Source organism: Antechinus flavipes, chromosome 4 (assembly GCF_016432865.1).
Source record: "Antechinus flavipes isolate AdamAnt ecotype Samford, QLD, Australia chromosome 4, AdamAnt_v2, whole genome shotgun sequence".
Lineage (NCBI taxonomy): Eukaryota > Metazoa > Chordata > Mammalia > Dasyuromorphia > Dasyuridae > Antechinus > Antechinus flavipes.
In genome coordinates, this window is record NC_067401.1 from 194,723,043 (window position 1) to 195,228,909 (window position 505,867).

Genomic DNA, 505,867 nt, shown 5'->3' on the forward strand with positions numbered 1-505,867 from the left:
AGGATCATATTAAATTGTATAGTTCTTAGGGGCAGGGACTATCTTTTACCCTTTTTGGTAGCCTCAGTACTCAATGTCTAGCACATAGTAAGTGCTTAATAAATGTTTATTAATTATTATTTCTGACTAGGGACATTTATTGTTGTTCAGTTATGCTCAACTCTTCCTGGTTCCATTTGGAGTTTTCTTTTCTTTTCTTTTTTTTTTTAACTTTTTATTGACAGAACCCATGCCAGGGTAATTTTTTACAGCATTATCCCTTGCACTCACTTCTGTTCCGATTTTTCCCCTCCCTCCCTCCACCCCCTCCCCCAGATGGCAAGCAGTCCTTTACATGTTGAATAGGTTACAGTATATCCTGGATACAATATGGGTGTGCAGAACCGAACAGTTCTCTTGTTGCACAGGGAGAATTGAATTCAGAAGGTGTAAATAACCAGAGAAGAAAAACAAAAATGCAAGCAGTTTATATTCATTTCCCAGTGTTCTTTCTTCGAGTGTAGCTACTTCTGTCCATCCTTGATCAATTGAAACTGAATTAGCTCTCTTTATTGAAGAGATCCACTTCCATCAGAACACATCCTCATACAGTATTGTTGTTGAAGTATATAATGATCTCCTGGTTCTGCTCATTTCACTTAGCATCAGTTCATGTAAGTCTCTCCAAGCCTCTCTGTATTCATCCTGCTGGTCATTTCTTTTTTTTTTTTTAATTTTTATTTAATAATTACTTTATATTGACAGAATCCATGCCAAGGTAATTTTTTTTACAACATTATCCCTTGCACTCGTTTCTGTTCTGATTTTTCCCCTCCCTCCCTCCACCTCCTCCCCTAGATGGCAAGCAGTCCTATATATATTAGATATGTCTGCTGGTCATTTCTTACAGAACAGTAATATTCCATAGCATTCATATACCACAATTGACTCAACCATTCTCCAATTGATGGGCATCCATTCATTTTCCAGCTCATTTGGAGTTTTCTTAGCAAAGATAGTGGATTGATTGCCATTTCTTTCTCCAAGTCATTTTACAAATAAGAAAAGTGAGGCAAGCAGAGTTAAGTGTCTTGCCCATGATAACAAAACTATTTTAATATCTGAGGCCAGATTTAAATTCAGAAAGATGAGTCTTCCTGATTCCAGGCCAGCATTCTATCCATTTTTTCCATCTAAGGATACTTTGGTAAGTATTTATGGAAGAAGATCATATTTGAGCTGACCTTGAAGGTTTTAAAAGGATCCTGCCTAAGATAAGGAAGATGTTCTAGGCATAAAAAATAGTACAAACAAAGAACAGATGTAGACACCACCCTAGTTCTGTCCTTATTCACTTCTCACCTGAACTGCATTAATTTGCTAATTACTCTTCCTGCTCCAAGTCTTCCTTCTTTCCAATCCATCCTCCACACAGCTGCCAAATTTATATTCTGAAAGTACAAATGTGACCATATAACTTCCTAACCAAGAAATTCTAGTGCTTCCCTTATTCCATCTAAGATAAAATGCAAACATCATTGACATTTATTTAAAGATCTTCACAATCTGGCTGCAGTTTAATTTTCCAAGTTTGTTACACATTACTTCTCTTCACATACCATATAGTATAGTCAAAATGACTATCATTCTACATGCCTTTGCCTTGCTTGACTCTCTTTATGCCTGAGGGACTCTCTCCTTACTTCCCAATGCCCCTTAAATGCCTCTTCCTACAAGAGGTCTATTGCCTTGGTTGCTGGTGTTCTCCTATTTAGTTTGTATATGTTTGATGTATAGATATACATAAATTGATCACAGATTCCATTTAGAGCTAGAGAGGCCCTTACAGAGCATCTAGTCTAACCCCTCAATTTTCAGATGAGAAATCTGAGAAATAATTTTCTTGGGGGCAAGGAATGTCTTTGTTTTCCTAGCAACTAGCACAGTCCCTAGACTATAATGTCAGCACTTAATAAAGGCTTGTTGAGTGAATTATCTCATTGATAAGACTGATGTTATAGCCATTTTGGCTCTTAAGTAGGGAACAGAAAAAGGAGTATTGAAAAGGCTAGACAGATAGGTCGTAGTTGTCTTAAAGGCCAAATACTGGAGGTCAGACTTAGTTCACTAGATAATGGAGAACTTCTGAAGTAATAGAGTCCTTTTGGTACAAAAGTCCTGGCAAGATAGATGAGCATTATTGTCCATATTTTATAGATGAGGAAACAAAGTCACTGAAGTTTGGTGACCAGCCCAGAGTCATAGAAGTCATAAGAACTTGGTAATACAGTGTCAAGGAGTTGACTTGCGTTCAGGTCTTAGATATGTATATACATGAATATAATACAAAATAAAGTCTGCATGACCATGAATATCTATGTTGGGCAGGTTCTATACTCAGTTTTCTATAGATCCCATCCATTTTTACGATCATATGAAATAATCTCAAAATTGCTGCTTTAAGAAAGATGAGGAAGGGCACAGATCATTGATTATATGATCTTGAATCTAGAAATTCAAGCCCTTTTAATGGAAGGAACTTTAAAAGCTATCTAGTGCAGTTAGTATATTTTACAGATCAGAACCTGTAGACCTCAGAAGTTATGTGGCAGATCCACGGTTACACAAGTAGGGAGTGGCAAAAGTGAGATTTGAACCTAGGTCCAAATATATTATTCTCATTATACCTAGTGTGATATAGTCAAGAAGACTTGAATTTAAATTCTAGCCCTGCTACTTTCTACCTGTGTAATTTTAGAGATATCATTTAAACTCTCTGGATCCTCACTATCTTAATTATAAAATGGACACATTGGTTATATGACATTTCAGTTCTAATGAATAAGGAAAGTTTTTCTAGCTCTTGTGAATAGTGTGCAGTATGAACTACAGTGAAGAAACCTAGAGATAGGAAAAACCAGGACTCTGAAAAAGGAAGATTTTAAAAGAAAAGAGGGCACATAATGGGAAAGACACAATACGTATTCTGTAGAAATACTAAAAAGGACTTGGCAACTGCTTGAATGAGAAAAATGAAAGAAAAGGAGGAAGCAAGAATGACACTGATCTTCCAACTTCGATGACTTGGAAAAACAAACAAACCAATATGGTACTCTTGATAGGAACTGGGAAAATTAGGAATTTCATATAATTCCACAAACATTATTAATATGTGCCTAGGTACTGAAAATATAAAGACAAACCAGAACAAATATTTACACTCTATTTGGAGAAGGAGGAAAATGAAGGATAACATAAAAAAAAAAAGTTTGGAAAGGGAGAGGGGTTCAGTTTTGTACTCATTGGGACAGTCTTCAGAAATATACTGCCAGACCTTATCCTCATCTGGAGTCTGCTCCCTGCCCCCTGAAGGTGTTCAAATTGAGCTTAAACATGATTACCAGTTGAGAAAGTGTTGGAGTCCTTGATCCTAAAGTCTTTTCCATCTCTAAGCCTACAGAATGGGAGGACCCCAAGAGTTCAGAGGAGAAGTTGGTAAATCTCAGGAAATACATTTTCAACAATGTTGAAGCTTGGTAAATGAGCATCTAGCAATGAGTAAAAGTACAAAGTTTTCCTAGTAGCTAGAAATTGAAACTGAATGGCTGTGCTTTGTGGGTGGGAGGGCTGGATCATAAGGCAGGCAATAAAATAGACCTTCCAGGCACAAACTGAAGTTCTGCTAAGGCAGATTCTGTGGGAAAAAAAAAAGTAGGGTAAACCCAATGGCAATATATGCAGTCTCTGACTACTGCACCATCCACAGCAGCATCTGAACAATGTATTTGTGCTGCTCGATGTTGTCCATAATTCAGGGGTGATGTGATTATGGCTGAAGAAAACCAGTGTATGATGAGCAATCCTTTATAAATATTGAAAGGCTGATCTGTCTCTACAGCTGCTGTTGCAAAGCCTCTCACTGTTAGTCCCCCTCACTTCTTACCTGCCACATCCAGAAACTACTATTTATAAATAGTCTATTCAAAACAATAGAATTCAGGAGCCAGAAGACTAAGGTTCTGATTCTGCAACTATCTAGCCAATAAGACTTAGACAAATCATTTGGAATCTCTGGGTCATTCATAGATTTAGAGATGAAAAGGATGATAGGGGCCATCAGATCTTATGCTTCATGTTATAGATGACGAAACTGAGACTGAGATTTATCCAAGATCACCTGGCAATTGTCTGAGATGATTTAAACTTAGGTTTTTTCAACTCTAAGCCCAGAATTCTAACCACTGTACCACATAATTGCCACAGGTTTTAAGTAATTCACTTCTGAATTAAAAGGTTCTCTCAAGTTCCTCTCAAGTTCAAAAATTCTGGGATCTTTGTTAATACACAACAGAAAGGCCTGCCTGCTGCTTTTGCTTCTGTTTTTTAACTATGTACACCATAGTGTTGGAAACTGTTCCTCTTCTCTTCATACTTGGTTTGGAGTTAGAGGGACCCACACATTCCTACTGCATGGTTTCTTTGATTGCTTGTCCCTGAGCATGCTGAAGAAGCCTGCCCTTGCCTGGGGTGAAAAGATTTCCTGGCCTCACCTTATGTCTCCAAGAAATAAAAACTAAATCTATGAGTCTCTGATCCCTGTAGTATATTCTGCCAGATATTAAATCCACAAGTGCCTTACAGTTATTAGCAACTATTCTCAGGCTTTTGAAAGTCTCAAGGATCTAGAGGTAATGGAGTCATTCAAGATAATCAAAGCCTGTTGGATTTTTATCATTCAACTGAGTATTGAGAATGGCATTGTATTATTTACAAGACAGTTCAGAAACTGCCTGTGACATTTTTTTTTTTTTGCAATTGATTGATATATAGATATATATGTTGTTAAGCCATACAAATAATTTCCCCCTTCAATGTGTTTTATTATTTCTAAGGACAAAGTATTACATGTGTACTTCATTCAGATTTGCAAATAACCAGTTACATGAAAAGATGATAAATAAAATGAAATATACTTCCCTCCCCTTGACTGAGAAGAGCACAGAAAGAGCACAGAATGTTACCTGTGCTATTAGACTAGGTCAGTTTTGTTCAACTTTTTCTTCACTAAAAGGAAAGGTTAAATAGGAGAGGGCAGCATACATCAGGGAAATAAAAGGTATTTTTAAAAAGGCATTAACAAAACTTTTTAAAATAATTCCCACCATTTGCCTAGGGCAAATAATAATTGTGACGGGAGAATGATAAAGAATTACTTTCATTTGTGTTCTCTGGACTAGTAAGAAATATAGGTGGGCTAGTAAACGTTTGCTTATCTACAATTCTGATATACATTATTATCTTTTTTATTTCTCAGTAGTGAATAAATACATTTTTTCTAGAACAGGAAATGCCTAACAAACATTCATCTCTTACCCACTTGTTATGATAAGCCACAATGTCAAGTTCTTTTTCTTTTCACTGGCTGTGAACCAAGTTGACACCTAAATTTTTTTTCTTCTGAGGAACACCTGGGCTGTTGATGGCTGATGAGCAACATCTTTTGACCTCTGTTTTTACCACAATGACTATTATCTCCATCTTAGAAATGAAATAGCAGAGGCTTAGAATGACATTCTGGGTAGTTTTTTTATTGGCCAGTTTATGTTCTGACTCAACTCTCTTGTTTCAAATATGATTGATGTATTAACTTCCACCTATGAAAGATTTTTTTTAAATATTAAAGCTTTTTATTTTCAAAACATGCATAGATAATTTTCAACATTCACCCCTGCAAAACCCCATGTTCCAATTTTTTCTTCCTTCCCTTCCCCCCAATTTCTCTCCTCGATGGCAAGCAGTCCCACATATGAAAAATATGAATTCTTCTATACATATTTCCATGCTGCACATGAAAAATCAGATTTAAAAAGGAAAAAATGAGAAAAGAAACAAAATGCAAGCAAACAACAACAAAAAAGTGAAAATACTATGTTGTGATCCACACTCAGTCCCCACAGTCCTCTCTCTGGGTGTAGATGGCTCTCTTCATCATAAGACCATTGGAACTAATCCGAATCACCTTGCTGTTGAAAAGAGCCATATCTATCAGAATTGATCATCATATAATCTTGTTGTCGCTGTGTACAGTGTTCTCTTGGTTCTACTTACTTCATTTAGCATCAGTTCATGTAAGTCTCACTAGGCTTCTCTAAAACTATCCTGCTGACCGTTTCTTATAAAACAATAATATTCCATAACATTTATATACCATAACTTATTCAGCCATTCTCCAATTGATGGGCATCCACTCAGTTTCCAGTTTCTTGCCACTTCAGAAAGGGTGCTACAAACATTTTTGCACATATGTGTCTTTTTTCCTTTTTTGTGATCTCTTTGGGATACAGACCCAGTACAGAGACTGCTGGATCAAAGAGTATGCACAGTTTGATAGCCCTTTGGCTATCAAATTGCTTTCCAGAATTTTACCTATAAAACTAAGACTTAAAAATGTATCAAGTCCTTGTGTGGGATTGGATCCAGATATTACCTCTTATAAATTGAAATTATTACTCCAAAGATCTTTTGGAAAAATCCTTTCTTAGGGAGAAGAAACACTGGCATTAAATGTAATATACTATAATTTTTCTGCTTATGTTAAAATTAAATTTCTTTGAAGTAGATCATAAGTCTTTGGAAATCCATTAGCTTGCCTAATAAGTTTGACAGGTTTTTTCCTCCTCTTTGTAACTTTTGCCAGAAGCATTATTATGTTGGCTTTACATTCTTCCTCTTTCCCCAGCCCATAGAGAAACATAACTTTTCCCAAGGTCATTCCCATAATTAATAGTACTTGCATGATAAGTTTCCCTCCTTGATATGACAGCCATCTCTAAAAGTTATTGAATGTGTATCATTTGTAGGCTAATTATGAAAAACTGGCCAGTACAAGCCTTCCATCCACATAATAACTACCTGTGTCTAAGGCCATACTGAGAGTATTGAATTTATGACAAGCCTGAACAACTGAAAAATTCAATAGTGAATTCAGAAATACTATATATATGAGTTTAGCCACATATATCTTGGCCTACACCCTCTAAACCTTTGAGATCAGATTGAAGCCAAAAATCTTCTTATAAATAAGAAAACTCAGCTTCAAATCTCACTCTGTGGAAAATTCATTCTAGTGAAGAAAATAGCTGGTGAAGATTCATTGATGATTGTCCTCTACAAACATGGTACTAGAATGAGACATGAAGATTTATTACAGATCCAAGAGATACATCAGAGGCAATCACTATCCAGCACTTTTTAAATTCTTCAAAACACTTCATTTGAATATATAAGTTAAGTGCTTGGCTATTATTTTACTTTTTCTTTTCCCAATGTAACACTGCTAATGTTTTTATATAACTATCCATTTAGAGAGTATTTGCTATTACATGTTAAGAAAACTCAGACCAGCAGGGCAGAAAAACAAACCTCACACTAAATTATACCACTTTTGGAACTCTGAAAGCTTGAAGGTCCCCAGACTGAGCTGTGAAAGAAGCAGATGGACATAAGAGAATAGAAGCTCAGGCCAGACATCATTCCCAGAAGGGCAAAGAGCCTAACGCTAACAAAGTCCAAAGTCAAGAAGTAGGCTAGAAGATTGAACAATTTTTAAAAATGCCATCAAAAAAGGAGCAACAGGGAGGCTCAAGACATAAACATAAAAGAGAATGACTTAAGAATATCTATAAACTCAAAGAAAAATGAGTCCAACAAGAATTCCCTAAAGCATTAAAGAAAGAATTTTATGTATGTGTGTATATTTTAACCTCAAAATAGATTTTAAAAACCAAATGAGAATAGTAGAAAAAAAATGAGAAGTGAGAGTTAGGGAAGAAATATATGAAAAGGTTAGGAAAAAAGATAGAAAACATTACTGAAAAAAATAACTCCTTGAAGAATTTGCTAAATAGAAGCTAATGATTCCATGTAATATCAAGAAATAATAAAAGACTAAAGAATGAAAAAATAGAATAAAATGTGAAATATAGAAATAACAAGTTGGAAAACAGATCAAGGATAAATTATTTTAAAAATCATTGTACTAGGGGCAGCTAGGTGGCGCAGTAGATAGAGTACCAGCCCTAAAGTCAGGAGGACCTGAGTTAAAATCTGACCTGACACTTAACACATCCTAGCTGTGTGACCCTGGGCAAGTCACTTAGCCCCAGTTGCCTCAACAAAATAAATAAATAAATAAAATCATTGTGCTGTATATTGAAAGGACCTAAATATCATAAAATTTAAGAAATTGTAAAAGAACACTGTCCTGGTGTCTTAGAACTACATAGAAAGTGGAAGAATCTTCTAGTCGTCTCCTAAGGGGGAGAAAAAAAAAAAGAAAGCTCCTAGGATTATTATAGCCAAAATTCAGAACTCCATGTTTAAGGGAAAAAATTCTATAAGCAGCCAGAAAGATAACATTCAAGTTAGAAGTCACTACTTTAAAAGAGCGGAGAGCTTGGAATACAGGATTCCAGAAAACAAAGGATCTAATCTTATAGCTAAAAACAAATTAACCAGTAAAACAAAATATAATCTTACAGGGGAAAAAATAGACAATGAATAAATAATGGACTTCCAAGCATTCCTAATGAAAAGGTCAGAGCTGAGTAGAAAATCTGATATACAAATATAGGAGTCAAGAGAAACATCAAAAGATAAACACAAATAAGTAAGTATAAGAAAATCTAATATACAAATATAGGAGTCAAGAGAAACATCAAAAGATGAACACAAATAAGTATAAGTTAAACTATTTTCATTCTTACATGGGAAGATAATAAATGTAACCCCTCAGAATTCTATCATCATGAGAGGATGCAGAGGAAGTCTTTAGTAGTGGATTTTGATAGATCTTCATGGTCTCAAAGAAGAATATAAAAGATGAGAAAGAAGAACACACCAGGAGAAAGAATGAAGAAAATTATCTCACATAAATAAAGTGGACAAAGAAGAATTTATATACAAGAAATGAAGAGAGCAGACAACATTTGAACCTCAGTCTCATCTGAACTGGTTAAAGATGGAAAGAATACACTTATACACAGAATTGGTTACAGAAATACTTCTTATCCAACTAAGAAATAAAGGAATTAAAGGAAATGCCAAGGAAGAAGGAAGGTAGATTAAGACAGACATTATTCAGAATAAAACAGGTTCTCAAACTGGGGGCAGAGAAAAAGAGAAGAAAATCATAACTGTGAGTTTTAATGAAATAAACTCACACATAAGACAGAAGATAGCAGACATATCTACCAAACTAGAAACTAATAATATTTTGTACACAAAAACACCTTCTAAACAGAAAGGGCCTTTGAAGTAAAAATTTAAAATTAATTATGGACTTCATAACTTAATCCTAAAGAGTGAGCAAGTTAAAAAAAATATAGAAACATTCAGTAATTTCATTTAAAATTGACAAAAATGACAACTGTGAAACTATACCAACCTTTGTGGATTGAAACTAAAGCAACACTAAGGAAAAATTTATATTTATAAACACTTTCAAAAAAAGAAAGGAGAAAATTAAAACTGCTCATTATACTAAAAACTAAAACAACGCATCCCCCCAAAATACCTCTAGAAGACCAAAAAATTAGAAACAAATTAAACACAAAATAGAAAAGTAAAAAACCATTGAGCTAATAGAACTAGGAGCTGCATTATAAATAAATAAAGCAGACAAACCTATCTTGTTTCTTTTTCTTTTCAATAGACTCTTTCTTTTCCAAATACATGTAAAGAGTTCTCAGCATTCATTTTTGTAAGACTTTAATTCCAAGTTTTTCTCACTTCCTTCCTCCTGAAGACAGCAAGAAATCTGTTATAGATTAAATATGTGTACTTCTTACCTAATTTTTTTTGGTAAGGCAATTGGGGTTAAATGATTTGTCCAGGGTCACACAGCTAGTACATGTTAAGTGCCTGAAGCCATATTTGAACTCAGGTCCTCCTGACTTCAGGACCAGTGTTCTATGCACTGCACCATCTAGCTACCCCTGTGTAACTCTTTTAAACATTTCCATATTTATCATACTGTAACAAAAAAAGGTGAAAATACTATACTTCAATTCTCATTCAATCTCCATAGTTCTCTCTCTGGATGCAGATGGCATTTTCCATCCTAACTCTATTGGAATTTCCTTGAGTCACTACACTGTTGAAAAGAGCTAAATCCATCACAATTGATCATCACATAATCTTGTTGTTACAGTTATAGTGTTCTATTGGTTTTCTTCATAGCATTAGTCTATGTAAGTCTTTCCAGGTTTTTCTGATAATATTCCATTATTTTCATATATCATAACTTATTCAACCATTCCCCAACAGATGGGTATCCACTCAATTTTCAGTTCTTTGCCACTACAAAAAGGTCTTCTACAAACATTTTTATACATGTGGGTCCTTTTCTCTCTTCTATGATCTCTTTGGGATACAAATTCAGTAGTGAGACTGCTTGATCAAAGAGTAGAGCCCTTTAGGCATAGTTTCAAATTGCTCTCTAGAATGGTTGGATTATCTCATAATTCTACCAATAATGCATTAGTGTTCCAATTTTATTTATTATTATCTTTTCCAATCTTAGCTAATCTGAGAGATGACCCTATTTTTAAAAAGAAAATAGATAAGCCATAAATGAATTAAAAAACAAAACACCAGACCAGGATTTACAAGCAAATCCTACAAAATATTTAAAGAATAACCTATTTAACAATACATGAACTGTTTGAGGAAATAGGTAAGGAAAATGTTCTACCAAATGACTTCTATAATACAGATATAGTATTGATACCTATATCAAGGAGAATAAAAACAGAGAAAGAAAATTATAGACCGATTCTTTTTTCCCTGAGGCAGTTAGGGTTAAGTGATTTGCCCAGGATCATACAGCTAGTAAGTGTTAAGTGTCTGAGACTAGATTTGAACTCAGGTTCTCCTGACTTCAGGGCTGGTGCTCTATCCACTGCACCACCTAGCTGCCCCTATAGACCAATTTTATTAATGAATATTAATGCAAAATTTTAAAATAAATATTAGCAAGGAAACTGCAGCAATATATCACAAAGATGATTTATACCTGGAATTCAGGGCTGATTCAATATTTAAGAAAACTGTAAACATGATTAACTATAGTAATAAAAAAATCATTGTTTCAGTAGATACAGAAAAAAGTTTTGACAAAATACTGTTTTTTGACTCAATTACTTAATCCCGTTTTAAAAACAAATTAACACTACAAAGTGTAGGAATAGTGGAGCTTTCTTTAAAATAATACATACTATTTATCTAAAATCAAGAATCTAAAATTATCTGCAATGAGGATAAACTAGAAGCCTTTCAGTTGTTTCAATAGTTTCCAACTTTCATGATTCCTTTTTGGGTATTCTTAGTGAACATCCTAGAGTAGTTTTGCCATTTCCTTTTCCATAGCATGAGGAAACTGAAGCAAATAGGAGTAAGTGATTTGGCCAGGGTCACCCAGCTGGTAAATATCTAAGGCCAGATTTAAACTCCGTTCTTCCTGACTCTAGGCCCGGTGTTCTAGTTCTAGGGGATAGAACACTACACCACCTAACTGTCTCAATTATACAAAATACAGAAGTAAATGAGCTCAGTAACCTAGTGTTTGATAAACCTAAAGATAACATCTACTGAAGTAAGAATTCATTATTTGACAAAAACTATTCAAAAAATTGGAAAGTAGTCTGACAGAAAGTAGGTATAGACCAACATTCTTACCATGTGCAAGGATGAGCTCAAAATGACTACATGATTCAGACATAAAGGTGATATTTATAAGCAAATTAGAGGAATATGGGATAAATTGCTTATCAGATTTATAGATAGAAGAGTTCATTACAAACAAGAGATAAAAAAGTTCATAAAAGATAATAAAGCAACTATTTTGATTACAGAAAATTAAAAAGTTTTTGAACAAACAAAATGTAATTAAATTTGGAAAATAAGCAGGAGATTGGAAGGGAGAATATTTACAGTAAATTTCTCTGATAAAGGTTTTCTTTCTAAGATATACGAGGAACTGGATCAAATTTATAAGAATAAGATCCAGTCCTCAATGACAAATGGTCAAAGGACACAAACAGGTGATTTTCAAAGGAAAAAATCCAAGCTATCAATAGATGTGAAAAAATGCTCCAAATCATTAATAATTAGAGAAATAATAAGATAATTCTGAAATGCTGCCTCATACACATCAGTTTTAGTTGACAAAAATAAAAAGGGCTGTTGAAGGGGTTGTCGGGAAAATAAATACTCTAATGCACTGTGGATAGAGGTAGAGCTGTGTACTGATCTAACCATTTTGAAAAGCAATTGGGAACCATGCTCAAAAAACAATCAAACTGTGCATATTTTGAACCTTTATTACTATTGTTTAGTCTGTCTCCCAAAGGGATCAAAAAAATACACCAGCTCTTTTTTGTTGAGGCAAAGAAATGGAAATCAAAAGGATGCTTATCAATTAGGGAATGGCTAAACAAGTTATGATATATAAATGTGATGGAATACTATTGTGATGTAAGAAATGATGAAGAGGATGGTTTCAGAAAGACCTGGAAAGACTTAATTGATTCAAAGTGAAGTGAGCAGAAGAACAATTGTACAATAATAGCAATATTATAAAGATAATAACCTTTGAAAATAATAAAGTTAGCAACTCTGATGAACACAATGTTCAATCATAATTCCAAAGGACTTGCAATGAAATACACTATTTACCTCTAGACAGAAAATTAATGCATTCAGAATGCAGACTGAAGCATATTTTCTTTTTTTCCCTTTTTTTAAACAGCCTTTTATTTACAAATATATGCATAGGTAATTTTTCAACATTGACAGTTGCAAATCCTTTTGTTCCAACTTTTTACCTCCTTCCCCCACCCCTTCCCCCAGATGGCAGGTTGACCAATACATGTTAAATATATTAAAGTATAAGTTAAATACAATATATGAATACATGTCCAAACAGTTATTTTGCTGTATAAAAAGAGTCAGACTTTGAAATAGTGTACAATTAGCCTGTGAAGGAAATCAAAAATGCAGGCGGACAAAAATAGAAGGATTGGGAATTCTATGTAGTGGTTCATAGTCATTTCCCAGAGTTCTTTCCCTGGGTGTAGCTGGTTCAGTTCATTACTGCTCTATTGGAACTGATTTGGTTCATCTCATTGTTGAAGTGGGCCACGTCCATCAGAATTGATCATCATATAGTATTGTTGTTCATTTCACTCAGCATCAGTTCATGTAAGTCTCTCCAGGCCTTTCTGAAATCATCCTGTTGGTCATTTCTTATAGAACAATAATATTCCATAATATTCATAGACCACAATTTACTCAGCCATTCTCCAATTGATGGGCATTCACTCAGTTTCCAGTTTCTGGCCACCACAAAGAGGGCTGCCACGAACATTATTGCACATACAGGTCCCTTTTCCTTTTTAAAAATCTCTTTGGGATATAAGCCTGAAGAATATTTTCTTTTCTTTTCTTTCTTTCTTTTTTTTTGAATGTGGCTAATGTGGAAATTTATTTAATGAAATAAACAAAAATTCAGTAACATATATGGTTTCCTATTAACTTAGTTGCAATTTGATGGCCCTGGCTTCTATTTGACTTTGATACTTCTACCTAACCATAAAGGAACATTTGTATAGAATATTGTCTTGCAAAAGAAGAAATCTGGATTCTTTCCCCTTCTTTATTAATAATTGGTTATATTCTTGAATAATATCACAGATCTAGATCTAGAAGGGACCTCAGAGGCCATCTTGTCCAACCCTCTTATTTTACAGATGAAGAATCTAAGGAAAGTTGTGACTTGTAGTGTCACAGGCAAAATTAGAACCTGGGTTCCCTGAATCTATAGGCTCTTTTAATTCTGTATCCTTTAATCAGCAAAACAGAGGCTTTAAAGGTTTTTTGGGGGGTATCTCAGTATTCTATCCTATCTCTTTTGTTGTTGTGTTCCACTTGCAGAAGATCTGGATGTAGTAGCAAGATAGATAGAGAAAAATGATATTATAAAGCAGTGGTCATCAAAACCATTTCGTACTGGCTAAGAAATAGAGCAGTTCTTAAGTGTTATAGATTAGGTTCACAAGACACAATAGTCAATGATTATAGTAATCTAATATTTGACAAAACCAAAGACTCCAGCTTCTGGGATACGAACTCACTATTTGACAAAAATTGCTGGGGAAACTGGAAAATAATATGATAGCAAATAGGCATTAATCAACCATCTAACACCTTATACTAATATAAGGTCAAAATGGGTTCATGATTTAGACATAAAGGGTGATACTAGCAAATTAGGAGAACAAAGCATAGTCTCTCTCTCAGATCTGTGGAGAAGGAAGGAATTTATGGCCAAAGAAAAACTAGAGAACATGCTGAAATGCAAAATAGATAATTTTGATTATATTAAAAAGGTTTTGAACAAACAAAAGCAATTCAGCCAAGCTTAGAAAGGAGCAGAAAGTTGAAGAAAAAAAGTTTATATCCAGTGTTTCTAATAAAAGTTTCATCTCTAAAATATATAAAGAATTGACTCATATTAAGAATACAAGCCATTCCCTGATTAATAAATCATCAAAGGACATGAATAGATAATTTTCAGATGAAGAAATTAAAGCCATTTCTAGTCATATAAAAAATTATCTAAATCACTATTCGTTTGAGAAATGTAGATTAAGACAACTCTGAGATACCACTTCATACCTCTCAGATTGGTTAAGATGACAGGAAAAGATAATGATAAATGTTGGAGAGGAGGTGGGAAAACTGGGACACTAATGCATTATTTATTGAGTTGTGAAATGATCCAACCATTCTGGAAGACAATTTAGAACCATGTCCAAAGGGCTATAAAACTGTGCATACCCTTTGATCTAGCAGTTTCTCTACGGGGTCTTTATCTCAAAGAGATCCTAAAAACGGGGAAAGGACCCACATATGCAAAAATATTTGTAGCAGCCCTTTTTATAGTGACAAGGAACTAGAAATTGAATGGATGCCTAACAATTGGGGAGTGGCTGAATAAGTTATAGAATATGAATGTAATGAAATATTATTGTTCTATAAGAAATGATGAGCAGGCTAATTTCAATTTTATTAATCTCTCCTTTTATTTTTAGAATTTCAGGTTTGTTATTTGATTGGGGGTTTTTAATTTGCTCTTTTTCTGTCTTTTTAGTTGCAAGCCCAATTCATTGATCTTCTCTTTCTCTATTTTATATACGTAAGCATCTATTTTCCTTATTTTCGCTTTGACTGCATCCCACACATTTTGGTATGTTGTCGCAGGCTAATTTCAGAAAAATCTGGAAAAACTTACAACTTATGCTAAGTGAAGTGAGCAAAACCAAGAGAACATTGTACACAGCAACAACAAGATTATGTGATGATCAGCTGTGATGGTGTGATGTAACTATTTAAGAATGATGTTGAATTCCAAGGAAATTCCAATGGACTTGTGATGGAAAAAGCCATCAGCATCCAAAGAGAATTATAAAAATTGAATGTGTATCAAAGCGTAGTATTTTTACCTTTTTCTTGTTGTTTGTTTGCTTGAGTTTTGTAATATTCGGGCTAGCTTTCTGGAGACCTCAGGACCAGCCTTGATCTTAATGTAGGAGTGGGCAGGAGACTGGACAGCCACCATTAGGCTGGTCAAAGATAGAATGTCTATCTTCCAGTCCTTCTTAGCCCTTATATACCTTTTGTAATTACACCATTACAGCATACCAATTGTGAACTTAAAGAACCATTACATCACCATAACTAAGTACTAAGTATATATGTGAACTAGAGACTCATCAATTCCACTTGAGGTTAACACCTTGTTTCAAGTATACTTCTCCAGAGTTCCAGCTCTTGACATCTTTTGCTTTTTAGAACACAGATGGTCATGCCATCAGGAAGGGAGGTAAAAACACCAAAAAAGAGGTGATCACGCCCTCTCTGACTTTTCAGGGAGGTGGAACACCAAACCAGATATTGGTAGTGGGTTTCTGGGCTGAAGGGTCTTACTTGAAACAGGTTAAATCCATCAGCATGGGAGGTATTATACACACACATAGTAATATAACACAGGCTAGTAGTGATGTAGCAAACAACATGAATCAACATGAGGAATTATACATGCCCATAAGTCCTAGAGATAGTCCAAAACCAATCAATTGTCCACTACTCCATGTGTCAGGGAATCCAATGATTCCTGCAGATTTTGAAGTCCTACAACAGTCTCATCAACAATTTTTGATGTTCATTGTCATGGTTTTTCAATGGTACACTTGTCAGAGATGGAACAATCCAATGTTTCTTGGGTCTTCTTTGTTTTGAGAGTCTTCTTTTTTTGTCTCTCTCCAATGGACAAGATGAATATGACTCATTGGCATCCTTCCTTCTCCATCTGTAGAGATGCAAGCAAATCTTCTTCCCCAAGCAGTTAACCTACCTGATCCCTTCCATTCACCACTTTCTGGATCTCTCCACATCACCTGGCAATTATCTAAAGATAGTGGAGCTGCTCACACTGGACACTGATCTTCTGGTGGGTTATAAAATCTGTCTGCCGGAGTCATACCTTTTACACTCCTGGATAATAAGTAAGAGCTAGCATGAATGCATACAATTCATTCTGCTGAGTGGACTGAAAAGGAGTTCTGACTATTCCCTTTATAGTTAAGTCATGAGCGTATACAGCACAAATGTTATATTTGGGTGCATCTGTAAAAGTAGTTGGTCCTTTAAGAGGAACCTTAGACACCTTTTCTTCAAAAAATCCACTGCCAATTATATAATAGCTGGGTTATCTTTAATGGAGATCCATGTGTAAAATTTGGAGCTGTGGCCAATAAAATTTGCCACTCTGGGATGGTTTCACAGCACACATTAATTTGTGCATTGGTATAAAAGGTGTACATCTTGTCAGGTCTTATTCCAGATAATTGCTCTACTCTCTTAATGGTCTTTAATAAAATTCTAGCCACAAGCACTGGGTAAGGAATAAGGCTTTGTTCTGATTGTGCTGGGAGGGTCACCCACTCTATCACACTGTCTCCTTGATAAAGGACTGCTGTGAATGCCTCTTTTGTAGCAAAAACTGTTATTTCCAAGAGTTTTTGAGTAACTCTTTTAACCACATTGGATAAAGCCAGTTCAACTTCCCTCAAAGCCTCCTGAGCTTCTTTTGTAAGCTGGTATGGTGAGTTTAAAGCAGTGTCTTCTCTTAAAATGTCATATAATGGTTGTATTTGATAGGTAGGATCAATTTCTGAAAGTCATTTAAGATGTTCAACTTCTCTGTTCTAAAAGAAAGCTTTTGTACTGTAAGCACCTTAGGGTACTTAACTTCATATCAGGATCATGTCTTTGAATTTTTTCTGGGGCTCTATGCAATTTGTAGTTCCTTAATGTTTCTATGGTCTTTTGTAGATATGCTTCTAATATTTGCTCCTTAGGTGCATAGCCCAAGATATCATCCATGTAATGTAACAGCATAACTTTTGGAAATGTTTTTTTTTACTGGAGTAAGAGCAGCAGCAACATACATTTGACACATAGCAGGGCTATTTTTCATCCCTGTGACAAAACTGTCCATTCATATCTTTTATAAGGTTCAGCTAAATTAATGCTGGGTACTGAAAAGGCAAATTTTTTCACATTTTCCTTATCTAGAGAAATGGGAGAGAAACAATCCTTAATGTCTATAACCCAAAGAGGCCATTCTCTAGGCAATTGAGTAGAAGGTGGAAGTCCAGGCTGAAGAGTTCCCATAGTTTCCATCTGTTCATTTACTTTCTTAAATCAATCAACACCCTCCATTTTTCAGATTTCTTTTTTTACAACAAATACAGGGGAATTCCAAGGACTTAGAGAAGGTTTTAAGTGTCTTTGGTCAAGTTGCTCTTGTACTATATCTAATAAGGCCTGAATTTTATCACTTGTTAAGGGCCACTGTTCCACCCATACTGATATATCAGTTTTCCATTGAATGGGAACAGGTGAGAGTGCAGGTAGGCCTTCAATAGCAGCCCTACCTAAAAAAGCGAAGTACTCAATTATAATCCTAACTCTTGTAAGATGTCTCTTCCCTATAGATTGATGGGGATTTTTTCAGCTATAAAAGGAATAAAAACTCCTGATTCACCTTCAAATATCCATCTCAAAGAGGTAGCACTACTTTCAGCTGCTATTGATCCTCCTATGCTAGACATATAGGTGTCTGCCTTAATCTTTGGCCAATGACTGGGCCAATTGGTACTTTTAATGATTGTACGATTGCACCTATGTCTACCAACCCTTCCAGTGGTATGCCATCTACATAGATAGTGAGCATAGGATGGTCAGCTATGGCAGCTGCAGAACAGAATATTCTTAGATTCTGTTGCTGGGAATCCGAATCTGGGCAACTATCACCAGATTGCCTATTAGAAGTCTGTATCAGTAAACCTGATGCTACTACTTCTCCTGGGCGATAAATCACACATTGTCTACTGGTATTAGTGACTGGGATATTATCAACACATTCCCCAGTTTCCCAAATCAGTGTATGGATGAACACTGTTTTGTCTGTGTTGTATGTACTATGTATGTATTGTGTATGTAAGCACAGTATGGTCAAATCTAATGTGTGTGGAAGCAAGGGATCTATAGGCTGGACAGGGACAGGTTTCATCTCTCTAAGGGATATCTCAGTAGTCCCAGCTGCATACAACTCCCCAGTTGTAATCCCTTTCTCCCATCAGATTGCTTCTCAGCTGATTGATCATGTCTGAGTACTGAACTTTTAAAGATTCTCTGGGTGTAATACTGGCTGCCATCATACCCCAAGTGTTTTTTCCCTAGGGCCCTGGAGCTGGGCCCCACTTCCTGATTCCCTAAGTCAATCTACATTCTGAAGCCCAATGGAAGCCTTTGTTGCATTTTGGACATGAGGTTTTGGGTCTTGTTCTCCCACCCTGTCTTCTCTGCCAACATTGAGCTTTCAGAAGCCCTATTTTACCACATTGAAAGCATAGACAAGTCTCTCTGGAAGTCCCTTGCCAAAAGGGCCCCTATCTTCCCATGTTCAGATCTTGAGAAGTCTGCATCATAGCCCGGATATAAAAGGTATTTGTGCCCACCGTGTCACAGTGTCTTATGATGTCATCTAAAGGAGCATCCTTGTGTAGTCCTAGTATAATTCTTCTACAAACCTCATTAGCATTTTCTTTAGCAAGTTGCCTTATCATAATTTTTGTTGCTACATTTTCACCAATAGTTTGTATAACAGCTGTCTGCAGATGTCCCACAAAATCAACAAAGGCTTCATTTGGACCTTGGGCTATTTTTATGAAAGCTTCCCCTTTATCTTGTCTGCCTGAGAGGATGCCCCATGTTTTGATAGCAGCAATAGCAATTTGTTCATATGCTGCTATAGGGTAATTACTCTGTGCTAAAGTGTCTGCATAAAGACCCAAATCTGCTGGTTAATCAGAGGTGACTGGCATATTAACTCCAGGTTGTCTATTTCATTGGGTTTGTATTCTACAAAATTCACTATACTCAGAAAGCCACAAGTTTTGACCAGGTTCTACATATGTCCTTGCTATAGATTTTCAATCTTTAGGGGTTAAAACTTCAAAAGTCAAATTCTCTAATAACATCTTAACATAAGACAGTATAGACCCATAAAGAGTGCAAACCTTTTTTCAGATTTCTAGATTAAACAGAGTATATTTTCTTTTTTCTTGACCTAAAGAGTCAAACTCTTCAATCACAGGGTACGCTTCTATTTTAAAATCAGATATATCCTGTGCTTCATTTTTAGTTTTTATTAATGCCGTTTGTAATGGTGTGATAGAGTGTGGACAAAGCTGCTGCATGGGTGGTGCTGATTGAGAAGCACCACACTCCTTAATTTTATCAGCACTGTACTTAACTCCTTTTTTGTCCAATTCTTCATGCTTTTCAGTTGCTTTGTCAGTATCATTCCCCTCCTGCTCTTTCTCCTTTTTCCTTACTTTAAAACTTGTGGGATTCCTTAAAGCCAATTGTATTATGTTGCATATATAGAATGTTTCCTTAGAAATCGAATCAGGACCATTATCATTGTAATATTCAACTTGTCGCTCTCCCACTAGTTTCCACTATTCTGTCTCTAATTTTTCTTCCTTAGAGAACCAAGGAGACGTATTCTAATGTATCTAAGAGTCCAATGACCTGCTCCCAAGTTACAATCAAATCTTGCTATTTTATTAACCTTACTATGTTTTCTATACACTTCCCTTGGGATGGGGAAGGCTCTTTTCTTGGTATTCATCCCATTTTAGTTGAAAAACGAAATTGACTAGTTTACTCACCCTATTTTCTGGTCACAGGGACTTCTCCCCTGAACTTAAGATCATGTCAGTCAACTACTGAGTGTAGGGCCTCATGTTTACAGCCTCAAAATGTAGTGTGCTTCTTTCAGTGCCCCACATTTGGATGTTTGGACTAGCTTTCTGGAGGACCTTGGGACCATCCTTGATCTTAATGCAGGAGTGCAGGAGGCAGGACAGCCACCACTAGGTTGGTCAAAGATAGAATGTCTATCTTCCAGTCCTTCTTACCCTTATATACCTTATTGTAATTACATCATTACAGCATACTGATTATCTATGAGTTTAGAGAACCATTATATCACCAGACTAAGTACTAAATATATATGTGAACTAGAGAACCATTATCTCATCAATTCCACTGAGTTAAAATCTTGTTTCAAGTAAAAAAACTCCAGAGTTTTTTCCCTTTCAATCTGATTTTGCACATGATGGAAATATGTTTAGAAGAATTGCACATGTTTAATCTATATCAGATTGCTTCCTGTCTAGGGGAGGAGAAAAAGGGAGAAAAAATTGGAACACAAAATTTTGCAAAGGTGAATGTTGAAAACGATTTTAGCATGTATTTGGAAAAATAAAATGCCATTAATTTAAAATAATAATTAAAGATATATAGAGAACAGGACAAACTAGAAATGCCCCTGGATGCAACTGGGTGACCATGACCTTTTTAAGCTAAGGTCTATAAGAGATCTCAATTTGACTAAGGCAATGCCCATTCAGTGATTAAGGCTAGGTAGAAAATGAGGCAGAGTAATCAGATGGGAAAGAAGTAAGGAAGGAAGAAGGGAAAGAAGGAAGGAAGGAAGGAAGGAAGGAAGGAAGGAAGAAAGGAAGGAAGGAAAGGGAGAAGAAAGGAAGGAAGAAAGGAAAGGGAGAAGAAGGAAGGAAGAAAGGAAAGGGAGAAGAAAGGAAGGAAGGAAGGAGGAAGAAAGGAAGGAAAGAAGGAAGGAAGAAAGGAAGGAAGGAAGGAAGGAAGGAAGGAAGGAAGGAAAGAAGGAAGGAAGGAAGGAAGGAAGGAAGGAAGGAAGGAAGAAAGGAAAGAAAGAAGGGAGGAAGGAAGGAAAGAAGAAAGGAAAGAAGGAAAGAAAAAAGGAAGGAAGGAAGGAAGGAAAGAAGGAAGCAACCATTGTACATGCAGACAGAGACAGGCTCTGTACATGCAATCCTAATTTAGACAAAAATTAGAAAGGACAAAGAAAATGTGAGTTATAGAAGAGCGCAGGAAGGATAAGAAGTGGAAAAAATGCTTAAGGTCACAGTAACTGCCCATTCTTAAACTGCCCAGGGATGAGAAGGAAAAAAATAAGTTAAATAAACGAATTAATTAAAATAATTGTAAACATACTCGGAATCAGGAGATTTAGGTTTCCCTGATATCCTAATCCCTGATATCCTTGAACAAGTTATTTCTCTGCTTGGAGCCTGGGTTTTCTCACTTAATAAGAAGAGGTTGAATTCTGGTCCCAGAAAAAAAAAAAAAAAGATCAAACATACTTCTCACCCCTCAATAAAAAGGTAAGGACAATGGGTATAAAATGATGTTATGCTATCAGATCCTGGCACTTTTTAAAAAATTATTTTGTTACAAGAAAGGGCTCAATCGATGATGGTAGTAGTAGTAGAGAAAATTGTGATATTAAAAAATCATTGGTAAAACTTTTTAAAAATAAAAATGAAAGGAGGAGTTAGACAAGATGCTCTCTAGTATAGTAGTATGTTTTTTTGGGAACCATGAAGAAACCATATGCCCTAGCTCTTGTCTCTAATAATTAATTATTACATAATTTTGGGGGGAGGAGCAGATAGAATTACAGAAAAGATAGTGAAAACTGGAGAGAATGGGAAGATTTGTTAATGAAATTTTATATCTAGTGAAGAGACCTTTCTCTCTTGTTATAACCACTGAGCCAGGCAAAGAAGTGAGAACTAACAAGCTGAAACTGCTGACAAATTTTTCCCTTAAAGCAAACATCTTTAATTCTCTTTCTAAGCTGGGTGAAGGTAGGGAACAATACAAAGAAAACATGTTTATCCTGGGCATTCTCAAAATTCTCTTAGATTCAAATTCTACCTAGTTAGTACATGGTATATTTTCTGGGAAAACCATAAAGACCCTCATGCCCAAAAGAATTTTTCCCTATCTGAACTCATATAATCAATTATTAGATTGAAATTGAAAGGGGGAATGAAATGACAGAAAAAAAATTCATGAGGGGATGAGAAGATTTATGAGATGGGAGGAAACTGGACACCTAGGAAACCAGCCAATGCCATATATCCACTACAAGGTGAAACTGGAACTAGGTCTCCTGATGACTGAGCCTTTTCCAACATGTAGGTCAGGTCATTGGCCCTGTGAGTCAAAACTCCTACAACCCCCCATCATTATTGATCATTCCTTTATGGTCTCCCAAGCCAGGAGTTGAAATTGTTCTATCAACAGAACCTAGGCTGTCCAATATTTCTAATGTCAGCCACAGAATTTTTGCCACCTGGTCCCTTGAGAATGATTTCATCTATTCTTTTCTCTCCTTCATCAAAAATGGAGACAGGGAAAGGAGATCTTTTTGGCTACTGGAGGAGGTGTAATAGGGGTTGATAACTCAGATCCAGGCAGGAATAGTTCCTATCTAGTGGTTCCACTCACTTGGTAATTCCTTGGAAATATTTTTCCCCCAGGGGGCCAATGGAATCCCCATCCTGTTCCCTTACCTTACAGTGCCCCACCCAATAATCTCCCTGCATATCTCCACCCCTTCCTGCTTGCCAGCCAGCTATAGCAAGAGGGAATATACAGTGCCTGACCAGCTACCAGCAGATCTTCCAGGCCCTTTGCTTCTTCCCGTGGGGCCATTAGCAAAGGAAATTAATACAAAAAGTCCAGCTTTGACGCAAAGCTTGAGGAGCCAGGAAGCCAGTAGCTGAGACAGCCGTCCTCAGTTCACCTGCCTGCCCCACCCCCTCCAACTCCTTTTGCCTTTCTGCTTAGGACTGGGCCATACTAGAAAATAAGGGTAAATTTGGTCTGATTTGGGGCCAAAGGAAAGGCCCCATAGTTACATTAGGATATAGGAATGTTGGAGGTGGAGAGGACAAAGAGTAAAGATTGATGTGGAAAATGTGTAGGTGGGTAGCTTAGGTATTTTTAGATATTCAGTGTATTGCTTTAAGTGTTTAAGAGGTGGTATTGGTACTCCCAGGGCTTCCTAGGGCTCAATAAACTGCAGTGACTCCCTATTGCCTCCAAGAGTAAATACAAAGTTCTCTGGCACTCAAAGTCCTTCCTAACTTAGGCTCTTTCCACTCTTACAATATTTTTACACCTCATTCCTTGCTACATACTTTTAAATTCAGTGACATTTACCTCCTAATTGTTCTCCAAACAAGACATTGCAGCACTCAGTTCAGTTTCTAAGGATTTTCTCTGGCTATCCCCCATGTTTAAAATAATCTTCCTCCTCAGAAATTTGTGACCAAAGATGAACTAGGGACCATTATTGATCACAAAATAGAAAATTTTGATTACATCAAATTAAAAAAACCTTTGTACAAACAAAACGAATGCAAACAAGATTAGAAGAGAAGCAATAAACTGGGAAAACATCTTCACAATTAAAGGTTCTGATAAAGGCCTCATTTCCAAAATATATAGAGAATTGACTCTAATTTATAAGAAATCAAGCCATTCTCCAATTGAGAAATGGTCAAAAGATATGAACAGACAATTTTCAGATGATGAAATTGAAACTATTTCCATTCATATGAAAGAGTATTCCAAATCATTATTGATCAGAGAAATGCAAATTAAGACAACTTTGAGATACCACTACACACCTGTTAGATTGGCTAAGATGACAGGAAAAAATAATGATGAATGTTGGAGGGGATGCGGGAAAACTGGGACACTGATGCATTGTTGGTGGAGTTGTGAACAAATCCAACCATTCTGGAGAGCAATCTGGAATTATGCCCCAAAAGTTATCAAACTGTGCATACCCTTTGATCCAACAGTATTACTTCTAGGCTTATATCCCAAAGAAATAATAAAAAAGGGAAAGAGACCTGTATGTGCCAAAATGTTTGTGGCAGCCCTATTTGTAGTGGTTAGAAATTGGACATTTTCCATTCATGTAATGGATGCCCATCAATTGGAGAATGGTTGGGTAAATTGTGGTATATGAATGTTATGGAATATTATTGTTTTGTAAGAAATGACCAGCAGGATGAATACAGAGAGGCTTGGAGAGACTTACATGAACTGATGTTAAGTGAAATGAGCAGAACCAGGAGATCATTATATACTTCAACAACGATACTGTATGAGGATGTATTCTGATGGAAGTGGATTTCTTTGACAAAGAGAAGATCTAACTCATTTTCAATTGATCAATGATGGACAGAAGCAACTACACCCAAAGAAAGAACACTGGGAAATGAATTCAAAATGTTTGCATTTTTGTTTTTCATCCTGGGTTATTTCCATCTTTTGTATCTAGGATATACTGTGACATATTTAACATGCATAGGACTGCTTGACATCTGCGAAAGGGGGTGGAGGGAGGGAAGGGAAAAATCGGAACAGAAGTGAGTGCAAGGGATAATGTTTTTTTTTGTTTTTGTTTTTTGCAAGGGATAATGATGTAAAAAATTACCCTGGCATGGGTTCTGTCAATAAAAAGTTATTTAAAAAAATATGAAAAATTCAAAAAAAAAAATCTTCCTCCTCATCTCCACCTACTAGCTTCTCTGGTTTCCTTTAAGTCTCCAGTAAAATCCCATTTCCAACAGAAAACCTTTCCCAATTTCCTTTAATTCCAATACCTTCCCTCTATTATTTCCTCTTTATTCTATATATTGTTTGGTTTTAAGTATTTTATATGTTGTCTTTCCCATTAGATTATGAGCTCCTTGAGGATAAGGATTTTCTTTTGCTTCTTCTGGTATTTCCATGGCTTAGCATAGTAGCATCCTACTACATGGAAGATGCTTAATATTTCATGATTGATTAAATAAGTCAGTGAGTTTGTTGTGACTGTGACATATTTAACATGTATAGGACTGCTTGCCATCTGAGGGAGGGGGTGGAGGGAGGGAAGGGAAAAATTGATTAAATAAGTCAGTGAGCTTGTAAACAGGTATGAAGACCCTGGCTTTGCTGTGAGCACACACGGCTCTGTTTGGGAGCTGGGGGAAAATGGAGGTGTGGAGGCGTATGTAAGTGACTGGATGTGTATCATTGAATCTTTATTGAGACTGAGACCTGGTTGGTGGGGGCGTCATTTTTCTCTTGGTGACCTTTCGGACCTCTGGAAGGACTTTGTTCATACTCTCTTATATATTTATTATTTACTTTAGTTTATATAAGAAGCAATACAGGTAGCGTGGATTTTAAAAGCCAGCCTTGGAATCAAGATGAATTAAGTTTTAAGTCCTGAATCTTACATAAAGGAGCTATGTGACTCCAGACAAGTTAATTAACCTCTCAGGGGTCCATGAGCCATGGACAAGTTACTAATCTGTATTAGTGAAGAGTTTCCAGTCACACTGATGAAACTGTAGGCTTAGACCCTGCTTTCCTTATCTTCTCCACAAGAGACCAACACCAAACTTTGTATATTATTTTCATAGATTTTATCACATCCCTCCTCTCCCCCAACAATTACACTGTAAATTCTTTTGAGAATAGACCTCCCTCAGTTTCCTCGTCTATAAAATGAGAAGTTTAAAATTTTGAAGTCTCTTCCATCTCTGAATACATGACTCTTATGACTTATGTTTTTAATTTCTCCTGCAGTCTAGCACTGTTCCTTGCACACAATGAGTACTGAATAAACTAAACTGAATTAAACTATTTGTCCTTTGTCTTCAAAGAGGACCGATGACATCATTAAGTGATATCTTGACTTCTGTATGAAATGGATTTAAGTGAGGCAGAATTGCACAAAGTCGTCAGCTCACTTTCTCTTCCAAAATCATTAGAGATCAGTGGCAAGACAAAGTCAAGACAACTGTGATGGCTTTGGTTGTACAGGGCATCTTCAATGTCTCACTAAGCTCTAAGGACTCCACAGCCCCTGCTTTAGCAGCCTTCATGGGTGTTGGAACAAGTTACTCTATCTGCCCATGTCACCATGGGAGTCTTCATATACTCGGGGTAGACATCCCCTTAAATCAGCAAAGAGTTTGAGACCTCTTGGTTACTTTTAACTTGATTTAGTCCTTCTGCCACTTTATAGTTGCCTATGCTAGCTTCTTGGAGTCATTGGTGAGGGTTGAGTGCCAGTAGTCACCAAAGGTGGATGAACAACCCTGAAAAGGGCTGGGCAAGCCTTCATACTGGAAGTGCCAGTCCTGCAAAGTAGCTTCAAGCCCTCCTGACCAAATGAAAACCTGTGAACCTCTAGAACTTAACTGAAAGTGTCTAGGAGTATATAGCTAGTTTGGCAAAATTTTCAGCAGCTTCCCAATCCCTATGACCATCTTTTTTCTACTATAAGAAGAGTATCTGAGCAGACCCCCACTCTCTGTGGCAGAGCTAGGTCTGGGGAAAAGCTAAGGGAAGAACTGAGATCCAAGGAAGTTGAGTGATTTGCCAGAGCTCACATTGATCAGCATTCAAAACCAGGGCCTCTATCTACCTCCCTATCCAGTCTCCCTTGTTTGGTACCATACTACCAGAAGTAGCCGTGTGTGACATTTTGAGCACCTCCATGATTGACAGAAATCTTTCATTTCTCTAAGGACAGATTTAATCTCAAGAAGACAAGGATACTGTGATCAGGGGTCAAAGTCTCATTCTAGAACCATCTGATGGTGAAATGTTAATTTCTAATCAATGAGGTCTAAATTAAACTCTTTCTAGGCAGAAAACAAACCACCTCAGCTACCCTATTTGAAAGGCTGAGTATTGGAGTGCTGGGGAGCAGGAAGGAGAGGATAAACTATGGTCTTGCCCCTTGGGCTGAGTCGTGGCGGGGCTGATGTCCCCAGTGAAAGTTAAAAAGAAATTGCCTCCCTTACATCCCAGCTAAAAATAGCCCTAGACAGCAGTAACAGCAGCAGCAACCAAGTTGCTGGAGCTGCAATGAAAGGAGGAGGAAGACGGAGACTCAGATGTTTTTCTTTAAATCTAAAAGCAGTTTAGCAGTTGGAGGAAAGGAAGGGGGAGGAGGAGGGATGGGGGTAGGAAGTGAATGGGATATATAGAAATCCAGAGTCTGGTGGGGGTGGGTCTCTCCTCCTCTCTCCCTAGATAGGGCAGCTGGCCGTCTTGGGTGTGTCTCAGAGTCATGTGGGTTGTGGGAGGAGTTCTATTCGGGAAGCTCTAGCAGTTGGGGGGAGGGATGGGGGAGGTCTCTATCTCCAAGAGAACAAACTGAGGGGGAGAGGAGAGACAATGTCTATCTTGATGAGTCTTCCCAATTCTTCCAAGAAACCTTCGCTGACAACTCCAGCCCACAGGGACCACTCCTTCCTCTTTCTGTACCAGTTTCCCATACACAGCTTTGTATTGTTGATTGCCTCTTTAAGTCTGTATCTCCCTCAACCAGATTGTGAGGTCCTTCCTTTGGAGAGGCAGGCAAGGCACATGAAAAATTTCCTGAAAATTGGAAATGTAATGACAATAATTTAGTAAATAAATATGATTCGCACCGAACAAAAAACAGAGAGAGAGAGAAGGAGAGGAAGGACAAAGATCTCTCTCCTCTGAACTTATTGTCCACTTTAAACTCGTTCAGTGCAATAAATATTTATTTAGCACCTTCTATAGACAAGGCTCCATGCTGTTTGAAAGAGATACAGAAATAATAATAATAATAAAAAAGACAAAATTGTTCAACTGGAGTAAATAGATAAGAGTCCTGAAGCTCTGGATGTGTGATTCAGCATACCAAACTGGCTGGCTATTCCATGCAACATGGGTGGTAATTGATACTCTGACTACTTTTGGTGACACATGTATACATATATTGTCTGGAACTCTTTTCATAATGACAAGAAAGAAAGATAAAAAGAAAAATAAGGAAAGAAAGAGAGAGAGAGAGACGGAGGGAGAGAGGGAGGGAGGGAGGGAGGGAAGAAGGAAGGGGAGGGAGGAAAGAAGTAGAAAGGAGGAAGAAAAGAAGAAGAAAGGAGAAAGAAAGAGAAAGAAAAATGAAGGAAGAAAAGAAAGGAAGTAAGAAAGAAAAGGAAGAAGGAAGAATGGAAAAGAGAAAGAGAGAGAAGAAAGGAAGAAAAGAAGGAAAGAGAAGGAAAAGAGGGAGGGAAGAAGAAAGAAAATAAGGAAGGAAGAAAGAAGAAAGAAAAAAAGACAAGCAAAAAAAAGAAGAAAAGAGAGAGGACAAGAAGAAGGAGGAGGAGGATAGTTGTCTTTCATTCTTAAAGAGGACCAAAATGACATCATTATGTTGGAAATGTGTTCTGACTCTAGCTGATTAGACCAATATGAGCTCAAGAGGTTCTATGACATGTCAGGCATAAATAGTGCACATGAACATTTAGAGTGGGGATGTCTCTAAATTTGCACATTTCACATTTCTTTTGAGCTATTGCAATTCTGTTCATAGAACATGGCACCTTCTTTGATGTAGGCACACCATGCCAGGCAGTCCTGTGCCAGTGTCTCCTATGTCATATGAACAATTCCAAAGTTCTTCAGAGAGACTTTAAGAAGGTCCTTGTAATGCTTCTGACCTCAATGTAAAAATCTGTCTTGTGTGAGTTCTCTATATAATAATCTCTTAGACAAATGTACATTTGGCATTTGAACAATGTGGCTAGCTACATAGATGATGAAGTTGATACATGTGTTGCTGGAACTAGTTCAGTGTTTAGAAGACTCCAAAAGAAAGTATAGGAGAGGAGAGATATGGCCAATCTACAACTCTATAACTCCAATATGGAGTTGTGCTCTCTGCGCTAAAGTCTGAATTCTTGGCAATTTAGATCAAGGAAGAACCTCAGTGTCTAGTACCTTATCTTGCCAGATAATCTTCAGAATCTTCCAAAGACAATTCAAATGGAAGTAAGTCTATTTCTTGGTATGGTGCTAGTATATTATCCAGATTTCTCTTTCTTCTCCCCATACTTTCTTTCAGAGCCTCCAAAATACTGAGCCAGCTCTGGCAATACATTTGTCAACATCATTATCTATATGTATACTCCTGGAAAGTATATTGCCAAGGTAAATGAACTTATCCACAACATTCAAAATTTCTCCATTTCCTATAACCAATGGTTCCACATATGTATAGTCCTGGTATTAGCTGGTGGAGAACCTGTGTTTTCTTGGTGTTATTTGTTAGGCCAAAATGAGCACAAGCAGTAAAGAACTAATCTATACTTTGTTCCGTATCAGCCTCAGAGTCTACACTGAATGCACAATTATCTTCAAACAAAATCACACATCAACTCTCTCTCTATTTTAGTCTTGGCTTGTAGCCTTTTCAGTCAAATAATTTACTATCATTGTGGTAGCTAACCTTGATCCTCAATGAAGGCATCTAACAACACTGCTGAAAACATCATGCTCAAAATATGGAACCAAGCACATAGCCCTAGTGACTGGGAAAGTTTGAGAAGATCATGTATTATCTAGTATCCATGAAAGTATTCCTTCCATCTTGAAACTGACATAAAATGCTGATAAACTTCTCTAGACAACCAAATTTTGCTATAATTTTCCACAAGCTAATATGACTGATAGTATCAAAGGCTTTAGTCAGATCTAACTATGTAAATATAGCGACTTCTGTTCTATTTCTGGCATTTTTCTTGTTATTAATGGACAACAAACAAGATAATAACTGTTTCTTGGCCCTTTCTGAAGCCACATTGTCTCTCAGATAGATAACCATCTTTCAGAAGAAAGATTAGCTTGCCAGCAATGACTAAGAAAGAGACCACCTTGTAATTATCATAGGCCTATTTCCTTTTCTTTTAAAGAGATGGACAAGGGATGCAATCTTGAACTCTTGGGAGATAACCTCCTCTTGCTATGTATCCTAGAAAATTTCAGTTAGTTTTTTATATGAGCAGTGGATCCCCTGCCCTGTAAATCTCAGTTGAAATAGAATCGGCACTAGGCACTTTTCCACGCAAGAGAGCCTAAAGGCATTAAAAACCTCTTTTTCAGTTAGAAGTTCAGCTAGAGAGGGGACTGACTTAAACCTGAAGTATATATTCAATGACTCTAGAGTTAATTGATAACAGTCTGTTGAGAATTCTATGGAAGTGTTCAGCCCATCTCTCCAGCAACATATCCTTATCATTAATCAATGTGACTCCATTGGCACTGAGTCATTGAAATGAACCATAGGTCTTTGGATCATAAATAGCCTTAAGGGCATCATAAAAGTGTTTTGGATTGTTGCTATTAGTATACAACTGAATTTTGTCCACCTTCTTACTGAGCTAAAAATCCTGCATCTCTCTTAAACTTTGCTTATGTTGTACTTTTGATGGAGTTAAATGCTATTTTAGAGATGGATGAACTAACCTGCTATTAAACCTATGGAGATCTTGTTTTTTATTTAGCAGCTTTTGAATTTCCTCATTATTTTTGTCAAATCAGTCTTGATATTTGTAAGTACTGTGGTCCAGATGAGTAAATGCAGTACTATATACCAAATCTCTGAAAACTGCCCATTCCTTTTTTGCTCCACTATTGCCAACCTAGTGTTGGTTCAGCTTTCCCTCCAAGTTAGCAAGGAACTGTTCATACTTGGAGAAGTGCTCTAAACTGTTGACATTAAGTCTTCTAGTTGTCATCTTGCCTTGCGGTCACAGCTTTTGTTAAATGGGAATATTTAGCTTAGAGAGGATAAATCCATCTCAGTCCAACATTCTACACCACACATTGCCTTTATTACTGTCACACCCTGTCTGTCTCTTCTCCTTTTAAGAACATAGTCTATTAAACGCCAATGTTTGCTGTAAGGGCGCATCTACAAATTTTATTGTATTTAGTTAAATGGAAGACAATGTTGGTGATAAGAAGGTTATGAAATGCACAAGTTTTTAATAATAAGTGACCTTTCCTGTTTCTGTTTCTGACTCCATTCCCCCCAAGGAGTCCCGGCCACATCTGTTAGTCTGTGTCTACTCTGGCATTAAACTAACCTAGAATTATAAGCTTGTCTTCTTTTGGTACATAGATGACAAGAGTCTATATGTCTTCATAAAACTTTTCTTGATCATATGTGGGAGCATGCTCCCTGATGAAAATAGTGGCATTTTTTCCAGTGTATCAATAACATTGTCATTCATTCCTTTTGCGAAGTTTATAAGCTTATTGACTAAATTATTTTTATTGCAAAACTTATGCTAGCTTCATGGTTTTCCCTTTCCCTGTAGCCACTACAGAAAAACATGTATTCAGCTCCAACTTCTATAAACTGGCCTTCATTTGCCAGCCTTGTTTCATTCAGAGTTACTATTTGGATGTCTTAGCTGCAGAGTTCTCTCACAATAAGAATTATTCATTTTTTAGATCTAATGGCTTTCATGTTGTCCATAAGTGTGCCCATGTTTGATGTCCTGAGATAGTGAGTAAAATCATCTTCACACAAGTTTTTGTATCTTTTCCTTTTATGTTTCAACATAGGGTGGGATCCCCACCTGCTTGCCTGTGGTAAGCAGGTTAAGGGATGGGTAAAGCAGATAATTTTTAGGCTTCTTTTTCAAGCCCTTTCCTCATGCCAAGAGGTGAATAGGGTAGTCCTTTAAAAAGCCAACCTAGAAAGAAAGCAGAAAGCTAGAAAATAGTGTTTATAGCAAGTGTCTCTGACAAAGGTCTTATTTCTGAAATATATAGAGAACTGAGCCAAATTTATAAGAACATAATCCATTTCTACTTAATAAATGGTCAAAGGATATGAATAGACAGTTTTCAGATAAAGAAATCAAAGCAATCTATAGGCATATGAAGATGTTTTCTAAACCATTTTTCATTAGAAAATGCAAATTAAAACAATTCTGATGTACCACTTCATACCTCTCAGATTGGCCAATATGACAAAAAACTATTTGGAGAGGATGTGGAAAAATTGAGACACTAATGCACTCTTGGTGGAATTGTAAACTTATCTAACCATTCTAAAGAATAATTTGGAACTATGCCCAAAGAGCAATCAAACAGTGCATACCCTTTGATTTAGCAGTACCACTACTAGGTCTGAATCCCAAAGAGATAATAAAAAAGGGGAAAGGGCATACATGTGCAAAAATATTTATAGCAGCCCTTTTTGTGGTGGCAAAATATTGGAAACTGAAGAGGTGCCCATCAATTAAGGAGTGGCTGAACATAAATGGCTGTGGTGTATGTAATGGAATACTATTGTGCAATAAGAAATGATGAACAGGGAGATTTCAGGAAAAAAAAAACTGGAAAGACTTGTATAAACGGATGCAAACAAAGTGAAATGAGCAAAACCAGAAAAACATTATATATAGTATCAACAATATTTTGTGATTCAAGAAAAATACAAAGGATTTGTGAAGGAAAATGCTATCCACATCCAGATAAAGAATTGATGGACTCTGAATGCAGATTGAAGAAGGTTTTTTTCACTTTCTTCTTTTTTCTGGTTTTTATTCCTTTGATCTGTTTTTTTCTTTCACAATTGTGACTAAATAATGTTTTACAGGATAGCATGTGTATAACATCAAATTCCCTACCATTTTTACAAGAGGGGAGGAGAGAAGAGAGGAAAAACATTTGGAATTCAAAATCTTGTAGAGATGAATGCTAATTTTTTGACATGCAAGTGGGAAAAAATAAAATACTATTTTAAAAAATTAAAAGGTTGCTCAGATACCCAGATGGACTGCCAAATCTTAATGTTGCTTCAGTACAGTACGAAAAGGATACCTGTGTGAAAGCTTGTGACTTCAGCTTCCAGTGTATCCACACTATTTCTTTATCATTTCCTTATCACCACAGAAGTAGGTAATAATGGTAAAATAGTATAGGTAATAACTTTTGATTCAAGCATAAATTTGATTTAGTTGAGGCAGAGTTGCCTGAAGTCATCAAACACCCTCACTATCTCTTCCAGAATTATTGGAATTCAATGGCAAGACAAAGTTAAGACAACTAGTGATGGTTCAGAATGTAGTGGATGACTGTGACATTCTCAATGTCTAACCAAGTTTTAAGCACTCCATAGCATTTGCTTCAGCAGCCCTTATGATTTTTGGAATAAATTATTATCATCATCTGCCTATCCCATTGAAAGAAATCTTCACATGCTTAGAGTAGACACTCCCCTAACTCATTTGAAGGGTTTGAGATCCCTCAGTTTTCTTCAATCTAGTCTAGCCATAGTTAATGTGGTGTTGCACTGGGAATGCTACAGCTTCTTCGAGCTATAGATGAGAGTTGGGGGAATCAAGTGGACATCAAAGGTGGAAAACAGTCCTGAAAAGACCTAAGCAGCTCTCACATCAGCGTTACTAAGCTTCCCTCAATATGCCCTATATCCCCAAAAAAGAAGAAAGGAAGCAAAAAAGAAGAAAGTAGAAAAAATATACTAGAGGATCAAGTGCATATTTTGATGCAAATTTTAAAAAATAATTTTGTTATAATTTATCTGTTTGCACAAATGCAGAAATAATTGTATAAGTATTTTAATTTTACTTTGAAATAAAAATTTTCATTTTTACTCTATGGATAAAAAAGACACACTGTATCAATCCTTCAAGGCATTCTTAAATTCCAATCCTTCTAAAGCACTTGCTACATGCTACATACTATGTTAAGAGCTGGGGATACAAAAACAAAATTGATTACAATTCTTGCTCTCAAGATTATATTCTAGTATGGGAAAACTACAAGGAAGTAGAAAGTGCTGACTAGGAAGGGCTTTTTTTTTTCTTGTTTGGAAAGGTAAATGAATGATGAATGTATCGAGTTGATTGTCACCCTTTCCAGAAGCAAGAGCGATATTAATTTAATTAGTTAACTTCTAGAACTGGAATTATTATAATTAATTATTTAATGATTTAATTTATTAAATTATTAATACTATTTTAATATAACATTAATAATTACATAATTATAATGTTTATTATAAATATTTTAAGTTATAAAATATAATACAAATTATATAAAGTATAATTAGCATAAATATAAGACTCAATATATTAATAATTTAATAGTAATATTAACTTAACTTCTAGAACTGGAAAGAAGGATAGGAATGAGAAAACTAGATGATGGTTGAGAAGATGGGCAGGAGTCTGTATCTCAAAGAGATCATAAAAGAGAGGAAAGTACCCACATATGAAAAATGTTGGTAGCAGCTCTTTTTGTGGTGACAAGGGAACTGGAAATTGAGGAGATGCCCATCAGTTGGAGAATGGCTGGATAAGTTATGGTATATGAATGTTATGGAATATTATTGTTCTATAAGAAATCATGAGCAGGCTGATTTCAGAAAAGCCCGGAAAGACTTACATGAAGTAATGCTGACTTCACAGTGACCAGAATCAAGAGCACATTCTATACAATAACAGCATGTTGATATGATGATCAGCTATGGTAGATTTAGCTCTTCTCAGCAATAGTTTTCCAAGACAATGCCAATAGACTTGGAATAGAAAATGCCATCCACATCTAGAAAGAGAACTACAAATGTGGACTGAAACATTCTATTTTCACCTTTTTTTATTCTTGTTTGTTTCATTTTTCTCTTGTCTTTCCCTTTTGTTCTGATATTTCTTTCATAACATGACTAATATGGAAATATATCTAAAATGATTGCATATTGTATAATCTCTATCAGATTGCTTGTTAACTTGGTGGGGGGGAGGGGAGGGAGATTATGGAGGGAGAAAGAAAAAAATTTGGAACTCAAAATTTTACAAAAATGAATGTTGAAAATTATCTTTACATGTAATTGGAAAAATAAAATACCATTGAAATTTTGAGAGCGAGAGAGAGACAGAAAGACAGACAGACGCAGAAAGAGACAGAGAGAGGAAGGGAAGAAGGGAGGGAGGGTGAGAGGCAGAAAGACAGAGACAGAGAAGATAGCCAGAGGAGTAAGTACAACATGGTGACACATGGGCAAGGTCAGACTGATATAATGGGCATTTAAACCCTGACTACATCCTTAGTACTTGGAGACTCATTATAAGCCTTGAGGCCAAAGTTCCTTTGGTTGCCCAGGCTGTATGCTCAGAACTCCATGAGAAGTACCTCAACCACAACATACTTAAAGGAGCTATTCCTCTGCTGTGACCACTGTTATCTGAAGCAAGAATATATATAGGATACAGTGAAAGGAGCCATGAATTTAGAAGCAAAGCTCCTAGTTCAAATCCTATGATGATTCCTATCTGTGTAATCTTGGCTAAGTTACTTAACCTCTTAGGGCCTCAGTTTCCTCATCAGTAAAATAAAGGGCTAGTTGACTCTTAAGATTCCTTCCAACTGTATGCTTCCAAATTCTAAGCCTGCTCCATAAAACCTACATGATAACCTCTCTGAACTTCCATTACTCATGCTAGAAAGCCAAATGAATGAAGAATGTCTATTGTTTAGACTATTTTGTGGGTCAAGAGACAGTTTGCACCTAAGTAGGTACTTGTTGACCAACTGATTGGACAAGCAGCAGACACATACTATGTGAATCTGAACAAGTCACTATCCTCTAAGTGGTCTAAGACTATAAATTGTTGTGGGTTTTTAAATTTTTTTAATAATATTTTTCTCAATTATATGTAAAAACAATTTTAAACATTCTTTTCATTTTTAAAAATATTTTTCAATAGTATTTTATTTTTCCAATTCTAAATATAGTTCTAAACATTCATTTTTTGTAAGATTTTGAGTTCCATTTTTTCCCTCCTTCCCTTCCCTTCCCCTCCCCAAGATAGAAAGCAATCTGATATAGATTATACATGTACAATATTTTTAACATGTTTCCATATTAGTCATAATATTCTTTTTCTTTTTTTATTAAGGCTTTTTATTTTCAAAACATAGGCATAGAAAAATTTCAATATTCATCCTTGCAAATGTTCCAAAGTTTTTTTCCTTCTTTGTCCCCCAATCCAATCCTCTCCCCTAGAAGGCAAGTAATCCAATATGTGTTTAAAAATGTGCAATTCTTCTATACATATTCCCATAATTATGCTGCACAAAAAAATCAAATCAAAAAGGAAAAAAATGAGAAAGAAAACAATGCAAGCAAATAACAATAAAATGAAAATGCCACATAACATTCTTTTTAAAATAAAATTTTGAGTTCCAAGCTTTCTCCCTCTCCCTCCCCTTCCTTTTCTTAAAGATGGTAGGTAATTTGATATAGGTTTTATTGTACAAACATGAAAAAAATATTTCCATATTATTCATGTTGTGAAAGAAGAAACAGAACAAAAGGAACAAGCTATGGAAAAAATAATGAAATTGAAAAGAGTCAATCTGCATTTGGACTCCATCAGTTCTTTCTCTGGATGGGGATAGTATTTTTTATTTTAAGTCTATAATTTGTTAAAAAAAAAAAAAAGTTTGTCTATCTGTATTGATAGGAGTTTCTTTACCTGGGAGTTCCTTATGCCAATGAAATCACAGGTCTAATCCTTCTCCCAATCATATGGAATGGATATACAATTCATATAGTTGGTTTATCTGTACATTTAGACAAATACTGAATATGGATAATGAATAGATCCAGACATTTTAGTCCCTTACTTAGCATAATTCCAAATTGCTTTCTTTAATAATTTGACTAATCTACCAGTAGAGGATTAATATGCCTGTCTTTACATAAACCCCACCAACATTGGCTATTCCCATCTTTTATCACTTTTACCAATTGTTGAATGTGATATGAAGCTTCAGAGTTGTTTTGATATACTTTTTTCATATTATTCATGATTTAGAGCAGTCTTTCGTTTGGTTATTAATAGCTTGGATTTTTTTTTTTCTTGCTGAGGCAATTGGGGTTAAGTAATGTGCCCAGGGTCTTGCAATTCTTTTTTTGAAAAGTGTTTATATCCTTTTTGATCTTTCATTTTTGGGGGGAATGGCATCTGGTGTTATGTATCTTATACTATATATCTATAAATATGTCTATCTATGGATGTATATGCACATATATGTATGTATGTATGTGTTTATATATAAATATATGTGGGGATTATATAGATAAGTATGCACATTCATGTTGTACACATATACAAATATTCATACACACATAAAATTTAGAAATCAGACTCTTATTAGAGTTTTTTGATACATATGTATTTTTCCAATCGACTACTTCGTTTCTTGTCTAGTTGCATTGATTTTGCTAATGCTTTTAAATTTCATATAATGTAAATAATCTATGGGAGGGAGGGGTATCAAACAGCTGAAGAGAATAGGATGACTTCCATCAAAACTAGATTTTCAGCTTAGCTTTTACCATGCTTGTTCATCTTGTGGAACTCTTGATCATGTCCTCCTATTAATTCTCCATATTGGATTTACCCAGTGATCCATCAGTATATTGGGTGGATTCTTCTGTAGAAGATTTACAAGAAAATTTAGAAAAAAGTCATCAATATAGAGAGTATAAATTGATTGTGACCTGGATGATTGGAGAGAGTACCTATCTTCCTAAGATCACAGTTCCATACAAGTATAAGTAAAATGAAAGGACTGTGTTAGATGTTATCCAAGGTTCTTTCCACCTTTCAATCTTATGATCATTTTACAATCTAGTATCACACTAAGTTTATGCTTCTTATTTTCCTTAATAATATTTTCATGTGTATACTTTTACTCTTCCATTTTTACCATACATACCTTGGAGGCCAGAAATCTGCCTTTGCTGCCATGTCTCCTCTATAGTATCTAGTATTGTGTCCTAAACATAGTAGGTGATCAATAAATGTTTGCTGATGAGAACATCTGAGAGTGGGAACAAAGTCCAATCCCCTTATTTTAAAAAAATTCATTTTATTGATTTCTTTGATCTTTATAGCAACCATTTTCTGTCCTCTGAGATCTAATTTCAGCCCCATCTTATAAAAATGAAAAGCAATTAAGCAGAGACATCTGATACAGAAACCTTATCTTATTATTCAATGTAAATAATATTCTGTCCCACTAGTGCCCCATCTCTCTGCCATAAGAAGAAAGTATACTTCATTATAATTTCTCTAGGACCTTTACTATTTTTTAAAAATTCAGTTTTACTTCTTTTTTGGGTAATCTTTTAATTTACCTTGGTGTATAGATTATTTTCTTGCAAAGCAAACATTGCATGAGAACAGATTGTATCAGTCCATGTAAACCTTCCCAGATTTCTCTGAATTCCTTATATCCCCCATTTCTTACTATTTAACTAATTGTATTCATGTATCATAATTTTTTCAATTATTTTGCAACAGAAAGGCATATACTTTATTCAGTCCCTTCATTTTACATATGAAGTCCTAGGAGAGGAAGTGACTTGTTTTTACATATTTTGCTGCCCGATAAAGTGACGAAATTTCAGACACCAGTTTAAGACACCGAGGATAAACATGATATGTATACCTGGGCCAGAAGTTGGAGGTTAGGATTTGGATTGTTTCCTACAAATTAATTGTTAGGGTTAATTTTATTAAAGTTGGATAGCAAGTAGTTAGAAAGGCCTAATGTCATAGGAAATACAGAGCCAGATTCAAAGCCAAGATCTGAGCCTCCTCTGACACATATTGATTCTGTAGGTCACATCAGCTCTTAGTGACTTCATCAACTCCCTAAGAAGAGACACTGAGAGAAGATTCCGAACTGCACTGTTAAACTCCCCTACCTGGGAATTTTCTACATTAGTGAAATCACAGCCCTGGAACTACTAATAGTGGTTGATCAGAACAATTGACAATTTCTCTAGAAACTAAAAAAGATTGAAAAATGTAAGGGGAGAAACCTGGTTCATAAATATGACTAGCTGAGAGGTGGAGATATGGGATAGGAAAGGAGGAAGGAAAGAAGGAAAGAAATGTTATCTCAGTGGGGACAAAAATGAAAGACTTGGACAGGAAATCAAAATCTAGATCTGTCTTGCCTAATACAGGATGTCTGCTGACTTTACTCCATATCCTCTTGTGGTGGCTAAATGTTAGTTGATCTGGTCTCAGTCTTAGGAATAGGGGCAGGAATGACCCAGTGGAAAGAAAAGTTTTCATTGTTCTTCAGCCATTTTTCAGTTGTGTCTATTTGGGGTTTTCATGATAAAGATACTGTAGTGATTTGCCATTTTCTTCTCCAGATCATTTTACAGATGAAGAAACTGAGGCAGACAGGGTTAAGTGGCTTGCCCAAGATCACACAGCTAGGAAGTATCTGAAGCCAGATTAGAGCTCAAGAAGACTGCATTCTACCCACTGCATTACATGGTTAGAATTAGAAGTCCTGACTTCAAATCCTCCCTCTGGTGCTTACTTCCTAAATGGTTTTGGACAAATCATTTACCCTCTCTGGGAGAAGAAATATCCTCTTTTTTTTTTAAAAGGGATTAAAAGGCCTCTGAGGTCCCTTCCAGCTCTATATCTATGACTTTTTAAATCTGCCCCACTTAGAAGAATACAATGAGGATCAAATGAGACTGTGAAAATTAGTTTGAAAAGCATAAAGTGCTTTTAGGGTGACAAAGAAACAGAAAGAAAGTAGAAGCTTATTGATCAGGAGTTACAAAATAAATGTGTGGTAGAATATACTGGGCCTACTCTAAGAAACAGTGAATATTGAGAATGCAGATAAGTTTGGGAAGACATACTGATACAGAGTGAAATAGGCAGAAGCAGGAAAATAGTAAACATGATTACAGAAATATAAAAGGAAAGAATGAAAAAACAAAATAAAAATTGGATGCCAATAATTATAAGGCTCAGTCTTGACTCTGAAGAAGAGATGGTAAGACTAATATCCTTTTCTTCTTTGTAGACCATGAATATGGAATATTGTATAAACTATCATACTCAGTTGATATACCACTTAGTTTTGTTGAATTTATTTTTTTTCCTCTTTCTTTTATATTCTTTGTCACAAGGGGTAATTCTTTGGGTGGAAAGGAGAAAGGGACATTATTTGGAAATTAAGCTTATATAAAAACTAAAGGTATCCATATACATGTAACATGCATGTGTATATGTGTATATGCACAAATATACAGACATATAATGCATATATACCTACATGTAGCTGCACATGTGTTTATATACACATGTGTATATGTGTACATATACATGCACATATAGATACATAAATATATATATATACACATATACATGTGGACATACATTCACATATGAGGACAGCTAGAGGGTCTAGTGGTTAAAGTACTGGGCCTGGAATCAGGAAGTCTCATCTACCTGAGTTCTAATCTGTCTTCAGATCCCTATGAGATGTGTGACCCTGGGCAAATCACTTAACCCTGTTTTTCTCAGTTTCCTCATCTGTAAAATGCACTGGAGACAGAAATGGCAAACCCCTCCAATATTTTTGCCAAGAAACCCCAAATGGGGTCATAAAGAATTTACACATCTGAAAAATTCAACAGTACATAAAATATATTTTTTTAATCCTGAAAAAATATATAAAGTGTTGCATAATGTAAAGAGCATTTTATAGCATTATTATTTTCATCCTGGTGAGCCTGGATGCCCGTGAAGGGCTGTGCCCCTGTAACTCCGGAATGCTGCTGACAAACTTGAGAACACGGCATGGTGAGCAAGCATACCCTTCCCACCCAAGCACCTCAGATTTCTGGCATCCCAGTCCTAGATCAATATCGTGAGGGAGGCCAAGTTTGTTTCTGGGTGAAAGGTGAAGGGGGAAGTGGGGAAGGAGGGAATGAATAGGAAATTGGAGGGGGGAGTCAGGAATCCCAGCTATCTGGGATTAGAACAAAGGCCAACTCCGGTACAGATACTTAAGACTGAACAGAGGAGTTCACTATAACACAATGAACGTGAATAATTGTTCTGGTCCTTATGCATTCGAGATGGGGAATGAGAAGATGGGCAAACAGGTATTCCCTTCCCTTCCCTAGCCTTCCTCCTTCCTCTGGAGGAAAGGCCCAGTGGAAATTGGAGAATGAAGGGGGTGAAAGGAAAAACTAGTCTTTGGGGCCTGGAAAATGCCTCTCTCATCCCAGATGTTGGTAGTAAAAGCAGAAGAAAAAATCCATCCATTTGTGAGTAGAATGCTGACCTAGCCAAGAGAAACCACAAACTTCTGGATCTAGCACCTGGGCACAATTTAGAAAACCATTACAAAATCACCTATATTTGTAGGTAAATCAAATTTAAGACTCCAAACTAAAATGAATATATGACTGTTCAGGAGGTGGGTAGATCTTACCTTATTTCCCTGTCAATAGTGATTTCTGAAGCATATCTTTCAGGGGTGATTTAAAAAGAGCTTGTTGAACCTCAGACTTCATTGTCTAGGATTCTTCATGGAAGTTCCCATGCTCCTAAGAAAGGCTAGAAAATGGGGTGAGAGACGATACCCACAGTCATCATAATTATACTTTGGGCAAATTCATTTTAGGTGGCTGGGGTAGACTTTGAAGAAAACAGTGCAAAGTGAGGGGGTAGATGTCCCAGCAATGAATTAGTGGTAGTTTTGGGACTTGAGTTTCTGGATTAAGATGTGGGAACATTGGTCACCACAGGGAAGAAGTTCACTTCTGGGTTATCAATACTCTTATCATTCAATAAACATTTATTAAGTGCTCAGTAGGTGGCAGACCCATTTCCAAGCGCTGGAAATATAAACAAAAAAGCAAAAACAATATCTGCCCTCCAAGGAGCTTCCATTTTAATGAGAAAAGTCTCATGACCCAGTGCCAAATCTTCCTGATTCCAAGTACAAACACTACCCACTGGAGAGTCCACTCCCAGAGTAATCCTTAGGTGGTTTAGGAATGGCCCAGAGGCTGGTTCTATACTGGCTCGGTAGTGAGAAAAGGTAGTAGAGTCTGTGAACTTTTATTCTTTTGTGGCCTGACTCCTAGGTTGGGGATAAAGGGATGGGGGGAGAATGAGGAGGTGCCTCCTGTTTGTCAGCCTTCTCCTCTTCTGTGCTGTTCCCTAAAATAGAGATCCGTGAAGATTGGAGAATTTTCCTGCTCTATCATGGGCCTGGGACTCAAGTCCATAATGGGCAGATGTAAGTTTGATTGACAGCAGGATACCATGAAGTCTAGGGCTGGAAAAGGATAAATATAAAGTGGCCGGCACAGAACTGGACAGGGGCCATTTGAAACACAAAGTACATTCCGACCCCAGCCTAACAAACTGTACCAGTCTTTTCCAGGGTTGGGAGGACTGGATCAGGGTGGCCAGTGAGCAAGGGCTCTTGCTAGGATGGTTTGAGACTCCTCCCCTCACCCCACTCCAGGCCCAGACAGAGCACATCTGCTGTTCCTTTTTGAAGCACAGAAAATATGTTCTCTGCTTCTCTCCACCCCGCCCCCCGTTCACCCTCGGCACATTCAGACTCCTGGGGTTCCCTTTGGGGTTCCAGCATTTAGACAAACCATGAACAAGGCGGTGGCGGTGTACTTGTGGTTCATGGAGGAAGGGAAAGGAGGGAAACAGTAGCAAGGGTCAATGAGATGCAAAATAGACATTAATTAGAGCTGTCCAAAAGCAAAATGGGCTGTGGTAATTTGTTAGACCCACCTCTTTCTCACACATGCATCTCCCATCTTTGTACAGCCTCTGTACTGGCTGTTTTCACATCCCACGAGAATGCCCCACCTCTTACACAAGTCTTAGATCTTACCCCTTTTCTGGTCTGTCACATTTACTCCAGTTGAGGTCAGAGATTCTCATTTTTCTCCTCTGCCTCTGCTTCCTAGAGTCTCTACCTTTAGAGAAGCTCAAGCTCTAGCACTACTTTCTACATGAAGCTTTTCCTGATCCTCCAACTGCCAGTCCTCCACTCCAAACTATGTTGTATTTAACCTCTTTGTAGATGTTTGTTTTCATTCACCTTATATTTATATTAAATATATTTTAAATATGTGCCTCTTACCCATTAAAATGTAAATTTTGTGAAAGAAGGGATTGTTTCATTCTTTGTTCTTCCAGTGTTTAGTATATAGTAGGCTCTTAATAGTTATTAATGGATTGATTTGTTCTCAATTGCTGGATGTATCTGAGCAGAAACTAAATGACCACTTTTCAGGGATAATGCAGAAAATCAGTTATATTAAACTGTGAATAGAACACTGGATCTAGACTCAAATTTGGTATCATATGTATTATCCTGGGCAAGTAACTTAACCACTGTCTGCCTCAGTTCCAGCCTACCTTCCAGGTCTGTTGTGAGAATCTGATGAGATCAGATTTATAAAGTGCTTAATACAGTGTCCAGCACATGATAGGTATTTAATAATACATGCTTGTTTTCTTCTTCCCTTCTTAAAATGCAATGAAACCAAAAGCAAATATAGCCATAGTACCATGGAAGGTGCTGAGGATTCAGAACAAATTAGAGAAAAATTAGAGTCTCTGTCCTAAATCAGAATAAGCATGATTTACTTACACCAGAGTAAGGGTGACTGATCTAAGATTCACATTTGAATTCTACCTCTGCCATGTGCTATGTGTATGCATGAGACCTTAGCCAAGTCACTTCTCTTGAATTCTCAGTTTTCTCTTCAGTGACATTAATGAATTAAATTAGATGATTTCTAAGATCCCTTAGAAGTCAGAAAATCCTAGATTTGGGTAACTTGGGTACACACCTTGAGGAAATAGTGCAAGAAAAAACATAGGGATGAAAGGGAGGTACTAGAGCTGAGATTTGTGGAGCTGATTATTGGGAGTACTAAATCTAGCAGAATCTATCCTATTTTTCATGAGGTAGCATAAGTTTTTTCTAAGCATTCTCTCTATCTCTTCTGCACTTCTATAAACGTGCTCCATAATATCTTCTCTTTTTAATAGTATGTCTCTCACTTCAAAGACCATGAGCTTCTTAAAGTCAGGGCCCCTGAGTCTGCATTCCCACAATACCTAATAATATTGGGACACATGGTTTTGTACTTAATTGATTCCTAACTGATTTATTTTCTTGGTTTGGAGCAAATCAATCTTGAGGAGGTCCAAGTTCTGAGTACTCTTCCCCTAATTACCAAGTCCTTGTTCAATAACTTCTCCCTCTCCATCTCTAAACCCCTCCCTTTCATTGTCCCTCCCCCCTCCCCACTGGCTCTCTGGCCCAGAGCCCAGGGAAAGATGAAAAGGGTTGGTGCTGTCTCACTCCATGGATATGTCTGGGTTTTTAGGAATGCCCATCTGAACTGGAGGCAATGAGGTGGTGGGTGGTTGGGGGGGGAGCTGTGTGTGGAGGTGGGGACTTTTCTAGCATAGTTGTAGTTAACAGTAGCCTTTCTATAGCCATGAAAATCGTCAGCTCTCTTTCTGGCCAGTGGTAGGCGAGAGGGAGAGTCCTTAAACCTTTCTAAGGGGCCTGAGTCTGGGCTGCTAGACACTTCTCCAAGCCTGTAACCATTCCCCAGAGAGAAAGAAAGCCCATGATTCTGATTTGAGCTGAAGACATTGACTATGTTTGAAAAAGGGATTTTAGGAATGGCAGTAAAAGAAATTAGAGGCTTATAGCTGGATCACTCCACCTCCCCTTCTCCCCCACTGTTGCCCAATCTCATTTCCTAGAGATAGTTATATTGTTATTGAACCACATTCTTCTGGGGCTCTTCAGCCCATGGCTAAAGAATTCCCAGCCTCCCCTCCCCCAACACACCTCCAATACACTTCCCCAAACTCACAGGGAGCATTGGGAATGGGTGGAAGGAGGCAGCTTTCCTAGAATCAGAGAATAATAATAAAGACATTGCCTTAAAGATACCTAAGGTAGAGGCTCTTAATCTGCTGTCTGTAAGCTTTTTCTTTTTTTAAGAATTTAATAATTTTTTCAATGTAATTGGTTTCCCTTGTTACCTATATATAATTTATTTAATGCGTTTAAGAATATTATTTTGAGAATAAACCCCAGAGGGGTCAATGGACAAAAAAGTTAAGAAACACCGATCACATCGTGATTTACAGGTGAGGAAACTGAGGCCCAGAGATTGGTCCATCCATGGTCATGAAGACCATTTATAACCAAGTGGGGTCAGGCCTAGAATTCAAGTCTAGCCAGCCAGTCCTCCATACCTCCTCCCCTCCGCTGGTCTGCTGCGCACCATCTGTTCTTGCTCCAAGATCCCATCACAGCCCACAGACAGTTAATCTAAGCCTACAAACAGGCATTTGGCCCCCATATTGCCAAGGGCTCGTTGCCACCTGAGAGTAGGGATGGAGTTGGGGGAAAGGGAATCTCCCGGGGAGAGGCTACAGCTTGAGGTCAAATGGGTAGGAGGAGAGAAATGGGGCACCTCCTGTGATTCTCATCCACCCTCCCCAACCTGGCCCTCCGACAAGGCTGGCAGGAACGCTCTGCCAGGGTTAGAGTTTCCTTATGGGCTGAGTGCCCGGGCTCCCCCCACCCCCACCCCCGTCACCACCCTCTGTTCCCCTTCTCGTCTCCTGCCACTCCCCCTCTGACTCCCCCCTTCGGGGCTGCAGTGCCGTGGGGGCGGCTGTACTCTGAGCCAGGCACAGTGCAAGCTGCGAACACAAACAAGTGAGAAGCTGATGTGAGCAGCTGGGCTCGGGGCCAGGGAGCCGGGGCTGGAACACAATGTACCGAGCAGGGAGCGAGTGCAAGAACAGCCTGACTCAGCAGCTGGGGAAGCGGGTGTGCTCGCTCACCAGATAAACCGCTCCTGCAGCCTGCGGTCAGCCGGGCTCGGAGACCCGACACACACACGGCAGTTACAGGCGGGGCCGAGGGGTGCAAGTTCCTGGGCCCCCGGGAGCCTCGCCGGCGCTGTCCGCCGGCACTTCCTCGGAGGCCCGACCGTCGGAACCCCCATCTCCCTCCTCCGCGAGGCTCGCTCCCCGCCCAGAGGACAGTCCTCTCCCCCCCACTCCCCCGCTTCCTCCCCTCACACCCTGTCTCTTCCTCCCTCTCCCTCTCCCCCCTCCCACTCCCCCGCCCCCGGCCCAAATTCTCGTGCTGGGAGAGTGTGTACCTACAGACCCCTCAGGCATGTACCTGAAAAGAGACGGTCCCGCGCCCAGCCTGGAAAACAAAGAAGTTCGGGGCATCGCCCCCAGCCCCCCACCCCCTCACACACACACCCCCAATAGGGACAGCACAGATTTGGGGCTACCTGCGTCAGTCAGAGTTAGGCTGGGCTTGGGAGGAGAAGGTAATGCAGGGCAGTGGGCAGACTAGGAGCACACTGTTCCTATTTTGGGACAAGAGAAAAAGGTACAGAGAGGGCATAAGAAAGGGGTTTCTCTGAGTGAGGGGATGGGCCAGACTGTGTTTATTTGGGCCTGAAAAAAGGAAAAGAATCCCAGTGCAGGAGACCTTCCCACCGTATCTCCTCACTCCTCTGGTCTTCTGATTCTACTTGGTCTAGAGGTTTTGCCTCTCCCTAGGTCACAGAAGCTTATGGATTCTCCTAGAGGGGACAAAGAGGGAGAGGGGTGTTGAAGAGCTGAGACACTATGGTCCTTCCCAAAAGTATGTGAAGAGCCTAGGAATTGTGACGCCCCAAAGGACATTCGTGTTGTCACCTCCCTCCTCCTCTCACCCTTAGCCCCCGGAATTCTCTGTGGTCTGGCAGAAGGACAGAACCATTCTGAGCATAACAAGGGGGTAAGAAGCTAGCTGCTAGAGAGGAGACTTTCAGTTGCCAAAAGCAAGGCCAAGGACACACATGGAGAGTTAAGGAGGAAGAAACTGCCCTATGGTACACCTAGGCCTGCTGGGGTGTCTGCAGGATGCCCCAGGGGACATGCTGTACCCAGACAGGTGCCAAGGCTGGATAGGGAGGGGCTCCCTTCTCTGCTGAGTTCCAGGAAAGGTGCTTGCTCATGGGCCTTGAAGGGTGGGACTGAAGGAAGGACAACTTTCAGAGACTGTGGAAGGCTTTTATCTCACTTCTGGCCCCTGAGCTTGGCTTTGTACTGTGTCCTCCTCTTCCTCCTTCTCAACAATAATACTGATTATACTTGATAGGATATCAATAGGATATACTTGATAGGATAGGCTACCTAGGTATCCTATCCTGAATAGATGGCAGGGAAATATGTAACCATCCCTCCTTTATTTTCCTCTGACCCTCCCTTCACACATAATCACAGATGCTTATCATAGCTTTAGAACTGTAAGAATCATTTATACAGTTGGATGGGACTTCAGAAACAATCTAGTCCTGTGCCCTTATTATAGATGAAGCCCAGAGAAAGAGACTGATCTGTTCATGATCTTTTACAAAGTCAGCAGCAGAGCTGGTCAGAGTCTGTCCTCTGATTCCATTGTTCTTTCTTGCTTAAAGAGTATGTAGTCCAAAATCTTCATTTTACAAATTAGGGAACTGAAATCCAGAGATAATCTCTTAATTTTCAACTTCACTCCCTTTTCTCTAGTCCCATTAGGAAATTTCTTATTAGATTTACTCTGGCTTGTTTGATCACCTGTTGATAACATAGCCACTTGATGGGGCATCAAATGTTCACACCTGCAGTTTTCATATCAATAAGCATTTATTAAGCACCTACTATATGACAGTCACTGTGTTACATAGTGTTTATGAAGAGGTCCAGACATTAGGGACATAATACCATAACATGCATGTGAGGGCTGTGCAAAGTCACCAATCTTACTTCCTCCTCCAGAGCCATGTGGGTCCAATGGCAAGATATAGTCCGAGACTAGAAATAGCCCTAGATGCTGTTGGACTCCTTGAGCTTTTTAAGTTTCAACAGGTCTCAGTTTGACTGAGGCAACACCCACTTAGTGATTAAGACTACATAAGAAATGAGGTTCAGTGCTGGGAACTTACAATCTAACATGCAAATAAATATATACTTACCAAGTTTTACATATATATACATACACACACACACACACATATATATGATAAATATGAAATAATTAATAGAGGGAAGGCACTGGAATTAAAAAGAATTGGGGAAGGCTCTCTGTAGAGAATGGGATTTTAGCTATGATTCAAAGGAAACCAGGGGTTCAAAGTGGAGGAGGGAAAGTGTTCCAGTGGGGGACAGTAAGAGAAAATGCCTGGAGCTGAGAGATGGAGTGTTTGTGGAACAGCCAGGAGGGAAGCCAATGCAATAGATTAAAGAATATGAGTCAAGGAATAAGTTGTAAGAAGGTTGGAAAGATAGGAGGTTATGAAGGACTTTGAATGAAAACAGAACATTTTGTATTTGATCCTAGAGGTAACAGGGAGCTATTGGAGCTTATTGAATAAAAGAAATGACTCAGTTAAATCTGAACTTTAGGAAAATCGATTTAGTGGCTGAATGGATTGGAATGGGAAGAGATATGAGGAAGACAAACCTATCAGCAGCCTATTAAATTAGTGCCAGGAATGAGGTAAGGACCTGTTCCAAAATGGTAGCAATGTTAGAGGAGAGAAAGCAGTATCTTCCAGAGATGCTGCAAAGGTGAAATCGAAGCTTTGACAACAGATTGGATATGAGATGGAGTGAGAGATAGTGAGGAGTTGAGGATGACTTCGAGGTTGGGAGCTTGAGGGACTGGAAGGATAGTGATGCCTTTTACAGTAGTAGGGAAGGTAAGGAAAAGTAAGGGTTAGGGGAAAAGAAGAGTTCAGTTGTGAGTATGTTGAGTTTAAGGTGCTTACTGGACATTCATTTCAAGACATCTGAAAGGCAAATGGAGATTCAAGATGCTTCTTTGTAGCAGAAGTGCTAAGTATTTCTTTCTTTCTTTCTTTTTTTTTTTTAATGGTTATTAGAACCCCCTCCCTCCAGGGCTTCTATCTTCAGTTCTGTCATTTCTCTTCAGAGTAGTGCCATTTGTCATCTAGGGCTAAGTGTATTTGAGGATCTACCAATCAGAATTTTATTTCAGTCTCCCAAGTATTACAATTAACTACTAAAGTAAATAATATGTAAATAATGAGACAAAACATGATAATAAAACAGCTACAAACCTTACATTCTCCTAGATCCTGGAAGTTCCCTAGACTTAAGATTGATATGGACCCAAGAGTTCTGGACATATATGATGTGAGTCTTCCCTTGAGAAAGCAAAAGAATTTAATCATACAGTTCCCACAGGATGTTCTATTCGCATTTCCTTTAGAACGAGTCATCATCAGTCATCACCTCTGGGAGTCAGAATCTTAGCTTATTTATGTCATAGGATTATAGATCTGGTTGCTAGTTCACAACTTACTGGTCATCACCAGGGTCCTCTGGTCTTATCTAGTCATAACTAACTCTCCAGAGAGCAAGGGAGTTGATTTGGCAGTTGATCCTTGACCACCACTTTCAAGTCCTTCTTCTCTAAATACTTTAAAACAAAAATCTTGATGCTACTTGAAGTATGAGAGAGGGGTAACAGAAAAGCAAAGACATTTAAAGATCTTGAAATAGAATCACAAAATTAGAATGATTCTCTCAGATTGTCTCATTTTGTAGAGGAAGAAAATAAGGATCACATAAATAAGTTAATGTCATGGTCAGTTCTTTTCCTTCTATAATATACTATATCTCTCAGAGCATTACCCATTCATAAGTTTAAATAATATTTATTTAAATACTATTATTTAGTTTTTCCAAATACATGTAAAATAGCTTTCTTTTAAAATTTTTTAAATTATTCTTTTTCTTCTTAAAAATAGGAAAAAAATTATTTTTTTCCAAGCACATGCAAGGATAGTTTTCAACAAAAACCTTGTGCTCCAAGTTTTTTTCCCTTTCCTCCCTTCCCCCCAAGACAGCAAGCAATCCAACACAGACCAAACATGTGCAATAAAGATAGTTTTCAACATTAACTTTTTGTAAGACTTTTTTTGTTCCAAATTTTTCTCCCTCCTTTCTTTACCTCCCTCCTCTCTAAGACAGCAAGCAATCTGATATGAGTTAAATATATGCAATTCTTTTAAACATATTTCATTCATAAGCTTCCCATTAAGGTCAAGAAATCTCAAAAGTCATTGCCAAAGTCTCTTTTGATGTCCATGGGGAAAAGTTGGGGAGATTAGAGCAAGATGTTAGATAGTACAACTACATAGATTCAGAATTGACTAAATAGTCTGATCAAAAGAGAAATTATTAATGTATTGATGTCATTTTGGAGAGATGTCTCTAATGGAAAACCCCAGGGACATGAGCTTGATTGTTCTATTTGATCAAACTGATCTCCCTAAAGTACAAATCTGATCATGTCACCCTACCTTCCATTATTTAATCAACTCCGGTGACTCACTATTGCCTCTAGGAATCAAATATAAAACTCTCTTTTTAGCTTTTAAAGCCTTCCAGAGCCTGTACCATCCTCTCCACCACCATCCCTATATTGACCCAGGTGGCAATGGAGGAGTGAGGTTGGACACTTTGCAAAGTCACTTAAATCCAATTCATGTTATGGCATCACCTTCCTGATGTCATGGTCCTCTTTTATTTTATTTATTTATTTTGTTGGAAATATATATGTATATATATTTTTAATAACTTTTTATTGACAGAACCCATGCCAGGGTAATTTTTTGCAACATTATCCCTTGCATTCACTTCTGTTTCGATTTTTCCCCTCCCTCCCTCCACCCCCTCCCCCAGATGGCAAGCAGTCCTATACATGTTGAATAGGTTACAGTATATCCTAGATACAATATATGTGTGCAGAACCGAACAGTTTTCTTGTTGCACAGGGAGAATTGGATTCAGAAGGTATAAATAAATGGTCCTCTTTTAGAATAAAGGATAAATATCAACAATGTTTTCCAGTGATATAGCCTTCATCCTGTACCTCGAACACAATTCCATCTTCTTACTCCGGGCATTTTCATTGGCTGGGTTCCAGGCCTGCGATCTCCCCCTCATGTCCACTTAGTTTTACTGGGTTCCTTCAGGTTTCAGCTAATATCCCACCTTCTACAAGAAACCTTTCATGCTCCCCTATAAAACTAGTATCTTCCCTCTATTGATTGTTTCCAATATATCTTATATTCTACTTGTGCCTGATTGTTTGCATGTGACCTCTTTCATTAAAACTCTGAGATCCTTGAGACAGAGAATCTTTTTTTTTTTTTTTTTAACTTTGGTCTTCCTTTGTATCCCCAGACTTAGCACAGCTTCTAGCACATAGTTAGCCTTAATAAATGTTTATTGACTAAATGATTGATTGATTTGGAGGAAGGCATATTTGATATGTTTAATAAGATTTATAGATGGCATAAAACTAAGAATTATCACTTAACAGATTGGATGGCAGAGTCAAAACCTGAAAAGATTTTGATAGGCTATAAGTATGGGTTGAATCTGAGGATAAAATTTAATATATACATATATGTATGTGTATTCATATGTACATATAGATACTAACGTGTCTGTACATGAATATGTACATGTATATAGATATACATTATTTACACATACACACAATATATACACATTCCCTTATACTTGGGTTCAAAAAACCAGCTGCACAAATACAGAATAAAGAAGGCATGGCTAGACAGCAGTTCGTGTGAAAAAATCTGGGGGTGTCAGAGGACGGTAAGCTCAACATGAGTCAACAATCCGATGTTGCAGCCAAAAACATCTAATGTGATCCCAGGCTGCATTAGAGAGAGGCATCGTGTTCTGAACTTGGGAGGTGATAGTCCTGCTGTCCCTGCTCTGGTCAGACCACATCTGAAGCCATGTGTTCAGTTCTGGGAGGCATATTTAAGGAAAAACAAAGACAAACTGGACCACATCCAGAACAGGATGACCAGGATACCAGGACTGGAAATCAGGCCACAAGAGGACTAATTGAAGGAACTCATGAAGTTTAGCCTGGAGAAGAGACTTAGGAGGAAGGGATGTGATAACTGTTTTTTCCATATTTGAAGGGCTGTCATATGGAAGATTTGCCCTAATTGCCCCGGAGGGTTGAGTTAGGACCAAAGAGTAAAATTTTGAGAGAAACAGATTTCATCTCCAAATGGCAGTCAAGTCCCTTCCACTGGGGAGACTTGAAACCTGCAATAATCCTCTCCACTGAGAATCCCAGCAAAGTGGGGCTGGGGAGAGTGATTGTGGTATATTGCGGTGGGGGAGTGGTGAGAGATAATAGCAGGAACCAGCTTGGAGATGTACCAGGTAAGGCTTTGACATCATTGATTGATACATCCTGTTCTACTGCTTAGGAACCAATCCCCCTTGCCCTACCAAATTCCTGCTTTTGTGCAGTGCCCTTTCCCTTCTTTTTATTATTGCAAACTGTGACAGCTCAGTTCAGTTCTTAGATTCCTTGGGACCAAATTTTATTACTTAGCATTATCTGTAGTTCTTCTTTCTCAACTAGGCTATAAGCTCTTTGAGGTGCTAAGCACAAAGAAAATGCTCTTTCCATAGATATTGCTAAAAGCAGGGCTCAGTACCAGGTCGTAGATGAAGGCTTATTTGAAAGATTACAGTCTTTTGATAGTTTGGAAAGACTACTAATACCTCCTGAACATTATCAGACAGAGAAACACACCACCCTGACGATATACATAGGCCTCCCGGGGGCCTTGGGAAGGGAAAAAAAAAACACCAAAAAACTCTGTGAGTCAGCCTCCTGACCCTCCTCATCTCCACCAGCAGACTCAGTACGGACAGAACTAAATTGGTCCGTTGGATGTGACTTTCAATTTGTCACTGAGAGCCCCAAAGACCACCCCCTGACTAACCTTGAACCCTACTCCTGCTGGGCTCAGAGCTTGGTGGGAGTGGGCCTCAGTTCTAGCTCTGTTCTTGGACAGAGAGATTTGCTTAGGAGTTACAAAGGGAGGGGCAAACAAATATCTTACGACTTCCTCCAATAGTAATTTGATCCTTTACACTGGTGGCAGGTACTTTCTGGGATTTGATTCCTAGCTTTACCTTCCAGGTACTTGGTCCCTGCCTCAATATCTCTAGCAGTAATTCGTGGAAAAGTGCAGGGGAAAGATATCCTCTAACCTTGGGACTTCCAGCCTCTCTTCTACCCTGGGTTTCCTCCCACTTTCCACTCTAGGTCCCCTACCCCCACCCTTTGAGGTTGCCATAACAACAGTGAGGTCAGAAGGAGGGGTGGGACCTTTCTCCATCCTCTCTAAGAGAGACAAAAGTTCCTTTTCCCACTTTACTTTAGCCTCTCCCCAAATCATTCACTCAAGACACTGAAGATGAGTGTGGTCTTCTGTACTTCCACTTCTGCTGGGCCTGGAGCAGCCTACTTAATGGCCCCCTTCCTTGGTTCCCTATTAATTACATAGTGGAATAGGATGTTCCTGTCATAGCAGCTGCGGTGATGCAAAGAGTATTCAATCTGGAAATGCTGGGTTTAAGTACTGTCTCTGCCAGGATGGATTGGCTGTGACCTTTACTTCCCTCAGTTTCCTTATCTGTAAAATGGGAGTAGTAAAACAGACGGTTCTCATCTCACAGAAGTGTTGTGGAACAAATGAGTTGTTTGAATTCAGAATAATTGTATGAAACCTGAAATATAAACGTCATTTTTTAATTTTCTTCCTGAAGCAAGTCATTCCCCCCTCCATAGGCCTCAGTTTCCTAAAATGGAAATTTTTCCCAACTGGGTCTAAATCCAGTGAACCTAGGAAAATTGGGGTGTGGGTAGAACTGTACTGGGAGGAGACTGGATTTGGTGACCCTCCCATGTCCTTCTCATCCCCACTTCCACTCTCCAGTCGATAGACTTGCTGGAACCAAACTGTCCCTGAAGCACCCCTAACCACAGAAACCATTCTCCTAACCCTAGTCCTAATTGGGGCACGAGCTACACTCCTGTGGGACACACCCCGCACACGCCCTAGGGCTGGGGACACTCGAGTTTCCCCCGGGGCCTCCGAGCCAGGCAGACAGGGAGTGAGAGTGGGGTGTGTGCGGATGGGGGTGGTAGAGAGGGGCGTCCTGGCCCTCGGGCTCCCTTTTCGCCACTCCCACCCCGGGCCCCCTCAGCCCATTCCTCCTGACGGGATGGCGCGCAGAGTGGAAGGAGTTAAACTAGGTGAAGGAACTAGACGAGGGGGATGGGATATAGTGAAGGGGAGAAGGCGGAGGGGACGAAAGAGAAAGTGTGAGAGCGGGGGCGGGGGAGGAGGGGAGAGGGAGGTTGAGCTGAGAGAGACAGAACATCCTGTGCCCGTCGCCGGATACAGCGCTGGAGGGAGGAGGGGGCGCGGAGGCGGAGGTAGACAGAGACTGGGGGGTGGCGGCGACTGAGAGATGGAGGGGGCAGGGGCCGGGCCACCCCGGACTGAGAGGAGAAGGCGGGAAGCCTAGGAGCCCCGGAGATGCCCCTCCAGCCCCCGCCCCACCTACACACTCCCCACCACACCCTGCGCTCGCCGTGGCCTCCTACCCCCACCTCTGCGCTAACTCCCCCGTCCCCTGCGGCTCGCAATGCATAGCTGCCACCTCCCGGTTTCCCCATCCTGCCTCCTCCTTCCTCTGCGGGGAGAAAAAGCACGTCCTGAAGCCCGGGTTTCCTGGGAAAGGGGTTGCTGAGTTGAAGGGCTTGTGCCAGCTGGAGAGCTGGCTCTGATGCTTAATTCCTCTTGACCTTGGAGGAGTCTCAGTTTCCTCATATGTAAAACGAGGGTTCCCTTTCCGCTGTAGAACTAATCCTTTGATATCTGAGGCTGAAAGAAAATCATTTATACCCATTCCACAGAGGAAACTGAGTTTTAGCACAATTAAGTAGCTTCCAAAGATTGATCCGGTAAGAGTAAGCTTTGGCGGTGGATTCTGTAGCGCTGGTCTAATGGTTAATTCTCCTTGACTTTTATTTTTCTCTGGCCCCAGTGGGGCCATCCTCCTAGGCACTCATCCTCCTAGATTTCAGGGGTGATACTACATAGCACAGTGCCTTGCCGTCTTGTCAAAATCTGTTGATTATTCGATTAACTGAATCGGACAGCTAGCTGCCAGAAATAGTTATAAAAATATGGAGTTTGGAGATTGGATTTGGGTCAAGGCACAAGGTATACAGAAAAGGATGTCAGACAAAAAGCATCATAATCTAGATACGTGCTGGTGGGGTTGTTCTGTTCAAAAGGAAACAGACTCAATAATACGTTTTATGTGAGCCTAATTTGGAGGAGCTGTGTGGTTACTTTTCTGTCAGGCTGATTTGCCTTGGAACTTTACACTGGAATGTTTCTTCTGAACCCATCAATGTTAAAGATATATTGGGGTTCTGAGCAGAGGTATGGACAGGACCCAGTAAAAATCGATTAAATGAATTGGAACTACTTAGTCCAAGGAAAAGGAAGCTCACAGGAACCTTCTGGGAGTTGAATGCTGTAGAAACTTTCAGTCAAGGGCATTCCTTGAATCCCCACTACACAACAAATTCTAACTTTATACAACAGTTAGTGAAAAGAATGCTGGATTTGGGGCTAGAAGCCCTGGCTTCTTCTAATCTTGCCTGCAATTCAATCTGTCAACAACATGTATTAAGCATTTTTGTGTGTGCCAGATACTAGCTGGTCTGACTTTGCCTAAATTACTTTACCTGGGAGCAGCTAGTTGGCACAGTAAGATAGAGTACCAATCCTAGAGTCAGGAGGACCTGAGTTCAAATTTGACTCCAGACACTTAATACTAGCTGTGTGATCCTGATCCTGGGCCTCAATTATCTTACCAAAAAAACAAACAAACAAACAAACCTAAACAAACCCAAAACAACAAAAAAAATTACTTCACCTGCCTGGGGCTCAATGTCCTTTTTGTAATATCCTCTGAAACAATAATACCTGCTTCCTTGCCTCAAGGGGAAAGTTCTTTAATTATATTGAAAATGCAAACTATTATATAAATGAAGGTGGTTAAAGTGAAGATAAAGAAGAAAAAAAAGTTCCATAAGAATATTCTGAAGGGCTTATAAATAAGAAAAAAAGTTTCTCATTTTTTACTCTGCCAATAATGGAGTGGGTAGAAAATGGTGGGGTTTATGGAGATAATTGCTTATAAATATTTCTATGGGCCTGGACATTTACCCCTTTTCCCTCACTGGCTACTTCCCAGAATCTCTGTCTAGTGGTTAGCCAAAAGAAAAAAGTGGGGAGGCAGTGAAGGGAAAAGTGGATGGGAATGTGGGAGTCACAGAGACATTGGGGTGGAGGGTGGAGGAGACAGAATTGGACTGCATTTGAAAATTTCAGGAACAGTGTGTTACTGTCCACTGGAAGCTCTGAGTTTCCCTTGTAACACATAAGACTTTAAAGCTCTCCACAGTCTGGCTCCAGCTTACCTTTCCAGGCTTATTGCATATTACTCCCCTTCATGGACGCTATGTTCCAGCCAAATTGGTCGACATTCTGTTCCCTGAACTTGGCAGTCCATTTCCCCCCTCCATGACTTTGCACAGGCTGCCCTCCTGGCCTGGAATGCCCTCCCTCTTTACTTCAGCTGAACTTCAAGGCTCAGCTTAGGTGCTGTCTTCTATGAGGGAATGTTCTTGGTCTTCCTAGTGCTACTCCCCCTTCATTCCTCCCCCTGAAATCTTAATCTGTTTTGAGGTATTTGTGCAGAATAGAGCACTGGAATATATTCTAGACTTGGCAACAGGACTTGCATTCAGATCCTACTTGCCAGCTGTATGATCTTGGGTAGATCACTTCCAATCCTCAATTGTTTTATGAGATTAGGCCAGATGATCTCTGAAGTCCCCTGCCAGTTTATAATCTATGATCACATGTTGTTCCTCTCCAGTAGAACATGAGCTCCTTCAGGGCAGGGGAAAATTTTCATTTTGATTTTCTATTTCCTGTGTAGGGGCAGCTAGGTGGAATATTTGGATAGAGTGCCAAGGCCCAGAATCAAAAAGACTCATCTTCCTGAGTTCAAATCCAGTCTCAAATACTAATTGTATGATTAGGGCAAGTCCCTTAACTCTGTTTGCCTCCCTTTCCTCATATGTAAAATGAACTGGAGAAGGAAATGGCAAGCCATTTCAATATTTTTGCCAAAAAAATCCCAGGGGGTTATGGTGGGGTCATATACTACTGAAAGGATTGAACAAAAAAAATCAATATCTTTCTTATGCTAGGTGTAAGTATATATATTGAGTAGGTACTTAATAAATACTTGTTGGACTTGAAGTGACAAAGTGAAATCTCTTGATGTTTAACATGTGTATGTGTACAAAAGATAATACTGAAAAAATGTTTCTTCTTGTGCCTTCCTCTATGTTTCACACTGCTCCACTGCTTACCTTACCTAGAGTTCTAACTCTTTTGGAAAAGCTTTGCAGTTCCTTTGCAGGAAGAAACAGGGCAGAGGAAGGACTCCAGAGAGCACCTGATCTCATTTGTCCCCTTTAAAGTTGGAGAAACTGAGGTTGAGCAAAATTAAGGGAGTGCCCAAAGGGTACATACATAGTAATTATAAAGTAATGATTTAAACCCAGATCTCCAGACTTTGCACTCGCTCCTTTTAGCAGACCAACTCATTTTTCCCTCTCTTTCAACTTCCCAACTTTCCAAGTCTCACTAAGACAGAGTCCAGTTACCTAAAGAGAAGATTATAGAAGTCAGGTAGGTAAAACTCCACCTTGACATAAATTCAGTAGAATTTTTGGATTCTTTACCGAATGATAGTGAGAGAACTACCCTGGAAGACTGGGGCAGTATGGTCTATTCCACCGGTTTACATCTGTTAGCAACTAGTTTGAGCTTTGGTATTTTAGTGAAGAGAGTGGTGGACCTGGAGTTAGAGCTGAGTTCGAATTTCAGATCCTAATTGTGTGACTCTAGGCAAGTCGATTAAATTCTCTCAACCTCAGTTTTTCTCAACTTCAAAATGGGGATAATAGCACGTACCTGACAGTGTTGCTATAAAGAGTAACATTTGTAAAACATTGGAGAAGGTTTGATAGCAAACCACTCCAGTATTTTTGCCAAGATTGAAAAAAAAACTTTATTACACAATGATAGGTACTTAATACTTGTTCAATCCCCTTTGATTCTTCACGACTCCATTTGTTTTTTGTTGTTTGTTTGTTTTACAGTAATTGTAATCTCCAGTTCATTTACAAACAGAGACCCGGAAGCAAAGTAAGGGAAAGAGTCACACGGCTCCTAAGTGTGTGAACCTGGATTTGAACTTAGGGACATGACTCCAGGCCTGTCTCTCTTCCCACTGTGCCACTCAGACTAGGCTCTTGCAAACCTATACAGAGCGCAGCTGTGGTTAACCTGTTTCAGACCTTAGTGTCTTCCTCTGTAATGGAGGGGACTGCCCTACATGGCCCATGATCTCCCGGCAGCCTCCATCTGGACTATTGTCTCATAGGCCGCAGCCCTGGTGGGGCTGGGATTGGCTGGTGAGGGACGCTCAGAGCTGCTGGATTTCCCCCTCGCACTGCCCTCCCGGGAGAGACTGGCTCAAGTTTAAATGGGTGGCTCTCAAATCAAGCTTTACTCTGTGCTCCCCTTCTTCTCATCTTCCCGAATCTCTGGAGAGAGGCTCCTCTACAGCGCCAGGTTGGCGGACTGGGGAGGGCAGAAGGGAAGGAGAAAGCTGAGAGCCATTACGAGTGGCCCCAGGGCTCCCTCCCTGCGTCATACTGTCTCCCCCAAGCCGGACCTCCTGCACGGAAGTGGCTGATGGGGTCCTTCTGCCCCCTAGCGGCAACGCGTCCTCAAGAACGACCTGGCTCCTAAAATGCGAGACTGGGGAGCAGGACCCGGAGCTGGAGCCACCTTGGAAAAGATCCTCTACTTCACAGAGAAGTAAACTACAGAGAAGGAAACCGAGGTCCAGGAGAGGGAAATTATTTGCCCAACATCCTACTATGTGTTTATGTCTTTAAGGTTTCCATGGGTCTAGTCGGTGGATCCTCCCTCCGACTCCCCTAGTTCTAGCTGCCCCCCTGCTCCTCTCCTCCCGCCCTGGCCCGTCTCACAGCCCTTTGGTTTCCCCCATCTCTGTGCCCAGATTTCTTGCCCCCTCGGTGAGGGGGAGGCAGGGTCCCTCCCCTAGTTTCCTTTGTTTGCCGAGTTCCAGGTTCTGATTTTGGTTCCCTGGATTCTGGGTTTCACTGGAGGTTCCAATTCCGGAAGCCTCTGCCTGGGGTACCTGTGGTCCAAGCTCCCCACCCGAGGGGGAGCTGGCAAACATGGATCTCACGGACTTGAAACTCCCAAAGGGTGTAGTGGGCCTGGCCACAGGTGCGGGTGCCATCTACCTGCTCTACAAGGCCATCAGGGCTGGCATGAACAGTCATTCATCTGACGCCTCAGCCTCGCCCGTCTGCATTGCCCGTGAGTTCTAGGGCTCCGGGGAGAGGGCTCAGTCCCAGAGGACATGACTGACTCCAACAGGAGGAGTCCCCTCGGGACACAAGTGGCCAAAGAAAGGGGTGGCAGGGCTCCCCAACAGCTAGAGACAACTCCACCAGGAGATTTTAAAGCATGACCTGAGAGGTCTCCAGAGTGGTTGCCAGCCACCAGTTGTGGCACTTTTCCCTTCTGCCCAGTTTGAGCTTTACTGAGATTTCCAATAGAGAGCAGATTAAATTTGATGTCAGCAACTGCTCAGGTGCTTCACTATCCATATCCTCATCCATCTTGTCTGAAAACTTTGGGGCAAACACTATCTACCAGAAAATCCAGGGCTTCCTCCCACCTTGCTCAGATCCTAGTAGAAAGAAGTTCAGGCTTAAGATCCAGGTGAACCCAGGGGCAAGTGATTAAGGGGCACTCTTGGGGAGGAGGAAGATAAGGTATTCCCCCTTCACTCTTCACTAACTCATTCTAAGGTCTGGGGTCGGGGGTGGGTGGGGACTGTCTAGGCCTGGCTATAGAACGAGAACGGCATGGGAAAGACTCTGGAGAACTTCGAAGGCTCCTCAACTCACTGGAAAACAAACAGGATGAGTACTCCAAGGGCATGATTCTTCACAGCATCACCCGGTGTGTCTACTTGTTGGAAGCCGAAGTGAGAAGCGGCCCAGGGAAGGGATGGGCAGAGGGAGAGAGAAGGAGGGAGGGCGGAAGGAAGCTCTCCCCCTGATGTCTGGGAGCGGGTGGAGCGAGGGCCAGGATCCTGAGAGACTCCTGCAGTTCTAGCTGTTGGACTGACACCGACTGGGACCATATCCCAGGAAATCAAGGTGATGGGGGCAGAGGTTAAGAACCACAAATCTCCCTCCCTCCCCTTTGAGCAGCCAGTGATGAGGGACAGGGTTCCATTTATGTCCCCAGGCTTTTTGTTAGAGAAGGGAATGACTACTGTGGGAGGAACTGGCCCCAGGGTGCCCTTTTCTCCTCTCCTCCTCCCATGCCCTTCCCACCTTTCACCCCATACAGGCCTCTACCTGCACCTTTGAGGACATTAGGTTGGTGGGCTCCCTGCTCGATGACAAGGACAACAGCGTCAAAATCCAAGCTCTCAATGCTCTGAAGGCTTTCTCTGGTATAAGGAAGTTCAGGCTTAAGATCCAGGTGAACCCAGGGGCGAGTGAATTAAGGGGCAGACTTGGGGAGGATGAGGAAGGTAAGGGGAGGCTCGAGATCCTCTGAATGATTGCTTGTTTGAACACTATAGAAATATACACACAGTCCACCCCTTTCTTTATAGTAAAAAATTTTATAGCCCTAATAAAAACTCTTTTGAGTTGCCTTGGCCCTGGAATCTGGACTTAAGGCTGGTCAGAATCTCCATGACAACATTCAGGGAGGGTGAATAAGGACCACCACGATGGGGATGGTGACTTTGCTGTTGGAGATGGAGGGCTGGGTGGGAACTCCAAATAGCAGCATGCATAGACTGGCAACAGAAGTGGGGGACTGGGAGTGGTACCAGGCACATGTATGAGTCATGCTTAAGTGAAGCATTTTTAACCCGTCTCCAGGATATTAAATTCAGCTCAACAAGTGTTTTTCCAGCCTGCATATGTGCTCAGCATTGTGTGAGAGCCTATGAGAAGCATAAGTGAAACCTAAGATACTGTTTTTTGTATAGAACACTTAAGGGAGACAGGATATAAGTTAATGACACAGAGAACAATAAATATGGAGACCTGGATAAGTGGTCTTTAACCTTTTGGAGTATTGTGGGAAACTTTTACATACCCTATTCACTCATGTCCAACTCTTGGTGACCCTATTTAGGATTTTCTTGGTAGAGTGTTTTCAGAAGATTAATTTGGCAGATTAGATTAGACTGGGTGCTAGTCCCACTTCTGACACATACTGTCTGTGCAAGCCATTTAATCTTTTAAGTACTCCTAGGCAATTCACTAAAACCAAATTGTTGAATATCTACCCCTTTGCTTTGGTAGAGGGATTTTTTCTCAAGGGGAATTCCCTTTCCCAATGAAATCACACACAAGTATGAACCCAAAATTTGGTTGTGGGTAAACAGGGTAAACTTCTTTCTCTCTGCTGTTCTGACTGGGGAGCCAATGTGATACAATGGGAAGTGTAAGGAGATAGATGCTTTGATTTAATCTTGCCTCTTACCAACTGTGTAACCATGGACAAATCATTTAATTACCCTGGGTCCCAGTTTCTTTGCTATAAAATGAGGGGGTTGAACTAATTGTTCTTTGTAGATCTATGATCTCCCAATTCCAATTTATCCTTTAAGTACAATCTAAATCTTACTTTTCCTCTGCCTACTGCAGCCCTTAGGAGCCTTCTGTCTTTACATTTGCCACTTAGAATATTTTGCCTTGACCTGTGATCCCCTTGTGTATATCTTGCTTTCCTAATTCCAGTTTGGAGGCCAGTTTTGGCCAGAAAGCCTGAGATTCATTCATTCATTTATTTAGATTTTATTTTTGGACTAGGTAAAAGAAGAGATTCTTTGCTTTCAATTGCTACCTAGCCTTAATCACTGAATGGGTATGGCTTCAGACAAACTGGGACCCGTTGGAAGACTTGAGCTTAAAAAGGACAAAGTCTCCCATTTTATCCAGGGCCATCTCCAGTCATCTTGATGTATATCTTGTCACTGGATCCAGGTGGCTCTGGAGGGGAAAGTGAGGCAGGTAACCTTGAAAAGTACTGTCTCACTCAAATCCAATTCACTTACACGTCATAGTATCACCCGTCTGATGCCATTCCATGTCTCCTTTAGAACGAAGGACAAACAACAACTTGCTTTCCCAGTTAGATTGGACTATCTTATAGCTCTTAGTATCCCTCCACGGTCTCCAACATAGTATTGAGCATGTGGTCATTGGATATCTCTTTATTAATTTAAATGGCTTGTGTCATTCATTATATTCCACTTTAGACTATGAATTCTTTCTTAAAATATTTTTATTTATTTTGTTAAATATTTTCCAAGGACATGTAAAAATTTTATTATTCATTTTTAAATGTTACATTTCCCCTCTTTCTCCCATGTATCCCCCAAATCTTGAGAAGACAAGCAATATGATATTGATTATATATGTGAAACTATATGAAACACATTTTCGTATTTTAGCCATGTTGCAAAGAAAACACATATTACAAAACCCTGTAAAAAATATACTTCATTCTACACTCTGAGTCTCTCAGTTCTCTCTCTCTGGAAGTAGATTTTTCATTATGCATCCTTTGAAATTTATAAGAGCATGGGCTGATTGTAAAATCCCAATGTCCTACATCCCAAACTGTGAACATACAGTAGAGATACATTGTGGTGTGATGAGACTGAGTAGGTTTTTAAATAGTTTTCAAACAAACTGTTTATTGGCTTTTTGATCTGGGGGAAGGCATCTTTTGGGTCCTGCTTTTAATCTGCTCCCACCAATTGCTCAGTTTTCATTTACACCTCAGAATAGGCAAATATCACAAAATGGGGCTTGATTTGGTTTTTTTTTATTGGTTGTCTTGACTTATGAAAATGATGGAGAAAATATCAATAATATAGATTCAATTTAAAAGCATATCATATGTATATTTTTGTTTTTGGAGACCTGGTAATTCAACATTCACAACATTCACACACTCCTATCCTGGGGCTTCAGTTTCCTTACTCTAGACCTCTAAAATATAAAATATTTTAAAATAAAATATTTAATGTAAACAATAAAATGTTTAATATATTAATATTGTCCATAATATATAAATATATAATATGAATAATGGCCTTTAGGGGGATCTCTAATAATCCCAATATTTTCTCTACAATACCTTTCTCAGCAATATCTCTTAGCCTAGGCATTTGGGTCCCACTAGACTCAGCTTATAGGAAACTGATTGATTGGATATTCTCAAGAACCTTTGCTGAGGTTGAGGAGTGAAAAGTGATGACTAGGGGAGAGAAATTATTGAGGGCATCAAGGGTTGGAAGATCTGATTGCAGAGTCAAACTCCCTCTTCTCCTCTCCCCCAGGAGCATTCTATCAAAGTCTTAGAGCTCATCTCCACCGTGTGGGATTCTGAGCTGCACATCGCAGGCTTGAGGCTGCTCAATGGATTGCCACTGCCTGACTTTGCTCACCCACAACTCCGTCGGGTGATGCCGTCCCTTATGGAAATCTTGCAGACAGACAGCATCCTGGCACAGGTATTTGAGGACCACAGTCGTGAATGGTGCCATCCTCCATCAACCAGCCCCTCACTCCCAACTCACAAAAACAAGCACTTAATTGTGCACAGTCCCCACCTACCCTGCAGCTTTTTCCTCAGTGGTAAACTGAGCCTCTCTTCCTTTCACTTGCCCCAGTTCCCTCTGCCCACCCTGAACTCCCAGATCTCACATTCAAGTACAGCTCCCTTTCTCGGAGCACTGGCTTTGGAGATAAAGAGGACCTGGGTCCAAATTTACATCTTATCACTAGTTCTGCAAACTTCAGTAAATCACTTAAATCTCTTTGAGCCTCATTTTCCTCATCTGTAAAATGAGAGAACTGGATTTGATGGACTCTGAGGTCCTTTGCAGGTCTAAATTGATGATTTTATGATGATGATGATGATAATAGTTAGCATTCATATAGTGCTTTAATATTTGCAAAGCACTTTACAAATATCTCACTTTATCCTCACAACAACCCTGTAAGGTAGGTGCTATTATTATTCCCATTTTACAGATGAGGAAACTGAGGCATGAAGAGGTTAAGTGGCTTGCCCAGGGTCACACAGCCAGTAAGTATCTGAGGCAGAATTTGAACTCAGGGGCTTTCTGACTCCAGATTCAGCGCTCTATCCACTGCTCCACCTAGCTGCCCTAGGTGATATACTGCCCTCCCTCTTCAGGTCCAAGCTGTTCGACTCCTGAGTCATCTGGCCCAGAAAAACGACCTATTATATGACATCCTTAATTGCCAGGTAAGTCTCCTCTCACCCCATAGAGGAGGGGAGCAAGGAGTGAGTTTGGAGGAGTCAAGGAGTATGGGTACAGACTGAGGCTTCTTAGGGTGTGGGAAGAAAGTTGAACAGATCATCTTGTCCTTCTCCCTGCCCCCACCCCCCAATGCATAGTATTAAAACCATCCTGAAGAGGAAGAGGGGGACATGATCTTGTTTAGGAGGAGTTACCACCGAAGATCTAAAACTTTGGAGTTTTGAAGTGGAAAAGAGGTTGCCCTGTCCCTCTCATAGTTAAATCTCTATGGAGATGGGTAAGGGAAGAGGGGATAAACTTATTTATTTTAATTTTTTTCCTAATTACTTATAAAAATTTGACATTATTTTTTAAAATGTTGAGTTCCAAATAATATCTTTATTTTATATATTATATAATATTGTAATTTATAATTATATACACATTATTTATAAGTTATAATTTCATAGGATATATAATATATATTGCCTCTCTCTTTCCCCGCTCCTTGAAGAGGCACTTTGATAGAGATTATACATGTGCAGTCATGCAAAACATTTCCATATTAGCCATGATAAGGAAACTGAGGTAGACAGAGGTTAAGTGGTTTATGTAAGATTACACAATGAATAAGTGTCTGAGGTTGGATTTGAACTCAAATCTTCCTGACTCAATCCGTTTTGCCACAAAGCTGCCTTGAAGAGTCGTCTAATGATATGGCATAGTGAAAAAGCTCATCTTGGGATCAGGAGAATTGGATTGTAATCCTCTCACATTTACTGAGATTTTTGACTCTGGCCAAGTCACTTGTCTATTCTGATCCTTGGTTTTCTTCGGGGATTATAATACCCATACTACTTGTTCCATATGGCTTTATCATGAGCAAAACCTTTTTTAAACATTCACAGGCTACAGAAATATGACTAATTCTTTGTCCTTCTCTCTAACCTTCCCTTCCCACCCTATCCCCATCCCCTAGGTACATAACAATTTCCTGAATCTATTCCAATCCACACAACCTGGGAGTCTGCTGTTTGAGGTGCTAGTGTTTGCGGAGCGACTGAGTGAGGGTCGGAGTTCTCCCCACTACCGAGCAGTGAACTGGCAATATAATGAACAATCTTTGCATGAAGCACTCTTTGGGGATGAGTCCCGTCTGGCTGACCGGCTGCTGGCTCTGGTCATTCATCCGGAGGAGGAGGTACAGATTCAGGCTTGCAAGGTCATTGTCAGCCTGCAGTGCCCTCAGGACATTGGCAACCGGCCCTCCTCCTGCCTTGAAACCTCTTCCTACTTTAATGAAGGGGATGCCAGTTAAGGAGAAACAATAAATGTCATATGGGAGAGAAAGAGAAAAAAAAAAGAAGTAGGGTGGGGGTAGGAATACTTGAGAAGAGGCATTTGTTCCAAATCAGAGCTTGAAAGAATCTCCCAGAAGTCACCTTGTTTTACCCCAGTCCCCAAGGAAGAACAACTTGTGTGTCATCCCCCTAAGCATTTTCCTCATTAGCACGAAATACAAAGAGCACTGGATTTGGAGTCAAAGGACCTTGGTTCAAATGTCGGCCCTGCCCTCAGTATTTGGGTGATGGTGAGCCTGAGTGCTATACAGAAAACTCGGGTTCTAATCCCTGATCTATCAATGTGTGTATGACCATGGGCAAGTCACATGTTCTCATCTGTGAAAGGAGGGGTTGGTCAAAATGGCCTTTAGGGTGATCTCTAATAATCCCAATATTTTCTCTACAAGAAGGGAAAACTAGAAACAAGTCCCTAAGGCTTACTCAGAAATTCACAGGCAAGAAAGTATTCTCTATCCCTTCCTCTAGTTCTCCAAACAACCTTGTAAAAAAGTTATATCTTCCAGAATCAATTTTTCTTTTTTTTAGAAATTTAGATCACTTCCTAAATTTCCACATATGGAGTCAGGGCTTGTGCATGTACTATACAGGGGGCACTGTACATCCATGGACATGTACTTTACAGGGAGCATTACACATCCATGGACATTGTACTGCACAGGGAGCATTATACATCCATGGACATGTACAGGATTTGGGAACCCAGACCAGAGGATTTAAAGTCCAAGCCAAAATTAACAAATTTATATAGAGCATTAGAATAGAAACTACCTAGTCTAATCTCATTTTATAGGGCAGGGAACAGAGGCCCAAGTAAGGTGACTTGTTAAAGGTCATATAGTTGAATTAGTTGAATCTACAACCTAAGTCTCCTGATTTCTAGTATATGGAGAGTGCATAGAATCACAATGTTTTCTTCTTGTGGTTGCTGAGCTGGTCTTAGTGGTTCATCCTTCATTTTCAGAGAGGACCAATGACATCAGAAAGGTGATGTCTTGTTCTACAAATGAATTGGACTTAAGCAAGGAAGGGCTGTGCTGATGATTTTCATCAGCTTTTCTTCTCCAGGGTCATCAGATTCCAGTGGCAAGACATAGGTCAAGATGACCGGCAATGACTTCTCGATAATGCTAAGGCAGAATGGTGGTATTGACAGAATTACCAGATTTGAAGTCAGAGGACCTGTGTTCAAATACTTTGATATTACCTGTGTTACCTTGAGCAAATCAAAACCTGAGTCTTGGTTTCTTCAACTTGGAAAGAAAAAGAATTGGATTAGATGCTGTTGAAGTCCTCTTATAGCTTTGAATCTCTAATTCTAACAAACCAAAGCTTTGAGTAAAATGGCTTATTCTATTATGAACCACTTAGATATGAGAACTATTCTTGGGAAATGCCTCCCAGAAATACCGGTCCCACTGAATCCATGGCTTTCTTCCTCCCACCTCTGCTGTCTTATGCAGATGGAGCCTTGCTCCTTTTAGGGTCTCAGAATTTGAGGAAGGAAAGATTCAGGGAGAGATCCAGCTCAGTCACCATCTCTTTTTGTTCTAAGGCATCAATTCTGATTTCCCTTTAGATGACTCTCCATTCTATAATATACTGAAAACTACTCTAGATCTTGGGCACATCCATTCAAATCATTGGCCCCTACTGTTTTTCTTTTACTAACCAACTTCAAAATATATTAGTTCAAAGTATAGTGAGAGCACATGGAGTATCTGTGTGGCTCAAAGAAAGCCACAGTTGATCTCTCTAGCCTCTTTTCCCTCCACAACCCTCCAAAGGATATTTCATTTTCCCCAAGTGAAGTGGGAATTTGGGACCAGAAGCTTGGCCAATCTGCTTTCCTCAGAGGATATTGGTCTAGAATATATTTGTTTGCCTTAAGTCTGGGAAATGTGATGTTCAGGTTCAAGTTAAACTAATTGCTAATCATTAAAGGGGAAAGGACCTAAGTTTTAAATGCAAAATTTGATTTCTCCTCACAGTTTTCATATCAGTTTCAAAATGAACATATAATGTCATTAGCAAAGAAACCTATTTATCCAAATCGATAGCTTAACAATTCAGAGCAAAGCAAAACTCTCCCATTGTGAAATCACACTGTTTAAGTAAGTCTCCGTGATGGAAAATGCTGTACATATCAAGAGAAAAAACTATGGAGTAAGAATGCTGATTGAAGCATACTATTTTTGATGGGTTTTTTTGTGATTTCCCCCTTTTGTTCTGATTCTTTCTCAACATGACTAATGTGGAAAGATGATTAATATGATTCTACTTGTTTTTTTTTAATTTTCAAAACTATGTTCCACTTCTTTGTTATAATAGCTTTTTAGTTTTCAAAATACATGCAAATGGTTTTTAACATTCACCTTTGCAAAACCTTGCATTCCAAATTTTTTTCTCCTCTTCCTCCTTCCTCTCTCACTAGACAGCAAGTAATCCAATGTAGGTTAACCATGTACAATTCTTCTAAGCATATTTCACATTTGTCATGCTTACATAAGAAAAATCAGATCAAAAGAGGAAAACAAAAGGAAACAAGAAAAAGGTGAAAATACCATGCTTTGATCCACATTCAGTCTCTATAGTTCTCTCTCTGGATGCAGATGGCTCCATCACAAGTCTACTGGAATTGCCTTGCATCACTTCATTGTTGAAAAGAGCCAAATCCATCATGGCCGATCATCACACAATCTTGTTGCTCAATACAATGTTTGTTTGGTTCTGCTCACTTCACTCAGCCTCAGTTCATTTAAGTTTTTCCAGGCTTTTCTGAAATCATTTCTTATGGAAGAATGGAAATCCATTGAATTCATATACCATAACTTATCCACCCATTCTTCAACTGATAGTCATCCACTCAATTTTCAGTTCCTTGCCACTACAAAAAGGCTGCTACAAATATTTTTGCACATGTGGGTCCTTTTCCCTTTTTTATAATCTCTTTAGGATACAGTCAGTAGAGACACTGCTGGATGCAGTTTTATAGCCCTTTAAGTATAGTTCTAAATTGCTCTCCAGAATGGTTGTATCAGTTCACAACTCCACTAACAATGTATAAATGTTCCAGTTTTCCCATATTTCCAACATTTATCTTTTCATGTTATCTTAGCCAATCTGAGAGGTGTGAAGTGGCACCTCAGTTTTCTTAGTTTGCATTTCTCTAGTGAATAGTGATTTAGAGCAGTTTTTCATATGACTAGAAATGACTTTAATTTCTTTATCTCTAAATTGTCCATATCCTTTGACCATTTATCAATTGAGGAATGGTTTATATTCTTATAAATTCAAATGAATTCTCTATATTTTAGAAATGAGACCTTTATCAGAAATACTGGATGTAATTTTTTTCTCCAGTTTTCTGTTTCCCTTCTAATCTTGGCTGCATTGATTTTGTTTGTTCAAAACTTTTTTAACTTAATATAATCAAAATTATCCATTTTGCATTTCATAAGGTTCTCTAGTTTTGCTTTAACTATAAATTCCTTCTCCACAGATCTGAGAGATTGTTCTCCTGATTTGTTTATAATATCACTATCACATGTCTAAATCATGAACCCATTTTGACCTTATCTTGGTATAGTATGTAAGGTGTTGGTCATTGCCTAATTTCTGCCATTTTATTTTCCAGTTTTCCCAGCAATTTTTCTCAGTGAATTCTTATTCCAGAAGCTAGAGTCTTGGGGTTTATCAAACACTAGATTACTATAGTCATTGACTATTATGTCTTGTGAACTTAACATGTTCTACTGATCCACCACTCTATTACCAAATGGTTTTGATGACTATTTTATAATATAGTTTTAAGTCTGGTACAACTATGATTGTACTTGTTAAACCAAAAGAAAAAAAGTCAGATCTCATCCAAGGGAAAGTTCTTTAAAGTTTCTGATAGCAGGCTGGTGATAGAGTCATGGTGAAGATTTCCTACTTCTCTCAGATATGTCCCAGAGCCTTTTCCTTCAGTCATCAGAAGTGCCCAAGTCCTAAAACACTGAAGACTTAAAGAAAGTTGGAGACAGGAGTTCCATCCCCATCTTACCTTCTCTTTTCTTTCTTTCTCCCTTCCTTCTCCCTCCCTCCTTTCCTCTCTCTTTCTCTGCCTCACTCATTCCTCCCCCACCTCCTTTCTTCTCCTTTCTCTTCCTCCTCCTCTTGTTGTTGTTCTTCTTCTGTTGCTGCTGCTTCTTTTTCTTTTCTTTCTTCTTGTTCTTTTTTCTGCTTTTGTTTCTTCTGCTGCTGCTTCTTTTTCATTATTATTGTTATTCTTATTATTACTACTAATTCTTTTTTCCTCTCTGTTTCTTTTCTCCTCTGCTCTATGTCTCTCTTTCTCCCCATCCCCCCATTCCCACTCCTGCTTTTCCCTTTTTCCCTCAAACTAATGTCCTCCTATGAAATCATCAAGTAAGTTAATTGGTTCACTGAGCCGTTCTCTGTTCTGTCACACAAGTCTGGACATCTCCACTAACTTTCTCTCTACTGCTCTCTACTGGGTGCCTCTACTAAGCTGATGCTACTCTGCTATTATTTTCTGATTTTTACCTGTTATTTGTATTCTCCATTCCATTCACATGTGTTTGTTTGGTGGGTTGTTTAGTAGCTTTTTAAATAATATTCCAGAGGCTATTTTAACCCTTTAGTGATGATATTTAAGCATCAAAGAATATCTTTTAAAATGACTTTGTTTCTTTTCTTTCTTTTTTTTTTTTTTTTTATTAATCCCTGACCCTAATCCACAATATCATCTGGGGTTAGAAAATTCCTTTCAATGTTTTCTCACTCCTGTCATGCCAATTTTGATCCATGAAGAGTACACTTTGGAAAGGGCACTGAAGATATCTGAATTTAATCAACTCTTGTCCTATTTTACTGTCATAATAAGATTTGTAACTTCCCTATAAAAGAAAACAGTAACTCTTACCTATTCTATTTAATGGATTCATGACATTCTACATACTTAGATTGTATAAATGATCTGCTTGATAATAAACAATTTTCTTAATTTTTAAATTCTTTACAATTTCTTAATTCTTACAAACAACTGCTTTAGTAATAGATTCTGGAATTTTGCCAGAATTAGGTGGCACATTAAATTCACTGGCTTCTGGTCTGAAGATTTCATTCTTTATTCTTTAAAAAAATCAGAATACTTGCTCCTTTTTATATCTACCACACCTTCTATTCTGCATTATTAAAAAAAAAAAAAGATCACCAATTAGTGCTATAGGGATTACAGCAGTTTTTTATTTGAGTATCCTTGGATGTGGTTCATCTGAACATGACAACACAAATGGAGGTAGGTGTTTTCTTAGGTAGAAAATGTGGTAAGGAGATACCAGTCAACTTGAAGACTAAAGGACTGAGCTTTGTTTGGACCTCTGATTGCATTTCCCTATGAAAGATAGGTGGTTGAGGACCTAGCTCCAGGAAGACCAGAGTTCAAATGTGATCTCAGACACTTACTAATTGGGTGGCCCTAAAGGAAAATCACTTATCCTGTTTATCTCAGTTTCTTCATCTATAAAATGAGCTGCAGAAGAAAATGGCAAACCCTTTTTTGCCAGGAAAACCCCAAATGGTTCACCAAGAATCAGACACGATTGAAATGATGGAACAATACAACAATGGAAGGTAAGATCATAGCACCATAGGGTAATAGATTTAGAGCTGAAAGTTCCCTTAGAGGGAAAATTTGATCCAGTGCCTGCATTTTACTTTTTAAAATTAAACTAAATTTTATTTTTAAATTTAATTTTTAGGTTATACATGTACACTAATTTTTACATATTTCTATATGAGTCATGTTGGGAGAGAAAAATCAGAACAAAAGCAGTCCCCATCTTCTATAAAATGATCGAGCACATCTCCTTGATGGGGTCCTCTCAGTATATTCAATCTTGGGAGCTTGTAGCAACTAGCACATGACTAGATCACACCTTTTTCCAGGTAAACATGTCCTTAGTAGTGCCTTTGATCTCACTGAACATGAAGTTATTGATTTAATTCAGAGTATCTTCATAGAATCACAGATTTAAATTGGAAGGAACCTTGGAGGTCGTCTATTCTAACTTTACTCTTTTTATGGATGAGAAAGCTATGTTTTAGGAAAACTGTTATTTGCTCCCAGTTACACAGGTGGTAGATAGGAGAGTCAATATTTAGACCTAGGTTCTCTGACTCCTAAAGCATTGCACTTTCCAATGTCAAGTTTCTTTGTCAAGTTCTTTAAAGAATTTCTATCCATTCTTTGCAAAAGATTCTGGTGCCAGGTTTGGTGTCAAATGCCAGTAATCTCATATCAAGGAGGCTGAGCCTGGCACATTTCTTGAGCTCAGAAGTTCTGAGCTGCAGTGTGTTAAGCCAAGCAGGTGTCTGCACTAAATTCAGAATCAATATGGTGAGACTGTGGAGTGGGAGGCCAACAGACTGTTGTAAGGAGGATCAAATTAGTTCAGGGCAGAAATGAAGCAGATGGAATAATAGTAAGATCAGACCCATGAGTAGTCCCTACAATTCCAGCCAGTGTAAGAGCCAGTGTTTTTTAAAAAAGAAGAAGCTGGCAAACAAGCTATTGTCAACATCATTATGACTTGTTGTTTATTTTTTTAAATCTTTGAATACTGCAAGAAACAATGGCTAAATGTTTAAAATTACTTATTTTAAAAAATTGTTATTAATATTGTTTCTTTTTATGTCATCTAAACTTCCCCCAGTATTCTATTCCCTCTCTCTTCCAGATAATCATACCTAGACAGTTTAAAAAAAAGAAGAGGAAAATAACAGCCAAATCAATCAATATATAGGAAAAAAAATCTGACAGTATATGCAATGTTCCATACCAGTACACCTGACTGACTGTTCTTGCTACTGAGCAGTAGCAAGTAGTAAGGTGAGAACCAAATATATGAATAGACAACACTGATCACTATAGTAGCCCCTTAACAATGTAACACTATCATATTATACTACTGTCTCCCCAAATACTTTCCTTTTCTCTGAATTCTAAAACTCACTTTTAGAATTTTATGCTTTTCATTGGTCTCTATTAAAACAGTGGTAAATCTGGATGAATAGAGTAGGGGAGGCACATTCTCATTTGTTTTTAGTCATTTATACCTATTGAATTAAGAAACTGATGTTTTTTTTTTAAGAAAATAGCCAAAGAACAAGAAGAAAGTGACTGGACATAACCAAAGCAAAGAAGAAATATGAATAATATATTGCCACCATAGAAGAAGTAGAGAAATTGTAAGGGAGGAATACTCATTTATTTATACTTTCAATAAGCCTTTATCAAGTTCTTACTATATTTGTGGCATTTGAGGTAAGCATAAGGAATAGGAAGACAAAGATGAAAGAATGCCTTTAGGGAAAACAATACAAACAGGAATAATTAATTGCAAAACATGTATAAAACAAAAACAAAGTAATTTAGTGAGAATATTGTTGCACCAGCAACAGGCAGATAAGGATTAACCTTATATATAAGGTAGCTTTTGAGCTAAATCTTGAAGGAAACTAGGGGTTATAAGAGTGAAAGATAAAGAGGTTTTTTATTTCTGTGTGTCCATGGCTAAGTAGGTGAAGGGTGTGTTCTTTCACCCAGCAACCTTGGTTCTGATTCTTATGGTAGGTTCAGTTCTGTGGTTCTGGTCCCAAATAGGGAATTCAGGTTCTTCTTATATTTTCTGACTTGTTATGCTGCCAAATATGGGGAATATCTCCTAAAGCTTAGATCTGTTTTATGTCTAGGGTTTCACCAAAAGTTATTAACCTTTCTAGAAAGGTATTCATTGCCCAAAGTAGATCATATATGGGACAGCTATTTATGCTTCCATTAGAAAAAAGAAATGCTTAAAATATAAAAAGTTTATAAACACCCATTGACAAATATTTAAAATATTTATATTCTCCCAGAATATTGATACTGAAAACATGAAAAACTATATGTGACTATTGAGTAAGCATTTTACTTTTAATTCAGATTTCTCACTTTTTTTTTTTTTTTGCTGAGGCAATTGGAGTTAAGTGACTTACCCAGGGTCACACAGCTAAGGAGTGTTAAATGTCTGAGACCAGATTTGAACTCAGGTTCTCCTGACTTCAGGGCTGGTGCTCTATTCACTGTGCCATCTAGCTGCCCTTAATTCAGATTTGTAGTGACCCAGCAACTCACTAAAGGTCCAAATATTTGAGCCTTCCATGATTATAAATGGTACATTTTCATTATCGTTGTAGTTTCCATTTTCCTCTTTTAAGAAGTATTGTATTAGATATACGAAGTCCCTTCTGTTGATCAACTAACACCTAGAATCAAGAGCTCCTACTTTTTTGAACATACAAAGTGTCTGTCAAGGCTAGAAATATCCATATTAGAAACAACTATTCATTTACTATATTCAGAGAAAGAAAAACAGAAAAGGTAGCCAAGTCTGGCTCAATCTTGCCATGTATGAGCACTTGCTATAGTAATAGAGTAAAATTAGGGAATTACAATGTGTCTTCCCTTTTTAATTTTTAAAAATTTATTATCTCTTTTTAACATTGTTTTCTTTTTAAATTTTGAGTTCCAAATTCTCTTCTTCCCACTCTCTTCCCTACTTACTGAGAAGGCAAACAATATGAATTCACAATGTCAAATAATGTAAAATGTATTTCCATATTAAATTAAATTGTCCATGTCCAACTCTTTGTGATACATTTGAGATTTTCTCTTCTTTTTTTCCCAATTACATGTAAAAACAATTTTAAACATTCTTTTTGGTTTTTTTTCCAAGTCAAGGGACAAAGTTTATTATGAATGTAATGCCAAATTGAAGCGGGCTAAGTTCCAAAAGAATTTAGCAATGGACAATTCTTCAACATTAGCCCTTGCAAAACTCTGTGTTTCAATTCCCCTTCCCCCTTCCCACACGGCAAGTAGTCCAATATGTGTTAAACATGGTAGAAAAATACAATATATGCATACATATTTATAAAATTATCTTGCTGCACAAGAGAAAAAAGAAGCAAAATAAAATGCAAACAACAAAAAGAATGAAAATGCTATATTGTGAACCACACTCAGTTCCCATAGTTCATCAGAACTGATCATCATATAATCTTGTTTTTGCCATGTAAATGCTCATTTCACACAGCATCAGTTCATCTAAGTCTCTCCAGGCCTTCCTGTTGGTTATTTTTTACAGAACAATAATATTCCATAACATTCATATACCACGATTTATTCAGCCATTCTCCAACTGATGGGCATCCACTCAGTTTCCAATTTCTGGCCACTACAAAAAAGGCTGCCACAAACATTCGTGTACATACAGGTCCCTTTCCCTCCTTTAAGATCTGTTTGGGATATAAACCCAGTAGTTACATTGCTGGATCAAAGGGTACGCACAGTTTGATAACTTTTTGAGCATAGTTCCAAATTGCTCTCCAGAATGGTTGGATCCATTCACAACTCCACCAACAATGCATCAGTGTCCCAGTTTTCCCACATCCCCACCAACATTTGTCATTATCTTTTCCTGTCATCTTAGCCAATCTCAGAGATGTGTAGTGGTATATCAGAGTTGTCTTAATTTGCATTTCTCTGATCAATAGTGATTTAGAACATCTTTTCATATGACTAGAAATAGTTTCAATTTCTTCATCTGAAAATTATCTGTTCATATCTTTTGGTCAATTTATCAATTGGAGAATTGCTTGAATTCTTATAAATTTGAGTCAATTCTCTATATATTTTAAAAATGAGGCCTTTATCAGAACTTTGAATGTAAAAATAACATTCTTTTTAAAATAAGATTTTTGAGTTCTAAATTTTCTCACTTCCTCCATAATTTGATATAGGTTTTCTATGTAATTATGTAAAACATATTTCCATCTTAGTCAAGTTGTGAAAGAAGACACAGGTCAAAAAAACCACACCCACCCACCCAAAAAATGCTTTGATCTGCATTCAGATTCCACTCAATTCTTCCTCTGGATGTGACAGCATTTTTCATCATGAATTCTTTGGAATTGTCTGTGCTCACTGTGTTGCTGAGAAGAATGGTCATTCATTGCTGATCATCATACAATATTGTTATTATTGCATATTATGTCCTCCTGGTTCTAACTCATTTCACTTTGCATCAGTTCATGTAAGTCTTTTTAGGTTTTCCTGAAATCATTCTGGCTTATTATTTCTTGTAGCACAATATTATTCCATTACATTCCTATACCATAACTTGTTCAATCATTCCACTGTGGGTTTTCTTGGCAAAGATACTAGAGTGTTTTGCCATTTCCTTTTTTTTTTTAACTTATTTTATAAATGAGAAAATTGAGACAGAGTTTGCTTGCTTAGGCTAAATATCTGAAGTCAGATTTGAACTCAGGAAAATGAGTCTTCCGATTTCAAGTTTGGAACTCTATCCATTGCAGTGCCACCTAACTACCATAAACAACATAGCAATCAAATAATAGCTCTTACAACAGCTTTTCAACAGGTATCAAGTTTCTCTTTGTATATACATTCACCATACACAAAAAGGGGGGTGGTGGAAATGAATGTATTATCCTTTATTTCAACTCAGCAGAAAGTTTTCAGCGTAATTCCATTCCTCTTAATTTATGTAGTACTCCTTAATGGATAGCATCATACCTTAATTTCCTATTTGATTAATTTAATTGTGTTTTTGTATGAATGTAAGGAATAGCAAGAAAGCCAGTTTGGCTGAATTGTAAAGTGCAGGAAGAGGGGTAATGTGCAAGGAGATTAAAAAGGCAGGTTGGGGTTGATTGTGAAGGGTTAAAGGCCAATCAGAGGCATTTATACTTGATCCTAGGAGCCTCCTTGATTGAGGAGCGGGTTAGATGCTTTAAGAAAATCAATTTGTTTAGCTATATAGAGGATGGATCAGAGGAGAGACCAATTAGGAGACAATTTTCATAATACAGGCAAGAGGTGTGAGAACCTGGTGAAGACAGAAATGATAATTTGGCATCTATGTCTATATTAGGATAATTATAGTTAAGAATGACCCAAGTTGAGATTTTCATTACTGAAAGACTGATGGTGGAACCTCTGAAAGAAAGAGAGCAGTTAGAAAGAGGCGGGGTTGGGGAAAGTTGATGTAATGAAATATAGACCACAATCCATCCATGTCTACTCATCTTATGAGGCTCTGTCCCATTAAAAGTGAAAAGTAGGAACTTGCCCTTTGGGGATTACCTGCCACTTTCAGGAGATGATAAGGGCAAGGGCTGGGTATTCTGGGAATTTTCCTAATGGCAGCTTTATTATACTTATCTATTAGGGAAGGGAACAAACATTTACTTAGTGTCAACTGTGCTAAATGCTTTTCAAATATTGTTTCATTTGATATATCTGATATTATTTGATATTACTCAATTATCTCATCCTCATAAGAGCCCTGGGAGGAAGGTACTATTATTATTGTTGTTATTTATTAATAGTGCCTTATTTTTCTAATTACATGCAAAGATAGTTTTCAACCTTCATTTTTTGTAAGATTTTAAGCTCCAAATTTTTCTCCCTCTATTACTCCCTCTCCAAGAAGTCAAGCAATCTGATACAGATTATACATGTGCAATCATGAAAAATATGCTTCCACATTAGTCATGTTGTAAAAGAAGAAACAGAACAAAAAGAAAACACAATGAAAACAAAAAACAAAAAAAAGTGAAAATAATATGCTTCCATCTGCATTCACACTCCATAGTTCTTTCTCTAGATATAGATAGCATTTTCCATCATGAATGGAAGGCACTATTGTACCCATTTAATGGTTGCATGTCTAATGTAATTGTCTGCAGTCATTTAGCTGGTCTGAGGTCATATTTGAATTCAGGACTTCTAAGCACTCTGTTTCCTGAACCATATGTCTGCGTGGGGACTTTGATGCTGTGTTTTAGTAATTTATTAAATTTAGTAAAACCTTGGCCTCCCTATGCAATCAATTAGTCCAGATTTAGAGTGATCTTTATGTGTTCAGCCCTATTCACCCAGCCTGGTTGAGGCGAGGAGAGATGGGTCCATGAAGAGATAATTAAGCACCCAAACCAAAGATGCATATATATGAATGTCAGTGAATGGTTCAGACAGGAAATGCTCATAGTGTTAAAAGGGAGGAAAGATCTCTGTGATCCCTGCTGCTGTCTGGAATGCCTGGAAGGAGGGGACAAAGACTTACATGCCATAATGAAGGAGGGGTGATGGCGGGGGGGTTTCAACTGCCAGCAGCCAGCCCCATCAGATCCAGTGCTACTCTGATTCCCATAGAGAAAGTCCTTCTCTTGCTGGGGTTTGCCCTTGTCTTGGGCCAAGTGTTTTCCAGCTTTCAGGGGGAAAAAATTGAAACTGAAGGATGAGGTTTTTTTTTTTTTTATAAAAAAGATTCTGGGGACCTGAATTGAGGGTTGAGAGCAATCCATCATTGAATGGGTATTGATGTGTATGTGGTGTGCTCAGTCAACCATGCTTAAAACATTTAGGATTTCCTCTATAAAAAGACTGATTTAGACTCAGTCAGTTGATAAACATTTATTAAGTGCTTTACCATGTTCCAGGTATTGGGCTAAATTCTGGGGATACAAAAAGAAGCAAAAGACAGTTCCTGCCCTCAAGGAATCTAATGAGAGAGAGTGCTAATGAGGTCTTGGAGATATAATACAGGGGACAAAGTGCTTAGAAGTCTTAAATTCAAATATGACCTCAGACCAGCTGAATAATTGCAGACAAATTACTTTAGACCCTCAATTGTTAAATGGGTACAATAGCAGTTTCCATTCATAATGGAAAATGCTATTTACATCTAGAGAAAGAACTATGGAGTCTTAATGCAGATAGAAGCATATTATTTTCAATTTTTTTTGTTTCTTGTTTTCATTCTGTTTCTCTTTTCTTATGTTTTTTTTTCCTTTTATAACATGACTAATGTGGAAGTCCATTTAACATGATTGTACATATACAAGGAGTTCCTGAAGATCTGGGAGTCTTAAACTTTTTTCTGTGTTATGAATTATTTTGATAAGTTGAGAAGGTCTATGGATCCCTTCAGGGAAAAAAAAGTCATAATGAAAGGAAGTGTTAAATTTTACTTAGAGGTTAATGAAAATTAGAGATGAGATGACATTTTCCCCCCCATGCAAATTCATGGATCTCAAATTAAAAACTCCGGACCTAGTCCAAACTCTTCATTTTACTGAGGAAGCATGTGTGCTGGTAGTCAGTGATGCAACCGCAACAGAATCCTGCTGCTCTCCCTACTACATTGTGCTATTCAGAAGAGAAAGCTGGAATTAGAATTGGGGAGAGGAAAATGTCCCTCAGGGATTGCTTTTCATTTTTCTATGTGTTTGAATTCAGAACAATTCTTTCAAAGGATTGAAACCAAAGGATTGCTCTCAACCAAAATACAAGAGGAGAAGTGAGGAAGCACATTGCTTAGTTCAACACACATCTAGTTATATCTTTTTCTTGCTCAAAATTCTGTAGATTCCCTACTGTTTAAGAGCTAAAATTCAGATACTTTAATCTACTGTTCAAAACCCTCCATGATTTGGCACCTTTCTTCCTATTCACCCTTATCTCCCTCTGTGTCCTGAATTTCCCCACCATCTTGTTTTCCCTCATTTGATTCTCCATGTTTGCAGAATTTACTCCTGCCATCTTTTGAATTCCTATCTGCTCTTGAAAGCCAAAATCAAATGTTATCCCATGTAGGAAGAACTCCTTGATCCTTACCACCCCCAAATTTGGACCCAGACTACTCCGTGTTTCTGTTGCTGCCTATTTTTCCCACAGGAGATCCATTCTCTGATCTTATGATTACAATGACCAAACTTTCCCTGTTCAGTTTACTCCTGGTTAAGACAAGAGCACTGAACAGTAAAGCCCGCTGAATAGAAAGTCTGTGAGCTAGGCTGGACACAAATATTACCTGTCCTTCTGGAATACATCAGATTATAAACCTTAAAAAATTTTTTTGATTCTGGATCTTCCCATCTCACTCAGTCTGGAAGTGCTGCAGCCAATTTCCACGCCCAGCAATTGTAAATTTCTTGAGAAATTTGGGTCATTTTCCACTTGCATATCATAGAATATGCCACGGACTTGAAATCCAAGGATTTGGTTTTGACAATTGCCAACTGTGTAGCTTTGGGAAAGGTTCTTTTGTTTTTCTGAGCCTCAGTTTCCTCATCTGTAAAATGCATTACTTGCATTACTTCAGAATGGTTTATGAGGAAATGCTCTGGTAAAATATTATGTTAATGTGAGCTTCTATTTTAAATGTAGCATATGTAGGTTCTGAGTTCATTCTGTCAGCTTCTGATAGCATTAGCAGGGCAGATCTGCAAAGTATGACTACTTCTTAACCCAAGAGTTCTAGGAGTATATAGATAGATAGGTATAACCCTGAAAGGTTGCAAGTATCTTCTATAGGATCAGTATAGTATGTGGTTCCCCACCCAGGAACCACTATTACCAGTCACTCCTAATTCCCAGCCTCGCAGAAAAATCTCTGGCCACTGTCTAGAACAGTGCTTCTCTCTATTTTACCTCAGAGGTCTTCAGAAATCTCTGGCCACCACTTCATCGAGTGATGGTTTTAGGAATGACAGAGCACCCGAGGACAGCCGCATGCAAACTCAAGATGTTCCCATCCTACCCTTCTGACCTCCTGCTCACTCCTAGTGAGCTCCTGACTAACTCCTACTAAATTACTAGTGAAACTGCAGGTACAAGTAAATTCTTCCCTACTTCCTGGTCCCCACTGCTTATGTAGGGTCTATGAGGTCACACACACAGCCAGTTAAAGAAGAAGACACATCTCTTAGATGATGCAATCTCAATGCAACCAGAGCTTCGGCTCACCAGGCGGTCCACACTGTTCACAGACTGGGGATCTCAGACTTCAAGGTCTTTGTACTTCCTGATTGCATCGTTCATGGCTCCTCCCTTGACCCTTACAATAGTATAGCCTTCCCAATCTCAATATCAATTGCCATTTACCATCTCCCCAGAATCAATATCCAATTAGTATCTTTCCCTAACTCTAAAAATTAATTTGTTCAGTTATCTCTTTGACATAATTGATAAACAATAGATATCTCTTCATCATCAGTTAACCAATGAACATTACTTAAGTTTAATAAAGATGTATTTATTGAGAAAACATAGCAAAATCCATATCCAGAGAAGGAACTATGTAATCTGAACACACATCAAAACTATTATATGTGAACACACATACTATTTCGCTCTCCCCCTCCTTTTTGGTGGCTTTTCCCTTTTCTTCTGATTCTTCTTTCATAATACAATTAATGTGGAAATATGATTAATATGAATTTACATGTATAATCTATATCAGATTACTTGCTATTTTGGGAAGGAAGGAAGAGAAAGGGGAAACAAGAAAAATTTGAAAGCCAAAATATTATAAGTGAACGGAGAAAATGTAACAAGGCTCAAAATACAAAAACCTCTGGAATCAAAACTCCATTTTTCTCTATTACTTCAGTCTCTAGGAAGAGGATTCAAAGTGACAACTCCTGAGATTGGATTTTTGGGATCTGAAAAGTGGAGTAAATAGTGACTTGCTAAGCCTCCCATCTTCATCCCTGGGAAACTATAAAATAGTCCCCTAAGACAGGTCCTGTAGCAGCAGAACCATCAAGGAGATCAAGTAAAACAATCTTTTAGCCCAGGAAACTTGTATAATCAACAGGAGGTGTCTGTCTCACAGGATCCCTCCGGTGCTTTGGAAAAACCAGAGGAGCTGGCAGACTCCCAGATATAGGAATTACTGTATTGACTAGAATGAGAGGAGTTAGGATGGAGAGGAAATCTAAGAGTCAGGCCCTGAATTCATTGAAAAAGAAGATGTATATCCTGAAATTCAGTAGATAAATTCAGATGGCTACCAGAGTATGGATAGGGGTGACAGATTTGATTTGAATGAATCTCAGGGACAGACGGTTTCTAACCTGGGGGGAATCTGGAAGTTATAATGGAGGTGGTGGTGATGAGAAGGACTTTTCTGACCTTACTACCAAGACCACTGAATCAGATAGTATAAGTGAAAATGCAACCAGTACTGGAGAGACTGGCATGGAAAGCAGTGTCATCAAGAAAGAACCAAGTCTAAATGAGTGCTAATAGCTTAGAGGGCTAAGAAAAGAATACGTTTAAGATGAAACCTCTATAGCACAGACATTCTAAAGGAAATGGTAACTAGATCTGGAATGGGACATAAAAGAGTTGTAGAAGACAGAAATGAGGGAGCAGATAGCTAAGGAAGTTTATTCTTCAGCAATTGGGTGTTTGGTATCCAAGAAAGGGGAAGAGTGTGAGGGCATGGGAGTGTATTAACCACTGGGGAATGAATGCAGCAAGTTGGCTAAAGAAGATAGTTAATTAGATTTAAAGATTTCTGTGAATCCAGCCCTCAACTATTTGATCAGCCATGTTTCTATGAATTGGGGGAAGCCTGACAATATTCTTCTTTTTAAAATATTATTTTTCCCAATTATATGAGAAGAGAATTTTTAACATTTATTTAAAATTTTTTTTGAGTTCCAAATTTTCTCTCTCCTTTTCTTACATCCCCAGTCCCACCTGTAACTGGTAAGCAATTTGATTATACTTGTGCAACCATACAAAACATATTTCCATATTAGTCATGTTGTAAAAAAAAAAAAGACAGATCAAAAGGAAAAAAAAAAACCATGAAAAAAAGGTGAAAATGGTATGCTTCAATCTGCATTCAGACTCCATCAGTTCTTTCTCTGGATGTGAATAACATTTTTCATTATAAGTCCTTTGGAATTATCTTGAATTCACATTGAGAATAGCTGTCATTCATAGTTGAACATTATACAATATTGTTATTACTTTGTGTAATAATCTCTTGGTTCTGTTTACTTTGCATGATTTTGTGTAAATCTTTCCAAATTTTTTCCTGAAATCACTTGGCTCATCACTTCTTATAGCATAATAGTATTCCATTCATGTTTAGACATTCCCCAACTGATGGGCATCTCCTCAATTTTCATTTTTTTTGCCACTTCAAAAAGAGGTGCTATAAATAGTTTTTGTATAAATGTATCCTTTTTCCTTTTTCCCTCTTTGGGATACAGGCCTACTAGTGGTATTATGGAGTGAAAGGGAATGCACAATTTTATAGTCCTGTAAGTATAGTTACAAATTGCTTTCCAGAATGGTTGGAGCAGTTCACAACTCTACCCACAAACAGTTCATTACTGTCTCAGTCTTTCCACATCTTCTCCAACATTTTTTACAATATTTTTCTGTCATATTAGCCAATGTGATGTGGTATCTCAGAATTGTTTTAGTTTGCATTTTCTAGTCAATAGTGATTTAAAGCATTTTTTCCCATATGACTATGGATAATTTTGATTTCTTCATCTGAAAACTGTCTGCTCATATTTTTTGACTATCAGTTGGGGAATGTTTTGTATTCTTGTAAATTTGACTCCATTCTCTATATAGTTGAGAAATGAGGTCTTTTTTAGAGACACTTTCTCTAAAGATTTCACTTCAAAAAGTTGAAAATAGAATGCTTTAATTCACATTCAGTCTCCATAGCAGAACATTATGTTTCTTAATTCCATGTCACGATATTAACTCATCTTGAACTTGAAGTCCATTAAAACCTTCATTTTTTTCATACAAATGGTTGTGCCTTCAAAGTATAGCATTTGTAAAATTAATTTTTTGAAACCAAATAAGACTTGATATTGTTCCCTATTAAATTCCATCTTATTGGATTTAGCTTATCAATAGTTATCCTATTGAGATCTGGATACTGATTCCATTATCTAACAGATTTGTGATCATCATCAGTTTTGTGTCTTGTCCAAGTACCAATCTTTAAATATTTGAAGCTGTCAGATTAAAGAAGTCTTGTTCTGCTTATTCTTTTAGATCAAAATCAGAAGTTATGGGTGAATATTGCAAAAAGGCAAATGAAATCAAAATGCAGGGAAGAACTTTCTAATAATAAACAGAATTGGCTGTCTCAGAAGATAGCAAACTTCTCCCAAAATGAAATATGTTAGTAGAAGCAAGATCACCATGAGTCATGTATAAGATCCATGCCTGGTTTGGGGCAGCAAAAATTAGCTGGAGTGACTCCTGATTGACTAAGAGACCTCTGAGATCACAATGTGGAAACACATATGGTATGATACATATATGGTGGGCTTATTAGAAGATAGACTGAAAACTGGAACTGGAGAGTACTACTTTAAGAGAAGCAAATGTAAACTTTTGAATGACTTATATTGGAGCATCTGGAGCCACTGTCAGGTTGTGGTTTGTTTATTCTGCTCAGTCCTTCTGTTAGCTACAGTTAGTCACAAGGCAGGGTTTGGAAATGTTTTCAGGTGTTATTTTGGTTTGTTTTTTAATTGATTTGTGTAAACTTTCTCTGACTTATCCTACTATCTTTTTCCTCCTGGAATTAATAGAGGCTATTCCAATGCCTCTCTCACCTCTGCCTGTACTCCATAGTAAATCCTTGGATAAGCTCTCTCCATATCACAGTTTCCTCATTTGTCAAAAGAAGATTCTTTTAGAAGATTAGATCCCTAAAGTCCATTTTAGCTCCAAATCATTTTTAAATTTCATGATTCAGTCAATTCAGTCATGACTGACTCTTTGTGATTCCATTTTAGGGTTTTCTTAGTAAAGATTCTGGAGTGATTTGTCATTTTCTTCTCCAGCTCATTCTATAAATAAGGAAACTGAGGCAAACAGGATTAAATGGCTTGTCCAGGATCACATGGTTAGTGTCTGTTACCAGATTTGAACTTAGGAGGTAAGTTTCCTGAATCCAGGTCCTTTTAAACATATATCCATATTTGTCATGCTGTGAAAGAAAAATCAGTTCAAAAGTGTTGGAGGGAACTATGAGAAAGAAAGAAATAAACAAAAAGGTGAAAATACTATTTTTTCTTTTTTTATTATAGCCTTTTATTTACAAATATATGTATAGGTAATTTTTCAGCATTGACAGTTGCAAAACCTTTTGTTCCAACTTTTTCCCTCCTTCCCCCCACCCCTTCTCCTAGGTGGCAGGTTGACCAATATATGTTAAATATGTGAAAGTATAAGTTAAATAAAAAGTAAAATATAAAAAATAAAAAATAAAATAAATACTATTCACAGTCAGTCTCCATAATTCCCTCTCTAGATGTGATTGGTATTATCTATTCCAAGTCTATTGGCATTGGAATCATTGCAGAGAACCAGGAACCTGTCTGCTGGTCAGTCAGTCAACAAACTGTCAATATGTAAAAAATTCTCAAAAGTTGTTTTTTTTTTTTTTAATAAAATTCCGGTTTCATAATGTAAGTGATTTTAAGTTTTATTTTTATTATAATCTTAGGTTAACCTTGGGAGTGAGAGCAAGAATTTTTCTGTTTGTTTTGCAATAGACTTTAATAATTCTTTCTCTTCTTTCCTGGATATTTAAACTGATCATGGTGAATTTTGTTCCACTTATGTATTTACCGTGTATTGAGTACTATCTAAAACGGTGGGGATACCATTAAAAAGCAACAAAACTCAGTTTTTGCCCTCAAGAAGCTTACTCGACTCATATTCTGTGACTTGCCAGGCAGCTTCTTAATTTCCATGTGCTCCTGACATTGAATTAGGGGACATTGTTACCCACTTTCTCTACCCACCCCCAATCTCTTTGCCATCAGTGGAAAGACATAGTCCATCAATAGGGCATTATCTATCTGCTGATGGGTGGTGGGGATCTGTAGAGTTAGTGTAGAGTCGGTCTACTTTGTTAGAGTGTGTCACACTACAATGGGGAAGTGTGGGTAGACTGGACAGGCAGTCAGAGCCCGAGCTTAAGGAAAAACTTGGGCCAGCTCTGCATACCAGGCAAGGAGAGGGAAGTCAAGACATCCCTTTTCCCTTGCCTTCCTTTTTCTAGGGAGAAGCTGAGATTCCATCAGTCAGTCAGTTCCTTTACTTCCTAAGTTTCCTTTATCCCTTTTCTGCTTTCAACCAGTACCAAGAGTTTTTATTTCCACTTTGTGTTTTTGCTATTAATGAGTTATTAAAGTAGGCAGCTAAATGGCTAGAGTCCAAGTAGGCAGATCCGAATTCAAATTCTGTCTTAGACACTTTTTTAGCTGCATCATGCTGGGCAAGTCATTTAATCTTCTTTTCTCCAAATAATATTGTATTTATAAAGCACTTTGTAAATCTTAAAGCACTGTATGTTTTTTCTTTTTTTAAAACTTGTTAACCAACAAACCTGAGCTGTTTGCCCAGTTTTCTGAATTACTTAGAGAGATTGAGAGAGTCCAATTCACTGGGGAGGGAAGATCAGAAAAATTCCCTTGAGGCTGGCTGGAGATTTAGGGAAAAGAGTGTGCTAATATTCTCATATCCCTGAAGACTGGAGTCCTTAGATTTCTTATCTTTTCTTTTTGTAAAAAGACTGAGCCAGAAAGTGGCACAGTTGGATTAGATTAGGAGTTCTTAATCTTTATAGGCAGTCTGTCTGAAGAAGGTTTACACTCTTAGAATATTGGTTTTTTGCCTACATTTGTAACAAAAGGAAACGCCAAATTTTAGTTAGAAGTTTAAAAAAATGCACTTTTCCTCCCTATCTGAGGTCCCCATATGCATTTTAAGGACCTTTGAATTAGATGGCGTCTGAGTTCCCTTTTAGCTGGGACATACATTTATTCTCTTATTCTTTCTCCCTTTCCTCTTCCACTCACCAGTTTAGAACCTTGTCACATCTTCTTCTGTCCCACATATCCCACCCTTATCACTACCCTGAAAAGAATTAGACAAATTAGTTTTAAGAACGACACAAATGTAGCCCAGGAAGGGTTTGCTGGATGGGCTTTAATTGACAGAGAATCCGGTGGGTTGGTGGGGAAAGGTAGGGTATAGTGGGGGAAGACTTCACTGCTTGGAACGGCCAATGTCGTGGCAGATACCAAAGTTGGTGTTAGTGATGGAGCCCACGATTGTCTTGTCCACCTCGCAGGTCAGTCCCTTCTCACAGGGACACTTGTAGTAAACTCCATAGAGTGTCTAGGGAAGACGCAAGAGCTGTTACATCACTGGACCTATCTGGGTTCAGTCACTGGTCTCTATTGGATCGAGGCTGCTGCTTCCCACACCTCTGACATGGCAGTTGCACAGGGGAAGTCCAAACCATAGGAAATTCCCCCTAGAAAAACCCCTCTATTTATCTCAACTTTGATAGCACGTAGTCTTCCCTATACAGCAATGTATTTGGTGTTAGAGATCCTGTTTTTGACCGTGGGATCTTGAGTTTACTATTTCCCTGATTTGGGCTTCTGTTTCCTCATCTATAAAATGAGCAAATTGTATTGTTGAATACAATCCTTAGTGCCTTGTAGCCTGAATCCTTTGAGCAGCTGGTCCCTGATGAGAAAAGGGGTGGGGAGACATCTCAGGACATTTTAGCTGTCTCTAGAAAGGATTCCTGGCTTCCTTCTCCCCCACCTGCCATCTCTGACTCTTCTCCCATTTAGAATCAGTAAAACTCATAAGATCATAGATTCAGACCTAGAAGATTAGAGGTCTCCAGTTAATTTGTCCAAAGTGACATAGAAAGGAAGTTACAGAAGAAGAATCTGAACCCAAATGTTCTGACTGCAAAGCCAGTGCTTTCTCCATTGTATCACAGGAGATAGTGCTTGGATGCCCTGGATGATGACCTCTGATCATCAAAAGTAGGTCGGCTAGGTAGTACAGTGGATAGAGTGCCAAGCCTGGAGTTAGGAAGACCTGAGTTCAAATTTGACCTTAGACATTTACTAATTTGGTGACCTTGGGCAAGTCACTTCACTGTTTGCCTCAGTTCCCTCATTTGTCAAATGAGTTGGACAAAGAAGTGGCAAACCTCCAGTAAAGAAAAATCCCAAATAGGGTCATGAAAAATCCAACATGATTGAAAACTAACTAACCAACAATAATCAGAAGTGCAGTGGGAAAATTACCAGATAAGGAGTCAGGATTTTACTCCTATTTCTTTCTCTGTTACTAGTGATCCTGTCCAGAAACAAAGCATATCTCAAGGGTCAATGTGATATGATGGAAGAAGTACTAAATTTGGAGTCTGAAGTCCTGAGTTCTAATCCTACCTTTGCCACTTACTGTCTATATGATTTTGGATAAATTATTACCCCTTCTTTAGGCTTTATTATGGGACTAAATAATCTCTAAGGATTTTTGCTGCTCTAAATCAGATTCTAACATGCCTCTGATAGTTATAAGAGTATAGATTTAGAACTAATGGGAACACTGGAGTTCATTGAGTTCAGTCCCCCTCCCCCATTTTACAGGTGAGGACACTGAGACTCAGGAAGATGAAATGACTTTTATCGAGGGTCACAGAGGTAGTAAGTATATGTGAAGCAGGATTCAAACTCAGGTCTTCCTGATTCAAAGTCTAGTGTTCTGTCTACACCACCACCTCTTCTGTGGCCCCAGGCAAGTCAGTAAAGTCCCTGGATCTCATTTTCCCTATTTCTTGATTTCTTTCAGCCTTACTTTTCTCATCTGTAAAAGGATTAGGGATTATTGAATTGGATGACCCTAAAGCCTCCCCATTTTGAATCAGTGATTCTATGATTCTTGTTGGTTTTAAATGGAAGAAGAGGAAAGGATGGGGAAGGGAGTCCTTTCTAAAGTGAAGAAGCTGGACTCAGTGGCCACTGAGGTCACTTCCAGTTCTAGACTTCTAATGCTACAATAAAGCTAATCAGAACAGGGAAAGCAAACATTATAATAGCAGCAGCAGTAGTGAGGAAGTTAGGAGACCTGAGTTCTTGTCCACGTTCTGTCAATGAATTACATAATTCAAGTAATTTTTTCTTTCTAAATCTGTTGCTTCCTCTTTTATTTGTTTCTTTTTTGTTTATTCCTCTGTTAAACTATAAGGTGGGACCAGGTGATGCTCCTTATTGGGGAAGAACCTTCCCACTTGGTGGACCCCCATCCTAGCTGCTCTCCTTTTATTCCTCACCCACAAATCCCTCTTCTATTTTCTTCCCTTTTTCCCACACCTTACCCAGCCCTCCTTGGCTACTCACCTTGGGAGAACATTCACTATTCTCAGGGGCTTTTTCAGAACAGCGGGCCATGCTCAGGCCACTAGTTCGGTGGCAGCATTTGCTCTTACACTGGACACTATTCATACACAGCTCCCCATTGTCCTGTGAGAAAGCACAGCCCAATCAACCCCACTCCAATCAATCTGGTGAAAGTCCCCAAAGGACTAGATATGGGTAGGAGTGTGCTGGTAAATGTTTAACAATCAGGATCTCCACAGGCAACAATAATTATGCCTACATTTAAAAACATTTTATCACTTCACTGATATTTTCTCAAGTCTTAACCTACTCTGATCCAAGACAATTCTAAAGGACCCATGATGAAAAATGCAATCAATTTCTGGATAGAGAACAACTGCAGATTGATGCTTTACATCATTGCACATGCATAATGGGTATCATTATTATGTGCCTTCTCAATGGGAGGAGGAGTTGGTGGGGAGAAGAATCTGGAATTCAAAATAAATTTAAACATTAATGTGAAAAAATAAATTAAAAGACTTTTTTAAAAAAGAGATATTTTTCTTAAGTCTAGACAATCAGCAAAACAATATTTCTGGTCTTTATTTGTAGCATTTGCTGGTTTCCAAGGTCTAAATACTCGTTCTGAAAATTTGATAACTGTCACAAGTTGGTTAGAACTGCCTCCAATACACTCCAGCTTTCAGGTTTTCTAAAGTTTCTTTCAGGTATAATCAATGACTCAATAATTCTCTTTTTCTTTGATTGCCTATCTTCAGAACACAACCCCATCTGTAATGATGGAAATCTAATTCCTTTCCTTGTTTCATTTCCTCTCTTTCCCTTTTAGGAGCCAATCATTTATTTGCCATTAAATTGGAAGCTCTGGAGGATAAATGTAGCTCGAATATTCTGCCTTTTTCTGCAAGCATCCTGATTCATTTCTACCTTATGTGGTTCAGTTCTTCTGTAGTGCCCTAGGCTTCCCTACATGAAATTTGGAGGTTATGATTGGCGCTACACATAGGCAGAATTTGTGGTTGCCTATGAGGCATATTTTCCCAACCCCCAAACAAATGTTATATTTGTTTAATGATCTTCTGAAGAGCTATGTATTTTGACTGCTTTAAGGATAGAGTTAAGTCATTAACCCATTAGCCCTCATTTATACAATGACCTGACTAGTATGAGTTTATCAGTTTTTAAACTAGCTGGTACTTTGGAAAAAAAAACAGCAGAGATATAAAATAAGACTAAGTTTTGTTGGGGAAAAAAAGAGAGAAAAATCTGAGTATGGAGCCCTGCCTCATAAGTGACCCAATCTGGAATGCTGGCTACTCTCTAGGCAATCGGAGGAAAGAAAGGATGCTACAAACTAAAATTTGTCTGCAGGAGAAGCATATCTGGTGTCTCCCAGCTTAGATATGTAGTAAATCAGTGAAGTTTGTGTAAGCACTCATCGAAGCAAATTAGTACAATATTGAATCTTGGTAAGGCTGTGTACTACAGGATACATGTTTGATAAGGCATCTTGGTGCAGGATAGGTAACATGATGCTTGCGAGATCCATGGAATATCATGTAGGCAACTTGGTAAGGCTTCAATATAGAAGACTGGAAACGTTGGGAGAAAAGGTTCATGGAAGTAAGGGGAACTGAATTTTAGCCCTGACTGTCACTGATGAGTCCATCATGTGATCTTATCATGTTATCTTCCCTACTCTGATCTTTACTTTCCTCAAGGAGGGTCTTGGACTAGATGATCCCTAAGATCCATTTCTTCTAGCTTTTTGATTTTAAAGGTAGGTATTGTCATTAGACAAAGTTCTTCTTCTTCTCAGCTCTGCCCAGAGAGCTGGTAAGGGAGCTGGATAGCCCAGGCTTAGCCCAGGAAATCTGCCTTTGGGGACTCAGAGGACACAGGAAAGTTTCTCTTACCAGGTTCATGATCAGGCCGCGAGGGTCAGGGGCAGCATAGGCTACAGCCAGGGAGATGAGCAACAGGATAAGGACCTTCTCCATGGTAAGAGGTGGTGCTAGGGAACACAACAGGACTGAGGAGTCAGGAGACTGAGACTCCAGGGGCCCCGTGGTTCTGATAAATCCACATCCTCCCTCCCTTGTGATCACTCTCCCCCAATCCCACAGTGCTCCTTATCTTTTGGTGTGCAGGTGCCCAACTGGCCATAGATAAGCTAAGCAAGCCAGAAACTCCCACTGCCCATGGAACCATATGTTAGTTTCCCAGTTAACCCATGGATCGCCTGACACTGGTCCCTTCCATATCTCCCAGATGTCCCTGAGATGATCTTGTCCATCCTCCTAACCTAGGGCAGGGCCCCCAGCTTAGCCTCTGAAGTAGACCAAGAGTTCTAGAGTATAGATGTCTTTCATTCCAGGAATGCACTTAGACTGCACAGAGAATAAATCTGGAATTGAGAAGACCTGAATTTAAATCCTATCTCAAACAGTTATTAGCTGGGTGATTATGGGCAAGTTTCTTACCTTTTGCTAACCTCAGTTTCCTCATCTGTAAAATAGAGGCAGAGATAACAGTATAAAATGTAGGTGTTGAATTTAGATGCTCCCTAAGGCTCCTTCTGATTTTAAGTCTATGATCTCATGAGGGTTCATATACTATTCAGAGCCAGCTCTAGGGGCCATTTTTTCAGAGGGATGATGTAAGGGTCAGATGAGATAACACAGGGAAAGAGGTTTATAAATCTTAAAGACCATCTAAAAACTAACTTATTGTCATCTTTTGTAAGAAGCCCTTCTCATTTCCTCTCTCCAACTCTCCCTCCCACCAAACACACCATGTTATCTATACCTTCCCTCTGAGATTATATTCCAACTACTCTGTGGAGATCAAATATATCCATGTATAAATAGCTTTTTCACATTGTCTCCCCCAGTGGAATGTAAGCGCTTACTGTTTTTTGCCTTTCTTTGTATCTGCATAGTATCTGGTACATAGTAATAGTAATAATAAATAAATAAATAGCAAATAGTAATTAGTAAATGTTTACTGACTGACTAAAAATATCTTAGAACTGGAAATTTCCTCCTCTGTATAACAAGGGGTTTAGTCTACTTGGCAGCTGAGATTGCTTCTGGGGTTTAAGTCAATTATCCTATATTGCTTCTTGATCTCTGGTTTCCAGTGGGGTTAAAGGGACGCAGGGTACATCAGTTCTTTGGGTAAAGCTTAGGTCTTAAGTACCTAAATGGTGGTTTTCCCTTCCCCATTCCACCATCAGAATTTTCTAATTCTCCATCCTGGATATTTAGAGCCCCTCAGTCTTATGGACAGACAGACAGCTAGCTAATCTAATCAACCAAATTTTGCTAAAGTATTAATGGGTCCTTAGGTAACCCGCTCCCAAGAAACAGTCACAATTTTCTTGAGACCTCCTGAAGAACAAACCTTAACCCAGAAGGTTTTTTAACAGTAGGGATTTTGGTTCTTCTGATCATTTCTTCAGGAAATGAACGACTTTTGGTCCTACTTAGGATGGTAGGGAAGGGTAGTCAGAGTAGGTTCAAGTGTCTGAGTCCCTGGTGAAGCTTATAGTTTTAAAAATAAAGTTATTTTCAGCTAAAACCCCTTGGAGATAGAAGGTACATGTATTATTATCAAGAAAGAACCATGATATGGGAGAGAGAGAGAGAGAGAGAGCCAGTCTTGGAGGTAGGAAGCCCTGACTTCAAGCTCTACTTCTGACTGTGTGGTTGTGGGACCTTAAATGGTTACTTGACTATGCTTTTCTTATCTGTAAAATAAGAGGGTTGAATGGGATGGCCTTGGAGATTCCTTCTGGTTCTAAATATATGACCTTGTGACCTGCTTTATAGATAAAAAGATTGACACTCAACAAAGTTCATTGACTTGCCCAAGATTACACAGCTACTAAGTGTTAAAATAGGGGTAGTGGATTAAATGACTTCTGACCCCTGTTAGCGCTAAATCCATGATACTATGACTCTCTGTTAGGTGTTTTTTTTTTCAGTACACCACAGTGCTATTGCCTTTCCACTTCCAAACCTTTTCTCTGAGTTTCCTCCAAAGGGTCCCAGAGCCTGGAACAGGGAAGGCTAGGCTAAAGCAGGCAAACTCTACTGACCATTTACTGAGGCCTTTGGGTACTGGGAACATCGCAGCTGCTGTTCCTTCTGTTTGTCCAGTCCTGGGAATTGCCCAGCTTTTCCTCAAGGTCTAAGTGCAATAATTGATTAATAGGGTTACCTCCCTTATGTACACCCCATCTCTGCAGGTGTAAATGTCCTAGATCTGACTTCCCCATGGCCATCCACCCAACAAAATAGAAAGGAGATGTGTATGTGTGTGTGTGTAGATCATAAGATCATAAATTTAAATCTGGACAGGGACTCAGGGGTCATCTGGTCCAGTCCCCATATTTTACAAACAAGGAAACAGACTCAAGAAGAGAAAATCATTTATTCAAGGTTATACAGGAGGTATCATCCTCTCCCTCGCTTCTTCTTCTATCTAGTCCTATTTCTCTGTTTCTCTGCATTCCCTGAGGTGTATGTGACTGTCTGTTTCCGTCTCTCGAGGTCATCCCTCCCATTCAGCTTGCTAAAGAAGGTTAGGAAATGCCCTGAGTTGCCATCTTTTCCCACTCAGTCTCTTCCAATCTATTCTCCTTTCTTCAATCTCCACAAGTTACCAGGTTTACCAGATGTTTTTTAAGTCTGCATATACTCTCCATTCTCTGAAGGCAAGTGTGTAAAAAGAAAGAACATTGCATAAGGAAACCTGAGAAGGCCAGATTCCATCATGACCCATCTGTACTGTTACAAATGAGGGACTATCCCTGAGAAATTTCTGAAGGAAAAAGAGAAATGAACTCTTCTGCCCCCTAGTCGCACTTCCTGTTCCCATTAGCTGCTTAGAAATTTTTCTTCTCCTAACCCTGTTTATTTCTCTGTGAAGAAAATATTACCTTATAGTTTCATAGTATGTGTGTGTACAAATCCCTTTTTGCTCACCTATGAAACAAGGACCTAAAAAAGTAACCTAGTCAGCAAACACTTGACTAACTTGCCAAGGGGAGAGATATTGCAGCCAAGAACAGCACAGATTTAGAATATAAACTATATATAATCAAATATAAAAAAGGCTGATGGAATAGTGTAAGTGGAATATTGCCTCAACAAAAAGAAAAACTGCGTGTGTGTGAAAAACCATCTTTAAGAAAAAAGATTTATGAGAAAAAATTGACAAGACAAAAGTATCTTAAATTTAACTAGGATGAATAAATAAGAGAATTTAAAGAGGATAAATGAGTAAGAATGAAATGAGGACAACAGATAGAAGTGGAAAAGATTAGCAAGCTTAAAAAAATTCCTTTTCACCATCAAGGAAAATAGAACCATTACACTACACTACATCATAGTCCCAGATGCCTACAGAAGGAACCGGACCAAGTGCATATGGAAGAGATACATCTAAAAGTGAAACAATGGTGAGAGCTTTGAGGACTCTCATCTTCCTGAATTTAAATTTAACCTAGACATTTACTAGATGGTTGACCCTGGGCAAGTCACTTAACCCTGTTTGCCTCAGTTTCCTCATTTGTAAAATGAGCTGAAGAAGAAAATGGCAAACCATTCCTGTATCTTTGCCAAGAAAGTCTCAAGTGGGGTCATGAAGTCAGACATGACTGAAAAATGACTGAGCAACTGGAATAGAGAAAAAGATTGCCCAGACATTCCTATTTGTATATGAATTGGTCCCAGAACATTGCAAAGCCTCCTAAATGAAATCTATTATCTCTCAAAAGTTTGGCTCATCACAAGTGGCTGAACATCTATTTTCTTTGTAACAAGTTTATTCTGGCGCCACTCTCTTGGGGGTAGGCCCCAGAAACTTCCCTGGGTTCTCAGGTACCCTGAGGGTTTCAGATGGCTTTTTCTCTACCAAGCCTCCCACCAGCTATGCATTTCCCCCATTTGTGAGAGGTCCAGTGAATTACACCAAACTTCCATGTTGCACTGAAAATTTGGTTGCTTTTCCAAAGAAATATTTACTTCAAATATATAACATGAATGAAAATTTATAAATTTCTTTTACTATCTTAGGGCAAAATCCTTTTCTATACTACCTCGATCTCAAGGAATTAAACTCACAGTTTAGCTCAATTCTTTCATAGCATTGGTTCTAAACTGTTCATATCCAAAAGGCAGCATTTTTAAATTTCTAGATTCTGCTGGGCTAGAATCCCAAAGGTCTCTCTATATAATTATATTTATTAGGGTCTCAATTGGGTGATAAATTTGGATAGAGTGAACCTCAGTGGAGTAAGGGTTGCTGAGTAATTATAGTAGAGGGATAGCAGTAGTGGTAGTGGGACTTTCCCTCCAGGAAGATTCAGAGGATATGAAAGAAAGTACAGCTAGGATCAGAGATGAGCAGAGGTGCAATGTCATCTGGGGGAAACTAACTTTCTGTGCATATCAAAAGTAAAAGGAGAAAGAGGTAGAAAAGGAAGGGAACTTTAATAAATTAGGAATGAGTATTCCAGAGGGCACAGTGGAAGAAGGGGGAATAACTATGGAACAAGGGAAAGAATAGTAATGAGATGCAAAGAATAGGGAAAGATTATAACCACTTGTGGGTGATGTTGATATCAAGAGTGTGATTCTGCCTGTGTGTTCATCATCTGAAGTGTCATAGAAGAGCAAATAATGGAAGATACAGAATGCATCTCTGACTGTCTTCTGAAACACTGTTCTTTATCTCATAACATGTGCCTTACTGTCCCTGGAGGGAGAGTCAAAATATTCCTTGCTTCCCATAGCCAAACTTCTATAACCAAATTCCTAGGAAAAGCAATCTATACTTTGTTACCTCCTACAATCTATTCTATGATGTACCTGTCTTATTATGTATCAGCTCCAACCTCAGATGGTTGCTTTTTAAAAAAATTCTTTAAAAGAAACATTACACTCATACTAATTACCACAATTTGAAAACTAGCTATTGTTTAACTGAATTAAAGATAAAAAATAAATAAAAACAAACAAATCCTACACTCCTTTCTTTTGGCATACTAATTTTACACAATATAAATCTGTTAAAATTAAGACAAATAATAAAGGGAGAGTTTCCTAATTGACAGGTAGTACTTTAATAGAAAATTTTTATCAAATGAGAGAATTGCAATTATTTACAATTATTACTGTATCAGTCCTTTGCTGTCTTGCTGGGGAAGAATGGTAGAAGAAGGGGAAATCACTGGTGTACTTTCCTGGTAGTTAGGGTATTATAATAAAGATGTCAGATGATGGAAGAAATCAAGGAATCATTTCAGAGTAAACAACACATGAGCTGAAGGTAAAGATTTTGAAAGATTTAGACAAAGAAAGAACATAATCTAAATGTAAGAGGGTATGTATATGTATGTGTGAGTAATGAGTGGTGAGGGTGGGGGTGTAAGGAGCAGGAGGAAGAGTAGGAGGAAGAGTATCCCTAAATATGTGCCTTATTACAAATATAACAGATTGTGTTGAAAGCTGTAGAAAAACCAAGGAAGATAAAGACTTGGAAGAGTTGTTAGATTTGGCGCTTAAGAGATCATTGGCAACCTCAGAGAGACCAGTTTTGGTAGAGCAATGGGGTTAGCAAGAAGTTAGCAAAAAGGGGTTAAATGAGAAAACAGTGAGGAAATAGATAAACTAAACAGACAAATCTCTCTAGGAATCTGGAAAATGAAGGAGATCTATAGCTTAAGAGAATAATAGGGCCAACAGAAGGTTTTTAAAATGAGAGTTGTGGGAAGTTCTGAGCATGCGTGTAGTCTTGAGATAGTAAATAGAAAAAGATGAAAGACAAAAAAGAGAGTATGATTGAATGAAGAGGCAAGTTCTTAGAGTATGTGGGAGTAGGTGAGATCAAAAGTATAAATAAGTCAGCTCTGATAAAGAGGAAGTCTACTGCTTCCTTAGAGAATAAAGCAAAGGGGGAAATGATGACTTAAAGGGGGGTTTTGAAGTGTAGAGAAGTGGAAATGAGGAAGTTTATGAAAAATGATCTTGATTTTCTGAGTAAAGTGAGAGGAAAAATTATTTTCCAAGAAATGGATGTATGGGGATAGCACTGGAAACTAGAGAGGATAAGCTTGAACTAGCTGCTTTATAGAATCTTAGAGAGTATAAGAAAATTACTATGGATACTTGAGGGCTCAATTGAAATGAGATACCATGAATTTATGTTGTATTCAGGACAGATAAAAGTTGGGGTAACTCAGGGTTGAGAATGGCAGGGCATAAATGGTAGAAGGATATGGGTCGACAAAATCATGGATGGAGAATAGCAAAGTATTTAGCTTGCTAATTAAAGGGTTCAAAGGAAGGGCAGGGGACCAGTGTTAGACTGGGAGAAAGGGGAGAGTCAAAGGTGCTGAACCTCCAGATCAAGTCTCCTTGTCCTGTGGGATTTAAATGATTCAATTTTGGTCCTCTTTCTTAGAGATGAACTACCCTGATTGGTGGGCAAGTCAAAACTCACCCACTCACTATGTTATCTGATACCAAACAATTTTTCACATTCCATTCTGCCATCCAATGTATTCTACTATCTTGTGTGTACCTTCACTCCCCTTTCACTTCTTAACCTTGCTCTTGAATAATAATAGCATTGCTACCATTGCTACTAGACAAAGTATGGCAATCAATTACTCTTATGTCCTCACTCGAAATCTTTGTGATTCTGCAAATCAAAATTTCCTTCCTTGACCCCTTGAGGGCAGAAGCTGACTCATTTTTTATTTGTATTTGTACTTCCACTGTCTAGCTTGTCACATTATAGCTGTTTAATAAAATGCTTCTTCACTCATTCATTCACAGTAATAATGAAGAATATATTTTGGAAAAGTAAGGCAAAGATAGAGATGGAAAGGTCGGAGATAGAGATTAGGAAGGAGAATTTCAAAATTCATAATCATAGATACTGGGTGATAGTGAGTTCTAAACTCTGGATCAGACCTCACATGGTCAGCTCTGGGAAGTCTTGGCTTTGATACTGACTGGTTGAAGGGGGTTGGAGTAAATTTCAGGATCCATGGAGAGCTCCTGAATCAAGGTCAGATGTCTTTTATTGCTTCTAGTGCTCCATGATGTCTAGATGCTTTTTTGTAAATGTAGGATTATTGGGTTGCCAAAGATAGACTCCATCCCAGGATGTCACTTAGATTTCATTTATTTTGTTATTTCTTTATTTGTGTAAATAATAACAACAATATTGACATTAATAATAATGATGATGGTGATAATGATAATAATAACTAGCATTTATATATCACAGATCAGGAGTAGGAGTAAAGAAATCTAACAGTGGGGAGGACAATACCAGGCACTGTGCTAATTACTTTTCAATTATTTCCTTTCATCCTTACAGCGACTCTGGGAGGTAGGTACTATTGTCCCCATTTTATAGTTGAGAAAATTGAAGTGAACAGAGATTAAGTGGCTTTGTCCAAAATCATAGTTAGAATCTAGGGCCAAATTTGAACTCAGTGCATTCTGACTTTTGGCTTAGTGCTTTCTTTATTCACTGAGCCACCTAACTAAAACCTTAGGAAAATGAACTCTTTCAGGAAGAAACTGTTTCAATTTTTCTTTGTATTCCCGGTACCTAGTAAGTATCTGGTAAATGCTGAGTGAATGAATAAATGAATTACTGATTTTTCAAAATGCATTTCATCTAGATGTCATTGATTCCATTAGTAGGAAGCATGAAGTTAAGACATCAGATGTTGGAGGTGGGTCCCTGTGGAACTTCCTTGCCTGAAGAGAACAACACCATTTCAACCCATTTGAACCCATTTGGCACTAGATTGGTTGCCCTGCAGCTCTATTCAGGGAATGAAAATGGATGGAACCAATCAACCAATCAACAAACATAGAGACTGTTTGATATGTTCCAGAATTATGGCAGGGTGCTATTGGAAAACAGAACAGAATTATAAAATGTTAGATTCTGAAGGGGCCTTTGAGATCACTAGTCCAGTGTCCTCATTTTAGAACTGAGGAAACTAAAGACCAGAGGTTAAATGGCTTGACTAGTCTCTAAACTAGTGGTTCTCAAACTTTTGTTCTCAGTATCTTCATGTTATTAAAAAAAACTATCGAGGATCTGTTCAAAGAGTTTTTGTTCACATGGGTTATATTTATAGCTATTTACTATATTAGAAATAAAAAGTGATTTTGAATTTGTAGACCCTCTGAAAGGGTTTCAGAGACTCCAACAATTCTTTGGACTACACTTTGAGGACCACTGCTCTAAACCAAGACTTGGTTCTGCTCAAAGTCCTCTGGTTCCAAATTTAAGCCTTTTCCCTATCAATATTTCTCTTACTTCTTCTGACAACAACATCCCTCAGTTTCATAGATAATAAGGGAATGATGTGGATAGTCAAGGAATATGCTGGAGATCGTAGTAGGCCTTAAACCTATACATCCAACCTTCATGTGATCATAGGATCTCAAGCTGAAAGGCACCCTAGAGATCACCTAGTTCAGCATGAAGGCACCTTCATGTTACAGGTAAAGAAACTGAGTACCTTCATTTAACAATAAGTTGCCCCCTGTATGCAGTGAGTAGTGTGTTAAGAGCTGGGGGAGATTTAAAAAAATTAATAAGAGCACTGTCAAGGAGTTTACAATCTACTCAAAGAGATGAAGACACATCGTAGAAATAAAAAAATCCATATTACAAAACGAGAAATTCGTAAGAGGATCGTGGGAAGGAAGCTCAGAACACAAAAACGAGTAATTAGAGAATAGTGCCAACCTGCAAAAAGTTGGCGGCGAGAGAAGGTTTTGGGACTGCCCAGCGCTCCACGTGGAATAGGGAAGCTTTACGTTTTGCTTTTAAGAGAAGGAGGGGAGAAGTGAGGAACAGGTCACAGCCTTTATTTCCCCAGTTCTTGCTAAATCCTATCATTCAAGACTGGAAGCGGAAAGAAGCGATGCATGTTGCGTGTGGGAGGTGTCCGCGTATGGGCTTCTCAAAATAAACCTCTCGGGAAGCTAAGTAGATTCGGGGACTCCCTTTCCAGCCCAGAACCAACTGAACAACTCCCCTCCCCTTCTCTCCCACCGCCAGTTCCTCCCACCCTCTGGCTGGTCCTCCTCCCTACCCACAACTCAAGCTCCTCCGGCTCGTGCCCACAGAAAAGCTGCCGGGCACTGGCCGTGGTGCTGAAACCGAGGTCCGATCTGAAGGCGGAGCCGAGCTTGAGGACTGGGACGGGAGCGGAGGAGGAGCAGTCAGGAGGGCGGGGAAGAGGGCTGGGGCAAAGGTGGGGAGTACTCATCGCGCGGGGGGAGGCAGACCCAGCAGGGGCTGGGAGGAGACTTATCCTTGGAGCATCGGGGCACAGAAACCGGGACCATCTCCTCTCTTGCGGAAACCTTATGACTGTCAGGCTCTTCTACCCCGACTTAATCCCTGGAGTGGAATCTCCCATGGCCCTCTTTTGCACTACTGCCCATTTCCACCCTTGAGTTTTCCCCAAAGCAGGCCAGGGTTGTGGGCCCGAAGCTATCTCTATCGCTAGGGTCTCCTCTCCTCCCCAGCCGCCATGACGAAGCTGCTGCCTGCCCAAGAGGCAGCCAAGATCTACCACACTAACTATGTGCGGAATGCCCGGGCGGTGGGGGTAATGTGGGGTACCCTCACCATCTGCTTCTCTGTTCTGGTCATGGCTTTGTTTATTCAACCCTACTGGATTGGAGACAGTATTAACACACCCCAGGCTGGCTACTTTGGCCTCTTCTCCTACTGCGTGGGCAATGCCTTGACTTCAGAGCTGATCTGCAAAGGCAGCCCCCTGGACTTCAAGACCATACCCTCCGGTGCCTTTAAGACTGCCATGTTCTTCGTGGCTGTTGCCATGTTTCTCATCATTGGTTCCACCATCTGCTTCAGCCTCTTCTTTGTCTGTAATACAGCTACTGTCTACAAGATCTGTGCCTGGATGCAGCTGGCAGCTGGTGAGGGGGCACGGGAGAGGGCGGGCGTGGGTGCCTTATTCTATGGGAGGTGGGGGAGATGTGTCATTACATCCATCATCACTTTAGTGGTTTCCACTCCTGAGACCTGGGAGGCAGTAATTCTATAGTAGGAGGGACAATTTTAAAATTAGAATTAGGATCTTGATTCAAACCCTAGCTCTATCAATCAAGGAGTATTTCTTAAATGTCTACGAAATACTAGGGACTGTGCTAGACACTAACTTCTTCAGTTACTAAGCGCTAACAGGCAAGTCATTTTTCTTCTCTGAGGAGCTTTAGTGTATGTCTTTGTAAGATGGGAATTATTCTTGAACTGATTGCCTCGCAGCATTTTTGTGAGGAAAACATTTCTTAAACGAGTATTACACCACCAGGAATTACTGACTGAAGAAGTTAGAGCTGGACCTTAGAAAACATGTGGTTCAGGTTCCTTATTTTATCACCCAAACATTTATTAAATGCCTCTTGTGTACTAGATCCTGGGAATACAAAGACTAAAGTTAACAGTCATATCCTCAATGAACTTATTCTACTGAAATGAGACAATTATAGTCTAGAAAAGGGAAACAACCTTGGGAGTGGAACCCAGTCGTCTGAATGCTTCCCAAACTAGGCATGCGCAAACATCCCCTCTCCCCGTCCCATATTTTCACTTTAAATGGCCTTTTGTGGAGCTACAGAGGAAAAGTAGTTGATCTCTCCAGTTCAAGGCTGGCCCTCAGCAAAAGGATAAAAATCAAGAAAGTTTGGCTGGGGCACTACCAGCCTCACTTTTCAGTGCCTTTCCTTTTTCCCCCTCCCCTCAGGCAATCCCCCTCAGGTATCCTTTGCCTTTCAAATCCTTTCTTTCTCCTCCCAAAATTTGTTCTGGGAAAATATGTGACATGCTGGTCCTTGAGAATTGTGAATGTAAGTCTCAGAGTGCCTCTTTTCTGAAGTGTTCACTGTAAATATATCCCTGCTCTAACTTTGGGATGAAATGTTCTGGACTTTAGTCAAGGTATTTTGGGATTCACTAAGAAGTAAGGAAAAGTTGAAACTTGAGGAGGGCCTGATCAGCTACTGAAATTATAGAAATGATAGGAAGCAAGGGGCTTTCTTTTCTTTCCCCTGTACTGGCCTGATTCTCCCTTCGTGGCACTTAACCTTGTGCAGACCCCTTGTTTCTTATGTGGGGCTTGAAGAAGACTCCTTACATGCCAGCTATTATTATGATCTCCAGACAGTGTTAAAGCTTAAAGTGGAAGGAATATAGGAAAAAGTGGAACAGTTTTGCATATTTTAGTCAAATTAGTCAGTAATACAAGAAAAAGCCAGCAGCTCCAAAAGAAAATGAATCAATGATCTCTCATAGACTTTTTCTTTCTGTTTTGTGGTGAAGGACTTTCATGAAGGGACACACATTGCTATGGGAAGGTTTGTTAGGGGAAAGAGGCAATGTCTAGGAAAGGAAGCAAAGATATTTATTAGGGAGACACAGAAAGAATGATAGCTTTGGAGATTGGTAATAATTTTTGTAGCAAATGAGTTTGGGGTTTAGCAAATTATAGCAAATTTGACTCCCAAAAAGGAAAGAGGTTGTGCTAGACCCAGGCCTCGGGGACAGAGGAGAGAGACTCTAGTTAAAACATCTAGGATGCCTTGTCCTCGCAGAAAGAAGGAAGATAGGAAAAAAGGAAGGAAATAATCATTTATTAAGAACCTACTATGTGTCAGACATTGTGTTAATCGCATTACAATTATTATTTAATTTGATCCAACCAACAACCCTGAGAGGAAGGTGCTATTTTTATCCCCTTTTAATATTTGAGGAAATTGAGGAAAATAGAGATCAAATGACTTGTCCAGAGTCACAAAAAAAATAAGTTATCTGAGACCATATTTGAATTTTTTTTTTATCTCCCCCAATCAGGTGTCCCAGTATCAGAAACACTGCCATTGGTGTTTCATCCATTAGGATAACAGAAGTTAGGACTGGAAGGAAATTTAAAGATTGTTGTTTCATAGTTGGGACTTATTATATGAAATGTGAGAGGCAGGATAGGGTGTAGACAATGCTACCCTTAGATTTGATTTCAAATGCCACATGAGTTTAATGTAACCTCTCTGGGTCTCTAGCAACTCTTTTAAGACTAGAAGGTTGTTTGCTGTTTCAGCAGAGGTAGTACTAGCACCAAGGTGCCTTCAGTTCACAAGGCCTTGTGCTCAGCATTGGGTTTACAAAACAAAACAAAAAAATAGGCCTTGCCGAATGTTTGTGGCAGCCCTCTTTGTAGTGGCTAGAAACTGGAAATTGAATGGATGTCCCTCAGCTGGAGAATAGCTGAATAAATTGTGGTATGTGAATATTATGGAATATTATTGTTTGGTAAGAAATGACCAGCAGGATGATCTCAGAGAGACCCAGAGAGACTTACATGAACTGATGCTGAGTGAAATGAGCAGGACCAGGAGATCATTATACACTTCAACAACAATACTATATGATGACCAATTCTGATGGACATGGCCATCTTCAACAATGAAATGAACCGAATCAATTCCAATAGAGCAGTAATGAACTGAATCAGCTACACCCAGCGAAAGAACTCTGGGAGATGACTATGAACCACTACATAGAATTCCCAATCCCTCTATTTTTGTCCGCCTGCATTTTTGATTTCCTTCACAGGCTAATTGTACACTATTTCAGAGTCAGATTCTTTTTGTACAGCAAAATAACAGTATGGCTTTAACATATTTAACATGTATTGGTCTACCTGCCATCTGGGGGAGGGGGTAGAGGGAAAGAAGGGAAAAGTTGGAACAAAAGGTTTTGCAATTATCAATGCTGAAAAATTACCCATGTGTGTATCTTGTAAATAAAAAGCTATAATAATAAAATAAAGAAAAAAATTAGTTCTTGCCCTTGAAGAATTTATATTCTACTGGGAGGGAATACAACATGTATCCAGATAAAAAAGTAGAACATAGTTTGAGTTGGCAGAGAGGGCATTGAAAGAGGCAGTTAAGTCACATAGTGGATAGCGTGCTGGATATGGAGTCAAGAAGAGCTAAATTTTAATTTAAACTCAAAGATATAACCATGTGACCATGGGCCTCAGTTTCCTCATCTACAAAATAGACATAATGACATCTACTTTATGGGATTGTTGTAAAGATTAAAGGAGAATACATTTAAGGCATTTTGCAAATCTTAAAGTGACAAATAAACAGCATCATTTCAGTCAATCAGTAAATATCTATCAAATACCCACTATATGACAAACACTATGCTTAGTGCTGGGAGTACAAAAGAGGCAAAAAGCAATCCCTGCCTTCAAAGAGTTTATAATCTAGTGGGAGAGATGACATGCAAACAAATATGTACAGAATATATTCAGGATAAATAGGAAATAATTAACAGAGGGAAAACACTAAAATTAAGATTAGCTAGGGAGAATCAGGAAAAGCTTCCAGTGGGGGGGAAAAACATCAACTGAGACTCGAAGAAAACTAAAGATTCTAAAACTTGATATTGAAGAGGGAATCCATTGTAGGCATAGGGGGCAGCCTGTATTAAGGCATGGAAGTAGAAATGAATTGTCAAATTTGAGGAAGAATTTGTTAGTCTGACAAATAAAGGAAGGAGAATAATGAAAAAACAGTTTAGGAAGGTAGGCTGTGAAGAACTTTAAATATCAAGATGAAGAATTTATATTTTTATCCCACAAACCACTGAAAATTCTTGGGTAGAGAGGGAAATGATCAGATTGGTGTTTTAGGAAGATTATTTTGGCAGCAAGTGGAGGAGAGATTGAAGTGAGGAGTTGAAAGATGACAAAGGCCTTAATTAAGATGGCAGCTCTATGACAGAGTCAGAGAAGGATGGAATAAATGTTATGGAAGTCAAGCAAATCTTGGTACCTGATTGGATAAGGGAGGGAAAGAGGATGAAGAGTAGATTATGTCTCTTAAGTTGTGAGCTTGAGTATCTGGAGGGATACTCAAAAGGAACAGAAAAATTGCCAGCTATTAGCCCCAGTAGAGATTTTTGAGATTGGTTCCATGAATATTCAATCACAGAAAGTTGGAACTGGAGGGACTCTTAGAGATAAGATGGGCCATCCTTTTTTATAGATGAGGAAAGAGAGGTTATTTGATTTGCAGTTAATTAATGCCTGAGCTAGGGATAGAACTCAGGCTTCCTCAATACCTGCTAATTAGTATTCTTTATTTTTCTGAGTAGCATCCTCTCTCTCTTTCTCTCTTTTAAGATGTAAATGGGGGTGGGAGTAGTAAATAAGCATATTAAATATCTAAACCAATATTGTAAGTGACTATATTGGATTCATTTTATCTATGTTTGGAGGGATCCGGGGGACATTAGAGTCCTGAAATTAGATATCTGGAGGGTTACTGGGCACCAAAGTTAAACTTCATTACTTCATCACTTCACTATTGCACCTACAGCTATTCCTGCTTTAATGGAAGTGAAGATAATTATCAGGAAGAAAGCACAATAGTTAGGTACTGGCAAAGGATGAGATGGGGATGGAATAAGAATTCCATCTTATTTGTCCTGAACTGTGAAAAAATTTGGTTTGTCAGCATGTGAGAAATCTTGGGATGGAGGATTCAATTGGAGTCAGGGGACTCAGGAAATTTGAGGGTCAAACTAGAAAGTGAAACTAGAATTGATCTTAGAGATCAGACTTGGACTGGCTGATTATAGAGTTACAATTATAATTATATTTGAATGAACTGAGACCTAGAAAAAGGAAGCTCTTGTCTATATCTACACAGAACAGCAACAGAATCAGGATTTAAATCCAGGCCTTCTGCCTCCAAATACAGCGCATTTCAAATCCAATGTATTCCCCTACAAGCATGTCATATGGAGAGATAGGTATATGGTGCCCTCCATGTCACTACAGAAGAAAAGGAAAAAGCTGGACAGTGGTGGCCATGGGAGAAGGGAAAAGTAGGATTTTTTCTAGCTCTGCTCAGCTCGCAGGATGAGGAAGCCTGGAGCTTTGTGGAAGGGAAAGGAGGTATTTGGGTTGGTGGGAGGAAACACTGACACCGGAGCTAGCCAGGCTGTGCTCGGTGAAATATTGATGAGGAAGAAGGAGGTAAGTGACATCAGATTCCACTTAGTGGGGGAAGGGAAAGGGGAGAAAATACTAGGCAGCAATGGAGGAGCTGTGCTCTAGCATCAAAATTGTTGGGACATGTATTCATGTTAACTGGACTAACCTCAATTCCCTTAATGAAGTTTCCATAGTTACTAGGAAAATCTCTCCAAATCCTTCCATCCTTCTTAAAGCACCATCATTTCTATTAAACCTTCCCTGAGGATTCCAACCTGGAGGTCTCTCTCTCTCTCTCCTATAGCTCTGATTGTCTGTAGCATTCGTTGACCACCAACTCTGTCCCTCACTAGCTGCATGCGTTTCGTAAAATATTTCCCTTTTCTGATTTTAGCTTCTCCATCTGAAATCTAAAGATAACAGTTCTTGTTCTCCCAGAGTCAGATGTGACTTGTCCCAAACACACAGTAAGTAGAACCAAGACTAGAATACAGATTTCCTGAATCTTGGGCCAGGTGCTTTACTATTGTTCTCTAATCAATTAGTGTTGAGGTCTCATCTTTCCAAATAGAGGGCAGTACCCATGTGTCTTCTTGGGTATCTCTCTTGCCATCCAGGGCTTGTACGTATTAGTTGCTCAATATGTAATGTTAGATTAATAAAAGCCAAAGTGTTCCACAGAGCTACCAAGATCTCAAGTCATTTGTCCAAACTCAAGACTCAATTCTTTTCTATGATGTCTTAGAATATTAGATATTCAAGGTTTTAACCTGAACCATGTTCAGTGTTGGGAAATGTCCTACCTCTTGTCATGTCCAACTTTGCATGATCCTGTTTGGGATTTTCTTAGCAAAGATACCAGAATGGTTTGCCATCTTCTTCTCCAGCTCGTTTTGTAGGTAAGGACACTGAGATAAGCAGGATTAAATGACTTGCCCAGGATCATATGGCTACTAAGAGTCTAAGCTCTTCTTGATTCCAGACCCACTGATGCAGCCTTGTTGTCCTTAAGCACTATCTCCTAATGCAGTCATTCCACTTAGGAGACAGCTTTATCCCCACCTTTTGGTCCTGGTTCTGTCTTGTGGGGCCAAGAAAGACAAAATATAATATCTCTTCCATATCACAGTCTTTCATTTACTTGAAAAAAGCTGTCATGTACTTCTTATGGCTTCTCTTCTGCATAAACTGCAGCAAAAACTATATTAGTCCCAGCCACCTCCATCATATTAGTACACTTTCTCCAGGTCTGTCTTCCTCCTGGGGAGAATGGGTGGCCTAAGAGATGCCCGAGCAGCTTATGCCAGCTGGTTGGCATCTCTAGCTAGATCTAGACATGAAATATTCTACATCTTGCATTTCTGAGAAGTAAAATAGCAATGGAGAGGGATGGACATTTGTTAAATGTCTACTATGTGGAAAACACTCTGCTAAACAATAATAATTAATTTTTATAAAGTGCTTATTATTTGTCAGGCATTGTGCTTATTGCTTTGCAATTATCTCATTTGATCCTTACTACAACCTGGGATCTAGGTGCTATTATTATTCCTACTTTAGAGTTAAGGAAATTGAGGCAAACAGGATTAAGTGACTTGCCCAGAGTCACATAGCTTATTAAATGTCTTTTGAACTCAAATCTTCCTCAGGAGCAAGAGGAGGAACAGTGGAATAGCAAGAAGAGGAACTTTATATCTCAATTCTAATATTCTATGATTTTAAATAACTGCACTTTCTTACAACTTTGTCTTGGATAAAATCCAGATGTAGTCTATAATCTGGTGTAATTTTTTAAATATTTGCTTATATGTATTTTTCCTTTCAAAAAGAATTTAGTTTGGGAGAATGGCTTATGTTTAGGCCTTTAAAATAACTTTAAGAATCCTTTATTTCCCACAAGTCATTTCTATATTTAAAGAAATATCCTCAGCCTCAAAATTACATCCAAGTTCACACTTTTTAAAATATATTTTTAAATTTTAAACTTAAATAAAAAATAAGAAAAAAATTGCCATGTACCACAGCAAATTTGTATTTCAAGAAGCCCATATAACAAAAACTACATTTTGTTTTCAAAGCTGCACAGCTTTTCTTTTGCTTCCTGTTGATTTTCTTTTTCTGTCTTTTTTTTTTTTTTTCTGAGGCAATTGGGGTTAAAGTGACTTGCCCAGGGTCACATAGCTAGAAAGTATTGTCTGAGACCAGATTTGAACTTGGGTCCTCCTGACTTCAGGACTGGTGCTCTATCCACTGCACCACCTAGCTGCCCCTTCCTTGTTGATTTTCTTTTGTTCTCTGTTATACACTTTTTATTTTCCACCCTAAAGAAGGCTATAATTAAGTGTGGAGTGTATATAAACATATAGATATATCTATCTATATATCTATCTCCATGCTTAATTTTAAGTGTGTATACATATACATAGATACCTGTGAGTATATGCACTCATATATACATGCACTTATGTATATACATATGTAGACATAATGATTGTATCATGCTTATTTCCATTTATCATTTGTTTCTGTGAGAGTAGATAGCCTCTTCCTTAATAGGTCCAAGTCTTTCCATGTTTTTCTAAATCAACTAGGTCATCATCTCCTATACCACAACAATGTTCCAGCCCAATCACATCCTATCTGAAAGATCCTCTTTGAAAGTCGCCCCCCCCCGCCCCAGTTTTCTGCATTCCTTCTATCCTTGGTTGCATACGTTCTAATTATACAAGAAAATTTAAATTTAAAATAATTGAAATTATCCTTTTTATGCTTCACAGATGCTCTTCCTTATAATAAATATAGTTGAAGATCTGATACTGATGAATCTACTTCTTTTACATCTTTTTATCCTGGTTTCTTTGAAGTTCCTGACTTTTGCTCTTTCAAATGAGCTTTGCTATTATTGTTTCTAACTCAGTAAAAAAAAATTTTATTAATTTGAAATGACATTGAATAAACAGATTTAGGTAAAATTGTCATTTAAAAATTTTTATTGGCCTTACTATGAACAATAAATATTACTTCAGTTATTTAGATCTGAGTTTATTTGTATAGTGTTTTTATGTTTTGTTCATGTAGTTCCTATGTCTGTTTTAGCTGTTATATATGTTCAGGTATTTTATACTATCTAGGTACTTTAAATGGTTTAAGGCTATATTGAATAATATTGCTGACAGATACTGTATTTTCTCTATTTTTCACTTTGGATTAAATCTATTTTAACTTTAACCTTGTCTGAGATCATGACTACTGGCCCTCCTTTTATATAATACATTCTATACACTATTTCACAACCATGATTCTTTTTATTTTGTGTGTGTGTGTGTGTGTGTGTGTGTGTGTGTGTGTGTGTATGTGTGTGTGTTTTGGTTTTGAGGCAATTGGGGTTAAGTGACTTTTCCAGGGCCACACAGATAATAAATATTTGAGGCCAAATTTGAGCTCAGGTCCTCTTGACTCCAGGCCAGGCATTCTGCCAGGGGCTTAACTGGGATTGATTCTGGGATGATTATTGATTTAAAAAATTTTTTTTTGCTTTCACTTCCCAATAGCTTTTTCTTCTGCCCCCAACCTTTCCTCCAAAGAACTCTTCATCACAATAGAAAAATATAATCAAACAAAACAAATGTTGTTAGATGGAACCGATTGCATAAAATGGGAGACACTGGCAAAAGACTATCCAGCATGGCACATTCATCTCAAAGGTGCTGTGTTTTGAGTGAAGCAGAACTGTAGTAGCTCAAAAGAAATATGAGATGTGCAAATTTAGAAACATCACCACTTTAAATGTTCATGTGGACAAATTTGTGCTCAACCTGTGGTAGAATCTTCTGAGCTTGTATTGGTTTGATCAGCCATATTATAACTTTACTCCAATATAAGTGATATCATTTTGGTCCTCTGAGAACAAAAGACAATAAGCAACTAACCAACCAACAAGCCTTGATATTTAAACTTTTTTTTCTGGATGCTTATAATTTTACATTGAAGCTCTGTAATTTGACTATGACATTTCAAGGAATTATCCCTCTGGGGGTCTAATTCTCAGGAAGCAGACATTCTATTTTTACTCTGCATTCTGGTTTTAATAGGTTTAGACACTTTTCACTTATGATTTAATATAAGGTCCAAGATTTTTTTTAAAGTCGTGTCTCTTCTAAAATTGCCTTTTTAAAATTTGTTTTCCAGGTCAGTTGTTTTTGATAGATAAAACTTTTTATTTCTTGGGGGTTTTCCCCCCAATCTTTCGATTTTGTTTCAATCTTTCTAGTTTTATAGTCATTTCTTTTTGGTCAGTTGTCCAGAGCTTTTAACTTTTTCTATTTTGTTTCATTTTTTTTTCTTCTGACTATTCATATCATCCTGGTGCAAAATCCACTTTTTCCTTTGAGTTTCTCCTTGCAATTATTAGAGCTTCCTTTCATTTTCTGAGTATCATTGTATTTTTAAAGTAATTCTTTATAGTAGTATTTTGTTTTTATTCATTCCTCCATTTTTTATTCCTGAATTGGGGCTTTGTGCTAAGGCCAAAGTGGGGTGCTCACCTCTGCTTAGTTTCCACCTGGCCATCTGGGTTACTGCTCTGACTTCCTCCTCCTACGGTTAGGCTCCTCTGGATCTTTGAAGTTCAGAGTACTGAATCTTTAGTACCCTTTATAGTGTCTCAGGACAAAGTACTAGAGACCTCGGGACTCCCAGGACCGAAAGATCTTGGTATATTCCCTGTTACACTTATTTGTTGCCACACTTAACAGCTTCTGAGATCTGCTGATGGGTTTCCCACCACTCACAGGCTTTCTTAAGGGAGCCTTTGCTTGTCCTTCCTATTGAGATGGGTATCTCTGGTCCATTTCTAGCCATACCCAAGTTAGTGAGACCACAAGTGGTCTGTTGCTCATTTGGGCATCTTGGCAGGAAGGCTGAGTGTTTGCTTTCCAGAAAACATTGGCTTCTTTTCTATACCGTAACCACCCCTGGGTCTTTTGGAAGTAGGTAGAGAAGGTTGTTACCTATTTGAGGTGATTAAAGGTGTTGGGAAGGACTTTTATTTGACCCTCATAACAAGCCTATATCCTAGGCAGGAAGCACAAATATTTCTATTTTATGGATGAGGAAAAATGAAACTCCAGAAAGTAATAAATTTCACAGCGCAAAATTTTTCCCATCATGACTTCATTTGACTTTAATGTTTATTGATTTTAAGCTCAGATAAGAAGTAATGAGGACCTACCCCAGGAATGTGGTAGTATCAGAGGAAAGGAATCTATGTGAGAACTGTTAAGATTTACAGGTCTTGGCAACATTATGGGAAGGTGGAGAGAGAAGAATTGACACCTATATTGTAATCCTGGAGTACTGGAAGAATGGTGTCAACAGTAATAGATTAGTTGAAAGGGGAGAAATATCTACAGAATATTGAGATATTCATAGGAGATGAATCAGCTTCATTTGTAAAGTTGGTATAGGAAGGCCCATGTCAAAAACTGTTTTGCCTATCACAGGAATGAACATATAGCACCTATGTCTAATTGTCTCTTTCTTTCCTGCAGCTACAGGCTTAATGATTGGCTGTCTGGTCTACCCGGATGGCTGGGATTCCAGTGAAGTAAAGCGCATGTGCGGGGACCAGACAGACAAATACACGTTGGGTGCCTGTACCATCCGCTGGGCTTTCCTGCTCGCCATGATCAGCATCATGGATGCCCTCATTCTCTCCCTTCTGGCATTTGTCCTGGGTTACCGGCAAGACAAGCTCCTCCCCTCTGACTACAAAGCAGATGGAAATGGTAGTACATGATCCATTTCATTCCTCATTTCTACAACTGGCTACCCTGGGATGGTGGTCCTGCCCAAACTATTCAAATGCTAGCCAGAGCTCACTCCTTTCTCTTACCTCATTAAGACTGAGGCCAGATGAGTTTTGTTACTTGCCCACCTCCTAAAAGCTCTCAGAATCCTAGGTCAGAGTTGGAAGGGATCAATGGTGCAAAAAGATCAATAGATTCACTCAAAACCAGAAACTAAGTTATTTATGGTCCTACATGCCAGTAGACCTTGGTCATGGAAGCCTGCACAGTGTATGAAAGAAGTGTGTGATGACACAAGAATTCTTCAGAGCATAAATGGGCATTCTGTGACTGCCTGAAAGCTCTTTCATTGCTACTAAGCTCAGACACTCATGTCTTGTGGCTAAGCAAGGAGACAAAAGCAGGTTTCACCAGTTCAGCAGCAAACAAAATGTCTATTTTCTATCAAACTATAAGTTTCGTATATATAAGTATATAAGTAGACAGGAGATGGCTCCAGAATGTCTGTACATGCTTTGAAGTGGACTATACCTTTCCAGAAGCAGGCTCATATAATGTTGTGCTACCCAGACTCCCCTGTTGACTTTTGTTGTTCAGTCATGTCTGTGACCCCGTATGAGGTTTTTTTGATGAAAATATTGGAGTGTTTTGCCCATTTCCTGAGCTGATTTACCTGGGGTCACACAACTAGTATCTGAAGCCAGTTTTGAATATAGAAGATGAGTTTTCCTGATTTCAGGCCTTGTACTCTATTTGAGTGTGTTGAACTAGACTTCTAGTGACCCTTCCATTTCTAAATCTGTAACTCTTTGCAAAACCTTAAAGACTATGTAATTCACTTTCTTTTGCTGAGCTTCAGTTTGAAGTAACTTGGTCAATAGCACACAGGAAATTAATGGCAACTCTAGAACCATTTTTTTCTTTTTAAACATTTGCTTCTACAGGAACCAAGATTTAATAACTACCAGCCTTTCCCACCTTGGGTTATATGATGGTGCAGAATCGGGGGGAACAGTATTCTTCTGTTATACTTTTCTCCCCAGCTGTAACTCCATTTGTTAGCCAGAGAAACCCAAAGATGAATACCTACTTATGTACCTTAGTTTCCTAAATTAGGAGAGGTATAAAGAGATCTGCACTTGCCTGAGATTTAAATCACAGTAAGGATGGCAAACCTTTCTTGGAAAGTGAAGAAGGAAAGAGAAGCAGTTACTTCATGCAAATTGCTGGTAGAATATATTTTAGTATTGCTGATAAGCTGAGGTGAGGAAGTAGAAAATTAGTAATTTTTTTTAGCTAGTAAATAGTTAGCTCTTTAGAAAAAAGCCAGCTAAATGGTGCCGTGATTAGTGCAGGAAGACCCAAATGCAAATTCTGCCTTAAGACACATACTAGCTTCATGAGCTTGGACAAGTCACAATCTCTGTATGTTAGCTCATTTGCAAATTAGAAATAACAACAGCATCTCATAAGGTTGTTGTCAGGATCAAATAAGAACATATGTACATCATTCTGTAAACTTTAAAGAACTACACAAATACTATTTATTATTAAAATCTGGGTCCCTAGATGGTCGAGGAGCTACTTAATTAGCTTGAGTCAATATGCTATTCAGCTGCGTCCAATCCTTATGACTGTATTTGGGGTTTTCCTGGCAAATATACTCGAGTGATTTGCCACATTCTCCAGCTCACTTTACAGATAAGGAAACCAGGGCAAACAGGGATGAATGACTTGCCCAGGATCACATAGCTAATATCTGAGGCCAAATTTGAGTGTTTTTCTGACACTAAGCCTGGCACTTTATCAACTGCACAACCTAGCTGCATCAGAACTGGTGTCCTTCCCTAAGTATCAACTTTTGCTTTTTTTCTTGGAATACTTTCCATATAGAACCTCAAACCATTCCAATTGAGAATGATTTTTCAGAAAGTACTGCAAAAAGCCAACCCAGTGGAATGCACAAAGCACTGACATTAAGGAATTGTAGGGTTGGAACGCTGGAGTTGAGTTCCAGCCCCGAAAGCTAATTCCTTGAGACCAGTTGATTACCAGGAGGTATCTTCCACCTTTAAGTTTTTGGATCTCAACTCTTACTTCCTACTTGAGGAGACAAATTACTTCATCTCAGATGCTCAAGTTCCAAGCATTCTACTCTTGTCTCATGAGAGAAAAAGTACTTTGTGAACTTTCTCATATCCATGTATTTTGTCAAGGAGACCTCATCTTCTTTCACAAGTGTAGCTGGAAATTAGCTGCTTTTCTCCTTTTAAATGTCTTTCTTTGACTCACGAATTAATGACTTTATAAGAGATGGTACAAAAATATTGAAAAAAAAAAAAAAAACCAATGGCTTGAAAGGGAAAACTTGGGTTCTGATTTAAGCTTTATTACTATTTACCACTTGCATGAACTTGGGCAAGTTAATTTTCACACTTTGGCTTTTAGTTTATTCATCTATTAAACAAGATTACACTAAATGACCCATTAAGGTACCTTTTAACACCGATTCTAAGACCTTATGGTAAACACAGATTTGTCTTTCTTTTTCCTTACAGAGGAAGTTTGAAACAGTTCAACATCAGGGTAAGTAATTCAACTGTTTAGTCAATCTGTAAAAATGATAGATCATTTTTATTAAATAACAAAGGATAGAGCCTCACATATTGTTCTACTCCAAGAATTTCTACTGTGAAGATAGAGATGGTCAAATATAACATTCTAATTTGAGGAATTAAGCTAAGTGTTTAAATCTGTGTCCCAAATACTGAGTCTGGAGAAAAAGATAATCAAATACAAAAGACATAATTTGTTACATAAAACATACAGGTGGTGCTTGACGTCTTAAGCTACTAAAACTTCTGAGATATTCTATGTTAGGTGGAGGGTGGGGGAGAATGAAGATTTTTATCTGTCTTGTGTCCCAGGGGAAGAAGGTGGTTGGCATATATGGGTTGGGACTGGAAAAGGAATCTATATTGCAACTTCAGTTTCTTATTTCTCTCATTATCATACAGGACAAGTGCTTCCTGTAAAGAATCCACACACAAGTTATGGAATCTGATTCCTCAGATAAAACTTTATTCCTTCCCAAGTCCTCCACCTTCCTCTACTTGAGTCCTTAAGTTTCAATGCAATGTGGAATTACAATTTGGGATTTTACCATGGTTGGAGAAGACACAGACTAATGGTGGTGCTACTTTTCAGGTGCTACAGAAAAACTAAGGAAGGGCAGCCACTAGCTGATGAATTGATATTGGGCTGAGAGCTAGAAGATGTGGTTCTCCCTTGTTCCAGGTCTTCCATTAATTAGCCAAGTATCCTGAAAGAAGTTTTCACTTCTAAGGATGTTTTCTCACCTCTAAAAGGAAGGTTGGATTCAATCTCTAAGATCCCTTTTTGGGGACAGCTAGGTGGTGTAGTAGATAGAAGACCAGCCCTGAAGTCAGGAGGACCTGAGTTCAAATTTGGTCTCAGACACTTAACACTTCCTAGCTGTGTGACCCTGGGCAAGTCACTTAACTCCAGTTGCCTCAAGGGGAAAAAAATCTTCAAGATCCCTTTTTAGTTTCTAATAATCCATAAAAGCCTAAAGGAGTAAAGTCTTTGAGATTGGGGCTATTTAAAAATAACATGTAGTTAATTTTATCTAGGCTTACTTCTGTGGAGTTTTTAGACATGACTATTTCAGATGCATGGGCTAATTATCTAGGTGTGAAAAATCTCTCTGATTTTTTTCTCTCTCTTGCTCATTTTACTGCTCAAAAATGCAGAACTGATATAGATACACTAACTCAAAATAACCTAATATTTGTAAACAAAACAACAACAAAACTTGTCAAAATCAGTGTTACAAAAAATTATTTTTTACTTTTGCTAACTTAGAATCCCATGGCACACTATCCCCATCTCTCCCATTAGCAGGATATTCAAGTTGACTATCCTTGCTAAATTGGTAGAATTTATATTATTCTTCTAAAAGCCCCCTGGCATCAGTACCTGTCACATTAATGCAGCAGGAGTTGTAACAGTTTGGACACATTTTCCATGTACAAAATAAAATGCATTCAAAATGGAATGCCTTACAAAATTCTCCATGTCAGAATGCAGGTTAAAAACTCATTGCGTTGTTTTAGTACAAAGACATGCTTTGTTTGGTAAAGTTATTTCTGGGTTTGGGGAAAAGTTAACAGGGCTTGAATGATCTGGTTACAAAGAATTCTTTGAGATGAATAATCCGGGTTATTTTCTCCTACTATTGTAGCAAGTAAGCAGGTACTGATTCTTTGTACTCTGAAGTTGGGGAATACAGCTCAACTCTTAAATTCTTCCCAATTCCTTTGTTCAAACACTGATCACTTTGTCCCAATCTTTCAAAATATTTGGGCTCACACATATATTCAATACATACACTCCTAGGAACTAGTAGAAAAGTAAAAAGGATATTATTCTGCCCTCTCTACCCCTCCTAGCTCTAATGAAGTTAAGTACCTCCCCTTGCTACAATCTCCATTATCTCCAGGGTCGAGTAAACTGCAAATATAGTTCTCAATGTTTTACATATTAAAACTGTCATTATTCATTAACAAGCATTTGCTAAGCATACATGAAATACACAAAGAAAACAAAAAGTTTCTATCTCCAAAGAGACACTGTTCTATAGACATGCACATAAATGGATTTAAGATTATTTTGGGGCACCAACAACTGGAGGGGATTAGTAAAGATTTCATATATAAGACTGCACATGAAATGGGTCTTTAAGAAAAAAAATTACAATTAGGTATCTTAAGGGGGTAAAGAGAACCTATTCTCTAAGGGAATATATAAAGATGATCAATTTACATCAGTATCATATTCTTTTACTAATGACATTGATGACATCCCATCTTTCTCCCACCCCCTACTTGAACAAACACAAAAACCTTATTATTTTCAGAATTTAAAAAAATAATCTAGCAGGGATGTTTTCTGGAGTAACCATATATACTTATTTCCTCTCATTTTAAGCATTCAGGAAATTCTTGGAAATTTATACAAGGTCATTTCCCCTCTATGCACCTCAGTTACAGAATAAAGGAGCCAGGCCCTCTTCTCAGAATTGTTTTTAAATGCCCCAAATATGCAAAATTACAAAAGAAACCAAACACTTAATACAGTCCTCAAAATATGAAAAGTTCACAAACCCCAGGCCACATTAAGGTTCCTTTTTGCTCAGATTTCTAAGATTTAAGCTACAACAAAGAGCTCACTCAATGGCACTAGTTAAATTTTCTACTGATAGCTACCTTACTCTGATCTTCTCTACTGAGCTGGGGCTATAGGACTATTGATGTCAAGTTTGATTAAGGGACAAGGGCGTTTGAGATCCAAACTTAACCTTGCAGAGACAGATTTGAAAGAAGTGAATTGAGGCTATTATCTATATTTCTTTTCGATTTAAGTCCCAAACCTGAACTTGAAAGGAACCTATTTTTCACAAATTTGCAAACTATGTCCCTCTCTTATCCTTACAATCATTAACCGTTGTTCATACTTCCCAGGTCATGTCCTTTTATTTAATGAACTTTTAAAAGACATGTTTGGCATAAAATGAAATTAGGTTCCAATTCTCTTAGCCACTTATTACCTTGCAACTATCTCTGGGATTGGAGTGACAAAGAAACTGGAGTTTGGAAATTGGAGTGCTGAGAAAAGTGGACCAAAATCTAAAGGTCCACAGTAGTAATGTTTCCTCTAAAACAGAGGTTCTTCATGTTTTTCCATCCTTGTACTTCTTGGTTTTCAGTAAGGCTAGACCCTTTCTTCAATAGAGAAGTAACTACTGCACATGAGAAATCAATTTCAACAGGATAATAACATTATTAAATGTTCCCCATAACTTCTAGATAATCTTTTTTTATTCCCTAGGTGGAATATATGTAGGCCCAGATTGAGGATCTTTGCTGTAGAACTAAGATGTCAAAGAACAAACAGGTGGAAATTATTCAATAAAGTATTTTCAAATTAACATTTCAAATATTATCAACACTGCTAAATCAATTGTTTCAACTTAAATCATGATACCACAATTTAAGAAAATATATTGATACAAAATTTCACACCCAACAATTCTATTCTGCCATTCCAAGTCCATTGTTATAAAAAGGGCAACAAAAGTTGATTTAGAAATCCTTTCATTAAAACTTTGACATAATTACACAGACCAAAAAAAAAAAAAAAATCAAAATTTGTTTATCAACTAGAAAATGGTTGCAGTGCCGGGTCTGGAGCTGGGAAGACTCATCTTCCTGAGTTCAAATTTGGACTTAAGATACTTGGTATTTGATAAACTATGTGAACCTGGGTGTGTCACTTAATACTTTGCCTCATTGTTCTCATCTGGAGAAGGAAGCAACAAACCATCTGGTATTTTTGCTAAGAAAACCTCAAATGGGGTCAACAAAATGTTGCAAGTGACTGAACAACCAATGTCTGCAATACTTTCTCAACTCTTACCCCAATACCAAATTCCTCAAAAATGATGCAAACTCAAGGCAGAAGCCCAGAATTAACAGTTCATTATCACTATCAATAAGTTAATCCTATACTTTAATATGATTGCAAATCCTTTCTTGGTCTTCATATTTCCTTATTTGTAATGAGGTTCCTGTTTTCATAAGGACATAATTTGCTTTTAATAATATGATAAATTAATATGCTTGCAGCATTTTCTGAAAGCAAATATCTATCTAGCTATCTATTGTACACATTCCCTCTTCACCATTGTCAACACAAACTGACCAAAACTGTTTTCCATAAGACTGAACGTTTTATAAATCAATGTTTTGTCCACAAGGTTAGGAATGCCAGTAATCATTCCCTTACCAAGACACCAAATAACTAGGATTATTTATTAGGCTCCATAACACTAACAATGACACTATGTTTCCCAAGTCACAGGCCTGGTTGGCTGGAAGACCTATTCCTTTTATCTACAAATGTGTTTCCAAGACTATAGAATAGGTAAAAGCCTGGAACAGAAGAAAAAACATTAGATCTTGGTAAAGTTAATTTGTACTCAGACTGATTCGGGTAACAAATTTTGATACAGGAATTTTTGTCGTTGCCACTGTAAAACAGTATTACTCTATTCCTTGGGAAGTTGTTGGGGAAGGGTTAACAGCTATAATACAGGGATTTTTAACTTCCTCTTAAAGTCCAGTAAAACCCTCGGACACCTTTGCAGTTTTAAATACAAGATTACAAGGGAAACAAATATTGAAATAACTACCAAGATATTTTTTTTAACAATTTGTTTGTGGACCCTAGAACCAAGACGGCTGTGACCAACTTGAGATTCCAGTATTCAAAACTTAAGTCAGTTTAATATTTATGTCTGCCTTAGTGATGCTGAATGGAGCTCATGCTGTTGCATATATCTAAGAAGCTGATCTCTCCAATTTCAGCATAACTTTTTTGGGCAGGTATCACTGTTCCCTTTAAACTCACATTCAAGTCAATATCATATACAGATCAGAAGCAGAGAATACAAAACATTATCACCCAAGTTCTGAAGTTTCTTTTGGATATTTTCACTTCAAGATTGAGTTCTCCTCATTCTGCAGTTTAGTAGGAGCAGTTCTTGTAACAAAAGCTTCCTAGAAACATATAGGTTATTAAATAATTTGTTTATTGTATTGCATTTACAAAGAAAACAGACAGTGCACCCAAGTAGAAAGAATAAAAATGTATTTTCCTTCAGGGTTGTTGTATTGTTGCTTTTTACTGACAGCAAGTACAAATCCTTTAGTGAGCATTTTATGGCAATTTCAACGTAGGATGAAAGCTCGAGAGAGCGAGCATGGGGGCACCTGGAAGACTGGATTCTACAGTTGCCTCTTCATGTTTTCTAATTCATCTGGTTCCCTAAGTGACTCAGGGAAAAAAGCCCTTATTTGGTAGGGAAACATTTCAGAAGTTAAGTTACAGGACTTATCTTACCACCATGATAATAAGAAGTTATTCCTTTTGCATCAGAATTATTCCTTTCATATTAGACTATTTGTTGAAAAGGAATGACTACAGTTTTTCTTCTTCAATGCCACCACCAGAAATGCCTTTTAACCCTACTATTATGGCTTAATGGCATTTAAAGAAATATAACTCAAGAGTCCTAGTTTATTGTTACTAAAAATACAGATAAACCTGGCAACCCAGGGAAAAATTAAGTTGCTGAAGGATTTCCCTGACATTATGAATGCTTGGTGAGCTTTATTATTCTCTTTATTCTTCACAGATATACATGGGTAGCCTGGCCCAGAAATCCCCTAGAGAAATAACATCATCTGACTTCATTAGTATCACCAAATCAAGAATCTGATGAACTGGCTAGCCCGACCAGGACATGCAGAGAGGAGTGCTTAACAGCTTACACGGATCACACAATGGCATCATTGGTTTCCTTGCCATTAGATTTCAAACTCAAAGAAAATCGAGCAAGTAACATTTTAACAGTTGGATTTCTTGAAATTCCACAGTTCTGAAGCAGAATCCAACCTCTATGAGAGCAAGGCCCTTTGGTCCATAATGATAAAGAGCTGCTGTGATCCCAATCCTGCTGAACTTTGGCTTTTGGTTATGACTCGTAATATCAGGGGGCAAATCTGGGAGACCCATCCTTAAACTAGCAAATTCTACGAAGGTTTTAACTTTTTCTTGTAAAAAAAAATTTTTTTTTAAAAAACCCCACCCCCCCACAAGCCTTAAGTATACCCCAACCTTCTTGAAGTTATCGAAGTTAAAAGCTTACATTATATACTCTAACGAGCAACCACCTGTATGCTGATACAAGAAATAGCAGCAGAGAATGGCTATCTTTTGGGGGAGGGAGGAGAGGAGAGGAGAATAAGGGAGTGGGGTTGGGTAGTGTAAAGTCATACCTCTCCCCTCCTGATTCTTGTATATCTGGGTTATGCCTAAGCATAAGGTCAAACCACTTAAGAAAAAGAAAAAAGCAAAGCCAAATGGGGAAATGGTTTTCAAGGCCAGAACCTTGGGTAAATTAATGTTGACGAAAGACTGAAAGTATCTCTAAGGAATTGTTTGGAAAAGAATCAGAAGCTCTGGTGACATCTTTTTCTCTTCCCAGAAACAAAGGACCTAACCCCCAGAGCTTTTTCAGAACCATCCTGAATTCTTTAGTGATAGGGTGGGGGTTTCAACTCAAGCAGAACGAGTAAAGTGCCAGCCAGGGTTTTAAAAAGCAATCAAACTAATTTCCCTGCCCCTACCCCCCCTTAAAAAACACCCCCAAACCAAAACCCTCTGCTCTCAGGAAAGCAGAAGATATGTAAGGAAACACTGCTTACAGAAACCACCGCCTGTCTGGAGCCAAAGAGCACACCTGCCCTTGGAAGGATTTCTAGTCAATGGTTCCAATTTCGGCTTCCATTTCCATTGTATCTATTACAGTCAGCCTGAAGATCTGGGCATAGGAGAGTTAAAGTTACACCAGTAAATATGGAGACCAATTTGAACAGTGGTAAAACAGTACTAAAACTCAGTCTTAATTCACAGAGCCCATTTCAAAGACAAAAGCCAAAAGTTGCAGGGGAAAAAAATGTGACTGTAAAGAATAACACAAACCATCCAGAATAGGATGCACTCTTAACACAGCATGTTCAGTGTCTTTGCTGCACATTAAATTAACATCTTTTTCTCATCCTTCTGCTGGCAAGAGAATATGCACTAGAAAATATGACTCTTAGAGTCAGTGAGTTAAGGATGGGCTCATACATCTTTGTTGCGTTCTTTAAAAATGATGCTTATAATTTAAAGGAGGATGTTCTAATGGAAGCGAGAAAATGAGGGGCGGTTTCACATTCCAGTCCATTAGTCTTTGGCAGAGCCCAACCAAGGCAAAACTCACTCAGGATGCCCAATGGCTGTGGGGATTCCCACAGAGTCAAGTAAGCAAGCCCAAATGAACATATTAGATTAAAAAATAACAATAATCTAGGAAGCCTTGAAGGAAGAGCTTCACCCTGAAAAGGGAAAGGAGAATGCTTGAAGGGGACATGAAGATTAAGAATGGCAAGGAAAGGGAAGGAAGGAAGAAGGAAGGAGAGAATCTGGAACAGCTGGGTCAGTGTACAATCTCTGCTGCAAACCAGAGTCCAGGGGATTATGGTATTGGAGCAATAACATTAGGAGTTAAGCCAGGGATGCCTGAGACACTCTGCTGCTGTGGCTCGTTTCTCAGGAATCAGCTCTAGCATTGGCAATAAGAAATCCGTGAAGCCTGCTGCTTCTTCTTGAGACCACTCATACTTCTCCACTAGAACTTCAAAAAGGCCCCAAGGTTTCAGTTTAGTGATGTGTTTCAGATCACCTGTAGGGAAAACAGGATAAATGAAAATGACCAATAAGTATGGATAAACAATACCTTATTTTCCTGTAAATCCATTTTTCAATCCAGGCAGAGGCTGCCAAAAGTTAAGAACTATAGGCATTAGTACTTTAAAAAAAAAATTACAAATTTAAACTTTTCCCCAATAACAAGCATATTTAACAAAACATGCATATAACTTCCAATGTTCTCTTTGGAGGAGCTCAGTTTTTTATGTGAGCATCCAGCAACCAGATTCTTCAACCAGTTAGAAGAATCATATTTAATTTGTGACAAGCATTAATTTCATAATACATCTAATTTGATCCATTATTACCAAAAACTATTCAAATGAGCTGTATTTTGGTACAAATATTAAATATTTTTGTGTATCAGAACTGAGAATACAAATATTTTTTGAAAAAATGAAACAATTCCATCGAAGGTGGGAAGGATATGAAAACGTTTTGTTTTCCTTCTATCAGTAAGTCAGCACAATACCTAAAAAATTTAATGTGTTCTTTGGCCTGGACTGATAGAAACATTACTTCTAGAAATGAGGTGCAAATCTTAAAATCTTAAACTATATTCTTCCCTGCTCAGAAAACTCCAAAAGTACCTCCTTCAATCCCAAGCAATATATTTGAATAAGGATGTAAATAAATGGAGAACATCCAAGATGGTAAGACAGTTCAAATATCAAGCCTTATGAGGGTCAGCTTAGGGAAATGGTATTTTACTAGAAGCAAAGAAGATTAGGAGAGGGAGAGAAAGGAGGGAGAAACATAGTAGCAATCTTCAAATAACTCAAAGGCTGTCAAATGAAAGAGTTAATTATCAGTCTGATCTCAGAGGGCAGAACCAGAAGCAATAGGTAAAAGTTGAAAAATTTAGGCTTTCAATAAGGAAAGTTTTCCTAACAATTCGAGCTTTTCTAAGTAAAAATGGTTGCTTTGAAGATAATGATTTTTTTTCTTTAAGGCAAGGACTAGAGGAACATTTAGTAGGCATATTTTGAAGGGAGAGGAAGGAACAAGCATTCATACAGCACCCACTATATATCCTTATCACTGTGCTAAGCAATTTACAAATATGTCATTTGTTCTTCACAACACCCCAGGTGACATAGGTGCTATTATTATCCCTGTTTCATTGTTTGGGAAGCTTAGGCAGACAAAGTTTAAGTGCTTGTCTAAGATCACATAACTATTTAAATATCTGAGGTGAGATTTTAACTCAGGTTCTCCTGACACCAAATTAGTTTTGAGGTATAAATTGGATCAGATGGTTTGGAGGTCTATTCCAACACAAATTCTGGCCTGATATTAATATATTATTCTTAATCTCAACCCCTTTTGCAGAGGTGGGACTGAAAAGGGCTTCTTCCAATCTTGTTTCCAACTTTATTGTCCCACAATAATATAACTACCAACTTGATTTGATGACAACCTCTCCTTCCCTGAGTAAGTGGTCTCAATTATTTGCTTTGTCAAGTTTTGTGTATTTACTATTTTACATGGATCTTTGCACGAATCACGGAAAGCCTCTGAAAGCCCATTAAAGCTCAAAAGAAGCCACCATTTTAGAGAGGGAACAAAGCTTACAGACTTGTCCTACTTCACCTTGAACATTTTACAGATGAAGAAAGTGATGGCCAGAGAGAAAAGTGACTAGTTCAAGTCCTTCAGCTTTTCAATGGTAGACACATGAATGAGCATCAAATCTAGGTCAATACTCTTAAGGGATATTTACTCTCAACAATGGAGGCAGCTATAGGAAGAAATCAGAGGACAGTGTAGGTAATTTATATATTCCTTCAAGGACAGATTTTATAATTGTTGGGGCTTTTTTTGTTTAAAGTAAATTTCTAAATTTTACACACACACATACAACTACACTATTCAAAACAAATTTCCAAATTTTTACATCATATACTTTTTGACTGCATTTTCCCTACTTATCCCTTCACCCCCAACTTGGCCTCTTTCAGTATAAATGAGAGATGACTGCCAATATTCATTACCTTCAAGTTACCAATAAGTTATACACAAATTATTCTATTCTCTCTCTCCTGAAAGAGGAAAAAAAGCATTACCATTATTTTCTGATAAATTAACTCCCCAAACTTGAAGCTTAAGATCAGAGGTTTGAGAATCTGGAACTCAGAAGGAAACTTGGAGGTTTTATGAGCCTGAAGCCCAAAGAGAAGAATTTTTCATTGATTGGGGTAATTAAATGGAGTCCTAGCCTGGAAACTAGGAGAATCTGGGCGTGTCAAATGACACTCGACACTTAATAGCTGCATGACCCTGAACAAGTCACTTTACCCTGACTGACAGGGCACTTCTTACTACTCCCAATTTAATTGACTTGCTACAGATCACCTGGTATGGGATGCTCTTAAACCACAGGCAGAAGTCACAGTGAAGGCTCTGTGAATACCAGCTCAGCCTCTGCTAGGTGTCCTCACACCTAGCAAACATACTGGATACAAGCAAAGTCCTTTTTTACTGGCATTTTCTCCTAATAAATAGAGATTAGACAAGAGAGCGACAAAGTTGCTCCTTTGACCCCATGACTTCCTGGGCAACACTTACCTCTTGGGTTTTACTAAAACATTTCCCCTAATGTCAGGGGTTAAACAATTCATGTGTCTTTTACCTTTTTTGGTGAAAAACTCCTTGGAATATTTTCCCGCCACAATGAGCTTGCGAGGCACCTTCCCCAGCAGTTCTATGATCAATGCAATGTGATCTGTGTGTTCCAAACATTTTAAAGAGGAAAGAAAAAAACATCCATAACAGGGCTAAGGCCGACCCGCTTGCTGCCGAGCAGCAGATGCAGCTCTGGAGAATGGTGGAAAGAGCAGCATGCACACCTCTATACTTGGCAGAGCTTCTAATGCTCACTTGCATCTCTCAATGTAAGGGAAGGACTCAATCCAGCTGATGGAGAGTCTCGAGAACCACACACAGCCAGGTACCCATGCAAGGTTCCCTGGCTGGCGGCTAGTATGACACCTGGGTGTGAATGCTCTGCTTTCCGCAGCTGTACGTCCCTGACGCCTGCATGGAAACTAACACGATTCAATACTACCTCTGCGATTGAAGAAGTCCTGTGAATATTTCCCACTGAGGGCAAAGCGTCTTGGTATTCTGCCTATCAGCTCTATAATATGCGCAATGTGGTCTAAAACAGAAGGGCAAGAAGAACAGCATCAAGGGCAAGCTGAGAATGAGTTTTACTCTAGAATCACTTTTTCAAGGGCTGTGGAGAGTTAGTTACAGAATATAGGCTGGGGAACGGGGACCAAAAGGGGACCAAACATGCAGCACCTGACACCCAGGGCCACTTTAACAGTGGTTACACACTTTTATCTGGAAATTGGCTGGCTCAATATATCATGGAGGAAAATTTGGGAAACTTCCTATTCTTAGGCAAAGCAGGAAAAAAAATGAACTTTCTCCCTCCCAGGAAAAGTTAAAATACTGTACAGGACTCTGTGCAGTCAAAGTAGAGAAAACTAAAGAAAAATAAATTCCAACAAGGAATTTCTGTCTCCTTCCAGGTAAACAGAGATTAAAAAGAAATAAAATAATTTTATACACAAGCAAAAAGTACCATGGAATAGCAAGAGTTTTTGAGCCAATGCCTGAACCACTGTTTTTGCTACTGAAAATGTTGTGGACGGGGTCCTAGTTGGAACATATCATATGGGCCATTTTACCTCTAAGTTGTTTTCACCTTTAAATTAAACATACTGTTTCTAACTTACTTGTTATTGATAGGATTAACTTTTCCTTTAGATAAGTCTATATCTATATCTACATCTATCCAACCATTTATTCATCTTTTTATCTTCCTAAAATTAATAGGGTCTTGTAAATTTGGAAACAAGGTATCTCCCAAACTTCTGTTTTCTCTTCATCCCCAAAAGATTCTAATATACCTACATACCTAATATACCAGTTTGTGTACCAAACAGTTTTCCTATCTAGTTGTGAAAGAGACTAGTGTCACTTGATGTGATCCCCCTTCAAGGGAGGAAGAATCTGCCTTTGTTCAGCTATGGGATCTTTCACAGCAAAATACCTCAATTTCTAAAATATGAACTCAGGCAAGATCATGAAACTATAACCTCAAAAATTCAAGGTTAAGATTGCCTACTGGATAGAGTACCAGCCTTGAAGTCAGGAGGACCTGAATGCAAATCTGGTCTCAGACACTTCTTAGCTGTGTGACCCTGGGCAAGTTACTTAACCCCAATTGCCTCAGCAAAAAAAAAAAAAAAAAAAAAAATCAAAGTTAGGAGGTAGCAAGAAATAGTCAGATATACAAATTTTAGGATTGAGTAATGAATGCCCCAACATCTAGCTACAGCTGTTGCTAAATGAATTGCATTTTTAAAATATCATTTAAATCCTGGGGCATTATAAAGGTTTTAGTCAACACAAGGTTTAACCACCCAGTAAAGTGAAAAGATTCAAATATACCAGAATTATCAGTATTTCTTTATAGAAATAACTGGAAATGAAGGGGGAGAAAATCTCTTTCCTTACAAACAGCTTTTCTACAGCAGTGGATGCGTAGTACATAGCTTTTAGATGAATATTCATCATGTATCAGACGAAGGATGGGAACATCCCAGAGGATGACTCTATAATTATATCCCAGAGGAGTTTTTGAAGTTTACATACATAAAGTATATCTAACTGGCCTCTATCCTGTCTTACTAGATCTGAAAACTTGGCTACGGCATCAACTTGGACATTTTTTGGGCTCCAGATGAACAGCATGAGAAAAGCAAGAGATTGATTCAGGGGAAGGAGATTCTTTTTCACATTTGGGAGAATTAACTGTTAATATCCTTTCTTGACAAACATAATGTTTGACACTTCATAGACTATATGACAATATATAATGTAAAAGAATGGAATATTAGAATGATGAAAGGCCTTACTATGTACCTATTTAAAAAAGGAAAACCTCAGACTATGCTGATACATAAGGGAATAAATAAAATAAAGCAGATTGTGAAATATTTGGGACATAGTGATTATACTAAGAAAAAAGTGACATATGCTCATGAACAAATGTTGGGAAAGATTTTGGAGTTACTGGTGTTCACTCTAGTCAGACTTTTGGGGTGTTGACAGAAATTCAGTGATATGTATATATCACATGCTCATAACATCAAGGATGTAATTTTACTCATACAGGTGAGTTTTGAACTAATGTAGATTGAAGTCTCCCTGTCTTAACGCAGTCTCCACGATTTGTGTAACCTCTCTAAATTCAACAAGGCTTGTGTAAGGCAAGACTACATCGTTCAATTTGGTCGGACCTATCAGAGGATTTGTTGCATTAGCAGGGCCTTTAATAACCTAAGGTCAATTCTATGACATGAGGAGGTGAAGTAGGACATTCATAGAGACTAAAAACTGCAAATGATGAATAGCTTGGTGGTGCAGTGCACAGAGCACCAGCTCTGAAGTCAGGAGGACCTGAGTTCAGATCTGACTTCAGATACTTAACACTTCCTAGCTATGTGACCCCAGGCAAATCACTTAACCCCAATTGCCTCATCAAAAAACAAAACAAAAAATAACAAAAATCCCCCACGAAAACCGTACATGATACTTAAGATAATTTTTTAAAAAAACTTCTGCATGTAGAATTATGTTTTCTCAGAATTAAATAAGATGCCACTAAAATAATAGCATATTGTATAAACTTACTAAACAATAAAGATGATAGAGTAAAAGATTAAAACTGAAATTCAATTTGGGCAAAAATTTTATAGAAAGAGAAAGAGGAACATGAGATCAACAGGAGTCCAAAGAAAAGCAACTGGCAATTTATTTCACTCACTCATTTATTTATTTGCTAGGGCAATTGGGGTCAAGTGACTTGCCCAGGGTCACACAGCTAGAAGTGTTAAGGGTCTGAGACCAGATTTGAACCCAGGTCTTCCTGACTTCAGGACTGGTGCTCTATCCATTGTGCCACCTAACTGCCCCTACCTGGCAATTTATAATTCTCAGTCTAACCTAGTTTTATCAATTCCCCCCTTCTCCTCCTAACCTTTATTAAGACCTAAAAAAATCTTTTTAAATGAATAATCCTTTTCTGTATTCTTATCTATTCTGGGATCTACAATAAACATATGGATACCCAACCCTGGCTATAATCACTACTCACTTCAATTGTAGGGCTTAAAAACATCTTTTTGATTTTGAAATGATCTGATTTTTATCACCTATGATACTTACAAACTCTAAAAAATAACTAAAAATCAATGACTATTGGGCTGTTGAATGTATTCAAAGAGAGACTCACCTTCATCCCGAGTGTACTCTTCTCCTGAATGAGGTTCAAACAGATAGTCTCCCGTGGCTAATTCAAAAGCCTAAGAAAAAAGGATAGCAGCATATTAAAGCATCAAAGAAAAGAGGGGGAGAGAGAAGAAAGAAGACGAGAGAAGAGAGGAGATAAGAGAAGAGGAGGAGAAAACTGTGTTGCTTAATTCTATTTGGAACAGTTCTAAGCACTTTTGCTGGAAAATCCTGCAAATGCTTAAAAAAAAAAAAAAAAAAAAAGCCAAATCCAAAAAAGATCTCCTTTCACAAACCTGTATCTTGGTAAAATGGATGAAGAAAGAGCAAGAACTCTGTTAGCGCTAACATGTTATTCAATGCAAATACAAGGAGTAAATTACCATTAGACGGCTTTATGAGCTTCCCTTTTTGGATTAGAATCTTTGGCATGTGCTGCTGCTTCATTTTGGATGCTAAAGTCATTCTAATTTTCATGAGGCAGGTCGCTGTTTCCCAGAATTAAAAGTTTTTGCTTAAAAAAAAAAAATCCACCAATTTTTACCCACTATATATTCCCTCTAGACATTCAGTAATTAGCATGTCACAATTTTAGTTCCTGAAATGGTTTCATATTTCAGCACATAACCTCCAGGCAGCAAATTCCCTATTTCCTAATTTAAAAGAAAATTGCATCCCATACATAATCTTTGGGTTCTAGGCCGCCAACTCAATACCAAACCAATCTTTTTTTAAAAACAGACTTACCAGAAAAAGCAAAGTACCTGTCAGCACTAGAAATACTTTACAAACAATTTTAGTGTTGGAAAGGACTTCAAGATATCATTCTTGCCCTTGTAACCTCCACGAGGAACTACACTGAACCCAGCTAGACAGAAAACTAATGATTTCTTTAAGTCTGTAGGTAAAGAAACTCTGTAATTTCCTACATTAATATGTTCTACTTTAAAGACATTTGCCATGACTGCCTTTACTAATCACTACAGAAACAAAAAGTACAATATAAGATTGATTTTTCTACAAGCAAAGCCCAAATTTTAAAATATCAAAAAATTATAAGCCAAATGAATGGGGATTGCACTGGTATTGTTGGGTTTAGTTTCTTATTTTCAGTTTAATAAAAATACTTAACTGCCTTTATTCAGGGTTATCATTTTTGAAAATTAATATACATTTCCTTTGTTAAATCATACTACATTATTTCTTTTTTATTTCATCCATTCTTATACCAATGTCAGTGAGATTAACATTTTTTACAAATAGGATACCTGAAGCAAAAGATGACTAAAATGTTCATCATGTAATAGTGGCAGGTACTGGCAATGCCAAGTATAAAATTCAATACATCTGACTCCCAAAATCTAAGCAATCTAGCTTCTTTATCCTTTCTCAGCCAATATTTTCTTAAGGAAAAACTGATCCAGATGGCAACATGAAAAATTTTACTTGAAAATTCAAAACCAAGTTAACTAAAGCATCCAGGACCAGAAATTAACATGCAGAAGTCACATGGGATAGTATACATGTAGAAAAAGGGAAGTCTGATACTGCTTAGAAGGCAAACATAGCATGTTGTAAGCAACATGAATATGTGGTCAGAAAGTGCCATGCAGTGATTCCCAAAAAGAAAATAATGACTCCCCCACTAACTCCTTTTCTCTAAGATAACATGTCCAACAATTTTTATTAGTGGGTTGACTGTCTCACCTGGTAATTAGGAGGTAGTCTCAGATCTGTGAGTCACGGGGTAGAGTCTTTTAGGTTCCACCCTGATGCTTTATCCCTGGAGAGGGCTTCCCAAGTTGTAGATGTGCTCAATATACAAAACATGAGGGCCCTGATTTTGGTCTTAGATCTGACAATATTTAGGAAGGGCTGGAGTGCTGGACATGTTATCTTGGAAAAAGGAATTAACAGATGAATCAAATTTTCCTTTCTTCAACAATCCCTACCAGAGGGAAGTAAAGTTCCAGAGTAAGGCTGGAGGCTGGAAGGATAAAGTCTGTTTAAAAGAAGGAAAAAAGGAAGTTTAGTTTTCAACTACAAATGCAGAGCACTCTTTTCAAGAGGCATTTGAGGAGGAGAAATAGTTATTACTACTGGGTAAAACTAACAAAAAGGTTTCGTCTTGTTTACATTAATAATACAGTTAGCTCCATTCCAGAAGCTATTAAAAAAGTGAATGCAAAATCTAGCTTTAACCATATTAGAATCACTAATCATTCAAATTTGTTGAATAAAAACTTATCAATTAGAATATAAAAAAGGTACATACAATATGTTATATTTAAAAATTTATCTTATGTATGTTGACATAATTCAAATATCAAATAAATGGCTTGCAAACCATTACCACCTGGAATTACATATATTAGATATATTAAGGGTGGTCCTTTGGAATCTCCTAACAATTTGGAATTCTTCTAGGAGAGATCAGAGAAACAGATTTTTTGATATTGCAATGAGGCAGCAGGAAGAAGATGGAAAATCAGTACATTTTTCTAGGTTTGGTGAAATGAAAGAAAGAAAAAAGGAAGCTAAAAAGATGAGGAGCTGTTCTTTTCTTCTATATGTCTCCTCTTTTAGTTAATCCAGCAGTTCAGCTGGATTACAGACTTGTGAGAACACAGACAATGCTAGTACTTCCCCTCCCCTCAGCTCCCCAGTCGTGAGTCAAGTATTCCTTAGTTCTGGAAATTAACTTCAAACTACTAATATTTGTCAGTATAAATATTGCAACTGAGGTGAAATGGGGGGAAAAATCCATGATCAGAGATTTTTTTGAGAACTGTTCGAGATGAAAAAGGGAACACAAAGAGACTAGGAATGAGGAATAATTAGATGAGAAAAGGGAGTGTTTTGTACCTGAAGTTTCAATTTATTCAATCCTTGTCTCAGGAGGTGAAGGAAGGCTGTTGAGATTATGAAGTAAAAATACTTGTGAAGAGTGGCATGTGATTGGAGATCTAAGATTCCATTTCCTAAAGATGCCAAGAGGCCAGAACCCAGACAGATTCTTCAACTCCCAAGCTACTTTTTCAGCTGAATGCTTCCCATATCCATATCACAATTATTGTCCCTGTAAGCACACCTAGACTCAGGACCAAGAATAGATACCATTCTTCTCCCTTGCCCACCCTCAGTCCATAGCACAAGATAGCTGCTTCTGCTTCTCTACTGAGAGGTATGCTAAAAGACTCCATTACACATCTACTCTCAATGAGAACCAATTATGCTACTTGACCCTCCTTACTGAAAGATTAACTAGACCCAGGGAAAACTAAACAATAAAAAGACAGACTTGATAAAAAGAAGAAACTTGTGAAAGTATCTGGTATGTAGTATGGTACGTGGTAAAACTGTATCTCACCATTTGATTATTGTTAAGAGAATCATTTTACAAATGTCATTTTTTAAGAACTTCAGAGAACAATTATAGCAATGTTTTTAGGAGAAACATTTTTTTGGAGAACTTTAGGAGCTATAGCAGAAAGGCACAGATTGGAGCTAAATGTAATATTATGTAGTTATTAAGTTTCAGAGCCCTTTCTCTCATATAGATCAGCACTGGTTCCTTCCCATCTTATTGTGGGTACTAATAGTGAGAGAAATAATTTGGGAAAGAACAGCCTTTTGAGTTTGACAGGTCTGTTTGGAAAAAATGATCAGTAGGGATTTCATTACAGAATCAAGCATACTGATACAGGGAAACACTAGCAAAAGGAGATGCTGACAAAATTTTTATATTCACTTCTCTAATTGGCTGAAGAACTTGTAAATAGAGTGCTTTCTTCAATGTCCTCTGGCTACTGAGGAGTGCAGCTCTATTAACAGAACCTGACACAAGTGTTAACAATTAAGGTTGTAGATATATTAGATATATTAAAGAGGAAAGAGAATGTAGCGGTATGAAAGAACAAGCTCAAAAGAAACTAATCAGAAAAAAGTTCTGTTTTATTTGCAAGTAAAGTTTGTTTCACCTATCCTGTGCATGTTGCCCCAATGGTTAGCAATTCAGGGAAAAGTCTGATTTATGTGGGTAAATAAATCACATAAAGAGCTCTACTTTTTTCAGACTCAATCCTTAAGTTATATCCCAATGGCTTTTTAACTCTTCTTTCCTTTTGCTTCATTGTCATTAAAAGAGTTTTTTGGGGGAGTGGATGAGTGGTGCTGGTAGATAGCTCTGTAAGAAAGTCTCTTGGTTGGCTATGATGACTACAACCTCAGTTAATTAATTCATGTTGTTCTTTTAGAACATACTCTTCCCAATTCCCTAAGATGTAAATAAGATCAAAGCAGATAACCCAGCAACACTGCTTAGGTGAGACCTGAAGTGGCCCTGCTGGGCAGTCAATCAAGAAGCATGGATTAGTATTCAAAGCAAATGATCAATAGTTTCCTGTAGCTTTTTTTTTTTTTAAAGACTTCTTGAATCAATGCATTTTCTATGCATTTTCTAACTACCTAGAATAATTCCCTAATCTTCAACAACTGTTATAGTATGGCTGTAAGAAGTTAGGAGTAATTTTCACATTAGAGATGAACTAGATTTTACTCTTCATTCCAAACTGTACTAAATCAATAGTAAAATGATAGATGACTTTGGGTACAAAAAGTCATGATGTAACTCAAATTAAGCATTCCATCAATCTGGACTACATAAAGATCATTTTTATCTTCTGCCTTGGTTCTAGGACTTAACAAACAGTATAAGCAGTAAAATAATTTGTTGGAGGCATCCAATTGTTATGCCATCAAAAGAAATTTGTGCCCCAGAAATAGAAAAAAGGCTGTTTTCATGTTCTGATAAGTAAAAGAAATCAGTCAACAGTAAAAGATGTTATATTTTTGAAGAGTATTTATAAGCTATCTGAAATGGATAAAATTCAGTACTCTCAAGAGAATAAAAGTAGCATCACTGAAAACTAAGATATTGAAGTATTTGCACAAAAGGCAACCATTGGGAAAAGGGACAAATTAGTCTAAATTCTCAAAAACAACACCTTACAGGAAAATTTGAGCAGGAGAAAAATAAAGTTTGTGATTTCATCCCAAAATTCTGAAACCGTATTAGGGATAGAATCTTGAAACGTCATCCCTAAACTCTGACATCATTTTGTGAATATAAGATTGTATTCCAAGACAGTCATTCATATTCAAATCATGATTCTGTCCATTTCCAGAGAAATTATTTGCCCATAACCCTGATTTGTTGAAGGTGCTGTTATCACAAAAAAGCAATATAGCTAGCTTGTCTCCTTTAGAGGGGCTGAAGGTGTTGGGCTGATGACAGCAACAAACAACAATGAAAATGATTTGTAGCTTTAGTACCACACAGAAGTGCCGAGAAATTACTTCATACATTTAGAAAAAAATAGTAAAATTTATCTGAAGATATTTGGAAAATGCATTGCAAATCTAAAAGTATGACAAAAATACTAGCTAGAGATTACAAAAAGAAAAAAAGGAAAAATACATAAATGGATAAAATAGAAAGTAGAAGGGATGGGGTGGGGGAGAAAGAGGGGAAGTTATCAGATCCCAAAAGTTTTCTACAAATCAAGAATCACTAATCCTGAAAGGCAGAGTGGCAGGATAAACAGAATTGGCCTTAGAATCACAAAGCCCTTATATCCCAAAGAAATACTAAAGAAGGAAAAGGGACCTGTATGTGCTAAAATGTTTGTGGCAGCCCTGTTTGTAGTGGCTAGAAACTGGAAATTGAATGGATGCCCATCATTTGGAGAATGGCTGGGTAAATTGTGGTATATGAATGTTATGGAATATTATTGTTCTGTAAGAAATGACCAGCAGGATGAATACAGAGAGGCTTGGAGAGACTTACATGAACTGATGTTAAGTGAAATGAGCAGAACTAGGAGATCACTTTACACTTCGACAACGATATTGTATGAGGATGTATTCTGATGGAAGTGGATTTCTTTGACAAAGACTCAATTTCAATTGATAAATGATGGACAGAAGCAGCTACACCCAAAGAAAGAACACTGGGAAACAAATGTGAAGTATTTGCATTTTTTTGTTTTTCTTTCCGAGTTGTTTTTATCTTCTGAATCCAATTCTCCCTGTGCAATAAGAGAACTGTTCGGTTCTGGAAACATATATTGTATCTAGGATACACTGCAACATATTTAACATATATAGGACTGCTTGCCATCTAGGGGACAGGGTGGAGGGAGGGAGGAGAAAAATCGGAACAGAAGCGAGTGCAAGGGATAATGTTGTAAAAAAATTACCCTGGCATGGATTCTGTCAATATAAAGTTATTATTTAAAAAAAAAAAAAAAAAAAAAAAAAAAGAATCACAAAGCCCTAAGTTCAAGTCCTGCCTTGAACCCATCTTGCACAAGTCCCTTAAACTCTTAGTGCCCAAGGCAATTCTCATCTAATATTATTTTGAAAACAAAGCAAAAATATAAAGTTAACAGGCTATGCAAGTGAGATATAGAAGTAATCAGCCATGGAAGCCTACTTTTTCATAATCTCAAAACACAAACATCTAGCCCAAAGACGGAAAATTGGAGATATATCTTGACAGGTCTCGAATAAAATTCCACACCATATGCTACAATAACAAGATTTAAATGTAACATATCACCAAAAAATTAAAAGATAGATAGTATCTTAGACAACCATGACTAGTGGAAGAATTCTTAAACAAACAAAAATAAGGACAGGTGATCCTTAATGATTAATAGACAATTATGACTAAAAAAGATTTTCCATAAAATAGCAAAATTTAGTTGGAATTAGAATGGTAAACAGTGAAATGGGAAAATTTTTTGTAGCAAATTCCTGATAAAGGTCTGATAACTTAAGTATAAAGATAATTAATACAAATAAACAAGAACAAGAGTCATTCTCCAATAGCTAAGTGTAGAAAAAGACATAAACTAAGGCAGCTATATGGCTCAGTGCATAAAGCACCAAAGCACCAACCCTGGATTCAGGAGAACCTGAGCTCAAATCCAACCTCCAGACACATTTAACAATTATTAGCTCAAGTCACTAAACCCCAAATGCCTTGCGCTTCCCCCCACCATTTATATATATGAAAAAGGGTGTATTTTTTAGAATACAATTTTAAAAATTACCATGAAAGAATGCACCAATTCACTAAAAAGGAAAATGCAAACAAATAAAAGTTTCAACTCCTACAGAAAAAAGATAAAACAAAGAACAAGAATAGTAAATGTAGGGCTGTGGCAAAACAGACATATTAATATAATGTTGGTAGAAGTATCACTCTGGTTCAACAATTCTGGAAAGAATTTGAACTATACCCCTAAAATCACAAACTATGCAAATTCCTCGATTCAGCAATATCATTACTAGGCACATATACACACACACACACACACACACACACACACACATATACATACATACATATATATATACACATATATATATATAAAAATATAAATCACATTATAAACAGAAAGAAAATTTATAACAGCACTTCCTGTGGTGACAGAGCAAAGAACTTTTGTGGGAAACAGTGGGTGTTCACTGAATGAGATGAAAGTTTTATTGTACTGTAAGAAATATTTAACAGTTAAGTAAGCAGAACAAGATGATTATATGGGAGAACCACTATATGTAAAGGAAAACAACAAAACTGTCAATGATGCAATGCCCAATAGTGATTTCAGAGGACTAAAACTAAAACCAAAACATACTAAAACATGGGATGTTTATAGGAATAAGAATTTAATTGTCAATCACGATCAATATGATTTGTTTCACATGAATACTAAAAGGTAGCTACAATTTTCTAACTGAAAATGTTAAGAGAAATCATAGGGAAGTGTGTCAGTGATGAAAACTGGAGAAGAAGCCAATGTCCACTCTGATGTCCAAGTTCAGAGTGTTCATTTGCACAGTTCTTTGACCACACTTGCAATTGCAAAACTTCAGTTTTAAAGTGAGAGTTGAGATAGTATGGAATATGTCAGGAAATAAAAATATGAAGCTTCAATCTAGGAACCATTTACAGATACCCATACAGTACAACTCAATATGACCATTAAATGGATTGTTTGCCAGGTAAGCATAGTAGCAATTTGTGGTACCCATACAATGAATGAACAGATTTCTTAGTTGTGAATGGCAAAAAGCATTTGGCATGTTTTACATCAAAGGGCTTCAGGGTTAGAACTTGAGCTGCACAGTATGCATCAGCTTCCAATGACATCCAAGGACAATGTAATGCAATAACATTAGGGAATGTGAGCTAAGATAGCTGCCTTCCAGCCACAATTCAGCATTCCCTAGGAGGGGCACTAGGCTCAGTCAAATTTAATTACGTTTTCAAAGACTTTTTGTTATTGCTACTCAAATGTTCAATGACATATTTGTCACTGTTACCACTTCAATTTTAAGTGACAAAGTACAACACTAGCAAGAGCTTTTAAGGATGTTTTATTGATCACTATCTTTCTGAAGAGATTGAATCTAGGTCTGATTCTGAGCAATTAGGATGAATAGATGGAGAAACAAAAATTAAACTCAAGAGAAACTCATATAGGAGGGAAACCCTAAGCACACCATCCTCTTAGATAAAGGTCATCTTTGTGAAAAATATGGATTAGATAATAGTATATATAATTAAATATATTGAATTGAGAAGGAGCTGAATAACTGGAACCAGAGAATTAAGAACTCTTGAATGTGGGGCCCTACTGATCCTTCTTCAGCCTTAAAATTTATTAGTTAGTTTACTGGAGACATATATTACTAACTTAACTGATCTGAAGATGGCATGTAACTTAAGAGGAATAGCTAGTACTCTAGAGGATCCAAATTTTCCAAATATTGGTTGAAATATGTGAAATGAAAAATGTTAACAAGTATAAGAATTAAGTCCTATTTCCTCTTGTCTAGACAATATTTCTAGTAAATACATCCTAAAGAGTGTGTTAGCTGTTTTGGCTCTCATCACTTTATTTTGCTGATCATCTGGGGCACTACAACCACACATTTTTCAGTATTAATTCAGGCACTAGACTTTAGGGAAGACACTGATAAGCTCGAATATGTCCAAAAGAGGGTGATCAGAATGTCCTCAAAATCAAGGACGCATCAAAGGAATTAGAGGTGTTCAATCTAGAAAAAATTAAAAGATGACACAATAACTATCTTCAAATATTTGAAATACTCTCATCTCAAAGTAGTAGAATTATTTTATTTGGCTCCAGTGGGCAGAAACACATTAAATGACAAAAAAAAAAAAAAAAAAAAAAAAAAGTATCAAATTTAAGCATGATACAAGAAAAAAAAAAATTTCCCTAACAATTAGAGGTATCTTAACTAAGATTCAGAGTGGATACAGTGATTTGCCCAGGGTCAATCAACTAGTCTGAGATGTAGGATTTGAACCCATGTGCACTTGGGCATATAATACTGACGAGAAGGGTCACATTGTTAGAGCAGGACAGAGGAGGACAAAGTACATTATCATCTGGAATTTTGAGACAAAGATAAGGACAGCAGGGCATTCAAGTTGAATTTTCTTCAGTAAAAGACAAGAGATGGCACTGTGGGAAGTTTGAAAAAGAAAAGAAGGTCTGAAAACAGATTTTGTGAGAGGATGGGCAATCAACTGGGGAATACTGCCTTGTTATATACACATTTAAGACCCAAGTGAAGATGGATAACATGAATTTATAGTGTACCCAATTCAGCATAGCTGTGTCCCTTCCTTGATCTTCTTTTAGAAGCATGTAAATAGGAATGCAAGTATCAGGTAATGGGAGTAATCTAATGCTCATATTTGGCTAGGGATGAACAAAGAGGACAAAGGATTCAAGAATATAGAGCAGAGTTGAAATACTGAACTATAGGGTCAAGATTTAAAAAAAGATTTAAAGTTGAATAGGAGGAATGATATCGACTCTCTTTTCTGCAAAGTTCAGGTCTCTAAAATTTTATTTATTCATTGTAGAAAGGAACAAATTAGAGGGGAAGAGCTCCTTAATATGGCTACCAAGGACAAATTAAGAGACAAAGGAAAATTTGTTTTAGGAGCACAATAATGAAAAGTTCAGTTTTTCCAAAATGAACAAAATGGTTTGATGCAATACCTCTCACACTTTGGTGAAATAAATAATTCACATCACATAATTTAGTAGAATTTGAAAACATTTTAAAATTTTTACTCTATTTACCATTTTTCTTTGTGTCTTAGGAACTCAGTTCTGTCAACAATACTTTAAATCTGACTAAGAATTATACCTAAGCAATTGAATACTCCTAAGGGTTGATCATATTAATGCTATGATTCTTAACTATACTCATGGATGCAACTTTACAAAGAACTCTTACTAATTTCTTGGCAGGCAGTTTAGGAAGGTGTAAACTTTTGTAAGGACTTCCAGAACAAAGAATTGGAAATAGAAAGCATTTGAACCAAATCTTGAAATCACATCTCCCACACTGCAACTGATGTTTATTTGGTTCTTTCATTTATTGGGAACTTGGAAGGCAAAAAATGGCACAACAGATGTTTCTGAACAGCTTTTAGATCCAAGCGAAAACGACTAACTGATGGGACTTCCAGTGTCAGCAGTTGCATAAACCACCAAATCCTTATTGATTTTTTTGCCATTCTATAGCAAAATATACAGCCAAATAGAGAACCCAAGGAACAGCAAAACTTACCATACATGCTGTGCTCCAGATATCAGCAGGAGTATTATAACCAGATCCTATTAGAACTTCTAGGGATCGATACTGCCTTGTCTGAATATCTTCAGTGAAATGTTTGTGCTGAGGTAAATGAAGCAAACAGGAGAAAATGACTTAAAATTCATTTAATTCTTAGAAAGTGATGTGTGAATCATATAACAGTTTTAAAAACTTTTCAAATAAAGTTTTACATAAGTATAAGCTGGGAGAAACTGTATCATTTTAAGCATGAGGAATATGAACCCCTAAAATGTTTAAGTATTTTACCTAGTATCACACAAATAACAAGAAGCAGATTTGCTAGCTCCAATTCCAAGTCTCTTTCTACTGTATCATGCTAACTATTCCCATTTCTTAAATTACACATTGGTTTTCATTAGTTCTTAACAGAATTTTCTTTTAGAAGTGGCTAAATATGTTGCTTTTTTTTTTTTTTAAAGAAAACTAAATGTTATCTCCCAAGAATTAAAAAAAAAAAAAAAAAAAGACAATGTTAGATTCCTCAAATACTTGACACATAAAAACCCAAGATCTTAAAATACTATTGAAATCAATGGCAATAATATGCTAAAAATATATAGGTGCTGAAGAAATTAAAATAAGGATTTAATTAGTATGCGTCCAAGTGAGGAAAAGCACGTAAGTAAAAAGACTGCCTTGACTTGAGCCTTCAAGGAGGTGTAGAATTAACAAGTGCTGAGAAAGGTTGCAGGTTACAAAATGAGTAAAGATCTGGAGATAGAATCAAGAAGGGCTCATATTGGAGAAGAGAAAAAGAAGATAAGATGAAAGAAACTGAATGCCAGGCTGAGGACTTTCAATTTGATTTTATAACCGATAAAGAGCTGTCTCAACTCTTGTTCAATGAAAACAGTGCTATGTAACAAGTTTAATATGACAGCTGTGTTGACAAGAATGCTAGCTAGAAAGATTTTGAAGCAATATAGGCTAGGGGTGTGATGATAAAGAACTGAACTAAAATAGTGATCAAAGAATCACAAATAAAAGAATTATAGCATCAATTCAATAGAGATATATAGACACTAACAATCCACTGGGTACAAATGGTGTGAGGCAGGGGAGGGGGAGGAAAGAAATATGGGGGCAAAGAAAAGGAACAAACCTAAAACAAAAAAGGCATCAGAATATCAGAATTTATAACCCTAGGGGGTTATGAGAATGGTGGCAATCACCAACAGAATGATTGGGAATAGCTTATCTTAGTAGATCAATGTTTTTGACATACTAGTTTTGAGGTGATGGTAGAACATACAATTAGAGATATAATAGGTGACTAGTTGGTTATTATTCTTCATTCTTGAAGAGGACCAAAATAATATCACTATGTTAAAAGCTGAGTTAGCGTGGCCAACTATGACTGATCAGACTAATGAGTTTGGTATGCTCTGCCACAGGTCAGACACAGTCCCTATGAACAATTGGGGTGGCTCCTCTATTAAAATCTCATATTTCCTCTGAACTAATTCAATTCTGCTTTGCTTATAAAGTCCAGCACCTTCTCTAATGAGGCACATTTTGCTGGGCGATCCTGTGTCAGTGTTCCTCATGTCATACGATCAATTCCAAAGTTCTTGAGAACTTTTGTATCCTTGTATCACTTTTTCTTATCACCTTGTGAGTGCTTGTCTTGTGTGAATTTTCCATAAAACAGTCTTTCTGGCAAGTATACATTTGGCATTTGAACATTGTAGCTTGCTCAAGAGAGTTATGTTCTTTACCGCAGAATTGGAATGCTTGGTAGTTTAGGTTCAAGAAAGGACCTCAGTGACTGCTATTTTATTCTGCCAAATGATCTTCAGACAATTCAAATGAAATTCAATTCAGTTTCCTGGCATGGCTCTATAAGACCTTCAGTTACTTGATAGTCAGTTTGATATCTCTCCTCTCCCACACTTTCCTTTGGGGCCTCCTAACAATGAGCTAGTTCTGGCAATGCACATGTCAATCTCATTATCAATGTGGACATCACTGGTAGTATACTGCCAAAGCAGGTGAATTTATCCACAGCACTCAAAACTTCACCATTTGGAAGTGGATTTCTTTGACAAAGAGACCTAACTCCATTTCAATTGATAAATGATGGACAGAAGCAGCTACACCCAAAGAAAGAACACTGGGAAATGAATGTAAACTATTTGCATTTTTATTTTTCTTCCCGGGTTATTTTTACCTTCTGAATCCAATTCTCCCTGTGCAACAAGAGAACTGTTCGGTTCTGCAAACATATATTGTATCTAGGATATACTGCAACATATCTAACATATATAGGACTGCTTGCCATCTAGGGGAGAGGGTGGAGGGAGGGAGGGGAAAAATCGAAACAGAAGCGAGTGCAAGGGATAATGTTGTTAAAAAAATTACCTTGGCATGGGTTTTGTCAATAAAAAGTTATTATTATTAAAAAAAAAAAAGTCACCATGTGCTATAAGTGGTCCCACAATTGGTTTCACATATGGATAGTGTGGTGCTAGTTGATAAAGTACCTATATTTTCTTGGTGTTAACTGTTAGTCCAAAATTAGCACAAGCAGCAGAGAACTGATCCATACTTTTTTTTTTTACTTGTAGCCTTTTCAAGTTGAAGAATTTACCATCAATGTGGTAGCTGACTTTGATTCCATGTTTGTCCTTATTGAAAGCATTTGACAACATGGCTGAAACCATCATGCTAAAAAGATGAGAGGAGCAATCACATAGCCTTATTTTACTCCACTAGTTATTGGAAAAGCTGGAGAACATTGTCTATTATCCAAAACCCGGCAAGCACGCTATAGTGAAATTGATGTATTACACCAATCTGGTGTAGTACTTCTCTGGGCAACCAAATTTTGACAATTTTCCATAGTTCTTGTGACTGACAAGAATATCAAAGGCTTTGCACTTAGATCTACAAAAATTGTTCTGCTCCTGGCATTTCTCAAGTAAGCACCAGGTACACTAAAGAGATAAGAGCTCAAGATGAAAACTTGGGCAGAAAGTCTTGAAAAGTAGATGTGTACTTCAAGTAAGATGTTTAGGAGCAATGGGCCAGGATAAAATAGTTTTACTTTAAAAAACAAACCAAAAAACCCCAAGTTACCAAAATTTGATAAACTAGTTTCTAAGCTCTTTCCTTAGTGCATTTCTGTACTGCCTACTGTATTTCAACTTCTCAAATACTTTTCTACTAAGTTTTTTACTATGTTAAATTGTAAGCAACTGCTTTAAAAAATCAATTATTCTGAGGTAGCTAGATGGCACAGTAGATAGAGAACACTGGCCCTGGAATCAGGAAGAAGCCCTAATGTTCAGGGAGAAAAAAAGCTTCTCGTAGGAAGCGCTAAGCACCTAAGCTGAGCTTTGAAGGGAGCTAGGGATTCTAAGAGAGGGGAACACTGTGGACAGAAGAAAGGAGACAAAATATCACATAGAGAGAAAAAATAGCAAAGAGGATCATTTGGGTGAAACTTAAGGAGATAAGGTGAATGTTTTTTCTGGAAAGATCCAAAAACAGAATGAAGGGCTTTAAATGTCAAACAAAAGAATTTGTTATTTAAGACTAGAGGCAAGAGGAAACCACTGAAAATGCTTGATCAGGATGTAAAGTTGCCAGAATCTGTACTCAGGAATCACCATTTGGCAGCTGAGTGGAAAATAAGAGAAGAGAGGCTGACTAACTACAGAGACACTAAGTAGTGAGAAGGCTATTTCAAGTAAGAAGTGAGGAGGGTACACAGTGTGGTTGTGGTATGAAAAGGCGGGATGGATGTGAAAGATTCACCAAGGCAACCTCTATCAGATTTAGCAACAGACTGCATATGGAAGATGAATGAAATTATAAAGTAAAAAAATGACTCTAAAGTAATGAATCTAAGTCAAAAGTTCTCTCCACCCCCTCCTCCAGACTGAAAAGAGGGAGTAAAGGAAGAAAATGGATGCTTTTTGGGGAGGAGAGAGAAAGAGGAGGTTAAGTGAGAATGAAGGGAATGGAGGAGAGATCCATTTTGTGTGTGTGACTCACAGAGGATTGTAAAGAGAGAACCTGAGTTTATGAGAAGACTGGAGTCAATTTTCTTGGAAAAGATAAGGGGGTTCTCAGGAGGCAGCATATAAAACTCACCACCCAGCATGCATTTCCGAGATCAGCAATCTTCACTTTGAGTTTTTCTGCATTTTTGGGCTCAAGAGGATTAAGAAGAAAATTCCCAGCAGAAGATTTTCCTGAAGACAATATATACAAGTTAACAAGAACAATAATTATCAATCTAGAAACAATATCATCTTGTCAAAAAGTTCTCACCAAGACAACAAAGCCCCTGATTGATAACTTTGATATCTAACACAGAACTGGAAACTCCTCTGGATCCTGAGCTCAACATTTTTACTTTGAAAGTAACTACCACACCCACCAATTATTCATTGGGGTCTATCTTTCCCTGAATGACATTTTATTATCAATGAAAAAACATCCCCTTTCTGTAGCCCCCTTCAGAGATCATGCTGGTGGAAGGTGAAAACCCCTGAAATTGATAGCTGGCTGCTTACACACTGCAACTGGCTCTGCAACTTCTGTGTTCACCTCTGGGAGACAGCACAGGTGGTTATGCTTCAGCTCCAGCAGGAACAACAAATGTTGTCGTTAAAGGAAAAAAAAGTGTTTTTTACACTCTTTGGGCTACCTTGGGTACCTTTGTTATCCAACGGTCCATTATTTTCGTTTTCATCTTCAGAGGGTATCTCTGCTCGGATGCTCTCTTGCAGCTGGCTGATCTCCTGTTCATTGAAAGATTGCTCTACTGAGTGATCATCACTTGAAGATGGTTGATATAGCATGGTTTCTGATACCCCAGAAGTTAAAGCTGTACAAGAGTCTGTTTTTTCTTGAGATATACAGCTCTTGCCATTTTGGGAACCTGGGAAGGTAACTTCCTCTTTCAAAGGTTGGGTGTCACAGTCATTGGCATTGTGATGATCTTCCTTAAGCTTCACTGACTCCACATTATTGCCTTCAATATAATTAGTTATTTCAATTACTCCATTGCAATTGATTTCTGATGAAATATTCTGAGTATTGCCTTCCATTAAAAGAGTCTGCTCAAGGACAATGACATTTTCCTCCTCTAGGAAACAAACCACAAACACAAAAAACATGAGAGAAAATTATGTTTAGAAATAAGAATATTAAAAACTATTTGTAATACCAATAGTCTGATCAGAAAATATGTGTGAACTTAAATTCCCTTCATCAAAGGAAAAGGGTCATCATTATCCATATCAATCAGTTATCTAGACCAGAAATTCTCAAAGTATGGTCTGGGGTCAAGAGCATAAACTGTTTAACTTTTAAAGAAAAATTAAGATCTAAGGCAAACTGGAAATTCCCAGAACAACTCAACAATGCAATGAAAAATTATCTTGATGTTTCTTATGCTATTTTTGTAAATGCTGGATCATACCAAGTTTTTGTTGGGATTCTTTACTTGGAGGGTTCTCTGTAAAGGGTTTCTCAACAGGCTTCTCAGTGTCTTTCTGCTTTTCTTGTTGTTTCTGTCCAGGGCTGGCCTCTTTTTCCATTTCCTCTATTTCCTGCATTCGTTTCTCCAGTAACTCAGCTTGGCGTTTCTGCTTCTTCTTTAATTTCTTTTTCTTATTTTTGGACATTTTGTCTGCCTGCAGCGAGATTACAGAAAGAAAATGCTCTAAGGTAATTACTAACTCATTACCACAGACCCAGTGATCTGTTAATTTTAGTATTGTTAATTTTCACATCACTTTCTCAATATAGTTTCATTATTTACTTTAAAGAATGGTGCCCTTAATATGAGTATAAATTTTGGTCTTTGAAATGAACTAAGTCTTCTGTTTCTTTGTCTAAGACTTATGAAAACATGGCAACACAAACTGCATGTAAGGCAGCAAAGGGAGTCATGCAAGAGGACATTTAGTAAGGACAAAAAATTTTGAATGATTAGAATACAACCAAACCATTACCCCAGAGAAACACTTTCACATGATCATAGACTAGAGTTAAAATATATAAATACATCATACTCACTGGTTTAGGTTGGGGAGCAGTACTGACTGGAAAAAAAAAACACACAAACAAAAATAAAATCTAAGTATGTACACTGATATCATGCATCAAAAACCCCCCTATGTACCAGAAATGTCTATCACATATTTGTGAAAGAACTGACAGACAGGTACGTGCTTAGAAAAAAATTTAAAGAAAATGAATAGGAACCGCCTATGCATATGTTGCATTACCATATTTAACAATTAAATACTGCATATTGCTATTGCTCTTGACTTTTTTTTTTTTTGCTGAGGCAACTGGAGCTAAGTGACTTTCCGACTTTCCCCAGAGTCACACAGCTAGAAGTATTAAATGCCTGAGACCAGATTTGAACTCGAGTCCCTCTGACTTCAGGTCTAGTGCTCTATCCACTGCGCTACCTAGATGCCCCTTCTCTTGACTTTTTAAAAGATAAACATTTTTCCTGGGATGAAAAGATAGAAAAGGAGGAAAGAAGAGAAACAATAGCCAAGGAAAACTGAGATTTAGGAAGTTCTCTGACACCACTTAGCTGCCAACATTTTAACTATAAAGTAAAATCTATACTTTAAAAAAGTACAAAATTCAGGTAGCTTCTTCATTTAATAAGTACATTTGTGACCTTGATAAAAAAACAGCTATCGTAAACCCCAAGTGCTACAGATTAAGTCCCAATTAAGAATGTAAATCACTGTGTTAAGATGTAAACAAAATCATATTTAATGTAACATCAGAATGAAAAAGAATTAAAACATTTTAGAAATCATCTTGGGTTTTGGGTTTTTTTAAAGCTTATTTATGAAAACTTTTCAAGGAAACAGTCTAGTAAGTTAGTTTCTTGTAGGGAAGAATATTTTGTTGTAATTTTGAATGGGTTCCAGAATATGTTGTAAGATAGGAAGAACACCTTTTTATGTCAAACTCTTATTAAAGACAGATTCAAAAAAAAGAAAAACAACCTGCAGAACCAGAAGGTGGGGGGGCTCCAGATCTCTGCCATTCTGTTGCTTCTGCAGCCAGCCTTCGGATATATTGCTCATTTACAGAAAGAAGGATGTTTTCTGGTTTGATGTCAGTGTGGATAATACGGCACTTAGTATGTAGATAATCCAGTCCCTGCAGAACCTGAGATAAAAGGATAGAAGTATTGTAAATTATAAATAAAATGGGGTGGTGCAAGAAATTATTTTCTTGAACACTGTAACACATATTTTTCCAACTATAAAGAACAGAATAGTTTAAAATAATCACAAAGAAAAAGAAATACTACTGCAGTAATGATGACAAGAATTTTGGGGCAAAGAACTTATACCAAGTTTTTCAAACCCATTCTGTTTGATAATGTATTTGAAGGCTGATGAGCCAATATGTAATAGTTCAAATTCAAAGTGTCCTACGTGCTACTGTCCATTTTAGCTGTACAAATCAGAAGGGGCACCAGAAAATATAAGTTTAATTCCCAGACCTGCCAATGGTTTAATAACAAAATTTTAGACCTAATCTAATCCAACTAGTTCTTTCATCTTACAAAGGAAACTGAAGTTTGGAGCAATGAAACAATTTATTCAAAGTAGCAGAACTAACCAGCAGCCAAACCAGGACAAGAACAGAGGTCTTTTTATTTCCTAGAGCTAGACTCCATTGTAGCTCCTCTTCATTATGCATTCTAATCTTTGGGCATCTTACTTTCCTATGACTAAAATTCTCTATGTCAGGATGCTTAAAAAAAAAAAAAGTTCTTTGATTTCCTTAAAAGAATGGCATTGTACATTAAGAAACAACAAAACCCAAACAACAACATTTCTAAGTTGGCACCATCTGTTCATCATTAAATATGGGACTTTCTCTAATCAGCTGAATATATTGTATACAAAACTTATCTGTGTCCAAACAAAAGCATCAGTATAAACTTAAAAAAAATAAGGATGTCTTATTGTTATTTATTCTCCCAACACATCAGTAAAATATAATATGCCCATTATTTTCTATAAAAGATATATTTTCTGTAAAGGAACATCCTCTTAATTTCTAACAGTAATAGTAAAAGGCCCTACTTTCCCTCATTATCCAAAGTCTTTGTAATGTATAAGATAAATTTGTAAAGTACTAAATAAAGTTATAACTATTTGTATGTTTTGGGCAACTCATCTCATATAAAGAAATCACAGCTTCTTAATTTGTAAAAACATGGGTTTGAGTTCAGTTAGATCCAGAAATATATATGTAATTTTTTTTCCCATCCAAGGGTCAGACTTCCTGAAATCTCACCACTTAGGAGCAACATGAATCTCAGATGAAGAATCCCTAATTTAGATGATTTTTAAAGGCCCTTACCCCACTATGAAAAGATACCACATTTTATTTTAAAAGTTGATTATAACATTAATCAACTTTTAAAATAAAATGTGGTATCTTTTTTTTCTATATCAAACATATTTTCCAATATAACCCTCCCCAATTTCTTTCAGAGGACCATCCTTACAGCTGAGAAAAAAAGGGAGAAAGTTCCATACAATCAAATCATTAAAAAAAAAAAAAAAAAGGCAACAAAACACCCCATCCTATGTTACATGTTATGTTCCACATCTGTAGTCTCACCTTTGCAGAAAGGTGTAGAGAATGTGTGTATGTGTGTGTGTGCGCACACACGTGCTGTGTGTGTTTATTTTGGAAGGATGTTGAGACATCTCTTAAATCCTTCAATAATCAACTTTGTATGATATGGAACAAAAATCAACAAATTTTTATTTCGATATATAAAATGATCTTGGAAATTGACAGCTCTGTACATTGGAAAAACTAACCATGGAAAAATGACTAAAATCAGAATACATACTTGTTGGATGATTTTCTTGACACATGGAAGTGGAAGTCCCTGATAATTTGACTTGATAATCCATTTGAGCAGGTGATGGCCCAAAACTTCGAATACCATACAGATATCTTGTGGGTTGATTAAGGACTTAAAAGAAGATGCACACTGATACACCAAGAAGCAAAAATCACACTAATCATTGAAATGTGGAGGGAAAATATTTAGAACTACTAAAAGCATATTGTTGCCACCTTTTTATTAAATTTTTTAAGGGGAGTACAGTCCAAAACATAACATAGCTAAAGAAAAAAAGCTGATGAGGCAGATGACTGGAGAAAGATCAGGAGGGGAATAGATGTGGCGAATGAACCCCAAACAAAACACCCTATTTGGTATGCAATCTTAAGTAAAGATAGCTGAGAGACAAGCAAAGGTAAGTATTGAAGAGATGGATAATGAAAAAAGGGACAAAATGAGGCAGACAGGATAAAGAGAAAATGGGGGTACATAAAAACTACAGAATTGTGAGTATGATTAATGTTAAGGTAAATTCACTGAAAGGATCAATTTCCCTCTGGAAGTCAAACACAAAATCTAAGGGACTTGTGTCTTGTCTATGAGCAAACCTCCAAATGGGGTAATATTCTCTATTTATTTTAATAGCTTTAAAAGAACTCTTATGCATAGTTATCTCTGCCATTTTACTTATACTTTCCTAATTAATCAAAGATTTCTGCATGATTTTTTAAAACCACATAAATTAAATACTGGAAAAACTCTATCTAAAGGTCTTCACAACTCTTCAAAATGTAAATCTCTTGCTGTTTCTCTTCTTGACACAATACCACAGGGTAACTTTAGTATCTAAGCTCTTCATGTGAAGTAACTGATCTCAAAGAAGTAGTTTTTCCTGGAGGCACTAGAATCTTCATTTGCCATTCAGAAACTGGCATAGAAAATGCTCAGCACCAATGTTCTTCCTGTCTTTCAAACTCTTTCCTATATCTGTCATTACCACTACTCCCATATCTCATTTTCCTATACCTTTCTGTTTCATCTTCCATCCTGTGATTTGCTTCTCTGGGAGAGAAAAGAAAATCATTTTCCCTAGAATAATATATGAAAAGAAAATGCTGAAATGACAGATTTAAAAATGGGTAATTAGTTAAGATGTCTGGCCATCTCACCCTCTTTGATGCATTTGTGCCAATTAGTTAAGTAAAATAATAGATCCCTTAGACATGGAGCTAGGAAGTCTTGAATTCAAATTCTATCTCACCAGCTCAGACACTTAAAAACTGTATGACCCTGGGCAAGTTACTTACTCTCTGGGCTGCCTCAATTTCCTCATCTATAAAATGAAGATAATAAGAGCACCTGCCTCCCAGGGTTTTCATGAGCATCAAGAGAGACAATATTTATAAAATACTTTGCAAACCTTAAAGTGTTTTGCAAAAGCTAAATTATGACCTCAAGGTGCTTTCAGGATCCTCTACATAATGAATTAGTACCATTGGGTCTTTACCTTACTCCAAACAATTTCAGTTCTTCAAAAATACAGACACTGCAATAACCTCACAGTTAAATTTTTGGTCTTTATTAATCCTTTGCTTAGATGCTGACATTAGGTGGGACCATTGATATTAACTTATAAAGAACAATCCTCTTTAAAGAACCCTGGCAATTTTACAATGATATGAAGCTGACTTGTAAAATCTAGAGCGATTCAATTTTTCACTATAGTCTAAAGATACAACTAGATTTGAACGAAAATATCAACAGCTTGCTGTCTTCAGTCAAAAGGAAGACACAGAATGTTAAATCTAGATGATTGCTCTAAACAAATCAGAGCTCTAGATTCATATTCAGAAATGATTTACTATCTAGATTTTTTGGATAAAAGTTTTATACTTGGATATTTGTGCTGTAATTTGTAGGCAATAGAATCACCTAATTTCCTGAAAAATTTCTCCCTTCTATATAAATCTTTTTAACTATTTAACTGAAAGTTTTAACTAAATGACAATGGAACAAAAAATCCCAAAGACAACAATTCGAAAACCACCTTATTTTCATCCAAATTGTACTCTAAAATCAAATCTATAATATGAAAACACATGCAATACTTTCTTAATTCATATGTCTTACATGTACAGAAGCACATGAAGAGTAAAAGTTTAATTAAAGCTTGGTTTGACAATATGTTGTACCAATACTGTTCTTTTCTCTATTAATAAAACTGAAACTGTTTATTATACAACGAAATTCATTCTCATAGTAATTTCTTGAAAGGATACGGGTCCCATTCACTCCTGAGATTTTGAAGTCATCCAAAAGCTGAACAACCATCTCTCTGTTTGGATCATTGGGATCTGTATTGCGAACCTGTATGTAGAGGAAAGATAGTTTTTAGTCAAAAGAATAACAGATAATCAATGATCTTAATTCATCTTTTTTGATCTGGTTCCTTTTAAATATTTAATAAATAGTATGATAGATATCAAATGGTCTGACTGAGCATATTTTAACTCTCTAGGATCAGTAACGCTCTGGGCAAACAGAATTGAGTCCTCAAAGGAGTAGGACAAAAATCAATTTAAAGAACTCTTCATAATTAGATACTAATATCAACTAAATTTAGTCTAAAGAACATATTAGGACCACTCCAGCCTTTTAGAATAAGAAAGAAACTTAACACTATACACTTAGCATGGGTTAAGATATTCAATATATACAAGTTTTCCAGATCCATTTTCTAGATCAGGCTTGTCTTATGGGTAAGTATATAACTTTGGCTGAGGATAGAAGGGAAGGGAATATCACACATTGTTGGTAGACCAATTATTCTGGCAAACAATTTGCAACTATGCCCAAAGGGCTATAAAACTTTTGATCCAGCAATACCACCACTAGCTTATAACCCAGAAATTATTTTTAAAAGTGGAGAAGGAAGGACACAATTATATATACAAAAATATTTATAGCAGCTCTTTTTGTGGTAGTAAAGAATTGGAAATTGAAGTAATGTCCATCTTTTGAGGAAAAGCTGAACTAGCTGTGGTATCACTGTAATGAAATATTGTGCTATATAAGAAATGAGGAGGAGGAAGCGCCCCAAAAATCTAGAGTTACATGGACTGATGCAAAGTGAAGTGAGCAGAACCAGATCATTGTATACAATAACAGCAATATTACACAATCACCAACTGTGAATGATTTAGCTATTCTAAGCAATACAAAGAAACAAGACAATTCTGAAGATTTGAGATGAAAAATGCTACCTATTTCCAGAGAAAAATGGAGTCTGAATGCAAATCAAAATATGCTAATTTTTTTCTTTGACCTGTATTTTCTTTCATATATTTTGTACCACTACATATGTAAAACTTATATCAAATTGTTTGCCTTCTCAATGAGGGGAAGGAGTGGAAAAGACAAAGAGAATTTGGAACTCAAAAAAAAAAAAAAAAAAAGAATATTAACTGTTTTTACATGTAATTGGAAAATTATTTTTTAAAAAGAAAATTCTCTTTTTTTCTTGAGAGTAAAAATATACACATCATCTCTACATACCCGGAAGCATTCTTTAACTTTTTCTTTATATAAATAAGTCACTTAGGCCAAATGTCTATCCAATGTGACTCCCACCCATAATAAACTTTCCAGAGGATACTCTACATACTGTACACTTAAGATAATCAGACAACTGGTGGCATATATAACCAAGGAGAGGCTCATTAAATGCAAACTGAATAGACAGCAGGAAGGATAATTGAGATAAAGAAAAATAATATATATGATGAGAAAATGTACTTTCTTTCACGAGAAAGATGGTAAACATTGTGCAGGAAAGTTGCATACTATTAGGTTCCATGTTGTATTAGAATGTTTTACCTAACTATTTTTCTCTGTTAAAAGGAAAGACTCACTGGAGTTGGGAACATTTTATTCAGAAATGACTGTGATGTAAAAACAAAAATAATCAAAAAAGTCCAAAATTTAAAATAAATAATGGGCAATCAGAGGGAACTTCTCAGGAAAAGAATTATGATGCAAATAAGTATTACAAAAACCTAGGAGAAAAGATAAAAAGGAGAGTTGGGGAGGAAAGATGTTAACAGTGAAAAGGAGGAAAAAAGAGAGAGGAGGAAAAAGAAAGGGAGAGATGATGGAAAAAGGAGAGAAGAGAGAAAGAAAGAAGAAAAGAAGGGGAAGAAAGGTGGAAGCAAGACTATCATCTCACAATACTCTGAAAACATTCTCCATGACTCCTTCCTTTATATTCCAATCTTTGGTGAAGAAACTGACCTAATTGGCAAAACCAATCTACCTATCTTATTCTTCTTGGCTTTTTCAGCATACTGTCCCCATTAACATATAACTCTTGTCTGATTTTCAATCTCTTTAAAACTAAAGGTTCCTTCTCTGTTACTTAACACACTCAAATCATCAACGTGTTTTAAAAATAAAAACTCTCTGTAAAATGATCTAACCATTTTGGAGAGCAATTTGGTATTGTGCATATCCTTGGATCCAGCACTGTCTCCACTAAATCTGTATCCCAAAAAGATCATTAAAAAGGGAAAAGGACTCACATGGGCAAAAATGTTTGTGACAGCCTTTTCTGTAGTGGCAAGTGACTGGAAACTGAGGGGATGCTCATCAATTGGGGAATGGCTGAATAAGTTATGGTATGTAATACCATATTGTAATGGAATAGTATTGTTCTATAAGAAAAGATGAGCAGGATGATTTCAGAAAGGCCTGGAGAGAACTACATGAACTGAGGCTAAGTGGAGTAGAACCAAGGGAACATTGCAGCAATATGAACTGATGTAAAGTAAATTAAGAGCCAGGAAAATATTTGAACTTCAACAATTTAAATGAAAATACAATGAAAAGAAATGATGCTGAGCAATTATAATTGATATGAATTCTGAAACCAGTATATTCTTTCTTCTCGTTAGGAAATGCTAAAACGCCCATTCTGAAAACTTATGTGACGATCATCTGATGAACTTGGGTCTATTCAACAATGAAGTGATTCAGGCCAATTTCAATAGACCTGTGATGGAGAGAGCCATCTACACTTACAAAGAGAGCCATGGGGATTGAATTTTAGATCACAACATAGTATTTTCACCTTTGTTTGCTTGCTTTTTTCTCTCTTTTTTTACTTCATCAATAATGATTAAGATTAATTTTGAAGAGAAAAAAATGCCCCCTTTTCTCTCTTCTTTGAATTAGTCGGAAACTATGAGTGTGAACTACTATACATCTGTTAAGATTAGGATGGTATATGGATTAGTGTATAGATTATCCTGTATTGTTTTCTTCTTTGTTACAAAGATTCTTTAGGTAATGACAAAGGGAGAAATATAATGGTAAATTAAGGTGAAATGAAAAGAAATTACAATTAAGAATGCAATTTTATCAATTCTGATGGACGTGGCCTACTTCAACAATGAGATGAACCAAATCAGTTCCAATAGAGCAGTAATGAACTGAACCAGTTACACCCAGGGAAAGAACTCTGGGAGATGAATATGAACCACTACATAGAATTCCCAATCCCTTTATTTTTATCTGCCTGCATTTTTTATTTCCTTCACAGGCTAATTCTACACTATTTCAAAGTCCGACTGTTTATACAGCATAATAACTGTTTGGACATGTATACATATATTGTATTTAACTTATACTTTAACATATTTAACATGTATTAGTCAATCTGTTAAATAGGGGAAGGGGTGAGGGAAAGGAGGGAAAAAGTTGGAACAAAAGGATTTGCAACTGTCAATGCTGAAAAATGACCTATATTATACATATATTTGTAAATAAAAAGCTATTAAAAATGGGAAAAGTAAAAAAAAGAATACAATTTTTAAAAATAACATGTCAGTTGGGAGCTAAGAAACAAATTATTTTTCATATGTTGTATACATTGAAACAAGATAATTTGTTGTTTTTTCCTCCTTTAGCTAAACATTGAAAATAGTTCAGGGGATGGAGAGGGGGAAAGGAGACAGCTAGTTGACAGGGTACAGCTCTGGAGTCAGAAAGACCTGAGTTCAAATGCAGCCTCTTTAACACTTCCAAGCTGTGTGACTCTCTTAAGTCACTTAACCCCAACTGCCTTGCAGGGAGGAAAAAAAATAGTACATTTAGGCAAATTTTATTGTCAAAATAGCACAGAGACTCAATACTCACTGATTTGAGCAATCTGATTTCATCCAGGGCTGTTTCAGTGTAATGTTCAGCACTCTTCACTACTTTCATTGCCACAAATTTCTTTCCCCTATGGAAGAGAACCAATTAATCGATCCTAAAGTGGGACAAAACCATGTTTTGGACTTGTAAAAGAAAATTAAGAGGAGGACTATAAAGGATCACTACAGATACTGGATCTGGCTTTTCCCTCTGTAATCAAATACTTTCTATCTTAAGTAACTAATACCCACCCTGGGTATAATAAGTCAGATTTTATTTACAGCTTGTCCTCAGGGTTTTGTTTCTACCTTTACATTTTCTCCATATGATAACTTCCACATTCTTTATGTCTCCCTTCACTCTGAACACAGCTACTAGAATAAAAAGAGGTGGACCAAAAGCAGATAGTATGTACTAATGTCAAAACACTATCAGTTCTGATACCTTCCTTACCCATCTGTAAACATAATGATAAAGTTGCAATCAGTTACACAAAACAATATAATATCAATGTACTTTATATAATGACAAAAGTAGATCAAGTAGCAATAACGGTTTCAGATAACTTTTTACATGTAAAACCGAGTTCCACATTCTTTCCTTTCCTCCCCACTCCCAATCCCTATTAAAAAACATGAAGTTATGTAAACATTTTTATAAAAGCCATATAAGTTATTTCAATGGTGAAAATTGACAACTAGGGACTATTATTTAATAGCTTCAAAAAACAACATATACACTAAAAGTAACTTTATAAATAGAGGAGAAAAAGCTTGCTCACTGTGTGCTAATTTTGGAGTCTCTCAATGTTTTAATAATGTCAATATTTTTCATGAGAAAAAGTTTAATTTTTATAACCAAACAACCGCATTCTAGAGAAAAATCATAACTGGAATAGGAAATACTAAAACAAAGCATTTTCATTTTTTCTACTTTTGTATATCTGGTATATTTAAAAAATAAAAAGCCTTAAATTAGGCATGCTAGAGGAAAAGAATCATAGCTCCTTTTTCAATTACCTATTACCTCTAAGGTTACTATAATTCCCATAATAAGATAAAAGCAGTGATTAGATATTCACCTAACGTAGAATGTTGAAAGGCACAAGAGCAAGAACCTAGTGCTTTGTTCATGACAAAAACAAAGAAATCAAGATAATGACTAAACTGATCCTAAAACTTACTGAATATCCCATGATAGCCATACTGTTGAAAAATGTCCCCAACCCAGCTTTCGGATTACATGGTATCTCCCATTGAACAGGTCTCCAATTTTCACAAGATGATAACCTCCTGGAAGAAATAAAGGTGGGGAATGGATAGGCAAAAAAGTCAATCTCCTTCCAGTTTACAGATTTTTAATTAATTAAATTTTTAAAAAAGGGGGTGGGGTGGGGGTGGTGTTATGAAACATTCATTCTTTGTAATACTTAGAAAAAGGAATTTAGACCCATTCCTCTCTCTTCAAATATTTGAATACTTTCAGAAGATTAAGTTTCATTAAGATAATATAATAGAGAATCAAATACACACACACACACACACACACACACACAGACACACACACCCCACCTTCAGATATAATTCTTGTCAAGCTACTGATTAGATAATCTTGATAAGCAGCTTTAAAAGTCAGACCAATGATCTACAGGAATCTTCATGGAAGAATTATGTTTTGAGCTGTCCTTAAACTAAAGTCATCTACAAAAAACTGGTTTTTTAAATCTAGGAATTATCAAAAGATAAACACACACACACACACACACACACACACACACACACACAACCACACCCCTCCCTATTTAGCTATCTCTTAATAAATTGTAAATGAAACTGACCCAAATGATTATGGTCCTGGGTAGGTAGGCAAGAAGGGCACTGATATCGACCTTAAGTAACCCTTTTGTTCAAATGAAGTTTCCATTATAGTTCCCTTCCCCCCCAAAAAAACCTAACATGATAAAACCCCCCCCCCCCAAATTCCCCCAATAAATGTGCCCAAGGTTTATGCCATCTTTGTCAAAATCCCTTTTTCGCCCTGCTTTGCCTCATGGTGTCTTTCTTCTCCCCACCTCCCCCATGCCTCATTGTTATAGCTAACTCACTCTTCTAGGGTGCTAAATCCTAAGCCTAATTCACCATTAGTGAATGGTGAATTCCCTTTCTCCTGGTTAAGTTTTACTAGGGAACTTGTCTTTTCCATTGCTAATTGTTACAACTCCTTTTCTAGGTAACTATAATATTTTTTCTATTGTTCTCCCAACTCAATTCCATATTTACCATTCCTGGTGTCTATTTTACCTCTTTATTTTGTCCATAACCTCTTCTTGTAAATATAGGTAATTTTGAGCTACCCTATCCCCATCACAACCATTCTGGAAAAGCAATTTGACATACCATACAAAAACTATTAAATTGTGAATATCCTTGAATGTGACCCTTGAATATACATATTTATAATTTTTTTTTTTAATCTTCTCAATGAGGGTGTTTGGGGATGGAAAGGAGAAGGGAAGTAATTCAAAACTGAAAATCAAATAAAACTGAATAAAAACATTTTTAAAAGGATGCATCTCCTTTATACTTTTCATTAATACTTATACTTTTCATTAATAATTCCTTATTAAGTTAAACATATCCTGAAGTTCTATTCTGGCATCCAATCTTAGGGAAAGATGAACATGGTCCCAAAGTGCCTAGGAGAACAAATGCTTCAGAAGTTCCTACCAAGCTACAAAGACTTTAAAAGTTGTGAATACTCATATTTGTGAAATCTTCATACACACACACACACACACACACACACACACCTCCACCCTTTTCCCCCATATCTAATGTATAGGTAAGTAGATAGATATGAAGAGAGAGCAAGAGATTAAGGTCAGAAAAGGAAATATATTGAGCATATATAAGAAACCAGATTTAAAGCTTTGCAAGGATAAGGTCTTTAATAGATTGTCTGGAAAGATTGAAAAGGCCCCCAATGGGTTATGATTGATATCAATGGAGGGAAGACCTACACCAGTGAAAGTACAGAGACAAAAATTTGGATTAGCACAATTATTAACAAATTCAGTTTCCTGCGTTTGAGAAATAGAAAAACAAACAAACAATTACCGTTTGGAGAATATTTTAAAAGCATGAAAATTGAATCAAACAGGTGGATGTATCCTCACATAAATATCCTCACATAAATTACCTTTACAATAATCATTAGGATCCTCTTGTTCATCATCATCTGATCCCAGGATTTCTTCCTCTTGTTCTGGAAGATCAGTCTCAGAATGGGAGACAGGGCCTCTGTGCTGAGTTTCAGGTCTAATAAAGAACAAAGCATTTACAATTCAATTCCATTTGAAGATAGATGATGTAGAATAATATTTATCCAAGAAAACTTTTACCTCCTTTCCTCTAAATTTTATCCGATGATAATAAGGCAGTAAAGGAAGTACATTCTCTGAAGGTTGGTGAAACACTAGAGATCTTTTCATATTTTGTGCATGAATAGCACTAGCAAAATGATAATCTTTGAAAAATACTAAGTGATCTACACCCAGTTCGAATAGTAACCTTATACATGATCTATATTTGAATAGGAAGAGCATTTCCTTCAGACACCCCCCTCCATTTAAATATTTCAATACCGAATCATAGTTTTTTAGTAACCAGTTGACAAGTACCATACAGTAGCCTGCTAAAGATATGTACTGATATTTTTACTTTAGGCAGAGACCAAATTTAGCATTTAATAATCTCAAGTTATGAAAATTTATTTCATTAATCAGTTCAGACTGATTATACTTACTTTAGTAACAAAAACCTACTCTATTGAGAGATTTCTGACTATATGAAAGAGACAAATCTAATATCTAAATATAAATACTAAAAAGATGAATAAGAAAAAAGCAAACAATCCATTATATTAGAAACTATTTAATATACTGGCAAATAGTGATGGTATAGTAATATAGCATTTAATCTGGCTGGCTTTTTGTGTGGTCCTGTGATTTCAGTAGTTGCTCTGTAGCTCACAGTGGGAATTACGTTAAGCTTTAAGGGCAATGAGACTTTCACTATGCCATGATGACTTTCTCCAACAAAATATTTCTTTAAAAACTCATGTTAAAAGTGATTTTGGGGGCAGGTAGGTGGTGCAGTGGATAGAGCATCAGCCATAAAGTCAGGACAACCCAAGTTCAAATCTGGTCTAAGATTTGATGTAATACTTCCTAGTTGTGTGACCCTGGGCAAGTCACTTAACCCCAATTGCCTGGAAGGGGGGAGGGGAGGAGAGAGAAAAAGATTATGATTCACATCGTTAAGAGCCCTTTCAACTCTAAATGGGAAAAAATTATAAACTTTATATTTTACCAATATAAATTAACATGTTAAAGGTAAAAGAATGACTGTCTTCAAGAAGTAAGCAATCTATTGTGTATTATGGTAAACAAATTATAAAACAAAAAAATACACATACAAATTAAATACTGGGTTGGGGGGGGGGAGGAGAGAACAATAAAAAAGTAATAGGAAGCATTAATCAATTAATCAGGAAAGGCATCTAGAGAAGGCAAATTTTATTATCTTAAGGGAGCTAATGAATATGTGGGAGCAAAGCTGAGAGTAATAGGAGGAAACAGGGCATTCCCACCAAGTAAATTTTCCTAATTTTAGTAAAGTGTTAACAAGTAAGTTTGGCTGGTTCAATGGAGTTAAAAGCTGGGAAAACAGTAGATGAAGTTGGAGAGGTAGTTAATTATGGGCTTTGACCAGGATATAAGGAGTTTGATTATGGTACAAAATGATAAAAATTAATTTTTTTAAAAAACCAAGGAAGTTTAACTTCTCAGGAGAAATGGAATAACTTGCTTCTAGATTTTGGCAGAAGTTGTACTGACTCTCCAAAGCCTCATAACATCCCTACAAATTCACTGCTAATCCTGCTCTCATATGCTTTGGTATTCATGTGCTCTGCCAATTCCTATATTCCAGCGTTCTGGCATCCAGTAATAGAAATATCTAATGAACTGCAAAGTGAAGCAAGATCCTTATCAGTATCCCCCAAAACAATTTCACCAAAGGAAAGTGACAGTTACCATTTGAAACATGAGATATTTCCAACCTGAGATGGGGATACAATGTTTTAACAACTTTTATGTAAAACACTGTCATCTAGTACACAATGAGTATCTTCCACTATGACACAGAATCTCAAATCTTTCAGCTTCAACCCTGAGCCATCTTACCCATTTACATTCACCTTCAACTATCACAAAACCAAAACTTTCCTTTTTTTTTTTTTTAAACCACCACAACAGCAAGATCATGCTAATTACTGTATTAAAGTATTTGTTTTTATAACTTTTATGGAAATATTTTGCATAATTTCATAATTTCCCATCTGTCTTTTCAATGGGACATGGGGAAGGAAAGAATTTGGAAAGTTTTAAAAGCAAATGTTAAAATTGTTTTACATATAACCTGGGGAAAATAAAACATTAACGGAAAAAAATAAAGTATTTTAAAGAGACTTTGTTCACACATGGGAGTTAACTCTTTTAGGTTAAAAAAAAAAAAAAGGGTGTTTTTTTTTTTTTTTTAAAGATCATTTAGTTATTACCAAAATGATACTTGTGAGCAGCTCGATAGAGCATTGGGCCTGGAGTTGGGAGGACCTGAGTTCAAATCAGGCCTCAGACAACACTTCCCAGCTGTGTGATCCTGGGCAAGTCACTTAACCCCAAATGCCCACCAGAAGGGGAAAAAAGAAATTAAAAATGATATCTGTCTTCTTAAAATCGAGCTTCTGGCTGTACTGGGTGAAATCGTTTCTTTTATGACTAATTACTAAAGAAGTAATATAGTTGATGTTTTCCATACAACACCTACTATAATCCTGCACAAAATACCTGCAATTTGCCTCCCAAAGTTACTGGAAATATTCAACAAGGCCACATACATACAATGCAAATATCTACCATCTTTGTTCTAAAAAGGAATAAACTTACTTTGTTACTTAATGTTATTTACCAGACCTACTCACTCAAAACTAAGAAGCCCAAGTATAATAGGCCAAAAAACAAAACCAAACAAAAACCCCAACCCCCATAAAAACCAATACTCTAGCAAATCAATTCTTTTAAACAGATTATCAATTATTATTTCAGTCAAATAACTACTTAAAAAACAATGAAGTATAATGAAAATATATCTGAAATAGTAATTCCACAACAGAAATGCAAGTTTTCCCTCTGCTATCACTTACTATGTGTGTGGCCTTTGGTAGGCTGCTTCTTTTCTCATGCACAACATGGAGAGGATATCAGACTTAGAAACTCTGCCTTAACAGGATAATTATGAGAATTAAAAATGATTTAAGATAGATGATGTGCTTGTGAACTATAAAACACTCCAACATTGTTATTTTAAAGTCATCATAGTCTAGATGTAAAGTTGAATTTCCCATTACTTAGGTAAGATCCTGGCAAGCACAAATACCTTGCACAAACTAAAACAGCAGTGCCATTTATCAAGCTTCAAGCACTGGTAAAAATCAGGTCTCCTGAAAAGGAAATAAATACTTATATAAATAAACACTACCTCCATCTTTTCACAGATGCAAACTATCTTATTGCAGGAAGACCAAAAAGAAAAAAGCACTCAGCTGCTTCTTTAATTATAAATTATTTATTAAAAAAAAAAAATCTCTAAAAACACATCTATTTTACAAGGCTAGCAGGTCAATTTCTCAATCAAGAGCTTGAACAGCTTGCAGAAATATCATATATATATATATAAAATTTGCAAATTTCAACATCAGGTCCTTTCTTTTGCTAATGATAAGACTTATATTTGTAGTATGCTTTTGCAGTTCCTAAAATCATATTTGCAAGAGAGTCAAATATCTAATCTGCACTTTTGTATACAAGTCAAAATCAGCTTTTGTGAGAGCTTCATATAAGTGCCCTGATTCAGAAAATTACATCCTTCCTTTTCACAAAGGATCAAAAAGAAAAATTTAACCAGAAAAAAGTAATCTAACATACCTGCATGAAGCTCGGATTCCCATTGGTAGAAGGAGGTCAAAAGATTGTTGAATAGTTTTACAAAGAGCCATTAACAATCTATCACCAGACTGTTTTATCAGCCAACAGGCGCTCACACACACACTGCAGGCAGAGGGCTGTTTTTTCCTGCACACAGCAGATCTTGTGAATGAAAAAAGTGATGGCTCCACCACCTAGCTGCAGATGCACAACACTGCATTGCAGGTAAGGGAATTCACAGTACAACTGAAGGGCTTATCTATTCCTAAGTCAATTTAGTTGTCTAGTTTAAAGAAGTTGTCATATTAAAAAAAATCCAAAAAAATTTGTATTTTTTTTTCTTAAACAGAACTACCACCAATGTGCTGTTTTAAAAAATTTGAAGTCAACAGGATTCATCCACTGAGATTTTCATAAAAGCCAAAAGTCCATTTTTTATGACAAAACAACTAAAATTTAATAAAGGAGGTTAAGTCTTCTAAAATTACAGAAATACCATCCAAAAATGCAAAGAATATTCCTATTGATAAAATACAGGTTTGCTTTGAATCCCAACCATGGAAATTTTTTTAAAACCACGGAATCATAGTTATTAGAGATGCAAAGAATCTTTTATATTATAGCATCTGACTCCCTCAATTTAAAGATAAAGAAAACGAGGGCTACCTTTCACCAAAACCTGTTTTGATCTACTACATGTGCTCCTCCATACCAGGTTACAGCAAATCTACAGGGTACTTTCAAGAATCCTGAATCCTTCCATTTACAGCTTCATATGGGATAAGATACACAACTGACAATTTAATGACTACTTTGAAATAGCCTTAGCCTATATCTAACAAGCACTTCCAACAAAACATTCTGGGAACATAGCTTATTTTTTTTTCCTCATAAGATTACTATATAAATCTTAATTTGCAACTTAAATTCCAGTGTACATTCAGCTTTTAAATTTCAACTTTTTTTTCTAGTTCATTAAATTCAATACAGATTTTAGGTCAATTTCATTGTACAGAAGAATGACACTAGGAAGCTATAATTTTCCTGAGTGAGGATGAATATTTATTTATAAACTGTACATTATTTGTTCTTTTATAAATCACTCTCTATAAACTGCCCTTACCAATTAGTACTTTTTAATATGACTCAGTTCCATAAATTCTCTATTTTATGCTTTTATATAAATTATATTTTATCATCTATGACTTAGTAGGGCTTATGTGGGCCAATATGGTGATAAATTTTGCAGAAGAAAGGCCAGTTCTGGGGCAGGTATATAAACATATAGCCCACTACCAGGCCAATACTTGATAATTTATACAACTATTATAAGGCTGGTATAGCTTTTACTTGTCTGCCGTAATGAGATAGGTTAGGATTTTAATGAAGGCTTTAAAATACTTATCACATTCTTATGGATATTTTTTCATTCAATCACACTCAGTTTTTTCCATTTTAGATGAGGAAGTTTGATTAGATAAGCATAAATCCTTTATAGTTCTAAAACCAGGATCTATGAAATATACTTCAACCTCTTGATAAAATGGCAAAAACCAAAATTGATCCTTCCAGTCCCTAAATCATTCTCTATGAATGAATTAAGTAAATATTTGGTTTTAGTCCCAAGAGCCATAATATCTATAGTAGTCACAGACAAGATTCTGGGGCTCATACAAAGCTTTTAAAAATCAAACTTGGGGGTTTTCAATCACAATTTGAAGCTGCTCCTAGAAGCTGGAAAATGAATGGATGCCCATTAATTGGAGAATGGTTGAGTAAATTGTGGTATATGAACGTTATGGAATATTACTATTCTGTAAGGAATGACCAGTGGGATGACTACAGAGAGGACTGGTGAGACTTACATGAACTGATGCTAAGTGAAATGAGTAGAACCAGAAGATCATTATATACCTCAACAACGATACTGTTTGAGGATGTATTCTGATGGAAGTGGTTCTCTTCGATAAAGAGAGCTAATTCAGTTTCAATTGATCAAAGATGGACAGAAGCAGCTACACCCAAAGAAAGAACACTGGGAAATGAATATAAACTGCTTGCATTTTTGTTTTTCTTCCCCGTTATTTATACCTTCTGAATTCAATTCTCCCTGTGCAACAAGAAAACTGTTCGGTTCTGCACACATATATTGTATCTAGGATATACTGTAACCTATTCAACATGTAAAGGACTGCTTGCCATCTGGGGGAGGGGGTAGAGAGAGGGAGGGGAAAAATCATAAGTGAGTACAAGGGATAATGTTGTAAAAAATTGCCCTGGCATGGGTTCTATCAATAAAAAGTTATTAAATTAAAAAAACAACAACAACAACAAAAAACAATTTGAGGCTGCTCTACAAGACCTTATTTCTTTTCTTGAATATTACACCTTATTAATGGTGATTACAAATAGCTGTGAAGGCACATAACTATAAGTATTATATTAACTTATATTCCCAGAGCACAATTGATATTGAGATCTAATTGATTAGAATTATTTGAATGCAAACTGGGAGAAAAATAAGTAAGCAAAAGTCTTTTTGTGCTTTAGTGCTTTACAAAGTCCTTTCCAGGGGTAGCTAAATGGCACAATAGATTGAACATGAATCCTGGAATCAGGAAGACCTGAGTTCAAATCCAGCCTCAGACACATAACACTTTATGTTAACTCCCCACAAAAAAGGGAGAGAGGAAAAAAGAAACACACAAAAACCCCTTTCCATATATATTTGATTTCCACAAAAGCCTTGGAAGGTAGGTACTATAGAGTTGATTACCCTTTTACCTAAGAGAAAACTTAACAGTCAAAAAACTTCAATGACTTGCCAATGGTGGGAATTTTCAGTTATTCAGTATATAAAACTAAAATCTATCCTATTTACTATTCCCTTAAAATGGAAAAAGTTAAAGAAATAGGAATGGTTTCAATTTGGGTTTTTAAATGCGGGGTACCTATTTCATGTTGGCAATTTAGGGTAATTTTTGCACAATCATGGCCTAAAATCAATATGTATTTATTAATTACTTCATGTTTAACATTTTGCTAAGCAATGGAGATACAAAGAAAAAAACAATTGCTATGTTCAAATGGAGAAAATATACATATACACATCAAGACATACAAGGCAGCATAGTGGAGTGGAAAATTTGATCTTGAGCCAAGAGAACTAACTAGTAGCAACAGATAAAAATTGCAAAGAAGCAAATTTAGGCTTGATGTAAGAAAACATCTATGGCCTGCCTATAGAAGGTTTGGAACCTTAAAAGAATGAAAGGATGAAAGTAAAAGAAATAAAGCAGTGAGTAGTGACAATTTTTCAGAGAGATTAATTCTTTAGCCTACCATTACAGTGCCTCCAGAATCTAAATTTCTAGTATCATTCCACATGCTTGGTAAATATGGAAACTCCAGTGTAGGACAATGTATTTAAGAGTGACCACATCGGGAGTGAGGAAAATGGCTAACTTATCTAAGGAAACAAGCAGAATCAGTACAGACTTTTTCCTCCAATAAAATGGAGAAAGTGTACTATCTGCAGACAGTGCTTGTAAAGGAACTAATGAATAGGAAATCACAGCTCATAGTTTTAGAGTCAGAATGGCCCTTAAAATTCATTAAGTCCAACCCCTTCATTTTATAGGCAAAGTAGAGCAGGAAGAACTAATCAGAGTCAGAGGCATTCATGCTTTGGAAACTGAAGATGTTCAAGAAGAAACAAAACAATAAAAGCAGCAGGAAGGAATGGGACTGAAAACAGGTAGAAAAATAAAACTAAGATATAGAGAAGTACAACTAAGATAGAAAAATACTGCATCTCAGGAGAGGAACACATATACAGTGATAGAGAAACTTGAGAGTATGACAAATAAGAAAGTTCATACTAAATGGGCTTAAATGTCTTAAATACACAGGAAGTTTAAACATCTTTGGATATGGAAAAAGACAAGGTCTAGTCGCTTGAGAAAAGTCTGTAACAGTTACACTGGTTAATGTACTACAAAGTAAACAAGATTAATTTTAAAAATCATTGACGAGGAACATTTTGAAAAGACCTAAAAGTTTCTTGTTTCAAGAATTATAAGAATATATAGAATAGTCCAAGGGCTACAAACACAAAAAATAGAAGCATACACTAAAATACTATTTCTTCAGTTTTCCTCAATTGTTTTGAGCAAATCCCCAAGCATATACTCTAAATTGCACCCTGATTGGATTGCAATTAGGTATAATACATAAAAAGGGGACTGGACAGAACTATTGGTCCATCCCTACTATTCATTCATTCATTTATTTATTCGTTTATTCATTCATTCATTCATTCATTCATCCTTATTTATTTATTTTATTTTTATAGCTTTTTATTTACAAGATATATGCATGGGTAATTTTTCAGCATTGACAATTGCAAAACCTCTTGTTCCAATTTTTCCTCTCCTTTCCCCCACTCTCTCCCCGAGATGGCAGATTGACCAATACATGTTAAATACACGTCCATACACTTCATTCCTACTATTTATAACTTTTGTAATCAGCCAACAATATTTATTTCCTAAGATTTGCAGCATCAGTGCATGTAATCAGTGCATACTGAATCTTCCCTTTCCTATTCAATACTGGGGACATGGCGCACCTCAAGAACGTAAAAACTGTGAAATCACTGCTAAAATACACTAGTTTTATTATCATTTTAGAACTATTCAAAGTATTAAACTACGCTCAGAAATGAGGTCTGAAAAAGTTAATGTTCTATAACTTTTCCAATTCTTTCTCTAGCTTTTTAAAAAAATTAATCTCACTCTGAAATGTTAAAACCTCCCCCAAAATATGTATAGTGAACTCAAGTGAATTTTATAAAAATCTTGTGCTTTTCCATTACCGTTTGGCCAGAGACAGGGACATTTTATGAGCTATTAATTTAGAGAAAGCATGGTATAGAGAAAGCAGCACTGAACATAGACACAAAGACCTTGTTTTGGTTCTGCTAATTATTAGATCAATAACCTAGGAAAAATGTGCTGGGGGAAAGGGAAGAGTGGGTTGTTATACCTGTGATTTCTTTTGTTTTGTTCTTTTATTTTATTTTACCTTTTTCCAATTACATATAAACATTTTTAACATTCATTTTTAAAAAGAATTTTGAATTCCAAATTTTTTTCCTTATTCCCTCCTCCCTAAAGAGGTTAAACAATTTGTTACAAGCTATATATACACAATCATAAAACAAATGTCCATATTAGTCATGTGATATAAGACACAGAAGAAAAGGATAAACCAACTCCCAAAAGATGAAAACAGTATGTTTTGATCTGCATTCAGACTCTATAGCTCTCTCTCTGGATAGCATTTTCCATCATGAGTCTGATGGAATTATCATTATACTGCTGAGAAGACCTATATCTATCCTAGTTGAACATTACTCAATGTTGCTGTTGCTATGTACAATGTTTTCCTGGTTCCGCTCATTTCACTCACAGTTCATGTAAATCTTTCCAGATTTTTCTGAAATCTGCCTGCTTATCAGCACAATAATATTCCATTCCATTTGTATACCACAACTTGCTCAGCCACCATTCTCCAATTAATGGGCATCTTCCTCAGTTTCCAGTAGTTTGCCACTATGAAAAAGATTGCTATAAATATTTGTGACATGTAGGTCCTTTTCCCTTTTTTATGGTTTAAGATATAGACCTAGTAGTGGTATTGCAAGATCAAAGTTTACTTTCAGCATAGTTCCACATTGCTCTCCACAATGGTTCAGTTTTATCTACCATTATATTAGTGTCAGTTTCCCCATACTGCCCCAAATTTGTCATTTTCTATCACATTATTAAGCCAATCTAAGAGGGGTAGTGGTGGTGATGGTAGATCAGAACTGTTTTAAACTGTTTATCTCTAATTAATAGGTATTTAGAGCATTTTTTTCATGACTAATGAGATAGCTTTGATTTTTTCTGAAAACTGCCTCTTCTTATCCTTTGACCATTTATCAGTTGGGGAATGACTTATTTGCTTATACATTTGGCTCACTTCTCTATTTGAGAAATAAGGCCTTTAGATTTCTGCTTTCCTCCTAATCTTGTTTCCATTGATTTTGTTTGTGTAAAATCTTTTAAATTTAGTATAATCAAAACTATTTTTAGTAATGCTATCTCTTGGTTGGTCATAACTTCTCCATAGATCTGACAAGTACTTGTTACACTCCTAATGTGCTCACCCTTTATGATTTTATCTTGATATATGGCACGTAAGCTGTTGGCTTATACCTCATTTCTGCTAGTTTTCTAGTTTTTTCACTCATTTACTCAGCAGAATTCACTCAAATAGTGAGGTCTTACTCCAGGGTCTTGGAAAAAGCTTATTTCCAGCCTTGGAAAGAGCTTGTTGGAGCATTAAGAAGTAAAATTTCCCACCCATGGCCACAGCTTCCTGATTTAATTCCAAGGCCAGAATTTTAACCACTCTGCACATTGCCTATTACAAATCACAAAGACAAAGAATTTCAGTAAAAACAACATCAACTATAATAAAAGAGCACTTTCAAAACAAAATTAATAACAATAGATTGATAAACTAGATTAGAAGTTAAGGGGGGGGGGATTTCAAAAAACCTATTAAAAATATACAATTGATACAAATAAGACCAAACCATTCAATAAATAAGTAGTAACTATGAAATATAAACTATATAAAAAGCTCTGTGCGTGTGTGTGTATGTATGTATATGTACATATATATAAAGCAGACATTACTGTTTCTTTCACTTCCTTTCCTTTCTCCTCAACTTTTTAATTTGGCTCCCAAAACTACTTTATTCAAATTAGTAAAAAACCTCTTAAATGGCACATGTGGTGACATTTTCTGAGTCCTCATCTTCTCTCCCCTCCCCTCCCCCAAATTACTTCTCACAATATGACAATATTTGACTATCTTTTCCTCCAAAATATTCTCTCTTTAGATTTTTGGGACAGCTCTTCTCAGTTTTTATCTAATCACTCCTTATCTTCTTAGTCGGCTCACTTTTTAGACAGCATTCCCATGGATGCTCCACAAAGACCTTTTCTATGTAATTTGAATGACTTCATAACATATAATTTTTATTTATTATCTTTGCATTTATAATATCTTATATAGTCCTCATTTTACATAAATTTGCATTATTCAAATTCTACTTTATGTAAAGAATTCTGAAGTAAAGCTGCATTCCAAAAAAACCCACCTATGTTAATTTTACTGTACAATACTATGGTATTTCTTTCAATTCCTATTCCTTCAGTACAGCATTCCTTGGTCTCCCATATAACCACCACCACCACCCTCTAGATCAGGGGTAGGGAATGTCCGTATAAAATTATTTGGTCTGACCCTGTCAAGGCAACTGAAGGTGATGATCTAAAAGTTAGGTACAAAAACCTCCTACTGCTTTAGTTTTATAAATTGATAATCCTGTATAATCCGTGTATGATGCTATAAGTATCCAAATGGCCCGTGGCAGAAAAAAGGTTCCCCATCCATGCTCTAGAAGAATGAACACGAGAGACAGCACCATGTACACACTTGCCCCACTCCTTCCTGCCCACCCACATGTCTGCTCCCAGCCCCATATGTCTCCTGTTCTGTACTGTCTGCTTCTAGTCTCTCCATCACTCTCCACTTCTCCTCTTTCTCACTTCTGTCTCCCACTTCCAAGCATCCTGAAAGAATGTCCAACTACCTTTCCTGCCTCTTTCCCTACCTTATGTCCACAGGGGCATTATGTAAAAGTTGCTTTATGTAGAAATCAATTACTTGTAAGATGAAAACTCTGTACTGATTTTTACTTATTTCATGTATATTTATACAGGTACTTTTCTCTTCTGTTAGAGCATACAGAATAGAAGGAAGGTCATTTTACTGTATGTTTTAAAAGAACAAGAAGCTACACACAATAGGGATCTGCAGTTTTGCATCAACTCCTTTTTCTACTGTTAATCTGAAAAAAAAAAAAAATTCTATTTGTTGTATGCACAATTCTGGATGAAAACTAAAAAGAAAGTGAATGTAAGGAAAAAAAGCCAATTGTCCAGGGTGAGAGGAGATGAAGGTCTACATGAGGGTGGTGGCTAAATGAGAAGAAAGGACTGATGAGAACTGTTATGGAAGTAGAAATAACAGATTTGTTATGTAATGGTGATGAGTTGAAATGGTCTTTTGGACAGGTCAAATGCTATATTCCATAGAACAGAGTTGGACTAGTTTTTAAGCTGACGTAGAAAGATGACCTAGGGAGTCAACCTAGAAATTATATTTCAAGAAAAATAAAACTGCTCAATTCTAAAAACAAACAAAAAAACCTTTAAACAAAAAACTCCACAGGACAAAGTGAAAATAGAAAGAATCTACTGATCATTTTCTAAAAACAAAATGAAAATGCCTAGAATATTACGACCAAAATCCAGAGTCACTAGGTCAAAGGTAAAAATGCTGTAAATATCTAAAATGAAAGAACCAAGTAGCAAAGGAACCACTATCAGGATCACACACAATTAGAAGCCACCACTATAAAGTAGTGGAGACCTTAGAATATAAACATTCCAGGAGGCAAATATATAGGCTTACAATTAAGAAGAGACAGCACACAGCATGACAAATATGGAAATATGTTTAGAAGAAAATGTTTAATCTATATTTAATTGCCTGCTATCTTAGGGAGGAGGAAGGGAGAAAAATCTTTTGCAAAGGTGAATGTTGAAGAAGATCTAGTGCAGGGCTTGGAATCCAGAAAACATTGAGTTCATATGTTGCTCCAAATATGTATGAGCTCTGTCACCTGGGCCAAGTCACAGTCTCTATCTGCTTTAGTTCTTAATCTGCAAAACAATAATACTAACACCTACTTCCGAGGTTATTGAAAAGCACTGCAAATTTGTAAAGCATAATGCAAATCTTAAAAGTCCTACATAAACAATTTATGATTGGTTATGGTGGCAAGTCATTTGGTGCAGATCTACATAGGCAAAGAAATTTCTCTATCCTATAAAGTAATCCAAAAACACTTACATCAAGGAAATCACAAGCTTGGTCAAAAGAGAAAAATCCCATAAATACTTCAAATTCAATATAACCAAAACAGAATTCTTTCCCCTCCGTATCTTCTCTTGCCAACGTCCTCATTTCTGAAGGGTGCTATCAAACTACTAGTCACCCAATGTCACCATCTTGACATTATATCCTCACCACATATCCAACCACTTATCAGATTCTATTCTGTCTTTACTAATCTTCTTGTCCACTCAATCACTTGGAACATTCCAATATCTTCCTACCTTCCTTTGAGTCATTTCCTGTTATGGGCCAGAACTTGAAACAGGTACCCTGTGCTAGGTCACAGGAATTGGTAGAAACAATGCTTATGTACTCGGTTCATACCTTTGGAGTTCACACCTCTCACACCTTTAAGAGATCACAAGTCAACTAGGAGGGCCTTCGGGAGATTTACAAGTCAGGATTTAGTTGGGAGATTCACAAATCCAGGAGATTCACAAGTCAGAAGGACAAGCCCATGAGAGGAGAAGCCCACAATCCCACTCTCGGAGGTGGAGATTCATTCCATATTCCATATTCCATCTTTGTGTAGGCTGGAGGCTTTGGATTCAGAGGGATGAGAGGCTGAAGCTGGAAGAGGCAAAAGACTAGTGGCAAGAGCTCTTGGAACCAAGGAGAGAAATAGGCCTCTAAGAAAGCTAACCGGGCCCCAGGAAGGAGATTCAAAAGCTGGAGATAATAAAGGATTTGGACTAACAGCTGGCTGCATTTGAGGTGATTATTACATTGACCTGAACCTAAGGCTGCCTCCAGAAGCCCCGCAAGAAATCTGCTCCCAGAGAATGATTGTATTTTAGAGAAGAGAACATTATGATTTCCCATTTCATTCCACATGCCACTGTTGCCAGTGATTTTCCCAAAGTTCAAGTATGATCACATTACTTCTCTACTCAATAAACTCCAGTGGATAAGATGGATCCAACAAAATTTGTTGACTAGGGGAGTAATATTTCAAATGTAAATAAAATGTGATCAAACAGAAAGCATTTTAAGCTCTTATAATCTGATTCTAATCTAACTTTGCAGCTCGTGTCACTTTTCACTTGAAATTACTGCTTATTAATACCCCCTTCCCAAATGATCTTTTATCTTATTTTACATGTATACATATACTCATATGTCATAATAAAGTTTATGGAACTCTAGTCAATCATAATAATATGATAGATTTAATATTTTTTAAGGTGTGATAAAAAACTACAAAAGAAATGTAAAGAGTTTGCTGTTTATCCCTCAAAGATATTATCTTAATTTAAAAAAAAATTTTTTTAAATTTCCCACTGTATTTCAAACTAGGCCAAATTAGAAAGAATTTACCCCAAAGATATCTTAAAGAAGGGATAGGGACCTGTATGTGCATGAATGTTTGTGGCAGGTCTCTTTGTAGTGGTCAGAAACTGGAAACTGAGTGGATGCCCATCAACTGGAGAATGGCTGAATAAATTGTGATATATGAATATTATGGAATATTATTGTTCGATAAGAAATGACCAGCAGGATGATTTCAGAAAGACCTGGAGAGACTTACATGAACTGATGTTGAGTGAAATGAGCAGGACCAGGAGATCATCAACAATAAAACTATATGATGATCAATTCTGATGGATGTGGCCATTTCCAGCAATGAGACGAACCAAATCCGTTCCAAAAGAGCAGTAATGAACTGAACCAGCTTCACCCAGTAAAAGAACTCTGGGAGATGACTATGAACCCATTACAAAGAATTCCCAATCCCTCTATTTTTGTCTGCCTGCATTTTTGATTTACTTCATAGGCTAATAGTACACTATTTCAAAGTCTGATTCTTTTTGTACAGCAAAATAACTGTCAGGACATGTATACTTATATCGTATTTAATTTACACTTTAACATATTTAAAATGTATTGGTCAACCTGCTATGGGGGGGGGGGAGGGAGAGGACATGGGGGAAAGGAGGGGAAAAATTGGAACAAAAGGTTTGGCAGTTGTCAATGCTGTAAAATTACCCATGCATATAACTTGCAAATAAAAAGCTATAATAAAAAAAGAAAGAAAGAAAGAAAAAATTTATTCGGGGTGGGTGAAAATTCAGAGCAATTAAATAAATTCCAATTTCAAGATAGCCATGTTTCAACCAAAATATTCTTGATTTGTCAGCACAGAACAGAAGTGTTAAAAGTCACAGAAGCAACCCATAAAATTCCTGAGTGAGGTATGGAACAGATTAGAATATACTTGGGAAAGGTTTAACAAAATAAATAAAGATGATGTTAATTTGTGGTTTTCTAAGTCAATATGCAGCTTGCAGTGATATGTTTCTATTTTGAGTTCACAACCACTGTCTTTAAGAATTCTGCATCTTTCCTATTGAAATTTTTATAGCTATTTAGCTAAACCAAGTTACATTTGCAGAACACATTGAAGTGAAGGAATTAAGGGTAACATAATGCCTCAAAAAAAGCAAAAAAAAAAATAAAAAAAGTAAAGGAAAATGAACCCTATTTGAAATCTGGAGGTTCACTCCAAGGGCAGAACCACAGAACCTCTTTAGAATCGGAACCTGACAAGTGGTAATGAAACCACCATTTTAACAGTAAGAAGAAACTTATTATATATTAAAACAGCCCAATCTAAATATACCTCTTTTTATATATGCTTCACTCCTTCAATTCCACAATTGTCAAAAATTCATGGATAGTGGTCACAAATATTCTTAATTCTTCACTCTAAGGCCAACCAGAAACAGAATTTCTCTTTCACTTGATAGTGCTCTTTCAGTTTTGGGATACGATGCTCTTCTCCTACTCCCTTGCCTACTTCTGTAATCAAAACTGTCCTTCAACTGAATCTCATAGGGCACAGTCCCCAGTTCCTTCATTATTTTGATTACTCTTCTCTAAATATATATTCCAATTTGTCCAATTTTTCTTAAATATTCCCAGAAGTAAACTCAAATTCCCCATGTGCTCCAATAAGACCAGAGAGCAGACATCAATCTTTCTCCGTCTGGACACCATGACCCATACCTCACATAACTTAGAATCACTTTAGCTTTTGGGGCTAAAATGACTTACTGTTAACTTAATCTGAATTTGCAAACCACATTAAAATTCCCTTTTTTGGAGCAGCTAGATAGAGCACTGGACCTGAAGTCAGGAGGACCTGAGTTCAAATCCAAACTCAGACACTTAATACTTCCTAGCTGTGTGACCCTGGGCAAGTCACTTAACTTCAATTGCCTCAGCAAAACAAAAACAAAAAACTTTTTTTTTTTTTAAAAACCAAAACTACTGTCCTGTCACATTTTCCTGCACTTCCTGGGGTATCCTTGTTTGAACCCAAGTATAAGACGATGTACATTTATTTCTATTACATTCACCTGATTTGATTCAATACAGAATTTTAGGCTTCCTGAGTTTTTTTTTTTTTTATCATTTATTATGCAACATATAAAAATGTACAAATAAAACTGGAAGGAAGACAAATCAAATAGAACAGCACTGACAACGCTGCTATACTGAGCTAGTCTTGTTTTGTCTTCAATGAAAATAGAACACCAGTCCCTTTCATGCCTTAAAGCCTGAGGTGATCTACAAATAGAAACAACATTCAAAAAAAGATAAATGTGGAAAATCTAGAGCCACACTTAACCAACTACACTGGTTGTTGAGAGAAACTCTCTGCTGGAGGCAAAATTTTTAGGAGTACTTTGAGATCAAGTTTTTCAAGATATTCAAGAGGACAAAATCCCAGAAGGATAGAAACCCTTAAAAAGTAATGCACCTGGAAGAGGCAATAAAGAAAAACATTAACAGCTTTTCAAGACTATATGAGTTTCAAACTATAAAGTTTCAAACTTCAGATATTTCAGCTAGATCACATCTTCAACTGACAGAGGTATAGAAAAGAAGGATACCACTATCTAAACTGCTCTTGATTTTAAGAAAGCATTTGACTTTAACAGCACAGAAAGAGCGCCTTTCTATCAACTTATCTCCTTTACATCTCAAAATTAAAGAGGATTCCTTAGTAAAAATGCAACCTGAGAGAAAACATGACTAGAAACCAGGAATAAAAGGTTTAATGTTCCCCAAGTGTTTCAAACTGTAACAGAGGATGTGTATGGAAAATCTAAAAGAAAGAAGGCTTCTTGATATGTGGTTTCAAAATGTTTCAGCTCCATAGTACAGAGGGATATAACACTAAACACTTAAATTCAGGAAGACTCCAGTCTTCCTGAGACACTTACTAGTCATATAACCCTGGGCAAGTAACTTAACATTTGTCTTCTTCAATTTCCTCAATTATAAAATGAGGATAATATTATCAGTAATCTTCCAGGATTGCTGTGAGGATCAGATGAGTTAGTAAAAATTTGTAAGCATTTAGCAAAGTGCCTGGCACATAGCAGATACTTACTTAATAAATGTCTGTCTGTTTCTTTCCTTTCAGAATTCTAATGACTTGTATTGATTATATCACCTGAAACACCAATACTATTTTTCCTCATTTATTAAGTATTTATTAAATTGTTTTAGCGATCTACAAATGAAAGATCAAGTCTTGACATGTATTAGGATAAGCATTCATTTGTAGAATGCTAGCCATTCTCGAACAAAGTCAAAAGTTATAAACGGGTTTTCAAAGGCAGAGACCTAAGCTAATAGTAGCCATACTTAAAAAAAAAAATTCTAAATCACTAATAGGAAAAAAGAAATTAAAATAATTTTGAAGTACTGCTTCACAAACATGTTAACAAAATGAAAGGGAAATTATAATTTCCTTATTTATCTTTAAAATTATCTTATCTAAATTATCTTAAAAAAAAAAAAAAAAAAGCCCACCAATGCACATTCATGAAGAGGCATAAACTGGATGCAGGGAAAGAGAGAGAAAAATAGGGGGACAGACACTGTACACAGACCATTTCCCTAGTTCTACTATTAAAAAAGACTGCTTTAGGAAGAATACAGAGAGGCTTGGAGATACTTATATGAACTGATGCTAAGTGAAATGAGCAGAACCAGAAGATCATTGAATACTTCAACAACAATACTATATGAAGATCAATTCTGATGGAAGTGGATATTTTCAACAATGAGAAGATCCAAATCAGTTCCAATTGATCAGCAATGAAAAAAACCAGTTATACCCAGCAAAAGAACACTGGGAAATGAGTGTGGACTACAACATAACATTTACACTCTTCCCATTATTGTTTTGCTTGCATTTTTGTTTTTTTTTTCCCCAGGTTATTTTTACCTTCTTTCTAAATCCAATTTTTCTTGTGTAGCAAGATAACTACAATATATGTATACATATATTGTATTTAACATATGTTAAATGTTATGTTTAACATAACTAGATGGAAGGGATTACCTGCCATCTAGGGGAGGAAGTAGAGAAAGGAGGGGTAAAGTTAGAACAGAAGTTTTTGCAAGGGTCAATGTTGAAAAATTGCCTATGCATATGTTTTGTCAATAAAAAGCTATATTAATAATAATAATAACAAGAATAAAGAACTCTAAAAATAAAATAAAGTAAAAATAAAAAAGACTGCTTTTCTATTCTTATAGAGGGGAAAAACAAAAAAACAAAGTGCAGGGTAATAATGTCATGGTTTCTACTGCCAAATATGGTACTGTAACAATTATTCCTTCTTACAAACATTTCCTTGTGGCTACATAGACAACTGACAAGAGGTCCTTCCCTTCAGTTCTCAATTTGGAGGTTATCCCTTTCTGTCTACTGGAACAAACAAATCCTACAACAGTACTAGGACTGAAGGAAGATATACAGGAAGGTCTGTGAAAGATTAAGGCCCATATAATACAACAAGGACAGCCTTCATAACCATCCTACCCTATAAGGTAGGAACAGGATCTTAACATAGATTTAGAGCTAAAAGGACGATTGGGGCTATCAAGCTTACAGTTTAGAGAACTAAAGACAGAAAAAGTTAAGAGTATTGTTCAAGCTCACACAGATGGAAGAATTGAGACTTCAATTTAAGCCTAAATTCCAAATCCAAGCTTTCTTCTCATTGTACTGTGCTCAATGCTCTGCTTATAGCAATAATGATAGTTCACATGTATATCCTGATATTCAATATACAATAGCTCATAACTGCATGAAATAGGTAAAGTAATTGTTATTTTCTTCATTTAACAGGAAGAAATTGAGATGTGAAATTACTTCAAGGTCAGACAGTCAATAACACAAGATGTGTGATTCAAACCCCAGTCTCCCAACTCCACATCTGGTATTCTAGCAATCCAAAATAAATTGATACACTCAACAATACTTACAAATTTCTACTGTAAAACCAAAGTTGGACTCATTGTAACCTAAAAAATCCCTAGTTTACTGCATTTCATACTCTAAAACTCTCTAAGACTTCTGAAGTTTCAGTTATCATTCAAGAAAGTCAGCTTTCTTCAGAGAAAACAGTTGAGATTGAGCTAATTCTAGGAGATAATGGACCTGTCAAGCTGGGACAAATGCTATTTTGTAGAAGAAACTGAAAAGAGGGTCACTGAAGAGAAAAAAAAGAGAAAAAGGACATGGTGGCAGTAGCAATAAGAACAGGGGAGAATTGGTTTGAACAGGAAAGCAATAAGGAATTAAGACACCTTAAAATTCTATTAATTCAAAATACTACATAATGGATTTCTACTTATCAATTTATAGGACTTTCTTACTTTGGAAATTCCACCAAGTTTTAGCAACTTGGATATAATTATACTTTTAAAACTTTCTATAAAGAAAAAAGTGTAAATGTTCCAAGTTTAGATATAATAATTACGAGTTTTCTGATCATCTTGGTTCTGCTTACTGCTTGTGAGACCGGGGATAAGTCATCTAACCTCTTTGAGTCTTAGTTTTCTTATCTGTAAAATGAGGGAGGGTGGGTTAGATTAGATGATCTCTCTAGCTCTAAATCCTACAATCCTACAGATTCTTAAACTTAGAATTAGCCTGAATTTTTTCAAGGTATTTGTATTCCTATTAAAAACTTACTAAAATTTAACCTTTACTTGGCTTGCCTTTTCAAGCAAGCTGTTATTTTACCAGACCATTGATGCATAAAATACTGTTTGTTGGAACACAGATCACTGAAAAGGGTCTAAAAATTGGAACCCTGGAAAAGCCATAGATAATAACCTAATTTGCAGGCCTCATCTTCACAGATTATTCTAGATTCTGCTCTAAGATATACTTCATTCTTAGTACTGCTACCCTAAACCCTGTCACTTTTCTAAACCATCTATATCTGAATCTTACATGCTGAAAATTCTGGCCCTGTGTTGAAAATAAAGTGCCTTCCTACTTGTCATATTAGAAATGAATAAGTAATCAGATTGTATTTGAGCAACAACCCACTCCTCCCCACCATGGTTCTGGCCCACTGATGGAGGCATCCTGATGCACGAAGTGACAGGAGAATGATATAAGATTTGTGTGATCAAATCAAATGAAAAATGTGTCAAATCTGTTGATCAACTTTTGCAGACTGGATGTCTGGAAATCTGACAATCATCAAGCCACATATCTTCCTGGCTGTTTTTCCAATTGCCCTGCTAGTGATGGAGCCCACTGCTTTTAGCTTAACTGACACAAGTGTTGTGAAAATCTCTAAAACTGACAGGACAGTTGCACTTATGCTTTTTAAACTATTCATTTCAAGTGAAATTCAGTGGAAATTAGGTCTGTCTCACTAAAATCCTGCCAACAGGACTTATACCTCCAGTTTCAGCCTTTTGTATGACAATTTTGTTAAGTAATTTAATGCTATACAATACGAAAATATAAAACTCCTTACATATTTTTGATCTAGCAATTCCAAAGCTGACTTTACCCTTAAAAAAAAAATCAAATAAAAAATACATATTTTTATTGTATTATTCTTAGCTGTAAAAAACAAAATAGAGAAAAATTGTAAAAAATGAAATACCTTAACTGGAAATGGGGCTACATAAGCTTTTAAAAAATATTTTAATTTTAATTAATTTATTTTTTATTTTTAATAATAATAATCATATCATTATATATCATAGATAATATATAATAATAAAATAAAATTTAATAATTTTAATATTAATAATATATTAAGAATGCCATAAAAAAACAAGTTATGTTTAGGGAAATATGGGACACAAAAAATATTTGTACACAAAAGGAGACCAATAGAACTAAAACTAGACATATAATAGCTTCAGGTATAATAGATCTAAAGCAAACCCTTTTCAGATTTTTAAAAATTTTCCATTAATGATTTGATTCTACTTCATTTTAAATACTAAGGAAAGTTTTTAAGATTCCTCCTTGTTTTTATGTTTGCTTATTAAATTTTATTAGTGAATGAGATGATCTCTCAAGACAGTTGTGAAAACCAAATAAGGCTTCATCATTTTCAGAGTTGGAGTAGTCCTGAAGGTCCTTGAGCATTAACTCAAGGGCATACCTAAGTCCTCTTCCTGCTATCCTCCCATAATATTATTTTCTCCCTACTTCAATCAAATATGGGCAACTATGTACTTATTGGCTAAGTTCAAACTAGTTCTCTAGTTTAGAATGGAAGATCCTCAGCCAATGAAGATGATGGTCAGTGGTGGGAAGGGTGGTTTGTGTTAAGGACTATCTAAAGTATAAAACCTGTTCCAAAAGGTGCCTCCTCATTTTGATTGCTTGCTCAACTGGAGGGATGCCTGCTTCTTACAAGAACTTACAATAAACTTTTGCTTTGCTCCTAGAGATCTCTCCAGCTTTTTATTAAATGATGACCACCCACCATTCTGAGCCACACACATTAGTAGTTAAATTTAACAACAGTTTGGATTTAAAAAAAAAATGGTATAAGATTGCTCTTACAGGATAAGATGGCCCTCCCAGTTGTTAACTTCAAAAAGGCACAAATGTTATCCTCTTATAACATTAAATCTTGACTATTTACAGATGAAGACACCTATTAATTAAGGCCATTCAAAACTAGTATCAAGATACCTTAAAAGATTGTAATGCAGAGATCAAGTTTATCTTTTTGGCAGCTAGATGGTATAGTAAGCAGACAATACTTAATTTGGAAGTCAGCAAGAACTAAGTTCAAATCTTCCCTCAGATCCTCAATACTAGCTGTGAATTCTGGACAAGTCACTTAATCTCTCTCAGCCTCAGTTTCCTCTTCTTCAAAATGAAGTAAATAACTACCTTATAAGGAAACTCTGAGGGATCAAGTGAGAGTTATGTAAAACACTTAAAAAACCTTAAAAATGATGTATGTATGTTAATATTGCTGAAGCTAAAAAAAGTAGTTTCCACCCCCCACCCTCCCCATATTAGGGTACCGGGCTGGCTAAACTAATCAGTAGGTTCAAGGAAGAGAGGATAGAGTGGTAGTCCTTGTAGGACAGAGAGTACACACTCACCTCCTTTGATTCACAAGGAGCCCTCTTCCCAAGCACCATCAATTTTGGGCCATGTTATTCTCTCCCAGGGATTTAGCATGAGACAGTAAGTCCCAGAGCTCCTGCCAGCAGGTTTTCTGAATGATACCAGAAATTCCTGCCAGGCCCTCTATGGCTAAGTGTGAAAGTCTGGCCCATTACTCTAAGGCTTGCTCCCTGCTTGGGTACTTATGAAAGAATTTTGGGATTTCAAAGCTCTACTCAAATCTGACAATCAGCCAGTCAATAAACATTTATACCCAGTATGGGGCCAACACATAAAGGGCAGCTAAGCAGAACAGTGGAAGAGTACTCTGACCTGGAGCCATAAAGGCTCCTCTTCCCAAGTATAAATCTCGTCTCAAACACTTGTTACCTGTGTGACCCTAGGCAAGTCACTTAACTCTGTTTACCTCAGTTTCCTCATCTGTAAAAATAAGCTGGAAAAGGCAAAGGCAAATCACTCCAATATTCTTGCCAAGAAAATCCCAAATGAGTTCACAAATTATCAGACCCAACTGAAACAACAACAACAACGTAGTCAATGCTATGCCAAATACTTAGATTATGAAGGTAAAAGCTCCCAATTTCAAAGAGCTCAAAGTCAAATGGGGGAGATAATACACAATTATATACACACACAAAATAGATTCAATCTAAATTGTAAATAATCCAACAAGGAAGGCTCTAAAATTAAGAATGGAAAAGGCTTCCTTATAGGAGGCAGGATTTTAGCTGGGACTTGAAAGCGGTCAAGGAAGCTAGGATGTTATGTTAAAATGAGGAGAGAAATATTGCCAGAGAAAATGCATGGATTTGAAGATGAAATGTCTTGTGCAAAGAACACTGGATTTCAGAATTCATGGGAGAAGGTCAGATATGAGAAAACTAGACTTTGAATATCACAAATGTTTAAAGTGATAGGGAGTCACTGGAGTACACTGAGTAGGAAGGATGATATGGTCAAGACCATACTGTCATATGAGTAGAGAGTGGACTACAGTAAAAAGAGGTTTATGGCTATTGCAAGAGTGCAGGTGTTGTTTTTGAACAAACAAAACTAATGTAAACAAGATTAGAGGGGAAACAATAAATTGGGAAACTGGTTTTTTTACATTTAAAGGTTCTGATAAAGACCTCATTTCTAAAAAAATATAGAGAATTGATTCAGATTTGTAAGATTTCAAGCCCACTGATAAATAATCAAAATATATGAACAGACAATTTTTAAATAAATTAAAATCATTTCCAATCATATGAAAAGATGCTCTAAATCACTATTGATCAGAGAAATGCAAATTAAGACAACTTTTGAGATACCACTATACACTTCACAGGTTGGCTAAGATTATAGGAAAACATGACGAATGATGGAGAGAATGTGGGAAAACTGGGACACTAATAAATTGTTGGTGGAGTTGTGAATTGATCCAACCATTCTGAATTTGGAACCAAAATTGATAGCAATCCATCACTGTTTCCACTGGGCTTATATTCCAAAGAGATCTTAAAGGAGGGAAAGGATCCCACACATGCAAAAATATTTATGGCAGCCCTTTTTGTAGTGGCAAGAAACTGGAAACTGAATGGATGCCCATCACTTGGAGAATGGCTGAATAAATTATGATATATGAATATTATGGAATATTATTGTTCTATAAGAAACAATCAGGAGGATGATTTCAGAGGGATCTGGAGAGACTTACATGAACTGATGCTAAATGAAATGAGTAGAACCAGCAGGTCATTATACATGGCAACAGCAAGATTATTCGATAAATCGTTCTGATGGATATGGCTCGAAAAGAGCCATATCCAATCACCAACGAGGTGATTCAGACCAGTTCCTGTAGAGGGCTGAAACTACTGAATCAATGCACTGAGGTCAGGACTGCTGAGTGCTTGAGGCTAACTACTGATTGGACAGTACTCTATGGGTATATGCTTGGAAAATGGTCCTCTCCACTATCTGTACTGGTTCAATGTTTGGTGTATAGAGGATTGTAGGAGGGACTAGGGGGTGGAGAAAAGACCAGCCAGAGGCACACTCTTGGCGGTAGATGAGAGGGAAGGCGGTTGCAGAGATTCTGCTTCCATCCTGTTCAATCCTGTCTGGGGACCAAGAATAAAGATTAAGGACTTTTGCTTATCCTGACTCTGGCTGATTCTGGGGTATCCTGGGTGCTAGCACGGTTGTTACAAGTTCTAATGATCTTGGGATGAAGAGAGACATCTACACCCAGAGAGGGGACTATGAGGACTAATATGGATCACAACATAGCATTTTCATTCTTTTTGTTTGTATTTTATTTTCTTTCTCATTTTTTCCTTTTTGATTTGATTTTTCTTGTGCAGCATGATAAATGTATGAACACATATGCATAATTTAATATGTATTGGATTACCCGCCATTTAGAAGAGAGGAAATTTTGGAACGCAAGGTTTTGCAAGAGTCAATGTTGAAAAATTACCCATACGTATGTTTTGTAAATAAAAAGCTTTATTAAAAAACAAAATAAAACAAAACAAAATGTCAATAAACCTGAAAAATAAATAAATATACATATATTGGATTTAACATATATTTTTACCATGTTTAACATATATCGGATTAGTTGCCATCTAGGGGAGGGGATGGGGGAAAAAAACTGGAACATAAAGTTTTGAAAAGATTAATATTGAAAAATTACCCATGCATATGTTTTGAAAATAAAAAGCTTTAATTAAAAACAAAAACCAGTGTAGGCGTTAAGATGATGAGGGTCTATTCAAGGGTAGTGGCACTATCAAAAGGAGGAAAGGGAGCTATAGAGATGTTTCTAAAAATTGACAGGTCTGGAAAATAGATTGGATATGGGAGATTGAAGAGTGAGGAGTCAAGAAAGGTATCTTAATTAGTAGCATAGGTGACTAGGAGGGGGATACACTTAAATAGTAATAAGAAAATCAGGGGAAAGGAAGGGCTTGGGTAGAGGAAGGAGAATGAATTCAGCTTTTGGACACATCGAGTTTATCTATGGATACCTAGTTCAAAATTACAACAGGCAGCTGGAAATAGAGCAGCTAAAGTAGTCATTCCTGGAATAAGAGAAGGAAAAAATGCTGGATTTGACAGAATTAATGGTCCTAGAAGTTCTCAAACTTAAGACAAATTCTACTTGGTCATTTGAATGCTAAGCATTTATATGTAAATGTCTCATAACATACCTATATATTTACTTGCATAATGTCTCCAACTAACATTTCACTCTAACACAGGGAAGGAGGTGGAAAAACTACCAAACTTATTGTGTGCAGTGCTGTATAAGAACCTGGTATAACATCTGGGTATAGTTTCACCATAACCGTAGGCTAGAGTGAAAATAGCCTTTAAACAAGTAATTAGGACAAGTATACATTTACAAAATTATTAGTTATGTATATCAATCTATGTGAGAAGGAATGTAGTTATCAAAACATTTAAAAATTTCCTTTCCTTTCAAGTTTTAGGATTGGTGACTTTGGTCTAAATATCAAAGGTTTGCTGCATCCCCAGGGAATTATTTTGATGTCTTATCTCCCAACAATGTAATGCTGCTTAATGGAAGTTACTACAGATCAGTACCAATCAATCTTAACTCCAATAACTCAAAAGATAGATTCAAAAAAAAAAAAAAAAAAAAAAGAGGGAAGGAGACTGCCAAATAAGTATCAAGAAATTAATGTTAATTCACTCTTTACACATTTTCCACAGTGATAGGTGTTGTTTATAATTCCTTTTATTTAAACTATCTGCTCTGATGAGGAAAGTATTTTAAGTTATGTGCTGGACTGATATTTTCTGATACTAACTATGACTAACATTTAAAAGTAGGAGAAAAAAAAAGGATCACAAAAGTAGGAGAATGTGTATGATAAACTTCTTTGGATGTTCTTTCCAAAAGAGAATATGCAATATAGATATTAAGTAAACAATTCAAAGATAAAACTGACTTTTTAAACATAAGGAATTTTCCTTTTCAAAGCTACTCCATGTTAATGAGATATTTAAATATTTTCTTCAATACTTCAAGTCAAAAAACATTTCACTAATGAAGAGAGTCATACTGATTTGTTAAGAACTTTTCAAGTTTTAATACAGAAACAGCCTAATGAGAGCTTATTCTTGATGTTTTATACATATTTGTAAAATTTACCTTCATTTTTAATGTTCAGGTTTATCTGCCAGTTGTAAAGAAACTATTCCTTTGTATCTACAATCAGGATTGCCACCAAGTAATATATTGGTTTGGATCTCATGGCCCCCCCAAGACAGGGTCCCCACAAGTAGGATTAATTGAAAAAAGAATAAAAGAAAGAAAAGTAACTATTCTAGAAGCTAAGCACTAACATTAACTCCTAATATATAACCAAATTCAAACAGATGATATATATTTTACACCAGAATATATATCAAAACAAGGATACCTAGAAATAGGCACTTTTCCCCACTAAATCTTAACTAATATCAGTATTATAGTGTTAGCAATGATGACATATAAGCCTAGTTTTCTCCTCTGTTTAAAGAGAATTTTTTTAATTTGGGATAAGACCCTCTCAAAGAGCTTGTCAATGGCTGCAGGAGGTTCAAGCTATGCTGGCATCAAAACCTCCTGCAGGTGTTCTCATCATGAGTCAGAAGCTTCTCTCGCTACAGCCACAAATAATCTACTCGCTTTGCTCAGGGTTTTAGAGCTAATGAGAGGGACAACTAAGTCCAATACTTAGTTAGAAGTCTATCACTAGAAGGCATAATTAGACAGTTACAACCTATTAATTTTACAAATGAGGAAGACATGGTCCAAAAAGGCAATGATTTAATTAAGGCTAGAATTCAGTTCTCCTGGCTCCAAAGATATATATTTCTTCTGCTGTACTACCATGCCTTCCACTTACTTTTAGTCCCTTTACTTTCACCTACATGAAAACAGAAGTTCATATTTTTTTTTATAATCAAAGAGACATGAATTTTATTTGCTGCTTCCCGCTAAAGTGCAGAATCAACCACTTCATCCTTCTACTAAAATTCCAGTAGCCTCCCTATTACCTCCAGAATCAAATATAAAATTCTTTCTTTGGAGTTCAAAGACCTTCATAAACCACCACTCCTACTCCCACTCATCTACTCATGCCTGGGATAATGTGCTTCCTTTTTTTTTTTTTTTGGAGATAGGATGATACTTTTATTTTTATTTTATTTTATTTTTTTTAATAACTTTTTATTGACAGAACCCATGCCAGGGTAATTTTTTACAACATTATCCCTTGTACTCACTTCTGTTCCGATTTTTCCCCTCCGTCCCTCCACCCCCTCCCCCAGATGGCAAGCAGTCCTTTACATGTTAAATAGGTTACAGTATATCCTAGATACAATATATGTGAGCAGAACGGAACGGTTCTCTTGTTGCACAGGGAGAATTGGATTCAGGAGGTATAAATAACCCGGGAAGAAAAACAAAAATGCAAGCAGTTTATACTCATTTCCCAGTGTTCTTTCTTTGGGTGTAGCTGCTTCTGTCCATCTTTGATCAATTGAAACTGAGTTAACTCTCTTTATCGAAGAGATCCACTTCCATCAGAATACATCCTCAAACAGTATCGTTGTTGAGGTATATAATGATCTCCTGGTTCTGCTCATTTCACTTAGCATAGGATGCTCTTCCTTACCTCTACCTTGTCTCCTGACTTTCCTAGATTCCTTCAAATCCTAGCTAAAATACTGCTTTCTACTAAGTTTTTCACCCTCAAGTCTTCAATTCTAGTGCTTCTTCTTTGTTGACTATCTTTAATTTATCATATATGTGTGTATATTTCCTACATATAACTTGTTTGTATATAGTTGTTTGCATATGTTGTGAGTTCTTTGAAGGCAGGGACTTAGTAAAGTGTCTCACCCATAGCAGGCAAAAACATTTAAGTGACTAATTGAAGGAAAATATTCCTCCTTCCACCTTCTCCTCCAGAAAATGTTTTAAGTCGCCCTCCCAAAACCCATGGAAACTGAGCATTTGTTGAATTTATAATTTTTTCATTCCAAGGGCAAAAAAACAGCTAAATATCAATCAAGCCACAATTTACATAATGGACTTTTTCTAATAAGAATCTAGATACTGTGTTTTATTTCATCTTTGTATCATTCAAAGTATCCAGTAACATTTCCTCATACTTTTATCGAAGACACTGAATAGCTTTGTTGAATGAACAGCTAGATAGGATTAAATGCAAACTCTGATAAAAAAAAAATTCTTTTAAAGGGACCACATTCTCCATCCCAGTTAAAGAACATGTTAGAAAATAACTTTTAAAAATGGTTTTACTTGGAGCAGCTAAGTGATGTAGTGGATAGGGCACTAGCCCTGAAGTCAGAAGGAGCTGAGTTCAAATCTGGTCTCAGACACTTAACACTTCCTCTATCTGTGTGACCGTGGGCAAGTCACTTAACTCCAATTGCCTCAGCAAAAAAAAGAGAGAAAGTGTGACCCTGGGCAAGTCACTTAACTCCAATTGCCTCAGCAAAAAAAAGAGAAAGAGAGAATGAGAGAGAGAGAGAGAGAGAGAGAGAGAGAGAGAGAGAGAGAGAGAGAGAGAGAGAGAATGAGAATGATATGCAAAAGAGAGTTTTACTACAAGGCCTTACATTAAAGCAAGAGTGAAAAACTACTCCACGAATCAAAAATATTCATTAAGTGCCTACTTGTGTGGTAAGATAATAATTACAAAAAACTCTGTCCTTACTGTTTATCATCTAAGACAAATGTGGGATTTGACAATATTAAGAACATGTGAATAAAATGAGAATTGTGAATCCAGTAAGATAATAAAATATATCAAATATAAGTATATTTGGGGGATGGAAAGTATTGAAATATAATATATATAATTATACCCTAAACCTAAAAATTAGCATTAAGTTACTTAATATTACTCTTACAATAGTAAGACCAGACAAGAGAACTAATGAACCATACTTCCTGCTAACATCCTTACTCCAGGAACCATAAGAAAGTCCCAAATGAGATGGAAGACAGTTTGCAGAGACTCCCAGAAACATGGAAGGCTGTTTTTAAAACAAAGTTTCTCTGAGTCTAAAAAGAATCACAAGCAGACTCAGTTTTTAAAGTGATATGTTGAATTTATTACATACTTTAAAATAAAAGCAAATTTTATATAACATCTACAGTTTCATGTTACACAATCTTTTTCCTCTCCCTATTCTATGAAATATGGAAATGTTCATTTAACTTAGTGTTTAAGGTTAGAATTTTGTTTTGATTATAAAATAAAAATAAAATGAGAGGCCAAGAAAACTTAAGACCTGAGTGTGAACAAAGCAAAGTGAAATATCTAAGGCTATCTTCAGGTTAGCAGTAATAGGTTGCTCTCAGTGTTTGGAAAAAAGGCCAACACCTTAGAGACCTTTATAAAATAAAATCAGAAGAGCTCTTGAACAGAATTCCACTCTAATTAAGATTAGAATTTATACAGAGCTGAATTTCATTTGAACAAAGTCTAATTGTACTAAGTATGTATTTCTTCAAGTCACCAATATTCAATGTAATCATATTCCTCTTCACTGTTAAGTGAAATAATTTTATAGGCTACTAAAAATGTGTATTAGGGACAGCTAGATGGTCCAGTGGAGAGAGCACCAATCTCGAAGTTGGAAGGGCCAGAGTTCAAATCAAGCCTCAGACACAATGAAAGAGAGAGAGAGAGAGAGAGAGAGAGAGAGAGGGAAGGAAGGAGGGAGAGAGGGAGGGAGGGAGGGAGAGAGAGAGAGAAAGAGAGAGAGAGAGAGAGAGAAGAGAGAGAGAGAGAGAGAGAGAGAGAATTGCATATTATTAGATGTTTTTAAAATGTTCTGGCAGAAAGTCAGAGTGGATACAGAACTGACCAGGACGACCTAGGTTCCACCTGACACATATATGGAAGGACTATGTGACCGGCAAGTCAACCAGTGACCCAGGAAATCCTCTAAAACCAAGTCATAGAAAAGTTACCAATCTGTAGTGATACAAGTCAACAGGAGTTCCTTAAACCAAAGAAATTACATGTTTAGGCCCTATTCCCACCATGTGAAAAATAAAATAAAACCCACAATTATTTAAGGTGGTATGAGATAGTGGATAAAAGGCCTAGCTATCGAGTCAGTAAGACTTTTTGGTTTAAACTTTGCTTCTGAAATACTGTATCCATGAGCAAGTCACTTATCCCAGGAAATTCTCAAAGATTAAAGCTTACAGGTTAAATTGGCACTCTTTATTTGGTGAAAGGAGTTTCTACACTGGAAGTTCTCCAAATTGACAAAATCACAGGTCCTAAGTAGTAAAATACAATTGTATGGAATCACAGTATGGTTAATAATTAGTTTTGAATAGTCAGTATTCACTTACATTTAAAAAAAAAAAAAAAAAAGCAAGGGCAAAAAAAGTCTACAATTCCATCTGTCTTATTCTACTACTGCATTTATTCACATTCTATCTACTTAACCTCTAGTTTATCCAGAGCCATTTATTGTAACCTCTTTTCCTAAAAATGGTAGTTAGAAATTATTCTTTGTTGAATAGAAATAATAGGAGTCAAAACAGAAAAGCTGCCCCATTCCCACCCTATCCCGTTTCTCTGCTTACCTCTTCCACTTTGCTCTCTGCAAATTCCTCCCTCTCAATTCCCAACATTGATAAATTCCACTTATTTTCATACTTAGATGTGTCTTCATACTCTTTGCACCTTCTTTTTTATCACATAAATCTGACTCTTCTGAAAATAGTTCCAATCCAATCTCTAGCACACTGTCCAATACAGACTGTTACTTAACCCCCTTTTCTGCTTCCAATAGAGTTAGGACAGGAAGAAGCAAGTTTAAGTCACTGCTTCTTATCACCTCGGCACACCATTCATTTTCATTTACATTACCCTCTCTATGAATTCTTTGGCCTGCTATTGACTTCAGACTTATAACTTGTACTAAGTTAGTACCTGGCTCACCATTTTCACTTATGTCTTCACTTAATCAACCTCAAGTCCCTATAACCTCCATACCTCTACTTTGCCTCTTTTGTTCACAAGAGACTTAGACCTCACCATCATCCCAAATTGTGCTACCAAAGCATTTTAAAGTTTGCAAAGGCATTTGATAAAAATTATCACATGTTACCCTCACAACCACCTGGGGAGTTTGCTGCCACTACTATCATCCCACTGCCACTCTTTCCTAAATCTCTTCTTCCTTCTTAGTGACCTTCAGTCCGTTTCCCTTTTCTCAGGAATCAATCCTGTTCTCACTTCTTCCTTCAGTCTTTATCAGCAGACAGAAGATTGGGCCTGGAAACAGGAAACCGAGTTCCACTGAAATCTAAAACCCAACTCAGTTATGACCCAGGCAAATCACTTAACTGTTGGCTTCAGTTAACTAGATAGCACTTATCTCCCATGGTTGTGAGGATTAAATGAATTATTTTAAGTACTCAATACTATGTCTGGCACATAATAAGCACAATAATTATAACTGCTTATTTCCTCCCATCTTTCTTTTCTTCTCCACTGTAAGAAGGCACTTATCCTCCACCCTTGAGTCCCGTGATCGCACATATTTTGCCAAATCCTTAACCTTAGGTTAACAAATATAACCTCTTTTGGCTGGCATTTCATATTCTCCATAATCTGACTCTGACTTACCTGGATAGTTCTATTGTATATTACTCTCCTTCTACACTTTAGTACCAAAACATTATCTTGGAAAACATTAGTTTTTGAGGAAATTTTAAATTATGTTACCAGCTGTTCTCCAAGCACAACAACTATTATGTAGATATCCCTTCACCCCACTACATCTGGAATGTATTTGCTTCTAATATCCACTTTTCAGAATCTTTATCTTCCTTTCCAACGCTTCCATTTAACTTACCACAATTCACTTCTCTCCCTGGAACATGCCTGCTGCTGCTTTCTCTGCTTCCAATGCTCCTTAATTATCAATCAATAAACATGTATTAAGCACCTATGTAATAGGCCCTGTGCTAAGTGCTAATTATACTTATAAATGTAAATGTTTTACTCTTCTAGTAAAATATAAACATCTTGAGGGGAGGGACTGCTTTTTTTGTTTTTGCATCACCCAAACCTTATATTTATCTACATTTAGATATAGATAGATAAGCTACATCTAGTGGAGATTAGTAGGGCTAATAGTTTCCAAATAGAAACTGCAGGTTCTAAAACTTAAAAACTTTTTCTACTCCCAATCCCTTTTTACCCAAGAAATTTTTATGTAACCCATGTACAGAAGTGTATAAAATAAATTTACAAAATATTTACTGATATTTGTACAACCCTCTCCACTTTCAGTTATAAGGTCCCATATGGGGTTGTAGGCCAGTTTAAGAAGATGGGGGACTCTAAGACACAGGATACTAATAATCTCTGGTAAATCAATTAGTCCAATATATGGTTAGTAATCAAGATATAGCTGAACATATCAGACCTACTGCAGTTAATTGAGTTATATGGGGACTACAGTAAGAGGTACTAAATAATGACCTGGGCAATCTAAAATTTTACTATATCTAGTTTGTGTTTGATTGCATGCAAGATTAAAAATAATCCAAAAGTAACCTCCCCATACAGATTGAGTAGCTGGACATGCCTAAGGGTATCCTGGATTATTGGAAAGTCTGATTTAAAAAAAAAAAAAAAAAAAAAGTTTACTGTGACTGATCCTCAAAGCAGATAATATATAAGTACAAGTTCACTGTAGTAATTTAATTACATGTTATGTATTTTTTTGATATTTGGTGTGAAAGAATTAATAAACATGTCTATTCACTAGATTCTTAAGCATATGTTAATGGGTTTAAGTAATTTAAATAAACATGACTTTAAAAAAGGAAGCCTCTAGCCTCAGACAATGATAGACAAACAAAAAGCATTTACTAAGCTCCAGTACTATGTTTCATGCACATAGGAGAATAAAGTATTTCCTACCTATACAATTCCAAAGCCCAATATAACAAGTAATTAGGCTATACTTAAGTGAATAGTAAAATATGGAAGCAATTATTTTCTGTGTTGGTAATACTAGTGGGTACTTAACTGCTTATTCTCTAAAAATAATTTTTTCAAAGTTCTCTTTAAGTGTGTATATATAAAATCTTTGCTATTATTTTCTAATATGTTAGAACTTTCTGCTCCTCCTAAAGAAATCCACAATTTAAAAAAAAATCTGTAAAAGATAAATGCCAAACTGGCTCTTAAAGCCTTCTTTTCTTCAGACCTTATCTTCTCAATCTCCTCAGAATTAATTTTCTCTTCCAAACCATAACTTGGCTGCCAACTGTTTAGGTAATATGTGAAAGAAGAACTTTCTTAAGTTCTCTCTCCATTCTAAAGTAAGTTTATACACACACACACACACACACACACACACACACACATATAGTTTCATAACTTCCACACTGGGTTCTTGCTGACTAAAAAAATGAGTATTAAAAATGTGAAATACAATAATCGCATACAATTATACAAAAATTAAAAACTGAAACTAAAACTCTCCCCAATTTTATGTGACCTGGGAGGCTTTCTAGAAAGAACAGCATTTCTTCAATTCAGATAAACTAATTCTACCATTCTTTCTAGTCCAATCACAGAATAACATAAGGATTAGAGATGAAGTTTTATATCAACTTTATATTTGACCCTAAAGTTTTTTTTAACTATAAAGTGAATTAGTGGTCAAACTGACTTTAGGATCAACTTAAAATTTAATTACTGTCAAACTCCACTTTGAAGTTAGGTTGTAAGAAAATAATAGGTTTTCATCCTATATTATCTTATAAAATGCTTTGGTAGCCATTCTGGAGAATGATTTGGAACTATGCTCACAAAGTTATCAAACTGTGCATATGAGGCTTGAGTTGATGCACTGAGGTCCCAAGCACATTACACATATCCTTTGATCCAGCAGTGTTACTACTGGGCTTATATCCCAAAGAGATCTTAAAGAAGGGAAAGGGACCTGTATATGCAAGAATGTTTGTGGCAGCCCTCTTTGTAGTGGCCAGAAATTGGAAACTGAGTGGATGCTCATCAACTGGAGAATGGCTGAATAAATTGTGGTATATGAATATTATGGAATATTATTGTTCTGTAAGAAATGAGCAGCAGGATGATTTCAGAAAGACCTAGAGAGACTTACATGAACTGATGCTGTGTGAAATGAGCAGGACCAGGAGATCATTATACACTATATGATGATCAATTCTGATGGACGTGGCCCTCTTCAACAATGAGATGATCCAAATCAGTTCCAATAGAGCTGTAATGAATTGATCCAGCTACACCCAGTGAAAGAACTCTGGGAGATGACTATGAACCATTACATAAAATTCCCAATCCCTCTATTTTTGCCCGTCTGCATTTTTGATTTCCTTCACAGGCTAATTAATTGTACACTATTTCAAAGTATGATTCTTTTTGTACAGCAAAATAACTGTTTAGACATGTATATTGTACATTTTGTATTTAACTTATACTTTAACATATTTAATATGTATTGGTCAATCTGCCATCTGGGGAAGGGGTGGGGGGAAGGAGGGGAAAAGTTGGAACCAAATGTTTTGTAATTGTCAATGTTGAAAAATTACCCATGCATATATCTTGTAAATAAAAAGCTATAATAAAATAAATAAATATATGAAATGTTTTGGTAAATGTAAACTGAAAAAAAAATTACTTTGGGCTACAAGTACAAACAAATATTCAAAGAGAAAGAAAAGAAAGTAAGGAAATAAGAGAATATGGATTTTGGGACAAACAGTTTTGCCTTAAATAATATTTATTATAGCATGAAAATAAAATTGTCACATCTAAGTTGGCTCTTTTCTAAGTCTATCCTGCTGCTAATGAGTGAAGAAAAGGGCCTGGATTTGGTAACTGCTCATTGAAACTTTATGGATTTAAAGATTTGTGGAACCTTCATTGTGGATATCCCTCTACCAACACCTATCACAATCTCTACATTTCCAAATATAAGATAAGAAATTCAGTAGCCAAAAACTGTCACTCAAGGATGAACCTCTCCAAATTGTGCCAATTTGGTTCTTAGAGACATTACTACCAATTGTTATACCTGTATTCAGTATCCATCTACTGACAAACATAAGGGTCACCACCACTACACAATGAGATACTGAAATAAGAATTTAGGTGACTCCACTTTTTCATTTCCAGTACTCAAACACTTTAATTAGTTTCCAGCTTCATTACTCAATGGAAAATATTTTCTCCAAAGTTATCAATGATTTTCTAATTGTCACTTTCAATAACCTTTTCTCAGTCCCTAACTTCTTGACTCTGGTGACCAGTTTGCCTTTTACGCTCATTCTTCCCTTGATTTTCAGGCCATTGCTTTAACAGTTTTCTTCCTATATGTCACACTTATCTTTTCTGGGCTTTCTTTGCAGGTTTGCAATAATCTCCTACCTGGTGTACTTGGATATACTCCAAGGACTCAATCTATCCTCTTTTGGTGATCTCATCACCTCCCATAGATTCAATTATCATTTCTAAGCACATGATTCAACTGTTACTTCTAAATCAAAAATTTAATTTTCTTTTTTCTGGAAACTAGATTATTTCCAACTTCATGTCTCCAAGGCATCTCAAAGAAAAAACTATCTTTTCCCCTAAATCCTAAATATAAAGTGAATAAATACATATACAATGCTGTAAAATACAGGGCAGTTTGGGAAGAAGTACTGATTTCTTACTGACAGCTTCATGCAGATGATAGTGCTTGAGTCAAATCTTAATATAAGAGACACTCTGCAGCAGAATGGAGGGAGTATATTCCAGGCATGTGAACAGGAAGTAGAAGGATACAGAGCAAGGAGATAGGGCATCTCATTTGTGAAGAACAAAGAAACAAACAAGTTTGGTTGAACAGAAAGCTGGAAGGAAGAGTGGTATACAATGAGTCTGGGAAGAAGCAGTGAAGGGCTTCAACAGCTAAATAGGAGCCTGTATTTGTTTCTAGGGGCAAGAGGTAGTAGCTATCAGAATAAGAGGCATGATCAGAGCTACACTAAAGGAAATTCATTTTGGAAGCAATCTATAGGATGGACTAAAGAGCATTTTAAAAGACTTTACGATAATCTGGGTCAAAATTGATGAAAATCTGAAATGAGATCACAGCTGTGTAACTCAAATCAAGAGGTTGGGAACAAGAAATGTGATGAAGGTAGAACCAGCAAGATATGGCAACTCATTGGATATGGAACATAAGATGACAGATGTTCAGGATAATGTGAAAGTTATGATTCTGAATGTTAAGGTTATGATTCTGAATTTTAGAATGATGGTACATTTGACAGAAATAACTAAGTTTCGAAGAGAAGATTTAAGAGTTCAATTATGGACACGCCAAATACAAAACAGCTCTGGAACATCCAATTGGAAATATCTAAAAGGCAAATGATGACACAAAAGTGAAAGGAAAGGGGGAAACAGGAGTTGGATATATAAATCTGGGAATCTGATGATGTCACAATTCTCAGATTTTAAAGTTTAAGTGCCTCCTTACTGTCTTTAAGATAAATTTCCAAAGCCTCTATCTGGCCTATCAAGTCCATTACAATCTGGCTGTAGTCTATCTTTAAAACTTATTACACATTACTATTTTACTCTCTCCTTCCAAAGCATACTATGCTCTAGCCAAAATGGCCTGCTAGCTTCTTCTCTGCATATAACATTCTATCTCTAATCGGTTTCTTTAAACAGGATATCCTGCATGCCTGAAATGCTCTCTCTTCTTTTTTCCCCACATGGAACCCTTAACTCCATCTGAGGCTCAATTTAAGGTTTCCTTCAAGAAAATATTCAATATTAATGCCTCAGCATATCACCAAGTATTTTAAAAATTTATATTGTATCTATCTATTTGTAAAAATGTGGTCTTTGTGTAGTAAAATATAAGCTCCCTAAAAGTAGAGACTATTATGATAGAACCACTATTTCCCAAGGATCCATCCCAAGGCATCCCTAACATGGAAAAATAAGGTTCAGGATGCTCACCATTAACTTCTATATAATGTAGTAATAGTCCTACACTAACAGTAGAAGTGGTAATATAGTAGTTAATATTTAAATAGATTTCTACAAATTACACACACACACACAAAATCCTTGAGTTGGCAGACATTTTTCCCACTTAACAAATGAGAAAACTGGGATAGAAAGTGGTTAAAAATATCTGAAGATTTCAAACTCAAATCAGCTTCCAAACTCCAAATGTAGCCTTCTAAATACATTACCCAGCTAACAATATAGTTCCATTACCCACATGAGTCCAACTACAGACCACACCTTCTCTCCAAATATAGCCTATTATCAATTTTACTTCAAAATATATTTTTTCCCTTTTTGAAAGGGAAGCTCTCAATCTAGTTTATTTTTTCAGATCAACTAGAATTTAGTCTGAAGATTTCTTATTTAGTTGTACTCATTTTCAAACAAGTAAAACATGTATTTATTCCAAAAAGAAATACATGTGTTCCTCTTATTCAGACTAAAAAAATACTTATAAATTATGGTGAATGGTATTAATCTTCATTTTACAGACAAGGAAAATAAGTCCCTTAGCCAAAGGCATAAGCATAATGTGGCACAGATGGAATTAGGATCAGGGTCTCCTGATTTCAAATTCAGTGATCTTTCCATTTCATCATGCTGATGATGAAAGTCATTATTTGTACTATCTTAGTTTTACAAAATTAATTGCCAAAAGGCTTCCTTTAAATAATTTTAAAAAATAATATGAGGAGTTAGTAACAACAGACAGAAAAGTTAAGGTTTCAAATTGTTAGATTTCCACTAATCCACCATTTTTTCCTCTCTGATCCCACCATACCCTTGTATACATGTAGCATGTTCAATAGAGCTGGAAGGAGCCAGGAATGCAGAACCAAACTTAATATCACTACTCAGAAAAACTGAGGAAATAAAAATGCAAAGTTAATTGACAGAAGTATCTAGCAAATAAAGAGAAATTACAAATTAAATTTTTTTTAACTTTCTGAATCTAAATTAAATTAATAAGTGATTGCACATATTTTTTATAAACTTAAGTACCATAATGATTACTAGATTAATTATACCACTTTTTCCCTCCAGAGATTCAATTCAACTGTCTACTGCCTACTCTTTATGTGTAGGGCACTATGCTAGGCTTGGAAAAGCTACAAAGATAAAAGTCAGGACATCTGACTTAGAGGAATTTACAGTCTCATAAGAAAGGCAGGTAATTGCTATCTATGAGAATTAACCCTAAAGTTTGCTTTTACCAATAAAGAACAATGAGGAATATATAATAGGATAATCCCAAAATAATATATATCAGGATGTGGCATATATATTAGATTATATTTCATACATCTTAATAGTAAAACCAGACTGTAATTCAGGACCACATACCAACTGACAGAAGTTTAAGTACAGAATTAGTTGGGCTTGAATTTAAACAGTAAGTAAAAAATAAATGGAATTCAAACAAATACTGAAATTCTACTATATACAGTCTGGGTAAAATGGGGAATTATATGGCTTCTAACTTCCAAAAATAATATAAGCTCCATGATGGCAGAGGCCGACTGTTTTTCTTTTCTATCTCCAGTCTTGAGTGTTAGCAAATAGTAAAGCATTTAATAAATGTTTGATAATTTATAGGTAACATTTTCTTTATCTCATAACTCGGAAGCAGGTATGATGGCTATTATCAACTAGACTCAGAGTTGTGAAAACTGAAATATGGAAGGGTTAAATAACTTGTTTACTCATACTGTAGTAGCAGTGTCAAAGCAGTCCTCACCTGTTCAATTTGGTTAAAAAAAATTATTTTTGATAATTCATATATGGATCAAGTTTAAATGTGTGTAGGGACAGCTAAGTGGTGCAGTGAATAGAGCACCAGCCTTGAAGTCAGGAGGACCAGAGTTCAAATTTGACCTCAAGACACTTAACATTCCCTGTGTGACCCTGGGCAAGTTACTTAACCCCAATTGCCTTGGGGGGAGGGGAGAGAGTGTGTATACAATATGTTAATAAGTTAAAGTACTTCACATAGGAAAATGAAAATAGCAAATTGGGTTTTGAAAGCAAAACAAAGAGATTATGATTATCTTATTATTAAAACCCAACTACACCAAATTAAAAACTGAAAGCTGTTACTTACATCCCAAAAAAGGGAATTCTGAAGGCATCATTCTGGTCTTGTTATTAAAAAAGTCAATTTGATTTCTAATGGGCTCTCAATAAATCATCTAAAAAGCAGAGTCTACCAAACAAAACTAAAATCCTCAAACCCCCAAACCACTTACTGATGCAAAGAACAAAAAAAAACCCAAATAAATGAAAATGAAGATAAAGGTAGAAAATAACAAGGACTACAATTAACATGAAGAATTTATTTATATCCACAGTAAAGAGCTAATTTTCTGAATCCGAATTTAAAATCTGTTTTTTACGGACCTTCTCATTAAAATATTAGTACAAGACAATTTATTAAGAATTGGCCTCTTCTCTAGATATTGTATTAGAAAGCAACTCTATTATTCTAGAATCAGCAAAACTGTACAGTTCCCAAAATATGTTTAAACCAGGATTAATCATTCCAGTGGGGGTGGGGGAGTTATAATATGAAACAGTATCACAAATTTTCCATTAATAATTTTCCTATTTGATACTCTTCTATAAAACTGACCTATAAAAAGTGACTTGGTCTTGTTTGTGTTTGAGAATGTTTTTAATAATTCAAACAAATAGTCAAGTTCTTCTACAGGATATTGCAAGAAAATGTCACAAAAAGGGCAAGAGAAGGAGCCCAACTAAAGCCAAAGATGACAGTCCCTGTCCTCAAGTAACTTTCAAGATATGTACACCAAGGTGTGCTCAAAAAGATTAATTTCACATCCTCAACAACTTTGTAAATCCTTCAGAAAGGGATGAATCTAATCCTCCTGCCTTCAAAATGAGGAATCCTCCTAAAGACTCACCCTAAAAATATCTTACTGGGCCGCCTACTCTATCCAGGCACTGCGCAAAATGATGGAGAAGACTAGCTAGCCAAGAAAGGCACACTAGGAAGCAGCACGATACACACCGGTTAGCAGATTTTGGTGACTTACAAATGAATGACTAATGATCTACCAGTTCCCCGGTGGGAGGTCAAAGTTAGGGAAGAGATCTCTCCTTCCTAACGGCCAACACCATTAGACACAGCCAGCCTGACCTAACCCGGCTCTCACAATCCCCTTCATCCAATTGTCCAAATGTGACTAAGCCTGGGGTCCTTAAGACACAAGTTCGGGTGGAACAGGAAAGCAGTGAGAGATGGGGGAGACCCCTAGACAAGGTAGAGTCCCTGGCTGGCGGCTGAGGCTAGGCCATGTGCTGCAGCTTAATGCCTGGCTACAGGCGCATAGCATGGAAGGTCGCCGGGCAGAGGAAGGAAAGCGGGGTGTGGGGGGGAGCGGGGAAAGGCAGAGTTTACAGGACTCACTTTCTTTGGGCTTTGTCCTTCTTGGCCTTGGTCCGTTTCTTTCGGGCCTGGAGCGCAAGCACTGCAGAAGAGAGGAGTTCGTGAAAGGGGAGCGTGGTGGAAGGGTGGGACCTAGGTGACGTGGAGCGCGGACACGGGTGGGCAAGGGCGGCCAGGTGAGGACATCGTACGGGCATTAGGGGTGGAGGGGCGATGGCGGGATGGCCGCGACCCCCCAACAACCAGACGCAGATCCACGGGGAACCCGAGCGGGCCCCCAGATGGAGGACGGGTCTTAGGCCAGGGCGGTAAGTATGAGATGCAGAGTAAAGGACCAGGGAGTCCGGGGGACCCGGGGCGAGGCTGAGAAGAGAGAACAGACCATACCCCGCGGTGCGAATTGGGAGGTTAAGGAGCATGAGGGGTACCACCAGCTCAAGAAGCTGGAGAAAGGTGGAGCCCCGAGACAAGGCCTTCGGGGGTCCGATGAAAGCTCGGGGTCTCCGACCTGCCCTCGCCCCACCCTCGGCCGGCGAGGCGGCCGTTGCCCTCCCCCCACCCCGCAACCCGCGTGGCCCTGGCCGTCGGAGGCCGCTCCGCCGCTCACCTTTCCGCTCCATGGCGAGACCGGTAACCGCCAAGCGCCTGCGCACTCCACGGGCGACTGGCGGCTACTCCTGCTCCCGCCGTAGCCCGAAATCGATGCCGCGCACGCCCCGCCTCCGCGTCTCGCGCCTGCGTACTGGGCGCGGACCCTACCACCTGCTCCTTATATACGGGGGAGGGGGAAGAAAAGGGTGGGGAAGAGACTGTGAGCCAGGGACTGAAACTGGAGGGCTGAGAGAGAGGTGGCCTTTCCTAGGATACTGACGCCTCCCAATCCGCCAACCCAGGACGCCAGAAGCCAGCTTCTTGGATTCTACCGGAATGTAGGACCAAAGACTGGGGTGCAACATAATGCTGAGTCAGGCCTCGAGGCTCTTGCCAAAAGGGACTGTGCCTCAGTTTCCACAACTTAACCACGGAATAACGTCTGCCCCACCTACCTCGAAGGGCTATGGTGACGATAAAATGAGATAACAGACGTCAATGCGTTCTGAAAAAGTAAAACGTGCTATGTAAAAGGGAGTACTTCCTTTATTAATGAAAGGGAATGGGGGAAAAAGATGAAGAAGCCTGACTCAGCATTTTGTGGCAACCCAATCTATTCATTTCTATTCCCCACTCTTAGATTCAGAATAATAGCAGTAACTTAGCACACATGTGAGTAGGGTAAGCCAAAGCAAAACTAAAACTATCTGGCCATAACTTCATCTGGCAAAATACTGGCTACACCTGTATGATTTGGTAACCTTTTTGATGGGACTTGAAGTAGGGTGTGACCCATACATTTTCTGTTAACTAATTAAGGTTTCAGCCGTGAAGCCTTTTAATATCAATTTTCCTTTAAGGTGAGGTGGAATTAGAGAGAGAATAGCAACAAACACTGCCTGTTTCACCATTTTGCCCAAGGCTGAGATGGCTGAGATGTTGGGTAGACATGACAATTGAGACTAAGAAAACAGCTGAGCTGACAATGATAATAACACCTCCCATTTGTGCAATGCTGCTGTCAAGTCCATTATCTGATCTGACCCTCAAAACAATTCAGGGAAACAGGTTTTCTTCTTCAGACTCAAAAGAGGAATAAAATAAGCATTTCTTTTTTTGTGTGTCTGTGTGTGGGGGACCCCTAGGGGAAGTATCAAACCTATAATCTCCTTAGTTAAGAAATTTCCTCTCATAATACAAATAGCAATGGTTGGGCAAGTTATAATTTTGGCAAATTGACTAGTGCACTGAAGGGTTGTGATTTGCCAGGATCAGAGACAGTATTCGTATGTGGAGCTGAGTCTAAGAAGTCCCCTTACCACCCCCACTGAATTAATCCAAATATACTTCTTATATACAATAAAGCTTTTACAGAAATTCAAACCTCCATAGTTTTCAAGGTAAGGCAAGGATTCTCCATCTGTAAAATATAAGTATAATGATATTTGTACCATCTAACTCATAGGATCATTGGTGAGGAAAGTGCTTTGTAAACCTTTCAATGCAATCATAGCATCTCCCAGGATTGTTGTGAGGAATAAATGACATCATAAGTGTAAAATATTTAGGACAGTGCCTGGTACATGGTAAACACTACATAAACATTATATAACTATTCAATATGGAATCTCTCATGAGACTTTAATGGAAAGTATATTAGACATATGCTCAGGGTTCACGTCTCAATTCTGCTACTTGTTAACTGGGGTCATTACATAACTTCTCTAACCTCGATTTATACATCTACAAACTGTCCAGTTAGAATACTGTGAGGAAAAGACAGTACCAAAAAAATAAATAAATAAAAGTTCACTTACTCTGCCCCAGAAATAAATCCCAAAGTAGTCAGAAGGCTTGGCTAACAAGCAGTCTATTGAGGCCAAAGAAAAACGCTCCTGAGTACCAGATTATACAGGATTCCAAGTCCAATTGGATCCTATATTCTACAACTCCTTTGCTAAGAAAAATGCTATTAGCAGAAATGTCTGTCCCTCCTCTGCTCCAACTACTGACCTCCCAGACTTCCTTTAAATTTCAGCTGAATTTCAACCCCCCAAAAAAACTACAAACAGCAGATTTTTACCTTTTGCTCAGAGAACAATAATAAAATCAATATTATCAATGTTTCTGGAAAAAATATAAGAATCTACTCCCCCCCCCCACTGTCTAGTCTTAAATATACTTCTATAATCACCATTCCCTCATCCAGATTGTGTCCCTCCATAGAATGTAAGCTCTTTGAGGGCAGGGACTATTTCACTTTTGTATTGTTGTGTTCCCCTCAATTAGCACAGTGGTTTGAACTTATTAGATGCTTAATAAATGTTTGTCAGTTGATTGACCAAGTGTATATGATTCTTTCTTTGAGTTGAAATGAATAGTATATATTGAAATATATATAAACCATGAATATTAAAATGCTTCATAAATTGGATCAGCCTGTGTATATATGCAGTTTCCCAAAAATCTTAGTGCACCTGTAAGCAGCCTTTTGGGATATCTTATATAATACATATAAGGTGACAGTCCCTAAATCAGAAGGAGACCTATAGTGCAAAGAGTCAGGAAATCTCCAGAACAGAGAAGTACCTATGGAGAATTCCTTTAAAGTCCAGCTGACATATTATATTCCTTGATTCCTTCCACTACCACTCCCTTCTTTCCCCATCCCTTCTCCCCCGGTCTTCTTTCCCTATTCAGCACTTTTCTTTCACTTATCATGTATTTGTATATATGTTATGTTTCTGTATAGGATTGTAATCAGCATGAAGACAGGGCTTGGTCATTTCTTGAGGACTTAGAAAAGTACTCTTCATTAAGTAAATGCTTAATAAATATTTATTATATGAATGAATAAATGTTGGAAAGCTATAAGGAGTAGCCCAGTAAAGACCCCAGAATTAAGAAGGTACAAATAAAAATGGGGCTTGTGTTTACATATATTAATATTCAGCTTGTTATAGGGTTGGTCAAGGCAAGGCAATTAAGAGTTACTACATGCCAATGTTAACATTATCTACATATTATTATATATAATATATCTACAAATATTATCTCATGTGATCCTTACAGCATTCTTGGGAAGTCAGTACTATTATTATCCTCATTTTATAGTTGAAGAAATTGAGACAGAGGTTAACTGATGCCCAGGGTCACTTGGTACATTTCTGAAGAAGTATTTGAACTCAGGTCTCCCTGACTTCAGGCCCCCATGTGTGGGGGTGGGGAGAAAGGTACCTTTAGGGGCAGGGTCAAAACCTAGCAGGTAAGGGAATAAAGGGTGGCTGCCTTGGACTTGTTCCCAAAATGGAGGCCCCCCAGAAAAACTCACCAACAGGAAATGGGAACCTATAAAGCAGCTTATTTCTAGGTGAGAAGGCTACAGGGAAAGATGGATATTCCAGGGTGGGGAGGCCCTAGGTGCTCAGGGATGTTCTAAAGTGAAACTAAAACAGGCAAGGTGTCCCAGCCCAAGGAGTCAGAAGCATAGACAGTAGGGGATTGGTAACTATCATTATAAAAAAGTATGTTAGGGGGCAAGAGGGAGAAACCCAATTTATAATAGAAAACAATGAGAAAACAGGATTTGCTTATTGGCTGTGTAACCATGGATATGCTATGTAATCTTTCTGAGCTGACAGTTTCCTCATTTGTTCTTACCACATAGACTTAAGGATAATATATGTAAGGAGATGTTTTTTCAGACTTTAAAGTTTAGCTTCATAAACAAGACAGGATCTGTGTTATTTTTGAAATTTGCTTTAGAACCTCTTCACAATAAGAAAACCAAAGATGACATAACAGGAATCTCCTGAGGTTAACAGAAGGTGATTTAATATAGAGTTGAAAGTGATGTAGCAGCAGGCAGAATTTTGCCACTTAGGAAACAGAAGGATGGACGTTAAAGAGGCAGCAGTATGGTCCAGGTGGAAATGTGCTGAGCAGTGACCACTTGTCACTGGTATTTTTCCACAGAAGGATACTAAGGAAGTACTGTCATGCAATGAATGCTAGGAATTAAGTGGAAGACTGAACTTAATACCACCAGACCTGAATTCATACCCTAAGAAGTGATTTTGGACAGCTTACTGGACTTAAACTGCCTTATCTGTTAAATGAAGTGGGAAAGGAGAAAAGGGCGTTGGGACTCAGTGATCTCTAAGGTCTGTCCAGTTCTCAATCTGTGATTCTTTAAAGGAAGATTGGTCATTGTATAGAAAGATATGGAAAAGTTAAGAAGGTAAAGATGGAGAATTATTTTTCAGACTTGGCAGCAAGTCTTATATGACCTTAATAAATTCAGTGAGGCAGTTAGGTCCTCTCCCAAAGGGAGGAGAGGAGGGAGGAGATATTGGTACAGCCAAAGTAGCTGATGAATAATGGGTGTAACCATTCAGCCCCAAAGGAATTGTACCCACCTCTTGAGTCATTGTCAATCAATCATGCATCAACAAACATTTAATAAGCCCTACCTAGGTACTAAACACTGTATACACAAAGATGAACTCTTTGATTTCAGAGTTGTGTGAGGGGGTAGAAGATAGAGGTTGGGAGGATGATACCATGTACACAGATAAATAAATACAAAATATATGTAAACACAAAGTAATGTGGGAGGGCCTGAGGAAATGAACTTCATGTATGTATGTATGTATTTATTTATTTTTGCTGAGGCAGTTGGGGTTAAGTGACTTGCCCAGGGTCACACAGCTAGGAAGTGTTAAGTGAACTTCATTTGATGAGATCAGGAAAGATCTCATATAGAGGTGGTTCTAATCTGGCCTCAGATATTATCTTTTTAACTGGACAAGTCATTAACCTGTTTGCCTTAAACTATCAGCAAACAAAACAGCAAACTATTCCAGTATCTTTGACAGACCTGGACAGCAACAATAACAAGGGATTTTAAGGGGTGGAGTTGATTAGGGAATGTATTTTAGGAATGGAGGTCAGACTTATGCAAACCAAAGAGCTGGAAATGGAATGTTACTGTAGATGGGTGACTTAAAGTAGGCCAGTTTGGCAGAAAAACAAAGTAGGTGAAGATTACTCATGTATCTAAAAGTGTTTATTTATCCTAGCATGGTGTGTTTGTAAAGGGCACAGTTCTCTTTGTTGACTCCTTAGTATAAAAACAATGTGTAACTCAGGATCCAAGATTGGATGTTTGAATAAGTCTCTCCCCATTGATAAAAGAGTGGGATTGACAAGAACCCATGAGAGAAGAGTTCTTTGGGCTTCTTACTTGACAGAAAGGTAGCTGAAGGGAGAGAAAGACTTTGGGAATAAATTGACATATTCTACAAATATTACTTTTTTTCCAGCTTCACTAGAGTTTTCAGGGAATTTTCCCTTGGTTTGAGATATTGGGTCTCTTTTTCTTTGTCTCTCTGTGTATGTCTCTCTGTTGAGCTGAGCTGTCTTGGTCCCTGTGGAGAGCTTATTTACTTATTATCTGATATTTTATCGGCTACCTATATCATTTCCCTTGATTTCTTTTTGCTATTAATTTGGATTAGTTTGTTCGCTATTTAGTATTTACAATGATTTTTAAGACCAGTGGTAGCAAAGAAGTCAAGCCTTCAGTTATAGCTTAGAATGCATCTTCCTAGCTAAGAGAGTGTGATCAGGAAAGCAAGTTAGGATGAGTAGGGAGTTAAAGACAATAGTAGGGTTATAAATCTTTGTGATTGGAATTGTGGAGCCCTCAATTGTAAAAGGAAAGTAAGGTGAGGGGAGAAGGATATTATAATTAGATAGATCTTCAATCTTAAAAACTCACTAACCTGTTCATCATTTAAAGAGAAGAATTGAGGCTTTTATTCCCAATCATTTGGTCACTTGGTCCCTAATCCTGATCAAAGGGTTCAAAAATCATCCCCCAAAGGGTAATCTGGGAGGCAGAGAGTGTTTATGTTGGGAAGCAAGATAGGAAATGATCCTTGGCATCTCTGTAAAAGCTGCTGATCAGTACCAGACAGAGGAGAAGGGGGAATGTTCCAGCTAACACCCTGAGGAATAATCTGTTGGTGGGAAATAGCAAAATTTCATCCAGACTTGGCGTTCTCTTTCATCTTGGCCAGAAGAGCCTGATGAACTTCAAAGAATCTGGGGGATTTGGCCTTTTTTTTTTTTTTTTTTTTTGGTGTTCTAGCAGTGTCCCCATAACGGCTAACTGACAACAGTGTCTGTATCAGGAGCCAAAGATAGAATAGTTGTGATAACAGCAGATTATAAGCTTTACAAAGAACACAGAAGAAAGGATGATTTTTCTACATGGAGAAATCTTGAGAATTCTGGCAAAAAAAGACTTCCAGGAGCTGTGAGTTTTGCTACATGAGTCTATATACATTTGAGCCTATATTTACTCTATATTTACTTTCCTATTTGACTAAGTGATCAAGACCTTAAAATTCAGGCATATATGGAAAGATTTATAATTGATTAGAGAAAATAGGAAATAATTTCCTCTTATATAGCAACACTGTGTCCAGCTAAATGGCACAATGGATAGAATACCAGGTCTGGAATGAGGAAGTTCAAATCTTGCCTCAGACTCTAACTCTTTTGTATGACTTTGGGTAAATCACTTAACCCTGTTTGCTTCATTTTCTCATATGTAAAATGAGCTGGAGAAGGAAATGGCAAACCACTCTAGTATCTTTGTTAAGAAAGCAGAAGGGACAGCTAGGTGGTGTAGTGGATAAAGCAAGCTAGGTGGTGTAATGGATAAAGCACCATCCCTGAAGTCAGGAGGACCTAAGTTCAAATTTGACCTCAGACACTTAACACTTCCTGGCTGTGTGATACTGGGCAAGTCCTCCCCGCTTCCCCCTAACATCCTCAGGGGGAAAAAAAAGCAGAAGTGTCTTATATTTGCCCTTCTTCTATACTCTGACACAGTTGCCATCCTGATACAGGGCCTCATTTATCTCATACTTACAATATTATAATAGCATGTTGTTTGTTCTCCCTGCCTCAATTTTCTCCCCACACCAGTTTATGGACCTATTCATCTATCAAAAGTAATCCTAAGATTCCAAATCTTCCAGAGTCCAGGACTGACTATGTTGTCTCCTCCCCCTTCAGTAAATGCCAGTGATTCCCTATTACCTCCAGGATCAAATCCTAAATCTTCTATTTAGCATTCAGAGACATTCAGAACCTAGCTCATCTTTACTGACAGATTGTATGCCCAGAAGATGACCACCCTTCATGATTCTAGGGGGTTGGGTGTGGGTAGGCTCTTTTTTAGAATGACTTTTTTAGTGCTTTATGTTGCAAACTTCCACTGGTGCACTTTTACTATGCTATTCCTGTCCTCTCTCCAACCATGATTAGATTGCAAATTATCTTTACTGTCATCCCTGCTTTCTGTAATCTTCAATATACTGCCTCTTCCCTGTTGCCTATAAACATGCTATGTCATCCTTAAAAAAGAGTTTTCCCTTGGGGGGCCAGTGCCACAGAGATGGATGGCCCCAGTCCTAACCCAGATGACCCTGAAAACTTCAGGATCTGCAGTTCAGCTAAAATGGCAGTTCCTAAAGGCTAAACAATATTTACACATATTCTGGCGACCCTCTTTCCCATGGGATCCTTGGCTGCTTTCAGTAGATTTTGGGTAGAGTTGTGAGTTCTATTGCAGGAACTGCCTGAAGTGTGGAATCTCTTTTTCTACCTGTCCAAGAGCTGGTAGCTCTTGATAATGTAAGTCAACAAGCTGTAACATATGGGATTACTTGTCAAAGGATGAACTGGAGTCAATTTGAATAATATAAGTATTGGAGATAGGGGACTGTTGAAAGAGAAATCCAAATTGTGGCCTTCCTGGAATTAGCCTTCATATTGGCCCTGGGTTTTTATATCTCCCAAATCACTTTGCTCCCCTTCATGTCCTGCCTGCCCCCAGCTTACTGTACTTTTTTTAAAACCCAGGTCAGAATATCAGAGCCTTGCTGTGTGTGTGCCATCTGGAATGTCAGTCGGTCTCCTCTACTAGTTCCTCAACATCCCCTTGGCATCCCCTCCTGGTATCACCCCTTCAGTCTTCATTGTGCTCATTTATTTGGAAGAGTACTTTTCAGCTAAAAACTTTTTCTAGGAGCCACCTGGCCTTGGTGCTACATTAGCAGATTTCCTGGGTCTTGCAGTCATCAGCATTACCTGATTTAGAATTACTCTGGGAGTGAAGTGCAGAGCAGCAGCCACTTCAGAGGAAGAGGAGTCACCCCTTCAGAAGGCAAGAGAGGAAGTCAGGAAGGCCAGAGTTAGTAGAAAGAGCCCATTATAGCTGTGTTCAGCCATCGAGACCTGCCTGTTAGATTTATAGGGAACCATGAGTCCCCTGAGCAAGATGGTACTTCCTGCCATACAGAACTACTCTTGTCTGTCCTGTAGCCTTGTTGACCACTTGGCTTATCCGCTGGGGAATTCTGCCAGTGTACTGACCTGTTTCCTGGTTCTGGGCATCCTCTGTAGGTCATTGCCCGATCTTGGTGTCCTTTTACTACTGGGTATTCTTTTTGGCATCTATGTAATGATCCTGGAAAACTTAAGCCACCATCACCAACCTTAATATTTGGAGTTATTGGAATGCTATCATGAGTTTTATGCTCAAGCACCTTTTCTCTTGCAAAAATGGCAATTAGGCCTAGGGTACCTTTTTGGCTATGGGTATCACCATTCAGCCAGGTTCTCTACTGGGGGGCTCCCAGTAAGTATCTATCAGGTCTTTCACCAGGTCCAGGACACATAGACATGTACAGTCTCTGATGAGCCCGTAGTTTTTTTGGTTTGCTTGTTTTGTTTTTGGTAGAACTACTGAAGCAACATACACCTTATTCACTTTGGTGTGTTAAACTTTGTCCCACACCATTGCAGGATTGGAGGGGCACAGGAACTCCCCTTCCCAACTGAAAAAACACCAGACTTTCAGAATAAAAGCTGAAGACCCTCTGGGCCCTCTTGGAGTCAATCATATTCCTTGTTTCTGGTTTTTGTGATACTACTTTGTCCTGATTTTCCTTCTTTTTTTTTTTTTTTTTTTGTTCAACAGCTCCTTCTCAGCTTCCTTTGGTGAATACTCACCCATGTCATGATGATTAAACATGGGTGAATCCCAAGGCTCAAGCCTGGCTTTTCCTTTCTTCTCTCTCTCTCTACTATCTCAACTGATGATCTCATCAGCTCCCGTGAATTCAATTATTATCCCTGCAGATGATTCCCAGATCTCTATATATCTAACCCTAGTCTCTCTCCTTAACTGCTGTCATTAATCTCTGACTATCTCTTGGACAGATGCCTGCAGGCATCTTAAATTCAAAATAGAATTCATTATCTTTGTCTCCAAATCCTCTGCATTTCCAAATTTCCCTGGCAAGGACACTTTTTTTTTTAAAATTTCATTTATTTATTTATTTATTTTGCTGAGGCATTTGGGGTTAAATGACTTGCCCAGCTAGGAAGTGTTAAGTCTCCTGACTTCAGGGCTGATGCTTTATCCCCTGCCCTACCTAGTTGCCCCTAAAGACATAATCTTTATCCTATTTACCTAGGCTTATAGTTTTGGTGTTATCTTTGATTCTATTGCTAAATCTCCTCAGTTCCACCTTTACAACATCTTTCATATATTTCCCTTCTTTCTACTCATACAACTACAATCCTTGTTCAGAATCTCACCACCTCTTGCCAGGCCTATTGTAATAGGCTTCTAACTGGTTTCACCTAGGGTCTCCTTTCATTCCAATCAATTTTTTTTCCATTTAGTTGCCAAGGGGATTTTTTAAAATATAGTAACAATTCTGTCACTTCCTTGAACAAGGATTTTTAGTGACAATTTATTACCTCCAGAATATAAAATCCTCTGGCTTTTAAAATTCTTTATAATCTAGTTCCTATACTTACTTTTCCAGGCTTCTTATGCTTTATTCCATTCCGTAGAGTGGCATTGGTCTCCTTATAGTTACTTAAATATGACATTCCTATTAATATTTTTTCATTTTCTCTCACCTGCCAAGAATATTCTATCTCTTCCCCCACCTCTTAATTTCTCTGGCATCCCTCGTCTCAGCTAAAGTCCCACTTTCTGCCAGAGACCTTTCTCAATCCCCTAATGCTAGTGCTTTCCTCTGAAATTATCTCCAAGTTAGCCTGTTTATAGCCTATTTGTAAGGAGTGTTTGCAGTTGGTTAGTCTCTCCCCTGGACTATAAGCTTCTTGAAAACAGGGTCTGTTTTTTGCTTTGCATTGTATCTTCAGTAATTAGCACAGTGCCTGGTACATAGTGGACCTTCATAAATGCTTATTAACTAACTGACTGACTGCTATAGATGCCCAGGTCTTGGTTAGTTTACAGCTCCTTTGAGAGATCTATACCTGGCTCAGAAAGGGGAAGATTAAAAGCTTGCACAAAGTAGGGAGGGGGCAGTTTGGGAGAGTATTAGGTGAGAAGGGGAGGTGTGGTTGTATTGAAGATTTCCTAAGGAAATTCCCTAGGAATTTAAAAACTTTCCTATGGAAGATAAATCCAATTGGTTGATCACGTAGCTGTCAGGGCCAGTCCTTCATTTTGGACACCATGAAGCTGGGAAAGACAAAACAAAACAAAACATTAGGTGAAGGAAAAAAATGTGGTTTAATGCTAAGTAACATTTAGATTATAAATTAAAATTTGCATAGTGCTTTTATATATGTCCTCTCATTTGAGCTTTATAATAACCTTGTGCTGTTAAGTACTATAAGTATTATTCTCACTTTATAGTTGAGGAAACTGAGTTTCAGTTCCAAAATATGTGACTTGCACAGTCATATATATATATATATGGTTCAAATTTTGGCTCCAGCATATATATATGGTTCAAATTTTGGCTCTACCTTGCTCTTCCCAGCTGGTTGATTTGTGGCAAAACACAACTTTTGAGGCTTCCTCAGTCATAGTATGAGGATAATAATACTTCTATCCATGTTGTTTTTTAAAAGTTAAATTATATTTTATTTTCAAATATATATTCACCTTTTTCCCTCCCACCTCCTCTTTGCCCTACTCTACCATTGAGAAATCGAGAAAAACCTCTATTACAAACATATTTAGTTGAAGATAGCAGAGTGGTAGGAAGAAATACAGAAAGTATCACTGCCTTCCCCTTTCTCCTTAAAAGGGTCCTTTAAATTGATCTAGAAAACACACCAGACCTAATTCTGGTGGGGAAAAGCTAAGTCATAGCTGAGTCATTTCTTCAGCTCAGGTTGACATAGAGAAACAGATAGAGAGGTAATTGGTCAGATCTGATCAGAAGCACTCTAGTACAAAGGAGAGGCTGTACACCAGAGCAAGAGGAGGCCTCATATCTATAGGGAGGCATTGCATAGGGAACAGGTGCTACCTGGCAACTTTGCTGACTACTATCGGGTTTTGTGTAACCCACCCAATGTTCTAAGGTAAATAATGGTCCTACAGGAAATGCTGAAAGAAGAGGAAATTGAGAAGCAAACAGTAGTAGTGTTTAAGATCAGAAATAGATTTTAATTTGTTTCTAGCCCAGTAGGAAGAATCAAAGAATTAGACTAAAATGAAGTCTGCCGTTCTGAATCTAAAAAGCTTTTCAAGTTGCTGATAGATTCCAAAAGCAATCTATAGAAACCCTAAAAGAAATAAAGCTGCAGACTTCTTATTCAGATTCAAACCCAGGTCAGGGAATTATAGAGCTCAGACCAGGGGGTAGCAATCAGTCTTTGCCCTGGATCAGATGTTTAGAGTACTGAAAACACAGGCTGTCCTTGAGATCATAGAATAACATTATGCTCAAGATCCTAAGAAAGCAGTCATAAGACTATCCTAGACCTTCCCTATAGAAGTGTGCTAAACCTGGTCCTGCTTTCTAGTCTGCAGTCAAGAAGTAGCCTGGAAGAAGGAGTAAATAAAAAAGAGAATCCCATCACAAAAAACTTTTATGGAGCACACTTATGATATTATTATTATTATTTTTTTTTGGCTGAGGCAATTGGGGTTAAGTGATTTGTTCAGGGTCACACAACCAAGAAGTAAGTGTCTGAGGTCAGATTTGAATTGAGGGCCTCCTGATTTCAGGTGTTCTATCCACTGCACCAAATAGTTATCCCACTTTTTTGGGGGTGACAGGAACACTCAAGATACAGACCCAGGAAAAGGGAATGACCCTGTCCCTTTTGGGGTATCCTTTTTTTTTACTAGTTTGGTGGTCATTTAAGCCTAATAGCAAATGCCTCTTTTGTAGTGGGTAGGTGAAAAAATATTTACTTAGCACTTACTATGTAGAAAAAACACTTACTGAATAATGGGGATACAAGGAAAAAAGACAGGCCCACTTCTCAAGGAATGCAGATTCTAAAGAGGAGGAACAACACCTATTATAGTTTTCAGTTGCAAATCAGATTTAAAGGTCCAGTATTCCTACAGGTGTAAAAACCAAGGCTGATGGTAATGCATCTTCTTTAATATGATTTCCATTAGTATAATCTATCAATTTCTGGTGCTGAATCATTCAATGATATTGAACGATGGACATTGGCACAGAGAAATTTCTCAGGTCTTCAATAAGTGTCGCTGCTGGGGGACAAGGAAGAAAGAGGGGCAGCTATAGAAATAACTACCAGGATGCATCTTCCTAAGGGTTACTTCCCTGGAAAATAGCAGTGAGGGTCAGACAAGGAGAAACAGAGCCAGAAACAAGATATGCTCCTCCTCCTCTACAGGGATTGCTGTACTGGATGGCAATTGTGGGAGCCAGGCTGGAAGTCAACCCAATGTTGTGGGTAGGAGGAGGAAGATGCTGCTTTTTCTGGGGGATGAAATTAAATTAAAATGGTGTCTTTCAGAAGCCAGTTCCTCATAGACATAGGCTACTTAAAGGAGAAAAAAAATCACGGTTGGAAATGGAGGCCTTACCTTCTGACCTTAGAGTCTCAACCTATTTGTGAGGGATGCTTGACAATTGAGGAGACTAGGTGACCAGAATATTTAATGTTCTACATCCATTTGACTAGCAGCCTCTTGTGTGCTACTCATTTTGTGAGAGGGATCCTCCCATATTATTCAATTTATTAAAAAGAGCAACTCTGAGAGAGTATATTACAAAGAATAAACATCTATTGATTAGCATTTCTAGACTGGTATTAGGTGAACAATTGCTTTTCAATAATGCAAGAACAAATGATATTGATATTTCAGGGAGCTTCAGGCTCTAGACACCCAATAATGGTTTGACCTGGCCATTCTTAGCATTTGCCAAAGGGTCAGTTAGAGACCTATTTAAAGAGACCTCTAAAAATATGGGCATACTAGCCTGAGGAGAGAAGCTATTCCAGAAACTATTCCAGGGCTTGTTATAGGTCTTCCAAAGCTGGGGTAGCCTCTTGTAGGATTTACTTGAAAGTGACAGACTTGTAGGTTACTTAGTAAATGGAGAACATTCCCTCTAGAAGGGAAATGTGGTTTTTCAAAAAATCAAAATGTACAATAAATCTCTGAACCACAGGGAAACAAGTGTTAATAGCTTGTTATGTACTGTATCTGGAATCATCTATATTTCTTTTTATTTAAAAAAACTTAACTTTTTTTAAACATTTAAGGAAACTAAAAAAAAGTATGTTTCAATCTGCACTTCAGAGTTTACCAATTCTCTCTCTAGAGCATTTTTCATCATGGATCCTTTAGAATTTTCTTGAATCATTGTCTTACTTAAAGAGTAACTAAGAATTTCATGGTTGATCATCCTTATAATATTGCTGTTAGTGTGTATAATGTTCTTCTGGTTCTTAACTTTATATGAGTTCATAGAAGATGTCCCGGTTTTTCCTGAAACCTTGTCATTTTTTATAGCACAATAATATTCTATCACAATCATTTACCACAATTCAACCAGCTATCACTGTATTTCTAAATTCATGGCTGAGTGGTCTGGTCTCTACATGTTTTTAAGTTTGCTTTCTCATTTCCTTGTCCCTCATATTACCACTTTGGTCTTGTCTGGCCTAATCAATAGTATTTCATCAGTGTAATGGTGGACATTAATGTTTCAGATATCTGCTACCAGATGAGCCATGTAAGAGAGGGATTGAGGTGGTCCTAGAGAAGGCTGATGAGGTAGCACAGAGGATGTAGTATTGATTGGAAATTAGGAAGACTTGAGTTCAAATATAGTTTCAGATATTAGTTGTGTGATTTTGGGAAAGTCACTTAACCATTGCCTCAGTTTCCTCATCTGTAAAATGGGGGAAATAACACCTATCTTTCAGGGTTCTTATGAGGATCAAATGAGATATTTGTAAAACATTTTGCAAAACTTAAGGCATTATATAAACACTATACTGGACTTCTTTCCAGGTGATAGTTAACTATCCTTCATTAGTCTCTGGCACATAAAGAGGGAAAAAACCCTCCACTATAGGCAGATGACTCTATCTAGATTATTTAGTTCATGTCACTAATGAGGTCCGGAATGGTCTTAACTGATGTAACTTTGTTCAGTTCTATCTTAATACACTGTAATACACTGTAAGTCTCTAAGTGTCAACTGCCTTTTATCTGGCCCCTATTGTAAGAGGAGATAGTGTAGTGAAGCACACTAGCCTCTTCATCTCTTTTACAAGGAAAGAAATAGCTTTCACCTTTCTAAGACCCAGCATTGTTTATTGTTAAAGGGAAGGGATTAAGCATTTTATATAGTACCTATTCTATGCCAGAATAAAGGCTTTTTTATAGTTAACTCACTTGAGCCTCATAACCCTGTGAAGTAGGTGCTATTATCCCTATTTTAAAGTGGAGGAAACTGAAGCAAATAGCAGTTTGCCCAAGCTGGATTTGAACTCAGTTCTGACTCCAAGCACAGTTCTCTATTCACTGCTTCTAAGCATCTAACTAGATGGGATGTCTCAGATTTGACTCCAAGGGCATCCATTTGGCCTTACCCAGAATTAATGGCATAGAGCTCTTCATAAGAGCCCTTCCATACAAGAGAGGAGTCTGCCTTCCAAAGCTCCTCATGAAACTAGGGTATCTTGATAGACCTATTGTGATCCCTTGTTAATGATAGCCAAACAGGCTACAGCTGTCTAATAGCCTCCTAATATTCATGTGGGCTTTAGGCTTGGATGGGACTGAAAAGGCTCTGGTGCAAGATATGATACAATTTCACTAGCACTCTTATAGGCTGGTGATCAATTTCCTTATGAACTTCACGTTTCAAAAACCATACCTAAAGCTCCCTTTATGAATGTTATTACTGGTATAATGTTATGGAATATTATTGTTCTATAAGAAATGGCCAGCAGATTTATCTCAGAGAGGTCTGGAGAGACTTATATGAACTGATGCTAAGTGAAGTGAGTAGAACCAGTATTTCATTGTATACGGCATCAGAAAGATTCTGATGGACATGGCTCCCATCAACAATGAGATGATTGATGCCAGTTCCAATAATGTGATAAGAACCATTTACATCTAGAGAGAGGACTATGGGAACTGAGTGTGGATCACAACATAGCATTTTCACTTCTTTTGTTTGAATTTTCTCTTTTCCTTTTTAATCAGATTCTTCTTGTGCAGCAAGATAATTATATACATATGCCTCTGGGTAAGGCCAAATGAATACCCTTGGAGTCAAATCTGAGACATCCCATCTAGTTAAATATATTTTTACCATATTTAACATATATTGGATTACTTGCCATCTAGGAGAGGGGATGGGGGGAGGGAAGGAAATTGGAACACAAGATTTTGCAAGGATCAATGGTGAAAAATTATCCTTGCATGTGTTTTGCAAATAAAAAGCTTTGATAAAAAGTTACCTTCTGCTCACCCAGAAAATTAACGAATATATATGCCTTTCTCCTATTCTCACGTGTGTTGTATTTGCCCAATATATCCCTGATCTTCTACTTGAATTTTTTTACCCAGAAAGTAGAATCTAATTGCCCCCAATGAAGCCTGGACATAGAGCATGGTGGGAGACTTAGATCCAATCAATCAAATTTCTTTTAGGAATTTCACATTCTCCCTTACATATATTCCATCTCCCCCTACTGGCTTCAAAGGAAGCTAATCTTTATGAGGACATATGTGTACAATTCCACACAAAAAGGAACAAAATTCAGTCCCTGACTACTCCTTGCAGACTGACTTTGCAAAACTTAAGTTCTCTGTAAAATCCCCAGTGCAATGGAACTATTTTGTAGAAAGGATTTTTGAATTATTTCCAACAGACCATATTCTCCACAGTCATTGCTTCATGTTTTACCGTGATTCTCTGAATTCATATTAATCATTAAGAATATTTATTACATTTATATATCATTATTTGTTTAGTCATTTCCCAGTCAATGCTGATCTTTGTTTCCATTTGCTTGTTTTAGCTACCACAAAAAGTGCTATGAATAGTTGGCTGTATGGGACCTTTGTTCCTGCTTTGATTTTTGTGGGATTTATGTATGCTAGCAAAAAGATCTAAGCTTTTTTCTCCATATACTTCCATCTCCAAAGTCCAAGTCTCAGATGCCAACAATCTGGTCTTGGCACTGATAGACAAGGGCAGTCTGACTTGCAGCTCACTCACTTAGCTTACCACAGGTGTGAAAACTTTATTTCACAAATTTATTCAGGGCTGACGGCCCTAGGAGAGCTTAGCAGAGAGAGCTGGAGTGGGGGGGCTATATATATAATATATATATATATATATATATATATATATATATATATATATATATATATATATATATGTTTGCTGAGGCAATTATGGTTAAGTGACTTTTCCAGGGTCACACAGCTAAGAAGTGTTAAGTGTCTGAGGGCAGATTTGAACTCAGGTGCTCTATCCACTGCACCAACTAGCTGCCTCGAGGAAGGTATTTGGAAGCAATGATCTTTCAAGTGTCACACCAAAATTTCTGAACTTTGTTTCCATCCCCACCCTCACCTCCCATTTATTGCTTGAGAGATGAAAAGATGAAATTAAACCCGAGTTCCTCTTCTCATATCCTTCAGGAATGTGGCAATCAACATTTGGTCACCAGGGGGCCCCCTGGGTCCTAAAATTGTTCTAGAAAGGTCCTATTGTCAATAGTTTGAGGATGATTCAGGTGATTGTGTTCCTCTTACTCTCCACTCTCCTTCAGAATAAGGAATATATTTTTAGATTGGGTTAAAAAATCTTAGCTAAGAATTCTTTAATTTGTAAGAGTTAAAAGTAAACTAATATCATGATTTCAGAAAACATAGTAATTCTACCTACTCTTAGAAAACTCACCTTTACTTTCTCCAATTGATCATTTTCTCCACTCTTCTCATTTATCAATACATGCATCTTCTCAGATATTGACCTATGTTTTTAAGTATTTTTATGCCAATGTGTATATATGCATAGCAGATCCCTTTTAAGCTTCCTTCAAATTAATGATTCTTTAAGTGAATACAATATGAGATGTTGGTGGGACTATTTGAAGGTTATTGTGCTCATAGCTTGGATTGGCCTTTCCTTCCTGTAATGTTGTTCTATTCTCTATCAGTGTCTTAGAAACTGGTTTAGTTCAGGTACGTTGTCTTTGAGAAGTGGGATTTTTCTGTGGTCTTTTATAATTTTTATGTGTTATGCCACAGTTCTCTTTAACTGTCTTGACTCAGTTTCCCTGCACTAGTTTCCCTTGTCTCAGTTTCTTTAACTGTTCTGTGTCAATCTCCTAAGCTGTAAAACTCCCACTCTGGTACATTAAGATTGAGGACCGTTTGCTCTAAGGTTATAAATTGTTAGCAAGATAAACAAGAGAGTAGACCTCCTGACTCTTTTCTGTCCTCAAGAATTTACAATATCCCTCTAAAATATTCCAAGATACCTCACTGATCTCTTTATTTCTTTGTATTCAGACATCCTGTCTATTGGTTCTTAGGATTTATGGCCTCCCCCATACTGATAGAGGTTTTCCCTCACTTCTTACCCCTTCCTTTGTTTAGAGAAAAGGTATTTAAGAAGTTGGGGTTCCTCCATTCATTGCTGAAGGCTGGCAGCTGCATGCTGGACGCTGGATTCTTTGGGATGACAGTCTCCTCCAGCCTTGGGACCAACATGGGTTCCTTGATCCCAGTATATCTTTATCTCTGTTTGACTGGATAATTTGAGACGAGAGTCCTGTCCAGTCAATTTTACTCTCCCATTAATAAAATATTAAAAACTCTCTAATCTCTTTCCTGCTTCAGTTTCTCCAGCATTACATTTGAAGCTAAAGCAATGCAAAGGCTAATCTTCAACTAGAAAAAGAACCAGAGGTTAGATAAGAATTATCCTTAAGTTGCTGTTCATCTTGCCTAAAATTTGAGCCATAAGCTTTTGAGGTCCTATTAATATTCTTTAATCTTGTTGACTGTATAAATTGCAAGATTATATAATCACAGAAAAGTGGTAGGGACACTTTAGGCAGGACCATCTTTTAAGAGGAGGAACAATCCAGGGGAATCAGTCCAGTTAAGGAATATATTTGACTGAAAGTCTTCAGAAAAATAAAAATCCATTAAGATTTTTGGGCCTAAATTGCTGTCAGATCTCATCCTATATTTGTTTATTTGGTAAGCATTTCTCCATTTGGGTTGATGACGAAAAGAAAAATTAAAGTAAAAATATTTAAAAAGAAATTTTTTGAAACTAATTTAAATGAGAAAATCTCAAGAATAGAGTCTTATAGGAAACTTCCAAATTGTGCTTTCTCTCTCTTCCCTCCCTTTTCCCCTCCCTCTATCTCATATGTAAAGAGACAAAATCAGTTTGCATAACATCATATTACGTTTCATAGTGTTTTGTAAGCCTTCAAATTGCAAAAAAAGTGACTCATTGTTATGTACAAATAATTATCTCTCAAAGTTATTTTAATTTGAATTTCCCTGATTATTAGTGATCTTGATAAAAATTTCAGGTATTTTTTTTTTCTTGTGAGGCAGTTGGGGTTAAAAGACTTGCCCAGGGTAACATAGCTAAGAAATATTAAGTGTCTGAAGCTGGATTTGAATTCAGGTCTTCCTGACTCCAGGCCAGGTACTCTGTCCACTCTGCCATCTAGCTGCCCTCAAGGTAGTTTTTTATAGTTTGTATTTTCCTATCAAGAAAACATATCAGGAAGAGATAAGTTCCATCTGAAGTAACTACAATAGTATAAAATACTTGGAAGTCTGTCAAATCACACACAGAAACTATATGAACACAGTTAAGAATACACTTCACACATTAATTACTCATAGGCCAAGAGAGCCAATAAAATAAAGTACAATGTAACTCTCTGAGAATTACTTTATAGGGCTAGAAAAAAAATAAAATTCATTTGGAGGATAGTTTGTATTTTAATTTTGAAAACTATTCCTAGCCTTTGACCCCTGATCCAGTAGGGAATGGGTCCTGATCTTATATATTTGTGTTGATTCCATATGTTATCAATTATTAAGACTTTTGTTAGAGATAATGAGAATATTTTCTTGGATTCTCTTTTCTTCTGGTGCTAGATGTAGATTTTATTGGTGCAAAAGCTTTTAAATTTTACATAATCTATTTTTTTCTTTTACGATCATTTATATCCTGTGTTTCATTAACATTTTTCTCTATTCATAATTGTGATTTTCAGATATGAGCTACTCAATTCTCATTTGTTTTATATGACTTTTTATAGCTTGTTTCCCCATTTGAGTTGACACGTCTTAAAAGATGGTCCTGCCTAAAGTGTCCCTACCACTTTTCTGTGATTATATAATCTTGCAATTTATACAGTCAACAAGCATTCATTAGATGCTTACTGTGTGCTAGGCACCTGAGTTTCTCATTACCTGAAAGATCCTAGAGATTTTCTGGGCATACCCCTCCTATGGCAAAAGAGTAAACATTAGTTTCATGATGACTTGATTTTTAATATCCTTTGATGTGAAACATAGCCAAAAGTTTCTTCAAGTCCACATAATATCCATTATTTTTCTGTTTAAGAACTTAAATATGATTATTAAACCATTTAGTAAGTACTACTTTACTGTTCCAGTTTGGTGTGGAAGTTTGGAGTCCCAGTCCAATTCCCAGTTTTCACAAGGTTCTGTGCTGTAGTTGGAATTGACAAAACAAAGCTTGTGGATAATCATTTCTATATTTCTTTAGGGCTTCTATCAGGAAGCTCTGAGAGAATACAGAAGTGTCAAACATGAGGCCCACAACTCTCAAGTATGGTGGAACCAGATTAAAATGCATTTGAAAAATATTTAGCAAAGTAAAAATACAATAAAATATTGCTTGGATATGTCCAATTCTTTGTGACCTCATTTGGAACTGAGGCAAACAACAGTTAAATGACTTGCCCAGGGTCTGAGGTCATATTTGAATTCGGGAAGATGAATCTTCCTGATTCCAAGGCCGTATTCTATGTACTGTGAACCTGGCTGCCCTCAGTAAAACACAGACAGTATTTACAGATTGTCATGTGCCCATCAGGGATTCTTATGGAGTAGTGGCTCCTGTTTCTAAGTTTAATGCCATTATAGTGAATCTTGGGGTTAGGTGCTATCTCTGACACATATAGACTATGTGGCCCCCAATGACATTTCTTAATCTCTTTGTGCTTTAAGAAGAGGAGAGGTCAAACTGTCCTAGTAGTACCTTATCTGGGATTCCCCTATAAAAATGAAATTATAGATCTAGTTATCTTTCCTGTAAGGTATAAGATGTTGATCTGGACCTACTTTGCTAGCCTACTTTCTGGCTTCCTCAGTGATTCTTGTTGAATAAAGGATCCCTTTTCTTAGGCATTTATGTTCTTGGGTTTATCAACACTAGAAAATCATGATTCTGATCTATTCCACTCACCTTAGTTTTTTTTTTTTTTATCTACCATCAGATCTTTATATTATCAAAGAGTCTTAATATCAAATTTCTTTATATCTCTTGACACTCTTGACCTTTATTCCTCCAAATAAACTATCATTTTTAATTCTATAAAGCATCTCTTTTGCTAATATTAGTTTAGCATGCAATCTGAATAATCTAAGTATTTGAAAAAACTAAATTGGTAGTATACAGCAGTGAACACTAGATTTTTGTGTAAAAATTGTTTTGTAGTGGCTTGTGTTTTGCATATTACCAGATGTATAAAGCTGCATCTTATATTAAATGAAGCTTATTCTATCTCTTCCTCTTGGATTTTGCTAAAATTCAGAGAGGCTTAAAGTTTTTATAGATTTTATATCCTATGAATACTTTACTAATCCTATTCTATGTTTTTTGTACTTCAGCCTTGATTACTATATGTATCTATCCATGTATAGATCTCTATATACATACTTTTTGTGCTAGAATTTTTCTTTGATGTATTTGTATATAGCTGTGCCTGTACTTGAGAGCCAATCTTTTGTGTAAGCATCTGATTATCTTTTTAAGAATATTTTATTTAATCTCATTTCCATTTGTCTCTGGGTAGGGATGTGTTTAGCTGTATGAGAATTATGAAAAGGCATGTGTTGATGTGTATGTGTTGCCTATGTAAACATTTCTTAAATTGACCTTTGCCTATTGCCAGTGGCCTTTTTTGGTTATGCTTATTTTTATATATCATTAAAAATTTATGTCTGAGGGCATCACTTGGCAAATTTTCTACTCAATGAGGAATGGGGGAGTCAGCATACATTGGTTCAAAAACAATTTTTGAACTAATTCAGGATTCAATAAGATTGTGCTAAAGATCAATGATAATATTATATATCATGGATGGAAAAGTTATATCAGAACACAGGTTTGAGATGTTTTAAAAATTATTTCTGGTTCTAACATATTATGCTTTTTGTGATTATTAATCACTTTGAAGTAGGCAATTGCTCTTGTTCATTAGGGCCAGTGATTGGGAACTGACTATGGCTGTAACAAAGTTGTGTTTGTTTTTAAAAAACATTAGCTGGACAAGAGTAAAGCTTCGGTCTTCTTCACAAATTTCCAGGATCTGTAGTATTGATACCCCCTAGTTCTTCCTACATAAAGATGATGCTACTGTGATCCTGCCTTTAGTAAGTTACATGTGCTTTGAGGAGTAATTTCTTCCTGTTAATGGGGAAGGGTTTGTGATGATCCATCCACATTCTCTTATCCAGTCCCTTTGTCAATCAATCAACAAGCATTTATTAAGCACCTACTATGTACGAGGCACTGTATGAGGTGCTAGGGATACAAATACAAAAATGAGATAATCCTTGCACACAAGGAGCTTACATTCTACTGTGATCAATGATACAAAATTCTGAAGGCCGAGGTGCAGTGTGTAACATTATTTCAAGTCACCTAAGGATAAAACCTACAATCTTACTGTTGTTAGTATCATGCTGCAACCTGTTGGATTAACCAGCCTAGATAGCATCACTTAAAAGTATTTGAATTGGTTTAGTAATTCAGAGTTTATTACAATTTTTAAACAAATTTAGACCTCTTAATTATCAGCTCACAGAGCCCTTATTTTAGTTTTATTGTATTCATTTGTCATTATTTTTAAAAGAAATGGTGACCCACCATCCCTCTTTTTTCCTTTGATTACTTTGGATAGGGCTGTGGATTTCTAATGGAATCTAGTAGATCTTTGGATAAGTTGATTTTTGTGATTCAAGAATAATTCAGGCAAAAGCACATGTACAAAAATTATCATAGGTATGTGTAAAGTGCATGCAGCCCATACTCTTAAGTATGCCTAGGACATTGGTAAGATTTCTATTATGAGATTTGGGTTTTAGCTCTGTCATGTTATTATTATGCTTATATGGCTTGTCTCCCAAACTAGATATATGCTGCTAGGGGGTAAGGAGCATGTCATTTTTGGGGTGACTCCCTTAGGCACAATACTGTGCACATAGTAGATGAACAATAAATACTTGTTAATGGATGTTGTCTCTGAGGAATCAGGGAGATCTAAGTTCTAACAAAGATTATTAAACTGAAAAAAGTACAGAGAAAATTGGGCCTCATTTGTTGAGTGATTATGTTGAGACTAGAACCCAGAGTTGCACGCACCAACTCCTTCTTGCTGGGCTAAGCATCAATCATTTTTTAAAAGGGGAAGTATTTTGATTGAGTTTGGGCATAAATGATTATATTCATTTTTTCCCTAATTTCTGAGAAGTTAAATATTCCAACAAAGATCTATCATGAAACCGTGTTCCCAAGAAAATTATTATTATTAGGGCTTCCAAACTTTCAGCTAATGTGATGGAAATAGAATTGGAAAGGAATTGTTAGTGAAAGTTCTATTCTAATTGTAATTCACTATGTAACTCACTAGTCTGCAATTCTGGGTCTGGATCAGAAGTAGATTCCAGAACCTCTTTCGCTGACAGCATTTAGCCCAGATTTTTTGGATCTAACAATTTAAAAATCTTTCAAATGAACTAATATTTACAAATCTTCTGGCAAGCCTTCTCTTCCACCACTCTCTACTGGTGGAAAAACATCACCTACCTGCCCCACTGTTTCCTGCTCCTTCCTATGATAATTGCTGTTAAAAAAAAAAAAAAAAAAAAAAAAAGCCTTGTCTGAGTAAAAGAGTGGCCAGATTTCCCTTTCTCCTGCCAGAAGTTCCTTCCCATGCACACATATTAAGTCTGAATTTTTTCCTTCATATTCTCTTACAGACTCAGAGTGCATAAAAGGAAGGTAAGGCTGGAAGAATACAAAGCCTTTTGCAGAATATAACTAAAGCTGTGAATTTTATTTGAACCTCAGTGTCTATATATAAAGGCTGATGGTGGGGAGGGAAGGTAAAAAAGAACTATTAGTAATAGTCAGCCAGACTCTCCAGAAACTTTGATGGGGTTTAAGGAGCCATAAAAAGGGAAACATCTACTATAGGTAGCTTAACAAATGATTATAGAGATCCAATGCTATTTCTTGCATGTTAATGATATGATCTGAGAGTCCCATCCCCATCCTTAGCATGGGTCCATGTCTAATTTGTGTACATGGATGAACTACAAGGTCAGTGCTGGTATGAGTTAATAACAGGTCAAGATCTCTATCACTAAGCAATTCCTATTTGAGAGAGAGAGAATTTTCCATGGGACTTTATAGTGGAATGTTAAGATTTACTTGAATATTTCCAGTTCTGGTCCCAGATATCATGGTATTCTCTACATTGGTTATCCCTATTATTCCACTGGTATGGTCTTTGGTATGACACTTCATATGGTTGATCATAAGCATGACGATCTGTTTCTGACTCTGTTTCTATCTCTATTTCTGTTCCTATAGCATGTCGTGTCTGAATCTCAATCTCAGTCTCAGTCTCAGTTTCCGGCTCTAGATCAAACTCAAGTTCTGGCCCCAGATCCAGCTCGGCTTCGAAGTCTGTGTCCATCTCTGTCTCTAGCTCCACTCTTTCATTCAGGTCTTTCATATCCGGCTGAATATCTGGTTGATAGAGAGGTATGGGACTTTTCTCTTTCTTTGTTGATGATGAACTTTCTCTACTCTGGTCAGAATGGCTCGACTTTCCCTTTAAGTTTTCAGGGTGAAATGCAAATAATTACTTGGATTATAGTTTTCAAATACATCCAACTTATTAGCTTAAGCAAAACACTTTTTAAAAAATACACAATAATTTGTTTGTTTGTTTTGGTTATTCCCTACAAAAGTAAAACAGTGAGTTTCTTGCAGGACAATATATTTTACCTTAGCTCTTCACCCTTATTGCTATTTACAGACATTTGGTTGATTAATCTTCCCATATACAAGTCTCCCTTAGCTCTCTATCCAGTTTAGATCCCATAATTAGCCCCACATGACCAATAATGCTTTTGCTGTCTTTTAGAACCCATCTAACTCTTGTTTTTGTCAATTCCAAACTGTGGTAATCTTTACTTTCTGTTTTTTCTGCTCTAGCTCCCAACTGGCCAAACATTTCTAGGGGGAAAAGCCATCAATAACTGTTAATTCCAGTTCTCTACTAACATTTGGGCTATCACTGCTTCTCAGGAATCCTTTATTCACCACTTGCTTACTACATTCCCAGAGCCTGTTTCAAACTTTTTTATTCCTTTCAAGTTGCCAATCTTAAAATAGCTTCTTTATTTCTGGCATATAACTTTAATTTTTACTGGAAATTGAGTAGATATCTTACTGGAAATTGAGTAGATATCTATCAGTCGGGGAAATGGCTAAATAAGTTATGATATAGGAATGGAATGGAATGGAATGTATTTCTATAAGAAGTTATGAGCAGACTGATTTCAGAAAAGCATGGAAAAGACTTGCATGAAATGATGGTGAGTGAAGACAGAAGAGCCAAGAAAATATTGCATATAGTAACAACAAGATTGTGTGATGATCAATTGTGATTGAGTTGACTCTTTTCAACAATGAAATGATTCAAGGCAGTTCCAATAGACTTGTGATGGAGTCTTCTGCATCCAGAGAGAGAACTTTGGACACTGAATGTGTATCAAAGCATAATATTTTCACCTTTTTTTGGTGATGGTGTTTTATTTGCTTGTTTTTTTCTTTCTCTTATTTTTTTCTCTTTTGATCTGATTTTTCTTGTGTACCTTAATGAATGTAGAAATATATTTAGAAGAATTGCACATTTACCCTCTAATGGAGTACTTGCTGGGGAGAAGGGAGGGGAGAAAGAAGGAGAAAAAAATCAAAACACAAGATTTTGCAAAGGTGAATGTTGAAAACTATCTTTGCATGTATTTAGAAAAATAAAAAGCTATTATATAGGTTTACCTTTAATTTACTGAGAAACCATCTGACATGAGCTCCTTTAGCTTTCTTCTGTTTATATTTCAAAATTGTTTTTTAATGAGGCTTCACAATTTTCCTTGACTATTTTTTTTGCCTTCTCATGTCTCTCTTACTTTCTTCTTGTATAAGCATACCCTAACGTTTTATCCTTAGCCCTTATCTTTTTTGTCCCAAAACTTTCTCTTTAATATTCAAAGTTTCTCATGACCTAGCCTACCTAAATTTCCAGAATTATCTATCACTACTTTTCTATATATATTCTACTCTAGAAATGATTTCTTGCCATCCGTTGGATCTGTTCTATGCTTTCTTGACTCTGTACTTTTGTTCATATCAATCGCTAGGCATAGAATATGCTCTATCTTATCTTGGCCTATAGAAATCCCATTATACACCAAGCTTTCAGATGAGACAAAATTTTAAAATGTTTTGTACTTTTAAAGATAGAAAGAGGACAATATAAAGAATGATGAATATAAATTAACTAAATGGGTTTTAGAATGAACTGAGGTTTTTAAAAAGGGAAAAGAATAAGAACTTTCATTTCAGAGAGGAAAAAAGTCCAAGGAGTTTAGCAATACACTACTTGGAAAAAAGTATAAAGTAAATGAAAAGAAGACATGGATCATACATGTAGAGATAAAAGGGGACTCAAAGAGTCACATCACACAAGTATTAAGAAGTAGTGGTAGGATTCAAATCCAAGCCTTCCCCTCACTGCCTCTTTAGAAAAAAACCAAAATTATTCAACTCTGATTTTGTTTCCCTCTTATCCATCAAAGAAAACAATTTTAAAATTGGAAAGGGAAACTAAATATACTTAACAGGGGAATAAAATCCTAAATAACGGGACAATTTTGCAGACTGTCATAAAGGAACCTATAAGCTATATTTCTTAGTATCTTAGAGGAATTCAGATAAATCCTAAACAGGGTCTATTTAGAGGCTGTCATGACTACATATTTCTCTGGAAGGTAAACAAAGGGGATAAGTGAATTCTTTCAGAGAGGTCTTAGATTGTGAGTTCCTTGAGGGCAGGGCTTGTCCTATGCCTTACTTTGTATGCTTTGTGTCTAGCAAAGTATTGGCACAGAGTAGGCACTTAATGTTTATTTACTCTAACTGAGATCTGGGGAACAGGTATAGAAAATGGAGTCACAGAACCAGGACATGTAGAGCAAGAATCAGAGATTTAGTGTCTGATAAGGAAGACCTGAGTTCAAATCTGATCTCAACATTAGTCATGTGACCCTGGGCAAGTCATTGGAGAAGAAAATGGGAAAACCACTCTAATATCTTTGCCAAGAAACCCCTCTGGACAATATAGTTGTGATATAGTTTATGGGGCTACAAAGTTAGATAACTGGATGAAAGAAGAACATCTATCTATCTATTTATCTATCTACTTTCTTTCCTATCTCCCTACTCATCTCCAGTTTTAACCTCTTTCCTGACCTCCATTTCACATTTTCATTTACATTCACATTTAAAAGGTGCCTTTTAAACATCTTAATTTGCATGTTTTCTAGGGATCTCAAAGTTAACATGTTCAAAATTGCACTCAACATCTTTTCTCCATATTTCTGTTGAAGGGTACCTCCTAGTCATTCAGACACATAACCTCACCCCTTGTATAAAATTTGTTGTCAAGTTGTAAAGGGCTGAAACTCTTGAGTTCATGCACTGAGGTTTGGACAAGCAAGCACTAATTACCAATTGGACAATACTCCATTAGCATTTGCTTGGAAAATGGCCCACCCCACCATTCTATGCAGGCTCAATCTGTTGGTGTATAGAGAGAGAAGGAGGAGGGATAAGAGGGTGGAGTAGGACAAGCGAAGTGACTCTGGGCGGTAGAAGAAAGAGGAGATTCCTGTGTCCATGAGCTCTCCTCTCGCTTCGATAAAGAATAAAAACCAAGGACTTTTGCTTATCCTGACTCCGACTGATTTTAAAGTATTCAGGGTGCTAATGCGGCCACCACATTTGGCGCCCAAATGTGAGACCAAAGGACCCTACTTTCACTGAAGAAGTCCCCAGTGACCAGGAAATTAAGTATTTTAATAGACAAACAGGGAACTTACTTTGTTAAGGACTGAATTAGTAACCTTTTCTGGCTGAAATGGGGTAGATGTTAGGAAAAGATTCTCCTTCATTCTCAGCCCCACCCCCACCCCCACTCCGAAGTGGCGCTATAGAAAACATGCTTAACTTGATCAAAGGACAAGGCTTAATTATAACTTGGGAACAGATTGCTAGACTCTTGGGTACATTAGAACGCATGTCCCCTTGGTTCTTAGAGGAAGAAGAAATTATGTGGATAATTAGAAGCTGGTAGGACAATAGCTATGTGAATACTATAATAATAAAGGTCTTCATTCAATTTCCATCAAAGCACTCTAGGTATACAATGTAATACAATTGGCCTTAAAGAATTCTGCAAGTTATAGAAAAAAGAAAAGTTCTAGGAACAGCCAGATGAGGAAGTATGAGGAAAAAGAGGAAGACAAGATTAATGACCATATCCCCACAGGGCATGGAGATTTAAGTGAGGTTCAAGAGTGGTGATTTTTCATTCCACTAGGAAGCTTCAACCCTGCAGCTAATTGACCCTCTCCCATCAACTCTACCTTCCAGGATGGAGGGAGGAGGAGTAGGGGGAGGGGCAGTGATGCCATGAGCACCTTCCCCCCCAGCAACCACCTCCTCCTATGAGTAGATTGCAAAAGGCAGTACTTAAGGCCACAGAGGAAGGGAAGAATATAGGTGTTAAAACTACGTATATATCTTGTGACTCAACAGTTTAACTCTTCAGGTCAAGAAAGTAGAAGATATGCTCCTTTTGATATAGAAATCCTCAAAGACCTGAAAAAGGCTTGCACTCTTTATGGGGCTACATCAGTATTTTACAATTTACAAATTACAAATTACAGAATTTGGCTTATGAAATTTTAACCCTTAGGGACTAGAAATCTATAGCAAGAGTATGCTTAGAACCTGGATAAAACTCGTAGTGGCTTTCAGAGTATAGTGAGCTCTGTAGGATACAAGCCCAATGAAATAGTCAAAGTGGAGTTAATAGTTCAATCACCTATGACTAACTAGCAGGTGTAGGTTCTTATGCAGATTATCTCAGTACAGATTAATTATTCCATAGCAGCATATGAGCAAATTGCTACTGCTGCTATCAAAGCATGGGCTTCTCTCTACAATAAAAACAACAAGAGTGAGGCCTTCATAAAAATTGCACAAGGCCAAATGAATCCTTTGCTGATTTTGTGGGACGTTTGCAGACTGCTGTCATACGAACTAATGGTAAAAATACAATAATAGACATTTTGATAAGGCAACTTGCTAAAGAAAATGCTAATGAGGTTTTTAGAAGGATTATACTAGGACCATGCAAGGATGCTCCTTTAGATGAGCTTATAAGACACTGTGCCACAGTGGGCACAAATGCCTTTTGTAACCAGGCTATGATGCAGACTTCCCAAGATCTCAATATAGGAAGACAGGGTCCCTTCTGACAAGGGTCTTCCAGAGAGACTCGTCAATGCTTTCAATACGGTAATGTAGGGCTTCTGAAAGCTCAGTGTTGGCATAGAGATAGAATGAGAAAACAGGGTGGGAGAACAAGACCCAATACCTCATGTCCAAAATGCAACAGAGGCTTCCATTGGGCCTCAGAATGTAGACAGATTCAGGGAAATGGGATGAGGGGCCCAAGGCAAAAAACACTTGGGGCATGATGGCAGCCAATGGCACACCCAGAGAGTGCCTAGAAGTCCAATACCCAGATATAACCAATTAGCCAGAAAGCCATCTGATGGGAGAAAGGGATTATACAATCAATCAGCCAGGAAGCAACCTGATGGGAGAAAGGAATTACAATTGGGGAGAATAAAGCTGTATGCAGCTGGAACAACTGAGATATCCCCTGGAGAAGTGAAATCTGTTCCTCTCCAGCCTATGGATCCCTTGCCTCCAGGCACAGTAGGCTTGACCATTTCACCTCCTGAGAGTACATACAAAATAGTATCCATTCATACACTGATATGGGAAGCTGGGGAATGTGTAGGTAATATCCCAGTCACTAATACAAGTAGACAATGTGTGACTTATCACCCAGGAGAAATAGTAGCATCAGTTTTACTGATACATATATAGATACTATCTATATAAATAGCATACCATTAAAAGGATTGGTAGGCAGTGGTGCATATCGTACAGTCATTAGAGGTCCTAACCGGCCCAGTCACTGGTCAAAGATTAAGGCAGACACCTACATGTCTGGTGTAGGAGGATCAATAGTAGCTGAAGTTAGTGCTGCCCCTATGAGATGGACTTTTGAAGGCGAAACAGGAGTTTTTTACTCCTCTAATAGTTTAAAAAATCCCCATCAATCTGTGGGAAAGAGACATTTTACAACAATTAGGGTTAAAAATGAGTACTTTGGTTTTTTAGGCAGAGCTGCTGTTGAAGGCCTGCCAACACTTTCACCTGTTCCTATCCAATGGAAAACTGATACACCAGTGTGGATAGAACAGTGGCCCTTAGGTAGTGACAAAATTCAGGTCTTATTAGATATAGTACAGGAGCAACTTGACCAAAGACATGTACAACCTTCTCTAAGTCCTTGGAATTCCCCTGTATTTGTTGTAAGAAAGAAATCTGGAAAATGGAGGCTGTTGACTGATTTAAGAAAGGTAAATGAACAGATGGAAACTATGGGAACTCTTCAGCCTGGGCTTCCATCTCTTACTCAATTGCCTAGAGAATGGCTTCTTTGGGTTATAGACATTAAGGATTGTTTCTATTCCATCCCTCTAGATAAGGAGGATATGAAAAGATTTGCCTTTTCAGTGCCCAGCATTTACTTAGCTGAGCCTTACAAAAGATATGAATGGACAGTTTTGCCACAGGGAATGAAAAACAGAAAATGAAAAAATGCCAAATGTATGTTGCTACTGCTCTTACTTCAGTAAGAAAAGCATTTCCATAAGTAATGTTATTATATTACATGGATGATATATTGGGATGTGCACCTGAGGAACATGTCTACATGTTCCTACAGAAGCTTGTCTACAAAAGACCATAGAAACAATAAGGAACTACAAATTGCATATAGCTCCAGAAAAAATTCAAAGACATGCTCCTTTTCAATATTTAGGATATAAAATATACCCTAAGGTGCTTACAGTACAAAAACTTTCCTTAAGAACAGAGACGGTAAATACCTTAAATGACTTTCAGAAATTGATTGGAGATATCCAATGGATGTGTCCAGTGTTAGGCTTGACTACCTATCAACTGCAACCATTATATGACATTTTAAGGGGAGACAGTGCTTTAAACTCACCATGCCAGGTTACAAAAGCAGCTCAGAAGGCTTTGAGGGAAGTTGAACTGGCTTTATCCAATGTGGTTGAAAGAGTTACTCAAAAACCCTTGGAAATATCAGGTTTTGCTACAAAAGAGGCACCCCCAGCAGTCCTTCATCAAGGAGACAATGTTATAGAATGGATGAACCTCCCAACACAACCAGAACAAAGCCTTACTCCTTACCCAGTGCTTGTGGCTAGAATTTTATTAAAGGCCATTAAGAGAGCAGTACAATTATCTGGGATAAGACTTGACAAGATAAACACCTTTTATACCAATGCACAAATTAATGTGTGCTGTGAGACCATCCCAGAATGGCAAATTTTATTAGCCATGGCTCCAAATTTTATACACAGGTCTCCATTAAAGATAAACAGACGATTACATAATTGGCGATGGATTCTTGAAGAAAAGGTTTCTAAAGTTCCTCTTAAAGGACCAACTATCTTTACAGATGCATCCAAACATAATATTTGCGCTGTATACTCTCGTGACTTAATTGTAAAGAGAGTAGTCAGAACTCCTTTTCAGTCCACTCAGCAGAATGAATTGTATGCCATCATTCTAGCTCTTACTTATTATCCAGGAGATCATAAATGTAATATCTGATTTGGCCTATTCAGTAGGTGTGGTATAAAGAATTGCCACAGCCCAAATAAAATTTGTAGCTTCTAATATACATCAGCTTTTTAAGGAACTTCAAGAGCAAGTGAGAAAGCATCCAGGTTAAGATTTCTATCTTGCATGTCCACTCTCATAGTGGACTTCCAGGGCCTATTTTTGATGGTAATTCAAAGGCAGATAGCTTTCTAACTATGTTGGCCAATACTCCTTTATTTCAGGCAGTCCAAGAATCTCATTCTAAATATCATCAGGCTGCTCGAGCTTTACATTTACAATTTGGAATAACAAGAGAGGAAGCTAGGAACATAGTAAAAGCCTGTACATCTTGCCTTCCTTTCCACACTCCTATGCTCCCTCCAGGGTAGAATCCTCATGGTTTGAGACCCAATGAAATTTGGCAAATGGATGTGACTCATTATAAATTTTTTGGTTGCCTGTCTTTTATCCATGTTGTGGTAGACACCATTTCAGGATTCACTTTTGCAATACCAGCAGCAAAAGAGACTGCCTAAGTGGTCACTGAATTCCTTATCTAAGCATTTGCAACCATGGGTGTGCCACAAGCAATAAAAACAGATAATGGATCTGCATATACTTCTAAACATTTTGCCCACTTTTGTGCACAGGATAAGATTTTACACACCACTGTCATACCCTTTAATCCTCAAGGACAGGCAATAGTAGAGAGGAGAAACAGAAATTAAGACACTCCTCCAAAAACAAAAGAAAGGGGGAGCCACAGGTAACTCCAGAGAACTTCTAAATCTAGTCCTTTATAATATTAACTTCTTGGTTTTTGACAAAGATTCACTGGCTCCAGCAGACAGGTTTTATAACCCACCAGAAAGGCAGTGTCCAGTGCGAGCAGCTCCACTAAATTTATAGATAATCGCCAGGTGATGTGGAGAGCCCCAGAGAGTGTTAAATGGAAGGGACCGGAGGAGTTAACTGATTGGGGGAGAGGGTTTGCTTGTATCTCTACAGGTGGAGAAGGAATCAGATGGGTGCCAACGAGCCGTATTTCCCTTGTCCATCAGAGAGAGATGGAGCAGACCCTTGAAATGAAGGAGAATATCCAAGAAACATCAGGTGGTTCCATTGCTGACTGTGCCCAGTACTGAAAGAGCATGGCAGTTATGGCATTTGAATCATGGATATAAAAAATTGTAGGACTTGAAAACCCTCAGGAATCATTGGATTCTCTGAGACATGATAAGACTGTTGTAGGACTTGAAAACCCTCAGGAATCATTGGATTCTCTTGAGACATGATAAGATTGTTGTAGGACTTGAAAGCCCTCAGGAATCACTGGATTTTCTGAGAAATGATAAGAGTGTTGCAGGACTTCAAAAACTTGTGGGGATCATTGGATTCCCTGGCACGTGAAGCAATGGACAATAGATAGGTTTTGCACTATCTCTTGGCTACTGAAGGAAGCATATGTGTGATTGTTATTTACATATCCTCCTTCTAGGACTTCTGGAAATCTTTTACAATACCATGTTGATTTATATTGTTTGTTATCACTATCTGCATGTACAATTCATGTTTGTTGCACCACATTGAGCCTGCACTGGTTGTGGAGAGAGTCATCCCTAATAGCTTGTGTATTATTGCTATGTGCCTGTGTAATACCTCCCATGCTGATGGGTTTGTGCACACCTGTTTCTAATAAGATCTTTCAGTCCAGAAAACCACTTCCCTTTGGTGCTTTTCACTTCCCTTCCTGAGAAGTCAGGGAGGGCATGATCACCTCCTTTTAGGTGTTTTCACCTTTTCTGATAAGTCAGGGAGGGCATGATCACCTCCCTTTGGGACTGTCACCTCCCTGAGAAGTCAGGGATGGAGTGACTACCTGCATTCTAAAACAAAAGAAAGCAAGAGATGTAAAGGGCTGGAACTCTTGAGTTCATGCACTGAGGTTTGGACAAGCAAGCACTTAAGACTAATTACCAATTCAACAATACTCTATTAGCATTTGCTTGGAAAATGGCCCATCCCACCATTCTATGCAGGCTCAATCTGTTAGTGTATAGAGAGATGAGGAGGAGGGATAAGAGGGTAGAGTAGGATGAGCAAGGTGACTCTGGGCGGTAGAAGAAAGAGGGGATTCCTGTATCCACAAGCTCTCCTCATGCTTCAATAAAGAATAAAAGTCAAGGACTTTTGCTTATCCTGACTCTGGCTGATTTTAAAGTATCCAGAGTGCTAATGCAGTCATCACATTAAGCCTCACTGTTTCTACTTACATAACCTCTCATATACATCCCTTTGTCTCTACTGCCTTGCTCCTCACCATTTCAACATGACTACTGTAACAAAGACAATGATATATCTATTGCAATTGCTTCCCTTTCTCAAATTTTTCCCCACTCCAATTCATCCTCTACTCAGCTGTCCAATTAATCTTCCTAAAGTGAAGGTCTATCTATATCACCTTGCCTCTTTCCTATTTAGTAATCTCCAGGGACTCCCTATGCTTTCTTTTTCTTTTTTTTGTTTTGATTTGGTTTGGCTTTTTTATTTGTTTCTTTTTTTCCTGATTTTTTAAAAAAAATAACTTTTTATTGACAGAACCCATGCCAGGGTAATTTTTTACAGCATTATCCCTTGCACTCACTTCTGTTCCGATTTTTCCCCTCCCTCCCTCTACCCCCTCCCCTAGATGGCAAGCAGTCCTTTTCATGTTAAATAGATTACCGTATATCCTAGATACAATATATGTGTGCAGAACCAAACAGTTTTCTTGTTGCACAGGGAGAATTGGATTCAGAAGGTATAAATAACCCGGGAAGAAAAACAAAAATGCAAGCAGTTTATATTCATTTCCCAGTGTTCTTTCTTTGGATGTAGCTGCTTCTGTCCATCCTTGATCAATTGAAACTGAATTAGCTCTCTCTATCGAAGAGATCCATTTCCATCAGAATACATCCTCAAACAGTATCATTGTTGAGGTATATAATGATCTCCTGGTTCTGCTCATTTCACTTAGCATCAGTTCATGTAAGTCTCGCCAGTCCTCTCTGTATTCATCCTGCTGGTCATTTCTTACAGAACAATAATATTCCATAACGTTCATATACCACAATTTACTCAACCATTCTCCAATTGATGGGCATCCATTAATTTTCCAGCTTCTAGCCACTACAAACAGGGCTGCCACAAACATTCTTGCACATACAGGTCCCTTTCCCTTCTTTAGTATCTCTTTGGGGTATAAGCCCAGTAGAAACACTGCTGGATCAAAGGGTATGACTCCCTTTACTTTCTTTTTTTTTAATTTTATTTAATAATTACTTTATATTGACAGAATGACTCCCTTTGCTTTCAAACAAATTCTTCTTTTGGACTTTGAAGTTCTTAAACACCTGGTCCCTTCCTATTTTTCCATAATTTCTTATACTTTCCTTCATTCTATTATCCAGACTCATCAGCTGATTTGCTTAAATATCTTGCACACAACACTACATTTCTTGATTTTTGAATCTTTTTAAATTGACTGTCTCCCAAATTTGGAATGCTCTTCCTCATCTCTACCTCTTGGTCTTTCCTGCTTTCTTTTAAGACTTGGCTCAAATCCCTCTTTCTGTAAGAAGTTTTACCTTATCTTCTCTATTATTGCTGATTTCCCTCTGAGTTATCTTCCATTTAAACTGAATAGATCTGATCTCTACAAAGTTACATGTTATTTCCCCACAAGGAAATGAGTTCCTCAAGGATAGGGATCATAGGTCTGTTTTCTTCTCCAGTCAACATTATAATCTTATTGACTAATTTCCCATAAATCAAGTATATTTAGACTATATGCTAAATAAATTCAAGGTAATTTTGGAAGGGAAGGAAAAGTGGGAACATTAGGAATCAGGGAAGGCTTCATGAGGAAGGTGGTACTTGAGTTATATCATGAAAGAAATAAGATTCTGGGAGGCAGAGGTGACAGAATGAGTGAATAGTTAGTGTGAAAACACAGAGAAAGGACATGGAGTTTTGTGTGTGAGGAAACAGCAAGAAGGCCAATTTAGCTGAATTGTATGAAGTGGAGTGGGAAGGGGAGTATAGAATATAGAATATAATATATTATATATTATATATATATATAATATATGGGATATAATATATTATAGAATATAATGATGCTTGAAAGATAGGTTGGAACCAGATTATGAAGGACTCTAAAAGCAAGAGAAATTTATATTTGTTTATGGAGGCAACAGGGGGAGTTATTGGAATTTATTTGGCATAAAAATGAATTGCACTTCTGGAAAATCACATTGGAAGCAGTGGAGAATGAATTAGTTTTGTTTGTTTGTTTGTTTGTTTGTTTGTTTTTTGCAATGAATCAGGTGAGAAGTGATGAAGGCTGAAATTAAGGTTGTGTGAATGGCAAGAAGAATTTTGATGATATGGTGAAGACAGAAATGACAAGATTTGGAAACTGAATGTATGTAGAGTGAATGTGAGTGAGAGATCAAGAAAAATGTCCAAGTTTTTAATCTGAGAGTCCATAAAGATAGCCCTTTGACAAAAATAGAAAGTTTGAAAGAGAGATGAAGTTGACAGGAAAGATTAAGAGTTGCTTTTTGGACTCCAGTTCTAAATCAATATGGCACATCCAATTTGAAATGCTCAACAGGCAATTACTGATTCAATTTTGGAACTATAGAGAGTGCACATACACATTTATATATATACACATACACACACACACATACACACATATATATATTTTATGCTATATATCCCAGGGCTAGATACATACATATAGAAGTTACAAAGAGATGCAAAGAGATGATAATTAAACCAAGAGAGCTGATGAGGTCATCACAATTTGAGAGTACTAAAGTTGCAGAATAAGACATTTTTTGAATGTGGCAAAGTGGTAATTTGTTTTGCTGGACTTTGAATATTTGTTATGAGGATTTTCTTTTTTTTCAGAGAGATAATAAATGCCTGTAATAGATAACATTTAAAATTTTAACCTGGAGCTATCTTCCAAGGGTCTTTTTTACCTTCTTCTTTTAACTCTTTATACTCTCTCACTTGGTGACTTCTCCCTTGTATTTAAATGGAATAGCTAGCCTAGTAGTGGCTCCTGGCCACAGAATAGGCTTCACGGTTACCTTCTTCTGCTACCTGATAAGCTTATTTTGTTAATATCTTGTAGAACTTGACCCTGACTAGTTTCATGGACTCTTAAGACTGTATCATTACTACCATGGACACTTCAGTGGCTTTGATAGGTGGGGCTATGAACTGAGGACCAAGTAGGTAAGGTACCAAAACCAGGTCTCAGGGTAGATTCTCTAGTTAATAGGAACAGCTAAAGAAAGGGCCAGTTTCTCTCATCAGATTTTATATTTGGTTACTTTTGGGTCACAGGATGAACAAAATAGAGGACTACATATTTTCTTTAATTCTCATGACCTTTCAAATTTTGCCAAAATAAAAATTATAAACATGAGGTAAACCAATTTCAGCTGTCTCCAGGTTAAGATATATATATCCTTAACAAGGTTAATGGATTGATGAATTAATATCAAAGAAAGCTAATTTCTAATCACTTAAATTCTCCCTTATTACCTCCTCCTCTACCAACCTGCTGTAAGCCTGCACAATGGGCTTATTACTCCTGAACTTGTTACTCCAGAGCTCCTGAGGAAGAAATGTGGGAGGGCATGGACCCAGAGAGACAGAGAAAATTCTTTATTGCTTCTGCTGCCTCAGCTAGCATATTCACACATCATTATTCTTTGATAAAACAAACTTTAATTTTCTGTCTATTCCTTCTTCTTGCAGTACTCCCATCCGCTTCCCCAACTCCATTCCCCAACCTCTCCAATGTGGCAGAGATATAGGAAAGTAGAATCTTGTTCAGATTTGGATGACAGTGCTCTGTGATAGATCAGAGAACTAAGGAACAGAGGTAACTGGAGGGTGCCTGCATTTGGTTCCACTAGACTTGAAGAAAAGAGACCTGATATCAGACAGAGACCAGCTCTATCTCCCCAGAAGTCATTTAGGACAGAGACCAAAGCTGGTAAAAAGAGTTCTTCGATTTGGAGGGGATGCGGGAAAACTGGGACACTAATGCATTGTTGGTGGAGTTGTGAACGAATCCAACCATTCTGGAGAGCAATTTGGAATTATGCCCAAAAAATTATCAAACTGTGCATACCCTTTGATCCAGCAGTGTTTCTATTGGGCTTATATCCCAAAGAAATACTAAAGAAGGGAAAGGGACCTGTATGTGCCAAAATGTTTGTAGCAGCCCTGTTTGTAGTGGCTAGAAACTGGAAAATGAATGGATGCCCATCAATTGGAGAATGGCTGGGTAAATTGTGGTATATGAATGTTATGGAATATTATTGTTCTGTAAGAAATGACCAGCAGGATGAATACAGAGAGGACTGGCGAGACTTACATGAACTGATGCTAAGTGAAATGAGCAGAACCAGGAGATCATTGTACACTTCGACAACGATATTGTATGAGGACATATTTTGATGGAAGTGGATTTCTTTGACAAAGAGACCTGAGTTTCAATTGATAAATGACGGACAAAAGCAGCTACACCCAAAGAAAGAACACTGGGAAACGAATGTGAACTATCTGCATTTTTGTTTTTCTTCCCGGGTTATTTATACCTTCTGAATCCAATTCTCTCTATCCAACAAGAGAACTGTTCGGTTCTGCAAACATATATTGTATCTAGGATATACTGCAACATATCCAACATATAAAGGACTGCTTGCCATCTAGGGGAGGGGGTGGAGGGAGGGAGGGGAAAAAAAAATCGGAACAGAAACGAGTGTCAATATAAAGTAATTATTAAATAAAAATTAAAAAAAAAAAAGAAAAAAAAAAGAGTTCCTCAATTTGGGAAGAGACTGAGCCACCTCTGAAGTTAAGCAATATGGAAATCACTATCAATGGAGATGCAGTCAGAAAGTGAGTGAAAGGGGAATATAAAGAAAAAAAAAAGACTGAAATTACTGAAGATCTTAGGAAGAAGAAGGCTTCAGTAAATATTTTGAGCACATATAAACTAAAAGGGAAGATATTAATAACAGAATGGAATATGCTTATGCCTCTAAATAAATGATCTAAATAAATCCAAACGTCTCTGAAAAAATATTGCAAGACAAAGGAAAATGAATTAAATCCTAATAAGGTAGAGGACCCTTTGGATAGAGAAAAGCACATTTTATTTATTTATTAAAAAAAAAAAGAAAAGCATTTTTTTTTTGGCTAAGGCCATTGGAGTTAAGTGACCTGACCAGGATCATACAGCTAGTAAGTGTTGTGTCTCAGGTCCTCTTGAGTTTAGGGCTGATGCTCTAATCATTGAGCCACGTAGCTGCCCCCAGGAAAGCATATTTAAAAAAAAATTAAATATGCATATTTATTTATTTTTTTTAAAGAAAGAAAACATATAACAAGAGCAAGACGTTTCTGATGGTTCAAGGGAAAGAAATAAGAAATTCAAAAGCAGATTTTAGAGCCTATATAGTAGAAATAATTGGCAGCACACACACAAAAAAGAGATCAATTGATTTGGAATGCAAACACGTCAAGGTAAAAGACAATCTGGAAGAAGAGAAGCAACAAGCAACAACAGTAAACGAAAACATGATCTCCATTCAATCAAGATATATTGACTTCAAAAGAACACAATAAGTAAAAAACCCCACAAAATCCTCAAAACTATAATATAAGAAATAACATGAAAACTTGCCAGAATTTCTGAACACAAGAAAATAAAGTGCCAATTGAAAGAATCCATAAATCATGATCAGAGGAAAATTTCTATGCTGCAAACTCTAAGGCACATAGAAAATAACTTCTGTATTCTCTTAGGTTGAAGAGGCCTATAGAAAAATGGGTGAAGTGGCAAAAAAAAAAGGGGGGGTGAGAACTAAGATAAAGAAAAAGCAGTGGTGGGAAGAGTTCCCACTGTAGAACATTCCCATGATGAACTGGTTGATATTCTATAATAGAAGATGGGAATGTTGCCATGTGGTAAAATCTTCAGTGATTTGAAGAGATACCATTATCTCTGAGAGTGTTATGCCTTCATAAATAACACCTTGCCTTGGAGGAATCAGAGCTCCTGAGGAAGAAGTGTGGGAGGGCATGGACCCAGAAAGATTTCACAGCAAATGAGAAAAAATGGTCAAGGAGAGTTTAACAGGTGGTAATGAAGTAATGAGGAACATGAGAAAATTTCTACCACGGAATATCATTTCTATCTCTTGCATGAATTAATTAAAAGTGAGTCACAACAGAAAAAAGAAGGGCAACAGAAAAATCTGTAAGACAATAGTACAGAAACTTTTTAGAAAAGGGAACTCAAAATAGGAATCTCAGATAATTTAATTCTATAATAAGCAGAGAGACTAAAGAAGGAATAAAGAGATATTAGAAGCATAAATCAAGGGATAAAAGTCTGAAGAGAGAAAAAGAAGAACATTTTAAAAAGAAAATGAGATGATACATTGTTGGTGGAATTGTGAACACATCCAGCCATTCTGGAGAGCAATTTGGAACTATGCCCAAAAAGTTATCAAACTGTGCATGCCCTTTGATCCAGCAGTGTTTCTACTGGGCTTATACCCCAAAGAAATACTAAAGAAGGGAAAGGGACCTGTATGTGCAAGAATGTTTGTGGCAGCCCTGTTTGTAGTGGCTAGAAGCTGGAAAATGAATGGATGCCCATCAATTGGAGAATGGTTGAGTAAATTGTGGTATATGAACGTTATGGAATATTTTTGTTCTGTAAGGAATGACCAGCAGGATGAATACAGAGAGGACTGGCGAGACTTACATGAACTGATGCTAAGTGAAATGAGCAGAACCAGGAGATCATTATATACCTCAACAATGATACTGTTTGAGGATGTATTCTGATGGAAGTGGATCTCTTCAATAAAGAGAGCTAATTCAGTTTCAATTGATCAAAGATGGACAGAAGCAGCTACACCCAAAGAAAGAACACTGGGAAATGAATATAAACTGCTTGCATTTTTATTTTTCTTCCCGGGTTATTTATACCTTCTGAATTCAATTCTCCCTGTGCAACAAGAAAACTGTTCGGTTCTGCACACATAAATTATATCTAGGATATACTGTAACCTATTCAACATGTAAAGGACTGTTTGCCATCTGGGGGAGGGGGTGGAGGGAGGGAGGGGATCGGAACAGAAGTGAGTGCAAGGGATAATGCTGTAAAAAATTACCCTGGCATGGGTTCTATCAATAAAAAGTTATTAAAAAAAAGAAAGAAAGAAAATGAGAGAATAAAATGCTTTTTAGAATAAAGGGGCAGAATATGAAAAAGCAACTAACAGAGTAAGAGGGAAAAGGGGAAAGTTATATAACTAGATGAAAACAAGAAGAAAAAGTACTAATTAAGTTTAACAAAAGTAAAAAAAAAACTAGGGAAATTGTGACAAATTGAGATGGGAGGGGAAACCTATGGATGAATAAAAGAGAGTTTATGGTGATAGGGTTGCCTTAAAGTAGATTAAAGAAAATAACTGAAGAGAAAAAGTACTGTTTCTATACAGTAAGAGAAATAAGAAAAATATCCTAATTCAGAATAAAGAAGATATAAATCTAATTGTCACTCAAATTTGCATGTAAGTGAATTTTAAAAATGCAATGACAATGACAAATTGGATAAAAAATGAAAAAATCATAATCTACTGCTTACAGAAACAGCTAAAAACAAAAACATAGAAAGCAGAGACAAGGGAAACAGAGGCAGGAATCCAAGCAAATTTTTTCCAACATTTCCTTCCAAATAACTTTAAAATATTAAATCAAATTCTGGAGAGGCATAACAGTAGCTGGAGCATTCAGCCCAGAGACAGAAAGGGTATTAGACAAGTGGGAAGAAAAAGATCACAGAGGACCCTCTGCTGGCACTGGGTGCAGCTGGTGCTGATTTGCAACACTACTGCTCATATGAAGTTCTGGGTTGCAATTCCAAGGTAGAAAAGACTTCTTGTGATTAGCCACAATGGAGCAGAGATCTTAGTTCCAATTTCAGGGAGAGAGCAGTCATAGAGATTTTTTACAACCAAGGAAGCTCCTACATTTCTAGGGAGCAGAGGAAAATCTGTAATTGTTCACAAGGTAGTATAATCTGGGGAAAGGTAATAAATCACTTTTAAAAACAAAAACATTCCAAGCCATATGTTATCTCAATAGATGTGGAAAAAGACAAAGAACAACATTAACTAAAAACTCTTTGAAGTATCAATATATAGAAACCTTTTTTTTTAATATCATGGGGATCCCCAAGACACTTTCCCAATAAATATAGTAGAAGATAACTGATGATCATTTTAGTTATGAAAATGCTAACAATAGAAATATGACTAAAAAGAAATTAAAGATGTAAAGAGATACAAAGAAGTTAAAATTATCTCTATAGGCTACAACCTATAAAATAAACCTACAAAAACTCTAACAATTCTATATGATAATAAACATAATTTAAGAGGCAATAATAGAAAAGAGAATCCCATTCCAAATAATTACCAAATGCACAAAATATATGTACAGGTTCAATTGTTCATATTGAAAACTATCTTTGCATGTATTTTTAAAAGCTATTATTAAGAAAAAAGATACTTAGAAGAGAAGGTATAAACATTGTAATCACCTTATTTGCATAATTCCAAATTACTTTCCAGCATGGTCATACTGATTTACAATTCCACTAAAAACTCACTACTGTGGCTATCTTCATACAATCCCTCTGGTAGTAACCATTCCCATGTTATGTCATCTTTGCCAATTTGCTGCGTGTAATGAATAATTTGGAGCATTCTTTCATATGGTTGCAAATAGTGTGTAATCCTTTTGAAAACTGTTCACATCCTCTAACAACTTATCTATTGAAAATACCTCATATATATGAGTAGGCATATGTAATAATTTATATATATATGTATTATAAAAGTCATATTACATATAGATTGGTTATTTATATATCTTAGATAACAAACCCTACCTGAGAAATTTGATACAAAGATTTTTTCCCATTCATCTCTCATCGTAGGTGCATTAATCTTGTTTTTTATATATCTTGCACATACCTGTGAAAGATAACCTTCTCTTCTAAGTACCTTTTTTCTTAATAATAGCTTTTTAAAAATACATGCAAAGATAGTTTTCAATATTCACCCTTGCAGACCTTGTGTTCCAAACTTTTCTCCCTCCCCACTCACAGCAAGGAATTCAATATAAGTTAAACATGTACAATTCTTTTCAACATATTTCCACATTTGTCATGCTGCTGCACAAGAAAAATCAAGTTTCCATTTGCTGAGTCCAGTAGGGACCTGTTTGGACTCTGCAGTATATCATATAGAAAACTGATATCAAATGTGTTTCCATCTGACTTTATGTTCAAAACCCACAGACTTGCAAGAAAATACAACCTCCAACCTCTGGCCTCCTCTTCCCTCTTTCCAAAAATATGGAGAGCTGCTCTAGGCTACAGAAGATTAATTGGGCAACAAAGACAGACTTCTATGCTGGAAAAGACTGCTATGGAGAGTGGAGTAAGAAGGAAAGGGGCAGAACATTTTGATAAACCTGAACTCAATCAACTTACTCCTCAAGCTTTGGAGACTCAAGCAATAGCAATTAATCCCATGGCACCAGTGTTCACTGAACTGGCACTGCAGAGTGAGCAGGATATGGTGGTGATGGGGCATTACACTAAGCAAAAGCATAGCATTTATCTGGGCATAGTTTTATCCCTCCAAAAGTCACCTGAGGCAGATATATAGGCTGATGAACCATGAATTGCTCAGCATGGAAGGAGGCTAAGATACTTTGAGATTCAAGTCTCTGAAGAACCACCATCAAAACTGAGCAATAAGGGTGAAAGGAAGACTGAAACTACCAAAGGTCTCAGAATGAAGAAAACTCAAAGACCTTGAATATAACCAGAGAAATTAACAAGAAAAACATTAACAGAAGAAATATGGCCTCCAGATCTAGCATCATCAAATTCAAACATCTATAAATACATACAGAAAAAAAAAGGGAATTTGTGGAATTTAAGGAGAACATCGAACTACTGCATTCTGTATGATTTAAAAGAGAAATGAGAATGAGAGCAGAATTTATGACTAGCACCCAAGCAAACAACAGAAAAAATTCTGACCACAGAAAGTTACTGTGGTAACAAGGAAGAAAAGGAGGTATAAAAGCTCACTGAAGAAAATAATTCCTTAAAAATTAGAATTGAGCAAATGTTATTAGCGTTTTTCTGTTTTATTGGTTATTAGATTTTAGGATGAGAATAAAATAGAAATGTAAAAAAAAGTTTATTAAATTAAAAAAAGAAAGGCTTTCAGATTGCCATAGTAAAGTGAAAATTGCAATGAATCACATAAATTTTGTTTTGCCAATTCATATAAAGTTATGTTTGTATTATATGTAGTCTATTAAATATGGAATAGCATTGTATCTAAAAAATGTATATACCTTAATTTAAAAAACATTGTATAGCTATACAATGCTAACTTGCTGAACCTTCAGCTAGTGATAATCTTTTGCTGGTAGAAGGTCTTGTCTTTTTGTTAATGACTACTGACTGATGGTGGGGGTGAGTTACTAAAGGTTGGGGTGGCCCTGGCAATTTCTTAAAATAAGACAAACAAATGAAATTAAAGATGTTCTCCAAGTTTTGACTCTTCCTTTCATTTGAACATTTAAAGGTCACTACAGAGTTATTAATTAGCCTCATTTCAATGCAGTTGAGGGAATTGAGAGGTCTAAGAAAGGGAAAGAAAGCAAACTTGCCAGTGAAGCGCTTAGAATGCATACAAATTTATTCACTAAATTGGCTATCTTTTATGGTCATGGTTTGTAGCACTCCAAAACAATGACAATAGTAGCATTAAATATCAGCCACAGATCACTATAACAGATATAATAATAATGAAAACATTTGAAATATTGTGAAAATTACCAAAATGTGACACAGAGGCACAGTCTGACCACATGAAATTAGAAGAATAGTGCTGAAAGACATATCTGATGTAAAGTCACCATAACCTTCAATATGTACAAAAGTAATATCTATGACATGCAATAAAGTAAAAAAAGCAATGAAATAAGTTATGTTTATATATAATCATATATATAGGCATATAGATATAGATATACACATTTACACATGTAATAGCACTATTAAATATTCCCTAGTAGAACAAACCATTTTGCAAACTATTCACAACCACATGAAAGAATGCTCAAAATTATTAACAATAAGAGAAATGAAAATCAAAACAACCCAGGGGTTTCACCTTACATCTTGCAAATTCGCAAAAATGATAAAAATAGCAAGTCAATATTCAAATGGTTGTGGAATGTTACACATACATTGTTGGCAGAGCTATGAGAAAGCATAACCATTTTGGAAAGCCATTTGGAATTATGTAAATAAAGTGACTTAAGATGATTGTACTATTGAACCAGACACTTTATTATTAGGTTTATATTCCAAGGAATTATCAGTAAGAAGAAAGTTCCCTTATACACCAAAATATTTATAGTACTTTTTTTTTTGTGATAGCTAAGAATTGGAAATAAAGTAAATGTCCAATGTTCTGGGAATAGTTGAACAAATTATGGTATGTTTGTTTAATGTAATTTTACTGTGCTGTGAAAAATTATATATATGATAAATACAAAGAAGCATGGAAAGAGATATAGATTAATGCATAGATTGATGAAGTAAACAGATCCAAGAGAACAGCATACACAAGAACTACAGCAACATAAATTCAAGGAATAACCATACACACACAAATCAAAAATGAATGTATCAAAATTATAAAGATCTATCATGCCTCAACTGAAGGGATATGAGAAGACATTCCCAAACCACTTCTTCAGGGATGTAGAAAGTTTACAGGTGTTACATATTGTTAGGATTCTTACAAGGTACTCAGAATTGATGGAGACAATAGTTATCTAATTTTGTATGGTTCAGTATGATTGACTTATGTTATGGGCCAGAACTTGAAACAAGGTGCTAAGTCACTTGGAATGATAGAGACAATGCTTATGTACTTGGTTCACATCTCTGGGAGAGTTCACACATTGGTTCACACATCGGAGTTCACACTTTTAGAGAACATATGTAAGCTAGGAGCCTCAACTAGGAGAGACTTTGGGAGATTCACAAGTCAGAAACCCACAATCCCAGTCTCGGAGGAGGAGTCAAGATTCATTCCAACTTCCACCTTTGTGCTGGCTGGAGGCTTTGGATACGGAACTAGAGGCTGAAGCTGGCAGAGGAAAAGGACTAGCAACAGGAGCTCTTGGAAACAAGGAGAGAGACAGGCCTCTAAGAAAATTAACTGAGCTATTTTGGAAGCGAAAATAAAGGATTGAACTTTTAACTCCTGGCTGCATTTGAGGTGATTATTGAACTAAACTGAAACTAAGGCTGCCTCTAGAAGCTCCCCAAAAAACCTGCTCCCAGAGAATGATTATATTTCAGAGAAGAGAATATTACAGATTTAATTTTACAAGGAGATGTTATGGGCCAGAACTTGAAACAAAGTAGTAAGTGGAATTGAAGAGACAATGGTTAAATCTAGTTTAGCACTGATTTAATCCTACAACAAATAATGGTTTTCTAGTGATATAATGATCTGTGTATACTCAGTGTGGAGCATATAAGCAAGAAGTTCTCAGGGCCAGAAGGACAAGTGCACTAGAAGCTTTTGGAGCATCAGCCAGGATTCAGTTGGGGAGATTCAGAAGCCAGAGAAGGCAGGCGGCAGCTTAAGCTCTTGGAACCAAGGAGAGAGATAGGACTCTAAGAAAGCTAAACAGACTCCAGGAAAGGAGACAAGACTTGGAAAGAACTGCTTTATCTATGTTTTCTTTTCTTTTCTTTTTTTAAAATAACTTTTTATTGACAATATCTATGTTTTCTTAATAAGAATCCTTATGCCTTATACTTGGGACTTTTTTTCTTTTTTGTTTCTTTTCTTTTCTTTTCTTTTTTTTTTTTTTTTGACCCAAACTGAGAATTCGTGGAATAGGGGATTCCTGATAAGGACCAATGCAGATCAATCTTAAGAGAACTGCTGGAAGACAGTACAAAATTAAGTAACTTACTCCAATTCAACTAATCATTATGTGTCAGGTCCTTCTTACTCTAAGACCAGATTTCTATTGATTGGACCCTGAAGGTTTTTTTGTGGATAATTATCAAGATATTATGACCCAATGTGAACAAAGCCACAGCTTCACTTTTAGCAGGGTACCTTGGAAGGTGTAGTCTGTAGTTCCTTTCTTGAATCTGAGTCATACATATGAATAGAGGGACTATAGAGTGGAGAATCATCCTATAAAGGAGATACAAAGAGCAGGAATTAAAATCTGAAATAAGAAATTAACACTGAGGGGAGAGGATTTGGGGAAGATGGTGTAGGAGGTCAGAAAATTCCAAGCTCTCCAGATTTCTCTCACAAACAAACCTGCCTCCCCAAAATTAATAGAAGAACTCAAAAAAGAGGCAATTGTGGTTAAGTAGGTCACAGCTTAACACAATAAGTGTTAAGTAGCTGAAGTAATATTTTAACTCAGATCCTCCTGACTCCAGGGCTGGTGTTCTATCAACTGTGCTATCTAGCTGTTATCTCAAAAAAAAAAAAAAAAGATTTAAAAAATCAAATGAAAGAGATTGAAGAAAAACTAAAACTAAAATAAAAAAAACTGATGGGTCAGAATCCAGGACCTACTCAAAACTGCTTATTTAGTTAAGGAATGTGGAGCAATAAAACCTAAAAAGCATTCTGACTCCTTCCTTATCTCTCTTTTACAATTTTCAGTCTTGTAAGCTTACCAACTGAAGCCCCAAATTTTCAATATAACTGTAGAGGCCCACCGTGGGAGAACTCTGGGTGAGGTATAAGACCCTTCAGCCCAGAGGGAACTTGATGACAATGTCTGGTTCGGCTCTCATCTCCTCTTGGGGGTGTCTCAGTCTTCCTGTCAGGGGGCATGGCAACCTGTGTTCTACTTGAAGGAAAAATACTGGGTTGTAGTGATGTAATTGTAGTATAGTTAGTACATGCTCAGTGTGCTATAGTGATGCAATTGTACTAAGGTTTTTAAGGCTGAGGGAATTTGAAATAAATGGACTCCATATTTGACCATCCATGTGGGTTCTCTAAGATTTGGCCTGGTACCAAGATCCTCCAAAGAGCTAGTCTGGACACTATATATAACAAACTCCCCCAAATTTCATCTAATTGCTAGACTCTCTTAGAATTTAGTCCATCAAACTATGTCATAAATAAACTCTTTTGTGATCATCACAGAATTTCTTTGAATTTTTTCAAACTATGAACCATGAATCTCACACAATTCATTTTGGTGCACAAAACTCAGGAAGTCTCTTTGGAGGAGCTGGATTCACACAAGGTAGGTATTTTCCTTTGAACTCCTTTTTCATCCACAGCTGGCCCTGAAGGAGGCCCAAGACTTCTGACAGTGATGTGGGTCCCCCAGGTCTTGGGTAACCAAGTGAGACCAGTTCTTTTCAACTAGGCACTCACTCTCTCATATTTTCCTTGTGTGGGATGGGCTGCTAGATGCCCTTATCCAAATTAATTACTCAGAAGCTTCTTTAGATATAAATAGAAAGCATTTATTTAATTCTTGCAAGGAGAGGTCTAAGCACACCAAGTGAGCAGCCCACTATTGTGTGGGGCACATGGTAGAAAACAGATTGAATTATATATAGCAAAAAGACTTGGGGTTATTGGATGGATTGAAAAGGAAGTAACCATTGACCAATGGTCAGCAATACTGTCTACTTCCTGTGGGTCAATAACTTTCTGAAGCTTAGACTTAAGGTCTGATTTTTTCTGCCCTACAACAATCTGAGAATGGGGATCATGTGACTTCCTGAAATTTAGGCCCAAGTTCTGATATACTACAGACTACTACAACTTTTTGAGAAATCTTTACTTGGTCCCATTCACCTTCATTCTTTGGGATGCTAAAGGATTGGAGATGGGTCATGGGATCTGGGGCAAGGCATTTTCCTTCTTAAGGACTTGCCTTTAGGATGTCACCTCAGATACTGGGAATTATTTGGCAAAAGGGAACTTAAAGGAAAAACACCTCATCTTCCTTTGCAAAACTGTTTGGTCCCAGAAAAATACCAGGGACCAAGAAAAAACAGTCTGAGAAAGACTCTCTAAATTATAATATCATCTTGCAATTAAATTCATTTTGCAGAAGGGAAATTGGGGAGAGGTCATGCTCTCTCTCTCTCTCAGGATCCTTCCTTTTGTGATTCTTGTGAATTGCTTGTAGCTAGCCCTTTTTTTTCCAGCCTATTGAGAGGAAGAAACTTGAAGACTTTGGATGACTTTGTCTTGTAGATGAAAACCCAGATCTCAAAGTTTCCCTATCACTGTGAATCTCCTAGTCATTCAGATAGGTGATTTTTCCCTTGAGAGCTTCCTTAGGCCATTGGAACAATTTCAGAAGTAGGGAGCTCAAGTAAGTGTCTGACTTCAGTATATTGTATGCTACTTTAGAAAGTAGAGTCACCAAGTTGGGGTGATTAAAATATTGAATCCTGCTTTCTAGAGCCCCCAAGTTGGGGTGACAAAATGTACCATTTCTTTCTAGAGCCCCACACCAGAGTAATTAAAATATACCTTCCTAGTGGAAAAGTAATGAGGCAGGACTACTGAGGATGATGGAAAAATGGAGTCCATTTATTTCAAGGACTTTCCCCTTTTTACAATATAAGAAAAACAACACTGAGCCCATAGGACTACATAAACAACTTGTTATTGTATGTAATTTGCCACCTGGTATCACTCTTCCACCTGGTATCACTCTGCTTCAATCACAACACAGGTTGTTACTGCCCCCTGACTTCTCAGGAAGGCCGAGAGCCCATAGGGGAAATGGGGAGCCAAATCAGGCATTGTCAGCAGGTTCTTCTGGACTGAAGAGTCTTATACTTCACCCAGAATTTCCCCACTGACTATGACCCTCAACACAGTACATCTTGAAGCATCAGAATAAGCCTATCAATTAAATATTTTAATTGCATTTGTTTTGTCATTTTGTCTGTCTATGCCTTTGCATTTGGAGAATGTCATGTTTGTGTTGTGAACAAGATTCTGTTATCTTTAAGATTTTAAATGCAGCCAAAATTCAGGCTACCTCTAATAGTCTTGTGATGAAGAGAGCCAACATCCCTAACTCCCACCTTAAAAGGGAAAAAAATCTAAACTTGTATTCCTGGAGACCCAGCACTGGCCAAGTTAGGTTTAGAGGAATAAAATTAGATAATTAAAATTTCAGAACTGCTAAAAACATTTTACCATATTCTGGAGGTTTTGAAATTAATTGTTAAGAGTTAGGCACTTAAGCTGTACCAGATCTAAAATTATATTATAAAGCAGCAGTTACCAAAACCATCTGGTATTGGCTAAGAAATAGACTAGTTGATCAATGGAATAGGTTAGGTTCAAAGGACAAAACAGCCAATAACTTTAATAATCTGTATTTGACAAACCCAAAGACCCCAGTTTTGGGGATAAGAACTCATTATTTGACAAAAATTGCTGGGAAAATTGGAAATTAGTATGGCAGAAACTAGGCATTGACCCACACTTAACACTATACACCAAGATAAGGTCAAAATGGGTTCATGACCCAGGCATAAAGAATGAGATTATAAATAAATTGGAAGAGCATAGGATAGTTTACCTGTCAGACCTGTGGAAGAGGGAGGAATTTATGACCAAAGAAGAACTAGAGATCACTATTGACCACAACATAGAAAATTTTGATTATATCAAATTGAAAAGTTTTTGTACAAACAAAACAAATGCAAACAAGATTAGAAGGGAAACAATAAACTGGGAAAACATTTTTACAATCAAATGTTCTGATAAAGGCCTCATTTCCAAAATATATAGAGAACTGACCCTAATCTATAAGAAATCAAACCATTCTCCAATTGATAAATGGTCAAAGGATATGAAAAGAAAATTCTCAGACAAAGAAATTGAAACTATTTATAGACATATGAAAATATGCTCCAAATCATTATTAATCAGAGAAATGCAAATTAAGACAACTCTGAGATACCACTACACACCTGTCAGATTGGCTAGAATGACAGGGAAAGATAATGGGGAATGTTGGAGGGGATGTGGGAAAACAGGGACACTGATACATTGTTGGTGGAATTGTGAACACATCCAGCCATTCTGGAGAGCAATTTGGAACTATGCTCAAAAAGTTATCAAACTGTGCTTACCTTTTGATCCAGCAGTGTTTCTACTGGGCTTATATCCCAAAGAGATACTAAAGAAAGGAAAGGGACCTGTATGTGCCAAAATGTTTGTGGCAGCCCTGTTTGTAGTGGCTAGAAGCTGGAAAATGAATGGATGCCCATCAATTGGAGAATGGTTGAGTAAATTGTGGTATATGAACGTTATGGAATATTATTGTTCTGTAAGGAACGACCAGCAGGATGAATACAGAGAGGACTGGCAAGACTTACATGAACTGATGCTGACTGAAATGAGCAGAACCAGGAGATCATTATATACCTCAACAATGATACTGTTTGAGGATATATTCTAATGGAAGTGGATCTCTTCGATAAAGAGAGCCTTAATTGATCAAAGATGGACAGAAGCAGCTACACCCAGAGAAAGAACACTGGAAATGAATATAAACTGCTTGCATTTATGTTTTTCCTCCCGGGTTATTTATACCTTCTGAATCCAATTCTCCCTGTGCAACAAGAAAACTGTTTGGTTCTGCACACATATATTGTATCTAGGATATACTGCAACCCATTCAACATGTAAAGGACTCTTGCCATCTCGGGGAAGGGGTGGAGGGAGGGAGGGGTAAAATCGGAACAGAAATGAATGCAAGGGATAATGCTGTAAAAAATTACCCTGGCATGCGTTCTATCAATAAAAAATTATTAAAAAAAAAAAAAGAGTTAGGCACTTAAGCTGTACCAGATCTAAAATTATATTATAAAGCAGCAGTTACCAAAACCATCTGGTATTGGCTAAGAAATAGACTAGTTGATCAATGGAATAGGTTAGGTTCAAAGGACAAAACAGCCAATAACTTTAATAATCTGTATTTGACAAACCCAAAGACCCCAGTTTTGGGGATAAGAACTCATTATTTGACAAAAATTGCTGGGAAAATTGGAAATTAGTATGGCAGAAACTAGGCATTGACCCACGCTTAACACTATACACCAAGATAAGGTCAAAATGGGTTCATGACCTAGGCATAAAGAATGAGATTATAAATAAATTGGAAGAGCATAGGATAGTTTACCTGTCAGACCTGTGGAAGAGGGAGGAATTTATGACCAAAGAAGAACTAGAGATCACTATTGACCACAACATAGAAAATTTTGATTATATCAAATTGAAAAGTTTTTGTACAAACAAAACAAATACAAACAAGATTAGAAGGGAAACAATAAACTGGGAAAACATTTTTACAATCAAAGGTTCTGATAAAGGCCTCATTTCCAAAATATATAGAGAACTGACCCTAATCTATAAGAAATCAAACCATTCTCCAATTGATAAATGGTCAAAGGATATGAAAAGACAATTCTCAGATGAAAAAATTGAAACTATTTATAGACATATGAAAATATGCTCCAAATCATTATTAATCAGAGAAATGCAAATTAATACAACTCTGAGATATCACTACACACCTGTCAGATTGGCTAGTAATGGGGAATGTTGGAGGGGATGTGGGAAAACAGGGACACTGATACATTGTTGGTGGAATTGTGAACACATCCAGTCATTCTGGAGAGCAATTTGGAACTATGCTCAAAAAGTTATCAAGCTGTGCATACCCTTTGATCCAGCAGTGTTTCTACTGGGCTTATACCCCAAAGAGATACTAAAGAAAGGAAAGGGACCTGTATGTGCCAAAATGTTTGTGGCAGCCCTGTTTGTAGTGGCTAGAAGCTGGAAAATGAATGGATGTCCATCAATTGGAGAATGGTTGAGTAAATTGTGGTATATGAACTTTATGGAATATTATTGTTCTGTAAGGAACGACCAGCAGGATGAATACAGAGAGGACTGGCGAGACTTACATGAACTGATGCTGAGTGAAATGAGCAGAACCAGGAGATCATTATATACCTCAACAATGATACTGTTTGAGGATGTATTCTGATGGAAGTGGACCTCTTTGATAAAGAGAGCCTTAATTGATCAAAGATGGACAGAAGCAGCTACACCCAGAGAAAGAACACTGGAAAATGAATATAAACTGCTTGCATTTATGTTTTTCCTCCCGGGTTATTTATACCTTCTGAATCCAATTCTCCCTGTGCAACAAGAAAACTGTTTGGTTCTGCACACATATATTGTATCCAGGATATAGTGCAACCCATTCAACATGTAAAGGACTCTTGCCATCTGGGGGGAAAGGGTGGAGGGAGGGAGGGGAAAAATCGGAACAGAAATGAATGCAAGGGATAATGCTGTAAAAAATTACCCTGGCATGTGTTCTATCAATAAAAAATTATTAAAAAAAAAAAAAAAGGAAGAGCATAGGTCAGACCTGTGGAAGAGGAAGGAATTTATGACCAAAGAAGAACTAGAAATCACTATTGACCACAAAATAGAAATTTTGATTATATCAAATTGAAAAGTTTTTGTACAAACAAAACTAATGCAGACAAGATTAGAAGGGAAACAATAAACTGGGAATACATTTTTACAGTCAAAGGTTCTGATAAAGGCCTCATTTCCAAAATATATAGAGAACTGACTCTAATTTATAAGAAACCAAGCCATTCTCCAATTGATAAATGGTCAAAGGATATGAAGAGACAATTCTCAGACGAAGAAATTGAAACTATTTCTAGCCATATGAAAATATGCTCCAAGTCATTATTAATCAGAGAAATGCAAATTAAGACAACTCTGAGATACCACTACATACCTGTCAGATTGGCTAGAATGACAGGGAAAGATAATGCAGAATGTTGGAGGGGATGTGGGAAAATAGGGACATTAACACATTGTTGGTGGAATTGTGAATATATACAGCCATTCTGGAGAGCAATCTGGAATTATGCCCCAAAAGTTATCAAACTGTGCATACCCTTTGATCCAGCAGTGTTTCTACTGGGCTTATATCCCAAAGAGATACTAAAGAAGGGAAAGGGACCTATATGTGCCAAAATGTTTATGGCAGCCCTGTTTGTAGTGGCTAGAAGCTGGAAAATGAATGGATGCCCATCAATTGGAGAATGGTTGGGTAAATTGTGGTATGTGAATGTTATGGAATATTATTGTTCTGTAAGAAATGACCAACAGGATGAATACAGAGAGGACTGGCGAGACTTACATGAACTGATGCTAAGTGAAATGAGCAGAGCCAGGAGATCATTATATACTTCAACAATACTGTTTGAGGATGTATTCTGATGGAAGTGGATTTCTTTGACAAAGAGATTTAACTCAGTTTCAATTGATCAAGGGTGGACAGAAGCAGCTACACCCAAAGAAAGAACACTGGGAAATGAATGTAAACTGTTTGCATTTTTGTTTTTCTTCCCAGGTTATTTTTTATCTTCTGAATCCAATTCTTCCTGTGCAACAAGAGAACTGTTCGGTTCTGCACATGTATATTGTATCTAGGATATATGGTGACATGCTTGCCATCTGGGGGAGGGAGTGAAAAGAGGGAGGGAAAAAGTCGAAACAGAAGTGAGTGCAAGGGATAATGTTGTAAAAAAATTACCCAGGCATGGGTTCTGTCAATAAAAAGTTATAAAAAAAAAAAAGAGTTAGGCACTTAGTCTAAGATACTACTCTGTAGAATTTATTTTAAGAAAAAAGGATTGAATCTAATAAAAAGGTTTTGAAAGCAAGTAAAAGCAAGTAGGAGAAGTATTAGATCAGAACAAGAAAGAAAAAAAGTAAAGGAAACAGTGTGGATAGGGAATTTAAGAGATTAGGAACTGCTAGAAAGAGAAAAAACAGTTTCACCAAAACCTCCAGCAGCAAGATGGCAAAGATTATTCAAGACATTGCCTGAACTCTCCACAATTTCTCTCCAAATCAACACTAGATCAAATCTCTGAACAGATTTTGGAGTGATAGAATTCACAAACATTCAGTATAATTTTCAGCTTAAGATATCTTGTTAATAAGCACATATTAAAATTAACACATAATATATAACATAAGAGTGTTAATAGGCACATATTAAAATAAACATATATAACACAAAGGTTGCTAATAGGCATATTAATAAGGGCATTTTGGGTGGCACAGTGGCTAGAAGGCTGGTCCTGGCATCAGGAAAACTTCTCTCTGGTTGTTGCTCAGTTGTGACAGCCTTGTCCAGCCCTTGTTGTCCCCATTTGGCCTTTACTTGGCAGAGATCTTCCCTGGTGGATCCAGTGGATCCACTTTGTCAGAGGTAAAATGATTTGTCCAGGGCTAGGCAGGATGTGAGGCTAGATTTGAATTCAGTTCTTCTTGACTCCAGGTCCTGTGCTCTCTTTTTTTTTTTTTTTTTTTTTTGTGAGTGGGTTGGGGAGGAGACATTTATTTGGTTACCCCAAATACAGGATTTGGAGGCACAGGAGTCAAGGGCATGTTACAGTGTGCCTGACCATGGGAAGCACAATGGCAAGTGAAAAGAACATCGACTCTGAAGATAGAGGACTTGAATGAAACACTTGAGTCTTGCAGTGTATCCTTCAATTTCTCATCTTTGTTGAAGTACTTGTAGGAGGAGTTGGGTTGAACTGTATTCTCTTACTTTACTATGTTGTCTAGTTTCTCCTTTTTCTACTTCTCTTGATTCCTGTCGTTGGAGATCAAATTTTTTGTTTAAGTCTGTTTTTTTCCTTAGAAACAGATGGAATTCCTCTGTTTCTCTAAATGTCCATCTTCTTCTGTGGAAAAAAATACTCAGCTTAGCTGGGTAGTTTATTCTTGGCTGCATTCCAAGTTCTTTTGCCTTTCGGAATATCTGATTCCAGGCCCTTCGATCCTTTAATGTTGAGGCAGCCAGATCTTGTGTGACCCTTATTGTGGCACCTCGGTATTTGAACTGTTTTTTCCTGGCTGCTTGTAAGAAAATTACTATGCTTAGTCAGAAAATTCTGAAGTTTGGCCACAATATAATATTCCTCGGAGTCTTTATTTTAGGGTCTTTTTCAGAAGGTGTTCGATGAATTCTTTCAATGCCTATTTTCCCTTCTGGTTCTATTACTTCTGGGCAGTTCTCTTTGATGATTTCCTGTAAAATAGTATCTAGGCTCTTTTTTTCATCATAATTTTCTGGTAGTCCGATGATCCTCAGGTTATCCTAGATCTATTTTCCAGGTCTGTTGTTTTTCCAAGTAAATATTTGACATTTTTTCCCAATCTTTCATTTTTTTGGTTTTGCTGGACTGATTCTTGATGTCTCAATGAATCAGTCATTTCTATTTGTTCAGTTCTGATTTTTAGTGAGTTATTTTCTTCATTAGCTTTTTTAATTTCTTTTTGTTTATGTCCAATTGAGTTGTTTCGCTCTATGGAATTTCTTTCCATTTCACTATTTTTTTTTTTTTTAGTGAGTTATTTTCTTTTTCCAATTCGCAAATTCTGTTTCCCTATACTTCTTGGGAGTTTTTTATCTTTTCCAATTCACATTTTAGGAAGTTGTTGCTCTCTTGCATAGCTTCTCTTTCCTTTCCCCATTTCTCTTCTAATTCTCTTTTAAGGTTTTTAATAGTCTCTTCTAGGAGAGCCTTTTGTACTGGAGACCAATAATTGTCTGGAGACTGTCTGCTATTAGTCTCTTCAGGGTTGAAAAGCTGTTCGTTTTCTGTGTAGAAACTATCAATCGTTCTTTTGATTTTTTTACTCATTTTGTTAAAGCCTGTAAGGTCTGCCTTCAGAGCCAGGAGGTTACCAGCTTCCTCTGCAGAGCAGTGAAAGGTATATGGACCGGTAGCTGTCCTGCCAACCAGCTACAAAAAGCAGAGAGGTACTGGAGTGCTCTGGGAAAGAGTTCCCCACCTGGGAGTAACTCAGGCCTGCAGGGTGGAGCTGTGAAAGTGCCCTGCAAAGAACCCCTGCTGTGTGAGATAACGACTGCCCTGGGGCTAGACACTTAGCAGTGAGAGTTTCACTGCCCCAAGCCAAACCCTGCCCTGGGGCTGTGGGTATTAGTAGCTGAGCAGTGAATGGATTTGCAGGGACCGGAAGTGTCTGCCCGGGAAGCGCAGTCAGCTGGGAAGGTTCTATTGCTCCCCAATGAGCCCCCCACTCTGCAGATCAGAGGCTGCCCAGGCTGTGCCCCCTGCCGTGCAGATTAGTAACTGTCCCCGCAAAAGCCCCGAACTGCAGGATGTGGCCGAAGGGCTGCAGTAAAGTCTGCCTGAGTCACTTCCGGGTTTGAGGGGTTACAGCCAGATCTCATTAGGTTCTGGCATTTTTTAGAGGACCCTTTGTTTCAGGCATTAAATTCTCTGCCACTTTACTGCTTTGTAGTCAAGGCAGAGCAGTTAGCCTATAGCAGAGTGGTCCCTATAACTTCTCTAGCCACAGAGATCACTCCCACCCCTGGTCTGCTCAGGACGCTAGCCTCTCCCTGCCTGTGCTAGTCTGTTCCTGGCCCCTCAGGACAAACCTTTCCTGGCGAGCTTCCGGATTGACTTCGCTGGTAAGTTGTAGTGCTTCTCATCTTCATGAATTTAAGCAGTGAAGAGCTATTTTTGAGGTTGGATTAAATAGTTGGTTATGAGGGGAAGGAAAGGAGCTTAGAGAGTCGTGTGTGCCTGCTCCACCCCCGGAAGTCCCCTTGTGTAGTATCTCCCAGCTTAAGATATCTTGGAAAGAATTTAGGAAACATCTATCTCAATTAAGCAGTGGGAAACACAGCCCAGCAGAGGTGCAGCTTGGGGAGGTCTGATGTTGGGGATCTGCCAGGGAATCTAGAAGGCAAAATAAGGCAGCATTGGTTACTCTGTCCTGATTCAGAAAGCCAGATCAGCAAATCAGCTGTGAGACCTCTAATATAACTAAGAAAAGTAAATTATGAGCCCCTGATCCCTAGCATAATAGGCAGAACTTGGCCAGGTCACTCAGTGTAGTGGGAAAGCCTTCAGCACTGGCCCTAATGCAGTTGGTGGGAAACTCCTGGCATCCTGAAGAGGAAGGTCAGGACAATCTCCCCTGTGCCCTAAGAATAAACCTCAACCTTTAAAACTGAGTAAAAAAAGCAAAAGCAAAAAAAAAAAAAAAGCTCTGACCAAAGGAGTAGTTACTATGGAAACAGGGAAATCAGAACACAGACCCAGAAGAGGACAACAAAGGCAAAATACCTGCAGATGAAGCCTTAGTAGGGGACATGAAATGCCTCCAGTTCAAAAGGTTCTCTTGGAAGAGTTCAAAAAGGATCTTAAAAGAGAGACAGAAGAAAAATGGGGAAGAGAAATGAGAGCATTTCAGGAAAAGTTATGAAAATTTGGAAATCTTGGAAAAGACACTTAGCAGTGAGAGTTTCACTGCCCCAAGCCAAACCCTGCCCTGGGGCTAGACACTTAGCAGTGAGAGTTTCACTGCCCCAAGCCAAACCCTGCCCTGGGGCTAGACACTTAGCAGTGAGAGTTTCACTGCCCCAAGCCAAACCCTGCCCTGGGGCTAGACACTTAGCAGTGAGAGTTTCACTGCCCCAAGCCAAACCCTGCCCTGGGGCTAGACACTTAGCAGTGAGAGTTTCACTGCCCCAAGCCAAACCCTGCCCTGGGGCTAGACACTTAGCAGTGAGAGTTTCACTGCCCCAAGCCAAACCCTGCCCTGGGGCTGTGGGTATTAGTAGCTGAGCAGTGAATGGATTTGCAGGGACCGGAAGTGTCTGCCCTGAAGCACAGTCAGCTGGGAAGGTTCTATTGCTCCCCAATGAGCCCCCCACTCTGCCAATCAGAGGCTGCCCAGGCTGTGCCCCCTGCCGTGCAGATTAGTAACTGTCCCTGCAAAAGCCCCGAACTGCAGGATGTGGCCGAAGGGCTGCAGTAAAGTCTGCCTGAGTCACTTCCGGGTTTGAGGGGTTACAGCCAGATCTCATTAGGTTCTGGCATTTTTTAGAGGACCCTTTGTTTCAGGCATTAAATTCTCTGCCACTTTACTGCTTTGTAGTCAAGGCAGAGCTGTTAGCCTATAGCAGAGTGGTCCCTATAACTTCTCTAACCACAGAGATCACTCCCACTCCCGGTCTGCTCAGGACGCTAGCCTCTCCCTGCCTGTGCTAGTCTGTTCCTGGCCCCTCAGGACAAACCTTTCCTGGCGAGCTTCCGGATTGACTTCGCTGGTAAGTTGTAGTGCTTCTCATCTTCATGAATTTAAGCAGTGAAGAGCTATTTTTGAGGTTGGATTAAATAGTTGGTTATGAGGGGAAGGAAAGGAGCTTAGAGAGTCGTGTGTGCCTGCTCCACCCCCGGAAGTCCCCTTGTGTAGTATCTCCCAGCTTAAGATATCTTGGAAAGAATTTAGGAAACATCTATCTCAATTAAGCAGTGGGAAACACAGCCCAGCAGAGGTGCAGCTTGGGGAGGTCTGATGTTGGGGATCTGCCAGGGAATCTAGAAGGAAGGGCTTAGTCAAAATAAGGCAGCATTGGTTACTCTGTCCTGATTCAGAAAGCCAGATCAGCAAATCAGCTGTGAGACCTCTAATATAACTAAGAAAAGTAAATTATTCTTTGCAGATGATATGATGGTATACCTAGAGAACCCCAGAGATTCTACCAAAAAGCTATTGGAAATAATTCATAATTTTAGCAAAGTAGCTGGCTACAAAATAAATCCCCATAAATCCTCAGCATTTTTATACATCACCAACAAAACCCAACAGCAAGAGATACAAAGAGAAATTCCATTCAGAATAACTGTTGATACCATAAAATATTTGGGAATCTATCTACCAAAGGAAAGTCAGGAATTATATGAGCAAAATTATAAAAAAGTCTCCACACAAATAAAGTCAGACTTAAATAATGGGAAAAATATTAAGTGCTCTTGGATCGGCCGAGCGAACATAATAAAGATGACAATACTCCCTAAACTAATCTATTTATTTAGTGCTATACCAATCAGACTTCCAAGAAAATATTTTATTGATCTAGAAAAAATAACAACAAAATTCATATGGAACAATAAAAAGTCGAGAATCTCAAGGGAATTAATGAAAAAAAAAATCAAATGAAGGTGGCCTAGCTGTACCTGATCTAAAATTATATTATAAAGCAGCAGTCACCAAAACCATTTGGTATTGGCTAAGAAATAGATTAGTGGATCAGTGGAAAAGGCTAGGCTCACAAGACAGAATAGTCAATTATAGCAATCTAGTGTTTGACAAACCCAAAGCCCCTAACTTCTGGAAAAGAATTCATTATTTGATAAAAACTGCTGGGATAATTGGAAATTAGTATGGCAGAAATTAGGCATGGACCCACACTTAACACCATATACCAAGATAAGATCAAAATGGGTCTATGACCTAGGCATAAAGAACGAGATTATAAATAAATTAGAGGAACATAGAATAGTTTATCTCTCAGACTTGTGGAGGAGAAAGAAATTTGTGACCAAAGATGAACTAGAGACCATTACAGATCACAGAATAGAAAATTTCGATTACATCAAATTAAAAAGCTTTTGTACAAATAAAACTAATGCAAACAAGATTAGAAGGGAAGCAACAAACTGGGAAAACATTTTCACAGTTAAAGGTTCTGATAAAGGCCTCATTTCCAAAATATATAGAGAACTGACTCAAATTTATAAGAAATCAAGCCATTCTCCAATTGATAAATGGTCAAAGGATATGAACAGACAATTTTCAGAGGATGAGATTGAAACTATTACCACTCATATGAAAGAGTGTTCCAAATCATTATTGATCAGAGAAATGCAAATTAAGACAACTCTGAGATATCACTACACACCTGTCAGATTGGCTAAGATGACAGGAAAAAATAATGATGAATGTTGGAGGGGATGCGGGAAAACTGGGACACTAATGCATTGTTGGTGGAGTTGTGAACGAATCCAACCATTCTGGAGAGCAATCTGGAATTATGCCCAAAAAATTATCAAATTGTGCATACCCTTTGATCCAGCAGTGTTTCTATTGGGCTTATATCCCAAAGAAATACTAAAGAAGGGAAAGGGACCTGTATGTGCCAAAATGTTTGTAGCAGCCCTGTTTGTAGTGGCTAGAAACTGGAAAATGAATGGATGCCCATCAATTGGAGAATGGCTGGGTAAATTGTGGTATATGAATGTTATGGAATATTATTATTCTGTAAGAAATGACCAGCAGGATGAATACAAAGAGGACTGGCGAGACTTACATGAACTGATGCTAAGTGAAATGAGCAGAACCGGGAGATCATTATACACTTCGACAATGATATTGTATGAGGACATATTTTGATGGAAGTGGATTTCTTTGACAAAGAGACCTGAGTTTCAATTGATAAATGACGGACAAAAGCAGCTACACCCAAAGAAAGAACACTGGGAAACGAATGTAAACTATCTGCATTTTTGTTTTTCTTCCCGGATTATTTATACCTTCTGAATCCAATTCTCCCTACGCAACAAGAGAACTGTTCGGTTCTGCAAACATATATTGTATCTAGGATATACTGCAACATATCCAACATATAAAGGACTGCTTGCCATCTAGGGGAGGGGGTGGAGGGAGGGAGGGGGAAAAAAATCGGAACAGAAACGAGTGTCAATATAATGTAATTATTAAATAAAAAATTTAAAAAAAAAAAAAAAAAAAAAAAGAAAAGTAAATTATGAGCCCCTGATCCCTAGCATAATAGGCAGAACTTGGCCAGGTCACTCAGTGTAGTGGGAAAGCCTTCAGCACTGGCCCTAATGCAGTTGGTGGGAAACTCCTGGCATCCTGAAGAGGAAGGTCAGGACAATCTCCCCTGTGCCCTAAGAATAAACCTCAACCTTTAAAACTGAGTAAAAAAAGCAAAAGCAAAAAAAAAAAAAAAAAAAAAAAAAAAAGCTCTGACCAAAGGAAGTAGTTACTATGGAAACAGGGAAATCAGAACACAAACCCAGAAGAGGACAACAAAGGCAAAATACCTGCAGATGAAGCCTTAGTAGGGGACATGAAATGCCTCCAGTTCAAAAGGTTCTCTTGGAAGAGTTCAAAAAGGATCTTAAAAGAGAGACAGAAGAAAAATGGGGAAGAGAAATGAGAGCATTTCAGGAAAAGTTATGAAAATTTGGAAATCTTGGAAAAGAAGCACAGAAATTGACTGAAGAAAACAACTCATTAAATATAAATTTAATAAAATGGAGAAAATATCCACACCAAAGAAAAGAACTCCTTAAAAATAGAATTGAAATTCTAATTTCTATTCTATTGAAATAGAAAAAAATTCACTGATAAAATAACTTCTTTAAAAGTACAATTGGACAAATGCAAAAGGAGGTAAAAGAGCTAACTGAAGAAAATAATTCACTAAAAATTAGCATTGAACAAATAGAAATGAATTCAATTCAATGAGAATTCAAGAATTCAAACAAAATTTAAAAAAAAAAAAAAGAAAATACAAAATACCTCACTGGAAAAACAACTGACCTGGAAACCAGATCTAGAAGAGAGATCCAGGAATATTGTGGCTAACTTTCAGAATTATCAGATCAAGAAGAGAATTCTGGAAGAAGCCAAAAAGAAACAATTCAAATATTGAGAAATCACAATCAGGATTACTCAAGACCTAGCAATTTCCATATTAAAGTTTTGGAGGATCTGCATATGATATGACAAATCACTATGCAGCAAGATTAAGAATTATCTTTTAGGGGAAAAGATGAACATTCAATGAAATAGGTGAATTTCAATAATTTTTAATGAAAAGACTAAAGATGAATAGAAGAGCTTATCTCCAAATACTGACTGAAAAAAAATTAAGTTTTTTAAAGGTCAAAATATTTACAATCCCTATGTGGGAAGAAGATATGTATAACTTTTTAGAATTGTATCTTTTTCAGGACAGTTAGAAAGGGTATACTTAAAGGGTATAGTTATAAGTTGACTTTAATGTGATGATATAAAAAAGAAATTGGAATGGAAAAGGGATTATACTGAGAGAAGATGAAAGGGGGAAAAGGGAGTGGCATGAGCTTTGTATGAACCTTAATTTCATCAGATTTGGCTCAAAGAGAAAATTGTAAATGTAAATTTACACATGTAAATATTTTGGTATAGAAATTTGTCTCACTTTTAGGATAGTAGGAGAGGAAAAGGGAAAAAAGAAAGAAAGGAGGCTAATAGGAGGAAGGGCAAAGATTGAGAGAGGTAGTCATCATAAGTAACATACTGGTATGGAGGAAAGGGTAAAAAGAAAGACAAAACTATAGTTTTGAGAAAAACTTAAGAAAAATAGGATAACAGGAAATATAGAGTTAGCAATCATAAATGTGAATATTAATAGGATGAACTCTCCCATAAAATGGAAGTGGATAGCAGACATGATTAAAAGCCAGAATCCTACAATATGTTGTTTATAAGAAATACATTTGAAGCAGAGAGATACATGCAGAGTAAAGGTAAAAGACTGGAGCAGAATCTATTATGCATCAACTGAAGTAAAGAAAAGCAGGATAGTAATTCTGATCTCAGACAAAACAAAAGCAAAAAATAGATCTAATTAAAAGAGATAAGGAAGGAAACTGCATCTTGCTAAAGGGTATTATAAGTAAATAACCTGGATAAATATCAGCATCAAGTGCTATACCACGAAGTGGTATAACATCCAAATTCTTAGAGGAGCAGTTAAGTAATCTTCAAGAAGTAATCTGAAAGAAAGTACAGTTTAACTGTACTAGTGAGGCACCTCAATCTCCCTCTTTCAGAACTGGATAAATCTTTTTTTTTTTTAATTTTATTTTATAATAACTTTTTATTGATAGAATCCATGCCAGGGTAATTTTTTTACAACATTATCCCTTGCACTCGCTTCTGTTCCGATTTTTCCCCTCCTTCCCTCCACCCCCTTCCCTAGATGGCAAGCAATCCTATATATGTTAAATATGTTGCAGTATATCCTAGATACAATATATGTTTGCAGAACCGAACAGCAGAACTGGATAAATCTAATGACAAAATAAACAAGAAAGAAGTTAAGGAGATAAATAGAATTTAAACTTTTGGAGAAAATTTAATGGGATTAGGAAAGAATATACCATTTTCTCAGTGGTACACGGTGGTATATGACATGTATTGGGACATAAAAACCTCACAATCAAATGCAGAAAGGCAGAAATAGTAAGTCTATCTTTTTTAGAATCACGATGCAATAAAAATTATGTGTAATAAAGGGCTACAGAAAAAATTGGAAACTAAATAATCTAATTTTTAATGACTCAAATAACAAATTCTGGAAACAATAATTTCATCCAAGAAAATGACAATTATGAGAAAACACACCAAAAAGGATGGAGCCAAAGCAGTTATAGGAGAAATTATATGAATAAAATAGAGAAAGAGAAGATCAATGAATTGGGCATGCAACTAAAAAAGGCTAAAAAAGTAACAAATTAATCCCCCCAATTAAATACCAAATTAGAAATTTTGAAAATCAAAGGAGAGATTAATAGAATCGAAAATGAGAAAACTATTGATCTAATAAACAAAACTAAGAGTTGGTTTTGTGAAAAAAACAAAAACAAACCCAAAACATAAACCTCCAGGTAATTTGATTAGAAAAAGTTAAGAAGAAAACCAGATTACCAGTATCTTAAATGAAAAGAGTGAACTTATCACCAATGAAGAGGAAATTAAAGCAATAATTGAAGCAGGTTATGGTCCCTTTAAGAAACTATTTCCTATTGATCTGTGCTTCCTTTCAGATTCACAGCCCCTCTTGGCTGAGGCATTTCCTCTCCAGATAAATTGTCTTTTCAGAATGTCAGAGCCTTTGATTCAATTACAAATCCTGGTCAAAAAACATCCCTTTGAATTCCAATAGAAGATCCAGGCTTGTCCCAGCCCCCATTCTGACTTGCTTGGACTGCCCAGCCCTCACTGGTTCTGATCTGCTTGGGCTTCCCAACCCCCACTAAGATAACCCAATATAATAAGCTTTCATCAACTAAAGCTTTTGCAGATGGACCTTGGTAGCTCACTTAGCAGCCAGGACTTTCTGTCCACTGAGAACTACATTCTCAGTGCCACACTCCATTTTTCATAGATCTGCCACTAAAGAAGTCAGTCTCTTGGTAAAATGATTTCTATCTAACAATAAACTTTCATTTTGCAACTAATATTCGGGAATGAGTGAATTCTTTCATTCCTAAAACCTGTGACTGATTTAATGGGGATTCTTAATAACTCTCTCATAGCCATTAAAACCACTCTCTCTCTCTCTATATATATAACCTCTCTCTATATATATAGCTTCTCTATATAGAGGCTACCATAGCCTCTAGATCACCAGGAATCTAGACTACTCAAACCTTATCATAATTAGTAGCTATTTTGCATAATTGTATAACAATAAACCTAATAATTTAAATGAAATGGATGATAAGATTGCCCAGATTAACAAATTAATAAATTACTTAAATAGTCCCATTTTTAGAAAAACAAAGTGAACAAGCAATTAATGAACTTCTTAAGACAAAAAATAAGAGCCAGCTGGATTTACAAGTGACTTCTATAAAACATTTAAAGAACAATTAATTCCAATACTATTCAGAAAAATAGGAGAAGAAGGATTCTTATCAATAACACTGATATGGTACTGACATCTAAATCAGGAAGGGGCAAAATTCAGAAAAATAAAATTATAGACCGATTTCCTTAATGAATACCGATGCAAAAATGTTAAATAAAATATTAGCAAAGAGATTACAAACAACTTATCTCCAGGCTAATACTCTATGACCAAGTAGGATTTATACCAAGAATGACAGTGAATCCTGGTTCACTATTAGGAAAATATAAACATAAATGACCACATCAATAACCAAACTAACAGTTATGTAATTATTTCAATTGATACAGAAAAAACATTTGACAAAATAGAACACCCATTCCTATTAAAAAATACTAGAAAGTATAGCAATAAATGAAGTTTTCTTTAAAATGCCAAGTAGCATCTAACTAAAATCATCAACAAGCATTATTTGTAATGGGAATAAACCAGAAGCATTCCCAATAAGATCAGAGATGTTCATTATCATCACTGCTACAATTCACTATTGTACTAGAAATTTTAGCTTTAGCAATAAAAGAAAAAAAAATTTAAAAAATTAGAGTAGATTATGAAGAAACCAAATTATCACTCTTTGCAGATGATATAAACAATTAACAGCTTTAGCAAAGTTGCAGGATATAAAATAAACCCCACATAAATAATTAACATTTCTATATATTACCAATAAAGTCCAGCAGCAAGAGATAGACAGAGAAATCCCATTTAAAATAAATGTAGATAATATAAAATATTTGGGAGTGGGAGCCTACCTGTCAAGACAAAGTCAGGAACTATATGAATACAATTATGAAACACTTTTTACACAAATAAAGTTTAGATGTAAACAAATGGAAGGACATCAAGTGCTCATGGGTAAGTTAAGCTAATATAATAAAAATGACAATTCTACCTAAATTAATCTACTTACTCAATGCCATATGGATCAAACTGCCATGGAATTAATTTATTTTAATTTTTTTAAATAGCTTTTTATTTACAAGTTATATGCATGGGTAATTTTACAGCATTGACAATTGCCAAACCTTTTGTTCCAATTTTTCCCTCCTTCCCCCACCCTCCCCCCCTAGATGGCAGCATGACCAGTAGATGTTAAATATATTAAAGTATAAATTAGATACACAATAAGTATACATGACCAAACCGTTATTTTGCTGTACAAAAAGAATCAGACTCTGAAATATTATACAATTAGCCTGTGAAGGAAATCCAAAATGCAGGCAGGCAAAAAGAGAGGGATTGGGAATTCAATGTAATGGTTCTTAGTCATCTCCCAGAGTTCTTTCACTGAGTGTAGTTGGTTCAGTTCATCACTGCTCCATTGGAACTGATTTGGTTCATTTCATTGTTGAAGATGATCAGGTCCATCAGAATTGATCATCATATAGTATTGTTGTTGAAGTATGTAATGATCTCCTGACCCTGCTCGTTTCACTCAGCATCAGTTCATGTAAGTCTCTCTAGGCCTTTCTGAAATCATCCCGTTAGTCATTTCTTACCAAATAATATTCATGGAATTATTTTTAGAGTGGCAGCTAGGTGGCACAGAAGATAGAGCATCAGCCCTGAAGTCAGGAGGACCTGAGTTCAAATCTGGTCTCAGACACTTAACACTTTCTAGCTATGTGACTCTGGGCAAGTCACTTAAAACCAATTGCCTCAGCAAAAAAAAGAAAAAAGAAAAGAAATTACTCTGTAGAGCCAAAAGAAATAACAAATTTCATCTGGAAGAACAAAAGGTCAAGAATTCCAAGGGAATTAATTTTAAAACTGCAAAGGAAGGTATCCTAGCTGTACCAGGTGTAAAACTGCATTATAAAGTGGTGGTCATCAAAACCATTTGTTACTAGCTAAGAAATAGAGTAGATGATCAGTGGAATTGGTTAGATTTACAAGATACAATAGTCATTGACTATATTAATCTAGTGTCTGATAAACCCAAAGACTTCAGTTTCTGGAATAAGAACTCACTATTTGACAAAAATTCCTGGGAAAATACCTTATACCAAGATAAGGTCAAAATGGGCTCATGATTTAGATGTAAGAAAATTAGGAGAACTAAGGATAGTCTACCTCTCAGATCTGTGGAGAAGGAAGAATTTTATGACCAAAGAAGAACTAGATAGCATTATGAAATGCAAAATAAATAATTTTGATTACATTGAATTTAAAAGTTTTTGTACAAACAAAATCAATAAAGCCAATATCAGAAGGGAAGCAGAAAATTGGCAAAAAAAAAAAAAAAAAAAAAACCACGAAAAATTTATATCTAGTGTTTCTGATAAAGATCTCATTTCTAAAATATATAGAGAATTGACTCAAATTTATAAGAATATAATCTATTTACCAATTGATAAATGGTCAAAGGATATGAATAGATAATTTTCAGATGAAGAAATTAAAGCCCCATCAGTCATTCTTTGCAAAATTTTTTTTCATTACAAAAATATCCCACTAAGGGAAAGCACCCCCCCTCCACCTGAGATAATTGGGGTTAAGTTAAACCCAGGGTCACACAGCCAGGAAGTGTTAGGTGTCTAAGAGCAGATTTGAACTCAGGTCCTCCTGAGGTCTGGTGCTCTATCTACTTTGCCACCTAGCTGCCCAAGGGAAAGCCTCTTACCGTGTTTCCCCAATAATAAGACCTATCCCAAAAATAAGCCCTCCCCTTACTGTGTAAGATTCCTCTAAAATAAGCCCTCCCCTGAAAATAAGCCCTATTGAGATTGCTACTGTAGTGAAGGTGATCTCCTGCGCTACACGCTACATTACAGTACCCTCTGTATGCACCGTCCTCCCCTTCCCCCCCCCCCAGTGAAACGCACGCCGCGCTCCGAGCTGCATCCAATCAGAGCTGCAGCAGTGAGCGCGTCATCCTATTCTTCCCCAGTGATTTGCTTGCTGGCGCCCTTGAGAGCAGTGCCGCAGAGGAGAGCTGAGGCAGGACAACATAAAAACCCGGTATGTAAGTGGGAGTGAGGGGGCATGATGGAGGATAAAAGGGGCATGATGGAGGATAAAAGAAGAACTCAGGGGGCATGATGGAGGATAAAAGAAGAACTCAGCCAGCACTCACTGTGCTAAAGAAATGAAGAACTTCCTTGCAGAGAGAAGAATAGATCAAGTAATGATTCCTGCAGGAACGACTGCCTATCTCCAGACCCTTGATATTGCAATAAGCAAGCCATTCAAGGACCATTTGTGCATGGAAGTCAATGACTACATTGAAAATAGAATGGAAAGAAATCAGCGTGGAAACTTTGTGAAGCCCTGTCTGCAAGAAGTCGTGACTTAAGAAGTCATGGGATAAAATTACTGACAGCTGTGTCGCCAAGGCACTACGAGCAGGTTACCTGGACAAGACATGTTCAATTAAAGAGAGCTATATTGCTGGACATGACAGATTGGGTCCATTTCTTCTGAAGGAAATAGAGGCGCAAGACATCCAGGATGGAATTCAGGGTCTGGACACTTATGACGATGTTGTTGAAGAAGATGACATGATCATTATTGAATAAAGGTACTTTTTTTTTGTTCACATTTACCTGTTTATTAAAATTGCTGTCAATGTTCATTAAAATAAGCCCTCTCCTGAAAATAAGCCCTCTGGGGTTTTTCTGTCCAAAAAAATAGTAAGACAGTGTCTTATTATTGGGAAAACACGGTAGTAAAAAATAAAATCACCTCTTTTTGCTACAGCCTATGGGATTAGCGAATTCTTTTGCTTCTGAACCTATGTCTCAGAGCATCAGAGGATCTCATTCATTCACACATCATCAGGATTATTCTAAGATCCTTGTTAAGGAAGGGTTGGATGCTTACCTTAGCCTAGTAGGATCCTCCTTTCTGAAAATTACTTTTAAGTTAAATATAACCTCAGTTCCCAAAAGCAATCTTCTTCATGGGGATCTTGGCTACTCTCTTTGCTTGGCTCTTATACTCACTTCTATTCTAAATAGGCCTTTTGTTCAATGGACTTTTGATTACAGTCCCACCCTAGGTGGAGATCTCTGGGAACCACATCTTTATTATATCCAATCAGAAAGCCAAATTTTCATGTCAAACTTCAGAAGTTATAATTCCCAGTTGGTGACTTATCTCCTGAATTAAGCTTTTTTTTACTCCTGATGCAGAGAAGATTCTTCAGGAGGAAGAACCAGGTCATCACAAGAACAGCAAACTTTTTACTAAAAGAGATCACACTCCATTTTGACCTGACCAGTTCTTCACATTACGAATAACCCAAACTGTAGCTGAGGTGTTAAAATTATTATCTCTATTTTGCTTACCATCTTCAATATTCAGAGAAGATTAAGAAAACTGATCATAATCTTCAGGTCAGTTGATTTTTCCCACCCTTCTTGAGTCATTTTTTCCCCCTGTACCTTTAACCACATATCCCAAGGATGCGAGATCTGTTCTTAGTACTCTCTCTCCATTTCTCTATGTCCTACCCTGTAGGGTTTGTAGGATGTTAACTCTTTGGTTAGACTAGGACAAAGCCTAATATCAGGCAACATCTGTGCCCCTGAGGGATACAGTTTTATATTTCTGAAGACTCTATCAAGAGAAACTGGAGATCTCCTGTTATGCCACAGTTTTCATTTTCCATAATTATCCTGACCCAGTCCTGATTCAGTTTTTCTGCTTCAACTCAAAGCTCAGTCTTGCAAAACCTCCCTTCCCTCTTTATCACAGTATTTGATAAGGATAAAAAATCTTATGTTTTAGAATATCAAAAAGCCTCTCTCCATTTCAAGCTACTGGAATGTCAGATACCATCTTATCAAGATGCCTCTCCCCATCTTTGGGGTTCCTCCCTCCATGCCTCCCCTCACCCTGTCAGAACCTGATTGTCAGAGTCCCATTCCCGTTCTCAGCACCCTGACTCCACTCCTGCCTCTATCTACCCCCTGAGTCTGAGGCATGTGTATACAGGTCATTGAGAACTCTCATTGTTTGCTGGATTCTTGGAGACGATAGTCTCATTCAGCCCTGGGACCAAACCATGGATCCATTTGGTCCCAGTAAATCTCTCCCATTTAATAAATTATTAAATACTCTCTAATTTCTATCAACCAGTCATTTTCTTTACCCAATGCCTAACTCCTTTCAAACACTTTGGTATATGCACCCTTGGATTCCCAGTGATCCCTTTATTGTTTGCAATTCTATAATCCCAAACCCCCTGCTTGCTATATTTGCTTCCTCTAGGATCCAGTCAATTCACCTTAAAGAATGTCAACACTACAACATTCATTGGATGCTGCTTCAGCCAGCTTCTGGATATCATTCTTTTGAATGGAACCCTCCTTCTGAAGCAGACTCAGCTCTTTCAGCTTGAAGCAGCCATAACTCCAGTGGAAGACTGAGACCTTTGGCCTTTGTCCCCAGAGTTTCTTCTCCCCAAAAGACAGAAAGTAGGGACATAGTCTAGATCTATTCAAAACTGCCTATGTAGCTAAGGAAAGTGGAGCAACAAAACCATCCAGACATCCAGATTCCTTATCTCTTTTTTACAATTTACAAACTTGTAGACTGGTTAGTCTGTAGACTGAAGCCCCAAATTTCAGTATAAAAAGCTCTCTCAAATTTCCTCTAATTGCTAGACTCCCTTAAAGTTTAGTCCATCATTTGTGGCATAAACACTTTTCTGATTATAAGAGAATCTTTTTGAATTCTTTGAAACTATAAACCATGCTTTTTACACACTTCAAAACTAATCCAAGAAAAACAAAAAGATTATGAAAAGAAAGTTAACCAAGTAGAAAAGGAGATCCAGTCTTAAGAAAGAAAATGACTCTCTGAAAATTAAAATTGCACAAGGGGAAGCCAATGAGGTTTTAAGAGATCAAGAAACAATAAAACAAAATAGAAAGAATGAAAAATAGAAGAAAATGTGAGACATCTCATAAGAAAAACAACAAATCTGGAGAACAGATGAAGAAGAGAAAATATAAGATTGGATTATTGGATTACCTGAAAGCTATGACCAAAACAAACCCCCCAAAACAAAAAACCCAATACAAGAAATAATTAAAGAAAATTGTCCTAAAGTGAAAGAACAAGAGGGAAAAGTAGAAATAGAAAAAAATCCACTGATCGCTATCTGAAGAAGTCAAAGTTTAAAAAGATTCAATCAAGAAAGAAATTTATATTATATTGTTTTAGATGTATGTGTATATGTGTGTGTGTGTATGTGAATATATACACACACATATTTATATATAAATATGTCCATGCTTAACTGTTGCTTGCTTAGGAGAGTTGGAGGTGGGGAAGAAAAAGGAGAAAAAAAGCATAAAGTAAAAAGTGCACAGGAGAGAACAAAAGAAAACCTACAAGGAAACAAAGATGGATAGATTTGAATATAATATCTTCTATTATTATATATACTTTCTTGAAATAGAAATTTTGTTGTTACATATTTTGAATGTTTCCTTATCTTTACATGACAATGTTTTTTCTTTTTTTCTTTTTCCATTTTGTATTTAAGTTTTAAATTTAAAAATCCATTAAAAAAATTAATGCAGAAGTTAATTCACAGTGGAGATTAATACATAAATTCTAGTAATGATAGTATTTTAATTTACAAATCCAGTGTTTTATTGGCTAGGGAGCATTCCTATGTGCAAAATCTCTACTTGTTTGTATCTCTGCCAGTCTTCCATACCCATAATCAGAGTAAGAAAATATGAAAATATCTAATTCCTTTAAATAAATTCAAGTCTTTCAACCCAGATGAATTCTAAGACTTTAAAACAACTTACAGATTTAACTGCAGAAACAGAGTTGATAATTTTTCAGAAATCATGAAGAATGGCAGAAATGTTGGATAAGAAATTGTAAAGGTCAGGAACTTTAGAGAAATATACTTAAGGCTCAGTATGATTGATTTAAACAAGGTGTTAACTCAGTGGAATTGACAATACAATGGTTATCTAGTTTAGCATGTGAGTTCTCTAGTTCAGTATAACTGATTTAATCTTACAACAAATAATGGTTCCCTAGTAATATAATGATTGGTTTATACTCAGTATACTGTAATGATGTAATTGTAATAGAGCATATAAACTGGGGACAAACTCACCCAGAGAGAGACTTCCAGAGACCATTGTGGTGGCTCTCCTGCTTCCTCCACTGAAACCAAGACCCAGGAAGGCCTCCAGGAAGCTTAGCTAGCTTCCCAGGTAAAGGAGACAGACTGTGAAGGAGACAATAAAAACTTTTGGACTTTATCCCTGGCTATTATCTGGTGATTATGAAGGCTGAAATGAAGGCTGGTTCCAAGACCTCCAGAAAGCTAGCCAGAACCTTATATCTTGGTGCCTGAATGTGGACTAAGGACCTACATCTGTTACCCAGAATTAGGGTGAGTATAAAAATAGACAAGTAGGAAACTTTGTAAAGGGCTAAACTAGTGTTTCAGCTGAAATGGGTCAAATGCTTAGAAAACAGTCTTCCCCACTCCAAGGGAAGTGTATAGAATGCATAGGTAAACTAATAAAATTGATTGTAACTTGTGAGTAGATGATTGGCCTTTAGAAACATTATAGTACATGTCGCCTTGGAAGAAGGAAGGAAGGAAGAAGAATTAGAGCCAAACAAGTGGAAACTAGCAGGAGAACAATTAATTATTACAATGGTAATGATCATGATTCAATTACTAAAGAAACATTCTCTCTATAAAACTTAATACAATTGACTTTAAGGAATTACATAAGTTTTAGAATTAGGAAAAAGGAGAAAAAGCAGGAGGGGGATACTGATAAAATAGCTGAAAAATATGAATTAGACAAGAAAGGAGTTAAGTACAATGCTGATGAAATTAAGGAAGGTGGTACTTCATAACAGGAGCCATTAGGGCATTCTCCATCCCCTGATCTACCCCCCTCAATTAACCCTTCATGGGTGAAGGGAGAAGGAGGAAGAGGAGGGGCAGCGACATCATCAGCACCATCCATGCAGGAGCTTTATCCACCTCCTGTGACAAGATTACAAAAGACACTAGTTAAGGCTAAAAAAAAAAAAAAGATATATCTGATTTAAGAATAGAAGCATAATTTAGTGCTATACCAATCAGACTTCCAAGAAAATATTTTAATGATTTAGAAAAAATAACAACAAAATTCATATGGAACAATAAAAAGTCGAGAATCTCAAGGGAATTAATGAAAAAAAAATCAAATGAAGGTGGCCTAGCTGTACCTGATCTAAAATTATATTATAAAGCAGCAGTCACCAAAACCATTTGGTATTGGCTAAGAAATAGATTAGTTGATCAGTGGAAAAGGTTAGGTTCACAAGACAGAATAGTCAACTATAGCAATCTAGTGTTTGACAAACCCAAAGATTCTAACTTTTGGGATAAGATTTCATTATTTGATAAAAACTGCTGGGATAACTGGAAATTAGTATGGCAGAAACTAGGCAAGGACCCACACTTAACGCCATATACCAAGATAAGATCAAAATGGGTCCATGATCTAGGCATAAAGAACGAGATTATAAATAAATTAGAGGAACATAGGATAGTTTATCTCTCAGACTTGTGGAGGAGAAAGAAATTTGTGACCAAAGATGAACTAGAGACCATTACTGATCACAAAATAGAAAATTTTGATTATATCAAATTAAAAAGCCTTTGTACAAATAGAACAAATGCAAACAAGATTAGTAGGGAAGCAACAAACTGGGAAAACATCTTTACAATTAAAGGTTCTGATAAAGGCCTCATTTCCAAAATATATAGAGAACTGACTCAAATTTATAAAAAATCAAGCCATTCTCCAATTGATAAATGGTCAAAGGATATGAACAGACAATTTTCAGATGATGAAATTGAAACTATTACCACTCACATGAAAGAGTGTTCCAAATCACTATTGATCAGAGAAATGCAAATTAAGACAACTCTGAGATATCACTACACACCTGTCAAATTGGCTAAGATGACAGGAAAAAATAATGATGAATGTTGGAGGGGATGCGGGAAAACGGGGATACTGATGCATTGTTGGTGGAGTTGTGAACGAATCCAACCATTCTGGAGATCAATCTGGAATTATGCCCAAAAAGCTATCAAACTGTGCATACCCTTTGATCCAGCAGTGTTTCTATTGGGCTTATATCCCAAAGAAATACTAAAAAAGGGAAGGGGACCTGTATGTGCCAAAATGTTTGTAACAGCCCTGTTTGTAGTGGCTAGAAACTGGAAAATGAATGGATGCCCATCAATTGGAGAATGGCTGGGGAAATTGTGGTATATGAATGTTATGGAATATTATTGTTCTGTAAGAAATGACCAACAAGATGAATACAGAGAGGCTTGGAGAGACCTACATGGACTGATGCTAAGTGAGATGAGCAGAACCAGGAGATCATTATACACTTCGACAACGATATTGTATGAGGATGTATTCTGATGGAAGTGGATTTCTATGACAAAGGGACCTAACTGAGTTTCAATGGATAAATGATGGACAGAAACAGCTACACGCAAAGAAGGAACACTGGGAAACGAATGTGAACTATTTGCATTTTTGATTTTCTTCCCGAGTTATTTTTACCTTCTGAATCCAATTCTCCCTGTGCAACAGGAGAACTGTTTGGTTCTGCAAATATGTATTATATCTAGGATATACTGCAACATATTTAACATATATAGGACTGCTTGCCATCTTGGGGGGGGGGTGGAGGGAGGGAGGGAAAAAAACGAAACATAAGTGAGTGCAAGGGATAATGTTGTAAAAAATTACCCTGGCATGGATTCTGTCAATACAAAGTTATTATTAAATAAAATAAAATAAAATAAAAATAAAAAAAAAATAGAAGCATACCCTGTTATTCAGCGTTTGACTCTTCAGGTCAAGAAAGGAGAAGATATGTTGGAATCTTTACAAACTGCTAACTCATTAGAGTTGATAGATTATCGATCTGATCTTACAAGAAGAGGTTTTGGGCCAGAACTTGAAATAAGGTACTAAGTAAAACTTTGCACCTTTACTCATTGGAGTTTACACGTTTGGGAAATTTCAGGGTTTAGTATGAGATATTTGAATTCACCCCTCCCTCGAAGCTCTTAGGGCCAGAGAGCACTATGGGAGAAAACCCATAATCCCATTCTCTCAGAAGAGTCATATATATAAGCCAGTGAGGAATGATTCATTCCAAGGAATATTTTCCACTTGGCTGGCTGGTGGCAGAAGAAGAGTTTTCAGAGGAAGAAGCTACGAGTTGAGAGTTCAGTGAAGATTGAGAAGGCTCTCTCAGAGGCAAGACAGATTCAACTTGGTGCTGGCTCTGGAGGCTGAAGAAATCAGAGGCAGAGACTGAAGGACAAAACCTTTGGATTTGGAGACATTCAGAGGGAGTTCTTGGAACCAAACAGAGAGAGAGGCCTAAGCTAACCGGGCTATATTAGAGAAAATAGAAGATCTGAACTTTTATCACCTGCCTGCATTTTGGGTGATTATTACTTTCAACTGCAACTAAGGCTGTCTCCAAGAAAACCTCCCCTGAGAAACCTGCTCTCTCCCCCAGAGAGAACTATTCTACTTATTTTAAAAGAAGAAGATCACAACAAAGATACATTTCTTTTGATCTGGAAATTATCAAAGATCTGAAAAAGAGTTGCACTCTTTATGGGGCTATATTATCTTATGTTAAGATGGTATTAGAGAATTTGGCTTATGAAATTTTAAGCCCTAGTGATTGGGAATCTCTAGCAAAGATATGTTTAGAACCTGAACAAAACTTGTTGTGGTTTTTGGAGTATAGTCAACTTTTTAGAATAGAAACCCAACAAAATAAACTGGAGTTAATATACCAGCCACCTCTGATCAACTAGCACGTATAGGTCATTATGCAGACACTTTAGCATAGATTAATTACCCTTTACTAACATATGAGCAAACTGCTACTGCTGCTATCAAAGCACGGGGCACCCTCCCAAGAAGACAAGATAGAGAGGAAGACTTCACGAAAATAGAGCAAGGTCCAAATGAACTCCTTGCTGATTTTGTGGGCCATCTGCAGACAGCTCATATGAACTATTGGTGAAAATGCAGCAACAGGAATAATGATTAAAAAAAAAACTTGCTAGAGAAAATGCTAATGATTTGTAGAAGAATTATACTAGGACTACACAAGGATGCTCTTTTAGAGATCATAAGATGCTGTGCCACAATGGGCACAAATGCCTTTAATGCCCAGGGTATGATGCAGAACATGGGAAGACAGGGTCCCTTTTGGCAAGGGATTTCCAGAGAGACTCGTCAATGTTTTCAATGTGGTATAAAGTAGGGCATCCGAAAGCTCAATGTTGGCATAGAGATAGAATGAGAAGACGGGGTGAGACCCAAAGAAAGAACACTGGGAAATGAATATAAACTGCTTGCATTTTTGTTTTTCTTCCCGGGTTATTTATACCTTCTGAATTCAATTCTCCCTGTGCAACAAGAAAACTGTTCGGTTCTGCACACATATATTGTATCTAGGATATACTGTAACCTATTCAACATGTAAAGGACTGCTTGCCATCTAGGGGAGGGGGTGGAGGGAGGGAGGGGAAAAATCGGAACAGAAGTGAATGCAAGGGATAATGCTGTAAAAAATTACCCTGGCATGGGTTCTATCAATAAAAAGTTATTAAAAAAAAAAAAAAAAAGGGAAGACAGGGTGAGAGAACAAGACCCAAAACTCCATGTCCAAAATGCAACAGAGGCTTCCATTGGCCCTCAGAATACAGACTGACTCAGGGAAATGGGAAGTGAGGCCCAGTTTCAGGGACCTAGGTAAAAGTCAGGTGGGACATGATGGCAGCCAAGGTTACACTCAGTGAGTCTTTAGAAATTCAATATTAACACAAGATCAATCAGCCAAAAAGCAATCTGATGGAAGAAAGGATTACATGATCTATCAGCCAAGAAGCAATCAGATGGGGAAAAGGGATTGCAATTAGGTAAAATAGAATTGTATGCAGCTGGGACTACTAAGAGAAGTGAAATCTGTCCCTGTCCAGCCTATGGATCCTTTGCCTTCAAGCACAGTAGGCTTGACCATTTCCCCCCAAAGAGTGCTTACAAAACAGTGTTTATCCATACACTGATTTGGGAAACTGGGCAATGTGTAGCTAATATCCCAGTCACTAACACAGGTAGACAATATATGACTTATCACCCAGGAGAAGTAGTGGTATCAGGTTTACTGATACAGACTCCTAATAGTCAATCTGGTGATAGTTGCCCAGATTTTGACTCCCAGCAACAGAATCCAAGAATATTCTCTTCTGCAGCCTTTACAGCTGACCATCCTATGCTCACTATCTATGTAAAGGGCATACCATTGAAAAGATTGGTAGACATGGGTGCAGATGATACAGTCATTAGAAGTGCCAATTGGCCCAGTCATTGACCAAAGATTAAGGCAGACAGCTATATGTCCGGCATAGGAGGATCAAGAGCAGCTGAAGTTAGTGCTGCCCCTAGGAGATGGACATTTGAAGGCAAACAGGAGTTTTTACTCCTTTTGTAGTTGAAAAAATCCCCATCAAGCTATGTGAAAGAGACATTTTACAGCAATTAGGCTTACAATTGAATACTTTGGTTTTTTAGGCAGAGCTGCTGTTGAAGTCCTGCCTACATTCTCACTTATCCCCATTCAATGGAAAACTGATACACCACTGTGGGTAGAACAGTGGCCCTTAACAAGTGATAAAATTCAGGTCTTATTAGATATAGTACAAGGGCAACTTGATCAAGGACACTTACAACTTTTTCTAAGTCCTTGGAATTCCCCTGTATTTGTTGTAAAAAAGAAATCTGAAAAATGGAGGATATTGACTGATTTAAGAAAAGTAAATGAACAGATGCAAACTATGGGAACTCTTCAGCCTGGACTTCCATCTCCTACTCAATTGCTTAGAGAATGACCTCTTTGGGTTATAGACATTAAGGATTGTTTCTCTTCCATCTCTCTAGATAAGGAAGATATGAAAAAATTTGCCTTTTCAGTACCCAGCATTAATTTAGCTGAGCCTTATAAAAGATATGAATGGACAGTTTTGCCATAGGGAATGAAAAATAGCCCTTCTATGTGCCAAATGTATGTTGCTGCTGCTCTTACTCCAGTAAAAAAAGCATTTCCAAAAGTTATGTTGTTACATTTCATGTACGAAATCTTGGGGTGTGCATCTGAGGAGTAAATGTTAGAAGCATGTCTAACAAAAGACCATAGAAACACTAAGGAACTACAAATTGCATATAGCTCCAGTAAAAATTCAAAGCTCCTTTTCAATATTTAGGATATGAAGTATATCCTAAGGTGCTTATAGTACAAAAGCTTTTTTTAAGAACAGAGAAGTTGAATACCTTAAATGACTTTCAAAAATTAATAGAAGATATCCACCAATAAATTACAACCATTATATAACATTTTAAGGGGAGACACTGCATTAAATTTACCACGCAAGCTTACAAAAGAAGCTCAAGAGGCTTTGAGAGAGGTTGAACTAGTTTTATCCAATGTGGTTGAAAGAATTACTCAAAAACCTTTGGAAATATCAGTTTTTGCTACAAAAGAAGCACCCACAGTAGTGGGTGACAGTGTGATCGAGTGGGTGGTCTTCCCAGCACAACCAGAATAAAGCCTTACTCCTTACCCAGTGCTTGTGCTAGAATCTTATTAAAGCCCATTAAGAGAGTAGTACAATTATCTGGAATAAGACCTGACAAGATATATATATATACCTTTTATACCAATGCACAAATTTACAAATGCTGTGAAACTATCCCAGAGTGGCAAATTATTGGCCACAGCTCCAAATTGTACACATGGATCCCCATTAAAGATAACCCAACTATTACATAATTGGCAATTGAAGAAAAGGTTTCTAAAGTTCCTCTTAAAGGACCAACTGTCTTTACAGATGCACCCAAATACAACATTTGTGCTATATACTCTTATGACTTAACTATAAAGAGAGTAGTCAGAACTCCTTTTCAATCCACTCAGCAGAATGAATTGTATGCAATCATGGTAGCTCTTACTTATTATCCAGGAGATGTAAATATAATATCTGATTCAGCCTATTCAGTAGGTGTGGTACAAAGAATTGCCACAGCCCAAATAAAATTTGTAGCTTCTAATATATATCAGCTCTTTAAGGAACTTTAAGAGCAAGTGAGAAAGCATCCAAGTAAGATTTCTATCTTGCATGTCCACTCTGATAGTGGACTTCCAGGGCCTATTTTTGATGGAAATTCAAAGGCAGATAGCCTTCTAACCATGTTAGCCAATATGCCTTTATTTCAGGCAGTCCAAGAATCTCATTCTAAATATCATCAGGCTGCTCAAGCTTTACATTTACAATTTGGAATAACAAGAGAGGAAGCTAGCAACATAGTAAAAGCCTGTACATCTTGCCTTCCTTTCCACACTCCTATGCTCCCTCCAGGGAAGAACCCTTGTGGTTTGAGACCTAGTGAAATTTGGCAAATGGATGTGACCCATTATAAATCTTTTGGTCGCCTGTCTTTTATCTATGTTGTGGTAGACACCTTTTCTGGGTTTACTTTTGAAATACCAGCAGCAAAAGAGACTGCCTGAGTGGTCACTGAATTCCTTATACAAAGTTTTGCAATCATGGATGTGCTACAAGCAATAAAAACAGATAATGGACTTGCATATGCTTCTAAACACTTTGCACACTTTTGTGCACAGGATAAGATTTTACACACCACTGGCATACCCTTTAATCCTCAAGGACAGGCAATAGTAGAGAGGAGAAACAGAGAAATTAAGACACACCTCCAAAAACAAAAGAAAGGGGGAGCCACAGGTAACCCTAGAGAACTTCTAAATTTGGCTTTTTAGACCATTAATTTTTAAATTTTCAATAAAGATGCACTGGCTCCAGCAGACAGGTTTTATAACCCACTAGAAGGGCAGTGTCCAGTGTGAACAGCTCCACTATCTTTAGATAATCGCCAGGTGTTGTGGAGAGATTCAGAAAGCGGTGAATGGAAGGGCCAAGGTAAGTTGATTGCTTGGGGGAGAGGGTTTGCTTGTATCTGTACAAGGTGGGAAGGAATCAGATGGGTGCCAATGAGCCGTATTCACCTTGTCCATAGGAGAGACAAAAATAGGAAAAAAAAAAAAAAGAAAAAAAGAAAAAACCTTGAAACAAAGGAGAAGACCCAAGAAACATCTGACATTGAAAGAGCATGGCTGATAATGAGACTGTTACAGAACTTCAAAACCAGCAGGAATCATTGGATTCCCTGAGACATGATAAGACTAATAAAGAACTTCAAAATCTGCAGGAATCATTGGGTTCCCTGATACATGAAGTAATGGACAATAGATCGGTTTTGGACTATTTATAGGACTTATGGACATGTATAATTCCTCATGTTGATTCATGTTGTTTGTTAAATCACTACTAGCCTGTATTATTTTACTATGTGCTTGTAAAATACCTCCCATGTTTATGGATTTATGTATAACTGTTTCAAGTGAAACCCTTGAGAAACCCACTAACAAAATCTGGCTTGATGCCCCATTTCCCTTTGGTGTTTTCATCTCCCTTCCTGGGATGTCAGGGAGGGTGTGATCACCTCCTTTTTTGGTATTTTCACCCCCCCCTTTCTGAAAAGTCAGGAGGGGTATGATCACCTCCTTTTGGGGGTTTTCACCTCCCTGAGAAGTAATGGCGTGACCACCTATGTTCTAAAACAAAAGAAAGCTGGAGATATAAAGGGCAGGAACTTTGGAGAAATATACTTAAGGCTCAGTATGATTGATTTAAACAAGGTGTCAACTCAGTGGAATTGATAATACAATGGTTATCTAGTTTAGCATGTGAATTCTCTAGTTCAGTTATGATTGATTTAATCTTACAACAAATAATGGTTCCCTAGTAACATAATGATTGGTTTATACTCAGTATACTGTAATGATGTAATTACAGTAAAATGGGGACAAACTCAGCCAGAGAAAGACTTCAAGACAGAGACCATTGTGGTGGCTCTCCTGCTTCCTCCACTGAAACCAAGACCCAACCCAGAAGGCCTTAAGAAAGCTAGCCAAGCCCCAAGGGAAGGAGACAGACTGTGAAGGAGACAATAAAGATTTTGGACTTTATCCCTGGCTATTCTCTGGTGATTATTCTGCTGAAATGAAGGTTGGTCCCAAGATCTCCAGAAAGCTAGCCAGAACCTTACAAGAAATATTATAACAAATTTCTTATAATATTTAAAAAAAAAAACTGAAAAAGGTAGATCTCAAAAATCAGAGCCTAATAATATTATCTTGGAAAATTATTAAACTATTTATTAAACCAATATCTTCTTGAACTCTTAAAAAAAAAGTACATAGTAATCAAAAGAGCTAGCATGGATTAACTAATTCACTAATTAGAGTGATATTGATGCTATGATACATGCATCCTCTATTGATTTTACCTCCTTTTAAAAAATTGGTTATCAAACAAGTAAATCAAGGTAATTTATAAACATAGTGCATTATATTTTCAGTAAAATATCTGATATCCTCATGGTAATCTTATTGATAAAATGGAGGAACATGAGCTATTTGACAATTCAGGTAAGTGACCAAACAACCAACCTCAAAGTATTGATTAATTGATTAATATCATACTGGAGGAATATCTTAGTGACAAGCTACAGGCTTCTGTCTTGACCCTATTCTATTCAGCAGTTTCATCTATGATTTAAATTGAAGATATAGACATGCTAATTAAATGTATAATCAGAATAAAGTTGGGAGAATCAGCTGACAAATTGGAAGACAGAATCAAGCCTCAAAATATCCAAAGGTCTCAAGCTGATAATACCAAGTGAAATTTCAGAGGAACAACTGCAAAGTCTTCCATTTTGAAAGAAAATTATTTAAGTACAGGATTTTAAAATTTTGTTTTGTTGTTTAATTGTTTGTTATATCCAATTCTCCATGGCTCCATTTGGGGAAAGATAACTTAAAAGCAATTTATTTGAAAAGATCTTTAGTTTTTCCATAGAATCATTAACTATTAGAGCTAGAAGGATTGCATAAATCTCTAGTCCCAATTTATTCAATTGACTAGTTTTTATTAAGGCCTACTATGTGTTAGGCACTGTAAAAATACATCTTCTTTGGAGAATACTAATTCATGCAGATGTTGTATTTGGAAAGCATGGCACTAGTTTGAGGTCCAGTTCCTCAATATGAGTTAATAAATGAGAATTCTGATTTATAAATCAATTTCTCCTGTATTTGTTTAATTTGAGTTAGGTTTTAATGAAAAGACAGATTCTTGAACTAACATTGACTATTGGTTAGACCTTATGCAAAGATAAATAATTGAACTATGGTTTTAAACTACTGTTGAGACTAGATGGTGGGAGCCATCAGTCATTTTTTGACTATTTAATTGCAGAACATCATGCAAGACACCATAATTGCCAGGAATTCTATCCCTCTATGTTTTACCCTCATCTTTCTCCTAGAGTCATTGTCTGACTTTATAAGAAGTTGCCCAGACTTCTGGTTAGTGTTAATTTGACTCTAATTTTACCCCTCTTCCTCAAGGATACACAAGATTAGCTAACCTTTATTAATGGTTCTGGCTCATCCTCAGGTGTCTCTAAGTATTTCTTCCCAAGAGCAAACAGAACAGCATCATGAAGGGTAAGGAACAACTGGGCCTTGGTAATGCCAGCATCAAAGAAATCACTTCTTTCAAAAGACTTAACAATCAGTGCTGAAAATCAAAACAAGGTAGACTCAGTCATCTGAACAGAAAGAGGACCCAGAAATACAAAACATAGCTCAGCGGCGCATGATACTCACGATGACAACCTGCTAGGAGAACTAATACATCAATGTTGTAAAATGCATTGCAGATCTGTGGAGAGAAGTTATCAAATCACAATTAGTGAACTGAACATACAGAAGAAAAATGATAATAACAGAGTTTTCAAGAATTCTTTTAATGAGGAAATTGGCTTGCTTATATGAATCTCTGCCTTCTGATTGACACACTTAAGAATCTTCATGAACATTTTTAAAACATACACATACATATGCATTATACCAAAGGACATCTTATTGACATCATATGACATTTGTATATCTTCTTTCCAGGGTGTTGGACATTTTTTCTTACTGTAGTACAGAGGGGTAAACTGAGGGAAAGAGTTAATTAAGACAACAGGAGGAAACTACTCTCTCCCAAAGAAGCAGATTTCACCTTTAGGTAATCCAATTTCTAGCTAGTTTTTCTCTAGCTAGTTTACATCACAGCTAAATTTCTGTATTTCAAATTTTCACCCACTTCTTCTACTTCTGCCCTTTAGGGCTAAATCTTGTTCTTCTTCCTCAAGACAGCGATCACGTTCCCTCTAGGTTTTCTCTTCTCTAGGCCAAACATCCCCAGCCCTCATCATTTTGGGGGTCTTCTGGATGCTTTATAGCTTTTTACTGTCCATTCTAAACTGTGGGATTTAGAACAGAAAACAAGATAATACACACATGATCTGACCAAGTCAGAGCACAATGGAACTGTCACCTCCTTATTCTTAAAATCTCTCTCAATGTAGTTCAATATTTCATTAGCATGTTTTAGCTGCCCTTTTATACTGCTGACTCAAGTTGAGTGTGTAATATATAAAAATCCCTAGATGTTTTTCAAATGGCTAATTCTGCTGGTTAATTTTTAAAATAATAGCTTTTAATTCTTCCAAATACTTGCAAAGATAGTTTCCAACATTCACTCTTGTAAAATCTTATGTTCCATATTTTATCTCTTCCTCTTTCCCTATCTCCTCCCCTAGACAGCAAGTAATCTAATGTAGTTTAACCATGTGCAAATCATGCTGCACAAGAAAAATTAGATTGAAAAAAGGGAAAAAAATGAGAGGAAAAAAAGCAAGCAAGCAAACAACAAAAACAATTTAAAAATACTATGTTGTGATCAGTTCCCATAGTCCTCTCTCTGGATGCAGATGGCTCTTTCCATCACATGTCTATTGAAATCGGCCTGAATCATCTCATTGTGAAAAGAGTCAAGTCCATCCCAGCTGATCATCACACAATTTTGTTGTTGCTATATACAATGTTCTTTTGGTTCTATTCACTTTTGAAATCATCCTGTTGATCATTTTTTATAGAACAGTACTATTCAATTATATTCATATACCATAATTTATTCAGCCATTCCCCAAGTGATGGACATCCACTCAGTTTCCATTTCCTTGTCACTATAAAAAGAACTGCTACAAACATTTTTGCCCATGTGGATCCTTTCCCCTTTTTTATGATCTCTTTGAGAGAGACTCAGTAGAGACAAGGAACTGGAAACTGAGTGGATCATCCTATCAGTTGGGGAATAGCTGAATAAGTTATGGTCTATGAATGTCATGGAATATTATTGTTCTGTAAGAAATGATCAGCAAGATGATTTATGAAAGGCCTGGAGAGACTTACATGAAGTGAGGCTAAGTGAAGTGAGTAGAACCAAGAGAACACTATACTCAGTAACAGGATTATGCGATGATCATTTCTAATAGATGACTTCAACAATGAGGTGATTCAGGACAATTCCAAAAGACTTGTGATGAAGACAACCATCTTCTTCCAGAGCGAGGACTATGGGAACTGAATGTGGACTACAATATAGTATTTTTATCTTTTTTTGTTGTTTTTGTTGTTTCCTGTGGATTACAATATAGTATTTTTATCTTTTTTGTTGTTTTTGTTGTTTCCTTGCTTCCCCTCTCCTCTCATAGTTTTCCTTTTTGATCTGATTTTCCTTATGCAGCATGATAAATGTGGAAATATGTGAAAGAATTGCACATGTTTAACATATACTAGATTACTTGCTGTCTAGGGAAGAAGGTGATGAGGAGGGAGGGAGAAAAATTTGGAACACAAGGTTTTCCAAGGGTGAATGTTAAAACTATCTTTGCATGTATTTTGAATAAAAGCTATTATTTTAAAAAATGGGAATGGGATGTATATCCCATAGAATGGAAGTGGATAGCAGAATCAATTAAAAAACAGAATCCTATAATGTCATTTACAAGAAATATTTGAAGCACAGAGACACATACAGAATAAAGAAAAAGGGCTGCAACAAAATTTTTCATGCTTCAGTTTCAGTAAAAAAAATCAACAGTAGCAATCATGATCTTAGACAAATCAAAAGCAAAAATAGATCTAACTAAAAGAAATAAGGAAAGAAAATATCTCTTGCTAATATATGAATTAATATCAATACCAAAAATATGCACCAAATGACATAGCAGCCAAATAGTTAAAGGAAAAGTTAAAGGAATTACAAGAAGAAATAATAAAACTATACTAGTGGGAAAACCTGAATTTTCCTCTCTTATAATTAGATAAGACTAAAAAATTAATAGGAAAGAAGTTAAGCAGATAGATTCTAGAACAGTTAATTATGATAACCTCTAGAGAAAACTGAAAGAGGATAGACAAGAATATACGATTTTTTTCTCAGCAGCATATAAAGTTGACCATGTATTAGGGCATAAAAATATTGCAACCAAATGTAGAAAGGCAGAAAGATTAAATGTATCTTTTTCAGATGATAATGCAATAAAAATTTCATTCAATAATAGGCCGTGGAAAATAGATTAAAAATTCACTGGAAAGGTCAAAGAACAAATCATAAAAATAATCAGTAATTTCATTAAAGACAATGGCAACTATGAGACAACATGTAAAAATGTAAGTGATGCAACTAAAGCAGTAGTTAAGGGAAAATTTCTGTCTCTAAAACATTAAGATCAATAAAATAGAGAAAAGCAAATCAGTGAATTGAACTCGCAACTAAAATAAAAAAAGAAATTAGAAAAACAAATTAAAACTCCCCAAATAATGCCAAATTGGAAATCCTGAAAAACAAGGATTAATAAAACGAAAAGTAAAAAACCCATTGAACTAATATAACTAGAAGGTGGTTTTGCAAAGAAACAAAAGAAAACAATAAAATAAGTGATTAAAAAAGAAATCCCAAAATTCTTAGTAAAGAGCTATTTCATCCAAAAAGAAAAACAACAATTGCCATTTACTTTGATTCTTGCAAAAGAAATAACTTAAACATTTAGAACTATATGAGTACTGAGAACTTGATTTTAAGCTAATTCTTGCAACTGAAGATACAATTAACAAGAATAGTAGAATTGTGATTCTTACTGTAACTGATAAATAATCGCATAATATGTGTAATTTGATAAATCCCAAATGAGTGGAATTCTTAATAAAGAGCTATTTCATCCAAAAAGAAAAACAACAATTGCCATTTGCAGGAAAGTGCCAGCACTGCTCATGCTACCACCATGTTGAACACGGATGAGATCAAAGAAAAAACAATTATAAAGAAATGGAAACTCTCATCATCAGTGTGACAAAAGAGGACAAGTTCATAATTCTAGGTGACTTTAATGCAAGAATAGGCACAGACCAGAAAACAGGGAGTTCTTAGGAGAAATAGAGTCAGAAATAGCAACAGTAGCTTACTACTTGTGCATCTCACGACTCTCTTATCACCTATACTATCTTCCACTTTTATAAATTCAATAAAATACAATAAATAATAATAAAATAAAGTTCAGGAGAAGCTGAGAGAGATGCAGAATTCTTGATTCATTAAGAAGGCAGATGAAAGTCAGTTTTACAATGATAGTAACAATCCAAAGAGCATTTATGATGCTGTAAAGGCTATTTTGGCACCAAAGATTCATGGTGCATCTCAACTACTCAGTGCCAACGGAGCGACAATGATTAATGAGTATGTCACGATCCTAGAGAGATGGTTTGCACATTTCTATAGTGTTCTCAATAGACAGTTATTAATCAGTGCTCAAACCACTGACCATATATTTCAGGTTGAAGTCAATTTCTTTCTAGCTGAATTTGAAATTGAAGAATTGGTTTTGAATGCCATTAGGCTTCTTTTGTGTGGCAAAGCATCTGCTGCCAATCTCCTTCAATTGAGATTAACAAGGTGGGGGTGGGATTGTCAATTGTTCATACGAAGGCTGACAAAATTTTTCTGGGTTATATGGCAGGAGGAAGTTATTCTATTCAAATCCATTTCTATAAAAGTAAAAGAAATAGATTTTCCTATGACAATTACAGAGGAGAGGGGAGACATCAGTCTCTTAGGTTATTGCTGACGAAATGATTGGCAGAGTCTGGTCTTTCACCTGGAAGATGGTTGTTTAACTGAGACAAAATGTGTATTACAGAAAGAGCTGAAGAATGTTCAATAAGGTGTTTCCTGCTTGACAAACCCAGGAAAAATACCAGGAGCAGAACAAAGGTCTGTAGACAACATTTATCAATATAACTAAGGCCTATGATATTATCAGTTATGAGAACTTATGGAAGATCATGGCAAAATTTGGTTACTCAGACAGTATTGTATGCCAATAATGGCATTTTTCCAAGGAAGCTGGATAATGGAGGATTCTCTCAGGATTTCCCAGTCACCAGTGAAGTGAAGCAAGGCTTATACTTATTCTCACACTTGTTAGTCTGATGTTTTCAGCAATGTTTGTCAGATACCTCCAAGGAGGACAAAAACAGCATCAAGCTCATACAGTGATAGTACAGATGACTGTGCATTTGATGCAGCCTCTGAAGCTGAGACACAACAAAGTATGGATCAATTCTTTGCTGCTTGTACTAATTTTGGCCTAACAATTAACACCAAGAAAACACAGGTTCTCTCCCAGCCAGCATTACACCATCCATACATGAAACCACTGGCTACAGCATATAGAGAAATTTGAATATTGTGTCCCACTTTACTTACTTTTGCAGCATACTTTCAGGGATATACATATTGATGAGGTTGACATACATATTCCCTGAGTTGGCTCTGTGTGAAAGACCCCAAAATAAAGTGTGGGAGAGAGGTAGTATTAGGCTGCTTAGTAAACTGAAAGTCCACAGAACCACTGTGTTGATCTCTTTGTTGTACAGCTGTGAAATTTCCATCCTAGGAAACTAAATTGTTTCGAGTCATTGTAGGAAGATTCTGAAGATCACTTGGCAAGGTGAGTTCTTTTCTCGAGCTAAATTGCCAAGAATTCAAACTCTAGAACAGAAAGTACACCTTGGATTGGCTAGCCATGTTGCTTGAAAAGTAAAAGTACTTTTGCCTAAAAGCCTATTTTACAGAGAACTCAGAAAAGTAGGCACTCACATAGAGGTCAGAAGTGATACAAGAACACACTCACACAATCTCTTTGAAGAATTTTGGAACTGACTGTGCAACATGGCAGACAGTGGCAAAGGACCATTCAGCATGGTATGTCCACATCAAAGGAGGCACTGTACTCTATGATTGAAGCAGAATTATAGTAGCTCAAGAAAAATGTGAGATACAAACTTCTTTACTCCAAATGTTCATGTGGACTATTTGTGACTGACCTGTGGTAGCGTATTCTAAGTATATATTAATTAGATCAGCTAGTCACACACACTCCAACATAGTGATGTCACTTGGGTGGTCTTTGAGAATAAAGGACAAAAACCAACCAACAGAACATTCCATCTCCTGCCCTTTGGTCTTTACACAGATTGTCTGTCCTCTGCTGCTGGAATGTTCTCCCTGCTCACTTTCATTTCCTGGAATCCTCAGCTTCCTTCAAAGCTCAGTTCAAATGATATTTCTTATATTAAGTTTTTTTAAAAAAATCTAACAAGTATTTGAGGGTTCTCTCACTGGTGCCTAAAATTGTTTTGCATTTACTTGGTCACAGAACAGAGGTGGGCAATGTCCAGTCTGCAGGCCACATAAGGTCCACAAAATCATTTGCTAAGGCAGCCAGAAGTGATGATGAACTGAAAGCTAGGAAGTTGTTCCTAGAACTGCTTGAGTTCTAAAAATGGTATGCCAAGTGGCTCTTGGCAGAAAAAAAGATTTCCCACCCGTCAGAGAGGATAGAAGACTGGCCTTTGGACTAGGGAATCCAGAGTTAAATCCTACCTCTGATATATACTAATTATATAAGCCCTGATCAAGTTCTAATAATCTTATAATGTTTTACAGAATTCTCTAAGAGTATGATTTGCAGAGCAAGCACATTAAAACCTGGGACTTCCTTGAATCAATTAACCATTCATCCAGTCACTGTATCTCTTTTTACTTAGTATATATTTTGTATTTACTTATCTGTGTACACAGTGCTTCTCTTCAGTAAAATGTAAGGCTTTTGAGGACAGGGCCTGTTTTATTTTCTTGTATCCCCTGCACCTAGGCAACTATGTGGAACAGTGGAGAGAACACTGGACCAGGAGTCAGAAGACCCAAGTTTCACTATGACTTTAGACATATACTAGCTCTCCTTATGCAAAATGAGGATAGGAATAATACCTATTTCCTAGGTAAAGGTCAAATAATATAATATTTGTAAAGTACTGAGCAAAGTGTCTGCTACATATTAGATACATAACAAATGCTTGTTTCTTTCCTTGGCATAAACTTTGTTCAGTGAAGCCATGCTAGCACTTTTGGATTGCTATTTTCTTTTCTAGTTATTCACTTATCATTCTTTCAATGCTACATTCCAGAGAGGCAGCATTAGAGTAGTGGATGAAGGATGGCTTCAAAGTCAAGACGACCTGGATTCAGGATACCGCTTTGTCCCATTCTGGCTTTGTATCCCCTTCAGCAAATTCTTTAATTTCTCAGTGCAAAAATGATGCTGATTTGCATTAGGAGAGGAAGGTTTTTCATCTGGGAGTTTCCTTTATGAAACTCCCAATAACACCACAGTTTCTGTTTCTATTTGTTATGATAGGGACTAAAGGTAAACTCATCGGACTATATAGATTCCAGTCTCTTTCCTTTTTAAAAAGTTTGAACATTTGCCTTTTCCCAGGCCTTTGCTACAATTCCTGTTCTTCATGATCTTTCAAAGAGCATCAAATTTAAGATTCAGTACTGGAGGATGAAGTTTGGCATAGGGAACTTGAACTCATTAAGATTAGCTAGATATTTTCTTACTTTCTATGCATCAATTTCTTATTAACTTTTTGTTATGTTCTTTCCTACCTCCAAAAAAAAAAAAAATTCTCCTTGGCAGAGAAAACAGAAGCAAAAAAATTATTAAACAGCTCTGACTCTCTCTTGTCATTATTGTTCCATCTATCCTAAGCAATAGTACTATCTCTCTTTCGATCTTTCTTTTTTTTCCCCAATATTACTTTTAGAAAACTTTTTATTGTTATCTTTTCTCACCAGCTTTCAACTCATTCTAAGCTTTAACACTGATAACAACTAGTCTGACATTTATAGTCATTCTGTTGTCTATCAATGTCTCGAAGACATTATAAACTTAAACATATCCAAAACTGAATTTGTTATTATTTCCTCTCCTCCTTAAACCATCCCCTCTTCTTAACTTCCATACTAATGTCAAGGGTATCACCATTCTCTCAAGTCACCAGGTTTACCATCTACATTGACTTCTCATCTTCATTCTCCCCATACCCAATTTGTTACCAAATCCTGCCAATTTTCCCTTCACATCTCTCATATGCATCCCTTCCTTCCCCTGGTTCAGGCCTTATTACTCCAACCAGAAGTATTGCAATAGTCTTCTGGTTGGTCTCCTTGTCTTCCCCATTTCAAGTCTCTCCTTCATTTAGCTATCAAAGTGATTTTCCTAAATACACAGGTCTGACTATATTATTGCACTACTAAATTTCAAAGCTTCTTATGTCCTTCAGGATCATACATAATATCCTTTGGCTTTTAAAGTCCTTCATAAACTGTTCCCTCTCTACCTTTCCAGAGTCCTTATACCTTACTCCCTTCCATGTACAATTTAGTACCTTTAGCTTATGATTCCTCACATACAACAATCCATGTTCTAACTCTGGTATTTTCATTGGCTATCTCATATGCTTGGTATATTCTTTCTCTTTATCTCTGCCTCTTGTCTTCCCTGGTGTCTTTTAAGTCTTAGCTAAAATTTTACTTTCTTCAAGAAGTATTTCCTAATCTTGCTTAATCTTAGTTCTTTCCCCCGAGATTATCTTCAACTTGTCTTCCATATATCATATATATATACATACACATACACATGTGTGTATATATGTATATATTTTGTTACCCCTGTTACAATGTGAGCTCCTAAAGGGCACAGACTTTTTGTCTTTATATCCCTAGAATTCAACACAGTACATGACACACAGTAGGCACTTAATGTTTGTTGATTTGAGTAGACTTGATTTTTCTGGGACTTGGTTTCTTCATTTAAGTTTAGGATTGTATGAGCATATATAATATTCTGCATTCCAGGATAATTTTAGCAACATCTTAGCCACTAAAGGGATTAGATCCAGATGCCAGCCTAAAACAATAGGTAAAAGAAGTTAAAGTTCACTCAAGGGATATGGCTACTGAGTATATTTCAAGCCAACAAAGTAAGACAGAAAAAGAGAAAGTTCTGAAGTGAAAGTCAGCTAAAGCCTACAGAGAAATCTTTGGAACCATACAAGAAAATGCCTTCATTGCTTAAGAGACCACAAATCAAGGAAACACTACTGAGTCATAAAATAGCTTAGCTTTGGATCAGAAAAGTGATATAGAAGACACAAAAATGATTGGAAGGCAGGCTGAGAGAATCCTTCTAGATCTATCACTGGTGTTAGTCTGAATCTCAGGCTGGTTACCAAGGAAACTCGATCTGGCAACTAACTCAGACAAAAAGCTTATTAAGAGAGAAAAAAGTGTGTCAGGTGAACTGATTTGTGGCTATATTTTAGTTACCTAGGGTAAGAAAGCTGCACTCTCTAAAGCTCTTTCATGATTGGACTTTTGATTTCCTCTTTTAAGATGTATTCTCAGGGTAAAAAATTTAAAAGATAATATAATAAAAAATGAAAGAGGCTGTGAAATATCCCACTCATTTTCAATGCATTAAAATCCAGAATTGTCAATTATTATAATTTTATAGCTTCATCATTTTGTTTAGTATGTTAAATCTCTACCTGTTTCTGTATATTTTCAGGTAATGAACCAATACTATTTTAAAAGCCTAGAGAAGGGTTTTGTGGCTTATTTCAGGGACATCAAAGGGGAAAAGTTGGAAATCTTTTTCTCCTTTTCCACAGGATATCTCTGTAGAAAGGATTTCAAGTGGGAAAAAAAGAGTAGTTAAAATAATATCAAAGGAGCAAGCAGAATTCAGTTTCAATTGATCAAGGATGGACAGAAGCAGCTACACCAAAGAAAGAACACTGGGAAATGAATATAAACTGCTTGCATTTTTGTTTTTCTTCCCGGGTTATTTATACCTTCTGAATCCAATTCTCCCTGTGCAACAAGAGAACTGTTCGGGTCTGCACACATATATTGTATCTAGGATATACTGTAACCTATTTAACATGTAAAGAACTGCTTGCCATCTGGGGGAGGGGGTGAAGGGAGGGAGGGGAAAAATCAGAATGGAAGTGAGTACAGGGGATAATGCTGTAAAAAATTACTCTGGCATGGGTTCTGTCAATAAAAAGTTATTTAAAAAAAAAAGGAACAAGCAGATAATTGGAACTTATAGAAGGAAAAAAAAAAGGTATAGAAAGCTGGACAGGATTGAGAAGTTTAGAAGATTAGAAGAGTTGGTTAATAGAAATGAGTCTCAAATCTATATATCCATCCTTAATCTCTCCTGGACTCTAGTTCTTCATTATCAACAACAATGGTTTTTCACTGACTAGAGATAGCACTGACACTTAAAACTTATTACTTCCCCTGTCTTCTCCCAAATTCTTTCTTTTTATGGAGTGCATCACCATACTTCCAGGTATTCAATTTCAATAACCTCAAAGTATTCTTTAATTCTTTCCTCTACCTCACTCATAAAGCAGTCGCTCTTTGTCAATTATATGTTCATAGGATGTTTTACATCTGTAGGACCCCTTTTCTCTACTCATATGGTCTTTATCCTACTTCAGAACCTCATCATCTCTTAATTGGTTTATTGTAATATAGTAGCTTTCTAATTGATCTCCCTGTTATTTCCCACCCCTCTCCTTTCTAATTCTTCCTATGGCAACCAAAATAATCTTCCTATTGTATGTGTCCAATAAAAAAAAAAACTTTAATAGTTTCCTATTTCTATGAATAAAAACAAAATTCTTGGCATGACATTTCTTATTACTCCCTTCCTTGCAATGTACAGTTCACTTAAATTGAACTCCTGTCTTTCCCTTAATTCTATAATCCATTTGTCACCTCTGTACATTTACCTGAGTCATTTGCTGAGCCTGGAATGTATTCCTTTACTCATTTCTTACATCTCTGAATCCTTTTCTTTCTTTAAGGCTCAGTTCAGGTGCCATATCCTCCATGAATACTTTTCTGATTTTCCAAGTAGTTAGTGCACTTAAAATTCATTTTCATTTATTTATTTGTGTATGTATCACAACCCTTGATAGAATGTAAGCCCCACAAAAGCAGGAACTGTTTCATTTTTGTATTAGTATTCCTAATATCTGGAACATGGCATAATAAATACAATAAATGTTTGTTTGTAAATGAATTGAACATTGTTAGAAGTGGTAAGCAGCTTTCAATGTTAAATCCTCCTTAGTTTTTAGCCTCTCTTTCCTTCACTCTTCTAAGATCAATGTCTCACTAACCTCACTAATTTCCCTTATTACTTACCTTTTATTTCAGTAAAATTTATCTACACCTAATTCACTTATTTTCTGAATCTATGTCCTTACGGGTGCCATTTTCTTTCTGGAATTGTCTATATATGTGCACACACACACACACAAAATTTTTTTATTTCTCCTTTTAAAATGTGCCTCAAAACTTTGTTCTTTAGGGAAATTTCCCTGACACATACTACCCTCAGCTGATTACTCCTTTACATTATTAACATCTTTAGTTTCTAAGTATTTACATCAATTTGTTAGGAAATTTGTACTACTTAAAAGTAAATACTAGATAAGAGGAGAAACACTAGATCAGAACTCAGGAGAGCTGGAACTTAATTCTAGCTTTGTCACTATCATATGGATAATAGTAATTCATTTCCCTTCTGAGATTCAGTTTAGCTGTAAAATGAAGTTAGATCAAATGATATCCAGCTGTCAGTTTTATAATTCTATATGTTGTCTTATTAGTGATCATAAATTGTTTCATGGGTGAATGTTTTGTTTCTCCATTTATAAGATCTGGAGGATGTGAACAAGGCTTTCTATTTATTTTAAATTATCTTATTTTAATCTTTACCACAACAGAATAAGAACTTGGTAAAACTTGCTTTTCTGTTAATTTACTTATAAAGTAAACAGTTAGGTATGATGGTGCATACTTGTGATTACAGAGAGAGGAGAGGAGACTGATAGATCTCTTGTGCTCCAAAGACTGAGTGAGCTATGCTTACTTCAGCATTATTATAGTGAGCTCTCAAAAGTAGAGGTGGTAGTTTAGGGTAAAGTTACTAGGTTGCCTAAGAAGGGGTGAACTAACTCAAACTAGAAATGGAGCAAATTCAAATTCCAATGCTGAGTCCCAATGAGTAGCCCTTGTACTTCCAACATATGTAAGATAGGGTGACTCATTCTTTTAAAAAAAAGAAATTAATTATTATCTCTAAAAATTCAGTGTAAAAGTCATTAGTTTTCTGCTTTTCATAATCAAGATTGGTCAAAACATGGCTTTTCTAAAGAATTATAATTTTTATGTAGAAAAATCTAGTTCTAAAAAAGTATCAGTGATTATGAATACATAGAAGCCAAGTTGCTACATTAGTTCAATTTATCAAGGAATTACACTCTTATTGTTTCTTTGTATTTTGATTGAACTTGAAAAACTAGCAATCTAATAATAGGAAATAAATGACTAGCAAAGATAGCAGAAGTCTCAGGTTAAGAGCAAATAATGCATGAGACTGTTGCTAAAGCCTCTTTATGAATTACTTACCTGTCTTATTACTTGTGTAGCCTTTACATCCACAAAATTCACCATAGTGAAATCCAGGATGATAGTGTGGACAGTTGATATGAAAGATACATCAGAACTATGCTTTCCAGGATCATGTTTGTTCCTGTGATGACTTTCAATATGTTCATTGTTTGAAGGTGAAGCTGTTAGTAGTTGAACTCCAGAACTATTTATTGTGGTATGGCTGGGAACCCAGACTTTGCCTACTTCTTCATTCTTTGAATTTAGGTTTCTTAAATTGCCATGGCCCATCATGCAAACCATTTGCTCTTCAGACATACTACGACTCATAAGAGGACCTTCAAAACGTGAGCAGTGGAACAGGTCAATGGAGGATATATCACTTTCAGATCTGTTTTCAAGGTGATCCGTGTAAGCAATCTGGGGCAAGAGTAAAGGAATATGTAAAAGAGTCAGAAATTGAACTCAGACCCGGAGCAAAGAAATTGGATGACAGATCACTTCATCACCCTTCTTTTATTTTAAACTATTCTCAAACCTTTCCTCCTTCAGAAAGTCTTCTTAGATTATATACTAAATATCCCTACTTATAGGAGCATAGATTTAGGAGTTGGAGGAACCTCAAAAGAATTCAAAACCTTTACATTATAAATGAAGAAACAGAGGTCCAGAAATAATAAGTGACCTTTCCATAAGAATTAAGTAGTATGTCTGTGATCTAATTCATTTCCTTTGAATCCAAATTCAGGTTTTTTTCCAATGCACTTGTTGGCTTGCATATGTCCCATGATTATCTCAATTTCAACATATGCAAAATTGAACCTATTCATTCCTCCTTCTAAAAGGCCTGCTCTTCCAACTTCCCTCTATGTATAAAAGTATAACCTTTGGTTGTGTGTAGTAACTAAATCAGAGTTAACTAAATTCAAGAAAACAACATTTAGTCATCTAATCAAGAGAGAACCTCTTACAGTGTATTTTACTTCCCTGGCCAAAATCTTTCTGTGCCTCAATGCCCTCATATAAAAGGGGTTAGATTTGATGGTCTCTAAAGTCTCTTCTAGCTCTAAATCTACAATCATAATAAATCACTATAATTTTTCCTCAAAAATGGCATCCATTATTTTAATTTTTTTACTTCCACTGACCAATCTCAGTTCAAGTACCCACATTCTTTTCTGCTTGCTATTGTTGCAATTTCCTTACAAAGTGTTTTGGTAACTTCAATCTATATAATTATATCTCTGTCAATTGATTTTCTTTAAATACTACTTTCATCAAACACCATTTTCATTAAACATTATCATTCATTTCAATTACTGGTATTGATAAAAATTATTGAGTATCTACTGTGTGTTGGTTATTGAGGACACAGAAGAATTATAAGACTGTCACTACCCTTGAGGAGCTTTTATTCTAATTAAGGGAGATGAGACACATACCTAGAAATATAAATTAAAAAATAAAATAAGTCTATACTGGGTAATAAGTGAGTGGTACAGGTAACAAGTGTTGTAGGGCCTCTGAGTAGAAAGGGATCTGTGAGGCCTGGTGTGGTCAAGGATGGTTTGATGGAAGGGGTAGGACTTGAAAAGAGCTAGGGAAGGTTTACCTTGAAATTTACCCAATTGAGAAGGGAAAAGTGTATTCCAAATATGATCAAAGAATGCTAAGAAATTAGCAATAACTCTATAGAGGTACCTAGATAGTGTAATAGAGAAGAGTACTGTTCTCACAGTCAGGAAAACCTGATTTCAAGCCTATCTCATACAATTAACTGATTGTGTGACCCTGGGCAAGGTACTTATTCTCTCCAAGTTTCAGTTTCCTTATCTGTAAAATGGGGATAATAATACCAACTGACAGTTGAGGATCAAATGGAAAAATAAAGATGAAGTGCTTGCAGACAATAAAGTGGTACATAAATTCTAGTCATTATTATTATAGCCTACATTATCAAGTTGAAATTCTTCCATCTTTTTTAAGGACTTCTATAATGAAGTTTTCCCTTTATTTTATTTCTTACTACTTCCTGAAATGAACTTTCTACTTCTGTCATGCCAAATTCCTCCCTGTCTCAGAAACACACCATACTTAGATCTACCTTTGGGCATTTGTTCATGCTATTCTCCTCACTGAAAGGGCATTCTTACTCTTTCAATTATGTAATTATTATCTCATCTTCAAGATCAAGATTTAGTCCAATCACCTCCATGAAATATATTCTGACTAACTCTAGCTCATAATGATTTTACCCTTCTCTGAAATTCTATGTTATAGCCATAATATATAATTTAGTTCTAATTACATACTGATTTATATTGTTTATTCAATACTTCACGTGTTAAATTCTTGGCTCTTCAACTTGGGCAGAGAAAGGACTGGAGAGCAGATATCTAACCACAAAAATTCTTTACTGACAATCATTTATGTTTGTTGAAAGCACCTTTATGTTTTTTGATTAAGTAAAACATCTAACTACCTTAGGAAAATCTGTTCAGTTTGGTCACATATTAACATGTGATATAGGACACTCACCTGTTCCAGAAAAATCTTGCCCACTTTCAGGTACCTGTAAATCCAAGGAGAGCCAGCTTCAGATCTGAAATGTCTATGTCCTCACATATATGGAAAAACCTTACCTTCTAACTCTCCAAAATTCATCTAAGTGCATTACTTAAGATCCCTTACTCAAGATCAAATTATATATCAAAACCCCAAGCAAATGAGGATTCTAGGATTCTTGAGAAACCACTAATGCAATTCTTAGTTAAGTGAGGAGAAAAGAAGAGAAAAAGAGAAGAGTATCTAACCCTGGGGGGTGGCTCCGGTTCATCACAGTTGCAGGCACACTTAAAAGGGACTTCACCTATTTCAGACCTGTTGTCAATGAACAAACTTCTCAAGTCTTCATCAGTAAGAGGCACAGCTTTCAGATCTACCTGAAAAAGATGAGAAGAATATCAAACTAAAAGGGAAGGCAAGATGGTGAAGAGAAATGGGAAGATAAGGGGATAAATAGGTGGGGAAGAGATTTAATTACCTCTTTTAACAGCAACTGCTTGATTTCCTCAACATTTACAAAAGTGATGGCAGTGCAGAATTGAAAAATTTTCACTCCTGGAATGTACACAGCCTGGAAGACAAAATCCTAAAATTGGAAATTTCTTAGCTCCTTTATGATACAAGAACACCAACTTTAGCCCTAAGAAATTTTTATTATTTTTCCATCATAGGTAAAAGCTAAAGTTGGAGATGAGATTCTAAACAGATCTACTCTTTTGATATAAATTTACAGCATTCTAGAGAAATTAAGTAAAAACACAATTTTGCATAACATTTAACAAAAATATCAAGTTTGCTCAAATTTTCAGCATACTCCTTTTTTTTTTTTTTAATTGACAGAACTCATAGCAGGGTAATTTTTTACATTATCCCTTGTACTCACTTCTGTTCCGATTTTTTCCCTTCCTCTCTCCACCCCCTCCCCCAGATGGCAAGCAGTCCTTTACATGTTAAATCATACTCCTGATTTTATTATGAACCACTAAGCTTCTTTTCTTTTGTCTGTTTTCTTGGCCCCCTTTCATCCTTCCCTTCTTCCATTTTTTTTCCTTTTTTCTTCTTTTCCATTCTCTTTTTTTCTTTTATTCTTTCTTACTCACCTCTTTTTCTTAATTTCTCTATTTATTATTTAGTTTTAAATGATTGCATTAATTTAGGGATTTTCTTTCTTTCTATCTTTGGCTCTTTCTTTCCTTCTTTTATTTTTTAACTTGGCACAATATTGGATAAATTTCCAGAAAAAGCAAGCCAAAAGTTCCCCAAAAGTGAGGATTTGGCTTCTTACCTCTCGGTAGTCAGTAAAGCTTCTGTAAATATTGGTGTTTGGGATCTGTCCTAGGACAAGAATGTTGGTTCTGAAATGAAATATCACATTTCTTTAGAGGCAGTTTCTTTTATTTAGTTTGAGAGACATTTGTCACCCTAGGTAAAGCTTGAAAATTTTCCCTCTTCCTTTTATGTGTCTAAATATAAATACAATTTTACTTTTTTTAATGTTAGGGTTTTTTTTTTAAAGTACTAACTTCACAAATTATGGTTATTTAAATATGGATATAATATCAAATTTTAAAATAATAATATGTTAATATTTTAATGGTTGCAAAGTTAGTTTGTATTTAATAGAAAGCACATTTTGAATTGTGAGGCAACCTCATGTTTCAGAGGAGTCTTAAATGATTTTTTTGTTTTTTATTTAATTATTTTTATCTGCTGAAGTTCCTTTCACATAGCATAACAGTAATAGCCAAAAAATTTTCAAAAAATATAACATTATTTCTATGGTTGAATAATAATCCCAGGGCTTTTATTAGTAAGAATGGTTGCTAATTCTATAGAGGACATTTTGTACTTGATACTTAAAGCTCTCTTTTTCTAAAGAAAATTTCAAAGTATCAAGCTCTTTGTTACATAATAGTTAATATTTACATAAATGTTTATGGTTTGCAAAGCCCTTTACATATATATTATTTATTTGGATTGTCACAATGCTGGGTGATAAGAACTATTATTGTTCCCATTTTGCAGAAGAAATATTAAGGAGTTTGCTCAGAGTCACAGAGCTACCAAGAGACTGGGACATGTCTTCTGAATTCCAAGTCCAGCAATCTTTCTATTGGCTATTTTTAATGCAATACATTTTTTTCCCCTCAATAGTATTTTATTTTCCTAAATACATGTAAAGTTAATTTTCAACTTTCATTTTTGAAAGACTTTGTGTTCCAAATTTTTCTCCCTCTATTACTTCCCCCTCTCTATGACAGAAAGCATTCTGATATGGGTTAAATATGTGCAATCATTTTAAACATATTACCATATTTGTCATGTTGTACAAGAAAAATCAGATCAAAAAGAAAAAATGTAAGAAAAAGCAAGGAAGCAAAAAAGTGAAAATATTATGTTTCAATTCACATTCAGTCTTCATAGTTCTCTTTTTGGATATGGATGGCTCTTTTCATCACAAGTCTATTGGAATTGTCTTGAGTCATTATATTGCTGAAAAGAGCCAAGTCCATTACAGTTGATCATCACATAATCTTGTTCCTGTGTATAATGTTCTCCTGGTTCAGTTTCCTTCACTCAACATCAATTCATGTAGTCTTTCCAGGATTTTTTGAAATCTGCCTGCTTATCATATCTTACAGAATATTTCATTACATTCATATAACTTATTCAGCCATTCTCCAAATAATAGGAATGCAAACAACTTTTAAAGTATTATTGTAGACCAAAAAAAAAAAAATCAAAACCCAGTTAAATTGACTACTCCAGTTCACAATCCCTGTAATTTATTTAGCCTCTATTTTCTGTATTTTTCAAAGAATCAAAACTTCAAGGTACCCATTCTGGACTCTCGGACTCTCTCTTGGCTTGTAGAGTTTTCCCCACAGATTCCTCTTTTCCATTGTGCTCACTCTCAGAACCATGCCAATTCCTACAAGTAATAAACAACACTGCCCCGTGGGTAGGATAGATCCCATTCTCTTTGCCATGACCCTTATTATGTAATCCATCATCAATCTATACGCTCTCTCTCATGGTTACTGTTTTTTCTCCATGTTCCTCAAAATTTCCTTTAAAGATCTATGGTCTCCAACTCTTCAAGATACTAGCTGCCCCAAAGGACTTCCAACTCTGCCCCCTCCCTAAGCAGCAGTCTTTTTAAGCACCAAATCTCCTGGAACACAACTTGCACAAGATCTTATTTCCTTCCCTAGGACATCTCTTTACCCAAAGCAGCAATTCATCAATGAAATTCTTTCCCACTAGCAAAGCAAGGCCTTCCCCCTTCTTTTTAATTCTTTCTACCTCCTTCCTCACCCATTACTTTATAGGCTCTTCTCTTACTGAAACTTACCCTTCATTGGTTTTCTTTTAATTTATTCTGGACATATCATACATTCTCTTCTATTCCTTTGCTCCCCTATAACTTCTTTTGATCACTCTTCCATTTTATAATGTTCCACAGAAAACCCATTTCACCTCTAGGTGTTGCTAGGTTCTGTCCATAATATCCCTTTTCACTGTTATCTTTGATTTCTGCTTTCATGGCTGTCTCTTTATATGTATTCAGAAAGATCTCCTAACTTGCTATTGCTACTGTTGCTGTGCTGTCCTTAGATGTTGCATTTGTTCACTCTGCATTTCTGTTGTCTGGTTTATTTTAGAAGCAAGTAATCTCTTTTGATCTGGTTATCTTCATAAAAATCTTTTAAATATCTATTACTGAATTCAATATTTTTTCACTTCTAGTAAGCAGGGCAGATCATCTTTGGCTGTATCCTAAGCTCCACTGCTTTTCAGAACACATTTCATCTACCCCTATATCTTCTGGTCTGTGTATTAAGTTTTGTGTATTTAAATTTTCTTTTCCTTTGTATTTCAAAGTTTTTCTTCTATTTCCAAAGCTTGTCATTTCTGAAATACCTTGATTTTTTTTTTATTTTCTGGAGGTGACCTATGAATTTTTTTCAATTGATAAATGACAAACTCAGGATGGTTTTATTTTTTTGTTTTATAGTGTTAAGAATTTTCATCTTGCTGTTTTCTTCTGAGAAAGTTATGATCCATAGATTGTCTCCACAAATATCTCCAAAATCAGTATGTTTTATTTGGATACTGAGCATATTTTCTTTTAATGTTATTGATTTTGCTTGAATAGTAACCTTAAATTTTTTTTGTTTTTCATTTAGATTGTCCTTTACTTTTATTGTATTTGCATCCCCAATCTATTCTCCTTTTTGCAGACTCCAGTTTTTCAATTTTGTCATCATGTCTGCTGTGCAAATCATAAATTCTGTTTTCATAATTCTCACTTCTCTTTTAAACCTCTCAGGAAAAGCATGTTGTGGTTCCATGTTCTCCTCACATTCCACAGGGTCCTGTGTCTCATTAAATATGTATTTTCCTCTATTTTGCAGCATTTATTCATAGATGCTTAACTTGTCTACTATACCTGGAAGCCATATTCCTTCCTTCTCTTAATGTTTTCCCTGTTGATGTTATCTGCTTATGTACAAAGTTTTAAAGTCTTCTTCTTCCTGAGATTTTTAGATCTAGTGGAGTATTACAACCCTTATCTCTCAACTCCTATGACAACTTTTTCTGATAGTCTCTCTCAATCCCTCTGTTCCTCAGTTCTCTGGCCCAACACAGGTAGTTAAGAGAACTTCCAGGTTTGTACCATCGAGTTTGCTTTCTATGGGATAAGTTTCTGAAAAGTCTCAAGGAAGATAGTGTGGGATGGGATAGGGTGTTGAGCTCATTTTAAGCCCAGAAAAACATCTTGACTCTTTCTCTTTGTTTCTAGCTCCCCTACAAGCATCTTTTGCAGCACATCATGACACTAGCTGTATGGTTCAAATAAGCAAGAAAGGTTCTAGAGAAGCCCAGCTCTCCCACAAACACTTCAACAAAAATTTAAAAAGGTTAAAAAAAAGGGGAAAAAAAAGCCAGAGCTACATAAGGGCAATATAAGAAAATAGTCAGAAACCTGCAGATATTTATGGAGGGGCCATACCATAGAAGACAGATGGCAAACAGTGCCTGAAGCTTTCAATCACTTTGAGTGTTAGCTCAAAAATAGCAAGATCTCCTTTTAAAAGATCAAACTAAATTGGAACACAACAAAGAAACCTGAGTAAACATATAAATAAATATATGCTCTAGTATAGGATCTGAAACCTGAGGACACCTATCAAGGATGTTGACGATCAGTATGAGTTCTCATAAATGCAATCCAAAGGCAGTAGGATCTTGGTCTTGGCCTCTGAGAGAATTATTGTTAAATGTTTCACTAAATAGGATAAATAGGTTGGACAGTACACACCAGAACACTAAAGTCACAGCAGGAGAATGAGCTATAGAAATAATTAAGCAAGAAATAAAAAATTAAATTAAGAGCTCTTTTTTGAGGTGGAAATTGGAAAGAGAATTTAATATCTTAGGATAGAGGGTAAAAATCTTACATAAGAATTGGGGTCTTTCCTGAGCAAAGAGAATAAAGCAAATAGAACTCAAGGATCCTTTGCAGTAACAAGAATTATTAGAACAAAAGTTAAAGGATTAAAAAATCAGAAAACCTATATAGAGTTCTACCATCAAAAATAGCTAACCTTCAAAACAATTTGAGGAAGGAAGATATAACACTTATTTGATTATGAAGCATGTTATTCAAAATACTTGACAGAGGGGGGGGATGAGTAGGACAAACTGAGATATAAATTTTTGAATATGATGATATGTCTTTTTATTTTCCTGGGCTATGCTTATAGTTTAAAAGGAAGGATTTCTAAATATTTGGGAGAAAGAAAAAGATTAGCAATAGTAATTCTTTAAAAAAGCAGATAAAAGAATACTGTAATCATTTTTAAAGTCACAGAATACAACTAACAGATGTTCAGAAGGAAAGGCAAGCAGAAAAACTTAGAAACTAATAAGTTAAATTTATCATTATATCCTTATTTAAAATGCAAACTATATTTAGTAGAAATTTTGTATATAATCCCCTTTCTTCAGTGGTCAATGATTGTGTTTGATGATATTTGCTACATACAGAACAATAAAAAACAAAAATTAACACATTTTGAAAAGAAATCATCATACTCTCTGAAAATCATGGTCAAATAAAATCTGGATGCTTTATTTCAAGACATCACAAAAGAAAACTCTCCAGAAGCATTCTAATACTTTTAATACCAGAAGGAAATTCTAATGATCATTTTTAGATGAACTTTAGATGATCTTTAGATTAAAAAAAACCAAAAAACTGAAATCACACAAGAATGCCATAACCAAAATAAAGAGCTTCTCGTTTAAAGAAAAAATATTGCAAGAAGTATGAAAAAAAGAGTTCATATGCCAAGCAAATAGAATTATATTGTCTATAACCAAGAGTAAAATTCTGCACAACAGAATATCATTCTAAGCTGTAAAATATAGCTTTAAGAGAATAGAAGACTTTTGAGAATTTTTGATGAAAAGACCAAAGTTGGGTAGAATCTGTGAAACAAATATAAAAGACAGAGGAGGAAACAGAAAGGTAAACAGATTCAAGCAACTTCAAGATGCTAAACGATGATATAATTATGTTCTAAGGGAAGAAGAAATAAAGTGTTCTCTCAGAATTTTCCTATCTTCAGGGGTCAAAGAAGTAAAGAAAGACAAAAAAGAAAAATTGTTTTATTGGTTTCGAGAGGAGGAAAAGGGAGGGGGAATGGAACAAATGGAGTGTAACAGAAAAGTATATAAAAAGACTATAAAAGTATATAAACACATCTTCCAAAACATGCATATTGGAAGCAGCATACCCTCTTAAACCTCACTCTGATCCAACAAAGTATTTTACAAACACACACACACACATGCACACGCACACACATACATGCATACTCGAATGCACAAAAAACATAGAAATATGTTAAATTTAATGGAGAGATAGCTACGGCCAGGGAAAGGGGAAAGTAAATGTTACTTTAATTTTGAGAAGTGAAAGGATTAAAAGGAGAGAAAAAGTATAAGAACTAGTGATTGGGTGTTAGATGATTTTAGATATATGTGGCAAAAGGAGCTGTATAGCAGGAAATAACCTGAGGAGGGGGAACAAGGTGTGCAGAGGAGGAAAACAGGAAGGCAGTAGTGAAAGATTGTTTACCCCAAGATTAATGATTTTGTTATTGAGTAGCCTGTACCGTGATAGGATAAAGACAAAGAAATCTGGGTATGAGGTGATGTAATGAGCTGGTATATAAGAAGGAATATAACTGCTAGAAGGATGACGCTGTTATAGAAAATGTAGCGTGTTTAATAAACGTTTGCTGATGTGTACAATATCTGGTGTCCCAGGTGCTCTGTGGGGAGAGAACACAGCTATAGAAAAAGCTGTGCCAGATATGTCTGCAGACCGGGGAAAAGATAGGAGTCCAGTTAAGACCCTCTTGGTGAGTAGAGGGACCCTTACAATTGGGGTTTGTAGTAGTTAAAAAAGAGAATTGTGTAATCAGACCACTTCAATTATAGCTTACTAGTGTTGATCACATTCCTTTCTTTTACTCTTGTCTTCAGAGGTGGGGAAGGGAACGGGGGAAAGTATAAAATTATATGTAGTATGGAAAAAAATACAATAATTTTAACTCTATGAGTATGATAAATTCACCCATAAAATAAAAGTATAGTTTATGAGAAACTGTTAGAATCCTTACAAAGTGTTAACTCATTAGAGTTGATAGAGACAATAATTATCTAATTTAGAATGGTTCAGTATGATTGATCTGATCCTACAAGGAAATGTTATGGGCCAGAACTTGAAATAAGGTACTAAGTGGAATTGAGGAGACAATGTTTAACTCTAGTTTAGCATTGACTTAATCATACAACAAATAATGGTTTCCCAGTGATATAATGATTGGTGTGTACTCAGTGAATAGCATATAAGCAAGAAGCTCTCAGGGCTAGACACAGAACACTCTGGGAGATACAGAAGCCCACAAGCCCACTCTCAGAGGTGGAACCAGATTCATTCACTTCATCTCACACCACCGTGTGGCTTGGCCTCCTGCACTTCCCCCATTGAGACCAAGGCTGGTCTGAAAGGCTCTCCAGAAAGCTGCCCAGGCCCGGGCAAGGAGACAAGACTTCGAAGGAGTTTGGATTTTATCAGCTGGCTGTATTTGAAGCGATTATTACTCTGAACTGAAACTAAGGCTGCCTCCAGAAAACCTCCCCAAGAAACCTACTCCCAGAGAACCATCATATTATATAAAAGAAGAGAACACCACAAGAAAACATATTTGAAAAATTTTTACCTAAAGCTGAAACTGAAGGATCAGAGCAAAATATATTATGTTTCAAGTGAATTTTTAAAAAAGCAGCGGTGGCAATATATTATCTGCCAAGATAACAGTAAAAAGAGACATGCAGGAGCAGTAATGAATTGAACCAGCTACACCCAGCCAAAGAACTCTGGAAGATGACTTAAGAACCATTACATAGAATTCCCAATCCCTATATTTTTGGCTGCCTGCATTTTTGATTTCCTTCACTTCCTTCATGGACTATTTCAGAGTCCGATTCTTTTTGTGCAGCAAAACAACAATTTGGACATGTATACTTATTTTGTATTTAATTTATAGTTTAACATATTTAACATGTATTGATCATCCTGCTATCTAGGGGAGGGGGTGGGGGGAAAGAGGGGAAAAATTGGAACAAAAGGTTTGGCAATTGTGAATGCTGTAAAATTATTACCCATCCATATAACTTGTAAATAAAAAGCTATTAAAATGTAAAAAAAAAAGAGAGACATGCATAAAAAAGAAATTTCATTATGTTTAAAGGTACCATATTTAATGAATTAATGGAAGTGTTTTAAGATATTTGTTCTGAATGATATAAATATATGAAGTTAAAAACTAATTGAATTACAGGGTAAGATAGCAAAAATATAATAGCTATGGAACTCAATATATATATTTTAAGTCTATACAAATATAATAAGAAAGAAATTAAAGCTCTGCTGAGAATATTAGAAGAATTAGATAATCCTATCTAAAGAATATTTGAAAAGAATATACATATTTCCTAGCAATGCATGGCACCTTTACCAAAAAAAAAAAAGAGGATCTGCTAGGGTAAATAAACTTCATAAGCTAACTAAGAAAAACAAAAATATTAAATATTTCCTTTATTGACCACAATGCAATATAATTTATGACCAATAAGAGGTATTTGAAGAAAGGATTCAAACTAAAATGTATCAAATACAATAATCCTAAAGAATAGGTGGGTCAAAGAATAGATCATAGAAATAAGAGGTAATCTCAAAAAAAGTAACTATGAGACAATATACCAGAAATTTTAGGATATATCCAAAGCAGTTATTAGGGGGGAATTTATCTCCAGGTATTTTTACCAACAAAAGAGCGAAGAAAATAGATGAATGAATTGGGCATATAAATAAAAGAGGTAACAAATATAAAAATCAAACTAAAAGCAAAAATAAAAGTTCTGAAAAAGCAAAGAAATAAATAAAATTGAAGACAAATAAATTCACTGAATTGATAAATAGGAGCTGGTCTTAAAAAAGCCTAATAAAACAAAGATTTAGCTAATTTGAACCAAAACAAGAGAGAGAGAAAACAAGCTGCTAATGTCAAAAAAAATTAAGTGAAGAAAATCCACAACAATGTATGGCATATATGAAGTGCTTGTTAAATGTATTTTTCTTTCATTCAAATCAATTTTTTTGAAATAATTTTTCTGAAATGTTAATGAAACATAAGTGAAATAAATGAATATTTACAAAAATATAAAATATATAGTTTAAAACAAAAAGAAATAGAAAATTTAATAAACTCCCTTTTAGATAGTGAACTTAAAGTTTAAGTCAAAGAATTTCTGAAGGAAAAAACCCAGGCTCAAATGGATGAACAAGGGAATTATTTCAAGTATTAAAAGAGCAATTAACTTCAAGATTATGAAGACTGTTTACATTAACAAAGAAAGAAAATTTCATACTAAAATACTTTCTTTGAAACAAACATATACCTGATACCCAAACCAGGGAGAGATAAAGTAAAAGAAGAAAACTTAGACCAATATATCAAATAAATCAATGAATATCAAATAAAAATAGTGAATAAAAGTCAGCAGGGAGGCCAAAAACCTATCTAAAGCATTATATGCTATGACCAGGTTGGATTTAATGCCAGGAATAGAGTTGGTTGTATAGCAAGAAAAATATGATAGATCATACTAATAATGAAACCAGTAAAAATGACATGATTATACCAATGAGTACATTAAAACGTTTTTGACAAAATACAATCTGTTGATTTAAAAAAAATACAAAATGGTAAATATCTCTCTAAAACTAAGAACTGTTATTAGATATATAATGAATAAACACTAGACACATTTCTTAAGAGATCAATATTTAAAAAGGATCTCCATTGTTCCACTCTTACTTGATTTAGTTCTAGAAATGTAAATTATATCAACAAGAAAAATAAACTTTTTTTATTTGGTAATGAAAAGGAAAACAAAAAATAAATGATTCCTTTTTGCAGATAATATGATGGGTTTATACTTTTAAAAAAATGGAAACAACAGGTAATAATTTCAGTAAAAGTAGTATCTTACAAACTAAATCATTGGCCATACTATATATATATAGCCGATAAATTCTACTCCAAAGAGTTTAAAAAATAAATTTCATTCAAAATAAAAGATGTATAAAATATCTGGAAATCTATGTACCAATATAAGCAGAAGAATTATGTGAATATAATTATATAATACCCTTTATAAAAACAAAAGAACACTCAAATACTTGGACCAATATAATAATTGAATGAACAATTATGTTTATTACTGGATCAACCTACTATGATGAATATGACAATGCTATTAAAATTAATTTATAGAATTATACAAAATGATAAAATTCATCTGAAAGAAAAACAAGTTAAGAATCTCAAAGGGAACAAAGGTAAATTTTTGAGAAAGAAAGGGGCCCAGAAGTAAGCAATCAAACTATATTGCAAAACAATAATCATCAAAATTATTTGATACTAGTAAAAAGAAAAAAAAATAGAAAAGTTGATCAGTGGAACAGATTTAGTATTCAAGGCCAGCAACAATCAAGTATTGATAACTATTGATACTTAATAGTATAATGTTCAAAGAAACTAAGGATACCAACTCCTTAGGAAAAATCTCATAAATATGGCAAAAACTCCTGGGAAAATTCAAAAGGAGTCAGAGAAATTAGGTTTAGATCAACACTTTATACCATATATTGTCACAATAGGATGATTTGAGGAGAAGGGAATGAGGTGCCTTCTACAATTATAGATACAGTGTTCTTAGCAAGGAACAGTCATGATCATAAAAGATTAAAAGGAGAATTCTGTTTACATATAGCTTGCTCAGAAACAAAATGTGTTTAGAATCAGAAGGGAAAAAATGAGAAAAAAATTGCAACAAATTTTCTAAGCTTGATACCTAAGATATATAAGGAATTAATACAAATATAAACAAGCTATTCTCCAAGAGAAAGATATAAATAGGTAATTCTCAACAGAACAAATGTAAGGTATCAATAATCATATGAAAAGAAGATGCTTCAAATGAGTAATAAAAAATACAAATATAAGTTACTTTGTGGCTCTACATTATATCCAATAAATTCAGAAATATGACAAAAATGGAAAATGGCAATTGGTGGAGAGCTATGTATATATTGGTGGATTTCTCAAGGGATCCAACAATTCTGAAAAGCAATTTGGTAACTATACCCCAAAAGTCACTAAACTACATAAATCTTTTAACCCAGTGATACTGCTATTAGGCCTACATCCTAGAGATCAAAAGGAAGAATTAGATTAGCTACATATATACAAAAATAATTATAGCATCTCTTTTTTTTATAAGAAAGAATTGGAAACTAATTGAATACTGATTGCAGAATGGCTAAACAAAATATGGTATATGAATGTAATATATTATTATACTCTAAAAAATGATAGAAGAAATTGATTCTAAAAATTTGGGACAATTTGTATGAACTTATGCAGAATAAATCAAAGAGAACCAAAAGAACAGTTTACATGATTATAATAGTATAAAGGAAAACATCTCTGAAATATAAGAATTCTGATCAATGTAATGACCAATCATGATTCCAGAAGGCTTGATAATTAATCATATTTCTTACTTCTTGGCTTAAGTGTAGGTGCAGACATAGTTATAGTATGAGACATATATATTCAGATTAGTGCATGAGAATATTTTGCTTGACTCTACTTATTTGTCATGAAAGAGAGCAAACAAGTTTGGTGGAGAAGAGGAAGAGTTTTAGGGGTAAAGTGATGCTGCAAAAAGAAATCAAAGAGCATCAATGAATGATTAAAACTCACAGGACAAATAAAGTTCAGAAGAGCACATAAACAAGGAGAGTAATATTGGTAATACTATGTTAAATTATTAAAATATACTTTAAAAAGCTATGTAGAGATTCAGTTTCATGTAAGATTTTCTTCATATATAGTTATTTAGGTTTGTTGATATTTATCAAGTTAATTTTTTAAAAAAAGAATGTCAATAATTGCTAAACAATAAGTCACTCATTTTTATGATAGTGAAAAGGGAGAGAAACCTTAGAAACCAGCAACAGACATTACAAGATATACCAGAACTAGTCTGAGGGATCAAAGTGGGTTTTTAGTGAGATTTAAAAGATTCAGCAACCTCTCTCACGCTCTTTCTCTCATGTTCTCCTAATTTATTATTTGCTATCTCATCTACTACCTTTACCTAAGCTGCCTCTAAATATGAGACCAAAAGGAAAAACATCTATGTTCTCTACTCTTCCTTCTCACCCTCCTAAGAGGAAGAGTAGATTCTGTTAGGACTGTTAATTCTTTTAAGTAATGATTTTCACTTTTCTCAATCTGTCTGGATAGCTAAATAAATCTGTGCTGATTTTGGTTACTTGAATGCAAGGGGTATAGCCATTCAATATGCCAAGGGACTTTCTACTAATATTGCAAGGACCAGTGGAATGCTTGGATTATCTACTTATTATTTCCCATCCTCATCATATGATCAGGCTTTAGAACCTTTGTGATTTGGAGAAATTTGGCAACTTTAAAGAAGTTTTGCAATTCTTGAGAACAATTCAGCCTTCTGTCCTTTTGTTTAATCCTGGACCCAACTTTCATGTTAATTTTATGGTTTCTGCATTCTCTATATCTTTCCATCAATTATATCTTCATAAAAATGTTGTCACCTGTAGAATGCTGCCTGTACCTTCACTGAATATGCCCTCAATCTATATATTAAATATATTAAGATGATTCTCATAAAACTTTTATAAAAATAAGAAGTAGACAGTGAACAGGTTGTTTTAATGTTCTTTTGGCTGTTTTTTTTTTTTTTCTGGTACAGAGATGGATATATGATCTAAATATAAAAGTCAAATTATATAGTTAGGAAGATGATTCTTAGCTAAGTAAGCGATAAGAGTTGATCATAAAAGTTAAATAGATTACTTAATAATACAAAATTAAAAGTGCATATCCATTAATTGGGGAATGGCAAATTGTGTTATGTGAAAGTAGTAGAATATTATTTTGCCATAAGAAATGATGAATAAAAATTCAGAGAAATTTGTAAAGAAAAATATAAACTGATGCAGAGAAAGCCAGGAAAATAGGTTATACACAATACACAATAATAATTACACCTGTAGACAACAGCAATGCAATGATTAATTTAACTTCAGAAAAGCAAAAACTAAGCATCATCAGAATTGTGTAACAAGACAGATTATTTTCATATATGGCCATTGTATTGATTTTTTTTGCTTATTATCTTTGTGGAGTTCTATTGGGATGGGTACCAGTGGGATGTTTGGGGCAGGGGGAAAGAGATTAAAAATGAAAAGTACATTTAAAAGAACATCAGTAAAGCAGTAAAAATAAAATGAATGTAAGCATTTGATTTTTTTCCTAGATAACCTAAGCAACAGAAGTTTGTTTCTATGTATAATCAGGTTTTTAAAAAATTAAAACAATTTTTAAAAATTCTTATTTGTATATCTGAAAGTATATACTGATGATTTCTATATACATAATTTTTTAGCATTGTGTTTATTGTAAGGACTCATGATCAAATATGCTATCCATCTCCAAATATCAAGCTAATGAAGGAGTGAAGTATATTTTTTACTTTTTTGTTTCTTTCCTTCCTTCCATCTATAACATATTTTGTTATTTTTCTTGCCTTATCATTGCGGGGTGATGGGGGAGGAAGAAGAGGGGGAAGAGGAGAAAATTCAAAACTAAAAGCAAAATTGAATTTTAAAAATATTGTCTTCTACTACAAAAACTATTTAAATGCCTCATTGTGACATTAAAGATTCTTAGAGACTAAGCCAATAGGATACAAGTGCAAATGGGTCCTACCAAGTCAAAAGGACCTGATGGCAAATATGACTATTGTCTGAGAAACAACCCAGTTCAGAGTTAAGATAATCAGGCCCAGAATGTTGTCTACCAGATGAGGGATTGTTTTGGTTTAAAAAAATATGAAATAGATAATACAAAATAGACCTCTGCTTTGTAGTCCTATAATAGTCGTAGATATGCCATCATTTATGCAGTGATTTTCAACTTAGAAAGTGATTTCATTCAACTTAATGAGTTCAAGTTCTATACTAGAAGATGATGATACAAGGACAAGAAGGAATGACAGAAAAAATAAAAAGAATCAACTATATAATTATATGATGAGAGAGATGAGAATTTAAGAAAAATGGATGATCACTTGTAAATACATATATATATATAATAAACCTAGGAAGACTTATATGAACTGATTCAAAGTAAAATGAGCAGGACCAAATTTTAAAAAAAAAATAAATTGGCATCTTTATATGTTCTAAAAGTTAATTTTTAATTTGATTACCTTTGTTTATAATGAAAAATTATCTAAGTTTTATGGAATATTAAGATTTTTGCTTTTTAAGGAAAATCTGTTGATTATCATTTTTAATTATGGAAAGATTTTTGAATTTTAAAACTACTTTCACAGTGTTGATTCATTTTGAAGTCTATGTATTGCAAGTGGACTTTTTTTTTAAAGTAACATTATTCAAGTCTCTAGATAACCATTTCTACCATTTCTATACCAATCTGAATGCCTTTTTTTAAGTACTCAAAAGTGGATAATATTTCACAGCATTTAAAGATCAGTATGATTATTTAGTTGTATAAAAGGGACAATATTATTTTCCTTTGCTTTTATAAATGATTTTAAGAGTGACAAATATGCATGAAAATACTTCATTTAAAATTTGTTAGCACCAATAGAAATCATCTATGAATAGAAATGCTATTTATAATATGACAATCATAAATACATATCTCAATTTGTTTGGCTTCCAGTGATGGTGACACTCAGTAATACTAAATACACATTAGACTCAAAGTTTTAAATGATGCTTGCTTGCCTTCTTGATTTGTTTACATCCCTCAATAGTCAATGTATATAGTACAGATTTTTTTTTAAACAAAGGCAATGCTCTAGAATTGTTAGATAATATAATTGTTAAATAATACACTCAACTTCGCAGGCTTTTGTTCTGTATTAAAAATAAAGTTCAAGAAGACATAATTTACTTTAGTGTTTATGTCGTTATATTGTTACTAGTTAACATTTAAAGGACAAAATGTATTTCTACAGTTGGTTCTTTCATTGTCTTGGACCTTGGAAATAGTTTCATTTTCCAATAGATGCTTCAAGGCCTTCCTAGTAACAAAAGAGACTTGACATATCCCAAAATTAAAAAAAAAATATGTCATAGACAGCAGATTTCTCTGGCATTAAACATATGTAGTCTTTTTTTTTAAGTACTATTATTAGGTGTCCCTTGTTATGCTCTGCTGTGTGCTATGCCCTTAGTAACTGCCTACCTTGTCTAACTTCTTGCTCACTGAGACAAAATACCTGTGTGACTGAACAGTGGTGATGAAGAAGGTGAATACTACTGAAATAAGCAGCCCAATGTCCAGTCCCAAGCAGATCACTGACAGAAATGTCACTATCCAAATCACCTTGGAGAAAAGAAAGAACATGAGGAAAATATGACACAAATAATCACCTACAACACCTCCCATCTTACTTTTTAGACTTGGAGAGCTGAAACTGGACCTACCTTTGATGTCCATAGAGAAAAGAAAGTGGAAGGAAAAAAGAGAGAATAAGAGAGTAGCTTCTTTATATTACTTTAGGCCACAGAGGTAAACTTATTTACTAGCCTAAGGTTAAAGGGCTCATAAGTGACAGAACTGGGACTAAAATCTGGTCCCTGACTCATCTATTGATTTCTCCACTATGCTAAGTCTCCTATGAAGGCCAGGAGTCCTTGGAGTCCTTGAAGTCTAGAAGACATGGGCTCATATAATGATGTGATTGAGGATATTCCTCTCAGTGTCTCCAGGTCATCCATAAAATGAAATACTGGAAGACATGGGCTCATATAATGATGTGATTGAGGACATTCCTCTCAGTGTCTCCAGGTCATCCATAAAATGAAATACTGGAACTGCTCCTTAGCATCCTTAGAAGAAGTTTTCACCCAGGGAATTTCCAACAACAGTGAAGGTCCAGATCAAAACAATTTGAAAATTCTATTTTGTCATTGCTTTTGTAAATGATTCTTATTCTTGTGCTAGAAGATAACTTTCTATAAAGACTGAGGGTGATTATGTTTTACTCCAGTTCTCTTATTTTCTCTTTTCTCCTTCCACTTTCTTTCCTCTTCTATTTCTTCTTGATGAAAAGGAAATAACTCAGGCAGCACAGTATGAAACAAGGAACCATTCATTTGTTGTCAGAAGATCTGAGCTAAAATCACTGTTCTCCCATTAACTAACTGTGAGAAATTGGTCAAATTACTTGACCCTTCTGGGTTTAGATTCTTAAGTATAAATGGAGGGAGCTGGATTTAGAGTCCTTCAAAGACCTTTCTAATTCTAAGATATAAGTATATATTCTCTTTGGATAATTTACATAGACCTTTAAGTTCTGGACAGCACTTTACCCAGGTCCACCTTGTGAGGTAGATAGCACATATAGACTTGTAAGATTTAAAGCAAGAAAAGATCATCTAGTTAAATATCCTTAGCTAAAAGAACAGAAACTGAGGCCCAGAGAAATCACAAGGCTTCCTCAAAGTCATATAGATAGGTCAATAGGATTTGGACTCTGGTCCTTTGATTTTTAAATTCAATGCTATTTCTCACAATAGTTGGGAACATCCTAGACTTGTACCCAACATCTGTAACTACTGGAATTGCAGCCTGGATTCCAATGAGGGTTGAAGTGAGGGCAGAGTGCACCAAGCAAATGACCTGTTAGTGACTCCTGACCTCACTTCAACAATCCAGGTCCTGTGGGAATCATGTTTTACCTATCCCAGAACATGATTACACTGATTAAGTCTGAGTACCCATTCAAGTTGTGTCTATTATACCCTTTGTGTTGGATTTGAAGACAGCTACCTTAATTTTAAATTCATATTAGGTTTATATATTGTAGTGAGAGCTCAAGCAAGAATACACAAATCAATTTTGTGAGGCTTTGCCTCTTCCTTTTCTCCCACCACTGCACCACTCTATTATTTTTTATAATTTAATGTTATTTTATAATCCTCTTTAAAATGAATATCTGTGTCTTTTATCTATTCTCTTTTCCTTATTCTTATTGTTTAACATACCTTTTAACCTTTTATCTGTACTGACCTTTCTACACCAAAGCTTGGACACTTACAAAATCATACTGGTTCTGTTTCCACAATTCAGGAAGGTCCATGATGGTTGAAAGGAAGGGCAAGACGTTGCTCAGAACAATACCGGCCAGTACAGCCTGTTGGAAAGAAGAGAAATTCTACCCAGTTTGTATCTCCTTCAGTGGTGAAGCCCCACATTACCCACATAGAAACTTACAAGAAGAGAATGAAAAATGCTACTCAGATAGATTCATGTTAATATTAAGATCTAAACTTTAAAGGATACCTTCACTGAGTGGGGTTCTCAAACTTTTTGAATAGGGGGCCAGTTCACTGTCCCTCAGACTGTTGGAGGGCCGGACTATAGTAAAAACAAAAACTTTGTTTTGTGGGCCTTTAAATAAAAAAACTTCATAGCTCTGGGTGAGGGGGATAATCATTCCTCAGCTGCCACATCTGGCCCGCGGGCCGTAGTTTGAGGACCGGACCCCTCACACAGTCTTTGTGTTTCTCAGCTCTAGCTTAACTACATTTGTTAGAGACAATCCCTTGGATGAAGTGACAAATTACATTCACAGAAAGCTGTAATTTCAATTCCTCTTGTATTATAATTAAACGATCACAAAATATTATCAATATTTAAGAGCAGAACAAAGCATTTATTTTAAGAAAAAAATTTTATCTTTATAATATCCCTAGGTTGGCTTAAAATTTCTTTTGTTTTTTTTTTTTTCCAGTTTCACACTTTCCTGCACACTTAGCCTGGAAACAAGAGTCAATTTTATTATTTTAACTTTATTAGGGGCAAGAAAAAAATCAAGGAAGGGATAAGATTCCTACTTATGATATAGGGGAATATTAATAGATAAAAAAGAGATGGTAGAAACATTCATCTCTTATTTTGCTTCAGTTTTTCTCTATGAAGAATAATGACCTTTAGTGTTGAAAAATTACCCATGCATATGTTTTGAAAATAAAAAGCTTTAATAGAAAAGAATTTGAAAAAAATAATGTCTTTGAAAAAAAATGAAAATAGTTAACAAGGAATTGAAACCAGACTTAAGTGAGACAGTGGGCTCTCAATGAGCTCAAATCACTTTGTCCAGATATTCTGGGTACTGAGTGGTGCTGAGGGATATCATGGCTACACCCAGGGTGAGAGAAACCAACAATCATTGAGTTGCTCATGATAGTCTTTTGAAATTGTGAAAAGTAGGAGAGGTGTTGCAAGACTAGGTGGACAAATATTGTTCCAATTTTCATACTGGGGAAAAGGGTAGGTAATTTAGATGGATACCTGTAAAACCTGTGTCAATCCCTGATACAATTCTAGAACTAATAATAATAATATATTGTCATATGTATTATCAAATTATGCATATAATAATGTTATGCATATGCATTATCCTAACCATCAATGGATCATTTAGAAAAGTGCTGAAATGGATATATTAAAACCAAATCATTGTTCATTAAGAACAAGAAATTTTTGTATAGGTGTAAGTTGAATTATTCAACCTCTGAGATCCCTTAAAACTGAAATTCTAATTCTGTGAAGTTATACCAGACTAATTTCCTTTCCTGGGAAGATTTATATAGCTTTCAAAGCACTAGAACTAAAAGGGGATTTAAAGCCCATCTATTCCATCCTCCTTATTTTATGAATAAGGAAACTGAGGCAGAGACAGGCAAAGTGACTTGCCCATGGTCACAGAGGGAAAAAAAAGCATTAGAGGCAGGATTTAAATCAAAGTCCTCTGATTCTATGGCCAGGGATCTTTCTACTATGACATATTGATCAGGAAATTATGTGGGAGGCATATTATATTTGGATTTTAACAACACATTTGGCAGACATCTCTCCTATTAGTCTTCTGGAAAAGATGAAGTAATGAATCCTGGATAATAGTACAGTTATGTAGATGTGAAATGGTTTTGTTAATTAAAAATGTTGAATTAATGTCACTTGTAGATTGATCTGTAAAGGAGATTTCCAGAACTATTCAAATTTTTATCGATTAATTAGGTGAAAGCTTAGATAGTATTCTTATCAAATTTACAGATGACACTGTAGGAACTACAGTTCTTGAAGGAATAGCGAATACATTAGTAGGAAGATATTAAGGGACCAGTCAATTCTCCAAGAGCCTCCACAGCTGTGAATCATGAACATCTGAAGGAGTTGCAAGGCAGCTTTTGCTGACACAGGTAGTGTGAACTGGGAATGAGATAAATTGGAGGCAGAAGAAAGAGAAGAGAGGTCAGACAAAGCAAGGGCCTCTCAGTCAGAAATCAGAGAACAGCAACTGCCTTTCAGTTTCCTTGTGTCATCCTCTCACAAGAGGAGATCCATTCTGCAAGTCTGGGTTGGATCTCTAGCAGCCACTGTCAGGTGGCTCCCATGTATTCCAACAGCTCTCATGTATTCCAACAGAAAGAATTTTGATCCCAAAAGAATGACAAATGTCAAGTCCTGTGCTTGAGTTAAAAACCTATTTTAAGTTTGTAGGATATGGAAGACATACGTAGGGATTGGAAGGGGGAAGAATTTAGCCTAGAGAAGAAAAGATTTGATGGGGAGAAAGCAAGGAAGAAGAAGGACAGATATAATAACTAAGTTTGAATAAATGAAGGACATTTATATGGAAAAGGAATTAAGATTTGTGTATAATCAATAGGCAGAATTAACAGGAAGAGAAAACTTCCTCACAAATAGAGCCATTCAAAATGGAATGGTTTGCTTCATATGCCTTATTATTGGAGGCTAGATGACCATTTATTTGTAATATTCTAAATGGAATTCCTACCCCGTATAGAAGGCAATCTTGATTAGTCTTGAAATCTTTACATAGTGTGAAATTCAGTCATTCTCAAATGTTATTATGTGGGATAGGTAGCTTTGTGGCTATCAATTAATTCATTAGGAGGTCAGCCAAGATGATAAGCCCCACACAGATGTGAGAAATTGTGTTTGAATCTTAGAACATTAGTGTTGGACACAAAATTAGAATTCAATTTTCATTTCCTGTCTTTGTCTTGTGCTCTAGTCTACTGGCTCTCAAAGTATCATGGGATTTTCTGAAACCCTTTCAGAGTCTACAAATTCAAATTTAGTTTTTATTTCTAACATGGCAAATATATATAAATATAAACAAAAATTCTTTGGATTCCAATAATTTTTAATAATTTAAAGATACTGAGAAACTATTTTATAGCCCATTATCAGACAGCTCTACATGGCAGCATGAGGAATCCTAAAGCTTATGGATGTAAGAATAACATCTAAATCTATTAGTACTAATACAGTTCACACATCATAATCATCTTAGGGAATTGCCCAGGTTTGTTCTTACCTACATGTAAATTTCTGATGCTGAAATTATTTTAAATTCATAGTTTTTTAAATTGTATATTTGTGTTCCCTATAAAATAGGCTATATAATTTTGACTGGAAAAAGACTCAGTTTTCTGGCTCTCCTCTATGTAGCTTGTTGGAATCCTTAGAAAGTGTTAATTCATTAGAGTTGATAGAGGCGATAATTATCTAATTTAGCATGGTTCAGTATTATTGATCTGATCTTATAAGGAAATGTTAGGGCCAGAACTTGAAACAAGGTACTAAGTGGAACTGATAGAAACAATGCTTGTGTTCACACCTTTAAAGAACTCATATAAGCAAGAAGCTCTTAGGACTATAGAGCACTCTGGGACAGACACAGAGGCCCTCTGGGACAGACACAGAGCACTCTGGGAGGAAGCCCAGAAGCCCACTCTTGGAGATGGAGTCAGATTCATTCTAACTTTCACAGTGGTGCTGGCTGGAGACATTCGGAGTTGAGCTAAAGGCAAAAGACTAGCAACGAGAGCTCTTGGAACCAAGGAAAACTGAGACTTCTAAGAAAGCTAACCAGGCCCCAGGAAGAAGAAAATAAACGTTTGGATTTTATCAGCTGGCTGCATTTGGAGTGATTATTACTCTGAACTGAAACTAAGGCTGCCTCCAGAACACCTCACCAAGAAACCTGCTCCCAGAGAGAACCATTATATTTTAAAGAAGAGAACACCACAATATCTAGTAAAAAACTTTTTCTTGACAAGATGTCCCAACTATTCTTCATTCTGTGGCACAATTCTATGAAGTTTCCTAGATATTCTGATAATATTTGAATATTATTTCCCCCATTTGAATGTATGCTCTTGGGAAGCAGAAACTGTTTCTTTCTGCTTGTATTTGTATTCCCAGTGCTTAGTATAGTGCCTGACACATAGTAATTGTTCAATAAATGTTTTTTGACTGACTGATTCATAATTTGTAACTTCTATTTAAAATATTAACCCATATTGGAATAATTGACAAGAAAAATGAGACTAAATCTTGTGTCCACAGAAGCACAAGTTACAAAGCATTACCTTTTGGGAAATGTCCAGTACAGGTGCAATTGTGAGAGTTTATCATACTGGTTTAAATACTTGTTTGATTCTGCTGCCCTCTCACTTACATTAGGCAGTGCATAGAAATAATGACCCATCTTCAGCATCACTAGTAACGTTATACCGGCACCTACCAGAGCTGCAAACTGAGCAGAAAGAGCAGATTGAAGAAAGAAATGACCAGGAGATACCCAGCCCTCAGCCCATTCATTTTGATCTTCTCCCAGAGGGTCAATGAATTACTTTTCCCTAAGAGATTTATGCATAATCATGTACCACAGACTAGGTATGAACTCATTTCACCAATAACCCATGGCACGTAGCACAAAGTCCAGATACAGAATAGGTACTTGAAGAATATTTGTGGTATGAATAATGAATATAGCTTCACAAATTATATTTTTCAAACCCATGAATCTTTATGCCCACAAACAGACATTTGCTATCCTCTAAATCTGCTAAATGACTGCCTACATTCCTTCCCAATTTTGTTTCCCTATTTTAATATTCCCTATTTTAATTTAATGTAATTTAAATTACATTAAATTTATTAAATTTAATTAAATTAAATTTAGTATTAATTTATTTAAAATGTAATATATAATTTTATATTATAAATTATATTAATTTATTATTATTAATTTAATAAAATTAATTTAATTAAAGTGATTTAATTTAATTTAAATACTCCCTATTTTTAAAAGATCCAAATAAATTCTTTACTGGCCATTCTAATTTCCTGCTTTGGCTGTGATTTTTATAATTGGTCTTCTACCATCCACAATGCATCCTGATAAAAAAAGCATGTGAATCCAAAGCCAGTGTTCTAATAGACTTCAGGGGCCCTATTACAACAAATATAATGAATTATCATACTTATAATAAATATATATATACATAATATGTATAATATAATGACACACATATATATATAACATACTAAAATGCCGTAATTTAATCAATGTATATTAAAAGAATGAAAGATATTTTTAAAATCACGTAGGAACAAATCTCTTGAATTGTCATCCTCAGGTCTTATTCTAAATCTTTTCTTTTATCTCCAAAGTTGCATACAAGTCATTTCATTTGCTAAAAGTCATTATTGTCTGCTATTCCACCAAAATTCTTTCTTTTCACTTATTATTTATATGCAGGCAGTCCTTGATTCACAAAGGATCTGTATTTTTTTAAGATGCAGAGAAAAAGAGGTCTATCTCTGGTGTTTTCTCCCAATTTAAAACAAGTGGGAAGTGAAAGATCTTGATAATTATCTTATTCTTTTTTTTAATATGGAGATCAGTTCTTTCATACACCCAGATTTTCTATGTTGCTGATACACAAGAGTATCCGCCCCATTCTTACCATAAGACAGACTGCCTGCCTAGCTCCCTGCCTGAGAAGCCCTTATATTAAGAAATGAAATAGGACCAGAATCTGTACCAAAATATCTCCTAAAATTCATATTTCCAGAGAAACTATGTGAAAAGTGATAGCTTAGTATAGTTGAAATAATACTATTAATATTATCTTTTAGTGCCTGTTACAGTTTAAAATCCTTTTGAGAGGCAGACTGGAAGTCATCTTTTATAATATTAATTCTATGGGAAAACTCTTTTGGAGAAGCAAAAAAAGTTAGAGAGTACAGCATGTTCATAAATTGAAGACTGCTTGGAATTCTAATTGTTCCATGAAGTCTTTTTCAGCCAAGTGGGATATTGACATATTATTGAAACGGGTTGTGGTCCCTTTAAGAAACTACATTTGTGATTATTCCTTTCTGATTCCCAACCCCTCCTGGCTGATGCATTATCAATTCAGGAAGCTAGGACCTTTGATTCACAAATCCTAATCAAAAGTACCCCTTTGAATTCCAATAGGAGATCCGGGCTTGTCCCAGCCCCCACTGGATCTGAGTCAACTTTCAACTCTACCCGCCAGCCCCTTTAGCTAAATCTCTCATTATAAAAAGAGCCAAACTAAAATTCTCTCTTTGCAGAGGTTCCAAACATACTAGCCCTATGCTTGGCATGCCAAAGGTCTCTGCACACTGGAATACTGTTTCCAGTGCCTTCTTCTCTTTACCCTCACCTATTTCCTTAACTAGACTTTAACTTTACTTCCAATCCCCATAATAAACCTCTTTTATCAATCTAGGTTTTTGGGTCTGCAAATTCCTTTACAGAGGACCTTGCGCTACCAGTAGACCTCATTTAACTCCCTGACAACTAGAATCCCTAATTTCATTTGGGTACTCCAAATCTAAACTTCATCATTATCAGATTGATGTCTTCAATAATGACCCCAATATGTATTTTCAATAAATGTATCTAAATAGTATAAACAGTTTTGTATACTACTGGGAAAATTCTATTCTAACCAAATTCAAGGAATGCACAGTATTGTTGTATTTATTCTTTTTGATGGTTCAGATAGCAGATCTCTAAGGAACACCCAGTGTGAATACTCTCTTGACTGAGGGTTGACTGCCAACTCTTCTGTAACTTATCTTTTTATTATTTTTTTTTTAACTTTTTTTTGGTTTTAAGTTAAAAATTCTCTCCCTCTCCCCAATCATCTCCCCAACCAAAGAAAAGGCAAATAATCGGATACTCATTTTATATATACACAAATGTATGTATATACATACATGTATATGTAATATCACATATTACAAATGTGATATCATAAAAACCTTAATTTAATATAAGCTATGTTGTGACATTATGCATTCCATGCTGGAGGAGAGTTGCCTAGGGCAATGAGGATTAAAGAATTTGCTCACATTCACAAAGCTATTGTATGTCAGATATAAGACTTAAGACAAGGTCTTTGTGATACCAAAGTTGAAGATTATGCTGTCCCTCCCAAAATTATTATTACAAAGGAAATCACTATATTAAGTATTGTATTAAAAAAAAAAGGTGACCCTTGCTTTTACTTGGAAGTTTTTTCTATTATATAGATACTTTTATTGTATCAAGATATGACATATGATTTTACATATTTTCTACTATTGTTTTCCCTTGAGCTGCCTTTTATGTACCATAGCGACGCCATTTTCTCCTTCCCCAGACTTCTAACTAATGTAAAATTTACAATATTACATTGAAGCTAACTAGCCTAAGAGTCACAAAATAACAACAATAAAAAAACCTAAAACTACTTACTTACCTGTTGCCTGCCACCTGATTTTTCTTGAATAACTGTTCTGGCAATAGCAGAAGTGAACACAAAAGATTTGAAAAATGAGCTGACAAGATTGCACAGGCCAATGGCTACCAATTCCTGTAAAACAATTGTAAATATTTTAGTCCCACCCATTGTCTCCAAACTCTGACTAGTTTTGGTTATACAAGGCATATTTCTTAGCTCTTATTTAGAGGAGTATACCTACCTTCTAAAGACCTGAGGAGGGAGGATTCTGGAAGATGACCAAATAGGTCGGTAAATTTCAAGTTCTCCAGATTTCCCCCCAAACAGAACAAATTTGAACCTCAAAGTGAACATAGACTGGTGAAAGATCAAGAGAACTTTAGACAGATCCATAATATTGAATGAAAAGGAATGGACATTCAACAAACTTGTAGATGTTCAGGACTTTCTTTCAATCAAACTTGAACTCAATAGAAAATTTAATATATAAGAGCTAATATCAAAGATCAATTTCATGTTTATGTTTATGTCATGTTCATGTTTATGTATACATTAGCAATTGGGTAGCTCAAAAGAAAGACAAGGGCAGAGTTGAGTAGACACTAAAAAAAGCAAAACCTATAAAAAAGGTAAAAATACTATGTTATAATACTACATGATGATCAATTCTAATGGATGTGCTGCTCTCTTCAACAATGAGATGATCCAAATCAGTTCCAATTGAAGAGAACCAGCTACACCCAGCAAAAGAACTATGGGAAATGAGTGTGGATCACTCATAGCATTTCCACTCTTTCTGTTATTGTCTACTTGCATTTTTTGTTTTCTTTTCAGATTATTTTTACCTTCTTCCTAAATCTGATTTTTCTTGTGCAGCAAGATAACTGTGTGTGTGTGTGTGTGTGTGTGTGTGTGTACATACACACACACACACATACACATTGTATTTAACATATACTTTAACATATTTAACATGTATGGGACTACTTGCTTTCTAGGGGAGGGGATAGGGGGAAGGAGGGGAAAAGTTGGAACAGATTGTTTTGCAAGGGTCAATGTTGAAAAATTACCCATGTATATGTTTTGTAAATAAAAAGCTATAATAATAATAAAAAAAAAAGAATAAAAATACTATGTTATACAAATGAAGAGCAGAGGAAGAACAGCACAGAGGCTTAGAGGAGGGCTCTTAGTTCTGAAAATCTACTCATATTGGCAATGAGTTAATAGGTAACACTACATATATACCATATATTGCACTCTCCAATATATATAAAGAAATAAGGAAGGAGGAATGGGTGAAGAGAGAAGTAAAGGGTGGGGAAAGAAGCCAGGGGAGGAATCCATGGGTAGGGAGAGGTTAAGTAATAGCAAGGCAAGTTAAGGAGCAGAATTATAGCAAAAGAGTTAGCAGGGATAGGAAAGAAATAAATCAAACTTAAAAGGTTCAATTAAGGGAGAAATGTGCATTATGTGTCAGCCATACTGATGATGTACTGGATGTATGTTTGCACATGGTGGATATGTGAATATATATAGATATGTTGCTCTCTATATGTGTATATATAGATATGTGTATGTGTGAGTGGGTCTCTGGATAGGTATGAATGTGTATATATGTATATATACACATATATATATATATGTATGTTTATGTTTGGGAGGGGTGTATGGTTGTATGAATGTGTACATGTGTATGTATATATCTATATATGTATATAACATATCTGTGCTAAACTATAAGCCTGCTTGGGGAAAGTAGTGGGAATGAAAGAAGAAAAAAAAGAATAAAGTTTATAAAGTGCATAGCAGAAAACAAAAGAATAGCCTATAAGGAAGCAAAAAAAAAAAAAAGGATAGATATTCATGAATAATTTCTTTTACTATTATATAAACTTTCTTGAATTGATAATGTAATGCCACAGTCTCCTTGAACTGCCCTACCTCAGTCATTCTGCCCCAAATCCCAGGATATCATACTTGATATCAGGTATGATCATCATCATCATAATATCATCAGATAATCATCAGAATAATTGATAAGGAGAAGATCTCTTATATTTTAGAATATCATATGCTGCTCCCCATGCCAATCTATTAGAATATCAGATAATCTTCCCATCTCCAGTGCCTCCCCACTCCTCACCCACTCCCCATTATGTCACTGTTTCTGACTCTGTGGGGAGCCGGCACTAATCTATAAGTGATAAAGCCACATTCCTAAGACTACTCTAACCTTGAATAAGCAGATATCTAGACACCTTCTAATCACATCCTAGAGCTTCCTACATCATCAAAGGCCCCTGATCAATTTGTCTTTTGGCGGGAAACTAATCCTTTATCTAGGGTCCCCTCTGTACTGAGTTCTCAGGACCCCACTTCCTTACAACCTACTATAAATACTTGTATTTTTGCCTACAATAAAGGAGACTTGATCAGAAAGCCTGTCTTGTCTCCTTTCTACCCGTCTCCTGTCTCTTGCCCCTTCTCTTCTCTTTCAGGTTCTACACTCTCTGGTCCCACGGGTTGGGACAATTGGTGCCCAAACGTGGGGCCCAAAAGATTTTGGAATAAGAAGTAGCCACTGCTGGATAGAACCTCTGAACAAAAAAGACTGTGCAGTCCCAGAGAATTCAGAGAATAAGGTCACCACAGGTCCGCCTGCCCTGGGGAATGGAGACCAGAGGTGAGTGAGGTTTTGATACCATGAGATAGGACATGAGAGGTTTGTTGAGGGTCTCAAAGACTCATTACAGATGCTTAGAGTAAAGGTTAAGAAAAAAGAATTTGTAAAATTTTTAAAGTTTTTAGAAGATGTTTGTCCAAGGTTCCCACAGTAAGGAACCATTGATGTGAAAAGGTGAAAAAGAGTTGGGAGATTGCCTTAATGATTTTTATAGAACTTTCAGACCTGAAAGGTCCCCTATCACAGCTTTCAATTATTGGAATTGCATAAACGGCCTACTTGCCATCCATCAACATGATGAGGATGTTAACCAAGTATTCAGGACAGTTCCTCTTTCTTAAAAGATGCCCTTAAGTGCACCAATTCTAGGCTCGAATTAAGTTCCCATAACAATGAAAAGGAGATAATAGACAGGGAAAAAATCTACCCCTTCAACAACTTTTCTTTAACTTCCCCAAACGAGGAGCAAACTTTGAACCCTGCATCTAGTGTATTTTGGACTGACATGAGGGACTTTGGGAATGGTTGATGACTGACTGCTAAATCTTGCCTGGATCATCTATTACTATGTGTTTAAGATTTGGGATGGGATTTGTTTTAAAAAAAAAAACCTGTGATTATTGCTGTTATGTTTGAGGGCTTTTTAGGAAATGCTATTGTACTAGTCTGTTATGTATAGGGAATTTGATTCACTCTTGGGATTTATATGGGGAATGGTCATTTGATAATTCCTTTCTGTGAGAAAAAAAAAAAAAAGGGAGAGGAAGAGATAGAACATTGGGGAAACTGGTATATTTTTTTTTCAAAATACCTGAAAGAATGGGAATCCCTAACTCTTATTCACTTAGGCACTTCTGCCCCATCCTCTACCTCACTAGTTCAGATTGAATCTGGAAGTCTTTTAAACAGTCCTATTTTTTTCATTTTTATTATGCTTTAGCTTTAGCTTTGGAATCCCTTATTTTGTTAAAATTGCCATGGCAGACTCAGTTTTTGGGGATTATTTTTTTAGAAAAACTTTAGAAATCAGACACTTGTCCTGGGACTGGCAGTCTCTCTGATTTGTGTCTTTCCATTCCTGTAACCCCAGTTCATTAAGTATTTCAGCATTTCAAAGGACCTTAAAGTTTGTTTACCTGCCTTGATGGTCTAACTGTGTATAATCTGCAATCTGATCCTTTCTGTAGTCCTGTTTGTTCCTCTGGGCGGGGACAGGTGAAGCTACTCCAAGCCTTACCCTTCTCCCCTGGAGTGGTTTGCCCCTTTGAATGAGCCCTTGAGCCCTGCTGTTAGTTAAGTGCACAAATAACCACAGACCTAACTGTCCATCTCAAATTGTATTCTCTGGTTGAAATGGTGCTCCAGAACTGTGGAGGGCCTGACATGATTGCAGCGAGGGAGCCTTTGTACAGCTGCTAACTCTGGGGTTATCAGGGAGAGACTTGCTCTTGCCATATGAGTCCTTACATTTTTCTAGTTTTATTTTGGGTTGGTCGAAATTATGGTGCAAAGACCTCCTGGGTATCTAGAGGAAGGTGCCAATATTCAAAGGTTTGAATATTTAGGAGAGAGAATGTGGAATGTTATGCCACAGTTCTCTTTAACTGTCCTTACTCAGTTTCCATGCACTAGTTTCCCTTGTCTCAGTTTCTTTAACTGTTCTGTCTCAATCCCCTAAGCTGTAACTCCCCCTCTGGCCCATTAAGACTGAGGATCATTTGCTCTAAGGTTATAAATTAGCAAGATAAACAAGAGAGTAGACCTCTTGATTCTTTTCTGCCCTCAAGAATTTACAATATCCCTCTAAAATATTCCAAGATACCTCACTGATATCTTTACTTCTGTGTATTCAGACATCCTGTCTCTGGGTTTTTAGGATTTATGACCTCCCTCATCCTGACAAAAGTTTTCCCGCGCTTCTTACTCCTTCTTTGTTTCTAAAAGGTATTTAAGAAATTGGGGTGCCCCCATTCATTGCTGGAGGATGGATGCTGGATTCTGGATGCTGGATTCTTTGGGATGACGGTCTCCTCCAGCCCTGGGACCAACATGGATTCCTTGGTCCCAGTATATCTCTATCCCTGTCTGACTAGATAAATTGAGACGAAAGTCTTGTCCAGTCAATTATACTCTCCAATTAATAAAATATTAAAAACTCTCTAATCTCTCTCCTGCTCAGTTTCTCTGGCATTACATTTTAGAGGTCCCCGAGATAACAGAAACTGAAAACTGGATTAGAGATTAGAGACCTCTCAGTCTCCACCTCAGCCTGAGGAAGCTCAGGATCTGAATCTATCCTTGGGAAAAAAAAAAAAATCAGCCCTCTGGATACCTCCAGAGCCTCCAGAGAATAGTCTTCAGCATCAGTCTGGCCTAAAGTGGACAACGAAATCGATTCCGCATTTGGGAGAGTGAGTCTGTCTGGGTACCTTTTGGGGTACTATCTGGTTCTGGTTATTCTGGTTCTGTTCTGGTCTGTTTGCTAGCAATCTGTAGTCTCAGAATAAATACTGACGAGTTTAAAAGTTCTGAGACGGGTATTTTCTGGGACGCTGGAAAATATCCTCTGGGTATGTGTTATATGTTTGTTTAATGTTGTAACTCTATAAGTCTGTGTGATGTGTGTTCTATGTTCTGTGTGATTTGTCTGTCTGTTATGTTGTTGGTTGGAAAAAATTTAAGAACAATGTTGCAACTGTGCTTAGTAAAATGGAGCTCCACGCTTGTCTGTGTTTGTCTGTGTTAAAAGTTAGCAAGCTTGTAAGAGATAAGAATTCAGCCTCTGTGTTACAGCCTTAGAAAATATCAAGAAGTTTGAAAAATCTTTCTCTCTCCCTCTCTCTGTCTCTGGCTGACTATAGCAGTCTTGTGGGGGGAAAGGGAGAAAAGGGAGCGAAAGGAAGAAATAAAAAAAGAAATAAATTAAAAAATTAGATTGAAAGGGATTTGAAAGCTTGAAAAGTTAAAAAATATATATAGAAGAGCAGTGTGCTAACATTTAAAGGAAAGAAGTTTGAATGGAATATCTAGGCATTCTCTGTGAAGGTGGAGAAAAGCACTAAACGGGCTTGGAAGTTCACAGAAGCCCTTTTAGATTTTGGAAGGAAAAAAGGGAATTCAAGGTGAAACAAACTTCTCTTCCAGGGTGGAGGGCCTGGAAAAAGCCCCTAGTCTGTTTTTGCTGATGTAAAAGTTTTGTTAAGTTTTAAGAACAATGATTAAGAAATGTGGAAATCGGTTATTTGAAAATTGCTTCTGATTTTAAACTTTTTAACCTGATGTATTAATTTGTAAGTAAGGAAAAGCCTACTAGAGTAAAGAGCAATAAAATTCAAGTTTAGCCTGGCCTGGGAAATAAAAAGCTCTGGAGATAAGATGCTAATAGCTATTAGAAGAAATGTGGTGGAAAAGAAAAAAAAACTTTTAAAAACAGCTGTATTTAGTTTGATTCAATTTGTTACCTTCTGAAATATATTGAGTTATTTGTTAACATAAGTTATACTTTAAATCCAGCTCTGCTGGACATATGTGAGTTTTGTGGAGGTTTGGGTTATTCACTATATAGTGTCAATCTTACAAGTTTTTGAAGGAAAGAGAAAGTTTGGAACTTGGTAGATTTGGGAAGAAAGTAAATAAACTGATGGGCTAAATCTTGAAAAGGATCCCCATGTAGGAAATTGAGTTGGGGAACCTGAGGGAAGTTTTTTCTTTTCTAGGGGGCCAGGAGTGGGGGAAGGGTGACCACATGGAATCCTCTCCTCCCCTCTCCTCTCTAAGTATGTTTCTGCCGGTTTTTTTTTTCTTATCTGATTATGGCCAGTGCAGCAAACTGTGATCTTTAAGAGCATGCCAATATCTGTATTAGATTAATTGATTGAATATTTGGTTTTTTGATACATATATGTTTTCTTGGTTAAGGAATATGGTCATAAATGTGATCCATACTTTGGTAGGAATATTTCTAAAAGTTTAATTGCTATTTAAAAAAAAAAAAAAAACTTGGATTCTTTTACGTGGATTCGGGTCTTTTGTATAAGTTTAAATTGATTGTATTGGGTCATCCTGAGGTTATTTAAAGGGCCTCTGAAAATAATAGTTTTTTTCTTTGTCCTTTTGAAAATGTTTCTGTTATAGACAATATGCAATTTGGGATGTTTTCCTATGTATTGGGTAGTTTAAAAGCAAAATGATTTGTATGTATAATGTTCACTTATGTAACATCTACTTAGATATGATAATTATTCTAAGTTGTGAACTTACTGAGAAAAATTTATTTCTGTTATTACTAAAAGGCTATGGAAAATCTTTGTTTAAGATTTATCAGAAATTTGATTAATGGAATTTGTTATTGGGGGTAAAATTTCTTGGGCTTAGAGTTAATTAGTTAATGCTATTTGGGAGTTTTAAAGTTCCACCCTCTGACAGTTACTGAGACGATTGATTGGAATAAAACTGGGTTAAGGCTATTTTATTCTGTGTGTGCTGAAGGTTGAGTTTTAACTGCTTATGTTATGTTCTTGCATTGTTCCTTCTGTAACTGATCTCTAGCAATGGTCAATAGGACTGTTAATGCAATTCATTTATGTCATGCCTTGCTATTTTCAGTCTGGTTATATGTAATCATGTATCCTAAATGCTTGGGCAACTAAGTATTTCCCCTGGTCATCTGTCTGTTACTGGATAATTGTGTTTTGTTTCTTTAAGTTTTCTACATGACAAGAGGACAATTAATAATGGTCTGTAAGACTGCAGCTGTTTGCCTGGCCTGTAAAGCAAACTCATTTCTTCACATAGGAAACAATTTATTTTGGCCTCCTCATGTTTTGCAGCAGTCTGGTGAACTGAGTCTTTCTATCTGAGACTGATCTAATCTTTCTTTGTTAGATTTGTGTTTTTGTTCTAGATTTTGGTCAAATTACAGATATTGGCTTGCTTCTGGGACCTGGATCAGCTTGGATCTGCTTTGACTGTCAGCACGGCACACCCACATTTCACAGCCTGGAGCAGCAGTTTTTAAAATGAGACCATGGACTGGCACCTGCGTCCAGGCCACTGTCTTCCCTGACATTGACATCATTCCAGGGGATGAGCCAGTCCCCCTCCCAAGCCTTGACTACATAGGAGGCCGAAGAAAGAGGGCCGTCCTTTTTGTACCACTACTCATTGGTCTTGGCATAGTGGGGACAGTAGGGTCAGCGGGCCTGGGGGTCGTGTTCATTTCTATGCCAGACTCTCCAACCAACTCATTGACGATGTTCAGGCCCTCTCCAGTACGATAAATGATATTCAGAATCAGATCAATCGTTTAGCTGAAGTTGTCTTGAAAAACAGACAAGGCCTGGACCTCCTCACTACAGAGCAAGGAGGGATATGTTAATCCCTCCAAGAACGCTGTTGCTTCTATGCTAACAAATACGGTATTGTAAGGGAAAAAATTAGGAGGCTCCAGGAAGATTTGATTAAGTGGCATAAAGAAATGTTTGATAACCCTCTTTGGAGTGGGCTCCATGGGATCCTCCCTTATATCCTTCCCTTACTTGGGCCTTTAATTGGTTTTCTTGTACTTATGTCCTTTGGATCCTGGGTCTTTCGGAAAATCACATCCTTTGTAAAGTCCCAGATAGATAGTGCACTGGCAAAACCCATCCATATACATTTTCATTGCCTTGAGACTGATGATGACCCCCTTGATGCTCATATGAGCAACAAAAATTTTCGAAAAACATGGAGACCTGGTTAGCCAATTACAGGTAAGATCCCTCAAGGACTAGCCAACCTAAGCCAGGAAGAGATGTTTCTGTACATCTTTCCTATGATGGATAAGGCTTCTCCTCATAGGGACAACCTAAGCCAGGCACAGGTCGGGAAATGAAAAATTCTATATTTGATTCTTTATATAAATACAAAAAGGGGGACTTCTGGGGAGCCAACACTAATCTACAGGCCATAAAGCCACATTCCTAAGACTACTCTAACCTTGCATAAGCAGACATCTAGATGCCTTCTAATCACATCCTAGAGCTTCCTACATCATCAAAGGCCCCTGATCAATTCATCTTTTGGTGGGAAACTAATTCTTTGTCTAGAGCCCCCCTCTGTACTGAGTTCGCAGGACCCCCACTTCCTCACAACCCACTATAAATACTTGTTTTTGCCCACAATAAACGAGACTTGATCAGAAAATCTGTCTTGTCTCCCTTCTACACGTCTCCTGTCTCTTGCCCCTTCTCTTCTCTTTCAGGTTCCACACTCTCTGGTCCCGTAGGTCAGGACATGACTCCCTACAAAGAATCTCTATACCCCACATTTGATACTGGATACTTGGAGAGTCCAATCCAGTCAATTGACTTACTCTCCAATAAATTAAATAATTATAATTCTCTAACCTCTATCTCACCTTAGTTTCTCTGGCATTACAATAATTTACTGTTATGTATTTTGAATCCTCTCATGTTCTGGTGAGCACTTGACAACTGTTCTGTTTTGTTTTTCTTTTCTGTTTTTTGTTTTGTTGTTGTTTTTTGCTGAGGCAATTGGAGTTTTGCTGAGGTGAGTTTAAAAGTGACTTGCCCAGGATCACACAATCAGGAAGTGTTAATTGTCTGAGGCCAGATATGAACTCAGGTCCTCTTTACTTCAGGACTAATGCTCTATCTATTACACCAACTAATTGTCCCTGTTCTGTTTTTAAAAAAAAATAAAATCAATTTTTAAAAAAGACTGAGGGGGAAGAAGAATTGAAAACAGAAGGAAAAGAGAAAAGCTTTATTTTATACACTATAAACACACCTTCTGGCTTATGAGGCCACATCTATAAGGGAAATAATATCCAAATAACTTCATAGGAAAGTAGTTCCTTGCCCTTCAAAAATGCTTTAGTGATAACTAAGGTATTTTCTAAACAACTCATATTGTCTCCATAGATAGCAGAGACAAATGTCCCCTAGACATTAGAGAGCCAGTGAATTATTAACTAAGAATATTCTCTGAAAAAGAACAATCAGTTTTTCTTAATGGCAAGATCAGAAAAGAAGCCAAGGATTTATGAGCCAAGCATTAGTAGAGATGAGCCTATGCACTTACCTGGTTAGGATTGATATTGTAGTTATGCAAGGAAGCAATCTTCTTGCCTATAAAGATGAGCAGAATGTAGCTCACCATGGACAGGGAGAGAGCATGACAAACAATCATGTGCAAAAGCTTCAGCTCAGCTGGTTCAGGATATAGGAAGCTGCCAAAAAAAAAAAAAAAAAAAAAAAAAAGAATTGGAAGTAAGAAAGTTGAGTTTCAAATACAGTTTCACCAGTGGATAACAGCTGATCTTGAAAACAAGACAGTTACTTTCTTTTCATGCCTAAGATTTCCTATCTATAACTTCAGGTCAACAATCACTTAGTGCCAAATGCTATATGTAAGTGTTTTAAGAACTGACAAGCACTGTTTACATGAAAGAATTTTGAAAACAAATAACCAAAAAACAAATCCCTCATTCTAGTTATACCACCAAGTTAAAAACTAAGTCTACAGTAGTGTTATGGACACAGAAAGGAGACTATGTAAATGGCCTCTACATCAATTCTTGACATTCATCCTTGATTTCTCAGCATCCTAGTAGTTTGATCTAGAAGGAGGATGATATAAAGATGGGAATGAGAAAATCCAAAATATAGTCTCAGCTTTTCTTCTCACTCTAGAGAAAAGTAGTTTTTTCCTCTGGAGCTTTTTATAAATTTAGGTTAACAATCTCTACAAAGATTTAGCAAAGTTAAAAATGAAATAGTAGTAGTAAAATGTAATGCTACAAACATAAAAGAGCACTAAGATTTTCTAAAAGATATAATTAAATTTATTAAATTTTTAATTTTTTTCACTTAAGGATTTATTTTATTTCTTTTTGAACTTCTCTTTACATTTCCCTCTCCCATTAGAGAAAAAAAAAAACCTCTCCTAATAGATATGCATAGCCAGGCAAAAGGAATTTCTACATTGGTCAAGACTGGTCATTTTCAATAAAATATATTTTATAAATACACAGTTGGTCTTAATAATAATTATCATTGAGTTTCCTGAACATTGAGGATCTCATCTAGGAGAAGTTTTGAACAGCAAATAGATGAACTGTGCTTCTATGGACAATGCTAATTCCATAAAGGGAATTTTGCTAGTAGGCTACTAAATGGTGATTTTTTAATAACATGGGATATTGTTCTTAAGGTTCAAACTTGAAGTAAAACTTTAAGTCTAAATTGTCATTGTTTCTATTTCTGTGAACTACTAATAGTTAAAAATAAATCTTTTAAGTGTCTTGGAAATAGTTTCATTAAAAAGATGCAAATGTCTAGCTATTTATATTCTTGAATTTTTCCTTATACCTTCAGCAAGTTCAAGTACATTTAACTTTGTAGAGTTGTATACCTAAGACATAGAAAAAATCCAGTCTTAATAAAATAGATTATATTTTATATAACATCTTTTTGAAGGACTTTCTAGTAAGTACTTATAGGTTAGGTTCCCCAGAGGACTACTATCCCAGATTTAAGGTATTCTATCAGTCTGCACTCCTAGAACTAATATTCATAAGCCCCAATTTTTATTTAACCAGTGAATACAATTATCTCAAAGCAAAGACACTTACTGAAATGGCATAGTAAGAAATAAAACATCTCTATAAACCTAGAGTACAAATATGTCCAGAATCAGTGTGAATGGGACTGATTAGGTGAAGTATTTCTCAGTATTGAGTCACATGATCCCTGTTCCCAGAGCTGGGACGCTGGGGAAGTCATATGATCTCTGGAGGGATGAACTTTGAACCTTGGGATACGAGAAGTTACAGGATGTGACCTGTGGGAGGCAGCCAACATTGGTGACCATTGGTCAAGGATGGTTATGTCCTTTTAGTCTATCCATTGAGAAGGTTCAGATCTTTGGCTTTTAAACCCTGGACGAGCCAGAAGCTTGCCAGGTTCCGGGAGTACAGGCAGGAACTGGGATGGCTTCTTCCTACAGGGATTAAATAAATGCTTTTTCTTTGTACCTGAAGCTGTCTCTGATTAGTTAATTTGGGAAAGGGGGTCTTCTTGTATCCATCCTGTCCCAGACAAGTGGAAAGAATTCATGAAGTAGCACAAATAATAGGGAATAAATATGACCATGGCACATGTGTGAAAAGAGGAGTCAGATCTTGCAGTTTCCTATCTGAAAATATGTGGTCATTATATCCTAATTAAGTAGGGACGTATTTGGCCTAGTCATCTATCTGTTGCTACTTATTTTTGTCTGCCTTTCTTTTGGCTTTTCTGTTGCTGCTGACTTTCCTGATAGGTATCTTTTTTTTTTTTTTTTTTTTTTTGTGAAGAGTTACCTACTCTAATTACCTGTTCTAATTACTGGGGACACAAATAGTTGGAATGGTAGATGACCCAGATGAACTCCAATTTGTATGCTGAATAGGTTCATCAGACTCCAGGCCACAGTCGAAATGATTACTAATCAGTTGACAAAGGAGCTGGATTTATTAGCCGATCAGGCCATTCAGATTAGAGAAGCAATATGCCAGTATAGATTGGCTTGTTGGCTAAAGAAGGTAGAGTTTATGGGAAGTTAAATCTATCCACTTGCTGGAATTAATTGCTGTGTGAAAATGGAAAATAATGGACAGGTGATGAAGGGAATTGCCAAAGATATCAGAAAATTGACCCATGTCCCACTCCAGACCTGTCCTCACCATTTAATATCTCTTGTTGGTGTTGGTCTGGAGGCAGCTGGCGAAAACAGATTCTTTGGTTCCTGCTGATAGGAAGTGGAATCATACTACTCCCTGTCTTTCCTCCTCTATGTAATACAGCTTATCACAAGGGTAGTACAGACATCACTGGTCAGGATGGCAAATATTTAACAACTGGGAGGGGAGGGACCGTTAGACCTGAAGTATTAAAAAGATGGAGAATGATCCCTAGTAGAGAAAAAGGACAAACCAGATCCAGAGGGATTGGAGACTGAGGATGATTTGGTTGAGGAAATACATCAAGAATGATGTGAATGGGTTCTGTCAATAAAAAGTTATTTAAAAAAAAAAAAAGAATGATGTGAGAGATCTTCAAAGGTTAATAAATAAGAGGAGGGATTGAATGCTCTATATTGAATGATGATCTCTCATAAGAATGTGGCCTTGACCTATGCCCTAATTGTGACTTGAGATTTTTCAATAACAAATTGAGCTATAGCTAAAAGCTGCAGGTGTTCAATTATTTTAGATGAACATTTCACTCCTGTTCTCCCTTCCCCTTCCCCCCCCCTTTTTCATTAACATTTAAGTACATATTATAGTAAAAAGTGTGTTATTGACTAGAATTTTTTGTGTCTGGACTCTGGATAAATTAGAACCTCCCAATAAATGAGAGTTCAGAAGGGAAATGGAGGCTGGTTAGGGTTTATATAACCTTGTGTTTTTTCAGTTTCCAGTTTGCACTTCTCTATTGACACCTTGACTGTTAGGAATTGCCCTTTCTGGCAAGATAGTAATAAATCCTTTTTTTTTTTTTTTTTTGCTTTTTACCTTGAGAGTCTCTGATTTCAATTTGGGTAAGGGTCACTGTCCTACACACCATCTTTTTGAGCAAGATCTCAGGTATGGGTACTGGACCCTCAATACCTTGATAACTTGACAACTTTCAAGCTGGATTCTACAAATACATCCTTTCTCAGGTTGCAATGCAAGTGCATGTCTCCTATAGTCATATGCTTCTGCTATAAGATGTCAATTGTTGATGGTGGGAATGAGGGGCAAAGTTCTTTATCTCTGTCAACCCTCAGATGAGTTTCCTTGTCCTTTCATATGCAAATGAGCTTCTTGGAGTCAGAAAGGGGCACATTCTTGTTACAAAGTACAAATAGTGTCCCTGATTAGCATTACACTTGAAAAATTTCTTTTGACCTTGGCTGCAAAAATCATGAACTTGGCAAATAATACAAAAAGGGAGAAAAGCGGCCAGAGTAAGTATTTTCTCTTACAGCATACCCTAGATGAACACTTCTAAGAATAAGCCTTAGAAGCTTAGCTCTGGAGTTAAGTCTCAATACCCTGGATTTAATCAAGTAGCAGCAAAGAAGTGACTGGAAAAAGCACATGCAAAACATGAGAAATTCTGTCACCAAAATATTCTAAGAATCGGAACCAAAGACCTCCCTTGAGCAATTCACATCAACTTTCTTGTAATGAGTTTTTCTCATCTATTAAATAAAGATATTGAACTACTTGATATGGATAATTATCCACAAAAATATAAGATACCTAAATTAATTAAATGAGAAATAAAAGATTTAAAGTAAGCCAATGAAGGAAGACGGAATATAATACAAACAAACCACTAGTTTGGGCCTTTGGAGAATGCCCCAACCTCATTTTATTAGTTATTCGCTAGTCATAATTAAGAACGTATAAATAAATTTCATCAGATATATAAAGAGTAATTTGAATCTAAGTGATAAAAAACTATCCTCAGTAATTAAGAAAGGAGGAATTTCACAAAATTTTTTTTTAAAAAATATGGTCCTGATGCCTAAACTAAGGAGGGAGGAAGCAAGAAAGAGAACCAGAGAGCAATTTTCCTAATGTGAAATGTGACTTTCAGTGAACTTTCCTCAGTAGTACACTCTTATGTGTGTAACTAAAACCTAAAACTAAAAAAAAACTTCAGTTTTACAACTCAAGATATGGCAAATGCAAATTATATTGATGAGGTTTGTATTCCCTTGACTCCCAGTGGTGATGAGGTTAGTGGCAATAAGACAGTTGTTAAAAATCCCCTTTTGGTCAGCCACAGGTTTAAAGTGAAAAAATTCATTTATCCAGAGTTATTAATTGCAAAAATGAAAGTTTATTGTTGCATGGAAATCAGTTTGCTAAGAGACTGACTTCTATAGTGGCAAAGTCCTATTGGGGAAATGGATTCTTGCACTGAGAAAATAATGCTTTCTCATTAGGCAGGGTCCTAGCAAATTGCTTGGCCCTCTGCAAAGAGTGAACCCCAAAACTGCCCTTTTAAGGAGTCTTGAAGCTTCAGGAGCCAGGGTTCCCAGGCTTAAATGCTTATCAGTTTCTAACCCAGATCTCCTATTGGAATTAACACTTCAAAGGGGTGCTTTTTGACCAGGATTTCTAATTGAATCAAAGGTTTTTGGCATCCCTGAAAGATAACTTATCTGAGGGGATATTCCTTCCCCAGGAGGGGCTAAGACTCCAAAAAAGATCACAAATTAAAAGGAAAGACAGTTTCTTAAAGGGACCACAACTTCAGTATCGGGAACAAGTTTCCCTTCCCCTTCAATATTAGCTCCCTCTCAACTGGATGATTTTAAATTTGGTGAAAGGAAATGCATAATAAAGAATTGTAGAAAATAGTGTTCTGATAGGTTATAGATAGCTATGAATAATTAGGATAATGAAGGATTGATTTTGCCTTGCAAAGATTGTGAACTCTCATCAACAAATAGTAATATGAGACTGGCAAGGGAGAATGTGCACTCTGCTGAAGAATAAAAGCTTTGTTTTTTGTGAGTTTTGGCACACTCCTTGGCTGTAGCTGTTTGGATGACAGGATCTATGCCCTTTCTCATGAGAAAGAATAAAGATCTTTTCTGATTCAAATTTTTGATTCTGGTGGATTCAAGCATATTAACCTTATTTTTTGGTAACTGGATCACAGAAGGTGATGGCCCAACATGCTCTTTCCAGGCATATCCCTACATATTCTCTTATGCTCTCTTATGGGGTAATCCTACATGTTCTCTTTAAAGGAAGTACTAAGTGTTCTCACCACACATTAATGAATATTGATACAAAAATTTTAAATATTAGCAACAAGACTATCAATATATACAAAAAATTACTCCCTGTATCTAACTTGTATTTATATCAGGGATTCAATAGTAGCTTAACATTAGGAAAAAAAGATGATCATATAAATAACAAAAATAACACAAAACACTCATTTAAATATATGAAAATATTTATCATATTCCCTCCCAAGAGATCATCATAGTCTAACCCTCTTATTTTTTAAATAAGAAACTGAAGCAACTTAGATAAAATCACAAACGATACAAGCACAAAACTGGAATTCAAACCCAGACTTTCTGATTCTACATCCAGGGCTATTTCTACTACATTACATAGCCTTCTTTCACACACAGGTTAGTGTGCTGTTCAAATGAAATAATGTAAGTAAAAATACCTTATAAACTAGAAAGTAGCGGTAGTTATTGTAGCAATCATAGAACCATCTTCTGTGCTTTTTATTTGATTCCTTCATTTAGATATGAAGTCATCCAAGGCTGTCTAGTAATAGTACTCAATAAATGTGAATTTTTTTTCCATTAGTAATAAAATGATAATCCAAAGTATAGATGATCTATACTTTGCTCCTGCTTTTCATCTACAATGTCTTCTTTGGGGAGTACACTTTCAGAATAACAACATTCAAGAAGACAGGAACACAAAAAGACTTTGCTAATCCCAACCAATTCTATTTACATTTAGAATGTATATATAATGGAGCAAAGGGAGTTAGGATTTTGCAGTAAGTCTAAAGAATCAGGATGAGAATGAGCAATAAGGCTAGTGTTGCTGGATTAGATTATATTGAGAGCAGAAAAGTTTAAGAAGTCTTGAAAGACAAGATAGGGCCAGTTGCAAAGGGCTTTAAAAACCAAAGGTAGAAATTTAGATTTGATCCTCGAGGTAATATGAAGTCATTAAAATTTATTGAGTAGGAGGTGATATGATCAGACTTGACTTTAAGGAAATCACTTTGACAGCTGAATGAAGGATAGACTGGAATAGAAAGAGACTTGAACTCTGTAAATTGGGCTGTGCTTGTTTTGTCAAATTATCAGTTATATAAATCAGAACCTTTTCTAGGCCTAAGATGTTGATACAACTAAGTTTACAGATCATTCTTTTCACAATAAACAGATACATTTTATTGCTCAGGGAAGAACATAAGCTCCTTAAGAGAATGTTCATTCTTTGTATTTATATCTCTGGTTCTTAACAGAGTGCCTGACACAGAGCAGGTTACTTCAGATAAATGGTCCTTGACTCATATAAAGCAATTAGTGAACAATTTCATTATATACCCTGTCCTGCTATTTTCTTCCAGAAGATTACTGTTCTGATGCTAATCAAAGTCAATATATCTAATTCTGCTATTGCCTGAAATTGCCAAATGAGTTTATCAGATTATCCTGAAGTTGAGAAGGGGTAGGAGGGACAGTTGGATGAACAATCTGGACAATAGGAAATTACTCACCTATAAGGAATCATATCAACAATGTGCTTGCTGGTTTCAGTGTTCATGTGGATCTTGTTTGCGATGATAGTGAAGGAAACAATCTAGATTTAAGGGGAAAAAAAAGAGAGGGGGAGCAAGTATAACCATTTTAGGCCTGTGCTTTGCTTACAACAGGGCAGGGGTTTAAAAGCCTCTGCCAGTATGAACACCTGCAAACATAAAGGGCCAGCAACAAGATAAAGATACAGTGAAGAGGGGGCTAGTATAATTCCTCTTTTGCATTCACTTCATCTTGAGTTGTAAAACTGAACCTATTAAGAATGTAGTACACTAAGGAAATGTCATTGAAGGTCATATCTCACAGTAGGAAAATTGCTCTCTGGTTCTCTATCTCTTGTTTTCTCTTTCCCTAACTTGGGCATCAGAACCATATTTGTCTTACTTTAAAAAAGAATTTTGCTCTATATAGCAAAAAAAAAAATTAATAAAAAAATCAAAGACCCCATGCTGCCTTCCCTGAAGTCTTCAGCATTAGGGCCAGAATGAACGATTCTTTTAAGATTCTGTCTACAAGAACAATAAATGGTTTGGCTTTTTTTTTTTTTCTTTTCTAGCTCTCCAAACTCAAGACAACTGCAGTGATTTGAGAGAGAAGTTGACTCAAATTCTTAGGATTTATGAACTTGGAAATTCATTTTAGCATGTGGCCTCAGTAAAAATAAGGTTTTTCATAGTTCTGATACTAATAAGAATCACAATCATAATTAGCCTTTTATAATCTAGAAAGTTCTCAATCAATTGAATCGTTTTTCATGTTTATTTCTCTCTAGAAAGATCAATCCTTTCTTCTAGAAATTACCTGATAGGAAAAGAACATTCTGGTAACTGTTAACCACTTACTCTCATTAAAGTAGAATCATCGAAAGAAGATGCCAATATCTAAGTTCTGTAGTATATATGAAAATTTTTCTTACTCCCTTACCCATAGACCCTTTTCCTAGGATTAGCTCCAAAAATTAGACCAAATCTGAGTAAGGTTAGATTTGGTTTGTGGAATACCATGGATTGATGCTAATGATGACAATGCAACCAAGCAGAGGGAAAATCTATGGATCAAATTAGATCATTAGTCCAGAGCTACTCATGAACCACTTCTTGAATTCTTTATACTTGGCTTTATCATACCCAAATACATGGAAAAACATAAAAAGGATTTCTAAGCACCATAACTTTTGAGTCAGCCCTCATGATATTTTACATAGAATAAACATTAGAATAACTCCAACACTTGTCAGTTTATTTGCCAAGAATCACAACTGGATTTTCCAAAGAGATCGACTGAAAGATAGATGGGAAAAAAATGGAGCAGGTAGTCAGAATTTGTTACTTGTTGGCTATGTAAACCTAGTCAAATTGTTGGACCTTGTCCTGCCTCAATTTCCTAATCTATAAAACACTGATAATATTACTTTCTTATTTACTTTACAGGTATTACAAGGACCAAATGAGTTAACAGATGGGAAATAATCTGAGTAAATTAAAAGTACTAATTTTATACAAGGGTAAAGAATTATTATACATTTTATCTTTAAAGTTTATCACAGTGTGCATCTTTCTGGTTTTTTTATCCTCCTTTGAGCTTTTCTTTGTTTAAATTTTTCCCAAATTCCCTTAAAGACAATTTCATTTAAAAAAAATTTGAGTTCTCTCCCTCTCCCCACCCTCAATGCCATCCTTGAGATGGTAAGCAGTTTGATATACATTATACATGCACAATCATGCAAAACATCTTTATAGTAGTCATGTTGTGAAAGAAGACACAGGCCAAAAAATAAATGAATAAATTTGAAATAAAGTAAAAAAATCTTGAATTGTCTTGGATTACTGTATTAAAGAGAATGACTAAGTAATTGACGTTCATCATACAATATTGCTGTTACTGAGTTTCTATATTTTTATACATACATGTCCTTTTCCTTTAAAAAAAAATCTCTTTGAGATACAGACATGTAGTAGTGGTATTATTAGATCAAAAAACCTGCACAGTTTTATAGTGCTTTGGGAATATGCTCTCCAGAATGGTTGGATAAGTTCAAAACTAATATCAGTGAATTAGTATCCCAACTGTCCCACATCATGGGACATTATTCATTCCTATTTTAAAAAACACTAGAGAGCGTAAGAATAAATGGAATTTACCTTGAAATGATAAGTAATATCTATCAAAAACCACCAGCAGCATTATCTCTAATGGGAATAAGCTAGAAGCCTTGTCAATAAGAGCAGAGGTAAAGCAAGGATGACCATTCTCACTATTTACCACAATTATTCAATATTTATCATTTTCCTATTCTATCATATTAACCAATTTGATAGGTATAAGGTGATTCTCAAGAGTTGTTGTAATTTGCATTTTTTTAAATTAGTAATGATTTAGAGAATTTTTTCCTATTACTATAGAGAACTTTCATTTCTACTGCTTATTTATATCTCTTGACTGTTTATCAATTGGGAAATGACTTAAATTCTTATAAATCTCATTCAGTTCTCTGTATATTTGAGAATCAAGGCCTTTATATGAGATACTGCAATAAAAATTGTTTCCTACTTTTCTGCTTTCCTTCTAACCTTACCTGCATTGGTTTTGTTTGTGCAAAATCTTTTAAAATTATAATTTTTAACCTTTTTTAATTATAATTTTTAACCATTAAACCTTTTTAATTATAATTATCAATTTTATATCTTGTAATGCTCTTCTTTTTTTTTTCATAAATTCTTCCCTTCTCCATAGATTTGACAAGTAAGCTATTCCTTGCTCCTTAATTTGTTTTTAATATCACCTTTTATGTCTAAACCATTTTGAGCTTAACTTGGTATATAGTGTGATGTGTTAGCCTATTCCTAATTTTTGCCATCCTGTATTCCATTTTCCCAGCAGTTTTTGTCATATAGTAAGTTATCTCACCTCAAAAGCTTGGATCTTTATCAATCACTATATTAGTATAGTTATTAATTACTGTTTCTTATGTACCTAATCTACTCCACTGATCCATCACTCTTGTTTCTTAGGCCAGAGATTGTTCTGATGATTACCACTTTATAATAGTTTGAAATATGGTACAGATAGGCCACTTTCTTTCACATTTTTTCATCTGATTCTCTTGATATTCTGGATCCTTTGTTCTTCCAAATATATTTTAATATTTTTTCTAACCTTGTAAAATAATTACTGGTAGCTTGATTGGTATGACACTGAATTTTCAAGCAAATTAATTTAGTTAGAATTATCATTTTTCTTATATTGGCTCAGCTTACCCATGAGCAATTAATATTTCTCCAATTGTTTAGATTTGACTTTATGTTTAAAATGTTTTATAATCATATTCATATGGTTCCTGAATTTGCCATGGTAGTTAAGACTCCCAAATATTTTGTATTGTTTAGTTATTTTTAATGGAATTTCTCTTTCTCTTGTTGCTGGACATCGTTGGTAAAATATAGAAATGTTTTAATAGATATGTTTAAAATATAGAAATGATTTAAGTGGGTTTATTTTATATTTTGCAACTTTGCTAAAGTTGTTCATGATTTCAACCAATTTTTTTATTGATTCTCTAAATATACCATGTCAAGGCAAAGAGTGATAGTTTTGTTTCCTCATTGTTTATTCCAATTCCTTCAAATTCTTTTTCTTCTCTTATTGTTATAGCTACAATTTCTAGCAAATTCTTAAATTATCTCTCTTTTCCAGGACAGATGTTTTTCTAATGAGATGTTTCACATTTGGGGTTTTTGTTTTTTTGTTCTTTTGATTTTATCTTATTATTGATATCTCATGGAATCATTGACTTCCACTTGCCCAATTCTACTTTTTAAGGAATTATTTTCTTCAGTGGATTTCTCTGCCTTCTTTTCCATTAGGTCAATTCTATTTTTTTAAAGAGTATTTTTCTTTAATGAATTTTTGTGTATCTTCCCTCTTCCCATTTTTATGCTTCCTTTACTAAGCTAGTGACTCTTTTTTCATGATTATCTTATATGACTCTCACTTCTTTTCTTCTCTCTTATTTGATTTTTTAAATCCTTTTTGAGGACTTTTGAGGTCTTATAGGAATTCTTTTTGGACCTGAGACCAATTCACATTTTTCTTTGAGGCTTCACATGTAGGCATTTTGGCATTATGGTCATTTTCTGAGTCTGTGTTTTCATCTTTTCTGACTCCATAATAGCTTTCTATGGTCAGGTTCTTTTTGTTGTAGTTATTCTTTTTCTCAGCCTATTTTGTGACTTTTAAAGTTGGCTTCCTAGGGTCAAGGGCATTGACCTAAGCTTCTGGCCCCAGGGCCCTGGGCCCTGACTCCTGGCTTGCTGCTCTAGGACCTCTCCATTATCTTGCTGAGACTTGAGACCTCCTGCTGACTTGCTGGAGCATAGCCTACTGCTGACTTGCCCAGATGCTGCTTGCACTGGACTGTGCTCCCCCTTTTATTTGAGTGAGAAAAACTTTCCTATTGACTTTTCAGTTTGTCTTGGGCTGGACAATTGTATATCATCCTGTCTTTTATTTGGTTCTATCACTCCAGAATTCATTTTGAGGAATTATTTTACAATTGTATAGAGGCATATTTGGGAGAGTTCAAGCCAGTTCCTGCCTTATTCTGTCAGTTTGGCACCACACTCCCTTTTCTTCTTTAGTGACTTTTTTTTTTTTTTTACTCAATACCCCAGAGCTGTTCACTAATAGAACAACTGGAAATACAATAACTCTAATCATTAGTAGGCCAATGAGAAAGGTTAATTCCAGGAGTCACTGGAAAGGAAATAGGGGTTTCTGGCTTCAAGTAGCACCAAATAATAGGCAACTTTATATAATCATCTGAATTACTAACATAGGACAGTACCTACCAGTACAAATTCCATGGGAAATTCAATGGGATATCGTTTGAAAGAGATCTTGATACATTTGTTGACTCTTAAAGCCACCATACAAATCAGAAACAGCAGGATGCTAGTAGAATTGGCTCTTGGGAGAGCTATACAGTAATTAACTAGATTCTGAAAAGAAACACAATCACAGAATTTAAGTGGGGACATAATAGTCTTCTTTTTAGTGTGTCCTAACTTTATCAAACAAAGCTACAAAAGTTCTAGAGATATGGGACTAGCAGAGAGTGTGTTGTGAGCCCTCTGAAAGAACCATAAAATATGTTAAGAACAAAAGCAGCCATATCCAACATATATAGGACTTCTTGCCTTCTAGGGGAGGGGGTGGAGGGAGGGAGGGGAAAAATCGGAACAGAAATGAGTGCAAGGGATAATGTTGTAAAAAAAATTACCCTGGCATGGATTCTGTCAATATAAAGTAATTATTAAATAAAAAATTAAATAAAAAATTAAAAAAAAAAGAACAAAAGCAGAACTTCTTAACTAAGAAAAGGGATCCTTCTCTGTACTGCTTTTGCTTTGCTTATTTTGGCACAAAGTACCAGGATTCTATTTAATCAGTTCATACTATCATATTTTCAATGATCTTCAGTTCATATAATTCAAATCATAATCTAGGTTGACTGCCACACATTTCTAGCATTCATGAATAGATTAGTTTTTCCTTTTTTAAACTGAATTTTCCAGAGGAAAGGCACAATATAAATTTAAAATAAAATTTAAAACAATAATATTGGAAATTTGAGCAGAGCCTCAAATATATGCTTTTTGAGCATATTAATAATTTGAGCAAATTGATAATTTAGGCATGTTATATAGATGTGGCTTTTAGAAAAATTTTAAAATAAGGACCAGAGAAAAGAACCATAGAGACTTTTTTTTTCTGATTTTAAGTTTCAATGTAAGGCATACTATAGTGAGAGACTAGATTGGAGACAGTTAATTCAAATAGTAGTTTGATTCTACTGCAATTAACTACCCAAATCTAGAAGTTGAGACCCTTTGATAGATAAAAAGAAAATGATATATAGTCAGTATTGGTTTGGGTCTTTTCAATTCAGATTATTTCTAAGAAAAAGAAGCTCATAATCAAAGTATTTCCACCCATCTCTGAGGAAGCAGTTATCTCCAAGCAGGGTTTGTAACTACTCACATAAAAGAAGGCGATAACACCGCAGTGAAAACGAACCATAATCCCAAAGATGAAGCACATTTGGGACATCATGACATGCAGTGCTGTGGCTGCCAAATAGGCATTAATTAATGTGTCAGGCAGGTACTTGGTGACAAAATCCAATCTTAGCAATCCAATCAGCAGCTGCAAGACATTGGGAATGAAAGAGAAAATGAAGGATAATTGTGATGTAAGGAATTACTGGGAGGTACACCACTAAGTTGGGAAAATCGATCAATCAATCAGCAGTAATCAGGTACCAAATAATATAGATTCTCTCTAAACAGTCTAGAGTTCTAACTCTGAAAGGTTCTTAATAATATCCTTCCTAGAATGAGAGAGTTCCAATACTCCCAAATGTCACTTGTACTTAAATTATTATTTAGGTATTTAGGTAATATATTTTCTTCTTTTCAGGAAGGAATTCTAGAAATGGGGAAGAAAAGAAAAAGAAGCAGGAAAAAAAAAAAGGTGAAGAAAGAAAAGAGATGAGAGAAAAGAGAGAAAGGAAGAGGAAAGGGGGGAAATACACAGAGAAAGAGTTAAAGTCCTGACTTATAAGCTTGTTACAACCACTCTCTTTGAAGATAACTTCAAAGATAATTTCTTAAAAAGCTGAATAGCGACATCTCTTTCCTTTTTCTCAAGCAATAATCTTAATAGCAATAACTTTTTTATGCACACACCACAGAGTGGCACCTGTGGTTTATATAATCACCTTCCACAACTTATCACTCACTTCACTATGACGATACTGACGATACAGTATTCTTTAATGTAAACCTAAAATCTCTGGAATAGTAGCTTATTATACTAACTCTGCTTCCAAACCAGCAGTCATTAATCAAAAAGTTTTTACCCATTACAGATCAACTGCTATCTACAAAGCAGGCAAACCAGTACAGCTGAAGCAGCAAGGTACCCTGAGGTGGAAGAGACAGGATGTGGCCTGTGCCAGATAAATGAAATTACTGTCACTACTTCAACCATCATCTCTCTCCCCTGACTCTGATAAGACAACCTAAGGCCATAAAAACTAGTCCCAGAGAACAGCAGATTCCCCCCAATGATCAGGCTTACTTCCAGCCCAGCCCCTCAAGCTATCATTCAGAGAATCAAGAGATTTAACCTGGCAACTTCCTCCTCAGTAGCAGTAACTACTGAAGATCCTTCCCTTCATCACTACTCACCCTCCCTCCAATATTTTTAACATCAAAATCTTTATCACTGTCTCATGGTTCAACATTTAAAACAGAAATTTTTTTTCTATGACATTAAATGATATTAATGACATTAAAAAAGGTATTCTGCCCTTGCTAAGGACCATAAGATCTTTCTGTCTTGTAGCTGAAATCTCTGTGAATTGTCTCTCATAAAATTTGAGGTCCTTGAAATTAGGAGTTGCATTTATTTTCTAGTTTAGTTTTTAAAGTTCAGCATAATGCTTTACGTTTAATAAGTGTTCAACAAATTTTTATTCATTAATTTGTTCATTCCATCTAGTAATCTCTCTTCTTCATAAAAATAAATAGATTGTAGGATTTAGAACTGAACTAGAAAAGATCTTAAAGATTATCTAGAGCAAAGGTTCTATGAATTTCAAAATTTTTTTTTCTATTTCAATATAATTGGTTTCCTTTAGAATCTTGAATATTTTATTTTATGCATTCTAAAACATTATGGTGAGAAGAGTCATAGGTTTTGATGGGGCAACCTTGAAACTGTCCTTGATTTTTGGGGTGAACCCTGAAATTCTCCTGACAGGGATCCTCTCTTTGGAGCAGTTAAGTGGTTTCATTAAGATTGGCCCAGGACCATTCCCTACTTAGCTTTTAAGTGATCTCATTTAACTGGAGATCTGGACCTCATATTTCTATTGAGTAGTTGGCTGTACCCTCTATTGAAAATTAGTCCAGGAACTTAAATGATCTCACTCAACTGGGAATCTAGGCCTGGGGCAGTGACAACATTGAAGTGATTTCATTTAATTGAAACTCAGATTTCCTATTTAAAGGGCAATTTTGGGCTCATTTCTTTGCAAAGGCCCCAAAGCAGGACCATGCCTTGTCAAGAGATTTCTCTCCTTGGCATAACTGCCTGTCAGGACTCCTGCCCACTGAGAAGACGTTCTCTTCTCAGTGTTAACACTTCTGCTTATCTCTCTGCCAGAATTTCTCTGCTAGGACCTTTATCTCTCTACCAGCATTTTGTCACTGGAAGTCAGTCTTCCTAACGAAAGCTGGCTTCTGTATTGTCAACAATAAACTTCCTTTTTGCCAGTCTAATACTTCGGGTTCATGGATACTTTAATGTTGGACCTGTGGCTGACTAAAGAAGGGTTCCCATTACTCTCTGCACTACCCCTAAACTGCATTATTTGGTTCCCTAACCACATCATTTGGTTCCCTGACTGAGAATCGAATCATTTGATTCCCTGACTAGGAATAACCACATCAGTTTCACCAGACTACCAAAGGAGTCCAGGACAAAAAAAAAAAAAAAAAAAGGCTAAAAAACCCTATTCCATAACAACTTTCTCATTATATAATGTGGAAATGGGGTCCCAGAGAGTTTATGATCACACAATAGTAAATAACAGAACTAGGCTATTGCTAGATACCAAATCTGTGTCAAGAATTATAGTAACAAGACATTTTGACCCACCCACAAGAAGACCTTTCACATTAATTTTCCTGTGATTTTTTTTTCAAAGTACTGAGATGGAAAATTTATGACTCTCATGATAATAACAAATGTCTTGTCTTTCTGAAGCCCCTTTCCTATGAAATCCTAGAAATGTGAAAACTCTCTTTGAAGGGCTGACATTACAATTATTGAAAAAGGGACTTATCTAAAACACTGGAATCTTGCTAAAAGCATTTTGACTGAAAATGATCAAGTTCCTTTTTTATTAAAAGATATGAGACTAGCAACAAATAATCCAAAAAACTATCATTTTTGAAATTACAAATCAAACAAAAATGGGAGATGAATTTCCCTAAAAGTTACACCAGTGCTTAAAAGTAATAGACTGAGAAGGGATATGTACAAGGGTAGAGTCCCAATTACTTAAGAAACTGAGTGTCACCAACATATGCAAAAATGTTTGTGGCAATCCTTTTTGTAGTGGCAAGAAACTGGAAACTAAGTGGGTTCCATCAGTTGGAGAATGGCTGAATAAGTTATGGCATATGAATGTTATGGAATATTATTGTTCTGTAAGAAATGATCAGCAGGATGATTTCAGAGAGGCCTGGAGAGACTTACATGAACTGATGTTAAGTAAAATGAGCAGAACCAGAAAATCATTGAACACAGCAACAATAAGATTATATGATGATCAATTCAATTCTGATGGATGTGGCTCTCTTTAACAATGAGATGACCAGTTCCAATGGTCTTGTGATAGAGAGAGCCATCTACACCCAGAGAGAGGACTGTGGGAACTGAATATGGTTCACAACATAGCATTTTCATTCTTTTCGTTGTTTGCTTGCATTTTATTTTCTTATTTTTTTCTGGTTTGATTTGATTTTTCTTGTGTGGCAAGATAATTGTATAAATATGTATGCATATATTGGATTTGATATATATTTCTACCATGTTTAACATATATTAGACTACTTACCCTTTAGAGGATGGGGTAAGAGAAGGGGGGAAATTGGAACATAAGGTTTTGCAAGGGTTAATGTTAAAGAATTATCCATGCATTTGTTTTGAAAAATAAAAAGCTTTAATAAAGAAAAAAGAATTTAAAAAAGAAACAGAGTCCCAGAGAATTAACTTTTCATGTAGTGCAGATTTTTCACTGACTTTGACTTTGTGTGACTAACCACACAATAATTCAATCTTCTCATTTTGAAGTGTCCCCCCTGACATTCAGTACAGTGGTCTGCAAGCAATAGTGCTCAATAAATGTTTATATAAATTGGCAGGAGCAATTTGAGTGCCTTCCCACCCCTCTCCTTGCCGCCCCCCCCATCCCCATAATTTTTTTGCATTTCTGGGTGTTTAACAAAAGTTTAATTGCCTGAGGTTCTAATATTACTCAGAAAGTAGGGTATTTTAAAAAAGCATTTACCATGCTTTGGAGTCAAGATGCCAGACAAGTTAGAAGATACTGCAAATAGAAGAATCTTGACTTATAAGCTTGTTACAACCACTCTCCTTGAAGTTAAAATAAAAGACCTTATGACAAGGGGAGAGGATTACGCAGCACTGAACTGGTGATAGTAAGAATGCTATTCTCCTACCTATTTTCCTGGAGACTAATCTATAAGAGAGAACAAGAAAAGCTGGAACATCAGTAAGATGATTGTTTCCTTTCCTTTACTCCTCATATAGACTATGAGACCAAACAAATTTTGGTGAAAGGATTTTAGAAGAACTTATTTCTGACGAATGTTGGAGGGGATGTGGGAAAACTGGGGAACACTAATACATTGTTGATGGAATTGTGAACTGATTCAATCATTCTGGAGAGCAATTTAGAACTATACTCAAAAAGTTATCAAACTGTGCATATCTTTTGATCCAGCAGTGTTTCTACTAGGCTTATATCCCAAAGAGATTTTAAAGGAGGGAAAGGAACCCACATGTGCAAAAATGTTTGTGGCAGCCCTTTTTGTAGTGGCAAGAAACTGGAAACTGAATAGATGCCTATCAATTGGAGAATGGCTTAATAAATTATGGTATATAAATGTTATGGAATATTATTGTTTTATAAGAAATGATCGACTTCCAGCCAAGATAGCAGAGAGGAGGCACATATTTACTTAAGCTCTGCATTTTCTCCCAGAATTTATTTCATGACAAGCCTCGGAATTAGTACTTGACTGAAAAAAACAAAACAAAACAAAAAAAAACAACCCACAAATAATTACCAAGAGAAGACATCCTTGAAATTCGCCAGAAAAGGTTTGTTTTTGCTCGAGGGCGGGGATGATTTTCTGGCGCAGGCTGAGGGCAGGCAGAGGCCACAGCAGGCAGCTCACAGCTGAGCAGACCTGAGGGGGGTGGGGTGTGATCTCAGCCATCTCTGTGGGGAGAGCTTTACTACAGTATTGGATACTTTGTCCTGGCAGCAAGCCAGTAGACAAGCAGAGAAGCTAAAAACACAGAAGGTGAAGACTATAACCTGAAAAGCTAGGGTCTCTCAGGACCTGGCCACACCCACCCACAATGTCTCAGCACGCTCTCGGAATCTCAGAGCACAGGCACAGCACAGCCATTGATGTCCTGCTAGTGCCGCGCTGCTACTCCACTCCCTTTTCCCCCTCCCCCCGACTCTGTAGAGGAAGCTCGGTAACACCATCCAGCCCCCCCCCCCCCAAAAAAAAAAAAAAAAAAAGCAGATTGCATTTGGATTTTTTTTTTTTTGCTAGTTTGTCTTCTTTGATTCTTCTCTGACAAAATGAGCAAAAAATTTAAACGGACTTTAACTATTGATAGCTTCTATATGAATAGAGAGCAGACTTTAAATCCTGAAAAGACTAAAAACAGACTGTCTCCAGATGAATCCCCAAATGAGGATATAATCTGGTCCTCAACACAAAAAATTCTCATAGAAGAAATTTAAAAGGCTCTCATAAGAGAGCTAGAAGAAAAGTGGGAAAAGGAAAGGGAAGCTTGGCAAGAGTCTGGATAAGTCATCCCACTCATTTAAACATAGAGTGGATAAATAAATCAAATCCTTGAAAAACAGAATTAGTGAACCGGAAAAAGAAAATAGCTCTCTAAAAAATAAAATTGGCGAAATGGAAAAAAGTCCATAGAACAAAACAACTCTTTTAAAAACTCAATTGGACAATTAGAAAAAGCTATAAAAAAAGTAAGTGAAGAAAATACTTCATTGAAAATCTGAATCGAAAAAATGGAATTGAATGACTCGAGGAGACATCAAGAATCAGTCAAACAAAACCAAAAAATGAAACAATGGGGAAAAAAGGTCAAATACCTTCTGGGGGAAACAACAGACCTAGAAAATAGATCTAGGAGAGACAATCTGAGATTTATTGGACTCCCTGAAAAATATGATGAAAAAAAAAGCCTGGACACTATTTTCTAGGAAATTATCAAAGAGAACTGCCCAGAAGTTATAGAAACAGAGAGTAAAATAGACATTGAAAGAATTCATCCATCACCTACTGAAAGGGACCCTAAAATCAAAACACCAAGAAATATAGTGGCCAAAGTCCAGAACTATCTGATGAAGGAAAAAATACTGCAAGCTACTAGAAAAAATCAATTCAAATACAGAAGAGCCACAATAAGGATTACTGAAGACCTAGCAGCGTCCACAGTAAAGGATCGAAGAGTCTGGAATATGATATTCCAAAAGGCTAAGGAACTTGGTATGCAACCAAAAATAACTTACTCAGCCAAAATGAGCATCTTTTTCCAGGAAAGATGGACATTCAAACGAAATAAGCGAATTTCACTATTTTTGATGAAAAAACCAGAATTTAACAAAAAGTTTGATCTACAAATATAGAACTCAAGAGAAACCTAAAAAGGTAAAAAGAAATCTTGGAGACTATATTTGTACAATAAAAATATATAGAGAATATATGTATACCTTGTTCTAGAAACTAGAGGTGGAAAGGAAATTGTACCCAGAAAAGGGTAAAGTGGGGGTACTACATCTCACAAAGAGGCAAAGGAAACCTATTATATGTGAGAGAAAGAATGGAGGGGGAATGAACATAGTGTGGAGGGGGAATGAACATAGTGTGTATCTTACTGCCATCAGAATTGGCTTAAAGAGAAAAATTTTAGACATATTCGATTTATGGTGAAACTTCTCCCACCTCATTGAAAAGTGGGAAGGGAAAAGTGAAAAGGGAAGTTAATAAGCTAAGCAGAAGGCAATACAGAAATTGTAAGGAAAAGGAGTAAGATAAGGGGGATGAACTCTAAGGTGGGGGGAAGGATATTAAAAAGGGAGGGCTGCGAGAAGCAAGTAGTGCTCACAAGTTTAATACTGGGGAAGGGGGTAAGGGGGAAGGAAGGGAAAAAAGCATAAACAGGAGTTAATAAGATGGCAAGTAATACAGAATTGGTAATTTTAACCATAAATGTGAATGGGGTAAACTCCCCCATAAAGAGGAAGTGGTTAGCAGAGTAGATTAAAAGCCAGAATCCTACAATATGTTGTTTACAGGAAACACACCTGAAGGAAGAAGAAAAATACAGAGTAAAAGTAAAAGGTGGAGCAGAGTCTACTATGCTTCAGGTGAAGCCAAAAAAGCAAGGTTAGCCATCTTGATCTCAGATCAAGCAAAAGCAAAAATTGATCTAATTAAAAGAGATAAGGAAGGGCACTTTATCTTGCTAACGGGTAGCATAGATAATGAAGCAATATCAATATTAAACATACATGCACCAAGTGGTGTAGCATCTAAATTCTTAAAAGAGAAATTAAGAGAGCTGCAAGAAGAAATAGACAGCAAAATTATAATAGTGGGAGATTTTAACCTTGCACTCTCAGAATTAGATAAATCAAATGACAAAATAAAAAAGAAGGAAGTCAAAGAGGTAAGTAGAATTCTGGAAAAGTTAGAAATGATAGATCTCTGGAGAAAACTAAATAGAGACAGAAAGGAGTACACTTTCTTTTCAGCAGTTCATGGAACCTATACAAAAATTGACCATATATCAGGACATAAAAATCTCAAACTGAAATGCAGTAAGGCAGAAATAGTAAACACATCCTTTTCACAACATAATGCATTGAAAATTACATTCAATAAAAAGCCAGGGGAAAATAGACCAAAAAATAACTGGAAACTAAATAATCTCATATTAAAGAATGATTGGGTGAAACAGCAAATCATAGACATAATAACTTCACCCAAGAAAATGACAATGATGAGACATCATACCAAAATGTGTGGGATGCAGCCAAAGTGGTAATAAGGGGAAATTTCATATCTCTAGAGGTCTACTTGCATAAAATAGAGAAAGAGAAGGTCAATGAATTGGGCTTGCAACTAAAGATGCAAGAAAAGGAACAAATTAAAAATCTCCAGTCAAACACTAAACTTGAAATTCTAAAAATAAAAGGAGATTATCAATAAACTTGAAAGTAAAAAAAAAACTATTGAATTAATAAAACTAAGAGTTGGTTCTATGAAAAAACCAACAAAACAGACAAACCCTTAGTAAATCTGATTAAAAAAAGGAAAAAGGAAAATCAAATTGTTAGTCTTAAAAATGAAAAGGGAGAACTCGCCACTAATGAAGAGGAAATTAGAGCAATAATTAGGAGTTACTTTGCCCAACTTTATGCCAATAAATTCGACAACTTAAATGAAATGGAAGAATACCTTCAAAAATATAGCTTGCCCAGATTAACAGAAAAAAGAAATAAATAGACTTAACAGTCCCATTTTAGAGAACGAAACAAAACAAGCTATTAACCAACTCCCTAAGAAAAATCCCCAGGACCAGAAGGATTTACATGTGAATTCTATCAAACAATTAAAAAACAATTAACACCAATGCTATATAAATTATTTGAAAAAATAGGTATTGAATGGTACTGATACCTAAAAAAAGTAGGTTGAAAACAGAGAAAGAAAATTATAGACCAATCTCCCTAATGAATATTGGTGCTTTTGTTAGCAAAAAGATTACAGAAAATCATCCCCAGGATAATACACTATGACCAAGTAGGATTTATACCTGCTGGTTTCCTTTCCCAGGCTGGTTCAATATTAGGAAAACTATTAGCATAATTGTCTATATCAATAACCAAATTAACAAAAACCCTATGATCATCTCAATAGATGCAGAAAAAGTATTTGATAAAATCCAACATCCATTCCTAATAAAAACACTTGAGAGGATAGGAATAAATGGACTTTTCCTTAAAATAGTCAGGAGCATATATTTAAAACTGGAACCTTTCCCAGTAAGATCAGGAGTGAAACAAGGTTGCCCACTACTGTGGTGATCCTTTTCTTCTCAAAAAGCAGCCAGGTGATAAAAGTTCAGATCTTTTATTATTTCCAATATAGCCCGGTTAGCTTAGAGGCCTATCTCTCTGCTTGGTTCCAAGAGCTCTCTCCGAATGTCTTTAAATCCAAAGGTCTGGTCCTTCAGCCTCCAGCCAGCTCCAGTCTTCATGTCATTCCGGTGAAATCTCGACTCATAGAGTCTTCCTCTCCCAAGAAGTCTCCAACTGGCCCATTGGCCTATTTATGCTCCTTCCAGAGAGAGGGATTATGGGTAGTTCTACTTAGTACCTTGTTTCAGGTTCTGCCCAAAACATCTTTTTGTAAGATTAGATCAACTCTAACTACTTAGCAGTTAGTAAGGATTCCAACACACTACCACCATTATTATTGAATATTTTATTAGAAACGCTAGCCTTGGCAATAAGAATCAAGAAAGAGATTAAAGGAATTAGAGTAGGTAATGAGGAAACCAAACTATAACTCTTTGCAGATGATATGATGGTATACTTAGAGAACCCCAGAGATTCTACTAAAAAGCTATTAGAATTAATTCATAACTTTAGCAAAATTGCAGGATACAAAATAAATCCACATAAATCCTCAGCATTTTTATACATCACCAACAAAATCCAATAGCAAGAGATACAAAGAGAAATTCCATTCAAAATAACTTTGGATACCATAAAATATTTGGGACTTTATCTACCAAAGGAAAGTCAGGAATTATATGAACAAAATTATAAAACACTTTCTACACAAATAAAATCAGATTTAAATAATTGGAAAAATATTAAGTGCTCTTGGATAAGCCGAGCGAACATAATAAAGATGGCAATACTCCCTAAAGTAATCTATTTATTTAGTGCTATACCAGACTCCCAAGAAAATATTTTAATGATCTAGAAAAAATAAAAACAAAATTCATATGGAAGAACAAAAGGTTGAGAATCTCAAGGGAATTGATGAAAAAAATCAAATGAAGGTGGCCTAGCTGTACCTGATCTAAAACGGTATTATAAAGCAGCAGTCACCAAAACTATTTGGTATTGGCCAAGAAATAGACTAGTTGATCAGTGGAATAGGTTAGGTTCAAAGGACAAAACAGTCAATAACTTTAGTAATTAGTGTTTGACAAGCCCAAAGATCCCAGCTTTTAGGATAAGAATTCATTATTTGACAAAAACTGCTGGGAAAACTGGAAATTAGTATGGCAAAAATTAGGCATGGACCCACACTTAACACCGTATACCAAGATAAGATCAAAATGGGTCCATCATTTAGGCATAAAGAACGAGATTATAAATAAATTAGAGGAATATAGGATAGTTTACCTCTCAGACTTGTGGAGGAGGAAGGAATTTGTGACCAAAGATGACTAGAGATCATTATAGGTCACAAAATAGAAAATTTTAATTATGTCAAATTAAAAAGCCTTTGTACAAACAAAACAAGATTAGAAGGGAAGCAACAGACTAGAAAAACATTTTCACAGTTAAAGGTTCTGATAAAGGCCTCATTTCCAAAATATATAGAGAACTGACTCTAATTTATAAGAAATCAAGCCATTCTCCAATTGATAAATAAATGGTCAAAGGATATGAACAATTGTCAGATGATGAAATTGAAACTATTTCTACTCATATGAAAGAGTGTTCCAAATCACTATTGATCAGAGAAATGCAAATTAAGACAAAGCTGAGATACCACTACACACCTGTCAGATTGGCTAAGATGACAGGAAAAAATAATAATGAATGTTGGAGGGGATGCGGGAAAACTGGGACACTGATACATTGTTGGTGGAGTTGTGAATGAATCCAACCATTCTGGTGAGCAATCTGGAATTATGCCCCAAAAGTTATTAAACTGTGTATACCCTTTAATCTACGAGTGCTTCTATTGGGCTTATATCCCAAGAGATACTAAAGAAGGGAAAGGGACCTATATGTGCCAAAATGTTTGTGGCAGCCCTCTTTGTAGTGGCTAGAAACTGGAAACTAAACAGATACCCATCAGTTGGAGAATGGTTGGATAAATTGTGGTATATGAATGTTATGAAATATTATTGTTCTATAAGAAATGACCAGCAGAGAGAATACAGAGAGACTTATATGAACTGATGCTAAGTGAAATGAGCAGAACCAGGAAATCATTATAACTTCAACAATGATACTGTATGAGGATGTATTCTGATGGAAGAGGATTCTACAAAGAGAAGATCTAACTCAATTCCAATTGATCAATGATGGACAGAATCAGTTACACCCAGAGAAAGAACACTGGGAAATGAATGTGGACTACTTGCATTTTTGTTTTTCTTCCCGGGGTTATTTTTACCTTCTGAATCCAATTCTTCTTGTGCAACAAGAGAACTGTTCGGTTCTGCACACATATATTGTATCTAAGATATACTGTGACATATTTAACATGTATAGGACTGCTTGCCATCTGGGGAAGGGCGTGGAAGGAGGGAGGGGAAAAGTCAGAACAGAAGTGAGTGCAAGGGATAATGTTGTAAAAAATTATCCAGGCATGGGTTCTGTCAATAAAAAGTTTTAATTATTAAAAAAGAAAAAAAGAAAAAAAAAAAGAAAAGATCAGCAGGATGATTTCAGAGAGGTTGGAAAAGCTTGCATCAACAGCAAGATTATACGATGATCAATTCTGATGGACATGGTTCTCTACAACAATGTGATGATTCAGGCCAGTTCTGTTGGAGAGCCATGTGTTCTCAGAGAGAAGACTGTGGGAACTGAGTATGGATCATAATATAATATTTCCAATCTATTTGTTATTTGCTTGCATTTTGTTTTCTTTCTCATTTTACCCTTTTTAATCTGATTTTTCTTATGTAGCATATTTGTGGAAATAGGTACATAAGAATTGCACATATTTAACAAATATTGGATTACTTGCCTTCTAGGGAAGGGAGTGGGGGAAGGGAGGGAAAAAAATTAGAATACAAGTTTTTATAAGAGTGAATATTGAAAATTATGCATATATAATTTTTGAAAATAAAAAGCTGTAATTAAAAAAAAGAAATACTTATCTCTGTGTTGACAATGAGAGGTAAAGTTCAGAAGATGAGCCAAACTAGTTGGGAACTATGATGCACATCAGTCGTATCCTTAAATAGAAATGTGAGGAGGCACTAAAAGATAAGCTTGATGGGGAGACACACCAGTTAGAACCCATTCACAAGTGAACAGGACTAAAATGGTTCAGGACTGAGCACTGACAATAACTGCTCACATAAGTGGTTACTTAAAATTTGCAGCATGAGGTTTGGAGCACCACCTGGTGCCTTGATGAGATATGGCAAGTTGAGTCATGTTTCTGTCATTAACTATTGCCACACAAGCACTTCACTCTGTGTGCTTGGTCTATTATTTTACACTTAATTAAAGATGTTCCTAAGAAATGAACTTGGCATCTGTTTGTAAAATAATACATCATTTAGAAACCAGATAGAGAGCTGCATAGAAGAAAAAGACCTACTTCTCAGCAGAGATAAATACCGAATAAATGAATGCTTTAAAATGAATATCATTATTAGTGTTTTTCAGCTGAGGATCTGCTGCAACAGGAAAAAAAAAAAAAAAACCTCATAAATTTATTAGCCAAAAATATAATAGGTTTTCCCATTCATGTTAAGTATTGTAAGATAAAGCAAAATGTCTTCCTCAGAGATTGAATGATAAAAAAAGAGACTCAGAGGACTGCTTTTCTGTGCTCTTTTCTTTTTCTTTCTTTTTTTCTTTCTTTTTTTTTTTTTTTTTTTTCTGAGGCAATTGGGATTACGTGACTTGCCAGGATCATACAATGGTGCTTTTTTCTAATGTTTATAGTCTCTTCTTTAACTATAAAGGATTGAAAAAGTATCGATTAGAATGAGAACTTCTTTATAAGTCATACTAAATTTTTGGATGGATTGTTTTCATGAAGAAATGGTCATGCTTCCTCTATGTTTATTTATTCTTATTTGGATAATAGCTCTACAAACAATCTGCCACCTCCTCCCCTCCATTCAATATCCTACTAAATGATTCTGTCAAGAGTAATTATCACTGTGTAGAGCTAGATATATAACTCTGCTACTCAAAACTTGAAATGGCTTCTATCTACCTCTTAAATAAAGCTCAAATTCCTTAATCTGATATTATAATCCCTTCATAAATGACAATATTTATAATTCCAGTTTTATCTCATTCTACATCCTTATATGATCTGTATTCCAAACAAACTGATAGGTCACTGATCTCCACAAATAACCCACACTGCATATGTGTTCATTCTATTCCTTATGCCTGGAATGCCCTTCCTTACCCTTAATCTAACTTTTAAAGCTTAACTTAAATACCTCTATCTTCCACTCAGTAATGACCTTTTCCCCAAGACTTTATACGGCACTTAACATATACTATGATTATTTTTGTGTGTGCCATATCCCTCTTCTGCTTCAGAAAGTCAGTAGTCATACATTATCTCAACTTTTTATCATTCTCCTTCTAAACCCCACTCCTAAGCATACATATACAGTATCTATATACAGTAGAAATTTATTTGATATTTGCTTAATTGGCAATAACTTCCATATATCTCAGGAGCCCCCGAAACGTAAGTCTACTCAAAAAGAAATTACTGGAGTTTCAGCAAACATTGCATTCTGCATAAAAGAATTAACTACAAGAAAGGGTAGTTTTTAACAACTTGGTTTTTCCTTGGGGAGAACTAGGGAATATAGGACATAAATACCTGGATAATCCCAGTCAGAAAGGTTACAGCTTGCATGACACTGAGAGCCTTCTCATAATCCAGGGAGTATGCTGGATCTTCAAAGTCACCCTTGACAAAAGTTCCCATCAGGAGGTGACCAGAATTGAACATTATTTTATTTAAGACATTTGCCATCAATGCACTTACAAGGAAGAAGTTTCCTGTGAAATAAACAGAATGGTTAGGCTAGAAGGTGAATCTGTCTCATTCTCTGGAGACAAGGGAGAGTGAGAAACATTGAAAACAGAATAACCAGTATCTATAATCTGAAGAAGTTCTTTTTACTGTCTGGTAGGTTTTAATTCTAAAATTGGGAGTAAGAGGTAGAAGTGAGGGAAAAGTATTGTTTTCTTATGTACTATAGCTGTTTCCAGAAGCCATATTCTTAAATTACAATAAACCCAAAGGGGCATGTGTGTGTGTGTGTGTGTATACAGAAAGACAGACAAACATGTAGATAGATCAATCAAAAGACCTCAGCCACTATATGTGTTCTTTAGGAAAATGAGCCATTATATGTGTTCTTTAGGAAAATGAGAATGAAAGGGAGTGGTGAAAAGATATTAACATAAAGCAAATCATATTAGCCTTTTAAACCTGTGACCAACATAAACCATTAAAACTAAAGAATGGAAATATCTCTTCACATGTCTATAAATTTCCATATATTTTATGTGAGTAAATCAGATTCTGTTTCCTTTCCTCTCCCACCAAAAAACCAGTTCTTTTAGCCATGTAGCCTAAGTGAAACATCTGAGCATAAACCTTCCCTCTAAAGCAGAATGCTGAGCAAAATTTTTTTCAGCCAATGTTTCTAGTAAAAGCCTCATTTCTAAAATAGAGAATTGACTCAAATTTCTAAGACTACAAACTATTCCCAATTGACAAATAGTCAAAGGATATGATTTTCAAATGATGAAATTAAAGCCATCTATAGTTATATGAAAGAATGCTCTAAATAACCATTGATTAGAGAAATGCAAATTAAGGGGCACTAATACATATTTACACCTCTCAGATTAGCTGACAGGAAAAGATAATGATGAATGTTGGAGGGGATGTGGGAAAAGTGGGACACTAATACATTGTTGTTGAAGTTGTAAAATGATTCAACCATTCTGGAGAGCAATTGAAACTAAGTCCAAACAGCTATGAAACTGTGCCTGCTCTTTGATCCAGCAATGTCTCTACTGAGTCTGTATCCCAAAAAGATCATAAAAGAGGGGAAAGAACCCAAATGTGCAATTTGTAGCAGCCTTTTTTGTAGTGGCAAGGAACTGGAAATTGAGTGGATGCCCATCAATTGGGGAATGGCTAAATAAGTTATAGTATATGGATGTAAGGGAGTATTATTGTTCTATAAGAAATGATGGCCAATTCAGAAAATCCTGGAAAAATTCCATGAACTGATGCTAAGTGAAGTGAACAGAAGCAAGAGAACATTGTACATAGCAGCAAGATTATATGATAATCAACTGTGATTTTCTTGGCTCTTTTCAACAATGAAGTGATTCAAGGCGATTCAAATAGACTTGTGATGGAGGGTGCCATCCACATCCAGAGAGAGAATGTGATGACTGAATATGGATCAAAGCATAGTATTTTCACCTTTTTAATATTGTTGTTGTTTATATTTTTGTTTCCTTGTATTTTTTCCCCTTTGACTTGATTTTTTTTTTTTTTTGCACAGCATAATGAATATGGAAATATGTTCAGAATTACACATGTTTAACTTATATCAAGATTGCTATCTTGGTGGAGGAAGAAAAGGGAGAAGAAAGAAAAATTTGGAGCACAAAAAGATGAATGTTGAAAATTATCTTTGCATATATTTGGAAAAATAAAATACTATTAAAATTTTTCTTTTTTCAAGAAAAAGAAGAAAGCTAACTAACCTTCTCTCTAAAGTTGCCTATTAAGAGACCAGAGTCAAAATGTTACAGCAGAAGTAAATATGCACATTCAATGTGGTTACATATTCTTGTTTTAATTATTCCATTTTTAAGAGAGAAATATAGTGTTTAATAGGCTTCTTAAGCTATACATACCAGCCTGGGTTAATAATAAAAGTCCCCTTTCCTCTGTCTTTGAACTCACCAATAGATACATGATGAGACGTTCCAAAAATGATATATATTATTGAGCAACAGAAAGAAGAATAGGAAATATTGAGGGGTGGGATCAACATCCTTATTAGCACAGCAAGTATCAAACCTGAAAAGTAGAAATACAATGTTTTAAGTGACTAAATACAGCTAATTTCATAAAAGCAACTTTATGTAAAACTATGTACAGTATTTTTAAATGATAGTGTAAAGCTTGGTGATTGTGTATGTTTTTGTGTGTACAGATATTTCATAAAACCTGCTAAATAACATAGGAAAAAGGCAAAGATAAAAAAATGAATTAGTTATGGCAATTACAGATTTTTTAAAAAGCTTCATATTTATATTGATTCTATACACCTTCATCTTCCTAGTCGTCAATCACTTTTAAGAAAGGAAGTATGAAACTTTAGTAAAACATATTATATATATATATCTTTGCTTAGTGTTTTTTAATTTTATTTTATATTTTAATTATTATTATTATAACTTTTTAAGGACAGAACATATGCATGGGAAATTTTTTAACATTGACCCTTGCAAACACTTCTGTTCCAATTTTTCCCTTCCTTTCCTCCACTCCCTCCCCTAGATAGCAGGCAGTTTCATACACGTTAAACATGTTAAAGTATATCTTAAATACAATATATGTGTACATATTTAAACAATTCTCTTGTTGCGCAAGAAAAATCGGATTTAGAAAGGTAAAAAATAACCTGGGAAGAAAAACAAAAATGCAAGCAAACAACAACAGAAAGAGTGTAAATGCTATGTTGTGGTCCACACTCATTTCCCAGTATTCATCCCAGCGAAAGCTGGGTGTAGCTGGTTCTGTTTATTATTGATCAATGGGAACTGAATTGGATCCTCTCATTGCCGAAGATAGCCACTTACATCAGAATTGATCTTCATATAGTATTGTTGTTGAAGTGTATAATGATCTCCTGGTTCTGCTCATTTCACTCAGCATCAATTCCAAGCCTCTCTGTATTCATCCTACTGGTCATTTCTTACAGAACAATAATATTCCATAACATTCATATGCCACAATTTATTCAGCCATCCCCCAATTGATGGGCATCCCTTCAATTTCCAGTTTCTAGCCACTTCAAAAAGGGCTGCCACAAACATTTTTGTACATGTGAGTCCCTTTCCCTCCTTTAAGATCTTTTTGGGATATAAGCCCAGTAGCACTTCGGGATCAAAGGGTATGCACAATTTGATAACTTTTTGAGCATAGTTCCAAATTGCTCTCCAGAATGGTTGGATCCACTCACAACTCTACCAACAATGCACCAGTGTCCCAGTTTTCCTACATCCCCTCCAACATCTTAGCCAATCTGAGAGGTGTGTAGTGGTATCTCAGTGTTGTCTTAATTTGCATTTCTCTGATCTTTTCATATGGAGCATCTTTTCATATGACTAGAAATAGTTTCAATTTCTTCATCTGAAAATTGTCTGTTCATATCCTTTGACCATTTATCAATTGGAGAATGGCTTGATTTTTTATATATTAGAGTCAATTCTCTCTATATTTTGGAAATGAGGCCTTTATCAGAACCTTTGATTGTAAAAATGTTTTCCCAGTTTATTGCTTCCCTTCTAATCTTGTCTGCATTAGTTTTGGTTGTACAAAAACTTTTTAACTTGATATAATTAAATTTTTCTATTTTGTGATCAATAATGATCTCTAGTTCTTGTTTGGTCCTAAATTCTTTCCTCCTCCACAGTCTGAGAGGTAAACTATCTTATGTTCTTTTAATTTATTTGTAATCTCATTCTTTATGGCTATGATCTGATTTTTCTTGTGCATCATGGTAATTGTAGAAATATGTATAGAAGAATTGCACGTTTAACATATATCGAATTACTTGCCATCTAAGAGAGGGAGTAAGGGGGAGGGAAAAATTTGATACACACAGTTTTGCAAGGGTGAATGTTGAAAACTATCTATTCATGTGTTTTGAAAATACAAAGCTTTATTAAAAAAAGATTAAAAGATCACAGATTGTTTCCAAATTAGGAAATATGACAAATTTTGATAAATTGTACCTCTGTACCAGTCCCCTTTTCTTAACTTGCTTTGTTTTTACTTCTACCATTTATTGTTTTAGTTTTCAGTTCTTTCATCACTGTTTCTGGATTCTATTGTTGACCTACTCTCTAACAAAGAGCATCTGGAGTCCAGAAGTACTGAGTTCAAATTTTGTCTCAGACAATAGTTGTGTGACTGAGCAACACATTTAACCTGTCTCAGATTTCTAATCTGTAATATGGCTATAATAATATCATACCTACCTCCCAAATTTGTTATGAGATCAAATAAGATAACATTTGTAAAGCCCTCTGCAGACCTTAAAAGTACTATATAAATTTTATATTTGCTATTCATATTCTTAATATTTTTCTTCTTATTATAAGGACATGTCAATTTGTCTCTGGACTTACATGGATAGCAGGGTCTTCAAAAAACTATTCTCCCTAGTTACAGGCCCTTTTTCTTTGGAAAAAGAACATACAAAACAAGTTGGATCTTTCTCTTCCCTTTCTGTCATTGAGGGCATTTGTCAAATACCACAGTGAGGTAAGGAGAGGCCTAGAACTGGCTCCCAGTCTCCTACTCTTGGCAAAGAATTGCTAAGTAAAACAAAGTTCTTCTTAGACAAATTAAGATATCTGAGGACAGAGAATGTAAATTTGTGACTGAGACACAGTAATGACTGCTAGACTTATTGATTATAGAAATGTTCTGCTGAGATTTAAGTTACCCATCTCTGGTGAGTAACCTGCCACCAGCAGAGGTGGGGGTCTCAGGCCATGGGATAGAATCTAAAATAAGCAGTATAGTCCAGAATGATACCTTATAGACAGTTATTTTCATGAAAGAAGGCTTAAAGAGGAAATGCTTAACCATGGCCAAAATTGTTAAATGAGTAGCAGGTGCCTAATGAAGAACAGCAAAAGCACTAACTTATAAGCCTGGTGGGACTTGCCTTAGATGTCTTACCTATTTTAAAAATGGAATTGTTTCCTGTTATAGTGAATATTTTTTAGCTTTGCATGTGATCTAAAGGGCAAAAAAGACATATGATATTAAATTCCTCTCTGAGACAGAGAAGGCCTCTTACTTTGGGAAGATTGGAGAGACTACTGAAGAAAATGGTGATTAAAGATACAGGAACTGTGGAGCACCTGCATCATATTGAGCTGACCCACATGCTTGGGTAACTTCAGATCAGTTGTCTTCAAACTTTTTTGATCATGTACTCCAAGATTAAAGTATTTTTGAGCATGTACCATTTATGTATTTACTTATTGATAAATTATATGTGTGCGCTATTGTACTATCATATAAATGATAAAATGTATAAAATTTAAAGGATGAATTAAAGATAAGATATATTTGAGCTTAGAATCAATAGGGATTTATGTGATTTATTGTATGTGACATTGCACTTGTTGCATTGTTAAACTTGCACTTAAGGAAGACCATTTTGGCAGCTATGTCAAGGAAAGATTGAAAAGAGAAGAGACTTAAGGCAGAAGATCATTTAAGAGGCTATTGAAATAGTTGAGGAGAGAGTGATAAGGGCTTTAAGTAGAGTGGGAACTGTCAGGGTAAGGAGAGGCCTAGGCAGAGATTAGCTCCAAGTCTCCTACTCTTGGCAAAGAATTACTAAGAAAGACAAAGTTCTTGGACTGCTCTAAATGACAAACTGTTATAGTGACAGTTATATTGATGGGAACTCCTCCCAGTTACTCACAATTCATTTAGTTGATCAGAGATAAAGTAGTAAGGCACATGAACAACAAGAATAGTTAAAAGCTACTAAAATTGGCTCCCCATGACTCAGAATGATCCATGCAGCTGTGGGTTAAGAAGACTAAACAGAAGCTAAGAAGAGTGCAAGGGATAATATTATAAAGAAATTTTTTTCAAAATAAAAAAAATAAACAAACAAAGAAAGACTTGGGTTTATATTCCATCTTAGAAGAGTTATATGTTTATGGGTATATCCTATGAGCCTCAGTTTCTTCATTTACAAAATAGGAATAATAACATTTACTGATCTCATAAGATTTAAATATGACAACGAATGTAAAGTGCTTTGCAAACATTAGGGAACTATATAAACATGAGTTACCATCATCATCATCATTATCATCAGAGATGTATATGCAACTATGCCATCATGGCACAACCTCTCTAAAATCTCACCTGTGTATGTACTTTGCTGGAGAAACCATAACCGGAAGGTCAAGCTGACAAATATCTTGAGCAGAAGGCAAGAGGCAAGGTACAGATTGAATTCTCTAGTGTTCTTTAGAGATTGCTGGAATGAAAAAGCCTTCAAGTATTTGGACCAGCTGTCTCATACTTATACTGGCTTTTTCTGCTCCAGCTCAGAGAAGCTAAGAACAATCTCGAACCAAGAAAATGTTGACTTACCAGAAGCTATCTATCATAGTCATCTGCTAATGACTCACATATACTAAGACTCATTATCCCATCCACAATTTGGAGATCTTGGCTATCTCTGAAAAGTTCTAAAACTATGCATAGGTTGTTTTAGGTATGAAAGGACAACAACCCTTTAACCTATCATCTGAAAATTATATATTAAATTGGACAATATTAGCTAGAAATGGATGGTTGTGAATTCAGCACATACTACGGGCCAGGGAAAGACAAACTGAATGTAGATGCCATAACTTACATTAGATTCTCAGAGGGGTATGAGAAAACTTTATTGCATTTTTTTTACCTAGTTCTTGCCATTTATAGGATATTTTATCTACCTTTTCAATAGTTCCATGGTTAGAATGCTCTTATTCCTTACCACCACCTTCTGGCTTCCTTCTAGATCAATTCAAAGACCAGCTTCTTCAAAAGGCCTTTCTCAGCCCTTCTCCAACTTTCACCCTCTGAGTATCTTTGTGTGTAAAATGCAAAAAAAAAAAAAAAATACATCTGGGCACTTTCTGTGAAGGCAGGGAATGCACCAGACTGGAATTTGAAAGCCCAGTTAATCTTTGAAAAGGCTCATTTTGGATTTCTGGGAGGGAGAGATAGTCGACTTGAAAACTCCCCTCACAGAGCCCCTGAGATATCAGGAACTTGTACCTAGTTTATATTTGTTAAATGTTGTGTCTGTGCAGTCAGTATTTGTGACTTGTCTGTCTCTTGTGCTGATTTAAGGAGTTCTGTTAAATTTTAAAAACAATGAGGAATTTGGCAATTGCTCATTTTCAATACTGCAAAGGTGCCTAGCACCAAAAAAAAAAAAAAAAAATGCTGTATGAGTGTTAACTTCTTATTGGACTTAATTGTAACCTGTTTGCTGTAACCTATTTGCACTAATTTGGAAAAAAAAAAAAAAAGAACAGAGAAAGCTTGTATGCTTTTAAAATCTGGGAGAAAAGCAGTCTTTTTGAAAACCTGTTAGAAAAAAAAAGGGGGCAATAAAACCTTATCTGAATCAAGTTGCAGTTCTGAATGGGGGGAAGTAAAAGAACAAAACAAACTGATGTCAATTGCTTTGAAGAGAAAAAAATGCTGCAAAAGAATAGCCTCCTCATTTAGTCAAACATCTAAGAACCAGTTTAAAATATATATATATGTGTGTGTGTGTGTGTGTGTGTGTGTGTGTGTGTATGTGTGTATATATATATATATATGTATAACACAAACATACAAATAGTTATTCGGTTTGTCTGCAACATTTAATTAGAATTTAGGGAAATTAACTTAAGTGGGAAAAAGGATATGGCTTATTGTTCTATTGAATTTGGGGAGCTTAGTTTTTTTTAAAGTGGTATTGTGATTCTGAAGTTGTGGGAGATAGCTACTATTGCTTTGTGCATGCTAAATCTGTTTATTCTGGGTATAAGGTCTTAGGAATTTGTCTTAATATTGAACCATTACTACTGAAAGATATAGTTTTTTTAAAAGCTGTATTTGATTTGATTCAGTTTAACAATAGGTTGTTAAAAACAAAGTCCTGATAATTTACCTGAAGAGGTCATATATCCCCTAATTAGATGAAGTATGTCACCTTCCTAAAACATGTTGGATAATTTGTAAACATTATAAGTTATGCTTTAAAATTTTGTCAGCTCTTTTGAGCATGTTTCTGAACTTTATGGAGTTATTTAGTTGTTAATATTGTGAATTTTAAAAGTTTTGAAGAAAAAGAAAATTAATGAAAGGAGAAAAGAGGTGATTTTACATACATGGAACAAGAAATATTGATTTGTAGAAACAATTGACAGTTTGAATGAATTATCTAGTTAGAATATCACATGGATAAAATTCCTTTATGTGAGATTGAGATATTCTATATTCTGTATGAGTTTTAATTGATTGTATTGACTCATCTTAAAGTGTACCCATTATCTAAAGGAATTCTGAGAATAATAGTTTTTGCCTTTGGCCCTTTGAACATGTTTCTGTTATGGACAATACACAATTTAGAATTTTTCTATGTATTGGGCATTTTAAAAGCAAAATGATTTGTGTAAAGTTGACCTTATAAACCATCTATTCAAATATAAATATGAAAGATAAGCTGTGAACTTTCTGGGATGAATCTCTTATTGTTATCAATACAAGGTCGTAGTAAATATCTATTTAGGATTCATCTGAAGCTTTGATTGATGAGATTTGTTATTGGAAGTAAAATCTCTTGGGACTATATCTGATATTATTTGGTAGTTTTAAATTCAAGTATAACTGTCTGATAGAATCAGAATCAAGCCAGCGTTCTACTATCTGAAAGTTACTGGGACAATTACCTGAAGTAAAACTGAGTTAAGGCTATTTTATCCTGTGTCATGTATGTGCTGAAGAATTAGTTTTGATTGATTATATTGTAGCCATGTCCCTGCTTTTTCCTCCTCTAGATGATTTCTATAATCAAAACAAATAGTCAATAGAAATCATTAATACAATTCAATTATGTAATATTTCTCTGTTTCCAATCTGACATATAATTATATAGTCATTATATCCTAAATACTTAGGCAAATGAATATTTAGCTTAGTCATCTATCAGTTACTAGATATTTACATCTGTAGATATTCAGGTCCTTAAAAGTTTCTAAAATAATGAAAGGACAATTGACACGATTGTCTGTGAGATCTAACTACTGTTTTGTTTATTGGGACTATGGCTGACACATCTTTAATATTTGTCTGTCCTTTCTGTAAGAAATGACCAACAGGATGATTTCAGAAAGGCCTGGAGAGACTTAGATGAACTGGATGCTGAGTGAAAAGAGCAGGACCAGGAGATCATTATGTACTTCAACAACAATACTATATGATGATCAATTCTGATGAACGTGGCTCTCTTCAACAATGAGATGAACCAAATCAATTCCATTTGTTCAATAATGAAGAGAACCAGCTACACCCAGAGAAAGAACTATGGGAAATGAATATGAATGTAGCATTTCCAATTCCTCTGTTTTTGTCTGCTTGCATTTTTTATTTCCTTCACAGGTTAATTGTACATTATTTCAAAGTCTGATTCTTCTTGTGCAGCAAAATAATTGTATGAATATATATACATATATTGCATTTAACATATACTTTAACATGTTAAATATGTCTACCTGCCATCTCAGGGAGGGGGTGGGGGGAAGGAGGGGAAAAATTGAAACAAAAGGTTTTGCAATTGTCAATGCTGAAAAATTACCCATGAATATATCTTGTAAATAAAGTTATAATAACAAAAAATAAAAGCTATAATAATTTTAAAAAAATAAAAAATAAAAACAAAACAAAACAAAAACAGCAAAAAAACTCCCCATTTGTCTGTCCTGTGACACAAACATGTTTGCTTACATGGGAAGTAGGTGGCCAATCTATATTGGCCTTTCCACATCTTGTAACAGTCCTTATGAACCGGCCTTTTTGTCTCAGACTGTTCTAACTTTTGTTAGATTCGGTTTTTTATTTTAGATTTTGGTCAAGTTACAGCTGTATTAATCTATTTCTGGGACCTAGATCAACCCATTGGATGCATACCACATCGTACAGCCCCCCTTCCCTCCCTCCCCCCTCCCCCCTGGAAGAAGATTCAATTCTGCACTCATTCTCAGCAGGAAGCAATTTCAGAAGATAAGACTGTCGCCCCTGCCCCTAATGGACTTTGAGTCCCAATGATTTAGGGAAAACTAGAACTGGTTGATAAATGACTGTCAAATCCTGACTGGATCCCTTATTATAATGTATTTAGGATGAGAAATATTGGGTTAAAATTTGGGTAAATGTTGTTGTAAAGGATGCTTATAGTATATATCTTCATTATCTAAATGAACACAGTGTTCCTTCAGAACATATATTTGAGGGATATTTAGATAAGTTCCAGGGTAGAAAACTGTACTAGTGTGTTATGTATAGGAACTTTGATTCACTTTCTTTTTTTTCCTTTCTTTTTTTTTTTTAATAGTGATCAAAGTATATATTTTTATTTTTATTTATTTTTTTAAATAACTTTTTATTGATAGAACGCATGCCAGGGTAATTTTTTACAGCATTATCCCTTGCATTCACTTCTGTTCTGATTTTTCCCCTCCCTCCCTCCACCCCTTCCCCCGGATGGCAAGCAGTCCTTTACATGTTGAATGGGTTGCAGTATATCCTAGATACAATATATGTATGCAGAACCAAACAGTTTTTTTGTTGCACAGGGAGAATTGGATTCAGAAGGTAAAAATAACCCGGGAAGAAAAACAAAAATGCATTTGATTCACTTTCAATACTTTTATGTGTGATGGCTACTTGACAATTGGAGTCTCTATTTATTCCCCCTTGGATGATAAAACAAAAGGGGAGGATAAGAGATAAGGGACCAAGGGAGAGGTGGGAAGTGGATTTGACAAAAGTTAAACTTTAGGCAGCAGGTTACAGGTATCTCTCTGGCCACCATGGTAATCCTTCCCACAACCTCCTAACCCTGCCTAACCCTGTTCAGCCTGTACCACCCCTAGTGTCACCAGTTCCTGTTCACTTTGCCTCAGGCATTACTGCCCCTCCTAACCCACCAATTGAAATTGGAAGCCCTCCCAGCAGTCCTTTTTTGTCTTTACTCCTTGCTTGGTTTATTATTTTTACATTCATTTTTAAATCCCAGGTAGACTGTGATTGCTGGCTCCACTTTAGCTTTGAACCCCCTTATTCTGTTGCAATTTCCCTGGCAGTCTCAGTTTCTGGGACCATTTTCTTAATTTATCTGTTCTTGGGAACAACCAGAAATCACCCTTGGAAATCTCTAATTCACTCCTCCAGTCCTATCACCCCAGTTCCTTGAATTAATATTTCAGCATCTTTGAAGGACGTTGCAGTTTGGTATCAGGCCCCTGAAGGGTGAAGGTTTGGTGAGGGTCTGCTAAGTGTGCATACTCCCACACTCTGCTCAGTAATCCGGATTCTTTCTGTATCCTAGTAGAAGTGTTCCTTAGCCTGTCTGTTCTTCCAGGTGGGAACAGATGGAGCCATTTGAAGTCTCACCTTTCCCCCTTGGAATCTGTCTGACAGCCTAACTCTAGGATTAGAACTGGCTAGTACAACTGCCTTGAGCACTGTTGCTTCTACTACAAGCAGATGCTTAGTTAAGTGCACAACTGATTGCAGACCTAACTCACATTGAATTGTCCTTCTCAAACTGGATTGCCTGGCTGATGCTATTCTTGCAACAGAGAAGCCTCTGTGCTGCCCTAAACAAGGAATGCTGTTAACAATTCTGGGGTTATCAGGGAGAGACTTGCCCTCATCATAGCTCCTTGCATCTTTCCTAATCTTATTTGCCTTATCCACTCCCAGATAGAGTTGGTCAAAGTCATGGTGCTGAGACTCTCCAAGATAAGTAAAGGATTTGAATATTCAGGCCCTGAAATACCATTGAGTCATAAAACTCATAAAGCATTTATCTCAAATACTTGCTGGGACAATTACCCCTTTGTTTGAGTATTGAGCCTTCCCTTTATCCCCACTCCAGCCTTTCTGTCTTCTTCCCTCAATCTTCTTATCTTGATCTTCATTCTGTCAGGACTAAGTTATGATCCTTTTCTGGAACTATGGACTGTCTGAGATATCTTCCAGGAGTTGGAGATAAGAGATTTGAATTCTGCAGAGAATTTGGTGTAGAGGAAGGGGGGAAACTGGAGATGATGGTCCACTGGACAGAGGAATGGTAGAGAAAATTTGAGAGAGTCAGGAGTATAGCTTGAATAGGGATATGGCCTTGATTTCCTTCTAAAGCTGGAAAATTGGGGATAAACTAGTTAATCTAGGACTAGAAGTATTTGCAAAATGTTCATGGATTCCAGGGATGGATTAAACTTGAATGAAGAAGAATGAAGAGGTTTCTGGAGTGTGGTAAAAAAAGTAAAGGAAAGAGTTAAGAATGTATCTTGGGCAAAAATGTAAACCTGTTACATAGAAATGTGTGCTGTGATATAGAGACCAAGAACCTTAACAAATCAAGAAGAAAAATATCAAAGGTTAGGGTGACACTTTTTCTGGGCAGAGTACATCTGGAGTACTGAGTTCAATTCTGAGCACTACCTTTAAGAAAATATTAGTACAATGGATAAGGTGCTGAACCTGAATTCAGGAAGATTCCTCTTCAAGAATTCAAATTACTTTTAAATTTTCCAAAGTGCTTTACATACATTACCTAATTTAATCCTTGCAACAATCCTAAAAGGTAAGTACCATTATTATCCTCATTTTACAGATAAGGAAATTAGAGAGGTTAAGTATCTTGTCCAGGGTCATATAGATAGTAAGTGTCTGAAGTTGGATTTGAATTTGGGTATTCCTAATTCCAGAACAATTCATTATGGTATCTATATTCCTACAAGAACACTTCAAAGGTATAGTTTGAGGTAGGAAATGGAGTATAATATATAAAGAACAACTAGTTGGCCAGTTTGACTGGAATGCAGAGTACATTGTGGTAAATATTACAAAGAAAGACTGAGATTACAAAGAACAATACATGTCAGGGCAAGGATTTTATATTTTATTTTAGAGGCAATAGAAAATCACTAATGATGTTTTGTAGAGGAGTGAAATGCTTAGATTTATGTTTTATTTGGTAGAGGACATATTGGAGACGAGAGAAATTGGAGATAGGAAGATTATTCCAGAAGCTACTGTAATAATCCAAGTGAGAGGTGTTGAGGGCTTGAATAGGACCAAACAAGGCATCTCTTTCCTCCATCCAGCAATTTTCCCAACATATGTTAAAATTATTCATGTATACCTAGCTTTGCTTGATGACCATATGATTATTGTCAAATGGAAGACCTAGCTTGCCCAAAGTATTTGTTACATATGAAAGATGTCTAGCACAGAATCCATATGGAAGTATTACTTATAGACCATGAGGTCCTCCAAATGTTCCAGCTTGTTAATGACATTGTACTTGGCAGAGAATTGAATTGGGAGAAAATAAGCAAACTAGATTGCTTTGATGAAACTGTGCAGTTTTAAAAATAATTCCAAGTTTCTTTATTAAGCAAAGGTCCATTTTTTAAGACCAATATTCTTCCAATGATACTATATGGCTACAAATCATGAAATGACAGTTTCTGCAGAATTACAGTTACAGGTCACCCAAAGGAAAAATGGAAAGACAAGGAGTTAATGTGAATTGGCTATAAAAAAATACTAAGCACTAAGAATAATGTAAAAGATGTCAAAAGAGTTGTACAGTCAGAATGGGAAATAGGCTAGCGACCTCGAAAGAGGAGCAATGGATGGGACATCCTACATCCTTCTACCAGACCCCCAATTGTCAGAAGATCTAGAAGATCACAGTGCTTTGGATGCAAATTTTCTATTTCCCCAAAAGTTTATGCAAGAACCTAAACAAGTCACAGTAGATGTAAAGGCATGAGTGGATGGCTATAACCTATATCACTGGAGGGAGTTTAATCACAGATCCATCAAAGTATTGCAGTCTCTGCCTTTCTTCCCTATTTGTTTATTTAACATTATAAGCTCCTCCTATAGACACTTAATTTATAGGCAGGCCATAGCCTGCAGCACAGTAAGGATACCTTTAAAAACTCAAAGACTTGTCCTTGTTGCTCAAGGGAAGTTTATGAGAGGTACTTTGCATTACTCTGACAAATGAAGTGTTTATTTCCAAATTAAACTGGGTTGCAAGAAGGCATTGAAAAGTGAAACAGATAAAAAAAAAAATAAGGCTAGCACTTTTAAAGTAAGATTTTACTAATGTGACTTTTTCTTACCTCAAAATTTCAAATACCTAATTTGGTCAACATGGGGACTAATCTGACACAGATTAAAGATCCTTTATAATTTAGGAAATAGTCTTTGAAAACAATCAACTCAGTGTTTCCAAATTTTACTAGACTCAAGTTGACAACAGATATTGAGGCTATGCTGAGGTTTATATTCTTCCAGAATAATGTGCAAAAATGGATCAGTGTCAACAGAAGTGATTCTTGAGTGCCCTCCATCAGTACTGTAATAAAGAATTGACTCTATTACTACCTATATATAGTATAGTAGTCTGCGTATTTTTAAAAGGATAACACATTAAAGAACTGTTCCCATAATTGAAGATGTTTCAAAAATGATCAATTTGAGCTGATACTATAAGGGTGTGTGGAGGTGGAGAATTTATAGCTCAAGTATATTTTAATCAGTAACTGTTAGCTAGATTATCTGAAGCCTGGAGGCTTCAGTTTCAGCTTCTCTGGAGTCACATGATTTTAGATAAGGCCTGGACTACATTCCATTGTCCAAAGAAGGAACTAAAAGTATATGTGGCCAGAGGAGCTATACCATCATCTTATTTACTGCATTCTACTAACCAAATAAGGGAATAAAGACTTATGTGGCCAATCATAACATATAGAGGGTAGCATCTTTGGGGTTCTTTGTCTGAAATGTATAAAAACTGTGAGCACTCTCAAGGGAGCGGGCCCTCAGTGAGACTGCCCTACCATTCATGAGTTGCTATAATAAAAAACCTTTTCTGCTTTCTACTTTGAGTGAACTCTGAATAATTACTTCTTGGTAGAGGTCTTTTGCATTCCACACAAGGGTAAACTGGATGGCTCTGGGCCAAAGACTTTGTGTCAAAGGCTTCAGAATAGCTATGAGATGCTCTGGGAATATTTTAAGAAACCCCTAAACTTTCTGAATACTTTTAGTTTGGAGGAGCTACATGATACCTACTTCTAATCTAAGCTAATCTTAGAAGAATTGAGAAGGGGAAATTTCAGCATTATTTGGAATATATCTTTTGGAAGGTTCTCAGAGTTCCAGAATGAATTGAATTTTCCAAAGTCATGTCAGAGAGAATTAGAAAATTAACAAGTAGTCAAATGAATGATGGTAAAATGTATAAATTAACTTTCCTTATTATTCAACCAGCACAAATCATTACTTACCATGAAAGAGGGCAAGGTTCTAAGTCCAGGGATCCCTGCCTCTACTTCACAACTTCCTTACCTTGGGGAACCTGTACAAGGCCAACATTTAAACCAGCAAGTAAATCTCCAAGAAGCCAGTCCTTGAACTGATATACACACATCCATTCTAGGAAGGGAAAGATGCCAAAAATGACTTTCTTAAATCTCTTCCATGAGCAGCTATGAAGAAGCAGAATAGTTCTAATTAGAATTCAAAAGACATGTAGTCTTTTCCACTTTTCTCTATGTCACCCTCCCTTTCCTATACATATCAGTTGTGTGAGCTATTCAAGAATTGGGCACTGTTAATCCCTAAATGCAGATCAGATCTGTATTCTGTTTAATGTTAAACATGCTGGTGGAGAACATTAATTTAATTGTATGAAAGTTTTTGAGCCTTGAACTTGTACCAGATGAAGAAAAGAACACTCAGTCCTTTTACTTTCTTCCCATGATAATATTTAGGATTAAAGAAAAGAGATGTCTAATGGAAGAGACTGAACTTTTGTTTCTCTCTACTAATGAGGAAACAGATGAGGTACTACATTTACTCTCAAGGTAATCAATTAATATTTTTACCTAGCCCTTCATGTTTATACTTTACACTTTAATAGTTTAATTTTAACCCTTTCCCTGGTATTTAGAACAAAATCATAAGTGCTATGTCTTTGTTCTAGAACATAAAGAAATTTGCAGAATATAGATAAATTACAGTCTTAAAGTTTGAGAAATTTGAAAAACACAGGAAGACAAGAAGAGCACTAATACATATAGTTACTATATCATTACCTGTGCTATAAAGAGGGATAATGGCACAAGTAAATTTAAAAAATAATTTAAAATCATATTTAATATTTTGCTCAATTACATTTAAAACATTTTTTTTTTTACTTTTGGGTTTCAGATTCTCTCCCTTATCCCCTTCCCCAGCCCCCATTAATAAACCACTTGTGAAGTTATACAAAACATTTCCATAAAAGTCATATTGTGGAAAAAAAAAAAAAACCACAGATCTTCCACCTAATAAAAAACAACCCTCAAGAAAAATATAGTTAAAAAAAAGAAAGAATATGATTCAATTTGCATTTAGACACAATCAGTGTCTTCTTCACTTATTATGGATAGGATTTTTCATCACTAGTCTTTCAGAGTATTTGTGGATCATTGTACTACTAAGAATAGCTGATCATCCCAGAACATTGGCATTACTTTGCACACAGTAAAAAGAACTCAAGAAAGTAAATGACAAATCAGAAAAGCTACATATTTACCAACTCGGGTTTTCACTTACTTTCATATGCATTCTGACTATAGTACCAGGCATGGTAAAATGACATCAGCTGACATACAGTAGAATGAGGATGAACAAAAGTCCCAAAGCTCAGGATTGGATTTGAGGAAAGAAGATATAGCAAGAGTAAATAAATAATATGGGTATGAATGTCAGAGAAAATACATGAAGATAAATGAAAAGGTCTTTTCACAAATGAAGTAAATATATGTTAGAAAACAAAAAGAATCAGTTGAGAAAAGAAGAGGCTGCCATTAAAGAAGGAAATGAAGGAGGAAATAAAAAAGAGAAAAAGATAGTAGAATAGGTAAGAATTTAGGAGATAAATAGGCAGTCTATTTTTTTGAAAGGAGATATTTAAAAAGGTAGAAATAAATAAGAAAGAAAAAGCAATTCAGATTTTAGGTGACAATATTTTCGGTTTATGAACAAATGATGACATAATGAGAAAGAGAAATAGGAATTACAGCAAAGTCATAAGAAAAGACATTAAATTTAAGTAGATGAAATTAAATACAGTATTAACTCTTGTACAGCATCTGTCTTTTGACAGACACAAAGAATTAATGAAAACATTGTGTGATGTAGAGTGAGAGAAATAGTTGGTGAGTATAACACAGGGTACACAAGGTTTGGGAGAAGAAAAAACAGCCCTCAGTGCAACTCTCATAGAGAGGGCATTGACTTGTTCATTTTCATATGTGATTGCTCTCCTTTTGCCATCCTCTTTTTAGAGGTTTGTTATGATGGATAAAGAGGGCCTGATAAATCAATAAAAACAGAACTGAAAGAACATAATGAGATCAGTCTACATGAGGAAAAGAATCCCGGGTTTTGACTAAAGACAAAATAACTGTAGCTGATCAATCAGTTAATCATCATGTATTTACTGAGAATCTGCTCTGGCAGAAATGATCATTGAATTACATGTCAGTAATGTTTGAAGGAGAGGTACTGAAAGATTGGAGAATGGCAAATGTTTCTTTTCAAAATAGGGAAAACAGTAAGAATGTAAATACTATAGGTCAGTGAGCTTGCTATCAATTCCTAGAAAACTCTAGAATTCATTGTTAAATTTATTGTATGCTGCCTGAAGGCAAGGTTCTGTTCTGTTTTATATCCCATACACCTCACACACACATCACTTGGAACACAGTTGGTACTTAAAGAATATTTGTTGAATTAAAAGGGATAATAGAGAATATCTGGAAAAAGATGAGCTGATTAAAAGAATCCTGACTGGCTTCCTCAAGAATAGGCCATCCCTAACTAATCTTATTTATTTTTTGACAGAATCATTGGACTTCAAGTAAAGAGTGCCATAAGGAGAGATTTTAGCAAAGTATTTGATGAAGTCTCATGTTATTCTTGTGGAACAAGATAGAAAGGTTAAGGCAAAACAATAATATAATGATGGGGATTCAAAATTAGGGAATACTCCTGAATGGTTTGATTTAAATTTTAAAAAGGTTTGCCATAAGGGTGACCCAGAGTTTTGTGTTTGCCCATGTATTGTTTAATATTTCTATCAATGAATTAAAGTGATACAAAGCTCAAACAGCTAGTTAATGTAGTGAGTGAATGAGAAAGTCAGACTCTATAAAATCTAGGTCAAAATATTGGGTCAAATATAAGAAGAAGAAATTCAATAAGGATAAATGCAAAGTCTTATACTTGGTTCAAAAAATTATTTTCATAAGTATGTGATACATGGCTAAATAGCATTGGCATGTGAAAGAAATATTAGATTTATTCTGCTTAGTTTCAGAGGGCAATAGTTTTCTGAGAGGCAAATTTAGAAATGATGAAAGGAATATATTTCTAAAAATCAGAGCTATGCAAAAGTAAAATGGACAACATCAAGAGATTATAGATTTTCCTTAAGGAAGATCAAGGATTAGATGATTATTTATTAGGTAATTATAATGAGAAGGATTCTTTGTTCAAGTATGGGTTGGACAAAATGGCCCCTGAGAGATGTCCCAATTTCAAAGATACTATGATTCAACAAGTCATTCTTCATTGACAAATGGTGAAAGAATATGAACAATTTTCAGATGAAGAAATTAGAACCATTTCTAGTCATATGAAAAAAAATGCTCTAAATCATTATTGATTAGAGAAATACAAATTAAGACACTTCTGAGGTACCACTCCATACCTCTCAGATTGGTTAAGATGACAGGTAAAGATAATATAAAATGTTGAAGGGGATGTGGGAAAACTAGAACACTAATGCATTGTTGGTAGAATTAGAAAATGATCCAGTCATTCTGGAGAGCGCTTTTTGGAACTATGCCCAAAGGACAAAAAACTGTGCATACATACCCTTTGATCCAGCAGTGTCACTATTGGGATGATAAAAGAGAGAAAAGAACCCAAATGTACAAAAATGTTTGTAGCAGCAATTTTTATAGTGGCAAATAACTGGAAATTTGAATGGATTTCCTTTAGTTGGGGAATGGCTGAATAAGTTATAGGATATGAATTTAATAGAACATTTTGTTCTATAAGAAATGATATGCAGGTTGTTTTCAGAAAAGCCTGGACAGACTTATGTGAACTGATGCTGAGTGAAGTGAGCAGAATCAGAAGAACATTATATACAATAGCAGTAGGATTATATAATGATCAACTATGATAGACTTAGCTTTTCTCAGCAATACAATTCCAATAGACTTTGAATAGAAAATGCCAAACATATCCAGAGAGAGAACTATGGAGACTGAATGCAGATCACTCTTTTTTGTTGTTGTTTGCTTTTTCTTTTTTGTGATTTTTTTTCCATTTTGTTTTGATTTTTCTTTATAACATGACCAATATGGAAACATGTTTAAAATTATTGTACACGTGTAAACTATATCAGATTGCTTGCTGACTTGGAGAGGGTGAGGTAAGGGAGATAAAGAGAAAAATTTGGAACACAAAATCTTATAAAAATAAATGTTGAAAACTATATGTGAATTTGGAAAAATAAAATACTATTAAGATACTATGATTCTACTATAGAGGTACTGTAGGTTACAAAGTAACTTTGAGACTTTAATGTTAGAAAATAACTTTTAAGGCATGATTCCTACCTTTAAAGAGGTTTTACTATCTAGCAGGGGAGATAAATATTAGACACATGAAATAATTAGATAACAAATTCTAAATTGTACAATTCAAGAAATACAGGAATTAGGAAAGAGAAGTATTAGGGTAAGTTGCAGCAGTCAGTGAAGGCCTTGTTTTATAATAATTAAATAGTTAACACTCACCGGAATTGTACTCTGTGTTTAATTGTGGTGATATTGATATCTACATCTCCTGAAGAAGCTCCTTTTCTTCTATGCTCTTTTTGAAAAGATTCTTCATTGTATACTTCTCTTTTCACATCATAAAAGAATTTGCTACCTTTTTGTTTAAGATGGGAAGACATTATGCTTCTTTCTAGCCACACCAATCCTCCTGAATACATGCACAAGAAATTAAGTCCAATCAGCATCTCCTTTACACAGAATTAGAGACAAAAGCTGGATTTTTTTTAACCTGAAAAAAATTTCCCTCCACATTATCTATAGCATATATCTTTTGTTCATTCATACAATCATTACCCCAATTCAAATCTACATTATCTTTTACTGGACTAGTGCCATGATGCTTCCTATTTCCATTCTTCCATATAACTGCCAAAATAATCTTTCTAAGGCAGAGACTTAGCAATGTCCACTTCTACAATAAGAAAAGTCATCTGATTCCTATATATTCATAGATAAGTTACCAACTCCTCAGTGGAGTAGCTAAAGTTTTTCACAATGTGGCTTCAACCAATCTTTCTAGATATTTCATATTACCCCCCCCTTTTTCATTCACTTGCTCTTCTAGCTAAACTAGACTACCCAACTCAATATCTTACCTTGTGTCTCTATTCCTATGAATAAGCTGAGCCCCATATCAGAGATGAACTCTTTTCATCTCCAACTCTCAGAATCCTTCATTTAAGGTTCAGCTCTGATAACGTTTCCTAATTCCTGCCCTTCCCTGGGCTTAAAGCTTCAATAGCTGTTTTTTAATTACAGGAGAATAGGAAAACATGAAGAAGTCTATGCTTATCTATTTATATCCATCATGATTAAAAAAAAAAAAACTTCTACTATATTCACTCTGATTGTTCATTTTTTCATACTAGAGACTTCATTTTGAAAATTCTGATCTTATCTCCAATTGATAAATGGTCAAAGGATATGAACAGATAATTTTCAGATGAAGAAACAAACTATTTCTAGTTATATGGCAAGAAGAAATCATCATCTAGGAGTTCAAGGCTACCCAGCAAACTGAAGGTTTACAAAGCTGTTGTGCTGGCCTCATTGCTGTATGCCTATGGATCCTGAACAATCTACCAGTGCCATGCCAGGAAATTGAATCTCTTCCATTTGAATTGTCTGATTGATGATTCTGAAGATCACCTGGCAAGATAAGGTACTGGACATTGAAGACCTCTCTCAAGCTAAACTGTCAAACATTCAAATTCTAGCGCAGAGAACATACTCCGAAGAGCTGGCCATATTATTTGAATGCCAAAGTTATGTTTGCCTAAAAGACTATTTTACAGAGAACTCACACAAACCAAGTGTTAACATGAATGTCAAAAGAAGATACAAGTACACTCTCAAGGTCTCTCTGAAGAACTTTGGAACTGATCGTGAGACATGAGACGCACTAGCACAGAACTGCCCAGTATGGCATGTTTGCATCAAAGAAGTACTATATTTTATGAGCAAAGTAGAATTGTAGCTCAAAAGAAACATGAGATATATATGTTTAGAGACTTCTTCACTCCAAATGTTCATATGAGTTATTTGTGTCTTAACTCATGGTAGAGCCTTCCAAACTCATATTGGTCTAAGCAGCACAGTTGGGAACACTATACTTTGAACCCAAATTGAACCCCAAATAATGATGCCATTTTGGTCTTTTTTGAGCACCACCACCAACAATCAACCAACTAACCAACTTAGATCTCCAGGGCTTAGCACAGTGCCTCACAAATAATAAGTGTTTAATAAATTCTTATTCACTAAGGCTACTAGGACAGAATCAGTCTGGGTAAAGCATGGAAAGAAGCTGAAATTTAGGATGATCCAGTTCCTCTCCCTAAACATCCTATATTCCTCTACTGGCATATTTGCCGCTTAGCAAAGGAAAAAAAAAAGATAAGAAACTGATGAAAACTGAGCAAAATACATTTCCTATTATCTAGCACTCCCAAAGTCAAAATTGCTAACTCTACCTCTCACTCAGCCCAATGACATTTCTACAGTCTGGTAGAATAGAAATAGCAGTGGCTCATTAAACAAAAATATGGATTCTTCTTATCTGTGTGACCTTGGGCAAGCCATTTAAACCTCCCTCAAGGGAGGTCAACCCCAGTTTCTTCCTCTGTAAAATGAGGAGATTGAACTACATGCCTCTGAAATCCTTTACCATTTAAAAGCTATTTTATCTTTCTTGGGGATAGTTTTATTTTTTCCCTCCTCCTTCCAGGTCCTGCTTCTAAATTTTCTCCTTGTCCTAAGGTCACTTTAATTACTCAGCCTCACCTTCCAAATATCCCCATGGTCTTTGGCCATGCCCACTTACTTTGGTTTTACCTGTCCTCCAAAGATCCTATCTGCTTCAGCCTGTCTTAGAACTTAATTATGTCAACATGTCCAGGGAGCTTAGGAAGGATTGATGCCTGCACAAAAATGCACAGGATTTTGTCAAGTTTTTCCATTAGTCCTTTAATAGAAAGGATATAGACTTTATAGTGATGTAACTAACTTGTTTTGCAATCTTGTCTGGAACACCTGTGTGATTTCTGGCAAAATAACACAACAAACATTTGATAAGTGCTTACTGTATTCAGAACGTTGTATTTTTAACTGATGGAAATGTTGTGTTCCCCACATAAGAAGTTGCATTTCTTCTCATTGATTGTTCTCCTCTTTTCATTTCTTCCCTATTGTTTCTTCTAGCTAAATATCATTTTTCTGAGAAGCCTTTCCTGATTCCCTTTAATGCTAGTGCCTTCCCTCTACTGATTATACAATTTTTCCTGTATATATCTTGTCAGTACATAATTGTTTACATTTTGTGTACCCTGTTAGACTGTGAGCTCTTTGAGAGCAGGAATAGTCTCTTAATTTTTTTTGTATCTTCAGCATCTAGCACAGTAACATAAAACAGGTACTTAAGAAATGCCTATTGTTTAACTAAAGAATTATACAGTTATATAGGATGATAAGATACCAATACAGAAAGCTAAAACACACAATACATGTATTGAAATGATGGAGAGCAAAGTGAGGTTATAGGATTTAGAACTGTAAGGGCCTTAAGATTCATCAAGTTCAAAGCCTTAATTTTACATATGAGGAAACTAGGACCTAAAGCCATTAAATCACAAGCTGACAATTTCAGAATTCATAGAATTCTGATAGGCCAACAAGTCCAACCTCTACCTGACCAAGAATTTTGCCTATAACATCTCTGAGAAGTGACCACTCAACTTTAACCTAAATGTCAAGGGACGGCAAAATTCCACCTTTTCCAGAGAAGCCTTTATATTAAAAGGAAACTTGAATTCTTACTTTGGAACAAGCAAGACTTAATATAATTCCTCTTTCACATGACAGCTATCACTACAAGATCAGACAGCACAGTCTTGAATTCAGATTCTCTAATTCCCAATTCCCTGATCATTCAATCAAATAAGGGGAGGAGAAATCTGGAAAGATCAGAGAGTCCTCTGTAAAGTGAAGAGAGAGGGTCTGAAGTATGAGACTCCAAAAATTTCTTCTACCTTTAAGAATCTATGCCTGTTGCTTCCTACGGTGTGTTTATATATGGACCACTTTTGCCCCACATTAATCATCTCCTTGAGACATCTGGGCTTGAAGAGGCCCACCTCTTACTTATTTTTCCTTTCCCTCTATTCTCTCCTCCTCTCTCTTTCCTTTTCTGCTTCTCCTCTCCCCCCGATCTGCTTCTCTTCCCTCTCAGCTCCTCCCTTTCCCGTGGGTTCCTCCTTCCTTTTCCATCGCCCAGCTTTTCCTCCCCTTCTCCCAAGCCCGTATCTCTTCTTCTCTGCTCTTCCCTTAACAGTCTCTAGGAGACGCTCAGACTTTGGGGGCAGGCTTTCTCCAGGCACCTCCCACCTCAGGTCTCCGTCTGGTGCTCAGCTGACTTTCGCGGAAGGAGACGGCTTCCCCTGGGGAAGCTGCTAATTAGCAGATCTGTGTTGGGCCAGGGAAACTGGACTGGGGCCTGGACAAGTCAGGTTTCTAGCCTGCATTTGGGGTAACCTTGCCCGACTCACCTACATTACTCCTACGTACATTTGTGTGAGGGAAAGGACAGGTGAGCAAGGTTGTAGTCCAAAAGGTGCGCGGCCCTTAGGTAATTTTCATGGTCTCGGGGCTGATCCACCGCGAAGGCGCCGCCCCCAGCCTGGGAGGCTGGGATCCTGACAGTTCCAGAGCCGTTGCGATGGAACTCGTGATCATAGTAAAGGCTTGGGGAAGGAAGGTGGGGAGGAGGGGTAGAGCCGCAGGGCGGCCGCCCCCCGTGGGGGAGGGGTGGGGGCACTCTGACCGGGGGAAATTCTCTTTTCCTCCTTTGTGTTATACACTCAATTACTTCTTTGGTAATTGCTTCTCGGGTCCCTGATTCTCACTTCTACATTCCTCAGTTCCTCACACCTGTTCTCAACTCTGTAGTCTTAATTCTCATCCTCACGGTCTACCTCTTTGGCGCGCCACTCGACGTTTCGCTCTCAGGCTCTACTCAGCAAAACTTGTTTATTTTCAGCCTCGATCTTACCTTTACCTTCTCACCTCCCGTCTCTCACTTATCTCAATATCAGCTTACCATCCTGGGCACCAACCTTTTCATTTATAGCCCTAACTTTACTCGTACGACTCGGAAGTCTCACTCCACTCTCCTACTTCCTCTAGCCCATTATTCCAAATTCCTGTCATCTCCTCAACCTCATTCTCAGACTCCTTCATTTTCAGCCCCTTTTCACCTTCACACCTTCCCTTCCAATCACATTCTCAGCCCTTTCATCGAACATCCTCATCTTTTCAACGAAAAACAAGAATTCTCATCAAAATCATTTTTTCAACTTTTGAGCCCTCCTGGAAGAGGTGCTGCAGTGCACTCGAGTATGCAGTACTTGGGCATAAAAAAACAAAAAATATGAGGTAGGATAGTACAGTGGAAAAGAATCAGAGTGTGTGTGTGTGTGTGTGTGTGTGTGTACGTACTTTCTTGATCTGGTAATTTATTGTTAAATATTTTTAATCCTTTCTGATGTTCTACTGGGCACATGGTAATTTTCTCTTTTGTTTTGCTTTATTTTGTTTTGTTTTCCTTTAATGTTTTTCTCAGTTTTTTCAAATAAAAAAATGAAAAAAAAATTAAGGAATAGCTAAAATTTGTTATGTCCTGTGCTGTCAAGTAACAAGAAATTTAATGTGTTGCAAACAGGAAAATTACAACATATAACAGGACGAAGTAGAACTATAATAATCAGCTCCAGAAGGGCCTAGTGACACTGTTCAAAGTCAGTAATCACTAGCCTGAATGATGTCTGGTTTAAATCACAGTTATCTCCAGAGCCAGGTAAGAGCTTCATTTGGTATGAGTATAAGTATGGTATGGATAGTTGAGGAATATCCAAGAAAAATCCTCCGATTGGATCAAGAGCACCTATTTTACAAAAACTATATGAACAGAATTCTTTCCATAAAGCATAGGCTGTAAACTTTTTTTTTTTATTCTGTATCCCTCTTTGAACCCATGGCTCCTCAATATTACAAAAGCTATGGAGAGAATATGTATAGTTTTATGGTACTAAGAACTACTTAATCACATGGGGAATATATATTTTACTGTAATATATGTACATATACATATATTTTATTAGCAAACCAAATTAGAGATGATGATCTAAAATATTCTCTAAAGAAGTTTAATCTATGCTTTCTGACTGGGGCGGGGGGAAGGAGAAAAATTTAGAACAAAGTTTTACAAAAATATATGTTGAAAACTTTACATGTATTTGAAAAATAATTTTTTTTAATTTAAAAAGAAAATTTTTAAAAGTTTATTCTATATAAATTAATTACCATAAAAAAAAGCTAAAAAGTCACAAACAACCTCAGCATGCAAACATCTAGTCTCTCTGCCAAGTGGAGAGATTATGGCAGCCAAGTATACAAATTTTGAATATGAACTCATCAGAAAACCTTACTGAAGTAAATTTAAATCCAAGTCTACTCTTCCAAACTTTTTATTTCTTCTGCTACTACCAATCTTCCTGAAATTTATAACAAAGTCTCTCTTAGCTCCTTACTCTATTTTTCTTCTACATATCTATACAGTTTAGAGATCCTGTCCATTCTACCTTGACAATGTTTTCCATATCCACTTCCTTATTTCTACTTACACAGCCAACAGACCTGTTCACAAGCCCTCTTCACCTCTTACCCGGAGTGTTGAAATAGCTTTCTAATTATCCTCTGAATCCCTTAAGTCTCTTCCTTTCTAATTCTGTCCTCCTGGGCAAAGCTGAACTACCAAAATGATTTTCCTAAAGCATAGATCTGCTCATGTCACTTCCCAGCAACTCTAATAGCTTCTTAAGATCCTAAATTCTTTGGTTTGGGATTTAAAGTCTTTTATAACTTGGTTTTAACCTGCTTTTCCAAATTAATCATACATCACTCCCTGTATAATCCAAAATAGCTTTCTTGTGCTGTTTTTCAGATATTATGCTCCATTCCCCTTAAGTTGGTGTCTTAGCACAACTTATCCATCCCCTGTCCTTAGAAGGCATTTCCTTCACTGCACCTCTTAAAAGTCTCTTTTGTCCTTGTAGTTCAATCATGTCTTACTCTTTGTGACCGCATTTGGAGTTTTCTTAATAAAGATACTAGAGTGGTTTATCATTTCCTTCTCCAGATTATTTTAGAGATGAGGAAATTGAGGCAAAGAAGTTAAGTGATCTGCCCTGGATCACACAGCTAGTAAATGTTTGAGGCTAGATTTGAACTCAAAAAGAGAAGTCTTCCTAATTTCAACTCCAGTGCTATATTTACTGTACCACCTACTCACACCAAAGAGTCTAGTTTCTTTAAAAGCTTAGTTTAAATATCACCCCATATTTGTGCCCTTTTCTGATTTTCTCAATTAGTGCCCCCTCCAAAAAAAAGTTACTGTCACTATGTGTGTCCTTGCAGTAAACTCTTTGAGAAAAAGACTTTCACTTTTGTCTTTGTATTCCCATACATAATATAAGCACATATGCTTATTGACTGTAGATTGAGGATAATCAATCAATATATGTAATGCCACAGTTTTCCTGCCTCATTTTCACGGTGGCAACCCCCCCTTCCCGGCTATTAGGACTGAAATAATTAGGGCTTCAGAGCTCTGGCTATTCTGGGCATTCCAAAGAGTCACAAAATTCCAGATGCCTTATCTCAAATACTTGGGTATCTTCTGGGCACAGATTTCCTGTCTCCTGCTTGACCATCTTCTTGACCCCCCAACGTGTCAGAATTAAAAAGTTATGGTCCTTCATGGAATTTCCACTCATCCAGTGCTCTTCCCCACTCTCTTGACTTTGTTTCCCTGATTGCTGGAACCCTATAAAAGTCTCTGGAATTAATTGCTAGATGCTGGATGCTTTGAGACAAAATTCCAATCTTGCTGGCTGGCTGTGGCTAGTATGTGACAGATAAACAAAAGAAAAAAGAGATTTGCCTAGACTTTTATGAAAAATTGTTTTTTCCTTTAATGACAGGAAAGTCACCACATTTTTGTTCTTGTATATAATTTCAATAGAACACATGAAAAATTAGAAACAATGCCAAAAAGAGAAGATGGAGCAAACCAAGTATATACAAAAGAGCTCCATGCTGAAAGTGACCATCTTGAGAGTACTGGGATATCAATTCTGAAAATATTTGAGAGAGAGAAGTATTTTCTGGAGCAAGAGAGAATCTTGTGTGTCATTTCCGTTCAAAAAAGATGAATGAGAAAATAGCAATAGTATTGAATGGGACTGATTGGATGAACTATTTCTCAGTCCCAGAACTTTGAGATCTTGGGGAGGTCATTTGTTCTCTGGAGGAATGAACTTTGAACCTGAGATACAGACAGTTGCAGGAAGTGACATGACCTATGGGAGACAGCCAGCATTAGTGATCATTGGTCAAGGATGGTTACATCCTGTTAGTCTATCCAATGAGAAGGCTCAAGTCTTTGGCTTTTAAACCCTGGACAAGCTGGAAGCAGATTAGGTTCCAGGAGCACATGGTGGGAGTTGGGATGGCTTGCAGGTATGTATCTGGGCCTCTCCCTGCAGGGATGAAATAAATGTTTTCTCTTTGTATCTGATATGTCTCTGATTAGTTAATTGAATTGGGAATGGGGTCTTGCACCTGACCTGTCCCACACAGTATGAATCCAAATATAAGTTTTTCCAACTCTGCACAGTCTTTATGAGAATAATATAAATATGTATCCCACAAACTCTGATGAAGGTATGAGACGAGACAAACTTTCCCCAACTATGGTCTAAAGCAGACCACATCTTTATAATTATATATATATATAATTTTATATATCACTTTATAATTGAGTGAAAGGCACAAAAAAGACAAGATCCTATTAAGCTTATTGTTTGTTGACTACAAAAAACAAAAACAAAACCACAAAAACCATTTGATTTGGTAGAGCAAAATGCTGCCTCAAAAATCTTTCAACAAAGTGCCTCCCTGCATATGTTAAACTAATATATTCCTTAAAAGTGTAATCGAGATTAATTGAGATTAAAAGATTACTCTTATTTTAAAGTGAGGCCTATGACAGAACTAGGACCATCAAAAGTGTTTGAAATCATCATGGAAATATCTGGTATTCAAGAACTGAATCTCCTATAAATGTCATACAAAGGTCATACAAATGTCCTTGTTTACAGATAACATTGTGCTGATTACATTAAGGCCTGAAACATTGTGAAACTTCTAAAATGAAATCCATAATCACTTAAAAGAGCTTGGCCTAATTCCTACATGGAAAAATGAGGTGTGTAAAGATGCTTATTGTTCAGACTCTGATATAAGAATCTACTAAAGCAAGAGTCCATAGTATATGTCATTAGGGAATATATATTGACTTTAACATCCATTGTAAATGGACAGTGAAATAAAAAGAATAAGTTGATTGACTAAATGATTAGTTATCCAAAGGATGGATGGTGGTGATTTTAAAAGTTAAAACAGACATTTTTAATGAGGTGAAATAGGAAATTAGATGAAATTTGCATGAATAAAATTAATGCTGTTAGGAAAAAGGAAGTTGTCAACCAAAGAAAATCTTTATATCAAATGTTTCTGATAAGTCTGACATCCAAAATATATAGTCAAACAAAAGATATAAGAAAGGCCATTTTCTAATAAGTGTCAAAAGCTAAGTAATTCTCAAAAGAATTGAAAACTAGTAAGAATCATGAAAAAAAGATAAAATTGACTAAAAATAAAGAGATATGAAAATTAAAAGAACACTGAGGTTTCACAGTATACCCAACAAATTGGCAAGTGATAAAAGATGGGAATAGTCAATGTCTAAGGGGTAGTGGAAAGACAGACACATTAATGCATTGTCTATGGAACTATGAATAGATCTAATTTTATCTAAAGCAATTTAGAATTATTGGTAGAAAGTGACTGAATCTTGAAATATCTTTTGACTTAGTGATTTCACTACTGGGGATATATACCCTAAATACAAAAAAAAAAAAAAAAGATTTCACACATATCAAAGTATTTATAACAAAACTTTTGTGGTAGCAATGTGGAAACATCTCCAATAATTAAAGAGTGACTAAATAGACTGTGAACTATTCCTCTTCTTCCTCATCTCCTACTGGCTTTCCTGGCTTCTTTCAAATTTCTCCTAAATTCTTTTACAGATTACTTTCTCAACCTGTATTATTTCTACTATCTTCAATTCTTAATTATTTTTTATTTATCCTGTATATGGGTTGTTTTTATTTATCTGAATATACTTAGGTTGTTTTTGTTTGCTTTTGTCTCCTTCTTATTGTGAACTCAGTAGATTGTGAATTCTGTGAGGGCTGGGACTGCTTATTTCTTTGAACATCCCCGGTTCTTAGCATATTGTCTGGTACATAGCAGAAGCTTAGTAAATATTTACTGACTGATTGACTCTGTGATAGGAGACAATGAATATAATGATGAGAGAATTACATAAAAATTGATGCAAAGTAAAGTAAGCAGAAGAAGGAAAATAATTTCCACAATTACAAGTGTAATGGAAAAAACAATTGAAAGCTGAGAAAGTATAACTAATCCAAGTCACTAAAAAGAGATATGAAAAGATAGAGGTGAGGACTATGGGTGGGGAATACTACAGATAATATGTTGCTAAACTTTTTTTTCACTTAAAAAATTTTTTAAGGGGGAGGAAAGGCCACATTGAGAAATGGAAGTGATGCAAAAACAAAAGATTTTGCAAAAATCAATGAGGTTTAATTGGAAGAGGAAATAGGTAGTTTCTGTAATGACAATGAGAGATAATAATGGGATGATTCAAGTGTTCCATTGGTACCCATATACCCTCAAGAGATCTAGAAGATCCACCCAAAATGTCTGGTGGAAGCTGTGTGGAAGAGTATTTTTTCCCTAGTAAATTTATTTATTTACAATATATATTACTTTATGAATTATGCAGGAAGAGAAAAATCAGAGCATAAAGGAATAACTATGGAAGAGATTTAAAAAAAAAGAAAAAAGAAGTGAACATAACATGTATTGATTTACATTCAGTCTCCTTAGATCTTTTTCTGGATGCAGGTGGCATTTTCTGTCCAAAGTCTATTGGGATTGCTTTGAATCGCTGGACCACTGAGAAAGTACACGTCTTTTATAGTTGATCATCATGCTTTCTTGCTGTTATTGTGTACAATGCATTCCTGGTTCTGCTTGTTTTGCTCAGCATCAGTTCATGTAAATCTTTCCATTTTAGAAAGGTCTTTCTAAAGTCAGCTTGTTCATCATTTTTTTATGGAATAAGATTCCACTATCTTCATATACCACAACTTCAGACATTCCCCAATTGATGGGAATCTACTCATTTTCCAATTCTTTGCTACCACAAAAAGAGCTGCTACAAACATTTTTTGCACATGTGTGTCCTTGTGGAAGAATATTTAACAGGCACAGGAGTCACAGAAAGATAAGGCAGGTGGATTACCATACAATTATTAGAGGAAATATCCAAATGAAACTTCAGCCAAATTTTGAAACCTTGAAAGGCCTTCATTATTAAAGTTCTAAACTAGTAATTTTGATAGAAAAGTGAACTTAGGTGCTTCAAATCAGGTCAAAATATTTTATGACAGAAAAAATGAATTTCTTGCAGTCCTTTTGCTTTTACATTGCTAATGTTTTTTCAAGCTGTTCCCAAAGCATGGAACCACCAAAGCTCCCACATTTAAAATCTAATGAAATAATACTTTCTCCAGAAAGCCCTCCCTGATCCCTTTCTGACAGTACTATGTTTGGAGCTCTTTACCTCTGATTCAATACTTTCTCCAAGGATGTAGATGGCAATCCGCCCATACTTTCTCAGCATGGGTCATTCCTGTCCTTTTTTTTTTTTTTTTTTTTCTTTTACATGTATTTCTCCAAAGGATCTACCCAACTTGCTGAAAATCTTTCCTCTGGTTTTTCCCTCTATATCATGTATAATTTTGCATGAAAGGCATTTATACATTCAGGTCAGCCCATTATTTAAGCTGTCAGTTTCCAGAAGGTTTGGGAGAATTCTAATAATTATCATTTTAGATCTGCAGAGCACTTCACGTTAACTCATTGCATCCCCAGAGCTTATGCGCACAATGCTTAATACACAATAGACACTTACACGTTTGTAAAATTGAATTTAATCCGTAAGTTAGGTTTGTGGGTAGGTGCTAAGACCAGAAAGCTGAGGCTGAGAGGTTAAGGATGCGCCTGAGGTCACACAGGGTCTGAAGGGAAATTCTACAGCTTGGCATCTCGGTCAGAGCCTCAAAGGATTTAATAAAGGATTGTGGAATTGGGGCTTGTGGTTAACCTGCCAGGGGATGTCCGGGTCCCCTCCGCCAAGAAGAGTCCAGTTAGGCTGTGAGGATCAGAAGGGACCTGCACGGGCCTCTCCGAGCCTAAGTCGGTGCCTGTAAACTTGCCCCAAAGCCAGCGGTTTCTCCCGGCAGAGGGGACTAGGGTTCTTATATTTCTCCTTGTCCGGCCCTGCCCAGGCAGTTGGCAGGGTTCGAGGCCCATCGATAAATGTGCAACTGGGAGGAACCGGGACCTCTAAAATCTTAGGACCTTGACCTTTCCCATAAGATTGCACCAGAAGTACCAATCAGCTTTCGTTCCCGCCTAGCCCAGAAACAAGCCCGAACGCAGAGGCGTCCGGGAGCTGCTTCTCGCGAGAACACGCCTCCGTCTCCTCCTCTTCCTCCTATCCCCCCTCCTCCTCCTCAGATATCCCTTGCCTTCCCCGGGTTCCCCGCGCGAGCAGGTTCCATATTGGGTAAAATCTGGGCTCGCGAAGGACCTCCCCCGACCCACCCCGCGCTAATCTCTCGCGAGATTACGTCCAGGAGTTCTCGTTTGCTGGGGGGAGAGGAGGGGCTCGCAGTTTTGCAGGCGCTGGAGCCGCAGCTGGGGCGGGAGCTACCGTCTGAGCTTGAGCTGCCGCCGCTGCTGCAGTCGCCACCCCCAGGAGAAGAAACCGGCCCTTTCGTCACCCTGTGCAGACTCCCCCTCCTAGCCTTCGGGTCGCAGAATAGCAGCAGGAGTAGTCTCGGACCCTTAGTGCGTGAAGCCACCCTTGCCTGCGGCCAGGGCCCCAGGGGTGGGCAGAGCCGCCGTGCGCTCCGGCTGACAGTGGCTGCGGGATCGGGGATCGGCGGGGCCGTCGCGGCTGCAGCACCTGCGGAACGCCGGGGGACTGCGGGGGGCGGTGGGGAGCCGGGCCCGGGCGGGCGGGTGAAGGCGCTGGCTGGCTCCCGCTGGGCCGCCTTGCCTTTGCTGCAGCCGTCGGTGGAAGATGTCTCAGGAGAGGCCTAAGTTCTACCGGCAGGAGCTGAACAAGACCATCTGGGAGGTGCCCGAGCGCTACCAGAACCTGTCCCCAGTTGGCTCAGGAGCCTATGGGTCCGTGTGGTGAGTATCCTGAGCTGGAGGGTGGGAAGGAGTCGGAGTTCCCGGTTTGCCTCCCTGGAGCTCAGGGATGCACCAAGCGGTAGGAATTCCTTCCCCCCCAACCCCCTCATAGGGCACTGCTCCCTCCTGCACACTCTCTCCTGCACACCCTCGTGCCCTCTTTTGCACAGCCGAGCAAGGTTATGACAACCCGTTTGCAAGTACGTAGAGCAGTTTGCATTAGTTGGTTGGATACCTGACGGCAGGACTTGCCTGATTAAGGGGACTTACTCACTTCAATCCCCACCCTGCGGGGCTGCCGAAAAGATGGGAATGGGAGGTGTACTTATTGAGGAAGTCCCAGCAGCGGAATGCAGGCTTTATTGATCTTTTCCGTCTTCCTCGGGTGTCAGGATCTGTACCCGTTCCCCACGCGTTCTTGCAATGTGTCAGGTCTCGCACGGGTTACAGACAGGACAGACATGGGGAAGCAGCCTAAGAATGGGAGAATTAATAGAACGTTGTCCTTGGGAAGCAGACCCTGCTGGGTTTTGTGCCTGATTGGGGGGAGGAGGCAGGGAGGGGGGAGAGAATCTGGTCTTTTTGCAAACATCTGTTCAAATAAATCCAGTTTTCAAAAACGGATATATTTGACGAAATTTCATTAAATTTCATTTATTTGCAAAACTATCCGTGTTGCCAGCTTGCCAGTTTTTAATGCTGACTTCAACCTGAGCAGGTTGGAAGCTATTTTTTCTTCTTTTTTAATAAAAGGAAGGAACCTACAAGGCTATTGTAATTTCAGAGTTATATGGGATAATTGCAAGCATTTTAACATTTTTTTTTTTTTTTTTTACGTATTGTAAAGTTCTTGACAAAACATTCTAATTTGACTCCTGGAAAACGAGCCCGCTATGACATCCCTGAGATGAAAAATGGCCATTTGCAGTGATAGTTATATTTTTGCAGGATTGGGATGATATTCAAATCATTTTACAATAATATATTATAAGTTCCATACCCCGGTGCACTTACTAGTATAAGCAGAACTGTCTACATTTACTGCTAAAAAAAACAGTTGCAGAATGGTTTCCATCAGGAAAACAAGAAAATGGAGAAGTTGAAAAGAGGTCATTGGTTCTGATGACTTGTGAATGTAGTGTGTTACCATAATAATTATGTAGCATACTTAAATTTTTTGATTTGAATTCTTAGAATTGGAAGGGATTTTTGAAATTGTTTAGTTCAGCCTTCCACCAAAAGCAAAACTCCTTTAGCAATATTCCTAACATGTCCATTCTGTCTGTTTGAGCAGTTCTCTTTATAGCCCACTGTTTCACAAGGTAGTTTATTCTTCAAATATCTTTTGGTTTAAATATATATTTAGCTAGTGAAAAGCCAAAATGTTATGCCAAATTATGAATTATATACTTTATATTTGTCATAATTTGTGAAAATTCTTGGCCTGTAAATAAATAAGTGGTGGTTTCAAGTTTTTTTTTTTTTTTTTTTAATGTTGTGTGCACATATGATTTTAAAGTTGTTAATAGAACAATTTTATGCTTGCCAGATAATTTCTGTTTTTAGGAAATGATCATCATTGGCACACTCCTTCACCATGATTCCTGTGCTCCTCAGAGTCACATCATGAATTTCCTGTTTGGTAGAATTTGCTCTGAAACTGAGATTGTGCAATTGCATCTAACAACAGATCATATTGCATTTTTAAACTCAAGCTCTTTAAAATGTGTAGCAGATTGTACCGTACTGTGCATCATTTTTTTACCCATTCTTTCAAAATGAAAATTTTTGTTCTAAAGAAACTGGATTGTGAAACACTCTCTTTTCTGAAAACTGGGTCTATATTTGCTCATTTTCTTTTGTCTATGTGTGTGATTATTTCTTTGCTGAATCATTTGATTCATTTTAAATAAATCAGTCTTAATGAGTTCTGCTATTGTTCCCAGACAATTATTTATTAAATGATTTTATGCAAAATGAAGTAGTTATGTTGAAGTAAAGAATCTCCCTGATAGATTCCTTCATGAATGCAGTTTGTTTTCTGAACATTAACAGTTGTCCAATGAGATATTTTCTGATGACAATGTAGGAATAATAAATTAGCTTATTTTCTATACTTTTACATTAAAGTAACTAAAACTTACATATGCAAAGAGTTTGGGAGCAGGCTCTTCAAAACTTTCATAGTTCATATGCCTAAGATTCTTGCAACATATTTAGACCTCTTTTGAAATTATCCATTAAGATACATTCTTGTGAATACTTGTTTAGTTGTAGCAAATTTTCTTTCTTTTGAGGCTGCTGACTACAACTTTTTCATTTGTAGGTAGGTTTCTGGTGAATAATGTGGGTGATCAAACTGGAAGATACTGGGTTTTGAGGGGCAAAAAATGTCTACATTCATAAAGCAATGACACTTTTTTGTGGTTCTTAAATTGGTTCTAAAGGCAGTTTGAAAAATGGATTTCAATAATATTTTGGACAGGGATAAAAATCATAAAATAGCTGTGGCTTTCTTAGGTGATTACTTTGATGGTTCATATGTTTGCATAAAATTGTTGAGTGATGGTTTTTTTGTTTTGTTTTTGTCTCATTACTTTGCAGTCACATTGTAGATTTCTTAAAGAAAGAGTTCTTCATATAAAAAATTCCTAACAATCTGTGTAATAATTAATTATGAATCAAAGAATCAAACTCAGAAATTAGAATTTTGTTTGGAGTTTTACATATTTCCATTTTGAAAGTTAAAGGGAACTAACTTGCCATTTTAAGGAACTTTATGCATAGTCTGTAAGGGGAAATGAAGCAAAATTGTTAAGAATGTGTTGTTGCAAAGCATTGATTTTTGTGGTTTTGGGACAGAAGGGGAGAATCTTTGTGGTGAATTTAAGGAAATATAAACGGGAACTTAAATTCCTTTGCTTTAGTGCACCATTTTTCAAATCTCTTGTATAATTGAGACTGATAAGCCATTTAATGTAGGACAGCAGGAACTATGACACCTCATGTGTGCAAAATAGCACTAGTAGTTGGCAGAGCACTTTGAGATTACTAGGTGGATAATATTATGTAAATATTTGGCATAGAGCATAAGCAAAATTCTGGTGAAAAACAGTGAACAGTTTTCTAAAAGAAGGCTGTTTAGTCATGATATATATGCTAGTCTTTTTATGCTGATCTAGCATCTGTTGGTATTTTTCCAGTAGGCTTGAAGAACTATGCTGATCAGTACATATATTCATATCCAATTGTTTTTATGACTAGTGGGAAGATGCTGGAGCAAGATTATCAGTTTAGTTGGTGACCGTAAAGCAGTAGTGGGAAATAAGTTTTACATAGGTGTAATAGGTGGGATACCTTGTGTTCTATTGGAATAGATACAATATAGGTCAGCCATGTTGTGTGTAAAGTGAAATTCCATAAAAATTTTGAGCGTATTATGTCATTGTTTTAAAATATGACTTCATCCTTGAGTTAGTGAGAACTATGGAGACTGAATGTGGGTCAACACATACACAACAACTTTTTTTTTTTTCCCTTCTGGTTTTTCCCTTTTGTTCTGATTTTTCTCTCCCAGCATGACTCATATAGAAATATATAAAAGATGAATGTATGTGTATAACCTTAAAAAAAAAAAAAAAAGTAAAAGGTGCTTTGCAAACAATAGGGTCATAGATATAGAGCTGGAAGGGCCCTTAATGGTCATCTCATCCAATCCTTTTACTTTACAGATGAAGAAACTGACAAGAGGGAGATAAAGGGACTTGTCCCAGATCAAGCAGGTAACAATAGGTTAGAGAGCTGAGATTCAAACCTAGTCAGAAGACTGCTTTTCTATATTATATATACTCATTCCACATCTGTGAAACCTGGGTACAGAATATTCAAGTTCTTGACATATTTTCTTCCCCTCTTTTCCTTTTACATGTATGTAGTGTGCTGCCCTCCCCCCTTTTCCTTTCTCTTCCTTTCTCATTCCTTTTTCTTTTTCCTTATTACCTCATATTTTTCTAGAGTCTGTTTAAGCAAACTTCTTGTTGTTTCAAAAAACTGTCCTTCTCATTCTCTGCTGTCCCCTTCTCCTTTTGCTTTCCATGTTTCCCAGCATCAGTCTTTTCCATTGAGTCCTATCTTCTCATTACATGGCCAGAGTATTTAAGTTTTAGCTTCAGTATTTGTCCTTTCAATGAATAGCCAGAGTAAATTCTTTATGTATTGTTTGAGTAATCTTGCTGTCCAAGGAATGCACAATACAAAAGTGTCAATTCTGCTGCATGCAGCTTTCCTTGTAATCCAATTGTTTTAGCCATACATTACTACTAAAAAAAAAACCCCATTGTTTTGACTATTCACATAACTTTTATTATTTGTTGTCAAGGTGATGTCTCTGCTTTTAAGCATGCTGTCCAGATGTACCATTGCTTTCCTACCAGAGAGCAAGTATCTTTTAATTTCCTGGCTACTGTCTCTTTCTACAATGAACTTTGAACCCAAGAATATAAAATCTGGCACTTAACATTTTTTCTCATTCTGTTTGCCAGGAAGTGATGGGACCAGATGCCATGATCTTTTTTTTTTTTTTTTTAAGTGTTAAACGTCTAACCAGCTTTTTCACTCTCATCAAGAGTAATTTTTCACTTCCTACTGTCTGAGTGCTATCATCTGCATATCTGAGATTGTTATTTTCCCCAAGAACCTGAATTCCTGCTTTTGATTCATATAATCTGGCATTTTGTATAATATTTTGCTTCTAAATTAAATAAGTGACAATATACAACTTTGTCTACATCTTTCCCAATCTTCAGTCACTTGTTCCCTGTTTGGTTCTAACTGTTGCTTGACCCTCATATAGATTCCTCAAGAGACAAATAAGATGATCTAGTACTTTCATCTCTTCAGACTAGTTTTAAGTGATATATCATGCACAATCAGATTATCTGGGAAGTAGGAGGGAGGAAAGAGGATTGAGGGTGAGTGGTTGATATGATTCAGAACCGAAAGGTGATGAAATCAGCAGACATAATTAAGGGGTCATAATTTCTTGTTTGATGTGTTGAGAAATAAGGGAACATCAGGTTTGGAGAAGAAGGTAGATGAAGCTAGACCCTTGAACTATGTTTGGAAACTATAAGGTAATTTTAGCTACTTTCAAGTCCTCCTATTTTCTTTTCTTTTCTTTTTAAATATTTTCTTTTATTTTATTTAATAATAACTTTATCCTCCTATTTTCTAATATGCCATTCTGGACTACTTGTCTTGCCCTGAAGTTAATCCCTGCCAGGTGTTGAGAATTCTTTCTTATAACTTTCTCGTCACTATGAGAGAAGTAGCCTAATTCCCCAAATAGACTTTAGTATAACTTTTTATTTTTCTCTTCCACAAATTTAGGCAGACCAATTGATCTATCAGCAAGAATTTTAAAGAGCTCACTACATGACAGATGCTGGTTTATGCACTAGAAAAATAAAGAAAAACCAAAAACAGCCCTTGAAGTTCATATTATAGATATAGATACAAATTATATAGAGAAAATCAATAGAAAGTAACCTTAGAGGAAAAGACACTAGCAACTGGAGGAATGGGAATGGAGGAAGAGATGAGGAAAGTATTTTCCTGAGAGAGAGCAAAGATTAGGATCTAGTGAGAACATTTCAAGTGTAGGGTACAATCAGTGAGACACAGAAATTGGATAGTTATGACAAATGGCAATTTCATCAGTATGACCTGTGTATGTAGACTCCATGGAGGACAGTAATGTCAGTAAGAAATTATTAATTATTTGCTATGTGTAAGGCCCTATCCTAAAAAGTAGGGATACAAATAGAGGCAAAAATAGCTTCTGTCCTCAAAAAAGCTTTCTCTTCTCTTCTCTTCTCTTCTCTTCTCTTCTCTTCTCTTCTCTTCTCTTCTCTTCTCTTCTCTTCTCTTCTCTTCTCTTCTCTTCTCTTCTCTTCTCTTCTCTTCTCTTCTCTTCTCTTCTCTTCTCTTCTCTTCTCTTCTTTCTCTCTCTCTCTCTCTCTCTCTCTCTCTCTCTCTCTCTCTCTCTCTCTTTCTGCATTTGGAGTTGAATGATTTGCCAAGACTCATACAGCTACAAAGCATTGAGTGTCTGAGACTGGATTTGGATTCAGGTCTTCCTTAATTCAGGGCCAGTGCTCTATCTGCTACACCATCTAGCTGCCCCTTTCTAAAGGGGAAAAGGAAGACACAAATTAACTCCATACAAACCAAATCTGTACAGAATCAATGAGAAGTAATTCCCAAAGGAAAGGGAGTAGCAAAAGGGAAAACAGAAAAGTCTTCTGAAGAAGATAGCATTTAGCTGAATCTTGAAGAAACCCAGAAAATCTTTTTTTTAAATGATAAATAAATATTATATTAATTAAATTTAAATAATTTATTTATTACTATTTATAGATGATGATTGCAAAGATTTTTTTGACCCCAAGAACCTCCGAAACAGAGCAGTGGGGAGTTAGGTGAAGTCAAGGGAAAAAAAAGAAAGAAAGAAAGAAAAACAAGAACAGCTATTATTAGAAACTATCCAGATAGGAATATTCATTTCAAGAAATGGTAAGCTGCCTCTCCTTGAAAGAACTTGAAGAGTTCTTCAAGCAGATGCAAGATATGTTATAGTGGGGATTTGGGTATGTGCTAGATTAGATAGTTCCTGAGATCTTTTCCAACTCCCACTGGTTCTGTTTGTCCAAGGATTAATTTAGGAATGAGCTCATCAGGAGTTTGGGGAATATGGAGCTAGTCATAGAGCAATGATCTTTTATACCAAACTAAAACATTTATCAATGACCATCAAAATACATAGATTTACAAAAGAAACTAATTATGTTGAAATATAGTTTTATGTATACATATATATATATATTGCAATATATGTGTATTAAATATTATATATTTAACTTATCAACAAATTCATTAATAAATAATTTTAAGAAACATTAGCTTTCTGAATTATTTTCTCTATTATTAAAGTTTAATATAATGACATATAGGTTAATTTAATATATGTTTATATTTGAAATTCATGGACCCCAGGTGAATTCCTATACTAATTCATATAGTGATTATCCCTTGCAATTTTGAAGTAAGCATTCACATGAATTAAGTCACAAATTTTTAGCATAATGAAGATAAAATGAATAAAGTGTTAATTATAACCATACCTGCTGAGCAAGGGATTATATGGAATGACATTTGAGTTCCCGTTGTGCCATTATCAGAAAGCAGGTTTAACAGACCTGTAATTTTTTTCTTTATATAAAAATGGACTTTAGAGATATCTTATTACAACAAATTAACACCAACAATTAATTTGTTCCTCTGTGGTTACCAGAATTCTGAATTAAAGCTCACAGTTCCCTGTGGGTGATGTGTATGTGCTACCAGAAAATCTTAAGAGATGAAAGATGAGGAGGGAGAACACTATAGTGACAGAGGACAACCCAATATGTTATATGTGAGCTATGGAGTGTCATGCACATACAGGCCAGTATAGCTGGATTACAAAGTACATGGAAATGAATAAAGTATAAAAAGAATGGAAATGTAGACAAGAAGAGGGAGGTTAATGAGCTCTTTAGATGCCAAATAAGATTTTATATTTGATCTAGGATATAATAGGGAACCACTGGGGTTGATCGAGTAGAGGGAGTGACCTATACAGATCTGCTCTTTAGGAAAATCACTTTGGCAGTTGTGAGGAGAGACTTGAGATAGGGAAATCAATTAGGAAGCTATTGCATTAATCCTGAAAGCTAATGAGAGCTTGAATTATGATAGTGACTCTTTGAATCCAGAAGAGGAAACTCACATTATTTGTATCTCCTTTGTTTAGTACAGGTCTATTACATCATCAGACATAGTAATTAAGTGCAATTTGTCTTCTCCCATTAGAATGTTAGCTCCTTCAGGGAATCTCTTTGCTTTTCTTTATATCCTCAGTGCCGGCAGCTTACAGTAAGTAATCGATTAATAAATGTTTGTTGACTGCCTGGATGGCTAACTTGCCTGACTTGTCCAAGGTCATAGTGAGTTATTTATGAAGAATAAATTATCCTCTAATGGAATTAATATTTGATAGCTGTTGTCTTTTTCATAAACTAAACATTGGAAAGGATGGGAATGAGATAAAAGACATTTGCCCTGTAGTAAACCTCTTTTTAAAAAATCTTATTTATTTTTTTCTTAATCACATGTAAAAACAATTTTAATTTTTTTTTTCAAATTTTGAGTTCTGAATTCTCTTTCTCTTTCTTCACTGCATTGAAAAGGCAAGCAATTTAACATTAGTTTATACATGTGTAGTTTTACAAAAACACAATTCCATATAAAGCATTCTGTGAAAGAAAAGACAAAAAACCCCAAAGAAAATAAAGGAAAAGTATCTTTGATCTGCATTCAGGCTCTACCAGTTCTTTCTCTGAATATTGAAAGTCCTACAGAATTGTCTTGTCACTGTATTATGATGAGGGTATTTATTATTCATAGTAAGATCATCATACAGTATTGCTATTTCTGTGTACAATGTTCTCTTAGTTCTGCTCATTTCTTTTTGCATCAGTTCCTATATGTCTTTTCATGGTATCCTGAGAGCATATTGCTCATCGTTTTTTAAAGCACAATTCTTTTCCATTGCAATCATATACAACTTGTTCAGCCATTTTGCAATTGGTGGCTACCCCCTCACTTTCCAATTGCCACCATTGCTAAAAATATTTTTGATACATAGGTCCTTTTCCTTTTTGTTTTAAATCTTTTTGGAATACAGACCTAGTAGTGATATTGCTTGGTCAAAGGGTATGCATGGTTTTATAGCCCTTTGGGCACAGTTCTGAATTGCTCTTCAGAATGGTTGAATCAATATTCAGTTTTGCCAATAGTGTATTGATGTTTTATTTTCTCCACATATCCTCTAACATTTGTCATTTTCCTTACCCATCATATTAACCAGTCTGATAGATGGAAGTTTTTTAAAATTTGCAGTTCTCTCCTCACTAATGATATAGAGTATTTTTTTCCCCATGTGATTGTAAATAACTTTGATTACTTTGTTTGAAAACTACCTGTTCATATCCTTTGACCATTTGTCAATTGAGAAATGGCTCTTAATTCTACATATTTGATTCAGTTTGAGAAATGAAGTCTTTATCAGAGAAACTTACTGTCGAAATTTTTTCACAGTAATTCTTACCAGCTATGTATTTTCCTCCATCCTATTTTCCCCTGCATATCCTATTCTTTCTTCTTTTATCCTATCCATTTTCAAAATTGTTTTGTTTCAGATTTTTACTTCCTCCAAACTGCCCTCTTCTGTCAGCATCTTCCTGTTGTATCCCTTTCTCTCCTTCTTGTCTACCCTTCCATTTCTATTTTTCTGTATGGTAATATAGATTTCTACATCCAACCAAGTGTTTATATTATTCCTATGAAAGGTAAAGTTTATGTATTCCTTTCCACACTTTTTCCCTTTCCATTGTAAAATCTTTCAGGCCTTTTTTATGTCAGATAATTTATCCTCTCCCTTTCTCCTTCTCTCAGTGCTTTCTTCTTTCTCATGCCTTAATTTTATTTTTTTAGGTAAATATACCATCACATTTAGCTCACAATTCAGCTTTCTATGTATATTCCTCCTAACTGCCCTAATAATGAGAAAGTTTTTAGGAGTTATTATAAGTGACATTTTGTCATGTAAAAATATAATTCATTTGAAGGGATTCAAATCCCTTATGATTTCTCTTTCCTATTTACCTTTTACTGCTTCTTTTGTGTCTTTATTTGAAAATCAAATTTTCAATTCAATGCTGGTCTTTTCATTAGGAATGTTTAAAAATCCTCTATTTCATTGAATGTCTGTTTTTTCTCCCTGAAGGATTATGCTCAGTTTTGCTGGGTAGGGGATTCTTGATTGTAATATTAATTTCTTTGCCCTCTAGAATATCATATTCCAAGTCTTCCAGTACTTTAATGTAAAAGTTGCTAAATCTTGTGTTATCTTGACTAACTCCATGATATTTGAATTGTTTCTTTTTGGCTGCTTGCAGTATTTTCTCCTTAAATTGGGAGAAATAGAATTTGGCTATAATCTTAGGGTCTTTTTCAGGTAGTGATTGGCAAATTCTTTCAGTTTCTATTTTACCTTTTGATTCTAGAATATCAGGGCAGTTTTTATTGATAATTTCTTCAAAGATGATAAATAGGCTCTTTTTGTGTGTGTGCTGAGGCAATTGGGGCTAAGTGACTTGCCCAGTGTCACACAGCTAGGAAGTGCTGTCTTAGGCCAGATTTTAACTCAGGTCTTTGTGACTTCAGGGCTGGTGCTCTATCCACTATACTAACTAGCTGCCTCTCTCAATTCTAATATTTAAGGAATTATTTTCTTCTTTGAGCTTTTTTGATCTCCTTTTCCATTTGATTAAATCTATTTTTTAAAACATTCTTTATTTCATTGGATTTTTATGCCTCTTTTACCATTTGGCCTAGTCAGTTTTTTAAGATGTTTTCTTCAAAGAGAGAGAGAGACTCTGTGTGTGTGTGTGTGTGTGTGTGTGTGTGTGTGTGTGTGTGTGTGTATCTTTTACCAAGGTGTTGGCTCTTTTTTCATGATTTTCTTATATCATTCTCATTTCTTATTTCCTCGATCTCTCTTACTTGATTTTAAAAATCCTTTTTTGAGCTCTTCCATGGGCCTGAGAATGAATTCATATTTTTCTTTGAGGCTTTGGGTACAGTCGTTTTGACTTTGTTGTCTTCTGAGTATGTCTTCCTTGTCACTCTAGTACTTTCTATAGTCAGAGTTTTTTTCTGTTTGCTCATTTTCCAGGCTATTTTTTATTTTTTACTCTATACAAAAGTGGGGTTCTGCTTCCCAGGTAGAGAGGGCATTATCCCAAGCTTCAGGGTTTTTGTGCAGCTATTTTCAGAGATAGTGTTAGTTTTTGGTTCTTCCAATGTGGTATGATACAGGGAGAGAGGTATGTTAACAATTCTCCTGTACTGTGCCCTACCTGTGAGCTACCCCAAACTTTTTTCACTCTGGAATTGTAACCAGAGTCCAGCCTGCTCCCCTGTGGCTCCAAGCATTGCTGTGCTATTGGTTCTCCTAGCAGTGAGACAAAGACCCAGCATTGTAACCTGGATTCAGGCAAGGGCAATATAGCACAGTCCTGCTCCTGGTGCCAGCAAACTGACCCCTGTAAATCTCCTTATGACCTGTTGCCTGATTCCCTTACCATCAATAGCCTGAGATGTCTGGAAATTGCCATTGTTGCCACTGATTCAGTTACACCAAGGCTTTCTCCTGGTTTGCTGAGATCTGGTCTATGCTCTTCTCTCATTCTGGTGCAACAGACCTTTTCTGCTAAGCTTTCAAATTGTCTTGGGCTGGAAAATTGTTTTATTCCATATTTTTGTGGGTTCTGTAGCTCTAAAATTTATTTAGAATCACAATTTAAAAGTATTTGGAGGAGTAGGGCAGAGCACAAGCAAATCCCTGCCTTTACTTTTGCCATGTTGACTTTACTTCCTGTAGTAAGCTTCTTTAATGAATAACACATAACTCATTATATCAAGTTTTATCTAAATTGTCATGTTTGAAACTCGCAATAGTTCTGTGAGATGGCAGTATGTTATTCTTATATTCTCAGTTTGGACAACAGAGGATCCAAGATGTTAAATGACTTTTCTAAAGTCATGGTGTTTTTGGTACTGATACATCCTTGTACCCAAGACCAGGAGTATCTTGTTTTTTTATTCTATGCTGCCATTGACTCAGGTTTGTGGATTTTTGTCTCTTACCCGGCTGTAATAAAATTTTACTTACTTTCCTTTTCTTCTAGTCTTTTATTTGAATGAAGTTGCTTTTAAATAATCTTAAAATCACAATTAATAGTGATTCTGTGAGGATTCATGTCATTTTGTCCTTGTTAATAGCATAAAAAGAACACTAACACTGTTTTGGTAAATTCTTATGTATTTTTTAAACTTTCTGAAACATCTGTGGCAGTTCCCCCGCTAACTTTGGAGTTTTGAGGCAATGATTTAACTTCAGAGCTATGTATGTCTCCTTTCAGAGTCAACCAGAATTTAAAAGTCTTGTCTGTTTGGTGCTACATTTAACACCTTGACCACTTCCACAAAACACCATATTTCTTTTCCTCTTGCCACAGTTTTTTCTTAACTCCATAATTTCATGTTCTCATAACGTTCTTTGATTCTTTGTTTAATGCCCAACTTATTTTTCAAAGCTTCTCTTCTATCTGTTCATTTTTTTTGTGAATGATAAACCTAAAGGGTTTCAACTTTTACACATCATCAAAGTAATAATAATTAACATTTATCAAGCACTTTAGAGTTTGGAGAATGCTTTTTGAACCTCACTTCAATCTTCCAGGGGAGGTACTGTAGGTATATTTTGATTGATTGTAAGACAGAAGTGTCCAATTCCCTACAAACCTGCAGCATTCCCCAGTAGGGTCTGAACCATATTAAATGTAATTGGGAAATGTTTGACAAAATAAATAACAATACAACATAGGTATATTTACCTGTGATTTTCTAAGTCAATATACTTCTTTTTCTATTTGAGTTTTGATATTATTGCTTTAAGAAACAATAAGTACAGATGAATACAGAAAAAAAAAACAAAAAAAAAACAAAAAAAAACTTCCCTGAACTAAAGCAGGGTTAAGTGAGCAGAGCCAAGAGAACAAAATATATACATATATAATGATTAGGTAATGTAAATGGAAAGAACAACCAACATGAAATAATTTAAAAAAAGATAAAAGAGCTAGTTTGTCCTCAAAAAAGAAATATGAGAAGAAAATTCACTGTTTTGGAGAGATAGGGTGTAGGTGGGGGAGCATGTGTGGGGAACACTGAATATATTGTCAATTTTTTTTTTGGCTGTATTAATCATGCTTGCTAATTTTTCTCATACTCCTTGTTATGTGACATATTCATTGATAGATGGAAAGGAATACAAAGGGAAATTTATCAATAAACATATATTTAAAATAATGGAATAATTTCAAGAGATGAAGAACACAAAACTAGGAAAAGCAGGAAAGGCTTCATGTGAACATGGCTAGCATTTGTGGGGGAAGCTAAGAGAAATAAGTGTGTTTCAGACATAAGGGATAGCCTGAAAAAAGGCATGAAGAAGGCACTTAATGGATTATTGATTAATGGAAAGTAGGAAATAGAATGTTTTGTTGGGATACAGCTGGTGAGTCATTTTGACTGAAATGAGAGAAGATGAAAGGAAATATGGAATAAGAATGAAAAAGGAGTTAGAAATCAGACTAGAGAATTTTAAGTGTCAAGCTGAAGATTTTGAATTTCATCCTAGAAGAAGTAAGGAGGTTTTGAAAAAAATTTTATTAGATAAATGATATGTTTGTTTAGGTATATCAATTTGGCAGCTATGTTTATCATACTTTTGAAGTTTTGATTTATTGTTGATTTGCCATAGTTTTTCCAGAAATATGTAGAAGATTTTAAATGAGCAATATATTGAACATCTGCTAATTGTTATATAGCATTGGTTCTCAAGCTTATGGACTCCCTTAGCAGTCTGGCTTTTGAATCACTTTTCAGAATTTTGTGTGTGTGTGTGTGTGTGTGTGTGTGTGTGTGTGTGTATAAAATAATATGGGATTATAAAGGAAGCTAATTATCAAACTATTAAAAGTTCCAGGGATATCAAATGGGTGATTTTTTTTCAGGCACAACCCATAGATACATATCTTCTGACCACATGTATCCATCTAACATCTTGTGTCTTCCCTTACCCACAGGAGTTCCACTCAGAATAGTGGAAGCCTTCTAGATATTGTCATATTGCATGGATTGGTCTAGACTTGTCTATCTACTGGTACATTTTCATAATTTGCCTTTCTGCTGTCAGTCTTATCATTTTTCCTACTCAATTCTTTATTGTTAATAGATTGTAGTCTGTTCACATCCATCATATTCCTTTTGGGTTATCTATAGTTCTAATTCTTCAGAGACTACTGTGCTCTATGAATCGAAATGATATATCATTTCTAAAAAAATAGATGCTAAAAAGAAAGACCCATCCATAAGGATTTCATCTTTGAAATGGACAAATTTAGCTTGGGATATTTAATTTGGTTAGAAAGATGAGATCTGTAATATTAAAGATTAAAGAATAATACTTAAACAGTTTATGATCTGGTGTTAACTATGTTTTCAGACTAAAGAATTAAGAAAAAAAATCAATTTAAGCTTGAGTAGTCTTGATAATTTAATGGAAAAGATAGGAAGAAGAATAATTTAGGTAGATGGATAGAAGAGGAGAAGACACCTCCCAATACACCATGTGTATTTGGTGAATTATAAAGAAAATTGAACTCATTAGAAGATACCATTCCAGATTTCTTGTTTCATTTAACTCTTATTTAGGCTTATAATGTTGAAGATAATGAGCCAACTCATTTTCAAATCTTCAAAACAGTGATTAGAACTGAAAACACACACACACACAGTAGCATTTTTAAAAGTTTTTTAATTTTAATTTTTAATTTTTTTACTACTACATACTAAATAAACACCAGTTAACATGAACCTTTCTATGTACAAAGAAAACTTTAAAAAATGAGTGCATGTAAAACTAGGAATCTGCTACAATCAGTTTACTTTATTTGTTTATATAATTTTTAAAAACAAAAAATACTTCATTCTGCATTCAAATTCCATTACTTTTTCTTTCTCTGGAATTAGATAGCATTTTTTATTGTAAGTTCTTTAGAATTGTCTAGGATCATTGTATTGCTGAAAGTAACTAAGTCATTCACTATTTTTCATTGTACAATATTGCTGTTACTTTGTACAGTGTTTTCCATATTCTGCTTATTTCACTTTGCATGAGTTCATATAAGTCTTTCGGATTTTTTCTGAAACCATCCTGAGCATCATTTCTAGTATTTCATCACAGTCATATATTACAACTTGTTCAACCATTCCCCAATTTATAGGCATCCTCTCAATTTCCAATTTTTTGTCATCACAAAAAGAACTGCTGTAAATATTTTTGTACATATAGGTCCCTTTTTTTTTTTTTTTAAAGCCTTTTGGCCACAGTTCCAAATTGTTCTCCAGAGTAGTTGAATTAGTTCACAACTCCACTAACAGTATCTTAGTGTATCACTTTTTCCCACATCCCTTCCAACATTATTCATTTTCCTTTTCTGTCATATAAGCCAGTCTGATTAAATGTGATTTGGTACCTCAAAGTTGTTTAATTTGTATTTCTCTAAGCAATAGTGAGTTAGCATCTTTTAAAACATATGAGTAGAGATAGCTTTAATTTCTTCTTTTGAAAACTGTCTGTTCGTATCCATTGACCATTTATGAATTGGGGAATGATTCACATTTCTTTAAATTCTATTCAGTTCTCTATATATTTGAAAATGATTGTCTCCTTTTAAAAAGTTATCTAAAAATTCTTTTTCACTATTTGTCTTCCAAGATAGTCTTTAAATTAGATTACATACATACTCTTGAGTTGGAAGCAGTTCATAGTAATTCCTTCTTTGCCACCCCCTATTTTAGCAAGAAAATGCCTGCTTTTAATAGGTGGGCCTAACGTAATTGGACAAATACAGTACATATTGATAAATAATTTTATTTCAGTGCATGAAAGAACAGATTACAAAATGCATTAATGTAAATGTATTTAAGACAATTGTCTTTAAACATTTTTTTTGGAGGGGGAAGCATACATATTGTAACAAAACAGTAGAAAGCATTTATATATATTAAAAAAAAAAACTTTTTGAAGTTTTTAAATGACTTGGTGCTGACCTTTTTCCAGATTAGTGATCTGAAAAACCCCTGATAAAATTGTAGAATTGAATTATATTGTCTTTTAAAGGATTCAATTTTGAGAGAGAGTGAATGTAAGAATTTAAGCAAATCTGGAGTCAAAAGTCCCAGACTTTTCAAAATCTAGATTAAGCTCTTTGCCATCTAGCTCTTCTACTAACTACATAGTAGCTACTTTTTGTATCTTTTCTTTTTTAGATCTCATATATACTTCCAGGAGAAGAAATTTTAAAGGTTTATATTTTGAGTTCTCAGAGATTTGGATGTAGACTACAGCATAGCTTTTTTGTAATAGTCTAGAAGTTCAAGTTACCTCAACAGTCTGTTTTTTAAGACTTAGATTAGACCTTATATATTTGATATTTCTATTAGAAGAGTTTTGGTTTACCTATTTTTCTGAGCTTTGTAGTACCCAAAATAATAATAATAATAACAATTATTATTATCTAAGCACTTTTATGTAGTTTTCAAAATGATTCCAAGACTAGTGTTCTATCATCTGTTCTATCTAGCTATATTTTTTTGTGTAGAACAGAGCTAATTAGGTCTTGTGGATTTTTTTAGAAAAGCATTATTAAAAAATGGAAATTATTACGTAAAAGAAATTATAGTTTTATAACACCAAAGAACTTATATTTCCTAAAGCCTCTTAAAGGATTTGCATGTTTTAATTTGAATCGTGTATAGCTTAAGTGAAAAAGTACTTGTAAAGGGAGACAATACATCAAATAGATACATGTTCTTTATGATTATTCCCCAACATAATCACTTTAGTCCTTTTAGTTTAGTTTCTTCATGAAAACATGAAGAACACCTGGACTAAATGGTTTCTTGCAGCCTACTGGTCCCACTGTGGTCCCAATGTGACTTTAGAGTACAATTTAATGATTGCTCAATTTTTAGATAGTGCCATGAAGTTGACAAAATGCTTTCTTCACAGCAGTCCTAGACTTGGAGTCAAGAGACCTATGTTTCAATCCTAATGGTGCCAGAGATTGTTGTGAAAGTCAAGTAAGATGATGTTTCAATTCTTTGTAATTGTAAAGTAAATGAAAACTATTATCAAAATTAGCTATTTTATTACTTATTCTATTTTAATATTTTATTATCTGCTACTCCTGTTGAATGGTCTTTTTATTCAATAAGCATTAGCATCATCAATGAAAAGAACATTGGATTTTAATTTAGACAACCAAGATTTTTTTCTTAGCTCTTCAACTTAGTTGTTCTATGATCTTAGACTAACTGAAGCTGTATTCTCATCTGTAAAAATGAAGATGACAGACTAAATGATTTTTGAGGTCCTTTCCTGTTCCAAGATTCACATGATGTCAGAGTTGAAAGGAACAGGAACCTGAGAAGTTTTAAAATCATACATGAACAATTGCATATTGGTACAATGGAAGGAGCATTGGCTCCTAAGTAAGACAACTCAAAGATAACTTAATTCCATGGGCTTCAGTTTCTTCATCTATATGATAAGGGGAATGGACAAGACAATCTTTGAGATCCTTTCCAATTCTGAATCTAACTTATGATTAAGGAAGAATCTACTACCTCCCCAGACAACCCATTGCACTTTTGGATCTCTCTAATTTTAAGGAAGTTTAGATTAGAAGCCTGACTCCTTTGACGTGACAATTCTTCAAATATTTGAAGACACTTACTGTATATCCCTCCAGTCCAGCCTGTGCTTCTAGGCTCCATTTTCTTCAGTCCTTTCACAGAGTGATCTTGAAATTCTTTGCTAGTTGCTACCTGGAATATTTTCCAGCTTATTCAGTATCCTTTTTAAAATATGATACCCAAAATAAACATAATTCATCTGATGCAATGTAACTAGGAGTTGTTTATGATAAAGTTGTTACTTCCTTGATGCCATGTCTATTTTAATACATCTAAGATTGCATCATTTTGGGGGATTGCTATAGCATTTATATAAACTCACAGAGCTAAAATCCCTGGATTTTTTTCATATGTATTGCTATAAAGCTGTATTATATTTTGTGAAGATAATATTTTGTAATGTAATGACTATTAAGTTGTTTACCTTCTTAGAGTTGCCCCATGACTTAATTTGTCAAAACACCTTGAAATTTGCTCTCCTAAAATGTAGGATGCAGGTCAGACTAGTCTTTTTTTCCCCTCTATCACAAATTCTAATGGGGGGAGTGATCTCTTCCCTCCAAAGTTCCTGGCCTTCCTTCATTAGCAAATGTATTTTTTTCCTGGTGAAAATCAGATCCATGATAGTTATTCCCTTTATTGATTCCTTTACCTTTTTTCCTTCATTTCTCTTTGGGCTCAACTGCTCTAGGCTTTCTCCACCATGCCACAGGAGCCTTCTCACCCTGCAAGTTTACTTTGTTCCTTTAGCTTCTTCCTCTGGTTGGTCAGTTCCGGCCAGAATGTACTTTTACCCTTAACTCTCTGATTGATTGGTTCCTCCCAGAACTTGGAGAGTATTTGGACCAGCTATGTCTTCCTTTCTCTCGGGGCTTTCCACTCGTTACTCTTGGTACCTTTTTTCCTTCCTCCTTGCTTTTATGTGTTGTCTTTTCCTGTTAGAATGTAAGCTCCTTGAAGACAGACTTTCTTTTTTTTGTTTGTTTTGCTTGTATTTGTACTGCTTGGCGCACATAGTAAGCACATTTTGAAGGATAAAGTTGTTACCACATCAAGTCGGAAAATTAATAACATCTCTGCTTTGGGCAAAGAAAAAATTTCAAAAGATATCTAGTTAAATAAAATTCCTCTACTGCTCTATCATGCCTCTCTGTTTTTGGCATGATATATGTCTGACAGATTCATCTGCTTCTTTTTCTAGATAGTTGCTAGTATTCTCCACTGACAGTATCACTTCTGTTTCTGCCTCTTTTAATTTATATTTGAATGCTTCCCATTCTGGTTTCTGGATTTTCTCACAGGAGATTAAATAATTCTTTTAAATGCAGTGACATTCCATCCCATTATTCTCTTTACTTTTGATTATCTGATCCTTTGGATTAAACTACTTTTTCTCATACTAGTCATGTGCCTCATTCTGCCAAATTTCAGTGATATCTATAAGGTCAAATTTGCTGTCTTAACTTAGAATTCAACTTACTCCTTACCATTACTTTGTGCATTTGCAATAAATGTATGTTGAATTGGATTTATGTTTTGACATTTGAGTGCCATGAATTTTATTGCTGTTTCCTTTATAACTTTTGCTTCTAGTGAATTCCTCAACATCTCTTCTATTCTTCTCCTATAGCTATAACTATAGCATCTAACTGCATGGATATTTGTAAATACTTTTCTCCCTCCTTTCCTTTCATTTTAAAGCCTTTGTGATTACATTTGTAAGTCTAAAAGCAAATATATTCTTCTAAGTTCTTGTTATCCCTGGTCAGGATATTTTAAACCTTAAATGCTTAGCTAGCATTTGTTGATAGGTCAAATTTATATAGTGCTTTAAAGTTTGCAAAAACTTTTCAAAAGTTATCTCATTTTATGCTACAGCAATCCAGAAAAGTAGAAGGTCTTATCTCCTTTTTGCATATAAGGAAATTTCTGAAAAATAAAGAAATTGAAGCCAGAGGTTAAATGACTTGCACAGCCAGGTCATATGGCTGTTAAGTGTCTGAAGTTGAATTTAGGTTTTCACAACAATGCCAATTTTTTTACTCTAGCATGAAGTCACACTGTGACACCTCAGACATACTGTATTCTTTAACCAGCTATTGACTGCTCACATTTGCCTTTCTTTTCTGAAGTCCTTTCCTTTGATTGGTAGTTATGTAGTCATAGAGTCAAAGAAACTAGAAATCCATATCCTAAATCTGCTATCTACAATCGGTAAGTCCCTAGGTAAGTCTCCATTTCCCCATCTATAAAATAAGGGTTGTGTTACTATAGGTAAAGTTACAGGTTTTTAAAAATATCCCTTGAAGTTTTTTAAATCTATAATCCCATAAAAATACTATCTCTTCCTTAAAGCCTTTAGGTTACTTGCCTATAACTCTGTAATCTGTTCACTTGATTCACATGGGAATCATCAGAAATGAGTAATGTTCTTCCTCATCCAGTTTGACTGGTCTAGGTTGATTCTTTATTATCCCCTGAACTCATGCCCTGGGAATGTAGTTTGACCTCTATTGCTATTAACAGGTCAACAAATAACTGCTTCATTGTGCCCTTTAGGCCTTTATCAACTAAATACTGTGTTGGTCCTCCCCTGAATCTGCCTATAGGTCTGCATCTTCATTCCTTGGACAGCAATCGGGTGCATCATCCTCAGTGTTTAGCTTCTTTCTCGTTGGGAAAAAGCCTCTTATCTGTTTTTTTTTACGATGAATGCTGTCTTACTTATTTTGTGTTTTAAGGAACATGTTATTCTCCTTGATAAAGCTTTAAAATGGGGAGACTTCTTGAGCTTTTTTATCTTTTCTTGTAGGAGGGATGTCAGCTTGCACTTAGAGCACTGATAATTACTTGGATATGTCAGAAAATAAGTCTGTGCAGATCACTGCCAGTTTTTTCCCATTCTTCATACTTACCTCAAGATGAGAGCCATGGGTTCTTACTGATAGTTTTCCTATATCCTAAGAGTTCCTCTTTCTTTTCCCCCTACCTGGAATGTTGTGCTGCTTTCTGCAAGATCTATCAACTCTATTCAAGACTTGATTAAGCTTTTCCCTTAAGGAACCTTCCTTGATTTTGCTTTTGTTGGCTATAGATTTTATCGTTACCAGAGCTTTGTTTTTATTTCATTCCCTTCTCCTCTCCCACTCTTCCCCACCAGTGGACAGGGTAGTGAAAAAGAAAGAAAAGAGGGTCATTGAAGTATCTTTTTTTTTTTTTTTTGGATTGGTGTGAAGTGAAACCTTAAGAGTTGTTTTAATTTTCATTTATTGTATTATTAGTGATTTGGAGTATTCTTTCATGTAATAGTTGATAGCTTGGAGTTTTTCTTTTGTAGACCACTTGTTTATATCTTTTGATGATTTATCTACTGAGTAATCTATAATTGTCTTTCAAGGCCTCACATATCATATATTCAGCAAATGCTTGACGAGTAAAGTTCTGAGTTAAGGAGAGTGTTGTAGAGCCATATTATTAGCTGTTTCATTACAATATTCATGGGTAGCAAATAGAAATTTAAGAGTTGCAGATATTCCTACTACATTGATTGTATGTCATTGTATTTATTGAAACTTGTGTATGTTTTGTTTTTGGTTTTGGTGGGTTTTTGAGAGTACATATATGAAGTTACAGAATGATAAAAAATTTCTTTAAATACACTGAGACTCAAAAGCATTTCAGAAAATGTTTCTAATGGATTAGTTTGTATTTCAAGCATTTATTGAGAGAGCTACTATGTATTAGGCACTACACTAGGTGCTGAGAATACAAACAAAATGTGCAAAGAGTCTGCCCTGCCCTTAAACTTACAGGTAAGCATATACAACATAGATTCTAGGCAGGTACAAGTAATTTTTTTGTAAGAATTAGCAATTGAGGAGATCAGAAAATGCTTCTACTTAGTCGAGAGTCCATGAGACAGAAGTGAGAAGGAAGGAGAATATTCCACACATAGGTTTGTTTGTTGAAAGGCATGAAGATGAAAAGTGGAATATCATGTATAGGGAACAACCATAGCAATACTGACTTCATTTATATTGTATCTACTACATACCAGGCATGGCCTTAAATACTTTACAATTATTTCCTTTGATTCTCACAACAATCTTGGCAGGTAAGTGCTATAACCACACCCATTTTACAGATGGTAGACAGGTGAAATGTCTTACTTTGGGTCACACAGCAATAAGTATCTGAGATTGAATTTGAACTCGAGTTTCTATTACTGTAGGTCCAGCATCTGATCCACTACATCCTGTTCTAGCAAATAGACCCATTTGGTTAGAACATAGAATGCATTAGGGAAAGAATGTGAGATCAGTCTGGAAAGACAGATAGAGACCATATTGTGAAGGTCTTTAAGTGATCAGAAGAGAGTGATTTAGTCACCACTAAGGCTCAAACCTTCATCACTTCTCATCTGAACTTTTTGCAAGAGCTTCAGCTAATCAGAATCTTAAGTCTCTCCCCACTCCAAAACATCATTTACAAAGCTTTCAAAGTTATTTACCTAAAATGCAGATCTGGCCATGTCATAATCACTTGCCCCTTTTCAGTAAACTTCATTGCTGTGATTCCTTGTGACCTCCAGAATCAAATTAAACTCCTTGCATTTCAAGCTCTTCCTTATGGGGCTGCTTCCTATCTTTCCAGTTTTCTTATATCCCATCTTTACTCCCATCTTCTCATGCTGCAGTCCAACTATACTTATCTCCTGGTCATACCTATGAAACTCTGTTTCCTGTCCCTGTGCCTTTGCATTGGTTATCCCTCTTGCCTGACATACTCTCCCTTTATGTTTTTCAAGAGTTCTTGGTTTTTTCAAGATTCAACTCAAACTATACTTGCAGAAGGTCCTTCCTGATATTTCCAGGAATTTGGTTGTAAAGGCATAGCCTCAAAGGCATGCAAGGTATATTAAGTCTTTTTTTCAAGGTTTAGAAAAGATTTGGGCATATGTGTAGGTAGTAGGGCAAGAGCCAGTGGATTAAGATTGAAAATTATGGGGGGAAAAAAGATCAAGACTGTAGGAAGTGAGTGGTTGGTCTTGGGAAGGACAACAACCTCTTTCTGGAGGTTTTGCAAAGAATGAGGGGGGGCAATGTTAAGTGAATTTGAGAGTTTCTTATAGATGCTCTCATTTTTTAAATTAAAATATATGGTAAGCTCCTCTGAAAGGAAAAGAACAGAGGATGACTAGGAAGTTTGAGAAGAGAAGGTTTGAAATAGATGCTTCAGAGAATCATGGAAGAGTAAAAGGATTGTGGTAGAGCAGAAATGGCCCAGTTGAGATTTAGATAGTATAAATTTGTAATGGAGCTGGTTAGCATAGTTTTGTGACTTCTTCAGCAGAATTCAGTAGGAATGAGGGAATAAGAGTGAGTGGGTGAGTGTGTGTGTGTGTGTGTGTGTGTGTGTGTGTGTGTGTGTGTGTGTAATGATTATTCTATAATCTTGTTATGGTATATAATCTCTTGAGTCTACTCACTTCACTCAGCATCTGTTCATGTAAGTCTCCAGACCTCTCTGAAATTGTCCTGCTGATTGTTTCTTTTTTTTTTTTTAAATTTTTATTTAATAATTACTTTATATTGACAGAATCCATGCCAGGGTAATTTTTTTTTACAACATTATCCTTTGCACTCGTTTCTGTTCCAATTTTTTCCCCTCCCTCCCTCCACCCCCTCCCCTAGATGGCAAGCAGTCCTTTATATGTTGGATATGTTGCAGTATATCCTAGATACAATATATGTTTGCAGAACCGAACAGTTCTCTTGTTGCATAGGGAGAATTGGATTCAGAAGGTATAAATAACCCGGGAAGAAAAACAAAAATGCAGATAGTTCACATTCGTTTCCCAGTGTTCTTTCTTTGGGTGTAGCTGCTTCTGTCCGTCATTTATCAATTGAAACTGAGTTAGGTCTCTTTGTCAAAGAAATCCACTTCCATCAAAATATGTCCTCATACAATATCGTTGTCGAAGTGTATAATGATCTCCTGGTTCTGCTCATTTCACTTAGCATCAGTTCATGTAAGTCTCACCAGTCCTCTCTGTATTCATCCTGCTGGTCATTTCTTACAGAACAATAATATTCCATAACATTCATATACCACAATTTACCCAGCCATTCTCCAATTGATGGGCATCCATTCATTTTCCAGTTTCTAGCCACTACAAACAGGGCTGCCACAAACATTTTGGCACATACAGGTCCCTTTCCCTTTAGTATTTCTTTGGGATATAAGCCCAGTATAAACATTGCTGGATCAAAGGGTATGCACAATTTGATAATTTTTTGGGCATAATTCCAGATTGCTCTCCAGAATGGTTGGATTCGTTCACAACTCCACCAACAATGTATTAGTGTCCCAGTTTTCCCGCATTCCCTCCAACTTAATTTGCATTTCTCTGATCAATAATGATTTGGAACACTCTTTCATATGAGTGATAATGGTTTCAATTTCATCCTCTGAAAATTGTCTGTTCATATCCTTTGACCATTTATCAACTGCTGATTGTTTCTTATAGAACAATAACATTCTGTTATATTCATATACCACATTCTATTCAGCCATTCTGCAACTGATGGACATCCACTCAGTTTCCAGTTGCTTGTCATTACAAGAAGGGCTAGCATGAAACTTTTAAAGAGAGAAACAATAGGGATGATGGACTGGGAAGATATGAAGGGATAGAGTAGCTACAAGTTGCTGTGGGAATGAAGTTTAGATAGAAGGACAAGAGGTAGCTAGGTGGTGCAGTGGATAAAGCACCAACCCTAAAAGTTAGGAGGACTGAGTTCAAATATGATCTCAGACACTTAACACTTCCTAGCTGTGTGACCTTGGGCAAGCCACTTAACTCCAGTTGCCTTAGCAAACAAAAGGGAAAAAAAGGACAGGAAGTTGTAGTGAATTAGAGGAATTTCAGAGTTTTGTTTGCAGAGATGGGACAGATAGGGAATAATGAGATCAAGAATATGAACAATAATTGTGTATGGCTAAGGTGGACTGAAGGTGTTGATTGTCGAAGTTAAGCTTGATGAATGGGAAAGATAACATGTTTAAGGAGTCAGGTATGGGTAATGAATGTTCCCCTAACATCACCTTCTTGGTCTCCTTTTCCAGCTTGCACCTGCTTGCAGCAGGCTGGATCCTCAGAATGGTGACAGATAACATTCTGAGCTCTGTGGGTTACCTTGTAAGTGGCTATTCCTACATTGTAGCTCCTTTGCCATCTACATCCATGAATAAATCAACCATCTAATTTCAATAATTTTCAATGTAGACATTTACATAAAAGACAAAACAGTTATATATTCTACCCATAAGCCCAAAGTGTACTTTCCCCCAAATACACACAGGGAAAGCAGGTGCAAACTTAAAAAATCATGGAAGTGGTCTTATGGAATCACATCTCTAAAGCTAAGGACTTCTCTTTTGTGGCCCTTTTCTTAAAAAATTCACTGCTGGGTGGCTTTATTCATTTCCTGGGGTGGGTCTTCTTGCTGCCAGGTCAGTGCAAAGAGTTAAGACTTGTTTCATAAAGGACAAAGACCCTTTAGGAAGTGGGAGTAAGAATGGGAAGTTTCCCCAATTCTGCTTCCTTAGCTGGGTCTCAAAGGGTTTTAACTTCTCAGGCAGCAAGTGACAATACAAGTAGTATGTATAGCCTCACTTTGGCCACCGAAAAACTTTTGAGGTTTTTCTTTGGCAAACTTCCTGTTTAAAGTTCGGGGCCCCTTAATGAGAGATCACTTTTATCTTAATGTGATCAACCAGCTCATTTACCAAATCCCTATTTTAGCAGTCTAGACTGTAACCACTCAACAGACATTTGTCCAATAATCATGCAATGGTTGTGGAGTTCAGGGTTTCCTCATTTTTAACCCAAAATATCTCTTGTTGGTCTTATGCATCTAGTAAACAAGTTACTGCTAAAGCAGTCTTTGTCCTAGTTCAATTGCCTTCTTTATTAATTTTGTTTTGTATGTAAGTCTTACATTTGTCTTTAACTCTTCAATCAGTATAATCTGAAAGGGACATGCCCATATGTGTATATTGAAGACCCCAAGAGTAAAGGAAGATGGTAGACAAAAAGAAAGACATGCATGGTTTTTAGAAAAGAAGAGAAGTGATCTGTGGATTTGGTAAATTGCTAGTTGAGTGTGAAATGGATCCTAAATCTAGATGAGGAAGAGTGGAAGGGTTCTGAAAGTAGCATTAAAGAGTAAAAAATAGACTTGATCATTTCCCTGAGCCCCTGTGGGGGTAGTTAAGGAAATGTTGGGGGGAAGGGAGGAGAAGAGAACATCTAAGACTAAAGATGGTGAACAGAGAATCAGTGATGGTTTTTTTGGGGGAAAGGGGATGGAGGATGGGAAGAAACATGGAAAGTGCCAGGTAATTGTAAAGAGATAAAAAAGGTGTCAGAAGAAAAGGCTAAGAAATAAGTAGGGCAGTTTGTTCATAAACAGAGTGGAGTCAAGAGGACAGTCGGAGAAAAAAGTAGTCTTACAGTAATCTGGAAGATGTTAAACTAGTATATAGGGGTGATATAGCAGGCTGATAGTGATTAAGGAAGGGAAGTTTTGGTCTAGGTGACCTGCTTGGGATAACAAATTCTCTGAATTTACAGAAATTTAGAGAGAATTTTTGTTGGTTTTTGGACAATAGTTTTTATGATGTCTTTTATTGATCAATTGGGAGTCTGCTCAATTCCAGCCCTCAGTTCAGATATTGATTCAATTCATTCACATTTCTAGTCTAATGGTTTCTAATTCTAAGGGTGTTCAGAATTGTACTTGGAATTTAAATTAATCAATCAGCATTTGTTAAATGCCAGCTACCTGCTACTTGTGCTAGTGATAAGACACAAAGGTAAAAATCAAACAATCTCTGCCTTCAGGGAACTTGTACTTTATTAAGAGAGAGCATATACATAAATTAGTGTATATAAAACAAATACAAAGTAGAGAGAGTTGTTAATGATCAGGAATAAATATTTCCTGTAGAAGGTATGGTTTAAACAGTTTTTGAAGAAAAAAAAGTGATTCTAAGAAGTAGAGAGGTGAAGTGAGTACTTTCAGTCTTGATGTGAGAGGAAAAACCCTTGCCAAAACAATATGAGTGTGTCATGTGTGAAGAACTGTTAAGTCCAGTTTGGGTAGACTGTGGAGGTGAATTCATTCAATATCTAATGAAATTGTTAAATTAGATTGAAGACAGATTATGAAGGTCTTTAAAACTGAGCAGAAAAAGCCTATATTTGATCTCAGAAACAATAGGAAACCATGGGAGTTTATTGAATAGGGGTGTGACATGGTCAGACTTTGAGAAATTAGTATTAGTATGTTTGGTAGTTATTAAATGTATGCTTTGGATTATCATTTTGTCATAGAAATTATGCCAAAAAAACCTCAAGAAATAGTTTTTAGTTGAATCTTAGAATGTCTGTTCTATTAAGTATAATAGATATTATAAATTTGTGTTAATCATTTTCCTATGTTTGCTTAGATTCATCTGTGGATATATATATATATGCTTTTTCTTGGAAGTTCAAACTGTAAAAATAATTGAGGTTAAAATTATATTGCTTCACTTGCAAATGTTATATAATACAATGTACTAAAATTTGGTGCCAAAGTGTTCTGCTTTGGACTCATCAAACGTAACTTAGTCATTGAAAGGGAGGGATCATAGGAGCAATAAATTGAAGACTGGAAGAAACCTTGGTTAAGTACCTGTCTCAGCAATGCTAACTTACTTATTAAGGGTCACTCAGAGAAGAATAAGGTATAGAGGCAAAATTCCAGCCTCAGTCCTCTATTTCTACCTCTATTTTTATTTCCTATAGAACGTCTTGTGAAGGGAATCTTGCTTGACTCTGTGTGTATGACCAGTAATTTTATTTTCTAATCTTTTGCTGACTGGCAATTTTTTTAGTCTGTGCCCACTTGATGGTATATAGTCCACCACACCTTAAGAATTAAGTATTTCATAATTTTATTTTCTCACTTCAGCAAAGCATTTTAAACTAGGATTTTTCTTCAACTCTGATTTATCACCGGGTTGTATGCAGTACTTGGTATGACCTGCTTTATAGACTTATTTATTTACAAAATATATCTTTTAAAATAACATGAACTCTTGGATTCTGTGAGAATTATACTTCAAAAGTCCTGGGTACAGTAGTCCCAAGGCTACAGGAACAATGGCTAACCATCCCTTTACATGCATCATATTTCCTATAGTTTTTTCAGCAATCACCTTTGTTTTTTTTTTTTTTTTTTTTTTTTTTTTTTTTTTTTGGTTAGCTTAAAATTTTTTTGACAGCAAGAGATGTGGCTATTTGGAGAGGAAATTAAAAGTACAGTCAATAGGTTTCATAGCTATCTTCTTTTTTATTTTTTTATTACAGCTTTTTATTTACATGTGCATGGATAATTTTTCAGCATTGACAATCGCAAAACCTTTTGTCCCAATTTTTCCCTTCCTTCCCCCCCACTCCCTCCCCCAGATGGCAGGTTGACCAATACATGTTAAATATGTTAAAGTATATGTTAAATACAATATATGTATACATGTCCATAAATTTATTTTGCTGTACAAAAAGAATCGGACTTTGAAATAGTGTACAATTAACCTGTGAAGGAAATAAAAAATGCAGGCGGACAAAAATAGAGGGATTGGGAATTCCATGTAGTGGTTCCTAGTCATCTCAGTTCTTTCCCTGGGTGTAGCTGGTTCAATTCATTACTGCTCCATTGGAACTGATTTGGTTCATCTCATTGTTAAAGAAGGCCATATTCATCAGAATTGATCATCAGATAGTATTGTTGAAATATATAATGATCCTGGTCCTACTCATTTCACTCCATAGCTCTCTTCTTTAAAGTCATTTTGTAGTACTTATCCTCAGGAAGCAAAGTGATATGAATGGGGGAGAGGGGAATGTCTAAAGCAGGATTCCTCTCTTTTGCATGGCCCCCAAACTTAGAATGATTTTTTTACATTTTAAAATACACTTCTTAAAGTATACTTTATTTTAAAATGTAAAACCACTTAGTTCACCAGTAATACAAAATAGGCAAAGCATAACAATACTGTACATGCCAGGTAAGACCTTTGTAGTTCATACAGTAGTAACATACTCATTTAAAAGTATAGGTTAAAATATACTACCTCTTTTAAAGTCTTTTTTTTTGTTGTTGAAAGTTCCCAGAGGCTTCTTAGATTTGAATATATCACTTTGTCTACTAAGTAGCATTTAGAAATTTCAGTGGTAGATACTTTTTCACGAGCTTAGCACAGTAAAATTTATTTTATATTTTAAACTGTAAAGATTCATTTACTGATCCTTTATAAGAGGGTTAGCAATTTGGTAACAAAAGTTCAGAGCACCTGACATTTAATTAAAAGAACAGTTGTTGGGTTGGCTTTATACAAACATCTTTGTAAATTGCTTTTGCCCAAGTCAGACCATTTACACATTAAATGTGTAAATTCTCTTTTTTTTTAATTTAAAAAAATTTTTTATTAACGCTTTTTATTTTCAATACATATGTTTGCATGGATAATTTTTAACATATACCTTGCAAAACCTGGTGTTCCAAACTTTTTTGCTTCTTCCTCCTCCTCTAGAGAGCAAATAATTCAATATAAGTTAAACATGTGCACTTCTTCTATATGTATTTCCACAATTATACTACATAAGAAAAATAAGATCAAAAAGAAGAAAAAATGAGATAGAAAACAAAATGCAAGCACATAACAGCAAAAAAGAAAATACTATGTTGTGGTCAACACTCGTCTCTAGATGCAGATAGCTGTATTCGTCATAAGACCATTAGAACTGGATGGAATCAAATGTGTGAATTCTCAAAAAAAGTGATGGAGTCTGGTTGTATTCTTGGCATGATTTGTGGTAGATACAAAACTGAGTTCTCAAGAAGTTCCTCAGTATTCATCTGCTAGGCTTTACTTGGAATGTTGCCAGTTTAAGTAATTTTTTCCTTAATACTTTTATTTAGCTGTTTATGTTATCTTTCTTATATATAAACCTTAGGGCCTTGTTAGTTTTATGACCTTATAGACCAACCTTGAATTTTGAAAGTCTCAAGATTGATGCCAAATATTAGCTGCCTTAAAGGGGATTGAAAGAGAATCTTAGTGAAGCAGTAATGGTACACTCTTAACTGTTCTTCTTAAATATAGAGTTGGTGCAAGGCATTTGTGTATCCTAGGCAAGCTTTTAAGTTTGAAGAATTTTTTATCATATGAGTCTCCTCCTGGGAACTTATATCTATTATAATGAAGGCTCAATTTGACTTATCACAAAATAAGTAACTGTGGACCGTGGAGAACAGGTTTTCTGGAATGCTCTAAAAAGTATATTTCATTGTACACCACTTCCCCCTCCATTTCCAGCCTCTGAATTTTGTAGCCTTGAAAACTGCATGACTTAATCCATATTTAGTCCTGATTATCTTTCATATAAAACACATTCTTTTTAGATATATTAATATGAACTTAGAGCATTTCTAATTGTTGCAGTTATATATTTAAAATTAAGACTGACCATTTGAAAGAAATTTGGAGCATTCCAGATGTAGAAGCCTCTGGGTGCACCCTGAGATCTGTTAATACAAATAATAGAGAAGTTCTTTTGAAGCAAATATGCCATGAATTTCATGATTGGAAATAGAACAGTCACTTTTGAAATAGTTGAAAAGAGTTTTCTGTAAATATTTCTAGAATTGTGTTTGTGTGTGTGTGTGTGTGTGTGTGTGTGTGTATACATTTCTTAACTTTTGAACCAGTATATCAAAAAAGGATATTATGTGTTCTTTGTTTTGGGTTGTTTTTTTTAAGGTGACTAGAATTTTCATGCTATCTTTAGAATTAAGCCATTTAATTAGTAAATAAATAAGCATTATAAGTAAATATCTTTAACCTATATTTATAACATTTATAATAATATTATTTTCTCCCCCACAGTGCTGCTTTTGACAAAAAAACAGGATTACGTGTGGCAGTGAAGAAGTTATCCAGACCATTTCAGTCCATCATCCATGCAAAAAGGACTTACAGGGAGTTGCGATTACTTAAGCATATGAAACATGAAAATGTAAGTAACCATTTGAAATATCTAAGTTGGCACAAAGATGAATTAGACAAACTACTAATAATATCTTAAGCTTGACTTTATATTACAGTAATTATTGTAATTAAATTGTCTAAAGTCTGTATAGAATAAGATGTCTCTTATTTTAATATATGCTAAATCATATAATGCCAGGACTAGAATTTAGCTTTTATTCTCTTCCCTTTTTTATTTAGGCAGATTGCCGAAGTCTAAAATGAAATGGAATTATGTGTGCGTGCTTGCATGCATGCAAAGTAGAATTAAAGATGGGTAACAGCAGGGCATTTTAGGAGCATCACTAGTGAAATATTAAAATGACAGTTATAGAGTAGAGCAGGTGTAACTAGAGTGAATCATATGGAGTGAAAAAAAAAATTTGGGTCAAGCACCAGAGGTGCATGATGAAGAGGAAAGGGTAAATTTAATATGAGTAGGACAAGCATAAAGTTAGAGAATGGAATTTAAAAGTTGAGCATCATCTTTAAGTTCTTCCTCTTCTGTCTCCTCATAGCTGCCATCCTAGGTAAGCCCCTCAACACACCTCACCTGGACTCTTACAATCTTAATTGGACTTTCTCTCTTCATGCTCTTTTTTCCCAAGGTATCTTCTACAGTTTCCAAATTGATTGATATCCTAAAGCCCAAGTCTGACAGTGTTACTGCTCCTTTTCTCCAAAAGCTACATTGACTTCCCCATTCATTTCCTATGGGATAAAAGAAAAAAATTCCTCTGTTTGACACGTAAAACCCTTAATAATATGGCTCTAGTTTACTTTCTGGGCTTCTTTCACATTTTCCTTTAGGTGTTTTACATTCCAGCCAAACTATCCTTAATTATTAATCTCTGAGTGTAATATTCTGTCTCCATTCTTCTTGTCTTAGCTAGTGTCCTTCATGTCTGAAATATATTCTCTCTTTACTCTGCCTCTTCTTGGAATCCCTAGCTTCTTTCAAAGCTCAGCTCAAGTGAAACTCTATGGGCCTTTCCTACACCCCCTAGTTGTTAGGGCTTTCCCCATCATATTATTGTGTAAGATGTATCTCTGGTCCCACCCTCAATTAAGTAGTCTATAACCTTCTAGAGAGCTGGTACTGGTTTTTGACTTTGCATTGTATCTTCAGCTACTAGAACCCAATAAGTTTTTTGTAAATATCAGTTATTTATGAATAGATGAATGAATTATGAGAAAGGTTGAGGTCTAAGGTGTATCCGTGAAAGCAGGCGCCAAAAATATGATCAGAGGAGGGGAAAAAGTTGAGGGATTGCTTAGGGATTGTTAATATGAGTGTTAGTCCCCAACCTATTCTTTACTAGAGATAGGATATTTTAAAAAACCATGATCCAATTACTAATCATTGACAAATTTGTTAGAATAACTTATTGGGCAGTTAATGACAGCAGCAAAGGAATTCAGAAGGAGACTATGTAATGGGAAAAGCAATGTACTTTAGAATCTGGAGACTGTGGGAAATAATTTCACCTTGTTTGTTTCCTTATCTCTAAAATGGAGACTATCTTAATTTCCTATTTCTCGGAAGAATTATAAGGAAAACTTAATAAACCTTAAAAATACTGAATAAATATGAGTTGTTATGGAGAAAGAAAGGTATCATTAAATAGCGTGAGTTTCAGAAGAGGGTCAACTTTTATAAGTTGAAGAGGTACATCAATCCTGTTTCTAGCCCTGTGAATTGTGGGACTTGGGAGGTGGCGTCTTCTAGTGAAAGAAAATTATAAGAGGGGCAGCTAGAAGGTGTAGTGATAGAGCACACCCCTGGAGTTAGGGAGGACCTGAGTTAAAATCCAGCCTCAGATTTCCTAGTTGTGTGACCCTGAACAAGTCACTTAACCCCAATGGCCTCAAAAGAAAAAGAGAAAAAAAAGAGAGAGAAGTTATGTGTTGTATAAAGAGGAGAGAAGCCAGGTTTCAGCTAAAGGTAGAAGAAATACTGATTGAAAAGTTTGAAGCTATAGAAGAGTTTCTTAAAAGAGTGGGACGTTTATTGTAGAATGGCATAGAAGTTAGGTGAATTAGGTAGGAATAAGATTAAACAGAATAAGAATAGCTTGTATTTATGTTACTTTAACCTTTGCATGCAAAGCATTTTACCTGTGTAATAAGTTTGTTGGGTAGCCACCTGCCCTGTAATATAGCACTTTTAGACACCTATTTATTCAATCTGTGGAATGACTCTTACTCCAACTTACTCTCACACTGACCAGTCTAAGGACCACAATTGCATAATTGGACTCAAACTTTTTCAGGTTTCTTAGAGAAAGCCTATTGTAAGGCATTCATCTCTACTAATCATTTCAAGTTTTGAGTCCCTACTTATGTGCTTCTGTTTGCACAAAACAGGTACATCACAGATGTTTACAAATTAGGCAAATCCATACCTAAACTTGGGTCACATTCTCCAACTAATATATTCAGTACCTGTGGGCAGAGTGGATAGAAACTTGCTAAGGAAAGTGTGAGTGAGAAGTATCCATGTGGGGCTGACTTACAATTCTAGAATTAAAAATTTCAGTGTCTCCTTTCTGGGATAGTGACTGTCCATAAAAATTCCTTGATGACTTTTGCTTTTTTATTCAGTCAACACTTTCCTGTTAAACTGAGGGAATTATCACCTCAGAGAGAAGTAATGGGAGCTTACATAGCAGAAGGAGGTGGTAAAGTGGTTGTGTTAGACTCACCCCATGATTGAATATGAAATGAAGGTGGGACATAGTACATTATTCTACGTCCTGGTTGTTCTGCATTCCTTGGAGAAATTCTAACAATTTGCAGAGGAAGAAATACAAATTTTTAATAACTGTATGAAAAAATTTACAAATTCTTTAGTAATCAAAGCAACCTTAAGATACTACTACAAATCCACTAGCATGACAGAAAAATAGCAAACAGCAAAGATATGAAATTAAGTGTTGGCTGTGCTATACAATCACAGGTGTTATAATGATGTATTGGGAAGTTTAAATCACTGAAAACATTTTTCAGGGCATTAGGGAAATTTTCAATGAGGATCCCAAACTAATCACACTTTTTGAGACCAGGATTCCATTGGCTAAGAAATTCCCACAAAATTAATTAATTTAATTATGTAATAATTTTAAAAGAATCAATCTATATAAAAATATTTTTAGCTACTTTATTTCTATTTGGAAAAGCTAGATATATCCTTTATGCCTTTAAATTAGAAGATGAAAATGGTTGAATAAATTTTGGAATAGAATATTATGAAATATTAAGAATATATGTTAAATGATATGTCCAAAGATCTACATAAAGAAATACAAAGAAAGGTCAATAAAGCTAATACTGTATATACTATCACTATAACCATGGTTATTTAAGAAAAAAAAAGACTATGGTTTCAGAACTATAGAAGAATTTGAAAAGAGACATGTGATCAAAATGCTTTTTAAAAATTCTGTTATTATAGGGGCAGCTAGGTGGCGCAATAGATAGAGCACCAGCCCTGAAGTCAGGAGGACTTGAATTCAAATGTGGTCTCACTTCCTAACTCTGTGACCCTAGGCAAGTCACTTAACCCCAATTACCTAAGCCAGAAATACATGCATATGTTACTTTGGTTCTTTATTATAATTTATTAGGAGTTTTATGTAAATTTATATTCCTTATGTTCATTTGACTTTGTTAATGATTAAGCTTATAGTCTCTCTGACTTTTTCTCTTTTTTTAAAAAAATGTTTCAAAGAAAGAGCTGTGAAGCTGTTATGACATTTTAAATCCCAGAAGTCTCTTAGTAATGGAAGAAATTACAAAATTTTCTCTTACAAAATTAATTCACCTCTTAATACCAATAGAGTTAGCTTTTGCCAAATAACATTATTGAGAGCTACCATTATTTAGATTAGGGTAATACATTTTTTTGGATAATGAAAGACATTGTTGAGTGTTTCACATTCCCCTTTTCTTAAATGTCTATAGATAGGGAGAAAGGTGGACAGTAGAGGTCATTCTTTCAATGGAGATAAATTTTGCATTCTTTGTATTCTTTTATGACTAAAGGCATTAAACATTCATATGACACTTGGTTCCAGTTAAATAGTCTAGTGCCCTAACCAGTAAATTTAATTGTAAAATTCTTTTGAATGTGTTAGATGAAATTAACTCTGGGTTTGTGTTTTGGGAATTTTTTATTTTCTTTGTTCAATATCTACCTCATAGTTGCTAGGTTCTAAGAAAAACTATCAATTTTAAAGCATACATTTATGAAATGTCTATTATGTTTAAGGAATTATATCAGGTATTAGAATGCTTGCTTGCACTTAATAAACTTAATAAATTAATAAATTGAATGATTAACACAGACCCTTCTTTTGTGGAACAATAAGTGTTAGAATATAATTAAATATATAGGAGAGGTCAAATAGAAAAGATTTAGGATCAAGGAGAGAAGAATCGTGTCTAGTTATGTAATCATTAAAGACTTCATTGAGGAAGTGATACCTCACTTGGGTCTTGAAAAATTTCATTAGGTAAAAATAGGGGAAGAAGGGAGATGAAAAAGCATGGAAAACTGATTCCAAATACAAGGGGATAGGAGAGGGCAGGATGATCAGTGATCAGTAAAGTTTAATAAACTGAGCATAGATTATGTGAAGAGAAACAATATAAAATAAGTCCACAAAGGCAAATTAGAGCCCCTTTGGAAGATACCATTCAAGGCTCAGCATTTGATACTTCCTACTTAAAGGCTTTCCTAAACCACTGTGCTGTTAGTACTATTCCTCATCATTTCTCTTCAAAGCAAAACAGAACAAAACAAATTGATGAAAAAAGCATACAACTTTTAATGTGTCAGATGAACTCTTTTCTTTGTCTATAGTTATTTAATAGAGTCACAGAATTGTAGGATTGAAAAGAACCTCAATGGCCATTTAGTCCAATCCTTAGCTAGAGGATAATACTTCTAATTTGCCATTTAGCTTCTGCTTGATTATCTCATTTGGGGGTAGAGTGAAGTATAGAGAATCACTTCCCAAGGCAACCCATTCTATTCCTACATAGTTACATATTTTTTCCTATAAGACAGTATTATTGAGGAAAGATATCTCTGTAGTTTCTAATAGAGCCATGAGAGGTTAAAAACAGTTTCTGATCTCGAGGAACTCATATTCCACTGAATAGGACAATGTATAAACAACTGTGTACCTGCATACACCGCATACTTGGAGATAAGGAAAGAAATTAACATTAAGGGATAACTGGAAAACTTCCTATGATAGATGAGATTTAAGCTGGGATATAAAGGAAGCCAGAAGATAGATGAAGAAGGAAAGAGTTCCAGGCATAGGAGATAGCCAGTGAAAATCCAGAATCTGGAGAGGAACAACACAGAGAGGCCAGGGTCACTGGATCATAGAGTGAGTGAAAAAGAGTAAAATGGAAAAAGATAGGAGTGATGAGAAGAGCTAGTTTGTGAGGGGCTTTAAAAGCCACAAAGAGGATCCTGAAGATAACAGGGAACTGCTGGAATTTATTGAATAGCTGGCCTTTCACAACTGGGTGAAGAATGGACTGGATTGGGGAGACAAGGCAAGGAAGATGAATCAAAAAGAGATGTAAGTTGTTCAGATGAAAGGTTATAGAAACTGTCCTAAAATTGTCCCATTTGATGGAAGGTACAGTCACCTCTACAAAAGATGTTACTGAGGTAGAATTGACGGGACTTAGCAACAAGGCTGGAAGACAGACTGCAGAGTATTAAATAGAGAGGGAGGGAAGTGGGGCTGGCACCAACTTGTAAATGATTTTCTCAAGTTTAGTCACAAAAGGAGAAAAAGAAGATTCCAGCTAAGGGGAATGGATAGATCAGGAGATGGTTTTTTGAGGATGGAAGAGACATAAACATTAAGAAGGCAGACAGGAGAAAGGAAGAGACTGAAGAGAGTAGGAATAATAGAGGGGAGGACTCTGTTAGAGAAGGTGGGATGAAGTGAGATTACAGAAGTTAGGGGTTTATTTGGGAGGAAGAGCTACTTTGAGTCACATGGATGAAGGATAAGATCTGTGGGAAAAAGACATCTGAATGATGTCAGGTAAGGAGGGAGCTATCAGCAACTGTCTGCCGTTTTTTTATTGAAATAGAAGGCAATGTTCTTAGTAGAGAGAACAATCTTTTTCCCAGATAAAGCTTAATTAGATCTGGGCAAAAAATCCTCATGTATCTTGTTAATATTAGAAAAAAGAAAAAATCAAGTTATAATTGAAGAAAATGTTAAACTCTCAGCTCTTTTTTTTTTTTTTTTTTTAATAATTATAACTTTTTATTGACAGAACCCATGCCTGGGTAATTTTTTACAACATTGTCCCTTGCACTCATTTCTGTTCCGACTTTTCCCCTCCCTCCCTTCACCCCCTCCCCCAGATGGCAAGCAGTCCTATACATGTTAAATATGTCACGGTATATCCTGGATACAATATATATGTGCAGAACCGAACAGTTCTCTTGTTGCACAGGAAGAATTGGATTCAGAAGGTAAAAATAACCCGGGAAGAAAAACAAAAATGCAAACAGTTTACATTCATTTCCCAGTGTTCTTTCTTTGGGTGTAGCTGCTTCTGTCTATCATTGATCAGTTGGAACTGAGTTAGATCTTCTCTTTGTTAAAGAAATCCACTTCCATCAGAATACATCCTCATACAGTATCGTTGTTGAAGTGTATAATGATCTCCTGGTTCTGCTCATTTCACTTAGCATTAGTTCATGTAAGTCTTTCCAAGTCTCTCTGTATTCTTCCTGCTGGTCATTTCTTATAGAACAATAATATTCCATAACATTCATATACCACAATTTACCCAACCATTCTCTAATTAATGGGCATCCAATCACTATCCAGCTTCTAGCCACTACAAACAGGGCTGCCACAAACATTTTGGCACATGCAGGTCCCTTTCCCTTCTTTAGTATCTCTTTGGGATATAATAAACTCTCAGCTCTTAATGTATAACTTTGTTTTAAACATAGGTTAGTTTTTGTAAGGGCATATGTATTTAATTATTTTTAAGTAGACTTGGATTAAATTTATTTGGCAAGTTAATATTTTCCCAGATCAAAACCACATTGTAAGAAAGAATAATGTTAATTTTCCTTATCTGAGATACAATTATGATTTGATGGAATGTTAGATGTAAATGGTTTTTATAAAGAATTCTTGGTGTATGGATCTTATTTTCTCTAGGAAATTATATTATAACAGTATTGCAATTAGCTTAAAAATTGAGCAAAACAGTATGTATAGAAAGTTCTGTATAGCTCTGTGGGGTTCATATAAATTTGCTGTAAAGATTGTCCGACTACTTTAGTTCTTTTATTTTTCAGAACTTTTTTCACTTCTTCTTTAGAAAAGGGTACCATGTTTAAAAAAAAAAATTATCCCAATGTGTTATTGCTAATAGTTGCCTTGTGGCTTTCCTTGTATACTAGGTTCATTTGCAGCTTGTCTGTAACTTTAACTGCCTTTTCTAAAAATTTGTTGTCTAAAGCCCCTTTTAAATACTGGCCAAAGCAATAGGGAAATGGAACCAAAGTGAGGAACTAATTCCAAATACCATAATAATGTTTCAAAGGAAATTTCCATTTTTTTTTTAAAGTGAAAATGAGAAGGGAATACATTGTGGAATAATCTATGAATATTTACCAAATTTTGACCAATTTAGTTCTGATATGTCTTATTTTATAGTGTTTTACATAAAATTGCGAACTCTCTTAATTGGATGGGAGCTCAAATTCGAACTCTCTTAAATCATGAATCTTATTGAAAATGATTCTAAGGATGACACTCTTTCCTTAAAGAGGGGAATCTTACCACTTTCTGAAGTAACCCATTCCATTTTAAGACAGTTCTGATTTTTAGGTTTTTCTTGTTATTCAGTCTAAATAACAATTAAATAATCTTTATTCTTCTGGCTTTTCCTACAGGTTTATTTATCCATGACTGTTTTAGTAGAATTTTTTCTTTCTTTCTTTTGCTATAGGTGATGTATCACAAAGCAACATTAATTTCATTAATTAGTCACATTGAAACTACATATGATAAAGAAATTGATGACAGATACAATCAGAATCCAGAAGGTTGAGCATGGATTTTTTTGAACAAAACAGGTTAATGTAGTTACAATTACTATAATAATGATCACACAGCATTAGTCATAAAGGGCTTGATCAATGCTACATTAGAAGTTGTAAATGAAATCCTTTTTTTTTTACATTAATCATATATATATGTAGCAATCTAAAAATTATTGCATTACAAAACAAGTATTATAATGAAATTTCAAGACACTCACAAAGCTGTTGAAAAGCTGTAACCTTGAAAGGCAGGCAGTCCTTAAAAGAAAAAAAATCTGAAATCAAAAAGTATACTAACCTGAAGATCAGGTTCAGGCATATTCAGTTCATCATCTTCAAAGAAGCTTCTCCTAAGTTCTAGTTATTTTTTATTTAAGCAATCAAATCTTGTATTGTTCTTGCACTGTTTATTTTGTAGACAGGAAATGAAATTTCATTAAAATAATGAAATTTAGGAGTCAAGTCAAACTACATTTCCATATGCTTTTCTGCAGTTGCAGATGAAACTGAAAATTCCACCTGTGCCAAGGTCAGACAAAAGAGAATATTTAAATAGAATCAGTTCCACATAGATGTAAAACTGGCTGATGTTTGAGAATAAGAAAGTAGTGTCAGAAAATGTGGAAATTTAAAAGACTTTTCCCTTTTAAACCTCTGGAGAAACCCTCAGGATTCTCCTCTAGTGATTTGATGCTCCTTGGCATTGCCTCTTCTGTGGCCCTACTTGCTGAATATTTGGGAGAATCTCAGGATCCCCAAGTTAGGTCCAGGATCTTCACTATTCTAGAAGCACACAATATCAGTAAGGGATCCAATTAATGACAGTCAAGAAGCATTTATTTAAGTAAGACTTTTCAGATTTTCTATCATCCTTACAATAACCCTGGCACGGAGGAGCTCTTGTGATCCTTATTTTACAATTGAGGAAACTTATGCAAACAGAGGTTAAGTGAATTGCTCAGAATTGTCCAAAATGTTTGACAGGACATGTTGAAGATAAGATTTGGACTTGGCTTATTCTGACTTCAGGCCCAGCACTCTTCCAATATGTTACCTAGCTGCCTCTGAGTCTACTTGTAATGTAGAGTGCCATCTGCATCCAAAAGGAGGACTATGGGGACTGAATATGTATCACAACATAGTATTTTCACCTTTTTTTGTTGTTTGCTTTTATTTATTTCTCAAGTTTTTCCTTTTTGAGCTGATCTTTCTTGTGCAGCATGATAAATGTGGAAATATGTTTAGAAGAATTGCATTTGTTAACCTATATTAGATTACTTGCTTTCTAGAGAAAGGGGGAAGTGTGGGAAGAAAGGGAAAAAAAATTGGAACACAAAGTATTGCAAGAATGAATGTTGAAAACTCTTTGCATGTGCTTTGAAAATAAAAAAAAAACTATTACATTAAAAAAATAGAAATAAATGTCTAATCTTTAGAAAATATAACTATCTGATCTAGAGACTCTGTAAGTCTATCAACTTGTGATTTAGTGTCTAATACCCAATGGCACACCATGACATATATCATCTGGCGAGACATACCCACAGTTAGGAATTAAAATTAAGCAATATTTTATGGGTGTTCATTCTTTCTATCTCTTTATTACTACCATTTCCCATTTATCAAGCTTTTCCTTTTTGTGACAAAAAATTCAGATAACTTAAAATAGTAGTCATGCTTTGTTGGATATTTATTGTCCATTACCTCTATGCTTGCTTAAAAGCAGATATGCTTCACTGTGAATTGATGATGGGTTACTCTGTCTTGATCAGAGTATTAAAATCTTTCAGTGTTTTCTTTCTTTGTATTATTGTGGCATTTTATAAATTGTTCCCCTAATTCTATGTTATATAGTGAGTCATCTACCTAATGAAGTCTTTAAGATTGGCTGAGCATAGATTTTCTGTGTAATGATTTTTAATATATTAAAGCATAATTTTAATACCAAAACATTTTCTTCATCTTTTTTATGGTGACTTGTTGCTGTTAGTGTGTTTTTTCCTTTATCTTGGACCTCATGTTGGTCCACAAGTGTTGGTTTGACATGTTGACTCTACATCATTGAATAAAGAACAGATTTTGTGACTACTCAGTCACCTTTTTAACTTAATTCCAGTTTGAGGCTCATTATGTGCCTTGTAGTTGAGGTGAATGGAATTATTTTTTACTTGTTCTAGATTTAAAGTAGATCACATGTGCAAATTGTCAGTCCATGTGAATGCTTTTACTTTGGAGACAGTCACAGTAATAATCAGCTCAGCACAGCTTCTTCTCTTGTGGGTGTTCAGAGCTCTTGGTGATAAAAAGTTATGCATGAATACTCCCAAAATCCTGAGGAGGGTCAAATATTTGTTAGTTTATAAAGTTCTTTAGTGAACTGTATTCTTCCAGATTTTAAAAGAATCTGGAATATTCTTTTCACTCAGCATCAGTTCATGTAAATCTCTCCAGGACTTTCTGAAATGATCCTGCTGGTCATTTCTTACAGAACAATAATATTCCATAACATTCATATACCACAATTTACCCAGCCATTCTCCAATTGATGGGCATTACAAAGTTTACTTTGTGAAGCTGGCATACTTGTGAACTCCAATGAGTAAAGGTGCAAACACAAGCATTGTACTAATCAGTTCTGCTTAGTATCTTGTTTCAGGTTCTGCCCAAAACATCTTCTTGTAAGATTAGATCAACTCTAATTAGTTAGCAGTTTGTAAAGATTCCAACATCTCCCCCTTTCTTTTGTTAGATGAAAACACCAAAGGAAATAGGAAATCAAATCAGATTAGTGAGTTTCTGAAGGGGTACACATTAATCCATCAATATGGGCCAGAACTTTGTAACAGATATACATCCATTCACTATCCAGCTTCTAGCCACTACAAACAGGACTGCCACAAACATTTTGGCACATGCAGGTCCCTTTCCCTTCTTGAGTATTTCTTTGGGAACAACAAGAATTTGCCTCATGGCTCTATAGATCCACGAGGATTTAATTTAATTCATTCATTTGTTGATTTGCCTGTGATATGGAGAACAGCAGTATTGGCACCAGCACAATCTGCCTGGAAACCCTTGTTTTTCATTTCCATTGCTTAGCCTTCCAGAAAAGTAACCATAGAGATAGGTCCCCCTTGTCACGCTGAATAAAGAGCACCTGCCTTCCAGCTAACTGGGTTGTGCAGGTGGAGCCATTAGACAACAGTCCTTTATTTTCTTTACACCTGACTTGCTGTTATAGAATTGCTTCCATAATTCTCAGATTTCTTCATTCTGTAGTGACAATTATAGTTCAGATCCATATATGTAATATAAAGGTAATATGAAGTTAAAAGGATGTGAATGAAGAATTTTAAAACCTGAGTTGTAATTCCTACTACCATTCTAAAGCTGTGATAAATCTCTTTTAATTTCTTTGATCCTTTTGGGCATAACCAATATGGGAATCTGTTTTGCCTGATTCTGTATATTTGCTACAAGAATATTCTTTCGGATTAGAGGGTTATTTCTGCAACTAAAAGTTATAATTTGTATAATAGTAAGATTATATATTTATTTATTTATCTTTAACATCTTAAATAAAACCCTTTTTTCCCTTGGGTAGTCAAAATTGTGAGTATTCTCTAGAAGACAAATTAACTTTTTTTTAACACCCCCTAAATCTAGGGGGCTATATTATCAGTTAGTATTTATTGACTGCCTAATACATACCCAGATGATGTGCTAATGCTAGCTGATGTCAAAGATCATAAAGGAAATTAGATGATAGTGTATGAATCCGTCCATGCCAGCATAACAGCTTAAAAACACCAACCACTGGTAGATTAATTGCATAGTTGTTATGAAAAAAGAAGACAGGACATTTTACTTTATTTTATTTTATTTTACTTTAAAACATTTTTGCTATTCATCCTGAGGAAGAAGGTTGAAGAGGGAATGTTGAACTAATGGATTTGGATCCAAGATAGTATTTTGTAGCTGTTCAGCTGATTTCAGTCATGCTCAACTCTTCATGAGCCCATTTGGAGTTTTCTTGGTTGGAGTGTTTTGCCATTTTCTTCTTAGCACATTTTACAAATAAGAATACTGAGGCAAACAGGACTTGTCAGTCATGCAATCAATCAGTGTCTGAGTCCAGATTTGAACTCAAGAAGATGAATCTTCTGAACTAGAGATCATTATTGATCACAAAATAGAAAATTTTGATTATATCAAATTAAAAGTCTTTGTACAAACAAAACTAATGCAAATAAGATTAGAAGGGAAGCAACAAACTGGGAAAACATTTTCACAGTTAAAGGTTCTGATAAAGGTCTCATTTCCAAAATATATAGAGAACTGACTCAAATTTATAAGAAATCAAACCATTCTCCAATTGATAAATGGTCAAAGGATATGAATGGACAATTTTCAGATGATGGAATTGAAACTATTACCACTCATATGAAAGAGTGTTCCAAATCATTATTGATCAGAGAAATGCAAATTAAGACAACTCTTGAGATACCACTACACACCTGTCAGATTGGCTAGAATGACAGGAAAAGATAATGATGAATGTTGGAGGGGATGTGGGAAAACTGGGACATTGGGGCATTGTTGGTGGAGTGGTGAACGAATCCAACCATTCTGGAGAGCAATCTGGAATTATGCCCAAAAAGTTATCAAACTGTGCATACCCCTTTGATGCAGCAATGCTACTACTGGGCTTATACCCCAAAGAGATACTAAAGAAGGGAAAGGGACCCACATGTGCCAAAATGTTTGTGTGTTTGTAGTGGCTAGAATGGATACCCATCAATTGGAGAATGGCTGGGTAAATTGTGGTATATGAATGTTAATGGAATATTATTGTTCTGTAAGGAATGACCAGCAGGATGATCTCAGAGAGACCCAGAGAGACTTACATGAACTGATGCTAAGTGAAATGAGCAGAACCAGGAGATCATTATATACTTCAACAACAATACTGTATGAGGATGTATTCTGATGGAAGTGGATTTCTTTAACAAAGAGAAGATCTAACTCAGTTCCAACTGATCAATGATGGACAGAAGCAGCTACACCCAAAGAAAGAACACTGGGAAATGAATGTAAACTGTTTGCATTTTTGTTTTTCTTCCCTGGTTATTTTTACCTTCTGAATCCAATTCTTCCTGTGCAACAAGGGATCTGTTCGGTTCTGCACACATATGTTGTATCTAAGATACACTGTGACATATTTAACATGTAAAGGACTGCTTGCCATCTGGGGGCGGGGGTGGAGGGAGAGAGGAGAAAAGTTGGAACAGAAGTGAGTGCAAGGGGTAATGTTGTAAAAAATTACCCTGGCATGGGCTCTGTCAATAAAAAGTTATAATTATTTAAAAAAAAAAAAAAAGAAGAAGAAGATGAATCTTCCTGATTCCAAGCCCAGTGCTTTATCCACTGCAGTGTTAAAATAACAGATAAAATCTAATAGTTGTGGCAGGAATAGAATAGATAGCAACAAAATAATTTGACTCTGCTGGCCCATACCCTGTGCCCTAGTGATTTCAATCAGTTAACATTTGATAATCCACATTAAGAGAAAAGAAAAACAAGAGATAGGTGGTCCAGAATAATGGGTGAGCGTGTGTGAGAGTATGTGTTTGTTTGTGTGTGTGTGTGTGTGTGTGTATAATGTAGGCAAAAAAATTTTTTTTTTCATTTTATTTACCTTTCCATTCCATTCTATTCATTCTTCTGTACACCTCAAGATTGAGCCCTCCTTTCTAATGGTCAGTCAGCAAGCATTTATTAATATGTACTAAGTTTGAGGTGACAAAAATAAAGTGAACAATCTTTGCTTTCAAGGAACATGTATTCTTTTTTGTTTTTTATTTTTTATATTAAAGCTTTTTATTTAAAAAAAACATATACATGGATAATTTTTCAACATTGACACTTGCAAAACCTTGTATTCCAAATTTTCCTCCCTTCCCTTCACCCCCTCCCCTAGATGGCAAGTAATCTAATATATTTTAAACAAGGAACATATATTCTAATAGAATATTATTCTATTCTAGATGTACATTTTATATAGGTATTGATCAGTTGATTAGCTGCCTTCCAATATACTTACCTGTAATAGTCAATAAATATAATAACTGAAAGGCAGAGGCCTTTGCTAGGATTTCATAGTAAGGACAGAAGCCACAAGACATTCCCATATAAATTTGGGGCATACTCTTTCACAGATACACACAGCATGAATGGGCATATGGATAGAACATACTGATAGAACTCCCTGGTCTTGCTTCTTACTGGGCAACTCCCCTATCACCTCCAGCTTAAGGCTCAGCACTAGTCCTCATTTAGAGTATCATTGGATTCTTTCAGAAAAAGTATGGACTGTTGTCCCCTTGGACCTGTAGAGGCCTTCTTTTCTGAGTTTCTGAGTCATTTCTTAAATGAGGGATGGAAGAATTGGGTGCTCCTAACAAACTGAGGCAATATTCTTTCTGCTATAGCCCCTCTTTGAACTTTAAAAGAGTAATATTAAAAGATTTCACAAAAGAAATGGGAAGAGAAAATGGGCAGATCACAATTAAGGAGTGACAAATAAATGGCAAAAGTACTTTGCCACTTACAAGGCAGTGTAGTGGGTGCTGGAAATTCTAAGACAAAAACAAGCAAGGGCATGTGAAATCCAAAAGTCTGCCAAGTCAAGTTCCCCTTCCCCCAGCTTTAGTGATTTCCAAGCAGTCCATACTGAAGAGTGAACAAATGAAAATAGTATCAATAAAGGAGTTAAGTAATCATAAGAGAAATTAAAATCCTTGAGTCAAGAATGTTTTGTTTTTGTCTTATATTTGTAACATCTTGCAACTATCTTGTATGTGGTAAGGCAATTAATCCTTGTTGAATTGAGTTAAAGGATTTGCGTAAAATAATGTTATGTTGCTGAAATTTGAAAGTTGTAATTGAAATGAATATTTCTAAATAACAATAATGTTAAGAGACAAAGTACATTCAGGGGCAGGTCTTGGATTCATAAAACCTTGCAATGGAAAGAATGTCAGGTTTGAAAGTCACAGGAACAAACTTTGGTTTGGAATTTGGAATAAATAGCAGTTTCTGCTTACCACCTGGTGGCTGTGGACAAATCATTCATTTCTCTAGGTTTCAGTTCCTCATTTGTAAAATTGGTTTAGTCTGCTAATGTTACCTCCAACTCTAAATCTCTGATTCTGTGAACCTGGATTCTAATCATCTGACACATGGTGTGACTCTGGACAACTTACTTTTTCAATGTCCCAGGAATTTTCTAAAAGAGAAGAGTTGATGAACTGCATTGGTGGATGAAGTTTCTACCCTGGAAATTTCCTTACACCAGTGAAATCACCTGTGAAAATTGGCCAATTTGGACACCCTCCCTCCCCATTCCTCCACCCCCCAATAGAAAAACAAAAGAAAACAAAAAATTGTGTTGAATAGATTCCATTTTGGAGAATTTAATGTTGTTGTTTTTTTCTTATAGGTGATTGGCCTCTTAGATGTTTTCACACCTGCAAAGAGTCTGGAGGAATTCAATGATGTGTGAGTAAATGCCTTAAGTTTGTTAGCTTTTGCTTGCTACAGACAGGTCAGCATCTCTTTTTCAGTGTCCCTTCCCACTCAGCAGCATTTAAGACTTCAAAAGAATTCTCAGATTTTACTCACTTTTTGGAGGAAAAAAAATTACTGACATACTGCTAACACTTCTTATGACTTTGAATTGTAGAATTCAGAGATTAAAAAAAAAAAAAAAACAAAATGAAGCTATTCAAAAGTTTTAAGTAAAAGAGGAGTTGAGAAGAAGAAAGGGTGCCTTTGCTGATCAGTCTTTGTGATAGTCCTTTGTCTTATCAAATGATCTACTTTCACTGAAAATTGCTTCTTAATCAAATCCATATACATTCCTGCCTCTCATGGCTTAAAATTTTTGATGGGGAGTAAATACAAAGCCATGGAATCATCCTGGCCATGGCTCAGTTTCACAAGTTTAGCATTCCTGACTAAAGTGAATCCTGGCTCCTCTTTTTGAAGGGATGGAGATTAAGTAGACTTAATTAGCATTGGCTAGAACTAAGTACAACTTGTCTCTTTTGTCATACTTGACACCTGAAGGTCTAAGGTTCCATAAAATTCCTGAATAGACTTTTTACACTATTCTGTTAAACAATAAGTGACTATAAAAAAGAAAAAAAACCAAAACAATAAGTGACTAATCTCTAGGATGACCGATCAGAATATGTTCTTTAAAAGATAATCTGCCTATGTTATATAGCTTTTTTTTTTTTTAATCTAGAAGAAACATAGTATGTACTATGAATCTGATTAGGAAAGCTGAATTAGATTTTGTTTTGTTCAGTCATTTAATAGTGTCTCACTTTTCAGTTCCACATGAACCTTAGCATACTAAGCGTTTCCATCCTCTCCCTCTTCTCCTTCCTCTCCTCCCCCACTCCCCAATCTCTAAGTCTATCTGATTTCATGTTTATTGGTATTCTAGCACTATCTATCCATCTCAATCTCTGACGTTTTCTTTTCCTTTTGTCTTCAGTTTTTCCCAATATCAGTCTTTTCTACTTTCCCATCTCATTATGAGATGGTAAGTACTTAAGTTTCAGCTTCAGCATTTGATCTTCTAGTGAATAGCCTGAATTTTTTTCTTTTTTTTCTTCTTTTTAAAAAAATTGTTATTATCATAGTTTTTTATTTACAAAACATAGGCATGGGTGATTTTTAACATTGACTCTTGCAAAGCCTTCTGTTCCAAATTATCCTCTCCTTCCCCCTACTCCCTCCCCTAGATAGCAAGTAGTCCAATACATATTAAATATAATATATATTTCTCTCGCAATTGAATCTTTTAAATTTGACTAAGACCAATGATTATTCACTTTACTTTTTTTTCTAATAAATTCTACTCCTGATCCTTGGTGTGATGTTTATGTATATTTCTTTTCCCCCATCTCTTCCACTTTAATTCTGCTCCTTAACTTGCCTTGCTATTACTTAACTTCTCTTCCTCATTCCCCCCATGGATCCCTCCCTTGTCTTCTTCCCCCACTCTTTGCTTCCTCTTTTATTTCTTTATAGATTGTGAATGGTGCTATATCCATCCTTCATGGTATATATATAGTATTGCTTATTTAATCCCTTCCTGATGTGATTAGGTTTTCAGAACTAGGAGCCCTTCTCCTCCCTCTAATGTCTTTGTATCTATTTTTCCTCTACACCTCATTTACATAACATAATTACTATTATCTTTTTCTAGATAGTTTTGCTTTTTAAACTCAGAGCATCTTCAACTTTGCTCCAGTCTTTTTTGTACTACCCAATCGCTGATGTCAATTTTAAACATATTATACATTTCCATGTAAAAAACAATTTGTCTATGTTAAGTCCTTGAAATTGATCTTTGATATTGACTCTTAAATGTTAATTGTTCTATTGAGTTCAAGTTTGGTTGAAAGTCCTGAAAATCTGCAGGTTTGTTTGTTGAATGGAATGGGAAAATTTTGCTGGATATTATGTTTTTGGCTACAGGCTAGTTCTGATTGCTGGTATATATGATTCCAGTATTTGCTGTCTTTTATTATAGCTGTTGCCTTAGTCCTATAGAATTCTAATTGTAACCTATTTGAAAGGTTTTTTTTTTCCTTGTTTCTTGCAAATTTTTCTTTTTAATATGTGGGTTTTGAAATTTGGCAATAATATTTGGGGTTGCCATTCCTACTTTGGAGTAAACTCTCTTGCTTTAAAGAATAATTTTAAATGGACATCTGCCCCAAAAGGATTCACAGAACCCAAAACTTTAAAAAATCAAATGAGAGAGAATTCTGGTAAGATGGCAAAAAGGTCAGTAAATTTCAAGCTCTTCAGATTTCCCCCACAAACAGAACAAATTTGGACTTCAAGATGAAATTTTGTACCTCAGCCTGCTGAAAGATCTAGAAGACTTAGGGCTGAACTGGGGTTTTCCAGTGCAACTCTCGAAGATTAGAAGAAAGACCCCAGGTCAGGAATTAACTAGTATGGAAGTGCAATCACTTCCTTGGTAGAAACAACAAATGGGGACTCCTGGGACTAACTGGGTTTGACTAGAGCCTAAGCAGGAACCACAGAAACTTTTGTGGAGTTCAGAGTCTGAGTCTCCTAAGACTGAGGTAACCTTGGCTGATTTGGAACACCAGACCCAGCTGTGGTGCAGTCTTCTCCCTGGGGGAGAAGGAGTTATCACATCTACTGAGTGCAGAAGCACAGGGGTCTGCACTTGGAGGAAGGGGGAGATTTTGGTTTGGGATTCTTGTTTTGAGGGCAGAGCTGAAATATAAAGTTAGAAGCACCACCTACCTGCCCCACAATTAGAGGTGCTGACACTAATATTTCTCCTCTTCGGAAGATGAACTCATCTTTTCTATTCCCATAGTAACTTTCTATGGTTGGGTTCTTTCTCCTTTGCTCCTTCATCTTTTTTTCTTTTAAATTTATAGGAGATTGTTAGTGTGACCTCCAGTGACTAGACTAGTGTCACTAGGTTAGTGACTAGACCTCTAGTCTTGGGGAATGGTGTATGCTGCCCCTGGCCTCAGGTCTTCCTTCAGTTTTCCGTCTTGTCTGGACCCCAAGAACTCAACCATCCTGTAACTACCCACAGCCAGCAGCAACTCAACCCCATCTGTTCCTGCACTCACCGGATTTGTACTGGTTTTATCAGCACAATTTGTTCTGCTTCCCTTGTCAGCAAGGGTTTTCTTACTGATTCTCCATTGTCTGGGAGGCGAAAATTCCTGGGCTGGGGCCAAGACTACTTCCCTGTCCAGCTATAGCCCTAGGATTTAGTGCTTGTTGTTTCTGCAAAACTAGCCTGCAGGTCTTTACACTCACTTCAGTCAAACCTCCCTCTTGTATCTTTCTTTGGATCTTTCTTCCTGGAGTATTTCTGTTTTGTCCCAACTATTGTTTGTTGTTACTCTTCTACAATTGCACGTCTTCTCCCTACCCTCTACCCCCTGCATTTTGTCTTGTTTGTGAGAGAAATTTGAATGGAGAACTTGGAATTCTCTTTGCCCTTTTCCCATAATACTCTAAATTTGGGGTTTATTTTTTATTTATTTATTTTTTTTTGTGGTTAGGCTTTTAGCAGCTTTTACACTTTCCTTTTTCACCCTTTTGAGGCTTCTTAATTCTTTTTTCACTTTTCTACTATCAGAATGGTAACATTTGCATTCTGAAATTGTTCCTATTTCTTCTATGAACTTTAATTCCACCTTTTGATTCACACATCCCCTCCCTTCCCCAGCATTTTGCATGATGTGCTTTGTGTTAAATAAGGTGGTAATATATAGCCTTGCTGCTTTTCCAGTTTTGAAACAATCAGTTGTTTCTTGTTTGGTTCCACCTGCTCCTTTTTGACCTACATGCAGGTTCCTTGGGAAGCAAGTGAGATGATCTGGTACTTTCATTACTTTGAGGACTTGCCACATTTTTTGGTGATCTACATAATCAAAGATTTTAGTGTAGTCAATACAAGCAGAAGTAGATGTTTTTCTGGAACTCCTTTACTTTCTCCATAATCCAGCAAGTATTGTCAGTTAGTTTTCTAGTTCTCTGCCTTTTTGAAAACTAGCCTGCACTTCTGGCAATTTTTGGTTTACATATTGCTGAAGATTTTTGCTTGCTTGCACAATCTTGAGTATAACCTTGCTGGTGTGTGAAGTGAGTGCAGTTGTTTGTTAATTTGAACATTCCTTGGTATTGCTCTTCTCTAGGATTGGAATATAAATTGACCTTTTCTAATCTGGTGGCCACTATTGAACTTTCCAAATTTGTGGTATATTGAGTGCAGCACTTTCAAAGTGTCATCTGTTAGGATTTTAAATAATTGCTGGAATTCCAGTGCTTCCCAAGACCTATTTGACCTCATTCTCCGGAATATCTACTTCTAGATAACTATAGCATCATAGTAACTATACCATTGTGGTTGTTGGTAATATTAAGATCTTTCTTGTGTAGTTCTTTTGCATATTCTTGCCACTATTTCTTAATCTCTTGCTTCTGTTATTTCCCTGCCATTTTTGTCTTTGGTCATGCCCACTTTTGCATGAAATGCTCTCTGACATCTCTAATTTTCTTGAAGATAGCCCTTGCCTTTCCCATTCTATTGTTTTCTTCTATTTCTTTGTATTACTAATCACTTAATATATTTTTCTCTCCTTACTGTTCTCTGGAATCCTGCATTAGTTGGATATATCTTTCCCTTTCACTTTCCATCTTTCCTCACCCATTTTTAAATCCTCCTCAGTCAGTTGTTTTACTTTCTTGTTCTCTTTTTACTTTGGAATGTTTTTTGTTGCTTTCTCCTTTCCAGTATCACAAAGCTCTGTCTATAGTTCTTATGGAGGCATTCTCCCAGTTCTAATCCCTTAAATCTTTTCATCAACTCTACTTCATATTCATCAAGGATATAATTTAGGCCATACCTATATGATCTGCTTTCTTCTATTAAAACCTGAATTTCACAATAAGAAACTCATGATCTGAGCTATAATCAGCTCCAGGGCTTGTTTTAACTGACTTTATTGGGCTTCTTCAGTTTTGGCTGCAAAGAATAGTCAGTCTGAACATCTAGTAATGGCTGTGTGTAAAGTCACCTTTTATATTGTGCAAAAAGTGTTTGCTGTGACAGCAAATTTTCTTGACAAAACTCTAGACAAAACTCTGCCCCGCTATTGACACCAAATTTGCCTATTATTTTTTGATTCCCTACTTTTAACATTCCAATCCCTTGTGATGAATGACATCTTTTATATATGTTATAGGTCTTAATAGAACAAATCAACTTTGGCCTCTTTAGCCTCAGTGGCTTAGATTTGTGTTACTATGATACAAAAATCATTTGCCTTGGATTCGAATAGATATCATTCTATCATTTTTGAGATCATACCCCAGTACTGCTTTTCTCATTCTTTTATTGACTTTGAGGACTACTCCATTTCTTCTAAAAAATCTTGGCCCACTGGGACAGCCAGGTGAAGCAATGGATAGAGCACCAGCCCTGAAGTCAGGAGGACCTGAGTTCAAATCTGATCTCAGACACTTAACATTTCCTAGTTGTGTGACCCTGGGCAAATCACTTAACACCCCAATTGCTTCAGGAAAAAAAAAAAATCTTGGCCCACACTAGTATATGTGTATATATAATGGTCACCTGAATTAAATCCACATATTCTGGTCCATTTAAGTTCACTGGCATCCATAATGTCTTTCCATCTCTGGTTTGATCACATTCAATTTATCTTGGTTCATAAATTGTACATTCCAGGTTCCCATTCATTGTTGATCTTTATAGTATTGGATTTTCCTTTCATCACTAGATGCATCCGCAGCTAAACTTCCTTTCAGCTTTCATCCAGCTTCATTAGGTAGTTTTCCTTTGCTCTTCCTCAGTAGCATACTAGACATCTTCTAGATTCAGGATAATACTTTGGAGATTATCAAGAGATATTCTGATTTTTTTTTTTTTTTTGATAAAAGAAAAAATTGGGAAATTCTTGATGACAGTTTCCTAAAGTGTAGTTATCATATGCTTTACTTTTTAAATATTTTCTGGGAAGTTAATAATCTTGAAATTAAACAATAATTAAAAAAAGTGAAAAAATAGTAAGTTTCAATCTCTATAGTTCTTTCTCTGAATGTTAATGACATTTTTTTATCCCAAATTATTGACTTTTTCTTGAAAATAAAGAGTTTGGGCCACTAGATTTAATGTTGTATGAAATCTTTATAAGCCTTCAGATTATACACTTGAACAGTGTTAGCTCTGAAAAAAACTTCATGGAGTTTAAGGTAATATGATTGAGTATGTCTACATCATTTTGGCACTGACAATATTGAAAAAGTAACTCATTCTCAGCCAAGGACAGTCAGGTCCCTCAGAGTCATTTAGAATTCATTTAGGAAACCAAAGATTTTTCAGGTGCACTTAAAGGCAGACTTTATTTCTGAATAAAAATCTCATGTGCTAATAGCTTATAAGCTTGATGGTTGAATCTCCACCATGTTTACTCTATGCCTGTTGTGCTAATGTTCCAGTGGTCACTTTTAGTTCATCACCCAATTCTAGTTTCTCATTTTCTATTTCTGGAAGACTAATGGATCTAACATGCTTCAGTTGTGAGGACGCTCATAACTACTATGGGAAAGGGCCACCTGTTGGTGAGGCTTGACCTTTAGGAGGAACAGTATAAAAACAGTTCTTGGCTCTGCTAGATGATGGTTGAGTTGGAGAAAGCTAAAAGTTTTTGTCCAGAAAATTGTTCTTGGCTTCCATGCAATGTGAGTATAGATGGCAGAAATTCCTTTGAATCATGTGAGTCTGATTGAGTATTTTGTAGCATTTTTCTTCCAAGCATATATGATCTTTTTCAAAATCAATTTTTAGAAAATTTGTTTTTGATACTGATCACTGATATTTGGCAGACATGTGACAGGCATTTAGAAAAAAAGTTAAAATATGAATGTAATAAAGAGCCAAGGGAAAATAGAACAAAAATTAATTGGAAACTAAATAATGTAATTCTAAAGAATGAGTGGATGAAACAACAAATCATAGACATAATAGATAATTTCATCCAAGAGAATGACAATAATGAGACAACATACCAAAATATATGGGATGTAGCCAAAGCAGTTTTTAGGGGAAATTTTATTTCTCCAGGTGTTTACTAGCATAAAATAGAGAAAGACAAGATCAATGAATTGGATATACAACTAAAAAAAGCTAGAAAAAGAACAAATTAAAAACCCCCAATTAAATATTAAATTTTAAACTCTGAAAATAAGAGATTAATAAAATTGAAAGTAAGAAAACTATTGAACTAATAAATAAACAAAACAAAACTAAGACTTGGTTTTATGAAAAAAACAACAAAAACAGATAAACCTTTAGTCATGATTAGAAAAGGGAAAGAAGAAAATCAAATTGCTAGTATCAAAAATTAAAAGGGTGAATTTTCCACCCATAAAAAAGAAATTAGAGTAATAATTAGTAGCTATTTTGCCCAACTGTATGCCAATAAATCTGATAAACTGAAATGGATGACTACTTATGAAAATATAGATTGCCCAGATTAGTAGAGGAGGAAATAAATTACTTTAATAGTCCCATTTTAGAAAAAGAGATCGAACAAGCTATCAATTCCCTTAAAAAAAAAAATTTCCAGGGCCTGATGGATTTACAAGCAAATTCTACCAAACATTTAAATAATACTATGGAAACTATTTGGAAAAATAACAAAGAAGGAGTCCTAGCAAATTCCTCTTGTGACTCAAATATGGTACTCATACCTAAACCAGGTAGGGTCAAAACAGAAAGAAAATTATAGACCAATTTCCTTAATGAATGTTGATGCAAAAATATTAAATAAAATATTAGCAAAGAGATTACAGCAAGTCATCCCCAGATAATAATATACCACAACCAAGTAGGATTTATAACAGGAATGTAGGACTGATTCAATATTAGGAAAACTATTATTATAATTGACTATATCAATAATAATTACATCAATAACTAACAGAAATCATTATCTCAATAAATGAAGAAAAAGCATTTGACAAAATCTAACTCTCATTCCTATTATAAACATAAGAATAAAATAAAAAGTGTTTTCCTTAAAATCATTGATAGCATTTATCCAAAACCACCAGCAAGTATCATATGTAATGGGAATAAATTAGAAGCATTCCTGATAAGATCAGTGGTGAAATAAGCTTGCCCACTATCACCATTATTATTCAATATTGTATTAGAAATGCTAGCTTTGGCAATAAGAGAAGAAAAAGTTATTAAAGGAATTAGAATTGGTAATGAAGAAATCAAATTATTACTCTTTGCAGATGATGTGATAGTATATTTAGAGAATCAACTAAAAAACTACTAGAAACAAGTAACAACTTTAGCAATGTTGCAGGATACAAAATAAATCCACATAGGTCATCCTCATTTTCTATATGTTATTAACAAAAGCTAGTAGCAAGAGATAGAGAAATTCCATCTAAAATAACTGTAGGTAATATAAAATATTTGGGAGTCTATCTGCCAAAACAAAGTCAGGAACTCTATGAACACAATTACAAAACACTTTCTACACAAATAAAGTCAGATCTAAATTGGAAGACTATCAAGTACTCATGGATAAACTGAGCTAATCTAATAAAAATGACAATTTCTACCTAAATTAATCTATTTATTCAGTGTCGTGCCAACTACATTACCAAGAAATTACTTTACAGGGTTAGGAAAAAAAGTTAATCTGGAAGAACAAAAGTTCAAGAATTTCAAGGGAATTAATGGGGAAAAAATGCAAATGAAGGTGGCCTAACTATACCAGACCTAAAACTATTTTATAAAGCAGTGGTCATCAAAACCATTTGATAAAGAGAGTAGTTGATCAGTGAAATAGGTTCACTAAACACAATAGTCAATAACTATAAAAATCTAGTAATTGATAAAACTCAAAGACCTCAACTTTTGGGATAAGAATTCACTATTTGATAAAAACTGCTGAGAAAATTGGAACTAGTATGGCAGAAAGTAGGCATTGACCAACACCTAAGACTTGATACCAAGATAAGGTCAAAATGGGTTCATGATTTAGACATAAAGAGTATTATTATAAGCAAATTAGAAGAACGTAGGATAGTGTACCTCTCGGATCTGTGGAGAAGGAAGGAATTTGAGGCCAAAGAAGAACTAGAGTACATTATGAAAGGTAAATTGAATATTTTTGATTATATTAAGTTTTTAAAAATTTATACAAACTAAACCAATGCAGACAAGATTAGAAGGGAAGCAGAAAACTGGGAGGGGGGAAATTTTACATCCAAGGGTTCTGTTAAAAACCTCATTTCTAAAACATATAAAGAATTGACTCAAATTTATAAGACACTATTCTCCAGTTGATAAATGGTCAAAAGATAAGAAGAGACAATTTTCAGATGAAGAAACTGAAATCATTTCTAGTTATATGAAAAAATGCTCTAAATCACTGTCGATTAGAGAAATGCAAATTAAGACAACTCTGAAGTACCACTACACACCTTCTCAGATTGGCTAAAATGACAGGAAAGTATAACGATAAAGATATAGTAAAATGGAGGGGATGTAAGAAAACTGCGTTACTAACACATTGTTGGTGGAGTTGTGAACTGATCCAACCATTCTGGAAAGCAACATGGAACTATGCTCAAAGCGCTATCAAACTATGTATACCCTTTGATCTATCAGAGTCTCCGCTGGGCCTGGTAAATTACATTATACTTAAAGGCACAGTGGGAAAAGAATCTAAATCAGTAATCAGCATATATGTGTACAAAGTCATAGCATTTAAATACTTAAAGGAAAAAGCTAATTAAACAGAGAGAAGTTGACAGTAGAAGTATAACGAAAGAGAAACTCAACTTTATCTTCCAGATCTGGGCAAATCTAAAATAAAGAAAAGATAAGAAGTTGAGAACCTGAAGAGATTTTTAGAACCGTTAGATATGCTAAAACTGACACTGAATGGGAACAGAAAAGCAGCATATATATATATTTTCATATATAGCACTGTTAGATGAAGTTTAGATTTAGGGAACCAAAATGAGATTAGGGTTTCTGGTGGTCAGGGAGTTAAATGGTAAGGTTTAGTGGCAGGTTCGGAGTTCAGGGAAGAGATTTGCCTCCCCTGCAACCCTTGGAATTTGGCGCAAGGGTAGGGAGTTTGGAACTTCCTTTTGGCGGCACAGAGGTTCTCTGTAAAGGAATTTACAGACTCGAAAACCTAGATTGATAAAAGAGGTTTATTATAAGGATTGTGAAGTAAGGTTAGAAATCCTGACATAGAGAGGCATAAAATCTGCATCATATGCAGCAAAATTACTTAGAATTTTGAATGAGGAAAAATGTACATTCAGTGAACTTGCAGATTTTCAGAACTTTTTATCAACCAAACCCGAACTTAACAGAAAAGTTAACATGTAAGAGCCAATATCAAAGAGCAATTTTAAGGAACTCAGTGTGGATAAACTGTTTAAACATGGACAAATTGTTAGTGGTTTTTTTTACATGGGAAATATATACTTTCTGTTTAAGATTTACATCAACAATAGGGTAAGCTCAAAAGAAAGATTGACAGAGTAAAGGTAAAAATAGTAATCATGTTATACAAATGAGATGCAGAGGAAGGATAGACATACAGACATTGCCGGGGGAGGGGGGAGAAGGGGACTCATAGCTCTATAAACCTATTCACATCAGAAATGGGTTAAATAGGCAACAGTACAAATATACCATGAAGGGTATCTCCCTCCAAAAATCTATAAAGAAATAAAGGGTGGGGAGGGGGAGATGGGTGGATAGGGAAGCAAAGGATGAAAGAAGACAAGGGAGGGATCTCTGGATTGGAGGGAATTAAGTAATAGTAAGCCAAGTTATAGAGCAGAATATAATGAAAGAGTCATCAGGGATAGGAAAGATGCGTATGTGGGTATGTGTGACTGTGTATGTATGTATTTATCTTCATTTGTATACATAAACATATCTTTTCTTAACTATAGTTTGCTTGGAGATGGTAGGGGGATGAAAGGGAGATGTATATGTGTTTATTTGTGTATGTGTATGTATATGTCTACATATGTATATATAAATGTATCCTTTCTTAACTATAAGCTGTTTGGGAGTGAGGTGGGGATTAAAGGAGGGAAAAAAGAATAAAGTAAATAAGGTGCAAAGCAGAGAACAAAAGAACAATTTACAAGGAATTAAAGAAAAGACAGAAAACTTGTGAATATAATTTCTTCTACTAATATATATATACTTTCTTAAATTGGAATTTGTTGTTATGTATTTTGAATCCTTCCTGATGTTCTGTGGGCATATGATAATATTCCGTTTTGTTTCATTTTGTTTTGTATTGTATTGCTTTTCTGTTTCTCTTTTTGCTTATTCAGTTTCTTCAAATAAAATAAATTTTGGGGAAAAAAGAGATACAAAACCAAAGGAAAAAAAGAAAGAAAGAAAAAGCAGCTAACCAAAAAATTGAACAAAACACTAATTTAGCAATTCTAAAAAATCAAAGAAGAGATTAACAAAATTTAAAGCAAAAAACCAAACAAACCCAAATTTCATTTTATGAGGTTACCATTAATCTTCTTGTTATTAAATCCATTGACTTTTCTTCAATCTGTCCTCTTCTTTGAGCTCTTCCGTTTTCAGTACTATTAACTATCCTGTCTTCTCAGTAATTCTGCCCTTCTTTGACTTTAAAGTGTGCTGCTCAAAATGTTTATAACAGCTCTTTTTGTGATGGCAAAGATTGGAAAATGAGGAGAGGCCCATCAGTTAGGGAATGGCTGAATAAGTTATGGTATATGAAAGTAATTGTAATCATAGAATATAATTGTTCTATGAAAAATGATGAACAAACAGGCTGATTTTAGAAAAGCCTGGAAAGATTTACATGAACTGATGCTAAGTAAAGGAAAACATTGTACATAGCAACAACAAGATTGTTGTAACTGTGATAGACTGGTTCTCAGCAATTTGGTGATCCAAGGCAATTCCAATAAGTTTTGGATGGAAAAGCCATCTGCATCCAGAGAGAGAGAACTATAGAGATTGAATGTGGATCAACACATATTTTTTTCACCTATGTATCTTTCTTCGTGTGTGTGTGTGTGTGTGTGTGTGTGTGTGTGTGTGTGTGTGCGCGCCTTTTCTCTTTTGTTCCTATTTTTCTCTCCCAATATGACAGATTGGGAATATATAAAAAATGAATGTACACATTGAACCTAAAAAAAAAAAAAAGTGTACTTCTCTTTCTTGTTTTTTATTCTTCCTATTTCCTTTCACTCTTCTTTGTTGAATTTTCATACTTTCCACATCTTTAGGAATATCTCCAAAGGCCCTTTCCTTGTCATTCTTCTTTCTCAGAACTCTCTTTGTTGGTGATGTCATCAGCTCCCATTAGATCCAGTCCTAATCTTTCTGTTTTTAGCTTTGCATGCTAGCCATTTCTATCTTATTGGTATTTCCAGTGTGGAGCCAATTCATTGTCTTTCTCCTTAAACCTACCTTTCCTTTGAACTTCTTGTTCCTGTTGAGGGTTCCAACTGCCACTTATCCGGAGTCATGATACCCAAATCATCTTTCTTTCTACTCATATACTCATATGACCTAGTTTAGATCCTTCTCCCTATCCTTTTCCCACTTCTCTCTTTTTTCTAATATATCCTTTGCCCAGTTGCCAAAAGAATCCTCTTAAAGTTCAGATTTGAGCAAGTCACTTCCTTGTTCAAAAAACTCCATTTGGTTTCCTATTGTCTACATCCCTTGTAATGTTAATGTTTATTGCAACCTGGAGATCTTCCTGATTTACAGTGTCTGATTTAGGGCTTCTGCCACAATGAATAAAAATAGTATAATTCATAATTTCTTTAAACATCTTTATTAGTGATAATGAGGACTAATTTGATCCTTTTAACATTTCATGTATGTAGTCACTGTTCCTTGATATGAAAAGAAATAGTCATGTGCTGCCATGTGAGTGCATTAAATGTCACTTTGTGTGACAGATTCTGTTACATTTATGGCATGTTGACTATCATTAGAGCTCTCATTCCCTCAGATCATCTGAATATGGTTTCTGTCTGGATAATGAAATCAGTCAGATGATTTCTTCCTGATGTACAGCGTGCAGAACATTTGATGGTTACTAGATGATCTTTGGTACATAGAATCATACCATCGCTGCTCTGCTTCCTAATTTAGTGAGGTCCAATGACTTCTTTATGTTTCAGCAATTCTGTCTTTATAAACATCGAATCTCACATGATAATTAGTCATGTGTTGATAGTGCAGCTGAAAAAGTTCAGATGACTCAATGCAACCTTGAGTAAAATAATACTACAGCACATAGTTTATAAGCAGAGAAACAACAACAACAAAAGGCCCCATATAGTAGGCAATCTAGGCAACTAGTGAACAGAACAATTACTAAGAAATATACTGCTTTCCTCATGGAAAGATCGCTTTAGATAATTGGGTTGGAGTCAGAAATCTTGGATTTGAATCCTGTCTCTGATTCCTTACAATTTAATGACCATAGGTAAATCATCTGATGTGATTAGTATACTTTATAAATTGGCTAGGCTGTGGGATTTATTTAAAAAGAATGTTAGATATGGAGTCAAGAATCAGGATTCAAATCCCAGATCTCTTACTTGGCACTTGGGGCAAATCACTTTAGTTCTCTAAATCTCCCTTTTCTTCATCTGTAAAATAAATGAGTTGTATTACATAAGTGATATTCATTTTGGCCAGGCTTTTCCTGAGTGACCCAGATTAAAATGTAATAGGGAATGTTTAACAAAACAGATAGAATTATAGTACAACATAGGTAATGCTACTTTGTGTTTTTCTGAACACAGGAATCCATTTCTTTTATATATTTATATATATATATATATATATATTTTTTAATTAAAGCTTTTTGTTTACAGAGCATATGCATGGGTGATTTTTCCAACATTGATCCTTGCATAACCTTTTGTTCCAAATTTTCTCCTTCTTTCTCCTGCCCCCTCTCTAGCTGGCGGGTAGTCCAATACATGTTAAGTATGTTGAAATACATGTTAGATCTAATATAAGTATACATATTTATAGTTATCTTGCTGCACAAGAAAAATCAGATCAAGAAGGAAGAAAAAGAAAAACTGAAAAAGAAAATAAAATGCAAGCAAATTAACAGAGAATGAGAATGCGATGTTGTGTTCCACACTGTTCCCACACTTCTCTCTCTGGATGTAGCTGATTCTCTTCATCATTGCACAAGTGGAACTGGTTTAAATCATCTCAATGTTGAAGAGAGCCACATCTGTCAGAATTGATCATCGTATAATCTTGTTGTTGCTGCATATAATGATTTTCTGGTTCTGCTCAGTTCACTTCACATCAGTTCATGTGGGTCTCTCCAAGCCTCTCTGAAATCATCCTGCTGGTTGTTTCTTACAGAACAATAGTATTCCTAGCATTCATATACCATAATTTATTGAGCCATTCTCCAATTGATGGACAACCACTCAGTTTCCAGTTTCTTGCCACTACAAAAAGGGCTTCCACAAACATTTTTGCACATGTGGGTCTCTTTCCCTCCTTTAAGATCTCTTTGGGATATAATCCAGTAGAAATACTGCTGGGTCAAAGGATATGCACAGTTTGATAACTTTTTGAGCATAGTTCCAAATTGCTTTCCAGAATGGTTGGATCTGTTCACAATTCCACCAACACTATATCAGTGTCCCAGTTTTCCCACATCCCCTCCAACATTCTGTATTATCTTTCCCTGTCATTCTAGCCAATCTGACAGGTATGTAGTGGTATCTCAGAGTTGTCTTAATTTCCATTTCTCTGATCAATAGTGATTTGGAGCACCTTTTCATGTGGCTAAAAATAGTTTCAATTTCTTCATCTGAAAATTGTCTGTTCATATCCTTTGACCATTTATCAATTGGAGAATGGATTGATTTTTTATATATTAGAGTCAATTGTCTATATATTTTGGAAATGAGGCCTTTATCAGAACCTTTGACTGTAAAAATATTTTCCCAGTTTATTGCTTCCCTTCTAATCTTGTCTGCATTAGTTTTGTTTGTACAAAACTTTTAAACTTAATATAGTCAAAATTAGCTATTTTATGATCAATAATGATCTCTAGTTCTTCTTTGGTCACAAATTCCTTCCTCCTTCACAAATCTGAGAGGTAAACAAACTATCCTATGTTCTTCTACTTTGTTTATGTCTAGCTCATGAACTCATTTCGACCTTATCTTGGTATATAGTGTTAGGAATGAGTCTGTGCCTACTTTCTGTCATACTAATTTACAATTTTCCCAGCAGTTTTTGTCAAATAGTGAATTCTTATCCCAAAAGGTGGGGCCTTTGGATTTGTCAAATACTAGATTGCTATAGTCATTGACTATTTTGTTCTATCCCACTGGTCAACTTCTCTATTTCTTAGCCAGTACCAAATGGTTTTGATGACCGCTGCTTTATAATATAGTTTTAGATCTGGTATAGCTAAGCTATCTTCATTTGCTTTTCTCTTTATTAATTCCTTTGAAATTCTTGACCTTTTGTTCTTCCAGATGGATTTTGTTGTTCTTTTTTTCTAGTTCAATAAAATAGTTTCTTGGGAGTTTGATTGGTATAGCACTACATATATAGATTAGTTTAGGGTATATTGTCATCTTTATTATATTCGCTCGGCCTAGCTATGAGCACTTGATATTTTTTCAGTTACTTAGATCTATGACTTTATTTGTGTGGAAAGTATTTTGTAGTTTTGCTTATATAGTTTCTGACTTTGCCTTGGCAGATAAATTCCCAAATATTTTATATGATCAGCAGTTACTTTAAATGGAATTTCTCTTTGTATCTCTGGCTGTTGGATTTTGTTAGTGATATATAAGAATGCTGATTATTTGCTTGGGTTTATTTTGTATCCTGCAACTTTGCTTAAGTTGTGGATTATTTCTAATAGCTTTTTAGTTGATTCTCTAGGGTTCTCTTAAGCATACCATCATATCATCTGCAAAGAGTGATACTTTGATTTCCTCATTACCTAGTCTAATTCCCACAGGCATCCATTTCTATTTTGAGTTTAATAAGATGACCTTCCAGCTTTAAATATCAAATGCTGGGGGGACCTCTATAAAAGATGTCACTTCATGATTGGGTGAAACATTTATGTCTGTATCTGTGGATTTTATTTCTTATGCAGACCACCTGTGTTTCATGTTTGTTGCAGTGAACTCTTTGACTCTTTTGTTAAGTAATGAAGATAGTGTTATCATAGAGAACAAAGAACTACTCAGGGATCCAGTCAGTGCTTTAGGAAACTCTTTAAGGCTATGGGATGTAGTAAAGATGCCAGCCTGAAACAGTAAAAGAAGTTTCCTTATACAATGAAATCTTAGAACCATCCTAACGAGATTAAAATTCGTAGTTATATTATTCTTTTATTTCTTCAGTTTTGCAATATCTTAAAAGACTCCTTATGTGGGATTAAGAAAAGAACACAAAACAAATCCAGTGTCAATTTTTAATGAAAATCATCTTTCAAAGTATAGACTTTTAAAAATAAAGGGAATCACTTGCCTTCGTGAGAGAGGGGCGAAGGGGGAGTTTTGAGCCTAAAACAAAAAAATTTTTTCTCAATAAATAAATAAATAGCAGATTTTTTTAAATTGGATGAATAAAAATAAAATGAAAAACTTAAAAAAAAAATTTTTTTTTTTTTTGCTAAGGCATTTGGGGTTAAGTGACTTGCCCAGGGTCACACAGTTAGGAAGTAAATATCTGAGGCCCTATTTGAACTCAGGTCTTCCTGCCTTCAAGGCTGGTTCTTTATCCACTGCGCCACCTAGCTGCCCCCAAAAAAAACTTTTAAAAATTGTTTTTTGTTTTGTGGTTGGTTCCTTCCTTCCTTCCTTCCTTCCTTCCTTCCTTCCTTCCTTCCTTCTTTTTTTTTTTTTTTTTTTTACCATTTTAGCTTTATACCTCTAGAAGTTCAAAATTACTTCATTTGATAACAAAAATCCTTTCTTTATACATTATAGTACAAATTGTTATTTGATCTGTGAGTTGAATGTTCTCATATTTGAAAAATACAATTATTTTTCATTTAGCTTTTTTAGTGCTGTTCTGGATTTTGTGTTATCTCTGTAATAATATAGCTTCAAGTGAGACAAAGCATTGTGTCTTAAGTGTGGTAAACTTGTTGGACTTGAATATAATCTCTCCATAGTTTTATTGTAAGGACAGGATTAATAACTAGGACCACACCTATTAAGAGAGGTCTGTAATTAGTGTTTAGTGGCTTTGTGGATCACTTCCTCTTTAGATAGTAAACATGTCTCTCATCTTTATATCTGTACTCTCTAGCAAATGCCATATTGTACAGTTCCTCTTTGCTTATTTTTAAATAGGAAGGAAAATTTTAAACAGTTTTGTTTTAAGATATTTACTGTACATGTATAAATTAAGTCAAATTGCTTGCCTGTTCAGTGAAAAGAGGGAAGGAGAATTTGAAAACAAACCAAAAAAAGAATGTTGAAATTGTTTTTACATGTAATTATAGGAAAATATTTTTTTAATTTCTGAAAAAGATGATTTCTTCATTTTATATTCTGCAGCCTAGGGATTTTTAAGTGACATGAGATAAAAATAAGATATAGATTTAAAACTATAAGATACTTTTTTATTTTATTATTATATCTATGTTTGAGAAATTAAATCTTACACTTTGGTAGCAAATTGACACCAATACAAACCTTCTATTTCTTCCTACCCTATTTTTTTTTGGTGAGTGGTTAGGCAAGAAGAAAACTGGAAAAGTGAATATTACATGGAGCCAGTTTTAAAAGTGACTCCATCATGAGTGGTAAGCATAGAGTGGTGATGATTGTACATAATTATTAATGGTAGATTTCATCAGGTTACCTTATGTTCTTTTTCTTATTGAGTGAAATGTAGTAAAAACCATTCAGGCCTCAGAGTCTTGGGGATTCTGAATATTGTATAACTCTCCTTTGTAATTTCTAGGTATCTGGTGACACATCTCATGGGGGCGGATCTGAACAATATTGTGAAATGTCAAAAACTCACTGATGACCATGTACAATTCCTTATCTACCAGATTCTCCGGGGCTTAAAGGTAGTGTTTTCAGCACCAGTGATAAATTTAAGGCGGTATTAGAATTATCTTAGAGGTGCATTTCAGTGATCATTGAATAGATACAGTATTCCCTTTGAGTTTAGTAGTTGGAACATTTTGATATCCTGTTGAGTTCCAAACTAAAACCATGTTTCAATTTTTAAGGTCTACATCATGAAAATGCCTAAATTAGGTGGCTATAGAATCCAGAGATATTTAATACATTGTAATAGGAAATTTACTATTTTCTATTACAATTTTTAGGCCCAGTATTTAATAATTGCAATTCTATTTTCAAGAAGATGTGGTGCAAATAAATTCTGAATTATAGACTCTGTATATTTTGTACTGTACAAAATAATTATATTTTCATAGAGTAGGTATTTTTCTTGGTTGACATATCTTTTTTCTTTTCCCCTATAGTATATTCATTCAGCTGATATTATACACAGAGTAAGTATTTTAACTGACTCTTATTTCCTTTGATTAAATATAATGGGAGTGGAGGGATTAGCCAGGTTCTTTATCAGAACATAGTGCCATTTCTGTAGATCTTGAATTACTATCTGGAACTAGCAACTGACTATAAGATGAAGTTTATCTTATTCTATCTAATAAGTTACAGTAAAAATGAAAGATTAATAGTGACTAGGTTCCCATTTATAAATTTGGACAAGATATTTTTACTGAAACATAAAGATAATCTGTTCATTGTTTATTTCTAGGACCTGAAACCTAGTAACTTAGCTGTGAATGAAGACTGTGAGCTTAAGGTAAGGTAAAAATTGTAGAATGGTTTGCTTTAACTTGTGACTGTATATTTCATCCATAAAGCAAAAATGTCTTGTAGAATAGATTACTGTGCTTAGCTTTTTTGTTTTTTTTTTTCTAAGAAGTTAAGGCTGGCCCCAAGAATATTAGTTCCAGAAAATTTTAGCATCACAGAATTTAATAAGCTTTAATAATAAAAATTATGCCAAATAGATTTTGTTATTGTTTTAAAAGAAAATATTTTAAGGAATTTTTAATTGCATTGACAAGAATGGTAGCATTTAATAGCAACATGAAATAGAGTAAGAAAATCATTTATCATGTCAGAGAGAAAGGAAGGTAGAAAAGGAGGGAGAGAATTTAGAACTCAAAACTTTTAAAATTAATGTTAATTGTTTTTACATACAATTGGGAGAAAATAAAATATAATTTTAAAAAAGATATCAAGAAAGGTTCCAAATATACCAAAATAGTTGTAATGACACTTTTTGTGGTATTGCAAAACCCCGGGGGAAAATGATGCCCATCAGTTAAGAAATTCTGATACATATATTTTTTTAATTCTGATATATAATTTGAATGAAATATTATTCATGACATAAGAAATGAAAATATGCAGAGTTCATAGAAAATTGGGGAAAAGTCTATAAATTGATATAGAGTAAAGCAAACTAAATCAGGTGAATAAAATATATAATGAATACAATAATGTAAAAACAAAACAAAACCTAAAGGCCACTGAATTCTGACTTGTTGATTTTTGAACTCTGAATTTTTTTCCCCCATACCTATTAGAAGGCAATTAAACTAGTCCAGGTAGGTGTTAGTGAAGGAATATAGACAAGAGGGGGACATATGCAAAAGATAATGCAGAGATAAGATGAATAGGACAGGGAATTGTGGGGAAATGATAAAAGAAGAGCTCATTAGGGGTCCTTTACTTCTTATTGATGTCCCTCAAAAATAATAGTAGAAATGAAACCATTTTGGTAGAAATTCTCACAATAAAATTAAAACTCAAAAGAAACAAAGTGAGAAAACCAAAGAATAGCTCAAATATATAGCGAATATATTAGAATAAAAGAAGGGGAGCAAGTGCAAAAAAAAAAATCTACAAAACTATCGTAAATAACATTAGAAGTGAAACAAAAAGTCCAGAGCAACATTGATTATATTAATTAATTGCATTAAACATATCACATTTTTAGATAATGGAGACCCTTGAGGAACTAACAAGAAGCAAAATTAGTACCCAGAGACTCATGAAAGGAATTAAAAGAACTGGTCTTTTACAAGTATGGGAAAAAATAGTTGTCAAAAATCACTGACTGCAATTCAAATACTATAGCAAAATACAAAATACACATAAAGTAATTTCACTGAAATCAATTTGGAAGCAATGCAGATGCAAGTGATAGATTTCAGAATGGATCAAATAGCAGAAATTTCAAGAGTGTTAACTTCCCAGAAAATATTAAACAAGAAAAGCATATGATAACTACACTTTAAGAAACTGTCATCAGGAATTTCCCAGAATTTTTTCTTTTACAAAAACAAAAAGTAGTGTCCAAATAAAATTTATAGGTCTCCAAGGAGAAACTCAAAATTCATCTCAACACCTTTAAATTTAGAATGATAGTGCCCAAAAAAATCCATGCACCAAAATGAAATCAATATAAATCATCAGAACTTTTTACAGCATGCAAGAAATAACCAAAAATGTTGGATTATAATATGAATGAAATTTTAAATTATTTTCTTTGATCCTAAAATCAGTTTTCCATTAAATGTAAAAGTTGAATATTTACAAATCAAAATACTGTCAAGGTGAAAAGCAACATATTTCAAAAGCCTTTGGAACTGGGCTGAAGGAGATCAATCAGTAAACATTTGTTAAACTACTATGTTCCAGACAATTGTGCTAAGCACTGGGAATACAAAGAAAATCAAATGCTTATACATTCCTATTCATAATCTAATGGGGGGAGACAACATGCAAATAACTATATACAAATGTGCCATGTACAGGATAAATAGGAGGAAATCAATAGGAGGAAGGCACTAGAATTAAAGGGGGATGGTAGGATTTTAATTTGATTTGGAGCCAGTAGGTAGAGATGGGAAGAAGATAATTCCAGGCATGGGGGAAACAAGCAATGAAAATGGAGTCAATAGATAGAGAGTCTCATAAGAAAAGCAGCAAGGAAACCAGTTTTATTATATCACATGAGTACTTAAAAGGGCATAAAGTATTAAAGAAGTAATTGAAGATAAGAGTAGAGATGACAGAGAAGACGGTGTGAAGAAAAAGAGAAGATGGAATGGGATCGCTTATTCAAGTAGAGGGGCTTGCCTTTGAAAGAAGTCTCTTATTTGAGGCGAGGGAAGGCAGAGATGGTAGCAGAAGACATCTGTGAGATGTGAATTGATTCTTAGCTATTTTACATGCATTTACAAAGAATTGAAAAATGTGTACTAAAATAAATTATTCAAATACTGAATAAATTGAAGCATATTTTTGTAGTGAAGTGATGTCATTTAAAAATAAAAATTGAAAAAATTTTAATGGGAAGATACAAAATGATTAAACACAAGGAAGTAGAATTAAAAGATCAACATTCATACTGAGTATTTTTAAATGACAGCAACAAAACTATTGAATATATAATTCATGTTTACATAATTCTGTAAGGTACAGAATGCTTTCCTTAACAGTCCTGTAAAGTAGTAGTATAAATTTTAGCTCCTTTTGGAGTTGAGAAAACCAAGGCTTGCAGTGAGGTATAATGTCTTTTTCTTGATCATTTAGCAGGTTTTGGAAATGGGAGGAATACCAAGAGAAGAGAGTTCAGAAGAAGACTCAGTGCAAAAAATTGATGTTTTATTAAATATAATACTTACTTTTACCAAAATGCAAATAACCAATATTTTATGGTTTCTCACATAATATAATCTCTTCTGTCAATAACTTAGTTGTTTGTTTGTTTTTAATGGTAGGACTTAGCATATAATTGAATGTAAAGGTGAGAGAAGGAAAAGAATAAATATTTCCTAAGTGCTTACTATGTACCAGGTACTATACCAAGCACTAAGAAAAAGCAAAATAAATGAATGAATGAATGAATGAATGAATGAATGAAGCCCCTGGCCTCAGGAAGATTATATTTTAATGAATGGAGACATAGGTATATCCAGTATACCTAGAGTAAATTGAAAGTAAACTAAAGGGGAAAAACCTCTTCCAAGAAAATAGAATTTGAGCTGAACTCTTGCAAGAAGCCAGAGGAAAAAGCTAAGAAAGTAGAGATCAGAGAGAACATTCCAGGCATGGGGGATAGGCAATGCAAAGACATAGCAAGCAGATTAGCAGTAAGATTTTAAGCAATTGAGACTAAACAGTGATGATACTGACAGCCAACTACATTTAAAAATAATAGTTTTGGAAGAAAGATCTTAAGTTTGGTTTTGGACCTGTGGGGATGTGACTCTGAATCTTATGGCAAAGATCAGTGCTGGAGATGTGGATTTGGAAGTCATTTGTGTGGAGATCATAGCTAAAGCTATGGAAATAAATTGGATTGCCAAAGAATAGTTTCTGGAGAAGGCCAAAGACATAAACTTGAGGAACACCTACCATAAATTGTCAGAAGTGACAAGAGGCCATCCTGGGAAATTGTGAAAGAGCATTTGGAGAAGTTCAGGACAATACCAGCTCTTCTTTTCTTCAGATCCTAGATTTTGGACTGGCCCGGCACACAGATGATGAAATGACAGGCTATGTGGCCACTAGGTGGTACAGGGCTCCTGAAATCATGCTGAACTGGATGCATTACAACCAAACAGGTATTTCCTGTTGTTCATTGTTTAGTGCATTATTGAAGTATTTTAAAAAAACAACTCGCCACTTCCAAACTTCCTTTTTTCCTGTCTTAATTTTTGAAGGTCTATATATAATAGCAATCTGGTTTTCATAACCATCGTTCAAACTATTGTTTTGTCCTTTTGAGATTAATTTATTGAAACTTCAAGTAACATCTCTTTTGAATATTTCTTCTTGTAAATAAAAGATCCCTTTAGTATTTAGACAGATCCTTTTAATGGCAGAATCTGTCATCCCGCCATTAAAAGTTTCTTGATGCTTTAAGAGCATTATATCATTTCCACCTTACATATAGATTTTGATAAATTCTACCATCTATAAAAGGAGCAAGTTTACAATAATACCTTAGGAATCTTGGTATAATCCAATAAATATGATTTTTTCATGTAAATTAAATGTGTCTATGTAGCAAATATTTAAGATACTTGAGGTTATTTAAAATGTTCAGTCTTGAATTGTTTAGTTCATTAGTTGCCAAGTATGCTTTTAGGTGCATTTTTGTTTTTCTCTCATTTGTTTTTGCCTAGTTGATATTTGGTCAGTGGGATGCATAATGGCAGAGCTGTTGACTGGACGGACACTGTTTCCGGGTACAGACCGTATCCTTTAAGAAGTTTTGTTTGTTTTCTCTCAGCCTAAATGAGAATATATATCCTTGTATTCCATCCCCAGGAATGGCTCCCAGTTGTATTTGTATTCTAGATTTACTTTATGAGATCCCTATTCTTATTGTTTTTCTTTGCCAAGAAAAAGGCTATAGGTCACTTTTTAAAATGAGATGGGGAAAAAAATTCTCGTAAATTGAGTTTCTCATTGTACCTATCTTACTACAACAGAGCTGAATGAGTTTAGAGTTTATACTCTAAGACCCTATCCCCATGATAGTCTTAGGCTGGGGTATTGCAGATATTAATTAAGCATTGATAAACTAGGGAGTTTTTGCCTCTCTGATTGAAATGGTAAGCCTATGTTTGTTGCTCTACTGATACATCGGGTGACTCTTTTTAATAAAATCAAGGAATGATAAGATCACTTATCTCTCATGTGCCTCTCTTTATCAAAATTATCTAATTTTTTTATTGATTCAGGTCACAATAAGGCAACTAGGTGGCACAGTGGAATGAGCCTGGAGACAAGAAGACCTAAATTCAAATCCAGCCCCAGACATTTACTAAATGCTATGTGATCCTGGGCAGGTCATTTATAACCTCTGTTTACCCCAGTTTCCTCAACTGTAAAATGCAGTTGATAACATCTACCTCCCAGGGCTGTTATGTAGATCAGATGAGACAGTATTTATAAAATGTTTAGTGTGATATCTGGCACATAGCAGGAACTTAATAAATGCTTATTTTCTTCCATCTAGTGGATATAGTTTAAAGTTTATCCAAACAACCTTAACCTTCCTTTTCTGCTAGATTCGTTTGACCATTTCATTAAATAGCAATGTTACTAGATGGTGATTTGTTTAAAATTCTGCTCAGTTCCAAAGTTGTCGCTCTGAAAGATGGAATTACAGAGCAAAATGGGGGTTGCGAAGGATAAGAGATTATCTGTAGATTTCATTTGCTTATGTATGCCATAATTGGTTTTTGGTGGAGGGTTACATTTGTCCCAGAGCTGTCCAGTCATCCTACAGGTTCAGAAGCTCCAATGCTCATTCACTTGAGGATAACCAAGCAGGTCCTGGGAAAAACCTAGCAATATACTAGTTAAATTTAAGTAAGATTGACCTAGAAACTAGGATGCCAATTTTTAAACTTATTATTGGGAATATGTCTCTATAGTAACTGTATATATTCAGAATACATCCTAATACTGTAACTTTACCAGATTAAAAATTATAACATTGTTTGGTGAGTATTTTGCCCCATAGTCTTTTAAATGATAATTCTCATAAGCTATAGAAATCCTTATGAGCTATCTTTCTTTAGTAGAAAAGATAATGTTCTAATAAACAGATTATTTGTGTCTTCTAAATAAAGCTGTCATATTTCCCAGAATAAGACTAGGTACCTGCTGACAAAAGTACATTACTCCTGACTCTTATTTTTTAAGTTTTATGATGATTTAATTTCTGGTGTTATCTCCTAATAGCTTTCTGGTCAATCCATGATCTCTTTCTTCAATGACTTTCTGTGATCCACCTTAGATTTGGACTTCTGTTTTCCCATTTACTATGAGTTTGTACTTAATGCCCTTTCAATCATTCTCTTCAGAAACACTTCCTGGGTACTGTTCTTGGCTCACTGCCTCCTTTTCTTGACACAAACACATCCTACTTCTCTTGCTTAAGACATATTGGCAAATATGTACTTAGATCCCATTTTTCCATCTGGAAAATGAGGGATTTAGACTAAATGAGCTGGGTGTAACTGACATAGTGGGTAGAGTACTGAAATCAAAAGTCAAGAAGACCCGAGTTTAAATGCAGCCTCAGATGCTTTGTGATCCTGGACAAGTCATTTCACTCTCTTTGCCTCTGTTTCCTCATCTGTAAAATGAGCTGGAAAAGGAAATGGAAAACCATTCTAGTATCTTTGATAAGAAGAGCCCAAATAGGGTCCTGGAGAATTGGAACAATAACAAAAGTATGAATATATCTATATGCATGCTTATATATTTATAACTAATAGTCTTCTAAAGATTAATCTACTCCTTTGTTTTGTTCCAAACCCATCACTAATAGTGAGAATTTTGTATCAAAATTCAAGGCAGGAGGAGGGTGAATTCCCCTTTCTGAATCCTTCTTATCATGTCTGTTTGTTCTATACATTGGGCTAGACCTGTTAACACTTATACTTAGAATTTTTAAGAATTTTTTTCTGTCACTATCAGAGATGAAGTGAGAACTGATTATAGATAGATATAAAAGACTTTAAAAGAATCCTTAATGATAGGGCTTTTTTTTTTTTAATTCATAAGAGCTATTTCTATTGACTAATCTATTTTTCAATTAAATATATCTGGATCATGTAATCAACTTCAAGTGTAACTTTTCCCTAATTTTCCATGCAATAATATTTTTCCTTGTGTGGTTGCCCTTTCTGTATTTGTATGTCTTCATATATGAATTCACAAAATAGCATCATCATTTTTAATCTTCTATTGTATAATTAAATTTGGCTTCTATTTCTCTATCTCTTGCCAAGTCTGAAAAAAAAACTTTTGTCAGCAGCCTTTCCTCACTGTTCTTTAGTTATATGATTTTGGCTAGAAAAAGATTTAAAATACATGATTTAACATGAGTATGCCATTTTTAATCCCTCTCTGTTCTTCTTCTTTCCTTCAAATTACAATAACTTTTACTATCTACCTTTGATAAAATTGCTTTTCTGCCCCTAAATATGTACTTGGGCAAATATGTCTAAGCTTTGGAAAACAAAAGGCTTTCGTATCTTTATATTATTGAAATATATCTCATCAGACTTACATGAATTGATGCTAAGTAAAATGAGCAGAACCAGGAGATCATTATATACTTCAACAAATATACTGTATGAAGATGTATTCTGATGGAAGTGGATTTCTTTGACAAAGAGACCTAACTCAGTTTCAGTTGATCAATGATGGACAGAAGCAGCTACACCCAAAGAAAGAACACTGGGAAATGAATGTAAACTATTTGCATTTTTGTTTTTCTTCCCGGGTTATTTTTACCTTCTGAATCCAGTTCTCCCTGTGCAACAAGAGAACTGTTCAGTTCTGCACACATATATTGTATCTAGGATATACTGCAACATATTTAACAGATATAGGACTGCTTGCCATCTAGGGGAGGGGGTAGAGAGAGGGAGGGGAAAAATCGGAACAGAAGTAAGTGCAAGGGATAATGTTGTAAAAAATTATCCTGGCATGGGCTCTGTCAATAAAAAGTGTTTTTTTTTTTTTTTTTTTAAAGAAGAAGAAATATATCTCATCATAAAAGCTAACTTTTAGAAAGTGCTTTTACATTCAACATACTCTTTTCTTTCTCTCATATTTAGCTAATGGTATCCATTTTGGAAGTGGTGGTTTTCATTTCTTTCCTGAATCATTTTTTTCCTCCCTTTAGAGTCACTGTCCTTCCAGGAAGTCTCTTGTTAATAATAGGTATGATCTTCTATAAGTGTTAAAGAGCTCTGCTTTTTAGAGCTAATTATATATTGTTGGCTTGGAATTCTCTGCTCTCTGTGGCTTTGCAAAGGCCTACCATTAAGCATTAAGACCTAGAGATGGTCTGCTATTTACAGAGAGACTAAGGTCAGTCATTAGAAGACACTAACAACTGAATTTTTAAATTTTATTTTACCATCAATCCAGTAATCTTGAAACAAGTTCAGAAATATGACCAGGGAAAGCCCCAAGTTTTTAAAACAGCCCTGTCTAGAAAGAATGTTTTTGATATTGGCTCAACTACTATATAAGCATTAGAATTATGGTTTGTCTGTCTGAGGTGGTTAGTCAGCACAGCCTTTACATGGTCTTATTTTCCTTTCCTAGGTGAATTTTCCTCCATCCTCTTAATTTTCCTTCTTTCCTTCAAAGGCTCCTCCTTTCTTCTGTTCTCTCCTTATTAGACAATGAAAAATTACAGAAGATGCTTAACTAGAAGCTATGATAGCCTGTTTGCCAATAACTATCCTACTGAGAATCACTTGTCTTTCAATTTAGCAAAATGTTTTAAGTACTGTACTTTTCTTGAGCATAAGGAACCATTTAAGGAACCACAAAGGCACCCCCAACAGAAAAGCCTAGAATTTGTAGATGGAAAATGACAAATGATCCAGTTTGGAAGTAAAAGTGTGGGTGGGGGAAATGATGTTGGGTAAAGTTGGAGAAGTAAGAGGGGGTTAGTTTATTATAGGGTCTTCGACAGTTATTAAAAAGTTGGAACCTTACCTGGGACTGTTGTAATTTATATGTAAGTATAATGTATTGTTATTTTATTGTTGCAGCATTCTTTGATACTTCAGTAGTTAACAATTAGTTGTACTCTAGAGATTATCACCAGTGGCCTGATTGACAATTTTGCCTAGGGGTGACCCTGCCCTGTCATTAAAAATCAGAATGATGGACTACTGATACCCACATAATTAATTAAAAGCAAGTTTTATTACTTTTTAACATTATTTTTTTTTTCAAGGAAAAAATCTGGTCTATAAACTTACTACAACATTAGAAATCATTATTTGCTGTTTCATAATCTATAATTTTTCTCTTAAGTTGTTGTGATGGGAGATGTTAGACTTAATAGTTTGGGTACACATCTTTATGATGACTGCTGCGAAGTGAATTTTTATAGCTTAAATTGTCCTCAGATAGCAAAACAATCATTTTGCAGAAAATGGATATATAAAGAACCAGTAGTTTTAGAAATTAGCCAGTAAAGAGCATTTGATGTATACTAATGTGCTCCAGTGGTTGTAGCTGTAATGAATTGTTAAGAATGTTTTGAAATAGCTTACCAGTAATCATTTGGGTTGCAGAAAACTGCAATGAAATTTTCTTTAACAGAATGGAAAATGTTTTCTTTCATTTTAAAACATTCTATTAAGTATTAGTTTACTTGAGGGTGATTCACCCTATAGAGAAAGGAAAAAAAAAAACAAAGCATTGACCAAGTCTATATCTGCATTGCTTGAAGTAGTCATTTGACCACTCAGAAAGCCTTGAACTCCTTAACTAACACAAGATTTGCCATTCCCTTTAAAATACCAGAATTGGGCGATATAAAAATGCCAGTCATCATAGGCTCCTAGGATTTAGAGCTAAATGATCATTTTACACATCATCCAGTTTAAACTCTTCATTTTGCAGAAGAGAAAGCTACTTTTCAGTACAACTGAAATCTATCTCCACCACTTTATTATACCTCAGAGTGTAGCTTCATTTTGGGGTTTCTCACGCCCATGTGATCCTGCATAGAAAAGCCTAATTATATCATTAGTTGTACTAAAAAGTAGCTAATCTCGTATATGTCTCATATGAAGACCTATTTTGTAATCTAATTTTTAAAAAACACCTCTCTTCCTCTCACTTTCACAAGTGATTTTAAAGTAGAACATTTGTTCTGCTTCCCTCTATTAGAGAATAGAAATTCAAAAGTTCTTGTTACAAATCCTTAGTTCTCACAACACAGATTTTGTACATTGATTTCAATGAATATATTATCTAAATCCAGCAATATTTCTGGGGATCATTTTCATAAGTACATTATTAAACCTCTTTTTTTTTTTTTTTTTTTGGAAAACTTAGTTTTCTTTCATAATTGAGCTAAAATTTTAAATTGTCAGCTATATAAACAGATGTCATAGAATTTCAAGGTGGACATCTTAGATCATATGAAAACAATTGCCAGCCTTTCCCTTCCACCCATAAACGATTTCCATCTCCCTTATAGGGCAAAAGTTAAAGTGATTTGCCCATGGTTAATCCAGTAACTAGTTGGGAGCAATATTGGAACTGAAACTTAGGTCTCCCAGTTCCTGAACTGTTTGCATATAAAATAGTAGTGATTCTGTAAAATACATACAAACTGACATTTTTATAAATTGATTCATATATTAAATGAAGAGAATAATGTAGCAGATTCTTTAATAATGCAAGTAATCATGACCTGATTTATCTGTTTTGTTGGTATCTCTCAGAAGCTCGTAATCTGGAATATCTGAATTTTTAAAAATATTTTGATGACACAAAGATGGATTTCCTTTATTGTATTTTATTATATTTTTAAAAGCATTATTCTGAAAAGAGATCCATTGGTTTAATCAAATTGCTAAAGAAAATGCATGACACAACAAACATTGTGCATTCCTGACTAACTGCTTTTCATTCTTTTTTTTCCTTTTCTTTAAAAAAAAAAAATTATTTATTAGAAGTAAATAAGTAAGTGTCTGAGGCCAGATTTGAATTCAGGTCTTCCTTATTCAGGGCCAGTGCTGTATCTTATGTGAACCCTAAACCAATTTATTCTCAGAATTGCTAAAACAAGCTCATCCTGTTCCTATTATCAAATCATAATCAGGTCAGTTCTCCCAAACTGTTCTGTTTGCATAGAATAATGTGAAATTAGAGTCCACAATAATCTGCCCACTCTATCTTCAACCTCTGAGACTGTCTTTGAGACAACTTTGATGGGAACTCAGTTTTTCCAGACTATCTTTAAAATAGTCTCAACATCTCAGTACATATCCTTGTCACTCTCTAGATCCTGTCTTTATTCCTCTTCCCTCTGAGTTATAAAAACCAGATCCCCCCAAAAGCAAATTGCTTAATCACCTAATTCTGCTTTGCTTTAATCAGGTTGATTAAGTCCATGAGCAATTTCACATAAATTAATCAAAATCACAAGCCTTTGTAACCTGTAGTAGATGTTTCTGTTATAATTGCTTTATGCTGTGAATTGAATCAATAGTATTTTATTGAACATCAGTAATGTTCTTTTATAAATCTATTTCATATTATCACTTCTGGTGCCTTTATTTTCACGTTATATCCACTGTGCCATCTTTGTGCCCTGTCTGTTTTTACTAAAAGTAAGATGTACTTGTGCCCCTTCCTTTCCTGAAGAAGTATGCTTTCTCATTTACACTTAGCGCCTAAACCTGGAGGTTTTTGTAAAGATTGGTTGGCATTCTGTAACTAAGCCTTAAAAATTTTAATCTTAAAAAGTATTGGATCTCAGTGAATACATACTGATTTGCCGAGCATTTCATAGAATACAGATTGTTTTCACTGAGAATTCTCTTCCTTTGGACTTTGGCTCATTATTAATCTATGGTAGGAAAAAACTTGAGACCAGATGGCAGTAATCTTATTTCTAAAGACATACACAAAGCAGTGATTTCTTAAAATTAAAATTAAAATTATCCACATACTGTTAGTGAGAACCAGAGTGATTTGAGTTTAAGGCATAGTTCTTAAAAAAGAAATCTAGCCAGTAAATCCTAAGATATCTTGGGGAATTTCAGTGTTTAAAAAAAAATGACATTCCTTTGGGCAGAGCAACCACAAATGAAGAAAGAAAAGAAGGAAGGAAAGAAAGAAGGAGCTGTGTTGTCCAGCTGACTGGTTCTAGTTGGATCCCCAATGGGCAGCTTTACTCAGGAAAATGGATGGTTGTTCTTCTCAAAGAGGACCATGGAGATCACATTGAAATACACATTCCAGTGTATATTACCATTTATCAGTGTATATTACCATTAATTAATTAAATTAAGTTTGGATATTGACATTGATTATTCTTTTACCAGCACCCCAAATCCTGTTCAGAGATCTAGCTACTGAAATGTTCATTGTACCTTGTTACTACTTGTACTTTGTTCTGTCAATAGTTATTTGTATAGACGTCAATTAAATGCTCAATACTTATATAGTGTTTATGAAAAAACCAAGTTCCAGCAACAGGTAAGAAGTATAGTTATTTCTTTATCATAAAAATTTTACTTTCTCTGATAGGGCAGCTAGGTGGCTCAGTGGATAGAACACTAGGTCTGGAGCCAGAAAGACCTGAGTCAGTGACCCTGACATATCACTTAACCCTGTTTACCTCACTTTCATCATCTGTGGGAAGAGCTGGAGAAGAAAATGATGCACTACTCTAGTATTTTTGCCAAGAAAATCCCAAATGGCTCACGAAGAGCTGGACACAACTGAAAGAACTGAACAGCAGCAACAAAAATCTAATGATATGTGAGACTAAATTTGGAATATTTATTTTAATTCAAGCTGAGATATTTATATTTTTATCAAGAGAGTAATTTTACAAGATATTTTTCTGCTCCCTTTTTCATTTTCTTTTATATACAAAGCTGATAAGCTAAATCCATATTAAGTGTTCTAGCCAATCCAGATTAATTTGGTGTGGTTGGAGACTATAGTAGGAAGTATTGACTGCTAGGAGGTGAATGTTTTTTTTTTTTAATCTTAAGGTTTATGAATATGAATTTTGCCAAGAATTCTGCCTCTTTAGACTTAATGAAATGTGACCAAGTTTTTTTTTTAGTGTACCTAGGAGGAGCATGTAGAGGGGAAGTGCCCTCTACTGGCTGTTAATATTTATTGTCCTTTGTTGTCCTCTTTCCAGAAGATATAATTTAGATTGGGCCTTATGATCTTAGTGGTCTTGATATCATCACTCTACAAACATTTTAGTCCATGTTTTCCGGGCATGTTCACAGATAAAACTGATGTGCCACTAGCAGAGGCCTGCCTCCAATGTTTGTGCAGTGCTCAGTAATTAGTACTCTTAGCTTAGACAACTACTAATGCTTTGGTAAAGGGTGAAGAGCTAGAGACTGCTTGTGCACGTAGATTGAGACTCTCTTGAAGGAGTAATGAGTTTGAGTTCTTACAGATGACCATCATAGCTAAAAGTTAATACAGTTTAATTTCCTTGACAAATAATTTGTAAAGTTATAGCCAGTGTATAATAATGAATGTAATCTGAGTGTGCATGTTGTGGCATTTTGAATCTTTTGTAAAGGAAGTGCATGTTCTAACTGATCATCTTATAGAAGCCTGATAGTGGAATTTTCCATTTTGCTTTTATTTTGGTTTGTGTTTCATTTTGATTTTGTCCCAGCATTTTCCTTTATAGTCCACCATTAGATATTGATCAGTTGAAGCTCATTTTAAGACTCGTTGGAACCCCAGGGGCTGAGCTTTTGAAGAAAATCTCTTCAGAGTCTGTGAGTTGATGCTTTGATTGTCAATGTTTGCCCTCTTGGGAATCCAATCTGAGTCTATGCTTTGCCTTTCATGAATCTTTCAGCTTAGTCTGTACTGTACCCTAGGTGTGTCTATCAGTTACCTATATGCCTTTTGTGGATTTATCAACACTTCTGAGATGTTGCTATAGAAATGTGTCTCTCCCTTACTCTTTCTTTTTCCAGTCTCTGTCTCTAGTCAATTCTTGGATTTTGTGAGTCTCCAATGCTGCACTATCTATTCTCCCTTTGACAGGATTTAAGATTTCAGTTTGTTTCAAGAAATAAATGGAAAATTTCATTATTTACAAATTGTACACAAAAGCTTCAAAATCACATGCCCTTTATGTGAGCCTTCTGAGAACTTTCATATGATCCCATGCTGCAATTCCTCTTTGGCAGATGTTTGTTTTTAAAGCATAGGATATATATTTTCTAAATTGCTTCTTCATTGAAGGAATAGAACATGTGTAGTTAGGATTATCGTAGACTTGCTCTTTAAGTCATACCACACATCCAAAATACATCTCTTTTTTCAAAAAGGAGGATATACTGTATTTTTATGGGATATTTCTCCATCTCTATATTCCAAACCACTTATAGGGAACATCCGAGCTATAAGTAACCTTGGAGATTATACAGCCCCCTTATTTATTTATGGAAGAAGTAATTGAAAACTGACAAAAACTGGGAAAGGAGCAATGGATATTAAACACAAATAGTCTAGCCACTGAATAATGCCTTTTCTGTATCTTAGTGATGAACTGGTGGAGAGAAATAGCTAGGGGACTATGACATTGACTTTTCTTTCCGTTGCTCATCTTGCTTCTAAACATCATCTGATGCCACAGAAAAACAGAGAAGGTGACACAGTTATTGCTCACCTCTCTCTGAACCATAATCAACCTATGGTCATTGTCCCTACAGCTTTGTAGAAAAGGGGAGAGGGAAGCACTAGTGCTGAGCTCCAGGTCTTTACCATCTTTCCTGTGCTTCTCTGGCTAATTATTCAACATTTCTGGCTGCCTTGGTTCCTGCTTCCTAATGGGAAGCCTGCTTGGCAGCTAAAGTAATAAGCAGGTGAGTTGAAATGTTATTTTTGTATCTGACAAAGTAATCTTTGTTCATATCTGGGACCTCCATTTAAATTATTTCAAAACATTAAAATCCCGAATTTCCACAGCATATCTTTGAGGGATATAGAGATTTGTTGTTGACTCTAAGTTGTTTTTCTTAAGGTGTGAGGAAGCAAAAGACTTGTTTGCCCAACTTATACATTGAGTCACTTAGCAGAAGTAGGAGTAGAGATCAGATGTCAAGATTTCAACCATAATGCATATTGGAAAAGCATATTCTGAAAAGTTAACTAACTATAGAGTTGATTCTAAAAGCATTTCCTTTTGTTCCAGAAAATGCAGAAGCTACTTTGGAATGAATTGAGGAAATTATTAGGCTTTAGCAAGAAATAACAAACAAGAGTACTCAGAAACAGATGAGCTCATAGAAATGTTGCAATTAAGTAGCTTAATTGGTTGGAGAATGGTGCTAAGATTAAAATCATAAGTTAGAAACCCTGTATTAGTCACCTTTATTTTGTCCTCTGGCCACAAAATTTGCACCCCTTAAATACAACCCAAATATCTTATAAATCTGTGCTTTAATTAAAAAGAAAAGCTATAAGCTAGTATTCATATAGATACCTGTGAATTCATCAATGTGAGTGGGATGGAGGTTGTAAAGGATCCTCAAAATTTATACATTCTGAGGATGATAAAGATGATTAGCATCATTCTTGCTTATAAAATAGGATGAGACTGTAGATTTTTATTATAGCAGTTTTATTTAAAGTAGTGAATAAATGAGAGGAAAACCTAAAGTATGAAATTATACTGAGTAAAGGAAGAAAGAAAAGTATTTTCAGCTAATATTCTATAGGTAGTGGTATGTTATAAATGGAACAAAGTCATGCATTCTTTAAAGCATGTAGAAAAGACCACCAGCTTTCTAACTCCCCAAAAAGCAAAAAAGATCTCAGCATTATACTAGACATTTAGAGGCATTAGCTGTATTCATAGATTAAGACAGTGAGAGGAGGATTGAGGAAAGTGTAGATGTTATCTGGAAAAGGGGGTAAGTTTCATGACATTTGGCAAAGGACAGGGCTCTTTTGGTAGTGAAACTGTTATCTTAAAATCTATAGGAATCTATGGAGAAGTGAGACCAGAGACACACAGAACTCCCAGATATACTCTCTTATTCCACTCAGTTAAATGTAGAGTCATTATTTCTCTAGATCCCAGATCTAAAGAATCTAGACCTAGACTCTTACATTGTGGTTCGTGACCCTACGTGGGATCTAATAATTGGATGTGGGGGGTCATGAAATTATAACTTATTATCAGTGAATAGTTGATTCTGTATATCCAGGGTAATGTAAAAATTTCTTGGACAAAAGGGGGTCACAGGTGGAAAAAATTTTAAGAAACCTTTGTCTAGATAGGAAGAAATGCCAGTTTGGACAGAAATCCAGTTTGGACAGTAGTGTTAGGATGCAAAGCTTTTGACAATCCAAGATCAGTCAGTGATCAAGAATGGTAGATTCAGGATAAGGGGTAAGTTAAATGAATAATTGTGAAGGAAGTGAACAAAAACATGAATTTAGTTCAACAATTATGTTTTGAGTATCTATCTATTGTATAAAAAATAAGGGAAAGTCTCCTGGAAGTAATTGGTGATTGAACTTCCAGTCTTCAATACTTATCGGAGTAAAAGTTCCTCATATAGTCTGTAAAGACATTCTCAGTCATTGACAGAATAATTGGGGAGGTGCATTGATAGATGCATGGATGAGCTGATATGTTTGACTATTCCTTAACAAGATGTTTTTAACTGCATGGTATTTGAAAGAACATTCTTCACGTAGCATTTTGGTGTTTGAATACTTTTTCACTTGATAGGGGCTTGTAAGAGAGTTGGGAGAGTAGAGGGTGAGGATGAGGTCACTGTGGGTAGGGGAGCCTTTTTGGCACATGCCTTGGTACATCACTGCAGCATGAGGTTTCTATTTTTGCTTTACCATTACTTCTTTCTAATTTCCCCACTTGCACTGACTCTGTGTGTGTGTGTATGTGCGTGCGAGCGCGTGTGTGTGTGTGTGTGTGTGCAGACGTGCACTTGTGTGTTAATGTTTTTGCTGATATCTCCCTGACCTTGCATTGCTTTGGCCTCATTGCTTTACCCACCTATCTGTTTCTTGCATTTGGAGGGAAAATGCCTTGGAGACCCACCAACATTTGTGCCACAAAAATCTGGCTACTTCCTGAATGGTCAGATCCACTCCTGGATTTGGTGGATATTTTATACCATACAAAGCATAGTCAAGTCTTCAAATTAATTTTTATCCACCATCATCCTGGGGGGGTAAGAACATTTGAATCACAATTAGCCAAAAAAAAAAGAAATTTCTATGGCAGGTATCCTGGATCAAGAGAAAATATTTGTGCCCAGGGTCCAAAAATGTTTGGTGTTAAAGAGGAGCAAAAGCTCAAGAAAATAATTTTTTCCTCACTACGTGGGCAGTCATTGGCTAATTGAGCAATGCTTGCTTGATAACACTGTTCCATTCACAGAAGTGGTGTTTTATATATGCATCTTTGAGTCAGGATGGGGAAGGGTGGTCAATTTTTGTCTTTTTTTTTTTTTAACCAAAGTTGAAAATTATTTTTGCACTATGTGTTTAACAAAGCCCTTGACCAGGCATCTAAGATATTAACCAGCTTCAGCAGATCATGCGCCTGACGGGGACACCCCCTGCCTATCTCATTAACAGGATGCCCAGTCATGAGGTGAGACCAAACAGATTATACCAGGGGTGTGTCATTCACGAGGCCACAGACACACTTTTTAACATAACTGAATGCTTGCATGTGCCTTGGAGTGGCTACTAAGATAATTACTCCGTTTGCTTTAGCAGGATATTAGCATTTGAAATTAAAATGTGATCTGAGCCTCTATAATTAAAATAAAACTTTTAAGGTAGCCAGAAAATATAACATTGCTTTTAAACATTTGGGTTTATAAATTTGGTTTTCAAAAATCTGTTTCAAGTATCTTGTTACCAAATAAACTTCATATGGAGACATAGTTACCTAAAGGAGAATAATGTGCTTTTTTTTTTAAACTCTTTCCCCACTCCTCCCTCCCTCTCTCTTCCTACCTCCTTTCCTTTCTCTCTCTCTCTCTCTCTCTCTCTCATATATATACACATAGAATTCATAACACAGCTAATTACAACCCATATTTATACTTGGAAGCTGATACATAGGTATCCCAAAAGTCTTAGGGAATGTATAAAAAGAGCAAGATTTTACGATTAAATGCTTCAGTACAATTTGATATTAATTTTAATTTAATATCAATCTTGACTAGGACAATGCTTCTCAAATCATTATAGCTTTATCTTGGAACTATACTGTTCCTGGCATATGGCACCCTACCTATCTGAGTAATATATAAATAGAAAACTTAACAGCTATGTGGTTATCAGAGTTTCCATGCATACACATGAGATTGTTTCTGTACATATGCATTTTGAGATGGCTGTAGATAGAGACCAAACTTTACCAGTATCTTCAACAGAGAAACTAATTTTCATATCCATAAATCATACTTTATTTAGATTTATATGATTAATTTCAAGGCCAATTGTTTATTTTTAAGATATTTTGTCTAGTTATTCATACATATAAGTGTTTGCTAAGCCAAGTTCATGGATATGAAGTAAATTTTGAAAATCAAACAATTTTGAAATTTAAAATAAACTTTAATGTAATAAACACTAAATATAGCTAATAATTATTACTGCCTTCATTAAGGAGTGTTATATCAAAATGTATTTGAATTTAGCAAAGTAGTAAATTGTATTTATATTTATTTTTTTGTTGCCAGGCTAATATTATACTCTTCTTTTTTTTTTTTTTTCTTTTTCTTTTAGTCAGACTGAGCTCCCAATGAGAATACCACCATAAACTAATTATTAATGAGAACTGAACTATTAATCTAGGAATTCCAATTCATTTAAATTTTAGCTGTTCTAAGCAACCTTTACTTCTTACAGCTCTTTGGTTTACCATGTAGACATAAACACCTATTCCTAACTAGTCAAATGAAAATAGACCATATTGATTAGCATTTCTTTCTAGTTGGTATCTAAAACTATGAAACAAAAGCAATATACTCAGCGATATTCCTGACTGAAGGAATTGGTATATAGTTACCAATATTGAAGAACCCTAAGAAAATATGCCATATAAATAGCACAACTTGTAAAAGGTTTTTTTCTTACAGTATTAGTATCTGAGAAGCTTTTATAATAAATAATGAATAAATTAATTTTCAAAATCCTTATTTTTACAGGCAAGAAATTATATTCAGTCTTTGACCCAGATGCCGAAGATGAACTTTGCAAATGTATTTATTGGTGCCAATCCATTGGGTTAAGTATCAATAATTGAATTTTGAAAGCAAGTATTATTTTTCCCTCCAAACATCTAGTCGTGCTCCTCAACCAAACTTTTTCATTTGATGATATGCTTGTGTATTTATAAACCTATATCATTTGTAAAACTTTGCGGAGCTTATTGTTAAATGGAAGGGGGAAAAAGGAAGAGAGAGAAGAAGGCATTTGTTCTTGATCATTAAATGCAACTGAAATAAGCGTGAGAGTAAGTTGAGCAGACACAAAATTGCTCTTTGAGGGCATCTTTGTCTTTGTATCCTTAGAGCTTAGCATAGTGCCTAGCATTTAGAAGATATTAATAAATGTTTTACTATTATATATTTGATTGATTGAAAATAAAGTATTATGCTCTGTGAGGTATGAGGGGATTGAAGAAGGCTTCCTAAAAGAGATAGCATTTGAGTTACAGGACAGGAATGGACAGGAATGAACTTTACAGCCTCTGAAGTATAGTCTGAGGAAGGGCAGGGAGCCATTAAGAAAGATGGTGCTTGTTCAGAGAGTAGAGAGTTAAGCAGTTTGACTGACAAGTACCTAGAGTATTTGGACATTTTTATATGCATAAGAAAGAACTGGGGGTTTTACTTTAGGCACAATGTTAGTTTTTCCATATTAAACTTTTTCTCTCTCTTTTCTTAATCTAACTTTTATTGTTGACAGCTGTCGATCTGCTGGAGAAGATGCTTGTATTGGACTCGGATAAGAGAATTACAGCAGCTCAAGCCCTTGCCCATGGCTACTTTGCTCAGTACCATGATCCTGATGATGAACCAGTTGCAGACCCCTATGACCAGTCCTTTGAAAGCAGGGATCTCCTGATAGATGAATGGAAAAGTGAGTTTTGTAGTAGGATATTTAAGCTTTTGAGTTTTCCTCTGAGGGTATTTACCATGAATAAACACATCTTTACTGGGGAATCTGTAACTGGAGCAGAAGGAGAAAGAACTACTAGAAGGTAATAGCCATAAAACACAGAATGTCAGAACTGGAAGGAAGCAACCTGAAAGAGCTAATCTAATTCTGATCTTTTACAGGTCAGTAGATAAGGCCTTTGCAGGTTAATCATTGGGAATAGTTTGTAAAACAATTTAGAATCATAAAATTTTTAAATTGAAAGGTGCCTTTGAGAACACTGAGTTCAAAACTTTTGTTTTACACACTTACAATCTCTACTTCAGAATAAGGGTTTTCCTTTTACAAAATAAGATCTTTCTGATCTAGTCAATGATCTCTGTAGTCCTTTGAAGTACTTCTTTTGAGTTTTCTATGTTGTTTTAAATTTATTATCTACTTTTATCCTCTCAAAAACAACCTGATGAGATAGGGCAAGTGGACTCATAACCATTTTACAGAAAAAAACAGACACAGAGAAGTTATGTCCTACTCAAAACTACATAACTATTTAGTACTAATAACAGTTCCAGGGCTAGAATTTAACATCTGACTACAAAATCCAATTTTTTTCTTCACTGGACCTAAATTGAACTTAAAAAGTGAATAATCAATATTTTGCTGATAAACACCTAAAATAGCCCTGCATTAAAGTTGACTGGAGCTGGGTCTGCTTTCATGAGATTCTATTTGTGCTTATAATAATTTGGGCTAAAATCATTGTGATATTTCCAACCAGAGAGAAATAGTGGGTACCTTAAGAGAAAGGGCAGTGTGGCACCTGAAAGGGGATACTGGATTTCTAATCAGACAAAGCAAATTCTAAACATTTATAGGTTTAATGGTTACCATATAGTGAGATTGATTATTTGTGTTGAGATTGGACTATATGACCTCTAAGGACTCATTCTATGACCCTCTGGCAGTGGGCAGTATCTTTAATTACATAACCTTAGCTTGTCATAGAATGAGTATGATGGTGTTCACGTATCTCACTAGCTTGTGAAGAAGAGACTTTGTAAAAACTCACGTTACTGCCACCATTATTTTCCTTCCTTCTAGGCCTGACCTATGATGAAGTTATTAGCTTTGTGCCACCGCCACTCGACCAAGAAGAGATGGAGTCCTGAAAACCTGGCCTCTGTTCTATTGATCGCATGTCACTGTGAGCGAAAGGCCTTTTCATGGGAACTCTCCAAAATCATTCAAGTGCCTCTTGTTGCAAAGATTCTCCATGGTGGAAGGGTGTGTGTGTGAATATGTGTGTGTGTGTGTGTGTGTGTGTGTGTGTGTGTGTGTGTGTGTGTGACTGCCTGTATACGTGTGTGGTAAGCTGAGAGTGAGAGAAGAATGAGGGAGCTATTTATATGATGACTTTCTGTAAACATGCTCACCGAAGCTCTTTGATAGCCTCAACTTTAGTTCCTCTGGGGAAGAGTCCATCCATCCATCTTGGTTGCTGTGTTGCTGGGATGTGGTAGATGTGAAGCCAAAAACCCCACAAACATCCCAGATCCTGGACTGACCTGTTACCACCATTATCGGGGCTCTTCTGTGAAACCACTGGAAAAATGGTGGTGGTGATTTCTTGCTCGCCCATAGCATCCCTCTTCTGGCCCCATAAAGACAAAGGGATAGAGTTGTTTGCTTGGCGCAAGCCTTTTGCCTGAAAACCTGAAGCCTTTGTCAGAGTGTGTACAGCTGGAAGGACCAACTCGTGTTTGTGGACTAAAATGCGGTATGATAGCCTAGTGTGGTCCTCACACGGTGCCAGGTTTGTGTGAAATTGTAAATATGTTTGTGCCTTATATATAAAGAGAGAAAAAACCATCCGGGGAGTCGAGGGAACCTACAGACTGGTGTTTCTGAGCCACTCACAGGGAGAGAGTTTCAGGGTGGCCATGTGTATATGAATCCATTTTAATAGATGAGCCTTCAGAGGCAGCTTCATGTCTGCATGCATGCGTGCGTGTGTGTGTGTGTGCGTGTGTGCGTGCAAGCGAGCAAACGTGTCTCTCTTCCTATATTCAGTATTGCCATTTCTCTCTGCTCCTTCTCACCTTTGGCCCGGGGCCTCCCAGATATTGGCCCCAGGAGACGAACGCAGGTTCTAGTCTGTGTGCATCCTGTGTGGTCTTTATTCCTAAGCCAGGTGCTGGGGGTTGTGCATGTCTTACTTTGTGTGCATGCGGAGCTGCTTGTCAAGTCCCTGGGACAGCGGGGAGAGGCCCCCATGCAGAGCAGACTGGGCAGTGAAGATTTGGACAGTCTAATTCAGCCCCTTTTCATCTTAGCTGATGCAGCAAGAAGAGTCTTGCCAGCCTCCCAGCACTATTCAATATGAGTATACTGGATATTATCCTAGGTGCTTTTGATGTGAAAACAATGAAGAAATGGGACTGCTCGGGGTATCTTTTTTTTCTTTGTCATCATGGTTTTCAAAGAAACCTTTTTCTGGGCTCTGATGGTCAAAGTCAGGACTTTTCCCAGGATCATCTCAGACTTTGGAAAATTGGGCGTTCTATTCACACTCCCACTAACTCATAGAAATACTGAAGATCAAAACAGAGAATAAAAGTGCATGCGGCTAGAAACCCCTTTTTTTTGTCTCTAAATTCAGAGAAATTTATTGAGGTGTCTTTCTATCCCTTGAGAAGGATCTATCGGCAACTTGACATTCTTTCCTGGAGGAATAAGGGAAAGAAGAAACAAATTTCATTTCAGTATTGTCTATGTTGCAAGGATCCTTTGGGAAGGTGATTACTGTTTTTAGTGGGGAAGAAGGGCAAATTATTTCAATATGTTGTATATTCAGCTTTCTCCATCTGAAATTTCCTCCTTACTGGTATGAGGAAGAATTGTTTTCAGAGTTTTGGAGATTTTATGCATCTTGTGTTAATTATGGGCCCACACATTCAAGGCTTTTCTTCTGCATGCAGAGAATGGGAGTCAGCTGAGTTGGAAGAGGTTGTTTAAGTTCATCTGTCTCAGTAGAGTGGAATGCAGCCCAGAAGCTTGTGAGAGAATCAGTCACCTCTGAGTGACTGAGAGCTGGAAAAAGACAGCTTCTCAAGGCTTCCCACATGCTTCCTAGAGGAAGTTAACTAAAGATGCCCTCCCTACTCTCTTGGATATGCAGGTCAGCTCCTCACAGAGAAATGTAAATATCTCCTCTGTACCCACAGCAAGATGAATTTTATTAGCCATATTTGGTGCAAATGTTAGTGTAATTTCCTACAGAGTACTGCTCAGATTTTTTTTTTAAATTAAGGTTTCTGCATGTGTGCCCACATGTGGTGAGAGACTGACTGCATGACCCAGAAGCCTGGACTTTAACTGGACCTTGCTGGAGAGTTCCTTGGTTTCTGAGCATCATTGCTCCCATATCCCAAGCCCTCAAAAGAACATAGCCTGGGGTAACGGAACAAGGGAGAGACTACTCTTTTATTTGTATCCATGAACTTTTGCTGTAATCAGTTCCACCATATAGGATATCACACAATACCACTGGTTAAAATAAAGCCTATTTTTCAAGTTTAGTGAATTTCTCTCATTTATTAGCACACACTACTTAATCAATTCAGTTATACAAACTGGCAGCAAAAGCACCTGCTTTATGGAAAGTAAACAAAAGACCAAAATGGAACAACCATTTCCATAAATGATACAACTTATGTTCTGCAGCCTGAATATAGATTAGTAAACACAAATAATTTCAGGAGGGAGAGGGCACTGACAACTGAAAGCTCAATAAAGCCTTCATTTAGAAGGTAATGCCTCAGCTGGGCCCTGAAAGAAGCCAGGCACAGTAATGTTTCTCATTTAATGCACCATTTGGCATGCCCTAGGACTTTACATGAAGACTCAATTTTGGGCCTATCAAAGTTTCCTGGGATGTCATGCCATTAATCCCTAAAGTCACAAGAAAAGCTACAGCTCTTGGGCTCAGAAATTCCAGTGTGGGTAGATAAAATCACAGAGATAAACTATAAGATGGCATTCTTCCACAGAACAATCCTGGTTTTGTTTCTGAATTATCTGGACAAAGGTATTGAAATTTATTAACTTTTTTAAGTCTCATGTTTACAAAGCACATAGTTGCTACAAAATTCCTTATATTATCTACTCTCATTCTCACAATAACCCTGTGAACTACAAAATAGGGCTTCTTAAATTTTTTTTACTCGTGATCCTTTTTTTGCCCAGGAAATTTTTACATGACCCCACGTATATAGGTATATAAAATAGATATACAAATCAAACATTTATTGGTAATAAATCATTAATTTTACAGCCCTCCACATTCAGTTATATGATCTCATAATGGCATGGCATCCCAAGGAAACTTCCCTGACTCCCAAGAAACTAAAAGGTGAAAATATTATGCTTTGATCTATATTCAGTCTCCCTAGTTATCTTTCTGGAGTTGATTGGCATTTTCCATCCCAATTCTTGGAATTTCCTTGAATCAACCATATTGTTGAGAAAAGCCAATTCTATCACAGTTGATCATCACGTAATCTTGTTGCTGTGTACAATGTTATTTTGGTTCTCACTTCATTTACCATCAGTTCATTAAATCTCTCTAGGCCTTTCTGAAATCATCTTGCTGATCATTTGTTATAGAGCAATAATATTCCATTACATTCATATACTATAATTTATTCAGCCTTTCCCCAACTGATGGGCATCCACTCAGTTTCTAAATTCTTGCCATTACAAAAAGAGCTGCCACAAACATTTTTGCACATGTGGGTCATTTTCCTTCTTTTATGATCTCTGCGATACAGGCCTAGAATAAATATTGTTGGATCAAAGGGCACATATGCTTAGTTCGATAGCCCTTTAGGCATAATTCCAAATTGCTTTCCAGAATGATTGGATCATTTCACAAATCCCAGCAATATATTAATCTCATAATTTTTTCCTGTCATCTTAGTCAAGCTGAGAGATGTGACATGGTACCTCAAGAGTTGTATGAGCTTTTTAAAATTTTTTTTTCAATTGACAAAAATCCACTTTCCCTACCACCAAATGAGATATTTGTAAAGTCCTTAGCACAGTGCTTTGCATATAGTAGGTGTTAAATCCATTTCTTCCAATCACTTCCCTACCTACTGAAAAAGAAAACAGTAAAACCCTAGTATGATAAAGCAAAATAAGTTTATGTTTTAAAAAAAAAAAGTCTCTAGGGTAGCTAGTTGGTGTAGTAGATAGAACACCAGTCCTGAAGTCAGGAGAACCTGAGTTCAAATCCAGCCTCAAGACATTTAACAAGTCCTAGCTATGTAACCCTGAGCAAGTCATTTAGCCCCAATTGCCTCAGCAAAAAAAAAGTCTCAAATCAGGACTGGGTCCATCATCTCTGGAGAAAAGTGGCATGTATAATGAAGCCTTCTGGAATCACAATTGGTTATTGCATTGATAAGAGTTTCTATTTTTCTTTACAACGTTTATTTTATCAGCTATTTATTGGTTCTCACTTCACTCTTCATTACTGTGTAAAAGCCTACATTTCTCTAAAATCCTCCCTTTTATCACTTAGCCAAGTGAGACAGTGGATAAGAGAGCTAGACTTTGAATTGGGAAGACCAAAGTTCAAATCCAGCTTTGAGATAGTAGCAGTGTGATCTGTCACTCCCTTATTTCCTCATTTGTAAAATGAGGATAATACTAACACTTTCCTCCCAGACCGTAACTTGTTGAGCCATTCTCCAATTGATGGCTACCCACCCCCCCAGTTTCTAGTTCTTTGTCACCATAAAAAAAGCTATAATGAATATTTTTGTGCATAGAGATTATTTTCTTGTTTCTTTGATCTATGAGCTTTTTTTGCAACAACCCTAAGAAACAGTGGAAGTGTAGAAAATTTGAAACCAGAAGACCTGAGTTTGATCTATTTCTGTGTAACCTTGGAAGAGTTAACTCTACAGTTTGGTTAGTAAACAACTTAAACTGTAACAAGCCTGACATGGTGACCTTGCCTGTTATCCCAACTCCTGAAGAGATTGAGATTGGCCAATCTTGTAAAACTTGGGTATTTTCAAAGTGGAATGGGATATACCGATTAAAGGTCCCCACTAAATTTGGCTTCAAAAGGATTAGTCCCAGGGAGTGGAGAAATACCAGATAACTGACCAACCCATGTCAGAAAAGGAGTAGGTCAATGCCATGCTGATCGTAATGGATTCAGACACATATATTAGCCCCAGCATGAGAGAGGAGACGGTGAGATGGGGAAGTCCAAGCTTCTAAAGCTATTTTAGGCACTGTGCCAAGCTCTGAGGATACAAAGAAAAACAAAAACTTCACTTTCTCTCATTCTAGTGTGAAAATATGTAAATAATTAACCCTGAATTTATAGGTGTATATATAACTATATATTTATTTAGTTATGTATTTCCTCCCATTTATTCTATATTGTATGTATAATTGACAGAGATGTAACGTGTAAATATATACACGATATAGAGTTTATATACACAAAAGTAGAAGAGAGGGAAGGTGAAATACCTGCTATGTCACACATCATGTATATGTACGTATATATACACATACAACACGCACATGAGAGAGAATAATTGAAATCTTAAAATAAATGCAACAGGTAGCAAAGAAAGCCAAGAAAGGCCTCCAGCAGAAGGTGAGATTTGAGTAGTCTTCAGAAAAATCTAGAGATGTAAGTGAGAAATAACAGGCAGGGCAGAGGAATAAGCCAGTGCAAAGGGCCTGAAGGAGTTAAAATATGTTTAAAGAAAAGAAGGGATGGGCAGCTAAGTAGCATGGTATAGAACTTCACCACCCTGAAGTCAGGAGGACCGGAGTTCAAATTTGGCCTCTGACACTTAACACTTCTTAGCTGTGTGACCCTAGGCAATCACTAAACCCCAGTTGTTTCAGCAAAAAACAAAACAAAACAAAAAAACCAGCAGAGAGACCAGTGTCATTAGAGTGTATTTATTGTATATTATTGTAAGGTGTCAAAAAACTGGAAAAGGTAGGAACCAGCCGGGTTGTAAAGAGCCTTAAAAGCCCAACAGGCTTTTATGTTTGATCATAAAAGTGATGGGGGTCTTCTGGAATTTACTGACTAGAGAGTGAGGGGAGATGACATGTTCAGGCTGGGGGGAGAGAATCTTGGAGTAGACAGACTTGTGATAGGAAGACTAGTTGATTATCACAACACTCCAAGCAGGAGGTGTCAGGACTATTCAGTGACTGTCAGAAGAAAGAAGGGGCAAATATAGGTAAAAATAGCTGATTGGATATGTGGGCTAAGAAAGTGAGGAGCTGAGAATGATACCAAGGTTAAGGCATTTCCCCTATTTAGCAGAAATGACCTGAAAGAAGATAGAGCAAAGGAAACAAATTAGAAATGTTCAGACAGGTAGGAAGAGAATCAGGAGAGAGCCACTGTCAGGAATACTTGGAAGAGGGTAATCACTTGTGCTGTAGAGAGGTTAGGAACTTTAAGGATGGAGAAAAGTTCATTAGATTTGGCAATTACAAAAACAGTAACTTTGAAGAGAGCAGCTTCAGTTGAAGGGTGAGGTTGGAAGCCAGATTGTAGAAACAAGAGAGTGAGAGGAAAGGAAGAGGTCTACTATTGTGGACAGCCTTATCCAGCTTAGCCACAAAATGGGGGAAAGAGAGAAAGACAAGTTGACAGTGGAAATGAACAGATCAAATGGATTTTTGAGGAAGAAGGAGATGTTGGTATTAGGCAGCAGGAAAGTATCCTGCAGTCAAAGAACAATTGGGGATGAGTGAGAGTAGGGATGATGGTGAGGGTAATCTTCTGGAGAAGATGGAATGGGATCATTTAGTAGAGGGGTCTGCCTTGATAAAAAGAAAATCCCTCTCTGGGTAAGGACTGAAGAAAGATTTATGGGGGCAAATGAGTTGAAAATGGGTGAGGAGATCTCAGCAACTGGCCTCAATTTTCCCCTTAAACATATGACAAGACTCAACTATAGTGAAGGGTAGGGGAACTGTGGGAAGTAAGAGCAAGGAAGGAAAAGGTTCAGAAGAGCTGCTCTGGAGAGTTGGAGAGGGAATCAATTAGGAGTTGCAAAAAGATTGCCTTGTGGCCAGGAGAGCCCAATTGAGATTATGTAACACAAAGCAAGTTTCTACTCTGCTGAGCAGCACATGAATGAGAGTGAAAGATTTCTTTGTTAATGAGAGTTGAATTATGTCCTTTTAAGATTTTTTCCAGCTCCAAGCCTATTATCATATGATCAAGGATGATCCTATGAATTGCAGTACAAATAAATTATTCTCATTTTTACAGATGAGGAAATAGACTCCCCAAAATGAATGGCTTATTCACTCTCATTCATTAGTAGATGTTCCAACTGGAATTCCAACCTAGGTCATCTTCAAATCCAGAATAACCCCCTTCTCAACCTCAAGATTGTTGCAAGATTGTGCAAGCTAAGCTGTACTTCTTCCAGCTATCATGGCTTCCCATCTACTCCAGTCCCATCCTCTCTTAATTGCCAAATCAAATGGTTTTATTTTTTTCCTATCCTTTTCTTTTTGATCTCTCTGCAACCTTTGACACTGTTGATCACCCTCTTCTCTTTGTTATTCTTCTACGATTTCCTTTCTTCTAGTTCTCTTCTTACCTTTCTGACTTTTAGACTTTTACTGACTCTTCATCCAGAAAATGGCTAAGAGTAGCCTAATAACCTAATACTAGCAGGCTAATACTCTTACACCTTACAAAGCTGTCATGAAAATCATATGAGATGATATATATAAGGAGTTTTGCAACCTCAAAGGGCTACCTACCTACTAGTAGCTGTGGTAGGGGGATGGCCTTTGCCATGGCCAAATCAAGCATTATTTTTATTGCTCTTTGTATAGAAATTATCCTAAATTAGTTTTTCTCTACCCGAAGCACACCACCATCCTGGATCCCCTGATTTTCAATCTTTTCTGGGACAGTTAATAATACTGCTCTCATCTTCTTGTGCTATCAAGCCTCTTTCATCTCCATCTGGCCCCTGAGTTTCCCATGCTCTCCATTAGCTTATGTGGCCTTCTGTCCCTCTAAAATAACTTAATACATTTCATATCTGTTTTGTCTATCCATCATTCTCTTATAATGGTTCCTAGCTTTTCTTTCCTGACCTAAATTGGCTACTGAAAAGTCTTTGCCATCTTAAAACTTATAAAAACAACCCCATAGTGTCCAGGCTACAAATGACATTTGAGATTGTCTAATTAAAGAAATCTCAACCTGATATAGGAGAAATTTGTAGGGGGTATGGGAAATATTTGGTAAATAACTATTATCCTATTGAAATTAATCTATTTTATACTTAAATAGTCCCATTAAAAAAAAAAAAAAAGAAATTAAGCCATTAATGAATTCCCCAGAAACTATCTCTAGGGCAAATAAATTTACCATTGAATTCTACCAAATATTTGAAGATCAATTAATTGCAATACTATATAAACTATTTGGGAGTCCAATCAAATTTCTTTTATTACATAGATATGGTACTCGTACCTAAACCAGGAAAAGCCAAAACAGAGAAAGAAAATTGTAGACCAATTCCCCTAATGAATGTTGATGCAAAAATTTAAATAAAATATTAGTGAAGAGATTACAGCAATTTATCACCAGGATAATACATTATGCCCAAGTAAAAGGCAGGGATGGTTCAATATAAGAAAAACTATCAGTATAATAATCATATCAATAACAAAACTAAAGAAATCTTATAATTATTTCAATAGATACAGAAAAATCATTTGACAAAATACAACACCCATTCCTAATAAAAATAGTAGAGCACATGGGAATAAATGGAATTTTGCATAAATGGATAAGTAATATCTATCTAAAACCATCAGCCAGCATTATATGTAAAGGGGGTAAACTGGAAGCATTCCTAGCAAGATCAGGGATGAAACAAGGATGCCCATTATCACCACTATTATTCAATATTGTACTAGAAATGTTAGCTTTAGCAATAAGAGGGAAAAAAAAGACATTGAAGAAATTAAACTATCACTTTGCAGATGATATGATAGCATATTTAGAGAATTCTAGAGAATCAACTAAGAAACTAGTAGAAATAAATTAATTTATTTTATGTGCCTTATGTATATGGTAAAGTGTATAATTTATTTCCATTCATATTGAATAAAGGCTACAGAATGTGTAAAAACCAAAAGTGTACCAAAGGAATTAAATATTTATTAAGTACTAAGTACTTTATAAATATTATCCCATTAGATCCTTACAACAGCTCTGGAAGATAGGGGTTATCATTATTCCCATTTTACAAATGAGAAAACAGGCAGGCAATAGTTAAATAGTTTGCAAAAGGCCACACAGAGAACATGTGAGGCCACATTTAATTAGATTTTCCTGTCTCCAGCTATCTAATCATTGTTCTACTAAACATCAGAAAGTTCATAAGCCTTGAAGCCTTTCAAAATTTTTATTCCTTGCTATGTTGTAAAATTCATGTGTAAATTATTCTATTTGATTCTACTCACTTCACTCTAGATCAGTTCACACATGTCTTTCCAGGTTTCTCTGAATTTTGACTTATTGAACTAAGAGTTTACTACCAGAATTGAAGACATTTACTCTTCCACATCTCTGGTGATCTAGATTCAGGGGAAAGAAAGATAAAACAGAAGAGGTAGCTGGAACTTGTGTGTCCAGGCTTTGGGCAAACATGTATAAGCATACCAAGTTTTATTGTACTTTGTGGATATTGCATTTTTTATAAATTGAAGGTTTGTGGCAGCCCTGCAAGAAGCAAGTCAATACAATTTTTCCAACAGCACACAATTTTATATGCCACATTTTGACAATTCTCACATTTTTAACTTTTTCATTATTATTATATGATACAGTGATCTGTGATCAGTGATCTTTGATAATACTAATTCTAATTGTTTTGGACATCACAAACCACATGACCCTATAAGACATCAAACCTAATCAATAAATGTGTATGTTTTGACTGCTCCATTGATATGCCTTTCTTCATCTTTCTCCCTCTTTTCTGGCTTCCCTATACCCTGAGACACAACAATATTGAAATTAGGCCAATTAATAAACTTTTAAACATTCACGTGAAAAGAAAAGTCAATGGATATGGCAAATCCTTGTCTCATTTTATGAAAATGCCCTACCTGTGTCCACCTTGGGCAACTACTACCCTACTTATTCAGCCCTCATCAACTAGACTCTACACCAGCAAAAAGATTATGACTCAGTGAAGGCTCAGATAATTATTAGAAAATTTTTCTTTTACAATTAAGTATTTTTAAACTAAGGTATACACATTTTGGGGCATAATAGTATTATTTCACCCTTAATAGAATATTATATAGTATAAACATAACTTTTATATGCACTGGGAAACCAAAAAATTTATGTGCCTTGCTTTATTGCAATATTCACTTTATTGCAGTGGCCTGGAATGGAACCTGGCAATATCTCCAGCAATATCCGCATTATTGCTGCTAAGAAGTGGTGGAAAAAATAGGAAGAGCTTGTGCTGGGACCATCCTAAGAAAAGGTCTCTTGAAAGAGAATGGAGACAAATCTTTTCTATAGCCCTAAAAACTTCCTGTGAGGTAGAGACTGACCTCCATGATATTCAGTAGCCACAGAATTCTCTTTGACATCCTCTTCTCCCTTTCTTTCCTAACCCCAAATGCGGGGGCCAATCAGGACTTGCTATCTCAGCAGTTAAGTGACTTATCCTGTGGCAAGATGTTAATTTATTTGTCCATCCCTATGAAACTAGACAGCATGTTCCATAGGATCATTCCTACTGATAACCAGAGGCTAGAAATGGGAAGGTGTGATGACCACATTAGCACCCTGGATACCTTAATCAGGATAAACAAAAGTCTTTAGTCTTTATTCTTGGTCTTTAGAGGTAGGATTGAATTGGATGGAAGCAGAATCTCCGCGACCTTCCTTCTTTGTCACCCTGGCTAGTCTTATTCCACCCCTAGTCCCTCCTAAAATTCTCTGTATACACCAATTATCAAGCCAACACAGGATAGTGGGAAGGGCCATTTTCCAAGCATATGCTTATAGAGTATTGTCCAATTGGTAACTAGCCTTAAGTGCTCAGTTGTCCGACCTCAGTGCATCAACTCAAGAGTTTTAACCCTTTACAGGAAGGCATACCTGGCTTCTGCTACTACCTAGGAAAGGGGTTCCTGCAGTCAATAGTGTCCCTTTTCCTGTATCATTTTTATAGATTGCTTCTTTGTCTTTCCAAATCTTATCTATCCTTTGGGTCCCACTAACCTACCTTCTCCAAACAATCTCCTTTCCTATGAACCATATAATCTTTCTGTTTGCCACAGTATCCAACTCTTAATTTTTCTTTTTCTTTTAAGTTATTATTATTATCATTTGATAAGGTAATTGGGATTAAGTGATTTGCACAGGATTAAGTGTTATATCTGAGGCCATATTTGAACTCAGGTCCTCCTGACTTCAGGGTTGGTGCTTTTTCCACTCTTCCATCTAGCTACCCCATCCCTTGATTTTATTATTGTATTTTTTGTTTTAGTCTTTGTTTCTTTCTTAAGCTTCTCCACTAAGATGCCAAGGTCATCAATGTTAGGTATAGAGTCTCTTTGCTTGTTTTTATATACCTCACAGCTATCTGGAACAATATTAGCACAGAATAGAGATGTTTAATAAATGCTATTTGCAATTGAAAATGTTGCAAAAGTATCTAGATCAAGCTTAACTTCAAAGAAGACACCACCTCCCCCAAAACTCTTTGCAAAATCAGGACATCCATTGATATGAAACACTGCATATATAGATACATCAATGCACAAATATACACACATGTGCATATGTGTATATGTAGATATGTAGATACATGCATGTTAAGATTTTTTTAGTTGTATTGATTAATTTTATTTTTTCTCTTTTTTAAAAAAATCTTCTTTATATGGGATGACTGGGAAAGGGAATTTCTTTTCCTTTATCTTTTTGGGGGGATACAGGATGAAATTTAGACAATGTAAAAAACAAGAGATATCAATAAAAATTTATTTCAGAAAAGAAAGACAGGTCTACCTATTGTGCAAATAAAAATATATGATTTTTTTTAATGCTGTAAAATTACAGATAATAAACTTGACCTCAAAAATATATAAAAAGAGCCCTCCCCACTCCTTTGCAGAAGGCTTAGGGAAACCCCATAGATATGAAACATTGCACAAAATATCATGTTTTTCTGATACATTGAAAAGTTTTGCTTCATTTTTTCCTCTTCCTCACTTTTCTTTGTTTTTTTTTTTTGTTTTTTTGTTTTTTTTTTTAAAGGTTTGTTATAAAAGAGCTTTCCAAGAAGGGAATAGAAATAAGGGGAAAAACAAAAGATGTCAATAAAAAATTTTTTTAATGCTTGTCTGAAACCCAAAGTCCAACTAGAAATTGGATTTTGCACATATAAAGGTGAACAAGTGGCAGTAATGATGATATTTCTATGATTCAATGAATTTTGTGAATGTCAGGTAATTCATCTAGAATCACAAAAATACGAAATGTAAAAGCCAAGTTTGTAATCCTCTTCTTAACTTTCAGAAGTCAGTACTCTTTTTAGTATATGACCTCTCAAGTAATGATTAAAGTAGCTAAACCTAAAGATGATGAGGTTCTGGGTGCAAAGGTGGGATTAACAGATAAAACCTGAAGTACTGATAAGATTACTCTCTGAGACAAGCAGGCAAGGGCACTGATGGGGATCCAACTCATCTTTAGAGCCTCATCCCCTGTGAAGGTCTTGATTGGATATAATCAGAAAGCCAAACCCCCAAGGTTAAATTTTCCCTATAAATCCGTCCATGGCCTACTGACAGCTTTGCTGAATCTCTTTTGAGTTAGCCCTCTACAGATTTTGCCTCATAGTGTCTCTCTTCTCACTCTCCCCCATACCTATATGATCTCTTTCTCTTGTTATAGCTAACTAATTCTTTTAGGGTATTAAACTCCTCTATGAATTTAGTCTGCCAATCAATGATATATTCCTATATCTCATAGTGTATTATGTTAATTGTGTTATTCTAGTTAATTGTGAATTCCATTAGGGAACTTGTCTTTTCCATTGTTAATTGTTAAAACCTCTTTCCATGTTAACTATGCTCTCCCAAGTCTGTTTCATATTTGCCACCCCTGGTGTGTCTATTTTACCTCTTCATTTAGTCCATAATCTCTTCTTGTAAATAAAGGAACCTTTTGGCAAAGAGAAAGCCCTTGTGAATATGTCCCAACTCCAACATTTGGTGCTAGAGCTCAACCTCATCAAAGACACCAGGAGAAAAATAAAACATTTGGGGGGCAGCTAGTTCTGAGGCCCTTTAAAATCCAAATATTTGTGAGTTGTGCTATTCCAAGATCCCCACCCACTATTAGTCCAACTGGCAAAGGCAGCTTACTTTCTGCAGTCTTCCAAAGAAAATGCTGGTGCTCAGAAGTGGTGATATAAACCAGGAATTGAGAGTATTTCAATTAGTTTTGTAAGAGCAAACTTCTCTGATCTGAAGAAGAGTGTTTTTTCAAAGAGTGTGTTTAACCTCACATCATTGTCCAAGAAGGCAGCTCTAATCCTGCCAACCCTCTTGGGTCTGCCAAGCTGAAGTTTCTGAAAAGCCACCACTGTTCTGGACAGAAGGTGATTATTCTCAATAGCCAGAGGCAGCAGAGTATTTCAAAAGACAAACCCAGCTAATCTGCTCAACTTCAAGAAGATGCTATGTTTAGAAACCCATAAATAGATAAGCAAAACTGAACTTCAGTTTATATATATGTACATATGTATGCATATATATATGTATATATGTATATACATATATATATTTAATGCTACATTCCTTTAATGTAGCTGGCCTGGAGAAACAGTAGTATGTCCACAAGCATGGACAATACCATCATTTGACTTGGGTTCTAATTCTCTTGCCTGTGTCACCTATGATATGTGTAATTAATTTCCCCTCTATAGGACACAGTTTTCTCACTTATAAATGGAATGGATTTAACTAGATGATCTCTAAATCAGAACAGTATAGGGGGAAAAAGCATTTAAATGAGTTGAAAGGTTTAAATTTACCTTTTATTGCTTATGAACCCTAAATCCAAAACTCAGTTTGGGACTCCACCTCATTGCCTACAAATCTGGCAGAGGTAGGTTGGAGTGGGAGAGAATTAGAGATTCTCCAAACTTTTGATTCCTGTAAAATCTTTGGACTTGCTTAGTTTCTTCCATCTGAATATTATCGTTTTTAAAGAAATAATCAGCAGCAAAAAATTATCAAACTGTGAATACCCTTTGCTCCAGCAGTATTACTACTGGCCTTATATCCCAAAGAGATACAAAGAAGGGAAAGGGAGGAACCCACATGTGCAAAAATGTTTGTGACAGCCCTTTTTATAGTGGCTAGAAACTGGAAATTGAATGAATGCTCATCAACTGGAGAATGGCTGAATAAATTGTGATATATGAATGTTATGGAATATTATTGTTCTATAAGAGATGACCAGCAAGATGATTTCAGAGAAGCCTGGAGAGACTTACATGAACTGATGCTAAGTGAAATGAGCAGAACAATCATTATACAACAAGATTATACAATGATCAACTCTGATAGATTTGACTCTCTTCAACAATGAGTTGCATGACTTATGAGTAAGATGAAGAATTGGGAGGTTCAGGAGTTTGAGGGAGCATCAATATGTATGTTAAATTTCTTTAGTATGAAGACAAGAATTAAAGAGTAGAGAAAAACTGTGAGTTAGGCACTGAACTGCTTGAGGGCAGAAGAAGAGTATTCTAGAAACAAACAGATAACAGCTCGTAGAATTTTCATTGGATGATAAATATATATCAAAGAAGAGAAGGTTACTCAGTGATGGTAGAGAAGGGAGAGTGAAGTGAGTAGAACCAAGAGAATATTGTATATAGCAATAATAAGATTATATGATGATCAATTCTGATGCATGTGGCTCTTTTCAACAGCGAGGTGATTCAGGCCAGTTCCAGTGGTCTTGTGATGGAGAGAGCCATCTGCACTCAGAGAGAGAACTGTGGGAATTGAGTGGATCACAACATAGTATTTTCATTTGTTTTTGGTTGTTGTTTGCTTTCCTTTTGTTTTCTTTCTCTTTTTTTTTCTCTTGTTGACCTGATTTTTCTTGTGCAGCATGATAAATATGGACTATAGAAGAATTACATGTTAGACATATATTGGATTACTTGCCATCAAGAGGAGGGAATGGGGAGAAGAGAGGGAGAAAAAATTTGGAACATAAGGTTTTGTAAGAGTGAACGTTGAAAACTATGTATATGTTTTGAAAATAAAAAGCTTTATTTAAAAAAATTTTTTTCCATCTGCTTCTAGCAAGATGGATGATGATAATCCTACTGAATTCAGGTTGCTGAAGAAAAAATAAGACTGGGAAGAAGATAATTTAAGAAGAGCTGGCAGTCTCCATCATATCATTGTTCCTAGCATTGCTAGGAACACTAGTGTCTTCAGGGGAATTTCTTCTTAGATGAGATCTAGATGAGCCATTTTTTCCAAGCAAAACAGCAAATAGAAATCAAAGAAATTCTGTGGATTATAATATGTCAAAGAATACACAAGAATAAATGAGCTCTTCAGATGGGTATGATATAAAATCTCAGCTGAAACCAGGAGAGAGAAAAGTCCATTCTCAAAACTCTCAAGTATCATAATGGGTCTAGCTTCCTGTGTAAGACCATAGTTTTAAAGGCTGCTGTCTAACCTTCAAAAATGTACACTTATCAAAAGTTTCTGTCTCCATGAAAGTCCTTTCTTAAAGTGTGTCCCCAACAACACTAAGACAAGTCACAGCAGGTATAAAAATCATGCTCAGCATTCTCTCAGCCAATCAGAAGTCACCTTTCCTACCACTGATGTAGCATGAAGCTATAGGTTGCCTTTCAAGGTACATCTGAAGGGGGTGTTAACAGGTATTTGTTATTAACTTCAGACTGAAGAAAATGGAATCCAAAGAGAGGTAGTCCAGAAACATTTTCATGGTAGAGCATAGCCAAAGATTAAATTATGAATCCAAGATTTAGGCAGCCTATCAGATATCATTTATTTGGGCTTTGGTTCTCATGTCTTAAATGAAGCTAGAGGTAGTAACAGTCAAATGAGACCTTCACTACAGACTTCTCCACAAGAGTCAGGAAGAGTCTCCTCCCTGGAGGAATCATTTATCTATTAAAACTAATTGTAAAATATTTTATGGAGCTTAAGCAGAGAACCGTTTGTTCTAGCTCTCTTAAAGTCTCATTTCAGATATGTATCTATGTCTTGAGTTCTGTAAGGTATTTAACTGTCAGTTTTAAATAAATTATGTGAATCTCCTGAATTGCCTCATAATGAGAACTTAACACAGTGTTATCTATATAAAAGGTGTTTTTTAATAACTATTTATTGATAGTACATATGCATGGGTAATTTTTTACAACATTATCCGTTGCACTCACTTCTGCTCCAACTTTTCCCTTCTCTCCCTCCACTCCCTCCCCTAGATGGCAAGCAGTCTTATACATGTTAAATGTGTTATAATATATCCTAGATACAAGATATGTTTGCAGAACCGAACAGTTCTCTTGTTGCACAGGAAGAATTGGATTCAGAAGATAAAAATAACCTGGAAGAAAAACAAAAATGCAAACAGTTCACACTCATTTCCCAGTGTTCTTTCTCTGGGTGTATCTGATTCTGTCCATCATTGATCAACTGGAACTGAGTTAGATCTTCTCTTTGTTGAAGAAATCCACTTCCATCAGAATATATCCTCATACAGTATTGTTGTTGAAGTGTATAATGATCTCCTGGTTCTGCTCATTTCACTGAGCATCAGTTCATGTAAGTCTCTCCAAGCCTCTCTGTATTCCTGCTGGTCATTTCTTTTTTTTTAACTTTTTTTATTTAATATTTATTTATTTATTTTATTTTATAATAACTTTATATTGACAGAATCCATGCCAGGGTAATTTTTTTTTTACAACATTATCCCTTGCACTCGCTTCTGTTCCGATTTTTCCCCTCCCTCCACCCCCTCCCCTAGATGGCAAGCAATCCTATATATGTTACTATGTTACATATGTTGCAGTATATCCTAGATACAATACATATTTGCAGAAGCGAACAGTTCTCCTGTTGCACAGGGAGAATTGGATTCAGAAGGTAAAAATAACCCGGGAAGAAAAACAAAAATGCAGATAGTTCACATTCGCTTCCCAGTGTTCTTTCTTTGGGTGTAGCTGCTTCTGTCCATCATTTATCAACTGAAACTCAGGTCTCTTTGTCAAAGAAATTCACTTCCATCAGAATACATCCTCATACAGTATCGTTGTTGAAGTGTATAATGATCTCCTGGTTCTGCTCATTTCACTCAGCATCAGTTCATGTAAGTCTCTCCAAGCCTCTCTGTATTCATCCTGCTGGTCATTTCTTACAGAACAATAATATTCCATAACATTCATATACCACAATTTACGCAGCCATTCTCCAATTGATGGGCATCCATTCATTTTCCAGTTTTTAGCCACTTCAAACAGGGCTACCACAAATATTCTGGCCCATACAGATCCCTTTCCCTTCTTTAGTATCTCTTTGGGGTATAAGCCCAGTAGCAGCACTGCTGGATCAAAAGGTATACACAGTTTGATAACTTTTTGGGCATAATTCCAGATTGCTCTCCAGAATGGCTGGATTCGTTCACAACTCCACCAACAATGCATCAGTGTCCCAGTTTTCCCGCATCCCCTCCAACATTCATCATTATTTTTTCCTGTCATCTTAGCCAATCTGACAGGTGTGTAGTGGTATCTCAGAGTTGTCTTGTTTTGCATTTCTCTGATCAATAGTGATTTGGAACACTCTTTCATATGAGTGATAATAGTTTCAATTTCATCATCTGAAAATTGTCTGTTCATATCCTTTGACCATTTATCAATTGGAGAATGGCTTGATTTCTTATAAATTTGAATCAATTCTCTATATATTTTGGAAATGAGGCCTTTATCAGAACCTTTAACTGTGAAGATATTTTCCCAGTTTGTTGCTTCCCTTCTAATCTTGTTTGCATTAGTTTTGTTTGTACAAAGGCTTTTTAATTTCATATAATCAAAATTTTCTGTTTTGTGATCAGTAATGGTCTCTAGTTCATCTTTGGTCACAAATTTCTTTCTCCTCCACAAGTCTGAGAGATAAACTATCCTATGTTCCTCTAATTTATTTATAATCTCGTTCTTTATGCCTAGGTCATGGACCCATTTTGATCTTATCTTGGTGTATGGTGTTAAGTGTGGGTCCATGCCTAATTTCTGCCATACTAATTTCCAGTTATCCTGCTGGTCATTTCTTACAGAACAATAATATTCCATAAATTAATATACCACAATTTCCCCAATCATTCTCCAATTGCTGAACATTCATTCATTTTCCACTTTCTAGCCACCATAAAGAGGGCTGCTACAAAGAGGTTTTTAAAAGTTTACTAAATGGATTGATACTTCCAGATGCAATACCCTCTGTGACCTCCTGTAATACCACTTCTGATCTCCAATAGTCATCCTTTTGCCTGGACCTGCCCCCATAAGTAAACAAGTCCCTTCAATCTTAATTTTCCATCTTTCCAACTCTTGATAATCTGAGAACACTCCTCCCTGAGACTGAATCCCTAGGGATGATGATAACCTACCTGAACACATTCCTTAGTAATTAAGTCCTATCCCATCATACCCTCCTCATCCCAAGTGATTTTGAACCCTTTGCTGTCATGGTTAGAATTTCTTTCTCCATCCCCTATCGACCACTTTCTTATTTCCATTCCCTTCAACCTAATTCCCATAAAGTTTCATCCTATAGCTATCCAACCCTTCCACTGTACTCTCTGGAATTCCTGCTTCCTGGGAAGAAATTTGCTTTCATTTTAAACCTTTTCCTTTCTAATCCATTGCATTCTCTTTTACTCACTGAGATCAGGCTCCCTCCTGATGACACAGCCTTCTTTCCTTGCCAATCTTTGCACACTGATTATAATTTCACTCATTCCTCAAATCACTGGTTTAACTGATTTTACATTTCCACTTTGAGACTCTCCCTTCTCTACCATCACTGAGTAACCTTCTCTTCTTTGATATATATTTATCATCCAATGAAAATTCTACGAGCTGTTATCTGTTTGTTTCTAGAATACTCTTCTTCTGCCCTCAAGCAGTTCAGTGCCTAACTCACAGTTTTTCTCTACTCTTTAATTCTTGTCTTCATACTAAAGAAATTTAACATATATATTGATACTCCCTCAAACTCCTGAACCTCCCAATTCTTCATCTTACTCATTTCCCATGACTTACTTTTCCACCCCATCTCAGCTATACACAGACATGACCATATTCCTGGATCAGACTTTTACTTTCAAGTGTTGCACTTCCATGTTCATAAATTCTGAACTCCTTTACCTCATCACAATCTCTTTGTTATTCTACCTCTCCCTCTATTTTGCAGCCCTTAACTTTGCTTTTTGTTCTCCCTACAATCTTCAGTTTCATCCCTTCTCAATTCTTTCCAGGCCATCTTCTCTTGGTGTGATGCAGACAGAATAAAGTAAACTGAATTACCAAATGTTGAGCATAATCAACTTATTAGTAAAACATGAATTTACTAATAAATAGGATCTCAGCTTCCTCAGCAAAACTAAAATCCTGAATAAGGACTACAGCTCTCCTTTATAGTTTTGGGGAATATAGAACAAAGAATAGTACTTCATTAAGTTATGTTTGGTTACAACAGCTTATTGGAATTGGTTGGAAATTGGGAATGGGGGGCTAGAACAACCTCCTCCTTCCCTCCTAAGTCTAAAAATGTTCATTGTTTAACTTTGTTAAGGACTGTTAAGGGGTCCCCTGAACTTGTCTTTTGAACCATATTTTCCAGAAACACTGGACCTAATTCCACCTACAAAGTTGAAGATAGTGAACCAAATTTCTTTGGATAACAAACCAAACATCTTTGAAGGACAGCTTGGTGGTATGTCTAACCTTCATTCTTCAAGGATAATAGATTTATTTGAGGCAAGGATAGAACAGTGATTACTAAGAGACCTGTATTTCTTAACTTATTAAAAAGGTAGCTAAGAGTGAACTATAACTTAAGCAGTCACAAAATCAATTAAGTGAACATAGGATCAATTTTTAAAAAGACATAGAATCAAAACATGGCACAATGAATGGAACACAAGCTCTGGAGTCAGGAGGACATTTAACACTTCCTAGCTATGTGACTGTGGGCAAGTTACTTAACCCCAATTGCCTCACACAATAAATAAATAAATAAACGTAACATAAAAATTTAAATAAAAAAAAGACATGGATTCATTCTGGTCATTTCAACTGAGTACACTCTCCTCCCTTCCTCATTTTGATTCCTTGGTGCATGGTTCAATTTTACACTATCCTCCATTCTCAAATCCCTTCTCTTTTTATCCTATTGCTAAGCTTGCTCTGCCAAGCTTTAGCCTTGGAAAATCTCCACCTTTTTACACCTTTACTCCTACTCATAGTGCTACTGAATGAAGCTGATGGATTGATTACAATTGATGTTATATAATTTCCATTGGACCCCATAGGCAATTCTCTTAAGCCTTCCCAATGAACTCACTATCTTATTCACCACTGTGACTCTTCCAAATCTTTTCATCCTTCCCTAGCCTTCCATAGTTCTTCTCTTCCTATTCACTCGGATAAAAACATTGCCCCATATTTTAGTGAAAAGCTTCCCCTTGGGAAATGAATGTAAACCATCTGCATTTTTGTTTTTCTTCCCAGGTTATTTCTACCTTCTGTATCTAGGATATACTGTGGCATATTTAACATGTATAGGACTGCTTGCCATCTGGGGGAGGGGGTGGAGGGAGGGAGAAAATCAGAACAGAACCGAGTGCAAGGGATAATGTTGTAAAAAATTACCCTGGTATGGGTTCTGTCAATAAAAAGTTATTTTTTAAAAAAAGAAAAGAAAAGCATCCCCCTTTCCTCCTCTCCCCTAGATGTCTTTCAGTGACAAGCACTGGGCTAAATACTGAGGATACCAAGACAAGCTAGCAGGATGATCCCTACCCTCAAGGATGTATACTAGGAAACTGAATCACTTCCATTTGAATTGTCTTGGGAGGATTTTCAAAGTCACTTGGCAGGATAAGATACCAGTCACTGAGATCCTTTCTCAAACTAAACTGCCAAGCATTCCAACTTTATTGCAAAGAGCACAACTCCACTGTGCTGGCCACATTGTTCAGATGCCAATTGTATGCTTTCCAAAAAGACTATTTTATGGAGAACTCACACAGGGCAAACACCCACAAGATGGTCAGAAAGAGCAATACAAGGACATCTCTAAGTCTTTCTTAAGAATTTTAGAATAGGGTGTTTGATATGGGAAAAACTGGTTCAGGACTACCTAGCATGGTATGCCCTCAACAGAGAAGGTGTTGTGCTCTATGAAATGGTTCAGAAGAAATGTGAGATGCACAAAGTTAGAAAATTCATCTGAAATGTTCATAGGGACCATTTGTGTTTGAGCACAGTGGCAGAGCATTATAAGCCTGTATTGGTCTAATCAACCATGGTTGGACACACTAACTTGACTATACAAGGATATTCTCGTGGTCTCAAGAACTATGGGATTGATTGTATGACACTGGCGCAGGACTGCCCCGTATGATGTGCCCTCTTAGAGAAGGTGCTGGGTTCTATGAGCAAAGCAGATTTGAATTAGCTCAGAGGAAATGTGAGATGTTAGAAAATCCACCCCAAATGTTCATAGTCCCTATTTGTGTCTGAGCAAAGTGGAAGAGCATTCCAGGCTCTTATTGGTAAAGTCAGCCATGGTTGGACATATTAACTTAACATAGTGATGTCTTTTTGCTTCTCTTTGAGAAGATAGACAACAACCAAGAGTGGTTCTAGAATCTGTTGAAATACACGGGAGCCATCTGACAGTGGCTGCTGGAAATCCAACACAGAATGTATCTCCTCTTGTGAGAGAAGGAGACTGAGAGGCAGTTGCTGTTTTCTGATCTTTCTCCTCTTCCCTCTGCCTCCAATTTATATCATTCCCAGTCCACCACACCTGTGTCAGCAAAGGCTGTCCTGTAGCTCTTTATGCTATGATCCACAGCTGTGGAGGCTTTTGGGGAATTGAGCTGTCCCTAATTGATCTGTCCTTAACAAGAATCCATTGAGTTTAAGGGGGAATATGAGGTCAAAACTATTTTCATAATTATAGCAAGATATTATTTCATTATTAAAATACACTTCCCTCTTCTAACTACTTATCTGTACGAGACCAGATTTTCTTTAGGAACTTCAACCAAAACATATCACAATAGAATGAATAAATTTAAAAAAAATGAGTATCCAACTATCTTCTATTTAGGCAGACATTAAAGAAATTTGTAAAAAAAAAAAATACATAAAGCAATTATACTCTGTATTTTTTAATCAAAAAGCGTATACCAAATATGCCTTTTGTGCCAAGCATTATGCTAAGTGCTGGGGAAGATAATAATAATAATAATATCTAATACTTATACAACACCTACTGTAAGCCAGGAACTGTAATACTGTTTTTCTTACTAAATATTTTTTATTTTGGAAAATAGCTATTTTTCATAAAAAATATGTTATTTAAATTAACATGTAATGGATTTGTTATGAATTAAAAATGAATTAAAAATAATTATTTTAAAATGTACCCATTTTAAGTTCTGCTGTAGTAAATAACAATAGATATAATCCACATAAGTTCTTTGGGCTCCTCAATGATTTTGAAGAATGTAAAGGAGTCTAGAGACCAGAGAACTGATGTTCTGGATTTATTCTGAATCAGAGATGGTTTTGTACCTACCTGCTTATTCAGCAGCAGTATGGCAAGGTTTCTTCATGAGAGACTCATTAAGGTGAGCAAACTCATTCTGCATGCCCCAGTCCTGTCTTTTCCTGAATGAGCTCATTGCTGACACCTGCCTGCCATTATTCTGTGAGCCCATTTCCTCTCCTAGGTATTGCTCAATAGGGACAATGCTGACAACCCCTGACCTACCAACTAACTCCAGAATCCATGATATCACACCCATCTGTTTCTGGCCCAATGCTATGATAATGACAATAATTGATGATGAATAATGATGATCATTCACATATCTGTAGCTCTTTAAAGTTTACAAAGCAATATAGTTATGACTCTGACAGCTGAAGACAATCTAATAATTTCTCCTGGTATAAAGGAAAGAATATTAGATTTGGCGTCAGATGATTTGAGTTCAAATTCTGATCCTGTCACTTACTACATGCACATCCTTGGACAAGCCATGGAACTTCCCTGAACTTCTTCAGTTTCCTCATCTGTAAAATGAGGCAGTTCAGTGGATAGAATGCCAGGTCTTGAGTCAGGAAGATGCTTCTTTCTGAATCCAAATCTGGTCTCAGAAATGTACTATTTGTTTGATACTATTTGTCACTTAACTCTGCCATTGTTTCCTCATCTGTAAAACAAATAGAAGAAATTAGTAAACTCCAGTATCTCTGCCAAAAAAAACCCCAAAATGGGATCATGGAGAGTTGGACATGACTGATACAACTGAACAACATTAAAAAACGAAAAGGTTTGATTAGGTGACCCTAAGGCCTTTCCCCCCTCTAAGACTTTATGATGGCTAATGTAGAGAAAGAAACCAAATGTAGTGGCAATGCTGTTTTTGCTCTAACCTCTTCTCCTACCCTTCTTCAAAGGAGATTTTAATTTCTGCCACAAGGGGAAGCAAGAAGTTGGGGCCAAAGACCACACTGCTTGACTCCTTTCCCACTTAATACTAGTTCCACAATGAACCCACATAATAAGTAGTAAAGGAGATTTTGCATAAATATGTGTAATTATTCATATGTGTTGTATGTAGATATATGTGTTTATATATATGCATATATATAGTCCCATTTGTCCAAATGAATAGCAAAACAGAAATCAAAGAAAATTTATATGAAAGCATATAGAGCTTGGGGTCACAAATTGTGAGTGTGAGAGCCAGAATTTGAGCTGAAAAGCTATCTTCTCAGATTATCAGAATAAAGCCAGAAGGTACCTAAGGGATCAAGGACAGAGAAAATAGATGATATTGTCAGGCAGACAAGTGATGGCAGCAACTTTAGACAAGAAAAAAAGGTTTCAGTTTTGAATTTAGATTTTTATAATTTTGTCTACACTGTAGCTATAGAAGCTATTTTTAAATAAGACTCAGTTTCTCATCATACATGCCTGGAACTCTCCTCAGAGACAACTGGGCTTATTAGCTGTCATAAAAATCATTGATCAAAACTGTGCACACCCTTTGATCCAGCAGTATCTCTACTGGGTCTGTATACCAAAGAGATCATAGAAAAGGAAAAGGACTCACATGTGCAAAAAATATTTGTGGCAGCCCTTTTTGTAGTGGTAAGGAACTGGAAACTGAGTGGATGCCCATCAGTTGGAGAGCGGCTGAATAAGTTATGGTATATGAATATAATGGAATATTGTTGTTGTATAAGAAACAATCAGCAGGATGATTTCAGAAAGGCCTGGAGAGACTTATATGAACTGATGCTGAGTGAAGTGAGTAAAACCAGGAGAACATGGTACCCAGCAACAACAAAGGTGTGTGATTATTAACTCTGATGGACGTGGCTCTTTTCAATAATGAGATGATTCAGGCCAATTCCAGTGATCTTGTGATGGAGAGAGCCATTTGCATCTTGAGAGAGGACTGTAGGAACTGAGTGTGATTCACAACATAGTATTTTCATCTTTTGTTGTTGTTTGCTTAATTTTTCCTTCTTATTTTTCCCTTTTTGATCTGATTTTTCTTGCATAGCATGATAAATGTGGAAATATATATAGAAAAAAATTTCAAAGATGTGACCTGGAAAGGATCTCACAACATCTTCATTTTACAGCTGAGGAAACTGAGACCTGGTGATGTTAAGGACTCACTCAAAGTCAGAGGCAAGATTTGAAGTTAGGATCTCTGACTCCAGAGCAAGGATTCTTTTCATCCTCTCACACTGCCTTCTTTAGATGCCTTGAATAATTCTTTTCTTGAAAAATACACAGTCATGTTGGTAAAAATAAATAAATAAATAATAAAAATAAATATTTATTGAGCACTGATTTTACACCCAGCACTACAGGAATTCCTATCCTCAGAGAGTTTACCATCTACCTGGAGTTAAGGGGGAAGCACAAATACACAAATACACAAATGATTGCAATAATAATATGGGGTTTTATTGTTCAATTGAATCCAACTCTTCATGACTCCATGTACTTGTCCATGGGATTTTCTTGGCAAAGATACTGGAGTGGTTTGCCATTTTCTTCTCCAGTGTGTCTCCATTTTACAGATGAGGAACTGAGGCAAATAGGGGTTAAGTGACTTGTCATAAGTCACACAGTTAATAAATGTCATAAGGCCAGATTTGAACTCAGGTTTTCTTGACTCCAGACTCAGTAGTCTATTCACTGAGCCATCTAGTTGCCCCAATAAAGCAATGTGAGAGATGCATAAAGAAGTCCAAGTAAAGAGCTAGGAGAAATGTGATGAGGAAGACAGAGTTTTTAGTGGGGGCAGTAGGAGACAGGGGGAGTTTGGGATTGTGGTCTTGAATTGTTTGATGGAGAAGGCCATATCAGGCTTTAGACCATAAAAGAGAAGCCTCAGACAAAGATTTAGGAGTAAGGAGTAATCCGTTTAAAGAATATGGGATGCTGGGTCAGTTAGATGGCGCAGTGGATAGAGCATCAGCCCTGAAATCAGGAGGACCAGAGTTCAAATCTGGCCTCAGACACTTTCTAGTTGTGTGACCCTGGGCAAGTCACTTATAACCCTAATTGCCTCAGCAAAAATAAGTAAATATAAAAATAAAAGAATATGGGATGCTGGTGAGATTAGGGTCATAACAAATCCTTATTTTATGATCCTGTCATGAGGAGATATAGACAGGTCAGTCAGGTTTATGTAAATAAAGAGAAGAGTAGTAAATGTTAAGGAAAAATTAGTCTAGAGAAACTATAAAAGAAATGATCCATAGGTAAAAATAAGCTGCCAGGGACTGAAAATAAATGTTTGCCTATTTAAAGAGGATGTATGCTGGGGAGCCAAAGCGGGATGGTCCGTGAGAGAAGGCTGGTAAAATAGGGTTGGCACTAGTGAGTCTGTATGACAAGGAAATCATAGAGAAGGGAAAAGGACCCACATGTGCAAAAATGTTTGTGGTAGCAAAGAATTGGGAAATGAGTGGATGCCCATCAATTGGCGAATGGCTGAACAAGTTGTGGTATATAAGAGTAATGGAATATTATTGTTCTATCAAAAATGATGAACAAGCTGATTTTAGAAAGGCCTGGAAAGATTTACACAAACTGACATGGAGCAAAACAAGCAGAACTAGGAATACATTGTACACAGTGACAGCAAGATTGTGTGATGATCAATTATGAAAGACTTGGTTCTTCTTAGCAGTTCAGTGATCCAAGACAATCCCAATAAATTTTGGATAGAAAATGTCATCTGCCTTCAGAAAGACAACTGTGGAGATTGAATGTAAATCAACCCATGTTCTGTTCACTTATTTTTTCTGTTATTTTTTCTCTTGTGGTTTTCCCTTTTGTTCTGATTTTCTCAACATGATGCATAAAAACATGTGTACTTAAAAGGTTAATAAACATTATAATCA

General features: G+C 36.2%; 6 protein-coding genes and 1 long non-coding RNA gene across 22 annotated transcripts; 3 read left to right on the plus strand and 4 right to left on the minus strand.

The window, feature by feature from the left end:
- Positions 1-37,180: 37,180 nt before the first annotated feature.
- Positions 37,181-49,478, minus strand: LOC127561209 (uncharacterized). The gene is made up of 3 exons (XR_007953482.1): positions 46,137-49,478; positions 41,710-41,834; positions 37,181-37,878 (listed from the first exon to the last, which is right to left on the minus strand). It is a non-coding gene; the product is annotated as an uncharacterized LOC127561209 (long non-coding RNA).
- Positions 49,479-59,514: 10,036 nt separating this feature from the next.
- Positions 59,515-66,260, plus strand: ARMC12 (armadillo repeat containing 12). The gene is made up of 6 exons (XM_051996499.1): positions 59,515-59,728; positions 60,259-60,404; positions 60,776-60,910; positions 63,798-63,971; positions 64,661-64,732; positions 65,707-66,260. Exons 1-6 carry the CDS (start codon positions 59,584-59,586, stop codon positions 66,043-66,045), a joined length of 1,011 nt encoding a protein of 336 aa, XP_051852459.1. The 5' UTR covers positions 59,515-59,583; the 3' UTR covers positions 66,046-66,260.
- Positions 66,261-86,979: 20,719 nt separating this feature from the next.
- CLPS (colipase) lies at positions 86,980-91,258 on the minus strand. The gene is made up of 3 exons (XM_051996503.1): positions 91,141-91,258; positions 89,222-89,344; positions 86,980-87,191 (listed from the first exon to the last, which is right to left on the minus strand). Exons 1-3 carry the CDS (start codon positions 91,222-91,224, stop codon positions 87,060-87,062), a joined length of 339 nt encoding a protein of 112 aa, XP_051852463.1. The 5' UTR covers positions 91,225-91,258; the 3' UTR covers positions 86,980-87,059.
- A 9,281-nt stretch (positions 91,259-100,539) lies between these two features.
- Positions 100,540-127,533, plus strand: LHFPL5 (LHFPL tetraspan subfamily member 5). 3 transcript variants are annotated; one of them, XM_051996501.1, is made up of 4 exons: positions 100,540-101,223; positions 111,866-112,102; positions 114,682-114,709; positions 127,229-127,533. In XM_051996501.1, the coding sequence occupies exons 1-3, from the start codon at positions 100,812-100,814 to the stop codon at positions 114,690-114,692; spliced, it is 660 nt and encodes a 219-aa protein (XP_051852461.1). In that variant the 5' UTR covers positions 100,540-100,811; the 3' UTR covers positions 114,693-114,709; positions 127,229-127,533. The 3 variants fall into 3 exon arrangements, with proteins under 3 accessions (XP_051852461.1, XP_051852460.1, XP_051852462.1); XM_051996500.1 differs by lacking the exon at positions 127,229-127,533 and adding an exon at positions 115,141-118,142; XM_051996502.1 differs by lacking the exon at positions 127,229-127,533 and adding an exon at positions 118,034-118,142.
- On the minus strand, positions 119,775-199,429 carry SRPK1 (SRSF protein kinase 1). Of its 7 annotated transcripts, none has more exons than XM_051996490.1 (17): positions 199,323-199,429; positions 198,737-198,797; positions 157,818-157,936; positions 155,803-155,911; positions 154,620-154,707; positions 150,707-150,794; positions 148,431-148,537; positions 146,554-146,719; positions 145,595-145,620; positions 144,996-145,209; positions 144,228-144,659; positions 143,660-143,760; positions 139,514-139,621; positions 128,832-128,901; positions 125,589-125,681; positions 125,154-125,246; positions 119,775-122,495 (listed from the first exon to the last, which is right to left on the minus strand). In XM_051996490.1, the coding sequence occupies exons 1-17, from the start codon at positions 199,333-199,335 to the stop codon at positions 122,311-122,313; spliced, it is 2,073 nt and encodes a 690-aa protein (XP_051852450.1). In that variant the 5' UTR covers positions 199,336-199,429; the 3' UTR covers positions 119,775-122,310. The 7 variants fall into 7 exon arrangements, 6 of the variants coding, with proteins under 6 accessions (XP_051852450.1, XP_051852449.1, XP_051852453.1 ...); XM_051996489.1 differs by having other exon boundaries at positions 144,219-144,659; XM_051996493.1 differs by lacking the exon at positions 125,589-125,681.
- Positions 199,430-223,385: 23,956 nt separating this feature from the next.
- SLC26A8 (solute carrier family 26 member 8) lies at positions 223,386-384,065 on the minus strand. Of its 7 annotated transcripts, none has more exons than XM_051996507.1 (21): positions 383,876-384,061; positions 379,772-379,961; positions 375,261-375,400; positions 361,752-361,868; positions 359,634-359,815; positions 345,898-346,062; positions 344,706-344,855; positions 339,819-339,901; positions 332,590-332,737; positions 322,839-322,952; positions 319,736-319,813; positions 315,278-315,373; positions 313,454-313,560; positions 298,734-298,803; positions 297,927-298,019; positions 297,697-297,825; positions 294,902-295,303; positions 282,778-282,832; positions 282,537-282,688; positions 246,381-246,461; positions 223,386-223,816 (listed from the first exon to the last, which is right to left on the minus strand). In XM_051996507.1, exons 2-21 carry the CDS (start codon positions 379,930-379,932, stop codon positions 223,400-223,402), a joined length of 2,940 nt encoding a protein of 979 aa, XP_051852467.1. In that variant the 5' UTR covers positions 379,933-379,961; positions 383,876-384,061; the 3' UTR covers positions 223,386-223,399. The 7 variants fall into 7 exon arrangements, with proteins under 7 accessions (XP_051852467.1, XP_051852466.1, XP_051852471.1 ...); XM_051996506.1 differs by having other exon boundaries at positions 383,857-384,061; XM_051996511.1 differs by lacking the exon at positions 297,927-298,019 and having other exon boundaries at positions 383,857-384,065.
- An 8,161-nt stretch (positions 384,066-392,226) lies between these two features.
- MAPK14 (mitogen-activated protein kinase 14) lies at positions 392,227-479,326 on the plus strand. 2 transcript variants are annotated; one of them, XM_051996524.1, is made up of 12 exons: positions 392,227-392,788; positions 423,278-423,407; positions 439,030-439,088; positions 457,183-457,294; positions 457,718-457,747; positions 458,020-458,067; positions 461,794-461,908; positions 462,473-462,544; positions 475,403-475,482; positions 477,053-477,131; positions 477,816-477,989; positions 479,109-479,326. In XM_051996524.1, exons 1-12 carry the CDS (start codon positions 392,673-392,675, stop codon positions 479,174-479,176), a joined length of 1,083 nt encoding a protein of 360 aa, XP_051852484.1. In that variant the 5' UTR covers positions 392,227-392,672; the 3' UTR covers positions 479,177-479,326. The 2 variants fall into 2 exon arrangements, with proteins under 2 accessions (XP_051852484.1, XP_051852483.1); XM_051996523.1 differs by lacking the exon at positions 475,403-475,482 and adding an exon at positions 471,540-471,619 and having other exon boundaries at positions 392,228-392,788.
- Positions 479,327-505,867: the final 26,541 nt, after the last annotated feature.

Coding starts and splice junctions, on each gene's coding strand:
- ARMC12 (XM_051996499.1), top strand. CDS start 59,584: ATGGATCTCACGGACTTGAAACTCCCAAAGGGTGTAGTGGGCCTGGCC. Junction 63,972..64,660: donor CAGACAGCATCCTGGCACAG/GTATTTGAGGAC, acceptor CTCCCTCTTCAG/GTCCAAGCTGTTCGACTCCT. Junction 64,733..65,706: donor ATGACATCCTTAATTGCCAG/GTAAGTCTCCTC, acceptor CCCATCCCCTAG/GTACATAACAATTTCCTGAA.
- CLPS (XM_051996503.1), bottom strand. CDS start 91,224: ATGGAGAAGGTCCTTATCCTGTTGCTCATCTCCCTGGCTGTAGCCTAT. Junction 89,345..91,140: donor GCGGCCTGATCATGAACCTG/GTAAGAGAAACT, acceptor GCTTTCTCACAG/GACAATGGGGAGCTGTGTAT. Junction 87,192..89,221: donor ATAGTGAATGTTCTCCCAAG/GTGAGTAGCCAA, acceptor CGTCTTCCCTAG/ACACTCTATGGAGTTTACTA.
- LHFPL5 (XM_051996501.1), top strand. CDS start 100,812: ATGACGAAGCTGCTGCCTGCCCAAGAGGCAGCCAAGATCTACCACACT. Junction 101,224..111,865: donor CTGGATGCAGCTGGCAGCTG/GTGAGGGGGCAC, acceptor TCTTTCCTGCAG/CTACAGGCTTAATGATTGGC.
- SRPK1 (XM_051996489.1), bottom strand. Junction 155,912..157,817: donor TCCTAATGATTATTGTAAAG/GTAATTTATGTG, acceptor TATTTCTTCCAG/GAGGTTATCATCTTGTGAAA. Junction 122,496..125,153: donor GGAGTTTTTCACCAAAAAAG/GTAAAAGACACA, acceptor TTTTCCCTACAG/GTGATCTGAAACACATCACT.
- SLC26A8 (XM_051996507.1), bottom strand. CDS start 379,932: ATGTCTTCCCATCTTAAACAAAAAGGTAGCAAATTCTTTTATGATGTG. Junction 344,856..345,897: donor GTGTTATCGCCTTCTTTTAT/GTGAGTAGTTAC, acceptor GTTTCTTTTCAG/AATCTAGTTAATTACTGTAT. Junction 298,804..313,453: donor ACCACTGTTCAGTCACACAG/GTATTTTGTCTC, acceptor ATTTCATTTCAG/AACCAACATTCTTGTCCTAG.
- MAPK14 (XM_051996524.1), top strand. CDS start 392,673: ATGTCTCAGGAGAGGCCTAAGTTCTACCGGCAGGAGCTGAACAAGACC. Junction 458,068..461,793: donor ATGAAGACTGTGAGCTTAAG/GTAAGGTAAAAA, acceptor TCTTTTCTTCAG/ATCCTAGATTTTGGACTGGC. Junction 462,545..475,402: donor ACTGTTTCCGGGTACAGACC/GTATCCTTTAAG, acceptor CAGGCATCTAAG/ATATTAACCAGCTTCAGCAG.